This window comes from Stegostoma tigrinum, chromosome 2 (genome assembly GCF_030684315.1).
Source record: "Stegostoma tigrinum isolate sSteTig4 chromosome 2, sSteTig4.hap1, whole genome shotgun sequence".
NCBI lineage: Eukaryota > Metazoa > Chordata > Chondrichthyes > Orectolobiformes > Stegostomatidae > Stegostoma > Stegostoma tigrinum.
This window is the reverse complement of record NC_081355.1, coordinates 18,794,634-19,289,834: the sequence shown is the minus strand read 5'-3', so window position 1 is coordinate 19,289,834 and position 495,201 is coordinate 18,794,634. Positions and strand designations below refer to the sequence as shown.

The window sequence follows — 495,201 nt, the reverse complement described above, 5'->3', positions numbered from 1 at the left end:
CTGCTATATCTCACACAATCCCATTCCTCTGCACTTTGTACAATAGCCTACTGTGGGGAACCTTATTGAACGCCTTGCTGAAATCCATATACAACACATCAACCGGTTTACTCTCATTTACTTATTCTGACACACACGCTCATTCTCCCTATCTCACACACACACACACACACACACACACACACACACACACACACACGGACTGTCCAATGCTGTAACCAGAGGGAGAAATACAATGTTGGAAGTGCCATATTTAGGACAACTCATAAAACTGAGATCTGATCTACTTGTGCAGACAGATGTGGAAGATCTCAATGTTTGGTCGTCAGAAAAAAAGGAGAATTTGCCAACATTTTCTCTTACCCACTTTGTTTTCGTAACCAAAACGCATCAATCAACTAAGAATACCAAAACAGATTAGCTGGTCCTTTGTATAATTGGTGATTGTGTCACATTGCTGGATGTTAAAACTATGCAATACTGTGTTGCCTAATACAATTATACCATTATAAATGTAATACATTGAATTATTTTTGACATTCAATTAATGGCTAAAGGCCTTTTGAGTTGTCCTGAGGATATGAAACATTTTGTATAAAAGTGAAGCAAAAACAAGTTGCTGGAAGATCTCAGCAGGTCTGGCAGCTTCAGTGGAGAGAAATCAAAGTTAACGTTTTGGGTCGGAGGAAGGGTCACTTGACCCAAAATGTTAACTCTGGTTTCTCTCCACAGACGCTGCCAGACCCGCTGAGCTTTTCCAGCAATTTCTGTTTTTGTTTCTGATTTACAATGTTTGCAGTTCTTTCCGTTTTGTTTTGTATAAATGTATGAAGTTTGTTTGCTTTTCACAGAACACAACTTCCAGAGCTAACACTCTAAAATTAGCCAACTCATTCAGAGCTGGCAGCATATGAAATCCACCAGTACAGGTGCGACTTACAACTTGCACATTGTAGGGGAAACCTATGGTTAGTTTAGCTGCCTTGTAAGATGTTGGCAGTGTTATGACCAGCTGAGAAGGGGTGAACCAGCTCCCGCTTTTCAGCCTTGTTAATTGACCTCAACAAAAGTTTTTAAAGTTTTTTTTTCTTTGAGCACAGGGTTATTTCTTTTTCCAATTAAAATGTAGTTAACAAAATTTTACTCTAAGCACTACAGAGCCAATCTCCATAGTTACTGGAATTGAAGAAAGCAACCCTTATAATCTGCTAACCCCAGGAAAAGTAATAAAGGTGCAAAGTCAAGCATTTGGGGCCTCAAGCAGACCCGCGTACACATGGTGTTCTGTACAAAAGAAGACAAGAAACAATGGCTTTGGAAGTCCTTGATGCATAGGTTTTTAACCTGAGACCATCGTTGATTAGTTACTTTCCTGGACCATCAGTAGCAGTGAATATTGCAGTTTTTTGTGTTCTCTGGTTTCTGATGCTTTTCTTCCCTTCAATGCTGCTAAGCCAGGTGCTTTGCTTCTTGAGAGAATGAGAGAAAGATTACTCAATCTGTTTTCAGTTCTATAACATTAGTTCCATATCGTCTTGGCTTCTCAAAAGCAGCTCCCTGAAATTGCAGCTCGTTTGTATATTTCTGGATTTGTTTCTCTGGCTTGGTTGATGCTTATCTCTAACAAGTGATGGTTCTCAATAGAGAATCAAATCAGAGATGAGGAAATTTCCATGCCTCCAATGGGTTTCCTTTCCTTTTGGGGAAAATGTTAATTTCAGCCCAGTTTGTGTTGGACCTATGGCATCTCAGTTTCATGACAGCTGGCCAAGTTGTGCGTGTCAGGTGAGCCCTGCAGCTGTTTTAAGTTAATGAGTTATCTATTTTTAAAACTGTTTCAGTCCATGGAAGTCCCAGATATTAAGCCAGCTAATAAAATTCAAAGATCAGTAGTCTGTATTTTGTATCATTGTGACAGTGCTGAAAGTGGTAATCATACTGTGCGCATAACTGAAAGGGATACGTGTTGTGATTTTGTTAATTGTAGCTAATCGGTGAATTCTGTTTCTTGGGGGGTATAAGGGGTCAACCCAGAAATGTATAGTCTTCCAATTTCCACCCTCCACCTTTTGTACTTGTGAAATAAAATATATTGCAGCCAAATAGGTAGGTTGGACTCAAATCCTGATCTTGGACTGAATTCCTCCCACTATAAAGGCTGCCATAGCATTTACATTCTTCACTGCCTACTGCACCTGCATGCTTACTTCCAGTGTACAAGGACCTCCCTTTTCCCCCAGAATATTGTTATTCGGATAATAAAGGTTTTGCTACCAAACTGGATTGCCTGACAGTAAACCATGTCATATTTCATTTGCTCACTCATCTAGTCCAAATCACACTGAAGCATCTCTAAGCTTTCTACAGCGCACTGTTCTTTGTGTCCTCAGCAAATTTTCAGGTATTATATTTATTTCCCTCATCTAAATCATTGGTATGTATTGTGAATAGCTGGGGTCCCTGCGGTACCTCACTCGTCACTACCTACCACTTGGTACAAGACCCATTTATTCCTATTTTTGCTTCCTGTCTGTCAACCAGTTCTCCATCATATTAGTGCACTTCTCCAATCCTTTATGATTCCATCTTGCATGCCAGTCTCTTGTGTGGGAGCCTGCTGAAAGCCTTCAGAAAGTCCAAATAAACCACATCCATTGACTTCCCCCTTACCAACTCTACTAGTTACACCCTCAAAAAATTCCATTTGATTTGTAAGCAGTAGTTCCCTATTTACTATTCAAGAATATATAAGAATAGCTAACATCTGAATACCTGAGAATAAATATGTCCATCAACATTTAATATAGATTTTTATTTTAAAACCCCTAATGAGTAAGATATCTTCCCTGCTGGGACTCCTCCTGCATTGTAAATGATGGTATCAACTCTTATAACGGTATCAACCCTTATAAAGGATCCTCCCACTTCCGTGTGATGCTATATCATTCCTTAATTGTTCAGCAAAAATTCTGTTGTGAAATTGAGTTTTTATTTCATCAACATTTTATCTTTGCCTTTCATTGCTGCCTTATTATTTCAATCTGAAACATTGAACGACAAATTCTTCTGAGAATGAAAGAACAAAGGAATGAATAATGGAGTATCTGGGTAAGAAAATGAAAAATCTATACTGATAACCCTCTAAAGAAGGATTCTTTCATCAGCAAAGATATTTCATTTCATTTTTGTATCCAGATATTGCTTTCATCTGTCCCTGATTCTTACAATCTTAAATTTTTAATGAAGGATTCTTGTAGCGGTAAAGATGTTTCATTTCTCTCTCTGAGTGTTGTCTTTTCCTGGTTTTTAATGGTATTCATGTGATTGAGACCTTTGCCATTCTTGCCAGTTAGATGGTTCTAGTATTTATTCTGTAAAGAACATCTTACTTTCATGCCCAGTTGTGATGGCACCTTTTTGTTTAGAAATTGAATTGTTATTCATGCTTTCCTGTTGCCTGTGTGGAACACTAATTTATTCAATGGCATACGTGTATCGTCTCCTTGTCCCATTTTAGGTGTATTTTTCCCTGCTTGTTGTAATGATGTTTTATTGGTTATCTTCTACGTGAATTTTTAACTTTAACGGAAGGTCACCTCTTCTTTGTAACTTTACACTGTTCACTAGTAGATTTATAGTTATGAGGATCACATCCCTGAGGTGAAGGGCTGTCATGCTATGAATCCCAACAATTCTTAACTTTGTCAGCCCTGGGTACTGCCATGGCTCTGTTATAATCATGACCAGAGTAAAAGCCATCCCCAATGGATCCCAATGACATCTGCCATCTCTGCAAGGCATATCCCACCTCTCCAGGGCAACGTAACACCCATGCCCTTAATGCATTGGGTTGCATGTTATCCAGAATGCCCACTTGGAGTATGAAAGGTACGAGCAGGTGGTCTTTTACAGTGGGGAATAAAAACTCTGTGGCTTTGCTGGCCAACTCTATTTGTAAGAGAAACATTATCTGCAAGATGCTTCACTTTGTGGATTGGCTATGAAGCAAATCTAGCCAGAGGCAAACCCATCAGGCAGTGATTTTTAAACAAATAAATTGTTGAATATTATCTCAACTCTTCTGGTTATTAGGACAGGTATTTAAAGCATACTCATGAGCTATCAAAGGGCAGAATTACAATATTGATTAGCCAAGCAGCCATGGATGGTGTCCAATTTGCCATGTGTCAGAACCTTGCTTAACCTATAAACTTCAGCAAAGCATCCAATTGTGAAGGTATGCACTTTATCACCAAAGATTTCTATGGGTTGGGGATATCATTCCAATTATCTGATTCAATAGCACATACTAGCTGCATGAATTGTAGGTTAAAGATCGAAGGAATACAGTTTGAAGCTTTTCAAATAACTGCTCCTGATTCCAGGAAAAAAGCATCAAGTTTCTTGAATTTCAATGTTACTGATAAATCACCTACGCGCAGATCATTGTTTTATTATTAGACCATCATTATTTCCTTGGCTGAGGAAATATGCAACCTTCTTGTCTTTTACTTCTTGTTCAATTTGCTGAACTCTCCTTTGTTCTGGAGATGATTTGCATTGATTTACCTTTGTAAGAGATTCCCACATTATCCAATGGCCAAATCTGTCAGAGTGTGGGTGGTGTATGTCCCCAGTTGGACAATATTGCATCATTGCAATACCATGATTCCAAAATGATGGCTCCTGTCTCTTCATCATGTTTGCTTGGTTTCTTGTTGGGCAAGGCTGACATATTTAAGCCTAACTCAGGCAGACATAGACAGAGCCATGGTCTTGCACTAATTTCCCTGTTTGAAGGTTTCACCTTGATTTGACTGCAATAATTCAGGGAGTACACTTGAGAGTTTGAAAGACCTCATCTCCCAACTTTGCATATTTGCATAAATTAACAAAGGACATAAATCTTCAATGTAAGCTACCAAGATAAACAACGACTTGGACCCTCGGCCAGACCAAACACACTCGATGACAACATTCCTAAGGCTGAAACAAGCACTAAAGCCTGCAACGACAGATTAAAATCGGCTGACGTTTCTTCAATGCCTTGCATAATAATGATCTCTTCAGATACGAGACCTAATCTATATAGGAAGGTACAGATCTGTCGTTGAGGTAATTCTGTACCTGCAGAAATATGTCTTCCACACCTCACATCTGAGTGCTTGCACCAGACCTTCAACTACATTGAAGGGCTTCAGAAAAGCCAAGAACTTCTGATCTGGCACCAACATGCTGCCGGTATTGAAAGAAAATTTAATAAGGACCTTATTGGTTCATTGTTCAACCTTGCCTCGTGGATGTTTAATTTTGCTTCATAAATTTTCAGAGTCATTTGAGGGAAAAATAACACTACAGCCTACTGTAGACTGATGTCTCCGTAACCACCATCATGTTTCACTTTGTTCTAATGTGGGTTCTTCAGATCTTGATATAAATTCAGGTCAGACTTCTCAGTGACTGTTAAACAGTGGTCATTGTTATATTGTACACAATGATAATGTTACAGTGAAGCATGTTCCAACTGTCCACATTTTAGTAGAGTGGTAACGCATGAACGCTGAGGTCATTAAGATCACAGCTTGCTTCAACAGCTCAGCTGCATATTATTTAAACTCTGACACCAGAACCATGCATAGAGTTGAGAAAATCTGGGTCACCAGCTTGGAATTTGTGTTTTGTTGGTATGAATTTGGGACCGTACTCACCTGAGAGGAACTGGAAGCCCAGGTGATGGCTAGCTTGACAAGGTGAAAGTCACAGTGTGACCTTTCATTTCATTACTCATTTAACCTGAAGACAGTGAAGCATGATTAATGCAAAGGATTTACATTGTGTGATTTATCGTTGGCCCTGCATATCTCTAAATCAATCACTACAATATTCTCATTTGAGCTGAAGTGCTGTTATATCATGTGAATTCATACTGCAAGGATAGTGAGAATGATAGGTTGGGGGTTTAGGATGAAGATATTTTATTATGTTTTAGTGAATTCATTTCCTCTGCTCCCCCAGAAAAATAGGGTTGAGGCGATAATCAAATTTGGGGAGTTGAGATTTTTGTTAGCTCAGGCAAATGAAGGCTGCAGAACTGAAGTGCACATGTGGATTTAAGCCGCGAATCAGCCGCGATCTAACCAAATAGTGCAGTTGAATTCAGGTGTTGAATGGTCTACTCTTGCTCCTATGTGCATTTTCTCTGTCTTAAAGTGAACTGAGTAAGGGCAGGTGAGTGAACTAACAGACAAAGAGCTACTGTGCAGCCAATGATCTAAATAGCTTCCTATTGTGCGATATCATTCTGTGAAACATGATTTTTCTTTTCTTTCTCCTGCACCATTCCAAAACCTATTTTAATCAGCTACATTAGAAAAGGAATAGACGGAGTACTGAGCTGGCGATGGGAGTCGGGTAGGTTGTAAAGGCTGTTGGCAAGACAGCCAGTCAGATCCCCATGATATCTCTTTCCTGAAGGTCTGCAATTGGTCCTCAGCAGGACAATGATGGACGATTTCTGGGGTTCAAGATCTCTGGGGGGAGGCGGAATCCCCTCCTGCTCAGAGTTGCTGGCAACTCTTTTGTGCAACCGCATCACCGGAAACAGCTGATTGCTGCCACTGTGAAACCCACTCAATTCCCAGGACCCAGACCTCATGGTAAGTGATAGCAGGAGGAGCTGGTGAATAGGAATGTAGGAGAAACATACAGCTCAGGTACAGACATCAGTGACCCTGTTCATAAATCAGGCACTGAGTGCCTTTAAATGAAGGACATTCCTCCCAATCTCACCCTCCCCCATGAACTGGCAAGCATGCACATTAATGGTCAATACCAGTGACTATTAATCGCCCACTTTAGGGCCTCAAAGAGCAGTGGGGTAGGTGTGCTGAACACAGGTCGTCCTACTGCAGGCTTAATTGGACTGGAGTCAGGAAGCTTCCAGGTTGAGGGTGGGGGTGATGGTCAGTGGGGGTGGAGGTGTCGGGTTTTCATTAGACACCTTCCAGGCTGATTAAATGACCCCAGCGGTTTCAAATGCCCTACCAGGTAGGGATAAAGATTTTGTATAACATTTCAACTTAACTGCAATTTCCAATCTATGTAAACTATGAAATAATAAATGCTTTCAAAATACCAGTCATATGGGACGCTGTTTCTGATTTAATCTTATTAACACTGAGCTTAATTATGATCCATACATTTGATTTGATTTATTACTGTCACATCTACTGATGTACAGTGAAAAATGTCTTATGTGCTATACAGACAGAATGTGCTAAACAAGTGCATCTTAACAGAACAGAGTGCTGCATACAGTGTTACAGTTGCCAAGAAGGTGCCGAGAGAGATCAACATGAACATTAAAGAGAGCCATTCAAAATTCTGATAATAGCAGGGAAGAAGCTGTTGTCAGATCTGTTTGTATGTATTTTAAAACTTTCATACCCTCTGCCCAACATAAGAGGGTAGAAGAGTGTATAATCAACATGGGAGAGGTCTTTGATTATGTTGGTTGCTTTTCTGATGCAATGAGAAGCTTAGATGGAGTCAATAGATGGAAAGCTCTTTTGAATTCACAGCTCTGTATAATTTGTTTCAGTTTTGGAAACAGCAGTTGCCATACCAATCTGTGATGCATCCAGATAGAATGCTTTCTATGCTGTATCTATAAACATTTGTAAGAGTCTTTATAGACATGCCAGATTTCCTTGGCCTCCTGAGGAAGTAGGGGCATTGCTATTCTTTCTTGATTATAGTGTCAACGTGGGTGGACCAGGACAGATTGTTGGAGATTGTGACCCTCAGGAGCTTGATGCTCTCGACCACCTCCACCTCAGAATCAATGACGCAGACAGGGGCATGCCCTCCACTCCACTTTCTGAAGTCATTGACCAGCTCCTTTCATTTTTTGATGTCGCTGAAGAGATTGTTGTCTTTACACCATGCTGCCAAGCATTCTATCTCCTTCTATTCTCCACCTCAATTACATATGCTTGTACATAGATTCAATTGCACTATGTTGCTGCACTGTGCTTGTAACTATCACACTAACTGAAGGAAAGAATTCTACAAGGATGTATAACACCTGCCTGGTGCTGTAAAACAATAATGATGCCACTGTGAAACCCACTCAATTCCCAGGACCCAGACCTCATGGTAAGTGATAGCAGGAGGAGCTGGTGAATAGGAATGTAGGAGAAACATACAGCTCAGGTACAGACATCAGTGACCCTGTTCATAAATCAGGCACTGAGTGCCTTTAAATGAAGGACATTCCTCCCAATCTCACCCTCCCCCATGAACTGGCAAGCATGCACATTAATGGTCAATACCAGTGACTATTAATCGCCCACTTTAGGGCCTCAAAGAGCAGTGGGGTAGGTGTGCTGAACACAGGTCGTCCTACTGCAGGCTTAATTGGACTGGAGTCAGGAAGCTTCCAGGTTGAGGGTGGGGTGACACTTTAGATTTGTTCACCTATAAATCTGTTGCAGAAATATAATTGTAGTGCAATGGAATGGCACCCTCGCCACAACATTTTATTGATCTATTAACGGAGTATTGTTTTTTGTTGTAAATTACATGTATGAGAAGTGCTGAGTACGTTTCTGAAATCATTTTTGTTTTGTACAAAGGCGTCAATAAAGTGACAACTTAAACATATGATAAATAACCTTTCAAAATCTATTTGTTCTTGTAATGTACAGAATCTCAGCTATTTATGTTGTTTGCCACTGTTTCACTCGTTCTCTCTGGAATTCAGCAAACACTGATGGGAACGAAAGTGTTCCCTTGAGGCCTGTTGAGTGAACAATGGCTTTGGAGAATCAACTGCATCAAGTGGCTCTCTGCCCAGATGCTCTTTGAAAGAAGCGATGACAATTGCTGGTGTGTGACAAGTTCCACTGCCAGTTTGGTACAATGCACTGTGGCTGGGACTGTACAACACCGAGACGATTCAGCACTCAAATCTTTGATGGTGTTGACTGGCAGATTGGCTGCAGTTGACAGTAGTAAATAAGTATGTTCTTTCCGTCTCTGACACTAATATTTCCTAAAATTTTCAAATGTTTCATCCACACCTGTGCGCACTCTCAGCAGTTTATGCTCATGGTGTAGTGAGTGATATATCATAAAATGTTCAATAGCAAATTAATTGCCTCAACTGATTCTACCTCCACTACGGCAACTAACTTGTCCGGGAATGTAAGAAACTACAGAGTGATGAGCACGGCCCATCCATCACGCAAGCCAACCTTCCATCAGTTGACTCCATGTATACTTTTCTCTGCCTTGCGAAAGCAGCCAACAGAATCAAAGTTGCCTCCCACCCTGATTACAATCTCTTCCAACCTCTTTCATCAGGCAGCAGATACAAAAACATCAACAGATTCAAGAACTGCTCCTTCCCTGCTATTTTTAGAATTTCTGAATGGACCTCTCAAATTTTAAATTAAACGCTGATCTCACTCATTGTGCGTCTTCTCTGCAGCTGTAACATTGTATTGTTCACTCTGTTCTATTACCCTAATGCACTTTGCATGGTATGGTCTGCCTGTACTGCATGTAAAACAAAACTTTTCATTGTACCTATGTACTTGTGACAATAATTAAATCAACCCAAATCACATCAACATGCTTTCATCCTCTGATTTAAACAGTATATAAAGGTAAAGAGACAGAATAAACTCTGTTATTCTCCTTGCCTTCTGTCCATACTCTGCGTGTTGACTTTTGAAGACTGTAATGTGTTTCGTAAAACCCATTTGTGAAGTGAATTTTAAAAAATAATGCACAGCAAACTCCCTAAAGTTTTTAACCAGACACATTATTTCTTTACTCTCTCTAATCTTGAGTAGTCCTTACAACTTCACACACCCACTTGCATAAGTGCTCAAGACTATAGGAAAGAGTTTTACCTTTCTGAAAGTTTCAAAAGAATTGAAATTTAAACAAAGAGTCCTGTGACAATATTATGGCTTTAAGGTGAGTATTATGTCCTGGATTTTTATTGAGAGAAGTTGAGAGAGAGATATCAAGTAGTCTGTTCCATGCCAATAAAGTAAATAGCTTGTGAGGTCTTGAGTTTATTTTTATGTTGGAGCAATAGAATTCACCTAAATGGGTAGAGTCAAGCTCCCACAGAAGCAGGCTTTTAGTTTAACTTTTAGTAGTTGCTGGGAACTTAAAGTTAGATGTAGAAGCTCTTATTCCTGTCTTTGTTACAGCTAAAAGCTTGGGTTGTCTTCCTGCTGCCAGAATTGCATGTGACACTATCAATCTTGCCTTTGCCAAGGGTGTGTTTGTAGGATGTTATTATATTGGAACAATTACTGTTTAGTAATTTAAAAACATCTCTTATTCTGTGAAGTTTTCTAATAGAGTCAAGTTATTCCAAATATTTTCTTTCATTTGTGTTTTTAACTATAGTGTAGGAATAAAGTATTTTTTGCTTCAAACTTGGTAGTCTGACAAATCAAATTGTATCTGGGACACAATACCTTACACTTATCTTTAAAAATAAGAAAAAAATGGGGTCTAGACTATCTTCTTGATACATTTGGAGGAGGTTTAGTCTACTTCATAACAGGTTCATCCACTCAAGAATTAAAGTTCAGGTAAATCCAGATTACTAAAGACAGAGGTTGAAGAGTTCCTTTATAGTTGGAAATGATGCAGCAAAGTATTAAGCATAAAAAGTGGATTGACCCACTTTTCAATTGAGTACGGAAATATAGCTGGGAATGCTAGAAATTCAGGTCATTCACCTATTCCCATGTCTGGGATCACTGATTTCAAGTGGGCAAATTGTAGGTGAGTCTTTTCATCACTAAAATATGAAACAATTCATGCAGGTGTAGATTGCAAACATCACACGTCACACATGATGGTTTCGGTTGCTGTTATTTTCAGTTCAGAGGATTTTTGATTATTTTGCACTGGTTCGCTTGGATCAACCTGAGGTCAAGTGATCGTTGCAGTAAATTTTGTCTTTCCTTTTAAAAGCCATTTCAGTGCATGCAAATCCTAGATATAAAACTTAGATGATGGAATTTGACAAATAAGAGTCCATAATTCAGCACTATTGTGCAAGTTCAAAATGCAGAAGTTTTAACGATATGGGATTGTTCAGTGATGACATATTTATATTGAAGGATGTTTCGTTCTATGATTCTAAATATGATTCTATCTTCCTGGTCAAAAACCGATTGAACACTTTAGAAGACAGTCAGTCACTTTTATCACTTCACCAGACACAATTGGTTTCAATAAGTATCCGGTCTAGGCTTGGAGACCAAAGATCTGAAGTCTTTGTTTCTGAGTTTTACAACGTGTCCACTTAACCATCTGTAAGAAATTCCTCTTGGAAGAGCTAAGTCTTTTGCAAGCAGCTGTTAAAAATTTTGGCCCACTTGTACACTGTGTGATCTATTACCATTCTAAAATACCAACTCTTTAAAACAAATAATTAACGTACATTTTCCTCTCAAAATTGTTTAAAATATCTATCGCGTCCCATGGACATGACATAAAGGAGTTCCGATTATAGACAGAGAGAAGCCATTTCCTTGGGTGGGAATGTCTGCTACAAGGTGCTTATTCTTAAAATTAGTGTCAGTATTGCACACAAAGAGTGGTGGAAACATCACACATGCTTCTTCAAAATTCTGTAGAGACGAGTGATCACTTGAAAATACGAGGACTGAGATTGATAAAAGTTTGTTAAGCACAGGCAGTGAGAGTTACAGACTCAAGACAGGTGAGTTGAATCAAGTTAAATGAAATGATAGAATAGGCATGAGGGCAGAATGGCCTGACCATTTCTTTTCTTCCTATGCTGTTGCCCAGTGCCCTGTTAGGAACTTCCTCAATTTTGTGCTGAACTGAGATTTCTCAACAATTGATGGGAGTCCATTTCACTTATCAACTGCTGATGGGAAACAAATTCACTCAAAATGGGATTATCATCATGCCATCACATAGTTTTAAAGTAAGTCTTCCTGACCTCTGCATTTCCTACACATTACCTGGGAACTCAGTATCACCTCTTCTGCTCATGGATCAGCCAAAGTTGCTAACAACTGCTTGCAGAAGAGCTGAGCTCCCTCATGAGGTATTTCTCACAGATGATCTTCCATCTTCTGTCATCATGTTCACACACTCCTTTTTCAAAAACAAAGTGGTCCATCTCCCACTCTAATGTCTCCACAGTCCCTTGATTGACTAACCTGTAATCCCTGGGTTAGTTGCACTTAGCCTGCAGGACAGACTGTGGTCTGATTTCCTGGACTGCAAGGATCCAATTCCCCAAAACTCTTGTAGGACCAGCTGTTACACTGATCTTTTTCTCCCTTCACTTTATCAAGGCCTGTACCCTTTTGAATTTTCTCACATGGCCATTTTCTTGAAGCACATGCAGCCTGTACTGCTGCATGAAGTGCTGGTATGTGCTGTAGGTGTGATAACAATGTGCCCATCCCTTGACTATTTAGTGCTGCTGACCATGACAAGCTTCTTGCAGTTCCCTCAGCACTATAAAGCAATGCGAGCTGCAAAGGTCGGTAGCCTATATATTAGTGCAGAGATCAGAGAGGGCACCCTAAAAGAAGAAACAGCAAAGTCAAGTGTGCAGTGGCTGGTAACCTCCAAGTGGAGTAAATGGACCAAATCTAACCCCCTCAGAACATACTTAGAAGATAGCCTTGATCCTAACTTTTTCTTATTTTAAAGGTAAATGGAAGGTGTTGCATTCTAGATGCAATTCGTTTGGTCAAACTACTGGATGTAAACAACAAACTTTATTCATTCACTATTGTTAAAGAAAGAAGGGATTGGAATAACATACCTCTATTAGAAAACTCAACAGAATAATAGATACATAACTATTACTAATTAGCTGTTCCAATATAGTAACATCCCCTGAGCACCCTTGGAAAAGGGCAAATTCAGAAAACAGATTGTCTTATATACAACTCCAGCAGCCCAAGAACAGAAACCCTAGCTTTTAGTTGTAACCAAGTGAGAGAAAAAATAGCCTCCACTTCTTCAAAAGCCAGATAGCAACTGCTGAAAGCCAAAGCTGAAAACCCCGGTTCTGTGGGAGCTTGACCACACCTATTCAAGCTGCTTCTATTGTTCCAACCTTCAAGAAAATCCACGGCTTCACATATTGTTTACTCCAGTGACTCTGGTAGACTTTTCAATACCTCTGCCTCAAAACGTCTCTTCAAAAAAAGGGGCAAAATAACCTCATAAAGCCACAGCATCGTTACACAAGTAAGTGCAAGGTTCATGAGTAGTAAGAAAGGAAGCTAAAAGCTATAAAATGGATCTTGTGTAGATGCATAGATGCATGTATGTACTTGTGTGCAAGTGATCTGATAGAAGTATGTTTGTCATAGATGTCCCTAAGTTTGAAAGTAAAGTATCCAGCTGAATTAAATATCTAAGACTGCAAAAAGGGCTTTAAACTAAATAGGCAAGGGGAAGTTGGGGGGTGATTCCGAAGAAAGGAATATATAGGCTGCCAAAGCAAATTGATATGGCAACATTTGCAAGGCATCTATTTAGTTAACAATACTCAGAGTGGGTCCAGGAGGGATGAAATGTTCAAACATAATTAAAAGCAGCAGAAAGGGGTCAAGGGGAGAAAATAGCAAAAAAAAAGTAAAATTAGTGGCTGTTTACTGAAATGCACATAATATTCCAAACAAAATAAATAAACTAATCTCATAATCAAAGGACATGATCTTAAGGCCTTTATGCAGATATGGTTGCAAAGAGATCAAAGTTGGGAACTAAATATTGGGACAAATGTGACTTTTTGAAAGGACAGACAGGAAGGAAAGAGTTGTGGGGGAGCTTTGTGTGAGATGGAATAAGTATAAGAGCATTAAATGATCTTGGATTGGAAGATGTGGAATTCATTTAGGTGGAGGAGAGAATTAACAAGATGAAGAAAACACTGGTTGGCATCATCCTAAAGTCCCCTAACAGATAGAGAATAAATCAGGAGATAATGAGAATCAGAATGCTTTTTACAAATTTGTTACCCAGGCAAGTGTTCACTTCCACGTCCACTTTTAGGGTTTCGGCAGCATTTTCTGGCTTTCCACAACTTTACCTCGCTTGACCAATCCATGCTTCTTACTGCCTTTGGGCATTCAGCTGATGTTTCTATTTCCTGGTGGCTTTCCTTGCTGTACGCTTAATGGTGGCATAGCTCTCGTCACAGGCTTCTTCCGGCATCTATGTTACTTTGGTTGTTCTCCACTCGGGAAAAACAGACTTGTCTCACATTCCTGCTTCACTTTATCAATACTTATTCAGCCCTCCATCTGAGAGCTCTTAAGCATGGAAACAAACTCCCCAATCCAACCTGTCCATGCCGACCAGATATCTTAAATTAATCTAGTCCCATTTGCCAGCATTTTTCCCTTATCCCCTTTAACCCTTCCTACACATACACCCATCCAGATGCCTGTTAAATGTTGTAATTGTACCAGCCTCCACCACTTCCTCTGGCAGCTCGTTCCATACATGCACTACCCTCTGTGTGAAAAAGTTGCCCCTTAGGGCCCTTTTAAATCTTTCCCTTCTCACCTTAAACCTATGCCCTCTCATTTTGGACTCTCAACCAATAGTCCCAATAGTCCTTGGCTATTCACCCCATCAATGCCCCTCATTACTTTATAAACTTTTATTAGGTCACCCCTCAGCAAAATGATGCTCCAGGGAAAATAGTCCCAGTCTATTCAGCCTCACCCTTTAGCTCAAACCCTACAACATACTTGTAAATCTTTTCTGAATCCTTTCAAGTTTCACAACATCCTTCCTATAGCAGGGAGACCAGACTTGAACACAGTATTCCAATAGTGGACTAACGAATGTCCTGTACAGCTGCAACATGACCTGCTAACTCCTACACTCAATGGAAAATAAAGGCAACCATACCAAACACCTTCTTCACTATCTGATCTACCTGTGACTCTACTTCCAAGGAACTGTGAACCGACACTCCAAGATCTTTTTGTTCATCAACACTCCCCAGGACCTTACCATTAAGTGTACAAATCCTGCCCTGATTTGCCTTCTTAAAATGCAGCACCTCACATTTATCTAAATTAAACTCCATCTGCCACTCCTCAGCCCATTGTCCCATCTGATCAATATCCTGTTGTACTCGGAGATAATCTTCTTCGCTGCCGCTACTCCTCCAGTTTTGGTGTCATCTGCAAACTTACTAGCGATACCTCCTGTGTTTACATCCAAATCATTTACATAATGACAAAAAACAGTGGATGCAGCACCAATGCTTGTGGCATGTCACCGGTCATAGGCCTTCAGTTTAAAAAACAACCCTCCACTACCACCGTCTGCCTTCTATCTTCAAGCCAGTTCTGTTTCCAAATGGCTAGTCCTCCCTGGATTCCATGTGATTACCTTTGAGGAATGCACTCAAACAGTTTGTTTGCCATGCTGTAAAATGATTGTTTTCAATACGATGTTTAGCCTTATCCAGCCCTTTCCACTCATCCTGCCCTTCTCTTTTGTAATATAATATGTCCCCGGATTAAAATTTATTTACAATGGTCTTATATAATGTTGTCAGATTTGCTCAATTTGTTCTGAAAACTTAGCTTTAATACGTAAGTTGCTGCCTGCATGCAGGGTTTTCAAGTGTTCAGTTAAAGTAGGACTAATTGTAATTCTTATCCAAGCTGGAAAATGATCACTCATTACCAAAGGAATTTCTGAATTTCTACCAAAACAGTTAGTTATGGAGCATAGCCTCTCTGCATTTTTAGTGACCATGTTGCATGGATTGTCCAGGTGAGGGCAGATATTAATTTACAATTTAAGATATTTTTGAAGTTGAGATCTATTATCACGTGATGTCTTTTATTATTAAAGTGTATTTCTGCTGCCATATTCGTCTACATAATGTTTATATTTTCACATTTATTCCTAAATTCATCCCAGTTGTCAATTTATGAATTTAGCCAGTGCCCCCAGTCCATGGCCCATCCACTTCTCCATTAACTTTTCCACAATTACTCTTCGTGCTATGATAGACTGAATGAATCTAGTTGCCTTGTCTATGCAATCTAAAGTCAAAATGTTTTATTCTTATCCCATTCTTAGCTTCCTGTCTTCAGCAGCAGAAGCCTGGGCCAGAGTGCCGAGTAGAAGGAAGGTTTTTTTTCCCCTGTATAAAAACTCACCTCGTACTGCAGCAGCCTTTTTGTTTTCAGTGGTGGGTGTGTGGTCAGAACACGAGCCAGGGAGGAATTAATATATTCGGGCATTGGCTAAACACGAAACACTACTCGTGGAGTGTCTCCTACCCACCTTCCTCCTCTAACCAAAAAAAAATGCCTGTGTGGAGGGTTGATAAGGTAAGGCTTTTTTTATTATTCTTCTGGAAATCTAGAGTAGAGGGAATGGAAGCTATGGCAGTTGTGTGCTCCTCTTGCGGGACGTGGGAGGTAAGGGTCACTGCTGGTGTCCCCCCTGACTTCACCTGCCAGAATTGCACCCACCTCCAGCTCCTCAAAAACCGCGTTAGGGAACTGGAGCTGGAGCTGGATGAACTCTGGATCATTCGGGAGGCTGAGAGGGTGATAGACAGGAGTTATAAGGAGGTGGTCACACCCAAGGTACAGGAAAAAGAGAGCTGGGTGACTGTCAGGAAGGGGAAAGGGAATAGGCAGGCGGTGCAGGGATCCCCGGTGGCTGTTCCCCTCAATAATAAGTATACCGTTTTGGATACTGTTGGTTGGGGGGGTCCTACCAAGGGAAGGCCAGAGCGGACAGGTCTCTGGCACTGAGCCTGGCCCTGTGGCACAGAAGGGAAGGGAGGAGAATAGGAGAGCAATTGTAGTGGAGGATTCCATAGTTTGAGGCACAGACAGGAGGTTTTGTGGACATGAACTAGATGAACGAATGGTATGTTGCTTCCCAGGTGCCAGGGTTGGTGATGTCTTGTATCATGTCTTCAAGATCCTTAAGTGGGAGGGCAAGCAACCAGCAGTCATGGTACACATCGGTACCAATGACATAGATAGAAAAAGGACTGAGAATGTGAAAAACGAGTACAGGGAGTTAGGTTGGAAGCTGAAGTCTAGGACAAACAGGGTAGTTATCTCTGGATTATTACCAGTGCCAGAGATAACAAGATAAGAAATAGGGAGAGAGTGCAGCTAAACACGTGGCTGCAGGGTTGGTGTAGTAGGGAGGGCTTCCATCATGTGGATAATTGGAGCACATTCTGGGCAAAGTGGGACCTGTACAGTAAGGATGGGTTGCATTTGAACCGGAATGGCACAAATATCCTGGGGGTGGTGGGGGGGGGGGGGGGGGGGGGTGTTTGCTAGAGCTATATGGGATGGTTTAAATTAGATTGGCAGGGGGTGGGGAATCAGATTTATAATTCAGAGGATGAGATCTTCAGTCTTCCAACAGACACAACAGGGAGTGAGGTCGTTAATAAATAAATGCAATCGATGGAGCATAATTGTGGGCACAGAGATGGTTTGAGGTGTGTACACTTCAATGCTGGAAGTCCGAGATAAGGCAGATGAACTTAGAGCATGGGTCAGTAGAATCATAGAATTATAGGATGCCTACAGTGTGGAAGCAGGCCCTTCGGCCCACAAAGTCCACACCGATCCTTGGAGCATCCCACCCAGATCCATCACCCTCTAACCCACCTAAACTGTAGACCCCTGAACACTAAGGGCAGTTTTAGCATGGCCAATCCAACTAGCCTGCACATTTTTGGACTGTGGGAGGAGACCGGAGCACCCAGAGGAAACCCACACAGACACAGGGAGAATGTGCAAACTCTGCACAGACAGAAGCCCGAGGGTGGAATTGAACTACAATGTTGTGGTCATTGCAGAAACTTGGGTAACTCAGGGACAGGAATGATTGTTGGAAGTTCCAGGATTTAAATGCTTTAAAAAAAATTGGGAGAATGGGAAAAGAGGCGGGGGAGTGGCATTGCTAGTCAGGGCTAGTATAGCAATTACTGAAAGGCAGTTTGAGAATGATATGTCTACAGAATCTGTTTGGGTTGAGGTCCGGAACAAGAAAGGACCAGTTGCTTTGTTGGGATTTTTTTTTTTTTACAGACCCCTTAATGGTTGCAGAGAAGTGGAGGGGCAGATTGGGAGGCAGATACTGGAAAGGTGCAGAAGTCACAGGGTTGTAGTCATGGGTGACTTCAACTTTCCAAATATTGATTGGAAACATTTTAGTTGTAATAGTTTAGATGGAACGGATTTTGTCCAGTGCATTCAGGAAGGATTCCTGACACAATATGTAGATAGACTAACACGAGGAGAGGCCACTTTGGATTTGGTGCTTGGCGATGAACCGGGCCGAGTGTTAGACCTGTTGGTAGGAGAGCATTTTGGTGGTAGCGATCTTAACTCTTACTTTTATAATAGTCATGGAAAAGGATAGGTACATACAGCAGGGTAAGGTTTATAATGGGGGAAGGGTAATTATAATTCTGTTAGGCAAGAACTGGGTAACATAAATTGGGAACAAATGCTGTTGGGGAAGGGCACTATTGAAATGTGGAGATTGTTTAGGAATACACACTGCACGTGCTCGATATGTTTGTCCCTAGTAGGCAGGGAAGATGTGGTTGAGTGAGGGAGCCTTGGTTCTCAAGAGAGATCGAACGACTGGTTAGGAGGAAGAAGGATGCTTATGTAAGGTGTAGGAAGCAAGGAACAGAAAAGGCTCCAGAGGGATATAAGTTATCCAGGAAGGAGCTGAAAAAAGGTGTTAGGAGAGCTATAAGGGGGCATGAGAAAACCTTTGCAGATAGGTTCAAAGAAATCTCCGATGCTTTTTACACGTATGTGGGGAATAAGAAAATGACCAGAGAAAGGGTAGGGCCGATCAAGGGTTGTGATGGGAATTTGTGCATAAGCCTAAAGATATAGGAGAGGTCCTTAATGAATACTTTTCTTCGGTATTCACAACTGAGAGGGACCAAGTTTTGAGGAGGACAGTGTGAAACAGGCTGCAGGCTAAAGGAGATCAATGTTAGTAAGGAAGATGTGCTAGGAATTTTGAGGAACTTGAAAATAGACAAGTTGTCTGGGCTTGATGGGATTTAACCCAGGATTCTATGGGAAGTGAGGGAAGAGATTGCAGGGCCTTTGGCGATGATCTTTTCATCCTCACTGTCCATGGGTATAGTGCCGCAAGATTGGAGGGAGGCAAACGTCATTCCCTTGTTCAAAAAAGGGAATACAGATTATCCGGAAATTACAGGCCAGTTAGTCTTACGTCAGTGGTCGGCAAATTATTGGAAAGGGCTCTGAGAGATAGGATTTATGATTACTTGTAAAGGTGCAGTTTGATTCGTGATAGCATGGATTTGTGAGGTCACAAACTCTATTGAAATCTTTGAAGAGGTGACCGAACGTGTGGATGAAGGTAGAGCAGTGGATCTGGTATACGTGGATTTAAGTAATGCATTTGATAAGGTTCCCCACGGTAGGCTCATGCAGAAGGTAAGGGAGCATGGGATAGGGGGAAGTGTGGCAGATTGGACTCAGAACTGGCTGTCCCTTAGAAGACAAAGGGTGGTAGTGGATGGAAAATATTCAGCATGGTGCTCAGTTAAGAGTGGTGTAACACAAGGATCTGTTCTGGGTTCCCTTCTATTTGCGATTTTTGTAAATGATTTGGATGAAGGAGTGGATGGGTGGATTAGTAAGTTTGCAGGTGATACGAAGGTGAGTCACGTGGTGTAAAGTGCAGAGGGCTATTTGAGGTTACAAAGGGACATTGATAGGATGCAGAGCTGGGCTGAGAAGTAGCAAGTGGAGTTTAACCCTGAAAAGTGTGAGGTGGTTCATTTTGGAAGGACAAACTTGAAAGCAGAATGTAGGGTTAAGGGAAAGATTCTTGGCAGTGTGGAGGAGCAGAGGGATCTTGGGGTTCATGTCCACAGTTCCCTGAAAGCTGCCACCCAGGTGGATAGAGTTGTTAAGTAGGCGTATGGTGTGTTAACTTTCATTAATGGAGGGATTGAGTTCGAGAGCCGTGAAGTTATGCTCCAGCTATACAAAAGCCTGGTTTTGGTCCAATGAGGAAAAGTTGAGAGCTAGGGCTTTTCTCTTTAGAATGATGAAGGATGAAAGGTGACTTGATAGAGGTGTACAAAATGATCAAAGGTATGGGTATATAGTATGTAATATAGAGGTATATAGTAGACAACCAGACACTTTTTCCTAGGGTGGAGATAACTATATTGAAGGGCACAGTTTTAAAGCAAATGGAGGTAGATACAAGGGAGATGTCAGAGGTAGGTTCTTTACTCAGAGAGTGGTCGGGGTGTGGAATGCATTGCCGGGGAGGGTAGTGGAGCTGGCCTCATTAGGGGCATTTAAGCGGCTATTAGACAAGCATATGGATGATAGTATAATGTAGGAGTGGAGGTTATATGGGCCTTAGGATTAGGGTAAAGGTTCAGCACAATATTGTGGGCTGAAGGGCCTGTACTGTGCTGTACTGTTCATTGTTCTATATTCATACCTTCAAGTCCATTGCTACCGTTTTGTGAAAGCTTCTTGCTAATGGAAGTCTGAGAGATGTGATGGTGTGCTGCTGTATTTCTCTCATATACATCTCTGATCTTTTTGATATATATAATATTATCACTGCTTTTAGTCCTGCATTCTGTAGGAGAATTTTCAACCTATCTGCAGATAGATGGGAAAATTGCGGGTGAGTTTTTAAGACAATTTACCTTTATTTCCTTTAAACGCCTATCTTCTGATATTGATAACACCTGTTTGATAATTTGATGAGAAAAGTTAGTTCTTGTTTAAAAAATGCATTAATGATTGCATGAGATGCAAATCAACAGATCTGCTCAAAAATAATTGCCTCATTGCGTACGTAAAACTAGCATGAAATACATTGTGTATGCATTCAAAGTCCAACACAGCACTGTTTGATTAGTCTGCAGCTGAAACATTAATCAATATGCTGAAACTTATTGTAAATTGTATAATTTCCTCTCCCTGATCAGTAACACCTTCTTCTCTTTACACACATTCTATGTCATGTGTAACGTTGAAACCTTTTTATTTCATTTCAGGCAATTCATTGCATAATGGTAATTTGTAATCTGTCTAAATCACAGAGTGAGCATACCCCAGGTGTTGCCAGATCACTCTTCTGTTACTGTCACACAATTCCTGTTGTCTGTTATAATTGCCAGAAATATCTCTATCCTCACTCCCTTAGTTATGATTTCTGCCCCATATTGATGCTTTCAGTCTGTATCTGAACAGCTTTATACTGCTGTTCCCATTGAATCCTCTATTCGTTGTGTTGCTGCTGAATGGTGCATTTGAACTAAGAATGAAGGTTTTCCCAAGATCAAGGTACCTAAGTTCAATTATAAAAATGACTTTAGTCCAATAATTTAAAAACAGGTACTAAGTTAGAGATCTCTAAATGGAACATTTTTAATCTTGAATATAGTCTATTGCAGATTCTGCTATGGAATGACCACTTAACGTTTTATATTTGTTGAACAAAAACAAAGTTACTGGAAAAGCTTAGCAGGTCTGGCAGCATCTGTGGAGGAGAAAAATAAGAGTTAACGTTCGGGTCTGGTGACCCTTCTACAGTTCTGAGGAAAAACTTTGTTTCTGTTCCTTATTTACAGCATCTGCAGTTCTTTTGGTTCTTATATTTGTTGAAGTCTCATTGTGCCTTTTATGCTTTTAATGACTTGTATGATATTTACAGGTCAACATTCTTAAGTTTTGTTCATAACTGTTACTAGATCATCCAAACCTTCCTTTGTGTCCAATTCCTGAACCTTTATCTCAGAGAGTATTTTACACCTGATCCTGCTACTGGAAAGAAATGACAGTGCAAATGCAAGAAAGCATAGAACAAAATGAAAGGCTCCTCAGTAACCTTTGTAACACACAATGATATATTTACTTCATTTTTCTATTGATGTTAACGGCCAGATTCACAGAACATTGTGTGAAATCATAGCACTTTAAACATGCTGTCAACCATTCTGCTCAAATATGACACAAATTGCAACCTTCTGTTTGAAAAGAACTGTTTCCAATCATCATCTTTATGCAATTCTCTCCTGCTACCAATGTTACAATGGGTCTGTGCCAGCAAGACAGAAACCAGGCCATGTTTTCCTCACAGATAGAGCATATTAACGACTCAGTCTTACCACCTCTTCCACACTGTACCAGACCAACCGATTCCTCCTTTACATCAGGAACCAAAACAAAGTTGCTGGAAAAGCTCTGCAGGTCTGGCAGCATCAGTGAGGAAGAAACAGAATTAATGTTTTGAGTTTGGTAACACTTCCTCCTTCATAGCAACCTAATTAATTAATTAATCCCAATCAACTTCTTAACCATCAGCTATAGAAAAACTAAAAGGCTGACAATTAGGCTCCACATTGAAGGCTGTCGTAAAACCCAAAAGGGTTTGCTGAGCGGCTTTCTGAAGGCATGGGTTAGCCATGAGGCTTCAGTTTGATATTCCATTTTTATACCCTGAAGTGCTCTTACACACAACTGAGCAGTTTTATTATGCATCACCAAATTGCCCATGATATTTTTCAACTATTTACCACCAGCAGTAAATCACCTATGTTTACCAACTGATTAACTTACATGCAAAGCTTGTTAATGGCCATACAGACCATCAAAGGTGAGGGGCAGAGGGAGACAAAGGCCTCTATTTAATTCCTTTTTGGTTTTCCCGATCAGAGATGTTATTATACAGCTCAGCAGCAGGTGGGATTTGAACTCTGGGCTCAGAGGGAAAGACACCACTGCTGCACTATTAAAGCTCCTGGATCTCCATTTTATTTTAAATTTAACCTACTTTTTCCTTAGTAACCTGTTCAGATATATTATTACCTGGGCCACTACAACTGTGCCACAAGAGGGGCCCCTGACGATGGCAAACATTATTGTTGAGTCAGAAGTCAGCAGGATTGGCTAGCATCCAAATTGAACTAATGACCTTGGTGTGATTAGTACAATGCTGTAACCATCTGAGCTAACCAGCAATGAAGCAGTGTGGCTGGGGGTCACCAGTTATTCCCTGAGCCATCAATAAATTACAGCAGGCTGAAAGATAATTGGTATTAACTGACTCATTAATGAGACTAATTGACATCTCTCAGGCTGAGTTCAATCCAACACAGAGAGTGCTGGTCATGTCAGCATTAATTTTACTGCAACATCAGAACCAATGTGTTTCTGATCCTTCCAACTAAGATGAAGCCAATATGTAGTAGTCTGTCTGGAATGCATGCCAATTAAATGCTGTGTTCTATCTTCTGACAGTTTGGTGATGTGGACTGGGACAGCTCTGAATCCATTCAGCACCCTCCCCAAAATCTAAGGGAAACTTAATTTTTGATTTGATCGTGTGATAATGAGTCAACATTCACCAATTTATATCAACTTTAACATGCCAACAATTGATCCAAAACTTACTGTTGAAGACACAATCTCATGTATCTGGCCTGTTTGGGAGATGCTTACAGTATATTTTGAAAATTCAAATCCCGGAGAAAATAATTACAGCAAAACCAGCAAGGGAAGCATACTAGTCGAACTTATATTAATAGATATTTTTAAACCACCTGCTCAGAAACGTTATCACACACATATCTCGAGTAGTGAGAATGGGGGCATCTATAGTGAAGTGGAGAGTGGAGTGTTTTGGCAGCAACAATATTGCTAGCTGTGTTAATTTCCTGTTCCATTGCAATGGAAGGAAATAGTGTTTTAACAATAGTTGACACATGGCTAGAGTCCGACACATCTTAAGGCATAACATTTCAAAAGACTGAGAGTTTCCCTAATTAGTGTAATGCTAAAAACTTAACTGTAAGGGTTGTGTAATTATCCTTTTATTTTGAATTAATAATTTTTAAAAATGCTTTACTATAGATGCGCTAAGCATCCCCATTGGGAGGTTGCCTTATGCTTACCAATACTTGAATCTTATTCCTCAATTCCAACATTTGTGTTTTTCCGTTATTGCTCATGCATCTCTGGTGTTTTGGTTTTTTGCCACACGAGTGCAGCAGAGGACAACTATTAGGAACTCAGCTTGTTCTCAGAGTTCAAATCTGCTAGTGTGAACAATTAATGCAGCAGAACTGACATATATCTAACTGTCAATATACATGCACCAGCATCTCATGTATGAGGCTCTGAAAACGTTAATGTTGGACACTTGCATTAGGGCTCACACAATCTCCCAGGCTTGGGCGGAGAATTGGGGAATCTGCTTGAAATCCCAATGGAGTTTCTCATAGTTCTCCTATTTATGTCTAACAAACACATGCAACTTAATACCTAATGCTAAAGTGTAATAAACTTCATCTTTATACTAAGACAAGTTCCTCTTCTTCATATTCATGAGTGATTTATCTTCTCCCACTGTTAACCTTATGGGACTTTAGACCCAATATAGGAAGGACAACTGATGACAGTATGAGTAAAGTAATTGGTTAGTTGGTTTTGCAATACATGCAACATGGTGATCGACGTGGGCATTGTTGCTGAAATATCTCAAGGCAAGAATGATAAACAAGCACATTCCACTCAGAAGAAAAAATATCAGAAAATGACTGAATTCACCATTTAAGGACTTTACTACTTTAAAAATACTCAGACACTCAGTCAGCAGTAGTAAATGTTTGGACAGAGAAGCAGTAGGTAGGGCTTGTAACAGTGGTGGCAGGGCAAAAAACATGTACTGAGCTAAACCCTTCACTTCAGGACTGATGAGAGGCGCAGGAAAGACAGTGTGAGTGATTAAAATTAAAGAACTAATCATAGTTGGCAGTAAAAGGGAAAAAGGATCTGCCAGGATAGTCCTCATTCTTTGGAATCCTGTAATTAAAGTAAAAGATCCTCATAAGGAAAATCACACTAAATTGACAGTACTAGGTTGGGAAAGGTGGAAGCAAAAAGGGAACACTTACCATTAAGAATGAGCATGCCACTATTGTGAGCAGGCGTCATGAGGTACAGCTACAGTAGCGATGTTAAAAATCATTAAATTAATTTATAGCCAGACTGCAGCATCAGGAAAATTTCGGGACAGATTTATAGTCAAAAAAAGGCAATTTCAAGGATTTACAAGACGGAAGGTAGAAAAATTTTAACACCGCAATAAGGTTAGGCGATATATGATTTAAACTGTAGATTTGGTGGAGAGACATTTTAAGGTTGAAGCCACAGGCATTTATTTCAAAATTTGGGTGTGGAGATGTGCACTGTGTATTAGGCTGCAAAAGGTGGGAAATATCAATTTTTCTAAGCTGCAGGAGTTGGGAAAAGTTCTATTTTGCCAGCAGTTATTGGGGAACTACCACTTTAATTGTAATGAAAGGAAAACGACCTGCAATCAGCACAGTGATACAGTGATAATGGGAACTGCAGATGCTGGAGAATCCAAGATAATGAAATGTGAGGCTGGATGAACACAGCAGGCCCAGCAGCATCTCAGGAGCACAAAAGCTGACGTTTCGGGCCTAGACTCTTCATCTTCTGATGAAGGGTCTAGGCCCGAAATGTCAGCTTTTGTGCTCCTGAGATGCTGCTGGGGCTGCTGTGTTCATCCAGCCTCACATTTCATTATCTTAGCACAATGATACAGATTGCTTTTTAACAGAATTCAAGACTTAAAAGAAACAAAATGCATTTATAGAATAGAGAATTTAAACAATTGAACGACTTTAAACCATAGGAATTAAAATAATACTGTGATGCTGTAGATTAAAAGCCTAAAAACCAGAAGCTTAAACAGCAATGCGGTTCTGAAATTTAAAACAGCTTTAAGACATTCAGAACAAATACCTGCATTAGGAAAAAGAAAATGAGCAGGCAACATAGTACTATCCCAAAGACCAAATCAGAGATAAATCAAACAGAAGGAAGATTCGATGCTTTGGCGAAAAGTTTTCATATAGTACAGAATTACTTCAAAAGCAAAGCCTAAACATTAAACTGAACAAGTATTCAACATGATCGGAGAACAAACAAAATCATTGAAAGAGCAAGGTTTAACAGAAAATTCAGCTTCCAGGGAGACGTGTAGATAATTTTACGGTTTAATTTAAACATGTCACTATGGAACTTTACATTCATAGCAGACAGAATCAGTGTTTAAAATATTGATGAGTCTTTGTTGGATTTATTGCAGTCCTAAGAAGATTTGACTTTGGAGAAAGTTATTCAACTTGTGCTGCACACAGACACCAGGAAGATTCTCAGATATATTCTGAAAGGAGTTTGAGAGCACAGGACAGCTACACAATCCACCGGCTTCAGAAGTATAGACACTCAACAGATACATGTATCAAGTCGACTGTAAGAATACACCAAGTAACAGACACAAAGAGTCAATGTTAGCATGGTGGAATAGAAAGCCTCATAGGCATAAACAGTACCCAGTTTAGGTAAATGCATGCTACATCTGTAAATTATCGGCCATTTCCAGAAATGTTACATAAATAGGACATGTCCTTAGTGTAGCAAAAATAGTGGAAGTTACACATGCAAGAAGTTCAATGCAGTAGAGCAACCACTGTTGGAAACTACACCAGTGGCATTCCCAGGAGAAACTGAAAGAACTGTGGATGCTGTAAATCCAAAACAAAACAGAAGTTGCTGAAAAAGCTCAGCAGGCCTGGCAGCATCTGTGAAGAGGAAATCAGAGTTAACGTTTCAGGTCCGGTGACCCTTCCTCAGAACTGAAGGGAGGGTCACTGGGCCCGAAACTTTAACTCTGATTTCTTTTCACCGATGCTGCCAGACTTGCTGAGCTGTTCCCAGCTACTTCTGTCTTTGTTGCATTCCCAGGAGAAATTAACGATTTAACAAAATTGAGTTTGACAGGACATGATTGTGTCAATGGACATCTCATTAATTTTAAGCTTGGTTATAGGAGTGAGTGTCACTGTCCTATCAGATCAAATAATGTGGCTAAAGAAACATAAATTTAAGACTACAGAGATTACACAACATTCTTCAAGTGGAATAATTCTCAAGAGTAAAGACAAATAACTCAGAAGCTCAATGTGTGTGAAAAAGTGAAAATATATAAGACTTAAGGTCAATACATTTTCTTTCTGGGCCTGCATTTATATTTTGACCTCAACATCCCTGAGGCAGTAAAAAGAGTTTAATTACTTGCCAGACAATAACTTGTTCAAGAGCAAACCATTGTTTACCAGAAAGTAAAGGAAGAACTGGTAGAAGATTTCATTGGGCTTCCTAGGCCAACCCAAACAGAAAATATTGATGCCACCAATGGCTGTAAGAGAATTAATACTCTTTGTCAAAAGGAAGGAAATCTACAACACAGAAGGGGCATTGGAAGTGTTTTCTATCCTTAGCATCATGAAAGGAAATTCAGAAAATAAGAGCAAGGTTTGCAAATCTGGGATACTGCAAGGAAGGAATTAGCTTGGCCAACAGACCAACCAGTTTCTGTGGTGCATGTTCGTGAGATTGAAGTCCTCCAGATGATGCTTTGGGGAAACTATCTGAGTTCAGGGGCAATTTCCTGTGCATAGGCAGTTCAAGAGGTTAGAGGCCCTGCAAATATGGCATGAAACAATGATCAGGTTTAGCAGCAGTGACATCTTCCAGAAAGGAGATCCATGACAAAATGAAATGTTTGGTCTTCAAACACAAAGGTTCAAGATGCAAAGGGAACCCATTCGTCATAGAATTGCATGGTATAGAAACAGGCCATTTGACCCATCATGACTGTTCCAACCAACAAACTCTAAGCTACACTAATCTCATTTACCCGCACTTGGTCCATAGCCTACTTTGACTTGGTACATTAAGTGCTCATCTAGATGCTTCTTTAATGTTGCCAGAGAACTTGTCTCAACCAACCTCTCAGGCAGTGCAATTCATATTTCTACCATCACCTGGGTGAAAAACAAATTTTCCTCAGATCCCCACAAAATCACTTGCTTTGTCCTGGATGAACTACAAAGATTTCTTGAATTTCAGAGACTTGGAGGGGCTGTGGTGTGGGTAGGGGTTGGAGGAACAGTGTAGAGATAAATGTTAGAATACATTGACCTAAATATGTAAATGTTAACCACGAGGAAGAAATCATGATTTGCAGGGAGGTGCAATTTAAACAAGCAGTTCTGAAAGAAGTAATGTTGCAGACTGAATTAAGCTTCACCAATCTGATGATATATCTCAGTCTTGAGATGAGAGGCAGGAGTCAGTTTGAGATAAGAACGGGATTGAATGTGTTGCTGCAGGTTTGTGATAGACCTAGTAATTATGTCTAACTACCGAATGTAACTTGTTTAGACAAGTGCCTGTTCTCGTTCAGGCTCACTAATGACTCATCCTTTACAGGTGTTAAACAAACAGGCTGTTACGCACAGTAGAGGAAGGAGTTTTATCCTGACCAATACCTTGGTCAGCTCTCTGATGAAGGGTCTAGGTCCGAAATGCAGCTTTTGTGCTCCTGTGATGCTGCTTGGCCTGCTGTGTTCATCCAGCTTCACACTTTGTTATCCTGGATTCTCCAGCATCTGCAGTTCCCATTATCTCTGATCGCAATACCTTGTAGTGGTTGGTTCAGAAATGACAGCAGGATGACTCAGTGGTTAGCCTTACTGCCTCCCAGGGACTTGGGTTCAATTCCACCTTCAGGCAACTGTCTGTATGGAGTTTGCATGTTCTCCCCATGTCGGTGTGGTTTTTCTCTGGGTGCTCCAGTTTCCTCCCACAGTCCAAAGATGTGCAGGCTCGGTGGACTGGCCATGCTAAATTGCCTGTAGTGTCCAGGGATACGCAGACTAGTGGATTAGCCATGGGAAATGCAGGGATAGAGTGGGGATGACATGGGTTGAGGTGGTATGCTGTTTAGACAGTCAGTATGAACTGAACACTTTTTTCCTTTATACATTCAATGGATGAAGATGTCACTGGCTAGGCAGCATTTATGTTGTTAAGAGTCACCCACATTGCTGTGGGTCTGGAGTCACATTTTAGGCCAGACCAGGTAAGGTTGGCATCAGAGGTAATGGGAACTGTTGATGCTGGAGAATCCGAAATAACAAAGTGTAGAGCTGGATGAACACAGCAGGCCAAGCAGCATCTTGGGAGCACAAAAACTGACATTTCAGGCCTCGATGCTTCATCAGAAAAGGGGGAGGGGGAGAGGGTTCTGAAATAAATAGGGAGAGAGGGGAAGGCGGATCGAAGATGGATAGAGGAGAAGATAGGTGAAGAGGATTACAAGAGAGTTGCAGTGGGAGAGAGATCCCCTGAGGTTTGTCCGGAGGGAGGACAATAACTTTTCAGGTTAACATCCCTAAAAGAGGCTTCGCAATGAGGTTAAAATTGTATTAGAGATAATGGGAAATGCAGATGCTGGAGAATCTAAGAAAGCAAAGTGTGGAGCTGGATGAACACAGCAGGCCAAGCAGCATCTTAGGAGCACAAAAGCTGACTTTTTGGCCTAGGCCCTTCATCAGAAAAGGGGGAGGGGGAGAGGGTTCTGTTTTTAACCCCACTGCGAAGCCTCTTCAAAGGATATCTAACCTGAAGGAGTTACCCTCCTCCCTCCGGACAAACCTCAGGGGATCTCTCTCCCACTGCAACTCTCTTGTAATCCTCTCCACCTATCTTCTCCTCTATCCATCTTTGATCCGCCTCCCCCTATTTATCCATCTCTCTCTCTTTATTTCAGAACCCTCTCCCCCTTCCCCCTTTTCTGATGAAGGGTCTAGGCCCAAAACATCAGCTTTTGTGCTCCTAAGATGCTGCTAGGCCTGCTGTGTTCATCCAGCTCTACACTTTGTTATCTCGGGTAAGGATGGCAGCTTCCTTCCCTAAAGGGCATTAGTGAACCAGATGGGTTTTTCCCCAACAAATAACAATGGATTCAAGGTCATCATTAGACTCTTTTTCTAGATATTTGTTGAATTCAAATCCACCATCTGCCATGGCAAGATTCGAACTCGGGTCCCCAGAACATTGTCTAGGTGTCTGGATTAACAGTCCTGTGATAATACCACTAGGACATCACCTCCCTCTAATAGCCTGCTTCCACACTGTAAAGATTCTATGAACAGTGTTTATTATCTGCCTTTTGGATGAGGTACTAAATTGAAGCCCGGCCACTCCTCTCAGGGGGTCAGAACAAGTTGCATGGCACTATTACCAAGAAAAGCAGAGGACTTCGACGTCTATTCCTCAAACCACATCAGTGAAAATGTTATCTCATTGCTTTTTGTGCGAATGTGCCGTTCACAAACTGGCTTTTCTTCTCTAATAGTACAACAACAACTCCATATCAAAACCACTTAATTTGCTGCAAAGCACTTAATCATTCACTGAAAGAAAGTGTGCAAACTACAAATGGTTGTGCTGTTGTCTATCTGTGCAGCTTAAAACAAATATTCCATGTAAGGTGCTATATAAATGTCTTTCTTTTTGGCTTGTGGAAACTGAACTATCGTCATTATTGAGCCTCACAGTTTAATCATGGCCAATTTAGCGTTTTAATCTTTTCTGATCTCAGATCCTTGCACCGTCTTAACCACTTTAGCCTGTGGGTGGAGCTAGTGAGTCAGGTAGCTGACTCCGACTCGGAGAAAATTCCAGAGAGTAGATGCTCCTGACTATATCTATAAATTTTGTAAAAGCTTAGAATTGTTTAATTCTTGTAACTAAACTATTTGCATTCAGAAGTTTCCCAGCATTGCTTTGCGATAAATAAGATATACAGCAGCTCAAACTAAACAAAACAGAGTCCAGCAGATCCACTCAACATGGTGTTATACACACTATAGCTAGTTGTAATTTGGAAGTTTCCAGGATTGTTCAAGAATCTCCAGGAATTGAGGATTTATCTTAAGGTGAATGCTGTGAGCAACTTAGGAAACAATAACATTGTGTTAAGAAAAAAGCTTCACCTACACTTTTTTTCAACAATTTGATCGGTCGGACACAAATGTCTTGGTGATGAGAGGGATGAGACGTGATAATGGGAACTGCAGATGCTGGAGAATCCAAGATAGTAAAATGTGAGGCTGGATGAACACAGCAGGCCAAGCAGCATCTCAGGAGCGCTGGGCCTGCTGTGTTCATCCAGCCTCACATTTTATTATTATAGAGGAATGAGACGACAACCTTTTCAGTTGCCAGAAGGGGCGCTATTGGGAGATGGCTCCGTTGGGCGGGTCATGTTAAGACAGTGATGACAGTTGAGAAATCAAGTGTTCAAAATATCCAGAACTCCCAACTTTCTTATCCATTGGCTGTAAAACCTTTTGCTTTTTTGGCTTTTCCTCAGTAGCAAGAAATATTTGTCTTTGAGTTAGGAGTTAGTGGGATCAAATATCACCTCAGCTTTTGGGCATCGTGAACAATAGGGCCAGAAGCGTGGACCTCAGCGTTTCAAATAAGAACCCAGACTACAACCACCAACCTTGATAACAAACTGGGAATGCGCAAACCATTCCACATGCTAATAATTACGACATTGCACAGAGGCTCAGTGATGAGCACTGCTGCCTCACAGCGCCAGGGACCTGGGTTCGATTCAGCCCTCGGGCGACTGTGTGGAGTTTGCACATTCTCCCTGTGTCTGCGTAGGTTTCCTCCCAAAGTCCAGAGATGTGCAGGGCAGGTGGGTTGGCCATGCTATATTGCCCATAGTGTTCAGGGACTTGTAGAATTCCAGAAACTCCCCCTCTCTCCCTATTTATTCCAGAAACCTCCCCAGTCGCAAACCATTTCCACTTCCCCTCCCATTCTTTAGATGACATGTCCATCATGGGCTTCCTGCAGTGCCACAATGATGCCACCCAAAGGTTGCAGGAACAGCAACACATATTCCGCCTGGGAACCCTGCAGCCCAATGGTATCAATGTGGACTTCACCAGTTTCAAAATCTCTCCTTCACCCACCGCATCCCAAAACCAGCCCAGTTCGTCCCCTCCCTCCACTGCACCACACAACCAGCCCAGCTCTTCCCCTCTACCCACTGCATCCCAAAACCAGTCCAACCTGTCTCTGCCTCCCTAACCTGTTCTTCCTCTCACCCATCCCTTCCTCCCACCCCAAGCCGCACCTCCATCTCCCACCTACTAACCTCACCCCACCTCCTTGACCTGTCCATCTTCCCTGGACTGACCTATCCCCTCCCTACCTCCCCACCTATACTCTCTCCACCTATCTTCTTTTCTCTCCATCTTCGGTCCGCCTCCCCCTCTCTCCCTATTTATTCCAGATCTCACCCCCTCCACTTGTAGATTAGGCGGGTTATAGGGGCTGGGTCTGGGTGTGATGGTCTGAGGGTCAGTGTGGACTTGTTGGGTCGAAGGGCCTGTTTCCACACTGTAGAGATTCTAATCTAAAAAACTGAATTTCCAAACATGTTTTAAAATGTCCGCTCTGTGCCCTTTTTATTTAGCTGTGCTGTAGACTCCATTGGGAGATGGGATGCTCCACTTTGTTTGATTTGCAACCTGCTTAAGTTGGAAGATTTGATCAGAATCCAGGCAACACCCCAGTCTCAGTGCGAGGGTGTGCTGCTCGTTTGGGTGTATTGCTTTTCAGCTGGCATGTTAAACCCACAGAAAGATCCAAAACCACTACTTCTAAAGAAAAGCAGAGGTCTTATCTCCAATACCTTGGCCAATATTTTTGTTTCATCCAGCATTACCAAAACAAATGATCTGATCATGTATACCTGAAGCCATTGGGCTGAATCCTATGATATTTTGGCTGTGTCAGTTTTGTTGGCGTTCACAGAGGGTTTTTCTCTCTGAAGCCTTGTGGGATTTCTGGCCATATCATCCCAAACTTCCCTCACAACATTGACCCTTGTGTGAATCCAGCCCACTTGCCATAGCTGGATGTTCACATCACTCAGGACATATCCTGGAATGGATTGGCAGCTATGGCACTATGCCAATCTTAAAAGGCTGTTATACATCTCAATGATTACTGGTGTTCTGAAACTGCTCTGCAAGGTTTGTTACTTTTTCCCTGTAGGCAAGAGAAATTTGGCAAATAAAAACCAAAAGAACTGCGGATGCTGCGAGTCAGAAACACAAACAGAAGTTGCTGGAAAAGCCCAGTAGACTGGCAGTATAGAGTCATGGAAAGGTACAGCATGGAAACAGACCTTTCAATCCAACAGATTCGTGTCGACTGGATATCCTTTATCAACTGAGTCCCATTTGCCAGCATTTGGCCCGTATTCGTCCCCTCCCCCCACTGCACCACACAACCAGCCCAGCTCTTCCCCCCCACCCACTGCATCCCAAAACCAGTCCAACCTGTCTCTGCCTCCCTAACCTGTTCTTCCTCTCACCCATCCCTTCCTCCCACCCCAAGCCGCACCCCCAGCTACCTACTAACCTCATCCCACCTCCTTGACCTGTCCGTCTTCCCTGGACTGACCTATCCCCTCCCTACCTCCCCACCTATACTCTCTCCACCTATCTTCTTTACTCTCCATCTTCGGTCCGCCTCCCCCTCTCTCCCTATTTATTCCAGTTCCCTCTCCCCATCCCCCTCTCTGATGAAGGGTCTAGGCCCGAAAGGTCAGCTTTTGTGCTCCTGAGATGCTGCTTGGCCTGCTGTGTTCATCCAGCCTCACATTTTATTATCTTGGAATTCTCCAGCATCTGCAGTTCCCATTATCTCTGATACCATTCATATACCCATCCAGATGCCTTTTAAATATTGTAATCATAGCAGCGGCATCTGAGGAGAGACATCAGACTTAATGTTTAGGATCGGGTCCTCAGAATTGACTTCTGAGGGAGGGTCGCTTGACGTGCAACATTAACTCTGATTTCTCTCCACAGATGCTGCCAGACTTGCTGTGCTTTTCCAGCAATTTCTGCTTTTGTAAGGGACGGGGACCTGGTTGCCACTGCCATTGGGGAAGGGAGGGGCTTGTGTTCGAAGAGGGACCGTTCTCTTTTCCCAGGACTGGGCAGAGGAAGTCATGCCATCAGAGTAAGCTAGCCTGGCCAAGGTCACCACCAGTGCCAGTGTGGTCCCCACAGTGTGGAGGATGCTCCAAGAAGACCTATGAGCTATTCTTCTCTGCCTGGTGTGGTGACACCATCTTCTGTTTGCCATCTCGCACTCATCCTATCCCTGTTACTGTGCCCACGTCCGACAAGGGTCACGCCCTCTCTCTCTTTCACTGTTACATTCAGCATCTTCCCTCACTTTCTCTTACCTACCAAGCGTAGTAGCCATGTTCCACATTGTTTAGCCCACAACAGAGTCTATCCAAAGTATAGATTGCCTTTTAATGAATTAATTTTTTGAACCATATACCCATTACTTCTATATTAATGTGTGTAAAGTGATAGTGCTTGTGGCCCTCTGTGTGGCATTTGTTTCCTGGTGGTAGTATGGAATACTGATGTAAAAGAGGAAAGCAAACCAAGACACACGAGGCCTATGTTGCGGGCATGAAGACACATGTCAGGATGGTCAATTTTAGCCAAGAGAAAACCTGTTACAATTAAAGTGTTCTGAAAAATGAATGACACTGTGGAAATACTTGCAGTGGGGAAAGGCAGTGAGCTGGAGCTTATTCAACGTGTCTTCTTCTCTCCAGCTCTGGTGAAGGTAATAAGCAGAGACAAACCGATTATGTTCGCATGAGAAATTGACATGGCTAGGGGCAGAGTGGGGAGCATTGGACAGGAGGCATCCAGAAAAAGGATAGAACAATGATTAAACTGAAACTGGGCCAAAAAAGATTTTACCTTATAAAGAACATTGAACAACACAGCATAGTAGCAGGTTCTTCAGACTATACTCAGGATCATCAGTGTTCCAGGCAGTAAGGTAATTTGATTAATTCCCCCAATGTTAAAAATGGAGAGCTTAGTGTGGATTGACTATTTGAGACAAACATTGGCTCGATGGGCAACTAGGCAACTGGTTCTGTGAACATAAATTAATGTTCAATTGTATAATAAAGGTATTTGACAGATGATGGGAACAGTATCCTGGTTATTATCTACTAGTGGCAAGGACTTTTAGACCTGGTTCTTTGCTGTTTGCAAGATCCCAATTGGTGTCAATTGATTTTCTCTTAATAACAATGGTTGCCACATTTTTAAATTATGAATATTGTTGTGTATCATAGTCATAGAAATGCACAGCATGGAAACAGACAATTCATTCCAACTGGTCCATGCCAACCTGATATTCTCAATTAATCCAGCCCCATTTGCCAACATTTGGCCCGCATCCCTCTAAAACCGTCCTATTCATATACACATCCAGATGCCTTTTATATTTTGTAATTGTACCAGCCTCTACCTCCTCCTTTGGCAGAAACCCTCAGGTCCCGTTTAAATCTTTCCCCTCTCACCTTAAACCTATACCATCTAGTTTTGGACTCTCCCACCCTGGGAAAAAGACCTTGGCTATTCACCCTATCCATGCCCCTCATGATTTTACAAGCCTCCAATGCTCCAGGGGACATAGCCCCAATCCATTCATCCCAATCCTCCAATCAGGGGAACATCTTTGTAAAAACCAAAAGGACTGTGGATGTTGTAAAGCATAGACAAAAACAGAAGTTGCTGGAAAAGTTCAGCAGGTCTGGCAGCATCTGTGAAGATAAATCAGACTTCTGAGGAAGGCACACCAGACTCGAAATGTTGTCTCTGATTTCTTAATCACAGATGCTGCCAGACCTGCTGAGCTTTCCCAGCAGATTCTGTTTTTGTAACATCCGTGCAAATCTTTCCTGAACCCTTTTAAGTTTCACAACATCTTTCCTACAGCAGGGAGCAGGTAGTGTGCATATGAAAGAAAGAACTTGCATATATAAAGCCTCTCACAATCAGAATTTCCTAAAGTTCCAGCTAATTAAGTACTTTTTGAAGTATAGCCGCTGTTATAATTTTGAGGATAATGATCAGGGAATCTATTGTTTTTTATTCATTCTGATTGTTAGGAAGAAGTATTGGTCAGCTTGCTGGGGTTAATCCTGAAGATATGAAAGGTGCTTCATGTCGTTGAAAAATTAATTTCTCCTATTGATCTGAAACAAATACGTTAGATATTGGGAAAACAAAAGAAAATGAGGAAAGGCTTCAGTTGGTGGCCATTGGCCAGAAATAGTTTGGCAAAGGCTCTTAGTCAGAAATAACCCCATGAAAGTTCTGCACCAGAGTGATTAATCTATGCTTTCGCTTCAAAGATGCAGAGAGAATTGCTGGGTATTTGTAACACCTTTTAAGACATTTTTATACTAGTGGCATAACACTGTAGCTTTGGCACAATTGGACAAAAAGTGTTGGCAAGTACCTTGAAGCAGAGTTGATGCATACAGCTGTATCTGTTATCTGCAATGAGATCAGCAAACTCTTTACCCAAAGAGAGTTTGCAACAGCTGAACGTTTTGTTGTAATGAAGTCCAGCAAAGATCAAGAAAGTATCAATTAATCAGTAACTCTATGGCAGGTTTTACTGAGTGCCAGAGAAAATATCTTTGACAACAGATTAATTAAACAGCCTCTAGTTTGAAAATTACTGGAATTAGGCCAGGATTTTATATGTTAGCTTTTGACTCTCACTTCCTTATTCACATGCATCCAACCTAATATAATAACAACAACAACAACAACCTTCCTTTATAGAGTGCCATTAAAGCAATACAAGTTTCTCAGATGCTTCTTTGACTGTCTTACAGCAAAGTTGGACAGTGAACAACATAAGGAACTATTAGGGCGGATAATTAGAAGATTGGTCAAAGAGAGAGATTTTCGGAAGAACCATAAAAGAGAAATGGGAAGTTGAGTGTTGGAGGAATTTAGTGAAGGAGTGTCAGTGCTCATGCTCCCAATGGTGGATGAATTAAAATTAGGGATGCTTAGACTTAAGAGAGTACAGATACCTCAGGAGGTTGTAAGACTGGAGGAGAATGCAGAGACAGGGAAAAGCCCTGGAGAGGGCTAGACCCTAGAGAGATTTGAGAATTCTAGAATCAGGGCATAGCTTCACTGGGAGCCAGTATAGGGCAGCTTTCTTGGAGCCATAGGCAATGTTCAGTCATTTTTCATATTGCTGGGTGTGTTATGGACCAGACCAAAGCCACTCAAAATATTTTTAAAAAGTAGTTAGCTTTCTTCTTTTAAAGACACATAAAAGATGTCTGTCACAGATGTAATGCAACTGGTCAGAATATTCAATGTTAAGCAAAACACAATTTATTTAAATACTGTAGTTAAAATACAAACAACGAAAGATGAGTTCAGAATAACTTACTGGAAAACTTAACCAAATAACAGAAACAATACCTGTTATAAATAAACAGTACCGATATATAACATCCTGTAAAGACAGCCCCTAAAAAAAATGGTAAATTCAGACACAGAGGTAGTCAGAACTGCCAATGCTGGAACGGTGTGGAGCTGGAGGAACACAGCAGGCCAGGCAGCATCAGAGGAGCAGAAAATATTCTGAAGAAGGGTCCCGATCCGAAAGGTCAGCCTTCCTGCTCCTCTGATGCTGCCTGGCCTGCTGTGTTCCTCTAGCTCCACACTGTCTTACCAAATTCAGACACATATTCTCACATGCAGTTCTCCCATCCAGGAGGAGAAAAAGCATTAAGAGAAAATTCAGAGAGAGTAGCAGCCAGGACACATTCACTGAAGCTTCCAACTCTATTGAGACCTCAACAGCTTCTGATGCTGCTCAGAAATCCTGATCTGTGAGATCTAGCCACATCTATTCAAGCTTCATTTAAAAAAAAAGCCCAAGGCCTCCCAAGCTGTTTACTTAAGTGGGCTTCAGTGACTAGCTTGCCTTACAACCTCTCTCCAAAATAGGACAAAATAACCACTTAAAGCAATAACATCATCACAGGCGCATCTTGTTTGCTGCGTTATGGGCTTTTAACATTTTTTTGGCTTAGCAGCACATGTCCTCATCTTAAAACCATAAGATGATAGAAATAGGATTAGCAGTAGGCCATTCATCCCCTTCATCCCGCTTAGGGAACATTCCCTTAAAGGGAGAATTCGTCATGTGCGGTTTAATTGTTAGGTATTCCAGGCTGGGGCACTGCTACACATACCTGCAGTTGACTGGTAATGTTGCTAATGTGTGAACGAGACTTGGTGTGAGTCAACACAAGGGCAGCAGAGGCTTGAGCAACCTTAAGATAATCTTCAGTAAAATGGATGGAGGAAGTAAAAGTGAAATTGTCCAGTATGTGCAACTGGGCAAATGTTGATGATAATCTACTAATTTCAACATATTAAGAGATATGGCTATCACCAGTATAATTACAGATGAGGTCTGACAATGATTCATTTCCTTTCTGTCATGTTCATTCAAGTGAATCTACTTGTGGGTCACTTGATCTTGAAGCTCAAGATTAAAAATGAAAATTAATTTCCACTTAAAAGGTATCAGTCGGACCTAAGGCGCTTTATGGCCGATTGAATGTTTTTGAAATATAGGCATTGCAGGTCTGTAGTAACATCACAAGCAGGCTCCCACAAACAGTAAATGACAATGATTTGACAATCTACTTTATTGACATAGTTTTTGGGATGAATATTGGCTCAGATACCAACTCGATTTCTCTTGCTCTTCTTTAAATTTCACCCTGCGATCTTTTTGCATTCACCTGAGGAAGCCAATGAAACCTTGATTTAATGAATCCATTGCCATGTCAGCATTTCTGGCAGTACAGAACCCTTTCAGTACCACATCAGAGTGCCAGCCTAGATATTCTAGAATCCTGGAATCAATTACTTTCTGACACCGAGGAGAGTGAACCACCCACTCATTCTCCGGATGCTCTACAGTCTCCCAGTGAAGAAACAGAGATTGGTGAAAGTTAAAAACATTGATAAAAAAGTTGGAGAAACAAAACATTACGAAATGAAAAGTTAAAAGGGTTTCAGCCAGAATGAAAAATAAATGAGAACCACACAAATATGATGAAAAATCAAATTAAATCAAATCGAATCAAATCAGGGGAGGCAACAGCCTAGTGGCATTACTGCTGGATTGTTAATCCAGAGACCCAGATAATGTCTGGGAATCTGGGTTCGAATCCCACCACAGCGGATGGTCGAATTTGAATTCAATTAAAAAAAACACTGGAATTAAGAGTCTAATGATGACCATAAATCTATTGTCAATTATCAGGAAAAAAAATCGCCTGATTCACTAATGTCCTTTAGAAAAGGAAACCGCCATCAATACCCGAACTGGCCTACATGTGACACCAGACCCACAGCAATGTGGTTGACTCTTAACTGCCTAGTGGGCAATTGGGAATGGGCAATAAATTCTGCCTAACCAGTGATGCTCTGATTCTGGGAATGGATAATAAAATGATGAAAGCAAAAACAGCATCAGACATCATCATAGACAGCATTACAGTTCAGCGTAGCTAACTCATCCATGTGCAGGTGAGACCATTGACACACAATTGTCATGAGAGAGGCTGGAAAAGTTTGTCTTATCCACACACCTTCAGCTTGTTTGATTAAACAGCTGCTTATTATCTCGGTGCAATAAAGTGTCTATCGCTTTATTCGGAGTATACAGCATAGAACAGGGGCAGATTAAAATTTTCTCAAATATGATTTCCACAAAGTTTTCTCTCATTAATTAGAAATGTCTGTATTCGGGCATGGCACATTGGATTAAATACTCAGCAGCTTCTGAAAAATTGATGAATTCTATTTCAGATTTATTGCCAACATTTTACAGACTGGCAATATTTTATTTTCTGTGTGACCCAGAATTTAACTACATCATGCATCAACTTCAGGCCAAAGTATTCAAACTTTTAACTGGACTGTCAAAAATACTTTGTTTCCTTACTTCTTTTTCCAGCCCTTTTCTCCCCGACAACTGGTACCAAGCTGAAGTGAGAGGAATTTATCAACTCATGAAATTGTGACACCATTGTTGGATCAGGAATACAATGAAAGTTCCATTAGGTCACGCTGAATCTCCTTAACTCTAACCCAACAGTAAGGTCTAACCTCGGCCCTTCATCAGAAACTTCTAATGAAGGGTCTCGGCCTGAAACGTCAGCTTTTGTGCTCCTAAGATGCTGCTTGGCCTGCTGTGTTCATCCAGCTCCACACTTTGTGATCTTGAATTCTCCAGCATCTGCAGTTCCCATTATCTCTGAGTAAGATCTAACCTGTCAGTTCCTTGACCAGAGAGAGCAGGCAGGATGACAGACTGAAACTGCTTGGGAAGGAATTTCTAGTTTAACAGGCCATGGTTACAGGGGATGTCAGAAAGGCACATGAATATTCAAGGAAGTAGCAACCACAGGAATGAAGAGGACAATTGGAATGGCAGCTGCCCAGTTCTCGCAGGTATTCCTGCTCTTGGATTTGATGAAGCAGCCATCTTCTCCAAGCAAGCAGATGCTCATGGAAGTTACAAGGGGTCAGCACCAGAGGTTTGGTCCCTCCCCCCTCTACAATGAAGCAAGAGGAACCATTACTTTGGAAGGGGGAGAAAGGTGATTGGAAATAACAATTTTCAGTGCCAAGCACTGACTTTTCCAGGATTCTACCGTGCCACACCTCTCAGACCAAGATGCACTGCAGCGCGACTTACTCCTTCCTTTCTGGGAACCTCCTCATATTCCCATCTGAACATCCCCAGCAGACAACAACCCAACTGAACCTCAACCTTCTTGTTCCCTCTCTCACATTCAAACATCAGATGTCACTGTCCACAAATGTTGGCCATCCCTCATCTCCACACAGACCTTTTCCAAGACTCAGCTTGTTTTCCTTGTGTGGGAAGACAGTGTAGAAATACACGGAGAGGTGGAGGATCTTGGGTGGGAAGGGGTGGGAGCAGGTACTTGGGACTAGTATGATGGAGACTAATGAGAGGATGCTCTGTTCAGTGACAGGCCACTGACAATGCATTCTTGCTGATTGAAGACCGCAGATATCAGCAATTACCTACCATGAAAGCCTGAGCCTCCTGAAGCACTGGTGTTCACTATGTTTAAAAAAACAGGTCCCCCTGCAGAGGCTGAGGAAGGAAAACAGTGAAATGTTTTGGTTAGAAAAGTTTATTATGCTTCACTAAAATGTAACCTGAATGGAAATGAAGCAGAGCTGGACTCTAATTTTGGATGACACTTCCCTGGGCTGGTATGGGGCTCCATGCTAAGCCATTATGCTCTTTAGTATCAAGGTTGGTGGAAAATGTCTACATACCTTTAACAATCATTATTTCTGACATGTAATCTGACCCAAGTCCTGGGAGACCGCATGGTCGAGTAATGGATGTAGTTTTGACTTACATTCACCATTAACGAGTTTAACGAAGAAAAGCTGTACTCAAACATTCTAAATTTTAGACTTCATGTCTATACTTAATTTAGTCAAATTGTTTCTGAGAACTAGATGTGAAAATTCCATTTAAGGCAATCAATTCCAAGTTCAAAGTATTGAATGATGTTGCTGTTATAAATATCCTTTACTACCATTTTTTAATAAATAAATGTTTAACTAAGCCCCATCATTAAAACCAGTGTTAATATTGGCTGTGTTATGGTCTGTTGGAACTTTACGATGTAAATGAATGCTCAAGCACCCAAACAACCAGCAATGAATTTATTAGGGCCTTTGCCAAATCAAATGTAGAAGAGTGTGAAAATGATATAGCTTGATCAAATGGGCACTCTCCAGACATTAAAATCTCTTTTAATGCTGGCACCTAGTCATTTATTCATTCTAGTAAATTTACAGATATCCTTATTAAAAGGGGGAGTAGATTGCTTTTGTCCTCCAGCCAAATGTCATTAACTAACAATTAAACAATTTAAGTACTTATAAATTCAGCCAGATGTCTGAGCAGTATTTTAGTTCACATTTCTGTTTTTACCAGCAGTATGTCTCGGAATCCACTGGATTGAAAACAATAACTTATATTTATATAGTGCCTTTTGTGAACTGAACAGTCTAAGGCACTTCATTGAGCCATTATTAAGCAAAGAACATAAAATTGAATTGAATTGAATTACGTTAATTGTCACATGCTTATAGTGAAATGTTTACAAGTCACCACCAACGATGCGATCTTAGGTATGAAGTTACCTAGGTACAGAATCTTAGTTGCGAAGCATAAAAATAAGAAAAACAAATTTAAACAGTCAAACATTACAGTACTTCTTATTAAAAAGTAGAAAATCAAACATACACAGTTAACAGTTCAGCTCCACATCCATAAGTGCCTGGCCATACTGGGCTCACATTCCTCACACAGGTTCGATCTCCCCCACTTCAGGCTCAACCTTGTCCCAAAATATAAGGTGATGATGCCTGACCTGCTGAGTATTTCTGGCATTTTCTGGTCTTGCTGAGGAAGTTGTCAGGAGATGTAATGAGAAACTTATTCTGTAAGGTAGGTGTTGAGAACTGTCTTAGTTAGGGAAAGAGGCACAGAGGCTCAGTGAGAGAATTCCAAAACATAAGGTTTAAAATTGTAGCTTTGGCCATTAAAATCAGGAAAGTGCAAGAAGTCAGCTTTGAAGGAGCACAGACGTCTTGGTGTGTTACAGAGCTCGAGGTATTCACAGAGAGAGGGAAGAGCCAGGCCAAGATCGGGCTAGATGAGAATTTAAAATTGAGACATTGTTAAAATAGGAACCAATGTAGGTTTTTGAACACACGGACAATGAATGAATGGGGGAGGCTGCACTGTCCCTGAGAAACTAATTCATTTTGGTTGATCACAAGCCCATCTTCTAGCCTTCGCACCAATTCATTTAGTGTCTCACAATACACATTACACAACCTCAAAAGGGCCATGACTAGGAAGTCTACTCCAATTTATCCATTCAGAACAGCCCTAACTCTTCCTCCCAAGAGCAGTATAAAGACTTATTTTGGCAGAAAATTACTTAAAATAGAATTCTTAAACAGAATGAACAAGACAGAGGTGGCCCTGCCTAGGGCAGATATATTCCATTCAAACCTCTTACCAATTATTCTATCTTCCACCCTAACCGCGTATACCTCCACCCACTTCCCTATTTATGCGCATCAAGTTTCCCCTTAAATATCTGTGTTATTTGCATTCTTCTCCCACAGATGACAGGGAATCCCCCGTTCTCACCATCCCTGTTTCTAAAAAACCTCCTTAATTCTTTAGTTTTGCATGAGTAGTAATCTTGTATTTATATCCTTGTATTCTGACCAATGTCTGGTAGCATTTTCTCCATGTATGTGGGATTGGACTATTTCATCATTTAAAGATCTTTGGAATTTTTCCAGAGAGTAGTGCTCCAGCCTGTTTCTTTCTATTCAGTCTGCAGTTTCTATTTGCTTTAACGGTTTAATAATCCCTCGCGTTGAATAGGGTGATCTAAATTTCTCATTGCCAACTGTTAAGACAGTATTGAGTTGGATGGATTGGTGGATGACAGATCAATCCTTATATCATCTATTCAGTAACACAGATGCTTGTTGAGCAGTACCTCTTGTGCACAGAGGAACGCAATTCAGTTCCACCGCCAAAGGTCCTCCCTGTGTTAAGAAATGGTGGGAGAGTGGCGTTACTTGTGTCTGAGAGGCCTCAAACAATTCAAGTGTAAACAGACAATTAGACAGTCAACTGAAATCACTCTATCTTCATTTCTGTAACCTCTTGTACTCCTATAAATCCTAATCCACCATCATTGGCCCTAGTTTCAGCTTTCTTTCTTTTCATGAGATGTCAGCATCACAGAAAAGGCCAACATTCATTGCTCATTCCTAATTGACCTGGAGAAGGCAGTAGTCAGCTGCCTCCTTGAACCACCATAATCCATGTGGATTAGACACTTCCACAGCATTGCTAGGCAGGGACTTCTCAGGCCATAACCGTGCAACTCTGAAGGAATGATAAGATAGTTCCAAACCAGGACAGTATGTAACTTGGAAGGGTGACGTTGGTGTTCCTTTGAATGATTTTCCCTTGTCCTTCTATATGAAAGAAGTCAAAGATTTGAAAGGCGCTATTGCAGGAGTTTGGGTGAGACGCTGCAGTACACCCATTAGTTGGTACACACTGCTGCCACTGTATGTTGGTAGTGGAGGAAGTGATGTTTAAACTGTTAGCTGGAATATTAATCAAGTAGGAGGTTTTGTCTTGCTTATTGTTGATTTTCCTGAGTGTTACATTCATACAAGAGAGGATTATTTTATCATGCCTGATTTGTGTAGATGGGGATTTGGAATTGGGAAGCCTGAAGTTTACCTTCTTGACATAGTGTTCCTGCTTTTGTAGACACAATATTTATATGGCAAGTCCTGTTATGTGTCTGGTTAATAGTATTTTTATATATGTCTGCTGTTTTTGGCATGCTCTCCTGCAGTCTTCATTTGCCTAGGAGAGGTATCCCTAGTTGGTAAAACAAAAAAGAGTACAGCACAGCAACAGGCCCTTCAGCCCTCTAAGCCTAAGTTGTCACATGATGCCTTTCTAAAACATTTTGCCTCTATGTGGTCCGTGTTCCCCTATTTCCTGCCCATTTGTATTTCTGTCAGGATGAACATTAAACTATTGCATCCACCTCTACCAAATCCTCTGGTAGCGCTTTCCAGGCACCTACCATCCTCTGTGTAAAAAAGCTTACCTCTCCCATCTCATTTAAGCTTATCCCTTTTACCTTAAACCTATGTCTCCTAATAATTGACATTTCTATTAGCAAGTTTTGAGAAGATTTGTAGCTCAGGTTGAGTTTCTGGATGTGAGTTTGCTCGCTGAGCTGGAAGGTTCGTTTTCAGACGTTTCATCAGCATACTAGGTAACATCATCAGTGAGCCTCCGACGAAGCGCTGGTGTTATGTCCCACTTTCTATTTATCTGTTAGGTTTCCTTGGGTTGGTGATGTCATTTCCTGCGTTGGTGATGTCATTTCCTGTTCTTTTTCTCAGGGGATGGTAGATTGATTTGGAGCCAATGTGTTTGTTGATGGAGTTCCGGTTGGAATGCCATGCTGCTAGGAATTCTCGTGCGTGTCTCTGTTTGGCTTGTCCTAGGATGGATGTGTTGTCCCAATCAAAGTGGTGTCCTTCCTCATCTGTATGTAAGGATACGAGTGGTAGTATCACTCTCACTATCAAACTATCACTCGTATTCGTCGGAGGTTCACTGATGATGTTACCTAGAATGGTGACGAAACGTCTGAAAACGAACCTTCCAGCTCAGCGAGCAAACTCACATCCTGACATTTCTATCCTGGGAAAAAGACCCCAACTATCCATGCCTCTCATAGTTTTGTAAACTTCTATCAGGTCACCCCCTCGTCATTCTACATTCAAGGGAAAACAAATCAAGTTTTTCCAATACCTCCTTATAGCTAATACCCTCCTGTATAGGATGGGCTGAAAGACTAAAAGTTAATGAAGATATTCGGCAGCTTCATGAGGAAATGGGTTGTATAGCATGGGCTGAATGGCTAAAATTGTTGACGATACTTGACAAGCTGCATGACCTTGAAAGAGTCCTGTGAATATTCCCGTACGTGCTGCAAACAGCACAATTAAAAAACTTGTTTTCTGTATGAGCTGGAAGTTTCATTAATTGTATCTGCTTTCTTTGTGCTTGGGATAGTTGGGGTCTTTTTCCCGGGATAGAAATGTCAGGATGTGAGTTTGCTCGCTGAGCTGGAAGGTTCGTTTTCAGACGTTTTGTCACCATACTAGGTAACATCATCAGTGAGCCTCCGACGAAGCGCTGGTGTTATGTCCCACTTTCTATTTATCTGTTTGTCACACTGTATGTGAGAAAGAGAGAGAGAGTTTCGTCCCAAGGATGCTGGATTTCAGCTCGGCTCAGAACCATGAGCAGTGCCAGGAGCGACCCTAAGCCTCGAGACCAGCCTTCAACTGAGGGGTCTCCAACAGGGAGAAGAACATGAGGCTCATTGCTTTTTCTAAAAAGGCATGAGATTTGTTGTTTTTTTCCCCTCTTTTCTGTTTATTATTACCACTATTACCATCTATTATTGCCATTGTAACCACTGTTCTTACTTAATAAACATTCATATTTAAGCAAATTTCTGTGGTCGAGCCTTATTTTCAATATATTTACCCAAATCTACCAAGAAGGGCTTGGATACATGCTGTGATCCAAGACACCTCCAAAACAGGGAACATCCTGGTAAACCTTTTCTGTACTCTCTTCAAATCCTCCACATCTTTCTGATAGTGTGGAGACCAGAACTGTATACAATGTACAAATGTGGTCTTCCAAGCGTTTCATACAGTTGTGACCTGACTTGCTAACTTTCATACTCTAAGACTCGACTGATGAAAGCAAGCCTGCCCTATACCTCCTTTACCACCTCATCCGTATGTATTGCCACTTTCAGGACACAATGGATATGTATTCCTAAACCCATTTATATGTTCTTGCTTCTAAAGATTCTGCCATTTACTGCACTCTTCCCACCTGTATTAGTCCTTCCAAAATACAGTACCTTGCATTTTTCTGGATTAAATTCCATCTACCATTTCTCTGCCCAAAAGTCCACCCTATCTATTTCCTGAAGTATCCTCTGGCAATCCTGCTCAATATCCACAGGTCCCCCACCAAACTTTTGTGTCATCTGCAAAAATACTGATTAGGCCACCTATATTCTCCTCCAAATCATTTATATAGATTAGAAACAACAGGCTTCCCATTACTGATCCCTGCAGAGCACCACTGGTCACAGATCTCAAGTCAGAAAGAAGCCCTTCCATTGCTACTGTTGATGTAATCTTTCATGGAGCACATTTACTGCACATAGCCAGGGCAACATACCACACGAATACTAATGATAACTGAGGGCGTAAAACAGACAGGGGTCCTGCTGAGATAAAGGAATTACTTGTTGTGGATACCTTGTCATGCGTAGGGTACTGAAATTGTGGTGAGTGCTGGTGCTGAATACAACAGAATGAGATCGTAATTCAGTGCGACCTATTCTTCCATGTCCAAAGCAGTTCTGTACCTATCTTGTCAGCTCATCACAGATCCCATGTGACTTCACCTTCTGTATCAGCCTGCTATTGTGGTAATTTTAGAGTGAGAGAGGAATGCTAGTTTTGAGCTGAACTGTTCTGAATCCATCTCATTTAGCAAGTTGATGGTGCCACACAACAAGAGTTTGAAAGTTGGTCTCAAAGAATCCTTGTTCAGTTGCTGCACTGAATTTTGTAGTATAGGTCTTCAGCTCTGGAATTCCTTCTATAAATCTGTCTACCTTTCTGCCGTGCAATCCTCTTATAAGACACTGCCTCCTCTCTGACCAAGCATCCAGTTCACTGTATTTTTTTGATAACTGGCTTGAGGATATATTTCCACATTAAAGGCATTTTAAACATACAATTTGCTTTTCTTCCATTTCTCCTTTTTCCATTTGAATAAGCAACCTCATCATGCTTGATACTTCTATACAATGTTAAGATAGAGATTTCATTTTGATCAGGAATGTTGATGGTTACTGCGTTACTTCACATATTTTAAAGAGCTATAAAATTAAGTGGGATGAAGTTAATCTTGCTGTATACTCCATGCAAGATCAGCGATGAATCAGCCTGGAAACTAATATACATTACCACAAATGACAGAACAAGTTGAACATGTTGGCCGTTTCCAAAACCACTCTGATATCCAAACATTTCGCCCGTGGGCTGCTTTGTGCACGGAACTTAGTTCTCCTATCATTCACAAAGTGATGTCATTAAAGACTGCAAACGTGATCTGGTTAGATCTGTATGAGTGTATTCATATAAAAACAGTTGGAAGAAGAATCAAGGGACAGAGCTTCCTTTCACTGGATCATGAACTGGACCAGTCGTCTGTCAATCCAACAATATTGTCATTTTTAGGTTACTCTGCACAGTCACTCCATTTTATAAATGTGCAGCAGAAAGCAAAACCAGACTCAACAACATACTTTAGTTTCTGTCCATTCTAATTATATGATCCTACAAACATGAGAACTATTCATTCCATTTGTAATCATGATCCATAAAATATTGTCAGTGAACTTGATCAAATAGGTAGCACAGAATTAAGATCTCATTCTGTCGTATACAGCACCAGCACTCACCACAATTTCAGTACCCTATGCATGACAAGGTATCCACAACAAGTAATTCCTTTATCTCAGCAGGAACCTGGTCTCTATTTCCCCCTCAGTTATCATTAGTATTCATGTGGCATGTTGCCCTGGGTATGAGCAGTAAATGTGCTCCATGAAAGATTACATCCCTTGTAGGAGCTTTTATCTACAAGACTCTCAGCCAGATTACTGCTCTGAAGCACGCAGGATGCTTGTATAACTGTCCAGATGGGAAGAGAAGCATTCTGTATTTACGAAGCTGAAAATTTAGTTATGTCTAGGATAATGTATTTGAATCACATGCTGCTGATACATAGAGTCCCTACAGTGCGGAAGCAGGCCCTTTAGTGCGTCATGTCCATGCCAACCCTTTGAAGGGCATCTCACCCAAACCCACCCCTCCATCCTATCTCAGTAACCCTGCATTTACCAGGACCAATCTACCTAAGGTGCGCAAATTTGACTTCGGGGATGAAAACAGAGCACACAGAGGAAACTCACACAGACTCAGGGAGAATGTGCAAACTCTGCACAGTTGCCTGAGGCTCGAATCAAACACCGGTCCCTGGTGCTGTAAGGCAGCATTGCTAACCACTGAGCCACCTTGCCGTCCGATACATGAATGGTGCTTTGTTTGGTCTCATTTATGTCATTGCTAAATATGTTACAGTGTCACAATACTGAGACGTGGCCCTATTCTGCATCCCACTCTTGCAGCTAAATATTTTAGAGAAAGATTGGTCATGTGCTATGGGTTGTGAAAACTAGAATGCCAATATTGCTTTATGTATAATGTGCATACAAATTCTGGAGAAACATCTTAACTAGGTGTGGTTCGAAAGTAGAATTCACTTACCATGTGCGATAGTTGAGGAGGTGAATGTAGAACCATTCAAGGAGAACCTGGATACTTTTTTTTATAGAACCCTTACTGGGTGGAAACAGGCCCTTTGGCCCAACAAGTCCACACTGACCCCAGAGCATCCCACCCAGATCCAGCCCCCTACAACCCACCTAATCTATACATCCCTGAACACTATGGGCTATTTAGCACGGCCAATCCACCTAGCATGCACATCTTTGGATTATGGGAGGAAACTGGAGCACCCAGAGAAAGGCCACTCGGGTACAGGGACAATGGGAAAACTGCACGCAAACAGTTGGCCGAGAGTGGGATTGAACTTGGGCCCCTGATGCTGTGAGGCTGCAGTGCTAACAACTGAGACACCGTCCTGCCCCATGCTGGGGTGGGGGGGGTGGGGGGGGTGGTGGGGGTGGGAGGGTAGAGAAAAGGATGGAAGGATACACTGATTGAGCAGGAGACAGTCTAGCCAAAAGCGGCTTGTGTGGAGCGTTGCCAGTAATTTCCATAGCAGCAATCACTCTAAATGTTTCTGTTTCGTATTTGCAGTGTTGTTCTATGTGCAATCCCATTTGAATCCAGCCAAGGTAGACAGTAGAATTTGAATTCAGCTAAAATCTGAAAGTAATGGTCTAATGATGCCTACAAAACCATTATCGATTGTTAGAAAAACCCATCTGGTTCACTAATGTCCTTTAGGGAAGGGAATCTGACAACATTACCTGACCTGATCTACATGTGACTCCAGACCAAAAGCAATGAAGTTATCTCTCCCCTCTAGACAATTAGGGATAGACAATAAATGCTGACTTTGCCATCGACAACCATGTACTGTGAATGAACAAAAGAAATGGATCCAAATCCATTACCTGGAAAGCAAAAGAATCAGTAGTCTCTCCTTTGCTGGTGAATTGAAATGGTACTACCCCCAAAATAATCTTCATGCAGATAACAAATTCTACTTATTCACACAGAATCAGGATTGCTAAAGTCACAGCTGTGTTTGGTGTTGTATAGATAATTTTTTCCATTGCTTATCAAGGTAGATGAGCTCTCCATGCTGTTGCTCACTGTTTGCTGCCATCATCTTCTTTTAGCATAAGGTTCCACATGGCTCATTTACTGTAGCATAGTAGAGGAAAACTATTTGGTCGACAAGTGGTTTTTGTCTCAAAGATAATATAGTTTATTGAACAATAGCAACTGGGTACAAGTTACACCAATGTGATAAATTTGGGTGGAATTTTTCTCATTTCAGTTCAAGTGTTGGTTGGCTAAGAATCATGACTGTCAGACCACTATGGTTTGAGTGAATTTTCTCATGCAATCTGCTGCTCTCTATCATTAATTATGCAATGCCAGTGCCCTTCTCATGGGATTGCATGGCAGGAGAAATGAAGATGTCGCCTGCTGCTAGCATCTTGAGCTGTTCATGCCACTTGTACCATATATAAAGCCAGTCTGCCACACCAATTCTGGCATTGCTCACCACCACAGCAGCTCGTACTGTGCTCCTCAAACTGTGCTCCTCATACTGTGCTGCTCAAACATTATCTCTCAGCATGTGGCCCAAAAAAAAGCTCACACACTGCTTCACAGACTGCAGCCTGGAGATGCTGGTGGATAGGGTTGTGGAGAGGAAGACTGTCCTGTTTCCCATTGTCATGGGATGCCACACCACCAGTTACACCCAGATAGCCTTCCAGGTCAGTGCTGTGGCCAAGATTAAAAGTAATGCTAAACAGTGCATGAAGAACGTCAATCATCTGCTGCAGTCTGCAAAGGTAAGTACCACTTCAAGCTCACAGGGCCACCACCCACTTTAACTCTCCACTGCACACATATCTCACCAAGGCTCATGGACTACAGCTTTCATCAAAGCAAGTATCATTTCTATTGAATGGCCTCAAGTTATGAAAGTTCCTGCTGTTCGTGCTTCTTGCTCACTCACTGAACATCTCACTATCATTCCTGCTCATGTATCACCTAGAAACTGCTCTCCCATTCAATTCCATCTCACTCAATCCTTGCCTTTGTCTCAGTTCAGGAATATTGACTCATTCTGTGGCCTGATGTCTCTGCAACATCCTATCTAACCTACCTGCAATCCCCAGAATGGTTGCACTTGTTGTCCTGCACTGATTGTGGCAAGGACACAGATCCCTGACTCCGTTAGATCAAAGATTTGACTGATCATGACCAATCCCTCAGACTGGAATAAGGTGAGTTTCTTAACTAGCCATAATTCTCCTCCACCTCATGAAGAAGTGCTCCCTTTGGCATGGAGTACTGTTGAAGCATTTGCATCTTGGTTGTCATGTAAGCTGCTGCCACATACTACAAGTGTAACATTCATGTTGCGCATTGTCATACAAGAACTGGGGTCTTTCTCATTTTTCAGTGTTCCCCACTATGACCAGACACCAGCCTTTCTCTTTACAGTGTAAAGCAGCGCAGATCCCAAAGGTTGGCATTCTGTAACTGAGCACTGAAGACCATGTGCACTTAAAAGTAACATAAGACACGGAATCTGGTGGCCTCCAAGTGAGTACAAAGTGAGTGATTGCTAAGAGAGCAAGCTAAGAACCATAAACGCGTACACCCAGGAGATGAGTATATGACCTGTTACGTAAAATGGTTTGGCAGAAGCATTAAAGTCATGGATGTCCCTGAACTTCCAAGAGTTGAAGTAGCATGTGAGTTGGTCAGAGAGCAACATGATGCACTGAGGTTTGCTTCTGCTGACTTGCATTGATGAAAGGTCAAGAAAAATGGCCATGGAGCATGTAGGGGCATTGCACTGAACACACAGCTAGAACATGGCTAGGACAAACATTCACCAAACTGAGTCACCAGGTTCCAATTCTGATTGACATGCCAGGAATGTGTGCTGTCTAATTTCTTAGGGATAAAAAGGAAAATTAGAAGTCGCTCACAAATTAGATGAGTTGAGTGGAGATACAAATACATGGAAATAAGAGAGTCACCACTCTGTAGCAGGATTCTGAAGTCACCATTTACAGTTCAAGAGGAAAATTTTCAACCCATTCTTAAGATTCTGACAATTTTCACCCTGGTCATCTTTTAAATCCTTCTTGGTACCACATTAGGGATAGGAAATATCCTCCCATTGTCATAGAAACAATGAGGGAGACTTAGATGGTAGGCCTGACTCCTTCGAGATCCTGAGCTGTTTTCTTACCAAGTCTAACTGACATCACCATGGGTGGTGCTTAATGTACACTTCACTATTAACCTTTGCAGACATTTGGCACTAATGGTAAGTAGCATAATGCCTTGATTGAGCGGGAAGGAGCAGTAATTAATTGATGGTTAATTGCCAGAGGAACCATGTTCCACAAATGACGCTTTTGTTGATGGAGTCATTAAGTCCATTGGGTCATTGCTGGTTGATTGAACATTTACTCATAAACTTCAGCATGACGGTTTGGCCCAAAAGACTCCAGTGAAGAGCGCTGGGACGTTTTATTATTTTGAAAGCCTTTTCTGAAGTGGGAACTGTCATTGTTATTGGCACTCACATGAAGATGACAACTCCATAGTTCTCCAGCTTCCTTCCATCTTGTTTGGCAACAACATTTACTGTCCCCCAGCTCTTTGACAATATCCCTTCTTCTACTGAGGGTGTATGTGTGAGCAGGTTTATATATTATAAATTTACTATTATCTCCTTGGGTAGGTATAGATGAGTCTTTTTTGACTGGAGGTTTTAACCTTTTTCAGTCTTGCTAACATATTGATTATTTTCCTTCCTTTTTATCCGAATAGTTTTATTTAACATAGCTACTCAATTCTTCAGTCTTTTCTCAATCATTACCTGTGAGTTTAATTCAGTTGCAGTTTAGTGGTCCACTAGCACTAGGCATTCTTTCATGTTTCTTTCATTGTTTGTGTGTCTCAGGAACAATTTATTTTATATATACTTATATTACTTGATAATCTGATTTCATAATTTCTCTTCATGTGAGGAAGCCAATCCTTAATTGTTCACCTCAACTATCAGAACTCAAGGTTATAATTAACTGGAACATTCTGTTACTGCAGCAAATAACCACAGTATTGATGCTAGAAGTCTATCTTTCCCAGTTGAGTTAAATAACGTCCCAGTTGCTCATAGCTCATTATATTGTTGCAAAATATCAAGATTTGTCAGCAAATTAGTTCAAGACAATACTGTCATAGGCTAAAGCATCAACCACATTAAACCTTTAATTTTGCTTTGCCATGGAAAAATTCTATTGTAACGTTACACAATTTATAATTCCCACAATGCCATGTTGAAGACAATAGGCTCTGTATGTACGTAAACGTTCACATCGCTATACTTGTAACTTATATGAACTCCAAATCTTGCCTTACATTGCCTGATTAATATACCCGAGATCCTTCACAAACTAAACAAAAACTGAAAGAACTGTGGATGTGATAAATCAGGAACAAAAACAAAACAGAAGTTGCTGGAAAAGCTCAGCAGGTCCGAGGAACTCCAGTTATGGGGAAGGGTCACCGGACCCAAAACATTAACTCTGATTTTTTCTTCACAGATGCTGCCAGACCTGCTGAGCATTTCCAGCAACTTCTGGTTTTGTTCCTTCATGGACTAAAATGCCTTTTTCACGAAAAGCCTAATACTGGTCAAAATTCTGCCATTATCACCTGATCACAAGTGTTAAATCACATGGAATAAAGTAAACCATCTGGACTGAAAGTACTGTTTTATTTAAAGACATCAAACTAGGCAGCTAAGTATGTATCAAGAAATTAACATATCCTGTTTCAATTCATATTGGTATCGTAACTTGACACTTTGGAAGATGAAAGGCTCAACGGGCAGTAAGCCTGTTTAGAAAAAACAAAAGATCCAGCCTTGGGAATATATAAATAGACTATATTTCAATAGCTGCTTTGAGTAGAACAGCAGAGAGAAGGTAAATTAATTTGGACAATGAGTTAGAAGTCTCTTTGCCTCTCTTTCTGATTCTATTTCTCTCAGCCCCTCTGTAGACAACATATGATGAAAAAGCCAATGGGGGAATCAATTATTCATTGAGAAGTTAAAAGATAACTGCAAACTTCAAAACTATGGTGAGCAACTGTGGTCTTTTGGTTGTTAAAAAATCTAATGTCTTAAGGATTCTGAGGATTTTCAAGCTGTGTAGCCTTTGCTCTTCCTCTCTGTAACAGATAGTCTCTCCTTTTTAAGAACATAAGAACATAAGAACTAGGAGCAGGAGTAGGCCAACCGGCCCCACAAGCCTGCCCCGCCATTCCAGAAGATCATGGCTGATCTTTTTGAGACTCAGCTCCACTTACCTGCCCACTCACCATAACCCTTAATTCCTTTACTGTTCAAAAATTTATCTAGCCTTGCCTTAAAAACATTCAGCAAGGTAGCTTCAACCACTTCACTGTGCAGGGATTTCCACAGATTCACAACCCTTTGGGTGAAGAAGTTCTTCCTGACCGCAGTCCTACATCTGCTTCCCTTTATTTTGAGGCAATGCCCTCTAATCCTAGTTTCTCCTCCTAGCGGAAACAACCTCCCTGGCCTCCACCTTATCTATTCCCTTCATAATCTTATATATTTCTATAAGATCTCCCCTCATTCTACTGAATTCCAATGAGTATAATCCCAGTCTACTCGTCTCCTCATAATCTAACCCTCTCAACTCAGGAATCAACTGAGTGAATCTCCTCTGTACCCCGTCCAGTGCTGGTATATCTCTTCTCAAGTAAGGAGACCAAAACTGCACACAGTACTCCAGGTGTGGCCTCACCAGGACCCTATATAGCTGCAGCGTAGCCTCCCTGTTTCCATCCCTCTAGCAATGGCAGACAAAATTCCATTTGCCTTTTTAATTCCCTGCTACATCTGCAATCCTACTTTCAGCGATTCATGCACAAGGACACCCAAATCTCTCTGCGCAGTAGTGTGCTGCAATTTTTTACCATTTAAAACATAGTCCATTTTGTTGTTATTCCTGCCAAAATGGATGACCTCACACTCATCAACATTGTACTCCATCTGCCAGACCTTGGCCCACTCAATCCATATCCCTCTGTATTTGGTAAATAATTACTAGTGCATTTGCTATTTCCCCCATCACCTCTTTTAGTACCCGGGGATGCATTTCATCAGGGCCAGGAGATTTGTCTGCCTTTAGCCCCATTAGCTTGCCCAGCACTGCCTCCTTAGTGAAGATGATAGTTTCTAGGTCCTCACCTGCTCTAGCCTTCTTGCCATTAGTTTTCAGCATGTTATTTGTGTCTTCCACAGTTAAGTCTGACAAAAAATAACTGTTTAATGTCTTGGCTATTTCCTCATTCCCAGTTATTAAATTGGCCTTCTCACCCTCTTAAGGACCAATGTTTACCTTCGCCACTCTTTTACGATTTATATATTTATAGAAACTTTTGCTGTCTGTTTTTATATTCTGAGCTAGTTTACTTTCATAATCTATATTACTTTACTTTATAACTTTTTTTGTGGCTTTCTGTTGGCCTTTAAAGATTTGCCAGTTTACTAGTTTCCCACTACTCTTGGCATTTTTGTATGTGTTTTTTTTCAATCTGATACTTTCCTTTATTTCCTTAGACATCCATGGCTGGCTCTCTCTTATCCCACAGATCTTCTTTAGCACTGGAATATTCTTCTGCTGAGCACTGTGAAAAATCATTTTGAAAGTCCTCCACTGTTCCTCAACTGACCCACCATAAAGTTTTTGCGATAACAAAGTGTGGAGCTGGATGAACACAGCAGGCCAAGCAGCATCTTAGGAGCACAAAAGCTGATGTTTCGGGCCTAGACCCTTCATCAGAAAAGGGGGAGGGGAAGAGGGTTCTGAAATAAATAGGGAGAGAGGGGGAGGCGGATCGAAGATGGATAGAGGAGAAGATAGGTGGAGAAGAGTCAGACAAGTTAAAGAGGTGGGGATGGAGCCAGTAGAGGTGAATGTAGGTGGGAAGGTAGAGGGAGAATAAGTCAGTCCAGGGAGGATGGACAGGTCAAGGGCGCGGGATGAGGTTAGTAGGAAGGAAATGGTGGTGAGGCTCGAGGTGGGAGGTGGGGATAGGTGGGAGGAAGGACAGGTTAGGGAGGCGGGGACGAGCTGGGCTGGTTTTGAGATGCAGTGGGGGAGGGGAGATTTTGAAGCTTGTGAAGTAGTATGGCACACTGGCCTCTACATCGCTGAGGCCAGATGCCAACTCTCCGACACCTCCTCCTACTGCCCCCTTGATCATGATGGGATATTGACAAAGCCCTATTGAAGCAGGGATGTTAAAGAGAAATACAGAAAGAGGCTTACTTTTAGAAAGCACCTTAGTTTCACCACCTCATTGCCTGTAAAGTACTTTACGGGCAATGGAGTACTAATCACCATTGCACCGTTGATAAATGCAGCAGCCAGTCTGTACACAGTGAGCTTCAACAAAGGTAATGACATGAGTACTAATTAACCTATGTCAGCAATCTTAGTTGCAAGATAAACATTTCTCATCCTCTATTTCTGCCCTTCTCTTTCTCATTCTTTGTTGCTGCCCCTGTTTCTAATCCACTGTTTCTGTCCCTCTGTTTCTCATCCTCTGTGTCTAATGTGTTGTTTCTGCTCCACTGTTTCTGCCCCTTTGTTCCTGCCTCTCTGCTTCTCATCCTCTGTTTCCTCCCTTCCATTTCTGCCCCTGTGCTTCTCTGACCACCTGACGGAGCAGGTGAATCCTTGCTTATTGAATCTATTAAATTCCTGTTCTCTGCACAATTAATTAGACCATCAGCTGGTGTACAGATAGATACAGCATTTTTAAGTTCCTGACTGTGGACAATCCAATTTGTCAATCCTTCCAGTACTTCATATGATTCTCTGTGAAGGGGAGAGAGTGATCGTACAAACATAACAATCTCCCTTAACACACTGATAACCATTTTACAGAATAGGGAGATTGGAATAGAATCAGATTACAGAGAGCAGCGACTGCATATTTCTACATGTGCTATATTTCTTTGAGTAAGCAGATGTCAGAAAAGTAGTATAACAGCCAGTCTGCACTGCAGTGCCTCTGTTCTCAGCCCATAAAATATATTTCAGGTGAATTTACTTTGTGCAGGAATCAATTTGGATTGTTGAGTTCAAAGACACTTAGGGGCCAGACTTGGGGATGTTAAATCTGCTTCAATTTCCTGTGTAAATGAAGTAAATGTTTCCTTGCAAAATTTCAATCTTGATGCATTTAAGCTTTGCTGTGTAGATGCACATCAGAATGATTCCACATTAACCAGAGTGGTGCTGCCTTTTTTGAGGTGATAATGGGAACTGCGGATGCTGGAGAATCCGAGATAACAAAGTGTGAAGCTGGACGATCACAGCAGGCCAAGCAGCATCAGAAGAGCAGGAAGGCTGATGTTTCGGGTCTAGACCCTTCTTCAGAGACTATCTCTGAGATAATTTTCTTCGCTATCGACTATACCTACTCTCCCAGGTATTAGGAAAGATCTCTTGGCCCCATTTGAAGACCTTAAGACCATAAAACATAAGAGCTAATTAAGCCTGTCAACTCTGCTTCGTTATTCAATGAGGCCATGGCTGACCTGATAATGTTCAACTCATTTTTCCTGCCTTGTCCCCAACACCCTTGACTCCGTTATTGAACAAAAATCTATCGGCCTTGTATAGAGTTAACTAAACCAGCCACTGCAGTCCTCTGCAGTAAATAATTGAACACATTCACAATCCTCTGAAAGAATGAAATCCTCCTCATCTCTGTCTTAAATGTATGACCCCTTCCTCTGAGATTATGACCTCTGTCCTGGATTCTCTCACAAGGGAAAGAACCTTTCTGCATCAACTTGTCTAGTCTCCTCGACTTTTGAATGTTTCACCAAGGCCACCTGTCACTCTTCTAAACTCCAAACAGTACACTTCCACCCTACTCAACCGCTTCTCATAAGTCAGTCCTGGTACCGATGGCATTTCACCAGACTGCCTTCAATGTCAGTATATCTTTCCTTAGACTAGAGGCATAGTATTCTAGCTGTGGTCTGACTAGTGCATTGTATAGTTTTAGCAAAACTGTTCTACTTTTGTAATTCATACCCATCAAAACAAAGGTCAACATTCCACTTGTCTTTCCTATTACCTGCTGCACTTGGATGCTCGCATTTTGTCATTCATGGATGAGGACTCCCAATTCACACTGTTTTATAGCTTTCTGCAGTCTTTCTCAAGTTAAGCCATACTCAGCTCTTCAATTAGATTAGATTAGACTCCCTACAGTGTGGAATCAGGCCATTCGGCCCAACAAATCCACACCGCCCCTTGAAGCATCCCACCCAGATCCACTCCCCTGTAACTCACTCACCCCTGAACACTACGGGCAATTTATCATGGCCAATCCACCTAGCCTGCACATCTTTGGACGGTGGGAGGAAACCGGAGCACCCGGAGAAAACCGACGCAGACACGGGGAGAATGTGCAAACTCCACACAGACAATCGCCCGAGGCTGGAATTGAACCCGGGTCCCTGGCTCCGTGAGGCTGCAGTGCTAACCACTGAGCCACCGTGCCACTCTAAACAGACTTTAGAACAGAAGAACAGAATTCTTTCTACCAAAGTGCAAAACCTCACATTTTCCCATGTTATATTCCATTTGCCGATTCTTTCACATTCACTGAATCTGTCCATATCCCTCTTCAGACTCTTTGTGTCATCTTCACCATTTGCTCTCCACCAATTTTTGTGCAATTCTAATGTTATTGGCAGTTTGTTGTACATCATTGATCTATAGACTGCTAATTTTTTTTTATTATCTAGTGAGCGCTCTAAAGGTTGCATAAAAACCATAAGTAGATAACATTAAGTTGGGAGACAGTAATGAATCCAGCACATAATAGGTCTGTGCAAAATTGTCTGCAATTATAATCCCTTAGCATTCTGGATGAATATATTTCATATTAATACTCGAAAAAAGCACGGAACAGTGCATTAAAATTTTACCTGACCTGTTCATCAGTGAGCTTAATATTCAACCTGTTAAACTCATGTTTATTTAAGTATGTAGATTTGGTAGCACAACCTAGGAGCATTGATTGATAAATATACAGTTTGCTCTGTGTTTCTTGAGGTACAAAGCAACTGGTTACAAACAACTTTTAACATTTGTTACAGCAGGCATTCTAACAGGACTTACCTTTAATTAACGCAGAGCAGAACATTAATTTAAATAAGTGCGAAGACTATTTTGATTGCTAACACATTTAAATCTCCTCACAAATGTTCTCAATTTTGACTCTATGATTGGGCCAAGTTTATCATTTTTATTGATTAAAGATTGACAAAGGGGTAATTATACCATGTTTGAAAGTATAAACACCCTGTTGTTTCAGACAGAGGCAGCCAGGGAATACAGGATATGCAGGGAATGCAGTCTTCTTCAGAACGGAAGAAGGGTCTAGGCCCGAAACGTCAGCCTTCCTGCTCCTCTGATGCTGCCTGGCCCGCTGTGTTCATCCAGCTCTACGCCTTGTTATCTCAGATTCTCCAGCATCTGCAGTTCCTACTATCTCATTAATTGTCTATCCTGCCCCAATGGTATCTCTCACATCTGATTTGGGACTTCCTTCTCCCCAGGGCCAACAGTGGAGGACTTGCTACCTAAGTATGCCAGCCTGGTTCCGAGGTTGCCATCCAAGATAAAGCTCTCTCAACACATGAAGGACTGCCTGTGGGGAGAAAAGTCAATGTCCTTCTTAATTCCACCAAGGTATGTCGACAATCTCCTCTTCGATACTTCAAGGACAGACTGTTGATCCTCCTGAACAGATCTCCTACCTATGCTCATGCTCTACCATTCTCACTATTACCTCACACTCAGTCACCCCAAACACCAAAAGCAATAATCCTGTGTGCCCTCTGCGCCATCTACACTCTCGCTTGTAACACCTCCCCACCTGCACCAATAGTAAAAGCTGTGCTACTTACTTCAATCTCCTGTAATACCTACTTCTCTCTGACCCCATGAGGAAAATAGCCTGTAAAAGGTAAGAAAGACTCTAGCCAAATAGTGTGCTGTCTGTCATTCGACTCAACAAGTGTATAAAGTTATGAGAGGCATGGATTAGGTGGAGAGTCTTTCCCCCAAGTAGAAATGTCAAATATTAGGCGGTATTGGTTCAAAGTGGGATGGGGAAAGTTTAAAGGAGATATGTGAGGCGAGATTTTACACAGAGCATAGTAGGCACCTAAAACAAAAAGCCAGGGTTCGTGGTCAAAGCAGGTATTATAGCAATGTTTAAAAGGCACTTAGACAGACCAGAAGAAGCAAGAAATAGAGGGGTATGGACCATGTGCAGGTGGGATTAGTTTAGAATAGCATCATGATTGGCACAGACATGATGGGCTGAAGGGACTGTTCCTATAGTGCTCTGTAGTAGGGTCAGTGAACACAAAACATTAACTCAGACTTTCTTCCACTGAAGCTGTTAGCCTTGCTGAGGTTTTCCAGCAATTCCTTTTTTTTTGTTTCTACGCTGTACTTTTCTATGTTTTTTATTTGCTGTTCTCCATTCCTCATCCTCTGGCTCTGGACTGGTTTCGGAGGATTCCCTTGACTTGCCATGCAGGGAATCCCTGAGCAAAGGCTACCACTCTTGATTAGATTGAGACCTGTTGACAACTATAACCCCTTTCTGGCTTTGTGTCTGCATGAAAAGCCACAGAGTAACAGTTATAATATAAAAGTGATATCACTGGCTGTGGGGCCAAAGCACAATAAAGCAAGGCAAACCTGTGATTCTGTGAGCATCCAGGTAGGCGCAGAGTGAGGGAGCACCATGATAGTGTGTGCAGCGCAATTATATATATCCCGGCCCCTGAGTACACCATATCCTTGATGGGGGCAGCATTGTCGTGCTGAGGAATCCTGAAAGTTGATTAGAGATGGGCCATGAGGGGTTTAAAGGCTGGCACATGATGGATGCCAATCTCCGTGGACATAAGGTGCCTGTATGCTGTGCCCGTGGAGTGTGCCCTGAGATTATAATACCTGATTTCCAACATGGAGGGAGTTCAGAACAAATGGCAAGCTGGATTTTCCAGGTGCTCGATATGTTTCCCAATGTTGTGATTTCCCAATGTTGAGCTTGTTTGGCAAGTGTAGCAAGATGGAAGGCTGACTATGAATGAGACAAGTTGGGCTATTAACAAGACACTTATCAACTAATAATAACCATTAGTTGGCAACTTGCTTCAGCCTAGAGAATCTCACCAAGCCGCTTTTGAAAAGTGTAATATGTGGGACTTATTACTGGATATTATTGAAATCTGCCTCTTTGCACAATACAAAAGCCTAAATTATTCTGATCTCTGGTTGGCTGTACTACAGATTGTTCTAGGAAACTCTCCCAAGTACGTTTTATGAATTCTTCCTCATGGTGACCTTAGTAACTATGATTTTCCTTGTTTACGCAAAGTTTAATGTCAAGCATGATTGGCTCTATTCTTTTCTGCATGTTCTCACTATCTCCTTACATATTCACTGTTCTTCAGAACAACTACTATAGTTCTATAAGCTGCACTCTACCTTTTGTTATTCTTTACCTCCAAACATATGGATCCTACAACATCCGATTCTAGAGTCTCTTGCTGTCACACACATTCCATCAATGCTACCTAGTCCCCTTCCTCGGCTTACCTGTCCTTTCAAAAAGTCACATATCCCTTAATTTTTAGTTCCCAGCTCTGTTCTCCTTGTAACTATGTCTCTGCAATGGCTCTTGGATTGTACCCATTTATCTCTAAACAAACAAAACAAAGAACTGTGGATGTTGGAAATCAGAAATGCAAATAGAAATTGCTGGAGCAACTCAACAGGTCTGGCAGCATCTGTTGGAAAGAGAGCAGAATTGAAGAACGGTCACTGGGCTTGAAATGTTAGCTCTGTTTGCTCCTCATTAACCTCTACTTGTATTGTTAATTCATTTACTTTGATCCAAATACTATGCACATATAAGCAAAGAGCCATTAATTCTGCCATTTTAGCACTTTTCTTCTTTGATCCAACTTGCTACTTTTCTTTTTATGGTTGTGTTATCTGTCCCACTCTGGGAAATCATTGTCAAAATAACTGACCTGTAATGCCACCTTTTCCTTTTGCGTTGGAAGCTTACCAGCCAAGAGTTAGGCAATGCTCATCCAGAGGCTAAACACCCTTTTTTGACATTCAACTGCATTGCAATTGCCAGATTTTCCAACATCACTTTCCTGGGAGTTACCAGAAGCATAACTGGATTGACGGCATAAGTACTGTGATTGCAGGAGCAGATCGGAGTTTCATCATTTTCAGGTGAGCAACACATCTTTTGTTTGTCTGAAGCCTGTGCACTATTTCAAAAAAACACGAGTTAGGAGTCTGATAGAACATTTTCTGATTATCTGGATGAGTCTGGCTCTAAAAACATTGAAGGTTGACATCTCCCAAGCCAAAGCAACTAATGGATCATCAACTCTTCAACTACCTCAAACTTCCTTTCACTCCATCTACGATGAAGAGTGGCTGCAGGGCCTACCACGTAAAAGAAGCACTGCAGCTGCATGGAGCCTTCTTCATATCACTTTCCAAACCCAAAGCATTGACGAAGAGGAACAAGGGTAGCAAACACATGACAATAACGCCCCGTGCAGATTTTCCTCCAAGACACGCACAATCCTGACGTGGAACTATGTTGCCGGTTTTTCTCTGTCCCTCAGTCAGAACCTTGAATTGATCTGCCAATGTGTATGGCTTCCAGAAATAAGTCATACCACTTTCTCAAGTGTAATTACAGATGGGTAATAAATACTAATATGGTCAGTAATGCCCACATTCCAGGGAAAGAAAATGAAATGTACCTGGGAAGTGGGCATTGGTCAGTCTGGTTTATGTAATTAGAGATCAGCTCAACACTGACTGACTGAGCACAGGGCATGCACACTGCGACAATGAGGTATGATCATTAACTACCTTTATTATCAGGAAACGGGCAAACTGGCAAAAGCGATGAACATTTAATGATAGCTGTCAAAGGGTAGTAAAGGTGAGTGATACCAGGCAGAATTTAATACCTTCCCCTTGAAGTGAGTTTGGTGGTGGGCATCACTGAATCAGGCGTGATGCTGGGACACTGCTTTTTACCCTTGCCCTCATTATGTCCAGGAACAGGATCGGGGAGTGTAAGACTCTCCACCCAAGGGCACCATCCAGTTGTGGCTGGGACTCATCATGTAGGAAATCCAAAAAGCAGACCCATTCAGAACGGTCAGTGTCAGCATCTGGGGAGGACCCCTATGCTCAAAGGTACTCCATGTCAGATTGAAGTACCTGGTATCAGCAAAAGAATGATGGCGAAGGTCCCGCTAAAAGTCACTACTCTTGCTTCCAACCAGCATCGTCCAGTATGAGCCCCACCTTGCGATCACATATATCTGTTCAACACTTGCCTGGGCCCTCAGCTTGCTTGGGCCTCAGAAGAGATCCTGTTGCCTTTACTAAATACAATCCATTGTGCGTATGTGCGTTTGTCATTGAGTGTGTTCTGGCTGGGGGAGAAGGTGTCTGCACATGAAGAGATGCTACATGGGTACAACATCAGAGGAGTCTGGGTGGCCACATTGTAGGTGAGTGACTACTCAGTGTGCAGAATTATCTTGGTTCCCATTAACTGGTTCCATATTGACAATCTTGGCCCATGGCTGTTGAATGCCCAATGGGGAAATGGGAAATTTCACACTGGTGGCAGTACTCTGAGCTCGGCCACAGCAGTGTAAGGAATGACTCAGAGGATGAAAAGGATTTCCAGTGGTTCTCATGTACATTTTTGTAAATATGGATTTCATAATGCAATTTTCTCAAAGGGCTGAACTTGTAACAAATCAGTTAAACAATGACTTGGTGTAGATCTCTTTTGCCCTATGGGGCACATATGCAGTACGCAGTATGGAGCTCCCTGCTTTTAGCTAAAGGTGGTAACATAGTTATCTACACAAAGGATTTCATCCATATTGCATCAACACAAAGTTAAATGTAATTAGCTAAATTTTCACATATTTTGACTAAGTATAATTTATGCCAAGGTTCATGGAGGGGTTCTCTCCCCAAATCCTAGGATATACCAGCACCTTTGGCACTGGCTGTATATTGAAAAGCTAAGTGCTGACAGTCTGGAGCCACCTGGGACTGGACATTTGTCCTGGACATGGCAGACAATAGAAATTTGGTATATTGTATCGCCGACATGGACCATGATTGTCTTAGTGGATGGAAGCATGCAGAGGAAGGATGTTCTCTTCCTTCTGAAACCGGAGAAGATGTAATGATGCTCGACTGTACCTGCCTTGAGTGAGGTTGCCCCTTGAGTCAAGGCAGTGCCTACAGTCTAGAGGAATGCCTAGCAATGAAAGAAGGAGGTCAGTGACATTTTCCACTGTGCCATAGGTAGCTGCTGTCATCCTCTCTGTCTGCAACCTCACACTCACTCTTTCTCTGTTACTGCATGCACTGTCTACCAAGGCCAATACCCTACAACTCCAACCATTGCGTGCATCATCTTCCTTCACTCAGTTTCACCCATGAAAATCGTTCACCCTCTTGCATGGCCTCTGCACTGCCTATTCATTTACTCAGGACACCTCAGCACTTTTCTTCCACCTACACCAGCACTAACAGCTGTGCCATATACTCTGGCCTCTCTAAATCCAGCCTTTTCTCTCAGGAAAACAGCCCATCGTAAGGCCAAAAGAGCCAAGATGCCTTTTTGGTTACCGGGTATGTTTCTCCTCATCTCTTATCAGGTGAGGATCTTGGCACTTGAGGGTGAAGCCTGGGACTGGTCCTGCAGAGACGCATAAACTTCCATATTCTGGCAACCAACTAAGGAGCGTGTCCATTGTTGTGCTTCTCTTTTGTGAAACCCACCCCAATGCAAATTTATTTTAAACATGCCACAACTACTACTCCTTTTTGGTTGTAAAGCCTTCTCTCTTTCACCTCCTGCAGGCATGAGTGTGATGTTCATAGTGGCCACAAACAAGATGGCCGCCCTGAAAGACACAGCCTCCTGAGGAAGAGAGTCTTTAGAACAAGTATTTGGTATGGCTGTCTCCTGAACCACCTACCAGCTTAGATGGCCTTTTTGTTTAGATTGGAGATGGGAGCACTTGGCCATGGATGCGGACACACTCTGAGGGTAACACAGTCACATCTGTGTGAAAGCGGGACAGTTGCAATGAAGGGTGAAGAAGTGTGAGATCTCACCTGTCTCCTTAGGCACAGGTAGTAGGAACTGCAGATCCTGGAGAATCTGAGATAACAAGGTGTAGAACTGGATGAACACAGCAGGCCAAGCAGCATCAGAGGAGCAGGAAAGCTGACGTTTCGGGCCTAGACCTTTCTTCAGAAAAAAAAATCTCTTTACTCACAGGCACACCTTTCCAAGAATTTATACACAGAAGCAGGCCATTTGAATCAAAAAGTCTGGGTCAAAACTTACTGTCCATCAGAGTGAATAGTCGCAATCACATTTCCCTGGCATCTTCCCCTGTCCCTTCAACCTCTGTTCCTTTATCTCAACTCCCCTTCCCTGCAATCCTACTTTGATCTCTCTCAATCTCTTAGAAGTGAGATTTACTTCTTCCAACTCAGGATGTAAGTAATGTTTAAAAAAGCAAAGAACTTTCCTGACCTGAATGGAACTGTTAATCCAGAGACCCAGGAAATGTTCTAGCGACCTGGATTCAAAACCTGCCACAGAGATAGTGGAATTAAGATTATAATGATGACCATGAATTCATTGTCAATGACTGAAAAACAAATCTATCTAATTCACTAATGTCCTTTAGAGAAGGTAACTTCCATGGTTACCTGGTCGGGCCTATGTGTGACATCTGACCTACAGCAATATGGTTGACTATCTTCTGCCCCCTGGGCAATTAGAAATGGGCAATAAATGTTGGTCCAGCCTGTAATACCCACATCACAAGAATGAATAAAAAGCACCTGGGCTGAAAGACTTCTTGTTATCTTCTGCACTTATCTCGTTGTTTAGGATTTAAGAATTGAACTAAATATGGCCCATGTTAAAATAGTCAGTTTTTTTTAAAAGAAATCTATGCTGGATTTGCTAGCCTGCACCTTTGTGGATCCCTGATTTTAAATGGTGCGCTATTGATTTCATGCTCTGAGCGGCAAAGGCTCTGAGTTCTAGAATTTGCTATTTAAGACTCTACCGCTCAATCTCTCCTCCATTAAGATGCTCTTTACAATTCTCCTGTAGGGTGCCCAGAACATTTTATCCTGTTATAAGTGCCATATAAATACAAGCTTTCTTAGATGTACACCTGAGAAATCTAAGAAAGATTTTCTTCAAATATTTGCCTTCATACTGATGTTTGAACTCTGTTCCTTGAATTCGAAGCTACAAGCCTTGATGTGGTACTGTCCCTGTATTACTGAAGCATTGTCTTTCTCAAAGAAGCATTAATATGAGACAGCTCATGTCCCAGACATGGTGTGTAACTTGCCCATTGTTTAGGGTGAACCAACTGAAAGTTTAAGTTCGTTTATGTTAGTAGAGATTTAAGTTAAAAATATGATATGAAGAATGGATGAACTAGAAGTTTATTTCAAATGATAAAATCTATCTCCGTTTTTCTGCAAAGAATGATTCATATCAATAACTATTTACATTTAACCTTTTTTGTTAAACCTTTGATCAATATCCAGTGATAGGCCCCACACCCAGTCCATCTCCACTCCAGCCGTCCTTGCTACTCTTGATTTAAGTGTTTATAAAATGTTACCTGCCTTCCTATTAACAAATTGAAAGGCAGTCGGGAGAAAGCACGGGCTTATAAATATCTGCACGGTGGAGTCGAACAGGTCAGCCTTTTATTGGGGCCTCAATAAGCACTGACCATTTTATTGCCTTGTGCTGGAATAACATCCCAAATACAATTTGTGAATGATCCATCAAGGGAGACAACTCCTTACCTCAGTGTTGGGAGTGATGAGGCATTCTGGTGCCAGGATAGATTTGAAAGGTGTCATTCTGACAGGCTTATGCCAGCCTGTGTTTGACAACCCTGTTCCAGCGCTCATTCTGCAAGGCTACTAGCTGAAAGATTGCAATGTGTCCTCCACACAATGATGCAGCCAAAGGCAACTGGAATGATCACTGACAGCCTTATCTTGTGGGCCCAAAAGAAGGAGGGGTGGGATAAATAGTCTCTTTCTGTGTAATTAATCATTAATGAATCTGTAAGGGATTCTTTTAGCCCCAATATAATCTTTTCCTGTCTCGGCTCACACCACCCCTCACTCCGCCCCTAACAGTTTATGAATCATAAGGTAAATTAGCTTGTCGTTGCTGTGTGTAAGTCATATATTGGCTGGTGTATCTCCCACGTTACAATATTGCTGTGGATGGGTCAGACCTCTCCAGATGTGGTAAGGCTGTTTGTAGAAAGAACAATAATGGTAGCTCATTTGGAACCAGAGATATACCTGCCTCTTCCTCCATCTCAGCAATCAACTTCTGACTGGGATTTTCCATGGGTGACCCTCACCAATTAATTAGGTCTTAAAATGGTCACTTAATGAGCACTTAACAGCCTGAACTCACCTATGGTTTGATGATTATAAATAGGGCCATTGAAGCTTTTGTCATATCAAGCCTCATCACCTCTTCCTCGGGTCCCCCATCACCCCACGTCTTTTTCTCCCCCTCCTGTGAATTTGTACTGGTGAAAGGCACTCGCAGTCCAACTTTGGCATTTGATGGCAATGGTAGCATTCTCCACATGTGCCTCAGGAGTTCAGACCCAGTCTACCATTCAACTGCAAAGGCCTCACTACCTCAATTCACTTTCACCTGGTTTCCAACATGCATCAACTCTACTGGGAGAGAGATGCTGTGTGCTCATTTACTTATTGTTCTTTCTTTCCAGCTGCAAGCTGAAATGCAAGGGATGAAGACCTATGATTACTAACTGTTTGTTATCCTATTTATTTCCTGTTCTAAATCGGCTTCCACAATACAGGGTTAACGTGCAGATGAGAAAAACGTTGAACAGTGTAAGTCTGTTGTCTCCATGTCTTTCATTTGGCCTGCCCTTCACAAGATAGCAAGATTTTAGAAGCACCAATACAGGTTAAGAAGGGAGCATGTGTGTGGTGTTGGGGGAGGTGGGGAATGCAGAACTTTGTATGGTTGAGAACTTGATGTGACCTTTGTTCCATATAATCTGCACTTCACACTCCTCTTTTCTTTCTCCTCCTCCAAATAAGACATCTGTTCTACTAGGAATGGTTCCTCTATTCTGATCCTTTCAGAGTCTGCTTTTGTCTCTGTCTTCAATAATAAGCCCTAATTCTGTTAAACATTAGCAATTTATGTGTCTGGTGGTTAGTTTACGGTAGAGCTAAATCTAAGTAGTTTTGCCACAGTTAACTTGTGACCTCCTGAGATAGCTCAGCCTCCTTCTCAAAACCTGACTCGCTGAAAAAAAAAGATTGTCTGGTCATTATCACATCACTGTTCGGTTGCCATCTTGCCCTTATGACAACATTGTCTACACCTTTTAATGTTCTTTGTCAGCAGTGAAATGCTTTCAGGTACCCTACGGTCTTGAAAGGTTTTTACTTTTCAAAAATTGCAAAAGGCTTTCTTGAGTTTGCATTGCTACAATATCGGAACGTCTGCGTTTTATTGTCAGTACCTTCCTGATAGACTCTGGGGAAGCTATTTCTGGCAACTTAAAAAAGTTCTACCCCAGAATATCGAAAAGACTGAGTGAGACAGAAGTCAGAAAAACCCAAAATTTTAAAAAAAGGTGGCCAACAGTATATAGGTGGAAACGGAGGATGAGGAAGTAGATATGTTCCGTTAGAGAGATTAGAATTGGAGCAGAGGAAATTAGAACTCCAGGAAAAAGAGATGAAAAGATAAAGAGATAAAGGGAAACAGAGGAAAGAGCAAGGATAGAAGAGATTATCGGCTCAAATGTCAGGAAAGGGAGGCAGCTCGAGTTGATCCAAATGTGTCCCACTGCTGTTTCAGGTTTAGTGCTGGAGGCAATTGAATTTGCTCACTTAATTCCAAAGTTTCACGAAGGAAGGATGAAAGTCCTCTTTATCTCTTGTGATCAGGCAGCATATCACTTATAATGATGAATCCAACACAGGTCCTTATTACTGCAGAGTGAGCTATCCAGGAAAGCTCATGAAGTTCACTCCCTATTAGCTGAAAAGTATTTTTTCTATTTATTTGTGGGATGTGGACATTGCTGGCTGTGCCAGCATTTCTTGCCCATCCCTAGTTGTCCTTGAGAAGGTGGTGGTGAGCTGCCCTCTTGAACTGCTGCAGTTCACCTGCTGTGGGTTGACCCACAATGCTATTAAGGAGGGAATTCCAGGATTTTGACCAAAAGTGCCAAAGATTTATGAGGCTATAATAAGCACCATTATCAATGCAGATCAGTTAGTGTTGGAGATATACCACCAAAAATACCAAACCCTTTGGAAGTGGCATGGGAGACATACCTGAAATTTGAAAGGATTTGGTAGCTTGCCTTGCAACAGTGGGCGTGGACACTTAGAACAGAAGCCATGTTCAGACATCTGTGTGAAACAATACGCTTTAAGGACATTAAAGACCCCATCCCCTTCTCAATAAGATTATGTCTTGAGGAACAGAAAGTGGCTGGGTCCAGGCACGGAGCCATATTAGCCGACCCACAAACCCCTGCTCCAGAAGAAATCTCCCCCTGGCCACCCTCACTGTAGTGGAATGGATTAAGGTGGATAGACGGAGGGAGGGAGGGAGAGAGAGAGAGAGAGAGAGAGAGAGAGAGACACAATGTGATAGGAAACTGAGCACCAGGGGAGAGAAGAGAATCCATCAGGTAGCATGTGCAAATCCACGAGGAAAGGTATCATCACCCTCAACTACATGCGGAAGGAGTAGGGGGTTGGGGAGAAATTAGAAATCAGTGACCAATCTCACTGCTGAATGCAGACTACAAAATCCTCTGTCTGCTCTGGAGTCAGTGATTCTCCCTGACCAAACCTGTGCTGTACTATGCAGGACGATCTCCACGAAGTTTGTGTTGCACAGGGATACGATCGCCTACATTCAGGACAGGGTGGTGGAAGCCTGCCTCATCAGCCTGGACCAGTTGAAGGCCTTTGACAGGATGTCACACACGTACATATGGGACACGCTGTCCAAAATGGGCTTTGGGAAGGGTGTCTCCAATTGGATCCGACTGCTCTTCAGCAACAATGTTGATGCAGTCTCAATCAATGGCTGGGAATCAGTAAGTTTCCTGTTTAGTCAGGCAGGGCTGCCCAATCTCTAACCCCTGGTTTGTGTATTACACAGAGCCTTCAACTGCATACATCAGGAAGGAAGCGAGCCTGAGAGGGGTGACTTTCTAGTTAGTGGATGCCTGCAGGTCAAAGCCTCCCTGTATGTGGATGACATCGCTGTTTTCTGCTTGTATCTGCTGTCAATGTGCAGACTCATGAGAATCAGCAACCAGTTTGAACCGGCCTCAGAAGCCAAAGTAAATCAAGGCAAGAGCGAGGCCATGTTCTTTGGGAACTGGGCTGGCCGATCCTTTATCCCCTTCAGATTACCTGGGCAGCTTGGTGGCTCAGTAGCTAACAATGCTGCCTCATAACACCAGGAACCTGGGTTCAATTCGAGCCTCGAGCAACTGTCTGTGTGGAGTTTCTACATTCTCCTCATGCCAGCGTGGGTTTCCTCTGGGCGCTCCAGTTTCCTCCCACAGTAGAAAGATGTGCCAGTTTGGTGGATTAGCTATTGCTAAATAACTCACAATGTCCAGGGATGTGTAGGCGAGGTGGATTAGCCTTGGAAAATGCAGGGTTACTGTGATAGGGTGGGGCTGTGTTTGGGTGGGTTGGTCTTCGGAGGGCTAATGTGCACTCGATGGGCCAAATGGTCTATTTTTACATTGCAGGGATTCTAACAATCTATTCTGTGGTACCTGAAGCCGCAGGGAATATGGTTCAGAAGGACTGGGGCATATACAAAATCATGGAAGAAACGCTTTGCCAAAGTGAAACAGAAAGTGATCTTTTTGGAGCATAGCTCCCTTTCCATTATGGCTAAAAACTTGATCATCATATGTGAGGCTGTCTCTCTATTGTTGTACATTGTGCAAGTCTGGTCAATTCCCCAAAACTGCTGTCACCAAAGCTATCTCCCACTTCACCTGGAGGTCTAAGATGGACCGTGTCTGTAGGGACTCCATGCACAAAATTCTGGATAAAGGAGAGAACAGCGTATATCCTGACGGCCATCTTCATGTGCCGCTGCATCAAGCTGTGCGTAGACCCTCAGTATGTAAACATGACTGACATTCTACCTGACCCTGGTTTTATGAAGGGTAGGATTGGCCTGGTTACCGTGGAATGCCCCAGTAGTTGGACTGTTCCATATCACCTGTCCTTCATAGAGAAATTTGCATAGAAAAACGCCTTTGCCCTGGCACACAAGGAAATGGTCAGAATGTAGCAATCTTGAGGTCCTGAGAGAAAAGGAGGGGGTAGATCATGTTGCATGGTTCCCTGAGTAGACTGTCAAAGCCATTTGGCAGAATATCTCTTTACCAGAGCTTTCTAACAAGCACCAAGACATCGCTTGGCTGATGGTGAGAAGATCACCACCTGTGAGATCCTTCACCTAGGCCCGGGACTCGCTGCACCACCACATACTGACCTCGAAGCAGCTGTGGCTGGGGGAGAGGGGTTGAGACTGTCAGGCATCTCCCGTCGGAATGTGCCTTTGCAAATGCAGTCTGGAGAAAGACGCAACAGTTTTTCTGCAGATTCATCCTGAGTATGTCTGTGACGCAGGTCTCTGTTGCTCTACAGTCTGTTCCCTGAGACGCACACCGAGACAAGCATCAGCTATGCCTAGAGTACCATCAACTCGGTGAAAGGCACTCTTTGGCCTACAGGAAATTTGTTAGTCTTCCTGACCTTACCGAGTGTTTCAGAGTGGCACAAACCAAGGTCCAGGGCTACGTGCTGAGGAATGCATTAAAGCTAGGGGCAGTTTTAATAGGGAAAGAAAACTGTCTGAGATATCCTGCTGAAGATAAATGGGGGTCTGTTCAGTTATTGGATACTTCATGCCTTGCATGTGTAAGAGATGCCTTTGGTTTGTTGGGATAGCATCAAACTCAAATGTTTGATTGTTTGCTCGATATGCAACTATACAGAACTGAATAGCATTTGTGACAGTGTATATATACAAAGATGTTTTAAATGAATAAAGTATAATTTTGAACTAAATGAAAAAGCTGTAAGCTTTACTCAGGACAGAAAGGATGGTGCTCAGGTGAGAAGGGAGGCCAAAGAACTTGTGTGTTTCAACTGCTAAAGATAGGATGTATCCACACCAACTGCTTGAGGCTACAGAAGAAACCAATTATATTTATCAGGATACAGACTCTGTACACAGAAAATGGGAGTCAAACAGAGAGCATAGCAGGCTGGCAATGCTAGACTTAAGGCTGCAAACCCTTGTAAAGGCCCTCCAGAATGTGGACGTGATTAACTCTGACAGCGACTAGGATTTTGTACCTGTAGGAAGGGTCACCACAATTTCCCATGGTAAGGCAGAGAAGCCCGTAGTGATACTGAGAGATGCTGGGCCAGCCAAATTGGAGATCTTCACTCAGCACCCTCCTCATCCACTCAACAGATCACTCAGACTCCTGCTCGATGCTTTACTTGGCACCCCTTTCTCCCATTTGCCATGTACTCAGCATCCAACTGTCCCATTTGCAGCTTCACTTGGCATCCTGCTCCTCCACTTGCTATTTCACTTGCTAGCCCAGTTGTCACTCGGTGCCTCACTCTCCCACTCACTGCTTCATGGAACACTCCACTTTCCTCCTTCACTCAATAGCCTCAGTGCCTGTTTTCCTAGTCCGCACACTCCTTTGGTATGTGCTGCCAAACTTGTTGCCCATTTTCCCAACTCAGTGGTTCACTTGCCACCCTGCTTGCTACTTCCTTGGTTGACCAGGTCACGACGCGCTCCCAACTCACCTCCCTCCCACTTTCATGCTTTGTTCCCTCACTCTCGAGAACTGAACAGTGAGGCAGCATAGCAGTGATTTAGAGGGAGTCATTGCAATGGAGGGAGTCATGAGTGGAGATGTTAAGTGTTGGAGTATGACAGTAAACAAAGGATGATCCCAGGATGTGAATACATTTAAAACATTTGAAAAACCCTTGTTTTATTTGTCGTATTCTTTGATGTGAGCACCTCACTGTGGCATTACAGCAGTGATGTGAAAGGCACTGTGATGCCTGGGTGATGAATACATTCCTTACAGTTGAGCTGTCAATAAGCACAACCGCTTTAGACCCCTTTAGGTCTACAGCACAGAAAAAGTTTCTTTAGCTCATCAACTCTGTGCCAGTCAAAAGCAAGCACCTAACTATTCTAATCCCATTGCCCAGCCTTGTGTGTCTTGGCTTCAAAGTGACAATTTGCACACTCCAACTCTCTCATTTCACCTATGAGCTTGAATCATGGACTCAAATCCTCATTTGTTATGTACAATCCTCGATGAAGTTCTGCAAATTCATTCTGGTTCCAGACGGGGTTCCCTAAATCATAAAGATTCTGGGCAAGGGGGCATGTACTGGCTCCTCTTCTTTATTCATCCACCAACTTGGTAGCTAGAAAGAAAGTTAACATAACAAGGATCCCTTTCCATGCGGATACTTTTCTCCTAGGCCAAAGGAATTTAGGTTTCTAAAGGGACCATTTAACCAGATAATCTTGAATTAAAAAAAAGAATGAGTTTGAAAGCATAAGAGATAATAACACAATTCACGTACAAATTAGAAATCCAAAATGAACCCAAAAATGTTTTAAACAGATATACGGATCTGTTCCATGTCATCAATGCAGAGTTGGTGGGAGAATGCTATGGCCATTAGTGTGGATGTCCCTGATCGGGTGAAGGTTGGTAGTTAAGCAGTCGATTTTGAGATCCTTGGCTTTGTCAGTAGATTGAAATTAGTTTGTACAGGTTCGTTTCAACACTGGCCTGCTGGCACAACTCAATGTGTGAGAGATAAAAAGGTGTAGAGCTGGATGACCACAACAGGCCAAGCAGCATCAGAGGAGCAGGAGAGCTGGCGTTTCTGGCCGAGACCCTTCTTCAGAAAAGTGTTTTTTCTCTTATTTATCTGCAGTGCAGGTGGTTCTCAAAGCTGTGACCTTCATAGCCCTCACACTAGAGTGCCAGGCCAAGGTTGTAGCTTACTTTTAACTCCTGCTTTTCTATACATCCCTAGAAAGGTAACACACAAGCATATTTGCAGGAGATAACCTCCTGCTGAAAAGGGTTTGGATAGACAATCTGTTATTATCTCTTCACTTTTAGTCTTTCTGTTTGAGGATTCCCTGACTATGCAGAATTCCTTTCCAGGTAGCCGCTGAATTTACATGCTTTTACTGTTCTAAAGAAGGGTAACTGAACTTGAAACGTTAACCCTGATTTCTCTCCACAGATGCTGCCAGACGCTGAGTTATTTCAGCAATTTCTAATTGTGTGTTTCATCCTTTGGATATACCTCCTTTCTTTGAAAATTAACCCATGTTAAAATTAAAAGTTTAATACATCCATAGGTGCTCCAAAGTTCTGATCCACAGTTGTGCCAATACCCCGTCTGGAACCAGAATGAATTTGCGGAACTTCATCGAGGATTGTACATAACAAATGAGGATTTGTGTCCATGATTCAAACTCATAGGTGAAATGAGAGAGTTGGAGTGTGCCAATTGATCAATCTTTGCTGAACGTTCTCTGCCCTATGGAGAACAATATCATCTCCTCCAGTCTCTCCACATGAACTCCCTAATTTTTGGTACCACACTAGGGGGTCTACAGTGTTGCCTTAATACTCCTTCTGGTACCCAGAAATACTCACAATATTCCAGCTACAGCCAGGCTAATGTTTCCTTTATAAAAAGATTTAGCATCCTCGTCACTATACACTATGTTCTTTCAAATGAAGCTAATGATACCAAATGGTCTTTGAACAACCTCCCCAACTTGTTTTGCACCTTCTTTCAGATATAACATAATGATTTTTACGTTTGTTGATAGAATGTTAAGTATTGTTGCCCATTCCGAAAAGGCAAACAACATTCATAGTGTATTTGAGGAGAGGGATAATCTGATAAATACAAGACAAAAAGTTTTCACCAAATGTACCATTTTAGCAGACTATGCACGTTTTTTTAAACTAACAATATATTATTATTACGGAACAATAATTTTGTTCTTGATTATTGTTGATGAAATTTTCATCACTTTGATAAGTTGGCACTATTGACAGGTTTATCCCTCCCTTAATTTTCATTCTTATGAAACCACCCTGACATCCAGGAAAGTTCAGCAGATTGTACCTAGATCCTTTGCAATTTTGACTCATATTTCTCTTAGATGTTTGGAACACATTCCATCCTGATCGAAGCGATTACAGTATTGCTAAAATTTTATATAACCTCTTTATCTATTTTAATCCTATCCAATATCATAATTTACTCTATTTTTACTGCTTCATTGGGATATAAAGACAGGTGAAGGGAAAGATAGTGTTGAAGAGCTGGTGAGGCTGCAGATGGACTTGGACAGGCTCGGAGACTGAGCAAAAAAGTAGATGGAATACAAGTTTGGAAAGTGTGAGGTGATGCCCTTTGGTCGGAAGAATATGGACATAGACTATTTTCTAAATGGGGAAAGGCTTCAGAATTCTGAAGCAAAAGGGGACTTAGGAGTCCTAGTTCAGGATTCTCTTAAGAAATGCCCTGCTGAGGCTGCATAAGGCTTTGGTCACACAGCATTTGAAATATTGTGAGCGGTTTTGGGCCCCATATCTAAATAAGGATGTGTTGACCTTGGAAAGTATGCAGAGGAAATTTACAAGAATGATCCCAGAGATGAAGGGTTGTGATATCAAGAGCGGTTTAGGACTTTGGATCTGTACTCGACAGAGCTTAGAAGGATGAGGGGGATCTCATTGAAATTCGCAGAATGCTGAGACACCTGATACAGTGTACATGGAGAAAGTGTTTCCACTAGTAGGACAGATTAGAGCCGGATCACACAGCCTCAGAGTGAAGGGATGCTCCTTTAGAACTCAGATGTGGAGGAATTTCTTTAACCAGGAGGTGGTGATTCTGTGCAACTCATTGCCGCAGAGGCAGTGCAGGCCTAGCCATTGGGCGTCCTTAAGATAGATATAGATAAGTTCTTGATTAGTAAAGGGATCAAGGGTTAAGTAGAGAAAGCAGATAATGGCGCCGAGAAACACATCAGCTATGATTGAATGGTGGAGCAGATTTAGTGGTCAAATAGTTTAAATTTGCTCCTATGTCTTATGGCAGCATCCTCTGTCTAGCCAAAACTGATGCAATGTACTTTTTTTTAGTACATCTGCCTCACGAGGAATATATTCTTTCAGGTCCCTAACTAGCACCACTGACTATCCTTTTATTATTTAAATACTTATAAAGACCATATCAATTCTCTTCCTCATTGTCTGCATCTGCCTTCTACTTTTAACTCTACTCTACTTTTTGTATTTATCTTCTACACTGAGCATTACATCGTCAGAAGACTCCCTTTTCTTAATTTTAATTTTCATGCCTTTCATTCTCCAGGACGCTCTAGCTTTGATTGCCATTTTGCTCCCTATTGTGCTAACATACTTTCTCTACACCAGAGCCATCTCACCACACAGCCCCTCTCTGTCTCATTCCAAGCAAAGGCAGCTCATAATAGGGCGAAGAGAGCCCAAACTCCTGTGCACCTGATATTTGGCAGTTCACACCCAAGAAAGAGAGCATCTTTGCCCTGGCATATGACTTCTCCTGTGGAGACACCAGAATTTCCATGTCCCAGCAACTAAATTGAAGCATAGCCCATTGCTACAGTGACTGTCTCATTAACAGGGCTGAATATCTACCCCTTGCTCACAATGCATTTTTCTTTTACTAGTAGAAACTAACAACATGTTAATGCCAAATCAGCCAATGTGATATTTAACAACATCTCCTAATTATGAAGCCCTACTCAAAACTTTATATTCCCTCGTCTTTCATTTCTTACAAAAATAAGTAGATTTGTATTCAGAAACCCCAATCCTTTAAGAACCTCTTTGTCGCTGAAACCATGTTTTCATTGAATCATAGAATCCCTGCAGAGTGGAAGCAGACCATTTGATGCATTGACTCCACACTGACCCTCCGAAGAGCACCCCACCCAGGAACATGCCCCTACCCTATCCCTATAACCCTGTGTTTCCCATGGCTAATCCATCCAACCTGCATCTTCCTGGACACTATGGGCAATTTAGCATGGCCAGCCCAACTAATCTGCACTTCTTTGGTTTCATTGATGTTCTATCACACTCTTTGGATTTTGCCTGCGCTGTTGAGTTGTGCCAGCATTTCCAATGATGTTTCCAACATCCTTGGTAGGTACAATTCAAGTTCATATTTCGAGAGCCTTTTCTGTCTTCGCAATTTACACTGTTGTCATCACTCACAGCTTTTATTGATGATATGACCAACAACATAATAAAACACTGCATGGCGATTTCAGGGTAATTGAAGTCTGACGAGTGGAAACATCATTTGTAACTTCAACCTATCAAACACTCTTAATATTTTAAAGATTCTTTTAAAACGTGGAATTGCTGGGTTGTTTTTGATCGTTCAAAAGTATCCAGTCAAACAAAGCACCATTCTGTCTTTATTTGCATGGGTGGGAACCCTCTCCCCGCCCCCGTGCATGTTTCAGCCTCAATGTGTCCACATGATACGTGAAAAAGTGCCAGCCCTTGAAATATGAGCTTTTCTTAGCCACAGTTCTCATTGTGCTTTGCCTGTTCGTAGCTTGTAGCTGTCGTAAGAGATTTCTATAGGCAAGCTTGCAGCAAATTACACACATTGAGGGCTGTAGCTGATGCAAATAAGACTTATCGAGGGAGGGCTCAGTGCATCGCTCCCCAACAGTCAGCGAACACATGCCTTACTTCCTTCTCAGCATTCATCAGGTCACTGCCGCTGAATAATAGCGGAGAAGCACATAGCGGAGGAAAGTGACTGGTTCATGTAATTTCAGTTGTAGGTGCTCGATAGTGGAGGAGTGAACTTAATTCGTCTTTTGCTTTTGGAATCGCTAAGTTAGATGGAATGCCAGGTAAGATATAACAAAAACTGATGCTTACAAAAGGATATATAACAAACTCTTGATACTATTTTGCGGCAGTGTGTTTATGTTTTGTGGACTGCTGCATTAACTCTACTGATGAAATCATTGCATTATGAAGTGACAGCAAAGATTTTGTGAATACAGACATGTTAAAAAAGTTTCCTGTATGAGCAAGAAAAGTGAGACTAAAAGCAAGCCAGTGAATTATCTTTAGCTGTTCCAGCTTTCAAAGTGGTTTTAAGACATATTTCCAAGGTGAGAGGTCTAGCAGGCGTCATCTGCTTACTGCAAGAGAAAAATATGTTGAGAAGAGTATAATGATTGAGAACCTGTCTCAAAGCTTCAGAACCTGTTGAGTAGATCTGTCATGTGGGGGATTTTAGTGACTTTTGTCTTTTTTTTGTAATCTACAGATTGCTTCTGTTTTCTGTAGCTTGATTGTGAGAGAAAAGTGCACACTGACCAGCGAGCTAGTTAACTGGCAGCTAACAACATTAGCCAACAATGTAGAGTAAGAAACTTAGTGGAGGTGATTTATTAGATTTTTTAACTGTGGCCCAATGATCAATTAAGACTTCAGCTTGTTGCAAACTGAACAGGCGTGCATCGAATTTATACGTGTTGTGTGTGCCATGTTTGTTAAAAGAAATTAAATGTTGAGAATCTAAAGGTCTGTGTCGAAATGCAGAATGAAAAGCACAGTAGGAGATATTTATCCTCAGTACTCCTTGCTCATGGAGATTCATTTGAGAACTGATTTCAAAAGGAGTGCTAGATTTATCCAGCCATCATTTAACATATTAGAAAATCAAATCTCTTAGGAACACAGAAGACCTATGGTGTCAGAAATGAGACAATAATTTATGGTATACAATAATGAAAGTCAGAATAAAAATGTTCAAAAACATACATTTCAATGGGTCATTGAATAATTGTCAATTTCTAGTAAGAGTTTTGAGCTGTAATGGTGAGGTAATTTTTTCAATGTTTTTAAGTTAGATTAATCATTCACACAGCTTGAGAAAAATTAAACAGAGTAATGAACCACTACGGTGAGGATTAAATGTTCCACGGTTGGGCTATTGAATTGGTTAGAAGTGTTTAAAATTGGGTAAATCTGTAACAGAGTTTGTTTTAATAACTCTGCCATGAGCTCCTAATCTTAATCACATTGTGATCCAGCATGTGCATTGCTCCCTGTATTTGCTTTAAAGCAGGATTGGAGAAAAAAATTTTAGTGTTGAAAGTGCTGTGTGTTATGGGAAGAGTGGGTTTGCAGGTGATAGGGCACCATCTGAAAAGTGAGTAGTGAATGGCAGCTACATCAGCAAACAAGTAACAAAAGGGTTTTGATGAATAATCTGAAGAAGCAAATTCAAATTCCACCATAAATTCCTGAGACTTTAAATTTAAGCATTTTTTAAAATTATAGAAATAACTAAAGGCTTATCAGGTTCGGACAAAATGTTATTTTTATGGAAATAAACCTGCCCTCCTTATCTAGTCTAAAATATATAGAATCCCTACCACGTGGAAGCAAGCTATTTGGCCCATCAAATCCACAATGACCCTCCAAAGTTCATCCCATCCAGACCCACGCCCCCAACCCTGCACTTCTCTTGGTTAATTCATCTGACCTACACTTCCCTGCTCACTACAGGCAATTTAGCATGGTCACTCCACCTAACCTGCACATCTTTGTGAGAGAAAACCAAAGCACGAGGCAGAAACCCAGGCAGAGCATCTGCACACTCCATGCAGACAGTTGCCCAAGGCTGGAATTGAGGCCAGGACTTTGGTGCTAACCACTAAGCCGCCTTACTGCTCCTGATGTGACTCACTAATCTCTTAACTGCCTTCTGAAATGCCCAAACCAAGTCGAGAATGTGGAGAAATGGTGTGACTATGACCTCCCGCTGTCCCAACAGCATGCTACTAACAGAACAGATTGCAGAACTCCTCAGATGGCATCTTTTTCGTGGAACATAAAATGTAAATATCACATGTAATTGCAGTTGCATTGAGCAAATCCGAGTGTTTCACATTGCCTGCAAGGAACTTGAGCCATCTTCAACTTTTGGAAATGTGAACATTAACTAGAATGGTATGTAATTTTATAATTTTTTTAATGAATAGAGTGCTTCTAGAAAAAAGAAAAAAAATCAAGAGTTCAAAATAAATTAAGAAATATCCTGGTGAAGGAGAGCCTGCCAATGAAAGCATACCTTTTGCTGCAGTCAGCATGATAATAGATAGTCTTCATTCACAACTATTATAAGGCCAAATATTTAAAAGTCTAATCAAAATTCAGTGACATGTGTTGGCGTTGATTCTCCTTACTGCTTTTTATGAACTGATTTGTTTTCACTAGAAAAGCCTGAGGCAATATATGAGGCAACAAACCAGTAATGAAACGTATATTGTCCCACTAATTCAAGTCTGTGAAATATAAGGAATGGGGTCCTGACGCTATGATTGATGTGTTCTCTTGTATGCAAGGTGAGTAACAGTTGCACCATGTCAGCAAGATACAATTTAGAAACTTGTCGAAGAACTGGAGAAAGATAAAACTTGTGTTTATAAATTGTCCTCCCTGACCACAGTATGTCCAAAAGTACTTCACAGCCAATAAAAGACTTATGAAATGTGGTTGCTGTTGTAATGCAGTAAGTCATGTTCCAGCTCAACTTGCCCCTTCCCTTCATTACCTCTGGGTCAAAATCCTGGTACTTAACAGCACCTTCATTATTGCAGACTGCAAAGATTCAAGTAGAAGGTCCCACCACAGTCTCCACTCGGGCAACCAGGGATGTGCAATGGTTAAACTGCCTTTCTAGCGATGAAACATAGTAAAACACAATCCTGTAAAATTTGAGCAGGACATCTTTTTTCAAAAGATTAATTGGCAGGAAAATGCGAATATGTTGGATGTGCTTTATAGCTCCCTTTTTGGAATCTCAACTGAGATCAGTTCACTCAGCACAGGGTTGAGTTGGTCTTTTTTACTGATAGGTAAAAGTCTGTACAATATGGATCAGTTTTTGTTTAATAGAAACTGTGCTGTTTTACTGGCCTTTTAAGTACTTCTGAAGCTGATTCAAAACAACGAGCAAGAACTGCATCTAAGCACATCTCTCCCAGAGAATTTGAGTGAAATCAGCTAGTGCTGTCTCAATGCAGTATAAAATCCATAAAAATGACAGTTTTATTATATAAACGCAACTGTCAATTGTGACAAGCCATCTGTCCGATCCTTAGTAATACCAGTAAGAGCAGATCCAATCTCATAGCATTGTGTGGGGTCTACGTTACGAATCTTGCATTTTAAAGAAAGAATTTGCATTTCTTTAGCTCTTTTCATGATCTCTGAACATCCCAAATCAGCAACAGTGGCTGTACTTCATTGGCTGCAATTTGAGGGAAATTTCAATTAAAAATGTCTGCACAGCAAGATGTCGCAAATAGCAATGGCAAGTGATTAGTTAATCTATTTCAGTTATGATGTTTGGAGATGAAAATCAGTTGGGACACCAAAGGGAGTTTCTGTGCACTTCTTTAAAATAGTGTAGTGGGACCTTTTTGTGGGCATTGAGAGGGCACACAAGGTCTCTGCTTAACTTCACAGTGAAAGATGGCATCTCCGACCAGGCAGTACTCTCACAGTTTGGTGATGGGGCATGTAAGCCAATGTTTTATCTGACAGGCGCCTGGAGTGGAGTGTGCCCCATAAACATCCAACTCAAAAGGCAGAATTTCACCAGCCCATTAAGAGGCCAGAAGAAGATGTGGGAGGGGCCGGAAGAGTCATGGGGAGCCTTGGAAGATCAGCCTGTGAACAAGTCAGGAAATCCTAAAGGCTGCTTACGCCAAGGAGGGAGACAGTTTATTGATGTATGTAAAGACACTGTTAGGGACCCATTTTACCAGGCTGTGTGCATTTTGTTGACACAGATAGAGCCATGGGAAGCCAAAAGCTGATGTTTTGGACCTCGACCCTTCATCAGAAAGGGTCTAGGCCCGAATCATCAGCTTTTGTGCTCCTAAGATGCTGCTTGGCCTGCTGTGTTCATCCAGCTCCACACTTTGCTTTCTCAGACTCTCCAGCATCTGCAGTTCCCATTATATCCAGAACCATGGGAAGGTTGCCAGCTAAATGATGATGGCCTGTTAGTGACTGCCTGATACAAATTCTTTCCTAAACCTATATAGAGGTGGCTGTGTCCTGGGAAGGCAGCCCCAACTATCTTGTTGCTCGAGGGGTTTTTCCTCTGCTGCTTGCATTTTTATGTTTTTAAAGTTCTCCAGCAGCTCACTGCTCAATGCAACAGATTTCTAACTGGCCTGAGCACCAGCAGATGTCATTCCTGGTGAAGGTGTTGCAGAAGCTCTTTAGCTGTCATCCCTTTCATTCAGTCGGCAACTCCAACATGTGAATTGCCCTCCTCAACAGGTTGGCATCTGCAGTATTAAAGCGGGGCTGCAGGCAATGGGCAATTCCCCTGGCCTCTCTGTGCATGACACTGACCAGATTGTGCAGTCAGGCAGATAGGCAACTGTCTGCCCTGAATTTTGAACTCTGAAACCAGCTCCCGCGTTTTTGCTACTTTGATTATTATGTGTTAGCAGGTTCCATTACTGATTTTGGCAAGCAAATTGAGATGTGGGTCAATTATTTTCTCGCATTTTCTTCGACCTGCCAGACCAGAGTCAATGGTTTGAGGTGGTCAAAATGAAAGCTTTTCTTCATAATCACATCAAAGAAACCAACAGCAAGGGAGGAGAGGGGGGGAGGTGCTTCTGCAAACAAATGCTTCATTTTCTTCACACACTTTCCACCTGATTAAACCGAAAGTTTCGTGGTGGGTGTCTGTGGAGAAAGGCAATGGTTGAGTGGCCCTGAAAAGTGCAAATAGCAAGAAAATGAGACCCTTGTCTAACACCTTCAGCCCACTGAATAATTAAGGTCAAAGTAGCTATGTTTGTTTCCTGCGCTGAAATGAAATAAGTGCGTTGAAAAATTGTTCACGGCTGTTTCTGGCAACAAATTATTGAAGAGCACTGATGGGGTTTGGGGGCGGGGGCGGGTCAATACATTTCCTGCCCAAGCTATATTTCAGTTTTGTGGAGAGGACATTGTCTGCAGCATTAGTTGACTTGAAAAACAGTCCTCTGCACCAAATAATCACTCGTGGGGGATAAAGGACAAAAGCTTAACAAAATTGGTTTAAGCACAGGTTGGGAGAGAAGAGAAGAGTACTTTTTATTTTCAGAGCTTCTGGGAACAAATGGGGGAATAGGTCCAATTTTTCTTCCAATGTGCAGGCCCAAATATGATGAGCTGAATCACAATCTCCGATACCATATGATTATAATTGTAAATTTGTAAATCAATCTTTTGCTGTGTTTCTAGTAATTTGTTTCTTTTGGATATTTTAAGAAAGTACAGTTAGTCAATTGGGCAAGGTTAAACTCACCCACATTTCTTTCTGTCTTTCTATGTTCTACTCCATTGACATTCTAAGTTTTAAGTGCAGGCTGTTGTATTTTTCGCTTGCGTGCTGGATGGGAAAGCAGACGAAGGGTGGTATGGAGTGATGAAGTGCAGTGTTACTAAAGTAGGTCAAGTTGCAGACCATCAAATTGCTGATTGATTCACCCATTGAATAAAAAGGCACAATGGAGTCTCCCAGTAAATTAGGGAGGGAGGGGTTTGAACCCAGGCATTCATAAACGCTATGAGTGACCTTATCAGTAGTGTCACACAGTGTTCAGTAGCAGCACTCTAACTTCTGAGTCAGATGATTGTGGGTTAAGTCTCAAACAAACAACTTGGACACAAAACCCAAGCTGATTGAGCAGAGTGCAGGCGGAGGTGCCAGCTCACAATAAGGTTTTGAGGGATAGAAAAGATTCAGAGAAGAAAGAAGCCCACCCCGGTTTCTTGGTCAGTGGGCAGGCCAGCAATTCATAACAAAAACTAGTTCTCCGGACTTTACCACACTGCTGCGTTAACCAGTTTCACTGGACACTGAGGGATGGAATCCTTTCTGTTTTGGTGTCGGGCAGAATTAACCTGTAGTGCTTGCAAAGCATTGTATGTACTGTCAATGGTACTCTAGATATCAGGAAAAGTTGCAATCCTAGTAAAAACCAAAAGAACTGCGGATGCTGTAAATCAGGAACAAAAACAAAATTGCTGGAAAAGCTCAGCAGGTCTGGCAGCATCGGTAAAGGAGAAAACAGAGTTCACGTTTCAGATCCGGTGACCCTTGCTCAGAACTTCCTCAGTTTTAAGGAAGGGTCACCAGACCCGAAATGTTAACTCTGTTTTCTCCTTCACTGATGCTGCCAGGCCTTCTGAGCTTTTCCAGCAACTTCGTTTTAGTTTCTGCTGTCCTCGTAAATGGTTGCTCTTTCTGTTGATCTTTAGTGAGACAGAAGAGTATATGATGGTGGCTCAAAGACTGCGAGATTTTAGCACATATTCCCAGCTCCAACATGGAAAGAGCTAAGCGGGTGGAAGTTCATGGCCATGTCCAATTTCACAGCCAGAGGCAAGGCAGTGATAGTCCTGCTCTGAGGTTACAGCTGTTGCCACAGTAAATGAAAAATCACTGAGGCTGTTCAACTCTGAAACTTGAAGTGAGACATTAGAGTTATGTTTCAAAATGGCACTGCTGGTATTAGGTCAGCACTACATGCCGTGAGATGTAATGATCGCCCCACTGGATTTCCTGTCCTTTACAGATAGTGCCCTCACCGATGTGATATCCTGCAAAATTCATTTCACAAGTGTGCTTGTGCATTGTGGTGCCCATTTTGGAGCCCTAGAGCACTCGCCTAGAGCTCCGCCTGCTCCAAGTTATCTCAATTTATTAACTCTTGTCTTTTCTTCGTAAGTGATTTTCTGTGTGCTTCTTCCATTTTCTGATATCAGACATTGATTTTTGCTTTAATTTATAAGTGTGACTGACTGGCCCAGCATTTTCTACCCATTACTAGTTACCCTTGGGATGAGCTGCAGTCTATTTGGTCTTGTCACATCAACAATGCCAGGAGGGAGGGAATTGTCGGATTTTGACACAATGACACTGAAGGAATGCTAATCAATTTCCAAGCCAGAATGGTGACTGGCTTGGAGGGGAACTTAAAGATTGTCATATTTGATCCACTGCCCTTGCCTGTCTGTATGGGGGTGGGGTGGGGAGTTGATGTCAAAGGAGAGTTGGTTAGTTTCTACAGTGCATCTTCTAGATGGTCCACACTGCTGCCACTGACAGTTAGTGGTAGAAGAGGGGGACATTTGTAGATGTGGTGACAGTCAGGTGAGTAGCTTTATCCTGGATATGTCAAGTTCTTGAGTGCTGTTGGAGCAGCAGTAATGCAGGCAAGTGGGAGCTTTCCATTGCACTTCTTTTCTTGTGCCTTGTAGATGATGTCCAAGCTTTGGCGAGTCAGGAGGTGAGCTACTCAGTGCAGTATTCCTAGCCTCTGACCTCCTCCTGCAGCCACAGCATTTATCTGGCTAGGCCCAATTCAGTTTCTGGTCAATTGTAAGCCACCGGAGCAGGGCTTACATTTAGGGAGTAGAAGTAGGAGATGCATTGAATTTGAGGTAAAGGGAAATTAAACTTCAATCAGAATCATGAAACTTGATTTTGACATAACTAAAATTCACATTCCACACATTGATTGTTAGACTGATATTCACTTTGGTGAGCAGCAAGTCACTTTGGTGATTTGGATAGAATAAAAAGGTCAGAAAATTTAAATGATGTTGCTTCAAAGTCAGTGAGTTTGGATTGACTAGGTCGCGTAGAGAGAAACCTTCCATGAAATGATGGTGAAGTATGATAAAAGTTGGTCTCATATATTTTATCTCCTTTAGTTTTGAGCTGTAGATAATAAAAGAAAAGAAGATGCTGCATTCAACCAAGGAGACTGTGCAAAGAGTTACTGCAATTTTAAAACATCATGTTTAATTGCATATAGCATGAGTTGTTTACAATGCGTCTTTCACCTGGAATGATGAGAGTGAAAAGCAGATAACTCAGAACTGATGGACCCTGAACTAAGGAGAAAAACTACTTGTCAACACCTTCCAGATTGGTTCCTGATCAGGTGACTGTGGATTCTATGGGAGGGCTGTAGCAGAGAACAACTCAAAAGAGGATGCAGCAAAACATCTCACTCTACAAGTCTCTGTCTCTCTCTTTGCGGAGGCTCTAGAAAGTTTCCAGTAACAGATAACTATTTCCATTTACCCTTCTCTGCAAGTTTTCTGTTGAAGGAAGAATTAAATATCTTTTAAAAGGTGAAAGGGCAAATTCTCAATCAGTGAATGCACGGGGACATTAGTGTGTTAACAGCAAAGAACCAGAAAGGAATTGAAAGGAAGACAACAAAAGCAACTCATTAAATCCAGTGGTCTTGATGGAAGGCACAGTGACACAGTGGTTAGCATTGCTGCCTCAAAGTGCCAGGGACCTGGGTTCAATTTCACCCTCGGGTGACTGACTGTGTGGCATTTGCACATTCTCCCCATGTCTGCATGGGTTTCCTCCGGGTGATCCAGTTTCTTCCCACAGTCCAAAGATGTGCAGGTTAGGTGGATTGGTCATGCTAAATAGCGCGTAGTGTTCAGGGAGGTGTAGATTAGGTGGGTGAGAGGGGGGTGGGTGCCCTGAGGGTTGGTGTGGACTTGTTGGGCAGAAGGGCCTGTTTTCACGCTGTAGGAATTCTATAAAGCTTTAAATTGTGTTTCCCTGAATTTCTTCCTTTTTTGCAGTTTTACTATCCATGTCTTGTCTGTTGCTGTATGTTAAATCACATCACTCCACTCAGCTTCCAAATCGCTTAAACCCCTTTTCTCTCTTAGGTTACACTTGTTTGCCTGTTTGAGAAAGGGGTAAGTTTAATAAGGGACAGTGTTTAAATTGAAGAGTTCCGTAAGCAATTCATATTTTTGAATTGGTATTGGTTTAAGACAAGTTGACCGTAATAAACAGTTATCTTCTTTGTTTTGTGCAGAAACCTGTCAAGTATTTACTTTTAACCCGAGTTTTGTCAGTTAGGTAAATTGGGGAATGTGAATTGTTTGACTAAATATTTTCACATTTGTGGCAACCCCAGGAATAATGGAGACTTGATATCTAGCACATTGAAGTGTGCCAACATTAATAAGGAAACAGCATGAGCAGCAGAACCAAAGGATATGGGTCGCAATTACATAAACCTCTAAAATAATTAACATACACGAGACCACTTAACAAAGTATACATTGAGGTTCAGTTCTGGAGGCATCAAATTGAAAAACAGAGTAGGTACATCTGTGTAGAGCCTTGTGAAGATCACACTTAAAGTATGTTACACATTCATGGGGCTGGATATTCAAATGGGCGGTGGGTCGATTTTTCAGTGTGGCTATTCTTGAGGACATCTTGGGATACCAATGTCTCAGTTTTTAAAGGACTAGCAGCGCACAAAGGATTGGAAATTAATATAATAGCATTTACTGCTTCTTGAGTTTATGTAGAGGCCTGTGCAGTTGAGCGTGTAAGTTTTAATATTTACTTACAAATGTGTATAGTGGGATTGTTTGGGAGATCAACCCAACCATTTATCATCTAAATAAAACACTGAAAGTATTGCGGATGCTGGAAATCAGAAACAAAAACTGAAATTGCTGAAAAATCTCAGCAGGTCTCATAGCATCTCTGGAGAGACATCAGAATTAACATTTCAGGTCCAGAGACCCTTCTTCAGAACTGATGTTAGTGGGCATAGGTTTAAGGTGAGAGGGGAAAGATTACAAAAGGACCTGAGGGGCAACTTTCTCATGCAGAAGGTGGTGTGAATATGGAATGATCTGCCAGAGGAGGTGGTGAAGGGTGGTACAGTTACAACATTGAAAGGGCATCTGGATGTATATATAAATAGGAATAGTTTGGAGGCATATGGACCGACTGGCAAATGGGGCTAGATTAATTCAGAATATCTGGTTGGCATGGACAAGTTGGACCGAAGGGTCTGTTTCCTTGCTGTATAACTCTATTACCCAATGTATCTAAGGACATGTTGGGCTAAATGGTTCATTTCTGTGCGATATTCACATGTAATTGCTCAAACTCAGGATAATTTACTTCTTACTATGTAGTACTATGCAACTCCTACATTTATTTCTCATACCAGCTGTGATGTAACTGTAACCTAAAGAAGTCATGTTTTTTCTTACTGATTCATAAAGGTTAATATTGGAAAAGAAGTCATTTGGCTGAACAATTCCAGTCAATTTTCTTCCTAACTTTCAAACTAGCGGATGGTTTAAATCACATCCATGTACTCGGCTTCCATATTCTTTCACCCACTTTCCTTCTTAGGTTACACTTGTTTAACCTGATCTTGGTTTCTATTTCAAAATCGCAAATTTGAACAAAGCTTTTGTTCCACTCCCATCTCTGATGACATTTTAATTTTGGAGGTCGCATTGTACCTTGGGGTATCATTCCATCTATTAAAAACACGATTGAAATGCAAGTTACTTGGTAGTATAACTACACACTTGTCATTGACAATGCATCCTGCCTCTGTTTGAGACAATGCAGTGTGGAGCCGGCGGAACACAGCAGGCCAGGCAGCATTAGAGGAGCAGGAAAGCTGACGTTTTGGGTCGGGACCCTTCTTCAGAAAACGCTCCTGAAGTAGGGTCCTGACCTGAAACATCAGCTTTCCTGCTCCTCTGATGCTGCCTGGCCAGCTGTGTTTCTCCGGCTCCACACTGTGTTATCTCTGACTCCAGCCTCTGCAGCTCTTGCTCAGTCCTGCATCTGTTTGAGTTGGTCGGTAAGGTGGTGTTTATAAATCATTTCAGACAAAACAGGATCTCTGCTTTGTCAGCCAAAGCTTTTGATTGCTAAATGGCAATAAGAATCACATTAGAAGCTCAAAGAGGTGTTGTAAACGGAAGTTCATCTCAGTGTCAAATTCCTTTGTTCCTTCACTTTTGTCATTATATGCCAAGTGACCTACACCCCACCCCCATTGCTGCTTTATGCTTTGTCTTTTCTGCTTCTTGCATCTTGTTTAATCTCAGTTGGACTGACAGCTACCTAGTGTTAACTATAATAGGGAATTTACAGATGTATTGTACAGAAATTTTGAAGATAGGAGTGGGTCAAATCACGACACCTGCAAATAGCATTTTGAAAAGACAATTGATTCCCTCCAGAATACTAGATGCAGTTGTCAAGAGAAAGATGAGCTGGTAAAAAATGCAAACAATTTTTTTTCCCTTGCCTGTCAGTACTTCCACTGGGATTTGTCTCCATTGGCTCTGGCTACCCTCTGATGTATTGTCCAGCTTGTGATTACCATTTTTAATGCTTTGTCTGCTGCTCATGGGCTAGATACACTTCATTCTCTCTTAGTCAGGGAGCAGTAGGAGAATTGAGCACGTAGCTTTACTAGAATTGCAGTTTTCCAGATGTTCTGGGTGTCATGGGCTACCTGCACACTTTTGTGGGCACCATATGTCAACTCTGCTGCATGCCAGAACTGAAAACAATGCCACCCCTCAATATCCACTTGGTGTGTAACTGTTGGTGGAGACTGATGCAAGCCAATGCCCATTATCTTAGCAACAGTCATGGTGCCTTCATTATGTAGGAGTGCCAATTGCATTTGAGTCATCACTGCAAATGATAAGGGTGCTTATGGGATCACCAGCTATCTCCATACAACATATCTGTTGACTACAGAATGCAATCCACAATAGAAGTCATGATACTACAAGGTGTGCTAAAACAACACTTCTACCACCTAGAGTGCTCTGGGCAAAGCCCACAGTACTGGACAGAGTAGGTGCCAAGATTGGTAGTGATCTGCTGCATACCTTTACACCCATGTTGGGGGCAGCCTTTACCATCAGCAGGGCATCTCAGCCGATAAAAGTAAGAAGCAGCATAGAGGATGAATGTAAGGAAGAAGAGGGAGAGAGGATGTAGACAGCTTCTTCTTGGCTTGGTGCCTGTGAACAAGTTATTCAAGTGTGACACCACAAACTCCCAACCCCAATTCCTTATTCACCAACTACCACACCTACGCTTGTCTTTGACATTGGCCATCACACCAGCCACTTGTCCACATGTGCTTGAAATAACAACCATGACAAAATTAACATCCCAAACCATGGTTATACACAATCATTCCATATAGCACACAAAAGTCACTTAGTCATCCCAGTCCTGTCCTGTCTACTGTGTATTTTTGTCTGTCCTAGTTCTCCAATGCTGTTTTCCCTCAGTGCTTGCACTGTGCCTGGGGAAGCCTGCTGATTTCCAGTGAAGCAGACTGTAGATATCCTGGGTGGTGCTCCAATTCTAACAGCCCTGGGCCTATAGAAGGCCTGGCTACAGACTACAATATCTTAGCATGGCCAGCTGCTGCCAGATCACTGGCAGAGAGGCATGGCTGAGAGGACAGTACACTTTTCCGGAGCAGGTTCATGGTCCATACAGCCACTGTCATTTCCACTCTTCATCTACTTGATGACATTTCCTAGTTTGCTATAAAATCCCTGCAAGGTGCTCTGTTTTCTGTGATCCACACCCATGATGTTAACATGTTGAACCTTGCAGTCTGAGCTTCCATGGCAGGAACTAGATCTTCAGTGGAATTTGGGACTTAACTATCCAGCACTGCCCCCTGGTTGGGCCCACAAATGTACTAATGGAGTCACCAGTTCAGTGCTGGACAAGTTTGGTTCCAAACTCTGCCCAAACCCTTCTGCCAATTTAGGATTGGATTCTTCCAAGCTCTCTAACACTGACATAGGCTTCCTGACCATCTTCCCAATGCACCAAGGATTTTATTCCTTTATTCATTCACAGGATGAGGGCATCGCTGACTAGGCAGCATTTATTGCCCACCCCTAGTTACTCACAGGGCAGTTCAGTGTCAACCACATTGCTGTGGGTCTGGAATCAGATGTAGTCCAGACCAGGTAAGGATGGCAGTTTCCTTCCCTAAAGGACATTAGGTGAACCAGATGGGTTTTTCCCGACAATCAACACATGGTCAGTATTTGATTGTTAATGCCAGATATTTATTAAATTCAAATTCCACCAGCTACCATTGCAAGATTTGAACCCAGGTCCCCCGGAGATTATTTGGGTCTCTGGATTAACAGTCCAGCGATAGGCCATCGCCTCCCCCATCAGCATTCTTCAGTAGGCTGTGCCACTGAAGTGCTCATCTTAGTCTTCTACAGTTGGATTGGCGTGACCTTGGTTTCTGTGACTTGGCACCTTTTGGATATATTCTGTGATCTATAAAATTCCCTGCCCAATAAAGCAGGTGAGGCTGCCTCATTGAATGTTTTTAATGCAAAAGTAGATTTTTGAACAGTAAAAGAATGAAAGGTTATGGTGAGTTGTTGGGTAAATGGAATTGAGCGTGTGAAAAGGTCAGCCATGATCTTTTTGAATGGCAGAGCAGGGTCGAGAGGCCTACTCCTGCTCCTGTTTTTTATGCTCTTATGGTATTGTTATATGTAGCGATTAATAGGAGTGTTCGTTGAGTCATTAAGGCAACTCTTTTGACAATAACATGCCAGATTAATGCATCCATTGTTCAAACCCTTGTAGTGACATTTGGATGAAGTAGATGTAGATTTTTACAGGCATTTTACAGTTGAGTGAATTGGGTCATTATCACCAGTGGTTTATTTTGCTTCCAGAGTTTTGAATGAACAGTATGGCTAATAGTGGTTGCGTAGCCTGAACTCCCTCTGTATGGATAAGAGATTTCATTCTCTTGGCTGCATCAAATCATTTAAATTGTGGTTTACACAAGTTGTGGAATTGCTTGCCTATGCTAAACATTGCTGCCATTGTTAATGCACGGCAAATATTTTCACCAGATAGCAGCTCCTTGCCAAAGGTTACGGGAAGGTCACTATTACCAGAAGACTCCTTGTAGTCTGGAGTGTGCGGCTAAAAAATCACTTGTTTGCAGTTTGTTTAATACATTCTTGTTTGAGGAGAGCCCATAAGGTGATCCAATTTTGTGTTGTCATTTATCAATATACCTTAGCATTGATACTGTAAGACAGACAGACCAGCCCCCAACAACTGCATAAGTGAGAAATGCCGACGATTTGCACACCCAGACTCTGCACAACTTAATAATGATCCTCTTTCGCTCTGCTAAAGAGCCTGAAGCTGTCACACTCCCATGGCTGTTGGATACAGTGATCAATTCATCAGGGTCAAGGGATAGGGAAGCTGGGGGTGTGTGCATACTTCCAGAGATTAGTACCGCAATGTGGTAGGAGCTGCACTTGATTTGATCTAAATCATTGAATGGCTCAGTTAAAACGGGACAGTGGCACTATGGTTAGCACTGCTACCTCACAGCGCCAGGGACCTGGATTCCACCGTCGGGTGACTGTCTGTGTGGAATTTGCACACTCTCCCTGTGTCTGTGTGGGTTTTTCTCTGGTTTCCTCTGACAATCCAAAGATCTGCAGGCTAGGTGGATTGACCACGCTAAATTGCCCATAGATGTGTAGATTAGGTGGGCTACAGGGGAATGGGTCTGGGTGGGACGCTCTGAGGATTGGTTTGGACTTGTTGGGCCGAGCGGCCTGTTTCTGCACTTTAGGGATTCTATGGAAGACTTCATTACATTTCACAACGCAGAACCCTCCCTGACCACTAATTGGGTGACAGATGCATTTCTAGGGTCACACAGAACTGGATCCCGCGAAAATTGTGCTTCATGCATGGCAAGTTGGAGAAAGAGATGGGAACACAGTACAGGATCAGTCTTGCATCCCGATTTCTGCCTCCACTGGCAAACTTTGGCTTCTTGTGTTTGTAATTCATCCCACGGCCCGTTTTGTTGGGGCGGCATTGTGGCTCAGTGGTTAGCACTGCTGGCTCACAGCACCAGGAAGCTGGGTTCGATTCCACTCTTGGGCAACTCTTTGTATGGAGTTTGCACATTATGTCTCTGTCTGGGTGCTCTTGCTTCCTCCCACAGTCCAATGATGTGCCGGTTAGGTGGATTGGCCAATCGAAATTGCTAGTAGTGTTCAGGGATGTGAGCTAAGGTAGGTTAGCCATGGGAAATAGGGGATGGTAGGATGGGCGGGGTGTGGTGGCATGCTGTTCGAATGGTTGGTGTGAACTCGATGGGCCAAATGGCTTCTTCCCACATTGTAGAGATCCAAAGATATTATGTGGATTTGCAGGACAGGAAATGTGATATGGGAACAAAAGTAAACACGCCACAAGCCTGGTTCCTGATCTATAATTTTTTTTAGATAAACCTCTTAGTTTTAAATGAAATGCAAATAAAGGAGGAAAGGCTGAACAAATTTGTGTTTCTAATTGAACCAGTGGAAGCATGAATTAGTGATGGAAGTCTCAAGACTGGCAATTCTATGTTCATGTTAAAAATGAAATTTTATACAACCAACCACAGGAGAATCTAAATTATTTCTTGTTCTTGAATCAAAATGATCTAATCATTTAAATTGAGTTAACTAAATGAAAGCTCAGATTTGGGATTGGGGAAGAAAGACACAGATATTCATTGGTTTGTAAAAGGTACGGACAGAGCTATAGGAAGTATCACTATTAATTGATATAACTGAAGAATGTTACTTGGGTTGCACGTAGCCTGCTATTGGTGAATGTAGGCAATATGCTGAAAGTGATACTGTGCATTTGAATTTCTTTCCCAATCACAGAAATTAAATGATCATAAAATTCAATTTTACTTAAGCCAATAGTAGTTTCTATTTCTCAGATACCATTCCCAGCACACCGTCAAACTAATGCTATCAGAGATAACAGGAACTGCGGATGCTGGAGAATCCGAGATAACAAAGTGTGGAGCTGGATGAACACAGCAGGCCAAGCAGCATCGCAGGAGCACAAAAGCTGACGTTTCGGACCTAGACCCTTCAACAGAAATGGGGGAATGGGAGAGGGTTCTGGAATAAATAGGGAGAGAGGGGAAGGCGGAGGCGGCAGAAAAATAGCTCAATGTCGAAACGTGACTGGTATATTGTCACAGTTGGGGTCAAATTGGGAAGGCTTGAATGTGGACTGTAGTCCATTGGGTATGATCTGGTTCCATAGGCAGGTACTAAGAAAGGTGATGTGGCTGTAGAACCTGGTTTGCTTACCCTCCTCCCTCCGGACAAACCTTAGGGGATGTCTCTCCCACTGCAACTCTCTTGTAATTTCTTCGGCCTTGAAACTGCTTGACCATATCCTGAAGCAAACAAGGTTCTACAGCCACATCACCTTTCTTAGTACCTGCCTATGGAACCAGATCATCCCCAATGGACTACAGTCCACATTCAAGCCTTCCCAATTTGGCCCCCAACTGTGACAATATACCAGTCACGTTTGGACATTGAGCTGTTTTCCGCCGCCTCTGCCTCCCCCTCTCTCCCTATTTATTCTCCCATTCCCCCATTTCTGATGAAGTATGTAGGCCCGAAATGTCAGCTTTTCTGCTCCTCTGATGCTGTTTGGCCTGCTGTGTTCATCCAGCTCTACATTCTACTCTAACAAATGCTGCGCTATTTGCGACAACATTCCTTGAACGTGTCGTTAAACTGAGGCTAGGCCAGCTCTCTTGGGTGAACGTTAGAGATTCCACTCTTATGTGAGAGATACATGAGAACTCCCTGTGCCCTGGCTGATGTCTAACTCTCAATGGATATCAGTGAAAGTAGATAATCTATCCATTATCACGTAGCTGGTTCAGATAGCCAGTTCTGTGTAATTTGTGTATTACGACAGTGACATTGCAATAAAATTAAAGTGGCTGGGAAATGCTTTGGGGTGTCCTGAGGTTGAGAAAGGTGCTAGATAAGGCTTTCTGGCCTTAGGTAGATGTATCAGTCATGGATGGCTTTGCTTCAGTCTGTGTGTAGACGTCTAACAGTAGTATATAAAATGTGGAATAACACCCTAAAGCCCTTCATCAAGGGAGGACAAAATAATTTATTGAACCAAAATATAATTTTTTATTAGCTGTGTCATTTTTTCCTGGATGCTGAGAGTTTTCAACGTGGAAGTCAGGGTGGGTACCTGGCACATTCAGCTTGCCACTTGCTCTGAAGGATGTCCATGTTGTACATCAGGCACCACCATCTCAGGGCATGCTTCACAGACATGGCTTACATGCACCCCATGTCCTTGGACATTGGCATCCAACATCTGTCAGTCTCAACGAACCCTTGTGGTTCATCTCTGGGTTATTTATCGTAAACTTCTGAACTTCAGTGGTACATCTTGGTGTGCAATGACAACGTGCCTTGTAGTGTTTTCCACATTGCATTAAAAAACATGCAACCACCTCATGGACTGGACCAGGCTGATCCTTCAGCCAGTTTGTTTGGTTTCTTAGTGCTTCCTCACTTTGAAACTACCTGGTCATTCACAGCATCGCTGTCCAAACTTGCCTTTTTGCAGGTTGCCTCTCAGCTGGAGATATGAGATTCAATTACTTATGTTTTGCATTGCCATTTAGTGCAGACAGAAAAATGGTTGTCAGTCTTCAGGCAAGTCAAGGACAATAGCTTTTGGTTAGGGGGCCCTGCCACAGTCTATCACCCAGATACTAATCTGGGTGCTTTTACATTGTTAAACACTTGGGCCATTCAGAGTCAGGATTCTCATCTTCTAAGAGGTGTCAACATCTCATCAACTGTCTTGACTTTGTCTCAAGAGGAAAACAGTCATAAAAGGCAGAAAAAGAAAGTGGAAATGAAAGTGGGTGGCTATATCTAAAATTCACCCGTGGGACAAGGACATTGCTCGCTGGCCAGCAAGCAGTTTTTTTTCCTGTCCCTAGTTGTCCTTGATAACGTGGTAGTGATCTGCTTTCTTGAACTGCAGTAGTCCTCCTGTTGTGGGTTGGGGGAGGGGATTCCATGATTTTGACTCAACAACAGTGAAGGAACGGCAGCATATTTCCAGATCAGTACAGTGAGTATCTTGGAAGGGAATTTGCAGGTGGTGGTGTTTCTAAGTATCTGCTACTCTTGTCCTTCTCGTTGGAAGTGGTCATAGGTTTGGAAGGTGCTGTGTAAGGATCGTTGGTGAATTTCAGCAGTGCGTCTTGGAGATAGTACACATTACTGCTATTGAGCATCGGTATTGGAGAGAGTGAATATTGTGGTCATCGTACAGGCTGCTTTGCCCTGGACGGTATTAAGCTTCTTGAGAATTGTTGGCGCTAAGCATATCCAAGAAAGTGGGGAATATTCCATCACACTTCTGACTTGTGCCTCGTAGATGTTCAACAGGCTTTGGGAAGTCAGGAGGTGAGTTACTGTCACAGTATATGTAACTTCTGACTTGTTTTGGGAGCCTCAGTATTTATATGGTGAGTACAGTTGAGTTTCTGGTCAATGGTCACCTCCAGGATGTTGATAGTGAGGGCTTCACTGATGATAATACTATTGAATGTCAAGGGGTGCTGGTTAGATTGTCTCTGGTGAGACAAGCTTTTGCAGTCTCAGTCCTTTCAGGTGTCAGTGCGTGAGCCACTTGAAGAAAGAGTGAGACTTCGAAAGCTTGTGTTTTCAAATAAACCTGTTTGTCTATAACCTGGTGTCATGTGGTTTTTGACCGTGTCCCACCCAGTCCGACACTGGCGCCTCCGCATCATGGAGTCAGTAGGCAGTGCAGAGGGCATGGCAGGGTTCATATTTTTTGGGGGGTTTGGATGGGTGGCAGAGAGTGGGGGAAGATGCAGTAGGCAGTACTGAATGTGGTAGAGAGCTAACCTTGCTGGGAGATGGATACGCTCGCAGAGCTAGAATGAGTGTTAGATATCTCAGAGAAGATGCTGATGCTTAGGCTGGCAGTATATAGAATGTCCTTTATCTTGTCCTGTGTTGCTGTGCATTTGTTCAAGTGACTAAGACTGAACTGACATGCTTGGCAACCACAGATAGGCTGGCATGGTCTGGTGTTATGGCCTCCACTGTCAGTACTGTGAGGAGACATTTTGCTTGTGTGCCACCCCATCAAGGAGGACCCCCCGATCCCTACCGTCAAAGTGGGATACCATTTCTCCTTTGTCTGCCAAGTTTGGAAATGCTCCTGACAGTGTTTGTCTGGGTACACAGCTGCCTTTTAAAGATGGTGCCAGTACCAGGGATACTATCCTATCTTGGGATGCACTGATGGTGGTCAGTTGTTCTGAGAATGGAAAGTAACAGTAAAGGGCTAGCATTGGATGTGAGGGACACCATGGGGTGGGGTACATAGGTAATGAGGCGAGTTTGATGAGACATGGTGCAAAAATCCACTAGGCCTTGTGGAGAGAAAGCCTTCGTGAAACCGGATGGAACCAACACTCGGCCTAAGAGTATAAAATCTGGTCCTTTGTGTGAGGGAGTGAGACACATTATCTGTCTTGTAAAGGTAAAAGTGGGAAGATATTTAATTGTTTGGCACTGATAAGAACAGAAGAAAAAACCTTGGAGGGAAGAAACAGCAATCCCTTGCTTATTTGGAAAGATGTTTGTGGCTGAGTTTATTGTTAGTGCAGAAAATTTATGTGCAGTGCTAGTATGATGCACCTTTAATTTTCCATTCTTATTTGCATGTTTGTTGAGGGCACTAATCTGGAGAAAGCACAACTAATACTAATAGCAGACGACCAGAAAATAGGCAAGTCGTAAAGTAGGTCGGAAAGATGAAAAGCGAATCAGAGCTGTTTGGTGTTTCTCATGCAGGATTTTGGAATCCAGGGCAGAACATCTTGTCTGCACAGTGACAGCTAACTCAGTCAGCTTGACCTCCACCCATTCACAGTGCAAGAGGAATCTGTCTTTTTATGTTTGAGGATTTGCAGACTCCTGGAAGATGTACCTGATCTATAACACTGCCTCTTTCAAAAGAGACTGTATCCTTGGGATTGCACTCTCCTGCTAGATAAAGGGCCCCTATTTGTATTTATGATGCGTTTTTCTTATTGTCCTTGCATTCCCACAGGAAATAGTCAATGTTTTTGTGGGTGTACATTTTTCTGATGGTTAATTAGCCTGGAAAGGAAAGGTATCTTTGCAGGTAAGTGTTATCAGTGAAAATTACTCAACTCAGCACTTCCCAAGGTTCAATTTAAATCTTCCATGTTATGCATGACTCATTCAAAGATCTGTCTGTCCTAAGCCTCTGGTGCTTGTGTATCTCCATGGAGACTGACAGCAAGCTGGTTTTAATTGTTGTGCCTCAGATTCTGCAAGCATTACAAAACATTTATCTAGTGAGTTGCATATGAATGATTGCTGGTATGTCAATACTAGAAGTTTCGAAGGAAAAAATTGGACAAGCAAGGTGTCGTAGTATTATTGCAAATGGGGTATGCTAATGATAATCATGTTTTGGTTATATGGCTGCCATCAGAGGAAGACCGAGCAATGAAGGAGCTGAACTGAGCATTGAATCACAAAATTGTTGCAGTACAGAAGCAAGCCATTTGGCTTGTCATGTCTGAACCAGCTCTCTGAATGAGCGTTATGACTTTGTCATTCTCCTGCCTTTCCTGAATAACCCTGAATGTAGGTTTATGGTGGTGTAATCATCTAATGCCCCCCTGAATGCCTCAATTGAACCTGCCTCTCTCACACCTCCCAGGCAGCTAACTAGCAGCTGTATGAAAAATATACTCCCTTCCACCACGTTTGCTTCTTTGTGCAAATGATTGAATGTGTGTGCTCTCCTGTTTCTGATCCTTCTGTGAGAGAGAGCAATGTGACAGAAAATTGAAAAATCGTGCTGCACAGCTTAGATTGTGTACAAGAGACCTGTGTTTAATATCCGAATGTAAATATAGAGTTTACAGTACAAGGGTAAGAAAGAGTCTTACCCTGTGTTTGGAACATCTGGACAATGCAGTATAGACACCCACCATTTGCAGAATTCTGTGAACCATAGCGGAGTTAGTGTAGAGTTCTCTAGAGCAAACTTGTCAGACTTTTTTTAACATAGTCACTTACTCACATGGAGACACTGACTCTCTCTCTCTCTCTCTCTCTCACACACACACACACGCACACACACACAGGCCCAGTACCACCCCTGCTCTGCCATTTTCACTGCAGTCAATCAGGCACAGTGTTTGCACAGGAGGGCCAGAGTCTCTTGTTTCTCTCTCGCTCCCTCCACATTTCCCCTCACATAGGTCTCTCTCTATTCTCCAACCCTACTGTTCCTTCGTGTAGCACAAAACTCTTTACACCTGACTCCAGTGCACTAGAAACTGCCCACTGATCACCACTGCTTACCTTTCAACTTTGTGGTGCACATCCAATCACAGGCTGTTTTCGTCTCACATTTCCTGTTGATAGGCTTATCCTCCAGAGGCTACAATTTAGCCTACAGCTTGCCTGTTTGAGAACCTTACTCTAAGAGATAGAAACCAATACAAGGCATGGTAACAGCTCAGAGCAGCTAAGGTCCTACTTGTCCTCCATGGTGGACATAGTGTGTTCCATGGCCATATTTGAAGAAGAGCAGGAGAGTCAATGTCTTTAGCAACATTAATGTCTGTACCAACACCATTTAAAGAAAAACAGTTTAGTCGGCCATTATACCTCGGCCATTCACCAGTTGTTGTCTGTGGAATCTTGCTGTGCACAAGTTGGCCATTGTATTGAGCAATAAAATACCAGTCACTAAACTTGAACACTAATTCAATAGCTCTGAAGGACTTTAGAATGTATTCAGGACATGAAAATACCGACCTGCATGATGATGCATATTTATTGATTTTGAATGTATAGTATGGGTATACCTAAAAGTAGAATTATCTGTTATCACACCAGGTTTTCTTCACTGTTGTAATCTCCTGAGAAAGGCGAATTGAGATATTTTCTTAATGACAAGAGCTATTGAAGTAGCCTTACGTGTTCCCAATTTATTGAAAGATAGTGGGATGGCACGGTGGCTCAGTGGTTAGCACTGCTACCTCACAACATCAGGCACCTGGGTTCAAGCCACTCTCAGACAACTGTCTGTGTACAGCTTGCATGTTTTCCCTGTGTCTGCCTGGGTTTCCTTTGGGTGTTCTGGTTTCCTCTAACAGTTGAAAGATGTGCAAGTTAGGTGGATTGGTCACGCTAAGTTGCCCCTTAGTGTCCAGGGATGTGCAGGCTAGATGGGTTAGCCATGGAAAGCTCAGAGTTACAGAGATAAAGTAAGGGCTTTGGACAGTCGGTGTGGACTTGAGTAGCCGCATGACCTGCCTCCACACTGTAGGAATGGTATGTAGTGCAAAAATAAAGCAAATGGATAGTTCTTAATTTATAACCAAAAGAACTGCAGATGCTGTAAATCAGAAACAGTTCTGAGGAAGGGTCACTCAACCCAAAACGTTAATTCAAAAATTTCTATTTCTGTCTAATGGAATATTCTTCTTTATCTTAATCTGAAACTTCAAAATGGGGAACTGATGATTATGTTTTATAGCACCATGTTCTGACCCCAGCTGAAGTAATGATATTGGTGAATATTAACTGGGGAATCAGGGAGAAGGCCCATCTTTTTTTCAAATAGTGCCACGAGACCTTTAATCAGACCTCCACCTGAGTTGGCAGCCAGTGTACGCTTAAAACATCACCAATGTGGTAGCAGCTGTGACAGTGCAGCACTCCTTCATTACTTAGGGTCACCCGACCGGAAGCGTTAACTCTTTTTTTTCCCTTCACGGATGCTGCCGGAAATGCTGAGCTTTTCCAGCAACTTCTGTTTTTATTCCTGATTTACAGCATCTGCAGTATTTTCTGGCTTTGACTTCTTCAGTACTGCATCGAGATGTTAACATTGCTTACTTGCTCCAATCTCTGGAAGGTGGCTTTCAAACCATTACTTTCAGACATAAGGTGAGAGGACTATTCACGGACATTTGGCAAGCTTCCTCATGGTAGACTAGTTAACAAGGATAGATCACATGGAATCTAGGGAGACCTAGCCATTTGGATATGGAACTGGTTTGAAGGTAGAAGGCAGAGGTGGTGGTGGAGGGTTGTTTTTCAGACTGGAGGCTTGTGACCAATGGTGTATAACAAGGATCGGGGCTAAATCCACTGCGTTTTGTCATTTATAAAATTTTTTTGCATATGAGCATAGGAGGTATGGTTAGCAAGTTTGCAGATGACATAAAAATTGGAGGTGCAGAAACGAGCGAAGAAGGTTACCTCAGAGTACAACAGGATAATGATCAGATGGGCCAATGAGCCGAGGAGTGGCAGATGGAGTTTAATTTAGATAAATGCGAGGTGTTGCATTTTGGAAAGGCCAATCAGGGCAGGATTTATACACTTAATGGTAAGGTCCGGGGGAGTGTTGCTGAACCCAGAGACCTCAGAGTGCAGGTTCATAATTCCTTGATAGCGGAGTCACAGGTAGACAGAATAGTGAAGCAGGTATTTGGTATGCTTGCTTTTATTGGTCAATGCATTGAGTATAGGAATTGGGAAGTCATGTTGCAGTTGTACAGGACATTGGTTAGGCTGTGTTTGGAATTCTGTGTGCAGTTCTGATCACCCTGCGAGAGGAAGGATGTTGTTAAACCTGAAAGGGTTTAGAAAGGATTTACAAGGATGTTGCCAAGATTGGAGGGCTACAGGGAGAGGCTAAGTAGGTTGGGGCTATTTTCTGGAGGCTGAGGGGTGACCTTTTGGAGGTTTATAAAATCATGAGGTCCATGATTTTCCCTGTGGCAGTGGAGTCAAAAACTAGAGGGCATAGGTTTAAAGTCAGAGGGGAAAGATTGAAAAGAGACCTAAGTGGCACTTTTTCATGCAGAAGGTGGTGCATGTATGGAATGGGCTACAAGAGGAAGTGTTGGAGGCTAGTACAATTATAGCATTTCAAAGGCATCTGGATGGGGGTATGAATAGTAAGGGCTTAGAGGGATATAGGCCAAATGCTGGCAAATGAGGTAACACGGTGTAAAGCTGGATGAACACAGCAGGCCAAGCAGCATCAGAGGAGCAGGAAAGTTTGACGTTTCGGGTCGAGACCCTTCTTCAGAAATGGGAGAGGGGAAGGGGATTCTGAAATAAGTAGGGAGACAGGGGGAGGCGGAGAGAAGATTGATAAAGGAGAAGATAGGGTGAGAGGAGACAGACAGGTCAAAGAGGGGTTAGAGCCAGGGAAGGTGAATGTAGGTGGGGAGTTAGGGAAGGGATAGGTCAACAAACCGCTTTGCGGAACACCTACGCTCAGTTTGCAACAAACCGCTTTGCGGAACACCTATCCTCAGTTTGCAACAAATCGCTTTGCGGAACACCTATGCTCAGTTCGCAACAAACAACTACACTTCCCAGTCGCGAACTATTTCAGTTTCCCGCCCCCCCCCCCACAACTGCTGAGATGACATGTCCATCCTGGGCCTCTTGCATTACCACAGTGACGCCACCCGAAACATGCAGGAACAGCATCACATATTTCGCTTGGGAACCCTGCAGCCCAAGGGTATCAAATGTGGACTTCACAAGCTTCTAAATCTCCCCTCTCCTGACCACATCCCAAAACCAGCCCAGCTAGTCCCCACCTCTCTAACCATTCCTCCCACCTCAAGCCCCATCTCCTTCTCCTACCCACTAACCTCATCCCGCCTCTTTGACCTGACCATCCTTCCCGGACTGACCTATCTCCTCCCTACCTCCCCACCTACATTCACCTTCACTGGCTCTAACCCCTCTTTGACCGGTCTGTCTCCTCTCACCCTATCTTCTCCTTTATCCATCTTCTATCCGCCTCCCCCGTCTCCCTATTTATTTCAACATCCCCTTCCCCTTCCCCATTTCTGAAGAAGGGTCTCGGCCCGAAATGTCAAATTTTCCTGCTCCTCTGATGCTGCTTGGCCTGCTGTGTTCATCCAGCTTCACACCGTGTTTTCACAGATTCTCCAGCATCGGCACTTCCTACTATCTGTGCTGGCAAATGGGACTAGAAATCTCCCCTTCCCCCACCGCATTCCAAAACCAGCCCAGTTCGTTTCCTCTCCCCACTGCTTCACACAATCAGCCCAGCTCGTCCCTTGCCCCCGACTGCATCCCAGCCTGTCTCTGCCTCCCTAACCTGTTCTTCCTCTCACCCATCCCTTCCTCCCACCTCAAGCCACACCTCCATTTCCTACCTACTAACCTCATCCCACCTCCTTGACCTGTTCGTCTTCCCTGGACTGACCTATCCCCTCCCTACCTCCCCACCTATACGCTCCTCTTCACCTATCTTCTTTTGTCTCCATCTTTGGTCCGCCTCTCCCTCTCTCCCTATTCATTCCAGTTCCCTCTCCCCATGCCCCTCTCTGATGAAGGGTCTAGACCCGAAACGTCAGCTTTTGTGCTCCTGAGATGCTGCTTGGCCTGCTGTATTCATCCAGCTCCACACTTTGTTATCTTGGATTCTCCAGCATCTGCAGTTCCCATTATGTCTGGGACTAGATTTGTCTGGGTTATGTGGTTGGCACAGACAAGTTGGACTGAAGGGTCCTTTTCCATGCTGTACATCTCTATGGGTCCATGCTGCACAGATTACACAAAGTGATGGATACCTAATGTTAGTCAAAAATTGTTCAGAATCAAAAGCATAAAATGTTAGATGTACACAATGGCACCATTGACTTCTGTGATGAAGAAAGGTGAGAATTTAACCAAAATTTGTTCTTCTTATTTCTAAAATATACTTTATTCATAAAAATTGTATATATGCATAGTTACAAATGTAATTCAGTTCTCTATGGCAGCATATCAATAAAAATAACAAACATTGGAGTTTAACTGTATCTAAACAACCCAAAGGCATCTTTTACACATACAGCACTGAATTTACATATGTTTGAGGCATGAGGAGGGTTTGATAAATGAATGGACCCCATTTGCATCCAGCAGGAAGACTTAGATCGTGGTCTTTCCCTACTGCACCTTGGCAGTAGCTGCCCCTAGCTTTAGTGTATCCCTCAGCACATGGTCCTGGAGCTTGGATTGTGCCAGTCTGCAACACTCACTCGAGGTCAACTCCTTGCTCTAAAAGATCAACTAGTTTCAGGCAAGCGACAGAGTGCCTTTCACCGAGTTGATGGTCCTCCAGGCGCAGTCAATGTTTGTCTCAGTGTGCATCTGGGGATTTGTGTTGAATGGGCAGAAAACATTTTTCCTTCTATGTTCTCTGAATTTCTATGATTTCAGTCCTCCTATTCCCCTGCGACAATCATCACAATCTTTGTTGGTTCAACTTGCCTTCTCTCAAACTTCTGAGTGCACAATAGAATATATAAATGTATTCTGATATGCTTGGTAAGCTCAAAACTCTGTGCTTTTTATCTTTTGACTGTTATTGTGTACATGCCTACTTGATTTAGTCTTCTGGGAAGTTTTGATGATGGTTAAAAGATTTTTGCATTTTACTTCAAGCAACACTGTAAACAGTTCAATTAGTTGAGACGTGGTGATATGCAGCTGATTAGTTGACCTTGGGGGAATTGTGCTTGCATTGCAAGGAGTTGAATTTACCTTTAACCATTGGAAATACTTAACTTTAAATTTATCCTTGGCACTATTTGGATGGAGAGCAGCTGAATCTGCATGTGCCCTGGCCAATGTGTATGCCTCAAATGACACAGAAGGCAAATGCTCTGCTCATTATCATGTTGCTATTTGTGGGTCTTATTTTGCGTACATTCATGACACGTTTCCCAACATGTCAGCAATTATTGTACTTTAGCAGTATTTCATTGGTTCTAGGCATACCTTAATTGGGCATCTATTCATATCAGCAAGTTTCTGCCACGATTCTTAATGTGACTGGACAGGTCGATTCCAGATCATTTGGAACAGGGCAGGAGATCCTATAATGTAGTGGGATCAGAAGGGCAGGTGTTACTTCCTTTACTGCTGCTGCTCTGCCTCATAATTATGATATTGTGTCTCAAAGCCTGATGCAGCTCGATGAACAAGTTGGTACCATTTTGAATAACTGGTAGCATTCTTCTGCCAGTCATTGATATCAGTAATTCTGCACTTCAGGGACAAACCTCAGAGTGCCCTTGAAGCATTTTCTTTGTCTTCACCTGGTACATTGACCATTTTAGTACTGAAAAAGGAGAGCCTAGGGGTGGGACCTGGAGAGTGAGTGGCAGGGCACTGCTTTTGGCTATCTAGCCACAGAGTCAAGTCCTTTGAAGTTGGTTTAGCAGAAGTTTTGTTTGAGTGTTTGTGGAGCTAGCTCAAAAAAAGAAACTAGTTGTTTGTTTAGAATGAAAGAGACAAAATGCTGAAGAATCTCTGCAGATTTGACACATCTGTGGAGATAGAAAACCAGAGCTAATGCTGTGAATCCAATATATCTCTCCTTCTCTAGCGTCAACAGTATTTGCTTTTCCATTAGCGTTTGTTTGATGGTCTTCCTATTGAATCCGGGGGGCGGGACGGGGGAGTGCGATGCATTGGCATTGCTTGTGAGGTCTCCCTTGCACTTGTATGCATTATTCACATACCTGATATTCATTGGCTATGGAACTATACAAAGAAAATGGAAGTTCTTTTCTTCAGTTTGCTTTCTTGCTGATAGCGCTTAGAAATAGTAATTAAAAGGTAATAATGAAACAATTAATTTGTGCAACTTCTGGCGTTTTCCATTGAAATTGTTTGCCTTGTGACTGCTTTCTGCTGGTCATGGCACCTTGTTTTGTAGTTGAGGGATTTAAAAGCTGACAGTTAAGCATTATCACCAATGTAATTGTCTCTTTTATCAGAAAGATCTGGTGGGGTGTGAGGGACCCAGTTTTGCTGCACAGTAAAGGAAGATTTGCGGGAGAGATTGCAGGAACAAAGACATGTGGAGGCTAGTACATACATTAAACCTTTTTGCCCCTTTCAGCTGGATCTTTTGAACTTCACAGCTCGAATACTGATGGACCTTACTTAGGGATTTTACGGTGTCCTCTTTCACAGAATAGCTGCTGGCCAGTGATACCCATTGATAATACATAAGAAAGACGGTAAAACATCAGCACAAATAGTCTCAGTAAGCAAAAGAAATTAGCAACAGTTTGTTACCATGCTGTATGTAGATTCTATGCCCATTGCTTAGCTGAGTGCATGAGTGAGTGTGGCCTTTTTAACTTTATGATTATAGCAACGTTATTGAAGTTGGACATTGTAGTGAGCAAGGTGTTGAAAGCACCTGCTCATGCTGTTGTTTTGATAAGAATCAGTTTTGCTGATATGTTTTGACTAGAGGAAAAAGAAGCATTGCGGCACTTTTCCATAGCCTTCCTTCCATCTGTTTGAAGGGAACTGCACACCTTCCTCAAAGGGCCACTGGCCCTCAGACTTTGAACTCCTTTGCTTCCACTGTTGTGGAATCTGCTAGATCCACTGTTCACTCTCACTGTTACAAGCACACTTGGCTGGACCTTGCAAACAAGCAATGTTGACCGTTCCGTGGGGCTCATTCAGGTGCTCCTGCTACTACTGATTTATTTTTAAATAAAAGGAAATTTAATCCCGAAACTAAATCAAAATCTGGTGAGGTCAGTTCAAAAATAGCTATTTATTGCATTCCATAACATCTGCAGTAGGGACATGGGCCATTTAACCCAACTGATTTACACTAGTCCAAAAACAAAAGTTGCTGGAGAAACTCAACAATTCGAGCAGCATCTGTGGAGCGAAAACAGAAAGGGCTACATTAGAAAGGGCTTGTTCTTGCTCTCACATAAACCTCTTCCCACTCTAATTACCCCTTCTTGACAGTTTGTCATTATTAATGCTGAGCTGTTTATCAAACCTGTAATTATCTCAGTAGGTTGGTCTTAAGTTCTCAGTTTAGTTGACACTCAGAATGGTCTTTATAGGACTGGCTGTGTCTAGGACTATGTATACAAGTCTGTTAGTGTAAGGTATTTAGTACTTGAGGGGACTGAAAAGTTTTAAATGGATTCCCATGAATGGAGTGTTTTAATACCGTAAAAGCTGAAGTACATATTTAAACCTGGAGCTTATTTCATCTCTACATTGCCTCTGAGGACCTCTCATGATGGCTACTGAGTGAATTACTAAAGGGTGGCATATCTTGGCATTAATTAGGCATAGTGTAAGGAGACTTTGGGATGGGTAGGAGTAATAGGTTAGCATGAGATGGTATTCAGCATGGTGGAGGGGTGGCAGGTGTGAGGAGTAAGGTATAGAGATCCCAACAGTTGATGAATCAACTGGGACAAAGTCTTTTGAACAGACAGTCTTGGCATTGATCAACCTCTGTGCCCACCTCCAATCTGTGTCTGGGTCAGGGAACCCTACTCTGTAGCATCCATTTGCTGTTGTGAAAATCTGATCACTTTCTCCTGAGATTAATGTGGCAAGAGAAGAAAATTTTCAACTTGTGCCATTGACTTCGGAAATGTAAAAATAATGGTGTACTTTTTAAATAAAAATCTGGAGATAAAAGATTGGCACCAGTGAGAACTTACTCTTCAAATAATGTCATAGGATGTTTTGGGATCCTCTCAGTGAGGTTTAATTATCACCAAAATGGGCCCACTTTTGACAGTGCAGTATCTCTTTGGTGCTGTATACTAATGTGTCAGCTGAGATTTTGTGCTCAAAGTGGGAATTTGAATCCATGATCTCCTGTCTTGGGATGAAAATGCTACCACTGAACCAAGAGGTACAGTTGTGGTTGCATTGAATCACAGAATCCCTACAGTGCAGAAGAAGGCCATTTGGCCCATTGAGTCTGCACTAACCCTCTGAAGAGTAACCCATCCAGACCCAGTCCCTGACCCAATTCCCATTTACCATGGCTAATCCGTTCCGGGACACTACACAACAATTTAGTATGGCCAATCCATCTAAGCAGCACGTCTGCGGACTGTGGGAGGAAATTGGAGCACCCAGATGAAACTCACGCAGACATGGGGAGAACATGCAAACTCCACACAGGCAGTTGCCCAAGGCTAGAATCAAACCTGAATCCCTAATGCTCTGAGGCTGCAGTTCTAACCACTCAGCCACCATACTGCCGTGTTGAATTGATAACTTTATAGGAAATACAATTTCACTGTTGACCAAATCTGCCAAAGGAAACAATATTTCAATTATCACACTACTCTGAAGTTCATTTATACATGAACATTTTCCCCTCTTGGTGTATAATTCATCCCTAATACCTTTAACTGTTGTTTTCTCTCCCTTACTCCAACTTTGCTTTGTTGAATGCTTTTGAAGGTTCAGCCTTTCTATTCCTGATGAAGGGGTGGCCCACACCCAAAATCTTAAATTACATTAAATCTTTACAAATATGCCCTCTACCTTAAGAATGCTCTCTCACACTCTGGCATAATTTCCCAGCATGTTAGTGATGCTGGTGATAATCCTAGCAACACTTTGGACCCAGAAACCATTTGTCTTATCAGAATGCAGGAGATTAACCTTCAACTCTGGGGGACGTCAGGAGAATCTGGAAAGTTGGCAAGCACCTGTTGTATGCTTCCAGCATTTTGTAATTTTTCTTATGGCGAGTTAAGTTTTTCACACTGGAAAGCTGTTACCTGGAGCACTGTAACTCCTACCGTCAATTGGAAAGGTTCATGAACTGTGGGAGATACACTATGGCTTCCAGCCCATGTACAATTGGTCCTGATACCTTTAATGTGGTGTCAGAGGGTTGAATCTATCAAGGTTTTGTAGCCTTACTCTGCTTTAGGACCTGCAATGTGAACATTTCCTACAGGAATCCCAATGTTAAAATGTAATATTTACATGTGTGCGTGAGCCAGTAGTGGTATCAAGTGGTGTTTTCATTCCTTTGTAGCGTTTAAATATAACACAATAGCACACAGGAAAGTTGTAATGTTCTGGCAGTCTGTGCTGGGATCTCAATTTCAGTGAGATTATACATGAGTATGTGTTGCCTCCTTAGATTGGATTAAGCCTTTGTGCAGAAAGTTTCTCCAAAGCCAAGACATCACTCGGCTGGTGGTGAGAAGGGCACTACCCATGAGATCCTTCACATATGTCTGTACACTCTGCACCACAGCACCCTGCCCTCGAAGCGGCTGTAGGTGTGGGGCCGAGGCGGTCACATATCTCCTTCTGGAATGTACCTTTGCAAAAGAAGTCTGGAGAAAGGTGCAGTGTTTTTTTGTTGCGATCGGTCCTGAGCAGCTCTGTGATGTGGGATTCTGTACTCGACGGGCTGTTCCCCGACAGGCACACTGAGACAAACATCGACTGCTCCTGGGGGTACACCTACTCGGTGAAAGATGCTCTCCGGTCTGCCGGAAACCTGTTGGTCTTCCAGAGCGAGGAGTTGACCCTGACCGAGTGTTGCAGACGGGCACATTCCAAGGTCTAGCTCTGCAAGCTGAGGGACGCGCTAAAGTTGCCAGGGTACAGTGGGGAAAGACCACTGTCTAATGTCTTTATGCTGAAGTTAAATGGGGGTCTGTACAGTTATCAGACCCTTCTGGTGCCTCAAATGCATATAAATATCGTCTTGTTTAAGTAAGAAATGCCTCAGGTTTGTTTGTTCGACGTATGTAAAGGCTGTATAGAATTGAGCTGCTGTAGTGACTGTATGCATATAAGGATATTTATGAATAAAGTCTATTTCTTAAATAATCAAAAATCACAGAAAATGATGTTCCACCATTTCTGGCCTTTGTTTACTCTTCTAAAAAATCAGAAATAATGTTCACGTTTGATGTTCTAGATTGAGAATGTAACTTGTGTGCAGTTGCCTCATTTTACCACATGAAGGCAGGAGTGCTTTATGCATTAAAAATTAAACGCAACTTAATTTTTACAGAAGCAATCACTCTTCCTGTGCAGAGCTTCACAGAATGTTAGACTTCAAAATATGTAGGAAGACCGCATGTTGCTTGTTCTGGTTTCGGTCTGTAAATCCAGGCAACAGGACCTTTCAAAGTCCTTTTCAAAATGACCATCAAAATATGCAGACTTTTCCTTTTTAACGTCATGAGTATTCACTCATCTACTCCTGCTTCATGCCTTTGCTAACTCCTCAATCAAATATTTGAAGTTTTCTGTCTGGTCACACATCTGCACTCTCTAAACCTGAACTCTCATCTCTCCATGTCCCAATTTAGACCAATTCATTCACTTTGTACCCTGTCCTCACTGATTTGCATTGACTCCTGGCACATCAAAGCCTCAAATTTAAAATTCTTAACCACATTTTCAAATCCCTACATGGGACCATGCCTTCACATTTATTTTAATCTTCATCAGCCCTAAAACCCTGTGACAATGGTGTTCGTCCAATTCTGGCTTTTTTTTGCTGATGCCCTATTTTCATGGATCCACCACTGATGGCCAGCTGAGGCTTCAGTTTGATTAACAATTATCGTTTAAGAAAAATGGAGCAATTGGAAATGATTTGTGGGCTGAGAATCATAAGAATTTATAGCATGAAAGTATATTACTTGGCATATCGTGGTTAACAAGTAGGCATCCAACCTATTTCCATTTTCCACCTCTTGATCTGTTAGCTTATAGGTTACACCATTTCACATACATTCCTAAGTAAATATTAGCCATTGCAAGGTTCCCTGCCTCCAATTGCGTATTAGGCAGCGAGTACCAGAGTCTTGTGCCCTTTGGTTGATAAAAAATCCCCCAGAATCTCCTCTAAACTTTCTATCTTTTGCCCTAAATTGCTTTGCGAACTTCTCAAGCAAAGGAACTAGTATCTTTCTATCCCTTCTGTTACACCCTATTAATGTTATACACTTCAATGAGGTGTCTCCTCAGCCATCTCTTATCCTAAGAAAACGTAAGAACCAGAAGCAGGAGTAGGCAATTCAGTTCCTGGAGCCTGCTCCACCATTCAGTATGATTGCGGCAGCTTATTTCTGCCACCACTCCGTTTTCCTGTCCACTTCTCAGAACCTTTTGACCTGTTATTAATTAGAAGCCAATCTATCTCCTCCTCAAGTTTACTCAATGTGCCAGCATCCACCATCTCTGGGGTAGTGAATTCTTTCATATGAAGTCAAAGGATCATGACTCAAAGTAATTCCTCCCCATGTAGTTTTAAATTTGCTCCCCCTGAGCCAAAGACATTCCAGATTGCCCCATGATTCTAGCCTATTCGCCTTTCTGTACGATGCAACCAGTTGAAGAGTGGTTTTGGCTGTATTCTTTCTAACCCTCTTTCAGCCAGTTGCAACAAGTTTTATTTCACTTTTCTTTGCATAGCTACTACACTTCAATTAAACTTAGTTAATCAGATCAAAAAAACAAGGGAGAACTAATTCCTAGGTTTTTTTGAACGAAAGTAAATGAAGCATTGTTTTAACTTTCTTTTACTTCAGAACATAATTCAAGACCATATCAGGTGCACACACATTCTCCGAGTGAAGGCTATCTTTCTTGACTTGGCTGAGGCCCATTTACAACCACGACACGTTTCCTGCCTTTATGATCCTAGTATCTCGCAGAGGGGCAAATGCAAAAAGGCAAGGCAAGGAAATGCAATACTGTGAGTATCCAGGTAGGGCCAGAGTGAGTGAGAAATAAGACAATAATTGAACAACCCAGAGATGCAGCCTGGTCCAGGAAGTGAGCTCACTGTCTGTCTTTGTCTGCACAATGTCCTTGCTGCAGCATTACAATGAGAGGTGCTGGTACAGCCTGGGGCGCAGCATTGGAGTTCAGAAGTGTTCTGTAAATGGATTGCAGATATGCCATGAGTGTTCTTCAAGGCTGGCACATGTCAGATATCAATATGTATGGGCATGTAGCCTGTGTGATGAGACCTGAGACCTTGGTGCCAGTGTCCAATGTGGAGGCCCTCTAGTGCAAGTGGTGAGCTGAAATTGCAGGTACCTGCTCTGATTCCCATCTCGGGAATTTGTCCTCATTTCAGTTCTAAAGAGTTGTCCCTTCACTCTGACCTTGTGTAATTATCTTCTCCACATCTACATCGCTCAGTATTTGGTTTTTTATCCATTCACAGAATGAGGGCATCCTGGCTAGATCAGCATTTATTGTCCATCCCTAATTTCCCAGAGAGCAGTTTAAGAGTCAGCCATTTTGCTGTGGGTCTGGAGTCAGGTAAGGATTCTTGATATTTAGCTTTTTTGACACATTTGGTAAGATAGGAAGCTGAGTGTTAATGAGGCGAGTTAGTCCATTGATAAGGTGTTTTGAGATGCCTTCCCATCAATTTCTCTATCTAAGGGAGGGAGCTCTGGCATTGGAGAGGATCCATAAGAGCTTTACAATAATGATCCTGGGGATGAAGGACTTGTCAAATGAGGAGTGGTTTTGAGAGCTCAGGCCTGTACTTGATGATGTTTAGAAGGATGAGGGTGAATCTGATGAAAGTTGGGGAGTCTATGGGGAGGCAATGGCCTTGTGGTATTGTCGCTGGATTGTTAATCCAGAGACCCAGATAATATTCTGGGGACCCGGGTTCGAAGCCCACTGTGGTAGATGGTGGAATTTAGGGTCAATAAATATCAGGAATTAAGAGTCTAATGATGATCATGAACCCATTGCCAATTGTCAGGAAAAGCCCATCTGGTTCACTAATGCCCTTTGGGGAAGGAAACTGCTATGCTTACCTGACTCCAAAACCACAGCAAAGTGATTGACTCTTAAACTGCTCTCTGGGCAATTAGGGATGGGCAATGAATGCTGACCCACCCAGCGATGCCCTCATTCCGTGAGCTAGTAAAAAACCGAATACTGAGAGACGTGGATGTGGAGAAGATGATTGCACAAGGTCAGAGTGAAGGGACAACTCTTTAGAACTGAGGTGAGGACAAATTTCTTCTGTCAGCAGATGATGACTCTGTGCAACCAGTTGCCACAGAGGGCTGTGGAGGCTAAGTCATTGGATGTACGTAAGGCAGAGATAGCTGTGTTAAAAACAGAAAGAGCTGCGGAAGCTGTACATCAGAAATGAAAACAGAAATTGCTGGAAAAGCTCAGCAGGTTTGGCAGCAACTACGAAGAGAAATCAGAGTTAATGTTTTGGTTCAGGTGACCCTTCCTCAGAACTGGAGTTTAGACTCAGTTAGCGTCAGACATTGATTGATAATATTGTCTATCCTGAGCATTAAACGGCATGCTATCCTGTCTCTGGATAACAACTTTCATGACAGTAGATTGTGCATTTTGAATTAGTTGTTTGCTACTTCCACGTAGACCCGCATTTTTATTAGTCCCTGACTGCTAAATGATAAACTCAAGATCTATTTTGGGAGTGCTTAATTTTAAAACTTAAATAAATGGTTGTCCCTTTTTGGAAAATGACGCAAATTTCTGGAAATCAAGATTTCCATTGATGTTGGTCTGAAATATGGTTTTCCTTAATGACTGTTATCCTGAATGAATTTTCTCCAGCTTACGCTGCCTTGTGGAATTTAGAATTGAACAGGAAGTTACCACCCACACTTGTTTAGTTAAGATTTGTTTTAATTTTAAGTATGTGCAGTGCAGCAGTATTTAGCTTACAGCTCTATAAGCTATTTGTCACGTCTTTGTCTCCTCTTAATTTGAGCAGAGGGAAAACTAATGGATTTTGTTTGATGTTACTCTGACGTGAATTCCAATATTACTGGTATGGACAATTAATTTAGCTTTGTGTCGCAACATATGTCCCTTTTTTAATTGTGTTGGCTCAGATTAATTTTATTGGAGATGGTTGAGAAAATCTAAAGAAAACATGCGACTAGGAAATGCCATTTAGCCAATCTTCCATTGACTGCTGTGATAATATCAACCTTTTTATGGAGTCTATTCAACGAGTCTCACGTCTTAAGATTTTGAAAAGTTGCTCCTCGCACCTGAAACGTTTATTCAAACAAAACTCTGTATGTCTCACTTTACATCTTGAAGTACCTCCTCTTGATACTGGTTTAACTCTGCATCACACTTTCAGTAGCTTGATTGATAGATTTTTGTTAGGCAAGGATATTAAGATGGATTAGACAATAGGTAAGGAGAGTTAATGGATCAGCCGTGATCAGATTAAATGACAGAACAGTCTTGAAGGCCTATAGAGCAGCAGCAGCACGCAACTTCAATTCTGAAGCAGAAAAGCTTACCAAACACCACAATTATACAACACATGCCATGCAATAAAATCTGGTTTAATGTCCAGATTTGGCAAGTAGGAAGTAACATTTGTACCACACAGATGCTAGGCAATGACCATCTTCAATAAGAGACCATGTTGACACCCCAAACCACAAAATTCAATGATGTCTCCATCACTATCCCCCACTCTCAATGCTCGGGGCATTACCATTTACCAGAAACTGAACTGGACTCTATATAAATGCGGAGGCTACAAGAGCAGGCCAGAAGTCAAGAATACTGCAGCAAGTAACTCACGTCCAGACTTGCCGTAACCTGTCCACCATCTACAAGGCACAAGTCAAGAGTGTGATGGAATACTCCCCACTTGCCTGGATGAGTGCAGCTCTAACAACATTCAAGCTTAAAACCATCCACAACAAAGCAGCTTGCTTGACTGGCACCACATTCACAAATGCCCACTCCCTGCAACACTGACGCTCAGGACCAGTAGTGCGTAATATCTACAAGACGCACTGCAGTAATTCACAAAAGATCCTCAAAAATCACCTTCCAAACTCATGACCACTTCTGTCTAGAAGGACAAGGGCAGCAGATGTAAGGGAATACCACAACTGGCAAGTTCCTCACCAAGCCACTCAATATCCTGACTTGGAAATATATCACCATTATGTCGGTGTCTTTGGGCCAAAATCTTGGAATTCCCTCCCTAAGAACACTATGGGTCAACCTACATGGACTGCAATGGTTCAAGAAGGCAGCTCACCACCACCTTGTCAAGGACAGCTAGGGATGGGTAAAAAATGCTGGCCAGTGACATTCACATCCCATGAATGGACAAAAAAATCTACTGTGACAGAGAGTGCAGCTTCGAGGAGTGAGGTTCCAGGTGGAGCGGGTGGTTTTGGTCCCCAGTGGAAAGGGAGGGTGTCAGGGTGAGGGTCTGAATGGGTTTTAGCTATTGTTGAAGGCGTGTGAGGTAAATTAGACAGGCTGTTGAATCACTACTCAACAATTAGATAAGGTTCTCTTTCATAGTCCACCTTTCCCTGAGTAACTATTTAATGAACTGCAGTGAAGCTCTCCAAATTCTCTGATTTCAATGGAAACATTTGGAAGAGGAATGGAATTTCCCAATGGAATTATTAATTTCCTGTGCATTTTCCTTTCTGTTTGCTATGTCTGGTATTATGGAGGATCCTGCTGTACAACTCCTATCTACATTGCAGAAACAGCTATCTGACCATTGGAAACTCCAACTGTTGCTCTAACAAGCAAGTAAAAGACAAGACTTACCACATTTTGAGCACATTTCTTCAACAGCACTTGCTACACATTTGTTGACTTTGCTCAGTCCAATTTTCCCTTTAACTCAAGTATTTGTTGGGATATTTCAATGGCCACTTAAGAGTCAATCACCTTGCGGTTGGCCTGGAGTCACATGTAGGCCAGATCAATTAATGATGGCAGATATCCTTTTGCACTAATTGGGGTTTTACCAGAATTGATGATGTTCATGGTCACATTTACTGAGACTTGCTTTCAATTTCAGATTTGTTACTTGAATTTAGGTTCTGCCACTTGCCTTGGTGGGATTTGGACATGTGCCCAGGAGAATCACAGAGGCTTCTAGATTACTGCCTGAACTACACTACAACTACACCACCATCTGTTAGTTGTTGGCTTTGCCTCTTCTCATATTACTCAATTTCCATTTATCTTCATGATCCGTTAAGTCCCCTGCTAACAGTTAAGATTCTGTTCTAGTTGCATGAAACATTGGTCACATCAGACCATAAAGGTGTTCTGTCAATAGAGAGTAATCACTGGTTGTAGTTTAACCTGAGGATCACCACATCTCAGGTGAGAGGAGAAGTTGGGAAGGAGAATCATGGTAGTACCAATTGGTGCAGGAATTGAATCCACACAGTGGGGGACTGAATTACTAGGGGTCATGATTTCAAGGTGAGGCAGGAAAAGTTTAAGGGAGGTATATGTGGAAAGTTCTTTTCGCAGAGGGTGGTGGGTGCATGGGACGCGTTGCCAGTGGAGGTGGTAGAGGCGAGCACAATAGTGTCATTTAAGATGGATCTAGACGGATACATGAATGGGCAGGGGGCAGAGGGTACCAGATAGTGAAAGGGACTGTCAGAGAATGCAGCAGAATATAGATAGATGTGACAGTTGGGCAGAGAAAATGGCAGATGGAGTTCAATCCAGGAAAATGCAAGATGATGCATTTTGGAAAATCCAATTCAGGAGTGAACTATGAGGTAAATGGAAAAAGCCCGTGGAAAATTGATGCACAGAGAGATCTGGGTGTTTGGTCCATTGTACCCTGAAGGTAGCAACTCAGTTCGATAGAGTGGTCAAGAAGGCATACAGCATGCTTCCATTCATCAGACAGAATGTTGAGTACAAGAGTTGGTAGGTCAATTGACAGTTGTAAAGGACTTTGGTTTGACCACATTTGGAATAATGCATATAGTTCTGGTCGCCGCATTACCAAAAGGATGAGGATGCTTTGGAGAGGGTGCAGAGGAGGTTCACCAGGATGTTGACTGGTATGGAGGGCGCTAGCTATGAAGAGAAGTTGAATAGATTAGGATTGTTTACATTAGAAAGACGGAGGTTGAGGGGGGACCTCATTGAGGTCTACAAAATCATGAGGGATATAGAAAGGGTGGATAGCACAAAGCTTTTTCCTAGATTGGGGGACACAGTTACTAGGGATCAAGTTTTTCAGGTAAGAGGGGAACAGTTTAAGGAAGCTCCGTGTGGTAAGTTCTTTACGCAGAAGGTGGTTGGTGCCTGGAATGCGTTGCCAGTGGAGGTGGTAGAGGCAGGCACGATAGCGTCATTTAAGATGTATCTAGACAGATATATGAATGGGGAGGGAGCAGAGGGACACAGATCCTTGGAAAATAGGTGACAGGTTTAGATAGAGGATCTGGATTGGTGAAGGCTTGGAGGGCTGAAGGGCTTGTCCCTGTGCTGGAATTTTCTTTGTTCATTGTTCTTTGTTCTTTGTTGGTGCTACTCTGCACCACAAACCAGCCATCCAAACAACTGAGCTAACTACTCCGCTTGAATTTAACTTTGATGCTTTCAAGCATTCTTCCCTGTCAGTAATAAAGCCAACGCAGAATTCAGGTGAAATTCTTTTTACCGAAAATTGCTGAGATTGTGGAGCTAAATGTTACATGGAGTGATTCAGGCAATTCAGTGTTACAACAGCACCTAGGCTTCAGAAGTACTTCATCAGATGTGAAGTCCTTTGGGACATCCAGAAGCTATGAAAGTACACAATACAAAGATTAATCATTTTGTATTTATGGTATGGAATCCATTTAAAGGGAAACACTATGTGCACATGAGGGAGAAAAAAACAGAGTGATCAAGACAAATGAAGCAAGGAGATCTCACCTGGAGTTTGAGGACTGGATAAACCTGTAAGGCTGAAAGAGCTGTTTCTGAGCTGAATCTTCCATATATGTTGATTACCTACGCAAATACTGCCCCTCTTTTGCAACTTTTGAGTTGTAACATTTGTGCCTTAATAATGTTGTTGAATCCCATGTATCTGGAGGGTTCGCTGCTTGGCCTGCTGTGTTCATCCAGTTCCACACTTTGTTAACTGGATGGCTGTTTGGCTGTTGAACTTTTCCAACATCGTTTTGTACTATTTTGTTTTACTTTGATCATCGGTCAGATGATCTGTGTATGGGCTTGAGCTCCATATGCCTTGATGCCATTCAATAACATTCCGAGTACTTGTTTCTGGTTTGGCAGCATCTCCTCAGGGGTGAAGGTTAATTATCTTTTAGAACTTTAAAATGAGCTCAAGATCATGTCATTTGTCACTTGAAATAGCTCTTCCTTTCATTGTCATTGTACACATGCTAGTTCAGGAGTCTCTGCTAGTGCTGATAGCTCTATGCAGACTTTGTCATGTTTATGTAAGCCCAATGAGAAAATCACAGGGGAAGATTTTTGCAGGCACCTCTGAAAGCTTGATACTCACAAACAGAATTTTTTGTTGGCTGACATTAACAAGCGTTAATAATATATGCTTAACAAGATCACTTGATAACATGTTGATTCCCCTTCATCGCATTCCTAGATCCTCAAAAAATACCCTGGTGGGATGGAGCTAGGGAAGCAGTATGCAAGCTGACAGACCAATCTCCCTGTACTCTGGATGGGTCGTAGAAATAAATCCCTGTGGTTGCTGGCAATTAAGTTTAATATCTTTAGCATAATGTTCTAATTATTTCATCCTTTCTACTTTTGTATCTTCGAGCTTGCAACTTTTAGGACTTGTGTGATCCTTCACATCTTGCCCCTTCTCCATCCCTCATTGATTTTTCCCATCGTCAATGTCCCTGCCTTCAGCTATCTAGGCTCAAATGGGAATTGGATAAGTACTTGGAGCTAAAAACTTTGGAAGTCTATGGTGAAATGGGAGAAGAGCAGAACTCCCAGAGAGGTTCTTCAAGAATGTAGCTTGGCTCAATGGCTTCCAACACTGCTGCATGATTCCATATAAAACAAGCAGTATATTCTTAAATCAACTCAACATATTGAATAAGAATTCTCGTTGCCAAATTTGCACCATCCTTTGGGCTCTATTTATCTTTCTGAGTTCACATTGACTGTATTCTTGTATGTCTTTGTTCTTTTGCATTCCAGAACAACAGATTCTAAGGCATGTCCTGTGGTGCAGTGGGTAATGTCCCTCCTTCCAAGCCGGAAATTTTGGATTCAAACCTACGCAGGAATTGATGGCCATGGGTGTTACATTAGTAATAAGAACTCAGAGCAGTATGGAAACAAAAGCAGAAATCGTGGAAAAGCTCACCAGGCGTGGCAGCAACTGTGGACAGAAATCAGAATTAAGGCTTTGGTTCCAGTGACCCTTCCTCAGTAGGATCACTCAACCCAGAACATTAACCTGCAAGACCTGCTGAGCTTTTCCAGTAAATTCTGTTTTTATTTCTGATTTTCAGCATTTGCAATCCTTTTGGTTTTTAAACAGCTGTTTGGCACAGGAGCAGGCCCTTTGGCCCACAAAGACTGCACCAACTCATGGTGCATTTCTAAACCAAAAGCCCTTTGTCTCAATGCTGTCTGTATCTGTTTATTCCATGCTTATTTATCTATCTATCTATCAAGAAGCATCTTAAACCCTACTGCACCACCTCAGCTGGCACTAGGCACTTATCACCCTCTGTGTAAAAAGAAAACTGCTTCTTGAGCCCTAAACCTATGTCCCCTAATAATTGACATTTCTACTCTGAAAAATGATTCTAACTATCCATTTTTTCCATTCCTCTCATAATTTTGTAAACTTCTATCAGATCACCCGTCACCCTTTGATGTTTTAGTCAAAATAAACCAAATTTGTCCAATCTCTCCACGTAGTGAATACTTGCCAAATCAGGGAACATCCTGGAAAACCATTTTTGTACACTGTCCCAAAACCTCCACATCCTTTTGGTAGTTTGGTTACCAGAAGTGTAGACAATAGTCCAAATGTGGCTGAATTAAAGTTCTGTACAGGTGTAGCATGACTTGCCAATTTTTATACTTTACACTCTGACTGATGATCTCGCAAGGAATTAAGGGCTACTGATCTCGCAAGGAATTACGGGCTATGGGGAGAGTGCAGGGAAGTAGAGTTGAAATGCCCATCAGCCATGATTAAAAAGCAGAGTGGATTTGATGGGCCGAATGGCCTTACTTCCACTCCTATGTTTTCTGGTCTTATGGTCTTATGATGAACGTAAGCATGCAAAAATATGCCTTCTTGACCACCTGACCCAGTTTTGTTACTGCTTTCAGGGAACTATGAACCTGCATGCCTAGAACCTGCTGTAAGTTGATGCTACCTAAGGGGTCTGCCATTTACTGCATACTTCCCTCCTGCATTAGATCTTCTGAAATACAACAGCTCGTGCTTATACAGAATAAACACCACCCGCCATTTTTTCTTTCAAACCTGCAGCTTATCTATAACCTGCTGTATCCGCTGGCAATCTTCCCCAGTATCCGCAGCTCTCCCAATATCTGTGCCACCTGCAAACCCACTAATCATGCCACCTACATTCTCCTCCAAACCACTTATTTATGTATATGCAGCAGGGGCCCAGCAGGGATCCCTGTGGAACACCACTGGTCACAGATCTCCAGTCAGCTACACCAGTACTGTCTGTCTTCTACTACTAATCCAGTTCTGTATGTATCTTAGCAGTTCACTGCAAAACTCATGACTAACCGTTTGCATTAGCCTGTCATGAGGGAGACTTTGCGAAAGCCCATACAGACACCAATCACCAGCCTGCCCTCCTCAGTCATTTTTGTCACTTCCTCAAAAATCTCAGTCAAGTTTGTGAGGCATGACCTTCCTCACATAACGCCATGCAGCCTTTCACTGATAATTTCACACTTTTTCATATGTGAGTAAATCCTATCCCTAAGAAACTTCTCCAAAAATTTCCCTACCACTGATGTAAGGTTCACTGGTCTGTAGTTTCCTGGATTATCCTTGTTGAGCTTCCATAAACAAAGGAACAATGTTGGTTGTTCTCCAGCCTCTGGGACCTCTACTGTCACTAAAGAGAATACAAAGATTTTGTATAAGGCCCAGCAATTTCCTCACCTGCTTTCCCCAGCATTCTGGGATGGATCCAATCAGGTCCTGTAGACTTGTCGACCTAAATGTTTTTAAAACAACCACTATCTGCTCCTTTTTTCATATTGACATGCTACAGAATATCAACATACCCCTCCCGAGACTCATCATCCATCATGTCCTTCTCCTTTGTGAATACTGATGTAAAGTATTAAGGGACCTCACCCACTTCCTTTAGTTCCATGCATAAATTCCCTCCTTTGTCTTAGGGTGAACCTACACTTTCTCTAGCTACCTTTAGTCTGATTTTCTATGTATAAAACACCTTGGGATTTTCTTTAACCCTGTTTGACAAAGACATTTCATGGTCTCTTTAGCTCTTCCAGTTCCTTGTTTGAGTTATTTCCTGCTATCTTTGTTTTCTTCAAGGGCTTTATCTATCTTTAGCTTCCTAAACCTTATGTATATCTCCTTTTACTTTTTGACTAAGGTCTCAATTTCTCTAGTCGTCCAAGCTTTCTGAATTTTGCCACTCTTGCCTATCATTTTCACAGGAACATGCTGCTCTTGAACTCTAATCATTTGGTCTTTAAAAGACATACGAAATGTGCATCTACCCTCAAATAGCTGCCCCCAGTCTACATTCCCCAGTTCCTGCCTAATATTTTTGTGGTTAGCCTTCCCCCAACTTAGTATTTTGAAATGAGGACAGCACTTACCCTTATCACAAGTCTTTTAAAATGTATAGAATTGTAATCTAAAGAATGCTCCCCCACTGAAACTTCAGTCGCCTGGGTGGGCTCATTCCCCAGTACCAGGTCTGGTATGGCCCCTTCCCAAATTGGACTATTTACATTTTGATTTAAAAAACCATCCTGGACACACCTAACAAGTCTCCATCCCCCATCCAAGCTCCTGGCTCTCAAAGAATCCCCTCTTTGAAGAAGGGTCTAGGCCCGAAATGTCAGCTTTTGTGCGCCTGAAATGCTGCTTGGCCTGCTGTGTTCATCCAGCCTCACACTTTGTTATCCCAGTCAATTTAGGGCAAGTTAAAATCATTCACCACGTTATCCTTGTTTTTATATTTTTCCATAATCTGTCCAAGCCTAAACAGGTTGAATGTCTGCTTGTAAAGCCTTCTTTCACATTACAGTGGCAGGTAGTAAGAATAGGTGAAGGTCAGCCAGGTAATGAAAGAACACTGGGCTCTCTACCATCACTAGCCAGAGCTCTAGACTACAGCTTTCATGTTAAAGTGCTTTTTTGCCGCAGCAGCCGGGATTCTGAGTGAACTGTAAAATATCACCACCACAAATTCTGCAACAGGCTTCAACAAGATGAGAACCTAAGTTAAAATATTTTACAATAATTTGAACTACGGCAAGTGCCGGAGGGTTCTCTTTGTCAAACTTATGAAGCAGTGCTTCGATCATACAGAAGAATACATTTTTGTAAAATGGACAGCTGCTAACTTTAATATTATTGGAGTTTTAATGCCATGCCCCTTACATCCCCTCGCAGTCAAGGTTGCAGCGTAATTAAAGAGAACCCTCTATCCGTTGTGTTCAGCCCCACGGCAGATTCTAACTCACTTGTGGCATGCAGTCTCTGAGAATTCCCACACCTCCTGTTCTAGCCCCCTGCAGAGTCTCAGTTGCTTTCACTGCAACATTGTTAGCAGTGCCTTCTACTGCCTCTGCCCTGAGTACTGGAATTGCTTCTCTAAATTTCTCCACCTTTTGTCATCCATTAGTATGCTCTTTTGAATCCTACCTGTTTGACCAATCTTTTGGTTATTTAGCCTAATATCCCCTTTTCGTGGCTCAGTGTTATGTTTTGCTTGGCAATGCTTCTGTGACTTGAGAAACTTTACATTGCAAATGCTGTAATGTAAATGCAAGTTTTTTGATAAGCTTCTTGAACGATTTACAGGGATGAGTAGCTGACATGGTTTTCTGTAGCCTTCCTGATCAATTTCACTTTCAGGACAGCCTTTCAACAGAAGAGCCCAACCTAACTTATGGGGGAGATGGGGCCTGGGGAAAAGTACCCAGACACACTCAATGGCACAAGAGCTCCTGGTGGATATGAACTCGTTGAGTTAGAGTTAATATTTTGGTTTTTCCTTGCTCCCTTATGTGCATTCACCTCAGAAGATGGTTGGAGCTTTGGCTTAGCATCAACTCTGCAGACCAACTCCACAGACTGTACAGTGTTCCTTCAGCCATGCACTGGAGCATTAACTTAGATTTTGTTTCAGAGATAGTAGGAACTGCAGGTGCTGGAGAATCTGAGATAACAAGGCGTAGAGCCAGATAAACACAGCAGGCCAAGCAGCATCAGAGGACCAGGAAAGCTAATCTTTTCTTGGGTCTAGGCCCAAAACGTCAGCTTTCCTGCTCCTCTGATGCTGCTTGGCCTGCTGTGTTCATCCAGCTCTACACCTTATTATCTCAGATTTTGTGCCTGGAGTGGATTTTTAAAGTACACTTTTTTGAGTTAGATGGAAGCGTGCTTATATGGAGCATAGGCTAAATTATTTTAAACAGAGTTTTAAAATGGTTATTACTGAAAACAAAACATGCTGTTGAAGTTTTTTTTCTCACACTCATCAGAGCTACTGAAAGAACGGTAAGATTCAAAATAGCGATAATGTAAAATATTTCAACAATAAGATGCTGACTGGTTGACAAGTTCTGTGTTCAAGGTTGTTAAGGAATGAGGCTTAGTGCATGTTAGGATAGAGGAAGCTGAACTTTGGACAACCTCAAGTTTAGGGAGGATAAAAATGTGGGAAATCAGCTAGAAATCAGCTTTGGAATTGCCAAGTGTCGATGTAATAAAAGCATGAAAGAGCAGGATCAGGGGGTGAAGCTGGGATAGGTAATAGAGATAGAATTGTAGTCAGAAGCTTGCATTCAGGTGAAATATGACTTCAAAGTTGGGCACCATTTGGTTTAGACTCAGATATTTGCACACAAGATCCTGTGAATTCTGAATTTAGTTCTAACCGAAGTAGACTGCAATAATGATTGAATTGTAAATTGAAACTTGTGACCATTGAGTTTGTTGTTTTAACTGGTTAGATTGGGAGAGATTGTAGTAGGCTGGATATCTTGGATGTTTCCTGTTCCTGGCTGTTGTACAGCCCAGTATGAGTTTGTCAGTTATTTGGTGCGACTGTTTTAAGAGAGTGAGAGAGAGATGCCAGTGATTCTACTTCTACCAGCTCAGTCTGTTTGCATGTTGTGAGTGTGGGAAAATGTGACAAAGTGCTCAGAAATTGGAGAGTGTTCGGCAAACATTTCAGATAATGCCTTCAGTAATTGTAGCCAGTAGGAAGAGGTGTGCCTTTATTCCTTCAAACTGTTTTGCAGTTCACATTTTGCTTTCATTCTGAGATCACTGAACCTTCATGAAATGAATGCGTCTTATAACTCTGTTCATAATGGTCCTTTTGTGTTAGTACTCAGCTGTACTGTATGAAGGCACGGAAAGGATAAAAAGGTTTCACTGTGGAAAAAAGCACTTGATTTTCATACATATCAAATGTGTTGATTCTGTCATACATTAAAATATGTTGATGGTGGAAAAGTGGACTAATATTTGATGGGTGTTCTTTAATTATCTAGTTCTTCATCATAACTGGGCCATAAGGCCCATTAAGCAAGCATTTTTCAAGTAGATTAAACTGAAAGGATGAATGTTGACCAGATAACAGGTGATAGGACATATGGCCATCATATCTTCAAACTATACTTCCAAAATCTCCTGTAGAAAAGAGCCAATAATTTGTTTTGTACATTTACCATTGAGTTCCATTGGTCAACATGATGCCTCCATTGAGGTGGCATGATAACAAACATGCCCTGCTATTTCCAAAGTCATCACAAAAGTTAATATTTTATTGAAGTAAGCAAAATTCCCCAATTTATCTGGTTTTTTGACCCAGCTTGACAGAAAACATGGAACATGGAGGTTTCTGCATTTAACAGTAATGATTATTTATTAAGCAAAAAAAGGCTAGCTACAGGTAAACAATTAAAAACCATTAGCATATTCCCTAACAAGTTATAACCCACACCCTTTTAAACTCTCCTTTACACTCAAGTGCAGACACAGACAGGAAAGAAAATATGGTTATTACAGATGGATAGAAAACTGAGAAAGCATTTCAGTGGTCTCTGTTCAAAGGATCTGCTGAAGTAGTCTTGTATTGATGAGAACATTGTTTCTTGGTCTTCCTTTTCCAGCTGCTTTCATGATTTGCAAGAGTTATAGGGTGGCTGGTTCACTTATAAAAGCCTGTACCATTTTAATTAAAAGTCACCGCTTATGGATGTGAGTTTGGTCAGTGAGCTGGAAGGTTAGTTTTCAGACGTTTCGTCACCGTTCCAGGTAACATCATCAGTGAGCCTTCGGTGAAGCGTTGGTGTTATGTCCCGCTTTCTATTTATCTGTTTAGGTTTCCTTGGGTTGGTGATGTCATTTCCTGTGTTGATGATGTCATTTCCTGTTCTTTTTCTCAGAGGATGGTAGATGGGCTCCAAATCAATGTGTTTGTTGATGGAGTTCCGGTTGGAATGCCATGCTTCTAGGAATTCTTGTGTGTGTCTCCGTTTGGCTTGTCCTAGGATGGATGTGTTGTCCCAATCAAAGTGGTGTCCTTCCTCATCTGTATGTAAGGATACCAGTGATAGTGGGTCATGTCTTTTTGTGGCTAGTTGATGTTCATGTATCCTGGTGGCTAGCTTTCTGCCAGTTTGTCCAATGTAGTGTTTGTCACAGTTCTTGCAAGGTATTTTGTAGATGATGTTTGTTTTGCTTGCTGTCTGTATAGGGTCTTTTTATACAGCTAATGAACTTAAAAGACCCGATGCAGACAACAAGCAAAACGAACTAGAGCTCCTAGAAACATGGCATTCCAACCGGTGACCCAGGGGAGTGGACAACGGTCCGGAAAGCGAAGAGGAAGGCGCACCGGCGGGTCCAGGCACCGCAACCATCAGGCGGGAAGAGACAGCTACAGGGGGGCTATAAGAGCTCCTCCGACGAGGGAGATTCGGAGGAGGCCCGCCCAAAGCAGAAGCTAAAGATCTCAAGGGAGAAGGAAAGCAGCATCCCGCTTCCAGGTGACGGGAGGCGTCCTGAGGCTCCCTCCGACACCCAGCCACGCACCACTAAGGCCCTGGAGGGCCCCCCGGAACTTTCAGGTGGGAAGGAGGAAACAGCGTGTCCCCAGCCTGTCCCAGAGCCGGACTCTCCTGCCTCCATACCCCCGACGGGGGGATGCCACCCAGAAGGCAGCACGGATGGTTTCCCGAGCCCGGAGAGCGTCCAGCAGTTAGTCCGGGCAATGGGCATGAAGGGACAGATGGAAGGGCTGGACCTTGGACATGGGGAGGGTACTGCAGTCACTGCCCACAATGGGGGTACGAGTTGCGAGCATTAATGTGCGCAGCGTCAAGTCCACCACAAGATGTGTGTCCACGTTGGCCTACCTGACCACCGTCAAGGCAGACCTCCTGTTTCTGCAGGAGTGCGAGATACCGCACCTTAGCAGGTACGGGAAATGGTCCGGCGCCTGGACCTGTGGGCCTTTGATCTGGTCGGGGGGGTAACGACTGTCATTCCTCGGGCCTGGCTATTCTGCTGCGGGGGCGCAACTTCACCATCTCTCAAGTTCAGGAGGTGGTGGGAGGGCACCTCCTAGTGGCTGATGTCACCTACAGGAACGCTCCCCTGAGGCTGATCAGCGTGTACGCCCCAGCGGTACGGAGTGAGCGGTTGGCCGTCCTGCAGTGGCTTCCACCCCTGCTGGCTACGTCCAGGCCAGTCATCCCAGGCGGAGACTTCAACTGCATCATCGATGCAGATGGGAGACCCAGCGTGTGGACAGCGGGTGGGGGGAGTCAACTGGACGTCACGTCCAGATTCCTGATGGGCACGGTGAAGGACACCAAGCTGCTTGACGTCTTCAGCACCCCTGCAGACGGAGCGCAGCGGAGGTACACCTGGTCGCGGCCAGACGGGTCTATCCGCTCAAGGACAGACTTCCTGTTTGTGTCATGGGCATTCTCGGTCAGGTCCACCAGCGTTGAGCCGGTGTTCTTCTCCAACCACTGCCTCCTGCTGGCCAACTGTCACTTACAGGACGACCAGCAGATCGGCAAGGGGACGTGGAAGCTCAACACGACTCTGTTGACCCCACAGAACGTCGAGAAGCTTAAGAGGGAGTACGCTGGTTGGAGAACCGTGAAACCCCTCTTTGAGTCTCCAGGCGACTGGTGGGAGACGGTGAAGGAGAACGTCAAGAGGTTCTTTGTCCTCAAGGGTGTTTGGAAGGCGAGAGAGAGGCGGGGAAAGCTGTCGCGACTCCAGAAAAGGGTGCAGAACCTGCTCCTTCTGCAGTTGATGGGGGTCGATGTCATGGAGGACCTCCGCAAGGTGAGGGGCCAGCAAGCCTCGCTCTTCGCCGCAGAGGCCTCAGGATAATCTTCTGGTCCAGGGTCAGCTCCGCGGAGCAGGACGAGACGTGCTCGCATTTCTTCTTTCAAAAGGTGCACAAAGAGAGCTCTGTGCTTAGCCGGCTGAAGGAGGACGATGGCTCGGTGACGTCACCTCGGCCCGACATTTTGAGGATCAGCAAATCCTTCTATGCCGGACTGTACGACGTGAAGCCCACGGACAGCACGGCCTCTGTGTCGTTCCTGTCGTCTATCACAGAGGTCTTAGACGACGGCGCGAGGGAGTGGCTGAACCAGCCGATATCCCTGGATGAGCTGACCAGAGCTCTCAAGTCCTTGGAGAGGAATAAGACTCCCGGGAACGACGGCTTACCGGTCGAGCTGTATTTCGCTCTGTGGGACCTGGTGGGCCAGGACCTGCCGGAGGTGTACGATAGTGCGCTTCGGGCAGGGGAAATGTGCAAGTCCATGAGGAAGGGCATCATCACCCTCATTTACAAGAGGAAGGGGGAGAGGGAAGAAATTAAGAATTGGCGTCCCATTTCACTATTGAACGTGGACTACAAAATCCTGGCCAAGGTCATAGCCAACCGGGTCAGGTCTGTCCTGGAGTCGGTGATTCACCCTGACCAAACCTGTGCTGTGCCGGGCAGGAAGATCGCTGAGAGCCTCGCGCTCATCAGGGATACGATCGCCTACATACAGGACAGGCGGGTGGACACCTGCCTCATCAGCCACGACCAGGAGAAGGCCTTCAACAGGGTGTCTCATGCTTACATGAAGGACGTCCTCTCCAAATTGGGGTTCGGGGAGGGCATCCGCAATTGGATCTGGCTGCTCTACACCAACATCGTTAGCGCAGTCTTGATCAACGGGTGGGAATCGGACAGTTTTCCCGTCAGATCTGGAGTCAGGCAGGGCTGCCCACTCTCTCCTGCCATGTTCGTGTGCTGTGTGGAGCCCTTCGCCGCATCCATCTGGAAGGATGTGAGCCTGAAGGGTGTGACTATCCCAGGCAGCGGAGGCCTTCAGGTCAAGACCTCCCTGTACATGGACAATGTCGCCGTCTTCTGCACCGATCGTCGGTCAGTAAGTAGGCTGTTGGACATCTGCAGCCAGTTTGAACTGGCCTCGGGTGCCAAAGTCAACAGGGGTAAGAGCAAGGCCATGTTCTTCGGGAACTGGGACGATCGCTCCTTCATCCCCTTCACCGCCAGGACAGACTACCTGAAGGTGCTGGGTGTTTGGTTTGGTGGAGCTGGGGCGTGCACTAAGACTTGGGAGGAGCATATCACCAAACTGAAGCAGAAGCTGGGCAGGTGGACGCTCCGGTCCCTCTCCATCGCAGGTAAGAACCTGGTTGTCAGGTGTGAGGGGCTTTCGGTCCTGTTGTATGTGGTGCAGGCCTGGCCTATTCCCTGGACCTGCGCCGCTGCGGTCACCCGGGCCATCTTCCACTTCATTTGGGGGTCGAGGATGTACCGGGTCCGCAGGGACACCATGTACAAAGACCTGGAAAATGGGGGAAAGGACGTACCGAACGCCACCCTCGCCCTGATGGCTACCTTTGTGTGTGGCTGCATCAAGCTGTGCGTAGATCCTCAGTACGCAAACACCAAGTGTCACTACTTACTGAGGTTCTACCTGTCCCCGGTGTTGCGAAGGATGGGCCTGGCCTCGTTGCCGCGGAACGCTCCGAGTAGTTGGACCGTCCCGTACCACCTGTCCTTCGTGGAGAAATTTTTGAAAGGAAACACCTTTGACCACAAGGCCGTCAGGCAGTGGTCAGCACGTAGTATCCTCGAGACCCTTCGGGAAAAGGAGAGGGTGGATCCCGTCGTGTGGTTCCCCACGCAGACTGCCAAAGTCGTTTGGCAGAATGCCTCATCGCCAGAACTTTCAAACAAGCATAAGGACATTGCTTGGCTGACGGTGAGAGGGGCTCTGCCAGTGAGATCCTTTATGCATGCCCGGAATCTCTGCGCCACTGCACACTGCCCTCGAGGTGGCTGCGGCGGGGATGAGACTGTTGATCACCTCCTTCTGGAGTGTGCCTATGCGCAGGAGGTCTGGAGGGGGATGCAGTGGTGTTTGTCAAGTTTCGTCCCGAGCAGCTCCGTGACACGGGACTCTGGGCTCTAAGGGCTGTTTCCCAGGACGCACACCGAGACCAACATCAACTGCGCCTGGAGGACCATCAATGCGGTGAAAGACGCTCTTTGGTCTGCCTGCAACTTGCTGGTCTGCCAGCTGAAAGAACTGACCCCGACCGAGTGTTGCAGACTGGCGCACTCCAAGGTCCAGGACTACGTGCTGAGGGACGCACTAAAGGTTGGGGCAGCCGCCGCCAAGGCGCGGTGGGGAAAGACCACGGTATGAAACCCCTCGTCCAGAATAGGAAAAAAAACCCTATCTGGTAACCGGGCCCAGCTGGCGCCTTCCCCAACTGGTCAGGGGGCCAACGGGGACTGTGCGGGGTGACAACTGCCCGGGTATTTTCTTTGCTTCGTTTTTTTTTCTCTTCTTTGTTTTGTTCTTGCCTTTAGTTGGTGTACGTACCCCCTGGGTAACTTGGAGTGGCTTGCATGACTGGGTAGGTGTATAATTTTTTTTTACATTCTATGAATAAAGTATATTTTTTCAAATAAAAAAAAGGTGATGGAACGTCTGAAATCTAACCTTCCAGCTCAGCGAGCAAACTCACATCCAGAACCTCAACCTGAGCTACAAATCTTCTCAAAACTTGCTAGTCACTGCTTATAGCAACTGCTGGAAGAAATATAAATGAGTTTACTTAAGACTTAAATTCGCTTTAACTGCAGAGAACAGAGAGCTTCTGAGCAGGTGAAGATCTGAAGGCTTCTCCATATTTTACTCACAGGCCCAAACTGTTTAGCTGCCTGAGAACCAATTACACAGTTGTTGGCAGAAGACTTTTGCCATGAGTCAGTGATCACTCATCCACAGACCAGTCAGCGACTTGTCTAAACATTTACGCACAACCCTTTCGGTCATCTGCAATCCCACTTCAACCAACTAAGGGAATAGGCAGCTGTGCAAATAGTGCTTACAATGAGTGTCCTGTTACTTTGCCTTAAAAACATTTAACAATTCCCCAACAACCCAAATGTCTTTTCCAATATAGGTCTACAGTTAAAAATGCAGAAAAATAAAAATGCCCGGCCTTTAAAGTTGGCATAATTTTCAAAATGGTGGACAGGTACCTTCGACCTTTGAGTGTCAGCAACAGTTTGTTTGCAATAGAAATATTCGTCCAAATCCTCGTGTATGCAAGTTGTGTGTGTGTTCCTTATTTATCAAGGGATATAAGTAATACCATATACTGGTGTTATACCCTTGATGAAGGATTTGGAATGGAAATCACTGTAGCTAAGATGAGTGTAAATTGATCAAATTCTGTAAAATTTAGAATGGCCTGATGGTCTTCGACACAAATAATTGCCTGGTGCCCAGCAACAATGACAAATCACAAGATAGCTGTCCATACAGCTTACAACCACAATCTCACAGTGAAACATGCTGCCCAAGGAAAAGGTCACAACCCAACACTTGTATTCTGCAAAATCCATCTTTAGATTATTTCCACTATCAGAAAACCTTTCAGCCAGTCATAGCTGGTTTAGCTCGTGCTATCCACATTAATGTTGGTGGAATGTGGATGTGATGCCGACACAACTGAAGCTGAATTGTAGAAGCACAAACTGTCGCTCAGTTGGTAACGCTTCTGCCACTGGGCATGATGATTTTGAATACAAGTTCTTATCTGAGGCTTGTGCCCATAATTCAGGCTCGCATTCCAGCGATGTGCTGCATTATTGGCAGTGTTGCCTTTCATCTGAGATTTGAAAGCCAGGTCCCATCTGCAGTCCCAGGTGGGCATAAAAGATACCATATACTGGAAGGTTCTCAACTGCTGGCTGGAGATTCCATGAGAGTCATACCTTTCCTCCTTTAGGGAAGATGTGCCACACATTAATTATTTCTGAAGTCCTTACATCTGGACAATGGTGAGCCTTTCCTGGGATCATGGTTCCTGGTGACCAATCAGAGACCAGATGCTCTATTAAGTGACAGTGCCACGAGGAAAGCAGTGGTTGATGCTGGTAATACGCCCACCCAAGACAGGAATTTCCCTGGATCTCAGGTTGCAGGTAGGTGATGATGGGAGGGGTTGTGACAGGGTCTAGCCACGAGGGTGGGGTGCGGGATTGTTGGCAGCGTGAGTAGGTGGTGTTTGCTATTAAAAAGCCCCTCTTTGTGATTCTGGGCCTCCTGATCAGGCATTGAGTAGTAGGGGTTTGGGGGATAAAGCCCAGAAGTAGGCATTCATTTCCCATGTCAAGGCCTCAATTGGCAGCAGTGCTGGAAGAATGTTCAGTGGCCTGCCTGGCACAGGCCTAATCGGTGTGGCAGTGGGACGATGGTGGGGTCCCTGCATTCCAATCTCCTGCCAATCTCCTTCCCTACCACTACCAAACGTATCATGGGGAGGCCCATGTCACTATATGAAAAGAGCAGTGCAGTTCATGCCTGGACAATATTTATACCTCGGCTAACAAATGTCACTTAAACAGATCATCTAGAAGTTGTCAGCTTGTGCACAAATTGGCTGCAATGTTCCTTGCGTTAATTAAACTTTAGGGTAATAGTTGTATGCTAATGAATTGACTGCATCATCAGTGATGTCAGATGATATCGGATTACATTAAATTGGGACCTGCTGAAAGAAGGTTCTGGAAAGATACAGCTGAACCAAGCCTTTGTACGTAGTGTTCAGAGTTTATAAACTTTACTTGTTCACGGTGTCATAGAACATAGAACAGTACAGCACAGGACTAGGCCCTTTGGCCTACCATGTTTATGCCAACCATGACCCAGAATTTCCCAGGATTTGCCAGTGATATTTTTGTACATATTATAGCGGGGACCGCACTTTGAAAAGCACTTCACTGGTTGTAAGGTGTTCAGTATACCCTGAGGTCATGAAAGGTTTTCTATATGCAAATTCTTGTTAAACCTGTTTGCAATGAATTATAAAAAAAGTCATTTACTTTGCTTCTTCAGTAGTCTCCAGGGAGAGGATGCTATATGCTGTCTGATTGTGATTGTTTCCAGCAAACAGCATGTCAGATAAAAGGATCTGATTTTAAATACACTGCGCCACCCAGTCCCTGCTAACGCATATTTGCTTCTATTTGTTTATATAATTCACTGTTTAACATTAGAACTTACAAGAATGAAGTCAGCCAACACCTATTATTTGAGTTTTCATTTTTCAGAGCCAAGGCCTTCAAAATCCAATATAAATGTAGGTTGCACTTTGTAAATCTTCCTCGGCTTCATTCCTTTTGGCAGATTTTGAGACACTTGGGATACGTGTGCAAGTCTCTAATTTGCTCAGAAGTCTTTAAATTAAAGGGTTTTTCATGTAGGGCAGCTGTTCTGAGAATGCATTTTTTTTCTGTGTGGTTTTTGTTTTGTCACTGGGGATGAATTACAGTGGAAACCTTGGCTCAGTGGTACCATTCCCATCTCTTGATATGGAAGGTTAGAGGTTTGTACCTCCACTGAGACAATCTGGTTGAGAGGAGATCTGAGTTCCAGTTATTAAATACAGGGCTGACACAAAAGAGTGTACTCATTTCAGATGTGATGTGACTGGAATAATACCCCCCTATGAATTTTCAGACCTCAGCAACTTCTGATGTCAGTTCAGTGACACTATCAAAAGAGCCTGCAGACCAGCAGCTTTGTTGTTGATAAAGGACAAAAAGAGAAACTTTTCTTTTTCCTTTCATCATTTACAGGATGAGGCTGGCCAGCATTTATTTCCCATCCCTAATTGACCAGAGGGCAGGTAAGAGTCAACCCCATTGCTGTGGGTCTGGAGTCACATGTAGGCCAGGCCAGGTAAGGATGGAAGTTTCCTTCCCTAAGGACACTAGTGAAAAGGATGTTTTTTTTCCCCAACAATCAGCAATGGCTTCATGGTTGTCATTAGACTCTTAATTCCAGATATTTATTGAATTCAAATTCCACCACCTGCCATAGCAGGATTTGACCCTGAGTTTCCGGAAGTTTATCTGGGGTCTCTGGATTAACGGTCCAACAATAATACCACTACACCATTGCCTCCCCCTTGAGAGAAGCACTCATCATATGGTGACAAAATAGAGAAAGACAAGAACTCTTGTGAATAGGTTTAATGGTAAGGAAGGAATTGCCTCTCAGATTACATACGTTTTCTGAATCTAAGCCATGATTGTAAGAGAGGAGCTGGAGGAACTGTCCCTAAAAATAGGACAAGAACTGAGGTCTACAATGAAGTTGTGACATTGAAAGTTTAGGGATATTGAAGAGAAAATAAACATTAGAGAAAATCACAAAAAGCAAAAGTGAGACTTAACTTGAGATTGGGCATTTAGTGAGGTCAAAACAGTGAATGATTTTTAAAAATCGTAAACAATTCATAAAGAACGGAAGGAAAAAAGGGATTTAATTTGACAAACACTCGTCAACATGTAATAATTTCATTATTAGCCAGAAGTGATGAGTGAATGATCCATCTTGGCCTCCTCTGAAAATCCCCAGCATCCTGATGCCAGTTTTCAGCCAATTTAATTCATTCTCTTTGACGTAAAGAAATGGCTGAAGGCACTGGGCACTGCAAAGGCTATGGGTCTTGCCAATATCCCAGGAATAGTACTCAGGGCTTGTGTTCCAGAATTAACTGTGCTCCTAGCCAAACTGTTCCAGCGCTGTTCCAACACTAACATCTACCCAACAATGTGCAAGATTGCCCAGGTGTGTCATGTACAAAAAAAGTATAATAAATCCAAACTGGATAAGTAAAACTGCATAAGCAAAATGAAGTAATGTGTCATTAACAGTGTTTTCAAGCAGCGCTTATTTGCTCAATGATGCCGAGCTTAGATGCTGCCAGGGTCGCTTAGCTTCTGAACTCATTATAGGTTGGTCTGAGCAAGGACAAAATAACTGAAGTCATGAAGTTAGGTGAGAGTGATTTCTCTTGACATGAAGAAGCATTCAACCAAAAGCAACATCAAAAGACCCCAGTAAAATTGAAGGCAGATGGAATTGGGGGAAATTTTTCCAATGGCTGGAGTTATAATTAACTCAAAAGAAGATGGTTGTGATTGTTGGAGGCCATTCACTTCAGTCTCACACATCTCTGTGGGAGTTCCTTAGGGCGATGTCTTAGGGTTAACTATGCTTCGTCAATGACCTTCCTTCCATAATAAAGTCGGAAACAGGGATATTCACTCATGATTTCCCTCTGGGAAATGTTGTTTGCAACTCCTTAGGCACTCTGTGCTAATATTGGGCCTGCACTTGGGAAATAGCAAGTGGGACCCATGGGCAGAAGTCTTGGTTCCATTTCCAATTGTCCAAATTTTGCAAGTGGGAGATAAGTCCACGACTCATACAGGAGAGGACTCAGCAGGGCTATTTTAATCCATTTCTAAGTTCAATTCTATCCCATTGTAATCTTTGTAAGTATCATGATGGGAAATAAAGGAGTGATAAATTGATGGCATAGATGGAAATGATGTTAAAGTACAGGTAAGTGCCGTGCAACATTAACGATGTGAAGTGCTTTTTAAATTCCCCGCACTTTAAACTTATAAAAAGAGTAGGCTATCACAGTGAGTTTTAAAAAAAGCTTCAATAATCAGGCTCTGAATTAAATCAGCAGTATAAAAACTGGGCTGCAAGAACAAATTAAAGGCTGAGATTTCTGAGGCCAGTTACTCATCACGTGACTCCCCAAAGCTGTTGATCATCAATAAGACACACCAGGAGTGTGGTAGAATTTTCTTTACTTGCCTGGATGAGTGCAGCCCTAACAACACTCAAGAAACTGAACACTATCCAGGGCAAATTTGCCCACTCGATTGGCACCTTATTAACCACCTTCAACATTCATTTGCTTCATCTCTACATGTTGGGAACAGCATATAATGATTCCTCAAAATGCACTGCAGTAGCTCATCATGGCTTCTTCAAAATCTCCTTCCAAAACCGTAATCTCCAGCATCTAGAAGGGCAAGGATACCAGACACATGGAAAAACCACCAAGTTCCTTGCCAAGATAACAAAGTGTGGAGCTGGATGAACACAGCAGGCCAAGCAGCATCTTAGGAACACAAAAAGCTGACGTTTCAGGCCTAGACCCTTCATCAGAATTCCAGCATCTGCAGCTCCCATTATCTCTGATCACAAGTTCTTTGCCAAGCCTCACATCAACCTAACTTGGAACTCTATCACCATCCCTTCACTGCTGTGGGCTCGAAATTCTAGAACTGCCTTCTCAGTGTTGGTGTGTCTTCACCAGAACTCCAATAGTTCAAGTAGACTGCCCACCACTAATCCCTCAAGGATAATTAGAGACGGGCAATAAATGGTGTCCTTGCCAGCAATGCCCACATCCATGATTTTTTTTTGAAAAGTACTGCCAGGAAAATAGTAATAAATAGGAATGTTGTGAGCAAAAGATGGCTGGGGCTAAGACATGTACAAAGATGGTTATTGCTAAGGAGCCAAAAAGGTTGGATAGAGGAAGGAACCACTGAAATAAGCCAGAAAATATTAGAGGACCATCTATCTGGCACAGGAAGTGTGTTCTGAGCAGAATCAAATAAGCTTGAATACAGCTTGCTGCAGTTAACAAAAAAATGCTTACAACAGCAATGGAAATAATCGACAAGCAAGATATTCCTGTGCATTTTGAATGATTTATGATATTAAAACTGTGTCAAAATTTAATAAAAAATAAGATTCAGCTTGCAGGCTAAGGCAGATGAATATAAGTTGAAAAATTCAGGTGCCATTCAGTACTATTTTCAATATCACTAAAATCGTTTCTTGTTATGTGTAAGTTGAGTTATTGTCTCCCTTGGAACAGGAATTTAGCCGCAGGTGAACTGTTGGGAATATTGGTTGCTGAATGATTAATCATTTGCTTATGTCTTCTCCCTGTCTTCTATGTTAATGGATGGATAAATGCCATTCAAATATATTAAGAGGACATTTCCTAGTCATTTAAAATATTTGTCAGTGAATGTTCCACTTCGTAATTTCTGGAGTTTTTACCCTGCAGGATTTCAAAGAAAGGATTTTAAAATATTTTTACTGGGTGACTTTGAGCTGAAGATGGATGGCGCTGGCAGAAACAAACACTTAGCGGCTGGATTTTCCCATTGCAGTCCAGGATGAAGTGGAGATAGAACGACAAAACAATGGGATCTACAGACTCTGCAATAGCCTGTCACCTTAGCTCCCAACTCTGCTGCCTTTGTCGAGAACATAGGTGGGCGAGCGGCCAGGAAATCAAAGTCACCATCTGATTAATTGGGGCAGGTTGCAGTCATTAGGATTCTAGTTAGGAATTCACTTTGCGATCTTGCAAGGTTTTCCACAGGGAAGGGCTATCATTTGGAGCTTTGTGAGACTGAAGTGTGAAAGGGGGCGTCAGCCCTGTAGCATTTTTATTTAATGTGAAAAATGTAAGATGCTTCAACAAAAAAAAATCACTGATCAGTCATAGAAAGCCAGTAAATAACCTTCCCCACCATTTCCTGGGTTCCGAATCTTTATTTTCCCCAATCATTTTGAAGGTTAGGTTCTTCTCAATTTTTTTTTAAGACCGTGCACATATCCACCAATGGTTGCCAGTTTGGGACAAAATACAGTTCAGTTCCCTGGCGTCCAATCTCCACTTCTGTGCCTACCCTGCCATTGAAGACTAACTGGGCTGTAGGCCTGTTTCTCACGTCCTTAACCCCTGACCCAGTGAAAACTGCACTGAGGTGGAGGCAGGTTCATAACATGGAACAGAACACACTTTTTGATCCCTGCTACCAACTGGAGCATCTGACCCTTAGTTTCTTCTGGGTCTTGCAAGTGCCAGACACTCTAAGAAGTTCTGCATTCCTTCTCAGACCCTCCCTGTCCTGACCCCATCCCACACCCAACACACATACACTTCCCCAACCCCAGTGCTCATGTAAGAAATCTTTGCAAGAAGGCCATTATCAGATAAGAAATTTTTGTAGCGCTAATTACTGTTCATAGAACAGATGAATATCAGCTCAAGGAATATCTAAATAGAGCTCGCTGTTTGTATTTCAAGCTTGTGCCTCTCATGCGCTTTGCAAAATTATCCCTGATCATTCATAGAAGTTTGAATATGTTTCATTTCAGCAGTGGCTCTTTGGTAATACTCTTGCCTGTGAGCCAAATTGTTTGGGTTTCAAAGTCAACTATAGAGACTCAAGAACATAACTCAGTAGTGGATTAGAATCATAGAATCCCTACAGTGTGGAATCAGGTCATTTGGCCCATCGAGTCCACAATGACCCGCTAAAGAGCATTCCCTGCTAGACCCAACCCCAACCTATGACTGTAACCCTGCATTTCCCTAGGCCAGCCCACCTGGCCTGCACATCTTTGAACTGCGGGAAGAAACTGGAGCACCAGGAGGAAACCCATGCAGACGTGTGGGGACTTGTCAAACTCCACACAGACAGTTGCTGAAAGGTGAAATTGAACCTGGGTCCTTGGGAATGCAAAGCAGCAGTGCTAACCACTGAACCTCTAAGCTGGAGTTGCTCTGTTTTGGATGAGATGTTAACCTGATGTTGTGACTATCCCCTAAAGTTTTCATGAGAGCTTGCACAACACCATTTTAGATAGGAGCAGGAGAATTCTCTCAATATCTCCATTCATGTTTATTCCACAATCAACGATATCCTGAGAGAAAAAAAAATTACTAAAACATGTGATGATGCATACCAGAGATAATGGGAACTGCAGATGCTGGAGAATCCAAGGTAACAAAGTGTGAAGCTGGATGAACACAGCAGGCCAAGCAGCATCTCAGGAGCATGATTCATACAGGTCTGAGTTGTTTTGAATAAAAGGGATCCCTGATTTAAGATTGTCTGACTTAGAAACACTCGTACCTACGAATGTGATCTCATCTAGGGATGTGTTAATATTATTTTAAAGATCTGAAATGCAAACATTTCCTCATACTTATGAATGGCTGTTTGGTATTGTCCTGCATGGTGTTCCAACTTGCAAACAAATCAACTTGCGAATGGACTCAAGAATGAAACCCATTCACAATCTGGGGACTGCCTCTACTTCCGATCACAGCTCCACTATCACCAGTGCATTCATTTCTATGGGTTACTGTGTTTTACTTTATTTCTCTCATTTTATTTCTCTCATAGAATATACATAGAATTTATTATGTTGTTGTTTGTGGGAGCTTGCTGCTCACAAATTGGCTGTCACATTTCCTACAATACATTACTAATTGTATTTTGGAAGTGCTCCATTGCCTGTAAAGTACTTTTTAACATTTTAGGGCCATCAATGGTACTATGTAAATGCAAGTCTTTTTTTTCTCCTTTGTTTTGTTTTCCTGCTGAAAGAACAGAGTGTGACAGCAATTTTTCTGTCAACTTACAAAGGTATAATCTAAGTCAGTTCAAGGTGTGTCTGGTTGCTTTAGTGTGAAGTTATTATGAAGAAAATTGCTTCTACCGCTTCAGAACTTTCTCTGTCCTGGGATCAAACATAGTTTGCTAAATATGAATAAGATGTCTCTTTAAGAAAATAATTGCGTTATACTGTTTGATCAGGACCAACTGTTGGTTGACATTTTCGCAGCTAGTTTCCTTTGTTACCCTTCAGAATGTTAGTGCTGAATGAGTAAATGAGCTCCATAAAACATTTGAAAGAAATGGCTGACTGTTGGCCAAGCAGCATCATAGGAGTAGGAAGGCTGACGTTTCGGGCCTAGACCCTTTCTGAAGAAACATCAGCCTTCCTGCTCCTCTGATGCTGCTTGGCCTTCTGTGTTTATCCAGCTCTACACCTTGTTATCTCAGATTCTCCAGCATCTGCAGTTCCTACTATCTCTGACTTTGACTGTTGTCAGACTATCAGAATCAAATCATGAAAGCAAAGTGAACGGCATTCGTTTAAGCTTTGAATTCACTTTGTAATCATAGTGAAAATGTCACTATTGTATTCTGTTTGATGTAGAATCACAGACACCTATAGAATCTTATATAAAATAAGGTTATTTTGTGTTTTCTGTGTACATGAAACACCGACCTATTGTATGACATTATTCTAATGTATAAGCCCTCAATTTGTGTTTCATCCTGCAGAGGCTGTCTTCAGAGCTTCACCACAAAATTTGAAGATAATTACAGGGTTCATACAGCACAGGTGCAGAAGGAGAATGCATGGAACTGCTAAGAATTTTTCTCTGAGGCGAGGGTGTCTATTTTCATTGAGCTAGAGCATGTGTTCGGCACTAACAATAGTTCAGTCTCTGCGCTTCTTACAAGGATGTGTCTAAGAAAGCTGAACAATAATTTCTTTCAATAGAATCTGTGGTTATTTGAGCTAGGACCTCCAAACATGGTATTCAATGGGACTGACGGCTGTACTTCCTTTCTTCAAATGGTAAGTGCGGAGTTAATAACTAACTTTTCTTAGGACTGCATGTACTAAGTGTCATTTAATCACTTCCTACACACAGACACTGGATTTAATCTGCTCAGTTAATGTAATGCAATTCTCATATTGGGAGTTGCTTTGCAATTGTGAGTCTTCCATTAACACAGGTACAGTTGTGTGTACAAAACAACAGAAATTTGATTCCACATGGGAACAATCACTACTGTGCCTATTTTGTAAATGACTCAATCCTTTCGCAGTAAATGAACTGAGTTCTGTTGAAATTTCTAGGCTGCACGTGAATGAGAGAGCACAATTCAGTATCAGGATGATTAAGAACCTACTAATTTATTTCACAGTTACAATACAACTATATTTGTTAGCAGGGAATTGCTTGAAGTGAAGGAACACTTTGGCAAATCATCAGTTTGACGTAGAGAGTGCTGCTGTTAGACAATTGTGAGAAATGGAGGTTAATTGGTCATGAGCAGATGACATTTGTGTTTAATTAGTTTCTTTTACCAATTTTACTTCTTAACTCATCCACTCAAAGTTAACTCTCTGGCGAGTTACAATTTCACAAGACAATTTCTTATACGTCAATACTTTGCAGAGGCAATTTGACCACAAGGACATCATAGACAAGCCTGTGATGCAAACCCCCAACAAGGTTACTCAACAGTGATTGGGAGCGAAGGCCCTGTTTATGATTTTCCTCAAATTCTTTCCCCACCCTATCCCTCCTTAGTTTAGGATTTTCTTAAGCAAAATGTCACACAATTGTTATCCTGTTCAGCTGTGATCATTTAACTCACTGTAGATTAGGCATCACCCCTGGGATCTGGCTGGTTTGATGCCTCCCAATTCATCAGCATGAAAGTCCATTGTCCAACAGTGGATAATTGATCAATAGCTGATGCACAGGACTCGGATAAGTTGAATTCTTGAGGAAGTAGTTGTTATCAAACCTGAGGCACTATGATTGAAATCCTAAACCTGCCCTTGACAGTATCTATTTTTGGTGGTGAACAAATATGATACTTTAAAAGCATCAACTTGGAATGCAGGAACAGTGGCAAGCCACTCAGCCCTCAAGCTTGCTGTGCCATTATTTGGGCAGATCTGTACGTCAACACGATTTGTCTGCTTTATCTCCCTATCCCTTGATGACCTCACCCAACAAAAACCTGTTGGTCTCTGTCTTAGACTGCCCACTGTTTCATTGTGCATTTGCAAGTGTGGCTGAGATGGTTTTATGGCAGTGAGTTTTGTTCTGCAAGAAAATAGTGCAGTCTGGCTAGAACCAAGACAACATGAGCCCAGGAGTCAGTGAGTATCAGGAGGATATAATCTCACCTCATTTGTTTTTGATGCCAGTGGCTAATGTGTAACCTGTTCAGTGAAAGCAAAACAATTTCACCATTAACTCCAGTTAATTACAGTAGAGGTGCTGAATGGTCAGAGATGCTGTTATTCAGACAAGAGGATTCATTGTGACCCAATCTGGCCTTGCAACTGGATTTGAAAAATGCCCTACCATGATTTTAAAGAAGTGCTAAGCACTTATCCCTGGAATCCTGGGTAATATTTATCTCTTAATAAACATTGCTAAAACAGTTTACCTGCCTTGATCACATTTGCATTTTCTTGTGTTATGCAAGCTGGCTGCCCTGTTTCCTACATTACAAAACTATACTGTACAAGGAGTACTCCATTAGCTGTGTTATGAAGCAGAGATTGACCACCCCACCCCCTGAATAATGAACATTGAAACATCTAGAGAAGCTTGCCTCACTTAATGATCTGTTAAATGAAGTCAGAAAAGTGGTATAACCTGCCTTTCACTTCCCAATCTGGTATAAAAGGGAAGTTAAATGAAATGAACTCCTAACAGTCAGTCTATACTCAACAATAGCAATTTATTTATCTAACTCTAACCGTGATCAAATTAACAGAACTACTAATAAACTGAAGCATTCTCCCCTTAACTACTAACTATTCCGGAATAAAATAAACTTCTAATAGTGTGCTGTTCCAAAAAATACAAATTCCCCTCATATCAACCATAATTAAATTAAAAAAAAACTTAGTCTCTTGAAATTACAACCAGGACACATCTTCTGGAAGGTTTGGTGCCTTCTTTGCTGTTCTTCAGTCTGAAATGCCTTTCTTTGTCAAATTCTTGTGTCAGGAATATTAGCTAAGACTGCTGCTGTACCTTTAGTCAGATGACGATTTTCAGAGAACTTAGAGAATTCTGTCAGACCCACTAATTTTCTGTTTAGGGCTGCTGGTTGTTGACTCTAACAGATGGTAGTTGCTATTTCACTGATTTTCAAATGCCCTCTTCTGTTGTATCTTTGATGACCGATTAATTTCTGACAATAGGACTGGTCCTAGGTTGTCAAAACCATCAGATTTAAATTTAATTGGGTCTTGGTATCTAGGGCCTGGTTTAAATTAATTGGCTAAATTCAAAAATCTGTTGTCTTGGCTAACATGCTACTTTGCTGACTAAAGTATAGCCTTTTGATACAATGTTTCAATTTTATGAACTCTGTACATCTGTTACTGTTTGCAGACTTTTTTTTCTTAAAGCTACAAACCTAAAAAAAGCATCTTTTAAAGGGACCACGCACCCTTCCCCTTATCATTTTATGAACATCAAATATTCTACCCAACTTCGCAACTGCTACAATGCACTTTGAGATGTCCAGGGGCAATGCAAACCATCAGTTGAATGGTTTACTACGAACTTGTACCATTGCTGTTCAAGAATAAATATCAGAATGTCTATGTGCTGGAAATGGTGGTTGAGAGGCGACATTCTCTAACCAGAGTGGAAGGGGCTCCACATAAAGTTTGGTTCCTCAATTCCTGAACTGTCCTCAATTTGTTAGTGCCCGTACAAGAGGCACCAATTAGGCTGTGGGAAGGGAAATATTGGCTCTGGATTTTGGTTTCATCCAATTTCCTTGTGATTACAATTGCAAAATTATTTAGTTGGCTATGTAGTGTTTTGGGACATGCTCAGGGCACATGCCACATAGAAGTGAATCTTGAGGACTCCTTAAAACTCCAACAAGAAAATTGAGAGTGGAGGTGAGCGTAAGCAAGTTTGGATGTGTTGCTGTCCTAGATTCAGAGATGGAATCTGGATACTTGGGTGTAGTACGGATGGGCTCACCTTGGGGTTAAAAGGGACGGGGGCAGTGGTGGGTGCAGGGTGCAGTGGTTGGTGTGGTGAAATCAGAATAGTATAAATCCAACAAAGGGAGATGCTTCACCATCTTGCTCAAAGATTCCCTCAGCAGAATGTTTTATTTATCTCTGAAGTCTAATACAATTAGATACCGATTTTGATCTGGGTGGAAAGGCTCAGCCTGGGTCAAGCACACTTTAACTAAATATCTGTCCAACATGGCTCTGTGCCTGTATGTGTTTTACTGTGGTGTTTATACCCAATAATCCTCCGCAATTAATTCAGGTACCTACACTGGCAAAATGCCTTGTATTTTAATTAAGACAGACATTTGACAGGTGCTTTCTGCATAAACAATGCCTTATACGTTTGCTTTATTTTATGCACAGTGTTACTAACTTTGAAAATTAGCAGCTTCTCATAAAATTAAAGTCTTTGATTTTTGGATCTTGTGGATTTGCCGTCTGGTCTGACAGAAGAATAATGAGATAAGGGAACAAGAGAACTGTCAGATCTGAGGGAAGCATGCTCAGCAGGAGTTTCCAGTGTCATGAAAGGCAGGATGAATTCGAAAAAGGAGTGTGGAAACTTGAATTAATGGACTTGCATTAATGGGTGAGCAGCTCATGGTTAGCAGGATTGGCGCTTATTCCCACCGTTAGTTGTCCTGAGTTTGATACAGTGGGGTGGTTGATCAGAGGGTTACTAAGTGTGAACAACATTGTTATGAGACTGGAATCAAATGATCAGAGTGGTTACGGGTGGTAAGGATTGTTTCACTTTATTCCTGTATGGGATGTGGTCGTCACTGGAAAGGGCAATTTTGTTTCCTGTCCTATTTGCCCTTGAACTGAATGTCTTGCTAAGCCATTTCAGAGAGCATGGTGTTTCACACGTGGATGTGGATGTGGATCACAACAGATAAAGATGGCGAATCTCCTTCCCCAAAGGAAGTGAACCAGATGGATTTTTAGAATGATTAAATGGAAGTTCCATGGGCACCATTACCTAGATTAGTCTTCAGTTCCAGATTCCATTAATGTAACTTAAATTCCATTAGCTGCTGCAGTAAACCTATGTCCCAAACCACTGGCCTGAGCCTTTGCTGTGACATTAAAATGACACCACTGCCAATTGCTTAATAAAATGTGCTATGAATACCTTTATGCTCCATCACATGAAGATGATTCTTTGCAGGTAAAACAATCTGGGCTTGCTGCATTTTTGTGTATTTTCACTTTTTTCTCTCTTTGGGTGATAGTTGGAAATTAGTGTGGGTTATCCCGGGATAATTATCAACCTAAAATAGAAACAAAGTGTGGGAGAAACTCAGCAGGCCTGCAAGTTTCTGTTTCAAGTCCAGAATGAATGTTCTTTAAAATCAGAACAAGTCCAGATAGAGAGTAATATTGAACTTGAAGCATTCATTCTGTTTCTTTTTCCACAGACCTGTTGGAATTCCTCTGTCACTTTCGATTTTGCTTTCATATTTCCAGCATCCACAGTATCTTGTGTCTATTTTGTTATCATCCTATTGAACCGCATTATGAATGTGGTTTTCATTGCTAACGAATCCTAGCAATTAGAGTTGAACCTGAATCTTCTGGTACCAGATGTGGGGATGTTATCATGGTATGACAAGATCTGCTTCAAGGGTGTGAGTAATCTAGTTGGGGTTTTGTGTGTCAATCCAGCAGCTTCACAATTCCTTTTACTCATTAGGATTTGGATACACTTTTCCTGCATTATTTCTTGAACTGCCATGTGAGATGCACTGGGCTTTGCTTACACGCTGCAAATAGTGATTCTAATTGGTGGTCAAGTGGTAGCACTCCTGCCTCAGAATCAGAAGGACCCTGATTCCTGCTCCAGGTCACACAAATGAATGGAGACCGATGCTGTGGTGCTGGTCTGAGATTTAATGACATGCTCTTATCTGATGGCCAGTGGTTAATCTTCATCCATTTTGTGGGTTGTGCACTCACATGAAACTTCCCTGTTACGCAGGACTAAGCACCTGGTTAGAAGATGACTTTAGCTATGAATGAGCCATTTATTCATTAAACCGGTCCACAAAACCTCCCATTACATTACACTGTTCTCCAAGGCTATCCCCTCCCTACCTCCCCACCTACACCCTCTCCACCTATCTTCTTTACTCTCCATCTTCGGTCCGCCTCCCCCTCTCTCCCTATTTATTCCAGTTCCCTCCCCCCATACCCCTCTCTGATGAAGGGTCTAGGCCCGAAACGTCAGCTTTTGTGCTCCTGAGATGCTGCTTGGCCTGCTGTGTTCATCCAGCCTCACATTTTATTATCTTGGAATCTCCAGCATCTGCAGTTCCCATTATCTCTGATACAATTTGATTAACACTGCTGCCGTATCAGATTGTTATTCAGCCCATCAATTCTACCACTAGCGAGGAGAGGGTAGAAACCAAAATAACAACCAAGCTGAGGCAATTATAGAACCTGTGAAGTGTGGATCGATTGGCAGCCAGAGTGTTGTTCTTCCTGTGTAGACTTGGAAAAGAACAGTTGCAGAATCAACATACTCTTTGCTGTGATGCAAACACATAGTCACCGGAATGCGCTGGGAGAGAAAAGCAGACAGACAGCCCCTTTTGTATATGCCAAGTTCTGTCTATTTTCCAAATCAGATTCTTCGATACTGATCAACATTCCCACTCTTTCTCTGTACAGAGATGCATTTTGATGAGGACAGCATATCATTGTATAATTCTTAATTCTCTGACTGGAAACAGCTAATGAGGTGGATGTGATTTGAAATGAAGTTCTGTCTGGGACAGATAGCTATTATGTGCATTCGTTCGGGCTCAAGAAGAGTCTATTTGCTCTGCTCTTCTCTTGAATTTTCTCATCTCCTTCTGTGATGAAACACTGTACAAGTTGATGCAAAAGTGTTGTGTCTTGTCCTGGTATGAGCTGTTTTACTGTAGTAGACATTATAGGTATGGTTGCCCATTTTCAACAACAAGTTGCATTTATGTAGTGCTTTTACTGCAGTAAAAGTTGGCTGAGGTTATGAGCACCTGTGAAGCCTGTGGGACTGGTGGGACGGGTGACAAGGAAGGGGATGTGGATATTTGAGGGCTCACTGACACAATTGCTGGGAGATGACCACTCACTGTTGCCTTCCATATGGCTGGAATCCCCTAGCGCACAGTGGGAAATAAAATGGCTGCGAATATACTCACAGTGGGTAGGGAAGCGAGTCGACCTATGAGGTTGCAGCAAACACCATTCAGAAAGGGTCTTTTAAAGGAGAACAGCATTGGTCGCAGCCCTGTGAAAAGTAGAAAGCACCAAGGGCAAGCAGGCCAGCTTACTCCCCAGCATTGACCCTCTCTGGGTACTGCATCTCCCTGGCAGAACTACTACAGAACAACTCATGGACAGTTACGCACTTGTGTACAGACGGAGTCAGACACGAGGGATGTTGAATGAAGATGGGCAAAGATTTCACCAGGACCCAATGCCATTTGCCTTGGCATTGCTGTTGTGCTACCAGTATTCTTCTGCAAGGCCCAGGATTCTTTGCTCATGCAGGTTGAGAGCATAGATGTGCAGCCTCCACCTCCCCCCACCTTTCACTCGTATGGACTCTCTCTGCCCTGTCCTGGGCTGTCTTCACCTGCAATGAGAGAAAGGGGCAAAATAAATGAGGTGTGAGATCACTCCACGAAGGCCTGTATCCCATTACCAGTTCACCCTTAATTTACTCATGCTTTACATTGTTAACTGACCCAGTTAGCTCTGAGTCAGCTCCCAGAGTGACCAGAACCCGTGACACTCCTATTTATATCTGTCAACCAGGTCTCCCTGATTGGACCAGGTTAACAGCCCCAAGCAGGAAACTCCTACTCTATGAGGTCTACCGGGCTGACCTCATTCCGCTCACTATAGTATGACAGTGGGTGGTTGTTAGCCCTGATGCATGTCAAGAAAAGGTGTGAGGTGTTCCTAGTGATTGAGGAGGCAACATTGAGAGAGAAATGGGAGGTAAGTAGCCTGAGCGGGAAAGAGTGGGCGAGGGGTGTTTTGCAGGCAACAGTGAGGCTGGTGGGGCATGAGCCTTGGCATGAGGTGGTTGTGCTGTAAGGATGAGCATGTGGTGGCAAAGAGAAGAGTGTGATACTCATCTTGACAGACCACAGAAGGTTATTGAACTTCTTATAGCACTGCTAGTCATTCGTCTACACCCTGGAGATGGCCTTGACTGGGTTGACCCCAACAAGGATGGCAGTGTCTAGTAACAAAGCCTTCTTAGCTCCTCCTTTAAGGAAGATAATCTCTCATTTTATCTCTCATCTACCAGAACTGCCAGGTCTCTGTTAGGTTCTGATTCTGATCGTCAATGAGCAAAGCAACTTTAGAATGCCAGTGCTCATCTGGGGCATTTCGAAGGGGGCACAGGCACAAGGGATACTAGACTTTGGGAGGATATCAGCTGAGAACCGAATTGTTCTGGGAATGGTGTGTGGTAAGATAGGTCAGAAATCGTACCTGGGACATCCTGGTTGTGACAGTGCTTCCTGCTATTTCCCAACCACTGAGGGGCACTGTCTCTTGTGTAAACAATGCTTGCTTTCCTCGGTAGCGGATCCCTGTTCTTAGATCGTGGAACAGTGAAGACTAAGCTCCGGGGAACTGACATTCTGCAAGAGGAAAGCTTCCCTCAAGGGACGTTATGTGAACTGATGCAGGGTTGAGCAGCCAACACAACTTTTTTTGTTTTGCGATCACATTCCACAGACTGACAAACACTAGAAAAGTTGCCCATTACTGGAAAAATGATATCCGTAAACAGCAATTAACATCACCACCTGAGATTTGTAACAGCATTTAGAGGTTTTGAAATGCAGGAAAGGAACATAGTTTTGCATGCGTTTATTTGTATATAATGACCTTCTAAACATAGGAACTGCACTAATTATATTTTCTTCCTGCTGCAGATGGAACTACTGTGATTAGCTTATTTTTGGTGGTTTAAACTTGTTGGTCACTGGTGGCAAGTTGACAAGTAACCCAAAAAAAATTTGTATCATGAAATTGGACACGGATATCAATTTATGCTCACCACATCCGTGCTTTTGAATTGCTGTTAAAGACATTTTTAAAGTTTAGGGTCACTGTTAATTGTACTCCACTCCTCTGACTTAATCAGCACGACTGCAAGTGTGAGATTGTGGTATATTAGATATATTTGCAACAACAACTCTCCTTAAGCCAGCACCCACATTGTAGGCAGATGGCCCAAGGCATGCCACAGACATGTAAGAGAATCGAGTTTTGAGAAGATTTGTAGCTCAGGTTGAGGTTCTGAATGTGAGTTTGCTTGCTGAGCTGGAAGGTTCGTTTTCAGACGTTTCGTCACCATTCTAGGTAACATCATCAGTGAGTCTCCGAGGCTTCGTCGGAGGCTCACTGATGATGTTACCTTGAATGGTGACGAAACGTCTGAAAACGAACCTTCCAGCTCAGCGAGCAAACTGACATCCATGTAAGAGAATAAAGTCAACGCTGAGCCAAAGGAGGCAATGTGAGGAGGAGTGTCGAAACATTTGGCCGAAGAGATATGTTTTTAGAGGCAGTGGGAAGTTGAATGGGTTTATGAAGGAAATCCAGAGTCCACGGGTTAAACAGAAGAACTATGTTCCTTTCCTGCATTTTGAAAACCTCTAAATGATGTTACAAATCTCAGGCGGTGATATTAAGCACAAATATTAGGGCAAGGATGTGGAAGAATGCTGCAGATAAATGGAGAGGTTAGGGTTGCGTTATATGGGGGTGGTGGTGACCATGTGGTATTGTGGCTGGATTAATAATGTAGAGACCCTGGTAATGTTTTGGGGATCTGAATTTGAATCTCACTCTGGCAAATGGTGGAATTTGAATTCATTAAAAAGTCTGGAATGAGAAATCTGATAATCAGCGTAAAACCATTGCCAATGGTCATAAAGATATATCTGATTTATTCATACCCTCCAGGGAGGGAAATTTCCTGCCCTTACCTGGTCAAGCCTGCATGTGACTCCAGAACCCTAGCAATGTAGATAACTGTTAGCTCAGTTGTATCAACTCCTAGAACGTCGTTAAAAAAGGAATGAAACATGATGGACCAGCTGGCAATGACGAAAGCGTTCAAAATAGTAAACACAATGCTGTCGACCTGCAAAGTCCTCCTTATAAATGTTTGGGGGCCAAAGCCTACATTGGGAGAGCAGTCTCATGGATTAGTCAAGTCTGGGTTAGTCACATTCCGTGCCCTAGACAATGGCATCTCGAGAGGTAACAGCACCTCCGGCCAATCACTGCGCTACTTGTGTATGTAGGTGTGTGATGAACTCAGAACCATGCGATTGTGTGAGGCCCATTCTCAGAACTTTCTGAGGAAAGGTCACTGGACTGGAAACATTAACGCTGAATCTTTTCTTCGCAGACGGTGCCGGAGCCGCTACTTCTGTTTCTGCTCCTGATTTACAGCATCCGCAATTCTTTTGGTTTCCATTCGGCCCAGCGTGACTGTGCTATTTCTTTCAAAGGAGTTTTCTAATTCATCCTATCACTCTGTATTTTTCTCCCCCCAATAACCTATGAGATTTTGTATTGAATTTTCATTTAAAAGCCCCAGTCCAGTATGCCCCTAGGAATGTCTGACAGGGTTGGAACAAGAGAAGCATGTAGGATGGGTAATGGTTGTCATGGCTGCTCTTAACTGGTTCAAAGCAGGAGAGTTGGAGACCTCTTATGGGTCATTTATTTGCTAATTCATTCAGGATGCAATCCAGACTTCCTAAACTGAGAGAATCTACTGAGTAGCAGTGTAATAAATTAGCTACGGATGACAAAAATTGTTCTTTTTAATTCATACTAGGAATGTGGGTCCCTCTGACAATGTTAGCAGTTAATTCATGTCTTATATTCCCTGAGAAATTGGTGCTGGCTGATCTAACGCTCATATACAAGTGAATGTTTTGCCAGGGCACTTGAAAGGGCAGCTAAGAGTTAGTCAAGTTAATACAGCGGGTGGAGTCACAGGGTCCAGTTCAGAGACAGATGGCAGGCCACCTTCCCTAATAATGAACCAATTTGGTGTTCATGCCAACTGGTAGCTTTACAGGCACTTACATTTGTTGATACCATTCTTTAGTATCCATATTAATGCTTGAACCTTTACTTCAGGTTCTATAAGTAACCAGATAGGAGCTGAATTTATTTTCCACAGGTTTAGTCTAACAACATACGCATCACACTTTACTTTTCTAAGGTAAAATTTAGCATGTGATTAATTTTCTGTTAATTTCACCCACTTCTTTCTGCTCATTCTTTTGATATTGCTGATTCATAATATGCTTGTTTTTACCATCAATGGACACTCTAGTACTACTTGGGTCACACTCATGAGTTATTTGAGCTTGGCCAGTGAGTGCTAGTTCATTGTCTGACCATGTGGTTGTCACAGGCACATTTCTTCCAAAGCTATGCTGTCTGTTAAAAAGTGCTGTTTGATTTTCATTTTATCTCTCTCTCTCTCTTTCTTTTTCTCTTTTCTTTCAATCATTTTCTTTCTTATTTTCTTTATTGCTCTTTCTCTCCCTCTTCTTGTGGTACTACATTGAAGTCAACTACTGACGGCTAAGAGATAGCAAAAACTGCCAATGCTTAGTCTGAGGTAACAAGGTGTGGAGCTGGAGGAACACAGCAGGCCAAGCAGCGTCAGAGGAGCAGGAAAGCTGATGTTTCGGCTTCGGACCCTTCTTCACAAGGGCCTGAAGAAGGGCCCTGACCCGAAACGTCAGCTTTGCTGCTCCTCTGATGCTGCCTGGTCTGCTGTGCTCCTCCAGCTCCGTGTGGATGTCTAACTTCCCCTGTCACTTTTCTTGTCATTGCATGGAGCTCTGAGGTCTGTGCACAGCAGCAGCTTCCAGAAATGTAGGCACTGGCTTGACAAATCGATTCGTGTGTATGGAGCTTCCCAGTCACGGTCACACAGCCTTGAGGGAATGTTGTAGGCACCTTGTGACATTTGCCACCTGTGCTATTGTGTTGTTCAGAGTCAGAATTAGAACATAGATAATGGAACAGTACTGCATAGGAATGGGCCCTTCAGCCCATAGTGCTGTGCCAAATATGATGCCAAATTAAACTAATCCATTCTGCCTGCCCATCTATCTCCATTCCTTGCCTATTCACATGCTTGTCTAAAAGTCCCTTAAGTGCCACTTTCGTATCCGCCTCCACCGCTACCCCTGGCAGCACAGTTCCAGACTCTTACCAGTCTCTTGTGTCAAAAAAACTTGCCCCTCACATCTCCTTTTGACCAGTGAACTTGTTCATTGCCACCAATCCTTTTTTGCCCCACACTGCCTCATGGCTGTCGAGCGATCAGTGGTAGGGTATGTACCATCATGAAGTTTTTACAGAACGGGCACTGTCCTTACTTCACAAGGTAATTCGTTGCACAACAGAAATAAGTAAACCATATTACATATCAGGCATAATTACTAGGGCTCTTGGGAACAGTAAGGAATATGAATGCTCCATACGAGAACTGGAACTCACTATCTCCATGCACAGACTGTATGTGACATTAACAGAGTAGGTAGAGCTCAGTGTAACATGAACATTAGCTGTCTCTGAGTTGTAGTCCTATACAACACTAAAAAACAGTTGTAGTGGGTAATGGTTCCAAAAGACGAAAAGTCCTACTTTATCTCCCATATGTAACCCTTTGTTCATATGTGAGATCAGACAAAGAATATTGGCAGCCTATTCAACTTCGGATGATGTGGCGACACTGATACTTTTCTCCTTGTTCAGCAAATAGCCACACAAACTTTCCAGCACAAACTTCTGTGGAGGAGAAGCAGCAGCAGCATTCAGATTGGAGGCTCCATATACTCGTGCAAAATTGGATCTGACCTCTGCAAAGTTAGCATGCAAATCTGAATTTATATAAATGTAGCAAAGCAGGCCAAGGCATTCTCCAAAAACTTTGTCAATGATACCAAAAACATTTTCCATCACTGAAGCACGGGAGGGGCAATTAGGAGAAGTGAACAAAATTGTGGGCAATGAGGAAGGTCTCGAAAGGCAGCTTGAAGGAGGAGAGAGACGTAGAAAGATTTAGAGAAGAAACTCCAGAGCGTAGGGTCTAGACAGTTGAAATACAACTATCAATTGTACAGTGATTACAATCAGGGATGTGCAAGAGGTCAGAGTTGAAGGACCAAGGGATCATGGGGATCACATTGGATTATAGTCAATTACAGGGATTGAGAAATACAAGGTTGCCATTGTGACTTTAACCAATGTCAGATAACCCATAGTGCTCTGCAGTCATTGCGGTATTTTTGAAACATGGTTGCTGCTGTTAAGTAGATGAATACAGTGGCCAATATGCACAAACCAGAATCCGGCAAACAATAATGAGAAAAACCGCTAGATAATCTGATTTGATACTGGCAGTTGAAAGATAAATTTTTGCCTGGGTCGAAAGGAGAACACCCTGCTGTTTTTGTCAACACTGCACTCACTCAATGGTTTGGCTTTTAAATGCCCTGACCCATCTCAAGCAGCAGTTAGGACAGTCTGATGAATCCCAACATCAGCGTTCCCCCAACATAAGCTAGATTTTTAGTTGACAAAGGCCAGCCTAACTGACAGGCATGACTTCAGATCAGGCAGGGAACAGTCCAGCGAAGGTTGCAGGTAAGTTCCCAGGTGTGGAAAGTAGGCTGCTGATCCCCAGGTGATTTGGGTAGGAGATAACAGGGGTCACTCAGTGGGGTGGTCGTAATTCGGGGAGAGTTTCCAATTCTAAGATATCTGAGTTGGGAGTCCTGACTGTCAGGTGAGGCCTTGGTAGTGGGGATTACTAAGAGACATGGTGGAGGGGGGATAGGATGAGTACAGAGCCCTACGAAGTGGAGAAGTCAGAATCCTTTAGGGAGGCAGAAGCCGGACGGGGAATGTTGAAAATGAGGACAGGAAAGTCGGATCTCTGAGGTGCAGGTAAAGTTATTGCAACTTTTTAGACAATTCTGAGACCATGTTTTAGTATGAATGCCTCTGTTTTCTGCATCTCCCTTGTTGCTAAAAGAAACATTTAATCTATTTTGGCCATCATTACCCAAATCTCTTGGGATTGTAGAAACTATCTATTTGAGACTCTGGCACAGCTTATGAACATTGATGAGATCTGTATGATCATCATCAAGATGATATTATACAGAAGAACTTTAATGGACCTTTAAGGGGTTTAAGCAAGATAATACAGTAAACAGTAAGGTTGTCAGAAAACAATTGAGAAGTCAAATAACTAAGCTTTCATAGTCAGTAATAAATTCATTCTGTAAATCCTGTTTTTCCTCATATTAAAGTGAAAGTGTATCCATATTTGAATTTTTGCGTGGTGATGACATTTCTTCATATTGACTTAAATATAACTGTTTTTGTTTTTTCAGTTTCCTGGCAAGTTACCACTGCGGAAATAGATGGTAGAAGTGGCTGCAGGGGGCAAGTGCCCAGAAAACGCAACAGGTAAGGAGAGGAGGTGCAGTTGTTTAGTGCGAACCGAGCAAGGATGTTCTGCAAAGCGGTCCCCAAGCCTCCGCTTGCTTTCCCAATGTAGAGGAGGCCACAACGGGAATTCTGAACGAGGGCCTCAACCCGAAACGTCAGCTTTCCTGCTCCTCTGATGCTGCTTGGGCTGCTGTGTTTATCCAGCTTCACACCATTTTATCTCAGGTAAGGAGAGGAGTCACCTTTAACCCAAATCAGAAGTATACCAATAGCAAGCCCGTCCGAGAGACCTGAGGGCTGAATGGATTATTTCTGCTTCTTTATCATCTGACACAAACATTGTGAAAATGAATGTGTCTGCAATAGTTCAGGTGTAAATCCTACCTTCATTTTCTTGACAGAGATGATTCCATTTGTCTATGAGTCAGGCAGGCAGCTGCTACTCTCTGCATGATTCTCCAATCCCCAATTTTACTGGATAGACGTGGATTGAAACTGGGTGGTATTGTGTTTGGTGACACTACAGCTGACCTTGATGCTGACAGATCATGGTTTGCAGGGTCTTAAATGCATTCTGGTGCCCAATTTTATTGGACTGTTTGAGCTGCGCCATTCAAATGCCTAGACCTTTCAGTACTCACACCCAAAAGAATGGGTGCATTTCAAATGTCTGTACGTCCACAGACATTGGTATCAGAAATGCAGCAAGACAGGCATATTCCTCCTCATCCTTGTTGTATGACATATAAATGCAATATAATCATCATGGTCAGAGCATAACAAGGGAGGAATGTGGATAAATGCCTTCAGAAATTAATGCTATGTTTGTACTAAAACTGAAATGGCTGGCGAAACTGAACATCATCCATGGACAGAGAAACAGTTAATGTTTTGAGTCCAAATATAACTTTTCTTGGAAAACTCAGCAGGCCTGGCAGCATCTGTGGAGAGAAAGCAGAGTTAATGTTTCAGGCCCAGTGACCCTTCTTCAGAATGGAAGAAATTTTGAAGTTCTGCAGCATGTGATAGGACTTCAGATATCCTAAAGTGTCTAACAACCAATGAAGCACACTTTTGGAGTGTAGTGAATGTTGGTAATGTAGGAAATGTAGCAGTCTGTTTGGGTACGACACAATCCCCGGTTAGTGAGCGCAATGTGTACCTGATCCACGAAGTCCGCATGGGTCTAGGTTTGAATTGGTTACTGAGTTAATTGATTTCAGCCAGAACTGGAGTAGGAATTGAAGTCATCGAGTGTAGGAAGAGGGGACAAGGTCACAGTGAGTTGAAGGAAGTGATTGGATCCACCAGTGGGCATTTTCATTGAGCTGAAAGTATGCTTTGTTTTAGTTTCCACTCAGGTTTCCTTCAGAATGCTTTCTATTGTTGCAGAAATTTGAACCTGAAGCCGTTGGAGCAAACACGTTGGCATTGAGTCAAGTTATAATTTGCATTGCAAATGCTTATATTGGTTTCTGTGGATGGATTTGGAAGTAAATTTGATGAGCTTTGGATCTGAGGACAAGGAACCATTTATACTGAATCAAAATCTCAACAAAAATCTTAACAAAATCTCAATTTTCAATCTTGTTTTCAAATTTCTCAATGGCCTTGCTACAACCTATCTCAGATAACTGCTCCAAGCTTCCAACCTGCGGATTTCTGCCCTCCCCTAATTCTGGTATTGCTGATTTCCATTCGTCCACTGTTGGTGGCTTCGGAATTCGCTCACTGAACCTCCTAGCCTCTCGTGCTCTCTGGCCTCTTTTTAAGATGCAACTTAAAACTCACCTCTGACCAAACAATTGGCCGTCAATCCTAATGTTTCCCCTTATAGCTTAGTGTCAGATTTGACCAAGGAGAGGGTGACATGCCTGTTAAAGTTGCTATATAAATGTTATCATGACTGTACTTCAGACTTCTTCCTTTTATTTTTCCTTAAAGTGCTAAAGTAGATTTCCCAAGTCCATGCAAAATGAAATGGCTCACAAGCTGCAAGTGAGCGTTAGAAATCCACAGACATTTGGATCTGAATTTTTCAGCCAGCCTGCCAACCCCTTGATGATCTATTGGCTCCTCTCTTTGAGGAATGTTGCCACAGCAGCCCTGCAATGTTCCAAGCTGTCCACTTCTCATGCATGACAGACAGTGGCAAGGTCAGCAGGCAGTCTGATCATGTTAATCAGCATGGCAAATTCAGTCCTTATCCAAGAGATTCTCTAGTAGGTGTTCTTGGTGAATGATCATGAGGAAGAATCTAAGCCTGATTTTTTTTTCAATTTTCATATGTTCACCTATTTATTCTATTAGAAAGCAGTGCAGACTGAATCTGGGGCTCATTTAGCTCAATCTGGGACAGCATGTATGTTCAGATTTATTTGGATTCAGTGGATGACAAAGGGAGCTAGATTCCCCATCTGATTTATCGAAAGATAAAATTTGTAATAATGTTTTGTTCTACTCAAATGATACCTCGTACTAACTCTTTAATCTCTCCCAGTTCAAAAAAGCTCTGAGATTTCTGCATTCCTCTAAAATTCCATTTACCCATCCCCACTTCCCTTATTCCATCATCCTTCCGTGAACTCCGGATTTTTTTTTCCCCTTTATTCATTCACGGGATGAGGGTCTTGCTGGCCAGGCAGCATTTATTGCCCATCCCTAATTGCCCAGAGGGCAGTTAACAGTCAGCCACATTGCTGTGGGTCTGGAGTCACATGTAGTGCAGACCCGGTAAGAGTTGTAGTTTCCTTCTCTAAATTAATGAACCAGATGGTTTCCCCCCACCCCCAATCAATCAGCAACAGACTCAGAGTCACAATTAGATTATTAATTCCAGATCTTTATTAAATTCAAATTCCATCATCTGCTGTGGTGAGATTTCAACCCGGCTCTCTGGATTAACAGTCCAGTGATAATACCACTGGGCCATTTCCCTCCATCGTTTACCCCTTCACTCTCTTTCAGACACTCCTCAAAACCTATCGCTTTAAACTGAGATTCTGACCCTTGATGTAGTATCTATTTATGTGGTGTTTTTTGTTTGATGTCACTCCTGTGAAATACCTTGAGATGTTTGACTGCACTAATGGTGCTGTGTGAATACAAATTTTTGTTGCAGTCTTAGCTGGAATTCAAAAGGAAACGGTATCAATTTGATGAACATTCACGATTAAAGTGCCACTGCTCTAATTACCCCCAACCGGATGTTGTTGCTTGTTTAATGAAAATTTGTGAACAGCGACTAGTCCAAAGGTTAGTGAGGAACTTGGACGTTGTTCAGAACAACCAGTGTCAGGAATATTTCCTTTCACAAAATTCCATAACGGTAGCTTAAAATTTGCTTTTTGACTTGGTCATATAAATGTTGCATTTCAGTTGATTCCAATGATACAGCCAGTCTCTTTGGACTGCAGGTAAGTGGAGCTTCTAGACCAGCTCAGTAAACTCTGCATAAATTGTGTCAGCACAAAGACTGATTTGGCAGCACAGTGAAAGGTCTTTTTGTATTTGTAGTACACTTCATGGCGTTATTGTCTCAGGCAGAAAACATAAGATGCTGCGTCAATCTGTGCTTCATTACCCCGTGGGAAATTTTCATTTACAATTTACTAGTTGTACGACTCTTGCATTAACCTGCTCAGTATAGGGTGCTATAATTGACATTGAGAAACATTGCAAAGATCGAGAAGTTGTGGTAAAAATGATTGTTCGGTAGGAAGCAAATGGAAAAATCAATTGCAGAAAACAAATAGCGTGAACCAAGTTTATCAGCAGAGGTAAACAATTTATTTGTTTTTTTATTAAAAATGACAAGTCACATTTTTGTTACGAGATTAATTTGGGAAAGAGTCATTTTGCTGAAGGTACAGTCTTGGCTGATTGTCTGCCGATGCTTCATCCTGAACTGTTTTTCTCGGTAGTTTTTATTCCAATTGCCTTTCGTTCCCAGCAACAGGCTCTGGAGGTAGGTCCTACATCGACCTCAGCTAGTACCATAATGAAACCCATGCTGTTGGATGAGATTTTGGAGCATATATTTGCTGGTTAGGAATGTTAATGTATAGTGAGAAAAAAATTCTCATCAACATACCAATGCTCAGCAGCAATAACTTGTGGAACTACACCTCACAATTAACAATATAGACAGTTACTCAAAGGCATTGATATATTTGAGCTTGAATATTTAGGTTAGTGTGGAACTTGGGGTGTGGAGCGATATGGGTAGTAGAACCTGTGACTGTGGAGATTGTGGGTGCAAAGAGACTACAAGGATAGACAAGGAAGGCAAAAGACAAAGAGAAAAAAAAATCAATACATTGCTTAACATGGAGAAAATATAGGTTAGTGAGCATAAGATACTGGACAATGTAACCACTGATTTCCGAATGCTGTGCAGAGCCTGTTTATTGGAACATGTAATCCGTCTAAGATTTCTACATAATCCCTCATGCTAACATGTTAAAGTCATCACTTTTGCATGCAATCCATTTGTCTCTGCATGAAGAGTTCTGAACTAGTGCATGGCCACACAGCTGTGCAGTTTTGCGGCAGTGTTGATGGTGGATGAACGATACAAAACTTGGAAGCGTTGTAAAATATAAGGAGGGTAATGTAGATCTTCAGAAGGATAATATGGAATGTCGCATTGCGATCAGTTGCACCACTTCAAAGAACAAGGGCAGCAAATGCAAGGGAGCACCAATACTCTCAGGTTTCCCTCAGCCGCACACCATCATGACTTTGAACTATGTTACCTTCCCTCAATCGTCATTGGGTCAACATCCAGGAACTGCCTTCCTGACAGCACTGTAGGTGTAGGCAAATTTCATAGACTGCAGTCGTTCAAAGGCAAGCTTATCATTGTCTTCTCAAGGGTAAATGCTGGCCAGCAAACAACGCCCACGTCCTTTGAAGGTTGGTGCTATGGGCAGAAAAGTACCAGATGAAATTTAATGCAGATGAGTGTAAATTGACTCATTTCATTTGGAAAAACAAGAGCTCAGATCTGCTGATCCAGCTTGGAATCCTTGATAGGCAGGATGTGAGAGCTGATGTGGAAGCTATGCCTCCTTTTTATAACATTAGCCACTGTATTTTGCTAAACAAACATAGTTTAAAGAATCCAAATCCTCTTTGAGGAGTTAACAGAGAGGGCAGGTGGGTAAGGGCTGAAGGCTGTCAAGTGAATGGGTGAAGTACAGAATACATGAGTGAGTTGGGTGAGTGATGTTTAGGGTGATAGCTGGGTGAGAGTTGTAGAAAGCCAGTATGTAGAGTAAGTATGTAAGTAAGCAGATTGGTAGGTGAGGCAGTGGGGTGGATGGTGGGTAGGGTATAGTGAGATATGTGGATGAGAAAACAGGGTGGCAAGTGTGTCAGGGAGTAGGGTAATAGATGGGAGGGTATGGGGATGGTGGGCAGATGGATGAATGAGGGTGTTGGTTTGGACTGTGGGAGGGTGTTTGGTTGTTTGGGAGGTTTTGGAGGGTTAGGGACTTAGCCATTGATGGGGATTATAGTCGGTTTGGTTCAGTGGATAGTTTGATAGTCGGCTAGGATCTTGGCTCAGGTTGGGTGGGGTGGGTTAGGCGATGTAGCCATGTGGTGAAGTGTAGTCATCAGTTCAGGGATATTTGGGTTAAGGTGCAGGAGAAAAGTCGTGTATTAGGTGTTTAATTGGCACGGGTTGGAAGGCAGTCATATTGGGTTGATGGGAGTGATCTAGTCATGTTGGGTAGTGAGGTGGTGGGGATACAGTTGCTGTCGGCCAGTATTGTCGGGGTGGTGGGGGGGGGGGAGTGCTAATAGTGGGGAATTGGTGGTGTTGGAAGCATAGTTATTCAGGTGTTAGAACTGGTTTTCATCCATCTAAAATTTCCTGGATAATAATCTGGTTCAGTAGCCTCCAAAGTTTACGCCTCCGAGCCAGATCTGGAATCATTTTCAAAGTGTTCCAGACATTGCATAATTGCTCATTCAACATTACAACTTCCCAGGCAATCCTCTCATAGTCAGTGCTTTGAGACTTCCAAGGTGTCCCTGTGTACATCATCCAGGGTAAGTCTGGTCTCTGACTACCTGGAGACTGGAAAAGCTGAAGGTGACAAGAAGTTGACAACATGATTAAAAAACACATGGAGAGTATAGTCTTGTAATATTTCTACAGTAAAATTAAAGCTTGATATAACTCACTTCGCTGTGTTTAGTTGTATTTGTATATGCAGTAAACCAATTTCTAAAGAAGTCTTAGCCTGAACTTAGGCTTTCTTTATATTTGAACAGTAAGATTAGAACCTGGTATGGCTCCATTTATTGTGCATAGTTGTGTTTTGTGTTACTGTGTAATAAACAAAGTTCTAAAGAAGCCTAAGCTTGAACAGAATTCTTGACCTTGCCTTTTCCTTGACTATTCTTTCTCAAACTGAAACTCTTACGTCTGGACATAAAACACATGACAAGTCACTAAGTTATGGAATGCAGTGTCTGAAAGTGTTTTGGAGGCAGGTACAATCAAGAGGGAGCTAGATTATTATCTGAAAAGGAAGAATGTGCAGGACTGTGAGGAGAAGTCAGGGAAGTGGCACAAGGTAAATCATTCCATCAAAGAGCCAGTAATGACAAGGTGGAGTAAGTGACCTCCTTCTGTGCTGTAGCCATGGTTCCATCATTCTCTCAAGGAGACTTGATACAAGTTTGGAGATAATGGGAACTGCCGATGCTGGAGAATCCAAGATAACAAAGTGTGGAGCTGGATGAACACAGCAGGCCAAGCAGCATCTCAGGAGCACAAAAGCTGACGTTTCGGGCCTAGACCCTTCATCAGAGAGGGTCTGATGAAGGGTCTAGGCCCGAAACGTCAGCTTTTGTGCTCCTGAGATGCTGCTTGGCCTGCTGTGTTCATCCAGCCTCACATTTTGTTGTCTTGATACAAGTTTGGATACAGTCAGCAAATGTCAAAACTCTCAGACTCTTTCTTCACCATGTGGGTTCTATAGACTTTCAACTGAATTCTCTGTATATTCTAGGAGAGCAATACAGCAATCTGTGTACATTTAAATACATTCATATTTTTTCAAAGTTGAGATACGTTATTATGATAATCAGCTGTTCAAATTGGTGTACAGTGAGTGTGGGGTCAGTGTATTGTAACTGTGTGAGCTCCAAATAGATTGCCATCTGTTGCACACTATCAGTTTCAAAGGAGTGTGGTAGCATTTGGAAATAGGGTTGTAAACCTGTGCAAAGTTTAGGAGCTGTTTGATGCTTGGAGATTTATTACTAGTATCCTGAATGATTTTGTAGGTTCCAGCTGTTTAGAAACTCCAAGAAACATTGGTGTTGTTATTGATGCAGGCTGTCTTGTATTTGGGCATATTAAGTGTTATTCTCCTCTATTTAGTTTGTAGAATCATAAAGCGCTGATGGAGGCAGTTTGGCCCAAAGTGTTTATACTGTCACTTTTGAAACAGCCATGAACTTGTTCACCATTAGCCCTGTAATTTTCTACCCCTCATTAGACAATTACTTTTGAATCAGCTGCCATTACCCATTCAGGCAGTGAATTCTGCATCTCGATAACACATACAGAAAAATATTCTCATTGCCTTCCCTCTAGTCTTTTTGATAATGTTCATTGGGTTTTGAATGTGCAGGGCTATGAGGAGAAGGATGCAGAAACAGTTTCTCCCCAGTTTTGCCAATAAAATTGTACATTATTTTGAAGATTCAAAAATCTTTTCTTTTACTTCTTTCCTCTAAGCAGGATATTCCTAAATTCTGCAATCTTTCCACATAACTGATATCCCACACCACCAGTACCATCTGAGTTAGCCTTCTGTGAAACCTCTCCAGGATCTTGACAACATTCCTAAATATGGTGCAGTGAAAGCCCACAGTACTCCATCTGAGGCTGAAACAGCATTTTATAAAGATTTAGTTGCACTGAGAAATTGTGTTGGATTCAATAGCTGTGATTGGACTCTTTCACATCCTCAGGTTAGGGAGAAGAAAAATCAATTGGGATTTCTTCTTGATGCTGTTTTGTGATGAAATAGAAAAGTGTGAATCTGCTAGTCGGTTGATGCCAGAATCAGATTGGTGCTCCAGGGTGAACACGCGTTATGGGTGTGCTACTAAGTGACTGAATTCACTTTCAGGCATTTTGATAAATGTAATTGGAAGGGAACAGTTGCAGTGCAAGAGGATGAAATGACATGTCGTTGCTGCAAGTTACCTCTTCCCATTAGGGGCCATCTAGTGGCCAGTCAACGAGCAGAAAATATTTGCTACAATATCAATCTGTTCGTTCAGAGATATTACTACACACCCAAGGAGCGGGTGGGACTTGAAACCAAGTCTTCTGGCCCAGAAGTAGGGACGCTACCACTGCACCACAAACATTTTCCAACATAGAAGTACATATTTTATAATGGACCTCTTCAGAGACATTAATAGCTCAATGTGGAGCTCGAGGAACACATGCTGCCTGGCCTGCTGTGTTCCTCCAGCTCCAGACTGTGTTTTCTCAGACTCCAACATCGGCAGTTCTTACTATCTCTCCAGAAACATTGTTATGCACCTCTGGAGTGGGGAGTTGAACCAGGGAGCTATGAGCCCAGCAGCAGGGACACTACCACTACACCACTACAGTTCTTCCCTTGCCAGCCAATATGGGAGTACCATATGTAGCAAACTCAAAATAGCTGATAAGCTGTATGTGAGGTACTTCAGGTCAATTGATACATAAGACCATAAGACCATAAGACATAGGGGTGGAAGTAAGGCCATTTAGCCCATCAAGTCCACTCCGCCATTTAAATCATGGCTGATGGGCATTTCAACTCCACTTCCCTGCACTCTCTCTCCCTGCACATTTGGAGCCAACCCCAAAATGATCTCTGAATTTGCCAGTCATATAAAAGGGGAGCTATCTTCCCATCCTCAAAGTATGACCCTGATTTAAACTTCCATTTAAAGAGCTGACAAGGGAGCTGATTTTGACCTGAGCTATAAAGCTGTGCCCCCACCTCTTATGAGGTGAAGGTTTTATTGTATTCTTGTTTACAGAGACAGGACTATATTTCATTCATAATACCCGGCTTGCTTCTGAGAGCGGACACATCTGATAGAGGTTGACTCATTCTCAGAGGTTTTGTTTTGGGTTAAGGGCTTGTTCAAAAACAAAGTGTTTCATTCTTGTTGCAAGCCTGTTTATGAAAATATGCAGTTCAACTCACCCACTGTCCTATACAAAGATTATCATCACATTATTGAGACAGCTCTGAAAAGGAGAGCAAGATCTTCTTGAGGAAGGATGCCTATTCTGAAACACGAACAAAGTGATTCATTTCTGCAAAATAGTAAAAATCCTTACCTGACTGATGAATGGGGCATGCAGTTTTCTCGTAAATGACTGCAACTGTTTCTTGAGCATAGTGAATTCTACAGCACACCAGCCTTTAGAAGCTGGACACTTTTTAATGATGACTGATAATTAAATTGATGCAAACTTTTGTTTCTGTGTTTAAAGGTGCAGTAGACAAGCACAAGTCCTGATGAAAACAGTTATGTAAATGCACAAAACCAGTGCAAATTCATTTGCCAAAATTGGACAGTTTTTAGCTGCAGTGCATGGCTGTGAATTGGCTGTGTAATATGTTGGTCTATGCACTTAAAGTGTTGAAGTGTTTAAAGTACAAGCTCCCTCCAGATTTGTGTCCTTGACCCCCCTCCTATTAAAGAAAAGTGGGTGGGCTGAGGCACCTAATATGTATCAGTAAACAAGTACAATGTTTTTAAACTATTGTGTTGGTTTAATTTTTGCAAGCGTCTTTTTTTTGGGTAGTGAGAGGTTATGATCTGGAGTATACTGCCTAAAAAAGTGATTGCAGCAGCTTCAATAGATACTTTCAAAAGGGACTTGGATAAATAAAAATGAGACTATAAATGCACAATGCATTTTTGTTCTGTGGTGGCATAAAATTGTGTCTAATAAGAATTAAAGTTCTAAAAAAAATTAAGATGTTGATTTTAAATTATCCATCAATTAGGAAAATTCCCAAATCCCATCAACTAATCAGTGCAAGATTGCAATCGTTCAGCATAATTTCAAAACATATTTTTATCAGGTTTCTGAGTCTAACTTGATGTTTGATGCCTTCAGATTCTTGTCAGAGTGACAATGCTAATCAAAAAGCAGAAGTAATAGAGCAAACTATGTTGAACTAAGGGAAGGAATTTCTGAATCTGTGCAGCTTGTCTGAATGTCTTTCCCAAAAGACTAAGTGAACAAAATGGCAGATCAAAGTGTACAATCAAAGCCTTTATCTCAGAACCAAAAGGACTTTTATGTCTCCCAGCTTTGGGCCTGCTCCAAGATTCTGTAAAGAGCAGTCAGCTGACATATCTAATAGATCTCTATATTATTTAAACGCTGAGTAAATTCACTCCACTTGTTCTTTCCTCCTCCAAAATAGAAACTTGGCAAAATTCCTTCAATGGTCCCTGAGGAATTTTTCTGTTGCTTGTTTTCTTACAATGTTTTATTTTGCACAGATAGAAGTTTAAGCTTAACATTCCTTTAACTTGTTAAATGCCCATTAAGGCCAGCGCGTATGTTGATCAGACAGATACAACCTGTTGTGAAATCTGAATTTGAACACCAAAGCAATGGAGGGTCTTGTTACACTTCTGAGCCAAAAGGCCCAGGTTCACGTTCTACCTGCTCCAGAGGTGTGTCTGAACAGGTTAATTATAAATATCTAAACACTGTATACAGTGTAAGCCCTGACCCCACACCAGTTTTACTCAGGGCTTTTGAAATGATAAGTGATCCAGAAGCATTGTCAGATTACAAGTTGAACCATTAATTCTTGGTGCAGGAAGGTAAAATGGGACCTGAAGTAACTAGCTGATTCCTCGGAACAGGAAAGTGGGCGACTTTCATTCCTGCCCCACAAATGGCTTGCTTACCATTGTGAGGCAGTCTGTAAAAACATGGACAGTAGTTAAGAATGTGTTAAAGGTTGTGAACTTCTAACATCACAAAATTTTTCAATTTGCAATGTGACCAAAAAAAAAACAGGGTTGGTGTATATTTGTTCCTTTGTACTTGAGGTATGACTAATGTTGCCAAGACTGTGGAAGTTAATCGAGTTAGTCATGCAATGCATTTTTCAACTGTGGTGAGGATGCTCCTTCAATATTTGTAGGTCGGGAGTTCCATAATTTTGAACTAGTGATGAAGAAAACATATACTATGAATGCCCAAGCCAGGATGATGTGTAACTGAAGGACAGCCTGCAGTGATAGTTTTCCCATATAGCTGCTGCTTTTCTGCTTCTGGGTGATGATCACATTTGGGAAGTGCTGCTGGAAATCTTGGGGATATGCTGCACATAGAGCCTTACAGCACAGAAATAGACACTTCAGTCCAACTACCCATTCTGACCAGCTTTCCCAAACTAAACTAGTCCCAACTGCTTGCATTTGGCCTATATCCTTCTCAACCTTTTCATGTACCTGTCCAAATGTCTTTTTAATGTTGTAATTATACCTGCATCAGCTACTTCCTCTGGGCAGTTCATTCCACATACAAACTACCCTCTGTGTGAAAACGTTGCCCCTCAGATCCCTTGTAAATCTTACTCTTCCCATCCTAAAAATATGCCCTCTAGTTCTGAACTCTCCCACCCGAAGGAAAAGAGCTTTACCATCTATCTTATCTATGACCCTTTTGGTTTTCTAAACTTCTATGAGGTCACCCCTTAACCTCTCATGCTCCAGTGGAAAAAATCCCAGCCTATCCAGCTCTTATTTATAACTCAAACCCTCCAGTCCTCGTCACATTCTTGTAAATCTTTTCTGAATCCTTTCCAATTTAATAATATCCTTCCTATAGTAGGGCAACCAGAAAAGTACACAGCACTCCAAAATTGGCCTCACCAGTGTCCTGTACAAGTGCAACATGATGTCCCAACTCCTATACTAAATAGTCTGAGCAATGAAGGCAAATGTGCCAAATGCCTACATGTGACACAACCTAAAAAGATCTATGTACCTGAACCCCTCAGTCAATAGTCCCCATAGGATCCTACCATTAACTCTTTAAGTTCTGCCCTGCTTTGTTTTACCAAAATGCAATATCTCACATTTATCCAAATTAAATTCTATCTGCCACTCCATTGGACCGATTGATCAAGATTCCTTTGTAATCTTAAATCACCAGCTTTACTATCTACTTTACCACCAATTTTGGTAACGTCCACAAACTTCCTGGCCACGGTTCCTAAATTCTCATCCAAATTGTTTATATTAATGACAAACAACAGTGGACCCAGCACTGATTCTACCGGTACACGTCTCGCCACAGGCCTCCTGTCCGAGAAACAACCCTCCACCACCACTCTCCACTGCACTCTGTCTCCTACTATCACACCAATTTTGTAACCAATTGGCAAGCTCTCCCTGAATCCAGTGGGATCTAATTTTACTAGTGAGTCCACCATACAAAATCTTGTCAAAGCTTTTCTAGAGTCCAACATCTATTGCTGTGCCATCAAATATCTTCTGGGTCACATCCTCAAAAAACTCAAATGAAGTTTGTGAGATGTGATTTCCCATGCATTAAGCCATGCTGACAATCCCAAATCAGTCCTCACCTCTCCAAATGAAAATTCCCTCCAAAAACTTATCTACCACTGATGTCAGACTCACTAGTCTATGGTTCCCAAGCTTCTCCTTGCAGCCTTTCTTAAATAAAGATAGAACGTTATCTACCCTGCAACCCTCTGGCACCTCACCCCGTGGCTGGGAATGATGCAAATACTAGGGGCCCTGCAATTTCTTCCCTAGCTTCGCACAATATCCTGTGGTACACCTGATCAAGCCATGGCGATTTATCCACTTGCGTGTTTTTTTAAAACCTTCAACAGCCTCTCTTCTGTAATGTGGACATTTTTCAAGACATCAATATTTATTTCCCCAAGTTCCCTAGCCTCCTCCTTTTTCCACAGTAAACACTGATGTGAAATATTTGTTTAGTATCTCTCCCATCTCCTGAGATTCCATTCTTAGAGGACTTTGTTGATCTTCAATGGGCCCTAATCTATCCCTACTTGCTCTTTTCCTCTTAATGAACTTGTTGAATCTCTTTGGATTATCCTTAGCCTTATCTGCCAAGTGTTTCTCATATCCCAAGTTTGCCCTCCTGATATCCCTCTTGAGAATGCTCCTACTTCCCTTATACTCTTCAAAAGATTCCTGTGATCCCAGCTTCTATACTTGAATATGCCTCTTTCTTATTCCTGACCAGACGCTCAATATCTTTACTCATCCATTGTTCCCTTCTCCTACCAGCCTTATCCTTCACTCGATCAGAAACATGCTGTCTCTGAGCTCTCGCTATCTCACGTTCGAAATCCTCTTACTTGCTTGTTGTCCCTTTACCTGGGAGCAGTCTATACTAATCACCTTTTGAAAGTCCCTGTCTCACATTGTCAAATTTGGTCTTACTCCAATTTAGAACTTTAACTTTTATGTAAGGCCTATTCTTTTCCATAGCTATTATAAAACTAGTAGAATTATGATCACTGGTCCTAAAGTTCTCTTTCGCTACCACTTCAGTCATTTACCCTGCTTTATTTCCCAAGTGAATATCTTTCTCCAGTAGATCCATCTACATATCGATAAAGAAAATTTTCCTGAACACATTTAACAAGTTCCTCTCCATCCAAGCCCCTAACACTGTGGCATACCCAATCTATGCTTGGAAAGTCTATATCCCCTAATATTATAACTTTGTTATTCTTACAAATGTCTGAGATCTCCCTACATATATGCTTCACAGTTTCCCACTGACAATTGGGGGTCCTGTAGTACACTTCATTGGACAGTACCCCAGGAATATCCTAAATACAGAAGTAATGTTTTCCCCAATGAAAAAAGTCAACCCTCTCCTCTCTCACCTCCTTTTCTATCCTTTCAATGGCATCTAAACCTCAGAACATTGAGCTGCCAGCCCTGTCCCTCCCTCAGCCTGCTATGGTATCCAGTCCCATGTTCCCATTCATGCCCTGAGTTCATCTCCCTTATCTATAAGACCCCAAGCATTGAAATAAATGCAGTTTAATTCTTCAGAGTTACCTTGTTCTCTGACTTGCTTTTGCCTGCCTTGCTCATTAACCGACTCTTTAACTTCCAAACCACTTCATCTAACTCTGTATTCTCAGTACATAGGCTCCCAGAATGTGCAAGCAAATCTCTGTACCAAGATGCACATCCCCCTCCAGCCCAGGTGAACCCCATCCCTTTTCAAACAGGTCCCTTCAGCCCCAGAAGAGATTCCAATGATCCAAAGAGTAAATGTGATATCAATTTTGGCTCAGTGGTAGCATGCTGCACAGTTGAAGGTGCTGTCTTTCAGCGGGGAGCATGTCTATTTCTCTTCTCACTCAGTCCACCAAGTGAATAGAAAGGAACTTAAGACTGAGATTCATAAGGAACTTACTCTTTGTATGTCACAAGTCCAGCCCTGCTTCTCTGGCTGTGAACCAGAACTGAGTCGGAATGTGAAGACATGGCAACAGCCATTGCCTGTGGGATAGGCTTTAAGGTGGCTTTTACTGTGAGAGTCTTTACTCACGTCACAAGAGGAAGAAGGGATGATTTTCTGATGTCAAATGGCCAGAGTTTCTTTTGAATTTTCAGCCAATGATTGAGATGCACAATATGGACTCAAACATACCTTCCCAGATGTGAACTTGCGAAAGCAACTGGTACCAAATTGTGTCCAATGTCTGCAATACCTTAACTATGAACTTTTATTACGCATTCATAGAAACAGAGAAGATAGGAGCAGGAGGAGGCCATTCAGCCCTTCGACCCTGCTCCACCATTCTTTACAATCATGGCTGATTGTCCAACTCAGTAGCTTAATCCTGCTTTTTCCCCATAACCTTTGATCCCATTCTGCCCAAGTGCTACATTTAGTCGCGTCTTGAATACACTCGATGTTTTGGCATCAACTACTTCCTGTAGTAACGCATTCAACAAGGTCCCCACTCTTTGGGTGAAGAAATGTCTCCTCGTCTCTGTCCTAAATCGTCTACCCTGAATGCTCATACAGTTAACCCTGATTCTGGATACACCCACAATCGGGAATATCCTCTCTGCCTCTACCCTGTCCAGTCCTGTTAGAATTTTATAAATCTGTATGAGATCCTCCCCTCATTCGTCTCAGCTCTAGCAAAAAGAATCCCAACCTAGTCAATCTGTCCTCATGTGTGAGCCTCGCCATCCCCAGAATCAGCCTGGTAAAACTTTGCTGCAATCCCTCGAGAGCAAGAGCATCCTTCTTCAGAAAAGGAGACCAAACCTGCACACAATATTCTAGGCGTGGCCTCACCAAGGCCCTGTATAACTGCAACACACCCCTACTCCTGTACTTAAAACCTTTCGCAATGAAGGCCAACATACCATTTGCCTTCTTTACTGCCTGTTGCATCTGCATGTGTGCCTTCAGTAACTGTTGCACGAGGACGCCCAGTTCCCGCTGCACACTCCCCTCTTCCAATTTACAGCCATTCAGGTAGTAATCTGCTTTCTTGTTTTTGCTTCCGAAGTGAGTAACCTCACAATTATCCAAATTATACTGCATCTGCCATGAGTTTGTTCACTCACCTAATCTGTCGATATCATACTGAACGATCTCTGCATCCTCTTCACAGTCCACCCTCCCACCCAACTTGGTATCATCTGCAAATAAGTTATATGCTTTCGATATTGAGTTGATTTAGTTTCTCTTCTCTTCAGTCTAGCAGAATCATCTCTAATTAATGCACACAGGAAACCCTAACATCTTAAGTGACTGAAGATAATGACTAGAAATGGGTTAAGTGTTGTGAAGCCACATGTGTGGCTGAGAAGTTTACAGAGGGATTACTGATGCAATGCACATGAGACCTTCTTTGGTTTGGTACTGTGACAATCACAGCAGCTTTTGAGCTGGTTTTCATGGAGAATACATCTGTATACTTTGAGTCGAATTGAAAGATAGCTATGGGCCTGAAATGTCACGAAAAGCCATGATTTTATTTAGAATTAACATCCTGGTGCTCAAATATCTCCATGACCCAACCCCTCCCTTTCTGTGGAATTACCTCAGTCCAGTGACCGTTTACAATTGTGATGCCTGAATTTTGTTCTGTTACACATTGTCCTTTCCTTTCACATTACCATTAGACCCTCACCTGCATAAGGCCTACATTCTAGAGTTCTCTTGCCAACCTCTTTAACATTCTTTCAGTTCTCCTTTTAAAGTTACTTCTTGAAAACATACCTGTAATATCAAAGATAGTAGGAGCTCCAGATGCTGGAGAATCTGAGATAACAAAGTGTAAAGTTGGATGAACACAGCAGGCCAAGCAGCATCACAGGAGCAGAAAGACTGATGTTTTGGGAAGGAGGGTCTAGGTCCGAAACGTCAGCTTTCCTGCTCCTATGATGTTGTTTGGCCTGTTGTGTTCATCCAGCTCTACACCTTCTTACCTCTAATATCGAATGTGGCTCAGAATGCACCTATTAATAATCCTGTGAAGTGCCATCTGATACTTTATAACTTTAAAGGTGTTATATAAATTCAGGTGATTGTTCAACTGAGGAGGTGGAAATGTGGCTGGATGGGGGTCAGCAAATGCCACCAGAGGAGAGCAAAGAAACAAAATACTTAGAAGAGATCAAGCTTCAGGAAGTACCCAAGGCAAATAAAAGCTGCCGTATATCCAGGAATGGGAAACAGTCTCCAGAAACTAAAGATTAATCTCTAAGGCACTTAAGAAAAAAAAAACCTGGGGGAAAAATCACAGTAGCATCAAAGTTTTATTTGGTATTTCCTTTGATCACTTTCATTTTAAGGTTGCAATGTTTTTGGAGGAAGGTAGGCAGTTTGAAAAATTACCGTTTTGGATTTGTTGAGCTTTATCCAGTTAAGTATCAAAGTTTCTTTGCCCTGTCCCAATTAGGAAGGTAGTGTCTCCAGAAAATGCACAATTTGGGCATGTGCGAAGTGCGTGATGATTTAAGCTGAGAGATCATGTGAGAACGCCTCCAAAAATTCTCCCAACCAAAGTTGGAAACATGAGGGGCATGAGAGACCTCAACTTGCCTTCTAGAGCTTGCAGAACCCCTGCTGTGATTAAAGTAGACAAGAGTCATGAGCCACATTGACCCTCCTCACCCAGTGTTTTGTAGGTCCAAAATGATAAGCTTGCAAAGCAGTTTTCAGTCATTAAGGGGACTCCTGAATCCGTGACCAAAAGAAATTCTCAGAGGAGAGATAAGAAATGTCCTCAGGATAAAGCACTGATTGGCAGCTTCTAGGACTCAGACCTGTGTCTGCCCTGTCTGCTCCCCAAATCCCACATTGGAGGTTTCAGAGGCAAATCATGGCATGCGCTAAAAGGAGAGAAACAAGGAAACTTCCTTTGGTTTGTCTGTCTGCTTCCCAGTGTCTGTATTATTCTTTCAGCAAGCTTACAGTTCCCCATTGCTTTCTTCATAACATCATCATAGCCAATCAGAGTTGACATGCCAACCTTTCAAGACGTTTTCGCCTGTAGTATAAATTGTTGTGGTTGTTTGAAATTTAATGTACTAATCTTTATTAACACAGTGTGGAGCTGGAGGATCACTGGAGGCCAACAGTTAGAGACCCAAAACATCAGCTTTCTTGTTCGTCTGATGCTGCCTGGCCTACTGTGTTCCTCCAGCTCTACACTGTGTTATCTTAGACTCCAGCATTGACAGTTCTCACTATCTCTGTGCTTATCTTTATGTGTGCAAGGTGAAAAGCTTCAGCAAGGTGACTCTGTTTTCAGAAATGTCCAAGTTCTGTACCACCAAGTGCCAACGAGATCCCTGTGATAATATTTAAATAATCCAATATAATGATGTTGATTGAGGGATAAATATGTCCGGGGCAACAAGACAAACATCTATGCTCCTCTTCTTGTTGTGGTCATGGAATATTTTTAATTCACTGTTTGTCACAGATTGGATGACCACACAGTGAGTTTAGACTCAATTCTACCTGGGCCAAATGTTGTGGTAATGTGAATAGTGGGTGAATGGAGAGCAGAAACATGTCTGTTAAGTGAAACACTCAGGAGGGAGATCAACATCAGACTGCTTTTGGAACAAGGATTGTTATTGATAAAAGGTAACACTCTGTTTTCTCTAAAGGGGCAGCATGGTGGCTCAGTGGTTAGCTCTGTTGCCTCACAGTGCCAGGGGCCCAGGTTTGATTTTGGCCTTCGGTGACTGTGTGAAGTTTGCACATTCTCCCCGTGTCTGTGTGAGTTTCCTCTGACTTCTCTGATTTCCTCCCACAGTCCAAAGATGTGGAGGTTAGGTGGATTAGCCATGTTAAATTGCCCGTAGTGCCCAGGGGTGTGTAGGCTAGGTGGATTAGCTATGGGAAGTACAGGGATAGGGTCAGGGAGTAAGTGTGAGTGGGATGTACTCAATAGACTGAATGACCTGCTTCCACACTGTAGCAATTCCATGGTTATATGTTCATAACTGGAAAGCTAATACAAGTGCACATACAGTACACCTTGGATATTGGCCACTGAAGATAGGCTTTCACTCACTCATTTATTAGAATTTAGAAAGAATGTGGGCATCATTTGCTAGGCCAGCATTTTAATGGCTATTCCTAATTTTCTTTAAGAATTTGGCCACATCATAAAAATACAATTGATGTTCAACTTCAGTCATCTGATTTTAATACCTGAGACCCTCTTGCACTAAAATGGTTTTAAGGACACAACAATAGTCTAACCACAGTCGAACCCACCTTTATGAAACTAATGTGTGATAACAAAGGCAGTTTAAGCTAAAATTGTATCAGTGATAATGGGAACTGCAGATGCTGGAGAATCCAAGATAATAAAATGTGAGGCTGGATGAACACAGCAGGCCCAGCAGCATCTCAGGAGCAGAAAAGCTGATGTTTCGGGCCTAGACCCTTCATCAGGAGAGTATAGGTGGGGAGGTAGGGAGGGGATAGGTCAGTCCAGGGAAGACGGACAGGTCAAGGAGGTGAGATGAGGTTAGTAGGTAGGAGATGGAGGTGCGGCTTGGGGTGGGAAGAAGGGATGGGTGAGAGGAAGAACAGGTTAGGGAGGCAGAGACAGGCTGGACTGGTTTTGGGATGCAGTGGGTGGAAGGGAAGAGCTGGGCTGGTTGTGTGGTGCAGTCGGGGGAGGCGACGAACTGGGCTGGTTTTGGGATGCGGTGCCACTTCCTACTGACAAAAGGGGGTGGCCATGGGCACCCGCATGGGCCCCAGCTATGCCTGCCTCTTTGTAGGTTACGTGGAGCAGTCCCTCTTCCGCACCTATACAGGCCCCAAACCCCACCTCTTCCTCCGTTACATTGATGACTGTATCGGCACCGCCTCTTGCTCCCCAGAGGAGCTCGAACAGTTCATCCACTTCACCAACACCTTCCACCCCAACCTTCAGTTCACCTGGGCCATCTCCAGCACATCCCTCACCTTCCTGGACCTCTCAGTCTCCGTCTCAGGCAACCAGCTTGTAACTGATGTCCATTTCAAGCCCACCGACTCCCACAGCTACCTAGAATACACCTCCTCCCACCCACCCTCCTGCAAAAATTCCATCCCCTATTCCCAATTCCTCCGCCTCCGCCTCTGCTCTTATGATGAGGCATTCCACTCCCGCACATCCCAGATGTCCAAGTTCTTCAAGGACCGCAACTTTCCCCCCACAGTGGTCAAGAAAGCCCTTGACCATGTCTCCCGCATTTCCCGCAACACATCCCTCACACTCCGCCCCCACCACAACCGCCCAAAGAGGATCCCCCTCGTTCTCACACACCACCCCACCAACCGCCGGATACAACGCATCATCCTCCGACACTTGGGCCATCTACAATCCGACCCCACCACCCAAGACATTTTTCCATCCCCACCCTTGTCTGCTTTCTGGAGAGACCACTCTCTCCACGACTCCCTTGTTCGCTCCACACTGCCCTCCAACCCCACCACACCCGGCACCTTCCCCTGCAACCACAGGAAATGCTACGCTTGTCCCCACACCTCCTCCCTCACCCCTGTCCCAGGCCCCAAGATGACTTTCCATATTAAGCAGAGGTTCACCTGCACATCTGCCAATGTGGTATACTGCATCCATTGTACCCGTGTGGCTTCCTCTACATTGGGGAAACCAAGCGGAGGCTTGGGGACCGCTTTGCAGAACACCTCCGCTCGGTTCGCAATAAACAACTGCACCTCCCAGTCGCAAACCATTTCCACTCCCCCTCCCATTCTTTAGATGACATGTCCATCATGGGCCTCCTGCAGTGCCACAATGATGCCACCTGAAGGTTGCAGGAACAGCAACTCGTATTCCGCTTGAGAACCCTGCAGCCCAATGGTATCAATGTGGACTTCATCAGCTTCAAAATCTCCCCTTCCCCCACCGCATCCCAAAACCAGCGCAGTTCGTCCCCTCCCCCCACTGCACCACACAACCAGCCCAGCTCATCCCCTCCCCCCACTGCATCCCAAAACCAGTCCAGCCTGTCTCTGCCTCCCTAACCTGTTCTTCCTCTCACCCATCCCTTCCTCCCACCCCAAGCCGCACCTCCATCTCCTACCTACTAACCTCATCCCACCTCCTTGACCTGTCCGTCTTCCCTGGACTGACCTATCCTCTCCTTACCTCCCCACCTATACTCTCCTCTCCACCTATCTTCTTTACTCTCCATCTTCGGTCCGCCTCCCCCTCTCTCCCTATTTATCCCAGAACCCTCACCCCATCCCCCTCTCTGATGAAGGGTCTAGACCCGAAATGTCAGCTTTTGTGCTCCTGAGATGCTGCTTGGCCTGCTGTGTTCATCTAGCTTCACACTTTATTATCTCAGTTTAAGCTAAAACTTACTTTTACACAAATTGTTACAAGTCAGTTTTCTATCTCCCATTTGATTTACACCATTGTGGATAGATTTCACAATTTGGAGGTAAGAATGCAACTTGCAAATTATCCAGCTCACTGAACAATGAGCCAGACGTGGGAATACAGAAATGAACTGATTTATTTTGAAGCATTTGCTTTGGCAGAGCAACAGAGTGATTTGAAACTGGAACAAGAGAGAGTTTGGTGTCGATCTAATTGTTTTCTTTTAGTCTCTCTCAAAGGGAACATCTTATTGATAAAACAAATTAGAGTAACATCCTTCACCTAGAATTCAAAGAAATCTATAATAGTTGCTGCTGCTGAGGATACAAGGCATCAATTAAAAAAAAAGTGGTCCCAGATGACAATCTAACACTTCAAGGGCACCCTACATGTCTTTAAATTGATTTATGTAAATCTTACTTTTTGTAGTAGGCATTCTTCCTTTTATAAAACTGTATACCTGTGATTGTGCATGTGTGATTGATGTTCTTAGCGTTAGCAAATAACTAAATTTCAATTTCTTTCATGCAAGAAAACATTGTAGTTGTTGACTTGCTCATCAAGCTGGTAGTTCAAAAACGTTTAGTTACCATGCTAGGTTACAGCATCAGCAAGCCTCTGGTCAAGGGTCGGTGTTCTGTCTCATTTGCCATTTGTGTGTCTTGGTTGGTTTGGATGGGTGGCATCACTTTCGGATTTGTTGGTGATTGGTATACGGGGTCCAGTTCTACACGTTTGTGAATGGGATTCCAGCTTGGGTGCCAGGCCTCCAGAAATTCTCGTGCGTGTCTTTGCTTGGCTTGTTCTAGGATGGCCACATTGTCCCAGTCAAATTGATGTCCCTGTTTGTCCATGTGTATTGAAATGAGTGATAGTTGGTCATGTCTCTTGGTAACCAGTTCGTATTCATGATGGCTAGTTTCCTTCCAGCTTGCCCTATGTAATATTTTTGGCGGTCTTTGCACGGTGTCTCATAAATAACATTGGTTCTATTAGTTGTGGTTTTCGGATCCTTTAGTCTTGTCAGTAGGTGTTATAGTGTAGCTGTCGGTTTGTAGACTACCATGATTTCTAAGGGGTCGATAATCTGGTGGTCATTTCAGATATGTCCATATGGAAGGGTGACTCGTGTCTCTGGATGTGTTGTGCCTTCCTGCTGTCTAGGTGTCGACGGATTATGCTTTTCAGGTAACCGTTGTTTCTAAAGTTGCTGTATAGGTATTTGTCCTTGACTTAGTATAGTGTGGCAAGTTAGCGGTAAGCAACTTCATTTCCCACATGAATGCATCAGAAAACAAGTACTGCCACACAGTGTAAAATACAAGCAACTGCTAAACAACCCCCCCCACTAGCATGGAAAACAGCTGTACAAAACGGCTGCAGAATGCTATGAGTAATGAGTAATGATGCCCACAACTGCTTTCGCAGATATGCGCAGGAAATTGCGCGCCAAAAAACTTTATAGTCAAACTCGACCAGCCGAGAATGGACCTGAAGTCTAGAATGAGCTATTACCAAGAAACAAGAGAAGACCAAGATCAAGACCAAGGAAGGACAGACTGTACAGGACAAACTGTCTAAGTTTACCCACAACAATGACACAGACAGGACAGGCACTTGGATAAGGAACTTATCTGACCGGCCACTCATAGACACCGAAAAGCTGAATTATACGGGGATTAAACTATAATCACAGAGACACTAATAAAACTATTTTCCTGGCTGCAAGCCATGTGAACAACTGCATCAACAACCTGAGCTACAAATCTTCTCAAAAACCTTGAAGAAAACATTGTATTTGGCTCTCCGTTTATTTCTGGTGAACTATCAAAATGCATTTTTGTTGGGGCGAGCATTGAAATCTTTGCTGTGGCCAACTGAGGGAACCAAAAAGAGGAAAACCCCCTCATCTTGTCTTAACAGCGGGGTGTGTTTTCTTGAAACGTTGTGACCATGTTGTGTAGGAACACCATAATGCACTGACGAAGTGATCTCCAGGAGTTTGATCCAGTGACAATAAGGGAATGGCAATATCGTTTTACATTGGGATGGTGTGAGGTTTGAAGGGGAACTTGCAGCTGGCGATGTTCCATGCATCTTTTGCCTTGCCCCTGCAGGTGGCAGAGGTCATGAATTTGGAAGGTTCTCATGAAGCAGCCTTCGTGAATTGTTACTCCGCATCTTGTACATTGTCTATGCTGTTGACACTCTGCACTGATAGTGGAAGGTGTGAATGGTGAAGGTGGAGAGTGAGGTCTCAATTAAGTAGGCTGCTTTATCCTGGATACTGTTGAGATTCTTAAGTGTTTTGCAAAGGGTTTAGGGCAAAAGTGGTAACATGGTAGAGTGGATAATGAGCTATGATCATGCTGAATCATGGAGCCAGGCTTGAAAATTTGAATGGCTTACAACTGCTCTTATTTTCAATGTTCGGTGTTTCTACATTGTGCTAATCCAAGCAAGTGCAGTATATTCCATCACAGTCTGGATTTGTATGTGTAGATTGTAAACAGATATTGGGAGAGACAGGAGGCGAGTTCTCACCTTAGAATTCCTGGTCTCTAATCTGCTCTTGTAGCCAATTATTTATTTGGTTCATCTGTATAAGATTCTGATCAATGGTAAGCTTCTGGATGCTGATAGTATGGAATTCAGTGACAGTGATGCCATTGAACGTCAAGGTAAGATAGATTTTCTTTTGCTAGAGCTGGACAATGCCTGTCATGATACTTATCAGTTATAATCCCAAACCTGGAGAGTATCCAGATTTTATTGTATACGGGCACAGACTGTCAGTTCTGATGAGTGGTAAATGGTGCTGAACATTGTGTAATCATTACCCAACATGTGCACTCCTGACCTTACAATGAAGAGAAGGTCGTTGTTGAAGCAGCTGAAAATGTTTGGGTGTAGGACACACTTCCTTGAGGAATTGCAGCAGTGGTGCTCTGGGACTAAAATGATTGACCTCCAATAAAACCAAGCTTCCCCCTTTTTACCAAGTATGACTGCAACCAGCGGAGAAATCTCCCTTGATTCTGATCAACTTCAATTTTGCGAGGCCTCCGTTATGTCATACTCTCTCAGATACTGTCTTGTTATCAAGGGTAGTCATTCTAACCTCACTGTTGGGTTCGGCTCTTTTATCTATATTTGAACTAAGGTCATAATGAAGTCAGGAGATGGCAAAAACATTATTGAGTGCCAGCAACCAGATTATTGCCGAGGAAGTGACAATTACCATCACCATTGGTGACAGCTTCCATCAGAATGATCCTTCATTGTAGAGTACAGTGTGCAGCTCCTCAACAGTGACTTGTTATAGAAATACAGTGGTGTATGTGAGCAAGATATTGAGGCTGCCCAGTTACAACCGTGTACTGAATTTCTAGATTGATGTAGTATCAATGCGAGGATTGAATGGAAAAACAAAAAGCTGCAGATGTTGGAATGCTGAAATTTGTAGAAAAATTGCTGGAAGTATCCTGCCATTCCATCAATATCTGTTTGAGGAGAGTAGAGGGAATTAGTGGGGGATATTATCATCTAAGCCCTAGTATGTGGAGCTGGGTACATTTTATTTGAATTAGGCAATGGCAAATGATTTGGGGCAAAGTAGGAAACTGGCATTTTGCCTGATCCTGTGACACAACCAAGAACTGCAGATGCTGGAGCCAGAGGTGGAGATTTTCCCTGATCCTTTGGGATACCTTTCTGACATATTGGGTGAAAATGACTATCATTGATTTTAGGAATATTCTTCCTGAGAATTAAGACGTATGTTCAGGGAGGGCGTGTTCTGGAAAGGTTCACAGGTGTGTGAAGAGTTTGGAGTATCTGTACAGTTTGACTGGGGGAAGACGGGTATGTGGGGATGGTAAAAAAGAGTTGGAGCATGTGGCATGTTGATTTGGAGAGAATAATGGAAGTGCTGGAGGCCCTGTGATAGATGAATTGGGACCTAATCTGGATTATAAAGTGCATTTAATGTTGGCCACTGATTCCTTCACTCCAGTCAGATGTTGCACAGTTAGAATAAATAGTCACTTGGCTATATGATTTAACCTTGGTGCTGTTTTCACTGTGAATGTAATGGTGCTTTTCTTTGCACAGTGTGTGGGAAAAAAAGATTAATACATGCAGCTTGATCTGAGAAGGGTAGAAAGTGTTCACAAATAGCCTGATAAAAGATGCAGCTTTAGTGTGTGACGGCAGGATCAGAGTGGAGGAGTTCACTGTACTTCATGACAGACTGTGTTGTGTTTTGTTTTGCTTATGAAAGAATATTGAACGTTTAGAATAAATTGCAACAAGTAAACAGTCTGCAATGATCTGAGAAAGACACAGTAGGAGCATTGTATTTTTCATTAAAGGAGAATTGTCTTCATAAAAGTATGTTTGAAGGATCCTGTTTCTTTCTTGACAAATTCATGATCAATGATGTTCTAATTGAAATGCCAAAGACTACTTCTCTCAGTGAAAGGTAATCATTTTGATTCAATTACATTATTGCTAATTTGATTCATTTTGGCTTTGCTTCCTCCATTCTGCTCCTAGTTTTCTGCTTTCAGTTGTTACTTCCTTTCACATGATGAAGATCCTGAAGAGTCAACAGTTTGCAGTTGTGTAGAACCAAGGGCCTTCATGAAGAACAATAAAGGAAAATGGATCAGGCGTTATAGGAAGTGACACTGAGCGCAGCTTGGAAAGATAGGCTTTGGAAAGATTTCTAAAGGAAAGCTCTCTGAAGCACGAGAGAAGGTGCTCCTGGAAAGCCAAAACATTTCTGCCGTTGAAATATGTACTGCACAAAGCCAGTGGCTGGAAAGGTTTTGTAAATTTTAATGCAAGACCTGTTCATCATGATCAATAGACATGCAAGAAAATGGTGGGATTTGATGTCAAACATGAGGCATTTGACTTGGATATTCATTGGGGAAAGAAAGTTGGTAAAGGTGGACAAAGTTAGCATAACGGTTGAGCAGGGAACAATGTATGAGAAGATGCAGACAACTGAATCCTGAAGAAGATGAAAATTTTGGAGGATGGGCAATGGAAAACCAGCAGTCAGAGCATTGGATCACAACGTTTAAGGATAAAAGGATTTTAATAACTCTAAGAAAGATGTGGATGGAGACCGTAATGCTATAGAGAGAGAAGCAAGCAGATTTGATCATGTGCACAAGGAATCTGAGTTCAGAGTTAAGCATAATACCAAGGTGGCTATTTCACTGTGGATGGCAGACCTGTCATGCTGCTGATTAGATGCACATGATCATGTATAAGATTACTGGGTAATGACTCAGAATGGTACCTGTTGATTTATGATCCCTCCTTAGCCTCATGCCCTTGAGACTAAATTGTCACAATCCTTCAAGACCACACAGGCTGAGATCAGTTTACTGACTCTAACCAAAGAATAGCAGAAAGTGTTGACGAATGCGCCTGACTGGGTTGTTCTGTTTTTATCTCACTCTACGACCCTCTCTGCCTCTTCTGTGCTGATTCAGATTGTTGTTGGCTTCATTTGAAGACCAAACTATGATAAAGTGTGTTAATGTGGTAGTGGGAATGAAACCTGAAGGCCACATTTCTTTACCACACAAATGGCTTCTGTGCATCAACATCATCAGCTTAGGCGATAGGTTTACATTATGTGTTTAAGGCCAGTGCATACGCTAATGTATTACAATTATTGAATTTTATTTTAAGAGGTTGCTTTTTTTCCCTTTTCGTTCCAAAGCAAAAATGAGCTCATTTTCGATCTATTGGCCAATTATAATGATATGAAACAATGCTGGGTTGGTCTAAAATCACAAGCACTTTTATTATCAAATTAGCGTTGCTGTAAACATATGATACCAGCACCAAGATGAGTGTCAACCAAGGTTAGATGGTTAGCAGACTGGGTCTAGTTTGGGAAGGCCGTAGGCCCAAGGCTTACTCCAGAGGCCTAAGCACCTGACTTGGTTGACAACTTAATGCATTACTATAGGTGCACCATGCTGTCAGCGTTATCACCTTTCAGATGAATGGTTAATCTGAGAAGCTGTTGCCCTCCAAGGTGATTGTAAGATATCCTGAAAAAAAATCTAGAATAACAGAAGTTTCCTCACTATCCTGGCTAATATTTATACCTGGCTAATAGATGTAAAAATTTGTATGCATGTGCCAATAGATTCAAGAACAGCTTCTTCCCTGCTATAATTAGACTTTTGATTGGACCTCTCAAATTTTAAGTTTATTGTTGATCTCGCTGTCTGAGTGCCTTCTCTGCAGCTGTAACATTGTGTTCTTCGCTGTGTTCGATTACTCAAATGCACTTTGTATGGTATGATCTGTCTGTATTGCACACAAAACAAAACTTCACTATACCCAGGCAAATGTGACAATAATAAATCAAATCAAATATTTATGCCTTAATTAACAACCCAAATAAAAGAGATCAATTTTTCCCTCTTGGCGGCACCAAGAGAGGTGATGAGAAGGAGAAATAATGAGATGAATTGGCCTTGGGGAGCAATTATCCATTTTACTAATCAGATTATAAGCAAGACTGTCCATAGGTGACTTTCTCAAGCCACTACCAGTAGTCACTTAATGACGACTTAAGACCTTCTATTTGTCACCTCCCTGACCTCCTGTAGGTGCAAAAGTTGGTGTGTTCCCATCTGTGAAAGCAAGGCAACCTGCCAGCTGGACTGGGTTCCTTTTCAATTGCCACAAGGAGATAAAAGTATTTGCCTTCTTGCTGCTGGATCTGTCGAGGTACTGAACTTTAGGACCCAGTTACTGTCCATTTGTGGGATTTTGCTGTGCACACATCAGTTGCCACACTTCGCTGAAAAGAAATTGGCTACAGTTTTCTCATAATTCATTTTCTACAGACCACTTTGAGTTATCTTGGAAAAGGTGCTATGTAAAGATAAATTATTCCTTAAGTAAATCCTATTAACATATCATCATACCCCTATAATATTTTTCTCCTTTGAGATCTGATCCCTCTTCTGTTGTCATCAAGCTGACACTTTAAGTGCTGATAAAAGTAAGCTTTCAAAAGCATCATTTGGTATTCACTGTATAAATGGCTCTTCCTCAGCTCTGTACTCACTCTGTTTAACAATGTTCATCAGTCAATAGTATCTACTACTTTGGCATTAGAATCAAAGAATCCCTAGGGAAGGGATTCGACTCATCAGGTTTACACTGACCCTCTGAAGAATATCCCAAACGAGCTCACCCCAATACCCTATCCTGTTATTCTAAATTCCCCCATGGCTGACCCATTAACCTACATATCACTGGACACTATGGCCAATTTAGCGTGGCCAGTCCACATAATTTGCACATCTTCAGATGTGGGAGGAAACCAAAGCACCCAGAAGAAACCCATGCCGACACGGAGAATATGCATACTCCACAAAGACAGTCGTCTGAGGGTGAAATTGAACCTGGCTCTGTGCCAGCCCTATTGGCATTACAAATCTTTGAAGACCTCCCAGGGGTAAGCAGTGGTTTTCTTGCCATATGCTACAGGTAAAAATGCTTAGGATGGGTGGAGTTCGCGATGCCTTCCTTCATGTTTACTTTGAGACAACCAATGCAGCTTTGGGACATTTCCTCCATTTCATTCCCAGAACCATCGATCTCTCATTTTCAGCATTAAGCTTTAGCCTACTCATCTGTGTGAGTTGACCTACAGAATTTCGCATCTCTCATTATTCCAGTTTTGGCCTTTGCTGCCAAGTTCCCACCAGAATCTTGGTTCTTTTCTTCCTCACTCCATCCCTCCCCCTTGCCATTTTTGAAGCCAGACCAGACCTTTACAACCTTGCGATCCTATTTGTTACTGAGATGGAATCCTGACTGCTCAACCACCAAGCCTGTATGCTTTCACCTGCTGCTGACCCTGCCTCAACTCATCTGATGCTTAGGCCATCGAAACATAACTATTATAATGCTTTCCTGACTGGTCTTTCATGTAACATACACTTGAGTTCAGCCAAAATCCTGCTGCCTAACTCAGTCCAGATCCTATGCAGCAATCAATTCTCTCTTCGTTGAATTGTTGGCTTCAGATCCAGCGACACTTACATTTTAAATTTCTTGCTGTTAAAATCTATTCAGGGCCTCCCCGCTCCTTGTCTTTATTCTTCTCCTCTCCCCAGAAATTTCTTTTTATCCAGCTCTGGCCTTTGGCATATCTCTGACTTTAAGTGCTTTACTGTTGCTGGCATTAGTTTCATCAGTCTTGGGCTTGGCTGTAAGCTTTGGAATTCCTTACTAGGTATATGGAGATAGCACGATGGCTCAGTGGTTAGCACAGTTGCTCCACATAACCGGGGACCTAGGTTTGATTCCAGCTTTAAGTAACTATCTGTCAAAAGTTTGCACATTTTCCCTGTTTCCATATGGGTTTCTTCCTACAGTCTAAAGATGTATGGGTTAGGTAAATTGCCTATGCTGTGTGGGTTAAGTGCAGGATTACAGGAGTGGTATGGGCTGAATGGCCTGGTTCCACACTGTAAGGACTCTATGATACTTATCTCTTGTCCTACTTTAAAATGCTTTCTTAGCTCACATCTTCCTGTTCTCTTTGGCCACCTGTTTTATAAGATCAGCTTTCATAGTAAAAGCTCCTGTGGAGCACTTTAGAACATCTTTCTCAAAGAGAACTTGTTTCCCAGACATGTATTGCAATAAGGACGCATTATAAATGCAAATAGTTGTTAGTCATCTTTTTAAAACGTAACAGAATCCAAATCACCCTGTAAGCATGGGTGAAAGAAGCTGCAATCCCTTTTGTGTGGCAGGGATGAGCTTTGGCTTCCTGTGGTGCAAGGTTGCACTGAGTGTTGAAAAGTTTGAGTGTTAGGAGGGGAAGTTGCATCAGTATACATAATGAGAGAAGCCAGGAGTGCCGGAGCTGGTTCATCCAACTCCCTGTCTTGCAGTTTCCTCCCAACACAGTTGAACTCCAGACCTTGAGAATTATTTGTTGTTCTTTTTCCTAAGGGGGTGTTTATGTTCTTAGAGATGGAAAGCTTAACAGAAGGGGGAACAACTGGAGAAATGACAGGGGATGTACACCACTGGAAATGAGAAGGATATTGGAACAGAACAATGCATTGGATTTTATGTTGTTTTGTGGCAGTAGGTGCTGAACCAGTTTAACATGACTCACAGATCACAAGTGCCAAAGAGCAGAACTGATAATCATTTGAGCATAAAGGTATGTGGAATAATAATATGATAAAGGGAGTAAAAGTAAACTCGACAGTAAAACTGCAAGTCTCGGGTGTTCTGAACAATAGAAGATAAAATGGGTTAAGTTGTTAATTTTTTTTTGTGAGTTCTTTATTCTGTGGGAAAAATTGCACAGAGCTGCTATATAATGTTGGGCCAGCCTTTATCAAAGAGAACAATGACAAATACATTATTTTAGATAATGTTTTTAACTACAACTCCTCCTTGCTTGTTTAAGTGTCGCTCAGCTCAGAATCGTACCTCCTAGTTCATTAGTGTAAACTAAACCTCCAGTACTGCCTCGTGAGTAGAATGGCTAATGAGAAGTGTTAACTTGTTGAGTCGGTGAAGTTGTTTCAGAATAATGTCATGCTTTATTCACTGCTTGAATTTTGTTTTGAGATGGAATACCTTTCAGTGACTTTGAAAGATGTTCTTATTGATATTTGCCTGGCTGTGCAATTGAGACATGCAATAAGACAAGAGTTACAGGGAGCTGTGAGGTTGTGAACATTCACAAAGTATAGGAGAGGGCTGTTTGTGCTTTGTTGAACGGTGAGATGTGAATTTCCGACCGGGGAACTGAATTGACAATTTCCAGAATAACTGCGACTAACTCCTCCCCAAGTTCATCCACTCGAGTTAAAGTAAGCCAAGCCAAAGTTCAGCCATCAGGAAGAGAGTCATGCAGCAGCAAAAATATGTTTAGTCATACTTGCCATAAAGTAGGAGTTGATTGAAGGATCAGAAGAAAATACAATTGGTTCTTTATGGATTATTGACTTACCGGGTTGCTTTATTGACTTTACATATTTAATGCTGTCACTGCAGAATGTGAACTCTGTTGTTGGCAGCTACTGAAACTGTGTTTCACGTGTGACTCTGAGAGACCGCTCATCCACTCTTTTTTTCTAAACCAACAACAACCTACAATGTCATAGCGCCTTCAGTGCTGCAGAATACCCGACAGATCTTCACAGAACTATTATCAGATAGTAGTTGACACCGAGCTTATGTAAAAGAAATATTAGGATACAAAGTGATAAGGGCTTAATGAGTGTGGCAAAAAGAATAATGTGGCACTGTGATCTTGCAGGGTTATAGGAATGGAGGTTGCAGACATAGGAAAATGTGAGGCTATGAAGGAAATAAAGGGGTGAGAATTTTAACATGGAAGCATTGACTCCCAGTCGAGCAGTGTAGATTAGCGATCACAGGGTGTTGAATGAATGGAGGTGGCATAAATTGGTAAATGGGTAACAGAGATTTGCTTAAGCTGAAGCTTGTGGAATGTGTTTTCTGGCCAGGAGGCCTTTGGAATAGGCACCTGTATTGCATAATGCACCCTCCATCAAAGATATAAGTTTTCATGGATGCACAAAGTTTATCTTCATGCTAAAAGAACTACGTATTGATATGCAAGAAAATGACGTTGGCACAGGAATTTTTAAAAATTCATTCACAGGATGTCAACATGGCTGGTGAGCATTTGTTGCCCATCCCTAATTGCCCAGAGGGCAGTTAAGCATCGACTACATTATTGTGGGTCAGGAGTCACACGTAGGCCTGACCAGGTAAGAATGGCAGTTTCTGTCCCTAAACGACCCTTAGTGATCCAAATGGGCTTTTCCGACTATCAAAGTGGGATTCATTGTCATCATTAGACTCTTAATTCCAGACTTTCATTGAGTTCAAATACTACTATATGCCACATCAGAATTCGAACCCCAGTCTCCAGAACACACCTGGATCTTTACATTAACAGTCTGGTAAAAATGCCTCTAGGCCATCGCCCTCCCCTATGCTTGTTTACATAAGTACTGGGGAAGACCATTCATCCCTTTGAGATTATTATGGAGTTAAAGGAAGAGATAACATGGCCCCTTGAGTCTAAATTGGTACAGGAGGAGGACATTGATTCTCTTTTGCCTCTACCGTAGGTACAAAGGAGGCTTATTCAGCCCCTTGAATCTATTAATTAGGAACGGCAAAGTCAGTAGAGAAAGACAGCTGGTGGTAGCTTAACCTGAGGATCACCGCACCTCAGGCAAGGGGAGAGGTTGAGAAGGAGAATCCTTTGTGGTAACCTCACTCTGTGCAGGAATTGAACCAACACTGTCGGTGTCTGTCAGCGTTCCGGCCAATTGAGCTAGGGTCACCCAACTGTTTAATCCTGCTCTACCATTATATTTAAATCATGGCTGGTCTGAGCATTAATAATGTTTCACCATGTTCTTAATGCCAACTGGAAATGGGCATTATTTGCTCGCATTGTCGGTGCTGGAGCTTGTTTCTTCTCCTTTTCTTATGACATGTTTTCAAACAAGAGACTGTAATTTTGCAGCCTTATTGGGGATTGTTGTTGCATTGAATTGGTGATTGTCTTGAACCTACACAATACTTCCATACATTTACTGGCAGTGCTAGCCTGCTCGTTTACTTTACCTGTTGCAAATGATGTTCAACCTTATACATGCATACAAACGTTGTTGTGGGAAACCTTTTATTTTTCTGGTCACTGGGAGCTAATTGGACAATATCTGTGATAGTGTGTGTTACTATTCCCTCAGGGAGTTCGGGTTGCTGTGCCAACGTGCACTTTTTACATGCATGTCACAGCGTGTACCTATGGATGGTGATGGATGCTCCAACATCCCATCACACGGTTGACTGGAATCTCTGAGATAATGGGAACTGCAGATGCTGGAGAATCCAAGATAATAAAGTGTGGAGCTGGATGAACACAGCAGGCCAAGCAGCATCTCAGGAGCACAAAAGCTGACGTTTCGGGCCTAGACCCTTCCTCTCTGATGAAGGGTCTAGGCCCGAAATGTCAGCTTTTTCTGCTCCTGAGATGCTGCTTGGCCTGCTGTGTTCATCCAGCTCCACACTTTGTTGACTGGAACCTCTGCCTGCCAACTCCATATTTGGCTGGCACCTTGCCTGGCTGTCAGATCTGGTGTGGGACTCAAACCTGGAGCTTGTGGCTCAGTGGTAGCGACACTGTCAACTATGCCACAAGAGCACAGTGGTTCACTTGTTAGCACTATTGCCTTACAGCACCATGGATCCAGATTTGATTCCACCTTTGGGCGACTCTCAGTTGCACATTCTTCCCATGTCTGCATGAGTTTCCTCCAGATGCTCCGGTTTCTTCCCACAGTCCAAAGATGTGCAGTTTAGGTGGATTGCCCGTAGTCTCCAGGGATGTGCAGGCTAGTTGGATTAACCATGGGAAATGCAGGGTTTATGGTTATGCCTGGGTGAGATGCTCTTCAGAGGGTTGAAGTGGACTCAATTGGCTGGATGACTTGTTTTCACACTGTAGGGATGCTGTGTGGCCTATATGTCAAGATCTGTACAGGAGAACAATGTTGGGCTGTAAAATGCCCTTTAAGTTTACGTGTTAATGCTGACCACAAGGTATAGCATCTCTTAACACATTTCTTTATTGATGTTAGCCCTGCAGCTATGGCAAATTCTGGATGAAGCAATAACTGATCCCTGGTGAAACGCAGCTCTTTCTACCAACACCGAGGGCTCCAATAAATCCTGAAGGTCTTGTGACCCTGTGTGGATGGTCAGACACTGCAAACTCAACAAGATTTGCATACTCAGACATCAACTTACACATTTCTCAGAATTACATTTCGCACTGTGTTTACTGTGTAGAACCCAGTGTATTCTGACAAGCTCCAATTCATCTGAAAAGCGGTAGCACACTTGATTTAATTTAAATGATTGCTTTGAAGCCATTCTTTCCTCCTGTTCAAATTCATCAACATAGCAATGCTGCTTTGGTGTTCTGCTTTCTGCAGATCCATGGGCTTAGTTACACTCAGGTTCCCATTTGATAAAGGATGTGTTGACACAGACTCTTGCTTAGTTTGCATTGAAGCAAATTATGTCCATCAGAAGAGCTTCCTGGCTTCACATTGCTAAGTTATTCTGTCATTGGGATCAGAGAGCTGTACTAAGCAATGGAAATGTGGGAAGCAATCTCTTGGTGACTGAACTAAACAAACAGCAATGTAAAACTGTTTTTAGAAATTACTGATAGTAACCAGGGTGCCATTGAACAGAGAGATTAAGAGCAATGATTTTTAACATGGAGCTTAGATTATTGGTGTTTCAGGCTACAATCCAAATTAGCCAAAGTAATGTATAAAACTGATGTGTGGCTAAGTTTGATTCACCTGTGTATGAGAATGTTTTATGAAAAATAGGAATAACATACTTGACCAAATAGTAAATCAAGAGAAGAAGACCTCCAGCAACTATGGAATTTGTAAAATACCCAACATTGCAAAGATTAGAAGGCTTTACTAGGACCATAACAAAGTAATTACTGTTCCCATCGATTTTGCGATGGCCCACACACAGAGCAGAGGATAGTTCATGTCTGAATGTGTGAATATCATTGCTTTCTCACATTTTGAAGCCTTGAATGATCACTTCCTGGGCTTTTCATCCTCCATGCATTGAGTTACTAAGTTTTGCTGCTTACTGTAAGATTAATGATACATGGTCAACCTTGGGGGTGCTTGCTGTTGCCTGAGACACCAGGTGACTGACTGTCAGAGGAAATTCTTTGAGGAACCTTGTGCGGCCACCTGCCTGTCTGAATTAATTTACCGGCAGATCTTTAAATAGGAGGAATCAGAATTCCTGTCTCAATACAGGCCGGAGATATTTCAAACATAGAAAAAGGGGGTTTTGGTCCATTGTAAGATCCCAGTTGAAACTTCCAAGGAAAAACAGGTGCAGTAGGCACAGCATGAACTAAACGCAATTCTTAGAGCACTGAAGCACCTCAAAGGCAACTCCACCAATCTTTTATGACAGTCACTTATTGAAAGAGAATATGAACAATTTAATGACTGAGGTGTCTAGTGTCCAAACTAGCAGACTGTAAAGAAGGATAGATGGTTTATTTAAAATTAGAATGGTGTGTGACATGGAGGTAAAGTTGTTGTCATTTACCAATGGGTCATAGCCTCACAGATAGTAAACTGACTTATTGTCAGTGCAGCCTTGGCAAATTGCTATAGTTCATCCAGTGAATAGCTGACAGCAAACCCTCATAGTGCTGGTGTGGGAGGAACTAGATGTCAAAAGGAGGTGGGTAAAGCTGCTAATCTAGCTGAGTCAGTGATATGAAGCATCTAGAGTGTATTTAGAGCTGCCTTCCTCTAGCTAAGTTAAGAATTTCCCACTGTAAAGGTGGTGAAGAGTCTTTCATATGTCAGGAGTTGATATTTTTCTGCAATGAACACTTCTGAGAATTGAGACAGCATGTCTGATTGGACCTTAACTTCTTTAAATGAGTCTCACTAATTCTAAGAGGACAGGTCATCCAGAAACAAACTTCTGCTGAAAATACAGCGCCACCAACAAAATGTGGCTGACCAACCAGACAAGCGGAAACCAGTACAAGATTTAATTGAGCCCCTTAGACTCATGGTAGAACTGAAAAAGAGTCTACTGAGTTTGCATATGATGGCATAAAAGAAATGTTTCAAAGGATTGAGAAGGAATCATGATCAGCATTACCAAATGATGAGAGCAAAAGGGTTACCAATATTGTGCTGTCATTCACAATGCTGTTTTGAAGAGCAGCCAGAGCAAGTGTTCAATCGCCTCTGCTGCATCTGCTCCCACGATGAGGAATTCCACTCCCGCACATCCCAGATGTCCAAGTTCTTCAAGGACCGCAACTTCCCCCCCCAGTGGTCGAGAACGCCCTTGACCGCGTCTCCCGCATTTCCAGCAACACATCCCTCACACCCCGCCCCCGCCACAACCGCCCAAAGAGGATCCCCCTCGTTCTCACACACCACCCCACCAACCTCCGGATACAACGCATCATCCTCCGACACTTCCGCCATCTACAATCCGACCCCACCACCCAAGACATTTTTCCATCCCCACCCCTGTCTGCTTTTCGGAGAGACCACTCTCTCCGTGACTCCCTTCTTCGCTCCACACTGCCCTCCAACCCCACCACATCCAGCACCTTCCCCTGCAACCGCAGGAAATGCTACACTTGCCCCCACACCTCCTCCCTCACCCCTATCCCAGGCCCCAAGATGACTTTCCACATTAAGCAGAGGTTCACCTGCATATCTGCCAATGTGGTATACTGCATCCACTGTACCCGGTGTGGCTACCTCTACATTGGGGAAACCAAGGGGAGGCTTGGGGACCGCGTTGTAGAACACCTCCGCTCGGTTCGCAATAAACAACTGCACCTCCCAGTCGCAAACCATTTCCACTCCCCTTCCCATTCTTTAGATGACATTTTCATCATTGGCCTCCTGCAGTGCCACAATGATGCCACCCAAAGGTTGCAGGAACAGCAACTCATATTCCGCTTGGGAACCCTGCAGCCCAATGGTATCAATGTGGACTTCATCAGCTTCAAAATCTCCCCTTCCCCCACCGCATCCCAAAACCAGCCCAGTTCGTCCCCTCCCCCCACTGCACCACACAACCAGCCCAGCTCATCCCCTTTCCCCACTGCATCCCAAAACCAGCCCAGCCTGTCTCTGCCTCCCTAACCTGTTCTTCCTCTCACCCATCCCTTCCTCCCACCCCAAGCCGCACCTCCATCTCCTACCTACTAACCTCATCCCACCTCCTTGACCTGTCCGTCTTCCCTGGACTGACCTATCTCCTCCTTACCTCCCCACCTATACTCTCCTCTCCACCTATCTTCTTTTCTCTCCATCTTCGGTCCGCCTCCCCCTCTCTCCCTATTTATTCCGGTTCCCTCTCCCCATTCCCCTCTCTGATGAAGGGTCTAGGCCCGAAACGTCAGCTTTTGTGCTCCTGAGATGCTGCTGGGCCTGCTGTGTTTATCCAGCCTCACATTTTATTATCTAAGTGTTCAATGAGTTGCCTTGACTTGCTTTGAGCACCAGCAGCATTTAGGACTTACTAGTGTATGACAGAATGCTATCATCCTGTAACCTTCTTTGTTGTTTATCCACAATGCCTCCATTGATACTCTCTGGTGACAGATTGTCCACTGTTCATCACGAGATAAGCTTGAATCATATCGAAGACAAAACAATCACCTCAAACAATCCTTGCTCAGTACTACACACTGATACAAGTGGCAAATACCACTAGATGCCAGAAGTTATCATCTGGGAAAATGGCTCAAATTTGGGACAAACTTTATTTCCAGAGGGGAAACCAGTATATTCCCCCACCAATTCACACCCTTTGTGCACAAAATCCAGCTTCTTGGGGATCATCCATCATACAAAGAGTACCTTCCCTTCATTCCTGTCTCTTCAGTAAGTGTATAAAATAAGTGACTTGTTCACTTTCTGTCAGTCACTGCCGAGTGCTTTGTGGTAATGGAGGTGGATTGGGACCTTTAGAGGACAATGATTGCCCACTTAAGCCTTTCAATAGGCTTAAAGCCAGATGGACTTGCTGGTGCCTTAGCCGCTCCCATTATTTTAGGGAATGAGTAGCCAGTGGGCTGGTCTTCCATCATTTTTTCTGTGCGCCCATGCAAATAAATGTGGTTGGCGGGATAGCTGTAAAATGTAGCTGCAAGTCATTTTCTTTATCCAGTTGTTGGCTGTCAGGAAAGTTCCTCTTTCTGCATCACATAGTATGACTTTTACTTATTTTTAATCAATTTGTTCAGGCATATCACTGGACAACTACTCAAGAGACCCACATAATATTCTGGGACCAGTGTTTGAATGTCTGCCATGACAGATGGAGGAATTTGAGTTCAGTGTCAAAACAAAAACAACTGGAATTAAGTGTCTAAAGATGACAATGAAACCATTGTTGATTATCAGGAAAAACCTATCCAGTTCATCAGGGAAAGGAATCTATCATCCTTACCTGGTCTGGCCTACATGTGACTCCAGACTCTAAGCAAGGCGTTTGACTCTCAACTACCATCTGGGCAATTAGGAATGGGCAATAAATGTCACATTTGTCTGTGACGCCCACATCCCATGAATGAATAAAACAAAAATATGACGTATCTCCAGAGAGATTGGGTTCTTAGCACAGACCTTGAGCTCCGAAGGTAGCGACACTACCACTGCACAAAAAGCCCCTTGCAAAAGTTAGCAGTAAACTTAGGCTGTGTACGATTCTGCTGGCCATGAGATTGGCTTAAGACGAGTACCTGCAAAAGAGCCTGTTATCAAGTCCCAGCTTGTTTAATATTGCACAGTCTCAGTTGAACATGGTTAGTGGAATGTGACCTCTCACAGTCGGATGTTATTGTTCTCTTTTGCCTTTTTAAGAAGGATCCAGTAAATTCAGCTATTGATACCAGACTGTGTCTTGAAAGAAGACTGTCATTAACTGGCAGAATTCGATCTGGCAACAAGCCATTTCAATCTTGCCTGTAGGATATTTGGGTCCTCAGCCAGAAATAAGAACAAGGCATCACCCAGTGAAGCTTTCCAGTGGGCTTTGAATTACTTAAGTGTGTTGATAGCTTGCTTTACTGTTAAAGCTGTACAGCATGTAATAACTCTGGATTTGATGTGAGCCACGGGTGTGATCTAAGAGCAGCCAGTTCACTTTCCTGTGTACAACAACTACTTGCATTTACCTCTGAGTGTAGCTAAACATCCCAAGGTACTCTCCAGGGGTCTATAAGACAAGATTTGGCATTGAGCTACATAGGAGATATTAGGAGAGATGATTAAAATCTTGCTCAAGGAGGTACTAATGAGTGTCTTAATGGAACAGTGGCGATCAGGCATGTGCAAGAGGTCAACATTGAAGCCTCAGAAGCTTGAAGTTTTTGGTCTGTCAACACACTGCTTTCAAACTTCTCCCTGAAAAAGATATTACTTTCTTGAGACTGTATTGGTGCAAAATCTGCCTCACATTCCCCAGCACCGTGGAGTCTGTTCCCTGTACATATTTCAGAGAGAGCAGCCCTGCTCATTGCAGTTGGTGCAAGTCGCTTTTTCAGCTGTTGCTCATTTGTCCAGTGACCAGGGAAAGACTGTGTTTCAGTGGTCGGCACAGGAGCAATGAAGGGCCCAAGTCATCTCTGGCTTAGAAATAGTCAAGTGCCCTCCGAAATCACCTCCTTCGGGGAATTGTAAGAGACAGCAATTTCATCTCATTTGCTGCAGCGCGTCTCTGCCAAGGTAGGGAAGATGGGCACTTAGTGTTTTCAAACACTGGTGACCCTGCACATTTGTAAACTTACCAAAAGTCATTGCTGTTGTACCTCTGTCAAGCGTTCTACATTGTCCCTGCTAACAGTAATTGTAGTGCAGCAATAAAAGACCTGTGTGTCAGATTACCTGACCGTACCAAAACTGCTGTTAATAGAACTTGTTAAGACCCATATTGTAAAACAGGAAAGAAGGAACAACATTTAGGTTGCATCTTGTAGGGACTCAGAATGTCACAAATATAATCAATGGAGTAGTGTTTAAAGGCATAGTCCCAGTTTAATGTTGGAAAACTGGCAACTAATTTGCAGTTAGCAAATTTCCACAAAGAGCAACAAAAAATGACTAGATAAGCTGTTTTAATAATGTTGTTTGAGAGAAAAATATTGATCAGGAAAGCGGACAAAGCTTCCCTGCTCCTTGAATATGACAGTGGGTGTTTTTTTTACATTCAGCTGAGAGGTGGTCAGGGTTAACAGCTCATTTGAAAGGTAACAGCTTTTGACAGTGCAACATTTGTTCAGCAGTATTGCACTAGACTATCAGCCTAGATTTTGCGCTCAAATATATAGGGCAAGTATCAACTGTGTGACCTCAGATTCTGAGGTAAGAGTGTTACTCTTCGGCCATGGCTAATCAGAAACAGGCTGAACTGCCCTTAAGTAAATGTACTTATGTGTTCAACAATGTTTGCAGACCTCGTTCAGAGATGGACTCTTTTGAAAGGCCATCAACATAAAATCTTGACCCTACATTCCTCTTCAGTCAAATGCCACCTGATCTCCAGTTTTTCCCAGCATTTTGCTGTTTCACTTTCAGTTTTCTAGCTTAACATCGTATTCGGGTAGAACATTCAGTGATAATCCCTCTAAAGCATATGCTTGTAGAAAAATTGTTGCATTTATCAGCTAATAGTCGAACTTTTTTTCACGGTACTGGTGTTCTGGAGGCAGGATTTTACCATGGGGATTGAAATGCTGGTATTGAAACAAAGTGGGCTCCCAACATTGCATTTGTCAGTAGTGTAGCTGGCAATTTTATTGGAGGTGACCTCTGGGCTCACCATCAATTAAGAACAGTAGGCAGGTTTCTGATGCTGCTTTTCAAATCTGTACACCAGAAACCAGAGGCCTTTGCCTGTCCAGCCAAGAGTGATGGGCACTGCTCAATCAGCTGAGGGACTGAGAGGTGTTCTATGGCCATGCCAGCTCATTACACAGTGCAAGCTCTTGCTCATGAAGAGGTTTGCTGCTGCCAACCTCCTCAAGTGCAGGGAACTTAGAGTATGCTTTGTCTAATGTGCCAGAGGAACACTACTTCCTGGTCTAACCAGAAGAGTCTCTTGTCATTAACAATGTATAGCTTTTGAATATTAGCAACCATTTATGGTTTATATTAATATGATAGATCTTGTTACTGAAGCTCTTCTCAGTATCAACTCTTTATCATCGTTTCAGGCCTGTAAATGACAAGAGTGTGCAAAGAAAAATTAAAAAAAAACTGAAAGTTATTCAGGCACTAATTAGGCAGATCCATCCGACTCGTTCACTTAGACCATAGGGCTGGCCTTCATTGCCTTCGGCCTCTTGTGAGTGGAGCTCCTCTCGTTCCAATGGCTCCCTGGATGGACAGTCCTTAAATGTTAAAGTTGACTGCCCAACTTTGTTCAACTTAGAGCCACACTCTGTCCAGTTGTTCCTGGCAGTAGGATAGCAATGGGAGCCATCCCAATGTGCCTGTCTGCCATTTTCCCAGTGCCCTCCACTTCTCAATCTGCTATCCTGGCATTGGGAAAATCTGACCTGGAGGAGTCTCATTGTGAAACAATGGCTCAAAAAACCAGACATTCTGTAAATAGAATCGACAGATTGAAAGCCAGCAGCTAAAGGAGCAGCGTTTAACTCCTATGAAGTTGACATTGAACAAATCAGTGAAACGAGAATGATCATAAGCATTGCATGAAGCTGACCAGCAATTTTATGGTGAACTGTGACTGCCTCAAGCAGCCTCTTCACCTGAGAAATAGGACCATAAGACAAAGAAGCAGAAATTAGACCATTCAGCCCATTGAGTCTGCTCCACCATTCGATCATGGCTGATAAGTTTATCAACCGCATTCCCTGGCTTTCTCCCTGTATCCCATGATCCCCTTGACAATCAAGAACCTATCTATCTCTGTCTTAAATATACTCAATGACCTGACCTCCATGGCGTTCTGTGGCAGTGAATTCCATAGATTCACCACTCTCTGGCTGAAGAAGCTTCTCCTTACCTCCATTCTAAAGGCCTTCCCTTTATCCTAAGGCTGTGACCTCGGGTCCTAGTTTCTCCTGCCAATGCAAAGATCTTCCTAATGTCCACTCTGTCCAAATTTGTAAATTTAGTGTGATCTTGAAACTACACATTCATGGGATTGCTGTCCTCTTCAAGACTAAATGAAGAGAAAATTCTACACCGACAGGAATTCTATAAATCACACATATAAAACATTTAAAACTGAAAAAAAGTTTAAAATACCTACATAAGGTAAAAGCTTGAACATTTTGAAGAATAAGACTATGCTATTTTAAACGTTTTGGTGATACAATAGCCACACAAATTAAAGCCAAACATTGAGGTCTTGTGGTGCAGATGTAGTGTTCCTATCTCTGAGCCAGGAGGCCTTGGTTCAAGATCCACCATCTCTAAAGGTGTGTAATAATATCTTTGAACAGGTTGATTGGGAAATATCTGCACCGGTGATATAGCCAGACAACCTGGATTCAAGTCCCAGCTACTCTGGAGATGTAACATATCAGAATAGGTTGATTAAAATATAAGTGGTTTGTGAATCTCACAATAGTCCTTTCTTTCATTCTTCGGAAGAGAACAAAAACAAAACACTGCTGGAGAAACTCAGCAGATCTAGCAGCATCTACAGAGAGAGAAACAGAGTTAACTTTTTCTCCTTCCATACATGCTGCCGGACCTACTAAGGTTCTCCAGCATTTTCTGCTTTTATTTCTAACATCAGCCGTATTCAACTTTTATTCAGTCTTTCATTGTTGTTCAAAGTCTACCAGAGTAAGTTGTCCTCTCTTTGCAAGGAGCCCAAGTGAGTTCTTGAGGTCAAATTCTGCACGGTTCAATATAGTTTGCACCTACTGTCATCTTTCTTGTGCGGTAGGAACTGAAAAGTGCCATATTCTGTAAGATGATGCGACTTGTGAGTGTAAGAAGAGGCAGTGCTGCTATCCATTACAGGTGAACCCCAAGATCCAAATGTAAGCAGGTCACCAGTTTTAATCGCTCCACCATCGGTAGCTGTATCTATTTTCCCATAGGTAGGGCATAGAGGTAAACTGAAATGCAAATAAGGCAAGGACAAAATAACACTTTCACACAGTGAGCAGTTCAAGTATGGGATGTACTGCCAAGAAATGTGGTGGATGCTGGTTCAATTGAACCATTTGTTATGGAACAGACCATACTGCTGAAAATATTTTAAGACAATAGCCTAGCCCTCAACTTTTTCTTATTTTAAAAAGCAAATGTAAGGCGTTGTGTTCCAGATGAAATTTGATTGGTCACATTACCAGACTTGAAGCAAAATACACTTTATTCTTACCCACAGTTAAAACACAAGCAAAAGAAAAAAAAAATTGAAACAACAACTCTATTGGAAAACTTAACAGAATAATAGATTATTTAACTACTAAACTGCAACTGTTCCAATATAGTAACATCACATAAACAAACCCTTGGCAAGAACAAGTGTAGTAAAATAGATTGTCACACATGCAATTCTAGCAGCAGGAAGAGAACCCAAGGTTTTAGCTATAACAGAGTAATGAGTTTCCACATCCAGCTTCAATACCCCAGCAATTATTGAAAGATAAACTAAAATCCTGGTTTGGCGGGTGCTTGACCTCACCCATTCACACTGCCTTCTATTGTCCCAACCTTTAAAAAAATGCCAAGGCGTCACAAGCTGTTACTTTATTGGCTTGGAGCAAACTGCTTGGGACCTCTGACCTCTCTCAATTTTAGAATAAAACAAGACAAAATACATCTCTTAAAGCCATAGTATTGTCATACATTTGAGTGATCACTGGAAGATAGTTTGGATAGAAATTATCTGCAGGGTTACAGGGAAAAGGCAGGAGATTGGCACAAGGGAATAAAAGCGATGCAGGCTCTGATGGGCTGGATGGGTTTCCCCTGTGCCTGAACAATTCTGTGGTAGACCCAAAGCTCTACAACAATTGTCCTTATTTCACTTTCCCCCTTTGAGGCACCCCTTAAGACCTGTTTCAGTGACCAAGCTCTTTGTGATTTGACTGATAACCTCTTGCGTAGCTCATTTTTGTATTTGCAGTAAGACAGGCTTTACATGCTTATGAGTGAATAGTACAGGCTTTATTGAGCACAGTTTATTATAATGAGTGGATATCTTTGTGGAACTTTGTAGATTCAGTGTCCAGATCAGCATGACTTGACATCACAGTAAGCATGGTTCCTTTGCACAGGCTCTACAACAATTTATAGCAGAATTAACCCTTTATTCCACAGTGTTTTGTTTTTAATGCTCCTGTGAAGTGCCTTAGAAAATTTGATCAAATTAGAGTAGCGATGCAAATATAACTTGTTGTTGTATGCAGTGCTTTGGGATATCTGAGGGCATGAATAATACTGGACAAATGTAAGTTCCTTATGTCATCTATGCTGAATTTTATTGATTTTAAATCTTTTGCCCCCAAAAGACAATTGTAAGTGGGTGCAGTTCGATACGCACTAAAGATTTTGTACGTTCTCTGTCGATGAATAAGCTGGACATCGACATTCTGTACCCTCGTAGAATCATCTGAGAAGGCTTTGTTTGTCCACTGTAGTCTCCACCACTTCTTTAGCCCTATGGTTGGGTCTTCAGCCCATGTGGCCCCGCTTTCTGGGATTCCTCCTCATGCTCAACATTGAATAAAATTAAATTCTTGAAACTTTACGGATTATGACTGATGAAGATGTAGCTCAATGTACAGGTATGCTGAGGGTGTCTGCTATCACTTTAATTATTTGTGATACTTTGAGGCAGATTGAGGGATTGCTTGCCTCGGCATGTGTTTTTCTGCTCTGCCTGCACTTCACTTAAATACCTTCAATGTTACATGGTTTGCTCAGCGAGAGTTCCCTTGTGCTGATAGAGATGTGGGAGAGCTGCATGGTTAGGTAAGCGATAGCTGTTTTTGTTTCGTGGTATCTGTTACCATTTGCTCAGGCTGATGATAGTTCTTTTGAGAAACTGTATTCTTTGTGCAATGCAGGTAGCAGAAAATAATTCGAGCGTAGTGTATACACAGGGCTCCCAAATCTTGCACCAGAGCCATAAGCTGCTAAAATGCTTAGCTAACAATGCAGTACTAATATGGGATTAAGAGCAGCATTTTGTGCAAAGGTTTCATATTAACATTCAATTCAAAAGCTAATGTCAACACCTCTTCCACTATTATGGCAGACAACAGTGTTGACAAAGACCATTCATTGTGGCTAACATCTCCCTGCTGAACGGAATAACTAATATGAAGTAAAGATATAAACAAGGACTGATTGGATAACTCGTTCGAAGAGCTGGAACAGCCACAATGGGCCAAATGGACTCTTTTGCTGATGTATGAGTGTATGACTCAAGCTGGAATTTGACTGCATGCAGACTGTGGGAATCAGGTCAGGCTCAGTTATGATGCTGCACACCATTGAACGGAACCTATGAAGCAAGACCATTTAAGAGAGTTATTGGGACCGCTGTGCAAGTCTGCATCAGAATAAATCAGCACTTTCATGAGAGGAGGTATGAAGGGAGAAAAATAAATGATAGAATATAGATCAACATTTCTCCTTCTTTCCACACAACACCCTGGGAACTTTGCTGTAGTTTTCTAAAGCTGTTTCTGGAACCGGTTGTGAATGTGCAGAAATTGTGTTGTAATGTGAGCTGAATGCTTAGTTAGACAGCTGCAGTTTGAATGGAGTTGAGGAACAGTATGATAGGGTCAGCTTTACTTGTACCCATCCTTCTATTTTAGTTTGCACTCATTGTATGGCACAGGTTTATCTGCTTGGATTGCACCAGTGGCTCAGTGATTCCCCTAACACACTGATTATAATTGTCATCTTTGTGTTCAACTCCATCTGTGCCTTTGCCTTCCTGTTTCTCTACTCACATGGAATCCTCCAAGATGGCTGTCTTCTTCCGACTCTGGTCGTGACCACTTCTCTTGGCTTATCATAGCAGTTGGGCCTAGGCCGTGCTTTCTGGAATTTGTCTTCAAATCGTTCTTTTTTTTTAATCCCATTCTCCCCTCTTTTATGTTGCTCCTAAATGTTAACCCTGTTGATCGAGAGTTAGAGCACCTGCCTAATATCTAATTGAAAATTTTGTGTACGTTTGGTTTGAAAATACGCAAGTGAAGCATCTTGGGGCACTTTACTGTTTTTAAAAGGTGTTTTATAAGTACAAGTTGTTGCTTTTGTGAATGTTGCAATTGAAAAATCAAGGCCTATGTGTCAGATATTTGCTACAGATACAATGAGTGTTGTTGCCTTTGCTCAGATTTAAAATTCCCTTCTGATTTTAAGAATTAGTGCATATGGACCATGGATTGAATTGACTGTTTCTTCCCATTGGCTGTGGCTAGTGGAAGATGTAGAGCCATAAAGTGTTTCTGCCACATCATATACCAAATTAACAAAGAAAGAGACTATTGTATTTATGTAATTCTTTTCATGTCCTTGGGACTTTCCAAAGCACTTTGGAGCCAAGTAAATACATTAGAATGGAAATCACCATTTTAATATAGGGGAATGACATTCAATTTAAGCCCACAGCTATGATAAAGAACATTTTTACTTAGACCTCAGTAAATCATTGATAATGAGGTCATCTGGGAACTGCATTGGTTGAAACAAATGTCTGGATGCCTCAGTTCTCCAGTCGTATTCATTATGAAAGCTTGGCTGAGCTCTAAGACTTAAATGCACTAACTCAGCAATGCTTCAGTATTGATGACTTAGTGGAGTGTTTACTTTGCTTGATTGCATCTTTATGTCCTTATATGTATTTTTATGGGAACTGTTTTGTCAACATTTTCGTGTTTATCTGGATAAGAGTCAGTGGAATGCAGTGCTAAAACTTATGTTAATTGTATTTTAATTGCCCTGTCTGTTGACACTTTTATAGGGTTATGGAAGGATAATGTGTTTTTAAAGACGATTTTGGAATAGAAGCTTTATTCAGCACTTCTGCTCTTGCCATTGTTATGAAGTGGCTCGGTGCAGGTTCATAGTTCCTTGAAGGCAGAGTTGTAAGGTAGATAGAATAGTGAAGCAGGTATTTGGTATGCTTGCTTTTATTGGTCAGTGCATTGAGTATAGGAATTGGGAAGTCCTGTTACGGCTGCACAGGACATTGGTTAGGCTGTGTTTGAAATTCTGTGTGCAATTCTGGTCATCCTGCTACAGGAAGGATGTTGTTAAACTTGAAAGGATTCAGAAAAAATTTACAAGAATGTTGCCAGGTTTAGAGGGTTTAAGCTATAGGGAGATGCTGAATCGGCTGGGGCTATTTTCTGCAGCATCGAAGGCTGAGGGGTGATCTTGTGGAGGTTTATAAAATCATGAGGGCCATGATTTTCCCTGGGGTAGGGGAGTCAAAAAGTAGAGGGTATGGGTTTATCGTAAAGAGGGAAAAGATTTAAAGGGACTTAAATGGGCAATATTTCAGACAGAGGGTGGTGCGTATATGGAATGATCTGCCAGAGGAAGTGTTGGAGGCTGGTATAATTACAACATTTAAAAGGCATCTGGATGGGTACATGAATAGGAAGGAACTGGAGGGATAAGGGCCAAATGCTGGCAAATGGGACTAGATTAATTTAGGACATTTGGTCAGCATGGATGACTCGGGCTGAAGAGTCTGTTTTCCTACAGTACATCTCTGTGACTCTGTGGTTCAGTTCTGGCATTATTCATACCAGCTATATTAGCATGGGGGTGGCATGGCAGAATAGAAGAGGGATTGAGGGTATGGGCAAGACTTTCTCAGATACCTCTCAATAGGTTTTTGAATCCAGATATAGTTAGGACTCCTGGATCATATCTGTACAATGCCTATCCTATACCATGGGTTACAGATCGCTGCCAGCACCCATAGTCAGTGCCAGGATAAAGGATGCTTGTCCCAGAATTGCCAACACATCAGAAGTCCGGGACCAACTTTTTGAGCTATTTCAGAGCAATTTAAAGGGGCCAGTATTTATTTTCCTCGCTTTTTTTCAGCTGAGGCATTCATTGCAATTAGAGGGATTCTGACATAGCATCTTCTGTTTTTGCTGTGGTGAACTGTGCTTCCCATAATTTTAAGAGATCAAATAAATTCAGTGGCTTTAATCGCTTAGTAAGTTGAGATTAACTTTTTTCTTGTTAATGTTTAAACATTTTACAGTGGGCCAAAGTACAGTAATCAGAGGATGAAACATTCCAAAGGACCTGTAACAATAGTGCACATTCAGGAAAAGATGCCAGCGCTCAGGCTGGCACATGTGGTTCTGAGAACCATCTGATTTCACAGGTGCGCTACATCCTGTTTATGTTGTAGTATTTCAACTCATAAATCATTGCCACCGCTTTGGAAATGAAATATTTCAGGGCTGAGATAGGGCAGAGTCTTAACATGTGCTTCACCAACTGGAAATGTTTTTACAGTGGGTGTGCCCTGGTCTCTTCTAATCTTTTACAGTGAGGGTAATGTGAAAAATAGTTCACAACGGTGTCCTTTGCAATTTAAATCAGCAAAGGGAGTCAGATCAGTGATAAAAGAGCTTGAAAGGAGATAAGGAGAAGTGTTTCTGTACAATGTGTTATTCTGATTAGGACTGCCTGAATGGATGGTGGAATCAGATTCAATAGTAACTTGTAAGTTGAAACTGGATATTGACTTGAGCATGAAATACTTGCAGGGCTAAGGGGAATGAGCATGGATAGTTCTTGTAAAAGCTGGTGCAGTGCAATGGGTCTTCAGAGGTATTTCTGAGTTCTTTGTAAGCCTCCAGGCTGCGTGTTCACTGATTATCAGTTATAACTTTTTAAGAGTGCACACAGGTGGACTGGCCACGGGGGAAGGAACTGAGAACGAAACTTAATTCAGAATCCTAACTGGGCTGTTTGAAGTCAAGTGGTTACGATTTGAAGCCTAAGATTGAGTCGTCATTCTCCCGTTATGCTTTACAAAATAGCAGGTGAATTGTTGACATTACAGCTTGTGAACAGTACAGCTTTGTTTTGAATTACATTTTAATTTTGTTGAAGAGTTGTGCATCTTTCAAATTTCAAAAGGGTGGACTTCAGTGGCAATTCATTTAATCTCTTGACATGCTGGAGCCAAGTATGGAATGTAAGACCAAGAGATGGCACTCATTTGAATTAATGCCAATCTAATTTGTATTTAATGACATTGGTTAAGGGATAAATGTTGACCAGGACTCTGGGAAGAGCTTCCTTGCTGATACCCTGATCTGTGCTCAACCTGTAGCGTGGAGCTTCAGGTCATAACCTTGTGACTCAAAGAGAATGCTACATAATGAGCCAAACCCATTAATGTTCTGTTGTATTCATTTTTCCTTATCATTAGAAATCAGTTCTTTTAAGATTAGTTTTGCCGACTTCACGATTGATAGCAAAGAGTTTATGGACTTAGGCTGTCAGCCATCGGAAAATTACATGAATAGAACTCTGCCCCAATGTGACATCGCGCTAACTTCAGAATAAGTAATGTATGACATGATGGCAAGAGTTCAAAGCAAAGGTCATGAACCTGAAACGTTAACTCTGTTTCTGTCTTTACAGGGGCTGCCAGAGCTGCTGAATAGTTGTAGCAGTTCCCGTTTATATTTTAGACTATTAGTGTCTATGATATTTTGCCTTCGTGTACTTGATGTGTGCCCAGCTCAAAAAAGTCATATTCAACTGAATTATCCATTCCTGCTAAAGAATGGTCTGGCAAATGTGTCCACAGATGATTATCCAGTGTATCATATTTCATAGCATATTTATCATGCTGTCAGTATAGATGTTACAAAAGAAATTATAGTTCCGAGTGTCTCTGTGCAGTGTTTCGTTGCAAAATATGAAACTGAGAGAGGAATATTTAAGAAACATCAATTGATAACCATGCAAGCATCATCCTCTTTTAAGTAGGTTATTAGAACAGTCTCATCGTGTTCTGGTTCCCCACAATGTGTTTTGTGCAATAGTCCCATTATATAAAATAGGAATTATTCCAAAAGATTGGACTGACAGTGATCAAGGTTATGAAAATAGATGATATGGCTTAAATTCCCATAAAATTCCCTTGCTTTGTTGCAGTGTAGCACTTTGCCTCTTTGTGATGAGACAAATGGGATACCATCCTACATAATATTATCTATACAGTTAGACATGCTAAATGCGAATAGTCATTGTGCCATGTACTGACAAATCATTAGTGTCAATAAAAATTAGATCTGTTGTAGTCTCCAACCAGAAGACATGTTAGTAAGTGTCAGTGATAGGTTGTTTGTGATAGTTTCGCTAAGAGTTGTTGCTGATTTTCTTCCTTTAAACATACAACAGTTCCCTTTTTGTTTTGTGACTATCGATCTGATTGATTTTAGGAATGATATGATGAAATGTTGCAACAGCAACACAAAATCCACCAGCCTTATTTTCAGGTTCAGTTGATGCCATATTCTAAAACCTCAAGGTCGGGCTATGTACAGATCCAGTGATTCTCTCCTGTACCATTACCATAGAATGTTTATTGCATAAAATCATGAATGGTGCATGGTAAAACTAAAACAAAAGCAAACCTTTCTCCAAGAGATCAATATCAAATTTATCATCAGTCAGAGGCTCTGGTTGCTATCCAAACAGCTTCATTCCATTAAAAAAATACTAGACCTCAAAAACTAATTAGCAAAAGTCAGAAACAGGAGAAAATCAGACACTAAGATATCTAGGAACATGATTTCTTCATTAAAAGCAAATGTTGGAAGATTATAATTCTAAAGACCTCTAGTGTATGACTGGCAGCAATATAAAAGGGACGTTCAGAAATTTCCACCATTGGGTGATTGGCATCCCATCCACCATCTTCAACATTCACTCTCTTCACCACCTATGCACAATGGCAACGATGTGTACTGTCTATGAGATGCAGTGCAGTAATACACCAAGGCACAGCACCATCTAACACCACAAACTCTACCACCTTGAAGGGCAAGGGGAGCAGATGCAAGGCAACACCAACACCTGCAAATTCCAAGTCACTTATCATCCTGACTTGGAAATATACCACTGTTCCTTTAGTGCCTCTGGGTCAAACTCCCGTTTTCACATTACTGTGGATGTATCCATACCCAAGAACTGTAGTGGTTCAAGAAGGCAGCTTACCATCACCACCTTCTACAGGGCAACTGCATACGGGCAATTAAAAGATCCAAATTTAAAAGAAAATTAAAAATTTCCCCCCTGCCCTTCAGAAATTAGCTGGGAGTGAAGATTAGTATAATAAGGTGTCAATGCACTTGAAGGGTGTAAGCCTGTCATCATCTTGATATTACTCTCCCGCATTTCCTGCAACACATCCCTCACACCCCGCCCCCGCCACAAATGCCCAAAGAGGATCCCCCTCGTTCTCACATACCACCCCACCAACCTCCGGATACAACGCATCACCCTCCAACACTTCCGCCATCTACAATCCGACCCCACCTCCCAAGACATTTTCCCATCCCCACCCTTGTCTGCTTTCCGGAGAGACCACTCTCTCCGTGACTCCCTTGTTCGCTCCACACTGCCCTCCAACCCCACCACACCCAGCACCTTCCCCTGCAACCGCAGGAAATGCTACACTTGCCCCCACGCCTCCTCCCTCACCCCCATCCCAGGCCCCAAAATGACTTTCCATATTAAGCAGAAGTTCACCTGCACATCTGCCAATGTGGTATACTGTATCCATTGTACCCGCTGTGCCTTCCTCTACATTGGGGAAACCAAACGGAGGTTTGGGGACCGCTTTGCAGAACGCCTCCGCTCGGTTCGCAATAAACAACTGCACCTCCCAGTCGCAAACCATTTCCACTCCCCCTCCCATTCTTTAGATGACATGTCCATCATGGGCCCCCTGCAGTGCCACAATGAGGCCACCCGAAGGTTGCAGGAACAGCAACTCATATTCCACTTGGGAACCCTGCAGCCCAATGGTATCAATGTGGACTTCACCAGCTTCAAAATCTCCCCTTTCCCCACCGCATCCCAAAACCAGCCCAGTTCGTCCCCTCCCCCCACTGCACCACACAACCAGCCCAGCTCATCCCCTCCTCCCACTGCATCCCAAAACCAGCCCAGCCTGTCTCTGCCTCCCTATTTTCAGGTTCAGTTGATGCCATACTCTAAAACCTCAAGGTCGGGCTATGTACAGATCCAGTGATTCTCTCCTAACCTGTACTTCCTCTCACCCATCCCTTCCTCCCACCCCAAGCCACACCTCCATTTCCTACTTACTAACCTCATCCCACCTCCTTGACCTATCCGTCTTCCCTGCACTGACCTATCCCCTCCTTACCTCCCCACCTATACTCTCCTCTCCACCTATCTTCTTTTCTCTCCATCTTCAGTCCACCTCCCCCTCTCTCCCTATTTATTCCAGAACCCTCACCCCATCCCCCTCTCTATTGAAGGGTCTAGGCCCGAAACGTCAGTTTTTGTGCTCCTGAGATGCTGCTGGGCCTGCTGTGTTCATCCAGCCTCACATTTTATTATCTTGGATTCTCCAGCATCTGCAGTTCCCATTATCTCTTGATGTTACTGGTGACTAAACCTCAAAAAATATTTCATTTCGTACAAAGCTCTTTGGAATAAACTGAAGACATGAAAAATGCTACATAAAGTGCATCTTTTTTTGATTAATCTCAGTTCCTGTACCTGAAAGGTTTTGCTTGGTAGTCTTTCATCTACAGGGGTTCCAATAGAAAACACTGGGGCATTAATCCATAAATGCTCCCTCTGACTGTGTACAAATAGTAGCACTCTAAATTGAAATGTTATCAGAACCCAGAGCCATCTCCATAAATTGAGAGTTTGGAATCCCAGACGAAATATCAGAGAATGAATGTGCCTCACTGTCTCGCCACAATAATTCTGCAAAGAGCTGTAGCAGGATCCACAAGGTTAAGAAGTGTGCAAAGGTTTTGAAAACTTTAGGTGAATTTGTTTTAGTATATTCCTTTCAGTATAATATTTGTGCATTAATTTACACAGAATTATATCAATATAAACATAAAATCTACAGAATCAACCCATTGACCCTCTGACAGCTCGGACATATCTTACTCAGCTGTTCCTTCCTGATAGCTGTGTATTTTTTCTTGTCAAGTAGTTACCTAATTCCCTATTAAAAGTTACTACTGAATATTCTTTCAGTCTTTTAGTGTCCTCCAGATAATTGCAGTCTGCAACATTGAAAAGATTTTTTTTGCTTCCCGTTCGTTTATCAAGTACCTTACATTTGCCACTATCTGCCACTGAAAACAGTTTCACCATATTTATTTTCAAACACATCTCCCTTACACTGAGTACTTTGTGATAAAGATAGGGATGTTTGCAGCCAATTAGCATATTGGGACCACCTTTTTACATCCTCATAAAATCATGATTCCTATCCTCTCGCTATGACTCATTGGCAGAAACATTTGAGATTAACCTCATTTTCTGCAGAAGCAGTAAAACAATGATCTTGATTGCTGTTGTAAATATCTTGTTAATCTTTGTTTTAATGAATAAAGAGATGTAGGTATTTGACCAAACTAGAAGTAACGGGCATTTAGTGAACTGCCAAGTTGACCAAGCTTTAAAGGGGATCTGTAAAACTTTACACCGCATCAAGAGGCCATTTGACTATCATGCCTGTCTTAGCTCCCTGAGAAAACTAGCCTTTTCACTCCATTTTACTGTCCTTTCCCTGTACAATTTAATTCTTTTTTTTTTACGTATTTGGTTCCTTTAAAGTTACCAACGAAATCTCTCTTATCCACGTTCCAGTACTAAAGGTATTCAGTTACCTTGAGGTCAGAACTCTGTTCAGTCCTCATATTGTTATTTCCTAACATATACTAGGATTGTCCTTCTCTGGCACCACAAGGATAGGATATGACACAAACAGGACACAAACAGGAAATGGGTGTAGAATTCTTTGTTCTGGGATGGTAACACTATAAGGTAATGTTACAGAAAGTTGAATCAGATAATGAAAAAAGCCTCTTGTTCTGAGACAGTGACCAGGTGGTTAGTTTGATGCATTTTAATGTAGTAACCTGTAATGGGGTATGTTTACATTAATGTTTCTCTCGACAAAGCAATTACCAATATTTTGGTGTGAAATTGGAAGTCATTTAAATTTGTCCTTGGGATGTGGATAAGCCACCGTTTATTACACATCCTAAGGACATTAAGAGTCAAAAACTAAATTTCCTTTTAAGTTGTACAGCTGCACAGTAGTCTGGAATGTTCCACACAACACAGGAGACAGGCTGTGCATAGCCTCTGTTGCACTTAGAGATATGTCTGTGTGTGGCCGTGCAACAACCTTAAAGGAGCCACATGATACAACAAACTAGGCCACACTCAAGAGTTGAACCAGAGCCAAGGAGGCAGGTGGGAGTTGAGAAAAATTTGAAGGTAGCACATCGGATCTGTCAAAGCTGAGAAGATTTCATCGTTGCCCTGATTTTAATGCAAAAATGAATATCTTATGCCAAGAATTTTAAAGGACCCATAGGTATTCTTTATGGTACACCATATGAACATTAGGAGTTTGCCAAGTATCGTACTAAGCTCAAAAAGAAAGGAGGTTCAATGAATTTCAGCTAACCTGCAAAATCAAGAATCTCTATCAACCATGTACCTGTCTATATAGTGATATCTACTGTTCATGAATGACCTAGAGACTGATCTGTAAATCTTTTAACTTCTGACCTTTTTTGGACTCACTTCGATTTTCTAGTCAGTTTGCATGTGTGTTAGGAACAAATGACTAGTAACTAATAAACTCATTGTTTAATTAACTCAAGAAAGCCTGATCAAATCAACTCCTTTTAAAGTGAGAATTCATTTGGTCTTGGTGCAAGATTTCTACAAAGAAGGGACTCTGTTTAATTAACCTTATTATGACCAACTGAGAGGGCAGGTATGTAAAGAAAAGGATCTGGTTAATCCATCCTCACCGAGAAGCTTGACAATTTGGAGTATCTTGTCTGCAGCAAATTGTAATAAATTGGGGACCCTCACCTTGGGTACTGTCATATCAACTTTCCCCTATGGGCCTACAGTGTTGTAAGTGTACTGTGTCTGATATTGCTCCTGTTCGTCTATCGGTTGCAATGATGGTGAGTTAGTCCTTGCCTTGAACAGGCACCTCCGCTGAAGTGTCAGAAGATTGTCATCCATGTTGGGATGTTGTGAAGGAAAGTTAAATGTGTGGAACAAGGGGAGTGATATGCTGCACTTATTGCCCAGTTCTGGGGTGTTTGTGGACTTGTCACATGTGGCACTCTTTTGTTCTTATCAGGCTAGAGAGCAACACTCCAGGATCTGATTTTTGGTGGCGCAGGGGTGGGGAGGGGTAGCTTTGCAGAAGTTCAGGTAAAATTCTTCACGTCCTCGGTTCATCTTTATACAAGGGCCTGTGGAAGGCCCAGTCTGTCAGTAAAAGCACCAATAGGGTGAATAGTTAAAGTCTTTCCCGCAGAATGGGGGAGTCCAAAACTAGAGGGCATAGGTTTAAGGTGACAGGGGAAAGATTTAAAAGAGCCCTAAGGGGTAGCTTATTCACAAGAGGGTGTTGCATGTATGGAATGAGCTTCCAGAGGAGGTGGTGGAGTTTGGTACAATTACAACATTTAAAAGGCATCTGGATGAGTATATGTACAGGAAGGGTTTAGAGGAACAGGGGCCAAATGCTGGCAAATGGGACTAGTAAATGCAGAATGTCTGGTTGGCATGGATGGGTTTGACTGAAGGATCTGTTTCCATGCTGAACATTTCTATCTGAATTGCACCAAGCACTTCTCTCTGCTAATCTTCCAAAGTGATTTCATAAACTGTCTTTATCAGTTGCTTGAGTTGCTGACTTTTTGGATAATCTACTTTCAGTGGAGCATGTTTGGTGTCTTTAACAGATTATGAGATCAAATTCAGCTCAGATCAGTGCCTTTAAATTGAATTTGATCTGTGCTGTATTTTTGGGATAAGTTTAAGTTCATGATTACAACAACTCCAGAGACATCTTAGGAACAATTGCATCAAGCTTCATGTCAAGAGCACTGAGTGGTCACAAGATTACAGATGCCTGTTGTCAGCAAGGAAGGACAGCGGGCTTGTGCAGCACAATTACACCCTTTGGTATGTTCGAAATTAAAACTGCTCTAGTTTCGGATCATTGAGCAGATTATTGCTGATATGAATGGAACTCTTGTCTGACCCATTGCTTGTTCAAAAATGTGATTTTTTTTGTCAACCTGTGCCAGACAATCTCCAAGTTATTCATGCGCCCAGCTAGGCTTATGTCAATTAGCTTAACAGACAGTATGGCTTTGTCTTCCCACAGATTGGATTTTGGAGGACAAAGTCAGACCATCAAAGGGTCTATTGTCTCACATTAATTTCAGCAGTGACATTCTATTCCAAAAATCTCGTCAGAAGAGTGTGGCTGAGAACATCTCAAATCTTTGAGAGGTGCTTGATCATTCAGAAGGCATGGTCATACTGTACTTGAACCTCAGACATGATGCAGAACTGTAGCATATTTCACATGGGTACAATAATCTCAAACAGCATTGAGACACCTGTTTTGTTGATGTTAGAACAGTTCTCCCGAACACAACAGTTTTAGTTTCAAAAATCCTGCAAATCCTAAGTACAGTAATTTTTGATTGCCTGTCAAGTCTGTCCAAGTGGGACAGGAATTTTATAACCTCCATTTTGGAACAAGACCATTTCAGCCATTCTATCATGATAATCATTATTGAGATGACCTTAGGGCTAATTGTTAGTTCACCTTCAATGTGGGTGCATCTAAGGATGAGACGGAATCAGGTTCAGAAGGGCTGAAGTCAAATGCAGGCCAGCTAATTCTGCACAGTTTGGAGACCGGACATAAAAAGACATTTTCACTTGGCAAATCAGTTTTACTCAGTCTGTACAGTCATTGGTTTGGCTCAATTTGATTGAGGAGTTAAGAACTGTTACCAACTATTAGTAGGTAGACTACTGTGTGTCACCTCTGTTTGGGTTTGAGTGCCAAAAAATTCAATGAGTTGGAACTTTGAGCTAATTCCATGGAATATTTAGTCTCTTGGACTGCTTTTCGTTTGGTTGAAACCTGTCTGCTGCTGAATCCTTTGTTCATGATTTTGTTTCCTATAGATGTGATTGTTATAATGCATACTTTCTTTTATTAATTCACAGATTGCAGGTGTCATGAGCTAGGCCAGCATTTATTGTTTGATTCTACCTGCTCAGAGGGCAGTTAAGAGCCAAATCATATTGCTGTGGGTCTGTAGTCACATGTAGGCCAGTCTGTGTGAGGAGACTAATTCCATTCCCTCGGGGCATTATTGAACTGTTGTTGGGCTTTATGACAATTGACAATGGTTTAATGGTCATCATTAGACTAGCCTTTTCATTCCAGAATGTTATGAATTCAAATTTGACATCTGCTGTGCTGGGATTTGAATCCAGGTCCCCAGAATATGAGCTCAGGATTCTGCATTTGTGCTCTAAATTTCTTATCTTTTACCCTTCATAATTCTGAATGCAGTCAAAGCTCTCCTTCGCAATTGCTCAGTACCAACCCTTACCAAGTCCCAGGCACGAATTGCCAATGTATCTGTAATTTTATAGCACAGTGTTGACTTACATGCACAGACAATTGCTGTGCCTGGCCAGTCACTCTGTAGTTTAAAGGTACTGCATTTGTACCATGACTCTTGCAATGTGGTTCATTTTGCTATGCAGCTATGTCACTGTGCCGTTTGGAGAAAACATTGCCCTTCAGCCCCTGAACAAGCAATATTCAGTTTGAAAATCTCCTTCTTATTTTCAAAGCCCCTAATGGTCTCGCTTCTACCTATTTTAGTAACCTCCTACAGTGTGTTCCTTAGGTTATTCATAATATTGTGCATATTTGATTTCAGTTGCTTTCCTGTTTGTAACTGTACTTTCACTTGCCCAGGCCCTCACCTCTGGAATTGTCTGCGTGTTTTATTTGGGGCCTTATTGCAGCATTATCAATGTAAGTTGTATTACAAAAAAATGATTTTTGGACTGTTCCTTGTGTTACCTTTTAATTATAGCCTCTGTCATTAGGATTATCAAAGTTGGATCTTCGGAAGGGTGAAAACACTAATGACAAGTTTTGTTGCTATACGAAGTAGAATTCATTGGCCTAAATGTCAGCCCAGATCTATTGGTTATCTGGTAACATTCCATAATTCCATAGAGCAGGTAATAAATAGGAAGCCTTAGACAGACCAGTCAGATCTTTTGAAATGGCATTCTGTCTCTTTGATTTTCCAATATGTCATGTATAACAGCCAATTTCACTCTGGCAGAAAGGTTAAACTGCGTTACTATAGCCAGTAAAGAAATCTATATAAAAACCAGGTGGCAGTTCTTGTGGCTAGCTCCTGTCAGAACAGGTGTGAACACAGAGACAGGAACCTGTGCAGACAGTGAAGGGCAGGAGTTTAACCAGATGCACAATCATCAGTCTGATTTATCTTCGAAATGGAGTGAGCCATCTTTTCCAGAATGTCAGGATTTTGTTTTGGCTGGATTTAAAAGTGAAGCGGATGGTTGATGTGTGTTGCTATCTTAAACTTCAATAGCTTGGACCTGAGTCTGAGTTTACAGTCATTTTCCATCTGTTATGCACCTTTCAGGTGCTTCCTGAGATGGCACATTAACAAAACTCAAGGAGAAACTGTTGATGTGTTTCTCACAATAAAAATCCCTGCCTTTTTAAAGCTGCTAGAGGGATATTTGTGTGTGTGTGTGTGTGTGTGTGTGTGTGTGTGTGTGTGTGTGTGTGTGTGTGTGTGTGTGTGTGTGTGTGTGTGTGTGTGCGCGCGCAACAATATATATTAAATATTAATATAAACATAGTAGTGCTTAACTCTGTCTGTATGCCTGGCTTTGGATAGTGATGAGGGAGGTGAAAGTGAAAAATACATTTCTGGGCATAGGAAGACTGTCCACATCAGTTAAAGGGTCAATTTTCCTCCTTCTGTCTTTCCTTCATTCTCTCTCTTTGCTTCCCCCCCCACCGCCCCCATCAGCAGTACCTCGGGTTCAGTAGTATGAAATATATTAGTCAACCTAAAGTCAATGGGATTGTACAAGCAAATAGCTTTAACAGTGGCAGAGTCACCTTTCTAATGGATCCTGTTTGAACCCAATGGACGAGGACAATTGCTGCACATTCAGGGAAGGAGATTGCTCTGTACAACAGAAATAGTTTCTTCACCTCTGCGCGTGTAATCCATTCAGTGGGTTCATTGTTCAGTTGTGATAGTGTTAAGTGTTTATTCCAAACAACTGTAGACATTTCCTGTGATAGATTTAATGCTTGTTCATTGGTGCTTGGATGAGGTTCAACAACAAAGAATTATTGGGTGTTTAATAATAATCAATTCAGTTCTGAACAGCCGACTGAGATAATTTAATATTCATTCATGGGATATTGGCATTGCCGACAGCCCAAATTTATTGACCATCTCGAATGCTGCCATCTTGTATTGCTGATGTCTATGAGGTGTAGCTACTGATTAACTAACTGGATGCCATGGCAGTGCATCCTCATAATGGCCAAGGCACAGAGGTAATGTGGTCCTGCTGATGGGGTGCAGGTTCAAAATTCCTCAAAAGTGGATTTGCAGGTAGACAGGGTGGTGACGAAAGCATTTGGCATGCTTGCTTTTATTGGTTAGTACATTGATTATAGGAATTGGGAGGCCGTGGTGTGGCTGGACAGGACATTGGTTAGGCACTTTGGAAAACTGTTGTTCAATTTTGGTCTCCCTCCGATGGAATGATGTTGTGAAACTTGCAAAGGTTCAGAAAAGATTTACGAGGATGTTGCCAGGGTTGGAGGGCTTGAGTTAAACTGAGAGGCCAAATAGGCTGGGGCTATTTTCCTTAGAACATCAGAGGTTGAGAGATGATCTTATATTGGTTTATAAAATCATGAGGGGCATGGATAGGAAGGAGTCCAACACCAAATGGCATAAGTTTATGGTGAGAGGGGAATGATTTAAAAGGCATCTGAGTGGCAGCTTTTTCACGCTGAGGATGGTGTGCATATGGAAGTAGTGGAGGCTGGTACAATTACATTATTAATAAAGTATCTGGATGAGGAAATGAATAGGAAGTATTTAGAGGGATTCGGGTCAAATCCTGGCAAATGGGACATGATTAATTTAGGATATCAGGTTGGCCTGGATGAGTTGAACTGAAGGGTCTGTTTGAGTGCTGTGCAGTTTTATGACTCCTGTGATTCTTCTGGACCAGTAATCCAGAAGTTTATACTAGAAACCTAGAGGCCTGAGAGAATGTGAGCTGAAATCTAGCCGTCCCGTTTTCAGATCATGCATTTAGATTTTAACATGTCAGGAATTAGGATGTGGTATTAATGAAAAGGGCCAACAAGTCAACAGACTGCAACAAAAAAAACTCAACTGATTCACTAAATTCCTTCCAGTAAGAAATTTTGCCATCCCTATTCATTCCAGATTATATATGATTTCCATTGCACACCAACCTAATTGGATCTTAGCTGCTCTCCAACGTGGCCTAGCACTTGTCTGAAATCAGGATAAGAATGTTGATGCTGGCTAAAAAAAGGCAGTGTGCTAGGAGCTGAGCAGCCTTCCCAAGCATCACTCACATCCCGGCAATGATAAAATCGTCACTGCAGATAGCCTCACCTGCTGCACTTGGAATTTTCCGATTTTACTGTCATGCACTTTTTCTGCCTTGCTACTCTTTTTCATTACCTTTTCCCCTTTTCTTTGCTTATTCATCGTCATCGTCCCCATTCAATTTCAACCTCACCCACTTGTCACAATGATCTGGCAGGCAGCCCTTTAGACAGCTGCAGGCTGAGAAATCTTAAGCACAGGCAGGGAACCACCCTGTCCACGTCTCTGCATAAACAGCTCACCCCAGCTGGGCTTCTGTGCATGGCAACACAGTTTCAGACTTGAAGGCCACAGTGTGGGGAATAGTGTTCCCTCTTCCATCAGTGTGTTCCTTCCTCATTGGGTTAAGTGCATTTTGTGCTTTTACACTTTGCTCAATCTCATTTCAAATCGAATCTTGATATTGCTTTGCAGAAGGGTTTTGGAAAAATTCTGCCAGTGGATCCCTATCGGCACTATCTTGCATTCTTGACAATCCCCGTGACCCATAGTTTCCACTTTCATCCCTGACTGATTTCAATTACCACGCAGAATGTGCCTCTGATTGAAGAGGAATGTTTCTTTGCTTGGAGTTGCATCTGCAGGATGTGTTTCACATATATTGCTAGCTAAATGACCCTAAATATGTGATCAAATTGGGCATTTCATTATATTCCAGATGAGAAGAATCCATCTCAGTCGAGTCTTTAGTAGCTATTTTCCTACATCCTTCCTGACAGCTGACTGACCTAATACTTCTCTCTGGTGTCTGTTATTCGAGTGTAAGAAACTGTATTATATTTGAACTTGATCCTCTCTTAATCCAAATTTTATTCATGATATACTTCCCAGCAGCATCGTTTAATAAAAAAAGTGTGCATTTATATAGTGCTTTGGCCATCCTTGGGATGTCCTGAAGTGTTCCTGGAGGCCCGGTATGGGAAATGGCTGTGGACCTGGAGCAGTGTTGGCTAGAGATCCAGAGCAAGCCCAAAGTGTCGAAACTCTGGCATCTGAGGCACTGAGAGCAGGAAACCTGAGGTTTCCCAAAGAGCAGGTCAACTTAGAGGAGATAAGCCCTTGCAGGGATTGTACTTAAGAAAGACCGTTGAACTTTTACCTTTATTGAATATTTTTCCTCTTAATGCTCGGAAAGACTGTAATGTTAAATTTCACCTTTTTAAAAAATTTTTCTACATATGCCCAGAACAATGGTAATGCTTTACTTTAATTTTGTTTCTCATGTTACTACTTGTACATAAATTTTGTACCTAAGGCACCTTTGTACCTAAAATTGCACCATGTGTGATGACATGGTACACTTTTCACTGTATTCCTGGACTTCTGCATTTGAGTACATGTGACAATAAAGCTTAAATCAACAAATAAATGAAAAGAAAAAGTAATTCTGTGTTACTGTTCCAGCTGATGGTAACTCTGGACAAGTCAAGTCGGAGAGTAAAACTTGTCTTGATATAATATAAGCTTAATTTTTGCACGTTGTTTACTATAATGGTTAGTCACTCAACATGTTCACATAAGGCTGACGATGCTCTTAGTAGAATTCAAATGTTTTCTTTTCGACTTTCTGCGTATTCACCAGACATGATTTTCTCTCTCGTTGTTTCTCCCTGAAACATAAAATAATAAACTAGCTGATTCATACTCTGAATTTGAAGAAAAGCTCAGGTTCTTTTCAGATCCTTTTCCGTGGACTGTTGAGCTAACCAAACACCTCTTTCCAACCTGAATTACTCCCTTTGGCTAATATGAAACTGTTCTTCTGAACTGAAACCCGATTCTGGCCTTTGACTGCCAGCTTCTATGTTAAGTCTTAAACTCAACATTGTAAACATTCTGCAATGAACTTCCCCAGATATCTGATCAAGACATCTAATCTAAATGACATGCTTTCTTGGAATCAATGTCTTTAGTTCACTGTTCCACATGACTTTCTGACTTCTGAAATAAAATCATGTAAGACACTTTCATAGAACTGAAGCCAAAATCAATTTTACCTCTGCGTTGAAATCCAGATTTCTAAATGACAATAATACATCGGCAACCTTTATTGTAATAACCAAAGAAGTGCTCTTGAAGTGTCCTCATTTGGAAATACATAATAAATAAATTTAGACAGCCAATTTGTATGCAGCAAGATTTACTGAACAGTGACATGATAAATGGTGTCATTGGCTATTTTAGTAATTATTTTTAAAAAAGATGAAATTTGGTCAGGATACTCGGCAGAATTTCCTTCTTCCTTTTGAATGGCATCATGGGTTTTATCCAAGAAGGCAGCTCGGACCTTAGTTAACATCTCAACTGAAAGATAGCATCTTTGAAAATAGAGAGTGTTGACAATATTACCATACAGTGTCAACTTTGGTTGCCATTAAGTCTGTAATTTTATGACCTCTTTTCCTGGATTGGATGACAAGCAGGGGTAGGGTGGTTGTAAAATTGGGCACTATGCAAAAACTTCCTGCCCCCTACCAAACCCTCTGTGCCCGTCTTGTTGCCTAAGCCAATAAAGGGCATGGACAGAAGTGAAGCAGCTGACATCGAGTGATAGTCAGCATCGTCTTATGCAGTGAAGCTGGCTGGTTTATCAGACTTAGAATTCTCAAAAAACCTTTCAATGTCTGTAATCACATAACCCCTCCATTTCTTCTATTAGCATTGAATGGGTGAGCTAAAAGAAAGGAATAATATGGAGAGGCGTAATTCTCCTGGAGTTGAGAAGGAAAAATCCATTGGATTCTTTCCTGTAGCATAATAGGAAGCATTTCTATTTCCATTAAATCACATAAATGTACCTAACTGTCAGAGCAATCTGAAGAAATCTCATTTGCTTGTAAAGTGGTTCAGATAGTTATAACAGATAGTCAGACACTTGTAACAAGTGCCCAGGGCTGCAGAGCATAGTCTCCTTTCTTGGGGTACACACAGGGGCCTCCTTTGCATTTTCCAATCACACCCAATTTTTAGTGAAATGGCTTTCAGTGGGCGAACAGAAAGCTGTCTATTTACTCACACAGAACAGCTGCATTTCCTATTCCGCTCATTTTGCTGAGTGTCACTTTCGAATGGAGTAAATTGCTTCATCACTGCCTTAGCTGCAGTTGTGGCATTTCACATAGATTAACACCGGGATGTTTGAACAGCTGTGACCCAGGCTGAAGGACTTCATTAATGTTCTGGCCATCTTTATTGAAGTATTTTCTGTAAATATTTTCTTTGCTCTAAGTGGACATTGGCACTCCTTTGGAGAGGAAGCCATACTTGTGGGAACAGACTTGAGTGAACACATGAGCTGATTTATAGTCAGAGCCTCCGGTTTATGTGACTTTTCAAATGTTTTGTTTACTTACTTGCACACATCTTGGTTTTAGCAATAGGCAAAGGTTAAAGTGAAATTAATGCTGACATCTCCATGATTTTATCAATAAGTGTTGCCAACAGTTTGGAAGGTGCCAAGTTTTGATCCCAAGCCTGTGTTTATATTGTCTCACCTCAGCGGCTGGTCTGTGGGATTACACCCACCACGTGAACTGTAGCAGTTCAGGAAGCTAAGCCACCACCATATGACATATAAGGATGAGCAATAAATGCAGACCTTGTCATTCTGACTCCAAGAATGAATTTTGAAAAATGGTATCATGCAACCAATTCAGGAGCAGGCTAGGTGCAGTTCTTGGCTCTATTGAAGTCATGCTGTTCAACTGATAAAGATTTATTCAGCACTGGTTACAGACAGAATTATCATTAAATATGCACAGACATTAAAGACATTATCTTCACCAAGAAAGTAAAACAAAAACTTATGCGTAAGTATGTTTTCCACCATCTGAGGACATGACAATGTGGTGTACAGTGAGTAAAGCCGTTCTACAATGTATTCAGTGTTATGATATAGGAAACTAGACAGACAACTCACATTTAGCAAGGTCTCAGAAACAGTAATAATAGAATGATCAGATCATTTGCTTTGTGACTATGGTTGAGGGATAAATATTGGTCACTATGGAGAACACACTTTTGCTCTTTCACCGAGGGATCTTGCTTCCCTGTGAGCGGGTAAGCAGAACTTGGCATTTAAAATTTCAGTTGAAATTTGACATTTGATACCTTGGAAGATCAATGCAAGCCAATAGGATCACAAACACTAATGACTGAGAATACAGAATCTCGCCCAAACATAGCAATTGCTTGTTTGAAGTAATGCCACAATCACACCCGTGCTCTCTCAATTCCTTTCTGCCGTGTTTCTGGTGGCTGGAGATGAAAACTTCGGCTTGTATTTCTACTTTACGTCACTATCAAGTTATCCATGGTTAAATAGATGGATAGGCCGAGGGTTTTGACTGACTGTAGCTGAGCAGCACAAGCAACATTATGTAACAACACTCAAACAGTAGATAATTGGGTGAAGTGTTGGAAAGTGTTGGTACCTTCAACAAATGACTTGCATTAGAATAGGGACTTTCACATAGTAAAGCATGGCAACTCGAGCGAGTTCCATCAATAAAATGCTGGTATGAAATCACATAAAAATATATATGTTGGGACAACTGACGAAAAACAAGGACAATGACAGGGATTTTAAGAAGCATCATAAAGGACAGAGTATTGGAGAGATTTAGACAGGGAAGTGCAAAACTCTGGGCATAGACAGCTGACAGTATGACCATTGATAACAGAGGAATGGAAATCAAGGATGTGTAAGGAGGCTAAATTAGTGCAGCGCAGAGATCACAGAGACTTTTTGTGTTACATGAAATTGCAGAATTGACAAAGTGTGGAGAGGTGGGAATTAGAGGTAAAATAACTAAAACAAGGCAGTTTGTAATCTCGCACCTTCTTTGTCTCCTTCGTCACATATTGTTAGTAATCTAGGCTATTCATAGTGGAATATAATGCAACCAATAACAGTGCTACATTGTGCGTGAACAATTATTGAACTTTAACAGATTTAGTGCACTCAATTGCAAAATTGTAAGAAGAAGTCAATTAAAATTAGCTTTTTTTTTAATTCTGTGGCAATAAACAAATGACAATGGCAGTTTAAGCAATGACAAATTAGCACCTATTCTGTTGCCAATCTAAACTTTGCTATAGGAGTTCATGTTCCAACCGTGTTTCAAGAATATGGAATATTGCAGCTGAAAATACGTTAACATTGTACACTAAAAGCAACACAGGAGATGCTGCAAGGAAACAGATGTCTGTTTGTCTTCAGTTATCGAGTGATTTTCATTACGTTTGCTTGGCAAACAAGTGGTTGGCTCTCGGTGGGGAAAAATAACACTTTGATGTCTCAGATAGCCTCAAACGTTTAAGCCTCATGGAAATAATGATCGTTGCATAAACCAAAAGGCTGACATGTTTCTCTCCCCATTGCCCTCCCAAATTTTACCCCACCTCTCATTGGAAATTAGGAACTGAATTGAGCCATTTTCCCATTATGTTTGCTCCAATCTGTTTGTTATGCTAGCAATTAAAAAAAAAATTCCCAGCAAAGAAAATATGTTAAACAAAAACCGAAAGAACTGCAGATGCTGGAAATCAGAAACATAAACAGAAATTGCTGGAAAAGCTCAGCAGCATCTGTGGAAAGAAGGCAGAGTTAACATTTCGGCTCCAGTGACCCTTCCTCAGAACTGAGAAACTGGAACTGAAATGTTGATGCTGATTTCTCTCTACAGATGCTGCCAGATTTGCTGACCTTTTCCCAGCAACTTAAGTTTTTGTTAAAGAAAATGCATTATCTATCTTCTTCTCTTGCAGGCATTCTGTGATTTAAGAACATTGAGCATTATTTTTTTCCCTTTCTGCTGGACTTAAACCTCCAATCTTGGGCACATACCTCTCCAGGATTGATTCATAAAAATACTAATCTGATTCGCTTTTCTTTCTTCACTCTTCACAGTTCACATTGTCTAGTTAATCCAAAACCTTATGGCAAGGAACCACAGTTCCCTCCCTTGTCTGCAAAATTCTACTACTAATGTAACATTGACTTCAAGGTCTTTGTTCTTTATGCTGAAAGGTCTTTTCAACTTCAGTGCGCTATTTCTTAGTCCCTTCCTCCTGGTATTAGATTACTGTTTGTTTCCTGCTTCCACAGATCAGTTATGAGAGTTGACCAACCTGTCACCATGGTTAGAACTTGGTAGAGGTATCGAAAATTCAGGTCACCAATCAGAAACACAAATCACTCACCAAGTGCAGCCAGAAGCTACTTAAGTGCAGTCGCGCACTGAAATGTGCAGCTTTGAGGGTCCCACAGAATTAAGCTCTCAGTACGATGGAAATCCTCTTCGTGAGAGTTATTGGTCACACAGACACTGACAATGGTCGGCACGGTGGCTCAATGGTTAGCACTGCTGCCCGATGGTGCCAGGGACCCAGGTTCGATTGCACCCTCAGGTGACTGGCGGTGTGAAGTTTTCATGTTCGCTCTGTGTTGCCTGTATGGGTTTTCTCTGATTCTCCAGTTTCCTCCCACTATCCAATGATGTGCAAGTTAGGTAGATTGGCCGCGCTAAATTGCCCGACATACCCTGGAATGTACAGGGCTGGTGGATTAGCCATGGGAAATGCAGGGTCACAGGAATAGGGCAGGCGGATGAGTCTGGATGGAATGCCCTTCGTAGGGTTGATGTGGACTCAATGGGCCAAATAGCTTGCTTCCACATTGTAGGGATTATATGATTCTAATTCGTGGAGGCCCAGCTTCAAGTCCCACCTGCTCCAGAGTTGTCTAAAAATGCCCATGAACAGATCAATTAGAAAATATCTGCTTTCCAGGCAGAGTTACACAGAGTAGTGGCTGCTTCTAGCAAGTCAGCAAGTCTTTCCGCAGGAACATTGCTGGATCCCTAGAGACAGGCAAGTCTGGCCTGACTGGTAGCCACAAGGAGAGGTGAAGTATCAACAGTCAGGAGAGGGGGCTTTCAGATGTAAGGACAAGGGGATGGCTCCAAATAGGCACCTTGCTTCCCTTTGCCATTTGGACATTCAATGGCACTGATAGAGAAGCCATTGGGAAACCCAGGAGTGTTTATTAGACGAAGTGTGGGGCTGGATGAACACAGCAGGCCAAGCAGCATCTCAGGAGCACAAAAGCTGACGTTTCGGGCCTAGAACCTTCATCAGAGAGGGTCTCTGATGAAGGGTCTAGGCCCAAAACATCAGCTTTTGTGCTCCTGTGATGCTGCTTGGCGTGTTGTGTTCATCCAGCCCCACACTTTGTTATCTTGGATTCTACAGCATCTGCAGTTCCCATTATCAGTGTTTATTAGACAGTCTTCAGGAGACATGAGAGACCCCGATGTGTGTGGGAGAAACCCTAAGCCACCATTGAATCCCAGTAGCTGAATAATGAGCTTTTTAAAGCAGTGGGTGAGTTCTGTGTGCTGACCCATTCCTACTTCTGAATAAATAGTTTCCCCATTAACAGTATTCGACTGCTGTCCTTGCTGTCTTTCCATATCTGTAATTGACAGTGGTTCAGTGCACTTGGGACAGAATAAGTAATTTATGGACCAAGTCTCCACTCTGGTAACTGAACCAAAAAAATGCAGGCTAGCATTTCAACACACCCCTCCCTCAATCTTTAGGATGAAGCCTTTAACTGAGGTCCAATTGGTCCACTTCAGGCAGAAAAGGACTTGTGACATTATTTCGATAAAGAGCAGGGCAGTGATGTGTCGTTGGCCTCCTCTTTAACTGTTTACTCCTCAGCACAGATGCTGCCGGATCTGCTGAGTTTCTCCAGCACTTTTTGTTTGAGTTCTCATTGGAGCCTGGGACCAACATTTATCCCTCAATCAATTTTACTAAAGCACATTTCCTGGACATCATCACATGGAAGCTTGTGGGACCTTTGCCTTGTGGAAAGTGATTGTGCATTTCCAACATTACAAAGCGCCTGCATTTCAAAATGGTTTATTGCCTGGAGACATTGTAAAAGGTGCCAAAAATGCTTTCCTTTTACAGTTGTAAGTCAAAATATGTGTCTAATAGTTTTTCATTTTCTATTGATACAGAACACAGTCTCTGTTTATTGCAAACTTCATACAGCTTTTCAGCAGCACTGCCGGGAATTTGGGCTACTGGAGAAAGCTGTCTACAGCTGTTCTTTGGGGTCGGGTTACAACCTTGTTATCCAGCTGTGGTGTTCTGAGTGGGAGAGAAGAATTTGAATGAAGTTGCAGAAGGTGCTGTGGGAACGCTGGCTCTAGCATGAACTCACACCATCACGAGAGGAAGCGCAGGGAATGGGAACGGGGAGATGCAAAGCTTTCAAAATCCTATGATAATTGATCCAGAAACCCTGACGCCTCCACCTGATTAACTAAACTCGTCGTGCCTTTTCTTTTTAAAGATAGCTGTTAATGAATGAATCGTGTGCTGGTTTCTAATGCAGACTCTTAAATTTTGTTTGGGGACAGGGGAGTAGTTAAGATTCACAGATCTAGGCTGCCATTTCAATTTCAGTGGAATATTAGACAGATCATTGGTTTGCTTACATTCAGTTTTCAGTCTGATCTCAGGGGAAAAGCATGTAAGAGCTCCACCGTCCTGTATTAGGGACAAGGAAAGCTCAGCTTTAGATAGCTGTCCAGTGATCTCTCATCTAAAGGTGCTCCAGTGAGAGGTAACAAAATCATGCTGTCCACTGATGCGTTTGCTATGTCTAGCTTAACAACTACTGCTCACACCTTTTACAACAGTTGGTGTGTGGAATCTACTTGGGTAATATTTCAAAATCTTCAGGGCAGAATGGATGCAAATGTAAAATGGAACAAGACAAAACATTTCCAGCACATTTGTTTAGATGCACATTTTATTGGTTGCACCCCAAATCAACTTTCTCCCTTCCCAAATGTTCTGCCCCATTCTGAGGCACAGGCCATTGGCTTCTCCCCCACACAACCATTCTTCACAGCCATGGGTAATTAGTAAGTTGCCAGCAGATTCTTTGGTCAAAAGATATGAAGCCAGCCAATATGTATGTCTCAGCTAATATTTGGACCATAGATCATAGAATCCTGACAGGGTGGAAACAGGCCCTTTGGCTCAACAAGTCCACACTGACCCTTGGAGCATCCCACCCAGACCCGTTCACTTGGATTTTCACCAAACTTCAAGGCATGCTGAGCACACGAAGTGTGATAATGGCATTATTCCCTGCATTATGGTAGGGGTGTCATTAATCCAGCCTCAATGTTGTTGCAAAATAGTTTGTTTGCACAACTGAAGTTTCAATTATCCCTGCATCAAACTGAGTACTGAAAACAAACCCAAAATTGGGCAGGTTGTAGTCTATCCCTTTAAGGAACTTACCTGAATTCCGTCATTACTGAATTAAATAAACTAAAATCTGAGTTCGGACCTAACTAGATGTGGGCTCGAAACCTACATACTCTGGAGAAGAGAACCTCCTTATGTTTCACTCTGGACTCAGATTGGGTTTTGACAACAGTATACAATGCAAAAGTTTAGCATTGCTGTAAACCACCAGTACCAGTGCTGTAATTCAAATAGGAATACAGCCATGGTGAGCTTAATATGACACAAATATTTATTGTTCCTGATTGTACTGGGGTGATATGTGATTTCAAATGGGAAGAAACAATTTGATTGTTTTGATTTGATTTGATTTGTCAAACTTTTCATACAGATACAGTAAGAAGTATTGTTTTGAGTACTATCTAGACAATCATACCTTACATGAGTACATCGGGATGTTAAAACAATGCAGAATATAGTGTTACAGCTATAGAGAATCTGCAGAAAAAAATCAACTGTAATATATGAGAGGTCCATTCACAAGTCTGATAACAGTGGGAAAAAGTTCTTCTTGAATCAGCTAAGAGTACTTTGAAAAGCTAGCTATACAAGGTAGGCCTGATATTCATCGATTTCCTGAGTGGAAATGTAGGGAAGCGGATCTCCTGCTCGATGAAAGTGGAGCAAGGTGGGGTGTGAAGAGGGTGATGAGGGGAGTGGGGATTCACTGCAGTGGATCATTATTCAGAGGTTTAAGATAAAACTAGATGTTGTCTTCCCATTCCTGTTCCCCATTTTAATCCTCATGAGGTTGCATTTACATTAGCTGCATGGCTGCAGTTTAGATTATTGGCATTAACAGTGTTGTGTCCCTTTGATTCGCCCCACCATTGATGGCGATGACTGCAGCGACTAGACTGTAGGCTGTAGAATTCCCTGGCTGATCTGATTATGGCCCCAACGCTACTTTCCTCTCTATCCTGTTGTAATCCTTAACTCCCTGATCAATCAAAAATCTATTGAACTCCACAGACTGATGGCCAGCTGAGAAGAGAAGATCTCCTCATTACTAGTTTAGGAAGAAAACCTTTTATTCTTTAACTGTGTCAACTAGTTCAGTTCTGCCCCATAAAAGGAACCATGCTCCTGGTATTCGTCCTATTGAGTCCCCTTCGGTAGAAACTTCTCCATTCAAATGAGGTCAAATTTCATTTTTCTCATCTCTAATGGATATAACTCAACCTTTCTTCATAAGATAAGCCTTCCTTCTCTGGAATGGATGACATAGTGGTGCAGTGGTTGGCACTAGTGCCTCACCAGATCAGGAACAGTGGTTCGATTCCAGCTTTGGGTGACTGTGTGGAGTTTGAACATTCTCCCTGTGTCTGCACGGGTTTCTATCAGATACACCGGTTTCCACCCACAGTCCGAAGATGTGCAGGTTACGTGGGTTGGCTGTGCTAAATTGTCCAGATTTGTGTAGGGTACATGGGTTAGCCATAGGAAATTCAGGATTACAGGAATACAATGAGGGAAGTGGATCTGGGGGATAAGCTCTTCAGAGAGCTGGCGCTGACTAGCTGGGTCAAATGGCCTCTATCTGAATTGTAGGGATTCTAAGAGTTGAGTGAACATTTGCTGAGTTGCTTCTAACACAGTAGCTGTGGTCTCAGTAAGGCCCTATACAGGTATGCTATAGCTTTGCTGCTTTTATATAGCATTTTTCTTGTGTTAAGTATCAACTTTTCATTTGCCTTCCTAATCACTTACTGTACCTCTGTACCAACATTTTGCGACTCATGTACCAGAGCACTCAGATTCCTCTCTCCCATTTAGTTCAGCAAACTATCTCCAGTGAAATTGTATACTGCTTTTCTGTTTTTTTCTGCTTAACATTTTATGACATTATACTCCAGCTGCCAAGTTTTTGCATACTCAATTAACCTGTCTTTATTCTTTTGCAAACTCTGTACCTCCTTTTGAGATACAAAATTGGCTCGAAGGTTGAAGGTAGAGAGTGGTGGTAGTTTTTCAGAGTGGAGCCTTGAGACTAGTGGTGTACCACAAGGATCTGTGCCAGGTGCAAGGTGTTTTTGTCATTCAGATAAATGATTTGGATGTGATATGGAGGTATGGTTAGTAAATTTGCAGATGAAACCAAAATCAGTGATGTGGTGGACAGTGAAGAAGGTTGTCTCAGAGTATAACAGGACCTTGATCAGATGGGCTGATGGTCTGAGGAGTGGCAGCTGGAGTTTAATTGAGATAAATGTAAGTTGTTGCATTTTGGTCAGCCAAATTAGGGCAGGGCTTAAACAGTTAATAATAGAGCCCTGGAGAGTGTTGCAAACAAAAGGACCAATGGATGCAGATCCATAGTTTCTTGAAAGTGGAGTTGCAGGTAAACAAGGTGGTGAAAAAGGTGTTTGGCATGCTTGCCCTCATTTGTTAGTGCATTGAGTATAGGAATTAGGAGGTCATGTTATGGCTGTACAGGACATGGTTAGGCCACTTTCAAAATATTGTTCAATTCTGGTCTCCCTGCTAAGGGAAAGATGTTGTTAAAACTTGGAAGCGTGCAGAAAAGATTTACAAAGATGTTGCTGAGATTGGAGGGTTTGAGCTGTAGGGAGAAGCTGAATTGGCTGGGACTTTTTTCCCTGGAGCGTTGGAGGCTAGGGAGTGGACGTATGGAGGTTTATAAAATCATGAGTGGCATTGATAGGGTGAATAGCCAATGTCTTTCTCCCAGGGAAGGGGAGTCTAAAACTAGAGAGTATAGGTTTAAGGTGAGGGGAAAAGATTTAAAATAAGAGACTTGGGCGGCAACTTGTTCACGCAGAGGCTGGTATGTGTACGGAATAAACTGCCAGAGGAAGTAGTGAAAGTGGGTACAATTACAACATTTAAAAGGCATTTGGATGGGTATACGAATAAGAAAGGTTTAGAGGGATATGGACTAAATACTCACAATTGGGACTACGTCAGTTTAGGATATTTGGTTGGTGCAGATGAGTTGGACCAAAAGATCTCTTTGCATGCTGTAAACTCTATGCACCTAGACTCTAAGTCACTTTGCTGCCTGTCTTGATGATATTTGATACCAATTAACGTGCGTGTATATCGGGGGTTGGGTGGGTTGGCCATGCTAAATGACTCATGTTGTCCAGGGATGTGTAGGCTGAGTGGGTTAGCTCTGTAAATAAAGTGTTACAGGGAAAGGATGGGCCTGTGTGGGATGCAGTTCAGAGGATCAGTGTGGATCTGATGGGTCAAAAGTCCTGCTTCCACATGGTCGGGATTCTGTGATGCTATGATATTCTGTCCCCTTATCCTTGTTGGAGGCAAATTTACCCTTGACCTTGCAGCCAGTCTGTTGGTCCTCCACCTTGGTGGAAAATTCAGCCAGGATTATCCTGGCATGCGGAGAATTCAAGATGAATCCCTATTGTCAAATTTCAACAACCCCTGAGAAAAAAAAGGTCAGAGGGTCATTACAAAATGTTGCTTCCTTTTTATTTGAAGTTTTAAATTTATTATTGCACTATCCCATACTTTCTCCATAGCACTGCAAAGAATTTTTCTTCAGATATTTATCCAGTTCTCTTTTGAAGACCTTAGCTTTGTCTGCACCCACTGTACACTTTTAAGCTGTGCATTCCAGATCCAGAATTTCAGAATCTTGGCTGTGCGAAAATGTTTTCCATGTCATCCCTTGCTTCTTTTGGCATTTCCCTCTCATTTTTGACCCTTCCATCATTACGTACAGATTTCCCCTGTCCACATCCCTCTCGAGTAACTCTATCAAACCTCCTCTTAATCTTCTCTTCTGCACATTGAAATACGGTGGCTCAGTGGTTGGCATTGCTCTCTCATAGTGCCAAATGCATGCATTCAATTCCACCCTTGGGTGACTGCCTGTGTGGACTTTGCACATTCTCCCTGTGTCTGCGTGAGTTTCCTCTGGGCGCTCCGGTTTTCTTGTGCAGTCCAATGATGTGCAGCGTAGGTGGATTGGCCATGCTAAATTGCCTTCAGCATCCAGTGATGTGTAAGCTAGGTGGATTAGCCATGGGAAATGCAGGGTTGGAGGGATACGGTAGGGGGGTGAGTCTGGGTGGGAAGCTCTTTGGAGAGCCAGTGTGGACATATTTGGCCAAATGGCCTGTTTCTACACCATAGGGATTCTATTCTCGATTCTCCAAATTGTCCAACTAATTGCACCATTCTTGTGATCTCTAATGGCTTCAAATCTTTGATCAATATTCTTGAAATTTACTTGAATTACCCTGAGAGAATTGAAATTATGTTTATAAAATCTTCCCTGAAAAGATTAAATGGAGTTCATGGTCAGGCAACTTGCATATGATTTTAAACTGGCAATTGAGCTTGATAAGTTTAAATAGATAAGAGGGAGAGAGATAATATTTAGGTGAGTAAGTTTTCTTTGTTTAAGGGTTGCAGACCTGGCCTTAACATTGACTGGCATTCAATGCACACATTAGCTTATAATTTCACAATGAGGAGCAGTTAAAAGGGAGCCCTGCCTTTAAGAAAGCTTTTGAAAAAACACAAGAAAGTTATGAGGCGACTGAAGAGAGATTTGTCTCAATTTATGTATTTTTTTTCAAAGTGGTGTATGATAGGCTTGCATTATTTAGAAATTGAGCATATATCTACAATTGGAATTTTTAGCTATTAATTCTGCAGCTGAGCCTATGGTCTGTTGAAGTACTGTTCATCTGGTCGTTGCAGTCCCTAAGTGAACAGGGCTTGCTAGGATTGTAATCCCATTGGGATTTGCTCTAAGGAATGGAAGTCTTACTCGCAAAGTGTTGTGAGTAACACAAGGGAAAAGTAAGAGCAACAGTGAAATGGTGTTTTGAAGAAAAAATATTTAAACACTCCTACTGAGCAGTTACAAAAATCTTGGACTTGCTGGAGCAGAAGGCAACTGACTGATAATGAAGCATCTTCCATTTAGATGGTGAAGAGTCACTTCTAATCAGTTTACGAGAGTGAAGGCTGACCAGAATGTGTATGTCAGGTGACCAACGTGGGTTAGAGACAAAGCTCACATAATGAAACCTCAAGGAATACATCAAATTAGAATACACCTCGGACTCCATTTTTACTTGGAATGATGGACTGAAAATGGATATTTGCAAATGGCTGCTGTCTCTGCATTTGCTAAGTTTACTGTCCATTCACAAGATTGACTCTGGTAGAGTCTTCTCCCATCAGGAAAATCTAAAATTATATTTTGCGGATTTGCAGCTCCAAGCTTCTTGCTAGCCTATTGGAGGTAGCCCCTAAGTAAACCCAGGAGTTACAAAAGCCCAGCCCATGCATCACATCTGAGTCCTGGGTTAGAACTGGACATTGTTATAGTGCATGTTTTTGATTTAATCTTGACAGAAACTGACACAGACCCTTTTGTTTTTCTTCCAAAGTCTATTTTTTGGTTAAATGATGGAGCAGGCTAAAGGGCCTGAATTACCTACCACCGTTCCTCGCTCTCCTGCAGACATTATGTTCAATCTGAACTATTGTAATAAATGTTTGCATTTTGGTCTGTAAGGATACGCCCGAGGGTATAACTACAGAGTAAACATACCTCAAATGAAGCTAGAAAGTGAAAGAGATTATAGCAAGAGTTTCAAAGTTGTGAGTCATCTGGGAGGATCCCAATCCCCTGTCGTGGCTCTCAGTTCCCTACAATTCTCCAGATAAGGCATTTGAGTTCCTGGAGTAGAATCCATGATAGATAGGTTGTACATGATCTGCAAAAGCATTGGATGGTCTGACGAGCTAGTTGATTATTCATTTCAAACTATTCTTTAAGCACTTTCCCTTGAAGGCACACCACCTTTAAACATTGACTCAGGAGTGGTGCATGAACTCAGCAGTGTTTTATAAATGCCATTATCAGCCGAAGCGTGCATTTCTGCAGCTCATTGTGAATGCCGAAGGCACATTTTCAGCATATGAGGAACAATATAGAGCAGGTGTTCACAAATCATTGAGAAAAGTGTGAAGTAATTATAAGGAGCCAGAAGTTCACCCGCCCACAAAATCAGCTTAATATAAACAACATGCACATAGTACTCCACAGAAATAAAAGGCAAAGCTTTTGACAGATATGAGACAGAAAAAAAAAGCACAATAATCTCCTTCCAAGTGAGTGTATTTGGTAGCAGAACAAGGCGCAAACATGTCCAGCAAAAAATAAAAAAAAACACAGCAGCTCTTCCTCAGCAATGAAGGGGGAATTGATGGAAATTTTCTGGGAAGTAGACAATTGGTTACTTGCTTTAATTTAGTAAGGTAGTCTTGCAGTATGAATTTCACTTCCAAAAGAAAAGTCAATTCATTATTAGCAGATGACTGATACTTGACAATATGATTTTTAATTAAAAAAAACGTAATCATGAAGGATTTATTGAGCAGCAGGAATTTCTGATTTGGCAATTTGTACAGATACAAGTTCACAGCCTTTTATTTTGTGGAAAAAGAAGGTTTGTTTTGATTTAAATACACCAAGAACTATGCTTTTTCAGGAAGAGAATTCCAGACATTCAAATCTCTGAGTGGAAATATTTTGCCTAATCTATGTTTTAAATGGGTGACCTATGACACCTTGTTCTAGATCCTACTCTGTCGAGATCTCCCGGGATTTTATGTTTCAACCGATCCGCCTTTTACTTCTGTTTACTCCAGTGGATACAAACCCAGACTATCCAACCTTTCCACATATGACAGCCCACTCATTCCAGTAGTTCATGTCCTTTATACTATCACGTGCATTTCTAGACTGGCCATTCATTTAATTTTTTGCTGTTATATAAGGATGCAATGTTTTGAAGGGGTTAATGCTGAGGAATATATTCTCAAGACTGAAAACAGGTTTGGGCCTCAAACAGGTAAGTCCAGGCCTTCAGGTCTCCCTCACTGGAACAGATTCAGTTGATGATAATCTATATTTAATAATATCCCTTTACCACTGATGATTAGTCTACCCAAGATGCTGAGTTTGTTCTGTTCCAAATGCATCCGCTAGAGATGAAAGGGAGATATCCAATCACCTCAGGCAAAGATATACATGTCTCTTTGTACAACACTCACTGCAATATTTCAGTAGTTAAAGCCCTAAAGCTACTTAGACAATGACTGAGGAAAAGTAAGTGTGTAATGTGTGTGAGGAAGTAGGATGTTAGGTGAGTGAGGATGTGGGCTGGGTGCCAGGACACTGAGGTAGGCCAGTGCCAAGTGGTTGAGGTGAGTAGTGTGCCAGGTAAGTGGACAAGTGCTTAGATTATTTTGACAGGGGTATGTTCGGGTCAGGATGGGAGAAAGGCTGTTGTCATTTCGAGTGGGGCTAGTACAGACTTGGTTGGGATGGGAGGTTTGCGCCTGTCAGTGTCAGATCACGGTTGGGTTGGGGCTGGGGTTGGTGATCAGCTGCAGAAGGATTGAGCCAGGCCATTGGGAGTTTTGGCTCCAGCAGGAACGGATGTACTGGTGGGATTTCAGCACCTGCAGGGACAAGTCAGATTTGGTCAGAGAGCTGGTTACGAAAAGTCTGGCTGGGTAGGTTGGTGCAGGGAGATGGAATGGACGTGGCTAAGTTAGGGGTCTAGGGTTGTGGAGTGTTGGTTCTAGGAGGGGTTTTTAGGTGGTAAAAGGGGACGGGGTGGGTTTCAGTGGTGAGTTACGGTTTCAGTTTAATAATTATCCAGGAGTTAGAGTAGGCTTTGAATACTCCAACTTTTCTTGGGTATCTATTTAGTTAACTAAGTCAGAGTCCTCCAGATTCTCCAACTTTAATGCACTGTTTTGGAGAGTTTCTGACGCAGGGGGAATCCCCCATCGGGAAATTCAATTTTCTGGGCAGTTGCCCTGGAGTCTGCTTTAGAGATTCTGCACAGTCCAATTTCAGTCCATACTGCTCCAATGCTTCTCGGGCCATCAGAATATCTGGGACATTGTCTGTCATTTCAATGTAAGTTTACCTCATTGCTATCATGCAATAAATGACAAATTGTTCAAAACATGAACCTCCTATTGTTGTAACACCAAGTAATTTCTATCTCCCATGCACTGGATCTGCAGAACCTGCTTGGTCTTTACCAGGAAAGAGGATGGTGATAGATGGTGATATTATTCCAAGTTGAATTATGGTCCATTGTACAACCGACCAGAGAGTCCAGATTTAGCTTACATGACAACTGTCGGGTAGTTTTACATCAGTGATGCACTGGCAAGAACTTATGTTAACTTCTTTCCCTTTCTACAGCAGTCGGACACAGAAGGTCATACAAAACACAGTTTGATTTACATATTCTTTCTCATCCTTCCCTTTTTGGCATCTCCTACTTTCCTGCAATTGGGTCTTTTCCATCATGAAGCAGGAAAATTCTCCATTGCTGATGGCGTCACCCCCACATCTAATACCATCATCCTCTCACCTCACAACACTGTCTGGTATTAGTGACCTCCAGCTGTGGTTACTGACACAGTTCGCTTTCTGAGGAGGTGAATGGCCAGAGTCCCATTTCCAATGTTCTGGCTGCAAAGTTGATGTGTTCTCCATCGGCTCATTGGGTGGGAGATCAGAAAACTCCACTATCCTGGTCCAGGTCAAATTCCATATGTTACTAAGAACATCGGCTCTGAGTTAGCTAGCTCAAATATTACGGTCACATCCTTTTATTGTGGGATTTTCTGCAAGAAGAAACCATCCCCTATCAAATCTATCTGGTCATTTCCAACATCTCAGTTAGATCAGCAATCTTTGATATACAAGGAGGACCAAAGCTCACCCGAGCAGACTTTTTTCCCAATTTAACATTCTTCTCTACTATAAAAAGCATAAGCATGAGGATGACTGACTATGTGAATGCCTCTCTCTGTGGGTAAGGATCCATTCAATGATTCCTTGGTATGGCACAACAAATTTAGATGGTTACTAAGGCAGAAGAAACCATTGACATGAATCCAAGTTGTGTCACCTTAATCCAGATATTACATCTTTTTAAAAAGAGACAGATGTCAAAGAAATGGAAGTCCGTGACCAGCATTAATGCACCCTATTTATTTTCCAGTGATTATACAGAAAATCCCAAGAGAAATCAACACTATAAGCATGTGTTACAATGTTAAGGTTACCTCCCTGAATAAATTAACTCCAATCCGTGCAGCATGAAACTGGCATCCCTGAACAAATTGAATTTTTGGTAACACCAGCCTGATGTTCTTGCTCAAATGCCAGGCAAATAACCATCTCCAATAAGAGACAGTCTAATCACCATCACTGAATCCCCCACTATCAACGTCCTTGGGGTTACCATTGATCAGAAACTGAAAGTGAACTTGCCACATAGACACAGTGGCTGCCAGAGCAGGTCAGAGGCTAGGAATACTGCGGTGAATCACTTGCATCCTATCTCCCCAAAACCTGTCCACCATCTACAAGGCACAAGTCAGGAGTGTGATGGAATACTCCCCACTTGCCTGAATGGGGGCAGCTCCAACAACACTCAGGAAGCTTGACATCATCCAGGAAAAAGCAATCTGTTTGACTGGTACCACATCCGCAAGAATCCATTCCGTCAACCACCGATGCTCAGTAGCAGCAGTGAGTACCATCAACAAGGCGCACTGCAGAAATTCACCAGAGATCCTCAGACAGCACCTTCCAAACCCATGACCACTTCCATCTGGAAGGATAAGGGTAGAAGATATATTAGAACACCACCACCAGTAAATTCCCCTCCAAGCCACTCACCATTCTGGCTTGCAAATGTATCACTACTCCTTTACTGTTGCTGGGTCAAAATCCTGGCATTATGGGTTAGCCATGTGGACTGCAGCTGTTCAATATGGCAGCTCACCACCACCTTTTTAAGGGCATTTAAGGATGGGAAATAAATGCTGGCCAACCAGTGACAGCCACATCCTGTGAATGAACAAAAGGAAACCATTGCAAACATTAGATTTAAAAGCTACTCTGGCATTGAGACACTGACGCACTGGTTGTTGGCTCCAGTTGGTATAACGATCTTGTTGATTTCTCTTCTTCGAAGATGTCATCAGGATCCTTGATCTTATGGGTCTCCAGCACCATTGCTATCAATACCATTACCACTTAGTTTAAGAGATAGTGAATCAATGAATTGGTGAAAGCACTGCTGAATTACTCGAGTGTGATATGCACGGAGTGCCTTTTTGCTAAGGGAGAAGATATTGAGCAGTAATCCCTAATGATCTTGCCAGTGAAAGAGGAATGTGAATCATCCAACATACCCTAAACCAGCTGGTTGTGACTTACCCCAGATTACCTTGAGTAGCAGATGTGTTGGCCAGTTTATTGGGCTTCATTGCAGTCATAAAAAGAACTATCTGGGGAAGGGGCTCTGGTTATAGATGGGTGTGGTGATGTGCAGCTGTGCTCAGTCTAGCCCACCCAGAATCAGAGATACTGGAGTTGGCTTAGTTGGAGTGTGGCTTCAATTAGGAATCATATCTTCAATTTCAATGTTCCCTACTTCAACACAGTATCAGCAGCACAGACCAGAACGGTTCCAAGGTTTAGATACCAGTAACTTGACAGCAGTAGTTATTGTTTGACTGGACCCAGCCCGATCTTCTGTAGGTTAAAGATTGGCAAGAAAGAAATGGCGAAGATGTAAATTGACCCTTGCCCCATGCTAATAGGGTGGATGTGGGTGAGGATAATATCAGTCTCCACTGTTTAATGTTCAAATGGATAGCTGATTCTTATTGTAAAGAATCAAATTAGACATTGGAGAAAAAATACACAAACTGTGATCTGAAATTAAAGCAGAAAATGCTCAAAATGTTCTCATAGGTCTCACAGCATCTGTGAAAAAAGCAAAATTAATATATGATGTTGTTGACATTTCATGAGAACATGATGAAAGTTATGGAGCAAACAAATTTTAAGCAAGTTAATTGGGACTTGGGATTTTTAACATTCATTCATGAATATAGCTGCTATCGGCTGGCACAGGACTTATTGCCCATCTCTGATTGCTGTTCAGAAGGTGGTGCTGAGTTGTCTTCTTGAACTGTTGCAGTCCATTAGGTTGAGGTGGACCCACAATGCTGTTAGAGAAGAAGTTCCAGGACTTTGATTCAATGACAGTGAAGGAACGGTAACATATGTCTAGGTCAGGATGACGATTGGTGGAGGGGGACTTGCAGGTTGTGGTGTCCCCAGGTATCTGCTGCCATTGTCATTCTAGATAATAATGGATTTAGATGGTGCTGAGGAACCTTCGCGAACTTTGACAGTGTGTCTTGCAGATACTGCATGCTGTTGCTGCCATGCATTTGTGATGTTGGGACTGAATGTCTGTGGATATGGGACCAATTTGTCCTGGAGACAAGCGTCTTGAGTGTTGTTAGGACTGCATTCCTCCAAGCAAGTGGGGAGTATTCCACCACAGCCCTGACCAGCATTCCCTTTCATTTTTCTTGATGCTCTGAGGACTTCTAAGGACCTTCTGGAAGTGGAAGCGATGCACGTCAGGCTGATTAACATTCAGGAACTTCCCAGTTGTGGCAGTATTGCTCCTGACTTATGCCTTGTAAATGGTAAGTAATTCTTTGGTAGTCAGGAGGTGAGTTATTTGTTGCAGAGTTCTAGCATTTGACCTGTTGGTGTAGGTCCTGTGTTTATATGGCTAGTCCAGTTCAGTTTCTGATCAATGGTAAACTCTAAGCTGCTGATAAGAGGGAAAATGATCAATGCAAAGTCCTTGATAGGGTGGAAGGTGGTGACATTAAATGACAAAAGAATTGATGGTTAAAAGCAAAGACACTGGTAAGAACCCAAGATAACAAAGTGTGGGGCTGGATGAACACAGCAGGCCAAGCCGTACCTTAGGGTCACAAAAGTTGATGTTTCGGGCCTAGACCCTTTGTCTTGAGGATGTGTGAATAATAGATTTCAGAAGAGCTAGTATCCAAAAACAGAAAAAGGAGGAAGAAAAGGAGAAAAAAAAACAAAAGCCACAAAGAAAAAGAAACAAAATGGTAGCAGAGATTACATCTGAAATTATTGAAATAAACGTTGAGTTCGGAAGGCTGTAAAATCCCGAACGGAAAGAAGAAGTGTAATTCTCCGAGCTTGAGTTTATCTTTGCTGGAACAGTAGAGGTGTCCAATGTCAGAGAGGTCAGAATGGGAGCAAGGTGGGGAATTAGATGTCAGCTGAACAGACACTTGAGGTCTTACATGTGGACTGGATGCAGTTATTCTACAATTCCCACAGTCTACATTTGCTCTTCCTGGTGTACATGAGATTGCACCATGAACATAGGAATTATAATCATCTAGAAAAGAATAAATTGCTTAGGGATAGTCAGCACAGTTTTGTGAAAGGAAGGTCATGCCTCACAAACCTTATTGAGTTCTTTGAGAAGGTGACCAAACAGGTAGATGAGAGTAAACCAGTTGATATGGTAAACCAGTATATGGATTTCAGCAAGGCGTTCAATAAGGTTCCCCACAATAGGCTATTGTACAAAATGCGGAGGAATGGAATTGTGGGAGATATAGCAGTTTGGATCGGAAATTGGCTTGCTGAAAAAAGACAGAGGGTGGTAGTTGATGGGAAATGGAGACCAGTTACTAGTGGTGTACTGCAAGGGTCGGTGTTGGGTCCACTGCTGTTTGTCATTTTTATAAATGACCTGGATGAAGGCGTAGAAGGATGGGTTAGTAAATTTGCAGACGACACTGAGTTCGGTGGAGTTGTGGATAGTGACGAAGGATGCTGTAGGTTGCAGAGAGACATAGATAAGCTGCAGAGCTGGGCTGAGAGGTTGCAAATGGAGTTTAATGCAGACAAGTGTGAGGTGATGCACTTTGGTAGGAGTAACCGGAAGGCGAAGTACTGGGCTAATGGTAAGATTCTTGGTAGTGTAGATGAGCAGAGAGATCTCGGTGTCCATGTACACAGATCCTTGAAAGTTGCCATCCAGGTATACAGGGCTGTTAAGAAGGCATACAGTGTTTTAGCTTTTATTAATAGAGGGATTGAGTTCCGGAACCAAGAGGTTATGCTGCAGCTGTACAAAACTCTGGTGCGGCTGCACCTGGAGTATTGTGTACAGTTCTGGTCACCGCATTATAAGAAGGATGTGGAAGCTTTGGAAAGGGTGCAGAGGAGATTTACTAGGATGTTGCCTGGTATGGAGGGAAGGTCTTACGAGGAAAGGCTGAGGGACTTGAGGCTGTTTTTGTTAGAGGGAAGAAGGTTGAGAGGTGACTTAATTGAAACATATAAAATAATCAGCGGGTTAGATAGGGTGGATAGGGAGAGCCTCTTTCCTCGGATGGTGACGGCGAGCATGAGGGGGCGTAGCTTTAAATTGAGGGGTGAAAGATACAGGACAGATGTCAGAGGTGGTTTCTTTACTCAGAGTAGTAAGGGAATGGAACGCTTTGCCTGCAACGGTAGTAGATTCACCAACTTTAAGTACATTTAAGTCGTCATTGGATGAGCATATGGACGTACATGGAATAGTGTACGTTAGATGGGCATCAGATCGGTGTGACAGGTCGGCACAACATCGAAGGCCGAAGGGCCTGTACTGTGCTGTATTGTTCTATGTTCTATATGTTCTATCAAATTCGGGCACGCAGAATTGTAAAAAATACAAGTAATTTATCATTTCAACTGGGAAGATTATTTGATGCTTTGGACAATAAGGAGAAAGTAAAAGGACAATTCTTACATCTCCAACATGAAAAAGTGACGTGGCAAGGGCAGAGAGTTTTGGGGCAGTTGAAGAGTGAAGGGAAATGTAAGAACAAAGAAGACATTGCCGAGGTCTCTGTTAGCCATGGGTGTAGAGATGGGATGGGATCTGCAATTGAGGATAAAGAAAATATGAGACAAAATAAGGGAACAAATATGACATCTTAACAAGGTGGATGTGGAAAAGATACCTCCTTTTGTGGGAGAATCAAGAACTAGGAGTCACTGTTTCAATATAATGGGTCACCCATTCAAGTAGAAATGAGACTTCACAACTCCCTTCCTCAGAAGTTGGTGGATGCAGAGTCCTTGGCTATTTTTAAGGCAGAGCTAAACAGATTTCCTGTTACACTGGTAAAATAACAACAATTTAGTTCACTCTTACAATGGTAAGCTACTCATTCTAAGGACAATTTGAGGTGGGCATCAAATTTTGGTCTCGCCAGAGTCACCTACATCCCTGAAAAAAGAGAAAGAAAAGCACAGCCCTTGTTGGCTGTTGTGTGAAAATGTTACCATTGATTTAGCATGCAGAATGTTCAGAGCGAGATGAATTAGACGGAGTGAGAGTAGGAGAGAAATTCAGATGGCCAGGGCCTCAGTGAAAAGATCTGGAGAAGAGAGTAATCCGGCAGAGGGAGGACTCCGGGTAGATGGAGAGTTCTGAAGGTAGTAAAAGAGTCTTCTGAGCAGGATGAAGATGTGGACGTGGAAATGAAAGAGAACTTTAATGTTCTTGCCCATGCGCCTGTGCTTATGCTCGAGAAAACGGGAAGATTTATAGGTATTACAGTCTCAACAGTAATTGTAGAGTAAAGTTTGAACAATCTTTGGAGGTGAGATACTGCTGTGCTGACTATATTATGTTCTATGTGTCATTCTGCAATTCACCAGTGACAATTTGAGCAGAGAATCTGTACAAGCCAATTGGTTGGATAACCTGCTGATTTTGTAACCCACCTGCTGACGATGTGTTGTTCGCAGGGATCTGACTAAATGTTTGGTCCGAGGTCAGGAAATATGTCTCCAGATGCAGAATTTTGCTGCAGATGTTTGGAGTTACAACAATCTCACATGCCAAGACCATCTGAAGAGAGTAAGCAGGAATGCAGATTTTACATAACAGAGCATTGAGAAAGTGACGGCTGTTAAATTAATTTTTACATCTGAAGAACATTAAGACATGCCGGATTGAATGAGTGAGTGTGCGTGTTCAGCTTTGGGCTTGTGTGTTTCCTCCAGATGTTTTGTATTTTGTTGCTAATCATTGCATTTTACCCAAGTTGCAGCTACTTTAGCACAGTGGAATATTTTCATAGAGCTCTGGAAACACTAAGCAGCTGGGATAAGACAGTAGAAAGTAACAACTAAACTGAACCACAGAAGTTGATATTAGAACAGATAACCAAAGGTTTGGTTGAAAAAGGGTTGGTTTTAAGGAAGAAAGCAAAATAGGAAGGCAGAGATATTTGTGATGTGAGTTCCAGAGCTTAGGTACCAGACAGTTAAATGCATGTGAAGCAGTGCTGGAGTGATTATAATTGGGGGAAATTAGACGTGTACAAGCATCTCATAGGGCTGTGGGTGTGGATGGGTTTGCAGAGATGGGGAGAGGTTAGAACAAGGAGGGGTTTGAAAATAACATCGTGAGGGAAGTGTAATGAAATAAGCGAGGAAACCCTGTTAGTGCATTGTCTGCAAAGAGTCAAAAAGGTGACCAGAGATGGACAACTAATATAACCTCCTCAGCATCGTCCACACCCTAAAACAACTCTTTTGAAAAAAAAGTTGCACATTTTTATGTAACATTATTTGACATAGGGCTACATGAGGGGTCAGAGAAAAGCTTGTGAAAATATCTGAACATTGGGTGTGTCTAATCAAAATCAAAGAATGTGATCTCATTTAACTGTCATGCCATTAGCCCTGGAAAATGAAGCAATAATACGCTTTTTATTCAATGTAGGTTGCAATTCATTCATCTCCACATTATTAGATGAATCCTATTTTGACCTTGTTCAGCAGTTAACAGGTTGAAGATAAAGTGGAAGGGCTGAGGATGATAGTTCTTGATTTCAAAGCCAGACTGGTTGAATACTCTTCAACCAAATGTAGAGCAGAGTAGTAAAGGGTGTTTTATCCACAAAACCAATTAATGAAGGACAAACTGGATAGATTGGACCCAATCTTTATGCATTTTATTTTTAATTACATTACTGCCACAGCCATACACCTCCTAATCCAACAATCATGGCTTTACTCCATGTCTATTTAGAGGGTGCTCTTGTCAATACCCACATTATTGCAAACAATTAAACACTGCTATTAATATGCAATTAACAGGGATTAAACAAAATTGAGAGATCCATCCATGTGCTCACACCTTCCACCCCACCCCACCCCACCCCACCCCACCCCACCCCACCCCACCCCACCCCACCCCACCCCACCCCACCCCACCCCACTCCACTCCACTCCACTCCACTCCACTCCACCCCACCCCACCCCACTCCACTCCACTCCACTCCACTCCACTCCACTCCACTCCACTCCACTCCACTCCACCCCACCCCAGAACTAAGGGCTGAGATTGGTTGCCCTGAATGATTTGCTGTACAGGAAATTCTAATCCAACTAAATTAACATAGAATTATGAGTTTCATTCTTTGTCGTTTACATGATTCTACAAAAGGTCTGAAAGGTAGGTTGAGCTGGATGACTTGTTTTAGTTGATTTGTTTAGTTTGTGCTAGCCTTTTTAAAGATTGCTTGGCTGGATAGCTGTTCAGTCATGCACAGTAAAAGAGCATTACTATAAACCTAACCAAACAGAGATTTAGGTTCAATTGAGTTTTGAGTGATAAATTGAGGCTGTTGCTGTTGAGAATATGTTTAGTTTTTATTGTCGTTTATGCAAGGTGACAGTCTATATTTGATGTGCTTGGGATGAATGCACCTTTGCTAAAATTGTGTAATGGATTGCTGATTTTGTTCGCTTAAATGTGTTTTGTTTACATTGTGTGAGTTCAGTATGTAACAGGTTGCAGGCCCAACAAATGAAAGACTGTTTAAAATCTGCCCCTGTAGATTGACTTGCCTGAAGCATTTATATTTAACAATCCATCCAGCCTGTTGAGTTCAGATCAAAGTATGTTTTAGCTGGTGTTCCAGTGTCACATTCGGACAGATTTAGGTAACAGCTAGCCTCCAAAGCCTATGATCAATCAGAAACCTTTTTACCCTGTGTCTTTACAAAGGCAGAAGATGTGTTTGTTTCCAACCACACCAGGTGGGACTCTTGTTAACCACAGACCAGTATTTCAATTGAATGTGGACTGTTTTGACTAACTATTCTGACAAACATAAATAATCTGTAAGATGTGAAGATAAGTTGCTCGCTTTCAGTTACAAAACCATCCGTCTATCTCTCACAAGTTGTCACACTGAATAAAGGAGGTTACATGCACCAAATAGGATTTAACAGCTGTCCTGTAAACTTCTTGTTCAAGCTATTTGCTCATGTTTGTTGAAGAAAACAGGAACATAGGAAGTGTTGTGTGATGGAAGGGCACATTTATTTGGTTTGCTGTCTATCATTCTGGGAGCAATGTGATTCAGTAATAATGATGTTGTTAACTACTCAAGGCAATCAATCTCTGTTAATTAGCTACAACAGACACGGAGTTGAGGTAGGAAATCTCCAGTGGAGAGGACGTTGTGAACATTAAATCCAAAGTCAGCTGCTCCTCCCCACCAAGCCACACATCAAGCTCCAATCATTACATGTCAGGTCACAAATTACTCACAGGCCATATCCCAAAGGAATTATTTTCTGAATTTTTTTTTGCTTTTGAATGAGTCAACACCTTCTGCTTCCATCTGTGTCTGCACATTTTCAAATTCAGACACAACTGGGGAGCAAAGTATTAAATGATTATTGCTCGGTAAAGGAAATTAGTGTAAATACATCATTCAACAAAATGTTCAAAGATGTAATTTAGGAAAAAAAAATGCTTCATCTACAGGATGTGGAGCAGAGTTCTAATTTTCACTTTCTGCTTTGAACCTGAATTTGGAAAGGTACCACAATTATTTTTAATTAATGGGTGGTGATTCTGCAATAAGAATACCAGGTGCAAGGAGACTGACATGAAAAAGAAAATCAAAAACACTAATGTTGATCTTTATCACAAGTAGGCTGGATTACAAAGGAGAGGACCTGATACTTCAGTGGCATAAATACTTGTTCAACACTCATCCCCAACATCATCCTGTCTGGAGTATTGCTTTCAGTCTATTGGACTTGCAGGAGGTGGAGTGCAAATTAGCAGAATATACCAGGAACTAAAAGAATTAAAATATGAAAATGGGTGTACAAACTTACCATGTTATCCTTTGTGTATCAAATGGGGAGGACTGGCTAAGTTGAGGTATTTAAAACATTAAAAGATTTCAATATAGTAGATAGAGAGAATTAAGCTGGATTTTTCTGGCCGCATGGAGACAGAATTAAAGGCAAGGTGGGTGGACTGGAGGGTGCTGTGATTTGGAAAATAAGGAGCATCTTCATTGTGATTGTCCCTTCATGTGAAGCTGCTTCTGAGTGACTTTCCCAGGGATCAGACTGGTGAAAGGATTGGATGCCCATTCCACAGAGGCGAATAGCAAATTGGTGATCTAGGGCTCAGTTTGGGGAGTATTTGCAACATGTGGAGTCCACCAGCTCACTGGAAGGGGCAAACCTGAAGAAGTCTGAGGGCAGGATTGTCACTGGAGTGATGGGTCTCTGTCATAGTATCAGTGCAAATTGTCTGCAAAGCTGTAAGCACAGGCACGTCCAATGCTAAAGTGAGTTTTCTTTTCTGCTCCACAAATGTTGCGAGTCATTGTTTCCAATATCAGTACAGCTCAGTCAGGACACCTCCAAGTTGACAACAGTCTTATTGTTCCAATCTGTGTTCGTAGTGCTAATTCTTCCTGGTGGGGCTACAGAGTTTCCATAGCTGTGATCTCTCTACTTGGGCTAGCAACATCAGGAAGTTGCCTACCACCCTGATCGGAACACTGAGTGTGACAGAGACCTGTTGAGAGAACATGTCCCAGAAAAACGCCGGGCTGGTTATGCTGCAGAAAATTTTGGGTTGAGGACTTTTTGTTGGCTCAAAGACTAGATTGTGATCCCGTAGACAGAATTCTGTTATTTCCTCTGAAAAAGGGAACACAGGAACATAATCTTAAAATGTGGGGTGGGCTCTTCAGTGGTGATAACTTGAAGCATTCCTTCAATAGAGAAGAGGTGGGAATTGTTTTTCCTCTAATGGCTGTGGATGATGGATGGCACCGCATAAGACAGAGAAGGATAGACTATGCTAACTTAAAAGTGTCAAAGAGTATAGAGCAATGGTGGGTCAGTGCTGTAACAGGTGCCTAGCAGCCAGATTAACCACCTCCTGTTTCTTCCTATATATCTATAATTATTTAAGGAAGAAAAAGGAATGATTTATGTTCAATTATTAATATTAGAAAGATGTATAGTGCATGACTATTCACAGAAATGCCCCACAGTGCTTTCTAATAAGCCACTAATGAGGAACAGTCAAGCAGACCATCATTGTCGTTTTACCTATGAGGAGGCCCATGAACAATGAGATGATGACCTTGTTTCTTTTGGGGCTGATGGGTGAGGTGAGAATGCAGATCTGGGCACCCAAACAGCTTCCGCTTCCCCCACTCCATCTTCTCTAAATAGATTGTGAGACACTTAGCACTTTCTCGATCTATTTGTAAAAGGCAGACAAACTTTAATTTAACAATATGGTATTTCAAAAGATGGTGAATTGTTGCAGTACCTTTACAAGCAAATTTAGGGAATAATCTATATCACCATAAACCAAGCACAAGGCAGCATTGTTTCTTTAGCTATGGAAACAAGTTTAATTTAGAACAAGAAAGCATTAGTGTTGGGATTATTGTAAAGAGCATGTTTGACTTATTTGCAAATGTTCACAAGCATTGTGGTGAATTATCAGGGATAGCATGTCGGCATAATTAATTACCGTGATTAAATGTAATTTGTATGTGTAAAGCCAGTTTATTAGAACAAATATGCTCTGCTGCTTGGTCCCTGGAAGTGGCACCTGCAGTTAGTCAGGGCTGAGTAATGCCTGTTGTACAGTTAGATAGATGTCCTGGAGTTTTGATAGATTGCCATGTGGGTTGGGGAGTTCTTTTTTTGTCTCCAGAATAAATATGGAATTTGTTACCACATAGAGCAATTGAGGTGAATAGCACAGACACATTTAAGGGGAAAATAAACAACAGAAGTAAGTAAATGACAGAAAATAGGAATGATAGGCTGAGATGAAGTGAATTGGAAAGAAGCTCATGTTGAACATAAACGTTGGCATGGTTCCTTGTGCCAAATGGTCTGTTTCTATCCTCTGTATTCAATGCTGTTTTATAGAAAATACAACAGATGCAATCAAAGGGAAAAAGAACAGGGGCCTTGATGGTTTCCTGTCTTATTGTCCCATTGTGAATTTTGTTACTGTTTAAAATTCAAAGCCACCAGACCGAATTGAGTGCAGTGAGCTCACGGACTGGACATTACCATATTTGGCTTGGCAAGAATGGGCAGTTTAGTGGTGTCACAATGTCTTCTGGGAACGTATACAGAAGACACATTATTCCGTGGTTATAAAGTTGTTGTGTACCAAAAGTATTCTTCACATCCTTGGAATCTTACAACTTATGGTGTACTCACATGCATAAAGCCTATATTGTGCATGCAAGGAAAAGACTTGACTGGGCTAAATACCTATGACTTCATGGAGATCCCCTGAATATCCTCCCTACCTTTGCGATCTCCCGGATGCAAAATTGCAACTGAGGTTATGGTTTCATGGGGGACAAAATCATTGCCAAACCTGATTCAACAGACTATGCTTCAGTTGTGAGTCCAGATACTTTGCCAACTTGATTTTGAACTCCGTAATGTCCACCTTACTATGGGGTCATTTCTAGCATGTGGGGCCGTGTCCAGCTTAGGAATGCATGGATCCAATTCTAGCAGACACCAGCAATTTACTCAAATAAGATCTCAACACAGAACAGAATTGAACATGCCATTTTACGCTTCAGCACTGAACCATCAGGACTGACAGTTCGATTTTTATTTTATGTTCTACTTGTGTTCATCTCAGCAAGTTTCCCTATGTTTTCCATATCTCTAGATTCAAATTGGCTTTAAGGCCAATCCTGCTAGTTTACTCATCTTCCATTTTCCATCAACTTGAAGTCATCCAAAATTCTATTTCCCATGTTCTAACTCATATAAGCCACATTTACCCATAACCCTATGCTTGATGGCCAACAGTACATCTTGGTATGGGGGTGCACTGATAGTAAAATTTTTATTCCCATGTTCAAATTCCTCTGCGATGTCACTGTTTTCTATGTCTGTCATGTCCTCCAATCCAGGGCATTGGTGAAACTACATATCAAATACTGTGTATAGTTTTGGAGTCCTTATTTGGGGAAGGATGTAAATGCATTGCAGTTGGTTCAGAACTGATCTACTAGACTGTTACTGGGCTAATCTTATGAATGTAGTTGGATGGCTGGGCTTGTTTCCACTGGAGTTTAGACGAGTGAGGGGTGACTTGATTGAGTGTTTAAGATCTTAAAGGACCCTGACAAGGTGGAGGTGCAAAAAAAGGTTTCCTTTTGATGGATGAGTCCAGAACTAATTCGGAAGTTGGAGGTTGCCCTCTTCAGACAGAGATTGGGAAATTTATTTTCTCCTTGAGGCTTGTGCATATCTCTGAAGGTGCTGAAGACAAAGTAATTAAATATTTCTAAGGCAGAGATAGATTGTTTTCTTTACCTAATAAGGGTTTAGTGTTATGTGGTGGGTGTGTGTGCAGACCATTATGTAATGGAAGGCTCGAGGGGCTGAGTTGTCTATTTCTGCTCTTGCTTTGTATGTTTGTTTGTTCTACAACCCACTGCTAAATCAGAACTCCTGTAACTCTTGTGCATTTTTTCCAGTCATGTCTTCAGCAATCGAGTCATAGTGTCAGACAGCAAGGAAACAGATGCTTCAGTCCAACTTGTCAATGCCGACAAATTTTCCCAAACAAAACTAGTCCCATTTACCTGTATTTGGCCCATATAACCGTAAAACTGTCCTATTCATGTACCTGAGATAATGGGAACTGCAGATGCTGGAGAATCCAAGATAATAAAGTGTGAAGCTGGATGAACACAGCAGGCCAAGCAGCATCTCAGGAGCACCAAAGCTGACGTTTCGGGCCTAGACCCGAAACGTCTGCTTTTGTGCTCCTGAGATGCTGCTTGGCCTGCTCTGTTCATCCAGCTTCACACTTTATTATCTATTGATGTACCTGTCCAAATGTCTTTTAAATTTAGCAGTACCTGCATCTATCACTTCCTCTGGCAGTTCATCACTCAAATTGCCTTCGGATCCCTTTTAAATCTTTCTCCACTCAGCTTAAAAATATGTCCCCTAGTTTTGAACTCCCCCACTCTAGGGAAAAGACCTTTGCTATTCAGCTTAACTATGCCTTTCATGGTTTTATAAACCTTTACAAGGTCAGTCCTCGAACTCCTACCGTCCACTGAATAAAGTCCCAGCCTATCCTTATAATTCCAACCCTCCAGTCCTTGCAACACCCTGGTGGATCATTTCTGAACCCTCTCCAATTCGCAGCCTTACGTTTCGCATTTTCTCCATAAACCTATCTGCCTCTCTTTCCTCTTTTATGACACACCTCAAAACTTAACTCTTCTTTCTACATTAGAGACAGTCTGGAAAGGCAAGTTCTTGCTGATCTTTAAATGAGGGTCTTATGTGTGTCATTATATGGCAGGAACTTAGATTTCTGGATCCAGTGTGCATACGATTTAGACAAAATAGTTGAAGAACAGTGAAGTCAATTAGTGCATTGAGCCATCTGTATGACAATGATACGTTTAGCGAAGACTGTTGTTTAGGATGTTATAAAATGAATCCAGCTTTGAAAACGCAGAAACACAATTTTGTGTTTCTATTTGTTCATGGGCCAGCATTTGTTGCCCATCTCTGATTTCCCAGAAGACAGTTAAGTCAACTGCATTGCTGTGGGTCTGCAGTCACGTGCAGGCTCGATGAGATAAGGATGTCAGATTTCCTTGCCTAAGGGAAGTAATGGATCAGTTGGATTTTTACAGCAGTTTACAGCAGCTACATGAGGCCACCCTTTTATTTATGGAATGCAAATTCATTATCTGCATATCCCTAGAATATTAGTCTGGGAGTTCTGGAGTACTACTACACTACCACCTTTCCCAGTTGTAAATGCAAGGGAAATGAAGATGTAAATTCACTGTATATGTTTTTCATGAACACAAGACATTTCAAAGTGGGTTAGAGCAAATGAAGTACTTCTGAAATATATTGGCTGTTGTCATGTTGAAAGAGCACTAGTCTATTTGTGATGTTCATTGATGCTCTGATATTTTTTGGAGACCAGGGATAATTTCACCCCCCCCCCCTCCCCACCTCATCTTCAAAGTAATATAGGATCTTGTTCGCTGACCTGAGAGGGCAGACAGGGCCTTGGGTTAGCACCTTGACTCCAAAAGGCACCGGCAATGACAATGCGGAACTCTGTCAGTGCTTTGAAGGATTGACGGCCCAAATTTTTGTGTTCAAGCCTCTGAGGTGGAGCTTGAGCTTCCATCTGTCAGGGAATTTAACGTAGCAATATGAAATGCCAGGGGAGAAATGCATTGGGCTTTAAAATATAATTAAATGGGAGCATTAATTTCCTGGGAATGACGACCACCAACATTCTGACCTGGTCCACCCACATTGATACTATGATCAAGAAAACACAACAATGCCTCTACTTCCTCAGGGGGTAAGGAAATTTGGCATGTTCACAAAGACTCTGACAAATTTTGATAGATGGACCATAGAAAGCATCCTATCTAGATACATCACAGCGTGGCATGGCAACTGCTCTTCCCTAGACCAAAAGGAAATATAGAGTTGTGCTCACAGGCTAGTCGGGCGTTCAGTGGTTAGCACTGCTGCCTCACAGTGCCAGGGAACTGGGTTCCATTCCACCCTTGGGCAACTGTCTGTGTGGAGTTTGCACATTCTCCTCATGTCTGCGTGGGTTTCTTCCAGGTGCTCTGGTTTCCTGCCACAGTCCAAAGATGTACAGGATAAGTGGATTAGCCAAGGGAAATGCGAATTTACAGGGAAAAGGGGAGGGGGATTGATGTGGGTAGGATGATCTTTGGAGGGGCAGTGTGGAATTGTTGGTCTGAATGGCCTGTTTCCACGCTGTAGGGATTCTATGAAATCGGTCTTCCATCCGTTGACTTCATCTATATTTCCTGCTGCCTTGGAAAAGCAACAAAAATAATCAAAGACCCCTCCCACACTGGTTATATTCTATCCGATTGGGCAGAAGAGATGAAAGTTTGTATGCATGGATGAACAGATTCTTCCCCATTGTTACCCGACTTCAGATTGGACCTGTTTAATGTTAGATTCTGTACAGTATGGAAACAGGTCCTTCCACCCAACAAGTCCACACTGCCCCTTGGAGCATCCCACCCAGACCCATCCACTGTATAACCCTCATACACCCCTGAACACTACGGGCAACTTAGCCTGGCCAATCCACCTAGCCTGCACATCTTTGGACTGTGGGAGGAAACTGGAGCACCGGGAGGAAATCCACGCAGACACAGGGAGAATGTGCAAACTCTGCGCAGACGGTCACCTGAGGCTGAAAGTGAAACCGGGTCCCTGGCGCTGTGAGGCTGCAGTGCTAACCACTGAGCCACCGTGCCGCCCTAATGTTGATCTCCCTCTGCAACTTCTTGGCATCTGTAACATGGTAACAGAACAGAGTGCAAGATACAGCGATGCACCTGTACAGTACGATCTGCCAATGAAGCACATAAGACAACAGGTTAACACCATGCTCTGGTACACATGACAACAGTAAATGAAATGAAATTAACACAGAGCAAAGCATAATCCAGTTTAGTATTCTATATAATATGTAGCATGCCAGAACTTAAAAATAAATATGTAACTGTATGACACTTCTCTGAATTGCACTGTAGAAAATTTGAAATAATGGATGGATTCATGAGAACTGCTTTGTCAGTGACCGGATTATTTACCGACAAGAGCTGTAAATACTCCTGGAAAGAAATGGAATGAAAGTACCTTTTCTATTGTCTGAATATGAATTATTCGGTCCCTTTCCTGCTACGAGCGATGTACCTCTCCTACCAGTTTTTATCAGGAAGACCAGCAGGCAGGCCGCAGGATTATTTTTCAGAATGGCAGTGCGTTGGCACAGGCACATACTTGCCATGCCAAGGGTTTATGGGTCCAAAGTTCAACACATTCATATCCTGCGTCCATGAGGAATTACTTGCTAGTAGAAGCCATTAATCCATTTAAAGTGAGGCTGATTCGCACTGCAACAAATGTTCAAATCATGTGGTATAATCTATTACTGAAACTCCGATTAGAGATTACATCTCAAACAATCAAAACTTTCAAAGGCCTGAAGTGGCTGTCACAGTAACTTTAAGACTGTCAATGACGAAATCACACAAAACGAAAGGCATGCATATATCCATTCTTTCCAGCATGTTTGCTGTCTGCATTTTTAATTTATGACTTACCCATTTGTTTGACGAGTGACAACCCCAGAACAGATCCCCAAGTTTGGTGACAATCGGTTGACTGTTGCTAACTTCTTGTTTAAAGTGGACGAAGCTTGAATTCCCAGTTACCTGCTAAGAGAAAAAAGCAGCAAGGTTCTATGATTTTAAGCAAACAAATGGAAATTTTCATTTGTACAGCTAGTAATTTACAATATCTGCCTTAACCTCACTCTGAATGATAGAGTTTAACACAAGCTAAACATGCATTAACATGAAAACTGTGTCAAACACATCACAGTACACATATCAAGATGTGACCAAGACATTTCTGTCAAATTTCTCAGCAATCCACTCAGAACACTACCAGTTACAAAAATCCCTCTATCTCCCTGCCACATCGGTTCTTTCAGGTGTATATAGAGTCATACAGCACGGAAACAGACTGTTTGGTCCAACTAGTCTGTGCTAACCATAATCCCAAAGAAAACCAGTTCTACCTGCCTATTCCTGACCCATATCCTCCAAACCTTTCTTATTCATATACTTATTTAAGTGAGTTTTAAACGTTGTAACTGTGCCCACTTCCACCATTTCCTCAGAAGTCAATTCTGCATGTGACCTACCATGTGTGTTAAAAATTTGTCCCTTATGTCTTCACGTCTCTCTCCTATTACCTTGAAGTGCTCCCTATGCTTGAAATACTCCAGCCTAGGCAAAAGACACCTACCATTAACCTTATCTGAATCCCTCATTATTTTATAGACTTCTATAAGGCCACCTCTCAACCCTCTATGCTCCAGTGAAATAAGTCCCAGCCTTTCTTTATAACTCAAACCTTCCATACCTGGCAACATCCTGGTAAATCTCTTCTGAACCCTCTCTCGCTTAATAATATCCTTCCTGTAATTGGGGAATCAGAGCTGAACATAATACTTCAGAAGAGGCCACATCAGTGTGCTGTACAACTTCAACATGACTTCCCAACTCCTATACTCAAAGGACTGAGCAATAAAGGCAATTGTGCCAAATGTTTTTTTTAACCACCCTGTCTACCTGTCATGCAAACTTCAAAGAAATGTACACCTGACTCTCTAGATACCTCAGCCCTGCAACATGTAAGATTTCCGCTATTTTGAAGAAGAGTAGAGGATTTCTCCCTGTTATAATGGCCAACATTCATTCCCCCACCATCATTAGCTAAAACAGACAGCCTGGTGACTAACATTGATGTTGGTAGGAGCTAGTTGCACACAAATTCATTGGAGCATTCCCTAAACAACAAAGCTGGTTATGTGCTTTTGGATGACCTGTGCTTGTTAAAGGTCCTAGTTAAATCTAAATCTTCTTTCTATTGATATGCCATTTTTAAAACGCGCGTGGAGGATGCCCTGCAAATGTTGACATGCATGGAGTGGCAGAATGATTCACCCCTGTTTCTGTTTCTCCCTCTTGTAGGACTCAGAGTCCCTTGATACCTACATTCAGAACACCCTTTCAGCTCTCTACCCACCATTTGAAGCCACTGCAGCCACTGTCTTGTGGCAGCTATTCCATTTGGTGGAAAGGTCTTATCGAGGGGACGGACTCCACTGCCTGATTGACTTCCTCGTTCCTGCCAAGAGAATCCTGCAGTACATTCAACAGGAGACATGCGTAAGTAAAGGTTCACCCCACAAAACAAGGACCTTCATCGTTGATGGCTCAAGGAGCACGGATGATAAAACAAGAATCTTGTATACAACAATTTCACCCTGGCTAGAATAAAGTGGATGTAATTAGTGGAGTCCTGTTAAATCCGAACCAGTCATGCAGGATAGTGAACAGTAATGTTTAAGCAGGTCTGCAATTTCGAGTGGTTACCTTCAGAATTCAGGTCTCCAGGAAAATTCCTTTCTTTCTAATAGAGAACCTTGAGGATTAAACATTTTGGAGAGATTTACTGAACAGAGTAATGATTTTGTTGAGGTGTAGGCTGGAATATAGGGCTGTAGGTGTAGGGGAGTGTCTTCCCTATTTTGCCCGAGTTAGCAGCATATTGGTCCCTGAGGAATCAGCAAGTCATGTGCTTCAGAACCACTCCAGAGCATGAAGTTTTGGTCAGAATTCATTGCAGTACAAAGGGAATGCTGAATTGTTGAAGGTTCTGTCTTTCAAATATGACATTAAATTGTAACTCCATCTGTTCTCGCATAGCACTCTTTGAAGAACGAGAGGAGAAGTCTCCCCGGAGTTCTGGCTAATATTTATCCAAAAACCAGCCTCACTATTTGGCTGAGTGGTCAAAACTTGAGGGGTGTTTTTGTGCTGGCCCCCCAACTGTTTGCAGAATATATAAATAATTTAAATTTGAATGTGAGAGAGTTGACCAGTAAATATGGCAATTAGAATTCAATCTGGATGGATGTGAGGTGATGCATTAGGGCAGGACAAACAAAGCAAGGGAATACATGATGAATGGTAGGGCCCTGGGAGACACTGAGGATCAGGGGACCTTGGATTACAGGCCCACCACTCCATTAAGGCAGAGGGACAGATAGATAAAATGGTCAAGGCAGCAAATGGTAGAGTTGCCTTTATTAGCCAAGACGTAGAATTTAAGAACAGGGAGGTTATGCTGGAACTGTATAAAACATTGGTTTGGCCACAGAGTATTGTGCACACTTCTGGAATTTACATTACAGGAGGGATGTGACTGCATTGGAGTTGGTGCAGAGAAGATATATGGGTCTAGGTAATAAAATGTGAGGCTGGATGAACACAGCAGGCCCAGCTGGGCCTGCTGTGTTCATCCAGCCTCACATTTTATTATCTTGGATTCTCCAGCATCTGCAGTTCCCATTATCACAGATATATGGGGCTGTTGCCTGGGCTGGAGAGTTTTACAGGTGAAGAGAGTTTGGAGAGACTGGGGTTGTTTTCCTTGGAGAGACGAGACTGAAGGGAGTCATGCTGGAGATGTATAAAATTCTGAGGGATGTAGATAGGGTAGACAGGAAGGAACTTTTCACCATGGTGTAGGGATCAATGATGAGTGGATCAAGATTTAAGGGTAAGGGGCAGAAGGTTTAGAGGGGATGTGAAAAAAACTTTCTTTCACCCAGAGGGTGGAGGGAATCTGGAACTCATTGCAGGTAAGGGAGGTAGAGGGAAAAGCCCTAGTAACATTTAAGAAATATTTGAATGCACATTTCCAATGGCAAGACATACAAGGTTATGGGCCATGCGCTGCAAAATTGCATTGGAATAGTTAGGTGCTCGATTTTGACTTGCGCAGACTTGATGGGCGAAAAGGGTCTTTTTCTGTGCTGTAAAGCGCTGTCACTCTGCAACTTAAACAAATTATCTGGTCATTGTCACAATGCAAATTTGCAAGAGTTAGTTGTCCAGAAATTGGCTTCTTCATTATCTATGTTACAACAGTGACTATGTATCTAGTTTATTTTTTTTGGCTGGAAAGCTCGTCAGGACATTCTGCTTTATTAAGTTGGTCTATAACTTGAAATCCAGTTCTCTTCCCTGTTGCATGCTTGCTATTCACTATTGAAAGAAATAAAGACTTAAAACATGGGTGGGGTATAGTGACAGGTGGTAGTGAGGTAGATGAGGAATACTAGTGTCTGACTAATTAAATTAGTTCCATCATTTTCCAAAAAAAAATTGTCAGCAGTTCTGAGCAGGTAGGAGTGGGATTGTCTGAACTGAAACCCGAGAATCAAGCTGGAAACAAAAAGCTTTTAAAAAGGTACTTTCCAAGAGAAGGGATGGAAAAATGAGAAATCAGTATGGAAAGTTCTCAAGTGCTGCTCAGTGAGGAACTCTGATGTAAATGACATAAAAACAATCAGGGCTAGAAACGTTCAAGACTTTAAACAGCATCTAGTGGGAGAGAACTACAGCGGTAACATCCCTCATCTTTAACTGAGCAACATCTACAATACCTACCTGGTTTCAAAGATCATTGAGAGGCTAATAACAACATAAAACAGTCCAAATCAAAGAACTTAGATGAATCAACCTCAACAGAATAATTAACAGTCAGGTGATCAGCGAGCATGGTCCGGAACCTCTGCTGCTAGTGTGAGTTAGTAAACATAGAAACTTGCTCGGCAGGACAGTGGAACAGACCGCAATTTAAAAGTAATGATTACACATGCCATTCACATTATGAGAGGTTCAAAACCAAGAAAGCACTTTTGAAGTTTAGGTGCTATTTATAATGTCAGAGATACAGCAGCTAATTGGCGTTCAGCAAAGCCCCACAAACAGCAATGTGATAGTGGCCATAATATCAGCAGTGATCCACTGTTATGCAATTGGGGAGATCAGATACGATGCCAGAAAGAACTCCCCTTCTTTTCCTTGAATAGTGTTGTCGGGAGCTTCGACAGACTTTTGAAATTATTCATATGTGCATTAAGTGCTTTGCTGGCTAGGCTGGCATTTATTGACCATCCCAGAGGACAGTTAAGAGTCAAACTCATCATTGTAGGTCTGGAGTCACATGTACACCAGACCAGGTAAGGATTGCGGATTCCTTCCTTTTAGTGACCCTGACTTTTTTTTCCCCAACAGTGGATTAATGGTCATCGTTAGACTCTTAATTCCAGATTTAAAAAAAGATTGAATCAAAATTCCACCGTCTGCCATAGCAGGATTTGAACCCAAGTACCCAGAATATTACCTGGGCCTCGTTGTTAGTATTCAGCAATAATACCACAAAACCATCACCTCCACAGCAATTAGGAGCCCTGGAGATCAGAGCCATCCGTCCCCACGACCCCTTATGTTCCCATTGGGTAAGTTGACTGTGTGGGAGTAAAAGCTGCTCAATGTTTGATTGACTCTCCCTGTAAGTCTCAAGGTGGTCCAGTTGGTGAAGGCAGCACGTAACCTGACATGTAGAGTCAAGGCAAGACCCAGGATGAAGCTGTTCTGTACTTTTTAATTAATCTTGATTGGGAGTATGGGTGCAACATTAATCTCAGCGCTTTTGGTTGGAGGGAAGAGAAAAGTCAGTCAGGGTTCCTTGTTGCTGACCATTATGCATTGCCCCCTGCTGGAATAGAGCTGTAACAAGGGCTAGGTTCTGTGATACTTTTGTTGTGGAATAACTTACCACCACTTACTGTCTGAATTTTCACACAAGTTAAGACTACACAGGTAAGATACTGGGAGACATCTGATACCCAGGAAGCTGTAGCCCAGCAGCACACTTGAGAAAGAAGAAGCAGCAAAACATTTGCCAGAAATGGCATTTTCCTGGATAGCTGCTGATCTTCAAAAGACTGTCAGAAATCTTTAACCATTCACACCTGTTGAATGGTATTTCCTGCCAGTCCCCCTGAGGATTTACTTCTGAAGAGTTGTAATGCTTTTGGGGAAAACTAGTTTATTGCCGCATTTTAGTGAAGAGCAGAATTTCAAAGGCTGTTTCATAGACCCCCTCCTATAGTGTAGGGGCTAGCACTAACATATACTCTGTTAGAACTTGGACAGAGTTCAATTTACATAAATGTGAGGTGTTGCATTTTAGTAAGGCAAGCCAGGTTGGACTTATACAGTGATAACATAGTGTGGAGCTAGAGGAACACAGCAGGCCAGGCAGCATCAGAGGAGCAGGAAAGTTGACCTTTGGGGCCAGGAGCCTTCTTCAGTCCCGATCTGAAACATCAAGTTTCCTGCTCCTCTGATGCTGCCTAGTCTGCTGTGTTCCTCCAGCTCCACACTGTGTTATCTCTGACTCCAACCTTAGCAGTTCTTGCTATCTTTGGACTTATACTGTCAACGGTAAGGCCTTAGGGAGTGTTGCTGTGAAAAGATACCTAGGGTGTGCAGATGCATAGTTCCTTGAAAGTGGGGTCACAGGTGAAGAAGGCGTTTAGCATGCTTGCCTTCTTTGGTCAGAACACTGAGTATAGGAGTTGGCAGCTCATGTTGTGGCTGTACAGGTCATTGATGAGGCCACTTTTAGAATACTGTGTATAACTCTGGCCACCCTTCTATAGTAAGGATGTTGTTAAACTTAGGAGGGCGCAGAAAAGATTTACAAAGATGTTGCAGGGACTGGAGGATTTGTGCTATGGGGAGAGGCTGAATTGGCAGTGGCTTTTCTCCCTGGAGCATTGGAGGCTGTGAGGTGACCTTGTAGAGTCATGAGGGGCATTGCTGGAATAAATAGCCAAGGACTTTTTCCTAGGTTTAGTGAGTCCAAAAGTAGAGACTGTAGATTTAAGGTGAAATGGGAAAGATTTAAGGGGGACCTGAGGGCTAACGTTTTCATGCAGAGGGTGATGCGTGTACGGAACGAGCTGCCAAAGGAAGTGGCAGAGGGGGTACAATTACACTTAAAAGGCACCTGAATGGGTACATGGATAGGAAGGGTTTAGAGGGTTAAAGGCTAAATGGCAAATGGGACTAGGCCAGATTGGAATGTCTGGTCTGCATGGTCGAGTTGGACCGATAAGTCTGTTTCTGTGGTGAATGACACTGATGTCTGAGTGCGTTTTTATGAAGAGAATCTGTGGAATAAATCTTCTATTCTTTTAACAATGCCTTCATATACTAGTTTAAAAATTAAATACATGGTGTTTAGCTTTCCAGTGAATGATTTTACTTAATAAAATCATGTGAGTTGGTAGAATGGGGCCATTGTGTAATTCGGATTACCTCAGACTGGTGAATCCTTTGAAATGCAGAAAGAAACTTTCCTTCTCAGGAGTTACTAGGTGAAGACAATTATCTAACTTAATTGGTAAATGACTTGAGTGTTTTTACTGAAAGGTTTTATAGCCTTTGATATTCTTTTGCTCTCGCCAATTTTCTCCCTCCACCACCTGATACTTTGACTCCTCAATGGGGCAATGTTTCCCTGAATGCCAGCTCCCATTGATGCTTTGATTTAAAGGATCATGATACATGTGTAAGCCTCGATTAGCTTGCAGCATATTTGAGTATGTGTGGTTTTACGTCAGTATTGCAATCATTCCCTCAGTTAGTCGCAGGGCAATTGCATGTGACATTGCTGCCATTGGGAATGGGATTGGGAATCTTTACCAACACCGGCTTGCATACTTATTTTTGGGTTGTAGCCTTGAGGAAACATTAATACAATGTGAAGTTGAAGATAAGAGCAAAGAGGTTATGATGGGGCTGTAGATAATGTTCGTTAGGCCACAGCTAGAGTACTATGTGCAGTTCAGGTTGTCACACTACAGGAAGGATGTAAATGCACTAGAGAAGGCACAAAGGAGATTTGCCAAGATTCCACTATGAAGGGAAGATTGATATGCTGAGGTTGTTTACCTTAGAGCAGTAGAGGAGAGGGCTGGCTACAGATGGAGGTGAGATGACTTGGATGAAGGAAGTGAAGGTACTGTATCCAAGTTTGCAGATGGCACAAAAATAGGTGGAAAGGCAAGTTCAGGATCACAGAATCCCCACAGTGTGGAAACAGGCCATTTGGCCTAACACGTCCACCCTGACCCTCAGACATTCCACCCAGGCCCTGTCCCCTTCATCTACACATCCCTGAACACTATGGGCAATTTAGCATGGTCAATCTACCTAACCTACACATCTTTGGATTGTGGGAGGAAACTAGAGCACATAGAGGAAACCCATGGGGAGAACATGCAAACTTCCCACAGATAGTCACCTGAGGGTGGATTCAAACCCAGCTTCCTGGTGCTGTGAGCTAGCAGTGCTAACCACTGAACCACCATGCCATCCATTTGAAAATAAAAGGATGGTGTGGAGGATTACAGGGAGAATACAGGAGAGTCATAGAAGTTTACAACATGGTAGCAGTTCACCCAAATTGTCTATGCCATTCAGTTTTTACAATTAATCTAGTCCTACTTGCCTGCATTTGAACCATATCCCTCCATACCTAAAACATCCATGCACCTGTCCAAATGTTTCTTAATAATGAAATTGTACTCACCTTCACCACTACCTCTGGCAGGCCGTTCCAGACACTGTGTGCTAAAATTGCCCCACTAAACTCTTTTGTATCTTTTCCCTCTCATCTTAAACCAATGCTGTCTCGTTTCAGACTCCTCTATCATGGGGAAAAGCTGTTGGCGGCCTACCTTATTTATGCCTGTCATGATTTTATAGACCTTTGTAAGATCACCTCTCAGTCTCACAGAGAGATATTGATATGTTAAATAAGTGGACAAGAAGATGGTAATTTAATATGGGAAAATGTGAAGTTACTAATTTAAGATGAAACAAGATCAAAAGAACAGACTATGACTTAAATGGAGGAAAACTTCAGAAATCTACACTATTGAGGGACTTGTGGGTACATATGCATGACATACAGAAAGCGAGCACACAGATTTGTCAGGAAGGCTAGTGAAATGTCAGCCTTTATTTCAAGAGGATTAGCGAATATGCATAGGGAAGTGTTACCATGGCTGTACAAAGTGCTGGTGAGACCTCCTCTAGAGGAGTTCAGAAATCACACGACACCAGGCTATAGACCAAGTAAGACTCCGAAAGCTTGTGGTTTCATATAAGTGTGTTGGTCCACCCCTACTGGTCCACCCCAGTCCAACACTGGCAGCTCCACATCAACTGGAGAACTGTGAGCAGTTTTTGTCCCTTTATTTAAGGAAAGATGTTTCATTGGAGGCAGTTCAGAGAAGGCTCACTAGGATGGTTACCAGTATAGAGTGACTGTCTTATAACCAAAGTCTAAACAGGCTGGGAATCGACTTACTGGAATGTAGAAGAATGAGAGGTGATCTCATTAAAACGTATCGGATTCTTAAGGGGTTTGACAGGGTAAATATACTGGAAGACTGTTTCCCCTCAAGGGAGAGTCCATCAACAGGGGACATAGTCTCAGAATTAAGGGCTGCCAATTTAAAACAGAGATTTTGAGGATTTTCTTCTGAGAGTTGAGAGTTTTTGGGTCACCTTGCCACAGACAGCTGTGGAGCAGAGTCCTTACGTATATTTAATACTGAGAGAGATAAGAATTTGTGATCAGTAAGGGAATTATGGGGAAAGAGGAGGAGAGTGAACGTGAGGAATTTTGGATCAGCAATGATTGTATTGAATGGTGGAGCAGGCTTGAAGGGCTGAATGGCTTCATCCTATTCCTTTTTTAAATAGACATACAGTCTTATAGGTGCTCAGATTTCTAAGGGGATTATTTGGGATAGAACAGAAAACCTTTTCCCTTTACTCTAGGGATCAGTAACCAGGGGCACAATATTAAGGTTGGGAGCAGGAGGCTTATAGGGGATTTTAGGAAAAATATTTTTTTACACAGAGGGCTCTGGGTATCTGGAACTTATTGCCTGAAAGCATGGTAGAGGAGGAGCCCTCAAAAGACATTTCAAAACCATTCAGATGAACACTTGACACATCATAGCATTCAGGACTGGAAAGTAGGATTAGTGTAGATCAAGGTTTGATGACTGACGTGGGCGTGTCAGGTTGAAGGGCCTGTTTCTGTACTTTAAAAATGCTCTATACTGTAATGTTTTACTACATATATAAAAAAGGTAACATTGACTTTCATTATGAGTATCCCAAACTGCATTACACTAAGTGGAATGTTTTTGCATTGTAATTAGTGGGAAGGTCAGCAACATGACAGCCACGTTGGATTACACCTGTAAGGATCAGACAAATCAATTTTTGTCACGTCAAGTTAGGGATGAACATTGGTCAGGATGCCATGGGTGATTTCACTGCTTCTTTGAAATAGTACCACAGGATTTGTTACACATCCTTGGGTGCATAGGCAGTGCCTCATATTAAAGCCTCATCAGAATGACAACACCTCTGAAAGTGCCATGCTCCTTAAGTACTGAAATGCAGAGGCACTGCCTGGATTATGTGCACATGTCTCTGAACTCCAGTTTCATTGTGACCTTCCGACTCAGATATACTAACATACGTAGATGTACAAAGATAGGCGTAGGTGCATCTGAACAGATGTTGTGAGAAGATAAACAACGCAAACCAGTTGGTGCAGTAAAGCTGGAACATCAAAGATTAGAAATTCCATCCTTGATATTTCATGCACTTACCTCTGTGAGTTCAAGCTGCTAATCAGACTTGTACACAAGCTTTATCCTGTGTAGATAGAGTTGTATGGTGTCCTTAGTGTGACTTTTAATGGATTTGTCAAGTCATGTCTAAATAAGCTGATATAATGAGCTATCTTATGCAATGGATAAGGAAGTGTCTGTATAATTTTTGTACTAAAAATTCTTTGATACAATCGGAAATTCTTCACAATACTGAGAGCATATGGAATTGGGATCAATCTAATGGTATGACTAGAGAATTGGTTAGGGTTTAGGACATGGAGAGTATGGATATCCAAACAGTTATCACAGAGCTATTATAGGCAGGAGACCTTTCAGCCTGTCATGTCTGCACTACCTGTCTAAATGAGCGTTTCAATTAACGCCACTCTCCTGTATTCTCCCCGTAATCCTCCACGCCACTCCTTTTTTAAATAGGCTGTGTTAATTTACAGCACGATTGCTGGGTGCTGCAATGATTGTGCATATGCACAAGTGCAACTTTGCATTGCCACACCTTGGCAGTTGCAAGGAGCAAAGATGGTGTTATCCATAGAATCACACTGCAGAGTGGAGTCATACTTCAGAGAGTGGCTTTTGGACAGGTTGTAAAATCTGCCGTTAATCAATCTTCATTGATATAAAATCATATCATTTTTGTTTGTTTTACAAATTACTTTAAATCCTATTCTCAATCCTTTCCTAAGTGGGAACAATTTCTTCCTGTCTGCTCTGTCCAACCCCTCATGATTTTGAATACCTCTATCAAATTTCCTCTTGGCCTTCTCTTTGAGGAAAACAATCCTAACTTCTATCCACATAGCCATAATTGCTCATGTGTGGAACCGCTCTCATAAATCTTTTCTGCACCCTGTGCAAATGTCTTATGCTTTACGTCCTCCTAGGTGCAGCACGTAGAACTGGAGAAGTACTCCAGCTGAGTCTAAACCAGTGACTTTACCAAGTGAAAACAAAGCTCCTTGCTGTTTATTCTTTGCGCCTGTTAATAAAGTTTAAGGTACTGCAACTAAGGTTTTCTGAAGAAGGGTGTAGACCCGAAACGTCAGCTTTCCTGCTTCTCTGATGCCGCTTGGCCTGCTGAGTTCATCCAGCTCTACACCTTGTTATCTCAGGTTCTCCGGCATCTGCAGTTCCTACTATCTAAGGTACGGCATGTTTCATTCACTATGCTCTGAATCTGTCTTGTCAGTTTTAATGACTAGTGTTCATACAAACCCATGTCCTTCTGCACCTGTAGCCGCCTTAGAATTGTGCTCTTTATTTAACTTGTTCCTCCCATCAACATGAATCACCTCACATTTCTCCAAAATGAGCTTCATCTGCTTGTTCCATCAAATTATCTGTCCTTTTGAAGTTCCACTCTATCTGCCTCAAAGTTTGCAGTATTTACAAGTTTTGAATCATCTACAAATAATCTTCACCTTCATAACTTAATGTAGAGCATTAAAGCCATTCTGAACTTTAAAGCATTCTAACTGCATGTTTATTCCTCTAATAATCATATAGAGTTTCTTTCCCTTCATCAATAATTTGCAAAGCCGTCAAAAGAATTACTCACTCGTCTTTTTCAAATATCAGAATAAACAGTAGGCATTTGAGCTTGCCCTTTCAATAAGATCTCAGCAATTTTGCAAACTAACTATACATTTGTCACTGCCCCAAAATTCTTCATGTCTTTTGGTTGATATATATTATGCTAATCTAATACATAAATGATATATGAACATGTAGTCCAATCAGCATTATACCTCTACTGAACGAATGAATGAATTAGCTTTATTGTCACATATATTCAACGAGCACAGTGGAAAATTTATATGTCGACATCTACAGCACCACCTTAGGTACAAGGTATCTAGGTACAACTGCTTTAGTTAGAAGATCTTATGAAATAGAGAAATAAAAAGTCCAGCATGGCAGAACTAAAAGTCTAGAATAGCCATCTTCCAATGCATTACGAGCCTTCAGTATGCACCGGGCCCTGGCTCCAGACTGCACCAGGGCTTCACCTTGAGGATCATGAGGCTCGGAAATCACTTCAGACTGCCACGCTGGGCTGAGGAGCTATGCCAGGCCAATAAGATGCTATGCTGGACGTCTGCCCTGGGAGGCAACTACACCAGGCTGGGAGGCTGCTACGCCAAGCCAGGAGGCTGCCATTCAAGGTCGGGAGTCGCCACCGGAGTCCAGGAGTCGTCGTTAGAGGCCGGGAGTTGTCGTCAGAGGCCTGGCGAGAAGAAGCACTGAGGAGAAAAGAAAAAGGCGATAAGAAGAAAAACAAGTGGAGTGGATGAGCTACAAAGTGTCCTACTTTGCTGGCATTTTGGCAGTGATACTGGTATCTTATTGTCATGGGTTGGGCCTCGGCTGTCTTCCCCCATATTTATGAATGACTTGGATTCTGCCACAGGAGACCTGTTTCCAAATTTGCTGACTGATGTGGGGTTTTCTATATGTTACCCAACATAAGAAACACCACAGACAGTTGGGCTCTTACTGATACAGATATTCGGAAATTTATGAACCACTAACCATGTATACTGACATGACATATGTGGACTTACATAAATAAGTCTGGGTTATAAACTTACGTAGATTGATACATACCGCAAACATAGGGGACTTGCAGACTTGTCATCCGACTGACTGCTGACTGAGCAACTGGCTGTACGAAAAGTAAGGTGGGGGCCTTTTTACATGACAGCATCTCATGCTGTGATGATATCTAGATGTCTTAAATGTGTTTTGTGTTTCTGATATCTGTGCAATAATACAAAAATGACAACACTATAAATTGTATACAGGGGACCTGAGGTTGAAAATGAATATAATGCATGAAGTTACTAGACAAAACTGCGGCAAATACCCTTCGATGTGGGGAATGATGTGGCTATTACATTTTAGACATAAGAAAAAAAGAGCAGAGAATTTTTTAAATGATGGGAAACTTTGAACTGTGGAAGATGAGAGACAATTAAGGAACCAAATATGGAAATTATGATAAACCAGTGGAATAGTATAAAGAAAATTGAAAAGATTCATGGATTGTTGGCCTTGACCTCTTCAAAGCTGTATTACAAAGGGATGAATGTTATGTCTTAGCCATATGAGTCCCTGGTTTAACCTCACTGAAAGCAGAGCATTCTGTTCTGGCCAATGCATCACAGGAAAAAAAAATATCGGTTTTGGAAGGAGCATGACGTTGATTCCTTAGAATGATATCAGAACTAAAAGTGTTTTATGTGCAAGGACAGATTGCATTAGCTAGGCTGATATTTCCTTAAATAAACAAGAACAAAAAGTGATCTACTTGAGGTGCTTCAGATGATTAAAGGGGTTGAGGGTGTAGAGAGAAGATAACTATATTGACTCTAGGGGGATTCCAGAAGAACAAGCAAAATTAGAGTTTGGGAATTCAGAGATCATATCAGGGAGCAAATCTCCACTCAAAGATTAGCAGAAAAAACCATTATGTCTAATATCAATCGAAAATTTCAAAGTAAAGTTTGATAGATTAGTCTTAGGTCTTAAGGCTTATGGAATCAAAGCTGTTAGCTGAAGTTAAGATGCCAACAGGCCTGAGTGAATGATGACTAAATGACCTAACCCTGTTCTAATCAATGGAAAAACTCGAGTGTTTTACTTTTGAATTTGTGTTTCCAGAAAGTTGATTTGCCTGGAATTAATGGGATGGTAATGAGATTGGAAACATTGGCTCTGTGGTATTCCGATACCATGCCTTTTTAGACACAGGCACACACACACAGCATAGAACTTATATTGTAGAAACAGGGCAGTCAGCTGGGCTGCTCTATGTTTATGCTTGCACAAACTTTCTCCTGCTATACCTCCTCCAAAGCATCCAATTCATCGCCTTCCCTTCTCCTCACCTGTTCACCTATTTATCTAGCTTTCCCTAAATTCAACTATGTTGTTTACCTCAATCAAAATTCAGTTGGAAAGAAGCTCCTTTTGAATTCCTTATAGAATTCATTAGTGATTACCTGATATTTATGGTCCCTTTATCTGGTCTTCCTGAACAATGTCCCTATAAAAAGCGCTTCATATTTCTAAGCACCTGTGTTAGGTCACCCACCTTAGCTTCACTTTTTGAGAGAAAGCTGCCCAGCCTGTACATTTTTTTCTTAAACTTACAATTCTACTATCACCGTGGAAATCCTCTCCAATACCTCTGTACTCTTTGTGTAATGTAGATACTGAACAGTCCCTGTGGTACATTTGCTGTTTAAACTACGTTCTAAATAAGTTAAACATAATTTCTGTGCTTTTCCATTCTATTCCTCATTAATGAAATTTCAATTTTTAACAGGGGTCCACTGTCAAGTGTCTGCCTCAGTTAGTATGCCCATTTTGAGATTTAAACAAAAAAGCCCAGGACCTCATAAGTTCAAATCTGCTGAAAATGTACAGTCATAAACATAGGGTATGAACATAAACTGCATATTCATACAGGAGAAAACATTCACACTAGTATTAAACATAGAAGTTCATTTTGCACCTTACTTCACTATTCACTAAGTAGTGGATAGTGGCTGATCTGTTGGAGTCTTAACTCAATTCACCTGCCTCTATCAACATCCATCTTCTACCCAAACCTACAACCACCCTCCCTCCCCCGCTGCCCCCACCAAAGGCCTTGATTCCTCTGTTCAGACAAGAGTAGTTATAAACTGCACTCTTGTGGGGCTTAGAAGTGTGTGCTCAAATGGGTTTGGATGGCCAATTGTTCCAATGTAAGGCAGGGAGACTGTGGCACAGACTCCTGATTGCTGTCACAATGAGAATCATCATGGCCTGTGTGAGCATATTACCACTACCTGCTTGATGACTCACAGCCTGCGTCTTATCTCAATGAACAGTAGTGAACAGTAATCTCTCCCAGGCTGGGTTGTCAAGATTTAGCAGTAGTTGCCGTCACAGTTTCAAAATGACACAGGGCTGATTTGCAAACCAAACTCATTACAAGCCTTGATGGAGAATGTGACTGTGAGCGAGTGACACGTCTGGGCAATTGTATTGAGACTTGTGCAGAAATGTGACAAGAGTAAAACATAGCCAGTATGAATACCTTTGTTGATAAAAAGCACTTGCCCTTCAGCAAAGACATCACCTCAGGCTTACAATCTGCCTCATTAAACTCTAATTTCATGTCACCAGCAACAAACCAATCACACAGAATGGTAACCAACCGTGAAGAGAAGAAACCCAACCCCCTCCAAAGAATGTTTCACACCCGTCCAGAATCGTACGTAGCACAGAAACAAAAAAATGAATTTTGCCTTTAGCAGCTCAGGTCTGGAGGTGACTGGTAATGGAATGGGGACCGGACAGCATGGGGATTTAGGATCAGAAACATAAATCGCTGGGTAAACTCAACAGGTCTGGCAGCATCTGTGGCGGGAAAGCAGAGTTAACATTTCGGGTCCAGTGACCCTTCTTCTGAACAGAATCTCAGCATTCCCAGGAATCCCAGGATTCCAGCAATTTCTGTTTTTGTTTCTGATTTGGAGTACTGGGAGCAGAATCTCCTTGAGCATAGAGTCATATAGTCATACAACTTGGAAGCAGACCCTTCGGTCCAACTTGTTCATGCTGACCAAGTTTCTGAAACTAAATCTAGTCCCAACTGCTCAAGTCTGGCCCGTAGCACTCTAAGCCTTTCCTATTCATGTACCTGCACGAATGTCTTTTCAATGTTGTAATTGTATCTGCACTTTCCACTTTCCCTAGCAGCTCATTCCACATATGAAACACCGTTTTTGTGAAAATAGTTGCCCCTCAGGAAATTAAAGCTGGAAGTTTTAAATGTGGCCACTGGCCAGTTGTCAACAGATAGCAATTGATGGAACTCCTTAAATGTCTTGTCATTTCTGAAAAGATTGGAGTTTTGATCTCTGAGGAAGAAGGTTGAGTGACATGCTTGTAAATTATGGTGTAATTAAGCAATTTTCTCAAAATGTACTTTGCAGTGTTCTCTGATCAACCCATTTAGTTTTTGTCCAAAGCCAAAATTCAGTCACAGCTTGACTTCTAACCGTGTTGAACAAGCACTGATTATATATGAAACATTGCACATGTTCAACGTACAAAGACCACAGTTCCAGTTGCAGAGTTCCTTGTCATCCTAAATCCAACCCCTTCACCTCCCAAAAAAGCCAAAGAAATGCGGATGTTGGTAATCAGAAACAAAAACAGAAAATGCTGGAATCCTGGGATTCCTGGGAATGCTGAGATTCTGTTCAGAAGAAGGGTCACTGGTCTCGAAATGTTAACTCTGCTTTCCCTCCACAGATGCTGCCAGACCTGTTGAGTTTACCAAGCGATTTCTGTTTTTGATTCTAAATCCCCATGCTGTCCGGTCCCCATTCCATTACCAGTCACCTCCAGACCTGAGCTACTAAAGACAAAATTCATTTTGTTTTGTTTCTGTGCTACATACGATTCTGGACGGGTGTGAAACATCCTTTGGAGAGGGTTGGGTTTCTTCTCTTCACGGTTGGTTACCATTCTGTGTGATTGGCTAGTTGCTGGTGACATGGAATTAGAGTTTAATGAGGCAAATTGTAAGCCTGAGGTGACGTCTTTGCTGAAGGGCAAATGCTTTTATCAACAAAGGTCCTCGTTAACTGCCTGCACTTTCAAACATCTGCTTAGAAAACACAGTTCTTCTGCAAAACTAGGTTGCCTTCTGTGGCCATGTAATCACAATGTTGATTTTTTCAAAACAAAACAACCTAAAATCTAGATTCCAAACCTGTTAGTGTTTACAGAAGCATTGACACTTAATGTCCTACAAATGGATCAGGAAAGTCCAGTTCTTAATACAGAGGGGTACCAAAAAGATCACAGTTAACTTTTTTCTCTGCTGTATACACATGCACTGTTTTAAACTATGGCCACTGCGAAATGCAAGCTGTCTTCATTTGCTGTGATTGATATTATCATTTTTTTTGGACCGTGGCACCAAAACTTTCCAGAAGGAAGTAGCATTCTGAACCAGGGCATGCGTGTTGAGGATTGCTGACTGAATTGTCAAAGTCACTTGTCTTTCGTCATTGGAAACCGCTGTTCAAATTCAAACTCGCATTGGACTTTAATGAAAGGTTAAAGGCTTGTTACTGGGGATGTGAGTGGCATTAGTGACTGGCAGAGTTTGCATTCAGAAGATTCAGTTGTTTTAAAGTGAACTGACCAGGAACTGCAGATTGCATTCGAAAGTGACAGTGAAACATTGAGTTCTTCAGAAATGTAAGTAATCACCATCCGATTAACATGTAGCAAGGCTCATAAATTGAGGCAGCAGCCTTTTTTGGAATGTAGGCCCTGATTTTCTACAGGCAAAAGAAGATTAGGATCCAATTTGTGCACAGAAAGATCCCACAGTGTGTAAATTACATCTTGGATGAAACATAACTGCTGGTAGTACTCTGCTCTTCTTTGAATCAGGCTGGATCCACTGTCAACAAACAGAAAAGGAAGTTGTGTTTATTTATTGCCCAAACTTACTCAAGTTGCTCCACAAGAGCATCATAAAACATAGAGACACATAAGCAATTATTTGACCAGATGACCAAATGTTTTGTCAGAGGTAAGTTTAAGGAGCTCCTTGAAGGAAGATGGTGAGGTAGAGAGACGGAGAGGTAATGGGATGCAATTCCAAATCTTAGGACCCAAGCAGCTGGAGACACAGCCACTGTGGTGGAGCATTTAAAATTGGGTGCCTCAGTGACGGAGTGGTGTGCTGGGCAAGATTACAATATAATGAGGGAATGAGACCATGAAGGATGTTGAAGACATATTGGAGAATTTTAAAATCAGGGCATTGTTCAACTGGGAGGCTAGGTAGATGAGCAAACACAGAGGCAATGGATGAATTGGATTTAGTGCAAGTTAGGAGACAGGCAGCAGAGGTTTGGATGGAGTTTAAGTTGAAGAGAGATGTGAGAAGCCTGCCAGGAATGTGTCAGCGTGCATTGGTCTATAGCTAACAAAGGCACAGGTAAGTACTTTAGCAGCAAAAAGTAACAATGTGCAATGGTATGGAATAGAAGCAGGAGGACGGCACTCAGTCAGAACGCTCATTTGGAGAGCCAGTGCAGACATGACGGACTGCATGGCCTCCTCCTGCACTACAACATGTCTGTGATTCTGACTTGAAGCTGATATAGTTCCAGAGTTAGGTGTTAATTGGTTGATCTAGGCGATCTTGGTGTTGGTGAGGATATGACATTGGCAGCTCAACATTGGATCACATTTGGCAGCATGGCTGTGAATAGATTAGTTCAGCTTCAGAGAGTTAACAGGGAGAGGGACAGGGACAGTGACTAGCGGATGGAGTTTTTGACACTGTGCATGAACAATAGCTTTGGTTATCCCTGTGTTTAGTTGGAGCGTGTTTCTACCTATCCAGCTTTGAATGATAGGTCAGCGGCTTAACAATTTAGACAGAGTTGAGGAATCAAGAGAGGAAATGGTGATTTACAGTGCGTGTGTGTGTCATAAATTTACATATGAACACTGGCAGCATTTCAGGACAATATCACCAAGAGGGAACATGTAGATGGGAAATAACTTAACCTCACTTTACAATCCTTCATTCTTTAAACTTAACAACTGGAAGGATACAACATAATCTCACAATTTGTTCTCTAATAATGCAGCACTGCCTGGATATTGTGCCCAAGTCTCTGGAGTGGGAATTAGAATAAAGCCTCTGGCTCAGGCTATCGTGAGTGAAGGACTAACATTCACGTAACTCGTACTGAATTTTGCAGTACCATGACATTAAGCTCAAAAAGTCTAGACTGGCATCTGCAATTCTCTTCGCTCCTATTATATCTCAGTCTGAAAATAAACAAACTTGTGAGCATATGAGCATTACTGTTAATTAGGATAGTAATTTTGACACATCATCTAACAGCACCCAGGGTTAGGAATTATAGGACAAAATTTGCATTTATATGGCACATTTTATTACGTTAAAAAATTCCCTCGACATAGGGGTGTAAGTAGCTTATTGAAGAGATGTGTTTAAAGTAAACTGTTCAACAGTTAGGAAAAATGGCGCCAGAGGAAGAAAGTAAGAAAACCAACGATGGACAAAAGGCTGAAGATTGCAGGGCAGGGCTGAGCAGTGTGATGTGAACCAGCATGGATTGGTGATAATGTTTGCTTATTTCACAGCACTGCTTTCGCAGAGTAACCCTGAGAATTCCCAGAGTGAATTGAACAGAACACAGCAGAAAGCTCTTAAGTTTTAGTGGAATTGTATGGCAGGCTGTGTTTTGTATTATAACTCCTCGTGTCAAATCCCTGCTGTCAATCAGCAGTAGCTGGAGGGGTTTATGTTCCATGCAGGTTTCGGGTGCTTTCCAAGCCTCTGTCTTTAAATCACATCACAGCAACTGGAGAAGGTACATAGATTAATATCTTTGAAATAATGGCACACCTGCAAACCAGTCAACATAGACAATATCTCTGGAATGCACCCAACTGTCTGGTCTGGGTCTACTGGAGGTGAATCTAAAATCAAGCTGCACTGTTGAAAGTGTGATCATTTTAATGAGGCAGTAAGCTATGACTCCATTTTTCTTCCTTGCGCGGGTAAGAGATTCCACGTCTCCACCTCAAAGAGGAGCTCAGCTGGGTGTAACATATTTATCTCTTGACTAACTTTATTATAAAAGAGCGAATCCAGTCAGTATTCCATTGCCATTTGTGAGACCTTGCAGAATGTAACCTGCCTGCTGTGTTTCTCTACAATACGATGCTGACTGCACTTCCAGAAAGTATTTTGGCAGTGTAGGATTTGACTCCTACAAGGTGCTGGATGAGTATGCATTTTTCTTTCCGAGGCACTATCAGATACAAAGATGATTGATTTGTTCTTTCCTGGCTGACCTATCACTTTGCGCTATCACCCTGCGCATGGTGATCTATCTTCCCTCCCAGGCCAGCCAAGTCTGGCTGTTAAAAGTTGTGCCCTTGTTTTCAAAAGCCTCGCTTGAAAACAAAATCCTTGAAATCGCTGGCCTTGCTTCTCCTTATTCCTGTTATCACTATCTGCACTCCTCTATTTCTGCCTCCTTGTGCATTCTTGATTTAACTCATTCCCCTTTGGTAGCTATGCCTTAAGTGTTTAAGAACCTAAGCTCTGGAATATCGTGTCCCAAACGTTCCCCTCCCTATCTCTCTCTCACCCCTTTTAAGGTACTCGTTAACACCTACTCCTTTATCAAGTGTTTGACGACCAGCCCAAAGATCTGGTAATGTAATTTTGATCTGCTAATGCTCCCCAAACACCATCCCCCCCACCCCCAAAATGCCTTGGGACGGTTTACTAATTTGAAGGTGTGACCTAAATGCCACCTGTTATCTGATACTTGATGCATACACCTAGAATAATCCGCTTACCTGGCATGCTGCCAGTGAGTTTAGTGAGATTTTATTTTGCCACTTTTGATGAACAGTCATTCCAAGCATCATAGCATTAACGCACAGATGTAGCATTAACATGCAGACATGATAAAATCTGAGCCACACATAATCATCAGGACCCATTCAGACAAGACAGATGAACTACGGTTACATTCTACCTGAAAGCCTTTTTATCCTTGTTGAACCTCTGGCAGCAACTAGTGTTGTCAAGTGAGTTAGGCAGCGAGAAACAGTGGAGGGCAATTCCAGAGCAGAATCATGGCTTTGATGAAAATTGCACATTTATTGTCTGAGTAAAACTAAAGAAAAATTTTGCTGCTGAAAGTCCCATTTCTATCTACTTCAAGAAGCAGAAAGCCTAGATAACCAACAGCCTGATGCAAACTGTCAGCATATGATTCAGCACTCTGACCATGCCTTTTGCATTCCTTCCTCTCTTCGGGCTGTAGCCACTGGGCTGGAACAATTCATTGTTCATTGCCTGGCTTTGATGAGCTTAAAAATTCGTTGGAACTCCTGGAGTTTGACAGTTGTTTTAACCTAGCTGTGCTTGGCTTAGTTTTACATGAACCCTTACTCACCTCAAATAGTCTCTGAGGAACTTGTCCATTTTCTAAACATTTCCCACCATTGCCTGGGCAGCAAAGGAAAAAAAACTTTTTGGGCCTCCTGTTTCCATGACAAGAATTGCTAGTGAAACGAAAATCAGGATACCCCCTGTTAAGTTTGTTATTTAAGAAAACAAGAAAGCTTGTATCGAAAGGAAGGCAGGCTCTTAATGGAGCTAAGAACTGTTGGGTGAAATATAGATGCGTGCAACTGTCATACCCACTCAATAATGCTTCCAACCATCCCACATCCCCCTCAATATTTCAGTGACAGCAAATAATTCAAGGTGGAGTTAACTCCTGTGTCATTTTAAGGGAGTTCAAATTGCTGATAACGTCTGAAGAATTGCTGGCAGGAATTCTGAACTCAGCACATCCAGGAGTCTGGGTCGCTGAAAAATTTAAGACCATTGGTCAGCTCAGTCAGGCTTCTAAGACGAAAGATTGTGGCTTCATGTCCTGCTCATAGATCATAGATCATAGAATTCCTACAGTGTGGAAACAGGAGGTTTGGCCCAACAAGTCCACACCGACCCATCCCTGACTGTTGCTGAGGACTAACTTGAGCAGTGAAGGAGTTTTGGATGAGACGTTAAGCCAGTTCTCCCATCTGCTTTCTCAGGTGGGTGTGAAAATCCCATGGCATATTGGAAGAAGAGCAGTGATTTCTCCTGACCAATATTTATCTCTCACTCATTATCAGTAAAACTAGTCTTCTGGTTCTCATCACACCACTGATTTTGAGTCCTTGCTTTATTAAAATTGTCTCTCTGATATTTCAAGAGTAGTTCATTTGGCTGTTAACTAATTTGGGACACCCTGGCAACGAGTGCAAGCTGTGAGATGTAATTGTGTAGCAGCAGTAAATATCTGAGTGCGCATAGAGTACGTGTAAGTTTTAATTATTAAGTAATAGTTAGTAGGTGAGAGAATAACGTGTATGATAAAATGCATTGTGTATTGGGCTAGTGGTGTAGCTGGTGGAATGTGACATTTAAAGATGCATTCATTCGGCTTGACCGCTCATGTGATGGTCTTGAGCTTGCGCAGCACTGCATCTCAATCTTTGGGGGTTTTAATCTTGGCATTGAGTGCTCTGAGTGTGTATGAAGAGCCTCCTGCAGATACAGGACATCTCTCCTCGTACGTAGCTGGCATAGGTAGCACTATAAATTTGCATCTTTGTCTTTGCGATTAGCACTTCTGCATCTTCAACTTCATTCTGCTTTCCCCTTTGCTAGTCATCCAGCAACCTGCACTATTTGCCAAGGCAGGATGTGGGAATCTTCTTACCAGAAATTTTGACTGACGGCCTTGAAGATTACTTAGGTTTCAGCTTCCCTGTAAAGGTGAAGTAAACTTCCTCTTATATCTCTGGCACCACACTCTAGACAACAACAGACAGCAAGTGTGCAGCAAGGTTTTGCTTCTTCTTTGAGTTAAGAAGTTAGAGGTTCAATCTACCTTTTTCAGGTGAACATAAAAGTTCTGTGGCTCTATTCAAAGAACCGGAGAGATTTCCATCAATCAGTTTCACCAAGAAAAGGACGAAACTTTATCAAAGTGCTTTAACAAGTACTTTTGTGGGTAAAAAGACCTTGGGGACATCCTGACGTCATGAAAGTCACATGTCTCTGCCTTTTTATCTTGCCCTGTCTTTCCCTCTATCATCTCTCTCTTTCTCTTAAGAGAATTTCTACCTGATCCTTATTAATGATTTGAAAGGGGCCTCATTTGAACATCCCGTCTGAAAAGCGGTACCTGGTAGTACAGCATTCCTTATCATTGCACACTTAGATTGAGTACATGTCATGAAAGAGAACTTAAACTGAAACTGAAATTTATTCAGAATTGTTTTATTAGAATTGAGCTTCCTTTTAATTATTCAGCATTTACAATTTCAGCCAAAGAATATTAAAATGTTTTTATCCCTTCTTTTCTCACACCCTTGATTCTAGAACATAGAACATAGAACATTACAGCACAGTACAGGCCCTTCGGCCCTCGATGTTGTGCCGACCGGTCATACCGATCTCAAGCCCATCTAACCTACACTATTCCATGCACGTCCATATGCTTGTCCAATGACGACTTAAATGTACCTAAAGTTGGCGAATCTACTACCGTTGTAGGCAAAGCGTTCCATTCCCTTACTACTCTCTGAGTAAAGAAACTACCTCTGACATCTGTCCTGTATCTTTCACCCCTCAATTTAAAGCTATGCCCCCTCATGCTCGCCATGACCATCCAAGGAAAAAGGCTCTCCCTATCCACCCTATCTAACCCTCTGATTATTTTGTGTCTCAATTAAGTCACCTCTCAATCTTCTTCTCTCTAACGAAAACAGCCTCAAGTCCCTCAGCCTTTCCTCGTAAAACCTTCCCTCCATACCAGGCAACATCCTAGTAAATCTCCTTTGCACCCTTTCCAAAGCTTCCACATCCTTCTTATAATGCGGTGACCAGAACTGTACACAATACTCCAAGTGCGGCCGCACCAGAGTTTTATACAGCTGCAGCATAAATTTAATGCAGCATAATGCTATTTGGGTTTAGTTGACCTGTTGTTGGTTGCCATTTTGATTGATTTCTTGACCACTCTTTGAATGAAATGTTTGTAGGTAGTTTCAGCTGGTCTCATTGTGTGATGAAATTCATTCTAAAGATATGCTGCTGTTGTCCTAGGCTGCTATTAGACAGTGAGAGACCAAGTGGTGATATTAGCCTGAGGGTCAACACCCCTTAGATGTACTCTTCATGGTAACCTCAGCTGGTGGAGGAATTGAACCCGTGCTATTGCCATCACTCTGCACTATAAACCAGCCATCCAGCCAACTGAGCTAACCAATCCCCTTGTAGGTTGTGATGTTTGATATGATTCCGACATAATTAAAGGAGATTATGCCAGTGTAAAATCACTATGCGAAGAGAGAAACCGTAGACACTACACCAGAGAAAAGTATTTCATAACCGACTCTGTGCAGATGTAAATAAAGGACTGTGGCAGTGCATAAGGAGTTGAAGAGGTTTGCATAGTGATAAGGAGCAAGCAATCTCGGGATCAATGTATATGCAGGTACCCAGAGCCTGAGATATTCCAGACTAGTGTCTCAGTGTGAGGTGGCAGAATTGGTTTGAAACGCAAGAGAAAGGTATCACAGGTTATCCCAATCCTTTGTGCAATGAAACGCACTCGGGCATACTTTCAGCATAGGTCATTGGGTGACCATCATGACTGGGAATCCTGATTGATGTGCCGTTCTGAACTCAGTTCTGTACCAGTTTGCACTTAATTGTCAGCCTGGGTTATGTGTTATAGTCACTGGAGTGAGAATTGAAGCAACAACCTTCTAACCCAGAGATGATAGTATTACCATGAGCAGTGGTTAATAATTGGGAGTCAAATCTTAACTGATATTCCCTTCCTGACAAAAGTATATTGGAGTTAATTGCAGCACTCCCACTACATAATCGAGATTGAGTGCTGAGCTCACACCAGAGACGAAATGTAGAATTTTCAATCTACTCGAATAAATCACCCGTTCCAATGAGCCAATGGGGGATACAAAATGTAGCAATCTTTGGAAAAAGTGGCTCCATGAGTTGGTATGGCTATGAGAAATCATGTAGAAAGATAATCCGTACAGTGGCAAATGTGACTCAGTGGTAATGTCCCTACACCTGGGCCAGAAGGCCAGGATTTATCTCCTACCTGTCTATGTCGTAACATTGCTGAACAATCTGACTTCAAAATAAATAAATAGCAAGAGAAAAAGTCTTGCGGTGCAGTGGTAGTATGCATATCTCTAGTCCAGATGTTCCGGGTTCAACTCCCACTGGCTGAAGATCATATGATCACAAGATCTAGGAGAAGAAATAGGCCATTTGACCTAGCAGGTCTGCTCTGCCATTTAATCATGATTGATATGTTTCTCAACTTCATTCTTCTGCCTTCACCTTGTAACTTTACAAATCAAAATTCAAACCCTTCATTCTCAGGGACATTCTTGTTGACCCCCTTCAATATTGACATGTCCATCCTTAGATATAGGCCGTACAGCTGCTTGCAATATTCCAAATTTAGTTCTAACATCCGTTCTCTTGTACTGTAGCCCTCTAGAAATAAATGCCAATATTGCATTTGCCTTGCTATCTGCCAACTGATCCTGCACAGTAACCTTAGGACAATCCTGAATTAGGACTCATAAGTCCCTCTGTGCTTCAGATTTTCAGTGCCTCACCCCATTTAAAGAATGGTATGTGCCTCTATTCTTTTTATCAAAGTGCATGGCCTCACACTTACCCATATTGTATTGCATCTGGCACTCCTTTGCCTACTCTCCTAGACTGTTCAAGTCCTTCTGCAGCACTCTCACTTCCCTAACACTAATTGTCCCTCCACCTATCTATGTGTTGTCTGCAAACTTAGTGACAATACCCTCAGTCCAGATCTTTAGTGTATAATATGAATAGCCGTGGTCCTAACTCTGACCCCTGTGAGACTCCACCGGTCACTGGCTGCTATCCTGAAAAGGACGTATTATCCTCACTCTCTGCCTCCTGCCAATCAGCTAATCCTTTAACCATGCCTGTACCTTGCCCCTAACACCATGGCTATTATTTTACTTTCAGCCTCTTGTGCAGCCTCTTGTCAGAGACCTTCTGTAAAATCCAAATAAATGATGTCCACTGGCTCTCCTTTGTCTAACTTTCTCATTATCTCCTCAAAGAACACTAACAGTTTTTTCTGGTATGGTCTCCCCTTGATGAAGCCATGCTAACTCAGCCCTATTTCACCGCGCACTTCCAAATACTCCACAATCTCAACCTTAATAGTGGACTGTAAAAGCTTAACAACAATCAAGGTTAGGCTGACTGACATATAGCTTCCTGTTTTCTCCTTCCTCCCTTTCTTAAACAGGAGTGTTACATAGCCATTTTAAAGCCTTCTAGGAGCTTCCCTGACTCCAGTGATTCCTGAAAGATCATAACTAAAGCCTCCACAGTTACCTGGGCTGTCTTCTTCTGGGGTGTAGTCCATCCACACCAGGTGATTTCTCCACCTTCAGACTTTTTAGCTTCTCCTGCACCTTCTCCTTAGTGATTGTTACTGCATTCACCTCTGCCCCTTAACTCTCTTGAAGATCTGTTATGCTTCTGGTGCCTTCCACTGTGAAGATTGATGCAAAGTGACCATTTAGTTCCTCTGCCATTTCTTTGTTCCCCGTTACTATTTCTCAAGCCTTATTTTCCAGCAGTCCAATGTCCAGTCTTGTCTCTGTGATAATGGGAACTGCAGATGCTGGAGAATCCAAGATAATGAAATGTGAGGCTGGATGAACACAGCAGGCCCAGCAGCATCTCAGGAGCACAAAAGCTGACGTTTCGGGCCTAGACCCTTCATCAGAGCTCTTGTGCTCCTGAGATGCTGCTGGGCCTGCTGTGTTCATCCAGCCTCACATTTCATTATCTTCCACTCTTGTCTCTGTTACTTTTTATATCTAAAAAAAACTCCTGCAATCTTCTTTTATATTATTAGCTAGCTTACCTTTTATCCTCTCGCCCTTATTACTTTTTTAGCTGACTTCTGGTTTTTGAAGGATTCCCAATTTTCTAGCTTCCCATTAATCTCTACCACATTTTGTGCTTTCTCTTTTGCATTTATGCTGTTATGTTATTGGACATAGAACAATACAACGCAGAACAGACCCTTCGGCCCTTGATGTTGCGCCGACATGTGAACTAATCTAAGCCCATCCCCCTACACTATCCCATCATCATCCATATGCTTATCCAAGGACTGTTTAAATGCCCCTAATGTGGCTGAGTTAACTACATTGGCGGGCAGGGCGTTCCATGCCCTTACCACTCTCTGAGTAATGTTATGAACTTCCCTTCTCAACCATGGTTGCCTTGTCCTCCCCGAGTATGTTTCTTCTTTTTAGGGAAGAATTTTTGCTGTGCCTCACAAACTGCCCAGAAACCCCTGCCATTTGCTGCTCTACTGTCTTCCTTACTGGGCTCCCTTTCCAATCAACTTTGGCCAGTTCCTCCCTCATCTCTTTGTAGTTACCTTTACTCAATTGTAGTATAGTTACATCTGATTCCAGCTTCTCCCTCTCAAACTGCGGGGTGAATTCCATCATAGTGTGGCCACTGCTCCCTTGGGATTTCTTCACCTTAAACTTTCTAATCAAATCAGCCTCATTTCACATCATCAAATCCAGAATGGCCTGTTCTCTAGTGGTCTCTACCACAGGCTGCTCCAGAAAGAACAATTTGTAGCCTTTCCATTAATTCCTTTTCTTGGGATCCACTATCAACCCAATCTTCTGAGTCCACCTTCATACTTAAGTCCCCGGGAGATCTGATGTAATATTCTTAAACAGGTCGAAGTTTTCTAAAAAAAAGTTTGATCATAAAATTGTAAATGACCATATTAAGTTAACCAATGTGAATTATTTCTGATTTATTGTTTCTTACTTCTTGGCTAATCAAAGTGAGTTAAGAAATGTTGACCATTAACCCCACTCAGTGCTGAGCTAGCGGAGACAGCAGGAGAAATAATTAGTGATAATGGGAACTGCAGATGCTGGAGAAGCCAAGATAACAGAGGAAATAATTAGGATTTGTTTTGCACTGCAAATAGACAAGTAACTCTGGGTGCTCTGTAAATCTAAGATGCTGAAGGACATCAAACCAAAACCGGAGACATTGGCACTCAATATAGTAGGTGTCAAGGAGCATCCAGAAGGAAGAGAAGTTTTGGGAAGGAACTCTGGAGTTTAGAACTAGACAGTGAAAACAAAAAGCTGTGAAAAGGTAACCCATTGTCTTGCTCCTTGAGGGGAATTGCATGGCTCTGCTAATATTGCCTTTGTTTTCTTTGCAGGCCAAGTATGCAGGGCACATCTTCCATCATGAAGGCTGGCCTCTCTGTGTCCATGAGAAAATAGTGGTGCAGTTAGCATCATTGCACAGGGTTCGTCTGAAGTCTGGAGATTTTTACATACAGATTATACCACAAGGGAACCAATCTGCAAAATTAGTGCTAAAATGTCTTCCTGGAAATGGACACTCCTTAGAAGAAGTTCCTGTCCCCGAGTGTGCCTATGCAAACATCTTCACCATGGAATTTCTAGAAAGTGTAAATCATGAGAGGAACTGCCCCCTGCGCACTTGTCTTCTAACAAGTGGCACTGCTGTTCTGAGAGTACATTGGAGGAATATAATTAATCCTGCATTTGTTACCAAGCCAAAAACCATACTGACCCAATCTTACCACAGTTTAGTTCACCATGACCAGTTGATAGATACCAGCGAAATGATGCCTCAAAAAACAGAAAACAGCAAGTCCCCAGACCATTACCTGACTGGCGATGCAATGCTGTCTTCGGAGAAATCAGCAATTTTGGAAGATAAAATTACCTGTGGGACTCATTCATCAGGGAGCATCCAGTCTTTCAAAAGCGGCGTCACACAGGATCCTTCCAAACGATTTAATCAAGGAAATTGTTTGTTGTTTCCACAAAACCCTGATGATACTGAAGTATCTCCTTTACCCGATTTAGTTCGACCTTTATCCGCAGATACTCCAACAGCTAATGGCGAAGTTCTGGTGGTTCCTGTGACTGAGAGCAGGATGAGTACAAAAGTTTTAACCTTTGCCACAGACCTAAGCAGTCCTTGCCAACGGCAGAGGCAACACCGGGATTCAGTGTATCTCGAAACAAGGCGCCTTTTCAGGAAGTCATACATGGAGGCTTTGCAGAACCCAATGCAACTGGGCTTCAGTTCTGAGGAGTCTATTGTTGAGGAAGCCATGGAACATAAAACTGAAGTGATCAGTAATGGAAAGCTGAGGTTACATACGAACAGAGCTGGTGAGAAACAGAACCGTAAGCATGACCTACGGGCTAAAGGAAGGAATGAGGAAACCAGAACCAGCCAGCAAAGTCAAGACCAAAATGTGCCTGTGACACTTGCAGAGCATTGTTCTGCCTCTGACAGTAAAACCTGCCGCAGGAGATCCAAGTCCTTGGATTTGACCTCCAAGAGTTTGCAGAGCAAAGCACTAAGGACGAGATTCTCTTCTGGGGATTGCTCAAAAAATCCCAAAAAAGTAATAAATGGAAACTCAGGGGAGCTAGGGAGACAGGAGTCTGATGGGTGTTTGGCCAACACCAAAAGTGGGTCCACTTCTCCAGGTAAACACTGAATTTCAAATCAACTGTCTGATTTTGACAATTTACATCACCGTCAAATCTTAAAAGTTGTTAAAGGCAATACATCACTCAATGTCTGTGGAATCTCTTGGTAGCAGCAAGTTAATTAAAGCAGGGAATTTCAGAGATGATTTGTGGATTGAATTTTGAATGATTAAGTTCCGATGTATTGGGGGCTTCTTCCTTCATAACTACAATAATTGTACAAATTTTTCTTTTATATAACTCCATTGTTTCTTGATTGAATGAAAGCTCTTCTATACTGTTGTTCATATTGCAGAATTAACTGACTTTCAGTGTCAGGGTTACGTTTGGGGAGGGGCCGGGGGGAGGCGGTGATAGAGGGGTGGGCATTGTGACAACAGGCAGATGCAAAATTGGTCTCATTGGGCTAGATTCCCAGTTACATCACAATCCCGATGTCAACCTCATTTCAGTTCTGAAACTCTGATCTGGTTGTGGTAGAATGAGAGATGTGATCTTCCTGGAAAAGTTTCCAAGTTAGCTGTCTTAGGGAGCTGAGTCCACGTCAGGATGGTATGTGGACCAGAGAAATGTCTGATGGAGGCCTGAGTTATGGGATTAGTTGAGACAAGTGGGACAGTAAGACAGCTATCAAGATACAAATGTAGCGATGAGGTCCCCAATAGGTAGAACTGTTGATTTTGACAGGGTGTCCCTTCGCGGGACTCACATTGACCGTGGCATTTTTACTCGGGACAATCCCTATATTGGAGGATATAACTCTAGTGGATCTCAGACTATTAGTAGCAGACTGTTGCTAGAGGCAAGCTGCCTCTGCACATATTGGTAGTGCCTATCCTATTGCAGGAAGATCCTATCTCCATTGGGGAAAGGCTCCCAAGCGATGTACTGCCTTGATGGAGCTGACTGCTAACTTCTTTGTCTACCCACCCCTGGGTAGATCCGTGGAGGCAGAAATACATCCATAAGTTGATGTAGCAAACCCCTTTTATCCAGTCTGCGCCCTTCCCCGAACATCTCACAAGTCCAATTATGTATCTCTGCATTAGACCGGGAATACACAACATTTCTGTGATGGGAGTATGGGACCAGGGTTCCTGGTCAAGATTGTTGGTATGATTCCCACACAATTAGTAATGTAGCAAGCCAGGTACAAATGATTTTCTTGATAAGTTCAAGAAGGTAACTCACCACCTCAGGAGCAATGAGGGACAAGCAATAAGTGCTGACCAGCCAGCAACTGCCACATCCCATAAGTGGATAAAAACAAAAGGCTTATTTACAGAATGTAGCAATACATATGTCAATGTTTAAATAATGCCCGACAACTGTCTATCCTAATATAATTAAGATACAATTATATATGACAATGAAGCAATCTTTGTTAGATGACACAGGAGTTTGATAATCCTTCCCTGGGTCAAATAACAAAACCAATTAACCGAATGTTTGGTGCCTTGTTTTGTCCAGAGTTGCAGAACTGCAGCAGAGACAGAGACCCCTTTGCAACATAGTTGTGTGGTTCGAGTAAGTCAGGGAGGGGAAGGGGTGATGGTGTTGGTGTGGAGGGAATGGGTGTGAGCATCAGGTTGGAGATAGTGGGAGCAACTGGTTTGATTGTTGTGGTGGGGGAAATGAGTGGCCATTCCATTATCATGGACACAAGTTCCCAATTGGATAGCTGTTTCGAAAGGGTACAGCTCCAAATTCCAGCACCTTCAGGACAAGGTTGTGGTGAATTTAGAATTTTCCGGGATTTAGGTCACTAAAATCAGCTAGCATGTAATAGGCCAAATGCGTCACGTAAAGACACAGTGGTTAAAAAGGCATACAGCATGCTTGCCATCCTTACTTAATCCTTTGAATATGGGAGTTGGGAAGTTGTACAGGGCATTGGTGAGGCCTCTTGCAGAGTATGGTGTCCAGTTCCGGTCACCCATTAATAGGAAAGTTATTGTTAAGCTAGAGCATGTTCGGAAGAGTTTTATAAGGATATTGATGGGTATAGAAGGGTTGAGTTATAATGAAAAGCTGGATAGGCTGGAACATTTTTCACTGGGAAGTTGAGAGCTGACCTTACAGAGATTTATAAAATCGTGAGGGATATAGGTAGTGTTAATGGTAGGAGTGGATTCCCCTTGGATGGGGGACTTCAAGACTAGGGGGCATTTTTTTAAAGTGAGAAGGGAGAGATTTATATAAGACTTGAGGGGGAAAATTTTTACAACGAGAGTAGTTCATGTGTGGAATGAACTTTCTGAGGAAGTGGTGGATATGGTCGCAGTTACAACATTTAAAAGACATTTGGACCGAAGGTCTGCTGTATGACTGTGTGAAGAATAATACTTTGTAATGAATACATAAATCTTGAGAAAAGTTCTTAGACTTATCAAGTTTTTCTCCTGTCATATTTGTCCAAGTAAACAGCATAAGAAATTACTTTAAACACCAGAGAATCTGAATCATATGAGTACAACACCAACTCCAAAAACACTGCATGAGCGGAGGGAGACGCTTTGGACTGGGTTTGCTCATGTAAGGTCGAAGGTCATTTAGGTTGACTTGGAACGTGGGAACCATCTTGAGAAAACAGCAACACTGTCCAATCTCACAACATAGTAATGTCTACATAGGCCAGGTACCTGAGAGTTCTGAATACTTTCCCACATGTATCTAAAGAACAGTCACCCATTTCAAATGAGGAAGGGAATAGAATGTTAAGGTTACCAAGAAAAACAGAACAATGTGCCATCACACAGTCATCCAAATTGTGCTGACATATATTATCTGTTGCATCTCTTGAATAAGCCTAGCATTAGAGATTTCACCTGTCAGAATCACTTTCATCTGCTGTCATTCTGATGCAGGAAAGTCCTTAAATTGCTACAAAAACCTGCAGATGTGCATTTGATGAGTGCAAAAGGTTCCTGACCTTTTATCCTTATAACCTGAGAAAACGATCTTATTATAAGGAACAATGGTTGGTCTATGATGACCTTTGACACTGTCCAACTGACTCAGCCCAGTGTTTTTGATGTAATTATCACAAAGGTCAAAGTAACATTGAGCAATGATTTCTTTGTTATGCTTAACAAGAATGATTGACATTTGTATGAATCTATGTTGCATTCTTAGAGAATTATTTGGCTTTTACAGCATAAAAACTGGACATTTGGATCAATTGATTATGCCAGTTTTAAAGCTCCAGATGGGTGTTCTTTCTCCACACTTGTTTAGGACTACCTGCAAATTCTAATATTCCATTCTCTCTCAGGCTGTTGTCTGGATTCCCCTTAAACATGAATCTGCTAGTCACCTCAACCACACCTTGTGTAAGCGACCCCACATTTTCACCACTGTATGAGTAAAAGAGGGTTCACCTGAATTCCTTAATCAATTGATGATTGGTGATCTTAGATTGGCCCCTACTCGCCGACTTCTGGTAATGTCTCCCCACACCTACCCTCACAGACCCTTGTATAATTTTAGAAGTCTTCAAGGTGACATCTTTTTTGGAGAATAGAAGTACAAGCTTGTTCAGCCTTGTAGTCTTTCTGTTTTGGTTCCATCCTTGGCCTCTGCCTTCCCCAATGCTTCAGCATCCCTTTTGTAAGAGGGACCAGCACTGTTCACCATAAGCTCAAGAAACAAAGAACAGTCTCACACATGACTTACCAATTTTTATAGTCTGTGCTGTGACTGATGAAGTCAAGTGTGTTAAATGCCTTCTTGACCACTTTGTCTGCATGTGTTGCCACTTTCAGGGAACTGTGGACATGTAAACCTAGATCCCTCTGTATGTTGATGCTACTGAGGGTTGTGGATATTTCCCTCCTGCATTAGATCTCCCAAAATGCATTTGTCTGGATTAAACTCCATGTGTTATTTCTCTGGCAAGTGTTGTGTCATGGTGGCATTCAAACCATTCCCCAATACATTGGCTGAGGTTCTGCATTCACGGTCTAATGATGATACAACTAGGCCATCTCCTCTGCAAGTGTTACAAGCTAGTGAGTATTCAGTGCCAGTGGGCATGCCGGGTCGTGGTGTTGGGGGTTGAAGTGGGTGATAGAGAGTGAGGGAAGATATTGCAGGCTGTAGTGAGGGAAGTAGAACATGAGCCTTTGGTGGGAGGTGAATTCAGTAGCAAAGAGTGATTGTGCAGTATCAGAGAGAAGATGGCAGCAATTCCACTATGGAGAAGGTCATCGATCTTTCTGCTACAGAGCTGTGCATTACTTCAGATGGCTGAGACTTTATTAATAAGTGGCAACCTCATTGAGGCTTCCATTTTCTGGAGTCATGGCCTCTACGACTGTTCTTGGGGAGGAGGAACTCTTGGATCTGCACAACCCTAACCAGCAAGAGCTCTAGGTCTCTAGCCATAAATCAAGGCACCAATTTTTCACTCTCTGCTGTTTGCAGGGAAAATATCAGGAACGGTGAAGTGTAGCTGTATGCCGACAATGGTTGTCCAAATGCGTGAAAGGTTTTTAAAGATGGTTTGGGTGCAAAGCATGCTGGTGAATTCTGGGGTATCAGCTGAGTGGCAAGTTGTTCTTGGAGCGTTAAGTGGTAATGTGAGACAGGAATCAGACTTGAGGGACTCCATAGGAGCTAGTGAGGTAGTTGATGAGGTGAGTTTGGTAAGGTAGAGTAAGAAAGCCTTTGGAACAAGCCACCCCAGACAGTTAACATTTGATGAACAAGAGGGACATACGATACTCTCTTGCTTACATTTGGCCCTCAATCAACCATATCCAGAAGCAAGTAACCTGACCATTTGCCTCATTGATCTGTTGTAGTTATATTTTCCAACACAGCTGCAATGATTAGATTTCAAATTTTCTGTAGTGAAGCAAGTTTCATTTTCCTTACATTAATGGACTTGAGCTTGCCCCAGCCAATCTAGTCCTGCTCCTGCAGAACCCACATGTAATATTCAAGAGATATTGTGTTCCCAAATTCATTTGGATTCAAACCCATTGTGGCACCCCACTGCTGCATAGGGTGAGATTGGCTAATCAAGTACAACCTGATAATTAACCTTCCTAAGGTTTTGTCATTACTTCCAACAAAATTTCGAATCAGTGGCAAGCATGGAATCGTATGTGGTAGCAGAGAGAAGATGGTGGCACTTGACCTTGCAGAGCACAGAAGATCATGGACTTCCTTACCACTGTGCTGGCCAACCCACTTCACCCAGGACATAGCTCTGACTCGGGCTGCAATTTGTGGCCAGATGGACTTGGTTTGGGAGCATGGCCTTCAGCAGCGGCCAGATGGGACAAGGACTACCCTCCTCTCCACCATCACCCAGGCCGACAAGACCTCCAAGTCCCCTGTTTGTGAAATGGGGAATAAGCTTTCCTTCCCTGTTGGCCACGTCCTGAATGTAGATTCTTGGGTACAACAGTGTGAGGGGGGTACTTCCTGCCTTGTAGTGCCTGAAGTATGGGCCAAATGCTGGCAAATGGGACTAGATTTATTTGGGATATCTGGTCGGAATGGACAAGTTGGACAGAAGGGCCTGTTTCCTTGCTGTCAAGCTCTATGCCTCCGTGACTCCAAATGATGTGCAGCTGGGCTTTAACTGTGGCCACAGCAGCATGGAAGCAGGAACGTCCCAGATGTTCCACCTTTCTGGCTGCATCATTCTCTGGGAGAAGAATGTGGTTGTGTAGTCCTTGAGCTGAAGAGCAGATGGTTGAGTGAGGGAAGATGCTCTGACCCAGGTGGACTGGGTGTCATGGCTGTCACCCGACAAAACACTTTTTAACTAAAGCTGGAAGATTCTGCCCAAAGTTTCATTTTAATGTTTATATCCATAAACATCAAAGTTATTTTGGCTCGATGTCTACCTGTGAATGGATCCACTTTAAAAACCCAGCATTGAATTGGCAGGGGAATGCAGTTTCTTAATTCAGATCAGATTTCAATTAGCTGGAATTTGTTCACTTCCAGTCATCAGTCTAAACAAAACTTTACCTGATTGTCACCATTTGGTATGTTGAAAAGTATGCAATTCTATCCTTCCCAGCTTCAGTGCATCCAGGAGCACTTTTATGACTTTGCACATTAATATTGACTACAGGTGCAGCACCAACAACAACTTGCATTTTTATAGCACCTTTACATGATTGGTCGAGATTTTTCACTAAGCTATATTCTGGGATCGGTGATCGAAGGCTTGGTCAAAATGCAAGGCTTTAGGGAATTCCTTAAAGAAGGAACAAGTAGAGAACTTAAAAGAAGCAAGTCCAGAATTGAGGGCCCAAGCAATCAAAGCTATGGTCACCAATGCTGGAGCAATTCAAGGCAAGAATTACATTTTAGGACCAGAGCAAATTCCGTAGGTCATGAAGGATTGACACCGCGGAGAAATTTAAAAACAAGAGTGAGAATTTCAAAACGGAGATTTTGTTGGACGGGGAGCTAATTTAGTCAAGCACGGGAGTGATGAGTGACCAGGGCTTTGTGCAGGCAGCAGAGCTTTAGATGAGCTCTAGACCAGAATAGATGCTACTAGAATGATGAAGAATCAGAAACATTACTGATCCTAATCACATCTGGGCTTTGCACTTTTGAAACAAAACGCCACAGATTTCTACAGCAAAGACCGACCAATTATCTCCTTTTGCTGTGCGTGACGTTTATTTGGAACTGCGTTTCCATTTCACATGAATCTTACAAAGCAGCAACATGTTTTTTTTTTCAATCTCTCATCGCCTTCTCAGATATGTTGTGTTGCCAAGTGTCACGAGCGTGGGCAGAGAAAGCAAAGATCCCATGTAGAGAAATGAGAGCCTTCACATTGTGGGCACTTTGCCCAGTGGCTTATCTGCATTCACATTTTAGGATTTCAGTTTCACACTAAATACCAAGAAAAAAATTGCTCTGCAAATTTCTGATGCTTTATTTTGGTCGAGTTGTAAGTTGTTTATTGGTGGAGCCTCCTGAATATTGTGATGTTGTTTTAATGAGACTGATTTGCTTTTAACAGGTTCCTTCCAGAGCTGTGCGGTTGAGATGCAGAGGAGGAGCAGCTGCCAAGCAGTTTTCAACAATACGTGGGAAGACACAGAGATTCCTCCTCCAGCACCTTGCCCTCAAGCCTCACTGCAGGCCCAGGGTTCCACCCAAGCCTGCAACAGCCTCCCAACAAAGGCCGCAGAGGTCAACGTCAACTTACTGCAATCGGGAGTCGCCCAGTTACCAGGTTGGTGTGCTCTGCAGCAGAAAATGGCTTCAGGCAAAAAAAAAGCACAAACAGCGTGGAAGGGCGGTGGGTGGACTGGGACAAACAAGATGAACAGTAAACACTCCGGCGGTTTTCGCTAAATTATCAGTCAATTAGATTCTCGGCCAAAGCACCAGCAGGAAACCTTGGATGGTATCATAATGAGCATTCAGGATTAATAAAACGAACCACCGTGTAACTCAGAAATATGCTGTAAACTCCCTAGATGGCTACGGCCAAATATCAGTAAGGGGCTGATATTTGTAATTATCAGGACAGTCTCTAACTTAATCCCTGGCCTAGAAGAAGAGTTGACATCCTGAATGGATAATGAGACATTTAAAATTATAAAGCTGAATCGTAACTCCTCCAAAAAGGGCATGTTCAATGCAGCCATGTCAGAGGTTAAAGTGCAAAGAACCTGGAGAAGGAACTGATCCTGCCTTGGCCCCATCCAGCTTTGGTTAAACTGAGGGTGAAATGAGGATAGTGCAATGCCCACATGAGGGAATTGATTTGGCCATTTCGATGTCAATGTCAATGAAGCTTCCAGGTGGTGTATGGCCAGTTTTCGGTACACTGCAGTTTAATCCCACAGGGCACCTTTCCCAACTTAACAACAGTCCTCCACCTACACAGAGCGCCACACCTCCATATTAACATCTATTCTGTACCGCACAGCCAGAGGCCATTTGGCTGATCCTGTTTTTGCTGGCTGTTTGAAAGAGCAACTCAGTCGTTCTCATTCACTTCTGTCTACCCTTAGGCTCACACCCTTGTCCTTTACAAGTATTCAGCCAATTGATTTTCAAATGATATTATTGGCTGTGCTTCCATTGCACTATTAGGCATTCCAAACCCTAACCAAGATGCACAAATGTAGCAAAACTGCTGTCTTCATCCACCTAATGTGCATGTGTGGACCCTGGATGAAGGATTCTGTTTACCAGTGACGCATAGAAGAAACATTGAAGGTAGGTGCAGGAGGATGTCATTCGGCCCTTTGATTCGGCTCCGTCCACACTTGAGTTGCCCGATATTGGCCCAGGTGTACAGATGGACCTCTCTGGTGAGGTACTGGAGGAATGCTGTCACTTGTAGTGCGTAAGAATGGAAGATGCAGGTGCAGGAGTAGGCCTCATAACATCCCTTGCCTGTTACGTCATTCAAAATGAACAAGTCTCCACTCGTCTTTCCTTCCAGCTTATCATATTCCTTGATTTCGTGGGAGACCACAGATATCTTAGCCGTAAATAAAATCTATGATGGAGCATTCATGAGCACCCAGAGATTGAACTCCAATAATAGGATTATAGAGTCACACAACATGGAAAACAGACCCTTCAATCCAACTCACCCGCGCTGACCTGACATTCCAATCTGACCTAGTCCCGTTTGCCAGCATTTGGCCATATCCCTCTAAACCCTTCCTATTCATGTATTCATCAGATGCTTTTTAAAGGTGTAATTGTACCAGCTTCCACCACTACTTCTGGCAGCTCGTTCTGTTAATGCTCTACTCTCTGTGTGGTAAAGTTACTCCTCAGGCCCTTTTTAAATCTTTTTCCTTTCACCTTAAACCTATGCCCTCTGGTTTAAAACTCCCCCACCCTGGGGAAAACACCTTGCCTATTAACCCTATTTATGCCCCTCAAGATTTTGTAAAGCTCAATAAAGTCACCCCTCAATCCCTGTTGCTCCAGGAGAAGTAACCCTTGCTTACTCAGCCTCTTCAGATTAAACCGACCAGACCTGGCAATGTTCTTGTAAATCTTTTCTGCACCCTCTCAAGTTTAACAATGTCCTTCCTTCAGGAGAATAGCCAGAATTGTACGCAGTGTTCCAAAAGTGGCCTCACCAATGTCCTGTGCAGCTGCAACAGGACATCCAAACTCCTACACTCAGTGTTCTGACTGATAAAGGCAAGCATGAAAAGGTTTCTCCCCTTCTAGCCTATACCCCTATTAGACTCTGCAGCCAGCAGTAACAGCCTCTCAGTATCTACCCTGTCAATCTCCTAGATTATTGAGGATAGATAAGAATGTGGAATTCATAACAGAAATAGATGAAACCGAACACAAGGGCCGATCTTATTGATTGGATCAACAGGCTTGAAGGGGCGAGTGGCCTACTCTGCTTCTCATTCATATAGTCACATGTTGACTGTACTGCCTCCAGTACAGGTATGTTCTTCCTTCAAGATAGCAGCCAACTTCCATATAGTACTGCTTACATGGTATCACCAATGTGTTTTATAATTATTATCATGAACACTTCCTTGTTCTTGTACTCTAGTTCATTTTCAACAAAGGCCAACATGCCATATACCTTCTTAATTGCTATCTCTATCAGCATGCAAATTTTATATTGCTTGTACAGTTACACCCAAGTCACTCTGAGCATTGTGTAAAAGATTCATTTTTTTAAAAAAATTGCTTTCTATTCTTATTAAATTATTGAATAACCATACCCTATCCGATTTTAAACTCTATATTGGGCAAACTTGTACCCCTGTCTTTTATCCTGTACTTCATTCCACCCAGCTTGTATCATTGGCCAACATTAGTGCATTACTTTTGGTTTCCTTATGTAAATCATTGAAATACACTGAACAGCTGAGGCCCCCGTATTTGTGTGTCTCATCACTGGTCAGCAACTTCCAACCTGAAAATGCCCTTAACTTGCCCATTCACTGCTTATAGTTTGTCAATGAATCGTCTGTTCAAGCTAATAGATTACTCCCAAATTCGTGAGCCCTTATTTTCTTTATTAACCTCTTTTTTTCTTGTGGAGCCTTATCCAGTAAGTTTTCAAAATCAGTGTAAACTCCGTTTTGGTTCACTTTTATTTGTTTAAAACAAAGCTTTGCTCACCAACAAGGAACTGCAGCCACTGGAAACCTGAAACAGCCACAGAAATTGATGGAGAACCTCAGCAGGCCTGGAAGCATTTTTGGAGAGAAAGCAGAGTTAATATTTTGGGTCCAGTGATTCCTCATCAGAACAATGAGTCTGCTTTCTCCTGAGAGATGCTGCCAGAACTGCTGAGGTTCTCCAGCAATTTCTGCTTTTGTTCCACTCAGAAGCACATTAGGAGAGTGTTAGTGGGATGAGCAAATATTGAGAAAAAAGTATTGAATAATCTGTTCAGTGCCACATAGTATCATCGAGCATGTTAACAATTGGATGCTAGCTCTTCAGCAATGTACCCAAGAGTTCCTGACTTTGCACTTAGTGGGACAATGCTCCAACAAAGATAGATCTCCATTCAATTGATCAAGTTCCAAGATTTTCTGCAGTAAATGTTGCACAATGAGTGTTAAGAGTTTAAGTACTCTCCAACTGTTCAAATGTAGCCATCTGATTCCTGCAACAAATCTTTTATCTGTAACATGTCCTATGCTAAGTTTCGTCAGTTGCTTCTGACCAATCTCATTTAAAAATATTGACCTCATCTTCAAATCCAACCTATCCAGCTTCCTCTTAAACTATCTTATGAGGAACTCTCATGGTGCATTGTGTTCTGCACCTGAAGGTCTCAGTCCGAGACCCATTTCAGGAGTTGCTGGTTGTGGAATGTGCATTATCAAACAGGTTGATTGTCGATCTGCAAATCCTTCCAATAAGCCAATGTCAGACAGTGAGAGTGGGAATACCTCCTGGCTAGCTAAAACCTCACATATTGTAGCTGCAACATAGGATCCTTCCCATATGAAAAAATACCCATGTGCAGGTCCTCGACAAAGGATGAGCCCCTTGATGAGTATCCTCTTTACTTACAGGGAATACCAGAAAAGAAAAAAAAACTCTTCAATTGTTCAACTGTGGAACGTTGTGCATCTCCTCCCCTTCTTTTCTCTGTTATTGATGTCAGTGCCTTCAGTTGCTTAGAATCCACTCTCTAGAAATTCTTCCCTTAACCTCACCACCTCCCCTTTTCTCTGTCCACCATTAAAAAAATCTTCTCAAGTCCAATGATTTCAATTAATTGTTAGTCAACTTTCCACCTGTCTCCTTGCACAGTTCAACATTAATTTCCTTTTCTTCACCAAAGTTTTACTCTGATCTCTCTATGGAGCACTTTAGAACACTTCCAGTCTGTAGGTGGATTAGCGATGGTTAAAAGCTCCATGGATATGGATATGTGGTGGTATAGGGTACTGGGCAGAAATGGCTGCACTGTATGGATTCTGTGATTCAATGAAATTTGAATATTTTGGTTGGAAATGAATATATTTTGCCTAAGATATGTGGAGAAGAATTATTTCACAATTCGTTTATTTGTAATTTACTCTCCAGGGAACAGAGACAAAACTAATCGAGCTGTGATCCAGATCTGCGCGCACAACGTAATATGGATGAGCCAAAACTGGCCCAGCACAGAGCTGACCCGTATACTCATGTATTACTACACTATTCCAAGGTATGGAAACTATAGATTCCTTGCAGTGTCCATTTGATTTGGTATTTTGGTCAGGCTTTGCCCTGTTTCTGGTCAATTATAAAACCTTTATTAAAAGTCCATATCATCTCTATCTAGACTACTGATGTTTTATTCGACGTTTTGGTGATAATTTTCACTCAGCTGATGAGGAATGGCATTTGCTTTTCAGGCAGTCTGCGTCAGCTTCAATATTCCAGCTCATGTTTTGTGTGGTTATTTCAGAGAAAAGCTCCCTTCGATATGCCGTACTAGTACATCATCATATGAGGTTGTAATTTTCCCAATTAGATGTGCTTCTAGAAGTGAATTGTTGCTGGGCCGATTGAGTTTGTATCAATGTATCCCTTGTTACTGTTAATCAATGGTGCAGCCCAGTTTTGAGAATCCTTAATTTACATGTTTCTGATATTCCTTTCCTGCCTAGTATTTCATGGTGTTAAGTTATGGTTTGACATTGCCATTCTTAAGTAATTGTTTCTAATATTGTAGACCAAAGCAAAGTTAGTAGGCTATACAACCACGAAGGTCATCACTTATTTCCACCATTACCAATTATCCACTCTTAAGCATTTTCCAAAGAAGCACCATGAGGCAATGATCTATCATATGAATGTGGGCAGTTTGCACCCTCCATAGACCTAGTGACAAATTGCGTTGCACTTACCACCTTGTAGGATGCATTTGCACAATGGAGCGCTGAATGGAAATTGACTCTGGAGCATCTGATCTTATGATTCAATAGCATGTACTGTCTGACAAAGTCAGTGGCACAAGCTGAAATAATCTCTCAACACCCATCAGCCTCCCCCAGAATATTATGCTTGTTGAATGATGGTCATTACACTTATAAGGATTAACAGGACAATTCCATTGTCAGAAGCTCCCAGCAAGAATTACCATTCACGGGCAGCCTGTGAATGATTGATGTACAGAACCAGTTGATTAGTGCTGGTTTAGTAAAGTTACAGATTTCAGGTTAAGGCTGTCTTGACAGAGATCTAGCTGAGTAAGGGTTCTCAGCAGTCATTTCAACTTGGCTAAGGATGGCCGCTGGTGTTTTTGATATTCTCTTGTTTCCATTTGCCACTCTCTTTGTATGGAAGAGTGCTGTAGAATTTTTAGGATAGTGGTGAAAGACTCCTTCAACAGCCTCCCTGTTTCACCTCTGCACAGGATTATATGGAGAGTACTGTTGTGGTGCAGTGGCAGTGTCCCTACCTCTTAGCCAGGAGGTCTGGGTACAAGTCCCACTTGCTCCAGTGGTGTGTGCTAACACCACTGAACAGGTTGAGTAGAACATATGTAGAGTTACATGGATGAAGCTGAATCAGTGAGCAACCTCTGTACGCCAAAGGTTATTTGTTATGTTATCGAAATACGTCAGTGACAAAGTTCTAAGCTTGAAACAGACTAAATCCCCAGCAACAGTGGCCAAAATAATACTGGGATGTTCGATAACCAGAGCAGAAGAAATACAGGTGCGCTGGCTCATTCAACCAACAATGTTATTTGGCTTGTTTCACAGTGTTTGTGTAGGAAATATCTGTGACTTGGATTTATTGGGCAGATTGAGAAAACAAATGAAACAAAGACAAAATGTGTGAAGACCAAGAGGGAAAGAAAATACCAGTGTCCTGGAAAATAAAGCTTTAATTGGGCCATCTTGATTTTTGGGAAGCGTCAAAGTAAATAGTTTCCAAAGTATTTGAAACTTTTTGATGTGTTTTCACAGAGGCCAATCTACATTGAGAAAACCCAACTTTTCCTTTCACAATTGAAGAAATAAGCTAGCCCACTTGAAGTCTTAATAAGTGTACCTCAGAGCACAGCTATATCTCCAGTGCCAAGAAATCAAAGGCACATAGGAACACTGTTGCCTCAAAATTCCTCTCTAAGCTACAAACCATTCCGATTACGATCAATTATTCATTGTTGTTAGATTCACATTTCGAAACTTGCCATCTGATAATCAATGAGGGAAGCACCATTACCACAACACATTTGCAGGGAGAAGGTCCATTGCTACCTTGTCAAAGGCAATTAGGGATATGCAATAAATACTGGCCTTATCATAGAATGTTTACATTGTGGAAGCAGGCCATTTGGCCCATTGAGTCCATATTGACCCTCTGAAGAGCATCCCAGCTAGATCCGTCCCCTACCTTGCCCTTGAAACTCTGTTTCCCATGGCTAATCCACCTAACCAGCATGCCCCTGGAGACGATGGACAATCTGGCATGGCCAATCCACCTAACCTGCACATCTTTGGACTGTGGGAGGAAACTGGAGAACCCAAAGGAAAACCACCCAGACATGAGAATGTGGAAACCCCACACAGACAGTTACCCGAGGGTGGAGTCAAACCCGGGTCCCCGGTGCTGTGTGCAGCAGTGCTAACCGCTGAGCCACTGTGCCAATGCTTATCTGCAATGCAGACACATGCTAGAAAATGTATTAAGTGGTCACAAGTATAGTAAATCTGAAAATAAAATGTACTGCAGATTTACTTTGCAGCTATTCTTCGCAGCTAGTATTTAATCCATTTGGAGATTTCTTGGCTTGGGATATAATCTCAGCAAATTGGAGATCAAAGTGCAGAGGTATTTCTGTGCTCACACAGAACAAAGTTCAACCTGAGAACGACAAAGAAGAAGGAAGAACAAATGTACATCCATTAACCACACAGAGATGGATATCATTGATTCAGTTCTCTTAGCAAAGGCTCTCAAACAAAAACATATTTGTGTAGGTTTTTGTGTAGCTCTTACAAACATGCTGTAAGATAGAATAAGATTTTCCTATGAAACTTGGCACAGTCTCTTCAGGATGTGTGTAGTTAGTCAGATATTTTTTGTGCGGACTATGAGGGAAAGTACATGGAGCACAAAGAGCTCTTTTCAATTCTTTATTTCTTTTTGGTCAGCATGATTGCACGTAATCTGTGCTTAAATGTTGTTCTGAAGGAGTGCAGTCAGGTTTGTTTCCTTTTGAATGAAGCGTCAAACTGAGGCCACATTTGACTTCTCAAGGTGAATGATAACAATCCCAGGGCACGATTCTCCTAGTGCAAAGCACTGCTGATGCTTTAGTTCTGAAACAGGGACAAATAAAGTTGTAAAATGTCAGGCAACATCTGTGTAGTGAAACCAATGTTAATGCTTTAGGTCGATGACTTTCATCAGACCTAAAGGGAAATGGAAGTGTAAGAGTTTTTGAGCTAGAGAATGGGCAAAGGGATATAGAATCATAGAACCCCTGCTATGTAGAAGCAGGCCATAACGCCCGATGAGTGTGGACAGGATGTCAGAGAAGGAAAGAGAAGTGTTAGAGGTGGTGAAATGGCATTGACCTGAAGCATTAAGTCTGTTTGCTCAGGTAAAGAGGAGGAAAGGTAAACACTTGAGGTGGACTCAGTAAGATGTTTCAGTTTACAGTTGGATCAGCCGATAGCAGAATGCAATCAGCAATGTACCCGAAAAGGTCTTGAGAAGAGTGAGCCTGAGTAGGTGAATGAATATTTCACATATCCTACAAAAGGGTAGGTATAACATGGACCCAAGCGGGTATGACTTGTGACAACTTTTATTTGAAAGAACTGAGTCCAATTGAAAGATCTCCATATTGAAGAGGAAATGGTTTTGGCCTAGAAATTGGAAATTATTGAACAGGTGTAGGGCATCGGAAAAATCATGGCCATTGTTCAGAAGAGACAGGACAAGAAGAGAATACAAATGAAGTTGAGATAGGAAGAAGCAAGCAGTAGGCTGAAACAGTTGAGTGACCTGAAGAATCTTGTTTCTGGATCTTCAGAAGGAGGTAAAAATGGTGTGTTTGGGGTCAGAGAACTGTGGATTTGAAGACTTCCAAAAGGTATAAGGCCTGTAATACAATGATTTGATTTTCAATATAACTTGCTGTGCAAATTGGCTTTTTGCATTATAACAGTGATTACACTTCAAAAAATGTGAAATGCTTTAGGATTTCACTGAAGAAAGGGGGAGATCTTACAGAGACTGAACAAGTGGTCCTTCCTGAGAGTGGGAAAGGATACCTTGTTGGTTCTTTAGAGAAAGCATAATTACTAAATGAAATTGACCAACCTCATTTTCTCAAAGACATTGTCTATAATAGTTATTATTCCTTGAGCCCAAATGTCTGCCAGACATATGGGAAAATTCGCATTGAAGTAAATGAACCCAAAGTTGATTCATAACATGAAGTATAGATAGTTCTCCTACAATGTGGTAGTTGCATTCTTGAGTGACCTTGAGCTGTAGAAAATCACCACCGAAAATGATTATAGGGAAATTGCTTAAACCTGTACAGCAGAAAGTTCACGTTCTCCAAACAGCATCCACTATTCCTCAATTGTGTTACAGCCAATTCGCATCAAAGAAATACACATTACAGCAGAACTACCTGTAAGTGGTTAGTTCCTAAGGATCCAAAACCAAATTGGTAGGGAATTACTGACACACTGCACTATTTCTGCTACATCCTGCTATTTTCAAGAAGCAGATATAGTCCTAAGAGCTAAAGGCATCAAAGGGAGAAAATGGGAACGGGAATTAAACAATTGGCCATATCATGTTGAATGTTAGAGCAGGTTCAAAGGGCTGAATGGCCAACTCTTGTTATTTTCTATGTTTCTATCTTAACCTTCTACTCAGAACAGCTAGCAAGGATGGCAGCCTCAAGCCAATGGGATCCTTCATTAAATGTTCAGGTCAGAGTTTGGTGTGGTCATAGGGACCAGACCATATTTCTAACTTTTGAGCTGAGTGGGGACACCATGGTGACTTCCTGCCCAGTGAAGACAATGGAGTTGGTGCAAGAAGAGATGCAAGAACTAAATTTAGATCCATTTCCAGGTGAAGGAGAAATACTCCTGTAACCCTTTCCTGTAACCAGCTTGAATGGCAGGGGTATCATTCTGCCTGCTGTATTTCCTCTTGGACACCTAACTACTGACGTGCAGATGACTGATGCATTCAGAGATGGCTTTTTAATTGCATTTGTCCGTCCTCACTCCCTTTTTCTCAACTAACATCAGTGTTGTAATGCGCCGGGACCAAGGGAGGATGGCCAAGAATTGTGGTCTTGGCATCATCACCTATGTCCTGAGAACAAATAGAAAAATAAATCCATTAATCGTATGTAAGAAAAATAAAATTTGACACCATCATATTCTAAAATCTCATAATAAACAAATCTAACTATGAAAATATGACCCAAAATGTAATGAGAATGAAATTTGATTTTTCAGCTTTTGAAAGATTAATGGGTAATGTTGCTGGACTGGTGGGTATTAATATATTGTAAGCTGATAACATGATGCCATCAATCTGTTATATGGCCTATTTAGGAACTGCAGATCGTAAGCCTGGAGCATTTTGAAAAATACCCTGCATTTCAAAGTGCAATGGAGCTTGGTCGCAAGTATGCAGGAAGTGCTGCAATGACCTTCATTTGTTTTCCACATGTTGTCATCACAGTTCTTCCCTTTGGTAGAAGCGCTGAATAAACAACAAGGTTTTCCGTTTTTGAATGCTTTGTTGAAGGCATTAGTTTTATTACTCAACTGCCCCTGCTCTGAAACCTGCCATTGGCCTCACTCATTTGTACAAAGTGCTGGCGTTTTATCGGAAGTTGTGTCTTTTCCCATTGCTCTCTTCCACCCTCAGACCTGCTACGCTATTGCAGTTTGATGGAGATGTTGGCACAATTATAGGAGGGACAAAATACTCTCCCGGCACCTGCTACCTTTCACAATAACCAATGTGAATCGAATTATTTTTTTATTCAACATATTTTGTACAACAGCAGCTTCAGTGCAGAAGCACATTTCACCCCAGGCTCTGCCACACTGCAGTATTTCGAAGCAGATACAGCAGTAACTTCCAAAGGAAAATTGACAATGTATGTTTTACACAGCAATTGACTAACTGATAGCTCTTGGGACATGGGCACATTTGACCTCCTGCTGTAGATGATTCTGTGTCCTTTGACTGACTGTGACTAAAATAAAAAAATGTTTACAACATTCCCCTCTTCTCAATACATCCAGTCGCTTATACTATTCTGTTTCCATGGTTCAATGGCGCTTCCACTTACCCAGGAGACGCTTGTGTCTTGGCCTCGAGTGTAATTTTATGCAGATGAATTGACCATCATGTCTTTGTCTTGCATGCATCTTTCCCAGCAAATATCAAAGTGGCTGCCCACTTTCAGACAGATTGATAGGAGACTGTTGTAAGTCTTTTACTACAGGATCAAAGGCAATAGTTAGCAATCTGCCTAGAAATGCAGAGGATAATTCCAACTTTTACCACTTGGTGGAAATCAACTCTTTACACCTCACACCATTTGAAGCTAGTGGAATTTGGATTCACAGAGGTGTCAAATATGCTTTTAAAATACTTAACACCCGTTTTCTGTCTGTGGTTCATAATTACAATTACTGCGCTGTAAGGGTTTTGTGGCGCACTGTAGAATCCCTACCACCAGAGCAGGAGGACAAGGTTCAAGTCCCACCTGCTTCAGGACTGTGTCGTAACATCTCTTAACAGACTCATTTGGAAAATATGTACAACTAATCCACATTAATTAGCGCACAATGTGAAAACCTACTTTAGGTAGAAGCTTTTTCAAGAATAGTAGCAACAATATGCAGAAAGATCTTGGCGTACATGTCCACAGTCTCCTCAAAGTTGCAACACAATGGATAAAGCCTATCATTTGTCGGGGCAGAGAGAATAAATATTGGTAAGTTATGTTGTAGCTGTGTAGAAATTTAGTTAGGCCACATTTTGACCATTGGGTATGGTTCTAGTGACCATACACCCAGAGGATTGTGGAGGCTTCGGAGACCGTACAGAAACAGGGACCAGGATAGTACCTAATTTGGAGAGTATCAGCTATGAGGAGAGATTAGTCAAGTTTGGTTTGTTTTCACTTGAATATCAGAGGCTGAGAGGTGACCTCATAGAAGTTTGTAAAATTATAAGAGACATGGACAGAACGGATAATCGGAAGTTTTTTTCCCAGGATTGAAGTGTCAACTATTAGGCAACGTAAGTTTAAAGTAGATATGAGAGGCAGATGTATTAAACAAAGAGCGGTAAGTGCCTCGAATGCACTGCCAGAGGAAGTGGTGCAAGTTGATACAGTAGCAACGTTTAAGAAGGATATTGGCACATACATGAATAGGTAGAGAATAGAGGGATACGGACTGTGTAGAAGCAGAAGTTTTTAGTTTAAAAAGGCATCATCTGTTGGCACAGTCTTGGTGGGCTAAAGGGCCTGTTTCTGTGCTGTACTGTTCTTTGTCCATATTTCTTAATCTGAGACAAGCCTATTGCTTGAAGAGGTTCATTATTAATTATGTCTCAGTGTTAAAGGCGGATGTTCAATGCTCAAAGTTTACAGTTCCAGATCACCATCTGTGGGACTCAAAATGGCAGCCATTTCAAATGGCTATAATAGTTGAATATGAATACACAGAAAGAAGGTTTATGATAAATTAAATGCAATCACATACTCGAATCTAAAATTGACTGCATTTAAACAGTATTTAACTTCCTTTATTTTAATTGTGTAGTCTGTTTATTGCAGGAAGGAAGTGCGTGAGCTTGGACTGACCATATTAGTGGATGCTCGCAGATGTTCTCCCACCCTTACCCTCTTCAGAGCATTTACTGCACTGCAGGTGAGACATCAGTGTAAACCTGATTGTGTAAATTACCAGTCATTGCTTACCAAAAATATAAAGTTGTAACTGAACACCCAATGTTCTGATTTTTCATCTGAGTTTTTATTTTGTTTGTACTTTTAAATTGTTGCATTCGCACGATATCTAATTCCCCTGTAAGTTACAAGCTTTTTCAATTTCTCACTTCCTCTTTGATGTAATTAATTACGTGAAACTTAAGAAAAGTTAGTTCAGAAAAGACCAAAGTTTACCTGGTTTGATTTTGACCATCCTGATGGTAATCAGTAATTCAATAATAACAGAATTGTTGACTAATCATGGTGATAAACCTTTATCAATTAATTAAAAACAAACCAAGACAGGAGGGGAGACAAATTCCAGTGGTGGGAGGCTTTGGGGCACCATTGGTTCAAAGTAAGCCATTACCCCCAAACACAAAGCATAACACAGAATCAGCTCTCAAATCATTCATTACTGTATCAAAAATATTAATTTCCGTCGGAAATCCAGATAATTTTGATTTGAATGAATCAATACAATCTGCTTCCATCACCTGCTGCAGAGGCTGTTGATAGATCACTTACTCATTACATGTTTCTGCACATTAGTTTTTACCATGGTTCAAGTGAAGGCTGTCCTGGTTTTACTCTTTTGGATGATGTGAAGCAACTCATTGCTATCTAGTCCTGTGGACTGTAATTTTTTTTCTTTTATTCTTTCATGAGATGTGGATGTTGCTGTTAAAACCAGCTTTTCTGCACATTCCAACCTCGCTTACTCTGAGTGGCTAGCTCAGCTATTTCAGGGGTTAGTTAAGAGTCAAGCAGATTGCTGTGGATCTGGATTCACCTGCAGACCAAACCTCATAGAGATGGAAGGCTTCGTTCTGTAAAATGTATTAATGAGTCAGATGGGCTCTCACAGCACTTAGTCTTAATTAATAACTATCACTATCTTTAATTCTAGATTTATGATTGAATTTCCGTGAGTTGCTGTGGTCAGATTTGTGCTTGCATTAACCAAGAGCTTTGGTTTACTAGTAGCAGTACTCTCCCCCATTAACCACTGCCAATGGCTTGTTGGCCCATCAAGGATGGGCAAGTGTCTCACTCTAGCTTGCATTAAATCCATTGTGACTGCCTTTCCACATTCTGGAATGCAATAGATAATGTCACTGGGCTACCAAATCATAGGCCTGGACTAGTGATCCAAAGAGTCATTACGTGTAGTGATAACAGAAATGTATGACTCCAACACATACGTAACAAGAACACACAAACCGAAAACAGTTTCTTGTATATCTCGGCCAAAGTACACGAAAGTACTGTTCATCTCATCAGGAATTTGGATTTTCCACATGGCTGATTTTCAAATGTGCATCTATACAATACCCAGTAACTTTACAGTAGAACAACTCATCAAGGCTGTCAGCAATTGCTTTTAATGCTCAATGTTTGAATCTGCTTGTGTAAAGTGAAAAGGAGAGAGTCCAAGAGATAGTAGCAACTGCTGATGCTGGAGAATCTGAGAGAACAAGGTGTAGAGCTGGAGGAACACAGCAGGCCAGGCAGCATCAGAGGAGCAGGAAAGCTGACTATTCGGGTTGAGAGGAACTGCCTAGACCCAAAACATCAGCTTTCCTGCTCCTCTGATGCTGCTTGGCCTGCTGTGTTAATCCAGCTCTACACCTTGTTATCTAGAGGAGCAAGTCCAAGGTCATTTCCAAAATTAATTTCTCTAATTTGGCTACTTATGTCTGGTATCATATCTCTCTGTCTCTCTTGGTTCGTTTATTGCTATTTCATTTTTATGCCCAGACTCTCTCTTGTTTATCTTGTGTTGTGTTCTTCTGCATCTGACCCATATTTGCTCTTTATCTCATTTTTCTTTTCAACTTAATTTCCCTCCAGATTAATTTGTTTGGTGTACTTTGGAAACTGGGGATCTGGGGCTCCCTCTGATGGCAGAGTGAGTAAACATGTGTCAGGCTTGAAAGGGCCCAGCTTTGTTTCCTGGGGCTAGGATTTTTAAATGAATTTGATGATCCGGATCGAACATGGACGGGGATCACAATTTAGCGCTACCATCTTCCAGGCTGGCTTGCACCCAAAATCCTGATCCTTTGCCATTTTGAATGAGGGTGGCTGGGGGTGGATTAGGCTGCCCACTGTTTGAGGCCAATTAAGTTTAATTACTGGGCCTATGAGGGCCTCATCCCCTCACTGACTGGAGTCACATTCAAACCGAGGTGCCGGGTTCGAGGTGGAGAGAAGGTCTAATGGATTCCCTCACGATGGGTTCATAATGACTGCCAGGTCACCGCTAGAGCCACTTGCCATGAACTGGAGAGGTTGCCATTCCAGGATTGTAGCCAGGCAACTGTGGATGTTTTGAAAAGTAAAAATAGACTTGCCTCAGCTTAAAAAAAAAACACAACAAAAGAACTGTGGATGCTGTAAATCAGAAACAATAACAGAAGTTTCTGGAAAAATGCTCAGCAGGTCTAGCAGCATTAAGAAAAATCAGTTTACGTTTTGTCTCCAGAATTTTGGGAATTCTGGACCCAAAACTTAAACTCTGATTTTTCTTAATGCTGCTAGACCTGCTGAGCTTTTTTCCAGCAACTTCTGTTATTGTTTCTGATTTTGTTTTTGTTCTTACTTCAGCTTGTTCCTCAACATCTCCATTTTCATATCAACAGTTCCATAATTGTGACCAATGGCGTGGCCTAACACTGTGTGATAGAGAACCTCCCATTAGTCTTCTACTGCTGGGAGTGCATCTGCTGTCTTTGAGGAGCTTGAAGTGCCCACAGACATGTTATTGTGATGCATAAGGGGGAATTGGCTCCCATTTCTGTTACCAGCCCCAGTCAGGAGGTCCAGCTGCTGGTCTGCTCCAGCTTCCTTATGACAGATAGGGACAAGATACTAGGAGATGGTGATGAGTGGGCAGCAGGAAGGGTGATGCCACTGGTTTCAATTCACCCAAGCTGATCACAACTTGATGATCACAACCGGACTGTTTGGGGGCAACTGCTGTTGTGGACACTGCTTGATTTTGCGTTTTACTGGCCTCACCATCCAGGGAGTATCTACCTACCCCAGCAACCCATCCTGCTTTGTGCTAGCGTCAGGTAATAATGGGATTGAACTCGACTGTGTGACTCTTCTGTGGCTGAATAGCTGAGTAAGACCCATCATTATGAGGATTATCTACGTAGGCTGGGTATTGGAATGAAACTTATGTGTTTGTCCATTTTTTAAACCATAAGTATCCCCATCCACTGTACCCCCTGCGTAATATGTAGATTCATAGACTCTTTACGGCATGGAAAGGGACCATTGTGCTCATTGTTCCTCACTGGTTCTATTCCCTAGTGCCAGTCTCATGTCATTTCACCCCCATGCCCTGCATGCCATTTCTATCCAAATAATTATCCAATGCCCTCTTGAATACTTCAATTGAATATAGAATATTGATTCTAACTATTGATCGTACTAAAAATTCAAAACATATTGAATACACGCTAGAAATCCAGCAACCAGTAAACACCTCCCTTCACACAGAGATTCACATTGCTGTGGTATCGTGTCATTCCATGGGACTGCTGCGGTCAGGAGCTGTGAACAGTGACAGTGAAGGCTCCAGATTTCCATCATACGTCTAAGTGGAAATTTCTCCCGTCCTTTCTGACTGGCGGCTGTCATATTTTGGAAGATGTGCGTATTGATACTCAAGGAGTCATAGAGCTCAGAAACAGACCCTTCAGCCCAATCCACGCCAAAACTGCATTAGTCCCACCTGCCTGCTCCTGGCTCATATTCCTCCAAACCTTTCCTGATCATGTACTTACCCAAGTGTCTTTTAAACATTGTAATTGTGCCTACATCCACCACTTCCTCAGGAAGTTAATTCCGCATACGAACCACCCTCTGTGCAAAAAATGTTTGCTCCTCATACCTTTTCAAAATCTCCTCTTACCTTAAAAATACACCCCCCTACTCAACCTAAGATAACTAAGTGTGAAGCTGGATGAAAAGAGCAGGCCAGGCAGCATCTCAGGAGCACAAAAGCTGACATTTTGGGCCTAGACCCTTCATCAGAGAGGGGGTTGGGGAGAGGGTTCTGGAATAAATTTGGCTGCAATCCAAATGTACCATCAAGTCCCAAAATGGGCCTTGAACCCAGGGCTTCCACTTAGAGGCAAAGACATTACCCGTAAGATGTTTGCACAACATCTGTGGAAATGCAATTGTGAGAAAAGGAGCACTTTGGCATTGAAATCACAGTGGGTTAGATTTCAGATTGTCCCTATTTATTAGGTAAAGATGCAATAAACTAATATTTGCCGTGATGTAGTGGAGAACTCAATGCTTCATGTTATTATTCCCTTGAAACTCTCAATACCTTCAGGGGCTCACATTGACACAGAAAGATGGGGAAATCCAGATGGTTCCAGCAGTGGTCACCCTTTCCTCTGAAAGGTGCACTGTTGAAATTCCTGTAGACCAAATTTCTCCATTGAATCATGACTTGAAGAAAATTTCCCCCTATAGACTGCTAATCTCACTATAAAGCACTTGTAAAGACAAGATTGCATCTCATAGAATAAAATGAAATTATACATTGCATTTTCTGGAGCCAACGGGTCTCCCCCACCTAGATAGAAATTTGATGAGGAGACCACCTCCCCCTCCCCCACCCCCACCTTTTGGGACAAGCAACTCTCCCATGTCATTTGATCACCAGTTGGCCACTAATTCCGGACAAGATCTGAAGTTACTGGAAAAGGTCTGGCAGCATCTGTGAAGCAAAATCTGAGTTAACGTTTCGGCTTCAATGACCCTTCCTCAGAGCTGATGATAGTGAGGAAAATGTTGGTTTATATGCAGAAGATAGGAAGGGGGAGAGGATAAGGAGTAAATGATAGGTGGGGAAAGAGCCCAAAGAGGGAGAAGGGTAGTTAGACAAACAAAGGAGTGGATAACGATCTGGCTGGGAAGGTGAATAGCTGTTGATGGGAACTGTTAGTGACAATTGTTAGTGTGAAATGGAAGACTATGTGATAACAAGGCCTGGTGCGTGGGGTGGGAAGCTCGGACATGGGACACTTCAGGCCCAAAAATTATTGAACTCAATATTGAGTCTTGAGGGCTGCAGGGTCCCCAAGCAGAAAATGAGGTGCTGTTCTTTCAGGCTTCACTGAAACACTGCAGCAAGCCTGAGACACAGATGTTGGCCAGGGAGCAGGGTGATATGTTAAAGCGGCAAACAACTGGAAATTCAGGGTTTTTTTTTGTGGGCAGAACGTAGATGGTCTACAAAGCATTCACCCAGTATACGCTTTGCTTACCCAATGTAGAGGAGACCATATTTTGAGTAGCAGATGCAGTAGACTAGATTCTGGGAAATGCAGATGAAGTGTTGCTCCACCTGGAAGGTATGTTTGGGCCCTTGGATACTGGGGATGGAAGAGGTAAATGGGCAGGTGTTACATCTTGGCCAGTTGCAGGGGAGGGTGCAGTGGCGAAGGAAGGGGGTGAAGGAAGTGTGGACCAGGTGTCCCAGAGGGAACACTCCCTGTGGAAGGCAGAGAAGGGAGGGAAGGGGAATATGTGTCTGGTGGTTGCAAATCGCTGGAGGTGGTGGAAATGGTGGCTGATGATCTTCTGGATGTGGATGCTGGTGGGATGGTAGGTAAGGACAAGGGGAACCCTATCATTGTTACAGGAGGGAAGAGAAGGGGTGAGGGCAGAAGTGCAGGAGATGGGTTGAACCTGGTTGAGGGCCCTTTCAACCACGGAGCTGGGAAATCCTCGGTTGAGGATGAAGGTGGATATTTCTGAGGCTCCCTTGTCGAAGTTGGCCTCATCTGAACATATGTGACGGAGACGGACGAGCTGAGAGAGTGGAATGGACTCTTTACAGGAAGCAGGGTTTGAGGATATATAGTCCAGGTCGCTGTGGGTGTCATTGTGTTTGCAGGCCAGTGTATCCCCTGAAATGGAAACAGAGATGTCGAGGAAGGGAAAGGAGGAGTAAGAGATAGACCAGGTGAAAGTGAGGGCAGGGTGGAAATTGGAGGCGAAAGTGATGAACTTTTCCAATTTTGAATGAGAGAGGGAAGCAGCACCAATGATATCATTGATATGTCGGAGGAAGAGTTGTGGGTGGGGGCCGTTAATTGGCTAGGGAAAGGGTCTCTGTCCCTCAGGGACAGGCTGGCAGGCTCTAATGGAGATGTGTGTGAGCAAGATGCAGAGAGGGTGGACATGTTAGTATTGTGTGGAAGGATACAGAAACACATTGCAAAGCATGCCTCCATTAGGTACAGGGAATTTGAAAACAATGCCTCCCCGACCCCTTGGCGATACGAGCCTGCGCCATTAAAGCTATGCTTCTCACTTGGCCTGGATCTCCCCTTGTGAGGTTGTGGGTAAGGTAATTGATCTGCCATTAGTTTGGCCACTCCAGGGCCATAATATGCCCCATAGAATTGCAGCTTTGTTAGAGTGAGGAGGTGGGAAGGTGGCTGGAAGGTGACAAGCATTTTGGCAAATATTCCCCCCTAATCTCTGCCATGCCACATTCAATGCCATGACAGAGGGAGAGTGGGCTGCGTAAAATCCAACTCCATGTTTTGATGACAACATTTATATTAAAATTAATGCTTAACACATAGCCTGGCAGTAAAAACATATGTTTGTATTTTTGGGAAGTGGGTTTCCCTACGATGAGGAAATCCATATATTCTTAATTCATTTCAATTTGTGTATAAACCAAACATAGTTATTTATTTTCTAATCTGGAATTATTAATTAGGAATGAAGGTGATCAGTGGTTTTAACTTTCGGGCTTGCTGTCTGTGGAAGCACATCAAAGTGATTGGCATCATTATTTGCCTGCTGACGGCATTGTCACATTCCATTCATATAGCATGAGCTTTAAGTTATCATTGGCCAAGAAGGAAACATAGCCACACAGATAACAAGATCTTTGAGAACAATTTTCTCAGAGAACAGTAGCTTCACCACACACTGAAAAATCCAAACCATTTCAGTAGTATGCAGTGTTTTTGTTTTAAAGCTAGGTTTGCATATCAGAGCAGAACACCTGCTCTCCACTGTATTCTTTAGTGAGCTCATTTTTTTTTGGTGACTAATAACTGGAATTTTTTATTCAAGCTATAACATTAATATATTATCAAAGTTTCCTCCTTGAAAAAGTAGGCTGTTTAACCACATTGCAGTATATTTATAAATTGCACAACTCCCAGGTTTGTTCAATGTGATCAAAAAGTCTTGCTTCAACAACATGCTACATCAATCGTTTAAATGAATTGACGGACCAAAAAGGCTTTGAAAATAATTGGAAGAGCTCCATGATGCTGCTGGATTAGAGATAGAGGGATCAAGATAAAAACAAATTTTGGGGAAATTGTGGGTACAGGGAGGGCTGGTTTCCACTCCCCCGCACTTCAGATCAGGGCAGTAGCTCTGTGATTGTGAATGGCACTGATCATCTTGAGTTGCCCTTGCTCTCTCCCTGGAGAACACCTGGCCCAGCCAGGCTTTTTACTGGTGTAAACGAGAGACCAACTGATAGTCTGCCTTCTGGTGCACTCCCCCATTGTCAAACTTCTTGGAATGTCCTCATGGTAATGATATAGGGCAAAAAGGTTGTGAACTCTTACCTTCCCTCTTATACCCCACTCAATCTCACTGACAGCCCCATTTGCACTGAATATTGTAAGAGGCCTGGAAAGATTAATTAATGTTCACTGCAGAAATAAGGACACAGTATTGCGTTTCATATTCTTTTAGTGAATGAACTATGTTAGGCCAAACACTTTTTCTTGCTACAACTATCTACAGAGGAGAGAGCTTGCCCAGAATGGATGAGAGTGAGCCCTGATGCAGTGTTGTACGGTAATCCAACGGTGAAAGATGGCACCTGAGGATTGGACATTTCGACATTGGTTTGGGTCTTGCGAGATGGTGGTGGTTCTGAGTAGTTTCAGACTCCTTTGTAGATGGACTTGTCTTTAAGCTATATCTTTTAATTTTCTCTGAAAACTAGCAAAATGGTGTTGGATTATAGCAACAAATGAAAGCTTTCTATTGTATTTTATTGTTTTTCTCAGTGTAAAATACACGTGACAATAAATAATTCATTCATTCCTTCATTAACTATCCATCATTTTAGCATGTCATGGGAATCCTCCACCATTTCCCCTCTTTCCAACAGCTGCCATTTTAGCATGCTCTGTAAAAGAATGAACTTTCTATTTATATAAAACCATCCACAGCCTTAGGCCATCCAAAAGCAGCTTAAAACTAATGAAGTACTTTTTCTTACATCTCATATTGTTACTGTTATAATGTTGAAAACGTCACAGCAAATTTGTGCAGGACATCTCCCACAGACACACAGCAAAGTGACCATGACCAGTTTATCTGTTTTAATTGAACACCAGAAAGGAGTGCTGTCCCTCTTCATTCCATGGATTTGAGAGGGCACGTGTGGACTCAGTTTAGCAATTCATTCAAGAGGTAACACCTCTGATTGTGCAACACTTACATTGAAATAAATAGACATGCATCGATATTGTGCCGTACAGTACCAAAGAATATTTAAACACCATTAAATAGTTTTGAAGTTTAGTTGTTGATGTTATGTAGAAATGCTGCAGCCAAACAGCAATTTGATAATCTGTTATCGCGATGTTTTGTCTAGCACAGGAGATTACTCCTCCTTCATAAAAAAAACCTCTGAGTCTGGGTCCATCCATTTAAGATGAGGATGAATTTCTTCTCAAAGAAAGCGGTGAATCTGTGGAACTGTTGAGGACAGATCATAAGGAATTTTCGAGGCTGAGCCAGATTTTTAATCAGTAAGAGAATGAAGGGTTGTGGATAGCAGGCAGGGAAGTGGAGTTGAGGATTATCAAAACAGCCGTGATTTCATTGAATGTCAGAGCAGATTTTGTGGGCTAAGTGGCCTGCTTCTGCTCCTTGTGATTCTACATGTTCTTTTACATACAGTGGAGAGGGCAGGTGGGGCCATAGTTCAGCTTCTCATGTGAGAGTGCAGCACCACTGCGCTGCCATGATTTTGTTTTTGGTGCTCATGTCCTGGAATAGGAATTGAACCCACAACATTTTGACTCAGACAGGGGTGCTGTGAAGATTTACCATCTCAACCCCATCCCTTGCCTGAGCACGGTGGCCCTAGGGTTCAACCATCACCAGTCGCTTCTCTCTAATGAGAGAGCAGCTCTATTGTCCAGTCGGAATATGGCACCTTTCTCTTCTTCTGCTGCTGAAAACCACTGAAATGTCAGTATTGACCACCAGGTACAATAATCAGGACAATTAGATCCGTGATGTTTAGGTTAGATAACTCAGTGATGCGATTCAACTGTCTCTTGTACTTAGATGATTATTCATGTTCAACTGTACAGCTGAATTTATTTCTAACTGTTTACAGGTTGCCATTCCAAATGCCATTAACTCTGTCCTGATTTTGGTGGAAAAAGACTCTACATTCAGACCTGAAAGGGACCCATGTGTCCAGGTAAACCAGATTTTCAGTAAGATGAGAGCAAGAAGTTGCAGTTATGATGCTACAGTTAAGCTGGTTGGAATATTTCTGTGAGGTTCTGAGGAAGCAACAAACCTGCCTGACCAACTCGTACAAAACTCTGATGCTTGCACTCTAACTCGCACCAAGTCCTGTTCAGCACCCTCCCTGTGATCCCTGACCGACGTTGCTCTCAACTTCAACAAGGCCTTGATTTCAAAATTCTCATCCTTTTGTTTAGCCTCTCCACAGTCCTGCTGTCTCCTTAGCGATGTAATTTCATTGATCCCCACAACATGGGATTTTGCTGTCTCACAGTCCAAGGCACCTGGTTTCAATCCCAGCCTTGGATGACTGTCTATGTGGAGTTTACATGTTCTCTCCATAGCTGTGTGGGTTTCCTCTAGGAGGTCTAGTTTCCACCCAGAGACATGCAGGTTAGATGGGTTGGCCATGCTGCATTACCCATAGTGTCCATGGATGTGTCAGTTAGGTGGATCAGCCATGGGAAATGCAGGCTTATAGGGTAGGGGAGCGATTTGGTCTGGGCTTGTTGGGTCAAGAGGCCTGTCCACACACTGGGGATTCTATTCGAACATAGGAGGTATCCACATTCCACCCCACTCTTACAAGCCATGCCTTCAACTGTTGAATTTTGATGCTCCTGCGAGCTGACTCTGAACGTTTTATCACATTAAAGGTGCTATCTAAATGCAAGCTATTGTGCAGCAATGCTTTTATTGGTGGACCTGGTATTATTTTGAACTTGCTGTTCTTCCACTGTTTCATTTAATTATAGATTTATCTTTTCTAACGGTCGAACCATTCAATATCATTGATTGTGATTTGGAATGGAAACAAAAAAATGGTTTCGGTTGGATGTAATACCTGGAAAGGAAAATGCATTTCCAAACAAATATTTGTGTAGAAATCATATTAAATCCTACTTTCATGTTAACAGTTAAATTCAGCGTTTAGATTTGGGTCAGGCTGAAAAATATAACTACTTTAAATGCAGGTGTTTTATGATAAACTTACAAGTGTGATTTAGCACCTTTTCCAAGAATTCTTTTATTTCATTTGTCTGCCATAAATGTGGTCTGCCAATAGAATTCAGATGTCCAATAGCTTGGTGTGAACTTTGGTATGACCACATCCGTCAACAACATGGGATGAGGCTGAACAAACAAAGTCTCCCAGACTAATGACCAAAATTATAGAAATTTCCCGAATACAACAGAATTCCTCCTGGAAGATGCAGTGAATGATGAGTATCGTCTTCCAGTAGATTCCGGCATAGAGTTTGGCGGCATGCAGGATTTTCTGTCCAAGTTTAGTAAATGTGGAACATACAGCTGTAATGTTCAATGTTCTATGTTCTATAAGCTGAAGCCAGGTCCTCAGGGCAGGCATTTTTTTGTTGTGATTCTGTGACACTTCTGTCCCGCAAGAATCCTGGCACAAGTGTACATGCAGGTGGACTGGCCATGTAAAATTGCCAGGGATGTGCATGTAGGTAGATTAGTTATGGGAAATGCAGCGTTGCAGGAATAGAGTAGGGGGCAATGGTTTGGCTGGGATGCTGTTCGCAGGGTCAGTGTGGACTTGTTGAGCTGAATGGCCTGTTTCCACATTATGGGGATTCTATCATTTATTCTGATTCTGAAAAAAAATCTTCACCTCCTGTGGCTGTGAATGGTATAATAGCTGTTTCAATAACTGGATGTGAGTTTGCTCGCTGAGCTGGAAGGTTAGTTTTCAGACGCTTTGTCACTTTTTTTTATTTGAAAAAATATACTTCATTCATAGAATGTACAAAAAATAAAACATTTATACACCTACCCAGTCATGCAAGCCGCTCCGGGTTACCCAGGGGGGGTACGTACACCAACTTAAGGAAAAAAAAACAAACAAAGAAGGAAAAAAAACGAAGCAAAGAAAATACCCCAGCAGTCGTCACCCCGCACAGTCCCAGTTGGCCCCCTGACCAGTTGGGGAAGGTGCCAGCTGGGCCCAGTTACCAGGTGGGGCCCTTTCTTCCTATTCTGGATGAGGGGTTTCATACCGTGGTCTTTCCCCACTGCACCTTGGCGGCGGCTGCCCCAAGCTTTAGCGCGTCCCTCAGCACGTAGTCCTGGACCTTGGAGTGCGCCAGCCTGCAACATTCGGTTGGGGTCAGTTCTTTCAGCTGGCAAACCAGCAAGTTTCGGGCAGACCAAAGAGCGTCTTTCACCGCATTGATGGTCCTCCAGGCACAGTTGATGTTGGTCTCGGTGTGCGTCCCGGGAAACAGCCCGTAGAGCACGGAGTCCCGTGCCACGGAGCTGCTCGGGACGAACCTCGACAAATACCACTGCATCCTCCTCCAGACCTCCTGTGCATAGGCACACTCCAGAAGGAGGTGATCGACAGTCGCGTCCCCCCCGCAGCCACCTCGAGGGCAGCGTGCAGTGGTGCAGAGATTCTGGGCATGCATAAAGGATCTCCATGGCAGAGCCCCTCTCACCACCAGCCAAGCAATGTCCTTGTGCTTGTTTGAAAGTTCTGGCGATGAGGCATTCTGCCAAACGACTTTGGCAGTCTGCGTGGGGAACCACACGACGGGATCCACCCTCTCCTTTTCCCAAAGGGTCTCGAGGATACTACGTGCTGACCACTGCCTGACGGCCTTGTGGTCAAGGGTGTTTCCCTTCAAAAATTTCTCCATGAAGGACAGGTGGTACGGGACGGTCCAACTACTCGGAGCGTTCCGCGGCAACGAGGCCAGGCCCGTCCTTCGCAACACCGGGGACAGGTAGAACCTCAGTAAGTAGTGACACTTGATGTTTGCGTATTGAGGATCTACGCACAGCTTGATGCAGCCGCACACAAAGGTAGCCGTCAGGGCGAGGGTGGCGTTCGGTACGCCCTTCCCCCATTTTCCAGGTCTTTGTTCATGGTGTCCCTGTGGACCCGGTCCATCCTCGACCCCCAAATGAAGTGGAAGATGGCCCGGGTGACCGCAGCGGCACAGGTCCAGGGAATAGGCCAGGCCTGTGCCACATACAACAGTACCTAAAGCCCCTCGCACCTGACAACGAGGTTCTTACCTGCGATGGAGAGGGACCGGAGCGTCCACCTGCCTAGTTTCTGCTTCAGTTTGGTGATACGCTCCTCCCAAGTCTTAGTGCACGCCCCAGCTCCACCAAACCAAACACCCAGCACCTTCAGGTAGTCTGTCCTGACGGTGAAGGGGATGAAGGAGCAGTCGTCCCAGTTCCCAAAGAGCATGACCTCACTCTTACCCCTATTGACTTTGGGACCCGAGGCCAGTTCAAACTGGCCGCAGATGTCCAACAGTCTATTCACCGACCGACGATCGGTGCAGAAGACGGCGACATTGTCCATGTACAGGGAGGTCTTGACCTGACGGCCTCCGCTGCCTGGGATAGTCACGCCCTTCAGGCTCACGTCCTTCCTGATGGATGCGCCAAGGGGCTCCACACAGCACACGAACAAGGCAAGAGAGAGTGGGCAGCCCTGCCTGACTCCAGATCTAACAGGAAAACTGTCTGATTCCCACCCGTTGATCGAGACTGCACTAACGACGTTGGTGTAGAGCAGCCGGATCCAATTGCGGATACCCTCCCTGAACCCCAATTTGGAGAGGACGTCCCTCATGTAAGCATGAGAGACCCTGTCGAAGGCCTTCTCCTGCTCCAGGCTGACGAGGCAGGTGTCCACCTGCCTGTCCTGTACGTAGGCGATCGTATCCCTGATGAGCGCGAGGCTCTCAGCGATCTTCCTGCCCGGCACAGCACAGGTTTGGTCAGGGTGAATCACCGACTCCAGGACAGACCTGACCCGGTTGGCTATGACCTTGGCCAGGATTTTGTAGTCCACGTTCAATAGTGAAATGGGACGCCAATTCTTAATTTCTTCCCTCTCCCCCTTCCTCTTGTAAATGAGGGTGATGATGCCCTTCCTCAGAGACTTGCACATTTCCCCTGCCTGAAGCGCACTATCGTACACCTCCAGCAGGTCCTGGCCGACCAGGTCCCACAGAGCGAAATACAGCTTGACCGGTAAGCCGTTGCTCCCGGGAGTCTTATTCCTCTCCAAGGACTTGAGGGCTCTGGTCAGCTCATCCAGGGATATCGGCCGGTCCAGCCACTCCCTCGTGCTGTCGTCTAAGACCTCCGTGATAGACGACAGGAACGACTCGGAGGCTGTGCTGTCCGTGGGCTTCGTGTCGTACAGTCTAGCATAGAAGGATCTGCTGATCCTCAAAATGTCGGGCCGAGACGACTTCACCGAGCCGTCATCCTCCTTCAGCCGGCTAAGCACAGACCTCTCTTTGTGCACCTTCTGAAAGAAGAAGCGCGAGCATGTCTCGTCCTGCTCCACGGAGCGGATCCTGGACCGGAAGATTATCTGGAGGCCTCCGCGGCGAAGAGCGAGGCTTGCTGGCCCCTCACCTCACGGAGGTCCTCCATGACATCGACCCCCATCAACTGCAGAAGGAGCAGGTTCTGCACCCTTTTCTGGAGTCGCGACAGCTTTCCCCGCCTCTCTCTCGCTTTCCGAACACCCTTGAGGACAAAGAGCCTCTTGATGTTCTCCTTCACCGTCTCCCACCAGTCGCCCGGAGACTCAAAGAGGGGTTTCACGGTTCTCCAACCGGCGTACTCCCTCTTAAGCTCCTCGACGTTCTGTGGGGTCAACAGTCATGTTGAGCTTCCACATCCCCTTGCCGCCTGGCTGGTCGTCCTGTAAGTGACAGTCGGCCAGCAGGAGGCAGTGGTCAGAGAAGAACACCGGCTTGACGCCGGTGGACCTGACCAAGAACGCCCGTGACACAAACAGGAAGTCTATCCTTGAACGAATAGACCTGTCTGGCCGCGACCAGGTGTATCTCCGCTGTGCTCTGTCTGCAGGGGTGCTGAAGACGTCGAGCAGCTTGGCGTCCTTCACTGTGCCCATCAGGAATCTGGACGTGACGTCCAGTTGACTCCCTCCACCCGCTGTCCCCACGCCGGATCTTCCATATGCATCAATGATGCAGTTGAAGTCTCCGCCTAGGATGACCGGCCTGGACGTAGCCAGCAGGGGTGGAAGCCGCTGCAGGACGGCCAACCGCTCACTCCGTACCGCTGGGGCGTACACGTTGATCAGCCTCAGGGGAGCGTTCCTGTAGGTGACATCAACCACTAGGAGGCGCCCCACCACCACCGCCTGAACTTGAGAGATGGTGAAGTCGCGTCCCCGCAGCAGAATAGCCAGGCCCGAGGAGCGACAGTCGTTACCCCCCCGAACAGATCGAAGGCCCACAGGTCCAGGCGCCGGACCATTTCCCGTACCTGCCGAGGTGCGGTATCTCGCACTCCTGCAGAAACAGGATGTCCGCCTTGACGGTGGTCAGGTAGGCCAACGTGGATACACATCTTGCGGTTGACTTGACGCTGCGCACATTAATGCTCGCAACTCGTACCCCCAATGTGGGCAGTGACCGCAGTACCCTCCCCAAGTCCAAGGTCCAGCCCCTCTATCTGTCCCTTCATGCCCAATGCTCGGGCTAACTGCTGGACGCTCTCTGGGCTGAGGAAACCGTCCGTGCTGCCTTCCAGGTGGCATCCCCCCGTCGGGGGTACGGAGGCAGGAGAGTCCGGCTCTGGGTCAGGCTGGGGACACGCTGTTTCCTCCTTCCCGCCTGGAAGTTCCGGGGGGCCCTCCAGTGCCCCAGCGGCACATGACTGGGTGTCAGAGGGAGCCTCCGGATGCCTCCCTTCACCTGGAAGCAGGGTGCTGCTTTCCTTCTCCCTTGAGATCTTTAACTTCTGCTTCGGGTGGGCCCTCTCCGAATCCCCCTCGTCAGAGGATCTCTTATAGCCCCCCTGTAGCTGCCTCTTCCCGCCTGATGGTTGTGGTTCCTGAGCCCGCCGACGTGCCTTCCTCCTCGCTTTCCGGACCGTCGTCCACTCCCCTGGGTCGCCTGTCGCCGCCTCCATCGACTCCGGGTTGTCGGGGGGGATCGGAGCCTGCAGGGGTGCTTTGCTGGCCTCGGGCCCATCCTGCGGCGCTGGGCCCTCCTGCACAACCTGGCCCTCCTGCACATTAGTGGGGTCCTTGCAGGGCCCTGGTGCCTTCCTCTCCTCCAGGAGGGCTGGCCCCGCATTGCCCCTGCCAGCGACCTGGGCGTAGGTGGTCCCCCGCTGCGGGCATGCCCTATAGAGGTGGCCCGCTTCCCTGCAAAGGTTGCAGCTTTTCTCTTGTGGGCAATCCTTTGCAAGGTGTCCCTCCTTCCTGCAGATGGTGGCTTTGCAGTCGGCCGCCACGTGACCTGACCTGCCACAGGCATGGCAGACTTTAGGTTGCCCTGCGTAGGTCAGGTAGCCCTTGCTCCCGCCAATTGTGAAGCTGGACGATGGGTGTACGATGTTCCCGTCTGCGCCCATCCTCAGCGTCGCCTTGACCTGCCTCTTACTGGTCCAGATGCCAAAGGGGTCCATGATGTCAGTTAGGTCCCCTTCCACCTTCACGTACCTTCCAAGGTCAGGACATCAACTGCTGGCACATGCAGGTTGTACATGTGTACAGTCACCATACGGCTCCTCTGCACTGGCATCAAGAACAGTGGGACAGCGGTCAATACAGAGAGGGGGCCCTCACCTCCTTTCTCCTTGAAAACCTCCAGGAAGCGCTCGCAAAGCTTGGCACTCCTGAAGGTCACATCGTAAAAACATCCTCCGGGGAAATCCTGCAGGCAGTAAATGTCCGCAGCAGCGAACCCACAACCGTCCAACAGGACCCTCTTCACAAAGAAGGCGTGGTCCACAGGTGCCCCTTCATCCACCTTCTTCACGGAAACACGGATGGTGTTCCGGACCCCCTGACCTGGGGCACGAGCACTCGCCGCAGCCATCGCTGCAGGTTGGCTGCTCCCCTGAACCAGCGTTCGGCCGAAGCCAGCATTAAGATCCACTGGTTGCAAGGGTGCACAGCCAACCCGACGTCTTCCTTTCACCTCCAAGACAGCGCTCTCCTCCTCTCGGTCCACAAGAGAGTGGGTCTTTATTTTGTTCCAGATGTAAGCTGGTTCACTGAGCTTGAAGGTGTGTTCCAAGATGTTTTGTCACCATTCTAGGTAACATCATCAGTAAGCCTCTGACGAAACGCTGGTGTTATGTCCCACTTTCTATTTATCTGTTTAGGTTTCCTTGGGTTGGTGATGTCATTTCCTGCATTGGTGATGAAATTTCCTGTTCTTTTTCTCAGAGGATGGTAGATTGATTTGGAGCCAATGTGTTTGTTGATGGAGTTCCGGGTGGAATGCCATGCTTCTGGGAATTCTCATGCGTGTCTCTGTTTGGCTTGTCCTAGGATGGATGTGTCGTCCCAATCAAAGTGGTGTCCTTGGTCATCTGTATGTAAGGATACGAGTGATAGTGGGTCATGTCGTTTTGTGGCTAGTTGATGTTCATGTATCCTGGTGGCTAGCTTTCTGCCAGTTTGTCCAATGTAGTGTTTGTCACAGTTCTTGCAAGGTATTTTGTAGATGACGTTCGTTTTGCTTGTTGTCTGTATAGGGTCTTTTAAGTTCATTAGCTGCCGTTTTAGCGTGTTGGTGGGTTTGTGGGCTACCCTGATGCCAAGAGGTCCGAGTAGTCTGGCAGTCATTTCGGAAATGTCTTTGCTGTAGGGGAGAGTGGTTATGGTTTCTGGATCCATTTTGTCTGTTTGTTTGGGTTTGTTGCTGAGAAATTGGCGGACTGTGTTCATAGGGTACCCATTCTTTTTGAATACGCTGTATAGGTGATTTTCGTCTGCTCTTTGTAGTTCCTCTGTGCTGCAGTGTGTGGTGGCTCGTTGGAATAATGTTCTAATGCAGCTTCGTTTGTGGGTGTTGGGATGGTTGCTCCTGTAGCTCAGTATTTGGTCCGTATGTGTTGTTTTCCTGTAGACGCTGGTTTGAAGTTCCCCATTGGCTGTTCACTCTACTTGTCAATGTCACTATGTTCTTATGTCAGCTCTCACAAAAAAAAAACATTCTTATGTGTTGGGAGAAACGTGAGCTTGCAAGGAGTCACTTGTTAAGATTAATCTTTATTATTTCTTGCCCAATCTAGTATGAAATAGTGTCGTCGCTGAAGGTCCTTCACAAGCACATTGATGGCAGCCAACTGACACAGGAATTTTCTGGAACGTTTCCTTATGATCACAATGATTGGATTCGCTTCCACATGGTTCGTATGGTCAATCCGAGGCAACAAAATATTCTTATCTAAACTATTGTGGTAAAGCAGTGGCTATCACTGATATACTTGTTTAATGCTTGCACACTTGCATCTGGGAATGTTAGCATGACAAGTTCGCTGTAATGTTGGGCATCCAAATCCAATGAATGAGACTTTCCTTGAAAATGAAGTATTGGCAGAATTTCAATCGAGTGAAAGAATTTAAGGCTTCATACATGTGGATTACTTGGAACTTAATGAACATCAGGCCATTGTATCCACTACAGTTATGGATCTCATTTCATCCGATGATCTCCCCCCATCCACTTCCGAGTTAATAGTCCGCCAACCCCTCACAGCTTGTTTCTACCTCCTGCCAAAAATCCACAAACAGGACTGTCCAGGTAGCCCCATTGTTTCAACCTGCACATACCCCACAGAACTCATCTCTTTCACCTTGACTCAGTCTTCTCCCCTCTGGTCCAATCCCTACCTACATACATCCAAGATTCATCTGACATCCTACGCCAGTTTCAAAGCTTCCAGTTTACCGGCTCCAGCCACCTCTTCTTTACCATGGATGTGCAATCTCTTTACACAACCATTCCCCACCAGGAGGGTCTTAGGGTTCTCTGCTTTTTCCTGGAGCAAAGACCTGAACCATCCCTAGCCACCACCACCCTCCTCCGCTTGACCGAGCTTGTCCTCACCCTCAACAAATTCTCTTTCAACTCCTCTCATTTTCTTCAGGTAAGCGTGGTCACCATGGGTACCCGCATGGTCTGGACTTATGCCTGTCTCTTTGTGGGGTGCGTGGAACATTCCTTGTTCCAGTTCTATTCCGGCCACCACCCGCACGTCGATGATATTGTCGGTACTGCTTCCCTCTCTCGTCGAGAATTGGAAAACTTCTATCAATTTTGCCTTCAATTTCCACTCTGCCTTCACTTTCACCTGGTCTATCTCTGACTCCTCCCTTCACTTCCTCGACATTTCTGTTTTCATTTCTGGGGATGGACTGGCCACTAATATCCATTACAAGCCCACCAACTCCCACAGCTGTCTGGACTATACATCCTCACACCCTACTTCCTGTAAATACTCCATCCCATTCTCTCAGTCCCTCCGTCTCCATCACTATGTTCAGATGAGGCCAACTTCAACAAGGGAGCTTCCGAAATGTCCACATTCTTCCTCAACCGAGGGTTCCCCAGCTCTGTTGTCAACAGGGCCCTCAATCGGGTATGACCCATCTCCCGCACTTCTGGCCTCACCCCTTCTCTTCCCTCCCGTAATGGCGATAGGGTTCCCCTTATCCTCACCTACTATCCCACCAGCATCCACATCCAGAAATCATCAGATGCCATTTCTGCCACCTCCAGCTAGATGCCACTACCAGACACATGTTCCCCTCCCTTCCTTTGTCTGCCTTCCGCAGGACCGTTCCCTCTGGAACACCCTGGCACACACTTCCCTCACCCCCAACACCTCCCCATAGCCCTACGGCCCCTTCCCCCATAACCGGCAAAGGTGCAGCACCTGCCCATTTACCTCCTCCCTCCCAGTATCCAAGGGCCCAAACATACCTTCTAGGTGTAGCAACACTTCACCTGCACTTCCCAGAATCTAGTCTACTGCATTCGCTGCTCACAATGTGGTCTCCTCTACATTGGGGAAACAAAGCGTAGACTTGGTGACCATTTCGCAGAACATCTACATTCTGCTTGCAAAAAAGACCCTGGACTACCTGTTGCCTGCCACTTCAATGCGCCATCCTGCTCTCTGGCCAACATCTCTGTCTCCGGCTTGCTACAGTGTTGCAGTGAAGCCCAGAGCAAGCTGGAGGATCAATACCTCATTTTCCACTTGGGGACTCTACAGCCCTCCGGACTCAATATTGAGTTCAATAATTTTAGGGCCTAAGCACTCCCATGTCCCAGCCCCCCACCCTACACACCAGGCCTTGTTACCACATAGTCTGCCACTACACACCCTCTATTGTAATCACTAACAGTCCCCATTAACAACTATTCACCCTCTCAGCCTGATTGTTAGCAACTCCTTTGTCTGTCCAACTGTCTTTCTCTCTCTTTGGGCTCTATCCTACGTTTACTCCCTAACCCACCCACTTCCCTATTTTCTGCATATAAACTGACATTTTCCCAGCCATCAGTTCTGAGGAAGGGTCACTGGACCCGAAATGTTAACTCTGTTTTCTCCTCCACAGATGCTGCCAGACCAGCTGAGCTTTTCCAGGAACTTTGTTTTTGTTCTCCATTTACATCCTATCTTCTTTTTAAGGGACATTTTTTGGACTTTTCTTTGCCTTCTCCCTTCCCAGAATCAGCCCCAACCCGTTTGATTTTCTTATAACAGTGACAGTTTCATCCCCCAAAAAAATTGCAGTGCAGAGGGATCTGGGTGTTATTGTACATGAAAAACCGAATGTGAGCCTGCAGGAGCAGCAAGTAATTAGAGGTAAATGTAATTTTGGACTTTATTCATAGGGGTGTAGAGTTTGAAAATAGGGATGTTGCTGGGACCACAGCTGGCCCACTGTGTATTGCTTTGTTCCTCGTATTTAAGAAAGGATACATTGACATTGGAGGTGGTTCAAAATAGATTTAATAGGCTGATTCCTGGAGAAAGGGGTTGACTGTCAAAAATGGTTATCCAGGTTAGACCTTAGGGTATAGAAAAAAAATGTGTGGACATCTTGTTGAAAATACAAGACCCTGATGGGGGTTTGACAAGGTATGAGTGGAGTCGATGTCTCCACGAGTTGAGGAATCTTCAACTAGGGGATATGGTTACAGAATAAGAAGAAATTTCTTTCTAATTGAGACATGAATAAATTTTGGTGCCTAGAAGGTGGTGACTCCCTGGAATTCAGTATCTCAGAGATATGGAGGGTCAGTCATGGAAATTATTTAAGGAGAAGCTTGTGAAAGCCCTTACAAGGTCAAAGGGGAATCATTAATTAATCTCCCTTTTGGGGCTACGTGAGTAAGAGGCAATGGCCTGGCCAACTGGAAACTCTTCACCAGAGCTCTTTATAAAACAGAGCCCTTTTGCAGGTTTGAATTCTCCTTCACAGGCTTTGCATGTAAATATTGCATTGGCTACACAGGTCCTTTTACTGGTGGTGGCTACTGGTTTAAACAAAAATGTTTAAAAAATGGTTATTGTGGTGGTGGGAATGTTGCTCTGCTGTATATAATAACACTTCTAATTAGAAAACAAAAAATAAGTCCCAAAGGGTTCTTGTGGTGCAGTGGTAGTATTCTTAATTCTAATCTCGATGGCCTTTGGTTCAGGTCCTCCCTGTTCCGCAGGTATGTAATGGAATAGAAAATAAGATAAAGTAGACCCAAGCCCCTTCCCTATCTGCCCCTCCCCATTGAGAAGAATAAAACTGACCTAACCCGTGGTGTCCATCAGTGCTGTTGATCTCTTTTAGAGAGAGGTGGGCACCATGGGAGATAGAGTGCTTTATTTCTCCCTTCACCCCCATTCTGATTTTGCCCGTTCCCCCTCTCTCAATCTCCCCTTCACTTTTGATGATTTGCATTAGTCAAAATTGTACTTTTCTTGCAGGTCTTGGTTTGGCTGCTCGGGTGGTTACTGTTAGTGGTTATTATTTCACAAAATAAAAGCACAGTCAAGGTGATTCTGGTTGTGGGAAAGTCATTTATTTGTCTGTGATAATGCTTCTGGGTATAAAGAACAGGAAAAGAATAAAGCAGACCCAGCCCCTCCAACCCCATTCTGATTCAGTCCCTTTCCTCTCTCCCTACCTCCCCCTCACTTTTGATGTTTTTCCTTGCCCAAAATAGGCTTTGTTTGTAGATATTTAATTGGCGACGTGGATGATTATAGCATCATAGAGTCATACAGCATGGAGGCAGACCGTTCCAACTCGTACGCATTGATCAGACTTTCCAATCTGTCCTAGTCCCATTTGCCAACATTTGGCCCATATCCCTCTAGCCCTTCCTATTCATATACCTGTCCAGATGCCTTTTAAATGTTGCGATTGTCCCAGCCTCCTCCACTTTCTCTGGCATCTCATTCCATAGATGCACCACGCTCTGTGTGAAAAGGTTACCCTGAGATCCTCTTTAAATCTTTCCCCTCTCATCTTAAACCTATGCCCTTTAGTTTTGCTTACCCCCCTCAACCAAGAAAAAGATCTTGGTTATTCCACCTATTTATGCTTCTCATGATTTTGTAAACCTCTATACCGTCACCTGTCAGCCTCTGACTCTCCAGGGAAGAAAAGCCCCAAGCTAGTCAGAATCTCCCTATAGCTCAAACCCTCCAGTCCTGGCAACAACCTTGCTAATTGTTGCTGCACTGCCTCAAGCTTAACAACATCCTTCCTATAGAAGGGCAACCAGAATTGTATGCAGTATTCTAAAAATGGTCTCACCAATGCCTTATATAGCTGCAACATGATGTCCCAACTCCCATACTCAATGTTCTGACCAATGAAGGCAAGCGTATCAAATGCCTTCTTCACCACCCTTGTCCAACTGGGACTCAATTTTCAAGGAACTGCTTAAGGTGGCTAGTAGTTTAAGAGAAATGAAGAAAAGGTCAGTGATTTTGTTGGCAGGAAAGTTACTCAGTTGTGTTTGATAACACCGCTGGGTATAGGATGGAAAAAAAAAACTAAAACCCAGAGTGCTGTTATGACACAGTGGTAGTGTCCTTACTTCTGAACCAGCTAGCCTTGGTTCAAATCCCACATACCCTAGACCGGTGTAGTAGCAGTTCTGATCTGGTTGATTGGGGGAAAAGTTAAAAGATGTGCCTGTAAAATTGTCTGTCCTGGGCTCAGGCTAACCAACGGGCATCACAAGTGGTGGCTCTAATCCGGTGTTGAACAGTTGTTGATGTTCCTTTTCAGTCAGGCTTCCTAAGTTATTAAAAAGGTGAATCGATTTTTTAAATGTCAAAGAACTGAGGGCTATGTGGAGCTGGCACAAAGAGGAGTTGAGGCCTGGGCCATATTAGCCATGATCTTGTTGAATTTCAGGGTGAGTTTGAGAGGCCAAATGGCTGACTCCTTCTGTTTCTTACTTCACAGAATCATAGGGTCATTTCCTTAGAAAACAAGGTGTTGAGCCAGATGAACACGGCAAGCCAGTTCTGCTGGTATCCTTGTGAATTGTTTTTACATTATGGTAAAATAATACATAACTGTTGCTTTTCAGTTTAATACAATGAATCATACAGTAAAAGACAACTTGTTTTTTCAAGCCTAAAATTGTCAAATTAAACAGTAACATGCATTTACATAACATCTTCAACTCACAGTAGCACCTCACAGGAATGTTATTAAACAATATTTGACATAAAAATGCACAAAAGATATGTGAAAAGATGGCCCAAAGCTTTGTCAAAGAGACAGGTTGGAAAAAAACAAGTTAAAGAGGGAGCAAGAAATGCATTGATTGATGTTTAGGAAGTTCAGACAGATGGAGTGGTTGCCAATCGTGGACTGATTAAGATCAGAGATGTGTAAAATGCCAGAATTAGAGGAATGCTGAAATCTGAAATAGTTGTGGGAATGAAGCGAGTGGCTGTAATAGAGGCGGGTGAGGCCCTGAAGGGCTTTGGAAATAAGGATGTAACTTGTTTCTTAAATCAATGCACTGCTACAACACAGCCAAAGTAAGTCAGTGACCACAATGATGATGAGGTACATGGAGCCTGGTGTTAAGCCTGGTTTAGTCAGACTAACACCTGAAGAAGAAGTGAGGCTTTTGGTGCTTTCAAATGAACCTGTTGCACTATAACCTGGTGTTGTGTGATTTCTGACCAGTTTGATGAAAGATGGAAGTGTGAGGAGCTGAGCAAGGAAAGGATTTGTATCATTACACCTTCATGTGAAAACTTGAAAATGAGCAGGATCTCTGTGTCTAAAAATAAAGTGCTTTTGAATGCGATGGTTATTCACTGTGAAGGAACAAGTAATAGAGAAAGCCATGACAAAGGTATAACACTTCAGTCCTTTGCATATAGGAGTTTGGAACTCATGTTGAGGTTGTACAGGACATTAGTGAGGCCTCTTCTGAAATACTGTGTCCAGTTCTATATTATTAAGTTAGCAAAGGTTCAGAAGAGATTTACTGGAAAGTTGTCAGGCATGGAAGGTTTGAGTTATAAAGAGAGGCTTGATAGGCTGGGCCTTCTTTCACTGGGAGGTTGAGAGCTGACCTTATGGAAGTCTATAAAATCCTGAGGGGTATAGATAGGGTTAATGGTAGGTATCTTTTCTCTAGGATGAGGGATTTCAAGACTAGGCACATATTTTTAAGATTAGAGGAGAGAGATTTTAGAAAGACATGAGGGACAATTTATTTACATAGAAGATGGTGTACATGTGGAATAAACTTCCTGAACAGTTACAGCGTTTAAAAGACACTTTGGTAAGTATATGAATAGAAAATGCTTGGAGGGACCTAGGCCAGGAGCAGGCAGGTGGGAATAGTTTAGTCGGGATTATGTTCAGGATGGACTGAAAGGTCTGTTCCCATGCTGTATGAATCTGTGACTCTTGTTTGTTGTTTCAGAAGTTGGAGCCATTTATGATGAACTGTCGAGGGGCTCTCATATACCTGAAGAATTTCATCAACAGTCTGAATGTCAACAGAATGCCGAGCACAGAACAGGTACACTCGACACATGGTATCTTTATAGGAGAACTCCACCAACTCTACCCACAGAGATAACTGGAACAAGCCTCTGGGTTATCATTTAGCTCCCACTTTTGACTTAAAATCCTCAGTCTATATTTTCACAATTACGATTTTTATTTTCTATCTCCCAAGTGAAATTGTCGAGGTAAACCAATCATGTTGCCATTACAGGATAACGAAGTGTGGAGCTGGATGAACACAGCAGGCCAAGCAGCATCTCAGGAGCACAAAAGCTGGCGTTTCGGGCCTTGACCCTTCATCAGAGAAGGGGATGGGGAGAGGGTTCTGGAATAAATAGGGAGAGAGGGGGAGGCGGACCGAAGATGGAGAGAAAAGAAGATAGGTGGAGAGGAGAGTATAGGTGGGGAGGTAGGGAGGGGATAGGCCAGTCCAGGGAACACGGACAGGTCAAGGAGGCGGGATGAGGTTAGTAGGTAGGAAATGGAGGTGCAGCTTGAGGTGGGAGGAAGGGATGGGTGAGAGGAAGAACAGGTTAGGGAGACGGGGACAGGCTGGGCTGGTTTTGGGATGCAGTGGGGGGAGGGAATGAGCTGGGCTGGTTTTGTGATGCAGTGGAGGGAGGGGAGATTTTGAAGCTTGTGAAGTCCACATTGATGCCATTGGGCTGCAGGGTTCCCAAGCGGAATATGAGTTGCTGTTCCTGCAACCTTCGGGTGGCACCATTGTGGCACTGCAGGAGGCCCATGATGGACATATTGTCTGACGAATGGGAGGAGGAGTTAAAATGGTTCACGACTGGGAGGTGCAGTTGTCAATTGCGAACCGAGCGGAGGTGTTCCTGCAAAGCAGTCCCCAAGCCTCCGCTTGGTTTCCCCAATGTAGAGGAAGCCACACCGGGTACAATGGATACAGTATAGCACATTGGCAGATGTGCAGGTGAACATCTGCTTAATATGGAAAGTTATCTTGGGGCCTGGGATGGGGGTGAGGGAGGAGGTGTGGGGGCAAGTGTAGCACTTCCTGCGGTTGCAGGAGAAGATGCCGGATGTGGTGGGGTTGGAGGGGAGTGTGGAGCGGACAAGGGAGTCACGGAGAGAGTGGTCTCTCAGGAAGGCAGACAAAGGTGGGGATGGAAAAATGTCTTGGGTGGTGGGTTCGGATTGTAGATGGCGGAAGTGTTGGAGGATGAAGCGTTGTATCCGGAGTTTGGTGGGGTGGGATGTGAGAACAAGGGGGATCCTCTTGGGGCGGGGCGTGAGGGATGTGTTGCGGGAAATGCAGGAGACACGGCCAAGGGTGTTCGGGAAATGCCACAGACGTGGTAATGTTGCCATTACACCTTTGTGCCAGTACTTGCATTGGAGCAACATTGCAGGCCACACAGGCAGGGTTGAGTTTGGCCAGACAATCATTAAGTATCAATATTGGTGAGTTCTGGGGGGATTTTCTCATCGAATCTTCCCAAACGTGCCTTCTTTTATTACCTATACACCCCACCCCAATGTTACCCGACTGGTTGCATTTTACCCACGTGACACAGGCTGGACGATGGTCACTACCAGGACCTACAGCCAGCGGCTGTGATGCACATTTCCACTCAGCTCCCCAGTCAAAGGGAAATTGTCAGCATGTTTTGCCGTTGGAGACCTGGAGGTCCTGGTGGCTAGAGGATTAGACATGGGATGGTGAGTGCATGCAGTCATTACCCAAGAAATATGTCCTTTGATGTTGGTACCTTGTGACAAAGCAAGGACAGCAAGTGGTAAGCTGGAGTGGCCAGGGTACTGCTCTGGTCTTCCTGTTGGGAATTGTCACTGCCTAGTTTCTCTCTAGCAACTGGGAGAATAGGAAACTGCATGTGAATGAGATAAATGAAGCATTTTGTTCTCAAGTCTGAATCTCCTTACTGCAAATCCCACATGATTCTTCAGACTTGCTCACCAATGCCCATTTGTTTGGTGGCTGAGAAGGTTATGCCCAGTTTGGCAGTATGATGAGTTAACATTCTAAATGGAGGCTACAGAAAAATTGGATGCCAACCAAGGTTTTTAATGTAATATCAGGAATCACAGTAGTTTCAGGCCTCTGCCGCTTTCATGTTTCCATTTATCTCTATGGCTCTTTTTCTCTTTCTGTCTCTCTTTCTCTTTTCTTCTTTTGATTTTGACTTTGTTGATTCCATTTCTTCTTCCTTTCGCTTCCCTTACCTCCCTTTGTTTCTCCCCTACATCTTTGTTCTTTTCTTTCCCATGGGTTGGGCAGTATTTCAGGGACAGGATGCACCAAGGGCTAGAATCGGAGTGCAGATTTTGAGCAAAGTGTAACTCTCAGTGGCTTCGTTCTGATACCCTCCCTCTCCCCTCTGAGTGACAGTGGCAGGAATGAATGTGGAGGCGATCATGAGTAGGTTGTCAAATGAGAAAGGTAGACAAGGATGCGGGAGGAAAGGCACTTGAGGTAAAGAAGAATGTTGCAACATGAAGAGCCACCGAAGTTTACCGTCTCCAACAGCTGACGAAGAGAGGGTAGGGAATCAAGTTCGATCAAAATTAAACCTGAAGGACGCCACATTCTTACACTCCTTTCCTTTATTTCCCCCATCCCTCTTTCTTTGGACGTTCTCGGGTCCATGATTGTTCAGGTCAAGTGAACTTATTTGAGGTTGGGTCCCACTCATAATTCTCGACAGTCAATGTCCAGTCACTCAATAGTTCTTCAGTGAATTGTTTGTCTATTGGAGGTAATGTGTACTATTGCTTCTTATTCCCATGCCTCTAATGGTACATGGATGGCTGTACATTGGACCCTAAGCAATCAATATGTGGGCAGGGAGGTTTTGATCCCTCTGCCCTGCAAATTTCTGTCACATTCACTTGGCAAAGGAGGCTTGGTGTCACAATTTAAATTCAATAAAAGTAAAATGATGCAGATGCTGGAAATGTGAAACACAGGAAATCCAAGAGAAACTCAGCAGGTCTGACAGCATCTGCGGGCAGAGAACAACAGAGTTAGGGTTTTGTGTCAGATATGATGTTTTATTTATACTATAGAGGTTGGAGATTGCCACTGTCAAAGTACAGAAATTGGCTGAGGAGGGGCAAAGGAAATAGATGATGTTGAGGCCCAGTGCAAAAAGATAAAGGGATTGCCAACTGGGGAGAAAGAGAAATAGAAATGCAAAATCTATATAAACTAAGGTGGTTGAAGGGTGAAAAGTAGTCCTGTCAGCTGAGAACAAAGTAACCAAGATAAAACAATATAAACTTATAGCCACGGTGATGTGGTGATGATGGTTGTGGTGGTGGGTGGTTGGCTGATGTCAGAAAAATGTAGAACAAATGTCATGTGACAAAGATCAATTTAAATTAAATGTGGACCCTTAATTCTATAGGAAGTTACTGAGCTCATCAACCAACATACAAGGATAATGAAGTCTGTCCTCGAGGATTCTCGGCTAGTGGGCTTGCGTCTGGAAGGTGGGACTATCCTTGCTCGGATTAGGAAGGATGAATTCTCTGACACTGATGACTACAGGTAGGACATTAAATGACTTCAAGTTAATTTAGAAGAATTCTTCAAAATATTCGACTTTCTTGTACCAAAGATCATTTTGCTTGTGTGATGAAAAAGGTCACCTTTGTTAAGCTTTTATTCTATGAAATCTAACAATGCCATCATTCTATTACTCACCAGAGCATGAATTCAGTTGATTATGTTTGGTAGTCCAAAACTCGGAGACAGTAGGTTGCAATAGGTTGTTTATTTAGTTACACTTGCTCTTCAAGTCAAATGATTATAGGATCAAATCCCATGCCAAGGAATTGAGTGCCAAATCTAAGCTGAAAGTGTTGTGTACTGTTGACAAAGCACTGTGCTCTGTTAGAGTTGTTGTCTTTTGGATGTGATGTTGAGCTGAGATCGTATCTGCCTTCTTACATTTACAAAAGGCATCCCGTTGCACTCATGTAAAGAAGTTCAGCAAGAGTTCCCTCTAATGTCTTGACTTTCAACCTCAAGCCTGAACAATAAACCAATGATCTGGTCTTTATCTGCTGCAAGTAAATTACTTGTTGTGTTTTCTATATTACAACAAACGCAACACTACACAGCCATTTTTGAACAATAATTGAAAAATAATATAATAGAATAACAGTTGCCTTACTTTTAAAAAAAATTCTTCTCCCCATCTCACCATCTAAGAATCTCTTCTTTAATTCCTGCTGCCCTGAAGATGATAGCTTTGACTGGAATAGAAATCCTGTCTCTCATTACCCCGAACAACCTTGTGAACAAATCTGTTGAGATCAGTGAAATGAGTCTGGAGACACAAAAAGATATATATTCAGGAACACTGAGTGTACAGTACTCAATGCATTGTGAAATGTAATGTAAAAGCCATCATTGGTGCAGTACAGGAATGTACAACTTATAGTTGCAAATTTGTTGACTGTTATTCACCATGACCAATTTTGATAGATTATCTTGAGCTGTTCCACTACCATCTGTTCTCATCATAAATTGAATCTTTCCCTCATTGTATTGGTAGACCATTCTTACTCAAAGCAGATACCTGTTTTAATTGTGCAGACACCTAGAAATTTCTGAGTACTTAGATTATTTTCTGTTTTCATGTCAACAGTCAGCAAATATTTTCATACTCCTAACTCATTCCCACTACCCATCTCCAAGTGCCCTCTTTGTGAATAAGATAACTAAGTTTAAATAGATGAGGAATCAAACAGGAGCTTTCCTGGTTTGCGTAACCTGTGCAGCCTATTTGGTCTGTGACTCATAATGAGAAACGCTTCAAACAATTGTGTTAGATTTTGAATGTTGCTTGACTTCAATTTATGCCAGAAGAATGTTTCCATATTTAGTTCTGCAATTTCTCCTGCTGGCCAGAAGCAATGTCCTGAATGGTCTCATCAAAAGCATAGCCTTTAAAAATTGGAGACAAACGATCAAACCTAGGATAGCTAGTCCTTACCCCCTCGGTTAAAATTGATCACAATTTTATGTATCTCTAACACCTGCTTTCTCTACCAGGAGCTTTGTTAAGCTCTTATGAATCCCAATGGCTCAAGATTACTGTGTCATAATCGTTATAAGGCTCATTTGTAATCAAAAAGCTAGAACACCCTGGCATGCATGTCAACATTTAACATTCTTCCTAATGAAAGTATCTTTCAGACATGCAATCAGACAAACTTATGTTCTAAATGTTTGCAGGGATGCCATGGATACCATCACAATGCTGTACAATCAGGTGGATGAAGAGGTCCATAGGTTAGTCATACTGACCAACAAGTGCCTACAGCAGCTGGAGATCCTACTGCAGCTCAGAAGATTCGAGGAAGGAAGTAGCAAGGTGAACAAAGACTTTGAGATCTCATTGTATACGTGAACCAGTGAAACCAAAGGAGGCAGTGCCATTATGCCTGTCTTTTGGAAAAATCCTTCAAAGCACGTAAAAGAGAAATGAATCGCACAATCTGTGAATTTTATTATTAGCTTTCTTTTCCAGAATTAATCTGTCTCAGTCCAATCTGCATCTGATTTAGATCAGTTGAAACAAAAAATAGAACTAGCTTAAGCCTGACAAGATACAGGAAGATGACTGGGGTGGGGGTTTGCTGGAGTCTTTTGAACTCCTTGAGCCTGTTCTGCTATTTTATTTCATTAAGATTTATATATGTCCTGTTATGTTTCAAACTAGCTCAAATTTGAGTTACAATCTGGGTGGATACCAGTGACATTTTTTTTTAATGTTGACAAAGTATGTGATTCCAGTATTTGCTAAGAGACTAAAGTGACAGCATTCCACGATTTCAGACAAGCAAGAAATAATTTACAAATTAAGTAATGCAATCAACCGTATATCTAATTTTCTTACATCCAGATTTCACTAAAGATGAATATGGATAACAGACACATTACATTTAAACTCCCTACATTAAATAGAAATGTGATCAAAATAAACCCCATGAAATTTTCAGCAACTCCCCAGACATTTGTGACACAGTGGGTCTTCAATCTCTTAAAACTTCAGTGATTCCAATTCTGCTATTTCAAGGAACATCATCTGAACTGCAGCCTGCCAAATGGCATTCAGTCGCAGACCACCTCAATGATTGTTCACATTCTAGTAGTTCACCTTCCTTTCCTGGGTCTGCCCTGCTCACATTTGGAAAGCTGCATTCCAGCACTTAATCTCGGGCACAATTCCAGTTTTTCTCAGATGGCTAGATTCAGCAAGCCAGCACTGCTGATGTTTTCTTTTCTTGACCTCTAACCTTTCTCATTGGCTCTGAGCAAATGCACTTTCTGAACTTTTCAAAACTGTACTCTCAGACGCACTAAAATATTAATTGCTGATTCTAAGTACCGCACAGCTTGTGTGAATTTCTGATTCCGGCACTTTGTTACACCCACAGGTGGTCAGACCTAACTGCACAGAGCACTCCACTTGCTTCCTGAAACCCAAGGGCACCAAACATGGGGCCTTCCCAACAGAAGAGTTTAATAGCCTCGTACTGCTGCATGGAACCTCTTTTCGTTCTCTCAGTTTCTCACTAACTAGCCACCCAATAGTAGGAACCTACTCTTCCAACTGCTCCATTCAACTGATCAAAAGTGACTGCTCCAAAACCCTTGAATTATTTCAAGGTAACATATTGTAAAAGTTAGAACAGCCCTCATCCTTGTTTTTAGATAGGATTGAATATAACACCCATTTAATCATTTGAATACAGTAACCTTTGGAATATCCACATCACTGAATATTACAATATTCACAGGTTGCTGGTTTACATGGTATAAAATTGACACATGCAAAAATAAATAGATTTCATCACAGTTTCAACTTCATTTATCTGCTGCTGCTATATATCCCTGGATATCCCACAAAAGCGTATTGATCTCAATTTTATGTTACTTTTAAAAAAATTCTTCTCCCCATCTCACCATCTAAGAATCTCTTCTTTAATTCCTGCTGCCCTGAAGATGATAGCTTTGACTGGAATAGAAATCCTGAATAGAAACTTGATCCAACATCCGTTCACTTTGGGATGAGAGTGTTGCAAATTTCCATTACCCCAGTGTTTTTTACAGGGGCTTCACTGGCTGGGTCAGCATTTACTCCCCATCCCTAGTTGCTCTTGAGAAGGCGATGGTAAGCCACAATGCATTTGATGCGGATACATCATCAAAGCTGTTTGGAAGAGCATTCCAGGACTTCAACCCAGCAATAGTGAAAGAATGGTTAAAGAATAGTTATATAGTTCTCAGTCAATATAGCGAATGATTTGGAGAGGAACTTGCAGATGATGGTATAGCCATATACCTATGTCTGTTGTCTTTTTAGATGGTCGTTGTTTGGAAGGTGCAGCGTAAGGAGCCTTGCTGGACTTCTTTCACACATTTTACAGACGGCACATATACTGCTCATGTGCATTGGTGGTAAATGGTGTGAATATTTATGGATTGGTGCCAATCAACTGGGCTGCTTTATCCTGGATAATGGCAAGCTTCTTGATTGTTTATAATAGAATCATAGAACTTCTAGAGTGTTGAAACAGGCCCTTTGGCCCAACAAGTCTGCACTGACCCTTAGAGCATGCCACCCAGTAGATCTGCGTTTATTCAGACAAGTGCAGACTCGCTCTTGGCTTATGCCTTGTATATGATGGACAGGCTTTAGAGAGTCAGAAGGTGACTTACGCACTGTAGGATTCCTAGTCTCTGATCCGCTCTGGTAGCTACAGTATTTATATGGCTGGTCCAGTTCAGTTTCTGGAAAACGTTAACTCCAGGATATTGATATTGGGGTTTTCAGCAATGGTTGGATTCTCTTTTTTTAGATGCCAGTCGTTGATTGTCACTGGTGTGGTACAATGTTACTTGCCACCAATCAGCTGAAGCTAGGAATTGCCTGGGTCTTGCTGCATGTGGAGTTAAACCTCTCCAGTATCTAAGGGTGAATGATTTTGTACATTGTGTAATATTCAGTGAACATCCCATTTCTGATTTTATAATGGAGAGAAGATCATTGATGAAACAGCTGAAGATGTTTGGGCCTAGCATATTCCCTTGAAGTACTCCTTCAGAGATGCCCTGGAGCTGAGATGACTGACCTCCGACAACCACAATCATCTTTCATTGTGCTAGGTTTGACTCCAACCAGCAGACAGCTTTTCTCACGACTCCCTTTAAGTCTAGTGTTCTGAGGGTCTTATGACACTACGATCAGTCAAATATACCCTTGATGTCAAGGATAGTCACTGCCACCTCAACCCGGAGTTCAGCTCATTTATCCATGTTTGAACAAAGGCTGCAATGAGGTCAAGAGCTGAATGGTCCTGATGGAACTCAAAATGAGTGTCAGTGAGCAAGTTATTACTCAGCTAGTGCTACTTGAAAACACTGTTGATAACCCCTTCACCACTTTATTAATGATTGAGAGTAGACTGTTGGTGTGATAACTGGGTGGATTGGACTTGTCCTCCTCTTCATGTACAGGACGTATCTGTGCAACATTTAACACTTTCAGTTAGATACCCACTTTTGTGGCTGTACTAGAACAGCTTGGCAATGGGGATGGCAAATTATGGAGCCCAAATATTCTTCACTATTGCTGGATAATTGTTCGAGCCAAAAGCCTTTGCTGTATTCAGTACTGTCGCCAGTTTCTTCATATCATGTGCGTCAATTGAATTGACCGAAAACTGGCATCTGTGAAGGTGAGGATTTCCAAGGGAACAGAGATGGCCTTAGTGTGAAGAGACGGTTTCTGATTTCATTCTGAATGATCTAGCTTGAATGTCAAGACTCTGATTCATTTCATTTTTGACTCCTTATCGGAAGAATTAGTTTATCTGCATCTACTTTAATATATTCCTCCATCAACTTAAACATCTTGATTAGGACACCCCCCAGCTTTCTACACTTAGGGGAAAAGAGCCACGTTAATGCAACCTGTAAACATGATTTAACCTGCTTTAGCTCAGAAATCACGCTGTTGAAGCTGTGCTACACCCACACTAGGGCCAGTTTCTCCTTCCAGAGACGACATGCTTCAAAACTGAATATAGTATTCTGAAATGGTCTGATGAAAATGCCTTGGAATTGAAAGATCCTTTCCTTTCCTGGGCATTCCAGTTTCCCTATCAGTAAGGTGTTTCTCCACCATCTTTTGCTTTTTAAGACCATCCCCTTAAATTAATCTTTTTGATGAAGCTTTCACTCACCACCTTAACTTATCTATCTTTAGCCTGGCAGCCATTCTTTTATGATCACGCCAGTGTGACGTCCATTAGAACATCAACCTATATTTCCAGAACAGTGTGAATGAAATTTGTTGTCACTGTTGATGACTCAGGGATTTATCCTGCAGCATGCACTTTGTGGGGCTGTTCCAGAGAGATTGGTATCTCTAGCAGAGGACGACAAGAGAGAAAAATGGCCCGATTTGGAATCTGGCTCAAGTTTGAAGGCATTATGATCACTGCCATGGAATTGGGCATTGAATTGCAAGATGTGCTCATGATTACACATCAGTAGGATGTTGAGAGACTGTAATCCCCTTTGTTTCCAGTACAAGACATATTAGCATAAACACCTACAAAGCACATGCAAGGAGGCAATGACATTCTGCACCATTGGGAAACCTGCAAACCGAGTGAATTACATACTCCAACTGCTGGGGAGAATAAAATGTAATTGGTTTCCATGGATTAGAAAGCGTCAGTGCCCTATTCTGAACCACAATGGATGGCAAACTGAGAGATAGCTCCAGATGTGGTCTAGAAGGAAACTGACTCATAAATGTTGATGTGATAATGGGAACTGCAGATGCTGGAGAAGCCAAGATAACAAAGTGTGGAGTTGGATGAACACAGCAAACCAAGCAGAATTTCAGGAGTACAAAAGCTGATGTTTTGCGCCTAGACCCTTCATCAGAGAGGCTCTCTGATGAAGGGTCTAGGCCCGAAACGTCAGCTTTTGTACTCCTGAGATGCTGCTTGGCCTGCTGTGTTCATCCAGCTCCACACTTTGTTATCATAAATGTTGATGGTTGTGTTCACCTTCACAGCCACTGTCAACATCGGTCCAATCCTGCAGGTGTGGTTGCAGCAGGAGGCAGATTTCAGTCAGAACGTCTGTGGTAAATCTAGATGTCTCACGTACAGTACCACAGTGAAGGAGAGGAGCATTGCTTCTGACTTTCCAGCTGGATACGGCCCCTGCTCAGAGCCTTTCTCTCTTTTCTCCTCCACTTCCTATCCTATCTGACCCACCCTGTGTATATCAGCTCCTTCTCTTAGTCGTGCAAGTCAAGGGGAAATGCCCTCTTCTAGTCAAGAGGATCAACTACTACTAAGCCCAGATCTGGGGCCAACAGGTGCCAAAGCCTTCATGTCAGACTCAAATCTTTCAGCATCTGCCACACCACTCTCTCTGGATACTGCAACTTTAATGAATATAGAAGTCATTAAACAAGTAATTGTATAATTATAACAACAATCAAAATAAATCAATTAGCAACATGCCTATAAATAACATTCGCACAGCACTAGTGTCAGCCCTTCCTGTTAGATGCATGATCAAACAGATATGATGAAGAAATAATGCTAGGTAGAGCACGAGCTGTAGTGGCAACCCTGATTTTGAATCGGTATTAAACACTGACTGATGTCATCATGTGCTTAATCTATATACCACTGCAACACTCTAACATTTTTACCAAAATGGTATCCAACACGGCTTATACCAGAGGAGTGAATGTTCATAACAGATACACGTTACGCCAGAAACTGGGCACTGCCCATTGGAATTAATTGGCCATTAATTTCAAAAATGCCCTTAACAATGAGGCAATATCAGTTAGTTTGATCATACACCACTTTTTGTACCTTGAACCCATGTCCCGGTGAGGACTGAATTATGGCAGAAACAAAAATTGTAGTTGCTGGAAAAGCTCAGCAGGCCCGGCAGTGTCTGTGAAGAGAGATAAAAGTTCCTGTTTCAGGACAACAGACCCAAAACATTTCATCTGACTTCTCTCCAGAGATGCTGCCAGACCTGCTGAACTCTTCCAACAACTTCTGTTTTTGTTTCTGATTTACAGCATCCACAGTTCTTTTGGTTTTAAAGGCAGAAACTAGTTTGAGTTATGACTCATTGTTCAAAACTTCTTGCTTTATTGCTTAACTCACCCCAGTTTCAAAACGACCTGTTCCACTCAATACACACCATGTCATAACTAGCATTACATTACTTCTGTTCTGCAAATCATTCACTTTCTGGATGTATGCTCAAGTGGCTGTTGCATTGATTGACACACATTTCTGCTCCTGGGAGAGAGGGGAGGATTCCCACCTTTGTGAATCCGATCTTTAAAAATGGCTGCCCATACATTGGATTTTGCACCTGGGTGGACAGTCTGGATTTTATGTTGGAGTGGACAACCATGGAAGAACTGTAGAGGCTGCTGGGTGGACTGGGCAGAAAGTCTGTCTTGGGAAACTGACGCAATGGCCTAACGTTTAAAATAAAGAATAAATGTGAAATGTCCCTCCATCACTAAGCCCCCAGCCTTGCACGCACTCTCTATGCCAGCCCATACCACCTAACTATCACATTTTTTACCCATTCATCATTTTACATGCTGTCAAATGCTCCTGGCCACCTCTATTTAAGATGTTCACAAGGGATGCCTTCTTATTTACATCAAAACGGCTATGGTGGTATTTCTAATACCCTTTGTGTTGTGTGACAAAGACCTATGTTATTCTTTTAGCCCCAAGTCACAGCCTCAAAACCAAAAGACATAATGAGACCCATCACTTTATCATTCTTCTTTCCCTTCAGCATGCTTCACACGTTCTGATTTAGTTGCACTCAGTGCCCATACAGCTCATTCTGTTGCCTGCCTTGTGTTTTCAGGCTTGTCAGCAGTAGACATAGGACGCCCCCTGTGGGAGTTCCTATGAGCAATCTGCCGGCCCACAAATGGGAAGAAGCATCACAGAAAAGTTGTAAATATGGCACACACAGCCTCTTCATGTCCCCTAAAACATTCCCAACAACCCTTATGTTTCCTCAAGTGGTCAGGCCGTATTAGGTCTATCCTACCTACCTCCTATGGCACCTCATACAGTCCATGCCAAAGTATGCCTCCTCCACATAACACCCGCACCTTCTCATACATATCCTTCATGCCAACCTGTTACCCCTGCTTTGCATTCCTTTATAGATACATTGCTAAGTCAACCTATGATCACAATTAGCTATTTTTCTTTTACTTTTCCTTTATACCTACTATGCAAACATACAAAACATGCACGATGAGCAGAACTCAGGATCTATGCTGAAATAAGATCACATAAAGTTTGATAAAATAAAGTTCTAAGTTTCCATTGCAGACTTCATTAAATTGAAAAGAAACTCTCATTCATAAAAAAATATTGTGCTTGCATTCATTCGACCATATAAACCTTTATAGCAATTAGCATTTCATTCATGATCCCTTAGAAGGAGCACTGGAATCATGAATTCCACCTTTGAGAGTCTATAACTACTTGTAGCCGCCAGTTAAATATTGAAATGGAAGATGTCCTGCTGTGATTTTGGATGGTTGTGAAATCAATCGTGCAATATTCACCCAGGAATGGAAGCCTTGGGTTTATTTCAACAGACAGAATGAAGTAACAAACAGTCCTACTCTTTAACTTTTCTATCAGTTTTCCATGTGTTTAAAGGATTGGACTTTTAAATGTCATGACAGCTTAACAGTTACCTTTAGCAGATTCTTTGACTGGCCTTGTTAACACTTTCTACCGATCCACTTGACAGTTTTTGACTCGTCCCTTTCTTATGCCGTCTTCAGATGTAATCTGAAAGTTGTTTTTAAAGAATTTTGATAGCTCTGTTGACAGTTCTAATGATCTGGAAAATAATGTGTTTATGCACATTTTACACACATTTCTGCAACCTTTTAACAATCCCAATAACCACCTGAACCACGCCAAAAGGGAACTTCTCCTCCCAAGGCAATCCCAGTACCCGATCCAAACGAATACCTTGTTTCTCTGTGGGGAAACCCTAGCTATCCAAAGAAGTGCACATAAATTTCAGAGCTGCCCTTGTCAGGACTCCTCTGTACAAATGGAGTTTCAAGCTCACATGTTACCAAAATTGCACCTCTACAGTGGCAGTTAATGCTTTAAATGGCTAGCTGCCTCCAAAGCTGTACTTGCACAATTGCCAACTTAAACTGTGTTCTCATTCCCAGTGATAACACAAGTGCTAAGTTCAAGGACAGGACTGATGATTTCTGGGGTCATCTGCTATTTTTGCCACAACAGAGCAAAAATCAGACCTTTGTATTTCTGGACAGATTCAGATGTCTAAAGCAGGTCATTATAGTGTTTCCTACTGACATTTGCTGTGCTTTTATTACCTTCAGATCAGACACTGGGCTGACTGCGAGAGAGAAAAATATCTTGTGCAGGTGGACTCTTTGCCACATTCACTGGAATCTCTAAGACAAATGCAGGAAAAATATAATTCCTTCTACAGCCAGGCTGCGGTAAGTCTCACATACCACTCATGCTTCAGAGTCGTGGGAAATGTTACAATAAACACGCAGCGTGCATTGACTTTCGATGAAATAAAACCTAGGCCTGCAGTCCCCAATGGAAAACTAGTAGATAAATCCAACTGTACCTTTTTTGTTCATTGTTAAGTCTTCAAGTTATCTGATAGTGAAAAGAATGATTACTCAGAATTTGCTTCACTTTTGGGAAACTATTCATAAAACAGCAGAGGGATTATGAAGACACTGCAGATAAAGCTGATCTGATTACCTGCGGTGAAATAACAAAGAACAAGGGATTAGGATGGTTCACAGCACACTAAACAAAACTTCATGTCAGGAATTTATTGGGGTAAAGGTACCACTTTATACTTTATCAATGGATTTTTCAGATTGTTAGCATGAGACTGAAACACTAAACAGTAAGATAATCCATTCTCAAAGTTTTCAGTTTATAGTTTTTGCATTGTTCAAATGGTTCAATGTATATCAGCTTTACATGTTAAAGTGGGATATAATATGTTTAATTGGCGCTCAGAATGCATTTTAGTTGAAGGGACTATTTTCAAAAGCCTCAGAGAAAACTGATACTTGTCTTTATTCATTTGTGGGGCATGGCTGGTCTACTCTATTTTCTATCCTGATTTGCAAAAGTGTGGAGAGCTGTCTTCCTGAGTCTAAAACATATCTTGGGATGCAGGAAAACACACAGTGCCGTTGGGAAGAGAATTCCATTGTTGCACTATGTAGTGTGACACTGAATGATATCACCGTGAGGTTCCAGGTCTTCAGGACTGTAGAATATTTACTAATCTCTCTGTCTCAGTGTTAAAAATTGTGCAAACTCCACACACATTCTCCCCATGCGGTTTCCTTCGGGTGCTCCAGTTACCTCGCACAGTCCAAAGATGTGCAGGCTAGGTGGATTGGCCATGCTAAACAGCCCGTAGTATTCTGGGTGTGTAGGTTTGGTGGCTTACAGGGAGGATGGGTCTGGGTGGGATGTTGTGTCGTTCAGAGTGGACTTGTTGGGCTGAAGGGCCTGTTTCCATACTGTAGGGATTCTAGGATTCTATGATTTCTTGACAGTTGTGAGGCATCTTTTAATACTTGGTGGATTTGTTGGAAGTGTGGCCCAAAAGACTGCTCTCTGAGGTTCATTGCTGCAAAAAGAGGCCTGTGGATAGATAACTCAGTGCGGAGCTGGATGAACACTGCAGGCCAGGCAGCATCAGAGGAGCAGGAAAGTTGACGTTTCGGGCCAGGACCCTTTTTCAGAAAAATATCCGAAACGTCAGCTTCCCTGTTGCTCTGGTGCTGCCTGGCCTGCTGCATTCCTCCAGCTCCATACTGTGTTACCTCTGACTCTAGCAACTGCATCTCTTGCTATCCCTGTGGATAGATAGGTGCTTGTCTCTTTTGGAGAAACCCTCTGTTGCCTTTACATCAACTCACTCCCAAACTCAACTCTCATTGTTCCTGTACTTGTTGAGCTACATTGACTTCTGATATGGCCGTGCTTTGATTTTAAAATTCCCATCGTTGTTTCAAATCCCTGCATGATTTGCCTAATCCAGACTTAAGACCCTCCAAAATGAGTGCCTCCTCCAATTTTAGTCTCTTGCCTATTCTCAACTTTCTTGTTCCACCAAAAGATAGAATACCGTTAACTGCCCAGGGAGACCAAAAACGTTGAAAAGCCCTCTCTGAAAGCCTCTGCAATCTCACTCACCTTCTCTGAAAAGCTTCTTAGAACGTTGCTCTTTGACTAAACATTTGGTCCTTTATCCTAATATTTCCCCATGTCGCTTCATGCCAAATTTTGATGAATAATTGTCCCTCTGTGGCTCCTTAGAGTGTTTCACCGTGTATAAATGCAAGTTGTATATTAACATGTCCAGATAAATGGTCACGGCTATATTAAGAGCACCACTGTTTCAAAAGGTAACTGTTGACATCTCCCACTTAGTAATAAAAAGATCAAATGCACAAGCAATTAAACAACAGTAAAACATATATGTACATATAATGACAGTGAATGTAACAGTGAAATGGACTTTTTTTTCTGTAAAAGATCAGAGATTTATTATGATGTCATTTGAACTATGAGACAGACAAGGTAGATCATAATTGAGTGCAGAGTTTAACTGTGATTTTGTTTTACAGCAACAATACAAAAGGGGCATGCAATTGATCAAGGATGCTGGCCATCTAAACGGTCAAACACACAAAGAGCTGCGATACTTGGGTGAAAAAATCGAGGATTTCAAGCAGTTTTTGAGTAACTTCATCAACAGGCTGGAAAAGTGGAGGACAGATTTGGACAACATAGTGAATTTGCATGAATTTTATGAGACAGTAAGTGGCATGTAGTGCAGCTTTTATCTGACACCACTGATTTGCTCTCTGTTTTGTTGACTGTGTTGCAGTTTATGTTATTGGGACTTTTTCTATTAATTAATTGTATGTAAGACCTTTGTTAAACAAAACAGAAAAAAACATTGTAAAATCTGACAATATTTTGAATATTGGGAATTTTGAGTCGCAGCGTGAAGTTGGATGTTACCTCCATTAAATATAAGGGTTAACATAAGGTTTTGACCACAGGTAGTTCACCTAGAATGCGCTATAGGAAATTGCCATAGAAAATCGCATTATAGGGAAATTGCTATACCTGTACAGCAAAAAGTTTGCATTATTCAAGCAGCGTCTGGTATTCATCAGTCTCATTACAGCTGATTCGCATCAAAGAAACATGCTTTTATAGCAGAACAACCTGTACACAACAGTTGTGTAGGTCCAAGATAATAAAATGTGAGGCTGGATGAACACAGCAGGCCAAGCAGCATCTCAGGAGCACAAAAGCTGACGTTTCGGGCCAGGACCCTTCATCAGAGAGGGGGATGGGGAGAGGGAACTGGAATAAATAGGGAGAGAGGGGGAGGCGGACCGAAGATGGAGAGTAAAGAAGATAGGTGGAGAGAGTATAGGTGGGGAGGTAGGGAGGGGATAGGTCAGTCCAGGGAAGACGGACAGGTCAAGGAGGTGGGATGAGGTTAGTAGGTAGATGGGGGTGCGGCTTGGGGTGGGAGGAAGGGATGGGTGAGAGGAAGAACCGGTTAGGGAGGCAGAGACAGGTTGGACTGGTTTTGGGATGCAGTGGGTGGGGGGGAAGAGCTGGGCTAGTTGTGTGGTGCAGTGGGGGGAGGGGACGAACTGGGCTGGTTTAGGGATGTAGTAGGGGAAGGGGAGATTTTGAAACTGGTGAAGTCCACATTGATACCATTAGGCTGCAGGGTTCCCAAGCAGAATATGAGTTGCTGTTCCTGCAACTTCGGGTTGGCATCATTGTGGCAGTGCAGGAGGCCCATGATGGACATGTCACCTAGAGAATGGGAGGGGGAGTGGAAATGGTTTGCGACTGGGAGGTGCAGTTATTTGTTGCGAACTGAGCGGAGGTGTTCTGCAAAGCGGTCTCCAAGCCTCCGCTTGGTTTCCCCAATGTAGAGGAAGCCACACCGGGTACAGTGGATGCAGTATACCACATTGGCAGATGTGCAGGTGAACCTCTGCTTAATGTGGAATGTCATCTTGGGGCCTGGGATAGGGGTGAGGGAGGAGGTGTGGGGACAAGTGTAGCATTTCCTGTGGTTGCAGGGGAAGGTGCCGGGTGTGGTGGGGTTGGAGGGCAGTGTGGAGCGAACAAGGGAGTCACGGAGAGAGTGGTCTCTCCGGAAAGCAGACAGGGGTGGGGATGGAAAAATGTCTTGGGTGGTGGGGTCGGATTGTAAATGGTGGAAGTGTCGGAGGATGATGCGTTGTATCTGGAGGTTGGTAGGGTGGTGTGTGAGAACGAGGGGGATCCTCTTAGGGCGGTTGTGGCGGGGGCGGGGTGCGAGGGATGTGTTGCGGGAAATACGGGAGACGCGGTCAAGGACGTTCTCGATCACTGTGGGGGGAAAGTTGCGGTCCTTGAAGAACTTGGACATCTGGGATGTGCGGGAGTGGAATGTCTTATCGTGGGAGCAGATGCGGCGGAGGTGGAGGAATTGGGAATAGGGAATGGAATTTCTGCAGGAGGGTGGGTGGGAGGAGGTGTATTCTAGGTAGCTGTGGGAGTTGGTGGGCTTGAAATGGACATCAGTTACAAGCTGGTTGCCTGAGATGGAGACTGAGAGGTCCAGGAAGGTGAGGGATGTGCTGGAGATGGCCCAGGTGAACTGAAGGTTGGGGTGGAAGATGTTGGTGAAGTGGATGAACTGTTCGAGCTCCTCTGGGGAGCAAGAGGCGGCGCCGATACTGTCATCAATGTACCGGAGGAAGAGGTGGGGTTTGGGGCCTGTGTAGGTGCGGAAGAGGGACTGTTCCACGTAACCTACAAAGAGGCAGGCATAGCTGGGGCCCATGCGGGTGCCCTCCACGTAACCTACAAAGAGGCAGGCATAGCTGGGGCCCATGCGGGTGCCCTCCACGTAACCTACAAAGAGGCAGGCATAGCTGGGGCCCATGCGGGTGCCCTCCACGTAACCTACAAAAGAGGCAGGCATAGCTGGGGCCCATGCGGGTGCCCAGTTGTGTAGGTCCCATTGTTGACCTTGTGCTAAAACTCTGCTGACAATTCATCAGTTGGGAATCAGCCCTGAAAAGTTAATCTGTTTCTATTATAGATGTGCCAGTTACAGTCCACTTAAATCCCAAAAATATTTTGTGATCTTGTTGTATTTCGCAAAACTTTTGCATCTGTTGAAGAGTCTGTCAGACATGAATGTGTTTTGTTGAAATGTTTTCCAGTTGGGTGGTATGGTCAGTGACCCAGTGGTTAGCACTGCTGCCTCCCAGTGCCAGTGATCTGGGTTCAGTTCCACCCTCAGGCAACTGTCTGTGTGGAGTTTGCACATTATCCCTGTGTCTGTTTGGGTTTCCTCCAGGTGCTCCAGTTTCATCCCACTGTCCAAAGACTCGCAGGTTAGGTGGATTAGCCAGAGAAATGCAGGGTTACAAAGATGGGATAGGCGTAGGTCTGGATGGGATTCCCTTCTGAGGGTCAGTGTGACTTGATGGTTCAAATGGCCTGCTTCCACACTCTAGGGATTCTATAAGTCCTGTTTGCTCCTTTGGTTTCTTATTGTCTACAGACTTCTACATGTGTATATTAAACCCTATACATTTTCTATACAAATTTGCCGTGAGGTGAGAGAATTCCTTTACTTGAAGTACTTTTCTATCTGTTTTACTGATTGAATTTTTTTTCTGACTTTTAAAAAAAGTTGTGTGATTTCTTAAAGAAATAAATTGATTTGGATTGATTGATCCTGAAATGGCGACTGTCACTAAAATGAAAATATAGTTTCATTTCTTATTTATTGTGATCTTTTCTGCTTTCATTATTAGGCTGACCAGTGGGTTTTGCACTGCAATGATTATCTAAGGCAGTTGAAAGTGGACGAGCAAAGCACCTTAGACTGTACCACAGCTGTGATTCAGAGCTTGGAAAGATACCACCAGGATGCTATCAAGTTCAATGCAGAAAATTTCCAGGAGATGAACGAGATGGTCCTTAGCCTCGGCAGCGCTAGAGAATTGAAACAGTGGAACATCCAGTGGGTGAAGTGCCAACAAACAAGGCATCTTTTGGAAGAGGTCTTGGCCACGGCTATCAGAATCCATGAGGGCCACAGCAACAACTTGGCCACTAAAGTAGACTCTGAGGATGACGGTCCCCGGACCAGCGGTGAGTTTGACACGGAAGGATCTGATGAGCTTGGAGACTCTTTGTCTCAAAGAGCCACAGAGAATATGGAGAATGGCACATGGCCTGATGAGTCAGTGCATCATCAGGAACACGATCAGGTTTTTGTGGCATCAGAATGCCCTGCTCCGTCACATTATGAAGAGTCCCGCCAAAGTGTCGACGCATCGTCTAGGTTCAGCACGACCTCTCTATCCTCAATTCCAGCTGGTGGCAGGCTATGCGGCGGCAGCATCTTCTACAAAGATCTCGACAACTGCGCCGTGAGTTCGTCTGCTGCATCCTGCCACTCGGAGCCTGCCTGCTCGCTGGCACCTCGGCACAAAAAGCAGCCGTTGAAAAAGATCATGAAGAAGGCCCAGAGCTTTGAGTTGTGGCAGCGGGAGAGTAGCCACGTTGAAGCTGGCAGGCACGGCAACACCGGAGTTTACATCAAAGGCTTGGAGGTGGTCAGTAATGTAGTGGCTGACAAAAATCGGGTTTTCAGATCAGAGCTAAAAAGCCCGGTGTTGACCAGGACCCGCAGCTTACCGATATCTTCCAGGATGCTCCATCCACATGCAGAAGAAGCTAAGCGAACTGGGAGGTAATGATTTTATTAGTTATCAGAACTTTGATGCAATAATTGGAAATATTTCCAGCTTTAACTCAGAGAAGGCTCTGCATTATCAACCTAAACTAGCGATAGGTCATTCGATGCCCCCAGCCTGTTGTGCTGTTCATTTTGATCATCGCTGTTTTCTTTCTCAGTTGGATTTAACCACCACTCCTCCTTGGTGACTTTACCCAATTAAAAATCTTTTTATTGCGGCCTTCTTCAGGTTGCAGTTGGGCAGGACCTTGGCGAGGCCCCTATTGGAATACGGCATTCAATTCTGGTCTCCCTGCTTTAGGAAGGAAGTTGTTAAATATGAAAGGGAGCAGAAAAGATTGACAAAGATTTTGCCAGGGTTGGAAGTATGTACAATGGGGAGAGGCAGAATAGGCCAGGGCTATTTTCTTTGGAGAGTCTGAGGTTGAGGGATGACCTTATAGAGGTTTATAAAATCGTGGGGAGCAGGGATAGTGTGGGGGAGTCCAAAGCTAGAGGGCATAGCTTTAAGGGGAGAGAGGAAATATATAAAGGAGACCTAAGGGCAACTTTTTTATGCAGAGAGTGGTGCATGTATGGAATGGGCTGCCAGAGGAAGTGGTGGAGGCTAGTACCATTACAACATTTAAAAGGCATCTGGATGGGTAAATGAATAGAAAGGTCCTAGAGGGATATGAGTCAAATGCTGGCAAATAGGACTAGATTGGTTTAGGATATCTGGTCAGCATGGACAAGTTGGACTGAAGGTTCGGTTTCCCAGTAGTACAACTCTATGGCTCTATGACTGTATGACCTCAACACCCACATCCTTTTGGAGAGAATGATAAATAGATTTCCAGATGGCAGAGAAACGAAATCTTCATTTTGTGCTAATGTCTCTCTGCCAATCACTGAAATTCAGTCTGAATCTTTCACCCTTGGGATGCACTGACTAGATCATTGAACCAGTTGGTGCGGATGTAAGGATATATTTTAAGAATTCAAATTAATGCTTTGCAGTACTTCAGATTCCAAGCTTATAAAATTCCCTCCAGAAGTTGCATCCTTATTTCGGATATTAATTTTTTAGACTGGTGACATTAATTTTTCATGGTGGATATCTTATTTCACAATCTCTCAGTTGGAAGAGTATAAAAATTGGAGCTACATGTTTTTAGACAGAATGTAGGATTTCAACTTTCTGTTAGACATCCTGCATTAGCAACAAAGCAGTCATGTCAGTATGAAAGTTGATTGATTTGACAAAATTATACTTAGCTCGAGAGTAATTGAGATCCACGTCAGCTCAACTGTGATTTTTTTGATGGTGGTTACCCAGTTAAATAATCTTGGAAGTCATAACTTAATAAGTTATCATGATGGCAGTGTATTCCATGGAGGGATTCAAATATATTCAGTTTCTTTACCAAGGGAGTAGTTACACTGTGCAATTTGTTACTATCAGGAAGGCAAATATCAAAGATATATGTAAAGTGAATCTCTATAAGCATTTACATGAGAAAGAGATAAGTATTTATGCTAACATGGTTAGATGAGGAAGGGTGCAAAGGGAGAGCATTGAGTATAAATAGTTTACAGATTTGTTTGGCTCAATGACCTGTTGCTGTGCTATACATTCTGTGTACTTGAAAAAGAACTGAAACTGTCTCACAAATGATGCAGCCTATGTATCAAGAGTCAGTTCATAGGATTTGTAACCCCATTCAACTTTCAAAGCTTAGCAGGAAAGATCTACTAAGTCATAGGATGAAATACAATGGATGAGTTCAAGAGAATTCGTGCTTCTATTCACACAGCTAAAAGATATTCAAACTGTGTGTCCTCCTTTATTTCACCACAGTAAGCTGCAGCATATAATGGATGAAATGATCAGCACAGAAAGGGAGTATGTCAAATCCCTTGGATATATCATAGACCATTACTTTCCAGAGATGGAGAGACTGGACCTGCCCCAGGATCTGCGTGGAAAGCGCACTATCATATTTGGGAACCTGGAGAAGCTCTATGATTTTCATCGCCAGTACTTTCTGAAGGAACTCGAGAACTGCACCAACGGTCCCCTTCAAGTCAGTCACTGCTTCCTCAAGCATGTAAGTCCCCATCCATTCTTACTAAGCAATGTTTTTGTTTGGAGTTAGTTTGAAATATGAAACACACAGAGAGGAACATTTGTCCTGTGCTACTGATCAGAAAATCAAGTGTATTGAGGGCATGTCAACAGAACTTTATTCTTTTGTGCAATGTATGTCAACAAACCCTGGGATAGGCCCTTTTTCAATCTCTTGTACCACTTTGTTCATCACAAAGTCCAATGCACTAAAAGCAAAGTTATGAAGCCCCATCTATCGTCCATCAACTAAAACACAACGTCCAAGTTTAGCCCAATTCTTCTATTGGAAACAATGGAGATAAGGTCATTAAAATGGTGATTGGGCAGAAACCGCTAGACTGGCAAAGCATTCCTCTGCCTCACTAGTTTAACTGTTCAGCTTCTGGCAGCCAGAAAGCCACCCTCCCGAGGCAGGAGAGACCTCAAGAAAATGTGAAACCCCCACCCTGATTGCTGCGATCCAGTTTTAACTTGAGGTTGTAGGAGGCTTCCTTCGTGCAGTTGGTGCCAGAGCAAAACCTGGCCTAAGGCAGCAAGAAAGACCAAGGTGGATGAATTTCATTGTTTTCTGACAGGATATCATGGGAACCAGGAAGTGTGAATGTGGACTCCACAATAAGATTTTAATAAACTGCAGATGAGATGGTGTGAAGGTAACAATCTGTGTGGTTTTGAGAAGCGTAAATGTAATCATCTAAAGTTGTAAAGCTCGTGGGAAGACCAGCTTGTAGTTATCATGCAGCTCAGTCCAAAGGCATAGTCAGATACCGAAAACTTTGCATCGTGAGATTTGGAGCTTTTGGATTTATCACTAATGAAGTATTATGCGTTTATGTCTATTTAAGATGTTCACAAGGGACGCCTTCTTATTTACGTCAAAATGGCTATGGTGGTATTTCTAATACCCTTTGTGTTGTGTGACAAACACCTATGTTATTCTTTTAGTCCCAAATCACAGCCTCAAAACCAAAAGACAAAATGAGACCCATCACTTTACCAGTCTTCTTTCCCTTCAGCATGCTTCACACATTCTGATTCAGTTGCACTCAGAGCCCGTACAGCTCATTCTGTTGCCTGCCTTGTGTTTTCAGGCTTGTCAGCAGTAGACATAGGATGCCCCCTTTGGGAGTTCCTATGAGCAATCTGCCAGCCCACAAATGGGAAGAAGCATCGCAGAAAAGCATCAGGCTGTAAATATGGCACGCACTGCCTCATGCATGCCAAGGCTGCTGCATCCTCTGTGCGCTTATAGTGCTGTCACAGTCTGGCTGATTGATTGAACAAGTGTACTGCGTTGCCTGCCAGTTCAGAATGTATCCAGCTATGGTGTGGGGTCAATTCAGACTCCTGAAGAAACGGGAGGGAGAACAGCAGCAGGCCAGCCGCCCTCTTCCACTCAAATCTCCTGCCTAGAAGCAGGAAAAATGTGTTGTTTCCATTTTATAATGCCTTCACAAAGTTACTGCTAAGGCGTTTTGCCATTCAGGTGTCTGTGTGGGCTTGTTGGGCCGAAGTGCCTGTTTCCACACAGAAGGGAGTCGATATATAAAAAACACAGGAACTGGTTAATCAAAGGAAATGATAAAGACAAAAGGAGGCAAAATGAGAGAAATTGAAGACAGGAAAAATGTACAAGATCAGGGAACATCTGAACTGTTTAAGCTTGTTAGCTACATTTCTAAACAAAAACTGTGTGGAGTTTGCACATTCTCCCCGTGTCTGTGTGGGTTTCCTCTGGGTACTCCGGTTTCCTCCCACAGTCCAAAGATGTGCAGGCTGGATGGATTGGCCATGTTAAATTGCCCCATTGTGTCCACAGATTTCGTAGATTATAAGAGAATGCTCCGAGAGTCGGTTTCGACTTGTTGGGCCGAAGGGCCTATTTCCACACTGTAGGGATTCTGTATAAAAAAAAAGAGCGGCAAACCTTTCAAATTGTTTGCTGTCTTTGCAATACACCCTTCTCCCTCAGCCAGGAAACCATCAAGTCAGTCAGAAAACTTTCTTTATTCAGCGTGGAGGTTTTCAAACAAAGTCTACTTTTTGGATTAGGACAATTTGTGAAAGGAGCATGACACATATGAAGTCATATGTGACTCCATCCCCTCCACAACTGTTAAAAATCATTAACTGTTGAGTATAAAATGGATATGCCTGACTGACTATTAACTCTGCCGTAGTTAAAATTGAGAAAATTGAAGAACTGCGGTGAAACCCAAGTGCTCCCTTCCTCATTTGACGAGAGTATCCACTGAGTCTGCAGTACCTGAAAGCAGCATTTAAAATAGTTTGGGAGTTTTACTGAGACGAGCAAATTCCATTCAAGATGAGTTTAATGAGCAGGTTCCGAGTCTGAGAATGTGGTTTAACTACGTGTTTATTTAACACATTTGGAGCCTTGCAGCACTGCCTGTTTATCCTAATGTTTGCAATTTTAATTTATTTACTTTGTTCATCTAGGAAGAGCAATTCGGGATGTATGCACTGTACAGCAAGAACAAACCCCAGTCTGACGCTCTCCTTGCCAGTTATGGAAATACTTTCTTTAAAGTAGGTGGTGTTTGTGTTTTGAAAAGAGCCAAATTCAATTTCAACCAGTGTGGAGAGAAAAGTGCTTGGAGGTTTAGAAGAGTGATAACTTTGGATTAGAATGTGTAATAATATTGAGAAAAATGTTTCCTTTTTTTCTCAGTGACTACTCTTTCTAGTTTGAGGTTCAAAGTGTTGTTCATTTGATATCCTCTCCAGGGACATGATCACGTATTCCAGACTAACACCCCGATGCATTGTGGGAGTTGCACTTTAGCAGCTGCAGCTTTCGTGGTTGATATTAAATTCTGGCCCCTCATTGAATATTGGAGGATACCATAGTATATTTTGAAGGAAGATTGAAAGAATTACATTTATATACCACTTTGCATGACAACTGAATGTTGAAAGCATTTTACAGCCAAATAAGTACCCATTGAAATGTAATCACTGCCATTTTATAGGAAATGCACCAGTCAATATGGGCACAATGCACTTGCCCAAAACAACAATGTAATGAAGTTAATATATGTTCTGATATTGATTGAGGGGTAACTTTTGGCAATACATAACTCCGCAGCCAAAAATCCTGTCAAGGAATCTTTCATATCCACTCAAACAGGCATCAATTTAATCCCTCGGTTGTAGACAATACTTCCAAGAGTATAATGCTCCCTCAGTTTTGCATTTGAGTGTTAGCCTGGATTTTTATAAGGCACTGGGGTCAGACTTGAACCAGACCATTATGATTCCGAGGTGAATGTGCTACTAACTGAGCCATGGCTAACTCAAATCAAACAATGGTTTAGAAGGGGTGGATGCTAGGAAGTTGTTTCCGTTAGGTGGGGAGGCTAGAACCCGTGGGCACAGCCTTAAAATTAGAGGGGGTAAATTTAAAACTGAAATGAGACGACATTTCTTCAGCCAGAGAGTGGTGGGCCTGTGGAATTCATTGCCGCAGAGTGCAGTGGAGGCCGGGACGTTGGATGCCTTCAAGGCAGAGATGGACAAATTCTTAATCTCAAAAGGAATCAAGGGCTACGGGGAGAGTGCAGGGAAGTGGTGTTGAAATGCCCATAAGTCATGATTTAAATGGCAGAGTGGACTTGATGGGCCGAATGGCCTTACTTCCACTCCTATGTCTTATGGTCTTATGGTCTAAAAGGTGATTTTCTTCAGTGCCCCGGTTAACATCTGACCCTCAGCGTTTGAGATTTTCATGTGTGCAAGTTGGTTGCCTTATTTTCTAAATGTCAAGGAAGACATGACAATAGAACTCCATTGACTATAAAGTGCATTGAAGATTCCGAGAGATGAAACACATTTTTAAAATGTAATTTTGTCTTTTATGTTGTCATAGGTTTGAGTAATAAAACCTGAATAGGCAAGGCAAATTTGCTGAAATCATTTGGCAGGAAGGCTGATCTGTTTTAAGCTGTACATCCTTCATATCAAGCCAGAACCCTCCCCTCAGAAACGTCTGCCAGGGATATGTAGAATATCAGGTTGCCCCAGAGGACCACCCAGCAAAAACAAAGAGCAGTCCGTGGCAGCTTTTTCTTAGATAAATATACTCAGGAGTACATAGGTTGTGGGGAATCCAAAACCAGTGATCACCAATATAATAGTATCGGTAATAAATCCCATGAGAATTTAAGCAAAGTTTATTTACCCAGAAAGTGTACAAAATGTGAAACTTTGCTAACCAAGGCAATCATTTGGATTTATTTAAAGGAAAGCTTTACTTGAGAATAGCTGAAAAAGAAATATTCAAATAAGATTACATGAAGAGTGTCAATAGCTTTTCTGTGTGGATGGTAAACATCGGCATAGGCCAGTTGGATCAAATGGTTTATTTGCATGCTCTCAGCTCAATGTAACTTTATAATATGAAACAATGTGAGTCAATGGTAATGGTGCAAATCAGAGCTGATCAAATTGATTTGTGGAACAGGCTTGAGAGGCTGAATGGCATTCAGCTGTTCTTATTGACTGTATCCATTTATGAATAACTGTCTGACTGTCTAATATTTCTGCAGAATAAGCAGATGTCACTGGGTGATAAGATGGACCTGGCCTCCTACTTACTGAAACCCATCCAGCGGATGAGCAAGTATGCACTGCTGCTCAAGGATATGATCAAACAGTGTTCCAAAACCCAGGAACAGGAGCTCTCTGATCTCCAAGCTGCTGAAGAAATGGTTAAGTTTCAGCTACGTCATGGAAATGACTTGCTAGCCATGGATGCCATTCGTGGATGTGACGTAAGGAAACTTTGTAGTTCTGAGCAAAATGGTTGGAAATCCCATTTTGGCATTTGAAAGCTGCTTTAAGAATCTGGCTGGTGCTTTTGAAGAAAAACACACTCCCCTTGTCCTTTCTCTTTTAATCCTCTACATCTTTGTCGATGGAATGAGTACTCGGGTCTGTTTCCCTTGGGCTTTTGTCTGTCCCATTCTATAAACTGGCACCAGGCTGGTTCTGACAGCATGAAACATGTAACCACCAAGCATTTATTCCTCCTTTTGGTCTTGGTATGTGGGGCCTCGCTTTTTGCCAATTGGTCGTTGTGCTTTTGTACATTACATAAGCAAGTAGACATTTAAAAAAAAGCATCACGATGTTTGAAGAAGCAAAATATGTGATGAAGTTGCAAGTTGGCCTCTCTCTTTTTACTGATGGTACTATGGATCAGAGCAACGTGAATGTGGCGCTAAAATACAAGTAAATCTAGTAATTGCAGTGACTTATGATTAACATTGATTGCTGGCCTGGACTTTACTCATCTACCTAGTAGAATCCAATTACTAGCCTGACACATGCCCTGAATGTTTGCAGCAAAAAAGAGCAGGGGTTTACATTAGCAATTTTATACAAGCTAAGCAAAACCTTGCAGGTCAAGTCAATTCTAATTCCTTGATTGTATTGCTCCTCTGGAACAAGCTATGGATTTCAAATAAATCAAATCCAACTCCTGGTTTACAGTACAGAGCTACTCCAATCTACTGAAAAAAATCTTCTTTTTCGTCTTCGTATGGTATCAGTGTTGCAGTTTCCATACTGAATTGCAATTTGAGAGAAATGTTACAATGACGTGGCTGGCCACATTAATTTCCAATAATTATCTGTGAATGCTAAAATGTGCAAGCTGCCCTCTCTCCCTAACTTTGCTGTTCACTGATAGAGTGAGCTGTGATTTAAACCAGGTAATCTAGATTCTGGTGCCAAAATAGTACAAAAGGCGGAATGAAACATTTAATTAAAGCCTCGTACACATAATTGTATGTAACCCTTATACTCTACTGTGTAAGTAATGTTTCAACTGTAAATCTGTATGAACTTTTTTGTTAGAAAGTATTGTTAGGGTTGTGACAGGGTATGTGCATGCTAGGCTCATGTCAAAATTTAGAGCAACTGGAGTCCAGCTGAACAAGTGGCAAATTGGCTTATAAAAAATTGGTTACAGAGAAAGAGAGTAAAAGATACTTAATAGATCGTCAGAGGCTAGAAGTCAGTTTTTCACATGCTTCAGTGCTGAAATCATTGTTACAGGAACAGGACTAAGGCATTATTCCTGAAAAATCTATTTGCCATTCAATGAGATTGCTGGCACCTTGTGACCAATTTTCATATACCTATCTTTAATTCCATGTCCCTTAATACCTTTGATTACATTGATCTTAACTGTAAAATCTATTAATTGGTCTAACTTCATTGCTGTTTGTAGAAAAGAGTGTTATATGTTTCCATTTCTTGTACCTGAAGTGTTTCCTAATTGCATTTCTAAAAGGCTACATTTATGGCTATGTCGTCTCATTCAACACTTCAACCAATAGATGTAATATATCTGTATCTATGCCATCTGTTCCACTTAATATCTTGAAAACTTTGACTAAATTGCCCCAAAATCTTCTAATTTCCAGGGAATTCAATCTTAGTTTGTGTCATCTTTCCTCAATGTAACACTCAAAGTCTAGGTATCATACTTGCAGCCCTAGCCTGCAGTCCTTCTGAGGCTAAGGTGTGATGCCCCATATTCACTCTGTAGAGACCAGTGCTCACTTTACTAATTCATTCCCTTTTTAACCACTTGCAGAAACTCTCGTTGGAATTATTGCACAGATCCTAGAAAGACAGAGCACCTTCAAGGCGGAGATGGTATAATATCAAATAATGTACCGTATTAAAGGCCCTCACTTCACCATCAATAGTAACACTGCAATGGAGTCTGTAATCAGTCAGTTAGCCATTTGTAGTGTGACAGTCATGTAATGTAGCTGTGACATAAGTACGCATAGAACTAGTATAGGTATCTTATAACTAAAATAACTAAAACCTGTATAAATAATTGCAGTTGTTAATAAACATCTGTCTCAACACAAAGCCAGTCTTTGTGGTATATGTAGATGGGCTAATATATAGGGAAACATTCAGAATATGGCAGTGGAGTTTTACCCAAAAACAAACCACATCAACTCTTCATCGTTGTTTACATATTTCTGCCTCGTATTTTTTCATACACTAATTTCCCTCCTTATTTTAGTCATTCTTTGTTGTATTTTTGTCCTATCTTCCAGTCTGCCACTAATTATTGTGAATCATACACTTTTTAATTTGAAAGCTATGGAAGATATGTTCTTCCCCTAGCTCCCTTTTGTATTTCACTGTAATGATGACCACAAGGAGTAGAAGAGGTGAACAATGCAGAGGCTTTAAAAGGGGAGCTAGATAAAGTCTAAGATTTTGTGGAGTATGTTTGTAGCTCGGGTTGTGGGTGTTGAGGTTGTTTGGCTCGCCAGGCTGGTTTCATGTTTTGCAGACGTCTCGTTACCATGCTTGGTAAAATCCTCAGTGCAGCCTGTGATGAAGCGTCGGTGCATTTTCCTATCTGGTTTTTAAACTCTGGGGTCCGTTGAGATGGATTTCCTCCCTTCAGGGTTTCCTTCAAATTGGAATGTATACAGGGTCAAGTTCTGTGTGTTTATTAATAGCTTGCTTTGTGGAGTGCCATGCTTCTAGGAATTCTTGTCCCTGTCTCTGCCTAGCTTGTCCCAGGATTTTGGTATTGTCCCAGTCGAAGTGATGGCTCTCCTTGTCCATGCCCACAAACGAAGCTGCATGCGAACACTATTTAAAAGGGCAACGACACACTGCAGCAACATGGGACTACGCCAAGAGGAAGAAGAATACCTCTTCCAGGTTTTCAAGGATAATGGATATTCAAAGAATTGGGTCAGAAGATGCCTACACGAACAGCATCAGAAAGAGACTACATGCCCCGAAACAATCACACTACCTACATCAGGAACACATCGGAAATCACCACAAAACTCCTACGACCACTGGGCATCAGACTGGCACACAAGACCACGTCAACCCTCCGACAACTGCTCACCCGAACTAAAGACCCACTCTCCGCCATGGACAGGACCAATGTCAGCTACAAGATCCCCTGCAGAGACTGCGAAGGACATTACATCGGACAAACAGGAAGGAAACTAATAACAAGAGTACTTGAACTCCAAACTGGCCACAAAAAGATACGACCAATACTCACTCATCTCAACCCACATGGATAAGGAGAACAACCACTTCAACTGGGGCAACACCAGGATTCTGGGACAGGCTAGGCAGAGACAGGCACAAGAATTCCTGGAAGCAGGGCACTCCACGAAGCAGGCTATTAATAAACACATTGAACTCAACCCCATATACAGTCCACTACGGAGGAAACCCAGAAGTGAGGCAATCCATCTCAACGGACTCCAGAGTTTAAAAACCAGGCGGCAATACACACCAACATTTCATCGGAGGATGCACTGATGATGTTACCCAGCACGGTAACGAAACGTCTGTGGAACAACAAAGTAGCTTGGCGAGCCAACCAACCTCAACAGCTCGATAAAGTCATGAGGGATAAACAAATAAGAATGAATGCTGACAGAGTTAGATGAGATGAGAGTCATATGGAACATGAATCTTGACATAGACCTAGACAGTTATTTCTGCTTTGTTTGTTCTATGTAATATTATTTAACTTGAAACTTCTGAATTAACTGTTTGTAATATGCTTTTTGCTGCTTTCAACTCAACAATCATTTCAGTTCCTCGCTAATATATTGCCCTCCTCTTGTGAATACAATTACTAATGCCTGAAGAACCCTGCTGTAATCATTAAAGGATTAATATTTATAGAACCATGTATGTTGTGATATTTCAATGTGCTTCCTACCATCAATATCTTTTTAGGAGTGCAGCTATGTATTTTGTGAAAGAAAGGAAAGACCCTGTGCAGCCCCAAAGCATTAAATAGCTCCTGAAGCATTTTTGAAATGTATTTTGAAATGTAGTCACTGTTATCATGTATGAAATGCAACAGCTAATTTATACATAGCGCTGTTCCGTAAATTGTGAGATAATGATTGGAAAATCAGGCTTGGTGGTGTCTGTTGAGGGATAAACATTGATAAAACCATTAGGAGTTCTCCCTCTTCTACTTGTGAATAGTGCTATTGAATTATTTGTATCTACACAAGAGGGCTGGTAAGGACCTCGATTTAACATCTCATCTAAAAGACACATTATGCAAACTGAATCTTGGATTACTTCCTCTCTAGGTGAATCTCAAAGAGCAAGGACAGCTTATGTGTCAAGAAGAATTTATTGTTTGGTGTGGGCGCAAGAAGTATCTCAGGCATATCTTCCTGTTTGAGGACCTTATTCTCTTCAGCAAAACAAAAAAGATTGAAGGAGGATATGATGTCTATGTTTACAAGCAATCGTTTAAGGTGATGGAAAAAATCTTCTTTATTTTTGAAGTGCTGTGGACTTAGATGAGCATAGAAACAATTTGAATTTATGTAGCATGCTTAATGCTGTAAATTGTCCCAAAACAAGAAGGGTCTAAGCCCAAAATGTCAGCTCTCCTGCTCCTCTGATGCTGCTTGACCTGCTGTGTTCATCCAGCTCTACACCTTGTTATCTCACTTCATGGAACTGTTAGCAATCAGAAATTGACACTGACTCACCTCAGCAGATTTTAACACAGGTGAGCAGCACCTTGGTTAAAGTCATATATTTCAAGCAATGTTTTAACGGCGAAGAGAAAGGCTGGAGAGAGTTCGGGAAAGAACTTTTAATTTTAGCATCTACATGGCTGAAGGCACTGTTGACAAATAAGACAAGTTGGAAATCAACAGTATGCAAAGGGGTCAAATTTGCAGGAATCCCTGAAGCTTTGTACGACCGAATGAGATTATAAAAGTGGGATGGAGATGGAGATGGGGGTGGGGGGGTGGTGTGTGCGGCGGTGGGGTTGCGCAGTGATGGCCTAGTGGTATTATTGCTGGGTGTTAATTCAGAGACCCAGATAACATTCTAGGGACCTGAAGTCAAATCCTGCCACGGCAGATGGTGCAATTTGAATTCAATTTTTAAAAATCCTGGAATTAAGAATTTAATGATGAGCATGAATCCATTGTCGATTGTTGAGGAAAAACCCATTTGGTTCACTAATGTCCTTTAGGAAGGAACCTGTCATCCTTCCCTGGTCTGGCCTACATGTGATTTCAGACCCACAGCGATGTGGTTGACTATCAGTTGTCCCCTGGGCAATTAGGGATGGGCAATAAATGCTGCCTGGCCAGTGACACCCTCGACCTCTTAATGACTCAAGGAAAAAGGCATGGGGAGATTTCAATACAAGAATGAATGTTTTAATATTGAGGTACTGTTGGACTAAGAGACAATGTAAATCAGTGAATGCAGAATGATGTAAAGCAAAATAAATTTTAATCTGAGTCCACTAGTTCAATTTTCTTTTGCAAAATCAGAATTGCTTAACTATGTTTTAACCAACAAATGGAGTAAGAGATTTTCTCTACTCATTGATTTCAGACTGCAGAAATTGGAATGACTGAGAACGTTGGGGATAGTGGGCTGCGTTTTGAGATCTGGTTCAGAAGGAGGAAATCTCAAGACACATATATCTTTCAGGCCAGCTCTTCCGAGGTCAAATTAACCTGGACCAATGTTATAGGAAAAATCCTGTGGCGACAAGCTCTGAGAAACCGAGGTATGTCAGATTTTTGTTGTTGTGGAGGTTGAAAAGAGATTTTTTTGCATGAGGTTTCCTGGAGGACATTGTAAAACATATTCTACAGTTAACCATGTAAATATACGAATCAGCCTTCGTAGAGAAAGTGGTTAATACTGATGCATTCAAATGCAAATTAGATTCCTATCAGAATTTATTAAAATACTGCATGTGGGTAATTGATAACATAATGCTGGGGAGAAGCAGGGCACTGAAACTATAGTTTCCAAATCTTTCCATTGCTGAAGTTTCTCTCCTGCACCTGAGTTTGTGAAGACTAATTTCTCATGATTGATTTCATGAGTGGCATCTCCAAAATTATTCTACCATGTGCCAATCAGTTTGGCAAATTGCATGGACATTTGCCTTTTCTTACCTGCCACATCCTATGTTCCTTATGTCCAATTGGTTTGTGGTGAAAAATGGAAAGAGCCACTTAGGTCCCTCCCTGCCGGCAGCAGTCTGAGGTTATTTTGACTGCCGCTTTAATGATAATGATCTTTTTCATTACCATGCCTTCCATCTATTGTTCTTAATTGTGGACAGGAAGTAGATGCCAGCCTCGCCAAGACAGTACAGCGCGTGGATTCACATTCTCTCTAGCTTGCATGTACCTGAGGGTACAACACTTCTGGAAGGATCTCTCAGGAGACAGAGCACCGTGGGTGCATGAGAGGCTGGAACAGTTTCTTGTAGAGCCCGTGGGAGCGCTTCTGAACAATCTGGTGACGGAGATCAATTATTTCCAAGACACCCCAATCATTTTAGACTCTACTTCAGCCTGGCTGAAATAGGATGGTTGGTGACTTACCCAGTCCAGGCTTTCTTTAAAACGCCTTTGTGACCTGATTGATGCCAATGGTCTCCAATTTTCATATTAGTTTCTACAAAAGAAACAATGAGTACTATCAACAAGACTGATAGAGAGCATTCAGAATGCCATTACAGTGCCTGCTGATTGCTCAGTGGAATAAGTGAGCCCATGTTATGGTACTGAGCTATACGTCCCAGGAGGTGGCTGACTTCAATTTCTGATCTGGAGTCATCTGATCACAGCAGTCAGGATACTGTCTAATTAAGAGATAGCAGGAACTGCAGATGCTGGAGAATCTGAGATAACAAGGTGTGGAGCTGGATGATCACTGCAGGGCAAGCAGCATCAGAAGAGCAGGAAGGCTGACATTTTGGACCTAGACGTTTCATGCTTTTCTGAAGAAGGGTCTAGGCCCGAGACGTCAGCCTTCCTGCTCCTCTGATGCTGCTTGCCCTGCTGAGTTCAGCCAGCTCTACACCTTGTTATCGCTACTGTCTAATTAATCTGTTAGGCCCTCCCCTACAGAGAAGCAGTTTAAACAGGCTTTTACTACTAACCAGGTGACCATCACCCAGAATCTCTGACCTTTCTGAGACTTCTCATGTTTGTAGACTTGCTGAAGCTAGTTTGCGTTTGTTTATAATACCACTGTAGCAGAACAGCCTGCTCACTATCTATCCCAGCCTCTCACATGTAGAATGCCAATTTGGGTGATGTATTTGAGAAACACTAAAACATTTGAAATAGAAGTAGGATGAGAAGATTCATGGCTAACGTTCTCTTCTGCTCATGCTTCCCCGCCATGTGCAAGTATTCAAAAGCCCGAATGATCAGTTCTTTGGAAATATTAGGGTTAGGGTTAGTCCTTTGCATATTAGGAAAGGAGTGAGATGGCAACAAACTTACCCCAAGAATAAAATTTCAAAGGGTGAATAATCTCCTGCCTGGATGAATGATCAGTAAACACTTCGTTGCAGAGCTGAGAATGCAGGAGATGGTATCCATGGGAATAGGGAATAAGCCCTTTATGGACATCAAGCCCAGTGAAGCTGCCATTAGTGACCGGGCAATTGACTACATCATGAAGGGCACAGGTAAGTCGAATTAATTAACCAGGATGATGCTTATCCACTTTGTTATTAATTACTCACTTGAGGCTTCTGTAATATTGATGTCTTCAAGATGCAATGAACTGAGGACCGTGATAAACTAAACTTGGAGTCCTGGCTGCTGAGAATATCAAGGGCCTCTCAATTCCCTGGATTGACATGCCCTCTTTAACCATTAACCCATCACTTTTCTGACAGTATTTTCAAGTGCATGGATATTTGGGTCCACTCACTGGGCACAACCTTTTGGCTTTATAATGAGGTTAAATGGGAGCCCCTTTTCTGACTGGAGCAGCATAGATTCTGTAGATAATGAGTCTTGGTCTAATCCTAATGAAGCCTGGTATAAAATGTTTGTTCTTTCTCCAGCCTTCTTTGTGTAGCATCTCTCAGCATAATGAGTATGAGCGCAGATGGTCAGCCATTGCTATATTACCAATAACACTCAGGTCTTGCATTTATAACTTCAGATGTGTTGCCATGGGAAGGTGCAGAGGGGGTCTCTCAGATGGAAAGAAGGTAACCTTTGTACAAAACAGGACTGTTGTTCATGGCCAGTGGCAGAGATAGATAGATTTATGAGTAGGTTTACTACTCCCTATTGATGGATGAAGCACATGCGATGAGCAACAAATGCTAGCAGAATCAATAACGCCCACATCCTGTGAATGAATTCCTTTAAAAAAAGGGAACAGAGTAAGCTGCTACAAAGTGAAAATATCAGATTGTTGTCACTGTGACCTCATGATGAGCAGGGTAAAGTTCTTCATTGGTTACCAAGTTACAAGGAATAAAAATAGTCCTTTTCATTAAAAAGAAGAGGTCTTCAGCTCTGAAAGAAGCCATTCAGCAATTCACAGCTGTGCTGACTGTTTGTTGGTGCAACACAGTCACAGTGTAACCCAGTTTCTTCCACTGCTTCAAATCGTCCTCCATTTCCCCTTTAAAATCTGATATGATTTATGTTTCAAACACTGACTTTAGCGAAATATTCCACACTCCCACCAATTTGCCTTTAAAGGAGATACATCCTGATATCTTGCCCCAGTGATCACTTATAACTAAACGATGCCTTGTTGTTGATTTCCTGAACCTGAGAAAATGGTGTTCACTCCAGAAAAGCTGTCCATATTTTGAAATCACTTCTCAACTTCATGGCTGGGTTGGGTGTGAGTTTACAGAATGAATACCATCCTGTTGGCGATATGAACTCATTGGCAGTGGGACTGAGTTTGTTATTGTTCATTCAATGTGAAACTTGCTTGGGTCCAAAAATAAAATCCAAACTTGCTGCTTTTTAGGTTGGGCAGCTTTCTACTGTCCCTCTGCGTTCAATCATTCATCGTCATTAAATTGATCATGTTTGTGTTTATATGTTGTGGAATTTTTATGATATGATTTTCCTTTTGCTGAAATAAAGTTACCTGTTCCATGGTCTCCACTGTACAGTGTTGGCTTTAAAATCATTTTCTAATTCATGTCTCATTAGAATCCAGAACGCGAGCATCCATCGCTGTGTCTTCATTTGACCACTCCACATCCTTCAAGAGGCCCCATTCGACCATCTCCAACAGCAGCACCTCCTCTTCGAGCAGTCAGTCATCTTCTTCCATCCTGGGAACTCTCAACCTTCACATGTACTCAAGCCCAACACATTCCAATCCTCATTGGACCCCTTTCAACCAATGGTCTTATGACATTGGAACCTGCATCGAAGAAGACGAAGTGGAGCAAGAGACTGGAAGTCAACCATCAATGAGTAAGTCTTTCCAAGTTTCACATCTTCTGCTTGGTTGAGCCTCTGGCATCTCATCAAATCCTGTCCTCATTTAATTTGACCATGTATCGATATTAGACGTCAAGTCTAACTTATCACGGAGTTGCATTGCATTGTTCAATATTTATTACTTTTCAGTAAAATAGCAGGAGTCTCTATTGTCAAAGTCTGCAATGAGCAGGGGAACAAATTAGATTGGTTAGGCATATGGTTGTGAACAGCTGATTATCAAACTAGCTTGAAGAAATGTGGGATTTCCATATTGTGGACTGCAATTTGAGTCAGAGGGGTGCCTGGAACCGGAGAGTGGTGAGAGCTGGGGTGAAAATGGGAGTTGGCTTGTAGATGAGATTGGAGACTTGAATGATCAGTGGTGGGCAGTTGGCTGACAGATTTGAGGTTTGGGAAGGTGAGTTATTTTGAAGTCAGGGAGATTGGAGACGGTGGGAGAGGGGCATGTACGTAGGATTTTGAAGGCATTATAGGAAAGGTTGGGGTTGTCAGAGACTTCAGACAGTTTGGGGCTCAGTACTGGATAGTTGAGTAGGGGATTGTTAGACAACGAGGCTGGTATGTAGGATCCAGCAACTGAGTGGCAAAAAGTCTTAGACTCAGTAGCTGTCACTACCACTTAGTGACCTAGGAAACCAGGCCAGTCACAGTTCAGTTTGAAATTGTGGATCAAGCTAATTCTGCCTGTGTCATTATAATAATTAAACCGCAACTTGTCTCTCAGAAGCACGTTGTTTAAGCCCTTGAATCCCCAGCCCCATCAGTCAGACGTGGTCTGTTTCTTGTCAAGACTGAGTCATTATAACTGTTTAACTTTCAGCTTCATTCAAACCAGCCCAGTTATTGGGATTAGCCTTCTTCATGTATGTCAATCAAAGCAATTCTCTAAATATTGTTCAGCTCAGGTACAATTAATGAATGCTGTGAGTTCTGGATGACTTATGGTAGGTGTGTAGTTAATGTAAAAATAATAGGAAAAGAATGACTTACGTTCAGATAGTATTGCTGCTGACCTCAGAATGTTCGAAACTGAGGATGTAGATTTGCAGTAAAGTCACTCCTGTGATGTGGAAAATCCATCTTGTGTTTCAGTATAAAATCCCCTTATTGATCTGTTGGGTATAACAATTGCTTTTTGAATTGGTGATACAAAACAAGAAACTGAACAAAATGCATTTAATTGAACTTCTGACAACTGCAAAAGAAATTATATTCATGTCATGTTCCCATCTTGAAACCTCTCCATGTCCTGCACTGATTCACTTTTGTGATTGAAAATTGTTTTGAGCACTTGGCTAGTGACTAAAAATCAAACCCAATGGGATTCCAACTTTTTCTTTGTCCCAGTCACAGAGAGTTCGGAGACCTCTTCACAATGTACTTCAGCAGAGAGCGTCAGTGGCTCAACTCTCAACTGTGTGTCCCAGATTTCCTCAGAGACATTTCCTGACGACACTTCACGTCCTGACTCTCAGACATCTTGTCATTATGCTTCCCTAACTCCTTCCCCAAGGCTGCAAAGGGCTAAGCCAATAAAGAACCAGTACATCACAGCAGTAAGTATCTGTGTTTTGAGTTATGTAGGCTTGATGCGGAACCATTCTACTCTCTACAATGAGTGGAGTTCTTGGATGAATCTGGAATGGTTCACAATGTTAGAAGTGATGAATTTAAAGACATTGGAAAGGAATTCAAAGTAAAGGTTAACTAAAACAAAGGAAGCATTCCTTCCTTACACACTCTAGCGGAATTATGTAAGGATCGTTGCCACTTTGCTTTTGGGCAGAACAGTTCAGTTGTTGACTGGACTTTTGGAAAGCAAGTGCTTCCTTCCTCCGCTTCATGATCAGGATAAATTACAATTTGTAATTAATTCTAATTATCTGCAAAACAAATTTCAGAACTCAAGCTTAGCTCCAGTTCCTGAACGTTTATTAGACTTGGCAAAATGGGACAGCTTTGAACTAAATGGAAATTGATGTCACTGTTTGAAAACAAAAGTTGCCAGTTTTGGTTTTAAGCCACTCACAACCCTGTTTTGGAAATATATTGCCATTCCTTTGCTGTCACTGGGTCACAATCTTTGAACTCAGTCCAAAAATATTTTCAGTGTACCAGTGTTACAGGGATTAAGATTCAGAAAAGCAGCTCATTACCACATTCTCAAGGGCATTTGGTTATGAATAATAAATCGTGTCCCAGCCAGGGAAGCCCACATACCTTGAATGACAGATGATAAACACCAAGGACAGAAATGTATTGTTCCCTGATGGGTCTGTAAGGTGGCCTTCCTGCCACTCCCCCTCAAACACCCTCCATCCCCTCAACCTGTCCGGAATGTTTCATGGGGAATGTCAAGGCCTCAGGAAATCCATTCAGTCCTGACCCAGTTAGGTCACTAATGCGGCCAGTTTTGAGGCTGATCCAAGGCATCCAAGAGCACTGAGGGAAGCCCCGTAGGTCATTTTGCTCATGCCTTGGACAGGGAAGCGGGGGCACTTCACTCAAGGGGCTCATTCAACTTCAGGCATTCTCCCCATCAAGTTATACCTCCCATGTGTGCTCCGTCCCTCCCTAAATTCTCCATCAAGATGATCAGACCTCTGTCCCCACCTTCCTGGGCCTCACCTGTCCTCCATGCTGTGGAATGCTGTGCCTTATCATACTTAGCTGATCTTGCACTCCAGAGCTTCGAATCTTGGTGCTGCTTGTAGTAACAGTCTTAGCACTGCTGCCATTAGACTACTAAGTATGATATTTGTGTGGAGAAACATTAAGATATTTCGTAAGAACTATCCAGAATCTGAACAACATGTGCTGTTCAAACAATGGATTCCTTTAGTTTATTCCCAAATCCATCAAGTGGTAGATGAGTGTAAAGTCAACTTAAGTAAACAAGCTCTACAGTACAATTTCCAATGTACATTAGTGATTGAAGGACAGAAGCCCTATCTCCAGCCAGTTTATGCCCCTTGAAGCATTAAATGGCTGTAAGACTTAAATGGTCAGAGGTCATGTGCTCTCCACCAACTCTTCAGGCCGTGACAGACTGGAGACACCACTGGTCGAAAGATCTTGCTCTGAAGTGTATTTTCTTCTTTCTTATCTTCATCCTCATTTTTCCTCCTCTTTGTCTCATTCTCTGTGTCTCTTTCCCTTTTAACCTTGTTCTGCCTGTTCCTCCTTTTCTCGTGTTTACCCCTTTCCTTAGACTTCATCCTTTGCTCCCCTCCCCCTTCCTTACTGTTACAATCTGTTCCCATTCCTTGTTTCCCTTCTCTTCCATTTTATCCATGACTAAACGCTCTTTCTCAATCTTTTCCTCTTCGTCTACCTTTTCAAAAGCCACTTCTTTTAATTTTTTTTGATTTTGGATGTGTCGTTGGACACAAGCAAAAATCACAAAGGTACTCTTCTCCATTTGATCACTTTATCCCAGATCCTGGTTGCGTGCCTGTTCTCACACCTGGAATCCCTGTAGTGCGGAAAAAGGCTATTCAGCCTACCAAGTGTGCACTGACTCTCCAAAGAGCATACCCCCTAGACCCACTCCATCCGTGTAACCTCACATTTAACAACGGCTGTGCATTCCTGCACACCACAGGAAAATTTGTTCCACCTCACGTGTACGTCTTCGGACTGTGGGAGGAAACCAGAGACATGGGGAGAACATTCGCGCTCCATACAGACAGTCAAACAAGGCTGGAATCAGACCTCAGTCCCTGGTGCATTGAGGCAGCATTAGTAACGAATGATCCACTGTGTCCACCATACCGTGAGCAGGAATACATGTATTTAAATTGAAGAACACACACACTGTTGGATGTTGCGCTACGTTGTTCCGCTCAATCCCATCAGTGGGGCAAGTGTTTGCTCTGATCGCCTACTAGGTAGCAATTTTAATTTGGTTCCTTTCCTTCACTGTCTTGGCAGAGTAATCCCTCACATGTAACAATTGGCCTGTCAACACTGGTTTGAATTGCAGAGATAGTTCAGTAAGTAACTAGTCTTTATAAATTAAAACCTCTTGAAGGATTAATCAGACTAATAATTTTAAACAGGGATTAGTGGTGATTAACTAAACAATAATCCTTAACAGGGAGAATAACAAGAGGTGATTAGCATGTTTTGAATGGTGCGATTAATCATGCTGCTTTATTGTGGTTGGTAGCTATTAACTATTAACAGTATTTTTTTCTGTACAGATGAATGGGCTCCCTGGTATAATATGAAATTATCTTCCTTTTGATACAGCTATCTTTATCTAGCAGCATCATTTTTAAAAAAATTTACTGATATAAATATACAAAGAAACCTTCACTAATTTAGATTTAAGAATACGACCATGTCTGAAGTTGTCAGATTCAGTTGGTAAATATAAAAGAAGCAAAGAAGTTACTCAAAAGCTTTATAAATGATTGCATTAATTATTTGAGTGAGTTTCATTCGAAATATTATGTTCTATTCTGAATAAAACACTTTGGAAACCACATTGGGACCTTGAAGTTGAGATTGACAAGAAAAGTAGAAAGAATGTGGAGTCTGAATTGTCTGAGAATCTGAAATTCTGATTCTTAGAGTAAAGAAAGCAAAGAGAAAAGAGGTGTTCACCTACATTGGGAGTTTAGATTCATGAACAAGGAAAAACAGTTTTTGGAGGCAGGCAAATCACTAACCAGAACATGTGCCACATTTAAAATAATTGACAAGTCCACAGGTGAAACAAGGAATTTTCTTAAGCGCAATAGGTTAGTGAAAACTGGAATGCACTGAATGAAAGCTTTCAAAAAGAATTGGGTTATACCTGATAAAACATTTTAGGACTATGGAAGGAGCTGGAGAGTGGGATAAATTGTATAATTAAAGAACTGGCTGAGATGCAACATATCAGTTGGCATTCTGAAGAAGGGCCATTATCAGACTGGAAACGTTAACCCTGTTTCCTCTCTGCACAGATGCTGCCAGACTTGCTGAGTTTCTCTGTGTTTGTTAAAGAAACATTGTGCCCCTTTACTAGGTTAAAAATATTTTTATATATTTGTTGTTTTAATCTATGCTTGCAATAAAATTGTCCAACTCAGGTGATTTCCATCTTACTGGCACTTTCACAAGATGTTTGTTGCCTCTCAATTACCAAACCTTTCCATGTTCTTTTTTTGTCAGATTTATTGAATCCATTCTTATTGTTCCAAATTCCAACAGCTGCAATTTTTAATTTCTCAGTGAGAGTCAAGGTGTAGTCTGGAATATGTTAGAATTATTTATTTCTACAACTGCTTGCTCAGAGGTTTGTTTCCATGATAAATTGCTCTTTATCTAAGAGTATCTGATGATGATGTACAATCAGAGTTTGATTAACCCCTTATGTACCTTTCATCTGTGTTAACTGAATTTTTTGTTGATTTTACGTTAGATTTTCCTTCCCGTCACCCATACCTAACCGTGAACAGCGAACAAAGCTCTCCTATTTATTTCTGTAGGATGGAATTGAGGAATGGAAAATTGGTTTAAATTTGGATAGAACCTGAGTTAGACCACACTTGGGGTAATGCAGGCAATGATCTCCATTTTATCGGAAGCTTGTAGAAGGACTGGAGAAGGTGCGACAAAGATTTGCAGGAATAATTCTGGAACTGAGAGATTATAACAGGAAGAGTTTAGTATTCTTTCTCCAGAAAACAGGAATTTGAGAGATGACATAATGGAAATCTTTAAAATGATGAAGCAGTTTGATAAAAAAAATCTTTACCCTTGTGGACAAAGTCTCTACTAAATGATGCTAAGATTCTAGATGTTAATACTAGATGAGCAAAGACTAGATAAATGCATTAAGAAGAAAAGAATAGAAAGGTATGTTGATGGATTAAGTGAAATAACATGGCAGACTCTTCTGCAAGCATAAGCATTGATATATTTGGGTTCAATGCCCTGTTTCCTTGCTGTGAATTTTATTATTGAGCAAACATATTATATTAAAACATGTTCCAACTGTAGTGTTATTAGGCAAACGGAGGAGAGAAGATGAAGATCTTACACTTCCAACAGGGGCCCCTCAAAGGAAATCAATAAACCTCATGCTAGGATTTTCTACTCTGTTTGTTCCTCTTCCCAAAGAGTTTAGTCTCAGATTCTTCCCAATATTGAAATGAGCGTCGTATCCAAGAGTGTCATCTGGACCTGATGAGCTTATTTAAAGGATCCTGCTGGCCTTAAGTGGGAAAAATTCCACTCAGTGGATGGGACTGGGTTCCTAGTTCCATGCTCACATTCTGAGAATTAAAATTCTCTCCCCTTAATCTCAAATCATAGCTAAACTAAGATAACAAAGTGTGGAGAGATAATGGGAACTACAGATGCTAGAGAATCCAAGATAACAAAGTGTGAAGCTGGGTGAACACAGCAGGCCAAGCAGCATCTCAGGAGCTCCTGAGATGCTGCTTGGCCTGCTGTGTTCATCCAGCTCCACACTTTGCACTCCTGAGATGCTGCTTGGCCTGCTGTGTTCATCCAGCTCCACACTTTGTTATCTTGGATTCTCCAGCATCTGCAGTTCCCATCATCTCTTGTAGGTAAACTAAGAAGCTTGCAAGATGATTAAGAAAAGTTAAAACATCAGAAATTGCTGGAAAACCTCAACAGGCCCTGGCAGCATCTGTGCTGAGAAGGCAGAGTCAATATTTCAGATTCAGTGACATTTCTTCGGTACTGGGAGTTCTTTGAGGAGAAATGGGAGACGTTCTGAAGAAGGGTCACTCGACCCAAAACATTAATTCTGCTTTCTCTCCTCAGATGCTGTGAGATCTGCTAAGGTTTTCCAACAATTTCTGATGTTTTAACCTTCTCCTGTGTCTGTGTTCCACAGCTACGCTGCAATATTTTCAAGGCAGAATGCTCTCCAGTTGAACTATTTGAACATTTCATAATTTCAGTTGAATTATAACATCTTGTTTTTGTCAGCTGTAAACAGAATGAGCCATGGACCATCTTACCGACCCAGTGAAGAAGTCAGATTCAACTGCAGGGTGTTAGTACCCTCAAACTGCTCTCTCTTGTTTTGATGGGGATCACTCAGCCACCCTATACAGGAACAGAAATTGTAGCCTGGAAATCTGAAAAAAGAAGAGCAGAATCATTCAACCACCTTACAAGGAGACTGCAATCATGGGACATTTCACCTTTATATTGAAAGTGGACATTAATGACAAACTAAATGAGAAGTAATGATAGTATATGTACATACATTTAATAATGGTTAGCATTTTTTTTACAGCTCGCCTTTCATTTTTTGTACTGCATTCTGTAAATAACAAGGTGCCTTCTCTGCATGACATATTTTCTTGTGCAATGTATGGTGGTTGTAGCTTTGAAACTGCAAAATTGTAATTGTAGATTAAGTCATCACTGCAGCTAGTGTACAAATCAAATTGTGTAGCAGCATTTGTACTTGTGTAAATATTTATTTTTATTGCTAGTTTTTTTTTTCTTCCAAAATCATGTCCAATATATCTATGTTCTTCTTGGGCATCAAGAATAATGTGATCAAGAAATATGATACAAAATTTGACTCTTTTATTCATTATGTTTGTCTCAGCGGGAAATTGACGTATTATTTGAATTGAGCCAATTATATTTTGTACACTTTTGACTGGAGATGGCTGCAATGAAGTTTCTTTCAATAGCAGTTACCTCCATTATAATCAAATCTGACCATCTGAAAAGATCAGATATCAACATTTATTCAATGAGCCAGCAGATCAGGAAGCAAGCTACAAATATTTTTTGACTGCTGGAATTGTATCATTTGCTTCTGATCCACTCGCTAATGACTTACTGTACATGTCCTTGTGTGTTTATGCACCAAGTCTCCAATGCCATTAAAAACCTTGAACCACTTGCCTTCATTATGTTCTGACAAACGATCTACCCATTTGTATATATTTAATCATCTACAATTGATAGAACTAAAAAAAAGGCAGCAAATTTAATCAACTGACCCTTTGTGACTAGGCTGATGCTATTTTCTGCAATCTCAACATCAATTTTATGACTTCAGGATTTTACCAAATAAAATTACTTTCTGCCTTTCAATTAGGTTTCTTGACTGTATTGCTTACATACTGCCTTGGCTCACAGCATTTCTGTCTTACCATGCTGCTTAGGACAGACACAAAGTCTGGAATCCTGTCATGGATGTCAGTAGTCGTCAGTCAAGTGGGTAGACATGTTGCTGTATGGCATTAAGCTACATTCATCTCACGCCTGTAGCATTTGTTAGCAGTCCACTTGGTGTCAACTAAATGCCCATGCCTCAAAGTCAAAGGGGAATGGTCCTCAATCAAGTCAAGAAGACCCAATACTGTCAACATAGTTGCTGTCTGCATCTGATATCTGTTCATGGTCAGCCTTCGGCTTGAGGTTGTCAGGGTGCAGGGGTCCATTTCAGTATAAAATGGGGCACTGCCAGTCTAGTCACGCACCAGGCAGAGTTATCTGGCCATGTCAGTTAGTGGGATGGGCCATGTTGGCGTGATGTGGTAGGGAAGTTGGAAAATTCAATGATGGGGATGGAAGTTACCAACCTGGGATGCGTGGGGAAAGGGTGGGGAAGTTATAAATTCGACAAGTGGGGGAGGTGATAGCACGAGGAAATAGTTTACTGCAGAATTTAGGATTATTGGTGGTCACCATCGCTGTGGCTTTGAAGGAAGAACTGTGTATTACAGTGGTGGGCAGGATAAGACTGGCTGGGGATGACCTTCCAACAGGAAGGATGAGAGTTGTGAATATAGGTGGTGTGTGGAAACATGCGGGTGGATCAGTTTGTGATGAGCTGACCAGGGAGTGCTGGAAAGAAAGGAACATGAAAGTTCAGAGGAAACCTTTGATTACCAACCTGCACTTGGAATGATTCACTGTGCCAATTGCAACATCTTTTTTCCTGCCATTTTGGCTCGAGTCCTAAATGTGAACTGCAAATAAAAAAATGGCTGCAGTCACACTCAGGTGAAGTCGGTTTTTTTTCCTGTTTGAACATACAAGCTTGACTTGTGAACAATAGGAGGCCAGCCAAAAGGTAATTGCATATATCGTAGAATCCCTATGTGCAGATAGATGCCATTTGGCCCATAACTCTGCACTAACCCTCTGTAGAACACGGCACCCTATTCCCATATTTACTGTAGTTAACAAACCTAGCCTGCATTCTACAGAGCAATTTAGCACGGCAAATTCACTGAGCCTGCAATTCTTTGGATTGTGGAAGGAAACCAGAACACCCAAAGGCGACCCATGCAGACACAGGGAGAATGTGCAAACTCCACACAGACCCACCCAAGGCTTGAATTGAACCTATGTCCCTGGTACTGTGAGGCAGAAGTGCTAACCACTGAGCCACTATATAGAATTTAGAACATTGTGCATGTGATAGTGTCCATCTCTGGGGGGTGCAAATACTGATCACAAACAATCTTAACCATGTCATTGGTCATTGCAGACTTCTGTGAGGCAGAAGTACTACTAGGTGACCTGACAATTGGCACTTGAGGGCCAGAAAGTACAATGATACTGTAATATCTCAGAAATGATTCAGGGGCACAGAACCAATTCCTCCTCACCTTGAAGGTAAATATCCTGCAACATGCTCTGACATGAAATGATGCCTTTCTTAGGTTTTGTCAGTCTGGGAGCACAAGGTCTCAGTAATCATGCAGCACTACAGCCTCCTCCAACCTCTTTGCAACATAACTGGGGTTGCATTCATCAGAATAAGGTCTATTGTCAAAATACATTTTGGGGGCATTCCAATTCTCTCTTTGCTGAACTGCTCCGGTCTCAATGTCTAGGATTATGTTAAGCCACCATTTGTTAGGGATGCAAATAGCATTGCAAAGGACATGTTCTTTTTCTCCAGTGAAGAAAGCTTCATTACAAATGTGACCAATGGATCCAGGTGCATCGGGGGGGTTATTGTCACTGTTGCTGTGATGCCATGAAAGTGTAGAAAAATAGAGGAACACATGCGCTAGCAAGTTCAAAACCTGCAGCAAGTTCGAAAAGAGCTAAAATGGCCTCCCCAAGAAGAAGTCATGGCTAAAGATGCCCTCTGGGTGAACAAGAGGCACAACAAGGCTTTATGAAAGGGTTCGATTCCATGTGCTTGGCTAAGTGCTCACACAGTGATGGGTATAAGAGTGTGTAGTGAGTATTCAGCCATGCCACCTACTTGCACTGTGAAGCATTGGTTTGAAGGTTGCTGTCCCGCTATGTGAATGGTAAAAGGCACCACCCAATGCATGAATGGTGCAGAGGTGGGCTTCAGGAGTCCCAGCAGTGGTGAGAACATGGGGCATGGTTAATGAGGTGAGTGTCAGATGATGCCACGAGGCTTCACAGGGAGAAATCTTCCATGAAAGTCTCCAAAACTGACCCTTACGTTGATTTCTGGTAAATTCAATCCTTAGGGCAGAACCTGCTGGATGTAATAGCTTCGTCTTGTGCCATTCAGACAGTTGACAGGCCAGCGTCGGGCATGTCCCTGGGATCAAGGACCTGAGGCATCATCAGAGACCAGCAACTTCTTCAGCAACGCTCATCAGTGCCACCACCAAGGCAGTGGGTGCTGCTGGTATGACACCCACCAAGGCCTCAATTTTGAGGAATACCCAGACAATGGTGAAAAATGATGGGATGGGTGATGAGGTGGGTTCGCAGGGAGCTTGGGGATGTGCTTCAAAAACAAGGGCAGAGGACAGTGTTAAGAGCACCCTGTTTCACAGGTCTTTTAATCCACCTATCTCCCAACTAGGAGTCATAAGCAAACATGACACGCTCTTCGTCTGGATTGACCTTTGTCCAACACACTTTAGTTTACAATTGGGTTTGCAGCCAACAGCATCACTAAATGGAGCACATGTTCTCATGCACAAAGTCAAACTGATGAGAACTGAATTTATCTCTGTTCAAATCAATCTGGGTATTGATAATGCCAACTCCAGTGTCAACCCTCAACTTGACTTCTAACACATTTCTGTGTCTAACCAATATGCAACCAGAAGTGTTTTATAAATGGTCATGTGTACTGTCTCTATGCTGATCAGCACCAAATGACAACTCAGTCATGATCCATGGGAACCAACTATGCACATACTTCATCCATGGACATTGGCATTCAGCATGTGCCAACTCTTCATGACATTTCTCCGATCCACCAGTTAGAAGGCACAGATTTACATAGCAGAGTGCACCAGTGACGAGCATTTGAAAGGTTGTTGCAAGGACTTGCATTCCGAGCTCACAGATTAGACCCAGGCTGAACCGTATCTCCCCTCAACACTCACTTAGTGCCTGCCTGGGTGCTTGCAGCATCTTTGCCCTGCCTTGCATTGCCTTGTCACAATTGTTAGCTCATTGGAATTTCAGCCAGGGCAAAAGGCTATCGGTAATGCCATAGATCACAGAACATTACAGTACAGTACAGGCCCTTCGGCCCTCAATGTTGTGCCGACCTGTCATACCGATCTCAAGCCCATCTAACCTACACTATTCCATGTACGTCCATATGCTTATCCAATGACGACTTAAATGTACCTAAAGTTGGCGAATCTACTACCGTTGCAGGCAAAGCGTTCCATTCCCTTACTACTCTCTGAGTAAAGAAACTACCTCTGACATCTGTCCTATATCTTTCACCCCTCAATTTAAAGCTATGCCCCCTCGTGCTCGCCATCACCATCCTAGGAAAAAGGATCTCCCTATCCACCCTATCTAACCCTCTGATTATTTTATATGCTTCAATTAAGTCACCTCTCAACCTTCTTCTCTCTAATGAAAACAGCCTCAAGTCCCTCAGCCTTTCCTTGTAAGACCTTCCCTCCATACCAGGCAACATCCTAGTAAATCTCCTCTGCACCCTTTCCAAAGCTTCCACATCCTTCTTATAATGCGGTGACCAGAACTGCACACAATACTCCAAGTGCGGCCGCACCAGAGTTTTGTACAGCTTCACCATAACCTCTTGGTTCCGGAACTCAATCCCTCTATTAATAAAAGCTAAAACACTGTATGCCTTCTTAACAGCCCTATCAACCTGGGTGGCAACTTTCAAGGATCTGTGTACATGGACACCGAGATCTCTCTGCTCATCTACACTACTAAGAATCTTACCATTAGCCTTGTAGTTTGCCTTCTGGTTACTCCTACCAAAGTGCATCTCCTCACACTTGTCTGCATTAAACTCCATTTGCCAACTCTCAGCCCAGCTCTGCAGCTTATCTATGTCTCTCTGCAACCTACAGCATCCTTCGTCACTATCCACAACTCCACCGACCTTAGTGTCGTCTGCAAATTTACTAACCCATCCTTCTACGCCTTCATCCAGGTCATTTATAAAAATGACAAACAGCAGTGGACCCAACACTGACCCTTGCGGTACACCACTAGTAACTGGTCTCCAGGATGAACATTTCCCATCAACTACCACCCTCTGTCTTCTTTCAGCAAGCCAATTTCTGATCCAAACTGCTATATCTCCCACAATTCCATTCCTCCGCATTTTGTACAAGCTATTTTGACATGCTATTTTGTACAGAGCACAGACAAGTTGTTTGTCATCATTGTCAGTAGGAATCTTTCTGGGATGGGGAGGACCCAGATATCAAACATGTGTTTACATTGGAGAGGGTACCGAAGAGATTTACGAGGATGTTGCCTTGGCTGGAGACTTCTGGTTATGAAAAGAGATTGGATAGGCTGGGGTCGTTTTCTTTGGAACATTGCCATCGCCATGAGGCAGGAGTTAACAACAATAACTTATAAGGAGGTGAATACTGCCCAAAAGCACCCCATCACTTGTGTAACTTCCAAGGGCGATGAGGGCTGAGGGCAACATTGCTGTATCATGACCCATCGAAGTATGGCAATGCCATGCAATGGACAATTGAAGTATGGATTTGAGTGAATGCAAAGGAAAGGTGGGTTTGGGATGAGAAGATGGACAGAATAGAGCAGCCACTCCCTTTTGGATCTGATGTGCCAGTCACTCAGCTGATGTGGAACATTCAACCAGGAGTTGTCAGACGGAGAGGATACATGATTGAGACGCATGAAATTATGAGTAGCATGGACAGGGTAGACAGGAAGAAACCTGTCCCCTTACTGGAAGGATGAATAATCAGGGGTTAGATTTAAAGGAAGGTGAAAAAAGTTAAGAGGAGATGTGTGGAAAATTGGAGGAAATGGTAGGCTATGGGAGGGGGAATTACTGGGAGTGACCATGACCATGGGCCAAATGGTGGGAGGGATATAGAGGAGCAGGGCAGGTACAGTTAACATGAAATTTTCAGGTTCAGGAGGGCTGAAATGACAGCTGGAGCCAATGTGGTGGGTTTCCAACTGGGGCTACAATTGGAAATGGACTGTCGAGAGTGTGTGAGATAAAACAAGGCATAATTGCTCAGAGTGGTTGGTGTGTGGTCAACAGGTGGGGTCTGGTTCCTATTGTGTCCTCTGCAAGCTGCATTCCCTACCATCATTTGTCATTCTCTAGATGTGCTGGGTTGAATCAGTGTCACTTTTGACAGTTGAAAGTGCAGGATCCACATCACTGAATGTTAGGAGATTGAAGGGATAAATACATGAAGCATGGATTTGTAAACTCCAGCAACATTTCATTTGCAAACTTTCCTTTGTACATATGCAATACAACAGGAGTGAATGCATTTATGTAACAAATGTTGCTCCAAAACGGATTGCACCATGCACCGACATTGCCATCGCCATGAGGCAGGAGTTAACAACAATAACTTATAAGGAGGTGAATACTGCCCAAAAGCACCCCATCACTTGTGTAACTTCCAAGGGTGATGAGGACTGAGGGCAACATTGCTGTATCATGACCCATCGAAGTATGGCAATGGCATGCAATGGACAATTGAAGTATGGATTTGAGTGAATGCAAAGGAAGGTGGGTTTGGGATGAGAAGATGGACAGAACAGAGCAGCCACTCCCTTTTGGATCTGATGTGCCAGTCACTCAGCTGATGTGGAACATTCAACCAGGTGTTGTCACCAAGGCTATGGTAGAGCAGACTATTGACGAGGAAGGCCCAGTTCCACAGCTTGGAGTGGTCTGGGAGGCACTGTGCAGTATAATTCAGACAGTATGTACTGCACCATCGTGTGCTGCTGCACTCTGCACAATTGGACCAAGTAAAATATTGATGTGATAAACGTCGGGGGAATGGGAGCAATCCTCTAAGGAGGAGGATGAAGGCATTGAGCAGGACAAATCTTTGACAGAAACAGCTTCAGTCGACATTACAAGGCAAACATGACCTGATTTCACTCCCAGTTCCAGTAGATGAGAATTTGGTGCTGAAGACCATCGTGGATTGTTAATGTCAAGATGCATTGTGGGTGCAAACTTCAGCTTATATTTGTTTTATTTGTATTCCCTTTCTTCTGGTGGGTGAGAGAAGCCCAAGTTTGGAGTTTCTGGAATGTTTGCCTGTTGGTGAGGCTCCCCAGCTGGACAATGAAAAGGTACAAGCGACCACTGGACCTTGGTCAAAGTGTTCTGGAGACTCAGAGAGGGTGTTTAGACAGAATATGTCTCAGGTTGGGAAAAGTGTGTAGCCTGGTGATAAAACAGCGACTAGGTTGAGAGACTAGGGTTTCATGTGTTAGCCATGTGCTGTGAACAGCGTGGTTTTATGGCTGCTATGCCATTGAGCTGCTGGAGAGGGGCAATGCTGGATTGACAACATTTGCCGGGTGCACAGCGGTTTTTAAAGATAGCATGGATGCGAGGGATGCTGGTCTTTTGGTGAATGTTCTGGGAATGATGCATGGTCAGATGGGGATAGATGTGGACATGAAGAAGCTATGGATGTGTGATAGTGAGGAGCGTTTGATTAAATGGCAGAAATGTTACTGGACCTCATGGTGAGAATAGCTCTAAATAACTCAATGCACACTTAGCCAAAAAGAGTGTGCAATTCAGCCTTTCATAAGTTATTCAGCATGGACCTGAACAAAACCATAAGGTAGGAGTTGAATTCCATTGCTAATCTGTAATGAGTTCTAAGAATTGACCTCAGTTGGAGACTGAGAGATAGTAAGAACCGCTGATGCTGGAGAATCTGAGATGACAAGGTGTAGAGCTCGATGAACACAGCAGGCCAAGCAGCATCAGAGGAGCAGGAAAGCTGATGCTATGGGTCTGGACCATTCTTCAGAAAAAAATGAAGAAGGGTCCAGACCCAAAACACCAGCTTTCCTGCTCCTCTCATGCTGCCTGGCCTGCTGTGTTAATCCAGCTCCACACCTTGTTATCTCATATGGAGACTAGAGTGAGAGAAAGGCTTCCTTCTCCTAACGACTGCATTGCCTCTGTAACTGGAATGTAATAAGTATGCATTTCCAAAGAGTAAGTATTTTGCTGCGATATAGATGACTGTGACTGCAAGGTATTAAGCGCTTCAGGAAGGGGTAGAAAATTAATGGGAAGCTTAAGAGTAGTTAATTGCCACCCACAGCTCATTGGTAGCACTCCTGCCTCTGAATTCAAGGCCCTCTCCAGAGATTTAAGCCCATAATCTAAGCTGGAAACCTCTTCCGATACAGTGAGCATGAACTGTGATATCTGTGTTCAAGTCTGACCTACTCCAGAGGTGTGTCAGAGCAGGTCTATTAAACTATATATAACTCAGTACAAAGGAAGTGCTACCTTTCATATCAAGTGTCACGCTGAGGTTCTGTCTAGTGTTTCAGGTATATATATATATAAGCAATTTTATGGCACTAAGATAGATGCATGTCAGCGGTGGAGTTCTCCTGGTGTTCCTCAACCAATATCTACAGCAAATGATTTTGAAATTCTCACATTGTTGTTTGTGTGAGTTTGCTGTGTGTAAAATTGACTGCTGCGTTTGCTGCGTTATAATAGCAATTGTATATCTAAGAAGCGACTGTAAAGAGCATTGACACATCTTAGGCTTGTGAAAGTCAGCATTTCAAGAGATTCCTGAGTGCTCAGTGATAGTCTCCTTACCACTGGACAGCAGGTTGAGGATTAAGTTCCACCAATCACAGACAACAACAACAAAAACAAAGTTGCTGGAAAAGCTCAGCAGGTCTGGCAACATCTATGGAGGAGGAAGCAGAGTTAATGTTTCGGGCCCGGTGACCCTTCCTCAGAACTAGAACTTCCTTCACAAATCACACAGTTGCATCATAATATATCTGAGCAATTTGATTCAAAATGAATATAAATTCATGCCCAACCGAGCATATTTGAAGAAGTAATAGAAAGGGATTACTGTATAGTTAGGATTTGTGGTTGTTATCTCAACGAAGGTCCATTCATTGAATGAGGTAAATATAAAAGAGCATATGCTGCTACTTGAAGGGTATTTCTCCTCATGTCCTGGCTAACAGTTATCCATTAACTGTCTAAGAAACAGCGCAACTAGCTAGCTATCTCACTGCTGTTGTGAGATCTTCCTGAAGATAAATGAGTTGCCACACTTCTCTGGCTGGCGTTGGGGATGGCAGTGTCACTTGTGATAAACAGACATCTGTGGAAAGGAGCACCAGAATAAATTAGCACCTTTAGGAGAAGTTATCTACCAGACACCAGCAAATACAAGAGAGAATATCCAACATGAGACAGCAGCTTCAGGAAAGGGAAACTTTGAGTGATTGAAAAGAAAACATTTGATCCCAATGCAATGGGACATTAGCCATCAGCATCTTGGACTTTGCACTTTGCAATTCCCTCATTAAATTCCTTCAACTCGCCACCACCCTGGTCTCCTTTAACATCATTCTGTAGTTATTGATTTGGTTTTTGATTGGCTCTCCTAGTAGTTCATTTGATATGCTGTTTTTGTTTAGATTCCATGTCTATGAGGCATTTCAGAATGTTTCTCCACAACAGGATGCTACATAAATACAATCTGTGGTTGCAATACAACATTCAGAATTATTTGAAGGTCAAGATCGATGCCAAAGTGGAAAACCTGCTGCACTGCATTGTGAAGATCCAGTAGCAATATTGAGCAAGTCAACACGAAGTCTTCATCTCATTTAATGGATATGGCTCACCATTAGATAACATGGTGGTGAGAATATAGTCACAGTTCTAACAGTGCTGCACTTTCTCTGACCAGTGCAGTCAGTTATTATTAAAATAAATATGTGCTGGAGCACATGACAGGGATGACTCCCACCCAGGACAGAGCAGCTGATACTGTGCAGCTGCTGCTAAAAATACATGACACAGAATGTGGACAAAGTCACTCCGTCGCTCAGAACGTGGTGACTTACCTTGGGTTACAAACTGAAAGGAGCAAAGCTAACTGAAACGAGAAATAATGAAGACTTTACGCTTCATCAGTGCCCAGGCCTTGGTATCAGATGCCCAGGTCGCTCAGAGAAGCATCGTTTATGTAGCACAAAACCTGTACCCGCTGCTGTTTAAAGCTAGCTATTTACAGGAACAGGCTACGGTAGTCCACGACTTGGTGGAAAACTGGCCATTGGCAGAATTCAATATCTCAAAACTCTTGGGGAAGACGGCAGACTGCGAGAAGGATCTCTGCAACAGGACATGTCAAGTTTGTCTGCAAGCATGTTTAACAGGGCTGAAAGATTACGTTCTAAATAGTTCGAGTACATATTCAAAGAGACTCAAAGTGGTCGACCTAACGGGACTCAATGATATTGAATTTCAGCCTTGTGATTGTGGAAAGGCCCTGGGGAGGTGGGCGAGAACTGAATTGATGGCAAGGACCTGTTTTGACTTGCTTGTGGAGATACAAGCCCGTAAACTGGAAGATTTAGTGTCTGACATCTCAATTGAGGTCTTAATGAGCTTGTTTGTGACACAGCGGAGCTATGAAGTAGTGGTAGAGGCCTTGTTGTTGAGGGGCCAGTGCCCACTGAAGATCAGATGCATTGAATTCAGAGCTGACAGCCTGGCCTTGAGGAAATTATTTTATATCATCAAGCTGGCTAAGTCTGAGACTCTGCAGAAGTTAGAATTGGTCCACAACATTCGCATGGAAATGGAACATTTTGACTTCCTCTTGAGCCAAGTGCCACTCCCATTGCTCAGGTCGCTGACACTCCCAGCAAGAACCATTGACGTACGTAGAATGACTCAAGGAGATGAATCTCTTCTTGTGAAAATTGGACAGAGGTTAAGTGAACTGAACTTTCTTACAGAACTGAATTTGGCTTTTTCCACTTTAACTGGTCGATTACGTAAAATACTCAGGTAGGGTCCGATGACCCTTATAGTATTTAATTGTCCAATTGTTCTGTGTTTGATTAAATATGTCTCTTCTTGTGTCCACTGCTTTTGAATTGTTAAATCTTGGTGTGAACTTCAGGATAAAAAAGTAAACTGCAGCTGACTGCTAGAAGTTTTTGGAAGCGAGAAATACGAGAACAGCATTGAATAAGACTCATAATTAAATTCCTGTTATATACAGTGAAACTGATGTGATGTCTCTGTATAGTTCTGAGGCACATAAAATAGACAACAATCATTACATTCAAAGTATCTCTTTTGATCATTTCAGAGAGGTCAAAAATGAATTTTTGATAACAAAGTGTGAAGCTGGATGAACACAGCAGGCCAAGCAGCATCTCAGGAGCACAAAAGCTACATTTCGGACCTAGACCCTTCATCAGAGAGGGGGATGGGGAGAGGGTTCTGGAATAAATAGGGAGAGAGGGGGATGCGGACCGAAGATGGAGAGAAAAGAAGATAGGTGGAGAGAGTATAGGTGGGGAGGTGGGGAGGGGATAGATCAGTCCAGGGAGGACGGACAGGTCAAGGAGGTGGGATGAGGTTAGTAGGTAGGAAATGGAGGTGCGGCTTGAGGTGGGAGGAAGGGATGGGTGAGAGGAAGAACAGGTTAGGGAGGCAGGGACAGGCTGGGCTGGTTTTTTGATAGTTTTATTTTCCTATTGGGTGGCATGGTGGCTCAGTGTTTAGCACGACTGCCCTACAGCACCATAGGCCTGAGTTTGATTCCAGCCTTGGGTATATGCCTGCATGGAGTTTGCACATTCTCCCCGTGTCTGTGCGTGTTTTCTCTGGGTGCTGCAGTTTCCTCCTAGAGTCCAAAAATGTGTGGGTGAGGTGGATTGGCCATGCTAAATTGCTCATAGTGTCCAGCAATGTCCAGGCTAGGTGCATTAGCCAAGGTGTTTGCAAGGTTATATTGAAAGAGTAGATGGGTAGATCTGGGCAGGATGCTCTTTGGAGGGTTGGTGTGGACTCTGTGGGCTGAATGGCTTGCTTCCACACTGTAGTGATTCTGTAATTCTATTTTATTGCTCTGTGATTTTTCTTTGTCTGTTTTTCACCCATTCCAGGAAATTATCTGGCTGCAGGAGAATGGGGAGTAGAAAGTGTTTACTTAATGCTTTGAACTGTCATGAGTGACAGGAAGATTTGAGTGACTGGCTGACATTATACTGGTAGAAATTATTTTACGCTAGTACAATTTCCAATCTTTTTATTATTGTAGTCATGACCATTTGTGACTCAGGATTTTGCGCACTTAATCGGCCTTTTGGGCCATTTCAAGTTCTCCCCTCACTATTTTGCAAAACGTATTCACTTTGAAATCTGTTTAACAGTATCACACCACCACCAGTAATTTCTGCGTTCTATGTTAATGTATATACAATAACCTAAATTGGTGCACACTTCCAATATGTAAATTCCAATATAACAACTTGATGATAATTTGACTTCACTTTCATCTTTCTGCTGATGATGTAGGAATAAAAATGAGAACAGAGCTAATGATACTAAAATAAGTTCTAATTTACATTACTGCACTATACTTGAATTGTCTCACTTCATCTGAGGGCTACGTAGTTATCAATTCTGGCTCAGTTGGTTGCACTCATGTCTCTGAGGCTGAAAGGTGGTGACTGCAAAACTCCAAGTGCAATCCCCAGGGCAGCACTGAGGGAGTGCTACCATGTCAGAAACTTCATTTTTGAAGTGAGATGCCAAATCAAACCCCTATCTGCTGTCTCAGACACACTCAAATGTTGCTTTCTACTATTTCATTGAAAAAAGGGGGTGCTTTTCTTTGGTGCCCTGATAATTATTTACTCTTATTTATAATTTATTTATTATTATTTATTCCTCACATACCATCAAAAAGCAGATGATATGGTCACAATGCTGTTTAAAAATTTGACAGCTACATTTCTTATATTAGTACCATGACTTCACTGCAAATGTCATTGGCTCTGAAGTTATTCAGGATACCTGAAAACAGAAAGGAAATGATAGAAGTACTCTTTTCTTGTCTCTGTCATTATGTGTTGCCCTGATTTCAGCACTATTGATCCTTGACAAGTGATGTAAATTTTAGACACTGCAGAAAATTTCTGTAGTCCTTCTCTTTCAAAGTTGCTGAACCAGCAGTCTGCTTACGATTTATATTGTTCAACTTTATATACTTGACTTCTTGGGTGAGAAATTGAGCCTTCTTTCCAGGCATGAGGTGTTTAACAAAATGACATCTGTGGCACGCATGTCTATTCCCTTGACATTTTGGCATGTTAGCACATGCGCAGTTACTGTCCAGCAGAAATTTCCATTGCATGAGGTCAATCAGTTTGCAATAATTTCTTAACAGCACCTCTGCTCTTTTAAAGAACAACATTTCAACTAACACCCTCTTCTAAGATGCTTCACCAATGGCTCCCAAGGTGATTGTGTTTACTTTTCCATTTGTTTGCACCTTCAGAGCCTTTTGCAGCTCCTTGTAATATGAAGCAGTTTATACCAACGTGTAGTAAAAGATTTTCAACTTTCAGGTCCGATTGGACAAGTGGCAAGTAACATTTGTGCCACACAATGATGACCACCAACAAAGGGGGCATCTAACCATCTCAACTTGAAATTCAATGCTATTAACATTGTGGAATCGCGTGCTATCAACATCTTAGGAGTTATCACTGACAAGAAATTGAACTGAACCAGCCAAATAAATGATGTAGCTCTAAGACCATATCTGAGATTGGGAATTCAGTGGGAAGAACTTACCTCCTGCCTCCCCAGTGCCTGTACACCATCGAAAAAGGCACATGTTAGGAATATGATGAATTACACTGTACTTGCCTTGGAGTGCAAAGCCAACAACACTCAAGAAACTCAAGACTAGCCAATACAAAACAGCTCATTGTCCACCTCAAATATTGAGCCCCTTCAGCACTGATATACAATAGCAGCTATGTGTGCTATCTGAAGGATGCACTGCAGCAATGCAACAAAGTTTCTTTGCCAGCATGGTCCAAACTAATGTCCTCTACCAACTAGAGGGGGCAAGGGCAGCACTTGCATGGGAAAACCATCAGCTGCACATTCCCCTCTGAGTCACACACCATCCTGATTTGGAAACTATGGATGAATCTTAAACTTTGGCCAAGCCTGCATTGTATCAAGTTTTTTGGAGCGTTCTTTTCAGAGAGGCCTAGTGAGTTCTCTCATACTATCTTGATCAAGCTCAGCACATTAACTACCTCGGTCCCCCCAAGGCCTATCTGAAGCCCAATTCTGGCCTCATCTCACCAGCGCCATTCTCAGTATAACTCGCCACCGAGTCACTCGCAAAGTATATCCCTTGTGCCCGCACCATCTTTAAAACGTTGCAGTTCATCCTCTACTCGTATGGGCTCTTCCTGCCCTCTTATGGAAAGTGGCATTAGAAAGAGTAGCTAGTTTACTCTGCTGGCGCAGACATGATGGGCTGAATGGCCTCTTTCTGTGCCATAACATTTCTATGATTTATTTTTACTAACAGGATTTTCAAACCAACACTGGCCATCACAGCACCCATTGGGTCACAATGCAAAATAGAAAGTTATTATAGAAGAAACAGTTCTCTTTAAATTTATAAATGAGAACATGTCATAACACATAGACCTTTAAACCAAATACTATTGTATGTGCTATTAGTGTTTGTGTGCTGTGCATTGTCGCTTGTCATAGTGCTGCTACACAGTAGTTTCCGAATGGATATGCCATGGTTGTTGGAAGGCAGCTGATATTCAGTGGAAAAGATGCAGAAGGCCTTTGAGAACAAACTCAAGCCAAGAAGGCTTGGCTGCAGACTGCACCATCCTGGCAGGTGTGGCAACAGTCTGAGTTGGCCAGCTGACAGACAATAACAAGGTCATACACAGAACAACAGAGATGGGAACATGGGCACTGTTGGCCAGAGACAGAGCAGCTTTAGTGACGGCTGCCAACTGCCGAGAGTTGTGCCTCAAGCAAGCTTTGTAATCTGGTAGAGCGCAGATTGCTGGGCTGCTGTGGTATACTGCAAGGTCCTTTGAACACTGGCACCTACTGCCATGCTGGCAGCAGCCTGAGCTTGTATGACAGCTGGTCGTTTTGGTTGAGTTTAATCTGAACTTCTACTGCAGTCCTCAGGCTTACAATGGAAGCTGCATATACTTCAATGAAGTTGAGACATGAACCATTTGATGTTGCATCATAATTGGGACCACATGTGCACAGAAAAAGTTGGCCACCCGTTCCATTTTAGAAACTATGAAAACTATTTCTACTCAAAGCCCTGTGCTGTGTTTGACTCCTCCTTTCTCTCTGAATGCCAGCTTTCTTCTCAGCTTTGAAATTACCAAGCCTTAGCAAAAGTGTGAACTCCCAGGCTCATTGTGGACGATATTTGACATCAGGTTTCACACAAGAAATTCTGGTTAACCACAAGGACCAAGAATGCTGGTTCAAAAAGTCATAACCTCTATATCTAGATCCCTGGCTCTCTCCAGGAGAAGACAGTAACAAAATAGCTTCATCAATAATCTTTCCTCTATCGTAAGGTCAGAAGTGGGGTCATCTTTCCTTTAACATAACGTGAGAAGTGGGGATGCTCACTGATGACTGCATAATCTTCAGCAACATTTGCAAATCTTCACATACTGAAGCACTATCCAAATGCCTCAAGACCTTGATAATATCTGGGTTTTGGCTGATGAGTAGCAATAAACATTCACATCATACTGTGCTAATCAATAAACCATATCTAACAAGAGAGAATCTAAACATCACCTTGACATTCAATGACATTACCATCATTGAACCCATAGTATCCACATGCTGGGGGTTACCATTGATCAGAAACTAATTAGACTGGCCAGATAAATGGAATGTCTACAAAAGCCAAGAAGAGCTTCCTTCAGAGGCTAGGAATCTTGCATGAGTAACTAACCTTCTGACTCACCAAAGCCTGTGCACCATCCGCAAGGCACAAGCCAGGAGTGTGATTAAATAGCACTCACTTGCCTGGATGAGTGCAGCTTGACCAACACTCACGAAGTTTGACATCACCTATAAAAAAGTCTGGCTGATTGGCACCACATCCATTAACATTCACTCTCTTCCTCTGGCAATGCTCAGTAGCAGCAGTGGATACTGCTGTCACTGAAATGAGGTCAGCCAGGTAGACCTCATAGAATATGAGTTCTCTGATTGGGGCTGTTAATATGGTCCAATCAGGGAGCCTTGACAGATATAAACAGGAGTGTCAGACGTTCTGTTCAATCTGAGGGTTGACTTTGAGGGAGCTGGATCTATGTCAGGACTCTCCAAGTATAATTAAAGGGTGACTTGGTGGCAGGATACCCGCCTCTGTAGAGATATTTCAGCTACCATCTACAAGATGCACTGTGGAAATGTACCACAGCCTCTTAGATGGCAACCACTTCTGTCTCGCAGGACTAAAGCAGCAGACACATAGGAACACCACAGTTGCATTTTTCCCTTCAAGCCACTTAGCCTCCAATCACCAATTCTTCAGCTGCCATTGGATCAAAATCTTGGAACACCCTCCCTAATGGAGTGTGATTCGACTTGCACCAAATAGACAGCAACATTTCAGGAAGGCAGCTCAAAGGGCAACTAGGGATAAGCAATAAATGCGAGCCCAGACATCGATGCCCACATTCCCTGAGAAATACCAGGCACGTACTTAGAATTATTTGGCAATGATAGATTCTCTTAATTAGATACTTTTACCTTTAATTGCTCCTTGCAGCAGCCAGTGCAAACTAGATTGGAAAAGAAATGTTTGGGAATGCACAATTACAACAAGCTCCATTTCTACTTTATGACAATAAAATGTCCTAAGGCACTTCTCAGGACTATATAATCAGACAAAAATTAGCACATGTCTATTGCAAATAGCAGGCCAGGCCAAGCATTTTGAGATCATTGCAAACACTTAGATGGATTAAAGTTATGAATGTACTGTCTGACAAGTGAAATGTAACTTCTAAACCAACATTCGGTTTGCTGTCTCAGGTGGACAATAAAAGTCCCATGGCACTATTTTGAAGACTAGCAGGCAAGTTCTAATGGGGAAAAAAAAGCAAAATATTGCAAAAGCTGGCAATCTGAAACAAATCAGAAAAGACTGGAAATATTATGCAGTGAAGGCAATACCTTTGAGATATAGAGTTAATTATTCAGTTGATGGTGACATTTCATCATCATTTCTGTTGACCTGCCCAATATTTATCATTTAACCAGCATCAATAAAATGGTCAATAGTTTAGCCATTTATCTTATTGCTGTTTGTAGGAGCTTGCGGTAGGTTAGTTGGTTGTCACATTTCCTATTTTATAACAATGACCATACATCAATAAGTAATTAATTAGCAGTGAAGAGCTTTGGGGTATCATAAGAACATGATAGGTCCTTTAATTGTTATGCTGATGACAGCCATAGTTCAACAGGTAGTGTTCTCATCTGAGAAAGCTGTGTGTTCAAGTAACACTCTAGACAAGCTCAGCAAGGTTGGCATCCAATCGCATAACTGGAAGAATATTACATTGTCAGAGACGCAGTCTAACAAATTATGTATTAAACTGAGGTCCTTTCTGCCCTCTCAGCTGGATGTAAAGATTTATGAGGCACTATTCTGTGGAAGAACAAGTCAGGTATATCTGGTGACTTGCCTAATACTTTTCTCCTAAACAAAAAAGTTCAGATTATTTGGCCATGCTCACACTGCAGTTTGTGGGATCTTGCTGTGCATTGAACAGGACTGGACCATTTAACCTTTCAAGCCTGTGTTGGAATTGGTTGCTCCATTTCTAACATGACAACAGCAACTGCACTTTATAGAACACTTTTTTAAAAATTTTAATGTATTGTGTGATGCCTTGAGGTTGTAAAAGGTGCTACTTTACGCATTTTCTTTCTTTGTTATGGATTTGAATTGAAATTGTGTTCTCTCTTGTTACCTTCTGTCTCTCCAGTCCTTTGAAAACTCCTCTGCACTCCTTAAATGTATCCAGTTGCTGCCTGAATCATGCTGATATGGCCTATTTGGCTAACAGCCTGCACGCTGAATACCTGGAAGTGCTGGACCTGAGTGGGCACAGCGTCGCTGACCTATTTCCGTCAACCTTCTTCAAGCTACTTGGTCGTGCATCTCGCACTCTGAGGATATTGACTCTGGAGGAATGCAACATCAGCGATGAGCATGTCAACTTGCTCCTGTTAGCCTTGGAGCCCTGCAAAAACTTGACAGGTTTCAGCTTCCTGGGGAATCCACTCACTTCGAGATCCCTTTGTCGCCTCTTTGAACTGTTCACTGAAATGCCCTTGCTTTGTAAAGTTGAATTTCCGGTTCCAAAGGACTGCTACCCACCAACTTTCACTTACCCACTCACTGACGAGAATCTGGTGAAGTATGATAGGGAACGGTTTGCGGAGATAAACCAAGAATTAATGGTGATATTGTCCCGGGCCAATCGACATGATATCGTTGCGACATCTCCACTTTTTGGCAGTTTTGATTCCAATATTCAAGAGACGTGCAATGAACTTAGTGTTGTATTGCTTCAGTCATTCACTGATGCTATTTCCAACCTTTTGACAGCTTTGAAACAAGTGGACTAACATATTATGGTAAAAAACAGCTAGTAAAACAAGGTTATTATATTTTAATGCCCACAATATAACCAAGGAATGGAATAGTTTTGCATTGTATAGTTACAATCCGAAATGCACTGCCATAAATGGGTGGCAGAGGAAGATTAAGTGATTATCTTCAAAAGGAAATTGGGTGTCTATCTGGACAACTAAAATTTACAGAGCTAAAGGGAGAGAAGGGCAGAAGTAGGAGTGATTGAGGGCTAGGTGACAGCAATAATTCTGAAAGTTATTGACAGATCAGTGTAAAGGCAAGTGTAATTTTGCTATTGCCTAACCAATTTACCTTATATTTCTTGTCCTCGGGATTCTCATAGCACTTTATGCTTGTCACCCTGGACTAAGTTTCAATAGCATTCCATGTAAGATGTCATTTCAAGCTCATCAAGACCTAATAATACTTAACTGGTCAAAGCCACCGCTGTATGCACTTAGATGCATACAAAACATCCACGACGCTTTTCAAAGAAGAGTAGCTCGGGTTATCATCCCGCTCAGGTTAACATTTACTGCAAAAATCGTGGACATTTTCAATCTTGATGCAAATTACACAAATGGAATTGTCAAATTGTCACTTCCAAGTTCAATTCAGCAAACATATTTAGGACAGTTTTTTGGAACAATATATTCTGAAACAAATTTGGCAAGGCCATTGGTATTACATGGCGACACAGCATTAATTAATAATCTTATGGTAAAGGATCCTTGAGTAAAAAGTGATCATAGCATGATCAAATTTTACAATCACCTTCAGGATGAGAACCCTGAATCTAAAACTAAAGTGTTAAACTTAAATAAAAACAATTACAAAAATAAGAAGGAGTAGTAGGAGCTGCAGATGCTGGAGATCTGATATAACAAGGTATAGAGCTGGATGAACCCAGCAGGCCAAGCAGAATCAGAGGAGCAGGAAAGCTGACGTTTCGGGTCTGGACCCTTCAAACTACCTAGAATACACCTCCTCTCACCTACCTTCCTGCAAAAATACCATCCCCTATTCCCAATTCCTTTGCCTCCGTCGCATCTGCTCCCGAGATGAAACATTCCACTCCCGGACATCCTGGATGACCTCGTTTATCGAGGACTGCAACCTCCCCTCCACAGTGGTCGAAAACACCCTTCACTGCGTCTCTCGCATTTCCTGCAACTTATCCCTCACTCTCTCTCCCTGCAATAATAGCCAAAACAGAATCTCCCTCGTCCTCAAGTACCACCCCACCAACCTCCAAACCTCCAGCACTTCCGCCATCTGCAATTTGACCCCACTACCAAAGACATTTTTCCCTCCCCACCCTTATCTGCTTTCCAGAGGGACCACTCTCTCCATGATTCCCTTGTTGGCTCCACACTCCCCACTAGCCCCACCACCCCCAGCACTTTTCCCTGCAACCGCAGAAAGTGGTACACCTCCCCCTTCACCCCCATCTCAGGCCCCAAGAAGATCTTCCACATCTAACAGATGTTCACATGCGCATCTACTAATGTGGTATACTGCATCCTCTCTTCCTGATTTGGCCTCCGGTACATCGGGGTAACCAAATGGAGGATCGGGGATTGCTTTGTGCAACACCTCCGCTTGGTTTGTGACAAATGTCTGCATCTCCTAGTCGCGAACCATTTCAATTCCCCCTCCCACTTCTTGGACAACACATCCAATCTGGGCCTCCTGCAGTGCCACAACGATACCGCCCGAAGGTTGCAGGAACAGCACCCCATATTTTGCTTTGAAACCCTGCAGCCCAATGGTATCAATGTGGACTTCACAAGCTTCAAAATCTCTCCACGCCTGACTGCATCCCAAAACCAGCCCAACTCGTCCCCACCTCCCTAACCTGTCCTTTGTCCCAACTATCCATTCCTCCCACCTCAAGCCCCACACCCATCTCCTACCTGCCAGCCTCCTTGACCTGTCCGTCCTCCCTGGGCTGACCTATCCCCTCCATATCTCCCCACCTACACTCACCTTTACTGGCTCTATCCCTGCCTCTTTGACCTGTCTGCCTACCTTCTCCTTTATCCATCTTCCATCCGCCTCCCCTCTCTCTCTATTTATCTCAGAATCCCCTTCCCCTGCCCCATTCCTGAAGAAGAGTCTCGACCCAAAACATCAACTTTCCTGCTCCTCCGATGCTGCATGGCCTGCTGTGTTCATCCAGCTCCACATCTTGTTTTACAAAAATAAGAAGACAGAATTGGCTACAGTGAACATATATTAACAGGTAAGACAGTAACTAAGCAATGGCAGACATTTAAGGAAACCTCAAATTACTCTCAAAATAGTTATCTTTCATTCAGAGAGAAGGATCTTTGAGAAGGATGAATTGTCTATGGCTCGTTACAAAAGTTAGAGATGGTGACAAATTTAAAAAGAAACATTGCTGTGACAATTAGTGGCCAGCCAGGAGAGTTGAAAAAAAATCATAAAAACCAGCAAAGGATGACAAGCAATCATAATAATGGGGGAGAAACTAAATTATAAGGGTAAACTATTAAAAAGTACAAAATCAGACAGTAAGCTTTCTACAATTATGTAAAAAGGAAGATAAGGTGTGTATTATCATTGAGAAGTGGCCCATGAATAGGAAAGGTTTAGAGGGATATGGGCCAAACACAGGCAGCTGGAACTAATTCAATTTAGAATACCTGATCAGCAAAGATACATTGGACCAAAGAGTCTATTTCCATGCTATGTGACTCTATAACTCAATGACTCTAAGATCAGACAAGAGAAATAATTATGGGAAACTAGGAAAAGGCAAAATCTTTGAAAAAGCATTTTGTCTCTGTGTTTATGATACAGGGCACTAAAAGCATCCTGTGAATAGTAGAAAGCTGAGGGGCAAAATGTAAGAAGGAACTTAAAACAATTATCATTGTTGGGAAAATCGTTAGCAGTGAAGTGTGACAACTCTGTTGGTCTTGATGACCCATACAAAACGGCTGCAGAGATAATGGATATATTGGTTGTAGTCTTCTGAAATTCCCAGATTTTGGAAAGGTCCCAATGCATTGGAAAACCACAAATATAACATCTGTACTCAAGAAACAAGTGGGGCAGAAAGCAAGAAATGATCATTTCTTTAGGTTGACATTGAGAAAATCATAACACAATTAAATACAGTCAATGTGGTGTTACGAATGAGAATTGTGTCTGAACAATTTATTGGACTTCTCCAAGGACGTAACATGTAGGGTGGATAAAGTATGGATCAGTATTTTTCGAGCTCAGGATCTGGGTGAAGATTTATAGCTCGGGTGTTGGTTATAGATGTTGGCATGTTGACTGAGCTGGGAGGTGTGATAGCAGGTGTTTTGTCACCTTACTAGGTGACATCCTCAGTGCTGTGGAGCCTCCTGCGAAGTGCTGTTGTCTTGCGCTGGTTTGAATTTATACGGTCCAGTCTTCACTGTTTCTGGTAGGTACCAGTTTTGCCGCATTTTAATGGTTGGTATGTTGGGTCTAATTCAATGCATTTGTTGATGGAGACTGCTGATGAATGCCGAGCATCCAAGAATTCCCTGGATGTGTCGTGTGTTTGGATTTCCAAAAGGCATTCATAAAGGTGCCACATAAAATGTTGCTGCTCAAACTGCAAGTTATAGTTTTGAGGGTAATTTGTTAGCATGGATAGGAGATTAAGGGACTCACTGGAAACAGGATGAATAGGTCACCTTCAGCTTAGTAAAATGTAACTACAGTCTCAGGGATCATTGCTGGGGTATAAACTGCTTATAACTAATAACTTGGATGGAGGCCTGGAATGTCTTGTCATCAAATTTTGCAGACGGTACAAAAATAGATATGAAATCAAGTTCTGAAGAAGATACAAAGATTCTTCAATTGGATCTTGATGAGTTAAATGAGTGGCCAACATTCAGCTGATAATGTGGGAAAAAGTGAGTTTGTAAATTTTGGTTTGAAGAAATTTCCCTCATCTCCTCTGCTCCAGAATCCTGGAGTCACCTGGAATTAGGATGTTCCATGAGAAAAATTGATAGGGACATTAAAAACATCTTCCATTTTATTTATAGAGTCATAGACGTTTCCAGCATCGAAAAAGGCCCCTCAGCCCAATAAGTCTGTGCCGGTCAAAAGCAACAATCTAACTACTGTAATCCCATTTTCCAACATTTGGTTCATAGCCTTGTATGCCTTGACATCTCAAGTGCACATGTAAATGCTTCTTAAATGCTGTGAGAGCTTCTGCCTCTAACTCCTTTATAGATATTGAGTTTCAAATTTCCACTGCTCTGGTGAAAAATGTTTTCCTCATGTCCACCGTAAACCTCTTGTACCTTCCATTACATCTATGTCCCCTGGTCATTGATTCCTCACCCAAGGGTAGAAGTTCCTTCCTGCCTGCCTTATCTATTCCCCTCATAATTTTATGCATCTCAGTCATATCCCCCTCTACTCTCCTCTGCCCTCAGGTAAACTAGCCCAGTCTACCCAATCTCTCTTCATAACTTAAACTCTCCAGCCCTGGCAACATCTAGGAAAATCTCCTCTGCATCTCCTTCAGTACAAACACATCGCTCCTGGAATGAATAAGGCTCTCAAAACACTTTTGTTAAAAAAATCAGAAATGGGGGAACATGTTTCATTTTAATAGGGCAGTAGGAGACCATGACATGAATCCTCAGAGATTTCAGTTAATTGGAGTTGTCAACATAATCTATGTCAAGCAGAGCTGATGTATCATTTGTGTTGGAGAATGAGTGCAAAAATGAGCAAGCAATGGCATGCTTTGTAGTTATCTTGTATATGTAAAGGCTTTTTCAATAATAAACCCCAGTTCCGGTCAGTTGAGTATGGAAACAAATTCTTTCAAGCTGTTTGTGAAGCATATTTTATACTGGACCATCGGAGGGCTTCAAAAACATACACAAAGCTGCACTGTGAGTTTTATCTTTTACAAGCTAGCTATTTCCTCTTGTTGCTGGGTGAACAAAGCACCATGAAAAGCGTATGCATCATCAGTGTTTGTTCTGAATGTGCAAGGTATTGAAAACTTACATCCTTTCATACGGTGCCCTCTTCACTGCAATGTTGTTAGAAAGTTCTTTTTATGGGATGTCAGAGTTGCAAACTAGGATCAAATTTGTTTCTGGAGGCTTTATCATGTGACTTATCTGCAGGCTCCCAGCATTAATGTGCCAATACTGATAGTGCGAAACACAATAAGTGAGGAAAGCTCATAAAATGCCATAATTTATTGTATGGGTGTTATAAGCTCCATAGTTGAAACACACACACACACACACACACACACAGACAGACAGACAGACACACACACACGCACACACACACACACACACACACACACACACACACACACTCACACACACACACACACACACACACACACACACTCACACACACACACACACACACAGACAGACAGACAGACACACACACACACACACACACACACACACACACACACACACCACCATTATACCACCAACACCACCACCACCACCTCCACAGACAAGGGCACCTGACACATACCAGTTTTGTGCTTTTCTGACCATTCTCTGATCCTCTTACAGAATAGATTAGCCTTCAATGCCGCACTTTGAAGCACACTGGCAACTTTCATTGGAGAATTGCTGCCACGATACTTTGAGCATAGGAATGAACGCCCATCTCATGAATTCAAGCACATTGCGTCTCAAATGTCTCTGCTAGGTTCCTTGTTCTCACTCACTTTGCACCTACTTCAATGCTCACAGCACCCCCAGTTGGTCTTGCCTTCCTTTTTTGCATTTTGCCCTCTCGTCCAGAGTTACTAGCTCACCATACTTCTACCTTGCCGCGCCTTTTAGTGCAAGCACAAAACAAAGCTACTTATTATGCTTGGCAGCAGGGATTAGCCAAGTGAATGGGCATGTTGCCATATTTTATCTTGCTATGTCAATCTCACACATATGCCAGCTGCATATGCATCGAACACACTTCAAACGAGGCCATGTGTCAAAGCCTAAGGAGAGTAGCCCTCAGTCAAGTCAAATCAATGGAGACGCTCTACAGTCAAAGGAGCCGGGAAGCTAATCGAGCCCAGCTGATGATATTAATCCAAGGGTTTAGGCACAGTCAGTCAACTACTGGGTGAGTGAGAAGGCCTGTACCTCTACAATCCAGGGAATTGGCTGTATGTCCAGCCAGGGGAATTGTGTGAAATCTGTTAGAGAGCTGAGGAGAGCTTGCTCAGAGATTTGTTCATTCATCATTTGGGGCTATCTGTCTAACTTGATTAAGGGGGTGCAACAGCCAGTCCTGGGGTGCTATGTCTGCTAAAAGTCAACTGGGTATTATCTTGGGCCAGCCCAATGGAGGGAATTCAGTTGTGGGGTTTGTGGACAGTGAGATGGGATGCAAAGGGACGAATGCATATGAAAGGGGACAAGTCAATACAGAATTGGTGGCAGTGGAAGGGAAAGGAATAATGTAGTAAGGGGGGGTTGGTGTCTGTCATTTACATACAGCAACACTTTGTCTTCAATGTGGATCAGTTCATGATTATTTCTGGCATGTTGACTGGAAATGCCTGGGTCTGGAGTGTGTAAAATGGGTCTTTAAATAAAGTCCAGGATGAGGGTCGAGAGATTTTTAATCATTAATGGCATTAATGGTTATGAGGACGAGGCAACAAAGCAGAGTTATGGGTTATTAGATCAGTCAGGATCTCATTGAAAGGTAAAGCAAACTCAATAGGTCAAATAGCTTACTTCTGCTAGTATGTCTTAGCCTCTTACGATAAAACTCATTATCCAATTGAATGATGCCTGGCTGTCAGCTAAGCAGACCTTTTTGGCTACTTTCAATATTTTTATATCTAATAGAGAGAAATTTTCACAGAGAATGACAAAAAAAATCTTTTTTTTCTCTGATTTTTCTCATGGTTTATACATAACCATATTCTGGAGACTGATGTGCAATTCCTGAACAGTTCAGGCAATTCCAGAAGAATGGTAACCCTAGAGGATGTGGAGCTGACTAGAATGATGTTTTTTTTCTTCCTTTTTAACTTAATATTCCTATTTTTCTTTTCTTTTGTCATGATTATAAAGGTGAGCGTTTAGATCTCTTAACATTGAATGGCCATGGGATTATTTTCAACTAATTGCTGAAGCTCAAAGCCGGTGTTGTAGGCCAGATCAACATTATTGAAGCTGTCTGGCATTTCAGACTGGCAAGGTGAGCTGAAGCCTAATTCACCATTCAGCAATTGCTGGCCTGGCCATTGGCATAACTATGTACAAAACCACCACACTTCGACTTAGTTTGGTCACTTCTAGCTTTTGCTGCTTATGTGAGTTTCTACTGGAAGTCTTGAAGCACAAAAGTGTATGGGAATGTCTTGAGCTCCTAAGAATGTAATTCCAAGTTTTCTTTGTTCTTTCCCCATACGTAGCATGCCTGTTGTCCGACGATTAATTGCTCCTATCACACAGAGTGCTTCCAAAATATACTTCATCTATGAATTTTGATAAAGGACATTACATAAATGTTCAATGTTGGCTTACATAATGTGTTAGCAAAAACAACCAAGTTCGATATAGTTTTCTACTCCCCACTCTTACGATTTCACCTAATGTTTGCAATGTTTGTTTCATGGTAAACATAGAGCTCAAGGGTATTTGTTTTAGTTTCCAAACCTACACTACACAGCAAGTGGGCCTTAGACAGCAGCCATTTCCCATTGGATCTTTACAGCAGTTACCCCAACCTTTATGGATCTCTTAGAATGTAATCCCTGACCTTGGAAAATGCCAGTCTGCAGAACTCAGTCATTGAAAGTTTGCTGCATTGGAAGGTCAGTAAGATTCAGGCTGGCCAAACAGTATCTTTCAAAGAACTGATAAACCTAGCAAGGAGTCTGCACGAGGCAAGTGATAACTTGCTCAAAGGAGAGATGTATGCCCCTGCATATTTTCTAATTGACCTGTTCAGAGATGTATTACATACTTCTGGAGCAGGTGGGATCCAATCCCAGATTTCCAGGTTGGGACAATATTGCTGTGCCACAAGGCCACTTGCTCCCAGGTCCCTGTAACTGTTTCCATTTAAATGGATTGATGGTTCAGTCAAAATAAAGGCTTGAAGTGTGGCCCTTAATTCGGGTAATTTGATGCAGTAATACTTAGACAGAATGAAAGAATGGTATAAAAAGAGATGTGTGAGAATTCAACAAGTATTAGTTGGTCATTGTAGGAGCAAATTACTGCAGATGCTGGAATCAGTACTGAAAACAAAAAACATGCTGCAAATCACAGCACGTCTTGCAGCATCAAAGGAGAAAGAACAAGTTAGAGTCACCTAGACTCAAAACATTAGCTCACTCTCTCTCCACAGATGCTGCCTGACCTGCTTTGATTTTCAGCATTTTTTGTTTTCAGTTAGTCATTCTCTAGAACTCAAAATTCAAAATGCAGCTAAGTTTCCAATAATTCTGTACGACTACAAGTGAATCAAGTAATTATTATTATTAATAGTTACCAGTATGTATGTCTAGCAATTAGTAATATGCTCATTGTGTGTTTAATTCATCTGATCACTAAAAATTGCCAATGAGCACCCTTATCTCATAGAATTGCTCTTAAAAACATTCATTCCCTCTAGACAACTTTAGAAGACTGGTCTCTACTGCATTTTCCAGTTAATCTGATCTGAAGAGAGAATGGACAAACCAATATATCTCACATGTACTGATCTTTGGGCCTGTGGTTATTCTAAGATCACTTCATGTTGCACTGCCATGAACCAACAACCACAGAAAATTTACATTATGTATTAACTCCCTAGAATATTCTCCTTCTCAATCAGAATTTTCATGCTTTAGCAAATCTGTTGAATGAATGTGTAATAAAATTTAAACAGCAGGTTTTCCCTAAATCAAGCATTGGATAGAACAACTCTCACACTTGGTGTTCCACAACCATTACTTCTTCATGCATCCCATGAAGCTAAATGTTCACTGTCATGTATTACGAAGGCTTAAATAAATGAAAACTCACCACCCAAGTGCAAGTTTGGGCCTTTATTATTCTGAAATCTTTACCCTTTATTCCTTTGCAGATCACACTGATTTGGTACATTTAGTTCTCAGTCTATTAAAATACTCCCTTTTGAAAATAACTGTTCTCATTTTATTTTGATAAGTGTCTAATTACTTAGTAAAGCTGCCTTAATTTAATGATTACCTTTTTGCATTGTATCAGAGGCTGCTGTTCAAGGAAGTCACAACAATGCAGATTGGGATGGGATTAAGTTTACTGATAAATGGATGACTTTTTCAGTGCAATGGCCTGCTCTAAATAAAGAACTTCTTCACTTCAAGGTTTCCCCAATACTCTTGAAGTTATGTGCTTAATTTTATTTTACCATTTTCTTTAACTTCACTTCCTTCCTTCTATGCTTGTGGGCACAGTTCTCCAAATGGACATGGAAGATGAGTGCAATATTCAATTGAATGATCAAAGTTTTCCGATCTGGTTTGGAATCCCTAATTCCAACCTGGATCAGGCAAGGATTCACCTACTTGCCTAACCAGGGCATTTCTGGCTGGACTTCCGACGTAGGATGGATTCAGACAGAAGCAGCCCAACAAACCGCACAAACAGCAACAGAGAGAATCTTTCCAGAAACCATGTCCCCCTTTTATGGCCATAGCTGCCATCTTCCAGGATGTAAAAGTCCTAATCCCTCTTTGACAGAAGCAAAAAGAAGTTAGGTGTATAAATGGATGAGGGAATAAGGTGCCAGGTGCTTGGGTGAATAGTACAGTGGGTGAGTGGGTAGAATCCCAGACATGACACGTGGCTGACCAGTAGAATTACAAGTGAAAGATGGGATATTTAGCTCGTTGGGTGAATAGGTGGACTACCAGTTGGGTGAAGCTGTAGGGGAGAGGTGAGTGGGTGAAGGTAACAGGTGATAGGTAATTGGGTCAGACAGTGGGGTGAATCTGGAGGAGTGGGTCAGCTGCCCAGTGGAGGGAGGTCAGCATGTGTGCTTATAAGTGGTAAGCTGTGGGTGGGGTCAGTGGTGTTTTGTGGGTGAATATGGGATCAATGTGAGCGTTTTGGGGGGAGTCAGTTAGTCATGAGTGTCAGCAGGTTTCAATCCATGCAGCCTTTCTTGGCTAAGTATTCAGATAAGTAAGTTAGAACCCTCCAAAATCCCCATCCCTGACTGCGTTGGGGAGCTGGTCAGGCAATTTCCTGACAACTGTTGTTGACCAGTGAACTTCCCAGGCAATAAGTCAGGCTCAGCGAGTCAGGATTTCTGAGCGGTCCCAGTGCACATTTTTCAAGGTCTGATCTATGACTAACAATTCATGGGGAGGCAATGACAATTATCTCCAGACTATTAACCCAGAGATGCAGGCACTGCTCTGGGGACCTGGGCTCAAATCTCCCCATGGCAGATAGTGGAATTTGAATTCACCAAAAGATAAATTTGGAATTAATGATCTAATTATGAGTGTGAAACCATTGTCAATTGTTGGTGAAAACCCATCTGCTTCATTAATATCCTTTAGAGAAGGAACTAGTCATCCTTACTTGGTCTAGTCATATCACTCCAGGCACACAGCAATGTAGTTGACTCTTAACTACTGTTTGGGTGTTAAAGTGATGGCAATAAATGTTGGCCTAGTCTGAGATGCCCCCATCCCATGTAAGAATAAAAACAAAATGCAGAACAGAAGATCTGGACTTTAATGTTTGTGCAAGACACAAAGAAACTTGATGCTGCATTGGTACCGTGCCTCACTATATCTCACAGAAATGATCCCAGATGGTACCAATGCAGAGAATGACTTTTGAAGTGAAGGAACGATATGTACATTTTGCAGAATGATCCTAGTTCTCACCAGTTTCTGAATAAAGAAGTTTATCCCAAGTACAAAATTAAAAGCATTCATTATTATCTGAAAACCATGATATCGTATAGTCAGTTTGGAACTAACATAATACACAGGGAGAATGTTCACCTGATTTTCAGAATCGAGACATCTCAGCCAGATTAAGCTTTATAAAATTACATCAATTATGAATAAAAAAATTACAGCTATTCAGAAGTAGCGAAAGGAAAAAGACTGGAGAAAGACGTGCACTCATCGTTCTCTACTTACTGTTGTTTGTCAACGAACTGTAATACTGCTCTCAACCAAATTAAGCTTATTAAGGAAGCGATGGATAAACACGTATTGTACATTGAAAAGTATCATAATGGATATAATAATCAATGTTGATCTGTCCTTGGTGAGTTGGACAACTCTGAATTTACGGAATATAAGCCGAAAGTTCCTTTGGGAAAAGGATTTATGTTATATGCCTCAGCCACTTTTGCAGCAGTGACTTTCACATTCAAACCACTCTCTGAGTAAAGATGTTTCTTCAGAATTCCCAATGGGGTTTATTAAGAACTACCCAGTTGTGCAGTTCTCTGTAAGTAGAAATATTTTCTCTACATCTGTTCTATCAAACCATAATCTTCAGTCACGTCACTCCACTTGTATCTCTTCTAGCAAACAGAGGCCCAGCTTGTTCAGCTTTGCTTGATAAGTATAGCCTCAGTTCAGGTATTTGCATTTTATGCCTTCTCAGGTCTCTCTAAATCACAGTTCTATACGAAGCAGGTTTTTATGGTCTCCTTTAGGAAGATGACCCTAAAAAATATGTCATTTTTTTCCATCCACTACCCATCAATTTGGCTGCCATTTAACAGGCTGCAGATGAGTCCACCTCTAGTCAGTTGAAGCCCTCAAGTGGCCATTTAGCTTACCTGTAATGCTGAAATAATCAATTTTTGTGCTATTCACTGAGGACTACCTATTGGCCAGGATGTCAGATATAAATTTGCTGTTTTTCTTCAAATGACATCATAGAACATAGAACATAGAACAATACAGCACAGAACAGGCCCTTCGGCCCTCGATGTTGCGCCGACATGTGAACTAATCTAAGCCACTCCCCCTATACTATCCCATCATTATCCATATGCTTATCCAAGGACTGTTTAAATGCCCCTAATGTGGCTGAGTTAACTACATTGGCAGGCAGGGCGTTCCACGCCCTTAGCACTCTCTGACTAAAGAACCTGCCTCTGACATCTGTCTTAAATCTATCACCCCTCAATTTGCAGCTATGCCCCCTTGTACAAGCTGAAGTCATCATCCTTGGACAAAGTCTCTCGCTGTCCACTCTATCTAATCCTCTGATCATCTTGTATGTCTCTATTAAATCCCCTCTTAGCCTCCTTCTCTCCAATGAGAACAGACCCAAGTCTCTCAGCCTTTCTTCTTAGGCCTGCGCTCCAGTCCAGGCAACATCCTGGTAAATCTCCTCTGCACCTTTTCCAATGCTTCCACATCCTTCCTGTAATGGGGCAACCAGAACTGCACGCAATATTCCAAATGAGGCCGCACTAGCGTTTTGTACAGTTGCAGCATGGTACCTTTCCCATCCACCTCAGATGTTAGATGAGTAGTTAGTTTCATATCTCATCAGAAAGACTGCATCTCTGGCAGTGCAGCACACCCTCATTACTACTTTGGAATGTCAGCTTTGATTTTGTGCTTAAGCCCCAGACTGGAACTTTAAATTGAGTTTATTCCAGCTTAGATTTTAATGAACACAGGGTTATAGCATAGGAAGGTGTTTACTTCAGCCTTGTCCATCACTAAATTGGCTATATTACTCCTGAAGCCCATAAAAATGTTAAAGTGTGAAAGATAGAAAGCTCTTGGAGGTTTTTGAGAGGTTGAGTTGAGAGGGATAAGTAGTACGAATGTAATGGTGAGGTAATAGGTCGGATCAGATTAATAGATAGAAGGTAAAGTCACTGTTGTCCTATCAGCCTTCGGGGCTGCTCCCTCAGTAGTTAGAGAAACAACTGGTAATGGTTCAATCTGAAGGTCACCATAACTCAGGCATGGGGAGAGGTTGAAAAGGAGAATCCTTCATGATAACATCAGCAAAATTCAGGAATTGAACCCACACTCCCGGCGTCATGGTGCATTGCAAACCAGCCATCCAAGCTAATCCAGCCTCTTCAGCGTAATGAGTGGCACAATGAGGCCCAGTTATGTTAATATGGACACTTATGGATAGTGAGAGTGATGTTGGTGCATTGCCACAGGGAAATATATCTTTTACTGGTGATATCCAAGGCATCAAGAATTTCAGCACCATTTCCATCATTACTGGTTTCTTTTTCTTATTTTACTGATCCGAGAAATATAGGACAGACGAAAGTTGGGCATCTCTCAGCACTCCTCCACACTCCCTCTTCCTCTCCACCTCCTGCACAAATGTAAAATCAGCCTGATAGCATCAGGGCAGCAGTAGAATATCCTCAGGCCAGTCTCAGAATCACAGAAGGAGAACAGCCGTAGAAACCGGCAGCACATCCACCATTTTGAAATGACGCATGAACAGATTGTTGAGCTCGGTAATGATTCGATCATTTGAAACATTTCATTGCCTGCTATATTTTTTGGGCACCAGATATACAAAGGTTTGGGTGTGTGTTTTGGCACCAATGATGAAGTAGTATCAGTGTGGTAAAGAAGGCTTGTCACCAGGACCAGGGTTGAATGTAGTCAACAGAGAACATAGAACATTACAGCACAGTACAGGCCCTTCGGCCCTCGATGTTGTGCTGACCTATCATACCGATCTCAAGCCCATCTAACCTACACTATTCCATGTATGTCCATATGCTTATCCAATGACGACTTAAATGTACCTAGAGTTGGCGAATCTACTACCGTTGCAGGCAAAGCATTCCATTCCCTTACTACACTCTGAGTAAAGAAACTACCTCTGACATCTATCCTATATCTTTCGCCCCTCAATTTAAAGCTATGCTCCCTCGTGCTCGCCGTCACCATTCTAGGAAAAAGGCTCTCCCTATCCACCCTATCTAACCCTCTGATTATTTTATGTGTTTTAATTAAGTCACCTCTCAACCTTCTTCTCTCTCATGAAAACAGCCTCAAGTCCGTCAGCCTTTCCTTGTAAGACCTTCTCTCCATATCAGGCAACATCCTAGTAAATCTCCTCTGCACCCTTTCCAAAGCTTCCAAAGCTTTCCAAAGTCCTTAGTAAGGGGCTCACCTTTGTCCTCCTACAACCACACATCAACGAATACCAGTCACGATTGGACATAGAGCAGTTTTTCCACCGTCTTCGCCTCCATGCCTACTTCTTCAACCGGGAGCCTAACCCTCCCTCCACTGACCCCTTCAACTGCTTCCAACACAAGTCCTCCTCCTGGACACCACCCCCAGGCCTCCTACCCTCCCTTGAACTCTTCATCTCCAACTGCCGTCGAGACATTAACCGCCTCAACCTCTCTACCCCTCTCACCCACTCCAACCTCTCCCCTGCAGAACGGGCAGCCCTCCGCTCCCTCCGCTCCAACCCCAACCTCACCATCAAACCCACAGACAGAGGTGGCGCAGTGGTAGTATGGCGCACTGACCTCTACATCGCCAAGGCCAGGCGCCAACTCTCCGACACCACCTCCTACCGCCCCCTCGATCATGACCCCACACCCGAGCACCAAACCATCATCTCCAACACCATTCATGACCTCATCACCTCAGGGGACCTCCCACCCACAGCCTCCAACCTCATTGTTCCCCAACCCCGCACGGCCCGTTTCTATCTCAATCCCAAAATCCACAAACCTGCCTGCCCTGGTCGACCCATCGTCTCAGCCTGCTCCTGCCCCACCGAACTCATCTCCACCTATCTGGACTCCATTTTCTCCCCTTTGGCCCAGGAACTCCCTACCTATGTCCGTGACACCACCCACGCCCTCCACTTCCTCCAGGACTTCCAATTCCCTGGCCCCCAACACCTCATCTTCACCATGGACGTCCAGTCCCTATACACCTGCATTCTGCATGCAGATGGCCTCAAGGCCCTCCGCTTCTTCCTTTCCCGCAGGCCCGACCAGTCCCCCTCCACCGACACCCTCATCCGCCTAGCCGAACTCGTCCTCACCCTCAACAACTTCTCTTTTGACTCCTCCCACTTCCTACAGACTAAGGGGGTGGCCATGGGCACCCGCATGGGGCCCAGCTATGCCTGCCTCTTCCGCACCTACACAGTCCCTCTTCCGCACCTACACAGGCCCCAAATCCCACCTCTTCCTCCGCTACATTGATGACTGTATCGGCGCCGCCTCTTGCTCCTCAGAGGAGCTCGAACAGTTCATCCACTTCACCAACATCTTCCACCCCAACCTTCAGTTCACCTGGGCCATCTCCAGCACATCCCTCACCTGCCTGGACCTCTCAGTCTCCATCTCAGGCAACTAGCTTGTAACTGATGTCCATTTCAAGCCCACCGACTCCCATAGCTACCTAGAATACACCTCCTCCCACCTACCCTCCTGCAAAAATTCCATCCCCTATTCCCAATTCCTCCGCCTCCGCCGCATCTGCTCCCACGATAAGACATTCCACTCCTGCACATCCCAGATGTCCAAGTTCTTCAAGGACCGCAACTTTCCCCCCACAATGATCGAGAACGCCCTCGACCACGTCTCCCGTATTTCCCGCAACACATCCCTCACACCCCACCCCCGCCACAACCGCCCAAAGAGGATCTCCCTCGTTCTCACACACCACCCCACCAACCTCCGGATACAACGCATCATCCTCCGACACTTCCGCCATTTACAATCCGACCCCACCACCCAAGACATTTTTCCATCCCCACCCCTGTCTGCTTTCTGGAGAGACCACTCTCTCCGTGACTCCCTTGTTCGCTCCACACTGCCCTCCAACCCCACTACACCGGCACCTTCCCCTGCAACTGCAGGAAATGCTACAACACTTGCCCCCACACCTCCTCCCTCACCCCTATCCCAGGCCCCAAGATGACATTCCACTTTAAGCAGAGGTTCACCTGCACATCTGCCAATGTGGTATACTGCATCCACTGTACCCGGTGTGGCTCCCTCTACATTGGGGAAACCAAGCGGAGGCTTGGGGACCGCTTTGCAGAACACCTCCGCTCAGTTCGCAACAAACAACTGCACCTCCCAGTCGCAAACCATTTCCACTCCCCCTCCCAGTCTCTAGATGACATGTCCATCATGGGCCTCCTGCACTGCCACAATGATGCCACCCGAAGGTTGCCGGAACAGCAACTCATATTCCACCTGGGAACCCTGCAGCCTAATGGTATCAATGTGGACTTCACCAGTTTCAAAATCTCCCCTTCCCCCACTGCATCCCTAAACCAGCCCAGTTCGTCCCCTCCCCCCACTGCACCACACAACCAGCCCAGCTCTTCCCCCCCACCCACTGCATCCCAAAACCAGTCCAACCTGTCTCTGCCTCCCTAACCTGTTCTTCCTCTCACCCATCCCTTCCTCCCACCCCAAGCCGCACCCCCATCTACCTACTAACCTCATCCCACCTCCTTGACCTGTCCGTCTTCCCTGGACTGACCTATCCCCTCCCTACCTCCCCACCTAAACTCTCTCCACCTATCTTGTTTTCTCTCCATCTTCGGTCCGCCTCCCCCTCTCTCCCTATTTATTCCAGAACCCTCACCCCATCCCCCTCTCTGATGAAGGGTCCTGGCCCGAAACGTCAGCTTTTGTGCTCCTGAGATGCTGCTTGGCCTGCTGTGTTCATCCACCCTCACAATTTATTATCTTGGATTCTCCAGCATCTGCAGTTCCCATTATCTCCAAAGCTTCCACATCCTTCTTATAATGCGGTGACCCGAACTGTACACAATACTCCAAGTGCGGCCGCACCAGAGTTTTGTACAGCTTCACCATTACCTCTTGGTTCCGGAACTTGATCCGTCTATTAATAAAAGCTAAAACACTGTATGCCTTCTTAACAACCCTGTCCACTTGCAGAATCTATGGTGCCAGATGCCTGTACAATTCTCCGAACCCACTTTTAAAAATTATTTTTGAGCCTTTCATTAAAATAAAGTGACAGATTCTGAGACTGGGGGTCATTATATTCAAAAATGCCCTGTCTGTGGCTTAACCACCCTGCCTAGATTGGATGCGGAGTCCTCCTTCCCATCTCTCACTGGCTGCCTTCATGATAGTCAGCTCTACCCTGTTCATCTGACACTTGAGTATGTGACTGGAGTTGGCCAGGGTGGGAGCGAGCAGATCACTCACTTTACCATCTCAATGAAGATCAAAAAGCCCAACAAGTGGATTTCCATTTGCTGGAGGGACCCCAGGAACTGTCAAATCATTTGTTTCTTCCCTTGATGTCAGAATTTTTGAGTTTTGAGTGATAACTGAGGTGAAGAATGATATCAACTCGTGATCAGCAAGCAGCCAGGTCAACAATGTCCATTAAATTGAGCCAAGCAACTCCGCACTGCCTCAACATCAATTGCTCCTTACAGCTCAGCATGAAGCTCTTGTTACTGGCTTTGTTGTTGAAGGTTTGCATCAATTAAATAAGTAGCTCTGGCATTCAGCTTGTTTTGCAACTCAGGCCTTGTGGGAGCACCATCTGCATGCCAACACCCTATGTCACAGTGATCAAAATAAATGTTATTTTAATAGCGCATTCATTAATTCACAAATGGATCAGTTCAAATGCACAGACAGTAAGCGATGGTCTGTTTTTGTTGCGGGTCTGCACCACACAAGCAGCCAAGTATAAAATCATCGCAATAACAGTATTGGCAAAGTGGAAATAAATTGAATGATTAATCTTTATCGTCATTTTTGACATTTTCATATTGCTTTCTCATATTTTCCTTTGCTTATATACATGTGGTATGATCAGTTTTGGGAACAGTGAGCCAAAATCTCACCCTGTGATATTATTAAGGGGCTTTTCCAACTGTGTTATTCAAGAGATAAATGTTGGCCAAGCCAGGGGAAAATGCCCTGCCCGCTTTTTGTGAGGTAGTGCCAAAAGTTCACTTACATCTCTGGAAACAAGCAGACAAGACCTTTGTTAATGTCTTCAAAAGGATATCGTTGGCTCAGTAAGTAACACAATCATATCAGAACCAGAGGATTAACAGTAATAAATGGATCAGTTTGCAGAGAGCAGCATTATTGTGCTCCTGAGATGCTGCTTGGCCTGCTGTGTTCATCCAGCTTCACACTTTGTTATCTTAGCATTATAAGCCCCCATCCCACCTACTAACCAAACATCCCAGCAGTCTCTCTTTATAGTACTTTTAAAATATTCAGTTGAAATACTGGAGCTAAATCAAGCCAAATTAAACCAATTTAACAGGTAGCAGCCCCTCAAAGGGGCAGTCTGTCTTTATACTACTTGATTTAAAGCGATGGAACCAAACTGAGTCAAATTAAACAGATGGCTGCACCTCAAAGGGTCTCTGTAACTAAGGACAAATCTCAAAGGAAACTTTCTAATTCAAAGAAGAATGCAGCTTTTGTCAGTAAGGCTCTGTTGAAAATGGCTCTAACAAGATATAGACAGGTTGTGGCACAGTGGTAGCGCACCTACCTCAGAACCAGAAGGTGTGCCATAACATCTCATTGATTAAAAATAACTGTAAGTGCTCTAAGTACTTAATTAAGCACCACAATTCACTTGGTTTATTTTAACAGTGAAATAAATATTTTGTTAACAATGGATTCAAGTCCCACTCCAGAGTGTAAATGATTCACCCTGACGCTCTGGTTGAGGAATAAGGGAATGTCAAAAAAAAAACCTGTCATTCAGCCAAGGTCCAGTCTGTCCTGTAAAACAAACATGCCGCAATCTTGAGGGATCCTGTGCCCCTACCTCAGAAGGTCCAGGCTTAAGCCTCATCTGCTACAGGGGTATGTGGAATAACACCCTTGAACAGGTTGATGAGAAAATCATAGAATCCCTACAGTGTGGAAGCAGGCCATTTGGCCCACAGTGTCCACACTGACCCTCCAAAGAACATCGTACCCATACCCAATCCCCTACCCTTTCCCTGGGACCCTGCATTTCCCATGGCTAACCCACCCAGGCCACACATCCTTTGGACACTCGTGCATGGTCAGTCCACCTAACCTGCACGTCTTTGGACAGTGGGAGGACACCAAAGCACACAGAGCAAAACTGCACAGACACAGGGAGAATGTACAAACTCCATAGAGACCATCTCGTGAGCCTGGAATTGAAACCAGGTCCCTAGTACTGTGAGACACAGTGGCAACCACTGAACCACTGTGCTGCCTTCAAGAGCAAGGAATTATCTATTGACCAATCTTTATCTCTTAACTAACACATGGTTGACCATCCCAATGGAAACTTGTTATGTTTCCTACATTGCATTAAAAACTACACTTCTAAAATATGTCATTAGATGTCAAGTACTTTAGTACACCATGAAGTCATGGAAGGTGCTATACAAATGTAAAGCATTAAAAGGCTGCAATGTCACATGGTGCTGTTGGTTATCCATTAACAATTCACCGCAGCATTGCCATGGTTACTTGCAAACCTGAATGATGTATTGAGATTTATGGATGGTTTAATGGAGTGTCAATCATGTTAACCCTCAGCATTAAAGTTCATAGGCATGCTGAGTGTTTAGACAAGCTGTCAATCAAGATAAATGCTGATTTAAACAGGATCCAGGAGCACTTTGCTGTTGACTAGACAATGGATGAGTAATATCGCAGCCATCAAGATTGCACCAAAATTATGTCTAAAGACTTCTTTAACCAAACAATGTTGCTGTGACATGTAATGAGTCAAAATAACTTATATAAAAGGTTTTAACACAGAAAAATATCATAGAGATTTGAGAAATAACAAATGATAAGCCAAATTGGGAAAAAATGGAATAGGAAACTGAAAGCTGGTTTAAAATGTTAAAAGTTGAGGGAATGGAAATGGATGTGTTTATGAAGGGAATTCCAAAATTTTACAGCTGCTGATACAACTTCGACTCAGAATAAATATGACATTAGTGAGGGAAATAGAAAGCAAAAAAAGAACTGCTGGTCAGCAAGCTTAACATCTATCACAGGTAAAATGTTAGAAGCTATATTAAAGGAATTATAACAGGACGCTTGGATGCGTCCAGTGTAATCAGGTAGAATTGACATGGTATTGTGAAAGTACAATTATGTTTGGCCAATCAATTGGAATTTTTTGAGGTGGTAACACATACTGTAGATAACTAGTGGATGCACCATACTCACATTTCCAGAAGGGATTTGATTAGATGTCAAATGTTACTGCAGGCAATAAAAGCTCTTGGCAAATGGAATAGCATATTAGCATGAATTGCTAGCTGACATGGAGCTTGGGATGGGTATAAATGGATGCATTTTTAACATGGTAGTCCCACGTGAGTGATGTCCCTCATGGATTAGTGCTGGGAATTCAACTATTTGTAATTTATGTAAGCAGCTTGGTTGAAGAGACAACAAGGTGTAGAGCTGGATGAACACAGCAGGCCAAGCAGCATCAGAGGAGGAGGAAGGCTGATGTTTTGGGCCTAGACCCTTCTTCATGAATTCTGAATTCAGAATTTTGTTTCTGAAGAAGGGTCTAGGCCCAAAACATCAGCCTTCCTGCTCCTCTGATGCTGCTTGGTCTGCTGTGTTCATCCAGCTCTACACCTTGTTCTTTCAGATTCTCCAGCATCTGCCATTCCTACTATCTCTGGTTGAAGAGACAGATGGTCTGGTTACCAAATTTGCTGATGATGCAAAGATAGTAGGATTTAAGTTATTAAGAGGACACATGGAGGCTACAAAAATTATTGATAGGTCAAGTGAATGGTCAAAAATGTGGAAAATGGAGTATAATGTTTGAAATTGTGATGCTGTCTTTTTTTGGCAGGAAGGATTAAAAGGAAGTATATTATCTAAATGGTGAATTCTTGCTGAGCTTTGAGATGTCGAGGGATCTGAGTGTCCCCATGCGTAATTCGCAGAATGTTAATATGCAGTTACAGTGAGTAACTAGAATATTATCATTTATCATGATGGCATTGGATAAAAAAGGTAGGGAAGTTATGCTTTGATTATACAGGGGACCGTTTAGAATGCATCTGAAGTACTGTGCTCATCATCGGTCACTTTATATAAAGAAGGAAGTTAATGTGTTGGAGGCACTTCAGAGAGGTTTATCATACTAATGGAGAGGTTGGCTAATGAGGAAAGGTTGGACAGGTTAAATAAGCTATGTTGGAGTTTAGGCAAGTAAGGGGCAGCTTGATTAAACTTATAAAACTCTGCATGGTCTTGGCAGAGTAGATGTGAGTAGGATTTTAACAAAAGACCTGGTCATTAACTTTAGGAAACATGGTGAAGGCAAGCCCCTATCTAGATTAATGGAGTTGAGGTGGAGATGGTTGCGTGTGTTAGGTCCGTAGGAGTGATGATCACCAACAATCTGTCTTGGTCCACCTATGTTGATGTGACAGCCAAAAAAGCACAATAACACCCCTACCTCCTCAGGAGACTAAGGAAATTTAGCATGTCTGAGTGACTGCTACCAATTTTTATAGACGCACCATAGAAAGCAATCTATCCAGTTGCATTCTACCTTGGTACGGCAACTGTTCTGACCAGCACTGTAAGAAACTGCAGAGAGTTGTGAGCACGGCCTAGACCATCACACAAGCCACACACCTTCTCTGACTTCTCAGAAGTACTTTAAAAATAAAAATATGTTCAAAAACACCAAAAGAAGTCCCTAAAGAAACTTGCTGTACACTGTCCCTTTCAATGGGGGTGGACGGGACTGTAACAGCAAGCATTAGATGCTTCGTATTCAGAGCTTAAAGGCCCTTTTAGGCCCGATGTGCATAAATAGGTGCCTGACACAATCTTGGATCACATGCTTGTTGAGGCATGGGTTAATGGTTTGACACCCAAACCTGGTGCTGGCTTTTTCTCCCTGTTTATTTGTAACATTGGTACAGTGGGTTCCCCCAGTTTTGTCTCTCCATTTCTGGGCACCTGGCTTTGAGAAGTGTGTGAGGCATCAGGAAGGGCCAGGAAAGGTCAAGAGAATGGTTCCAGGTATGAGGGATTTCAGTCCTGTAGACAGCTTAGAGGTGCTGGAGCTGTTCACCTTAAAAGGGTAGAATGAGAAAAAATGCAACAGTTAAAAACCATGAGAGTCTAGGGGAAGAAAATTGAGAGGAAATTGTTCCCATTGCTAAAAGTGTTGACAACTAGATGATACAAATCTCAGGTAATTGACAAAAGTGGTGATACCAGGCAAAGCTTTTTGCATTCTAAGTGGTTGAAATCTTGAACACAGTGACTGAAACTCTAGTGGAGGCCGCTTCAATCAGAGCTGAAGGGAATTAACAACAGAAGTGAAATAATTTGCAGTGCTGCAAGCAAAGGACAGAAGAGTGGGAATAACTGGTGTTGATTTTTGCATTGACATGACATGCTGAATGGTCTCAGTATGTGCTGCAGCAATCCTTTGGGCCTCCATGGTTGTATCCAGCCCTTAATCTTCTTTCCCCAGTGAGTCTGTCAGTTCATTGACATAAAAGCAAAAAAAACTGCAGACCCCTGGAAATCTGAAAGAAAAACTGAAAATGTTGGAGGAACTCCTTCCTCAAAAAGTGCCTGATTGGATTTGAAATGTTAACTCTTTTTCTCTTTTCACAATCGTTGCAGAGCCGCTGAGTTTTTCCAGCACTTTCCCATTTTATTCCACTGGATCATTGATCTGGAACTCTGCAGTAAATTTACATAGACTGGAAAGACCTGTGCCTGACATTAACTTTCCTCCAGGGGGCCCCCTCAGCTTACTGACTGAGCTACAAGCTAATGCAGAATTAGCGGCTGTGTTTTTCACCCCTTTTATTGGGGGGGTGGCGGACGGGGGCAGATTGATGTGCTCCTTATAAAACAAAATAAAAACCTTTTTGAAGAAGGATAATACTTAGCATTTAAAACAAAACTGATGAGATTTCTGAAAGGATGTTTCTAGTTATTCTTGAGGAAAATCAAACTCTTCAATGAAAAAATATACGGCCAATGTCTGAAATTTCTGGGTTAAAGGGAGGTCCAAAAAATGTTTTGCCCTCAGGGAGATGAAATGGGGAGACAGTTTAAGAATTTTATTGGAGACTGTTATCAGTCTCCCCGCTCCGCTGCAAATTAAATTGGTTTCTCAGACATCTGTGGGAATGTCCCAGGAGTTTCACTTTTTTAAAGAGCTGGTGCAGCAATTATTGGTATCTCCCAGGTTTCTATAAATGGAATGGCAACTCCTCTTGCTAAAGCCTTGTGCAGTTGAAACCTTCTAATTCCAATTGATTTCCCTTTACAGAATCAGCGTATCTCCACAGAAGATGACATGTCTTTGCTGGCCCTCAAATGAGAATTCCACTTGGTACCATTCTCTTGTTTTCTCCCCAATGACTCTGCATATCATTAATTTCAAATAATAATCTAATTCCCTTCGCGATCGAACCTGCCTCCACCATATTTTCAGGCAGTGCATTCAAGATCCCAACTGTACATTGTGTGAAGAAATTTCTCCTTTTCTCAGTTTTGATCCTTTAACTAACTCCGTTGAATTTTTGCCTGCTCATTCATGATTCTTCCACACGTGGGAATATTTTCTTCTTCTCTCCAATCCTCTAATGATTTTGAATGCCTCTATCACATCACATCTCAGCTTTCTCTTCTGCAGGGAAAATGGCCCTAACATCTCCAACCTCTCCTCATGACTGACATTCCTCATTCACAGAACCATTCTCATAAACCTCTTTGTGTCATCAACTGCTTCATACTCTTCTGAAAATGTGGGCCCAGAATTGGATGCAGTATTCAAAAAAGAACTTATAATTAACACCTAAAAGGGTTTAATAAGCCACATTTGGTTTGAACCAGAGTGAATGAAGACTCACAAGCAGGTCCATCATTGATTCTGTTTGTGAGGAGATACTCCAGCAGATGCGGACCATGCAGGATTTTGATACTAATCTTGAGGACGCTTCTTGCGCCAACTCTGGGGAAAATTGATTAGCCCATGATAAAATGTTTTACTTATTTTCCACAATCAGTTATTAGCCATAGAGGGAGATGAGGATGAACTGCTGTTTGACAGACAATGAATTACTGTTTGATAGATCATTCAATCAAAAAGCTTGCTTTCAAATTGGTGAAGGAAAGTTGGGCGCCATGAGGATGTCTAAGAAGGAAATAGTTACAGTAAATATGGAGGCACAGAGGTCATGTTAAGCTATCTTCATGGAGGAACATGAGATAACAAAGTGTGGAGCTGGATGAACACAGCTGGCCCAGCAGCATCTCAGGAGCACAAAAGCTGATGTTTCGCGCCAAGACCCTTCATCAGAGAGCCGAAGGGTCTAGGCTCGAAACGTCAGCTTTTGTGCTCCTGAGATGCTGCTTGGCCTGCTGTGTTCATCCAGCTCCACACTTTGTTATTTTGGATCCTCCAGCATCTGCAGTTCCCAATATCTCTTCATGGAGGAACACATCCATTTTGACATGGATGAGAATTTGTTGTAGGAAAAAGAAACCTTCCCTTGAGACTCTTCGGTTCTTTGACATGGAATTCTCCCGTGGGAGGAACTAAATTAAATCCTTTTGGAGGATAGTCCATCTTATTTCTCTCATTTGAAGGCCTGGGATGGAGTCTGAGCTTAGAATTAGTGGATTGAGGAGTATAAATACTGGAAAATGACGACATACCTTGAGGCCATGAGATTTTGCAGTCTAGCTCAAAACTCGTTGCCACTCAATATCTGTTCAACAACATCAGAAATGTATATCCTAGCTGTACTCCCCAGCTCAGAGTTCATGAGGCTACTTTGGCATTTTGTAACCACTGTAATTGATATGTTTCAAATAAACACAGACTAAGGTATGGGTTGGGATCTATGAGATTTAATACCATAACACATTGGAGCAGAAGTACATTCTTCTGCTTTTTTCCTGCAGCCCTTGATCAACTTACTCATCAAAAGCCTGTCTATCTTCGATTTAAATACACAAATGACTTAGCCTCACAGCCCTGTGTGGCAACGAGTTCCAAAGATTTACCATGCTCTGGCTGAAAAAAATCCTCCCTATCTCAGTTCAAAGTGCTTGTCCCTTTACTCTGAGGCTGTGCCCATGAAACTTAATCTCTCGTACTAGTGGAAACATCTTTTCTATATCCACTCTCTCAATGTCTCTCAGTATTCTGTAAGTTTCAATCAGATCCCCTTCTCATCCGTCTAAACTCCATTGGGTACAGACCTATAGTCCTTAACCACTCCTCGAATGACAAGCCTTCACCACCAGGAACTTTTCTGTAAATCTCTTCTGGACCCCCTCCAATGTAGCACATTCTTCTTCAGACACAGGACCCAAATCTACTCACAATATTCCCAATGCAGTCTGTTGGTACCTGATCCTGCCTAAATAGTACACCTCTGGTCTTGTACTGTAGTCCTCTCAAAATGAATGCTAACTTTGCATTCGCCTTCCCAACTGGCAATTGAACCTGCATATTGACTTTAAGAGAATCCTGAATCAAAACTCATACTTCCCTTTGTGCTTCAGATTTCTGAAGCCTCTCCTTACTTATATAATAATCCACCACTCAATTCTTCCTACTAAAGTGTATAACTGCACACTTCTCACATTGTGTTCCATCTACCACTTCTTTGTCCACTCTCTTAGCTTGCCCAAATCCTTCTACAGCCTCCTTGCTTCCTCAATGTTCCCTCTCATTCCACCTATTTTTGTGTATATCGGTAAATTTAGCAACAAGACCCTCAGTTCCTTTATCCATACTGCAGAACTCTACTAGTCACTGGCTGCCATCCTGAAAAATGACTTTAATCCCTACGGTATGCCTCCTGCCAGTTAGCCAATCCTCTATCCGTGCCAGTTCTTTGTCCCTAACACCATGGAGCCTTATCTCATTTAGCAGCCTCCTGTATCGCACCTTGCAAAAGGCTGTCTGGAAATTCAAATAGATCACATCTCCTGCTTTGCCTGTTACCTCCTCAAAGAATTTTAAGAGATTTGTCAGGCATGGCCGCCCCTTGATGAAACTGTGTTGACTCAGCCCTATTTTGCGTTGCATTTTCAAGAATTCAGAACCTCATCTTCAATAATTTGCACTCTAAAATCTGACCAATGATTGAGGCCAGGCCGAACAGCTTGTAGTTTCCTATCTTTGGCCTCCCTCCTTTCTTAGACAGCAATGTTACATTAGTCATTTTCTAGTCCTCTTGCACCATCCCTGATTTCAGTGACTCCTGAAAGACCACAACCAATGCCTCCACAATCTCTTCAGCTATTTCCTTTACAATTGTGAGGTGTAGTCCATCTGGTCCAGGCACTTTATCCTTAGTGATGGTCACTACACTCACCTCTGCCCCCTGATTCCCTTGAAGTTGTGGTATGCTGCTGGTGTCTTCCACAATGAAGACTGATACAGAGTAACTGAACAGTTCCTGCACACAGTTTTTGTTCCCTATTACCACTTCTCCAGCCTCATTTTCTAACTGCTCAATATTCATTCTTGCCTCTATCTTATCTTTTATATATCTAAATACAAATCTTGCAATGTTCTTTTATATTATTAACTAGCTTACCCTCATATTTCATTTTTCTGGCCTTATTGGTCTTTTAAAGTTATTCTCTGGTGGGTTTTAAAGGCTTCAAAATCTTTTGGCTTACCACTAATCTTTGCCACATGTCTTATCTTGTGCATTTATGCTGTCCCTGACTTCTCTTGTCAGCTATGGTTGCCTCTTCCTCCCTTTGGAATGCTTCTATTTCTTGGGATGAATTTCTTCCAAATTGCCCCCAGAAACCCCTGCTAATGCTGCTCCACCATCTTACCTGCTGGGCTCCCCCTCAAATTAACTCCGGCCAACTCCTCCCTCATATCTTTGTAGTTACCTGTATTCAATTGTAATACCATTACATCTGATTCCACCTCCTCTCTCTGCAGGTTGAATTCTATCATATTATAGTCACTGCACTGGTATTTTTCAGACCTTAAAGCAGAACCATTATTAATCCAAAGTGCACTGTAGGAACAAAGGAACACTGCAGGCACAATAGCGTGCAAGAATTTTTAGAAAGGACGTCTCCTGCAGTGTTAGTTGGTTGGATATGGGACTTCTGGTCCTGACTTGGAGAAAGTCCCATATCAGAGAACAGCTAGCTGCCAGCCTATCTCAGCAGTGGTAGTAACACTGTGGCCAGGAAAAGAATTATAATCAAAACGCCAGCCTCTATGAATCCCAGAATCCAGCATCTGGTAATAATGTGGATGGTCTCGTGGTGGGGAGGTGGGATGGGACCTGAGACAGCTGGTGGAAGGTGGGATTTAGGAATCTGGATGGATAGACCAGGAGGAATTTGTTTAACCAACCATTAAATCAAAACGACTTTTTGCCTTAACTCTAACAGGCCGTCTTGGTGCCGTTTCTTTTCATTGCTTTGCCAAGCAAATGTTAAAACATTTTCAGGGAGAGAATATCATTATCCTTAATCTGAACAGCTGGCCTTGAATTGTAGTGTTAGGACACCTTCATTCTTGATTTGTCCCAGAAAAAGGTCTGCCATATCAAATTCTTCAATTCTTTTATACACATTTACTAAATTATTTGAAAGCTTTTCTGCTGAGGGCAATACAAACAAAATCTATGAAATCTGTCCTCGCAAGTTAACCCTTCCACCAACTTCTTGACTTATTAAATGTACAATAGTTTACCAACTACGTTGGAACATTCAATTTGCAATGGAGAAAGGAGTAGAGATCTATAAGTTTTTTCCAAGGTTGAAGTGGGATTGAATTCTATTTGAAAACCTCAAAGATGTGGTGAACTGCATGGACCCAATATAACAAAGTGTGAAGCTGGATGAACACAGCAGGCCAAGCAGCATCTCAGGAGCACAAAAGCTGCCGTTTCGGGCCTAGACCCTTCATCAGAGAGGGGGATGGGGAGAGGGTTCTGGAATAAATAGGGAGAGAGGGGGAGGCAGACGAAGATGGAAAGAAAAGAAGATAGGTGGAGAGGAGAGTATAGGTGGGGAGGTAGGGAGGGGTAGGTCAGTCCAGGGAAGACGGACAGGTCAAGGAGGCGGGATGAGGTTAGTAGGTAGGAAATGGAGGTGCGGCTTGAGGTTGGAGGAAGGGATAGGTGAGAGGAAGAACAGGTTAGGGAGGCGGGGACAGGCTGGGCTGGTTTTGGGATGCAGTGGGGGGAGGGGACGAGCTGGGCTGGTTTTGGGATGCAGTGGGGGGAGGGGACGAACTGGGCTGGTTTTGGGATGCAGTGGGGGGAGGGGACGAGCTGGGCTGGTTTTGGGATGCAGTGGGGGGAGGGGACAAGCTGGGCTGGTTTCGGGATGCAGTGGGGGAAGGGGAGATCTTGAAGCTTGAGAAGTCCACATTGATACCATTGGGCTGCAAGGTTCCCAAGCGGAATATGAATTGCTGTTCCTGCAACCTTCAGGTGGCATCATTGTGGCACTGCAGGAGGCCCATGATGGACATGCCATCTAAAGAATGGGAGGGGGAGTTGAAATGGTTTGCGACTGGGAGGTGCAGTTGTTTATTGCGAACCGAGCAGAGGTGTTCTGCAAAGCGATCCCCAAGCCTCCGCTTGGTTTCCCCAATGTAGAGGAAGCCACACTGGCTACAATGGATACAGTATAGCACATTGGCAGATGTGCAGGTGAACCTCTGCTTAATATGGAAAGTCATCTTGGGGCCTGGGATGGGGGTGAGGGAGGAGGTGTGGGGGCAAATGTAGCACTTCCTGCGGTTGCATGGACCCAATAGATCTTTTTCATCTTTTTTAAGAATATTTTTTGTATTCAATCTCAATCTGCAGGAATTGGTTTGGTCCCTTGTTAAGCAAATCAATATGTATATGCCACTAAATCTGCACTGATTGGAACTCTAATCCTCAGTTAGGTGACTCAGAAAGTTGGTGCCATTTAGAATATATTTTATGCCATATGAGGTTTCGTTTGAAAGATTTTGAAAACAAACAGTGGTAGTTAAAAGAGAAAAAAAAAAGATTCATCTAATTACCAACTGTCATGTCTGTTCCAGCAACAGAACAACAGCAGCACAGTCATTCCCAAACAACTATTATCTGGCAATACTAATCCATTAACATGATGCTTCTTATGTCATAAAATGACTAATTATGTTTGGGAGAGCGAAGCTCAGTTTACACGATAAACAAAATAAAAAGACCGCAAGTTCAGTCAGTAGCCTGGCTCCCAATCATATCTTGATTGGAAATTTTGTAAATGTGAAATTGGGTGGAACATTCATTTTTCCGATCACTTGTTTCACAAGGTAAGTAATTCAATTATCTAACTGGAAGTAAATTGAACCGCAGGCTTTTTTGAATTCGGGCTTATTGATGGTACGCGGAATTAGATGGCATATTGTCTCCCTGACTCTAGGAGGAGTGGCCTGATTGACATTTCCTCAGGGATACTGACAGTGAAGATAAAGTTTACTCGTAATGAATAATCCTCCGAATTTATACCAATAATTCTGTAGCAAATGTTTAATCAATAATTATTAAATGGTGAAGAACATTCTCCATTAGGATGCCTTGCTTGACCTTTATAAAACATTTTTTAAGCCTCAGCTAGAAGATTCAGTCCAAATGCGCACATCCCTTTTGGTTAGATGTGAAAAATGTGGGTAGCATGGTGGTGCAATGGTCAGCACTGTTGCCTATCAGTTTCAGAGACATGGGTTCAATTCTCAGCCTTGGGTGACCGTCTGTGTGTAGTTTGCACATTCTCCCTGCATCTGCATGGGTTTCTTCCAGGTGACCCGGTTACCTCCTGCATTCCAAAAATGCATGAGTTAGGTGGATTGGCTGTGAGAAAAGCAGGGTGACAGGGATAGGTGTGTCTGGGTTGGATGGTCTTTGGAGGGTTGGTGTGGACTGAATGGCCTGCTTCCACACTGGAGGGATTTTATGACGTGCTGAGGAGTTAAAGTACAACAAGGGGTTATGCAGCAAAGTGAGAGGAACTGGTGCTTAGAGCAGGAGGATGCTAAATCAAGCTAATCAGAACTGTGAAGCATTGTGATAGAGTGGATTGAAGACATTGGGCTAACCCTTACATATTTTTAGCTAAGTGTTGGTTTCATCAAGTGTCATGAAAAGTTCCTCTCCGTGAAGGCTAAGCAGTTCCCCTGCCCTATCCTACCAAACTCAACTCGATAGCTACCCTGAATTATGGTTCCTCCTCCCTACCCACCTTACCTGATACTAGCCCAATTCTACCACTCACCCACATCCTTACTAGCTTGACATGGTCAGGATTTCCTGGAATGGCATTCCTGCAACAGCACCATCTTTAAAAAGGCAATTGTGAACCCAGACAAGCAGTTTTGTCTGGACTGTTCCTGACATTTTCCCTGGACGTGACAGAGGAGGAAATAATGGCACCTTGCTTTGCAGATTGTGATCTGGAGGCCCTGGTGGATAGGGTGGGGCAGAGGAGAGCCACTCACTTCTCACAAGATCAGCAGATGATGCTGCCACACCAGAATGTACCAGCATGGTATGAGGTTGCCAACCACATTGTTGCAGTCTTAGCTGCATGGAACAATGCACAGCACTGAGGGAAGGAGGTAATTGAATGATTTTTATTTCTCTGAGTCAAATAGCCTGCTCAAAGAAACCCATTGGAATCTTTCTTTTGCCGTGTGTTTCTACAATTGGGTTATTGCAGTGTTCGGCCTATTCTTTTAGAGTAAGACCAATGATATAATCGAATGATCATTTCATGTTACTGAGATAACTCTGCAGATTAATGCACCACTTTACTGACACTTACATTGATAGGGCAAGAGTGTTATCCAAATCATTCCCTTTTCAAGATATGGATCTTTAAAAGGTTTGGATAATATTTGCTAGTGAGGAGTTCTGTTTGCTTATTTCATAGGCAAGCTTTGCCTTCTGACTGCAAGTGAACAACAATGGTTAGGGCTCACTGTTACAGACTGACTTGTCCAGAGAAATGCATTGACAGTGTGAGGTGTAACAATACCACAAATCTGTTTGCAAAGAACAGCTTTCCAATTCTGCTGAAAGAAGCACGGACAAAACCTTTTACTATTCTAACTCATTTCTCTGCAGAATCATTAATATTGATCTAATTAAACACCTTCCACCTCTCCCCCGGGACTGGCTTGTGCTCACTGCGGCCTTTCCTATATATCTATTAATTTTATCCTTAAAGATCACAACACATTGCACTGCACAGTAATGAATGCTGGTTATTAGTGAGAGGTGTTGCTGTTATTTTTGACAAAGCGATGAAACAATAAAGCACATATTCTCAATTGTATTGAATTTGAGCGATTCTCTGATGAATCCTATACTCTGAAGCCTTAACTATTACAATGAGATAAAACAGCCTAACCGAGTTATACCTGTCTGAACTGTGGATCTATTCTAAAGGAACTTAAAATTAGTTGGAATGTGATTTACTGTCAAGATGCTTTGAGAGCTGTAATTGAATCACAGAGCAACAGAAATACAAAGAGCAAACTTCAAAACTTCTGGGCTGGGATTTAAAATGGAGGCAGTTACCGCCTGGACTTAAGCCTGTTTAAGGCTGGCCTTCAAAGCCATCACTCTGTTTTTAATGATTTGGCCAAATGGTTGCCTTAAGCCTTCCGATGTCTATTTCCAGAGCAACTGATGGGGAGGAGGCAGCTGGGTGACCAATCAGGAGGAATTGACCCCAGCAAATCGACAGGCCGTCCAGGTATACTTGGCAGCCTTTGCCACATGAGATTTGAGGTGTCCCTCAGCTGTTAAAATAACAGTGGCAGTGGGAAGATGCCCTTAAGTGGTCTTAGAGACCACCCAAAGACCTTGATTAACCCAAGGGCAAGTACGCCACACCCCAATATCCCACTGTTGCTAAAACAGTTGGTTTGGTGAAAGGTCTGACACACCCTGCCAACACACTTGATTTTATGCTGTGCAACATGCCAGGTCATTGCAGGGGGTATGACATTCTCGTCTTGGTGTCATAACTTGAATCCCTTTACAGCGCAAACATCAGAAAGAAAATAAAACAAAACTCTTTGAAATGTGAAAATGTTTCAAAAGTAAGTTACAAAGGTATTTGCTGGATGCCTGGGTGCCATTCTTGGAATATATTAGCAGCTACAACGTGAGAAGAGGCTACATTGGGTGGGACCCATTCAGATACCAAAGCTGTGTCCATAATGGGGCAGACTAGGATTGTTTAAAATCGATGAGTCACTTGAATCCAGTGGGGGAAGGATAAGAGAATAAGGCCTGCTGGAATTTCTACTGTCCTGTATTTTACACTTGCTAAACTTACCTTTTTACGGCCTTATTTGCTGGCACGTATGCTTCCAAGTAATCATAGATTTGAACCTCGGGACTCTTCTGTTCATCCATTTCCTTGTCTTTCCTTTTGAGTGTGTAGTGATATTCTTTGATAACATTATTCTGGATTTCTCCTTATTGATTTGAGAAAAAATTTGATGTTGACGTTTCAACACATCTCTCGGGGCAATTCTTTTAATATGCATAATATTTAGATCGAACTCATACCTGTTTCCTGTTGTAGACGTATTAGTGAGTTTCATTTTAGCATAATTTACAATTCTATGATGTGTTATTAATCATATCCAACTTTAAAAAATATATTTGGTTCAAATGTTTTATTATGGTATTTGTGGACTAATGCGGATCACTTGATAAGCTAACAATGATTGGCAGAAGATTAAAGCATTCCTGTCACAATTTCCAAGGCACCTCAGATTTAAGATTCTTATCCTTGTGGTCATTCTTTTGCTTCTTACACAATTATTTTGCAGTCCTCTTGCCTCATAAGATTCTGGCTTCAAGTTCCATTCCAATGTTTGAACACAAAAGATCAAGACCGATATTTCAGTGCAGCCCCGTAAGAACGCTGCTGTGTTGTTAGATGTGACCGCTTTTGAATGAAACATTAAATCAAAGCATTGTCTTGTCTATCGCCATGTTACTATTTCACAATAAAAGGAGGAGATTTGTCCCAGGTGTACTGACCGATATTTAATCCTTCAACCAACATCGTCAGAGATTATCTGGACATTGTCACATTGCAGTTTTTATAAATGTGTCCTGCATAGATTACTCGCTGTGTTTGCCACATTACAACAGTGATTACAATTCATCAAGTGTGGCTGTAAACAACTTTGGGTCATTCAGTAGTCATGAAATGAGTTACATAAATGCAAACGCTACATTCCTCCAAATCCTTCCACAGTGCATTTTCTGAATACTTTCCAATCACTTCCGGGCTTAATTCCTCCAAGAACTCCTCATGTATCTGGCATCTTATTTACCTTTCAATTCCTTTTCCCTCACCCTATATTTGGTGGCCACACCTTGCACTTCTAGATTCCAAGTCCTGCAAATTTCTCTCTAGTAATTTCCAACCATTCCTTAAAATGTTTTAGAAATCTGAAGTACTATAATTAACTATATTTCTCTTCCTATGGAAGATGTATAAATTGCAGATTGTTTCCAATATTTTTCATCCTCTATAAGTTAACATTTTGACCAAGCTTTCGGTCTCTTGACTGAATTTCTCCATAAGTTCAATTTCAGCCTGATTGTGTTCTTCTTCCAGTTACATAAAACAGAAGTATATAAAAGTCATTGCTATACTTGACTATTTGAACCCACAATGATAGGTCTCATACATATTATCCTCCATAAAAATATGGCTGTCCAAGGCTCCTGCTGCCCAAGTCTTAACTCAGTCTAAGGTGTGAATAGTCCTTTCACAACTTGAGCAAGTAAAACTCTCAAATGTAGGAAGGCAAGCAAGAACAGAAATCAGCAGCCCCTTGTCATTTTGAAATCACTGGTTAGCAAGTTATTAGGTTTGTTAACTACCTGATCATCCACAAATTTTCATTCCCTGCCGCATTTCTCAGATGTTGGGCATGAAAATATTTTAGACTCTGTTCGGGCAGTTTGAATGAGTTGCCATAAGAGTGATAGAAAAGGCCTTTGACTGATCCATGCCTTAATGTATCAGTAGGTTCTGTTGGACTGATAATGCTGTTAGGAGGATTTTTTATACCTTTTTTGTATGTTCAAAAATAAACACGGATTCTGAGAACAGGGGCTCTTTGTAATTTCAATCATAACCAAATGCTTATTTGTGGTGCTCTCTCACCACTGTATAGATGCATAGAATTCCTACAGTGTGAAAGCAGGTCAATCAGCCAATCAAACCCAGGCAGCTCCTCCGAAAAGCATACCAATCAAACCAAGCTCCTACTTTATCCTAGTAACCCTGCATTTCCAATGGCAGATCCACCTAATCTATAAATCCCTGGACACATATGGGCAATTTGGCCTGGCCAATCCACCCAATGTGCATATCTTTGGACAATGGGAGGAAACTGGAGCACCTAGAGGAAACCAATGCAGACATGGGGAGAATGTGCAAACTCCAACAGTCACCCCAGGGTTTGAATGAATCCCAAGTCCCAAGGCAGCAGTGCTAACCACTGAACCATGTTTTCCCCACGTAAGTCATTCTTCCTTGACTGGGAATTGAACACAGGTCGTGGCAGTGAAAACACCAAATCCTAAACACTTGACCATGATGTCCTGGGCTGGGGCGATGTTTTGGCGCAGAGCTCTTGTTCTGACAATTGCTATCAAACTCGCTGAATGTCTATCACCCTGTTGCGAAACATGAAATCCAACCCCAAGTTCAATTCTCCAATTAACCCATGCGCCTGTTATCCGACACTGTCAATGTTGTTTAAGTCAGAAATCATACAACACCAGGTTATAGTCCAACAGGTTTATTTGAAAACACAAGCTTTCGGAGTGTCAGTCCTTCTTCAGGTGTTATTGAAAGAGGTAGTATCAGACACAGAATTTTATAAGTAAAAGACCAAAGGTTCACATCGTTGATGAGGATGTACTAAACAAACTTAAAATGCTAACTAAATGAACTGTGGATGCTGTAAATCAGGAACAAAACCAGAAGTTGCTGGAAAAGCTCAGCAGGCCTGGCAGCATCTGTGAAGCAAAAATCAGAGTTAACGTTTCGGGCCGGGTGAGCCAAAGGATCAGGTTCTGAGGCGTACTGATAGACATGCACAATTAGATGCTCAGGGCATTAGTGCGCCTAATAGAACATCTTCAGTCTGTGTCAAGGAACAGGAGCAGCCCAGCTCTAACTTAGCGAAGGGTTTACTGAGAGCCTAAAGCCCATTTTATCCAGTGGGAAAGTGTTGACCAAATCAATTCACACAGTTGTGGACTCAACTTTGAGGCAGCATCTAATGGTGATGATGCACCTTTCATTGCAGCAGAAGCATCAGTCACTCAATGCCTTCAAGCTGATACAGAAGCTCAGTTTGTTGCGGATTACAGAGTGCAAAAGCACTGACAGGAGACAGCAGCATGCCAACAATCTGTCGTCTGAAAGATTTCTAGGATTTCTGAGGCACTGCCCTGGAGGATTGGCAGTAACATGATAGACCTCACCCTACATCAAGGATACAATTGTGACAGCAGTAGGTGGCAGATTTGAGAATAGACCTCCTTGTTGAAGCACACACTTTTCACATATGGCTCCTTAGTGAGGATCCATTCGAGAAATTATTTCCTCAATTTGCTGAGCAGTTGTGGCTTTTGGCATTATTGTAAGGTTGGAGTGGTGGGTAGGGTAGTCGGGTGTTGTGGGGGTGTGTGGAGTTGGCGAGGTGGCGGAGAGCAAGTATAAGGAATTCTTGCTCCAATACATGACACTTTGCTTTGACCATACCCAGAGATCTCTGTGCACATTTGGTCTCCATAGTTAAATAATGGTACATTTGCATGTGATTGAATGTGGTAGAGCTTTGCTGGATTGCTTCCTAGAATTGAAACTACTTAATGAGGAGAGCTGAGTCAAATAAGTCTGTACTTTCTGGAATTTTGAAGAACAGGAAGCTATCAGGGGAACGTAAGATTCAGAGTGGGCTCAAAATGATAAATATTTCTCCTGGTCTAAGAACTATAGATATGATCCCATATTTAGGTGATTGTCATTTTAGATGAAGATAAGGAGATATTTTCTTTTTGTAAAGAGTGCTGAAGCTATGAAATAACTCCCCATGAGGATTGTAGATGCTCAGTTTGAGATCCTCAGAGTTGAGGTCAATAGGTTCGGCTACAGCTATGGACAGAAAGCAGCGTTTACAGTTCAGGTTCAGTGACTAGATTTGAAATGTTAACTCTTGTTTTCTCCCCACAGAGACTTGCTGAGCCTCTCCATCAATTTCTGATAAAGTTACTGATTTCTAGCATTGGCAACTCTTTGGCTTCTTGAGCTCAGTTGGTATTTGGACTATAAAAGAGTGAAAAGATGTGGAATGCGAAGAAGTCAGCATCATACGGTATGGAAACAGGCCCTTTGGTCCAACCTGTTCATGCTGACCAAGTTTCCCAAACCAAGCTGGTCTGACTTAATTGCTTCTACTCTTGTACTCTCTTCAAGCTGCTTGAACCAATTAGTTCAAGAACAGCTTCTTCCCAGCCATTATTAGACTGCTGAATGGACTCACTAACTTCAAATAACTTGAACTAGTTAGTGTTGATCTTGCTTTGTGCACTTCCTGTGCAGCCATGACCTTGTTTGCCTCACTCTGTCAAAGCACCCCATGATGTATATGTCCTTGTTTGCTTTGATCTGCCTGTACTGCTCGCAAAACAAAGCTTTTCACTGTACGTAGGTGCCTGCAATAAATCAAGTCAAATCAAATCAAACCAGATCATGCTTTATTCCAAGGGAAATGCCCAGTAGTTCATTCTATCTGTGAAGAACTTAATTTCAATAGATGACTTGATATCAGCAAAATGCCCTTCCGTATTTGCACATCATTCCAAATAGATTATTGTAACCTGATGCCACAAAAGAAAGCATCAAACACTTGGAGAACAAAGAATCCACCAATAGCTAACTTGTAGTTAGTCGAATATTCCTTTAAATAGCACCATTAGGGTTAGGGGTCATTCCTGCTGCAGAGTTCACTTTTCCGTGAGGTTAAGGGAGAGTATAAACTGGAGTATTGATGTCAAACAAACCTTGCATATGCATTAATATCATGGGCTGGTGGACATTTACCATGTGTACATTAATGCAACTGACTCAGAGGGGAGGTGATGGCCTTGTGGCATCATTGCTAAATTATTAATTCAGAGATCCATGTAATCTTCTGAGGACCTCAGTCAAAAATCTGCCGTGCCAGAGGTGGGAACTGAAGCCAGTTAAAAAAAATGGAATTAAGAGTCTAATGATGACTGTGAAACAATTGTCAATCATTAGCACAAAAAGACATCTGGTTTGTTGATGTCCTTGAAGGAAGGAAACTGCTGGCCTAAACATGACTCCAGACCCACACAAGATAATAAAATGTGAGGCTGGATGAACACAGCAGGCCAAGCAGCATCTCAGGAGCACAAAAGCTGACGTTTCGGGCCTTGACCCTTCATGTCCCCCTACAACCACACATCAACGAATACCAGTCACGGTCGGACATAGAGCAGTTTTTCCGCCGTCTTCGCCTGCATGCCTACTTCTTCAACCGGGAACCCAACCCTCCTTCCACTGACCCCTTCACCCGCTTCCAACACATGTCCCCCTACAACCACACATCAACGAATACCAGTCACGGTCGGACATAGAGCAGTTTTTCCGCCGTCTTCGCCTGCATGCCTACTTCTTCAACCGGGAACCCAACCCTCCTTCCACTGACCCCTTCACCCGCTTCCAACACACCCATTATCTCTCCAGACCCACACAATATGGTTAACTTTTAACTGACCTCTGTGGCCGCTAGGATAGACAATAAATGCTAGCCTAGACAACAATGACCACAATCTCATGAATGAATTTTTAAAAAGTGCCTCATTTCATTTATTTCAGAGGTATGCGTGGGAACATAAATTGTGCCCTGCAGTAAAAGTGCCAATGAGTTCTTTCATCAAGTCACCCTATTGTTTATATAGAATTTATAAAAGCAAGTCATTCAGCCCAATTAGAGTAAGGAATGAAAACCGAAAGAACTGCAGATGCTGCAAATCAGGAACAAAAACAGAATTTGCTGGAAAAGCTCAGCAGGAACATCTGGAAACATCTGCGAAGAAAAATCAGAGGTAACATTTCGGGTCCAGTGACCCTTCCTCAGAACGCACTTTTTTTTTCTTCACAGCTGCTGCCAGGTCTGCTGATCTTTTCCAGCGACTTCTGTGTAGGGTAAGGAATGAACTGCTTGCAAATGTAATAGCAGGTTCATTGAAACATTCTAGAGGGCATTAGGTAATTACAAGGTTCAAAATACTGTGCAAAATTAGGGGGGGATAACAGGAGATGTTTGAGGAGTTTGAAGAGTGATTCTGAATTGGTTTATGCCAGGGCATATGTTGGACTTATACCTCTTTCAACCCTACTTCATTTAACCACATTTGCATATTTCTTTCTCTGTCACAACTTAACTATCTTCTTCAGAAATGCATCTTTAGTATGCACCACAGCTTTCTTTTGATTCACTCATGAAATAATGGGCATCACAAGCTTAGCCAACATTAATTGCCCCTTCCTAGTTGCAGTTGAAAAGGTGCCGGTGAACAGCCTTTTTGAACTGCTACGGTTTATTTAGTGTAGGTACATCTATAAAACCATTAGGAAGGGAGTTCCAGGATTTTAACCCATCTAAAGGTATGACTAAATGTATTAACAAATTCCACATTCTGGTTACTCTCTGAGGAAAGAATTTTTTTCTGGAATTCAGTATTTGAATTAGTAGGCATTTTTATTTTATAATCGTGCCTTTTTCTTTTGGAATGGTTTCCAAGATAAACCTCATTTTCAGGATCAGAGCTTTTATGTTTCTCAAACTTTCTTTAAGTATTAGCTAAAATTTATAGTTCACCAAAATGCAGAAAAAGGAAACAATTACAAACAGCCCTTCTCGTGACAAAGGCATACATTTTTCTTTGTATCTCATATTTGAAGTGCTGTACCCTCAATTCATTGAGAAACAAAGTATAAATGTGTAACATGAAACATCAATTGGAAAGAATAATCAATGTTGATTCTATCTCAGTGTGAAATAGATATTTCTCAAGTTAAGAAATTCAAGTAGATTTCTTTTAGGTGTATATTACTAAGAATAAATTTACTTTTAACTTTGTTTTTATTCAACTGACAGTGAAGCTGTCAAGTTGTCATAAAAAGCCAACTGGTTCATGAAAATCCTTTCAGATATATTGGCCTGTCCCAACTCCTCTCATAAAATAATATGGTTGACTCTTAGATGCTCCTGAGTTGACCTAATGAGTCATTGGGCTCTGTCTCCAATCAGCCTTGCCAATGAAATATACATCTTGAGAACGAATTAGAAGAAGTATTGAAATTGGTCAATAGCTTTGGGCAAGTGTTGAGTGGGTCCATGGGAATATCTGGGCGTCTGTGTTTGTCACTTATTGGAATGGAAAGGTATGAACAGGAGCAGTTGAAACAGTTTCTAGAGCCTGTTCTGCCATTCAATTAGCTCATGGTTGATTTGTATCTTCCTTCAGCGTACCTACTTTTCTCTACATCCTTGTCATCCAAACATTACAATGATCTTGTATTCACCATAAAAGACATGGTTGAAATATGCTTTCAATAGATGAAGACTTGTTCAACACTACACTAGACTTTCAGTCTAAATTATACACTCATTTATAGAGATGCTTGAAACCAGGATCTTGTCAATTTCAGGTAACAGAATACAGAGCAAGCCACCTAGGTCCATATAACATGTCTCTTAAATAAAATTAGTGTTTCATCCTTTTTTTTTGAAATAAATATTTTGAGGAAGAACCATTGTAAAAACATTCTGTTGTTTCATAAGAATTCGATCCTACATTTCTTCAGAAAAGATCAGTTGCTTAAAATAAAACAAATTGGCATTCTTTGGAATTTTGCTTTCAATGCCATTTTTGAGATTGAAATTTTAGGGTGCTTGTGAAATTAGCTCTGAAAATCCAAAACAACCTCTCAACTGAAAGTAAAATGCTTGTGCTAGCACGAGAGAACCTTTTTAAATAACTGTCTATGGTACAAAAGAAAAATAATTAATTTATTATCCATGCATCACTAGAAACTAAAGGCAAATCTGTCTTTCTATGACTGATTGTCCATCAAAACACAAGAGTAGGGACACACACATCCACATCCAGACTGATCAATCTCACAGCACTCCTAGGGAAGGAAAAGATAAATCCTTTGTTGTCTAATTCCTATGAACCAGTTGTTGCAATAAGATAACCATCATTTCTTTTTTGCCTTTCATTAGACTGTCAGCTCTGAACAAAGTAAATAGCTATGTCTTATCATCTTTTACAAAAATGAACTTAATTTCTCAATATTGACATGATCCTGGAGAACCAGCATTGAACAGGCACAAGCCAATTTAACTCAAAGATGTTTAGAACTAAGAGTAATTTGGATATTACTCAATTAAAGCAAAATGGCTCAATTCACACTACTTCATGAATGGAGCTTGTTTTAGATCCTAGTTTTATTATAATGAGTTAATTGTTTTTATAGACCCAATTTTCACTGTAAAAAGTTTAACTGTGATCCAATATGCATAAATGGAGTTACCGTAATACTCAGTCAGGATCTCACTGAATGGAGGAACAGTCTTGAGGGGCTGAATTATTAGCTGCTTTTCCTGTGATTTGGAGAGTTTGCCAATTTGACCTGTTGAAAAACCAACAGTCTGTTTATTAAATTCAAAACTGTTTTATGCCAAAGATATCCCACTGTTTTACAAACTAAAGCAACATATGGAAGTTTTTATGATTAAAATAACTGAAATGAAGAGCTATTTATAAATGTGACCCCTAAAAGATTGAGTTCACTAAACAAAGCAAGTTTAAATTTAAGACATAGCATCTATAAAGAACACTTTCATTTTGGCATGTGGTAATGTCACATGTTAGAATGCTGCATTGAAAATAAAATATCAAATCAAGTCCTTTGATCATACAGCAAAATTCTTGACTCTTTGAAACTCAGGTTTTAAGCCTTCAACTCTTTTGAATCTGAGATTGTCAGATAAAACTTGGAATCAAATAATGGTTAGTTTGTAGTATATGAAAATACGCATGTAAATGTACTGTGTAAACACAGAGCTGCACTGGGTTCATAAGCAGTATACAAACTTCCCTTCAGGGATCCTGATGCATTTAACTAGCATCTTTCGGTCAATTAATTAATCATTAAAATTTATCACTTCAATCCTTGCATTAAAAGATATCACCTGCTCTTTAATTAAAATGCAACTTATTTCCATACATTGGGATACCAACTGATTGTCATCTACAAAGAACAATAAGTGCCTAGAAAATATGAAATTCTAAGATTGTCTGAGCTCCAAATGCAATTTAGTAATAAAACAACTTGCCAGTATCATGTTTTCAATTCTGTCTCTTGGCAAAAATATCAAACGCAGATAAACATTTTCAAATAGAACCAATGGATAAGCATATGGACATACATGGAATAGTGTAGGTTAGATGGGGTTGAGATCGGTATGACAGGTCGGCACAACATCGAGGGCCGAAGGGCCTGTACTGTGCTGTAGTGTTCTATGTTCTATAATGCTTATCGTTGCCCATGATTATACATGCATTTGTGATATAATGCTATATGTGCTAATAAATTGACTTATCCTTAATCTCTTAAATCGGATCTGAGGCACTTGTTCACTGTTCAAGCTTGATGCTGAAATAGGACTCATCAAAGCTATCCTGCGGAATAATGTTAACCTGATCAGATCATTTATCGCAGAATATTGCGCAAAATCCCAAATGAGCCAAAGGCTGTCACATTTTGTCCTGCCAAGTATCCTCGGATTACTCTGGAAAAATAAAGTATTTCAAAGTTTGGGCAACAGATGAAGCTAACGGTTTCACACTCCTGCTATGCAAGAGGAATTGTGTTCGTCACTAACAAGATGTTGCAGTGAAGTCAAAAAGACATTGTATTGATCACACAAATGAGTAATGTGGCATAAAAATTTCAGTGCTAGTGTGACATAGGCTGTATATCCCAATGATTGGCGGATCATATCCAATATCATATGCTTCAACAAAATAGGGTGCTAACTGTGAAAAGCTTGCTTATGCTTTCAAACCTCCCAATAGTGTCTAACGTTAGATGTGCTTCTGCAATTGGACAATATTTTCTACATAAGCTAGTGACAACTAATTTAGGACAGGCTGGCAGGATAGCACAGTTAGAGACAAAAAAAACCTGCGATGCTGGAATCCAAGGTTGACAAACAGGAGACTGGAAGAATTCAGCAAGCCAGGCAGCATCTGGAGGAATGGAGGAGTCAACATTTCGACTGAGTCCCGAAGAAGTGTAATACCTGAAATGTCGATTTCTCCTTTCCCCCAGATGCTGCCTGGCTTGCGGTATTCTTCCAGCCTCTTGTTTGTCTATCCTTGCAGGATAGCACAATTTATTCACTGAGCTACATACATTAATATACAGGGCCTAGTTCTTTGTGAATGGAAAGAACATATTCACATACTGAACCTGTTTTAACTCAACAAGAGTTAAAATCTGGATGAGCTTGACAGTTAATTCAGTCATTTACTGATCCATTCTTCAGGGCAATGCTTCTGCAAATAGAATTCACTTGTTAGTCTCTTCTAATATAGAACAAGTGCTCTTTTGCCTTTATTTTGAGATTTCTCATGAATTGTCCAAATGAGTGCGCAACAAAAAGCTTTGAAAATGTGTCCTTTTTTTGTTTAGAGGTACTCAGGTACATTAAAATGATCAAGGGTACAATGTGATGCTGTAAGTTTGCATTTGAACAATAGACATGCTCCACAGCAGCACATTGCAGTTAAAAATTCTTTAAAAGTCACAATGTTCCTTATAAAATACAAGAAGAGTGAGCTCTGTAAAAGGCTTGATTTTCATGTGTCACAGAATAAGTATATTTTATTTCTGGAAATAGAAATTGACATCATTAAGTTTACTTTGGGCCCTTGGGAGGGTTTTCATGTAGAAATTCCATAAGTAATTTAAAAATATGTCCTTCAGCATCAGTAATGAATCAAATGCAAGTGCATGTGGGCCATTGAGTGACTCCTGTACAGTTTTGTGAACAAGAAAAGCTAGATTGGTAAAATAAATTCATCATGACAATCTGAAAACAAAGTAAGGAAAGAAACATAAGAACAGGAGTGGCTCAATTGCCTGTTTGAATCTGTTGCAACTTTGCTGAGCTGTACCTTAACACTATCGACCTGCCTTTGCCCTGTAAGCCATAATCTTCTTAATTTCTTTGCACAACAAAAATGTACTAACCTCAGTTTTAAATCTGAATCTGTTCTAGTGACAAGGATGTGCTCTAGATTTCCATGACCATTACAGTGAAGTGATGCTTTTGGCAGCACCACTCACCAACGATAATAGATTCTCTCAACCCACCCTATCAAATCCTGTAACCATCTTAAAAGACCACATTTAGATCACCTTTAAATTTCAATGCTTGAGGGAATGTAAATACATAGCCTGTGCAACCTTCTCCAGTAACAACGATTTTAGCTCCTATATCATTCTGGTGGATTTGTATTGCACCATCTCCAAGGTTAGTGTATATTTTCAGAGCTGTGGTGCCTGTTGTATTATGGCATATATTCCAGACCAGAAAATATTTAGCTCAGTTATATGATATTACAACATGTGATGTTCTGCAATGAAGCTGCTTACCTCAACTTTAGTCACTCTCAATGTTTTAGCATCAGTGTAGTGTCTACAGCTAGCAGTTATATGTATGTAATGTATAGTCACATCAGTGAGTGCAGAATCATGACTATGGACTGAATCTTGCTCTTTTTTTTGGCTAAATCTGAGTTGTCGCAAGGTTTTTTGAAGAGATTTCTGCCCCAAGAACGATTGTTTTCTTGCCATGTCTTACCAAGCTTGCTTCATTACACCCCTTTCCATGGCATTCCTCACATCTGAATCCAGCCCCATCTTACCATGCACTGTCTCCAGAACAACTTGCCAATGAGAAGATAGCTGCCCGAAGACTGGCTAGCAGTTACATGGAGCTGCAGGACCAGTTGCTTTTAATAGTTGCAGACTGCATTGAATTCTGGAGGTCTCTGTGAGCAGGCCTGAGACAAGACTTGGCTAGAAAGTGAATGGATATCGAAGGCTTTGCAAATGAAGCTGAAATCCCTGTTTGCAAGGGAAAAAAACTGAAAAGAACTGTACTTTTAAAGACTGAGAAAGCTCAAATTAAGCAAAATATTTACAGCTCAGAGTGAGCTTCTCTCCACAGCAAGCATGCACCAGAAAACATCTACAGTAAGGGAAATCAAGAGCTGTAGAAGTAGGTTAGATATGAGGTCGCAGCCAATGTTTGTTATGAAGCCGAATTAAAGTGATAAGGAGCAATGTAGAAAACTAAACAAATACAATCTAACTGGCAGCAGGATATAATTGGTGAAGTTGGCAACAGATGGGAATTGTTCATTAGGCTATGAAAGGAGGGAACTGTCCAAATCTCTCCTGAAAAATAGAAAATGTCCATTTTATCCATTGAAGAAATGACTTTCTTTTTGGTTGTCAAAGGCAGGAAACTTTATTTTGGCCACAAAAACTTGGAAAAACCATGCAGTAAGCCCTTCTGGGAAATATCATTGCTACATTGTCCAGGTAAAGCCTTCAAGGCTAGAAAAAATAAAACATTGCTGTGGGTCTGGGGCCAAATCAATATGATTTTTTTTCTGAAAGGACATTTCTGAACCAGTCTGGTTTTTGCAACAATTGACTCATGGTCACCATTAGGTTAGTTTTATTTTTCTTCTAGATTTTTGTTGAATTCAAACTTCACCATTTGTCATGGTAACTTTTGAACCTATGTTGCCAGAAAATTAGCCTTGGGTTCTGACTTACGAGCTTATAAATAGACCATCACCTCACCTGATGTATCTTTGACCAAGATGACTGAAGTAACATCCACCATGATACAATACTAAGAAATGGAGATTAGATTAAAAATAGTGATCATTTTTAACGTTAGAGAGGAAGTTAATGATATGGAACAAATAAAAACTCTTCTGTCAGGGGCAGTGAAGATACTCTAGCCACAATTATGAACTTAAGTTCTAGTTCCATCTCATTCAACAAAGCAAAACTTTTTCAAGACATTTAGTACAAAAACTAAATCATAAGATTAGAGGTTCCTATCAGTTTAAATCATTTCCTTTGATTGCGAGTTGAGAGAACACAACAGTTAACATCCTCCACAGAAACATAGAATCACTGATATCAACTTTTGGATTTCCATGTTATTGACAACATGTGCAGATTAGGAAATTGATGTTAGTTTCATTAAAAGTAGTGAAGGCAAGCACAGGCAGTTTTACCACTGCAAAATTGGACCAGGGTAAAATGAACAGGTATAAAAACTATGCAAGTAGGTGGGTTTTGAATGAGTTAATGTCGTACTCATAGAAATGCTCACTTCTCATCATCAAAGTCCACGCAGGTAAATCCTTTTCACAGTCAGTTCTGTGATGGCTCCTTTCATTGCACAAGTAAAACATCCACCAGATTGTTCAAGCATCACATAATGAATTCTTATCCAGTTTTGAACATATTTTCCTTATACAGCTAATATTATTGTGGAATAATTACCTACCAATGTTTTCTACTGATTGATTAATTGTAATGAAATTTAGTGGAATACTAACAAACGTGTTATGTTTAATAAAATGGCTCTCTTGGGGTATAGTTGTCCTCTCCTACTCTTCAGCTTCTCGCACAGAATCCACAGTGGACATGTGGCAATGCTATTCCTGTCTACAAACAGCTGTTCAGGGTTCCTGCACAGTCCTCTGGGAAGAGAACAGCCATCTGCTTGCTCCTATTCTAAAAACCCACCGCTAATGGCAATTGGGAATTTCTCAAGAAATCTATTTGGACGACTGAAAAAAAAACTAGGTATTGAACCATCTGTTACTCATTTCAAGAAGTTAATTTGTTTCTATTGAATGAATCTTTTTTTTACACAGCAAAAGTGCAGCAATTTTTTGATTAATTGAGGATTGGCTGACTCTTCCTCTATTTTTTCTTTTCCTCTGGAGGATCATGCTTATTTAGATTTTTAAATAAAATGACCTTGGTACCATATGGTCTTAATATGTAACAATCGTTCAAACTCTACTGCAACTACTATCATTGGATGGATGCTGTGTCTTTGTGGAATTAATAGCACGTTAGGCAGAATTAGCCTGTATCAATGTCAATGTTTCATACTGGCTTCCTCTCACTTATCATCTAAACCTATCAATATAATCTTCTATTCCTTTATCCTCTCCTTTATCTATTTAGTCATTAAATGTATTAATGCTATGCACTTTAACTGCAATAGCAGATTTGATGTACCAATCACTCACTGGGTAAAAAAGCTTTTATTTTCTGAACTTCTTGGTGGACTCATTAGCACCTATCTTACCATGGTGACCCCTAATTTTTATCTTGTAGGACATTCTTTTGTTCGGCAGTGTTATTGGAGGTAGTAGCCTGTTTAAATTAATATCATCAGCAGTAGTCTCAATTGGCTTCTTTCTGATATATTCCCCTAAGGTTCTGATCTAGCAATTTATTTCATTTGATACACAGCTCTTTCATTGCTTCACTGCCTTTAACCTTTCATTGGATGAGTCCTAATTTGTCCTTCAGCCTAGCCATGCCAACTTTTTTAAAGAGTTACAGCCAAGAAGTGAAGCCTCCCTTCTCTTTCAAGTACTGGCTTGTCCACTTCACAAATCCAGCATTTGCTGTGTTTTGCTATGCTGTTCATCCACCACACCAGCCCGATGAAACATGTATTGAAGCATTTTGAAGTACAAATTGGCAAGCATATTTGTCAATGTCAACAGTACCAGGCTGGTTACTTGTTTTACACAATGCTTTCTTATTCAAGTTCATTGAGGTCAATGTAAAGCACTACTTTTAAAAGACAGTTAATCCAACGCTGCTCGTTTTGTACCACTACTGAAGATAAATTTCTGCTCTTAGATCTTTTTTACACTTGCATATAAATCAGTTGCATCAGTTCCACTTGTTAGATAGTGCCATACCTCACGGGTTGTTCAATTACCTTTAAGAATAATAGGGACAGTAATGTATCAAACAGCCCCTTAAGCCTGTTTCCTCATTTATTTAGATCATAGCTGATCGGTATCTTAACTTTATCCACTTAGATTGGTTCTATAATGTCAACACACTTATCCTACTTTATATCAGATGGAAATTTTTAGGGAAAAAAGCTTTCCACTAACATTTGTGTGAATTAGCAATTCATGACATCAATATAGAACAATTTAATATTGAGCTTGTGCTTCCTTGTTCTAGAGTCCCTTGCCATAGAAAATAACTTTTCTCTCTTCTCCTCGTCAACATCTTTAAATATTTTAAAAACCTCAGCTAGCTCACTCTATAATCTTTTAAAATTCACAGGAATAGAAGGTGGAAGTCTGCAGAATCTGGCCTCCCAGATTTAACCATTTTATCTCGAGTATCATATTATGGTGGAATTAGAGTGCATAACTTCCTTATTTATCATGTAAACCAGGGATGGTGCTGGGAGGCAAATAATTCTTCAGTACCTCACTGAATAATGCATCATGACTTCCTCGGCCTACGCAGGGACTATTGTCAACATTTTTGACTGTGGAGCCATCTTAATTGAGATGTGCCCACCAATTTGTCAGCAGGAATTGGACAAAAATCATGTCAGCAGATATCAACACAGGGCAAACAACACCAGATATTGCCAGTAAGCCACGTATTATCTGTGAAGGGAAGAACAATTTGAAGCTTGATGATCTTTTATCAGAATGGTGAGATGTTTGGAATGAACAGCTCTCAGGCAAGTGTAGAGCCAAGGAAAATAGGAGAGTGAGGAAGAAGCAACTGAGGAAATGTTAATAATAGGATGGAGGACTCAAGAGATTAACGATGAAGAGGTGGATACTACAAGACAAAAATTGGGTGTTAATGGACCAAGTAAAGCCACAATAACTGCAGTGAGAGAAGGTGCAAATACTTCTAGTAGACTGGTGCTGGAGGAGGGAAGGATGACCTTGATCACTAAGAAAATGTTCCCAAGTCCAAGGAGTGTGGTGGAAGATAGGCACATATTTATCAATGCAACAAGACATTGGGGGTGAGGGGTGGTGAACCACAAACTGGTGATGTACGATTACTCATCGGGTATTACAAATCCAAGCTGATTTTGCTCCATTCTGTCCAGCAGTAGTATCAACAGGTATTACAGTGTCAAACAAATTATGATAAAAATCTTAATATGAGGTTATTGGAATTGTCATTACCAGTGATATTTTTATTGCATGTACTAGTTCTTATTTGCATTATATGCTAATGGAGCACATTTAGCACATACTTAAATATAATTATTTATGGCTGACAATGATATTATATTTTTATTAAGGAACCATTACATTTCAAAGCAAGCAGCCATGATTCTAACTCTCCTACATTGTCACTTTGTAATGGGTCATTTATACCCTACTATGATCACCATCATTTTATTTTTTACTTGTTCTTTACCTCCCTTATCAACTTGTTACAGCCTTTACGAATGTTTTATAACATTTCAAAAAAAATTAGTTTTGGTTGTGGGCCAATTCCTTTTAATGACTGCAATTGTCTCACTAATTGACATCTAGCACACCCTTTATAATGGCAAACTCTGCAGGGTGCCTGGAAATGAAACTAAGTTGCTGAATAACAGGCAATACTGGTAGCACAGCAACCATATCATTTGTTGCCACTTAGTTTAGTGCCCTTGAATATGCCGCTTGAAATAAGGCACAAGGCATGTGACTCTTTGAAGTTGCATTGAATCTCTTCATATTTCTGCCTTAAAACAATCCTTTCATTTTAGCTTGTCAGGAATACAATTGAAAATGAAATGGATAGAATGCTTTAGGATCAGTTGCAGGCTAGGAGTGGGCAAGGTAAACTGGAAGTCTGGTGAGGGTGAGGGGTTGAGGGGGATGTTTAAAATTGGACCTCAAACTTTATTTATGTTTATTAGGTGAGCTGTTGGCATTTGTCACTTTCTTTGTCAGAAGTCTAGTCTTGCAGTAGGGGCTGGGGCAGAGTGTTAATGATCAGGGGTCATGATTGGGCTGCTGTGGAGTCAAGTATGGAAGAATGAGGGTGAATTTAGGTGGAAGTTGGCCTATAGCGAGGAGCAGGAAATATAGCGAGGAGCACTCCTGCTCCTGGCTTCACATTAAAGTCCATATATTTTAAAAGTTAATACTTTTAAAGACTGCAGTGTAGGCCACGTGAATCAAATAACCCTGAGCACAGCAGGCATCATTTCTGGAATGACATCGGTGGCTTCAGCATGCCATCCTCCCAGGAAGCTACCACTTGTGTGCACAGATGCAATCTCCAAAAATGACAAGGCATTGGCAGCCCTCAAACTGAGGGATTACATTGAGTTCCAGTACATCATTTGTGGGTACAACACATTAAACCCTTCTGTACCATGACTGGAATAGGATACCATTGTCTCAGTTGGTGAGTGACCATTGTTAAACACCAAAAGATTAAATGTTTGGTTAGCTGGAGTCCAGGCATCTAATTCTCTAGTCATTATTATTTCGACCTGTACATCACAAATCTCCAACCCATTGATTATTTATTTCCATATATACACCAAGTGTTCACCCAATTATCCCCTAACTAGCATATAAACATCACCTAATCCCTCACTCTCACGTTTCCTGCCAGACTTGGCTAGATAAAAATAACCGTATGCAGAGAATCGTGCAGGTTAATGTCCAGCGTGCAGACAGCAAATATGATGTTTTTATTAGGCACAAATTCATCTGCACTTGAGCCACCGCAACAAACCAAAGAGGGGGAGGTGAGGTGCACCCACCTCTTTCCCGCCCACCTCCTTCCCATCTGTCAGCTGCCCACCTGATTAAATGGCCCCGTCAGCAAACTCACCACAGTGGAGAACATTAAAATCCCCCCATTGGGAAGGACAAGGCCAGATAGGGGTTGCTAAAGAAGTACAATAATGGCAAGATTGAAACTTTGCTGGGTTGAGAGCCAATGTAGGTCAGTGATCACAGGGGTGAATGTAGAATTGGTAAGGTGAAGATACCTGTTGCCTGGATCTAAATCATTGATTTCAATTGGTCAGCTGCTAAAAAATCAGGCAATATCTGCAATGGAGATAATGGGAACTGCAGATGCTGGAGAATTCCAAGATAATAAAATGTGAGGCTGGATGAACACAGCAGGTCAAGCAGCATCTCAGGAGCACAAAAGCTGACGTTTCGGGCCTGGACCCTTCATCTGCAATGGGCAGTGTGAATAGTGAAGCCAATAATTACTTCACTTGAATCTAGCCCAAATACTTTTCACCCAAGAGTGGTCTCGTGCTTTATTTTGCACTACCGTCCATTTAGTCTCGTCTTCCTTCGGTTCATTTCCTACCTCTGCTCTTTCCATTGGATTTGACATGGGCTTAAAATTCAGACCCAGTTCTGATGTAAAGTCAATGACCTGAAAATTTAAAAGCATTTCTGCCTGTCTAAAAATGGTGCCTGATCTGCTCAATCTTTCCAGAATTTGCTGTTTCTATTTCATGCTCCTTTGATTTCTCAGAATATCGGCGTCATTGGAGTTAAGACATAAATATTGAGGCATTTAAGCAGCATTTCTGATTACAGACGGCAACTTGAGGCATCTGCCTTTACACTGAATTACAATGATCATCAAGTTTTGAAAATCTTTGGTACTTTGGAATAGCTGGATTCATTTGGATGCTTTCTGTTCCCTGTACACATTGAAGTACAGCATTCAGTTAACGCTTGCTACTTTGGTTCTAATGACAGATGGAGTTAAAATAAGCTTTGCCGATAACTTTGACAGTCCAACACTTTTCCAACCTTCTGACAACCCCATTTCTGTTTCAACTGAGGCTTTACATTCCTTTCACTTCACTTTAGCCTTACCTTCTGCAAGGAAGATTTTTGAATGCTATTCCCAAGGCAATACTTGGATGCTCATCACGCATATGCATTTATTTTATTTCTTTCGATGAAAGAAATGAAAGCCGTGTGAAACCCTGGAGAGAAAATGCATTGTGAATGGCGATTCAATATTAATTATGCCCATGAATAAACATCTAGACAAACTGCTTTTACACATTAGCCTTTTCCAGTTTACAATTTTCTATACATAGCAGTTAATGTCCATAGCAAGTCTCACCACAGAAAATGCAAATTTTTGAAGTGTACAATCTTAATAACTGCAATCATGAAAGTAGATACACTTGATCTTGAAATCATGGAACTACTGGCCAGAGACATTAGAGACTAAAATGAGAATAACAAAGCAAAACTTGTGATTCAACTGAGTTTTAGGTTCAAGTGCAAATGTAAAGTGCATGAAACACAGCAGTGATCTGATTAACACAACACTGCAGTGATCAGCCCATCTGTATAACTAGTTACAGCTCTCACTACATTTGCACTAGTGGCGTTTTTTTTTAACCAATACGTTCAAGTATCTTCATTGCATTGCGCTCCCTCCATAATTTTGTTAACTTCCCTTGGCCTGTAGCCGTATTTCTCCACTTCTGACCTCATGTGTCAATGTCCACTCTTTTAGCTGTTCCCTTACACCATGCAGTTACCTCTCTCCTGCTTTGATATTGTCTTTTCAAATCTGTATCTTTGGCCATACTTGACCATCCATGCTTGCAAAACCCAAAACAAAATGTCCACTGTTAGCTGTGTTTCCAAAAGTGAGCAGCATTTGCTGAACAACTTTGAGTGAACTATTTGGTAAACTAATAAGCAATTTGTTATAATCAGTCAAACAAATGATGTTGCTTATTTACACTCAGCAGATGATAGGAATAATATGCATTCTAATGTCGGGACCTGAAAACACTCACTCCAATGAAAAGGATATGTTCAAGCTTCACTTTTTACCTTTAAGCAACTTCCTTTTTGTTTTAGCAAAAAGCCTCTCTTTTCAGCAATTTTCAAACTCCAATTGTTCTCATCGAAACATGCCATGTAATGAAAACTTCATATCAGTAAATGTAAAAGTAACTAGCATGTTGTATTGAATGAGCATGATTAGTTCCTAAGAACATAAGAAAGATGGGCAGGAGTAAATCATATAAGCTCTTGACCCTGTTCCATTATTTGGTACATTCATGAATGATCTTCAATGGTTTTCTTATCTGTGATTGGGCATCAATGGTGCAGTGATTGTATTAAGGTCAACCAGGTGGACATCATAAATATGAGTTCCCTGAGTGGGGCTGTTAATCTGGTTAAATCAGGGAGCCCTGGCTGGCAGCTAACAATAGGACTGTCAGACATCCTGTTCTCTCTGACAGCTGGCTTTTGGGGAGCTGGATCAGTGTCAAGGACTCTCCACATGTAGTTGAAGGGTGACCTGGTGAGAGGGTATCAGCCTCTGTGGTGTTGTCTCTGTGGCAATGAGAGAAAAGCACACTCCTGAAGAAATGTGCTCACAACAGTCATCTTGGAGTTGGGGTAAGCATTTCCAGCATCATGTCATTATGTAGGAAGTTTGATTTATATGATCCTGTTGTTGAAGACTGGCCTAGTGCGTGGAAAGAACATTATTTTTTTCTGGCCAAATAATGTTGAGGCAGATGAAAAGAAACAAATAAATATCCTCACAGTTTGCGGACCCTCAGCTTTTTCGGTTATTAGGAGTATACCTTCCTTAAGGCACCAGATACCAAAACCTTTCAAGAGTTGACAGATTTAGTTAAGAAATATTATAACCCAAAGCCCCTTCTAATTCTGAGTTGCCAATAATTTTACTTGGCAATTCGAGAGCCGGGGAATCATATTTTTTTTGGCTAGTTTAAGATGACAGGCAGAGGCATGTGACCTTGCTTTAATCCTGACTGAGATGATGAGAGACTGTTGGTATGTGGGATTAACCATGTAACCATACAAAAGTGCCTATTACTTGAAGGCCAAACAGGCGCTACAACTTGCTTTAGTATTAGAAAGTGCAGCAGGTGAAGCGTATGAGTTGTAGGGTATTCCACTAGAAGTGGATACCCTCGCCAGTCTGACTGAGCTTGGAGAACACCACTTGAAAAATAGGCCAGCATATAGCCTCACTCACGTACTTGGCTGCACTCAGGACATACCCTGAGCAGAGCGACTCTAGGTCATCCTGCAACAAAACCCAAAACAAAGCCTTGCCTCGCCAAGTGGTTAAAACTTTCTTCAGGATCTGGTCCGGCAAGCTATTGTAATTGCTGCTGTTACGCAGACTTGAGACAGCAAAAGAGACCCACTAGACCTAAACTGAGTTAGAGAACTTATTGACTGGTATCCAGGAGAGTGCACACCCTGGAAAGTCCATCTATATCTGGAACAGTTAAACTGCTTAGCAACATCAAAATAAGAACAACTCTTTACATAGAAATGTTTCCACTCTTCTCAGTTCTAAATGGTTGTCCTTTTCTCTTGAGACTGTGTTCTCAGATTCCAGATCCAGGAGGAACAATCTCTCAGTGCCTATTCTGACAAATCCCATCATAATATTATAAGTTACGATGAGTGTGCCTCTCATTTATCTCAACTACAGAGAGTTTAGGCTAATTTCATTCAGCCTTTCATCCTCAGATAACCCTCTCGTCCTTGACTAGTGAATGTTCTAATACTGCTTCCAGTATAGTTTATTGTTCCTTTTACATGGATACTGCACAATGTACATTCCAGATGAAATACCAAAACCTGACTACAAATTCCAATGGACCTGTAGCAAGACTTCCAATATGGTTGTACTCCAGTCCCTTTAAACATCAAAGGTCAACTTGTTATTAGTCTTGCTAAATGCTTGTTGTTCCTGAATGATATTTTTTTGTTACAGCATTTTGTTACAGCATTGTCAAGTCTCTCTGGTTTGACATTTTCAACATTCAAAAATAATATTCTGCAAAATAGTCTGTTTTTACTACATGAAATAACAAAACTACCCCCCATTATTGTCTAGCTCCACCTTGTTGACAAATCTTTTGCCCTGTCTATTTGTCTTTCTAGTCTTGTTGTGTCCTCCTCACAACTTACATTCCAATCTAGCTTTAGACTTAGAATTAGTATGTTCAAACTTTTCATCTAATTCATAAATATAGATTGGGCATAGCTGGGACTACAACATTGATATTTGCAGCACTCCATGAGTTAAAGTCTATCAACTTGAAAATGCTCCATTCATCCCCACTCATGACTCCGCGTGCATTAACCACACTAATATATATTACTCTTGATTTCACATGCCCTTGTCTTGTCTTATATGGCACCTCATTGAATGCCTTTTTGTGAATCCATGTATACTACAGTCCCTATTACTTGTTAATTATAGTTTTAAAAAACACTCAAATAAATTAATCAAACATGATTTTCCTCTCATAAAATCATGCTCACCTTGTCTGATCATACTATGATTTTCTAACTGTTGTTAAAAACTTCCTAATAATAGATTTCAGCATTTTTTGAAGATTTATGTCACTGATTTATTGTTCCCTGTGTTCTCTCTCCTTGCTTTTTCAATAGTTATATTACAGATGCTAAATTCTAATCCACTGGGACCATTCTAGAATCTAGGGATTTTGTATGCATGATGTATGAAGATGTAACCTGGGTCCATTCCTTTCTGTTATTAAGCACCACGTAGCATCTTACTGTACTTGGGAAACTTGAATCAATGTTGATGTTAAATATTGACCTAGGTAAAGCTGCCTTTGTTGAAAGTTAGAGGAGGTAGACTAAGCGATCAGTAAGGACATAAAGGGCCAGATGAAAAATTAATTGCTTATTATTGGAAAGCAGGAAAGGAGAAAACATAATAGAAGCACTATAGTTCAGTGTGACTTTTGATTCATTTTTAATTTCATTTGTGGTATGTGGGAATTTTTGGCGAAGTCATCATTTATTACCCATACTTTATTGCTCTTCAGAAGGTTGTGGTGATATGTCTTTTTGAAAAGCTGCAGTCCATGTCATTCAGGTATACTCACAGCACTGTTAGGAAAGGAGTTCAGGAATTCAACCCAGCAACAATGAAGGAATGATGCTATACTTCCAGGTCAGTTTTGTTTGTGGCTTTGCAGTGGAACTTTCAGTTAATGGTGTGCCTATGTATCTACAGTCTTTGCCCTTTGAGATTGTGGAGACCATGAATTTGGAAGGTGCTAACGTAGGAAACTGAATGAATTGCTGCATTCAGAACACAACATTTTCACTGGGCTACAGCAGTGGTGGGAGTGAATGTTGAAGGTGGTTTGGATAGAGTGTGAATAAAATGGGCTGCTTTGTAATGGATGGTATTGAGTTTCTAGAGTTATTGAAGATAAAATCATTGAGTCATGGAGATGTACAGCACAGAAACAGACTCTTCAGTCTAACTTGTCCATGTCAATCAGGTATCCTAAATTAATCCAGTCTCATTTGTCAGCATTTGGCCAATATCCTTCTAAGCCCTTCCTGTTCATGTACACATCCAGAAGGTTTTTAAATGTTGCAATTGTACTGGCCTCCATCACTTCCTCTGGCAGCTCATTCCATACATGTACCATCCTCTGCATGAACAAATTTCCCCTCAGGTCCCTTTCATATCTTTCCCCTCTCACTTTAAACCTTTGCCTTCTAGTTTTGGACATCCTTACACTGGAAAAAAGACCTTGGCTATTCATCCTATACATTCCCCTCATGATTTTATAAATCCCTATAAGGTCACCCCTCAGCCTCTGACAATCCAGAGAACATAGACCCAGCCTATCCAGCCTCTCCTATAACTCAAACCTTCCATTCCCAGCAACGTCATTGTTCTTTTCTGCATCCTTTCAAGTTTAACAGCTTCATTCCTCATGCAGGGAGATCAGGGTTGAACGCAATATTCCAAAAGTGGCCTAACCAATGTCCTGTACAGCCATAATGGATATCATGACTCCTAAATACAATGCAGTGACCAGTAAAGGAAAGAGTATCAAATGCCTTCTTCACTACGTTGTTTACCTTAGGACTCCATTTTCAAGGTAATATGAGCCTGCACCCTTTGTTCAGCAACATTCCCCAGGACCCTTTCATTAAGTATTTGAGTCCTGCTCTGATTTATCTTACCAAAACGCAGCACCTCACATTTATCTAAATTAAACTCCATCTGCCACTCCTCAGCCCCGTAGCCCATCTGATTAAGATCCTGTTTTACTCTGAGATAATCTTCATTGTCCAGTAGGCCAATTTACTAACTATACCTTTTATATTAACATCCAAATCATTTACATAACTGACAAAAAGCAGTGGACCTAGCACTGATCCATGCGGCACACCACTGGCTACAGGGCTCCAGTCCAAAAAACAGTCCATCACTACCCACTGTCTCCTACTTCAAGCCAATTTTATATCCAAATGGAGAGCTTTCCCTGAATTCCATCTGATCTAATCTTGCTAACCAGTCTACCATATGGAACCTTGTCGAACACCTTACTGAAGTTCAAATAGACAACAACCACCACTCTGCTTTCATCAATCCTCATCACTTCTTCGAAAAACTCTGTCAAGTTAGTGAGACAAGGTTTCACAAGGTGAGACAATGGTGGTTAGAAGCATTAGAAGGCAATAGGCGAACAAGAGACCTTGACTTCACTCCAAATGTCCCTTCCTCACAAGGCAATAAGTTGGTGCTGTAGTTATTCCACTGGAGGAGGAATCACATATAGGTACCATGAAGGTTCCACTCAGGTCACTTCAGATGTGTCTGGCACCTCCACCTCCACCCTACCTAGAACCCCCAACCTTGCAGGAGTTCAAGATGAAAAGGGTGTACTTGCATCAAACTAGGACCCATTCAGCATTTCCAGGCTCTTCAACCACAAATGCCGCCAGTCACCCATCTCTGTGGTCCCTCGGCTCCACTATAGGACAGACTGCCTTCACCCTAACTATGGGCATTGTGGCTGAACCTGGACAGAGTAAGTTTTTTAAGGCGAGAGGAGAGAGATTTAAAAAGCATATGTATATAGAAAATGGTTTGTGCGTGGAATGAACTTCCTGATGAAGTGATGGATGTGCGGAGATTTATAATGTTTAAAAGACATTTGGGTAAATACACAAATAGGAAATGTTTGGAGGAATATGAGCCAGGAACAGGCAGGTGAGATTAGTTTAGCTTGGGACTACATTTGGCATGCACTGTTTGAATGGAAGCGTCAGTTTCCATAGTCTATGACTCTATGACTCTATGAGACCATATGAGTGCATATAGGTAGCATGAATTATAGCCCATTGTAAAAACATTATCGCATTTATAAATATTTCTTCATATTTTTGTTATGTCAGGAACTGTCATTTTAGCTGCAAGAATGAAGGTAGAGAAGCCATCCTTAAAACTACATTATGTTCAAATCCTATCTAAATGATAAATATTCTTTCCAGATGCCCAGAACTATCATTAAACTTTGTCATGACTGAATGTGGGAACATTGGATATTGTGAAGGCTTTTATTTGTTTTTAACGTTAACACTTATTAAGTAATTGCATCAAAACTGACAGAACATTGAGAGGTCTGGTTACAGCGGAACTAGACAAAATGTTTTCACCACCAGGAGAGAGTAGGACCTGAGCGAACAGCCTCAGAGCCTTAGAATTGAGATGAGGAGGAATTTCTTCATCCAGAAGTTAGTGAATCAGTGGAACACATCAGCGCAGAGGGCTGTGAAGGCCAAATCAATGAGTGTCTCTTAGACAGAGATAGATAAGGTCCTGATTGGTAAGGGGATGAAGGGTCACAGGCAGAAGGCTGGACAGTGGAGTCGAGAAATATCTCAGCCATGATTGAACAGTAGAGAAGTCTTGATGGGCTGAATGGTCGAATTCTCATGATACACTTTATGGTTTTCTGGTATAACCCCATCAGCTTTGATATTTCCTACAATCCCACACAGCTCGTTGATTTAAACCGCCCATCTCTCCACTTTACCCTCTGAGTCTCAAGCATACAGCTTAGTCCTGCCAAATACTATTATACACTTTTGCCCTCTTCAAACTAGCGTGTTGGTGACTATTGATGACACCCTTCCCCTCCCCAGTACCTTCACTCTCTAAGACAGCAACGTGTTCATCCCCTTGACTGATCACCCGGCAATCACAATAGGCTTTTTGCCTTATTGTCTGTGCTAATTGGCAAAACAAGATGGAAGTACTGTGAGCCTTTCTGTTTTGAATAAGGCAGCAAAGCAGAGAAAAAAGGCAAAGCAGGACAAGACAGCGGTGCTGGGATCTTCCAGGTAGGCACCAAGTGTGTGAATGCTAAGAGACCAAGCAAAGAAGATTCAACCTGCCCCCATGAGATGGGTGCCTGTGTATGTACACAAATTGGTGTGGCAGTAACATTTCAACGCAAGACTCCTGCACTGTCTGAAGTGTAGTATTGAAATTGATAATTCTACATTATTTGGAGATGAGCGATAATGAGATGGTGAGGCTGGTTCCAATCTGATATCAACTTCTACCAATTATGGATGCAGGTGGTTGCTACCCATAGAGTGTACTCAGAGATCTGGAGAGCATTGGCTGTGATGGTGGACTGGAGGAGCCAAGTGGAAACACCAGGAATCTCATTGACTTCTCACCACCTAGTTTCTCTCCACCACATGGGAGAATAGCAAACTGTATAACAACTAGGTAATAATTCGATATTATTGCATGCAAACCTTCTATCACAGCTTATAGAATCCCATTCGGCCTAATATGTCCACACTGACCCTCCGAAGAGCATCCCACACAGATGTCAATCCCCCATCACCATCACCCTCTCACCTTGTATTTACTATGGCTGATCCATACATCTTTGGACTGTGGAAGGAAACTAGAGCGCCTGGAGGAAACCCCTGCAGACACAGGGAGAATGTGGGTCACCCAAGGATGAAATTAAACCTGAATGAGCCTGATACTGTGAGGCAGCAGTACTAGCTGCTGAGCCACTGTGCCAATCCTTGTCTTACTATTCAAACCTTCGGTGGAAATTTGGACATTTTTCTTGACATCGAGAACCTCATTTTATTTGATCTTACCATTTCTTCGCAATTGATTTGCCATAGTCTGTTGTTCTGGGACTGTAAGATTTCTGACTGCTGAAACAATTCATGTGTATTTTTAAAATTGGTTTTGAATACTGCTAGTTATTGGTTACAGAAATATTGAAGATGGGGAGCAAACGCTGTTTGACATGGCAGGGGGTATGGAGGCAGGAAACTATCTCATAAAACCAATAGGAATACGCCCAGAATAACAAAGTGTGGGCTGGATGAACACAGCAGGCCAAGCAGCATCTCAGGAACACAAAAGCTGACGTTTCGGGCCTAGACCCTTCATCAGAGAGGGGGATGGGGTGAGGGTTCTGAAATAAATAGGGAGAGAAGGGGAGGTGGACTGAAGATGGATAGAGGAGAAGACAGGTGGCGAGGAGAGTATAGGTGGGGAGGTGGGGAGGGGATAGGTGAGTCCGTGGAGGGCGGACAGGTCAAGGAGGCGGGATGAGGTTAGTAGGTGGGAAATGGTATGCTACCCATAGAATAGCAGCCCAGCTCGTACCCTCCCCCCACCACATTCCAAAACCAGCCCAGCTTGTCCCCGCCTCCCGAACCCGTTCTTCCTCTCACCTATCCCCTCCTCCCACCTCAAGCGACACCTTCATTTCCCACCTACTAACCTCATCCCGCCTCCTTGACCTGTCCATCCTCCCCAGACTGACCTATCCCCTCCCCACCTCTCCACCCATACTCTCCTCTCCACCTATCTTCTCCTCTATCCATCTTCGGTCAACCTCCCCTTCTCTCCCTATTTATTTCAGAACCCTCGCCCCATCCCCCTCTCTGATGAAGGGTCTTGGCCCGAAACGTCAGCTTTTGTGCTCCTGAGATGCTGCTTGGCCTGCTGTGTTCATCCAGCTCCACACTTTGTTATCCTGGATTCTCCAGCATCTCCAGTTCCCATTATCTCTAGGAATATGCCCAACCAGATTTACTGCCTCATTGAGAGAATCTGTACAATACTAAAGTGGTAAGAGTGAGGTTATGGTGTGTTCTTCAGCTAACAAAAACAGATCTCAGGCTGAGCTTGGCCAAATGAAATCCTGTTTAATACTAACACTAGCAGACCCTTGCCTAATTAATATCAGCAAGAGATTTGTGAGGTTTCCAGCTATTCTGTAATGGAACACAGCCTGAGCAGAGTGATACTACCTCCTCTTGTTCCTTCACTTGTGGGTGGCTTCAAATGCAAAATACACTGAGTCAGTCACATTGGTGCAAAGCCCAATTTATATTTTTCTATTGACAAGGCTAGTCGCAGTAAACTGCTTCATTCCACTTGAAGATGTGTCACTTTCAACTGTGAGTGTGGGTTGGGAACCCTGCTGCACAGCCTGCTTTCCAAGTCGCTGGCTTATTGATCTGGCATCCAAAGATGAATTCTATGTTCTGCACAGCTTAAAAAAAAAGCAACCTACAAAGGACCTTGAGCAGAACCTCTGGACTTTCTGTATCGGAAATTAAATTGCCTTGGGCAAGAGGTGAAGGAATTGAAATGCCATGATATGCATTTCCAAAACCTTGAAGCCATGAGGCAAGATTCTTCTCTTTCGTGTCAATGGCTTGTGAATGTCATCATCAGCTTTCTATTTTTGGCATATGTTTTTGCACATGACACAATTTTGGGATTCTGGAAGAGTTCAGAGACCGGTTGGGTGTTTGAAGTGAAAATTCTTGACATTGATTATCCAGATTTCTTTTTTCTCCTTATTCGTTTTATTTTAATCTGTTTTGAAAAATATGCAATTGGCCTTTGATCCATGAATTGTCTTTCCAGAGTAGGCTGGCTCCTAACCCTATAACACTTGTATCAATACAACCTCAAATGGTCGATTAAAATTGGGGGACTGCCAATTATGATTTATATTTTAGGGTTGCCTTCAACCTTTTGAAAGCAAGTTGCACAGTTCTAACTAAACTATTTTGATATTTTTCCTTAGTGACTCAATGATGCAAACAAGGTTTTGAAATTTGAGACAGTTTGCTTACAAAACCCAGGCAATCCCATGAATCTTATTTCTCATGGTCTCGGGAATGTATCTTGCAGATGCACTTCTGCTGTTCCTGGCAATGACTGACCTTGGCCTACAAGTGCCCAATCTTGACCAGAGCAAACCCGCTTTTTTGGTGAATTCACTGCACGGTTAGTATTTTGCAAATTTTGAAATAATGCAGTCAAATAGTTTAGGTTGTGTTTTCAGGCATCGCTACAAGTCATCGATATACACAGTAGCTGTATAAGCCAGTCACGACTAGGGACATTAACCTTCAATAGGTGGCTGGGGCATTCCGGAAATTGATTGATATTGTTTTGTAATGTAACCACCTGAGTTAATAAAAACTGAGATTTCTTGAGTTTACAGGGGCTTCCCAGTACCCATTTAATAATTTGCTTTTGGTGATAAAATTGTGCTTGCTGACTTAAGTCATTCTGAATTAATTCAAGTGAATGCATTGATTTTTCATCAGTCACTGCAGAGTCTTTTGGAATGATCCAGTTTGAGACTTAATGCAATACAACTCCAGCTTCTCTTACATGATTCAATAATGTCATTATTCAATATACAACAAGCCTTCTGTTAAACTTGGGACAATGTAATGGAACTCTTCTGATATAGATTCTGTTTTCTTTAGTGGAGCCTATCCCATTTCCACATCATGAAGAACCAAGAAGTTACAAACTGGTTTATTCTACATTCATCCTGAAACACTTTTGAGCAGTTTCGTCAGGTCTTTTGTCTTGTCAACATTTAAATAACTCAATATGAACTAGCGCTAGTATGGAATTCAATCTGGCAATCTTCTTCATTCGTCTGTATTTTGATTTGCCTTCATTAAGTTGCTTGTTTATAAATCATAGAACTTTGGGTTCTCTTCAGAACAGGCAATCTTTGCTACTCTTTTTAAAAGCTGGCTATTGGACTTTAATCAACGAGGGTCTGCTGAATCCCTCCTCCTGTTCATTTAAATTTCCAATGAGTTTCTGACAGCCAGATCTTTGGGTCAAGCAGCTGAAGTGCTGGATCAGCTCCTTTCAGTGGAGTTTGCTTAACTATTTGACCCAGCTACCAAAGAATCAGAGTAGATCCCAGTATTATTTTTTCAACTGCTTTATCTTCCTGACCTCAATTATATAATCTGAAACCACTGAATAGACTATTGCTCAGCATCTTCCCTCAGTAGGTCATTTCCCAGGAGCAAGTCTACTCCATTCACAGGCAAAGTAGAAATAGAATTAGAATTAGGCTTATTGTTACATGTACTAACATGAGTGCAGTGCAAAGTTTATAACGTAGCCATTTACGGCTCCTCTTAGGCGCAAAGATGCCTACATACAAAATCTGAGGAATACATTAGAAAAATAAAGAAATAAAAAGATCAGCATTGCATCCCTTCAAGCAGACAATGGCAGGCCTCACCACCAGGCCATGCCTGGGCCATGCCTCCAGGCCACGCTGTGCCTAGATGCCCTCTTTATTAACCTGTCCCCGAAGTGACACACAATCCCACAGGACTCAAAATAAGGGTATAGGCATGCGGGGGACAGTCAGGTACGTTAGTCATTGTATGGTCTCATTTCTTTACAGCAAAATTTATTTTCCATGTTGGAACAATGATTCCTCAAAGTCAACAATGGTAGCTACTTTAAGTATTTGGATCTGTATAAAACAGATCTTGAGGCATCATCTTAAGGAGATTTCTATGTCAGACTCTGAGAGATACCAATAAATGGAAAAAGGTTCACAACAGGGAGACGGCAAAAGGCAATTGATTTTAAGGTCTGCTTCATTGACCCAGACTACTAATGGTCACAATGTACCACACCTTAAAAGCAAACAAAATGACCTGGACTTTATTCCCGACCCTGGCCTGCTCAGTCCATCTGTGGGGAAACCTCCAAATACCCAGCTACAGAACCCATTACAACTGCTATATTCTGACGTCAATTTTCAACCTGCTTTACTTTAGAAAGAGATTCCTCAGGCAAATAACAGATCTGCAAGAGTAACAAACTACAAATACTTTCATGTTCATAATTACCTTTTATCTCTATCTTGTTTCAATCTTTTTATATGTATTATCACAAATAATTATAGCTTTTTTGCTTAGTAACTTCCAACAATAATTGCAAAATAAACACATCTTGCATACGACTAAAACTTTGCTGCTGGCTGTTTTTAATTAGATCAGAAGTCACATGACACTCAGCTATAGTCCAATAGGTTTATTTGAAATCACAAGTCACTTGACTCAATGAAGGAGCAGCTCACCGAAAGCTTGTGGTTTCAAGCAAACCTGTTGGACTATGAACTGATGTCATGTGACTTCTGACCTTGTCCACCCCCAGTCTAACACCAGCACCTCTACATTATGTTTCTAATTATGTTAGGGCAAGTGTAAAAGGCACTAAATAAACTGTATAGATTTGCAGCTCACAGACCACACTGCAGACATGATTATTGAAGTCACAAAAAGACAAAGGGCCTACTTATCTGATTAGTACTGAGACATGGGGGCACATTTCCCCTAAATTCAAAATTCAGACCATCTTCAGAGTTTTTTCTGACTCTAATGTATCCATTTCAGAACTCCGTGAGGAGATCATCACAAACTTTAGGGGTACAAATTAATTGCAGTGTCATCTCCAGTGGTGTCCTTTTCTGCATTGGTCTCATGAACCACAATAAAAACCACTAAAGGTTTGTCCTTCGCCCAGCAGGAGTGAACTTTGATGTTCCATGCCTCATTGTAAAACATACCAGCTTTTGAGAATTGCCCTCATTCTCTGCGCCTTCTTTCATGACCTGGGGAATGTTACCTGTGTTTTCATTCTTATTCTCTCCTTCACTATTTCATCATCCCCTTCTCTAATTTTCCGTCCATCCCGGGCTTTTGGAGATTCTTAGGAAATACTTTTCTTGATAAATGGGATTGTTGGAAAGTTCATAGTCATCCATTTATTAGAGTTGTGTCGTTCACTTTTCGGTTTTCTCATTTTCATAGGAGTGATTTAATTTTAAGAGGTCTCAGCAGCCTTATTTTTCCCTCTCTTGAATACAATGTAAGTCTGGTAGGCCTTTGTGGGAATTTCTGGTAGTATGGCTAGGTATGAGTTAATATGTTTAACGTGGCAATTTTGGCCCATTCAGAATCTACAAAACTTTGCTCTGACAATATTGAATGAACTCCACAAGCTCTCCTAAGTGACTGGTCTTGCCAACGGAGGCTCCAAGACTCTTTGGGTCATTAAACTGTCATCAATCTTCTGAAAAGAAACAAAATCAGATTCAACTTCACCTTTGTTTTATTTTGGCATGAGCCGTAAAAATTTCAGAAAATCAAATCTATGCTCTAAATCTGATCATTTTCTGTGTGGTTACTAGGAGCATTTGGAAATCTAAAACCCTTCTTTGAATGGTAATTGTCTTACCTGTATGAATTCTGTTGAGCAGCGTTGTCAGTTCTGATTCAATGCTGGTTTCCACTGATTCTGATTCTACTCCAAAATAACTAACTAAAATTTCCATTGTTTCAAGTTTTGCACTTTTGGCCTTACATTTGCTTCTACTTGCTCAACTATAGATATTAGGTCTTCAATACTTAAACTTCTTTTGGATCCCAAGTTACCTCAAACTGCTGTACAACGGCTATTTCTTTGAAAGTGGTCAAATTAAACAATTAACAAAGAATCTTACAGATTGAACTTAGTCACTGTCATTGTATATAAAAAAAACTTCTTATTCTAATGTATTCATTGGCTCATGTTTCCCAACCCAGGCATGGGCCTCAATTGTTACCATCAGAGAAAGTACGCTTATCCTTTTTTCACCTCTTAAATGCCACAATAAGGTATGTTTTACAAAGGGCTATGACTTTGCAGAACAGGCACAGGATAGATTTTCAAGACCTTAAGAATAAATATTTATTTCTCAATACCTAAATGTAATATTCTGCGCTCTGTTCTGCTACCCTGATGCACTTGTACAGCACACAAAGCAACACTTTTCACTGTAACTTGGTAAATGTGGCAGCAATAAATCAGTCACTCAATTCCAACAATTCCCACTTTCATATTTTAAACAAGATTCAAGCATGTAAGAAAATGTGATTACAAAAAAGTATCATATTTAACTTCTCAGATAACTCAGATTTTAAACAGCCCAAAAAGCTACAATTACTCCTGTCTTTTGATCTGGCAGCTGGAAGCATTAGGGGGCTGATGATTTATGTTCGTTTCACTGAAAAAGATGCAGGTTGGAATGCGCTGGTGACGGTTTCACAGTGATATACTTCTTGCAAAGGTAGGTTTTTAGTTTTTTTCCAACTGACTATGTAGTCAAGCCTCTGTGGTGAACTTCTGCCTTGTATCTGCATGTCTGTATGTAAAAGGTGAGCACCATTTATCTGGCTTTAATCTATTTCTAAACAGGGCTGTTGCGTTGCTGAGTGGGATCTCTTCCCTCAGGCTAAGAGACATGAGATTGGTCTCAAGTTGCTTCTTATCACTAGCTGGGCTCTACCATATGATCTTAGTGTTCCATTAAATGTACATGTGCTCCTGAGGACATTAGCATTGACATACAAAGGGGTTTAAAGTAATGCCTTGTGATAGATATTTATTCTCGCACCCAATCTGTAGAACTTTGGTCTACAGTGCCTAACTATTTTTTATCAGTTTCTGATGGCAACAGGATAAAAGTAACTGTGAAATTAACAGCAAAACTGTCCCATTTTTAAGACCTTATTAAAAGAATGCTCCAGATGTGATTTACATTTTAATGGCCTAGACAGACAAATAGGCTATTTCCAACCTTTCACAATTCCATTTATATTTGGCAGATGAAGGCAAAGGTGGTTTGTCCACCATGCCTTCATCTTGGTACAATTCAGATTGTCCATATCCATCATCCATATAGCTTAATTTAAAGTACTCATTTCTCATTCAAACAAAGGTGCCGCTATGTGCTTATGACAATAAGGAAACCAGGTTTCTTTTTCTAAGTTTATTAATGAACCAGATCAGTTTTTACACCAATTTGGCAGCTTAGGATCATTTCTAATTACATTAACTTTGAATTTCCAAACTTTACTTGAATTAAACTGGTTTCAAACTCTCCAAATTTCATGAAGGAATGTCAACTCATTTTCTCGGTAACCACTAGTTGATGCTAATAGTTATGTATCATATCAAGGTCAAGTTGCCATAGCTTTACCAGATCATGGGGCTACTCTCTGATTAGAGAGAGAGAGACAACTGGTGACTAATCCTGAAGGCCACCATACCTCACGCAAGGGGAAAGGTTGAGTCTTTCCTCAGCTGGTTAATGGTTATTGAACCATGCTACTGCTTTCAAACTAGCCCTCAAGCCAAATGAGCTAAACTGACCCACTTATATTGCTGTATAACAATATAATATAAATCATACAGGGCACAGCCACAGTTGATAACAAACACTAGCAACAGACTTTTTTTTGTCTTATTTATGAAACTGAAGCTGGAAATATAAGCCCATTACAATTTTGATAATCATTTCATTATTGATTGAAATCAACCTCCTTCAGTATTCATTACCTCCGTAGCCTCCTTTGAACAAAAATGAATTCTCAGGCACAACTGCAAGTTTCAAACAGACTGTCAGGCAATTCTTCCTATAAAATATAATTGTGAATGCTGGACCCTTGAAATTAACACGGAAGCCCTTGGGAATCGATAGCAAATCAATCAGAGACAGTAAAGGGAAAATACAGGCTGATATTTCAAACAGAGAGCATAAAAGAAATTCAAATTGGGAAAAAAAATCACAAATAAAGCATTAGCATATTGCTCCGTATTAAGGAATCCTGTTGTGGCCAGCTCTTCCCATCTGTCCTCACTTTGAAGAGGCTCTGAAATGCAGGCTGCAATCACTGTCTGCACAAGCTATGCATCATTTTATCCCAGGATTTGAAAAACATGATCTTTGTGCACAATTAGAAAAATAAGTACCATCTACCTTGCCAACATATGTCAAGACCGGCTTGGGTGGTAGCACTCAGTCCTCGGATTCAGAAGCCTGTTAGTTTCAATCCTTCTCTCAGAGGTCTTATGCACATACACCAGGCTGATACTCCATCAGGGCTGGAGGAGTGCTGCACCTTTGGAGAGACAACCCTTCAGATGAGATAGTAAATTAAGGTCACAGAGTAAATGTAAAATATTCCTTGGTGACGTTAAAAGAAACACAGCGGGATTCTCCCCAGTCCCCTAGCTAACATCACAAAAATGCACGTGGTCATTTGCCACATTGCTGTTTCTGTGACCTTGCTGTCAGCAAATTGATGAATGCATTTCATACATTACAGTGGTATCTATGCTTCAAAACAAGATATCGCTCAGCATCTGTAAAGTGCTTTGGGACATCTTGGAGCATACAAAGTAGGAGCTCAACCCTTCGAGAGATAATGGGACCTGCAGATGCTGGAGAATCCAAGATAATAAACTGTGAAGCTGGGTGAACACAGCAGGCCAACTAGCATCTCAGGAGCACAAAAGCTGATGTTTCTGGCCTAGACCCTTCATCAGAGAGGGGGATGAGGTGAGTGTTTTGGAATAAATAGGGAGAGAAGGGGAGGCGGACTGAAGATGGAGAGAAAAGAAGATGGATGGAGAGGAGAGTATAGCTGGGGAGGTAGGGAGGGGATAGGTCAGTCCAGGGAAGACGGACAGGTCAAGAAGGTGGGATGAGGTTAGTAGGTAGGAAATGGAGGTGCGGCTTGGGGTGGGAGGAAGGGATGGGTGAGAGGAAAAACAGGTTAGGGAGGCAGAGACAGGCTGGGCTTCGACCCTTCAACCCTTCGAGTCTGCTCTGCTATTCGATATAATCATGGCTGATCATCCAGCTCAGTACCCTGTTTCTGCTTTTACCCGATAACCTACTAATCTCTTTAGACCGAAGAAATATCTGTCTCCTTCTTGAAAAGCATTCAATATTTTAGCCTTTCTCACTTTCTGTGACTTGGCATTCCACAGGCTAACCATCAGCTGGCTCAATAAGTTTCTCCTCATTTCATTCCTAAATGCTTACTCCACATTCTTGAGAGTTGCAGAGGGTACTATGGAATGCAAGGCTTTTTTTATCCATTTACTGTATATACCATACATCTGCACTGGGTTTGAAATACAGCTGAGAGGCCTTTGCATTAAAGAAATCAGTATAATTGTTCCTAGGCTGGCCTTTCAGAAATATTCCAATAGCTGCAAAATCCTCAAAATTGCTGAATAATTAATCAGAATGGTGGTATAGTTGTTGAAATACAGACATTTTTGAAGCTATAAATATTCAGAGTCAAGCAGTTGTATGTCCTAAAATCTAAGGTGAATTGCAAGTTTCCACGTTACTCTAGAGAACAGATTTGAAAGTAAAATAAACAAATAAACGTAGATTCACTTCATGGAAATTTGCGGAAATAAAACTGTCACCGTCAATCAACAACAGGAATAAATGATGTAGCATGTATGACTTTGTATAATTTCCTTCATCTACATTTACATTGCTGCCCTATGATGGCAATGTTGGCCACTTGATCTTGTAAAAGGAGTTGACATTCTTATTTCTGATGCAGAACAGTCTCTCCTTTGATGCCTTCTACCAGGTTATCTCTCGGTGACAGCTTGACGATGAATCTCTCTTTGATTCAAATGCCAAAGGGCAGAGATGACATTAGCTACAAAAACCTGCAGGCTATCTCATCATTTGAACTGTGCTTTGAACAAGTGGGCAATTGCCATTTGCAGGGCTTTCAGGAATCTAATTTCAAAGGTAATGTAGTATCTTGGCAGTTTAAAAATACCTTCGTGTTGAGGGCAGTGAGAGAGTGGAGAGAGAAATCTAGCTTCTCTCTGTGCATATATGCTTTCAATAAATGAAGTGGTGAACTTTTAGAATAAATACCCTTTATCATTGGCTTGTTGTTTGCTGCCGCCATGTCTTTTCCACAGCCTTGTCATTCATTGTGTCATTACCATATAATTTCTCTCTCTTGTGCTTCCTTTATTTTCTATAAGTCATCAGCTGCAACTCAGTGGTAGCACATTAGAGCTCTGAGTCAAAAGTTTGTGGGATAGAAATTTGTGGTTGGAGGTCATGAAAAACATGATCAAAATTTTAGCTCCATTGTCTGTCCTCAGGCACCTGAGCCATTTCCTGCCAGTTACCTGAGATGAATTTACAGTCTCTGGGGGTTTATGCCAGAAGTTCAAGCACATGACCAAATTTAACTCTTCAGCATGGCGTTGACTTTGCAGTTAGATGTGTCACCTTTTCGATAAGAAATTAAACTGATATCTCATCTGCTGCCCCCACATCGATCAGAAGTGATGAAGGGTCACCGGACCAGAAAGGTTAATTCTGATTTTTTCTTCACAGATGCTGCCGGACCTACTGAGCTTTTCCAGCAACTACTGATTGGGTTCCTGATTTCTAACATCCACATTCCTTTCAGATTTTATTTAATCCTCAACAGTACTTTGCCGCTTTTCCATTACCCCTTGATTCCCTCACTGATTTAAAATCTCTCTATCTCAGCCATTAATATATTTTATAACACATCCTCTTTAACCCTATTTGGTGAAGAATCCCATGGTTCCACTACCCTCTGAGAGGAGACATTTCTTATAATTTCTAGATTACCTCTAACTCCTGGGATTATGCCCTTTCCTTCTAGACCTTCTCAAAAGGGGAAACAATTTTTCACTACCTACAGTGTTAAGCAGCCCCCCAAAAAAATCTTACATGTTTCAATCAGATTGCCTCTCATTCTTTTAAACTCCAAAAAGTACAGAACCGACCTACTCAATTTCTCCTCGAAAGAAAATCCCTTCATTCCTGAAATCAAACAGTAGATGTTCTCTGAACCGTCTCCAAAGTTACTGGATATTTCCTTTGATAAAACTGTTCATTGTATTCTAGGTATGATTTATCTCGTGCCTGTAATTTTAGCAAGATCTCCCTGTCTTTCCACTCCATCATTCACAGTAAAGTCTAAAAGGTCAGATACCATGGCCTCGAAATTCTACAGGTCTTTATTGAAAAATTGGGCCAAGTAAACATTGTGGCCTGTAAATTGTTTAATTGATTGATTGATTTGTTTATTGACACATGTAACAAAATACTATGGAAAGTTTTGTTTACAAGTGCTAAAGGCAGATCATAGTAGCTAAGGATGTTCAAATCAAAATAAAACTTAGACAGAGGCATACAATTTGCACTGCAAAGGCTGCACGCTAGGTGAGATCAACATTAACAAGATCAGTGTTATTTAAGGCCAGACAATCCATTCATCAGTCTGATAACAGCTGGGAAGGCGTTGTTCCTGAACCTGCCTCTGCATGTGTTAGGCATCTGTATCTTCTGCCTGGTGGTAGAGGTTGTAGGAGATCATCACCAGGGTGCGATGAGCCTTTGATGATATTGGCAGCCTTTCTGTGGCAGCAGACTGTGTAAATAGAGCCTGTGGATGGAAAGTTGGCTTCCACAATGATCTGGACTGTGCACACCACCTTCTGTAATTTCCTACAGTCCTGGGCAGAGCAGTTGCCGCACCAGGCCATTATGCACCTGGACAGTATGCTTTCTATGGTGCATCTGCAGAAGTTATGGATATGTCAACTTTCTGTGTTGGTTCTTTCCTGTTGTCATCCACTGTTCTGTTTCCTATCTCTAAGAAGGAAGTTTGGAAAACAGTCAGACTGAATATCCAGGATCTTCTTCCATTCCTATCATATTTTCTTTGGCTTGTATGTCCAATTCACCTGTAAAATACATCCAAGAAAATTAGTAAGCATTAAAATCTATAATGGTGGTTTGGCAACAAACCTGAAGGCTAGAATCATAAGGACAGTTGACACAGATTAGGTTTTTATTCCCTCAAATGTAAAAGATTATGAGTTGAGCTGATTGAGATCTTGAAAATAATTAGACAAGCTACTATGATAGATAGAGTTGGTGTGAAGTTCAGAACAGTAACTAAGATAAGGACTAAACTATTTCAGGCGATGTAAGGAAGTACCACACAATGCATATGAGAAATAGAGTCATTGAGTCATACAGTACAGAAATAGGCCCTTTGGTCCAACTCATGTCAGCAAACAGATATCCCAGTCTGACCTATTTGCCAGCATTTGCCCATATCTCTTTAAACCCTTCCTATTCATATGCTCATTCAGATGCCTTTGCAATGCTGTAATTCTGCCCATCTCCATCATTTCCTCTGGCAGCTCATTCCACACATGTAACATTCTCTGCATGAAAAAGTTGCTCCTCAGAGCCTTCTTAAATCTTTTCCTTCTCACCATTAACCTATGCCCTCTAGTTTTGGACTCACACACCCTGGTGAAAAAGACCTTGACTATTCACCCTATCCATGCCCCTCATGATTTTATAAGGCTCCTAAAGGTCACCGCCCAGCCTCCAACTCTCCAGGGTTAAAATATAAAACAGCCTATTCACTCTCTCCCGATAGCTCAAACGCTCCACTCCTGGCAGCATCCTTATAAATCTTTTCTGCGTCTTCTCAGTTTTAACAACATCCTTCCTATAGAAGGTGACCAGAATTTCATGCAGTATTCCAGAAGTGGCCACACCAATGCCCTGGATAGCCCTAACAAGACATCCCAACTGCTCTGCTCAATATTCTGACCAATGAAGACAATTGAGCCACTGCCTTCTTCACCACCTTGTCTACCATTGACTCTACTTTCAAGGAACTATGTCCCTGTCCCCCAAGATCACCGTGTGCAGTAACACTCCCCAGGACCCAACCAGTAATTGTATATGTCCTGCCCTAGTTTGTCTTACCAAAATGCAACATTCCATTTTTTTTAACTTAAACTCTTCCAAATATCCGGGGACACTTGGTTAGTTGAAACTTTCAACATGGAGATGTTAGATTTATGAGAGCTTTTAAGGATTACAGAATCAAGGTGGCTAAAGGGAGGAAGATATAATCACCATTGATTAAAATTTGTGGTAGAACCTTTTTAACGAGCTGAATTAACTACTTTTGCGTTCCTAGTTTATTGATACAAACGTCTTGCTATTTTGCTTCTAGCCATGCAGGTTTATTTTTACAATGCTCAGCCTAAATTGTATTTTTGAAAAGTCACATTCTCATTTCCAATCTCTCTCACTCTAGTTTTACGTGATTTTCACAAGTGATTCAAACTTGGTGGTACATTGTCACCTTTCAGGGAATGGAAACTGGCACTCTAATCTGGTCTGGCCTACATGTGACCAATGTCCCACATTACAAGCGGGGCTTTCTAGCCATCCTGGAGGTGGTCACAGAGATAAATGGAACATTAAAATGCACAATGCTGCTGAGTGTTAGCTTCCCAATCTCACTCCAGTTGTTGAGAGAGCAGCGTCTAGGCCCGAAACTCTAGCTTTTCTGCTCCTATGATGCTGCCTGACCTACTGTGTTCATCCAGCTCTACACCTTGTTGTCTCACTCCTGTTGTCAGCCAGTTTTGTGTGGTTGGCAAGACCATCTCTCCCATGCGGCAGGTTGCCAATTAGCCTTGTTAGGAGCCTTGTTAAGCCAATATAGAGAAGGCCAACTGGTTCAGTCATTGTCCAGATTCTCAAAGAGGTGGCTGGTTAATTGCTTGGATGCAGGCACCCATTGGAAGGCTGGTGAACCATGTTCCAGGCAGGTTTAGAGGCTTTTGTTGTATTTTGTTGAAATAGAAGATGCAAGCCATCCTACAGAGGAACTCCTATAAGCACTTCAACCTGCCTGTCGTGTTGGCTCACTGTAGGAAAGAATTTTGAATTCCTCTTCTGAAGTAGTTTGTGAGAGTCTGCCCCTATGTTAAGTTTCACTTTAAGCTACTTATTACTTGTCGTGTTAGGACTTCAGTGCTCTGGGTCATCTTTGGCGATGATGTCCTGGAGGTGCACATCACTGAGCATAGATAATAAAATGTGGGTGGAGTTAGAGCCCACTAGAGAGAGTCTTAACAGCACGCAAACATGAATGCATAAAGAAAATAGATTAATTTGCCCATAGCTCAGAGTTTGATATACCTTTGAATACAATGTATCACAGCGTTTGGTCTTAGATTAGATTCCCTACAGTGTGGAAACAGGTCCTTTGGCCCAACAAGTCCACACCAACCCTTGGAGCATCCCACCCAGACCATCCCCCTATAACCCACACACCCCTGAACACTATGGGCAATTTAGCATGGCCAATCCACCTAGCCTGCACATCTTTGGGCTGTGGGAGGAAACCAGAGCACCCGGAGGAAACCCATGCAGACACGGGGAGAATGTGCAAACTCCACACAGACAGTCGCCCAAGGCTGGAATCAAACCCGGGTCCCTGGTGCTGTGAGGCTGAAGTGCTACCCGTTGAGCCACCGTGCCGCCCTGAATGGGTAATAAATGATTTTACTTTAAGTTTGAGGACAACTTTTGACTTTGTCTTCTCTGTAACCAATCTGATATGATTCCAAACACATAATGGGGAATCAGTCACACAATAAAAGATTGTTGTTCAGAATTGTTCTTCTCAAGCTGATATGTTTCCGATTAGCCCTCTACTTCTGAGAGCCTGCTCAACACGCTTAAATGAACAAATAACCTGTCTCCATGGGCAACTTCTTCAAAATCCCATGAGAATTTTTTTCCCCTTTGCCTGTATTCAAGATCTAAAAACAGTCTCAATGTCTGTTTTCCATTCACATGGGGAAAATCCAGCCCGAGGTGGCTGACTGTTAATCATCTCAGGACAACGAGGATGAGCTATAAACAGTGGCAGGTCACATCCTAAATACAACATTTTAAAAATGCAAATAAGCTAACATCCAAAATTCAGGCTAAATTAATTGTACAGTGTGCTGGCAAATGTAAACGTGGAGACTTGAGTGTATTTCTGGTGAGATTATCACATTGTATCACATATGGTATTATCTCACTAATTTTAAGTTTGATAAGATTAGGTTAGAGAATTGGAGGAGATTTTATCCAGGCTGGTAGTTCCTTCATTCCCATATATGCACTTGATTTTGTTTTCTCTCTAACAAGCTTCTTTAGTGATGCACAGCACTAACTGCGTTATATTGTCTATCATGCACTTAAACGATTCATCTGAAGCTGTGTTTTACTCACACTGCAGAATAGGCAGAACAGAGGTCAATTCTTCATTCAGATCTATCAATCAAGGTAAGCCCACACCAGCCAAATCTATTGCATGGGAGGAAAAGGTCAAAGCTTTCTCATTAACTTTTTGTTAAGTTTCCTGACTTTTTTTTATCAGCGTTCAATTCCATTGGCCCTGTGGCACAGCAAACTCTTTCTTCAGGCTTACCAGTTAATTGACATTCCAGTCTCTGTGTTCAGGATAAGGGAAGTGTCATCAGCAGTATAGAAATGCTGGTGCATTAAAGAGGCAGCATATTTTTAAGATAAAATATGTTTGTATGAAACTCAGACATTGCAAAACAAAATCGTCATCATCAGTAGCTGTCTCTTGATTCAAAGGCGATTCCATTCAAGTTTGTGAGTTCCCTTTGTGGGTCTTCATTGTGACTGGACAGGCTAATTCACAACCCACAGATCTTTGGGTAGTGGGATCTAGACTGCAAGAACTACCTCATTTTCTGCTGTCACTCTGCCTCATCATTGTCACTGGATGCAGAGCGGGAGCAGTTTGATAGACAAATCGTACGCATTTTGAATAATTGGTCAGCAGTTTCTCCTGACAACTATTTAAAAATACAATCGTTGTGGTCCTGGCACAGAGACTATTAACAGTAAAATATAATTCAATTTTAGGTACATCAGAATGTTTAATGTACTTTTTTCAAGTATATCATTCATTTGGAATTTTCTCCCTAACCAAGTCAACATGTCAAATTCTGTCTCCTTGTTTAAGAAACCTTTTCAGAACCATGGATTCTGAAGCACAATTACTGCATATTTGAAGCAGGTTTCAATGATTCAATTTCAATGATTACAACATGCAGCTGAGCAGAAATGCCCTGCTGTCTCATTGCATTCAACAGGAGGTCCAGAATATACATGGTGAGCACAGTGCACAGTTAGCTCGGCCCACTTTAAGGCAGCTGATCCTTCTTGATGCTGGTCTCCAATCATAGAACAAAGAATCTGACCTTGGAAAGTCTGATTGGAAGAGGGAACACATCAAACAGAAAAACAAGGAAAAGAGAGGGGTCCTAGCATTTGTGGCTTGAGGCAGGAGGCCTGAGTAATGAAGGTAGAAAGATCCCAAGAGCCCTCAAAACACAATTATGGAAGGAAAGAGCACTACCTTCAATCCTCAGGGTCTGGCCCAAGGACACAGTATCAGTGATGCACAATTTCAATGATATCATACAGGTTGTTAAGGTCAGTGGACATATTTTATTTGACACCATTGTGCTACCAAAAATCTACATTGCTCCATGCACCAAAGCCCCATCACATATTCATCAGTAGTCAGCACTCATGCAGAACATTCATACACTCCACCACCCTTTTTAACATGTGCTTATGTTGATGGCCTCAAACCTGCTTCTTGCAGCTTCCTTACCCCTCTTTTTATTCAGCAATGACAGGAACATCACATAAGCACAATTGCTTTCTGCCCATTCTCTTGCAGGCCAAGGTATACCAGCAGGCGGAAGAAGAGTAGAACTAGAGGAGTTCATAACTGCCTTTACATGGTAACATGACTTCATTTTTGATATTGTTTGCTCAGTACTGGCATTGCCATCACTGATTGTTTCATTCTCAGGATTGGGACTTTTTGTCCTGTATCCCAGTATTGCTGCATTTCCTGAGTAGTGAGCTTGAATAAAGATTCATACTCTGATAACACTAGACAAGAACTTAGCTAAACTGTTCTCTAATCCAACAAATAATTGTAGCATTTTCAAAACCTTTGGTCTCTGCATCTATACTGCAGTTCCCACCATGCTAGGTGCTTGTCAAAGTCCTGTCACTGTTAATAAGTGACCTATGTATTTGACTTCAAACATCCTCAGGTGCATCCTTTACCTCTTCAGCTTTAGTTTAATCTAATGAGCTCTCTTTAGCAGTTGCACTAGATTCTGATCACGGTTTATGATGCTAAAAATGAATAGAATAAGTTTTGCTCGGAAAGAATTCTATCATCATGTTTGTGCTGCCACAAATAAACCATCCACTCTCATCTCACTTTATAACTCAGTCTGTAACCTATAAATTATGTCACTTCAAGTGTGTATCCAAGTAATTTTTAATTAGTCTGGATTCCTCCAACATGCCTCCATATCTATGGACCAGCCAATTATCTGCAATATCTTTCACTCTTGAAAGATCACTGACTTCTCATGCTGTTGGCATTGATAATCTTCTGGAGTTTTCGAAATGGGAAACAATATGTACAAATGTCTTTATCTGCTGAATGGCATCCAGAACGTTGTTAGAAAACTGATGCTTTCATCCAGCTTCACTTACAATCCTTTGTATCAAGTATGATAAAGACTTCTGCCTTGGCAAGTAGTGGCAACATTTCCTCAGCTATTGCCATGGGCTAGTGAGATCACATCAAATTTCTACTGAGGTCATTAGGATCTATGCATACTCTCAGTTTTTCATTTTTCTTCACAGTTACCAGACTGTGAATCCAGTCTGTAGAAGTTGTCACTTTTCTGATTAAATCCTTTTTTACCAACTCTGTTACTTTATATTTCTGGCTAGACTCCAGGGCAATTGAAACTCTCTTCCACATTGGTATCACGTTCTCAACCACTTTGAGGTGATAATAAGGAGGAAGACAACAGTAAAAAGATCTTTATAAACATCTTAATGCTTTCAGCAGTCAATGGGTAAGTGACCCGCAACAACTGTACAAATCTTTTCTTGGAATGTTTCAGGTTACTAAATTAGCTTTTGACTTCCTTCAGCTGAGACGAGCTGACTTTGCTTAACATTTACTGTCTAAAGCTCCAGATCTTCATTTTTACCACTGCATTGGGCTTTCAGCTTCATTTCTCCTCTTGGCATGACAATCATTTCACCATACACCTACAACTGCATGTTTAAGCACTTCATTTTAGGACTAACATCATGAGTCGCTCCACACAAGGCTGTGAAGCCCACAGCTGAGATTCTCCTGGGAGTCAAAATTCCTCTCAAGGAAACTATTGCAATTTGCAGGCCTCCGAGGTCATGAAATATCATCCAAAACCCTTGAATAGAGCAGACAAGGCTTTGCATTAGGCTGACAGATATTTCAGGCTGAGTAAGAACAACAGATTGGGAAGTAGGGAGAAATGTTTGCAGAAAAACTAGTGGAAAGGTTAAGGCCAGATGTAAGCGTTGCAGAGGACAGCAATAGAAAAGGAAGCGTGTATTGCATTGGGAAAAACAGTACTGTAACTGCATGAAACTGGACCTGTTTACATACAAGTGTTTAGCTTGAAAGGAGCAAAATAAAACTACAAAGATGGCTTTGAGAAAAGTATCAGCCTACGATTTTGACATATCACCTTGCGCCATCCAACAGATTGATAAGTCAAGTCAAAAGTTAATAAAAGCTCCTTAAAAGCAGCTCCAGAACAAAAATCAAAACTTCAAATGAAATTGACAGATTTTAAATTAAAACACTGTTTGGGGGAGTTGATGTACTCCACCAGATGTGAAAGCCTTAAACAACTGCCAGTAATTGCCATTGGCTTGTTCTCTAAGTGGTAACGCGGTGACTGGCAACTGTTGCTTCACTGCACCAGGGACCCGGATTCAATTCCACCCTGAGGTGACTACTCTGTGTCGAGCTTGCACATTCTCCCAGGGTCTGTGTGAGGTTTCGCAAGGTGCTCCAGCTACCCCCCACAGTCCAAAGTTGTGTAGTTTAGGCAGATTGGCCGTACTAATAGGGATATGTAGGCTGGGTGGATTAGCCGTGGGAAATACATGGTTACAGGCTTTGGGTAGAGGTGGGCCTGGATGGGATGTTCTTCAGAAGGGCAGTATGAAATTGATGGGCCAAATGGCCTGTTTCTGCATTGTAGGGATTCTATGAAGGATGCCAGGGAGCAGAAAGACTCTCTCTTTATATGCTCATAGTCCTTGATTAAACAACACCCTTCAGTTCTGTATATGGGACAATATAATTAACAAATCACGAACAACCTGGTGAAGTTGCTACTGGCTAATGCATTTACAAAAAAAAGTTGTACAAGATTGTTGTTGGAATTAAATATGTTATCCTTATCAATTTTACACATTTTAGTGAAATTAGACTGAGTATATGAAGAAGCGCCCCAATCAAATATAATCCCACATCAGGCATATGGTCTTTTTTTTCAGTTTTTACATTTATTTCCATTGCTTATTTCAGCTTCAATTAGTTATGATTACCAAGAAGCCAAAGAGCATTTGCTGCCCTCATTTACTAGGGCAGATGTAAAACAGTACCATCAATCTTATTTGATAGTCTTATTGACTGGGCCTTCGAAATACTGGTGATAGTACAGCTCTTGTCCACCCACTGCTCAATTCCTGTCTGCATCTGTCTTTGCTGATTTGAATGTTGCCTGTCTTTTCGAAGAAGGTGTTATTATCAGTAATGAAAACGTCAATATTGCTGACATTCATCAGCTATTGATGAAGATATTCTTCTTCAGGACAGACAGCAGTGTTAACTCCTGAAGGAAACAGCTTGCAAATTGATCTACAAGGTTTTTTTATAAAAGATATTTATTTTCATTTCTTTTATTCAATCCCTCCCTTTTACTTGCTCTCTCAATATCACGCACAAACACAAGCTGGAATACTGCAGTTGCTGTGCAGCTTGAAGGATTAAAAACATCTCCCTTTTACTACTAAAAAAAGCACTCCACTTTGCAGTGCTCTTACTTGAGTACACATTCATCCATGTATTCCCACCACAGCATACAGAGCTCTCACATCCAGCCCAGGTTAAATTTGCAATTTTGAATTTCCAGACAGAAGGGTTAGTATGGAATTGAAGAGAAATCTCTTCACTGGCAGAGTGGTAAGGAGGGTCTGAAAATCACTACTTGAATAGGTGGTAGAGTCACCTCAAGACATTTAAAAAGTGCTTGAATATGCACCTGGAGTGCTACAGTTTACTGTGCTACAGTCTAAGAGTTGGGAAGTGAAATTAGGGTGGATAGTTTAATTGTGGCTGGCACAAACATCATGGACAGAATGTCTCCTACTGTGCCACAAATGTAATATTCCTGTCTGAGGAAAATTCCCTGTATTCAATGCAAAGCAGCAGTTTGTTAAACTTTAATTACAAATCGAAAGAACTGAGGAGGCTGGAAATCAGAAACAAAAACAGAAATTGTTAGAAAAGTTTAGCAAGTTTGGCAGCATCTGTGGAAGGAAAATCAGAATTAACGTTTCAGGTCCGGTGACCCCTTCTCAGAACTTCTAAGAAAGGATCCAAAATGTTAACTCTGATTTTCTCTTCATAGATGCTGCCAGACCTGCTGAGCTGTTCCAGCAACTTCTGTTTTTGTTCCTGATTTACAGCATCCACAATTCTTTTGGCTTTTATAGAGAATGAATAGCTACTAATGGGACAATTAGTGGCTAAAAATAGGGTGAGTGTAATCGCAGGCCATATGATAACAGGGCCTAGTGTGTGGGAGCTGTAGTAAGGACATGGGAGAAGCTATCTCAAGGCCTAAAATGGTTGATCTTGATATGCTTTCCAAAAGGCTGTCGAGTTCAAAAGGATGAATGAGATTTAATGGCTTGACTGAATAAATTTGCAGCAAATTAACACAAAGAACTGTGGATGCTGAAGACATGAAAAAAAATAGGAGGGTCACGCAACTAGAAACCTTGACTCTGTTTTCTCTCCACAGATAATGTCAGACCTGCTGAGTTTCTTCATCAGTTTCTGATTTTGTAACAGCAGTGTTTCTTTATGTAGCGCCTTGATTGCAATGAAATCTTCCAAAGCACTTTACAGGCGTGCTATCAAACAACGTTTGACGTAATGTCATAAGAAGCGATATTACACTCACCAAAAGATTGTTCAAAGAATTCAGATTCAATAGAAATCATAAAGAAAGTCTGAAGTAGATACCTAGAGGAATTTCTGGATAAAATTCTAGAGCTTTCCCTTAATACTTGCATGCATAGCCATTGTTGGTTGAGCAAGTAATATCAGAGATGCTCAACAGGCCAAAACTAGAAAAATGCTGACATCACAACCAACTAGAAGGAAATTGGCACAATCTAATTGGTCAATTTTGCAGGAGTTGTGACTTATGAATTAAAATCTAAACAACTTGTTTGCTCAGTTCTTCCCACTCTAGTCCTCCACCCTTTGCCTCGATCCTTATTGACAGCTACTGATCGAACCAAAGTTCTTTATACAGTAACACTTGAGCCAATTGGATAACTCAACAATTCAATGTTACTTTGTGGCCACTGTTTAACTCGGCTCCCTCTGACGTGTTGCACATTTTAAACATACACTTAAATGTGTAAAGCCACACTGATGTACATGCTCGGAATTTAGCTACACAGAACAAGTAAGGATGGTTTGCAGAGATCATGCGTAGTTTTATTGAATGTGTTTTCTTGTGAATAATAATGGACGTCAGAAGATCAGAATTGATGACCATTGCGTTTGATGTTGTTGCTATCTGGTAATATTCCTTTCTAAAGGACTATTGACTAATCAATGATAAATAATCAGAAAATTCAAGAAAGTGAAGAATCTTTATTAGTAACAGAAAAGCTTTCACATTAATGAATTGAATCTTTGTTGGATGAATCCCCTAACTCCCTGTTCTATCACTAGATTCTAATTTTCTGCAGAAGCCAATCTGATTGCCCCTTAAGCCTGTTTGTACATGCTTGCTGTAACATCGACAATCAATATGCATTTTAAATGGCGCACCTTTGGATTGCTACTTCAAGCAAACATTTCCAAGATATAGAGCTCACATTAATGGGCAGGAATTTTCTGAATTGTACCTCTGCAGACGATCTACCAACATTTATATACTGATCCTACTGTGAGGTATTTTTGCGAATGCTTCCTGTGCAGCGCTTCAGGTTCGGCCATGTTGTAAAAAAAGGAATGAAAGTGATGCAAATATAGTGCTACTGATAGAGGTGACACTGAATGCATATTACAGATGAATGCCTTTGGAATGAATGGCGTAAAGCTGCTCTAATATTGTATTATGCAGAGAAATTCCATCCAACTTTGGACCTAATTTGTTTTGCAAAGAGTTTTCTTTTGACTTCTCCATAAAATTGCACCAAGAGAAGAGGTCTTGTGAGGCAATGAGTAGAGTCTGTCTACCTGACATACAATCTCTAAGTTTGAATCCCAAACCAGAGATGGAATCTTGATTTAATGAGACGAACTGTGAAGGTGGGTCTAAAAGCAGTAGGCACTTTCACTCAGAGCTACAGCTGAGTTTTCTTATGCACTCACATTTTTCTCTGTTCATTCCATACTCATAAATGTATAAAATGTTAACATTTATGGGCAGGTGGCTCTTCCCCTATTCAGTGGGATCTTGTATTCTCCAACTTCCCAGCACCATGTTTAAATGGCACAGCACATTTTTTTAAAACCCAGAAACATCACTCAGTCGCCACTCATTACGATCACCCAATTCTGGACATTTCAGATACCGGGCAAAAAATGGTCCCACACTTTAGAGATAGCTCCCGAAACATTCTCGTGGAGAGAAGGTAAGATCCTTTTCTGAGCAATTGCAATAGAAGGCCATCGTGAATGACAGAGGTAGCCTAGTCAGAAGTGGCTATGGAAGTAAACACCCTTGGGTTCAAGAGTTGCTGGCTCCAGTGTCACAATTGGATGAATGGACTGTTGCGTTCCATCAGCATATGTACCACAGTTCAGTCAGTGCTTCATGCTCCTTCAAAATTCAATTGGACTACAAAGCAAGTTCCCAAGTTAACCATTAAACTCCTTCATAGACACAGGCTAAACTCACATGCCACTAGTTCAAAATCCAAACTCTAAAATAGATGATATTTTTACATTCATTCCATTACGCAACAAATTTAGTAATTAACGTATCGTTTTTAAGGGATACCTGCTGAATGACAAATGTTGGCCAGTACAAAAAGGAGAATTCATCTGATCTTATTCAGTAGTGCATCTGACTATTTCAGGTTTGCTTAAGAGGACAGACAGGGTCTTCATTTAATGACCCATCTAAATTTTGACATTTCTGACAGCACAGTATTCCCTCAGTAGTGATCTGGAATATTTGCTTAAAATATGTGCTTAAGTTGATAGAGTGGGACTGGAATCAAATATATTCTGACTCCACGGTGAGACTGTTTAATGATCCTTCCATTCTTTAGCCATCAAATAATATTTCTTTCAAATTTATCTGTTGGTTGCATTGAAAGTGAACAATCAAATTTATCCAGCCATTGGAACTCACTTTTGTCTATATTCTGACTCAACGCTTTTTAAATATTTCAAATGAAACCTCCCAAAACAGAAATAAAATTCCTAAAATCTTGATCTTCTACTTCCTGCTAATGTAGTCTGTGATAGATCACCAGTCAGGACCATACAATGACAGAGATCATGCAACGAACACCAAGCCCAAGACCATAGATAAGATCTGGTTGCTCTAAAACATTAAAATTCCGACTAATGCCTCCCATACTAATTAAGTGTAAGTGTCCTCCAACTGTCTTATGCGTTGTTTTGTGACTTAGTTGTGAACACATAACTTTAAATCAGATCTTATATATCAAATAGGAAGGGTTGTAACTAAAAGGAACACAAAGAGACAGAGAAACTAGACATCACCTAATTCCCCAAGCTCAAATGACCTGTTTAGTGCAATCATTTTCAAGGGCAAGGTAAAACATGGGTTCCCAGGATAATTTCCTGTACATCTGTCATGGTATTAGGAGTAGTTAATGCACTTGCTCATCAATAGGTGAAAACTTCTCCGATTGCAGTGAGCAAGTGCTTTCCCAAACAAGTACTGCTGATAGATTGTGAAGGAATTGGAGAAGTCACAGTAAAAAATGGTGTTCTCTCTTTGCTGTTGCAGAGATATTAAGAAGCTGATAGAATGAAGATTCCTTGAGGGAAATAAAAGCAGCTGTGGCTTAAAAAAATGATTCAGGGTCTTGTGAAATGTTTGGTCTCCAACGATTGCTCTACACAGAGTTGGTTCTGTATCACAAAACAGCCACTTGTGTGGGCAATTGTTGTTTTGTGAAGCTGACATTTCAAATCCACTGGACCATCTGACAGGTCATTAACATTTGCATTTGCAAACAAAAGCACTGATTAATGAAAGCAATCAATACAATGACAAACTTTTCTGCTATTAAAACACCATTACCATTAGTAACTGTAAGCCATATTGAAATCAGCGCAGTAACATTGAAAATCTATGTTAGGTTGTTTGAAATAATGGGCTGGATTTTTCACTGGCCTCTCATTAACGCCAGTGCCAATAGGAGATGCACATAGAGACCGTGTAGAATCCCTATCATACCACACTCTGAAAGAATAGCCCAGGAATTGAATTTTCTGCTGGGTGCTTCCTCTATGCATGGAACTTTCCAAACGTCACCACTTAAATTGGAGACTTCGGAGAGTTTTGATAGAGTTAAGAAGAATAATTACACAGGAATAATTAAACTATAAAATACATAGTCTAACTTCTGAATAACTATTTACCATACTTCATACTTACCTCCTAACGCCTTACACCCCCTCTTCCTGACTCAGTACCCTCGTGGGACCTGAATTCCCTCTGCCACCTCCCCCATTCCCCGCTTAATGTGATATGAACTCCCACCCCCAGCCTAAGACCTCCTCAGGGAATCTGATCTGCCATTCTTCCGCTAAGCTGGGCTCATCCCGATCTGACTGAACTGACCCAACACTGCAGACAAATGCTGCCAACCTGATCCCACATAATTCCTCCAGCCACTGGGTCTAATGTAACATCTCCACACCTGCCAACTACTCCAAGCCACTTGACTGAACCCAATACCCTCCTGAACCAACCTACCGCAATCCCCTCTCTGGGCCGAGTTTCTCTCACCCACCCCAAACTACTCTAAACACTGCATTTCCAACCTTCAATGGTTAAAAATATCTCTGTATGGCCTTCTCGTCAAGTTTGCCCAGTAACCACTAAAGGCCATCAACAGTAACCCTTCCCTTTCAACTTGCTTTGCTGTTGCCATAACTTTTATTTATTTTGATGGCATAAACTACATTTTCATTTCAAGCTTTGAGTTCACATTTTCATCCATTGACTAATTTTATAATTGGACAAAACAAATATATTTGGCTAATCCTGAGAGGTGCTTCTTATAATTCATCCAGGGCTATTTCATTAATTAGCATTCTTAATACAACATAACCTTGCCACCTTGTTCCCTACTCACCTGGAAACCTAGCCTCTCAGGTCGTGTCCCAGGGATCTGTGTTCAAATAGCACCATAACAGATGGTGAAATTGGGGAGAAAAAGAAAATCCGGTCTTAAAAGTGTGATGATAACCATGAAACCATTAAATAAAAACCAAAAGAATTGTGGATGCTATAAATCAGGAACAAGAACTAAGTTGCTGGAAAAGCTCAGCAGGTCTGGCAGCATCTGTGAAAGAGAAAAAAGATTGAACATTTTAGGCCCAGTGACCCTCTTCTGAGGATGGGTCACCAGATCTGAAACGTTAACTCTGTTTTCTCCTGCACAGATGCTGCCAAACGTGCTGAGCTTTTCCAGCAACTTTGTTTTTGTACCATGAAACCATTGTTGACTGGCAGGATAAGCCCATCTGGTTCGCTAATTTTCTTTTGGGCAGGTAATCTGCCATCCTTACCTGGTATGGCCTATATGTGAGTCCTGATGCCAAGCAACGTGGTCAACTCTCGACTGCCCTCCAGGCAAATAAGGTTGGCCTGGACCAGTAAGCGAAGCCTGCGTTAGATAAACAGAAGAAAAAACTTCACAAGTGGATTTCTTTATAAACAGGATGCTACTGTCAAGCCAAAGAGGCATTTTGCCGACCACACAAATGAGTTTCGTTGTCACTATGATGCGAGGTATGGCAACTATAATTCCCAAAGCAACTGCACTTGAAAGCTTTGGAACAGCTTATCCAAAATTAAACGTTATTATACTATTGGAAATTGTTCATTAAATAATCTGAGCTGTGCTCAGGATTAGAAACCAATTTAAGATCATCAGTGAGACTCATAGTGTGACGCATCTATTCAAAGTTACAATATACATACTACCCTCTGAATTAACATATCTTAAATTAAATGAACTGTTCTTTCCATAGCTACAGATGTTTTGCAATGTAAAATTGTCTGGTAGCATTGAACTTAAACTTTTCTAAAAGGAGACAAGATATTGAAGATTTTCATCATGCACTCATCAGGACTACGATGCAAGAAACAGACTAGAGAAAGGGGACACCAATCTATGCACGAGAAGAAGATGCAATTTGGTTGTGACATCATTGGCACGGAGATGCTGCAGGAATAGTTACCAACCATTGTTAGATCTCAGGTCAGGCAGGTAGATTCTGATTGATCAGGTATTGTCATGGAAATGCAGTAGGTTTTGGTTGTCTCCATGACACTGTTTATACATTAAAATGTGTGATGTACGTACAAATTCCTTTTGGCTAAATTCCACCTCAATCCAAAGAAATCAGGCTTATGAAGAGACTGGTCAGATAAGCATATGTTCTTTTCATTCTGACAGAGCAGATAATAAATACTAATCTTCCATTTTGGAAAACTATTAGGGAATTATTAGTAAGAAGCCATTTCTCCCGCATGTCTTCCATTTATATGCTGGACCCAAACCATAGGAATAAGAGTCAGAGCGATTACAATGATGTTAAACTTTGGATTATCATTGGAAGTGGCAATGACCAGATATTGACATCGTTTCTTTGAGGCTTTTCTGTCAAATTGTTTTCAAATAAATTACCATGTCTGTGGAAATACTAAAAGTTAATCATTCAACTCCATCAGGCAAACAGAAAACCTGTATGCCACTAGCTCAGAATTGGAAACACAAAAATAAATGATATTAAAATAGATGTAACTCACATGTCTTATATCACATTATTTTCTGCAAAATAATTCATATCAGTGTTTCACCAGACCTCGTCTTATAATTGGTATGTTTTCAGTGGGTAGAAGAAAATGACAGAACTATTTGAAGTAAAGTGGGAAGAGATTCTTGTTGAGAACAAACATATTACAGACTTGTTGAAACAATGTTATAGAAGTATCTTTAATGATTTAGCAGCAGTATCCTCAAAGCTTTTACCATCAGAAAACACGATTTAATCACCTCGCTGGTACTTCTAACATTTAAGATCGAGATGGTGAGATTTTATTTTGTCTCAAAGCATCATGAGTCTATGGTTTTCTCTTCCCCAGAGATCCTTGTAGGCAGGGTAATAAAGTGTGAAGCTGGATGAACACAGCAGGCCAAGCAGCATCTCAGGAGCACAAAAGCTGACGTTTCGGGCCTAGACCCTGGGTCTAGGCTGAAGCGTCAGCTTTTGAGCTCCTGAGATGCTGCTTGGCCTGCTGTGTTCATCCAGCTTCACACTTTATTATCTTGGATTCTCCAGCATCTGCAGTTCCCATTATCCTTGTAGACAGGGCCAGTGAATATTTTAGAGATATAGATAGATCGACCCTTGACTAGCTAGGGAGTCAAAGGATATAGGGTATATGCAGGAAAATGAGTTGAGGCCACAATCAGATCAACCATGATCTTAACATGTGGTGGAGAAGAGCCCTTTCCCGCTCCTAACATGTATGTTTGAATGTAGGTCAGTAATTTGGCTGGGAAAAACAGTAAAGGCTATGTGTGTGGAATAAAAACAGATAATTCCACAAATGTTTAAATAACTAAAAATTTCTCTCAAAGCTAGCACAGGTGATTAAGATTTTACACGTATTCCAAAATTTAATATTTTAATAAGCTGGTGAACAAACTCTGCAGTTAAGAGCTAAATCAGTCCATCAAAAGTATTTCTGTTAAGAGGAGTTGAAGGACATTTCTAACCACATTCCCTTGATGCATCAGAAGATGGTTTGGCCAGCACTATCCCACGTAAGTTGCCACATAAATATCATCACCAATGTAATGTTCAGTTGACTGACTAATCAAAATTACAGCTGGAGCACGTTCAAGAATTGGTGTTTATTAAATCCTACCAGTTCCCTATCAGAGTTTGTTAAATAACAGCCATACACCCAGGTCTATTGCACTGAAGCTGTCAAAAGGATTTACACTGCCTTCAATATATCAACACCTTGAAACACTGCTGCCAAAAATGAGGTTGACATGGTTAAAATAGTTTCCAATGCATTGTGCTGAAATACCCCAAGCGCTGAATATTATTCATGTTTCTTATCATGTATATGAAGCCTAAACAGCTTTAGATTAATTTAATTCCTGCCACGTAGAAGAGATGACATAACATTTCAAATTTCTAAAGATAATAAAATGTGAGGCTGGATGAACACAGCAGGCCAAGCAGCATCTCAGGAGCACAAAAGCTGACGTTTCGGGCCTAGACCCTTCATCACAGAGGGGGATGGGGAGAGAGTTCTGGAATAAATAGGGAGAGAGGGGGAGGCGGACCGAAGATGGAGAGAAAAGAAGATAGGTGGAGAGGAGAGTATAGGTGGGGAGGTAGGGAGAAGATAGGTCAGTCCAGGGAAGACGGACAGGTCAAGAAGGTGGGATGAGGTTAGTAGATAGGAAATGGAGGTGCGGCTTGAGGTGGGAGGAAGGGATGGGTGAGAGGAAGAACAGGTTAGGGAGGCAGAGACAGGCTGGACTGGTTTTGGGATGCAGTGGGGGGAGCGGACGAACTGGGCTGGTTTGGGGATGCAGTGGGGGAAGGGGAGATTTTGAAGCTGGTGAAGTCCACATTGATACCATTGGGCTACAGGGTTCCCAAGCGGAATATGAGTTGCTGTTCCTGCAACCTTCGGGTGGCATCCTTGTGGCACTGCAGGAGGCCCATGACGGACATGTCGTCGAAAGAATGGGAGGGGGAGTTAAAATGGTTCGCGACTGGGAGGTGCAGTTGTTTATTGCGAACTGAGCAGAGGTGTTCTGCAAAGCGGTCCCCAAGCCTCCGCTTGGTTTCCCCAATGTAGAGGAAGCCACACTGGGTACAATGGATACAGTATACCACATTGGCAGATGCGCAGGTGAGCCTCTGCTTAATGTGGAAAGCCATTTTGGGGCCTGGAATGAGGGTGAGGGAGGAGGTGTGGGGCAAGTGTAGCACTTCCTGCGGTTGCAGGGGAAGGTGCTGGGTGTGGTGGGGTTGGAGGGGAGTGTGGCGCGAACAAGGGAATCACGGAGAGAGTGGTCTTTCCGGAAGGCAGACTAGGGTGGGGATGGAAAAATGTCTTGGGTGGTGGGGACAGATTGTAGATGGAGGAAGTGTTGGGGGATGATGCGATGTTTCCGGAGGTTGGTGGGGTGGTGTGTGAGAATGAGGGGGATTCTTTTGGGGCGGTTGTGGCGGGGGCTGGGTGTGAGGAATGTGTTGCGGGAAATGCGGGAAACGTTGTCAAGGGCGTTCTCGACCACTGGGGGGGGCAGGTTGCGGTCCTTGAGGAACTAGGACATCTGGGATGTGCGGCAGTGGAATGCCTCATCCTGGGAGCAGATGCGGCGGAGCAGGAGGAATTGGGAATAGGGGATGGAATTTTTGCAGGAGGGCGGGTGGGAGGAAGTGTATTCTAGGTAGCTGTGGAAGTCGGTGGGCTTGAAATGGACATCAGTTTCTAGCTGGTTACCTCAGATGGATGCTGAGAGGTCCAGGAAGGTGAGGGATGTGTTGGAGATGGCCCAGGTTTGCTTGAGGCTGGGGTGGAAGGTGTTGCTGAAGTGGATGAACTGTTCGATCTCCCCTTCCCCCAATGCATCCCAAAACCAGCCCAGTTCGTCCCCTCCCCCCACTGCATCACACAACCAGCCCAGCTCATCCCCTTCCCCCACTGCATCCCAAAACCAGCCCAGCCTGTCTCTGCCTCCCTAACCTGTTCTTCCTCTCACCCATCCCTTCCTCCCACCTCAAGCAACACCTCCATTTCCTACCTACCAACCTCATCCCACCTTCTTGACCTGTCCGTCTTCCCTGGACTGACCTATCTTCTCCCTACCTCCCCACCTATACTCTCCTCTCCACCTATCTTCTTTTCTCTCCATCTTCGGTCCGCCTCCCCCTCTCTCCCTATTTATTCCAGAACTCTCTCCCCATCCCCCTCTGTGATGAAGGGTCTAGGCCCGAAACGTCAGCTTTTGTGCTCCTGAGATGCTGCTTGGCCTGCTGCGTTCATCCAGCTCCACACTTTGTTATTTTGGATTCTCCAGCATCTGCTGTTCCCAATATCTCTGATACAAATTTCTAAAGTTTGTTTTAAAAATAAGGACTGAACCTTTTGTAATGTTGCAGTGGAAAACTAGTCTCACCTGCTTAAGGAAGAATGGAAAATCCAGCTGGTCGACATAACACTAGCTTCCTGCTAACTTTCTCAAGTGCGAGCCATGTTGGCTATGTTTCTGATGTCCAGCAATGTGTGAGCTTAGTGATGGGGTGAGGGGTTTTATTCGATCAAAGGCATGATAAAACATAACATAAATAACAAGGTGTAGAGCTGGATGAACACAGCAGGGCAAGCAGCAGCTTAAGAGCAGGAAAGCTGATGTTTTGGGCCTAGACCCTTCATTAGCAATTTCTGATGAAGGGTCTAGGCCCGAAACATCAGCTTTCCTGCTCCTAAGATGCTGCTTGCCCTGCTGTGTTCATCCAGCTCTATCCCTTGCTATCTCGGATTCTCCAGCATTCTGCAGTTCCTATTATCGCTGATAAATTATGACATGGTTGATTACCTTTCAGCAAAGTTGCTATTTTGAAAATTAAGAAGTTGGAATAATTTTCATCCATTTTTTACACTACAGAACAGTAAGAAATCACGATAATTCCTCTCCCTCACACAGTTGCAAGAGCAACTCAGAAGTGCTCAGCTAAAAGTCCATCACCATTTTAGCTGAAAATGAAAGCTATAATTCTGGTAGACCCACAAACACACAGATATTAGGAGCAGGAGGAAGTCCATCAAATTCTTGAGCCTATCCTAACATTCAATAAGATCATGATTGATCTAATTTTATCCTGAACTCCATTTTCCTGTCCATCCCTCAAACAACGAAACTTTACTAGCATTCCCTCCCTGGTTCCTGCCGAGGAAATTATGCTGCCTGCTATCATAAACTCAACACATGAACCTTTAATAAGTCTGCATCAGGATATCCCTCTATCTTTCAATACACAGTCAGCCTTTCAGTTCCCCATTCGTCTCACACCTAGGTTACAACTTGACTTGGATTTGAGCCATGTGTTTGATAAGGCCTGTGTTTTGAAGTTAGGAGCCACTTTGAAATCAACTGAATACTCCATGAGTTTACAGAAGTTGTGTAGAGCGGGGCTGATGGTTTCTGGCAGTGGATTAAAGGGACAAGAAAAATAATTGCACTTCATTAACACTCTGTGGATTTTCAAATTAAATCAAATTAATGTAGTGGATGAATTAACCCAGTTGGTGCAATTCAGGTATCTAAACATTTGACTTTTGCCTGAACACAAAACAAACTAATTAATTCTTGTTCCTTAAGACATATCTGCAGTTTCCAAATGGAATTCAGGATGTGAAGACTACAAGTTACCAATATAATATGTGGTAGCAACAGTTTTGTTTAATTCAAATTATGTTGCTTTGTGCCAAGAAGGACATGTCCCTCTTATATCAACTTAATTTACTGCTAAAAGTCTCAGTTTCTTCAGATGAAACATTAAAAGGCCTCAGAATGCTGTCACCCCACCAATACTTGGGAGAAGCTATTTAATTTCACCCTATTGATTAATTTTCAGGGCTGACATCTATTCGATTTATTTGGCCATTTCTATTGCCATCACATCTGTCATATTGATGACCCAACAAATTAATTGTGGTCTGCGGTGCAGTAGGATTACAAATTAATAATGGGGAGGAACACAGTAATGCCTCTGGAGTATTTCAGCTTCAGTGCATGAAGCAATCTTTCATTTTGCACTGGAAAAGACCTCTGCTGTTTAACTTAGCTTCTGCTTAAAAAATATTTGTTCATCTCCTGTATATTGCAAATGACAAAAAGAATTAAAGTCTTTCATTTATAAATGACCAGAAAATCCATTTTAATTATGTTTTTTTATGCGATAAATATTAGTCAGGATACTTGAGAGAACCTGTTTTTTGTCTCATTCACAGGGTATAGGTAGCACTGGCTAAATCAGCATTTATGTCCCATCCCTAATTTTCCTTGAGAATGGAATGGTGAGCTACCTTCTTGAACTGCTCCAGTCCATTTAGAGCACTCACAGTGCAGTTATGGAGGGAGTTCCAGGGCTTTGACGCAGCAACATTAAAAGAACAATGATGCACTTCCAAGTCAGAATGGTGTGTGGCTTGGAGGGCAAGTTGCAGGTGCCTTTGCTAATCTGGGTGGTCACTCTCACAGGATTGGAAGAAACTGTTTAGTTGTTGCAGTGCATCCTGTAGATGGTACACACTGCTGCTATTGTGTGTCAATTATGATAGAAGTGAATGTAAAGGTATTAGACAGGGAGCCAATCAAGTAGACTATTTTATTCTGGATGGTATCAAACTTTTTGAGTTTTGTTGGAACAACATTCAGCCTCTCAAATGGAGACGATTGTAACACCCATGTGACTTGAGGCTTGTGGGCAGTAGGCAGGTTTAGAGATGTCAACAGGTGAGTTAAGTACCACAGAATTCCCAGTGTCTAACCTATTCTTGTTGCCACAGTATTTATATGGCTGGTCAACTTCTGTTTCTGGTCAATGGTAATTCCAACAATCTTAATAGTGGGCAATTCAGCAATGATAATATCAGTGAATGTTTAATATCAATGGTCATCACCTAACATTTACATGGCCCGAATGTAACTTGTTAGCTAATAGTCCGAGCGTTGACATTTACCAGGCTTTGTTGCATTGGGACTTAAGTGACTGCAGCATCTGAGGAGTCATGAATGTTGCTGAACATTGTAGAATTGTCACTATGATCATCATTCTGCTTCTGATCTTATGATGGAAGGAAGGTCATTAGTGAAGTAGCTGAAGTTGATTGGGCCAAGGACACTTTTCTGAGGAATTCCCATAGAGATGTCCTGCAGCTGAGATGATTAAAGTTCAAACCATGACTCATTTCCTTTGTCATAGGTATCTCTCAGGTGTGTGGAGAGTTTGACAAGAGTCCCAGAATTTTCAGGTATTCTTTTCTTAGGCTCCTTTTCCATACTTCCTCTTGCCAATGGGTATTCTTGAAAAATTGTATCCCTTCATCAAGGAGGTTCCTCCTAGTTAGTTCCTTCAGAACATGGATAAAGATCATAGGGTCACAGAGGAATAAATGATGGAAACAGACTCTTCAGTCCAAATTATCAACGCCAATGAGGTATCCTAACTGAATGAATCCCATTTTCTTGAATTTGGCACATAGTCCTCTAAACATTTCACATTCATGTCCTGTGCAAATAACGTTTAAATGTTGTAATTGTGTTTACACCTATGTTGTATTTCTTGACAAAAGCCTTCAATCTGCATCCAATCTGTACGCGCTACCTTTGGACACACAAGGATGAGCATCTTTGATGTTTGCAACATCTGTACAGACACAAAGGTCCTTGTGGATGAGACAGAATCCCTTTCATTTCTTCTGTATGGCTCCAAAACCTGAACTACATTTACCTCAGGACTCTGCAGAAGTACCATCAATACTGTTTGAGGTGGATTCTCTATGTCAGCTAGAAGGACAATTGTTCTAACATCAGCGTCCGTCAAGGGGACAATAGCACCAATATCTAGGCCAGGGCCATCAGAAACCAACTCCCTCAGCTGGCCATGATTTCAGAATTCTTGAATTCTAACTGCCAAAGCAAATCTCCTTCACCCTGCTCAAATTAGATACTCGAATGAGAGGAAGACAAACAAAGTATTTCAAAGGCTCAAGAAATATAGTTAAAGATTATCTAAAATCATATGGGCAGCTCTGTTTAATAAAGATTTATAATGATCAGAAATAATGTACATGGTTTCTATAATCTCTTTACCATTTTCATGCAGTGTGCATCTGAACAGTTAGGTGATTTCTTACACTACACTAGCCCCAATGTTTAATGAAGATGGGCTCAACCAAGGCATTGCATCAGACAAGATTGCTAGATGTACTCTAATATCCAGTTTAACACTAGATCCTCTTCCACTTACTTTAATTTCTCCAGTGATACAGGTTTGTCCCATAATAGATGCTCAATTCTTGCTGAGGGCCTGCCACACTCCCCAGCTAGAGCTAACTCATCCTGCCATTCCATGTTCTTCACTGCGGGTGTATTCACAGACTGCTGTGGCTTGTGCTTAATGTTCTGTGGTGCCAGTGCTGCCATACCCTGGATTCTGTCTATGAAAATGGTCATGTTTACACTCGTAAAACCTGTCATGGTTTTGCAAGCTTGGCGATGATGTATTTTTTAAGAGCTCAATATTGCCCTGTCTCCACAAGTATTTTCATTTCTGATACATACTACTTACTGTGGCTGATTGTATTCTTCCTGCTGCCACCTATGTACTCTGCAGTGGGTAATCTCTTGCTTTTCTGCTTCTGTGTGAGATTTCCCACTCTGTCGTTCAGTAACTGGTTAAACCTTCAAGGCCATCCCTAGCTGGCCCCTACCTCTGAACTTCACTTCATTGTGTTTACTCACCTCAGCATTTGGATCTCTGGGCTGGCCTCGTGGTTTACCATCACTGGACCTTATTTCAGGCTCTTATCAGTTGCTTCTATTTCCATGGGCCTTTGCTCCATGACCACTATATGATAGAGTGAGAACCGAGATTCTGCAGTGTAAACAGCAAATATTCATTGAACATGTCTATTTAATGAAGATGGTAAGAGCGGACGTCTGGCCTGGTGTCCTGAAGACTCAAGTTCCAGTTCCAGATGTGATCTAACATATATGATGTAGCACCCTTTTGCACATGTTCATTGGCTATGCTTAAAGTAAAAGTATAATTCCTTTTACTTGTTACAAGGCTTTTGATTTCTATTGGTGATTTATTAATCATCATAAAATCTCTACAGTGTAGGAGCAGGCCATTTGCCCCATCATGTCCGCAATGACTCTCTAAATAGAATCCCATCCATACCCAACCCATCCCTGCAATCCTGCTTTTCCAATGTCTAATCCACCTAACCCCCACATGCCCATACGCTACAGGCAATTTAGCATGGCCAATCCACTAACCTGTACACCTTTGGACTGCAGGAGGAAACTGGAGCACCGAGAGGAAACTTGTACAGACGTGGGGAGAATGAGCAAACTCCACACAGACAGCCACCAGAGAGTGGAATCGGGTCGGGGGCTCTGGTGCTGTGAGGTAGCAGTGCTAACCATTGTTCCACCATGCTGTCAGTCTGAAGTATATGTACTTGATTGTTGAATGTCTACGTCTTTATTTGTCATACCCAAAGAAAAGGCTTCGTAAAGGAAATCTAAATGCAAAATTTTTTTTCCCTTTCACATCACATAACAATTAAATTGAGCCATCATTTGGTTTATGAACAGTGGCTTCAAATGGAGAATGAAGATGGGTGTAGGGGATAGGTAATCTGTCATAATATGGACATCCCTTCATAAAATCATTAGTGCTCCAAATAAGAAGACTGATATAAAGATGTGTGTGGTGTGTTGCAACAAAGTTCACAATGCGACATTCAATACCGTCTCACATGAATAAAGTGCTTCATTTAAGACCAGCATCTGCGGTAAACAGATTTCTTGTAAGGCCATAATGTCAAAAAAAGAATAAGAACATGTTATTGTAATAAATTAGGTATTAATACATTTTGTGGGTGCACTTTACTTTAGCCAATCCACCTAACCTGCTCATCTTTGGACTGAGGGAGGAAACCTACGCAGACGCAGGGACAATGTGCAAACTCTACATAGACAGTCGCCTGAGGAGCACACCTGGTCCCTGAGGCAGCAATGCTAACCACTGAGCCACTGCACTGCCCCTCTCTTAACCCATCTATATCCCTCTGTAGACACTATGGACCTTCCCACCAATGTTTGCGTCACCTACAAACTTGACAACAGTACATTCACTTCTGTCATCAAAGTCATTATTATATATTATGAAGATGTTGCAATTATAAGGATGCTTTATAATATATGTGATAATATATATCGTATTTGTAGGATTGTTGAGATGCCAGGATTTTTTTTTAAAAGATCAATGAGAAGAAACATTGGATTTTTTTTTGTTAAACAAAGCATTTCTTGAGAACCACATGGCTTTAGGTAATAGCTGGTCTGGCTTTCTTGAACTCAAGATACAGAAAACGCTGATCTGCTTTACAATTAAATTTTTTTGGCAGTTCTGCTTTAACAGTGTTTGCAAGCTTGGACATTTTCTTCTAATAACTTCAATAAATATAACAAAAGGTCAACTTTTTTTTGTTTGATTCTTTCATGTGGTGTGTGTCACCGACAAAGGCTGGAATTTGTTGTCCATCTCTAACTGACCTCGAGCCAAATGTTTTGCTGATCCGTTTCAACAGATATCACATTGCTGTGGATTTGGAGTCACATGTAAGCCAAATCCAATAATAATGGCAGATTACTTGCCTGAAGGATATTAGTGACACAGATGGATTTTTGCAATAATTGACAATGGCTTCCTGTTTGCCACTACTAAGCCGAGCTTTATTTTCCAGATTTCATTCACTGACTTTAAATTTCTCCAGCTGCTATAGGGGAGCTTAAGCTCACGTCACCTTCCCCGCTGCCCCCCAAGAGGATTAGGACATAGAACATAGAACATTACAGCACAGTACAGGCCCTTCGGCCCTCGATGTTGTGCCGACCTGTCATACCGATCTCAAGCCCATCTAACCTACACTGTTCCATGTACGTCCATATGCTTATCCAGTGACATTACCATTGCACCACCTTCTCCCCACTTATTTGTACACCATTGCAATACACTAAGACGTGGGTCAATTAAACTGTTCCCCTGATTTTCACCTTCTTTTGCACCAATATTGACTTCCAAAAGACCTTACACATCATTTCCACCACCTCTGCTGCGGTGCAGACTCACATTCATTTTCTGGGACACCTCAATCCACTCCTCCTCCTCTCCCAAGACCTCCCCACGCACCCCCCCGCCCCTCCACCGTGGTGTATTCCCATGTTATCGCAGAAGGTGTAACACCTGCCTGGTTACATCATCCCTCCTCACATCCAAAGCCCGAGACACACCTTGATTGATTGATTAATTTGTTGTCACATGTACCAGAGTAGAGTGAAAAGCTTTGTTTATGAGCAGTACAGGCAGATCATTGTAAGCAAGGACGTACAGATCAGTGGGTTGTAAAAAGACATAGACAGAGGCATACAGGTTACATTGCACAGGGCTTGTGCTAGGGTAGTTCAACGTCAGCAAGATCAGCGCTATTTGATGCAAGAGAGACCATACATCAGTCTAGTAATAGCTGGGAAGAAGCAGCCTTTCTGTAGCAACAAGCTGTGTAAATGGAGCCCATGGATGGAAGGTTGGCTTCTGTGATGGTCTGGCTGTGCACACTACTTCTTGTAGTTTCTTACGGCCCTGGGCAGAACAATTGTCAGACCATTATGCACCCGGACAGTATGCTTTCAGTAGTGTATCTTGAGAAGTTGATGAGGGTCCTTATGGACATTTCAAATTTCCTGAGCTGCCTGAGGAAGAGGATGCATTGTTGTGCCTTCTTGACCGTTGCATCTATGTGGGAAGCCCAGGACAGGTTATCAGTTATTGTCACTCAGAGGAACTTGACACTTTCCACCATCTCAAATCAGTTCCTTTGATGTAGACAGTGTGTTTTCTCCACCTTTCTTTCTGAAGTCAATGATCAGTTCCTTAGTTTTGTCAACATTGAGAGAAAGGTTGTTCTTAGTGTACCATGACACCAAGCCCTCTACCCAGATGAAGCAGTCATTTATCTGCACTTCACTTAATCCAGTCGAACTGTATTAACTGCCCAAAATGTGGCCTCCTCTACACTGACGAGACAAAATGCAGACTAGGCAATTGTTTTTGCAGGACACCTACATTCTATCCACAAAAATAACCATCTATTTCAACACACTACCATATTCCCTGTTTTTGCTGGAGTTCAGGCAAGTGAGAGGGGAATCTCAGATATTTATAAAATACTTACAGGACCAGACAGGGTAGATGCAGAGACAATATTTCTGATGGTGTATGTGTCCAGAACCAGGGGTCACAGTATGAGGATTCGGCGTAGATGATTTAGGCTGGAGATGAAGAGACATTTCTTCACGTAAGGAGCGCTGAGCCTGTGGAATTCATTACCACAGGAAATAGTTGCCGTCAAAGCATTGAATGTATTCAAGAAGCGGCTAGATATAGCGCTAGTGGCGAATAGGATCAAAGGCTATGGGGAGAAAGCAGGATTAGGCTATTGAGTTGGACAATCAGCCATGATTGTGGTGAGTGGTACAGCAGGCTCGAAGGGTCGAATGACCTCTTCCTGCTCCTATTTTCTATGTTACTGTCTCAGACTTGCTGCAGTGAAACTCAGCACAAGTTAGAAGAACGGCCATTCATTTTCTACTTGGGGACTCTACAGCTTTCAGGACTCCATATTGAGTTCAGTAATTTTAGGGCTTGAATGCCTTCTTCCATGCCTTTTACCCCCCGCGCTGATGGCCCTGTCGTCAAATGGGTTCTGCTTTCAGCACAGCCAAATTATTTTCACCCACCGATGGTCCCTATCATAAGCTTTTCTTTCTCCCCAGATCACCATTATCCATCTTGTTTATCAGCTGTCCTCTCTCGCTCTGGGTTCCATTTTCACCTATCATTTACTCATTTACCACTGGCTTAAACCACACTGTCCCAATCTCGGTCTTCAGCATATATAGCACCTGTTCCTAGCTATTATGAGTTTGAAACAAGGGTCACTGGACCCAAAATGTTGACTCTGATCTCTCTCCAGAGATTCTGGCAGGCCTGCTAAGTTTCTCCAGCAATTTCTGTTTTAGTGTCAAATTTCCAGCTACTGCAGATCTTTTTTTTGGCAATTGAATTGTAACTGATAGGCAATCATACTTTCAATTTACCTTGTAATTGTTATTGGAATAGTCCTTGTGGGAATGACATTTCTTTGAGAAGGGACATGTTAAGGCAGAAGGCAGAGAGAAGTAAAGTGTTGCCTTCTAGATTAAGGATATATGAAAAATTGGAGTGGAATGACCTGAAGAATGACCTAACAATTCAAGAGAAATTTCAATGTAGAGTCTTGGCAAGGAATGAAATTGTTGTAATTACTGCTGTCAATGACAAATTAAATCTATACTTCATTCCCTTTGATTTCCTTCAGCAGAACCTATAGGGATGACACTGTGTTGTGGAATAGATTTCATTTCTAATCAATTTTTTATTAACCATCCATAAAGAAAAATGTTAATTATTTCAAGTGTAGTTGACTAATTGGCTAGTTATTACATTTGTAGTGAAGCAAGAGAGCAGCATTTTTAGAACTGGCAGTTCACATCATTTAACATAATTACCAACAGATCTGGGGGTCATAATATAAATAGATGGAGTGACTGAGGAAAACAAAATCAGAAAAATTACCACAACACAGTTTTAAAAATGCATTAAAATTTGACATGTATGAATATAGATAAGATGATTTTATCACAACACTATGGTTCTTCTGATAGATTTTGAGCTATTGAGACCTATGTCCTGTTGGAAGCAACACAATTGTTTTGGTCACATGAGACTTGCAATATGCAGTTTTTGTTTTTCTCAGCATTGCTCCTAAATGTTTAGTTGATGTATAATTAAGATGATTAACAATGCAGGAAGTAATGGTTCATGATTAGAATGTGCTACCTAAAGCCCTGTGGCCTGGATGTTAAGTGGGGCAGCCATAACTTGGTTGCATTTTGGTTCAACTTCATCCAAGGCTCAAAGGGAATTAAATCTCTTTTTGTCCTGTGAGTAATATCTTGTCACTCAATCTCATCCTGCCAAAACCCAGCTCAGAGTATGCAAATCAACTTTGCAACCTGCCTTCACACTTTCACTTTTGTGATAGCACATGGCAACAAATAGATATAGTCTCTCAATATCCCAATATTTGATATTACTTGGGGTGAATTGGTCTTCTCCAAGTCCTTCAAACTATCATGTTTACAAACAAAATCCCTTTCATGGGCATGGGCTGGACCTCAAAGCTACAAATCAGGTAATGTCAGCAATTTGACGTCATCATGCTGGTCTCAAATTTTACATCTGGAATGGGTGTGGAAATTGCAAGCAAACCTGCCAGCTTAACCTTCTGATTGGATACAGAATATCCAATCTATGTCACATTGTTTTTATTTATTTGATTCCAGAGCAGACAGACAGCACAATGAGTTAACGTATTGGACCACACTCTAACCATAGCATGTTTGACTGATAAACTATATCAAGGTGGGTCATCTCTGCTAACATTTCTTTTATTCATTCATGGATATGACCATCACTGTCCAGGCGAATTTTTGTTGCTTAGCCAGTGATACCCACAAACCTTGAACAAATTTAGGAAAAAATAGTGATATTCCCTAATTGCCCAAAGGGCATTTAAGAGCCAATCAGTCACATGTAGCATCAGACAAGGATAGCAGAATACCTTCCCAAAAGGATGGTAGAAAACCCAGATGGTTTGTCTGCTGAAGGGTCTAGGCCCGAAATGTCAGCTTTTGTGCTCCTGAGATGCTGCTTGGCCTGCTGTGTTCATTTAGCTTCGCACTTTGATACCTTGGTTTGTATACACAGTTGGTAGTGGTTATATTAGTTTCTGTATTATTTTTATTCCAGCTTTACTTTATATTTTACACTTATCATGGTGGGAATCAAACACGTGCCCTCGGAACATTCTGAACTACTAACTCAATAACATTACAACTATACCATCACCTCCCCTTGTTAGCTCCTTTCCTACTGAGTTGACTTTCCTACTAATTGACTGTCAAGGGCTTGATATGCCATGTTGAGATAGTGAGGGCAGGAGTGAGCACAGCATTCATTTTCTATCCCACCTCCAAAAAAGCAATAAAATCCAGCTGTAGTGATTTCCAGAAAGAAACGTGTATGATATTTAATCAGTTGCTAATCTTCTCCAATCAAAGAAGCAAATGAAAATCAATAGAGAAAAACTTTCCATTATTCTGACGAAAGCTCATTCATTTGGAATGTTAACCCTGTTTCTTTCTTCACAGCTGTAGTTTGACCAGCTGAGTATTTCCATTTTTTAAACTACTTTTTTCTATTGCAATGCATTTCTCTGAGTACAAAAGGCTACCAAATTTCTACTATTCTACTATTTATACCAATAGATCCTAAGAGAAAAATTCAAATGGTTTAAATTTCTTGGAATGATGTATGCATTGAGACCATTGAGATTAAATCTTATGGAGTAGTTGTTCAATGGCCACTTTAATTGTCAATGCTTCACTTACAAAGATTTTTCAGGACAAGGCATTGTTACTGAAGATTAAGCTTAGTTTAATGAGAATTACCCTCCTGAGGAAGATAGATTCACATTAAACTCAACATCATAGTGATAGATCAATATATAATACTCAAAGTATAATGGAGTTTGAGAAGACTGTATAAATTTTTAAGGAGAAAAGATACAGGATAGGTGATGCAAAGAATAAAGATGCTGAAGATCATATAAATCAGATACTAACCTACTTAGGGAGCTGTGTATAATGATGGTGTTAGAGGTATTTCACAAGTACTTGGATGAACCACTTAACATTGCTGGAGAAGCTCTAGCAGTTTGGATTACATAGTTCTACATTAGTAATGGGAAGAAATGCAGCATGGTTGGATTTAAAGTTGGAAAAAGGAGTTACATGGAAGTATATAACATTTCTAATGGAAGAGACAGGAGCTTGTTTCTGTTGTATCAAATAGAATTATCACTCTTGTCTGTGGTTTAAAATAATTTAACACTCTACCTCGTGTTTGGTTGTTCAGGCCAATGATTTAGATGATAAAATATTGTTTTTTAATATGTTTAAAGCTTGCACTAACACTCTTAACCGATGCCGAGATGTAATATGTTACTTATTCTAGGTGTATGTGACATGTAATTGAATTTTTAATCTCACTCGTGAAGACATTTAGTGGAGTGTAGATTTTGTAAAAGAGGGTTAACAAATATCCGTCTTTTTGAATAAGTTCAGCACAAGGTTTGTCTTTCTTTAGGAGTTGCACCGAAACTAATACGGCTCATTTACATTCTGACTGATTCACTGACATCTTCTAGAGTTTATCCATTTTGTCCTTGTTCAAAAAGTTTGGGATTTGATGGTCTCGGTAGCTTTGTGAAGGTGTTAGAGACTTTGGAGGAGACCTGAGAAATGACACAAACCAAGCACCCCAAGTTTCTTCAGAGATAATGGGAACTGCAGATGCTGGAGAATCCAAGATAACAAAGTGTGGAGCTGGATGAACACAGCAGGCCAAGCAGCATCTCAGGAGCACAAAAGCTGACGTTTCGGGCCTCGACCCTTCATCAGAGAGGGGATGGAGAGAGGGTTCTGGAATAAATAGGGAGAGACGGGGAGGTGGACCGAAGGTGGAGAGAAAAGAAGATAGGTGGAGAGGAAAGAATAGGTGGGGAGGTAGGGAGGGGATAGGTCAGTCCAGGAAAGACGGACAGGTCAAGGAGGTGGGATGAGTTTAGTAGATAGGAAATGGAGGTGTGGCTTGAGGTGGGAGGAAGGGATGGGTGAGAGGAAGAACAGGTTAGGGAGGCAGAGACAGGCTGGGCTGGTTTTGGGATGCAGTGGGGAGAGGGGACGAGATGAGCTGGTTTTGGGATGCGGTGGGAGAAGGGGAGATTTTGAAGTTGGTGAAGTCCACATTGATACCGATAGGCTTCAGGGTTCCCAAGCAGAATATGAGTTGCTGTTCCTGCAACCTTCGGGTGGCATCCTTGTGGCACTGCAGGAGGCCCATGATGGACATGTCCTCTGAAGAATGGGAGGGGGAGTGAAAATGGTTCGCGACTGGGAGGTGCAGTTGTTTATTGCGAACCGAGCGGAGGTGTTCTGCAAAGCAGTCCCCAAGCCTCCGCATGGTTTCCCCAATGTAGAGGAAGCCACACTGGGTACAATGGATACAGTATACCACATTGGCAGATGTGCAGGTGAACATCTGCTTAATGTGGAAAGTCATTTTGGAGCCTGGGATGGGGGTGAGGAAGGAGGTGTGGGGGCAAGTGTAACACTTCCTGCGGTTGCAGGGGAAGGTGCCGGGTGTGGTGGTGTTGGAGGGCTGTGTGGAGCGAACAAGGGAGTCACGGAGAGAGTGGTCTCTCCGGAAGGCAGACAAGGGTGGGGATGGAATAATGTTTTGGGTGGTGGGGTCGGATTGTAGATGGCGGAAGTGTTGGAGGATGATGCATTGTATCTGGAGGTTGGTGGGGTGGTGTGTGAGAACGAGGGGGATCCTCTTGGGGCGGTTGTGGCGGGGGCGGGGTGTGAGGGATGTGTTGCGGGAAATGCGGGAGACACGGTCAAGGGTGTTCTTGACCACTGCGGGGGGAAAGTTGGGGCCCTTGAAGAACTTGGACACCTGGGATGTGCGGGAGTGGAATGCCTCATCCTGGGAGCAGATGCGGTGGAGGCGGAGGAATTGGGAATAGGGGATGGAATTTTTAGAGGAGGGTGGGTGGGAGGAGGTGTATTCTAGGTAGCTGTGGGATTCGGTGGGCTTGAAATGGACATCACTTACAAGCTGGTTGCCCAAGATGGATGCTGAGAGGTCCAGGAAGGTGAGGGATGTGTTGGAGATGGCCCAGGTGAACTTGAGGTTGGGGTGGAAGGTGTTCCTGAAGTGGATGAACTGTTCGAGGTCCTCTGGGGAGCAAGAGGCGGCGCCGATACAGTTATCAATGTAACGGAGGAAGAGGTGGGGTTTGAGGCCTGTGTAGGTGCGGAAGAGGGACTGTTCCACGTAACCTACAAAGAGGCAGGCATCTGGGGCCCATGTGGGTACCCATGGCCACCCCCTTAGTCTGTAGGAAGTGGGAGGAATCGAAAGAGAAGTTGTTGAGGGTGAGGACGAGTTCGGCTAGGCAGATGAGGGTGTCGGTGGAGGGGGACTGGTTGGGCCTGCGGGATAGGAAGAAGCAGAGGGCCTTGAGGCCATCTGCATGAGGAATACAGGTGTATAGGGACTGGACGTCCATGGTGAAGATGAGGTGTTGGGGGCCAGGGAATTGGAAGTCCTGGAGGAGGTGGAGGGCGTGGGTGGTGTCACGGACGTAGGTAGGGAGTTCCTGGGCCAAAGGGGAGAAAATGGATTCCAGATAGGTGGAGATCAGTTCGGTGGGGCAGGAACAAATTGAGACAATGGGTCGACCAGGGCAAGCAGGTTTGTGGATTTTGGGAAGGAGATAGAAACGGGCCGTGCGGGGTTGGGGAACAATGAGGTTGGAGGCTGTGGGTGGGCAGTCCCCTGAGGTGATGAGGTCATGGATGGTGTTGGAGATGATGCTGTGGTGCTCGGGGGTGGGGTCATGATCAAGGGGCGGTAGGAGGAGGTGTCGGAGAGTTGGTGTTTGGCCTCGGCGATGTAGAGGTCATTGCTCCATACTACCACTGCTCCACCGTTGTCTGCGGGTTTGATGGTGAGGTTAGGGTTGGAGCGGAGTGAGCAGAGGGCTACCCGTTCTGCGGGGGAAAGGCTGGAGTGGGTGAGAGGGGTGGAGAGGTTGAGGTTCCATTGATGACTCAGTTACATTGATGACTGTATCAGCGCCGCCTCTTGCTCCCCAGAGGAACTCGAACAGTTCATCCACTTCAGCAACACCTTCCACCCCAACCTCAAGTTCACCTGGGCCATCTCCAACACATCCCTCACCTTCCTGGACCTCAGTCTCCATCTCGGGCAATCAGTTAATAACTGATGTCCATTTCAAGCCCACCGACTCCCACAGCTACCTAGAATACACCTCCTCCCACCCACCCTCTTGCAAAAATTCCATCCGCTGTTCCCAAATCCTCTGCCTCCGCCGCATCTGCTCCCGGAATGAGGCATTCCACTCCTGCACATCCCAGATGTCCAAGTTCTTCAAGGACCGCAGCTTTCCCCCAGCAGTGGTCGAGAACGCCCTTGACCGTGTCTCCCGCATTTCCCGCAACACATTCCTCACACACTGCCCCTGCAACAACCGCCCCAAGAGGATCCCCCTCATTCTCACACACCACCCCACCAACCTCCGGATACAACGCATCATCCTCCAACACTTCCACCATCTACAATCCGACCCCACCACCCAAGACATTATTCCATCCTCATCCTTGTCTGACTTCCGGAGAGACCACTCTCTCCGTGACTCCCTTGTTCGCTCCACACTGCCCTCCAACCCCACCACACCCGGCACCTTCCCCTGCAACCGCAGGAAGTGCTACACTTGCCCCCACACCTCCTTCCTCACCCCCATCCCAGGCCCCAAGATGTCTTTCCACATTAAGCAGAGGTTCACTGCACATCTGCCAATGTGGTATACTGTATCCATTGTACCCGGTGTGGCTTCCTCTACATTGGGGAAACCATGCGGAGGCTTGGGGACCGCTTTGCAGAACACCTCCGCTCAGTTCGCAATAAACAACTGCGCCTCCCAGTCGCGAACCATTTTCACTCCCCCTCCCATTCTTCAGACGACATGTCCATCATGGGCCTCCAGCAGTGCCACAAGGATGCCACCCGAAGGTTGCAGGAACAGCAACTCATATTCCGCTTGGGAACCCTGCAGCTCAATGGTATCATTGTGGACTTCACCAACTTCAAAATCTCCCCTTCCCCCACCGCATCCCAAAACCAGCCCAGCTCGTCACCTCCCCCCACTGCATCACACAACCAGCCCAGCTCATCCTCATCCCCCACTGCATCCCAAAACTAGCCCAGCCTGTCTCTGCCTCCCTTACCTGTTCTTCCTCTCACCCATCCCTTTCTCCCACCTCAAGCCACACCTCCATTTCCTACCTACTAACCTCATCCCATCTCCTTGACCTGTCCATCTTCCCTGGACTGACCTATCCCCTCCCTACCTCCCCACCTATACTCTCCTCTCCACCTATCTTCTTTTCTCTTCATCTTCGGTCCGCCTCCCCCTCTCTCCCTATTTATTCCAGAACCCGCACCCCATCCCCCTCTCTGATGAAGGGTCTAGCCCCAAAACATCAGCTTTTGTGCTCCTGAGATGCTGCTGGGCCTGCTGTGTTCATCCTGCTCCACACTTTGTTACCCCAAGTTTCTTCATTCACTTTCTCTAAAATTTTAACTTTAGCCATGCAAAATAGTGAAGTAGGGATGAGGGAGTTACTCCTAGTAGGTTACAGTTAAAGTAGTTGAAATAAACACTTAGTTATGCTCAAGTTCTTCGAGGTTGCAATTGCAATAGCCTACGTAGCATATTATTCAATGTCGCATGTGCAAGGAGGCATAAGGGAACTGAAGTCCAGACAAGACAGCTGTGTTGAAACTGGCATTGAAACGAAGAGACCCAACACTGAATGTTGAAATATCAGGGTCCTGAATGATAAATAAGTGCTGAAAACTCCATACTTTTAAAAAGGTCTTCAGGTGACCAAGATCAGCTTCACCCTTACATAAGTTGAAATAAAATCTTTGCTCGCTTAAACCACACATGCTAGAGGGCAGTCATTTTTCACTACAATAGCACAATCGTTATTAATGACCACTGCTATTCTGTTATTCTTCAGAAGTGTTAGTAATGATTTAGTTTGACAATAATGATTGTTAGGGAAATACTGGAATGAATTCAGCTCCCTCCCATTCTCCAGCCCAATTCTCCTGGGGAGCACATATTGGAGTATTGGCACTAAAATGCTGCCTCATTTCTCCGAGGGATTACAGCTACCTGTTGGGATATTATTACACATTTTAATAAAATAACAGTGACGAAAAGTGTTGAACATGCAGTCAATGCATAAGACAAGCAAATTCATCCAAAATGCAAACAGCTGTCCTGGCCTCGTCATACATCTTCTTCATGTTGCAACAAAGGAAACTCCAACCGTAAAATTAAGAGTATCAGTCATATATTTACAGAACATATCAAATATTCTTATGAAACTATGTGAAACAAATCATGTAGATTTCTTATTTATTGTTGTTTTACAATTAAGTGAGGAAATGCCTAACTCATTGAACTGCCGATGGGTGTTCTGGAGTCCTGCATTAGCAATTTCTTGGATTGTCCTTGTATAATTGTTCCATTTTACATCCAAAGGCATTCTCTCAACAATTTAGACAGTCACTGCAAATTAAATACTAAATGGGAGTGAGGATTTGTTCTGTGTCTACTTCTGGAACCATTCAGAATTCTTAACAGAACTTCTAATGAGGGTAGTCCCAATCTAATTGAGCTGGTTCTAGGCTCAAAAATGAAAGTTGAACAGACACTTCTTTTCTTGAAACTCAATCATCCTAACCTAAAATCTGTCTGAAAGAAATTAAAAAGTAAAGGTGCTTATGCTTTTTTTTGAAGAATAGTAGACTTATAGAAAGATATTTTTGGTATTTAGTATTGTTTTAAATATCCAAATATTTAGATGCAATTTTTTTAACTGAACCTGAGGCTTATATTATATCTCAATATAACTCATCAAAATAAAATATTTCCCTTGATATTGCCATAAGCAGCTGTCAGTTTAAAGTCCTCATTATGCGAATGTTATTTCTTGATAACATTTCTCAGAAGTGCCATACACCTCCAGCTACGCTGTTTACAAAGAAATCCTACACCTATATTAGTGTTGCGTATTCATTGGAAGCATTCAGTAGCTCTCAGGAAAGATAGTGATACACATTATTGCTAACACTGATTACACTTGGAAATGATCCACTTTATATGGTTACAACTCCAGTTTTTTTTGATGGGTACAATGTTAAGAGACTGCAGGAAATTGGATGCAGAGAAGCTGCTGGCAGACAACTGGTTAGCTGTTAATTTGCCTCAGATAAATTATTCAGGCTCTGAGCTGCTTCACTTTTGCCTTCAAGAAGTCTCCTGCCTGTTATTGCAATCAACCTGCTAATAATTTCATTCAGCAAAGTGTCTTATGAAAAGGTTCCTTATTTCCCATTGCACTGCATTTCGTCTTTCGATTCTCTAAATTTTGGAAATAGCTTATTTTTTCCTCTTGTCACTACATATTTCAAGACATTAAGAATATTTATTTAAGAGTTATGCAAGCTTTCAAAGAGGTGTCTGTAAATCTGATAATGCAGTGGCATGACTAGCTGGTTTCAACTTGACACATGTGGTCAGCATCAAAATCAGAGGGTTCAAGTGAAGCTCCTGGAGGAATGCATTTGGAGATTGCAGACACTCAGAATTTGATGAGATTTTCTAGGCTCACATATGAAATAAGAGAAGATTATTTTGGAGTCTGTTTGAATTTCACAAGTATTGGGTAAAGATGATGTGGATGTTCTAGTAGTGAAATCACCTGCTGACACTCTCTGGCAGTCACGTTGGATCACACACTTGAATGCTGCAACACGTTTAATTGAATTGAATAGGTGGAAATTCATTTGAGGCAACAATGGAGTATGGGCAATAATGATTCAGTCAGTGAATTGGCGTCATATTTTTGGACCTTGTCTGATTTTCAAGAGCAGCACCTTCAAGATTGACATAATAATGGTAGCGGGATACAGCATAGATCATATCAAAATACGACCCACTCTAAAATAGTTAAATTATGAAGGTAAATTTCAGGAATGTATGCCTTGAATATTATGATTTAAGGCATGACCTATTTGGGATGTTTGAAATAATGAAGTGGTTTTACAGAGCAGATAGAACGATATGCACTAGTGAGAAATTCCACAGGAAGTCTGCCAGGTATGATAACGGGAAGTATTTCTACACAGAAAGGGTGTTGAGGCTTGGCTCAATTTCAAAGATTCGATTCATACATTTTTAGGGATGAGTATTAAGGGATATGGAATCAAAATGAATAAATGGAATTACAACACGAATCAACCACGATATTTTTGGAAGTCAGAGTAGGCATAAGTGATTGAATGGCTCACCCCATTACAATGTCCCTAATGGAAAAGAAAGTTTGTTAAATTGTAATATAAGCATTTTCACTGTCCCTTTAGGGGCCTATTAATTGGTGCCAATATTGGGAATTTGGAATTCTGTGAATAAACTAAGATAATTTTTTGTTTCCTTTCATTTGAGAAATAGCCATCGCAGGCAATTGTTATTTTTGGAAGTTGTTAGGTTATTTCACAGCTGGGAGCAAACGCATTGTGATCAATCATGTGATAGGCAAGTTTATGTTTAGCTGCATGATTATTCCGAAAATGTTTTAAGTTTATTATTGTTGGGCACATCATGTAAAAGACTTACTGAACAACTCAGTTCTCAAAAGTTTAAAGGGCCATAAAATTTTATACAATTTGTTGTTAACAGTAATGTGGCAGAAATCAAGTGTTGAAATTCATAGACCAGGCTCCACATAAAATGAGAGATCACAAAGTGTGGAGCTGGATGAACACAGCCGGCCAAGCAGCATCTTAGGAGCACGAAAGCTGATGTTTCGGGCCTAGACCCTGCTGTGCTCATCCAGCTCTACACTTTATAATCTTGGATTCTCTAGCATCTGCAGTTCCTATTATCGCCCCACGTAAAATGGATGTTAATTTAGTTTCCCCATCAGTTTCAAGTGTTGCCACAAATAGAAACAAACTTCCAGTGTAGATGTGCTGTACACAATGACATTTGATCAATGCTCACACTACACTTAACAGAAAGAGTTGTAAATATATTAGATTCTAAAATAGAATCTTTCATGATGGTTTAAACCTTAGAATGCCAGCAAATTATTGCTTTCCTTCTCCCACTTGTTTCGTTAATTCATTGCGATGTTGACTCCAAAATACTGATGCCATGATAGGGTGCCATCCATGAGTGACAGCAGCTAATGTGAAGCATGGATTTGGGGAAGCCAAAAGTCCATGGTGAAAGCCTTTACATCTATCCAGTCACAACCTTGGAATCATTGGGAACTGTGAGGATGACAGTGCAGAACTTCAAAAGGATACAAACAGGTTGGTGTGATAGACAGGCTTCTGTGGACGTGTGTTCTACTCCTACCAAGAGATCTGCTGTCATGGTACATCACGCTTCTCTGTCTTGTGCCATCGTCAACAATCCATTCTAACTTGTCTACAATGGCTCTGTGCCCTTCCTCATCCCACCATGTCCAAATTGGCCTAGACATCGATGGTGGGCAAGTGTCAGTTGAAATTTAATGCAGATGTGTATTAAGTGATTCAGGTTGGAGTGCAAAGGTTAATATAAGACTGAGTGAGTGCAGGAACGAAAGGATCTGAGCCTATGTGTGCATAAGTCATTTAAGAGGCCATGGCAAGTTAACAAAGCAGTTAATAAATCACAAAACATTCTCAGCCTTATTATTAGGGGCATAGAGTATAAAAACAGGGTAGCTGCATTAAACTTGTTTGGGGCACCGGTCTTGCCAACAAGTGGAGCATTGTACCCATTTCCTGGTTCTGTTACAATCACTGTGAAAACAGGCGACCAGTATTCAACGATCATCGTTTGATTCTGATACCTGAGAGCTTCATGGCCTAAAATGGTTTTATAAAGGACAAATACTGACTAAAAATGGCTACTGTAATCATGTGACCCAGTTGAACCGAGCGCATGAAACCATCCATAAGCAAACAACAGTTTGAGCCCAAATTAGCATCATTCTAAAATCTTCACATCTGTACCTTCATCGTTGATTCACTTCCTTCTCGACGATACACATCATACGATATGAAGTTCGTTTGTGAAGGAGTTAGCTTGGAAAGAAAAACAATCGATATGACTCAGAAATATACAAATGGGCCTTTATCAACAACAGCTTCTGTACAGCAGATTTGTAAGCAAAAACTGGAATCCATCTCTCTGAGCCTCAGCTGTCATTGTCCAGTGAAAAGACAAGGTGAA

The 495,201-nt window shown here is 42.2% G+C and overlaps 2 protein-coding genes across 6 annotated transcripts; both read left to right on the top strand.

Annotated features, from left to right (window-relative positions):
* The first annotated feature begins 78,079 nt into the window (after nt 1-78,079).
* Nucleotides 78,080-366,575, top strand: zgc:158766 (uncharacterized protein LOC100009641 homolog). Of its 5 annotated transcripts, none has more exons than XM_048559809.2 (24): nt 78,080-78,373; nt 250,554-250,751; nt 277,126-278,440; nt 285,447-285,662; nt 289,982-290,105; nt 297,741-297,834; nt 307,330-307,416; nt 315,528-315,644; nt 322,217-322,315; nt 325,695-325,837; nt 327,533-327,671; nt 335,769-335,891; nt 338,064-338,255; nt 341,289-342,232; nt 344,079-344,328; nt 346,809-346,898; nt 348,917-349,141; nt 353,495-353,665; nt 354,774-354,951; nt 356,764-356,880; nt 358,385-358,654; nt 360,032-360,240; nt 362,618-362,679; nt 365,642-365,758. In XM_048559809.2, exons 1-23 carry the CDS (start codon nt 78,362-78,364, stop codon nt 362,660-362,662), a joined length of 5,358 nt encoding a protein of 1,785 aa, XP_048415766.1. In that variant the 5' UTR covers nt 78,080-78,361; the 3' UTR covers nt 362,663-362,679; nt 365,642-365,758. The 5 variants fall into 5 exon arrangements, with proteins under 5 accessions (XP_048415766.1, XP_048415747.1, XP_048415774.1 ...); XM_048559790.2 differs by lacking the exon at nt 78,080-78,373 and adding an exon at nt 183,767-184,091; XM_048559817.2 differs by lacking the exons at nt 78,080-78,373; nt 356,764-356,880 and adding an exon at nt 183,767-184,091.
* Nucleotides 366,576-376,048: 9,473 nt separating this feature from the next.
* lrrc14b (leucine rich repeat containing 14B) lies at nt 376,049-384,650 on the top strand. Its single transcript, XM_048547545.2, has 2 exons — nt 376,049-376,961; nt 384,005-384,650. The coding sequence occupies exons 1-2, from the start codon at nt 376,057-376,059 to the stop codon at nt 384,648-384,650; spliced, it is 1,551 nt and encodes a 516-aa protein (XP_048403502.2). The 5' UTR covers nt 376,049-376,056.
* Nucleotides 384,651-495,201: the final 110,551 nt, after the last annotated feature.

What these genes read in the sequence shown, in the direction of transcription:
- zgc:158766 (XM_048559790.2), top strand. Translation starts at nt 184,035, where the DNA reads ATGACTCACAGATCACAAGTGCCAAAGAGCAGAACTGATAATCATTTG. An exon ending in GAGCATTTACTGCACTGCAG is followed by an intron (nt 297,835 to 307,329) that starts GTGAGACATCAG and finishes AACTGTTTACAG; the next exon opens with GTTGCCATTCCAAATGCCAT. An exon ending in ATGGAAATACTTTCTTTAAA is followed by an intron (nt 346,899 to 348,916) that starts GTAGGTGGTGTT and finishes ATATTTCTGCAG; the next exon opens with AATAAGCAGATGTCACTGGG.
- lrrc14b (XM_048547545.2), top strand. Translation starts at nt 376,057, where the DNA reads ATGAAGACTTTACGCTTCATCAGTGCCCAGGCCTTGGTATCAGATGCC. An exon ending in CGATTACGTAAAATACTCAG is followed by an intron (nt 376,962 to 384,004) that starts GTAGGGTCCGAT and finishes CTGTCTCTCCAG; the next exon opens with TCCTTTGAAAACTCCTCTGC.